This window comes from Staurois parvus, unplaced genomic scaffold (genome assembly GCF_062004578.1).
Source record: "Staurois parvus isolate SC_StPar_1 unplaced genomic scaffold, SC_StPar_1.0 ptg000334l, whole genome shotgun sequence".
In the NCBI taxonomy this organism is placed as follows: domain Eukaryota; kingdom Metazoa; phylum Chordata; class Amphibia; order Anura; family Ranidae; genus Staurois; species Staurois parvus.
This window is the reverse complement of record NW_028318130.1, coordinates 7,044,508-7,621,223: the sequence shown is the minus strand read 5'-3', so window position 1 is coordinate 7,621,223 and position 576,716 is coordinate 7,044,508. Positions and strand designations below refer to the sequence as shown.

At 41.5% G+C, this 576,716-nt stretch overlaps 2 protein-coding genes and 1 non-coding gene across 12 annotated transcripts in view; 2 read left to right on the top strand and 1 right to left on the bottom strand.

Moving 5' to 3' along the window:
* WDR17 (WD repeat domain 17) overlaps positions 1-159,638 on the bottom strand; it is a 162,475-nt gene extending 2,837 nt beyond the window's left edge. The window contains exons 1-30 of one of the 9 annotated variants that reach the window (XM_089684053.1): positions 159,532-159,638; positions 159,191-159,276; positions 140,101-140,314; positions 110,984-111,112; positions 104,208-104,391; positions 102,754-102,984; positions 97,631-97,882; positions 87,455-87,577; positions 76,259-76,446; positions 64,382-64,550; positions 64,203-64,294; positions 60,875-60,957; positions 59,845-59,931; positions 57,662-57,826; positions 47,914-48,116; positions 45,643-45,792; positions 42,179-42,309; positions 38,368-38,493; positions 34,843-34,998; positions 33,223-33,287; positions 28,480-28,612; positions 21,321-21,409; positions 21,085-21,184; positions 18,515-18,654; positions 12,204-12,224; positions 7,689-7,800; positions 5,694-5,835; positions 4,570-4,672; positions 2,463-2,564; positions 2,055-2,153 (exon numbers count right to left, since the gene is read on the bottom strand). In XM_089684053.1, the coding sequence (XP_089540179.1) occupies positions 2,055-2,153; positions 2,463-2,564; positions 4,570-4,672; positions 5,694-5,835; positions 7,689-7,800; positions 12,204-12,224; positions 18,515-18,654; positions 21,085-21,184; positions 21,321-21,409; positions 28,480-28,612; positions 33,223-33,287; positions 34,843-34,998; positions 38,368-38,493; positions 42,179-42,309; positions 45,643-45,792; positions 47,914-48,116; positions 57,662-57,826; positions 59,845-59,931; positions 60,875-60,957; positions 64,203-64,294; positions 64,382-64,550; positions 76,259-76,446; positions 87,455-87,577; positions 97,631-97,882; positions 102,754-102,984; positions 104,208-104,391; positions 110,984-111,106 (3,569 nt within the window). In that variant the 5' untranslated portion in view covers positions 111,107-111,112; positions 140,101-140,314; positions 159,191-159,276; positions 159,532-159,638. The other 8 variants (XM_089684052.1, XR_016313747.1, XM_089684048.1 and 5 more) reach the window with 8 other exon arrangements.
* Positions 159,639-233,595: 73,957 nt separating this feature from the next.
* On the top strand, positions 233,596-569,271 carry GPM6A (glycoprotein M6A). Of its 2 annotated transcripts, none has more exons than XM_089684046.1 (7): positions 233,596-233,840; positions 469,386-469,578; positions 531,538-531,694; positions 541,536-541,689; positions 546,461-546,537; positions 549,772-549,837; positions 563,410-569,271. In XM_089684046.1, the coding sequence occupies exons 1-7, from the start codon at positions 233,837-233,839 to the stop codon at positions 563,560-563,562; spliced, it is 804 nt and encodes a 267-aa protein (XP_089540172.1). In that variant the 5' UTR covers positions 233,596-233,836; the 3' UTR covers positions 563,563-569,271. The 2 variants fall into 2 exon arrangements, with proteins under 2 accessions (XP_089540172.1, XP_089540171.1); XM_089684045.1 differs by lacking the exon at positions 233,596-233,840 and adding an exon at positions 340,807-341,225.
* Positions 253,535-253,642, top strand: LOC149457135 (U6 spliceosomal RNA). Its single transcript, XR_016313748.1, has one exon. It is a non-coding gene; the product is annotated as a U6 spliceosomal RNA (small nuclear RNA).
* Positions 569,272-576,716: the final 7,445 nt, after the last annotated feature.

Here is a 576,716-nt window from a genome sequence, read left to right as displayed (position 1 = left end):
TGCTGGATTCTCATAGCTGCTATGAGCAAACAGCTGTGGCTGCCCCCCCCCCATGCTCACTGGAACGCTGGGTTGTGGAGGGGGAGGGAGCAGCTGGCTCAGGCTCCCAGCTGCTCACTACGAGGCTGGGCCAGGTGTCACTCCCAAATCGGGGTGGATCCTGACTTTAAAGTCGGGATCTTTCCCCAGCCTGGACCGGCTGGATAACGTCAGCTGACAACAGGCTTCAGCTCGCTGTCAGATAAAATTGGGTCACAGGAGTGCAGAACGAACTGCACTCCTCTGATCCACAAGAGAAGTACAGCCAAAAGAGCTTTGGCTGTACTTCTCCTTTAAGCTGTCACAATCACTGTCTAGGAAATCTACTGGTTTCATTGGGTTGGGGGGCTGTATGGTAACTAACCCGATTTTTTTAATTCTTCAAACAGGCATTTTAACATTAACTAGTCAATGTTGATAGTAGAATGAGTGGGCCTGAAAGTGATTTCAAACTTTTAATAAGTAAATAGTTAGGCATGCAGTAAATACTCTCTACCTCACCTGAGGTTTTTTTTTTTTTCAATGTGTGTAAATGCGGTATATACTTTAATACACGTCGGGTGTTTTTTTGGTCAAAACGCTGCTGGCTTCTAAGGAAGTTAAAATTTAAAGTCAGTGTGCATGGGTGCTAATAGTCCAAGCTTAATCCACAGCATCCTGGGTGATGGCCTACTCCCTCTCCAGCACACAGCAACTGACTGACAGTCTCAGCTGTGTATATTTCCCTATGAACCTGTGTATAGGATGGGAGTATCCATTCTCCCACTCAGGTTTTACTGAGCTCTATGCTCTAGCTGTGCAGTATGATGTCAGATCCTTGCCTTCTGCCTTTTACTGCTGACTAATAGCCTTTGATCTGTGTGGTTGATGTAGAGGAAAAAGGGCTGCAGATACATATACAGAACTTATGTAGGAGGATTTGTTTCATCTCTGTTTATCGTCATTTCATTTGGTGTATGTGAGGGTTTACAACCACTTAAAACAAGGCTTAAATAAACTTTACATTATCTTTAAAGGAGAAGTACAGCCAAAGCTTGATTGGCTGTACTTCTGTGGATCACAGGAGTGCAGTTCGCTCTGCACACCTGGGACCCATTTTTAGCCGACAGAAGGCTAAAGTCTGAGCCAGCTGCTCCTGCCCCCTCTACGTTCCAGTGAGCACTGGGGGGGGGGGGGCAGAGCAGAGTGCTGGAGACTGACAGTCCTGGCTCTCTGCTCTGAGATGCAGAGAGAACTGAGCAGTCAGCGGTGTCTGATTGCTCAGTTCTCACCATTAGAACTGATGTGTAAGTGAAATTTAAAAAAAAATCCCACATTTCTCTTTTAATCACTTTATAATGTGTCAGGAAAGCGTAAACTCTACTTTTCCATGCCAGCTGCTGGTCTCATCTTGCTGTTGGCTGTGATGCATTCCCCCTGTCTGTCCACCTGCAAGGTGATTGATGTAGCCAGTCTCTGGGTAGAGACTAAACCTGATTCAAGCCAGCCAAGCCTGCAGTCTCATGCTTGTGATATTGTGTTTAACACATGCTTCAAACTCCCTGTTTGTCTACCCTGATTGCTGTTTGGATTCCCCTGTTTTATGACCTTGGATTGGAACACAAACTATTCTCTGAACTCTGCCTATCTTTTGACTACAGACCTGACTATCCAGAACCTTGCATGCCTTGTACCTGGACTGTCACTGGCCACAATGCTTGTGTGCCAACCACAAGTACCTGCTTGCTGTGCTCAGTTCGCACCTGCCCCAGCATGGTAGCCAGGCATTCTAGTATTGTTTATAAGGCCTGGGAGCATCTGAGTACCAGTAGGCCTGCTGGACTTATGGGAAGGGGGGCTACTATAGGTGAATAAGCAGCTATAGTGCCTGACCACCTGCATTAGGGGTAGGTGTGACATAACGGTACAGATGAATCTATGCAACACTTTGGTGATCATATCACTTTATTAACGATGTGTTTTCAAGTGATTTGTTTTAGGGTATTTCTACTAGTATGGAGTATACTGACACTTACTTGTTGGTGGATAGGGTACATGCTCTCCATGCATCCAGTTCCACTGAGAGCTGCTCAATCTGTAGAGGAACAGATACTTCCCGGCGTTTCAAAAGCTGACTGGAAAAAAGTAGCATGAAAAGAAAACAGTGACTAATAAAAAGCAAAACCTAACAGTAACAACCATAAAGGTTATCAAGCCACAGCATTACCAGATTACGAAATATACATTTTATAAATAATACTGAGTTACTTAAATATACAGTAGCTACTGTATGCATTGTATACTGTATATTGGACACATTAATCACAATACATTATTTGCAGTTTCACCAGGTTGAATTTGTTTTAATATTTGTGCTAAAAGATTCCAGATATAGACTTTTATTAGTAGTAAATTGATACACATTATCACTAAGAATGAGTTACCTTGTATATTCATAAAGTGCAGGAACAATGCTGATATAGTGCCTTCTAATAGCCAGTAAAGCTCCAGTGTATCCACAGAGTATAAGCAGTTCATTGCGTACTCTGAATGGAAATATAATGGTCATTTAATTCATATCCAACAGAGAATAAACTACCTTACATTATTATTAGTTTTAACTCAAGTATAGGAAAAAGGTAATGGACACCCCCACTAAATACTCTGCAGTGGAGGGGAATGGTGTTAGCATAGCATATAAAGTAACCTCAGTCAAAGGCTGCACTGTACTGCAGCTCCCTCTGTGACCCAGTGTACCATATCACATTATTGATCAATAAAGCTTCCCATCACATTCAAGAAATACATTTGGCTCAAATGCCATAGTAGGAGGGACAAAAGGATCAGAAAGGCACAGTGACTGGGGTTTTTGGCATACAAAGATTACAGATACCTTGTCATTTTAATCGTACACATGGCCTTTATTTACGAAAGTCTAAAAGGGCTAAAGGAATTGCTTCAAATCTGTTCTCCAGGTAAACAGCTAGATTTGAAATAGATTTCAATGATCAATTTTACATGCCAAATGTTTATAACTCCGTTCAGCCACTTCCAGTCCAAGAACCTCTGATCTCTGATCTCCAGTGCAGTTGAGCAGCACAACTTGGTTAAGGTCCCACACCCAACCTGATGACAGGACAATGGAGGAACAGCAGGCCATCGTTAAGGCAATTGCTGTGCTCTTTCCTTCAGTAATTGCCCTCACAGTGTTAAGCCTAGTACACACGATCAGAAAATTGTACCAAAAATACCGGTTTCTAAACAATTGTGTGATAATCTGTTTTTAGCACATATGTTTCGCCCAAAATTATTAGAAGGGACAAGCATGGAAATTTTTCTCATACGATACCAGATTGTGCGATTTTTGTTTAATCTGCACAGCTTTCATACGTAAATACAATACAAATACATTACAACACTTTCGAATAATAATAATAGAATAAGAATAACTTTAGTATTTTCTTCACTTTCAATATGAGGCTAGCATTAAAAAACAAAAACAAAAACCGGACAACATTCGTCCGATATCCTCATCGTCTGTATGGGGCTTTAGAAAGCATTATGCAAAGCAAAAGAGCCTAGATTGACTGGTACACATGGCCGAACATCGTCCCGTATCACCCAGTTCAACAGAAACTGTGTGTACAGCAGCCTATTGGACAGAAGCCAGTCTAATAGACAGCTTTTATTGAACATGCATACTGGAAAACCAGCATCTGATCAGAGCTTGCAGGCAATGGCTGTGACGGCTGACCAGTGTGTTCTGGTGGGGGAACAGTCCCCCTGTTAGAACACAATAGCTCAGTGGGGGAGATTTCTGCACTTACATTGCTTAATTAGTACGGCAACCTTGCAGTTTTTTCTCCGTTTAGCCTACTGGGTTGAACGAAAAGAAAAACTCCCTGTCTGTACCTAGCATTAGGGAAGCTATAGATAATTTGGTTTCTTTCCTTTCATCATGGGTGGAAGGAAAGAAGACTGCTCGATTCCCAAATGAATGCAGTCAGAGTTGAAGGGGGAATCCTTCCTGCAGCACTATTGTGTTCTGCAGAAGGGTAGCTTTCCCGGCTGCTAGAAAACAATGATCACTGATAGCGGCTATAGCCACCGGCAGTATTCACATGTAAGAAGTCTGACAGGCTTGTTGTACTCAAGTTGATTGATGGATCAACTTGGGTACTGCCAGCCTGCCCATAGATAGTTTGAATCTTGGCTGGTTCAGCAGGGACCGATCAAGATTCAATCCATCTATGGCCAACTTTAGAGTGCTGACCCTCTCTCTTTCATTGTTAATGCTGTTGAGCAGGGGTTTACAGAAATTCAAAATCCAGGCATATTTTACCAGTGATGCCTTTCTTGGGGTTGGGGGGTATACAATAACAATCACGGCAAGATTTCTAGCTAGTTAAATCCAGCACCAAGAGCTAAAGGATAATTGCCTGCCCACACAGATTTGACATTGTCACCTGATCTTATCAATTTGGGTAGTGTTTAAAATAATACATTCTGTGCACAGAGATATTTTCTTAAGGCAAGAGAAAAAGTACTCACTCACTACATTTATGAAGTACTAATCTCTCCGTTCTGATGTAACTGAGAAGATCAAGGATTGGACAAATGGAATCCAAGGTCCATTCAGTGCTGCTGATATGTTCTGAAGAAAACCAACATTAAAAAAATAACCACTGTATTAAAATGCATGGTAAGTTATAGTATTGTATAAATTCATGAGCCATAGGGTAATATTAGACTTAACAACCCACATGGTGGAAGGGGTAATCTGAGCTTCCTAAGCCCATAACCACTGCCACCCCCAACCTTTCCTGCCTCTCTATCTTAGCAAATATGTCCAACGTACATACCCACCAATTTCTACACCTGATCACTATGCTCCTTTCTCCCACCAATCCAATCAATTCAATTTATGGTAAACATGCCTTTTGCACACAACTGCACAATGGGCAAGTTTTGCTAGATTGTTTTAAAAAAATGAAAGCCCAATTCCAGACAAAATGACTTTTGTGTGTTGGATAGACTTGGAAAAAAGTAAATAATAATTTGATTTTTTTTTATGCCTGTCTGTGACCCTACTGGGAAGATTTCATCTCACTTCTGTCCTTCTGATAGCCTGTGACAGCAGGAAGAGTAATTAGGGCAGGGATTGTCACCAGGAAAAGAAGCCACATACAGTAATAATAACCTTACAGAGGCTTTACATTTTTATTTCAATTTTATTTTACTGAAAATTAGAGATTTCTAATTACTTCTTTTCCCATTAGGAAGGCAGAGGAAATTTCCCCAAAAGGGACACAAAGTATATATCTCCAGCACACAAAGTATCACACGATGATACACAATGACAAACGTTGCAAATTACCACTGTGATCTGATCACCAAATAAATGCTTGGACTTTATTTAAATAATCCTTGGTGTGCTGGAGAAATATACTTTGGATTATGATACCGCTCTCCAGCTGGCAGCTGCTACAGCACCTGCTTACTTCTTGCTTTTTCCAGTAACATGTGCGATGCGAATATTGTACTGCAATAAAGACCTGACAGAGAAACGTATCCTTCCCCGCTGTTCTAAACTGTAACAAAAGCTCATATGGACTTGTATGGACAGGATGTAAAATTAGCATGTTAATTATGTGCCACTGATATATCATAGGTACCTTTTACAAAACTGATCCCAATAGGCATGGCCTTTTCTGGTTCTGAACTTAGCAAGTAATATTTGACTGCTTGGAAGATGTCTCCATCTGCATAACAGGTCTCTGCCATCTGCACACATTCTTCCAAACATGGCAAATTACACTGTAAGGAAATATGAAAAAAAGGGATAGAAGAAATATGTGGAGTATCAATCAAATCACAAAAAAGGCTGCTGTACTATGTGGCTGCAACTGATAATATAATATTTACAATCATTAACAACAGTCCAAGAAGGTGCCCACACTGAAAATGCCAGCACTGGGGAGAGAAGATGGCTGGTGAAACCATCCATGGTGAGGACATCGCTGGATCATGGGACAGGTATGTGTTTGTATTTTAAAAGTTAGCCTCAGTTTTTGTAGCTGCTGACATTGTTTTTTTAATCAACTGGAACTCCACTTTAAGCAAGCTCTACAGTTTGAAGCTGGTTCTTACAATGCACATACAGTATATGGTAACCTTTTCGGGACCACAGGTCACTGACAACGAGATATCCAGGCCATACTTACAGTAGCAGACTCCGAATGTGTTTGTTAACAGTACAATAACTCTTAAATCGAATAACTCCAACGTTACAATAATGCTTAAATAATTTTAGATATGTTACAGACATAGGCTTGTATTGTGTATACTGTTTTACACTTAAAAATGCTCAGTTTTTTATGTGTTCTGTATTACTTTAAATATTATTGAAAGAAGAGTCCTGACTGTTGTTTCAAAGCAGCACAGGGACAGCAGCTATACGTCCTAGTCCGTTTTAAAATGGTACCTGGATTCAGTTGCTCTTGGAGGGCCCTGCTGGCACTAGTACTAGAACTACCAGTTTCATGGTTACTGACCATTCGTCATAATAGGATTATGATGTAGAAGGGAATGTAAACACATTGCATTGGGAGTGGGAATGTAACTAACTCAGATCAGGCAGATCAGCAGCAGGTCACTGTTGTGGTGATTTATTGTTGGCTGATTGCAGCCAGCAACAGGTGACTATTAGATGTGATCTGTTGCTGCACAGATGCATCATCTGGATCAGGTCTCTAATGTCCAGCTCCAGGCATATATATACACATTATCTCACAGAAGTGAGTACACCCCCCATTTTTCTAAATATTTTATTATATCTTTTCATGTGACTACATGTAGCAAAGTGTAATTTCTTTAGTGTTAAGTAGTGAGTGTACAGGCTCACCCCCCACCCCTTCAACCTCTGCAGCAATGCTGGCAGCACTCTTACATCTATTTCCCAAAGACAACCTCTGGATATGACGCTCAGCACATGCACTCAACTTCTTTGGTCGACCATGGCGAGGCCTGTTCTGCGTGGACCGTGTCCTGTTAAACCGCTGTATGGTCTTGGCCACCGTGCTGCAGCTCAGTTTCAGGGTCTTGGCAATCTTCTTATAGCCTAGGCCATCTTTATGTAGAGCAACAATTCTTTTTTTTCAGATCCTCAGAGAGTTCTTTGCCATGAGGTGCCATGTTGAACTTCCAGTGACCAGTATGAGAGAGTGAGAGCAATAACACCTAATTTAACACACCTGCTCCCCATTCACACCTGAGACCTTGTAACACTAATGAGTCACATAACACCTCGGAAGGAAAATTACTAATTGGGCCCAATTTGGACAGTTTCACTTAGGGGTGTACTCACTTTTGTTGCCAGCGGTTTAGACATTAATGGCTGTGTGTTGAGTTATTTTGAGGGGACAGCAAATTTACACTGTTATACAAGCTGTACACTCACTACTTTACATTGTAGCAAAGTGTCATTTCTTCAGTGTTGTCACATGAAAAGATATAATAAAATATTTACAAAAATGTGAGGGGTGTACTCACTTCTGTGAGATACTGTATATTATATATATATATATATATATATATATATATATATATACACAATAATTCTTTCTTCACAGTTATTGTGAAAAAGAGAACAATTCTTTTCTGAAACATACTTTGCTGTGAAGGTCATTAATCTCTGCAGTGCATCCTGGGTAAAAAGCGCACAGCTTGACCAAGGAGAGCTCATTGTCAGGTATCATTCTGAGAAGATCTGCTGCCAAATCCCTGTAAAAAATAAACAAAGCTCATGTAGACTGTAGCAGCAGCAGGGTTTCCAGCAGGGCACTGCTCATCCCAGCTATTTATAGAAAGAACGTGACACGCATGTACTGTATTAGCACGTCTCACCCACTTTCCAGCATCACAGAAGCACACTACACAAGCATATCTAAGGTGCTGAAATGCAGATTGTAATTAAAAAGATTCAATTATCACTGTAGACACAAGCAAATAATATGCAAAAATGCTTATATACCATGAATGTGTAATGATGCCTTTTACAGTATAAAAATAAATACTTAGTGTTCATTAGATGTCTTTATTAATTATTACAGGTAATATGTTAACTTGTAATTTTTTATTGTATTTATTTTTATTTTGAAATGGGCAGTAAATTGCTTTTTTTTGCTTTTTTTTTCTAGTCCCATGACTTCCATAAATCAACAGATGTCACTGTTCCTAATTATAAACACAAAGATAACCAAAGAATATTGAAACATTTGAAATGAAGCTGATTTTATAAAGCTGAGATTGATGTCACAAGGGCTAGATGTTCATTTAAAAGACCACACTCGGCATTTTATTTTCTAATGTTATGTGCCACAATGACAATGTAAGTTATAATACTGACTGCAGCAGATAGACTCTGGCTCTCAGGTTTGGAGATTGTCAGGTTTCCCATTTTGGACTTATTATTTACAATCCATGGTGACCTTGGACAATATGAACAAAATAACAAATGCATTTCTTAGATATTCTGATGGCTGTGTTATCTGGTAAAGGACCAGTCATCCCATACCTGTTGGGTAGATAACCTGATGACTCTGAGACCCTCCATCTTTTATTTCTTGAAAACGCATGATCTCTTTGCTTACTTACAGCAAATGTTATAACTGTGTCTCCACTTGCTAAGGAAAAGTAGCAGTTTTTTGGGATACTGACCCTTTAAAGAGGAACTATAGTCATTTCCATTTCACATTAAGATTGGTTTAACCACCTGCATCCCTAGCAGATTCTGACTCTTCTCTCCTACGTGTAAAAATCAGCTTTTTTTGCTAGAATATTGCTTAGATCCCTCAAACATTATATATTTTTTTTAAAGCAGAGGCCCTGGAGAATAAAACGGTGGGTGTTCCAATTTTTTTGTCACGCAGTATTTGTGCAGTGGTTTTTCAATTGCAATTTAAAAAAAAAATACACTTTATTTCAGGGACTTATATAGCGCCGTCAATTTACGCAGCGCTTTTACATATAAATTGTACATTCACATCAGTCCCTAACCCCTAAGGGGCGTACAATCTAAGGTCCCTAACTCACATTCATACATGCACATACTAGGGCCAATTTAGACAGGAGCCAATTAACCTACCAGCATGTCTTTGGAGTGCGGAAGGAAACAGGAGTACCCGGAGGAAACCCACGCAGGCACAGGGAGAACATGCAAACTCCAGGCAGGTGGTGCCCTGGTTGGGATTCGAATCACCGACCCTACTACTGCTAGGCAGAAGTGCTAACCATTTAGCCACTGTGCCTCCCACTTTAATGAATTTTAATGCACAAAAACTCAATATAATACCAATTGTTTGGTAAAATATAAAAGATGATGTTACGCCAAGTAAACAGATATTTAACCCCTTGACGCCAAGCACACGCAAATATGCAGCCTCTCGGCCCCTGGGCCTTGACGCCGAGCAGCTGCATATTTGCGTGCAATTGAAAATACATATGTGTTGAGAGTGAGCGCCATGCACGCTCCCAGCACATATGTCCGTGACTCACGGTAAGGTCCCGATCTCCCCTTTCGATCAAGACCTTTTCCGATCATGTGACCACCGTGACGGCGAATCACATGACCTGAAAACCCCACCCGACTCCCAGCTTCTGAAACTCTTAAAAGGCCGGGAGGCGCTGGCGCTAAGAGGTTAACATGTCACACTTTAAAATTACGCACACTCGTGGAATGGTAAACTACGGTACCTAAAAATCTCCATAGCCAATGCTTTAAAAGCCTTTACAGGTTAGCAGTTTAGAGTTACGCAGGAAGTCTAGTGCTAAAATCATTGCTCTTGCTATAATGTTTGCGGCGGTAATTTATGTGTGGTGCAAACATTGTTAACATATGCATGCACAACCTACGTAAGTGTTACCCTTTGCAAATGAGCGCAGGGGCGCTTTCATTTTTTTTTTTTTGATTATTTTTTTAGTTTAGTTTGAGCTATTTTAGTTCTTTAATAGTTAATGAACTGCTAGGATTGCTTTTACAAAAAAAACATCGCCAACCCAAAAAAAAGATATGGGGATAATGCCTGTAGCTGTAGGCATCATCCCAGAATAACCACAACTCAAGGATGTACAGGGATGTCCTTGGGCGGCAAATGGTTAACGTAGATTTTCTTATTATGGTATATTGTTATAAAAAAAGTGTCTATTTTGTAAATATGAAATATATCAGGGGTTGCGCAAAAAAAAAAAGTTTTTATCTAATATCAGTACAGTTTACATACTTTAATTATATTATAATATTTGGTCCACAATCTTTGCTAGGCTATTGTTCTTTTCTGCTAGAGGTGGAGTACTGAATACTTTTAAATGACAGGTCCACTTTGAATTTGGAATCAAGGAAAATCACAATTCTACGTATTGCTGTTTAGAAATAAATTCCATTTATCCTAGTCTCACGGTTGGTTGCTGCTCCATTCAGTAAAAATGGTGTTTTCATTCTGCCACCATAGTACTGTAAGTGTCAAATGTTCAGAGCTGGGGGATGGTAGTACTAGTGGAAGTACACTAATCAGGTTGTTCGTTGTACATCTCCTTCAATCATAACAGCCTTATATTCTTTTAAATAAATGCAAGACTTTGTGTGATTGGAGAAAGGGAGTTCTCCCCTACTCCTAGGAGATTATTGGAACATAGGAGTTTCCATTGCCAATCTGCACCCAAGAACAGGAGCCTTCATCCTCACCTTTCCTTTACCACTGCCAGGTCACTTGATCAAGCATATACACATTGGGTATCACTACACCTGATAGGTGCATTTTTGTTTTTTTTTGCAAGTTCTTTAATATATTTCTTTTTACTCACTAATTAACAGAAGAAAAATAAAGATGATAGTTCTAAAAATGCATTCTAAACCGGGGCAATGGCCACTCCTATATTTCTCTTCTGACAAAAAACTTTAAATAATTAAAGTATGAAGCTTAAATATGGAGCAGCAGCAACATCCACAGACACAAGAAGGTACTACAGGACATCAATCACAATTGGATTCAGCACATAACAGAGTGTTTTACTATCAACTGAACATATTTGAAGACATCTAGCGATCTGGCAAAGTGATAATAAACATACAGGCGTACCTCGGTTTACGAATTTAATGTGTTCTGCTGGACTTTTTGTATTGCAAAAATTTGTTTTCCCATAGGAATGCAATGAAAACCAATTAATCCGTTTCGGAGATCAGAAAAAAAGTAAAAAAAAAGTCTTTTATCTGTTCAAAACTCTTTATGAAGTGCACATTAAAGGCATAAATACTGTACAGGGACATGATTAAAAATATATTCGTAAATGCACTGAAAACCAATTAATACGTTCCGGAGGTCAGAAAAAAGTAAAAAAAAGTCTTCTGTTCAAACCTCTTTATAAAGTGCACTTTAATGGCATAGTACTGTACAAGGACATGATTAAAAAAAAAAATTGTAAATGCACTGAAAACCAATTAATCCGTTCGTATTGTGACAAAAATTCGTAAATGCATTGAAAACCAATTAATCTGTTCCGGAGGTCAGAAAAAAGTAAAAAAAAGTCTTTTATCTGTTCAAAACTCTTTATAAAGTGCACTTTAAAGGCATAAATACTGTACAGGACATGATTTAAAAATCAATTCGTAATTGCATTGAAAACCAATTAATCCGTTCCGGAGGTCAGAAAAAAGTAAAAAAAGTCTTCTGTTCAAAACTCTTTATAAAGTGCACTTTAAAGGCATAGTACTGTACAGGGACATGATTAAAAAAAAACTTGTAAATGTATTGAAAACCAATTAATCCGTACGTATTGCGACAAAAATTTGTAAGTGCATTGAAAACCAATTAATCCGTTCCGGAGGTCAGAAAAAAGTAAAAAAAGTCTTCTGTTCAAAACTCTTTATAAAGTGCACTTTAAAGGCATAGTACTGTACAGGAACATGATTAAAAAAAAAATTGTAAATGCATTGAAAAACAATTAATCCGTTCATGTTGCGAAAAAAATTTGTAAATTGAGGCATTATTTTCAATGGATTTCCATTTGTATACCGCCAATTACGTTAGCCGAGGCGTTGGTAAACCGAGGTACGCCTGTATCTTTATCTACTCTGTCACTATACAGCACATTACATGTCACAAGCAGACCTATAACACCAATATCTGTACCTGTATCCAAGAGATGGAAAGCTAAAGAAAAGGCAAAACATTAGAAAGTGCAGTGTAAGAAATTCACAAAATATCAGTTAGCACACAATAATAAAAACATAATTGACAAGTCCTAATGGATAGGCAAGTTTCCCTCTAATGAAAAGTGCATACAGAAATGAAAATACAAAGAAATAGGACAACCTCAAACAAGTAACTATGATGCTACAAGGTTTTTCAAATTTTACTTTTAATGCCATACTTCCCATGTACAGGCGTTAGACAAAAAATGGAAGCACGACATGATTTGCAAGTGTGAAAGTGACATGTTTCGCGTTGAAAGTGGAAGTGATGGAACATTCTTTTGCTTCTGCTGTGTGATGAGACACCTAGCTAACAGGTGGGAAGGCTCACTTTCGTCATTCTCTATATGTGCTGCTAGTAATACGGAGTCATGTCAGAGCTTACTGAGCTTCAAAGAGGGCAAATTGTTGATGCTGCTTAGCTGGTGCCTCTGTGACTGAAGTTGCCAATTTATTTGCCATGTCGTGAGGTACAGTATCAAAGGTTATAACGGCATGTATAGTTTCTGGGAAAACGTCATCTGATAAGCATGAGTGCGATCAACATGGTCAACTGTCCGAAAGAGGCAAAAGGACATTGTGCAGGATTGTGACTCAGAATAAGAAAACCACTGCTGCAAAAGTGACTGCAGAGCTCAATCTCAGTCCTGTGAAGACTGAGATCGAGCTCTACAGTCACGTTTGCAGCAAACTGAAGTGTAAAATCAGTGCAAAAATAAGGGGTTAACAGTGGTGAAGAGAGAAAAAAATCTCTGTGTGAGTGGTGTCACTAGAATGAAAAAATGTCTCTGTGTGAGTGGTGTCACCGGAAAGGAAAAAATGTCTCTATGTGAGTGGTGTCACTGGAAGTAAAAAAATGTCTGTGTGAGTGGTGTCACTGGAAGGAAAAATGTCTCTATGTGAGTGGTGTCACCAGAAAGGAAAAAATGTCTCTGTGTGAGTGGTGTCACCAGAAAGGAAAAAAATGTCTCTGTGTGAGTGGTGTCACTGGAGGGAAAAAATGTCAGCGGTGTAGCTAAGAGGAACATTGGTGCTAGATAAGTGTCAGTGGGGAAAAACTGTCACTGCATTTTTTGAGTCAGTCGGAGGAGATCTGTCAGTAGGATAATGGAAGGGCAGGCAGGTGGGCTCTGAGGGGTTCATAGAACTAAACAGATCTAGGAGGCTCTGAGGATGGAAGGAGTCTGAAAAGGCTTTAAGAGCAGCCCCTCTGAAAAATGATCCATGGCAGATCAATTTTCAAATGTTTGATAGGCAGTGAGGAGGTGATATTTCTTCTCTGTGCTGCCTGTTTTAACCCCACTGGCCCAATGGGCTGTGCATTGTAAACAGATGCAGTGTGACCCCATTCCATTTATTTTGTGCCATGGCCATGTAGCAAAGCATCAGGCCATGGCATGTGTACAAGCTACTGCTACTGCATCTCCCTGTTCACATGGCTGGTCAGGTGACAATAGACATGTGGCTCAGCTGCCTGCTTTTACTGGCCCCCTTGTCTGCCCATGTGAACAAACTCCTAATGCCTTGTTTACACTTGTGGTTGGGGTAGAGTGGCTTTGAAAACAGAAGGATGGGCCATGTTTTTACTGCTTTCCTACTGCCCCCTGAGCTGCAAAGGCAGCTGTACGGAGTATACACAAGCGCAGCAAAAATGATCCCTTGCCATGTTTGACTGGCTGTACCACCCACTGAACATGACTCATGTAAGAGATTAGGGCTGAGCTGCAACAGCATGGAACGCACACATCTGCGATGCAAGATCATAAGTTGTTAAAACAGACGTTGAGGAGGCGGAATAATAAAGCCTCAGTGCGGATTGGATGCGGTGAATCAGCTCTCACTGTCTGTCAAATACTCTCTGCAAAGTGATCCAATACGAATCACTCTTCAGAGGGCTACTGTGGGTAAGTGTAAACTAGCCCTACGGCTTCATTCACACCTTTACAGATGTGATGTAGTGTGCTTGTTTTAGCACAACACTCAAAGTGCAGTCTATTCATTTCAATGGGCTGCCCTACGCATGAAGAACGCACATAAAAACGTTCACGCTGCACCAAAACGCATAGTACTTTGCTATCATGCGTTTTGCTGCAGGTGAATGAGTACAAAAACTAGGTATTTGTTGTGCCATTAAGGATTAACATAACCAATGCATGCCTGCCAAAGGGCTGTGTGTGTTTGTGTATTGCATGGATGGACACAAATTTGCACACACTCCTACATGGCAAAAATTTCTACCTAGGGAAGGGAGAATGAATTCAAATTCAAAGAGGCCCGGTCACTAAAATTTGCTGAGGTCCAAATCTCTCTCTAATAAAAAACATAAAAGTAGGCCAATCACATCCACATTTCAAGTAAAAGTAAATAAAATCCCTTTAGTTTCCCCATCAGAGTCCCCCCCATACATCGGGTGTCAGCATCAGAGTCCCCCCTTACATCAGGTGTCCTCATCAGAGCCCCTCTGCATGCAAGGGGTGTTCCCATCAGAGTCCCCCTTTACATCAGGTGTCCCCCCACAGTACAACGGTTGTCCCCATCAGAGTCCCCCTTTATATCAGGTGTTCTCATCAGAGGCCCCTCCTCTCTCCCCCTTGTACTCACACTCTCACAGATCTTCTGCAATGCAGGCACTTTCTTTTTCCTCTCTCCAGTCATCTGCTTTCACTTCTCAGCAGTGCCACGCTGAGACTGAGGTGAGTTCTGAGTGCTTGCTGTCTATCATCCCCTGCAGGCTGGAGGGAGGAGAAAGCCTAATCCTCCCTCCAGCAAGTATCAGCCACTGCTCCTTATGACAGGAGTGAAACTGCGATCAGTGAAGTGCAGCACCAGCAGTGTGGCCCCCACCCCCAACACAGTGCTCAGGGCAGTTGCCCACTTGGCCTCTCCCTTGTGCCCTGGTCTCTAAACTGTATTGATTGTAAGGAACATTAGGATTGTTTAATGAAAGTTGTTGCTGTATAAACATTTTGTGCCAAAATGATCTCTTTATACTACAAATACACCTGACCTTTATAATTAAACAGAAACTGAACTCTGGAAGGTGTGCCCCAAAATAAAGCAGGCAAATGCCAGAGGACTAGTCACCAGTATTGCCTGTGGTCTCGGTCTACTTGCAGCTGAAATGTCCCCATTATAGATTTCCCATGCCTTCTTCTGCACTTTGCCTCTTTGAAGGGTCAGCCATCTTGGTGTCTCTCACTAATTTTTTTAAAAAGTGGCCTGTGTGGGGCTCTGCCTGTCTGGCCGCGTCATTTATTCACAGAGTTATGTGAATGGGAAACTACAAGGCCTGACAGCCTTTGCGGCTGTCAGCTTGTTGTTCTCAAACTACCACAGCATTGTTGAGCTCTGTGGTAGTTCATTGTCTTTTCCTGTCAATGTGTATCTGCTTGCCCATATGAGGGTACACTCACAAGTCTGCAGGAGTCCTGCATGGCACCCATGATCTGTGGGTGCAATGCTTTCTAGGATCCAAGTAAAAATAAATAACACATTTTATTTTATTATTTTTTAAAAGGTGGCTTATCTTTGGAAGGTTAAGAACATTATCAATGTACACTGCTCAAAAAAATTAAAGGAACACTTTTTAATCAGAGTATAGCATCAAGTCAGTTAAACTCCTGGGATGTTGATCTGGTCAGTTAAGTAACAGACGGGGTTGTTGATCAGTTTCAGCCGCTTTGGTGTTAATGAAATTAACAGGTGCACTAGATGTGCAACAATGAGGTGACCCCCAAAACAGGAATGGTTTTACAGATGGAGGCCACTGACATTTTTTCCCTACTCATCTTTTCTGACTGTTTTTCACTAGTTTCGAATTTGGATAGGGTCAGTGTCAATACTGGTAACATGAGGCAATACCTGAACCCTACAGAGGCTGCACCGGCAGTCCAACTCCTCCAGGATGGCACATCAATACATGCCATTGCCAGAAGGTTTGCTGTGCCCCCAACACAGTCTCAAGAGCATGGAGGAGATTCCAGGGGACAGGCAGTTACTCTAGGAGGATTGGACAGGACCACAGAAGGTACTTAACCCATCAGGAGGACCGGTATCTGCTCCTTTGTGCAAGGAGGAACAGGATGAGCACTTCCAGAGCCCTACAAAATAACCTCCAGCAGGCCACTGGTGTGAATGTCTCTGACCAAACAATCAGAAACAGACTCCATGAGGGTGGCCTGAGGGCCCGACATCCTCTAGTGGACTCTGTGCTCATTGCCTGGCACCATTGAGCTTGATTGGCATTTGTAATTAAACACCAGAACTGACAGGTCCACCACTGGTGCCCTGTGCTTTTCACAGATGAGAGCAGGTTCACCCTGAGCACATGTGACAGATGTGAAAGGGTCTGGAGAAGCCATGGAGAATGTTCTGCTGCCTGTAACATCGTTCAGCATGACCGTTTTGGTGGTGGGTCAGTGATGGTCTGGGAAGGCATATGTATGGAGGGATGCACAGACCTCTAGAGGCTAGACAATGGCACCCTGACTTCTATTAGGTATCGGGACCCATTGTCAGACCCTACACTAGTGCAGTGGCTCCTGGGTTCCTCCTGGTGCACGACAATGCCCGGCCTCATATGGCGAGAGTATGCAGGCAGTTCCTGGATGAAGGAATTAATACCAATGAATGGCCCCCACGCTCACCTGACCTAAATCCAATAGAACACCTCTGGGATATCATGTTTCAGTCCATCCGATGCAGCCAGGTTGCACCTCAGACTGTCCAGGAGCTCAGTGATGCCCTGGTCCAGATCTGGGAGGAAATACCCCAGGACACCATCCATCGTCTCATTAGGAGCATGCCCTGACGTGGTCAGGCATTCTCACAAGCACGTGGGGGCCAAATAAACTACTGAGTACCATTCTGAGTTGCTGCAATGAAATTTCAGCAAAATGGACTAGCCTGCTGCATTATTTTTTCACTTTGATTTTCAGGGTGTCTTTGAATTCAGTCCTCTGTAGGTTGATAATTTTCATTTCCATCAAATGATAGGGCATCCTTATGTTCCTAACACATTATCCAGTCCATATCAGTATATCATATCAGATATCCAGCATTATATTGTTCCCCATTGAGATCTGATGTTTGGCCCAATCTTTTGCAGTTATAACAGCTTCAACTCCTCTGGGAAGACTGTCCACAAGGTTTAGGAGTGTGTCTATGGGAATGTTTGACCATTCTTCCAGAAGATTTTGTGAGGTCAGAAACGGATGTTGGACGAGAAGGTCTGGCTTGCAGTCTCTGCTCTAATTCATCCCAAATGTTGATTCATCCCAAATCAGGTTGAGGTCAGGACCTGTGCAGACCAGTCAAGTCCCTCCACCCCAAACTCACTCATCCATGTCTTTATGGACCTTGCTTTGTGCACTGGTGCGCAGTCATGTTGGAACAGGAAGGGGCCATCCCCAAACTGTTCCCACAAAGTTGTCCAAAATGTCTTGGTATGCTGATGCCCTAAGAGTTGCCTTCACTGGAACTAAGAGGCCAAGCCCAACCCCTGAAAAACAACCCCACACCATAATCCCCCCTCCACTAAACTTTACACTTGGCACAATGCAGTCAAGCAAGTACCATTCTCCTGGTATCTGCCAAACCCAGACACGTCCATCGAATTGCCAGAGAAACGTGATTTGTCACTCCAGAGAACACGTCTCCACTGCTCTAGTGTCCAGTGGCTGTATGCTTTACACCACTGCATCTGACGCTTTGCATTGCACTTGGTGATGTAAGGCTTGGATGCAGCTGCTCGGCCATGGAAACCCATTCCATGAAGTTCTCTATGCACTGTTGTTGTGCTAATCTGAAGGCCAAATGAATTTTGGAGGTCTTTAGCTATTGACTCTGCAGACAGTTGGCGACTTCTACGCACTGTGCGCTTCAGCATGCGCTGACCCCACTCTGTCATATATACATATACCTAGATGTACGGTTTTACAAACACATGTCAAAGTTGAAAAACTGTGCTTAGGCATTAACATTTGTTTTACCCTTAGGTCTGAAAGGGTTAAACAAGAGAACCGGAGGTTGGTAGAAATGGGAAGCATTCAAAACAAAATTAGCTATATTGATATCAACAGTGCAGTTTTACACACCTTGATACATTGTGCGAGGGGATCAAAATGTAAATGTCATAGAAAAATAGGTAAAACTTACAATATCATCCTTGATGAACAAGCCCATTGTGAATGAAATGCTGTACTCATCACACAGTCTCAAGGATCACACTCATTGTATGGCTATACACACCATGTTGTTACTGTCATGCATTTCCTTGCCAGCAGTTCCAGTGCATACTGGGTGGCTTCAGCAGCACTCTCTCCAAGTACCGTGCCGACACATACCGCCAGTTCCAGCTCATTGCCACGAATGAGGTTGGCCATGGCCAGCTTTAATAAAGTAAACACATTTGCTTTACTAGAAAGTCCTTTGCATGCAATGACTGACTACATTCAGTTGTAGAATGAAAAAATAGTGGAAGTTCCTATCTAGTATTTTAAATATCTGATTCTGAGATATATCAATGCAGCTCTGAAAAAAACATATTCTCATAACTACAGTCTACTGTTATTTAACTCAGTTTATAGGCCAGACTACTGAGAACAATCTCAGAGATATCACCAAAAAGCTTCATTTTCCCAACTTACGTAGCCATGTTTATTTATTGTGAACTACACCAGTATTTGGGTTAATGCCTGACTTATGGTATTAGGGATCACTGATGGATTATGCTGCATTTACTGAAAGGTTAGATGAGGTCATGCCTACACATTATGTTGCAGACAACTTTCATTTCCAGGCACAGGAAATAGACCTTACAAGACCCACATCATTTCCAGTTTACATATTTATTATTGAGCTCTGTGTTATGCCTGCTCTTCTCCTCTAATATTTGCCCAGATTATAATTGTTGGTGCATAACAAAAATAGTAGGCTCATCAAAGTCCAAGGATCAGTTATGGTTCCCATTAAGTAAACCTATGTTTGTCAATGGAAGGAAAAACAAAAAGATTGCTTGAATGTCCCCCCATCCCCAGCAGCACATCCTTACCTTTTCTTCACTGCCTACCACTCTATTCAGCTACCAAAAAAAAAAAAATATCCAATAATTCCGGGTATAAAGAAGCATTGGACGTCCTTCATGTGACAGCATTTGTTTTAGTAATTAGCAGAGCACTGTCACATAGGGCAGGGTGAGTCCTCGATACTGTAAATGCTCCAACTGGAGCACCTTGGAGCTTTTACAGAGTTGCCTTTCTTTGTTTATGGTGGCTAAACAGAGCTGGGGCAGCAAAGGAAGGGTAAGCATGTGCTGCTGGGTAGGAAGGCATTCAAATAACCTATTTCTCTGCCCAAGTGCTGTTTTCTAGTAGCTACCACTAGTAATGGATTAACATTTTTTTTTTTTTACTGAATGATGAGAACGTCTTTAACCATTTGCTGCCCGCCCTATGGCCGAATGGCGTCCGGCAAATGTCATCAGAGTTCCGGGTGGACGCCATTTACCGTCCTCCCACACATGCGCAGATTGCGCTCCTGCACAGATACTCAGATGACAGATCTGAGTATCGGCCCCCGTTGCCGGTACCATGTGACCTGCTGTGACCAATCACAGCAGGTCACATGACAGTTGTATACAATGGATGGCTTCATTCATGCCATCCATTGTATTCTAGTGTCTAGCTGTGAATGGTCACAGCTAATCACATGCACATGTCATGTGATTAGCTGTGGCCAAATCACAGCTAAGCACAAACAAAAACAAAAACCCTGAATGAATCGATGTCATTCAGGTAAATGCTTGCTTATAGCAAAGTAATTCTTGCTATAAGCAAATTGTGTAAAAAAAAAAAAATACTGATCACTTCCCCAAAGAAGTACAATGTTGCTATAGTAACATTGTACTACTTTGGTCATAGTGAAATATGAAAATAAAATCTTAGAAAAAAAAAAAATTAATAAAAAATAAAAAATAATAAAATATATATATATATATATATATATATATATATATATATTTTTTTTTTTCATGCTGTCACCAGTCAGTGTCCCTGATCACCGCCATGCCAGTTATATGATGACGCTGTACTGCACTGGTGACAATATGTAAAAAAAAAAATAGTGAAACTAATTTTTTTAATTTTTTCATTTTCTAAAAAATATGACAAAAAATATACAACTTCAAAAAACGCGCCATTCCTCTTATGAAGTACGTCGGACTGTCTACTCTGCAAAAAGGGGTCATCTGGGGGATATCTGTACTGTTCTGACATTCTTGGACCTCAAGAAATTAGATTGGCTGTCAGTACTTCAGGATTGATCAATATTCAGATCTATACCATAGTTTGTGAACTCTATAACTTTCCTACAAACTAAAAAATACATCCTAATTTGGGTTATTTTCACCAAAGATATGTAGCAGAATACATCTCGGCCTAAATTTATGAAGAACAATTATTTATTTGCAAACTTTTATAACAGAAACAAAGAAAAACGTGTGTTTTTTTCTACATTTTTGGTCTTTTTTTGTTAATTTAGCAAAAAATAAAAACCCCAGCGCTGATTAAATACCACCAAAAGAAAGCTCTAGTTGTGTGAAGAAAATGATAAAATTTTAGTTTGGGTACAATGTTGTATGACCGCGCAATTGTCATTCAAAGTGTGAGAGCGCTGAAACCTGAAAACTGGCTTGGGCAGGAAGGTGTAAAATTGCCCGGTATTGAATTGGTTAATAAAGGTAAAAAACAAACATGCTATTTTTCCCTGCTAATTAGATGTTAAATGCCAAAGCTTCACATCAGCAGCCAAATGATTCTTACTTCAATGTTGTCCACTGCCAAATGGCAGCATGCTGCAAGGACAGCCCGCCCATCTTGGAAATACCACTCTGCTAGTTCTGTACTGACTCGATGCAGAAGCCTGTACAGAGGACAGTAACAATAAAAGAATAAAATGCCATTCAGTCAGCTGCTAAAATAGCTCACAAGCTGTATGACCATTTGATTGAAAGTGTACAGTCTTCAGATTGCAACAGGATGGACATAAAACCACTTACTCTGTGTAATCTTCCACATTGTTGCCTTCAGTTGGGGATGCAGTCATTACTGAAACATGATCAGACTGTATGTTGCCTTCACAAGCTGCCTAGAGGTAAATAAGCAAGTTAATCAGTAGAAAGTGCTTAGTGCAATTTACACAGGCAATTCTAATTTCTCATCCTCTAAACAAGCACTGGTCAGTAGATTGAAAACTGTTTTTTATAACTTGGAGGCTTCAATGGCAAATTTTCTTAGCAGTCGTTTTTGTCTTTACCTAAGAGCATATGATAAATGTTGCTTTTTCAAAAACCAGCTCTTCAGTTATTCATCATATATTATGGAAGATTCATCAGGGAGGTGTGACTCCATCATTTGTTTCTTTATAAGCTACAACAATAGAGTGGAATGATTCTGGTGACAATACACCAGTAGATTTTTGTTCAAAATTTTAATTACGTTGTATATTTTAACTTCAAATAGTTTTTATTGAAAGATTTTTAAACAAATACAGTAATATACAACGTAGTACAGTGTAGTTCACATTAGAATGAGGTGGTAAGTAAAGGTATACATAAACTGAGGATGTGTTTCCCCACCAGTTGGCTGGGGAGGATGTGGGCATGTTTTCATATTATTGCTAGACAAGAATATACTAATGTGAATCTAGTGATTTCAGAATACATTAGGAATGGGATCGGATGGGGATGGAGGAAGGGAGGGGGGAGAAAGAGGGTGTACCAGTCAAGCGTTGTTTATGTAGTAGTAATGATATTAAATGGATGTAATTTAATAGAGCAGTTAGGGTCATTGAGCCAGTGAGACCATTGGAATTGGAATTTATGGTATGTGAGGTTTCGGGCTGCTGTTCTCTTTTCCATTTCACATTGGAAATTTAGGTCATTAATAAGGGTTGAGATAGCAGGGATTTTGGTGGACTTCCACAATCTGGTAACATTAGTTTTTGCCGCTGCCAGTATGTGGATTATGATAGTTCGTGCGTTTGGGGGAAATTTGTCTATCGTTGTATATTTTAATAACATTCGTTTGATTCTCTAATCATTAGTGAGGTCAAATTGAAGTTCATTTTCAACTGCAATGACGAGAAAATGCAAAGGAGCTAGACAGAATTTTTTTCTTGGACAAATTTGGGTATACAATAGTTAATATTTTGAACAAACCTTTGTATGAATATTCGTGAATGAACAATTGTATTTTCAATGGCTTGATGAATGTCATTCAAAATTAGTTCAAAATTTTGTTTGCTTTTAGCATTCAATTTTGAAGTGAATGGAAAATCGAATAAACATTCTTCATACAAATGTTTGTTTGAAGATCTACTAGTGTATACCCAGCTTAGGAGATTCAAAAAGTCAGCATGTGATGTAATTAGCCAGCAGTTATGCAGAACTATGATTAGGGCCCTCATTTTTAAACTAAGCCCGGGTTCACATATATGCGGTGCGGTACAGCCGCATTCCTGTGCAAATCACATGCGTTTTGTGTGCGGTGCGATTGGAGCCATACATTTTGTATGGCTCTAATCGCACCGCACCCGCACCAAAAAGGTGCAGGGCCCTTTTTTGGTCCGTACTAGAATCGGATTGCATGGGTATTCACTCCTATGTGATCCGATTCTGCACATCGCACCATGTTTTGCGGACTGATTTTGGGGTGTTGTTAACATACACACCCGCAGCGGTTCACATGAACGGGGTGCGATTCTGATGCGATGCGGAATTTGCACAGAAAACCCTGTAGTTTCCAGACCGCATCAGTGTGAACCCAGGCTAAATGAGTGCTAAAAATATGTTAAAGTGACTTATTAAGTAATATTATCACAGGTGATAACATTTCTTGAAAGCTCAGTTTAGTATCCTTTAAGTACTGTTAGAGCGTAAAGCGATTCTAAAGGTTCATCTTCTTTTTTTGGGAAAATAACAAACATGTCTATACTTACCTACTGTGTGCAGTGGTTTTGCACAAAGCAGCCTGGATCCTCCTATTCTTGGTTTCCCCCGCAGGCTCTCCTGGCCCCTCCGTCCTGTCAGGTGCCCCCAAGGCACGCAGCTAGCTATGGGGGCACCCACTGCGCCATGTGTCCATTCACACACGGAGCCGCAGCTTGGCCCTGCCCCCTCTCTCTCTTCATTGGCTGAGTGGCTGTGATTGACAGCAGCAGGAGCCAATGGCTCCCACTTGCTGTCTCAGCCAATAAGGAGGCAGAGACCCAGGAGAGCTGAGGCTGTAGTGCACATCGCTTGATCAGGTAAGTATTGAGGAGGCTGGGGGCACTGCTGCAAAAGGTTTTTAACCTTCATGCATAGAATGCATGAAGGTAAAAAACCTTGAGCCTTTAATGAAGGCTCCGGATATTCCGTATAAACAAGCAAATTAGCACAGACTATATCTGCAATGACAATACCAATTTTGCTATCAATAGCAGCTCACATAGGTGTGTGGTCACAGATTGCACACACACAACTACCTTGATTTTTGTACTGGAAGTTTCAGTACCAAGAATACCATTATATTTTCCATCAAAGAAGGATATAAATGTAGTGTTTCTTAAGCTCACCATCACAGTATCACCTGTACTATGAAATGTTATTAAAAAAATATGTTATTAAACTGGTCCCTCTGTGAAATTCTAGGTCAGAGCATACTGCTGTCTTCAAAATGGCCCTGGAGCACTCAGCAGCTGAAACACATCCAGTCTATTGAATTATTTATGCTTCTTCAAGCAGTGCTATTAGTAGCTGAGAGTTAAACGATAAGTTCACCTTTTGACCAAACAAAATCAATACACATTTTTTGCTGGTAAAATAATGTGCATTTATTATTTTTGGTTGCAGGAGTCTGTAAGCCATTGCACCAGCAATCAGCAGATTGCTAGTGCCATGCAGGTCTCCTGCCGATCTGTCAGCATATCTGCTTGCCCGTATGTGATGTACAGGCAAGCAGATATACTGACAGGAAGAATCAATGAACTATCACGGCACTCCACCACACTGTGGTAGTTCATTGAGGACTACAAGCTGACGGCCACTAAAGCTGTGGGGACTTGTAGCTCATTCATTCACAGACCTCTGTGAATGAATGACACAGCCGCGTGGACGGAACTTCTCCCCGTACTACTGTCACAGGGAGGGGGGGATCGGGCGGTGGCTGCAGCATTGCAAACATGTTACATGTTCCACCCTAAAAACAGGTGGAACATGTAACATGTTCCCACAGGTGAACTTATCCTTTAAGTACTAGCTCCTATGTACTGCATATAAATCCTGCTAGCTTCAGCCACCTACACTGAACATATACTGTATACTACATCAGTGGCACACATATTGTACTTTAGGAAACAGTGATTAAAGCATATCTCTCATTTTGGAAAAGATTTGGGAAGAGTTACAGTCATGGCCAAAAATATTGGCACCCCTGCATTTCTGTCAGATAAAGCATTACCGCGCCCTGAAAATTGTTGTAATTATAAATGTTTAGGCATTCTCCTGTTTATTTTTTTGTTTGTATTGGTATAACACAAAAAAAGTGGAGGAACAAAAAGCCAAATCTGACACATTCCACGCAAAACCACTGAAAATGGACTGGACAAAATTATTGGCACCTTCTCAAAATTGTAAGAAATAATTGCATTCCAAGTTTGTGATGCTCCAGTAATTAGTAATTAAACACATCTGCATCCATTAACAGTGCTGACAATATAGAAATCACACTGGCAACCAGTTAAAATGGTGAAAAATTGGCACACCCTCAGAACTGTCTGATGATTTGAGAACACAAATTGTGGAAAGGCATGGACAATCTTAAGGTTACAAGTCCATCTCCAGAGATCTTAATGTTCCTGTGTCCACTGTGCACAACGCTGTCAATAAGTTTACAGCCCATGGCACCATAGCTAATCTCCTTGAATGTGGACAAAAGAGAAAAACTTGATCAAAGATTGCAATGAGGATTATTCAAATGCTGGCTAAAGAATCTCGATCAACTTGCAGACAAAATCTAGCTTAACCTCAGGCACAGGGTACAATTGTATCAGCTTGCGCTATACATATTCATCTGAATGAAAAGGGACATTATGGTAGGAGACCCAGGAGGACCCCACTGCTGACACAGAAACATAAAAAAGGATTGGTGCTTGCCAAAACTTACCTGAGGAAGCTAAAATCCTTTTGGGAGAATGTACTGTGGACAGACGAAACAAAATTACAGCTTTTTGGTAAAGCCATCATTCTGCTGTTTTCAGAAAAAGAAATGAGGCATTTAACAAAAAGAACACAGTCCCTACAGTCAAACATGGTGGAAATTCACTGATGTTTTTGGGTTGCATTGCTGCTTCAGGCACTGGGTGTCTTGGCCATATGTATGGCATTATGAAATCTGAAGACTACCAAAGAATTCTGGGGTGCCGTGTAGAGTCCAGTGTCAGAAAGTTGGGTCTCAGTCAAAGGTCATGGGTCTTACAACAGGACAATGACCCAAAGCACTGGAGAGTACTGAACTGGCCAGCAATCAGTGCAGATCTCAATCCCATAGAGCACCTGTGGAGAGATCTCAAAACAGCAGTTGGGTAAAGGAACCCTTCCAATCTGAGAGACCTGGAGCAGTTGGTTAAAGAAGAGTGCACCAAAATTCCAGTAGAGAGGTGGAAGAAACTCATTGATGGTTACAGGAAGCAATTGGTTTCAGTTATTTTTTCCAGTGGGTCTGCTACCAAATATTAAATTGAGAGTACCAATAATTTTGGCCAGTCCATTTCTGGGGTTTTGCTTTGAATGTGTCAGATTTTTGTTTCTCCACTTTTTTGTGTCATACCAATACAAACAAAAGAAATACACATGAGAAAATGCCTTAACATTTGTAATTGAAACAATTTTCTGGACAAAGTGGTGCATTATCTGACAGAAATGCGGAATGCCAATATTTTTGGTCATGATTGTATATCGCCTGTCAAGTTGCTGATCACCCATTGGCAAAGTTCATCCTTCAATTTTCACTAGGGACCATTGTCACTGAGACATAAAGTGAGGGTAAATCCATAATTTTAGCATTGACTCCAGATCAAAGGTAAGTTGCCCTGAACCTGCTATGGGGACAACTAAGAAGAGAATTCTTCTCACTTTGGAAGATTTCCTCTAACTTTCTTTTGTATTTCTGGGACAGGAAGCACAGCGGAGCAGCACAGTGGCTAAATGGTTAGCACTTCCGCCTGGCAGCACTCGGGTCGTCGATTCGAATCCCAACCACGGCACCACCTGCCTGGAGTTTGCATGTTCTCCCTGTGCCTGTGTGGGTTTCCTCCAGGTATTCCGGTTTCCTCCCACTCTCTAAAGACATGCTGGTAGGTTAATTGGCTCCTGTCTAAATTATCCCTAGTATGTGTATGTATGAATGTAAGTTAGGGACCTTAAATTGTACCCCCCTTGAGGGTTAGGGACTGATGTGAATGTACAACATATATGTAAAGTGCTGCATAAATTGACAGCGCTATATAAGTACCTGAAATAAATAAATAAAGGGAAATGTCCCAAAATAAGATGGCAGAGGTTTTAACCCTTCTTTTTCCAAAATATATGTTTGGCTATACATACACTTTAACTGAACATGAACAGATTTCTACTGTCACCTTCATCAAATTGTCTGTGAAATGCATTTAGTTACCTTAAAGTGGTTCTAAAGCTTTAAGGGTTTTCACCTTAAAGCATTGCATGCATTAAGCTAAAAAATATTCTGTGCTGCAGGATTCCCCCCAGCCCCCCACTTTATTCTCACCTGAACCCAATCCAATCCAGCAATATCAATGTACATGAGAGCAGCGGCTCTCACCGCTGTCTCTCTGCTCACTAAGCAGATTGATAACAGCAGGAGCAATTGCCTCCCGCTGCTGTCAATCAAATGCTGTGGCGAGCAAGGATGGGGGGAGGGGGGGCATGCTGCCCACTCTGTGCCAATAGACGGAGCAAGCCCACATGGGTGCCCCCATGAATAGTGGCTTTCCATTGCATCACTCACTAAAGAGGAGGGGCCAGGATCGCCGGGGGACCCCAGAAGAAGAGGATCAGGGCTGCTCCGAGCAAAACCATTGAGCACAGCAGGTAAGTATACCATGTTTGTTATTTTAATAAAAAAAAGAAGGTTTAATGTCACTTTAATAACATGAACCTTTTTTAATCTTTTCAGTTTTATCGAACTGTTTTTTCTTTATGCTGGTAATTAAATCAGAAATAATGGAAATTGCTATAATTAAGAGAAGGGAATTCATCTTGTATATTAAGAGTGCTCAACCTTTTGGAGAGCGAGGGCCACTTAAGTGATTTGGTAACTGGTCATAGGCCACAATGAAATGAAATGGTTCAGAATTTCAAATTTTTTATTTTGAATAGCATAATGAACAGTTTCCTCCTACAGCTGCTACATGCCCGTGGGAGGGAGAAGAGGAGAAACCGGCTTTCAGCAGTTACAGGAGGAAAATAAAGGGGATTGGTTCCTGTATATGCTACCCCCCACTGTCCCTCCTGTCCAAGTGTATAACAGAATGTGCAAGGCAGGTCACACGGGCCCCCTGAAGCATGGGGCCGGGTCACCATTGCGACCCCTGATGCTACATAAGTGGTTAGTGGTGTATGGTAAAAACACATCTCAAATGCAAATGTAAACAAGCCATTACTGTCCTAAGCCCCCTATAAGGTTGTCTTCACACTGATGCACTGCTGTTTACCCACACCGTAGATGCAGCGCATTGCACCTGCGGCATTTCTGCAGGTGAGCTGCGCTTTGCCATAGACTCCTATTATATCTATATCCTATCACTTTCTGAAAGTCCACCAAAACTCTTGCATTCAAATTATAATAGAAGTGTGCTTCCCTGGTTTGAAGTTGAGGGCCACATCAGAGGGCTCCTAGGGCCACAGGTTAAGCACCCCTGTTCTATATTATTCCCGGTGAATTATTACAAGAGTTTTGTAAGAAGAAGATACAAAAGCATTTGTAGAAGAAGAATGTTGTTCATTTACATCACATGTCATCATATCTAGAATGTTACAACATGTGGATTTGTCACTACAAAGGATACCTTATACCAATAAACATTTATGGCAGGAAACAAACTTCATTACTTACTTGATTTCTAAAATAAAATCCATCATGAACAGACGACAGACATACCTGTGCCACCAGTAGTGCCTCTTTAAGTTGCCCCCTGGAGGTAAAGAAATGGACCAATCTTTTCACATCCCCAGTAGCTATACAGTAGGGAATGACATCATCATTTTCCTCTTCAATGAGCTGACTCGCTCTTCTAACAAAAAAAAGAAAAACAAACAATATAGAGAGTTCTGATATACTTAAGGTACATGAAACATGGGAATATTGCAATAAGGTGAATCTGTCACACTAGGCAAGATCACAGAGACAATGCAGATGAGACTAACTTTTTTAATTCATGTTACTATTTGTAGTTTTTTTTTTTTATTAAAGGAAGCCTGTACTGAAATATAAGAGCTGCTATTAATAAGAGTCATGCAGTACAAGTCTTACTAGTGATAAATCATAAAATCATATGCTGTATGCTACTAAAAAAAACAGCATTTAAATCCAAAATATACAAAAAAATATCTAATTAAGTAAGCATGCGTATATAATAAGCATTTCTAGCAAACAATATATTATCTAAAATCAACACCATTCACTGTGACTGAAAAGTCCATATATCCTCAAACATTCTTATTATACAATATAGTTATTATATAACAAGGATATTTATGAGAATATATGGACACTTGGGACTTTTTATATATTGATAAACTATATATTTGATTTATCAGTAGTAACACTTGTACTGCGCGCACTTATTTATTTATGTTGTTTATGCTTTATCTGTGGGAACACAAGTGGTGTGAGCAGCAGTACGAATGTTAGTTATACACATCTACTGCCTAGTACACATCATCAGATAATCAGACAACTTATTCGTTTTTTGTTGCATGCTAGTTCCATATTGAAAATGAAGAGGTTACTAAAGTTATGAAAATTCTAGTATGACAGAATACAACTTCAGATGTGATATAAGGTATTGTACTGTATTGTAAGGTATTCTTTCCTTCCTGAGCATGAGTGGTCATGGTCTCTTGATTTTTTTTTTTGAACACTGTACTGATTAAACAAAAATCGTTTGCACTGTTATCGTACAAGAAACATTTTCGTGCTTGTTCCTTTGGATATTGTGGCATGAACGGTTGTGATCGGGTGTTGAAAGCTATGTACTAATGATCACATTATCGTAAGATCCCTCCAAAAGCGATTTTTTTATCATCCAATTTTCTGATTGTGTATACAGGACATAAGCCCTAAAGAATAGGGAAATTTTTTGGCATTTTTTCAAAATAGATTTTTTTTTTTACTTAGATATTTCACAAAGTTTTTTGGGGTGATTGTGCTGAGGTTTTCTCTTATCCTATATAAGCGCTGCTATTGTTGATCTTCTTCATCTAATTGTCTCTGGCCTTAATGCTTTCTGAGCCTCTAACCCCCAACAAACATGCAGAACATGAAGTTAGAACAAAGACAGAACTCTTGACATGCATACTTGCTGTGGGGCAGTGCCTCAAAAAAAGCAATCAAGTCTATGGATTTAAATAATAGCCTGGCAACTATCGATTTCAAAAAGAAAATCAAGCAATGTATAGTCAATGTAGCCCTTACTACATTCCATTTTGTTTCACAGCAATGCTCCATCACAGAAGATATTAGGCATTAGTAAATTAATAAACACATACAGTATATTTGCGCAGAAAAAAAATGTGAATGTAGTATTTTTTTTTTTCACCAGAGTCTGCAGTTCATTCTAACTACAAGTCCGTCTGCTATGGTAGTACTTTATTCAATCACAGATTCCTGTGTATGAAAAACTTGGCTGTGCGGATGGATCTGGTTTCAAATGTGCAATGGCAGTGAGGGGGATCAAAGGGTTAGCAGGGGTGCTGCATTACCGTATTTGCCGGCGTATAAGACGACTGGGCGTATAAGACGACCCCCCTACTTTTCCTGCTAAAATGTAGTGTTTGGGCTATACTCGCCGTATAAGACTACCCCTCTTCCAATGCACACCAGTGGGAGGAATAGCGCCCCATCATTGATGTCAGTGGGAGGAATAGTGCCCCATCATTGGTGTCAGTGAGAGGAATAGTGCCCCATCATTGATGTCAGTGGGAGGAATAGTGCCCCATCATTGGTATCAGTGGGAGGAATAGTGCCCCATCATTGGTATCAGTGGGGGGAATAGGTGCCCCTTCATTGGTATCAGTGGCAGGAATAGTGCCCCATCATTGGTGTCAGTGGGAGGAATGGTGTCGCATCATTGGTGTCAGTGAGGGGTGGAATAGTGCCCCATCATTGGTGTCAGTGGGGGGTGGAATAGTGCCCCATCATTGGTGTCAGTGGGGGGTGGAATAGTGCCCCATCATTGGTGTCAGTGGGGGGGGGGAATAGTGCCCCATCGTTGGTGTCAGTGGGGGGGAGGAATAGTGCCCCATCGTTGGTGTCAGTGGGAGGAATAGTGCCCCATCGTTGGTATCAGTGGGAGGAATAGTGCCCCATCATTGGTATCAGTGACACCAATGATGGGGCACTATTCCTCCCACTGACACTTGCTGACCCTGTTCTAGTACGGTGCTGCTGCAGCCAGCATATGTGGTTGCAGCAGCACCTCTACACAGAGCACTTACCTGCTGCTCCGGCACTCAATTTTCGCGGGGCCGCTCGGCTCCGCCCCCTCGCCGGTGATTGGCCGCCTGTGTGCCTTTCCCGAGCTACAGTTCTGGCGGCCAATCACCGGTGAGGAGGCGGAGCCGCGCAGCCGCACGAACATCCAGTGGCCGAACTGAAGGAGACGCCGCGCTTCCTGGACCGGATCGTCGTGGGACTGGATCCAGGTAAGAGACGTCAGCCCCTGCAAACCCCTGTACTTAATGCCGCAGCCCCCCTAACATGTGTACCGGCGTATAAGACGACCCCCGACTTTTGAGAAGATTTTCAAGGGTCAAAAAGTCGTCTTATACGCTGGCAAATACGGTAGTAATATTAGTTACATGTTACACCCAAAATACGGGTGTAACATGTAACTAAAGGTGAACTTATCCTTTAATACAGATAAAAAGATTGCTTAATACAGTACCTTAAAGTGCACTTGTGTTTAGACTATGGTCACTAACAATTTTTTTAACAAGCATTAATAGAGTTTTAAAATCCTTCACACGACTATATAGCCTCTTGCAATATACACTGCTCAAAAAAAATTAAAGGAACACTTTCTAATCAGAGTATATCATCAAGTCAATTAAACTCCTGGGATATTGATCTGGTCAGTTAAGTAACAGGGGGGGTTGTTAATCAGTTTCAGCTGCTTTAGTGTTATGAAATTAACAACAGGTGCACTAGATGGGCAACAATGAGACAACCCCCAAAACAGGAATGGTTTTACAGGTGGAGTCCACTGACATTTTTTCCCTACTCATCTTTTCTGACGGTTTTTCACTAGTTTTGCATCTGGCTAGGGTCAGTGTCACTACTGGTAGCATGAGGCAATACCTGGACCTACAGAGGTTGTACAGGAAGTCCAACTCCTCCAGGATGGCACATCAATACGTGCCATTGCCAGAAGGTATGCTGTATCTCCCAGCACGGTCTCAAGAGCATGGAGGAGAATCCAGGAGACAGGCAGTTACTCTAGGAGAGCTGGACAGGGCCGTAGAAGGTCCTTAACCCATCAGCAGGACCGGAATCTGCTCCTTTGAGCACTGCCAGAGCCCTACAAAATTTCCTCCAGCAGGCCACTGGTGTGAATGTCTCTGACCAAACAATCAGAAACGAACTTCATGCGGGTGGCCTGAGGGCCCAACATCCTCTAGTGGGCCCTATGCTCACTGTCCGGCACCACAGAGCTTGATTGGCATTTGCCATTGAACACCAGAATTGGCAGGTCCGCCACTGTTGCCCTGTGCTTTTCACAGATGAGAGCAGGTTCACCTCGGGCACATTTGACAGATGAGAAAGGGTCTGGAGAAGCCGTGGAGAACATTTACTGCCTGTAACATCATTCAACATGACCGTTTTGGTGGTGGGTCAGGGACGGTCTCAGGAGGTACTGTATATCCATGGAGGGACCCGCAGACCTCTACAGGCTAGACAATGACACCCTGGCTGCCATTAGGTATCAGGATGAAATCCTTGGACCCATTGTCAGATGCTATGCTGGTGCAGTGGGTCCTGAGTTTCTCCTGGTGCACAACAATACGCAGCCTCATGTGGCGAAAGTATGCAGGTAGTTCCTGGAGGATGAAGGAATTGATACCATTGAATGGCTCCCATGCTCACCTGACCTAAATCCAATAAAACACCTCTGGGACATAATGTTTTGTTCCATCTGATGCCGCCAGGTTGCACTTCAGACTGCCCAGGAGCTCAGTGATGCCCTGGTCCAGATCTAGAAGGAAATACCCCAGGACACCATCCGTCGTCTCATTAGGAGCATGCCCCAACGTTGTTAGGCATCTTTACAAGCACGTGGGGGCCATACAAACTACTGAGTACTACTCTGAGTTGCTGCAATGCGATTTCAGCAAAATAGACTAGCCTGCTGCATCATTTTTTCACTTTGATTTTCGGGGTGTCTTTGAATTCAGTCCTCTGTAGGTTGATCATTTTCATTTCCATCAAACAATGGGGCATCCTTACGTTCCTAACACATTACCCAGTCCATATCAGTATAGATATCCAGCATGAGATTTTTTTCCCCATTGAGATCTGATGTGTTTTCAAAGTGTTCCTTTGATTTTTTTGGAGCAGTGTACAATAATTTATGCTCAAAGATTCTCAAAGATCACATCAAAGGCTCTGATGTTGTTCACTCACCTTTGCATTAATTTTTTCCAGTATTTCATAGAAACACCAGGAGCCACTGATAGTGCCTTATCCCACTAGGAATGAAATACAATAATTGATATAAACAAATTTGCATTCTTTTAGAACAGTGATTCTTAATCTTTCTTGAGTTACAGACCCCTTTAGAAATCCGATGAAAGCTATGGACCCCTTTCTAGAGAACACAAATTAATAAGCACAACTCATCAACTGACAAAAAGACATCAAACTAACTTAACCTAGCCTAACCTTTGCCAGCTGTCAAAAAACAACAGTGGGCAGTGAGTTAGGGAATTTAGCATGAATAGGGAATATATAAACATTTTTTATGTATGGCTAGCTTAAATATACTATACAGCAGATATATACTTTCTTAAACGTCGGTAGCTAATCCCACATCTTTATCTCTAAATACTTGCACAGCTGTTAACATATGCAGAAAGCAGTCACAAACGACCAACCCAGGAAGGCAGAAATGTATTGGATGTCTTCTCAGGCTTTATCTTCTCTATGCTGTTTGAGAGCCAGGGCCAACAAAATTAACATCCTGGTCACAGGAAATGTAAGGATTTTTTGATTACTGATTTTGCCCCTTCAAGTTGTTTGGAAGTGCCTTCTAGAGGCAACCAATTATTTTTCAACTCTCGATTTCCAAATTCAAACAGTTTCAACTTATTGACTCTGTGACTAAGATAGAAGTGGCAGCGAAAGCTCTCCATGCTGTGCTCAGTAGTTCCTCCAGCTGACCCGTATATCACTACAAGGTGCAACCATTATGTAAGGATCAGTGAGAGGAATCACCAAGGGCAGCCAGGTACACAGAGGATAGAAATTCCTGGGAAGTGCTGGCTGCTTCAGAGACTTACAGGGTTGATTCCTTTTCATCCGAGCTGCGTTTAGTACTGTGGACAATGGTTCTTTGCTGCCATTTTTATTTTCACAACAGAATCACTTATGGTTTGGTATATGATGAGAAACACTACGTGGTGATTTTGCATTAATGATGTGGGGTAATCCTTTTTGACAGATGAAGTATATTTTCGCAGATCTTTAAAACAATACATAAACAATAACTAACCTCATACATGCATTAGAGCTGGACTCCAGGCACAAACCAATCTCTTTATATATATTCCGATAGCAACAAAGGCTTCTATAAATGCACTTTGTGTGCACAAATTGTCTTTGTAAACCAGATATTAAAGTAGAGATGACATAATCACATAGCTGGAGCAGTTGATGAGACCCAGCCGGTACTCCCATTACAGACTGCCTGCAGAAAACTAGGGGAGGGTGGATACAAGACCAGTCTTCCAAAAGGAAGGGGAACAGAAACGACCAACCTTCTGTACAGGGACTAAGTTCAGGAGGTTTTTTTTTTTTTTTGCTGGATTTGAAAGTAATACACCAAGGACACCAAGAATCAAATAAGTGTACACATGGATCCTGTATTTAGTCAATAGCCTGGATATCAGCTTTAATGTTTCTGTGAATTCACGTTTTTGGCAAATGAAGCTGACAATTGTTTTAATATAGCCACTCACAGAGGAACAATCTGTACAGATTTTAATGTCACTTTAGCAGCTTCAGATTTGAAATTGTATTCCGTACCTCTCCAAGTTCCACTAATAGTTCACAATATCTCTGGATCTGTCCTAGTCTTAAATGGATCTCTGCAGCTTCTTTTAGCCTCTCTTCTTTGCTTGGAGCACCAATGCCACCACCAAACTTGGACATCTTCACTGTTGTTAGCTCCTGGGCTTTAGACTGTCAGGGATACATATGTATGTTCAATATTTATTAATGATCAATATCATTATTTATTTTTTTCTGTTATATGCTATTTAGTAACTTATATTTCAGCCACATCCAATGTCAAATACAGACTGAGGCATGCATAAGAAAGTCTTCATTCACTACCTTCACCATTCAACTATGAAATTAATTGATAAATGTGTCAGCCACTGTAAGGCTGCATGCACACTGGCTTAAAAAAACGCTGTTCCTAGAGGAGTTTAGCATTTTTGCCTGTAGAAGCAACTGATGTTATCCATTGAGTCCATGCACGTTAGATAGTCTAGAGGTGTTTTTTATGCTCAGCATTTAGAGGCAGGAAAAAAAAACCTTTTGTTTTGCATTTCTGAAAGCATTTTTCTGGCAGAAAAACTGGTACATTCTCCTAAACGCTGCTAAATGCTAGTATAAAAAACGATCACAATGAATATAAAATGTGTAAAGTGAAAGCCCTGCCCAAGAGAAGGTATAACAAAGTTCTTGCAATTATTGTTGTTAGCCGTAAAAGCCTCTTCTGTGCATCCATTTAATCCAGACTTCACTTTATTATTAAAAGAGAAGTGCAGGATTTAAAAAAATAAAACATACATACTCACCTAGGTGGATGCAGCAACATTCCGATGCTGCATCTGCCCCCCCCCCCCACCAGCTCAACACCCAGAAATGAGTGATCAAAGACCACTGATTGCACAGTTCTCAGGTCCGCTCTGAGCACAGAGCGGTGACTGTCAGTCACCACTCTGTGTTCTGCCCCTCCAGCGCTCACTGGAGCTCTGGGCTGGAGAGGAGGCGGGAGCAGCTGGCTCAGGCTCAGGGGAACGTTGAGAGGGTGAGCCAGCTGCCAGTCAGGCATCTGGGTGGATCCCAACATTACTGTCAGGATCCCTGCAAAGTCTGCATCAGCGCTGTCATGTCAGCCAACAGCAGTCTTTTGCCTGCTGTCAGCTGAATCTGGGCCACAGGAGTGTAGAACTAAGTGCGCTCCTGTGACCCACAGGAGAAGTATGGTCCAAAGAGCTTTGACCATACTTCACGCTTAAGGACTAGTGAATTTTGGCATGTGAATGTGCACACAAAATGGTACATGATAAAATCTGTGCCATAGTCACCTCTTTTTCCTTCATACAGCTACATTGAATATATCACAGAATGCATCTGAATACATCAGATCATGTACAATGTGTTTGCAAGCAGTTTCATCTTCATTTACTGGCAAAACAAATTCACTATTGTAAAGTCTTAAGTTTCACCCTGCACCACACTATGCTGTGGGTGGTTTTGGTGCGTGATGGTACAAAGGTACAAAGGTGCTTAGCTGAGGAGAGGAAATGTAAAGACCTTAGGTGTAAATGTGCATATGTGTATACATGCATAAAATTCTTCATCCTCATATAGCTGCCAGTATTGCAATACACGCTTGTATACTAGCATATACATGCATACATGCGTAAATTACTGCACATAAATGTAACATTTAAATTTTTTTATGGCACTGTATACATCACTGATTTTTATGTATCTGTGTGCATTGTTTCATACAATAATGCACCTGTGTTGAGATCAGTAAAAAAAAATAGTGGCATTAGTGCCTCATTCACCCAGTCTTAAAAATTTTACTGATATTATTACACGTTTTCTAGGAGAAAAATTCCTGTGTAGTGATTAGTAAAATACATGCATAGAGGTGTGCTTAAATGCATAAAGAAATGTGTGCATACATAATTTGTTTTTATTTAAGTTATTTCTTCCTGTTCTTTAGACTTGGTTTACATGCTTACAGATGCGTAAATGTTGAGTGTTCTCAGGCGTAGATTTTTGGATTTTGCTCAGCTCATGTTTATGCACTTGTGTGAATGGCGCAGTTAAAAACAATGCAGCTGCATTCAGATCCATAATTTAAAAATACTTGTATATGCAATTGTTTATGGTTGAGTGAATAAAGCCTGTGACTACCTTGTACAAGAGTCCCTTTAGTTGCAAACTGAAAACAAGATCAGAGGGGCACAAAGAAGAGGCTTTTCCAGCTAACAAAGGTAACAGAATGTTTTGTATCTGCCCTTAGGCAGTGCTTTTTTTTACTTTTTTGACTATTGATTGTTGCTGCTCATAGGAAATTGTTTTTACCCTTTGCTTAAATTTTATCGAGTACCACTATTTAATTTTAGCAGAATGCGGTCATCAATCAGAAGTACAAATAGAATACAGTTTGAACACCTGAAATATCCTTTGTGCGCCAAATATAAACATTTCTAATATTCAATAAGTCTTCAATATAGTTAAATGTTTACTTTCAGCTTAGTTAAAAACGTGCAAAACCTATGGCCCTGCAAAAACAAAGAAGCAGATTTCGCTGCAATACTCACCTTCTCTCTGGCATTATCCTCTGCAGACTGCTCTGTGAAAGAGTTGGCGCATGTCTAAATTGAAAGCAATACAGCATTTTTCAACCAACTTCCTGTTAGCCCAGGGTGTCAAGAGAGTGCATTATTAAACCACCCTGGACTCATAGCAGAATGTTGTAAAACACAGCCCCAAGTTATTACATGGTGCTGATCTCTTCTGCGTTCAGGACCCTCCCGCTGCTGGAGGAAGTAGAACCCCAACATCACACAATCAGAAATTAGGCCCATGGAATAAATGGGGAAGGTGGGAGCAGAAATTGGGGTGGGGATTGGGAGTCCTGGAGTCGGGCTTTAAAGAAACTAATTGTGCCAATTAAAAAATACAGGTATGCTGTAGGTAATATTAAAATCCCATAGCAGAATTTAATAGTTTGCTATTGGCATTGTCTCAGTTTTTCTCCAATATTCATACAGATCTTTTACAACTATACCAATGGTTAGATGACATTGTAGTAAGGTGAGCTATGTTAATACAATAAACTGGAAATCAGTGTACCATTTGACTGCAGAATTGTAATGGCAACTTTGGGAATGCCAGGTAAAACTCTGGACACGAACTTCAGAAAAACAAGCTTTATTAACCAATTTGAGATCTAGCCAGACTAATGTCTGCAAAGCTAAGTGCCTTGAAAAAAGCATCTTACATGGTATACATATCAGCAATTACCTCACGATGCATATATTTCCTCTTTCACTTTCTGTACATTTTAAAAGACTTTCTAAGCAGTGCAGAATATGGTCTTGCTAGATCAATTATCTTCAGCTGAAAATAAGGGTGCCAGCTACAGGTTGGAACACATTATAGGAAATAAGGGAGGGGGGGAGTGAGCTGATAAACTTGGTTTGCAAACAGATGCTGTTAGATATGTTAAAACTTAAGGGGAACTCTACAATATTTGGGTGCTGCCACAGAATAAGTAACATTTATGAAAGTACTTACTGTCTTAAATCTGACAAGATGCTTCATATGCATTATCCCTTTGCAGTAGTTTTGTGGGAGAAGGCTGTCATCTTGACCTTTTAACACTGCTACTAAGTCCCATAAATTTTTACTGCCTCCTGGAGGCTAAGAAACAGAAGAGAGAATATGTCAGGTATGGGGAAAGTTCCCTGAAGATTATGCAGAAGTTTCTCCTGTGTGCAGAGAAATGGTTTTTCTTTTAATCCATAAACTGTTCAATCATGTACAAAACACAGTTGTATTCTATGAAAAGTGTACTCTAGACAACACACCAAATTAATCAATAAAACATAATGAATGTACCTGTTCCTGTTTACCTCTGACTGCTTTTTGATAGTACACTAGCCCAGTGTATGGAGTGAAGCTAAGTGAAAACCACTTTGCAAAGCATACCCTATCATGTGCAAGGAGAATTACAAAACGTAGGATTTTTGAACTCAGCTTAGTGAATCAGGTAAAGCTATGCTGAATGTCATGCAACAATCTTTGAATAAATATATACACTGCTGAAAAAAATTAAAGGAACACTTTTTAATCAGAGTATAGCATCAAGTCAATTAAACTCCTGGGATATTGATCTGGTCAGTTAAGTAGCAGAGGGGGTTGTTAAACAGTTTCAGCTGTTTTGGGGTTCATGAAATTAACAACAGATGCACTAGATGCGCAACAATGAGACAATCCCCAAAACAGGAATGGTTTTACAGGTGACATTTTTTCTCCCTAATCAACTTTTCTGTTTTTCACTAGTTTTGCATTTTGCTAGGGTCAGCATCATTACTGGTAGCATGAGGTGATACCTGAACCCTACAGAGCTTGCACAGGCAGTCCAACTCCTCCCGGATGACACATCAGTATGTGCCATTGTCAGACGATTTGCTATGTCTCCCAGCACGGTCTCAAGAGCATGGAGGAGATTCCAGGAGACAGGCAGTTACTCTAGGAGAGCTGGACAGGGCTGTAGAAGGTCCTTAACCCATCAGCAAGAGCGTTATCTGCTCCTTTGTGCAAGGAGGAACAGGATGATCATTGCTAGAGCCCTACAAAATAACCTTCAGAAGTCCACTTGTTTGAATGTCTCTGACCAAACAATCAGAAACAAACTTCATTAGAGTGGCATGAGGGCCCAATGTCCTCTAGTGGGTCCTGTGCTCACTGCCCGGCACCATAGAGCACGTTTGGCATTTGCCACTGAACACCAGAAATGGCAAGTCCACCTCTGGTGCCCTGTGCTTTTCACAGATGAGAACAGGTTCACCCTGAGCACATTTGACATACGTGAAAGGGTCTGAGAAGCTGTGGAGAACGTTATGCTGCCGTTCAATATGACCGTTTTGGTGATGGGTCAGTGATGGTCTGAGGAAGCATATCCATGGAGGGATGTGCAGACCTCTACAAGCTAGACAATGGCACCGACTGCCATTAGGTATCGTGATAAAATCCTTGGACCCATTGTCAGACCCTACATTGGTGCAGTGGGTCCTGAGCTCCTTCTGGTGCACGACAATGCCTGGCCTCGTGTGACAAGAGTATGCAGGCAGTTCCTGGAGGATTAAGAAATTGATACCATTGAATGGCCCCGACACTCACCTGACCTAAATCCAATAGAACACCTCTGGGATATCATGTTTCGGTCCATCCGATGCCACCAGGTTGCACCTCAGACTGTCCAGGAGATCCGTGAAGCCCTGGTCCAGATCTGGGAGGAAATACCCCAGGACACCATCAGTCATCTCATTAGAAGCATGCCCCGACATTGTTAGGCATGCATACAAGCACGTGAGGGCCATACAAACTACTGAGTACCATTTTGAGTTGCTGCAATGAAATTTCAGCAAAATGGACTAGCCTGCTGCATCATTTTTTCACTCTGATTTTTGGAGTGTCTTTGACTTCAGTCCTCTGTAGGTTGATCATTTTCATTTCCATCAAACCATGGGGCATCCTTACGTTCCTAACACATTACCCAGTCCATATCAGTATAGATATCAAGCATGATATTTTTCCCCATTGAGATCTGATGTGTTCTCAAAGTGTTCCTTTAATTTTTTAAGCAGTGTGCATATACAGTTGTGTTCAAAATAATAGCAGTCAGACATCACTAACCTGATCAATCACTGTTTTTGGTAGAAATGATATTTCTACATGGCAAATAATTTACTAGCAGGTGTAGTAGAGTAATAGAAATCCAACAGACCCAACAGTCATGACATGAATGCTGCTGCATGTTCAAAATAATAGCAGTGTGGAGTTCTATTAGTGAGGTCATTCATTCTTTGAAAAACAGGTGGCAATTATTGCCCTTATTTAAGGAAGGAAGGCAGCAAATGTTGTACATGCTGATTACAGTGCATTTCTCTCTGAAATTCTGAGGAAAATGGGTCGTTCCAGACATTGTTCAGAAGAACAGCGTACCTTGATTAAAAAGTTGATTGGAGGGGGGAAAACATAAAGAAGTGCAGAAAGTGATAGGCTGCTCAGCTAAAATGATCGCAAATGCTTTAAAATGGCAACCAAAACCTGAAAGACGTGGAAGAAAGCAAAAAACTACCATTTGAATGGATAGAAGAATAGCCAAAATGGCAAGGACTCAGCCAACAATCAGCTCCAGGAAGATCAAAGAAGGTCTAAAGTTACCTGGGAGTACTGTTACAATTAGAAGACGCCTATGTGAAGCCAAGCTATCTGCAAGAAGCCCCCGCAAAGTCCCACTGTTGAAAAAAAAGACATGTGCTGAAGAGGTTACAATTTGCCAAAGAGCACATTGACTGGCCTAAAGAGAAATGGCGCAACATTTTGTGGACTGATGAAAGTAAGATTGTTCTTTTTGGGTCTAGTGGCCGGAGACAGTTTGTCAGACAACCCCCAAACACTGAATTCAAGCCACAGTACACTGTGAAGACAGTGAAGCATGATTGCGCAAGCATCATGATATCGGGATGTTTCTCATACTACGGTGTTGGGCCTATTTATCGCATACCAGGGATCATGGATCAGTTTGAATACATCAGAATACTTGAAGAGGTCATGCTGCCTTATGCTGAAGAGGAAATGCCCTTGAAATGGGCGTTCCAACAAGACAATGACCCCAAACACACCAGTAAACGTGCAACATCTTGGTTCCAGACCAACAAGATTGACGTTATGGAGTGGCCAGCCCAATCCCCAAATCTTAATCCAATAGAAAACTTGTGGGGTGACATCAAAAATGCAGTTTCTGAGGCAAAACCAAGAAATAGAGAAGAACTGTGGAATGTAGTCCAATCATCCTGGGCTGGAATACCTGTTCACAGGTGCCAGAAGTTGGTTGACTCCATGCAACACAGATGTACAGCAGTTCTCAGAAACAGTGCTTATACAATTAAATATTAAGTGATTCAAAGGAAAGCAAAATCTTCAAACATTTTTCAGTTTATATAGTGAATGTTTGAGTTTGTAAAGAAGAATACCAACACTGCTATTTTTTTGAACAGTCTAATATTCACTTTTCTTCAATTTTTTTAGAGGAACAACACAAAATTGATATATTTTTCTTCATGTTTTGATTTGGAATAGAATGTGTAGTGTTCCCAATGCATTTGTGTGTATGGAAATAAAAGCTATTAGAAGGATTTTGAGCTTTATTCACTTTTTTCAACACACTGCTATTAGTTTGAACACAACTATATATATATATATATATATATATATATATATATATATATATATATATATATATATTTCCCTAAAATCACCTAGAAAAATTTGTATTCTGACGTTATTGTAATCCTGTATCACTTATGGTTTCACTTACAGAGAGACATTCTGAAAACCATCTTAATTTCTTCCCTCTGAGGTTGCCAGTCAGTTTGTCTACTTCTTGTTTGATATCACGGGATACTTTTCCGCACAGTAACGGTGGAGCACCAGGCTCCATGGCACGATCTACAGGGGAAAAAAGTGACATAAAGAAGTAGAATTTGACAATAAAATAACCAACAGACCAAAAGCAAATCCACTGTGAGTCAAAATGTGACAAAGCAGAACTTGATTAATGTATTTTCTTATTCAGTTTCAATTCCATCCATCATAATCCAACATCATAACTGAATTAAAGCCACTAAAAGACATCATATGGTAGCTTGAGACCCAAAATAAATGAACGACTTTATAGCAGCCCTTTCAATATCACCAAAATTAGGGAAAAAAATGACTGAAACCAGTAAAATATATAGCAACAATGTGCAATTGTATATGTTGTGAGGACCAGCTCTGGACTCTGACCCAGCTCACCAATCGATCTCCTCCTTAAAGGGATAAAGGTTCACATTTTTTTTTTAAATAACAAGCATGTCATACTTATCTGCTCTGTGCAATGGTTTTACAAAGAGCGGCCCCGATCCTCCTCTTCTCGGGTCCCCCGCTAACACTCCTGGCTCCTCCCCCTTGCTCTTGTGGCTTGTTCTGGTGGCACTCATGCGTGTTTGCTTGCGAGCTGCCTGTATGTGTCTATAAGACCCACAGAGCGTGGCTCGGTACCGCCCCCCCCCCACTCTCTCCTCACTGGCTGTGATTGGCAGCAGGGGGAGCCAATGGCTCCTGCTGCTGTGTCTCAGCCAAAGAGGAGGGAGAGACACAGGAGAGCCACTGCTTCTGCACACGTTGCTAAATCGAGATCAGGCTCTGGAAAATATTGGGGATGGGGTGGGGGGCTAAGATGGGAGTTACACACTGAAGGTTTTTTACCATTATGGATAGAATGTATGAAGGTAAAAAACCCTTAGCCTTTAGAACCACTTTAAGGCCCTTCTGAAAGTACTCAAGTATATAGAGAGTGGTGCTGACATGATGACTTCTGCACTGCTCTGTGCATCTTAATGATGCACTGTAATGATGCACCTCAAGGGGTGGGTCCATGCCTCCCTGCACTCCCAGTATGTTATCAGTCTTCCAGGTTGAATGACTTAGCTAAATGGCTATCTGTTAAATTCCCAGCTCTCATGATCTAGACCAGGAGTCTCCAGACTTTCTAAACAATGGGCCAGTTTACTGTCCTTCAGACTCTCTCGGGGCCAGAATATGGCCAGTGTGAGTAGAAAATGCTTTGGCATCAATGGGAGTATATACTGATTCATCATTGGTATTAGTGGGAGAAATAGTGCCAATCGTTGATATCATGGGAAGGAATAGTGCTTCATCACTGGTGTCAGTGGAAGGAACAGTGTCCCATTGTTGCTGCCCAAATGATGAATAAAGGCAAGCAAACAGCCTCATCTGGCCCCTAGGCCAGTTTGGAGACCACTGATTTAGACACTAAAAGCATCAACAGAAAGGCAATAACAGAGGTTGGATAAAATCTAGAAAATGTCCCCAGATTGCTAGATTTGCAAACAGTCTGCCTCGTTCTCCACATGTATGGCCGTACTGACCACAGCACAACAGAAACAGGTGCTTATTGCTAACAAAACTACCAAATTTGGGCCAAAAGCAGCATATGTCTCATCATCATCGAGACACATTGGAGGATTTTCTAAAACTAGAGCACTCAGAATCTGGTGCAGCTGTGCATGGTAGCCAATCAGCTTCTAACTTCAGTTTGTTCAATTAAGCTTTGACAGAAAAAAAATGGAAGCTGCTTGTTTTCTATGCAGAGCTGCACAAGGCTTTGCACTCTCCAGTTTTAGTAAATCCCCCCTATTGGATCGGCATAGTACTTATACCAACATATCATAAAAAGGTGGAACAATAGGAGAAAAGCTTGTTTCTTTAAAAGGACAGCTGCCTCCCAAACCAAGGGCTTTTCCAGTGAGTACTGATGCCTGAGCTCACTTCACTAAGATCACCTTCCTGTCCAGAGGGAGGTTTCAGCTTGATGGAACTAGGAACAATATTCCTGAACATTCTGTCCTATTCTCTAGAGCAGGGTTTTTCAACCAGGGTTCCTCCATTGGCTGCCAGGGGTTCCTTGAGCAATTAGCAATTTCTGCCTCTCAGATAAGTTCTCACTGGCACCACTAAGACCTTTAAATACCCAAATAAAAGTGACACACCTATGAAAGAAAAGTTTGGCTTAGTAATACGAACATTTTGAAATCTCTGAGCTTTAAATGTATCCTACCAAGACCTCTTCATCACTGAGAGGCTATGGGCCTATTTATAAGGCACTTCACACCAAACTTTTGGGTGATTATCACAGTTCTCTGAAACTTCTCACTTCATGCTTTTTATAGCTTGGACTTCACACTTTGATTATGCATAGTTTATACTGACTTTAAAATTTCAATCAACTTAGGTTTAGCAGCTTTTCCTAGGACTTAGTGAACATGATTCTTTTATGGAACGGATTAGAGTTATTTCCTGTGATATTTTATAGGGACAATTTAGAGGGAATTTTAGTGTAATCTGAATGGATGTTTGTTTGTTCCAGTAACTGAAGTAAAAAAAAACCCTCAAAAAACAATGTGACTTCCTCAGTCACGTGACGTAACGCGTAGGGTGGGTCGATGAGGTCAAGCCGCTAAACTGGAAGTTTACAAGACGCCATCTTGGAAATTCCTGAACACATTGAAAATACATTATAACAAGGTTTTTTTTACTGTGGTGTCCCAGTAGGACACTTTTAAATGTGAATGAACTTTTTTTTAATAAATCATGCTATATTTATATACTACACTATGGCAAGCATTTCTGTTTACATATGCAGAGGATTTGTGGGATAAAGAGGAGGCGGCACCATTTGCAGCAGAGTGAGGAGGAAAGTGGAGTCATCTATACAGTATACCTACCCGGGTTAAAAGGGAAAGGCGGTATTTGACCTATGCAATTAGGGTCATAAAAGGAGGTGACAGTATATATGTATGTCTCTGGTGGAGCAGCATCTATAGGAATATATGTGGATATAAGCAATAAAGAACACCTGTTTGTGAACAAATGATAAAGGCATGGATCATGCACACATTATGGACTTTCCAATGTATTCACCGTTGTTGCATAATCACATGGTCTGGATGCTTTAATTCATATATGAGGTTATAGAGATATATGCGCGGCACTATTATTATATATTATCTTTGCTCCAATTTTCCCTTGATGTTTAATCATATATGGGTATATTAAAAAGTCCTATATACTGTACATATTGCAAATATTTTTAAAATAGAATTACATATATATGTATACAGTCAATAGGCTTTTTTGTGTGTGTTTTCATTTAACTGTTAGCCAACGTGTCATTGTCATATGAATGCAATATCTAATAATAAAAATTCATAAACATACCAGTATTACCAATAATTTCTTCCCAAGGACGATCTGCCAGGATGTTTATTTGTAAAGGTGAAATCAATGGTGTTAGAGACCAGAGGCGAACTGTGGAGTCCCGGGAGCAGGATGCCATAGTGAATGGTCGATTAGGATGGCAGGTTAAGCCTGAAAAGCAGTGTATCATTGGTTAAGGCAGACGGTGCATAAACAATGAGCAGGCTAGATTAGTAACTGCCGTTTTGTGGATACTAGTCATGTTTGAGGTGCAACATGTAATTTAAGACTGCAGAAAACATTTTGACCTTGCACTTGCTCTTTTATAATTATGAGCTACTGGTCATAACTAAAGTTCACAATTCAATCGTCATAAATAAGCTTTCTTTGCAGGGTCGGTGAGCTCCCTCAGCTCGAAATTCAAACATTTGTTAGTAGTTGAGGTCTCAGCATTTTTACCGAGGCTCTGGCTTCTTTTACAATCATACTGTGATGATGTAGGATATTATCCTGCTAAAGCAGAAACTGGGGTTCTTGTACAGTAAAAACACCAGATCATACATGTAACCATATACTTACAAAACCCAAGGAAGTTGTTTTTGAAGCTGCACATTAAATTACACTGGGGTTAATATTCTTCTAGCTAATCCTGGAACATTCTGGATTCCACCAGAAAGGTGTTTTAACCTCCCTGGCGGTCTGATTATGTCAATATTTTTGAATGTCAAAGCGGTATATTGTTTTACATGGAAATTTCAGTGTCTGATGAAGAATTTCCCCACGAATCACTATCGCTCAATTCTGCAAGTGATTCTAATTCACTATCGCTGTTCTCTAGCTGGTCTAAAACCGCTTTTGACCTAAAGGGACACTTTTTGGATGCCATGGACGTTCTCAAGTTTCCAGGCAGAAAGAACGGTAAAAGTGCAGGTAGGGCAATGGACAGAGCACCAGGGACAAAATATAGATGAAATGGTTTGATACAGTAATGTAATCCTAACAGATTACAATGTGTTGTATGTATTTCATGTTTTTGCTTTTTTGACTCTCCTGTCAGTTCCGCCCCCCTGCGTTGCGGCACTAGCAGGGAAGGGAACCTGGAAGACGGATGCCGGGATCGGCTGGAGGACACAGTGGGAGGACATCGGCTGGAGGACACAGTGGGAGGACATCGGCCGGAGGACACAGTGGGAGGACATCGGCCGGAGGACACAGTGGGAGGACATCAGGGGATCGCAGGAACAAGGTAAATTACACTAAACACACACTACAGTGTAATCCTGAGTGTGGCTCAGGGTTATTGCTTTTGGTACTGAAAATTAACCCCAAGCCACACTCGGGATTACCGCCAGGGAGGTTAAAGTATATCTAAAGTTAAAACGTTTTTATTTTGGATACTGTAGGAGAGGACTAAAACCTCTGTCAGATTTTTTTTTCAGACAGTTGCCATGGGTACAAGTGTCTCCATTGAAAGATATCCCCTATATTCCTGGTATAACAACTCCAAATTTTGGATGTACTCTCTTTTTCAACAGCTACCTGTTCATGAAAAGCAAATATTGATTAAAGCTGCAGAGGAAGAGATGGCATCACACAAACAGCTCATGCTTTGGAGCTGGCAGAATGCAATGGTGTAGCCACTTCAATGGAAACTGCTTACCTAAAGTTGGAAGGAGAAGATGATCTTCTACTCAATAATGGACTGTACAGACAAGCAGTGGTGTATTTTTAAACACTGCAAGGTCTAAACATCCAAATATATATAAGTTGCCATGAGTTGCAGAAATGAACCATGGCAATGGGACTGGAATGCTATTAAAAATACTACCAAAGAAGATGGGACTTATTCCATTCCCATTTAATATCCTGTGATTACTAGTTCTGCCACTAGGTGGTAGTGTCAGCTGAAATGTTTGTATAATATATCAGTCTCTCTTTGGAACTACATGGTTATTATGTAATTTCCTGTCTCTGTGTTATTGTTGTTTTCCGATAAATCAAAAAGGCTCCAGCAACATAATAAAAAGAGTCATATCTGCAGCAGCTTTCCAATAGAAAACCAAAGTGATACATTCAGGGAATGTGGAAGATTGAACCTTAGTTTAAAAGTAGGGGAATGCTGAAGGAATTTCATAACTGAATCCTTAATAAATACACTCAAAAATGTAAGGTATTCAGCAATATTTAGCAAATTACATACTATTTAAATAAATCAGTGCTAAGGAAGGATAAAACCGGTTGTATAACTAAAGTACAAATGCCCAGATATTATGGTGTAGAAAAATAACGTACCGTATACATCTGCCCCATGGTCATATACAGTGTCCAGACACGTCCCATCCCTTGTATCCCACACTCGAATTGTGTAATCCCAACTGCCAGATATTAAAAGGTACGGGATCTCTGTATTCCACATCAGTCCTCGAACTGGAGCTGTATGGCCACTTAGAACATTTATGCAAGCATCTTGTGTGTAGTCCCATATCCTCACAGTTCTGAAAACAATAGTACAGTTTCATTAAAGGAATTCTATGGCCACAGCATACACATTTTATAACATCAGCATTGTAATAACAATACAAACAATAATTATTTTTGACAATCCACTATAAGCTTATTTGAAAAATCTACTTTCATGCTGTGAGAGCTGCCTGCCTGTTGGTCATCACTTTCCACAACTTCCTGGATTCCCTGCATGCTTTGCAGCTTCTCCTTTCTTGTTTACTTTCAATTTCTAAGAACTAAATATCCCATAGTACATTGCTGCCTGCAATCAGTGATTCCTGTACTGACCTTGCCTCCTCAAACTCCTCCTCTCAGCCACTCTGTAGTTCAGAAGGCCAGCTCTGTGAAATGTGTGACACAGCAGGGGCGCATGTATGTGGCTGGAGATGGCAGACCTGTGAAGCCTCAGCTCCACTCCATGCTGACCCAGGCAGACAGTAATCCCGCCCGCTCTTCGCTATCACCTGCTCAAACTCCTGCCACCCAGGAACACAGTATATGGCCAAAGGCAGGCCGAGATTACCTCCACAGCCGCAGCCAAACGATACAGCAGCATGCGCCCAGGCTGACAAGATGGCGCCAGCCCCACCACAATCACAACGCCTGCAGCTAATTACCTAAACACAGCCCCGAGAGGAGTCACAATCAGCAGGGATGGGTGAGATTACTAACCATTCCCATGATACACCCTCTTCTCCTGCAGGTGATCTATTTTCCTCTCAGGCCTCTGATATGGATAAGGCACTTTGTGAGGTAATCCTAAGCCAGGGGAGCATGTAAAACAGCCCTCCCCACACACCTAATGCCCAGGACACTCCACCATTGGAGTATTTGGGGGACCTTATCATTTTGGCACATTTCTCTGCATTGCTAGACCAACGCCTGGAAAACACCAGCAAACGCATCACTTCAGACTTGAAACAGGAGTTTCAGGAGCTAGGATCCCACATAGGGACAATAGAATCCATCTTGACGAGACTATTGCCAGAACCAATCAAAATACTAACTCCATTGAAGATTTACAACAACAGGAGGAAGCCCTTAATAAGTTCAATGATCTAGAAAATCGACCCCACCGTTATAATGTCGGAGTTCGAAGGATCCCGGAAACTTTCATTGACTCTACAGCAATAATTAAGGAATTGACCTTACAGCTTCCAGCAGACATTCCACCATCTAGACAGAGCACAGAGGGCCTTGGCAGAACCCAGGGCTGATGGCTTACCACGTGACATCATAGTGAAACTTCACTACTATACAGTCAAGGAGTAGGTGAGGCCAGAGCTTGGGAAATTGTGGATCTACAGCTAAGAGATCACCCAATCCAAATTTTTGCAGACATCTCTCCTGCCATGGTCCAAAAACTAAAGCCTTTACACCAACACCTTATAATCAAGATCGTTAAATATCATTGGGCCTTCCTATTTCGCCTGTTTTTCACAAATCAGGGCAAGAAGTACTCCTTCTCCACCTTCCACGATGGGGAAACCTTGCTGAAAAACTCGGCTTGATTTCTACTGACCATGGAAGGTCTCCTCGCTCTATTTAACCACTTACTCCCCTGGCAAACCTCCACGGAGCCCACCTTCTCCAGTGTGGTACTCCACCAGAAGCAAGGCCAAACTTAAAGCTAAACCTCCATGTAGGAGGATGATTGTTCTCACTCTTTATAGGTCTATGCCTTTTCTTGTCCCTACTACCTAGCCAGATCCATGGGCGAGATCACAACTGGATCCTATTACTGATTTTTAACTTTTTGTTCTCAGTTTTGGGAATGAAGTTCCCTAAGTTTGAGAAAGGACTGTTTATAAATGTTTTTCCTTCTGGATGCCTCCAAGTTACAAGAAATCTTCCCCTCTCCTGACCCCACACAGCTGCAGAGGCTTATCTTTAGTGGGACACGAATCCATGTGTAATAAAAGATTCCAACCCCAGTCCCTCCAGTGTTGAACACCAGCGTTACTACCCATGGGGGAGTGTGACTTGTATTTTCCTATAGATATGGGACTCCATATCCACATTTTTTCAAGACGGGACTACCTATTTGTTTGAAATTATTGGAATGTTTAGGACTTTCTCTCCCTATGGTTACATTATATGTAATGATGTTAATGTTACAAGAGTGTAGTGGTGGCCGGTGATGGTGGTCATTCACCGTTTGCTTTCGACTCTTTCACTAGCTGTTAGGACAGAAACCAAACCTAGCACAGGGGTTGCACCCTGTGTTGGTACTGGAAGGAAAGAGGGAATTTCCCTGTCTGCTCTTGTTTGATCAGATTAAGATTGCAATACAGCTAATTTATGTTTTTTTGCTCTTACAGGGCAAACTCTACTTGACCTGCTCTCTGTAGTTTCTTATCTCTATTCCAATCTGCACAGTTTTTTTTGCTTATCATTTTTAGATCACACAAACCTGGGTGCCACACTACTGGTCACTCCGACCCATCAAGGACCAACACCTAACCCCACCCAGGGTAAAGGTAAGTGATACATCTCTTTCCCCTGTGCACCATGGCCAACTCCACAGATAGAATTCCCTTTAAATTTGTCACACATAATGTTCAGGGCCTGAGCTCCCCAACCAAAATACAGACAGCTTTCCAACACTATAAGTCTTTGAAGGTGGATGTGTTGTTCCTGCAGGAAACACATTTTTGCCCCGACCTATAATCCAAAATTCTTACACAATTACTATCCTCAGTTCTACTTAGCAAATGGCCCAGGTTAAACGGGTGGGGTGGCAATTTGTTTTTGCAAGAGGGTATCATTCTCATTGGAGAAGCTCATTGGTGGAGGGTAGCTAACAAGCCCTGGTGCGCCACTTGGAAGGCTCCCTGGTTACCTTGATCTCCAACTATGCTCCAAACACGGGACAATTACCCTTTTTTCAGAAACTCTTGCAGACCGTGACCCCAGAGTTTAGGAAAACTGTTTTCTTTAGGAGGGAGTCCAATGTGGCCCTTAACGCTATAATTGATAAAATGCAGCATCCCACAGACTCTCAAAGACACTTCCCAAAAATTGGCTCAAAGTTGGCCAAAATGTTACATTATCACAATTTAATTGAAATTTGGAACTCAACCCATCCAGGAAAGACTATACATTTTTTCACACATTCACAATACCTGTTCTAGAATATACCATCTCCTAAAGTCCGCTATGGCCGTACCTTTATTCTGCTCAAGCAGAATAGTTGACGTGGCACGGTCAGACTATTCACTGCTATGGATGACATGTGACACGCTACAATGCCACACTGGTCCAACATCTTGGAGATTAAATGACTCATTACTTAGCAATCCTTAAATTTGTTTTGACAGAAAAAAATTATCCTACCAGGCTTGTGTTTTAGAATATGTAAATAAGGGGAGGAGAGCTCACCACAAAATTCAAAATCAAAAATACTGCGCACATAAAAAATGGCTTTTGCTCAACATCTCAAACCCCAAATATTTGAAACATAAAGAGAAAAATCTAATTTGTGATTAAATATTGACAGAGATCATTGACAGCAATAATAAACTTTTATTAGTTAAAATAACACATAAGCACAATTACACAAACTCAATATAAAATAAAGTTATGGGTCAGTGGTAGTGACCCTGGATCCAATGAATCAAATGTCATCCATATAATATGTTTCATTAATAATTACATTCTATAGATTATTATTATTATACAGGATTTATATAGCACCAACAGTTTGCGCAGCACTTTACAATATAAGGGAGACAGTACAATTACAATATGTTGTTATTGGTTGGACTGAGAGCTCTCAGAGAAGAGGGACAGACATAGAAAGCAAAGAAATGCAGGAAAAAAAAGTGGCCACTAAAAAATGTAGCTGGTATTGCATTAAGCCATCGATGGTGCAATGAAGATGACCACATTTCATTCCATGAATTCAGAATATAGTCTTTCTTGTCAAGGTGTGAGAGAAAAGTATACTTATCAGCCCATGGTACATAGACACAGCATAAATCCAGGTACGACCAATGACCCTGCCTGACCTCCCCCCCCCCAGCTGCATGAGAGGCTGAGTCTCTGATGTGGTCATCTTCATTGCACCATCGATGAGATATGTGCCTGTTTTTTGAACCCGCATTATTGATGCTTACTTGCACAGGAGCATATATCGCTCCAAGCGGCTTTATGTATGAGGGAGGTATCTGTCTATACATATGAAAGTGGATCTACATCCATAGGCAGTCTTCACATATTATTTTTCTCCTCTGGATTACATCAGCTGCTCCTTTCCTGACCAGGACACTCTATAACCATACACCTGTATTAAGGATGGCTCAATGCAATTGATCCAGTGAAATCACAATTTAGTTATTTCTATTTCTACTAGTTCATTCCTTGATCTTCATTACATCTTGTATCCTTATGGCTTATCCAGCATATCTTTACACAAGATGAGCAACGGACAGGGAGGAGATACACCAGTATAGCAGCTGCATTTTTTTAGTGGCCACTCTTTTTCCTGCATTTCTTTACTTTCTATGTCTGTCCCTCTTCTCTGAGAGCTCTCAGTCCAACCAATAACAACATATTTATAGAATGTAATTATTAATGAAACATATTATATGGATGACATTTGATTTGATTGGATCCAGGGTCACTACCACTGACCCATAATTTTATTTTATATTGGGTTTATGTAATTGTGCTTATGTGTTATTTTAACTATTACAAGTTTATTATTGCTGTCAATGATCTCTGTCAATATTTAATCACAAATTAGATTTTTCTCTTTACGTTTCAAATATTTTGGGTTTGAGTTGTTGAGCAGAAGCCATCTTTTTATGTGCAAAGTATTTTTGATTTTGGATTTTGTGGTGAGCTCTCCTCCCCTTATTTACATATTCTAAGACACAAGCCTGGTAAGATAATTTTTTTCTTTAATCATTGTATCATTGTTTTGACATAGAACACCTTACAGACTACTTTACCCAGAATAGGCCCTCAGATACCTCTGCAGTAACTAACTGGGAGTCTCATAAGGTGATTATCAGGGGATACATTATCCAAATAGCAGCACAACTCAAAAAAGTCTCTAACACCCTTATTAGAAAAAAGAAAGAGCTATCCGATCTGCTCCCCCAACATAAAAATAACTCTGTCCTGAACCTCAGACAAAATAGTGGAAAACACCTGTGGTCAACCTGGCACTAGTCAAACACAAAATCTCCTGGATCATGATTAATGAAACATTGGTCAGTATCCTCCAGGATAAACAGCCCCCATTCGAAAAGATTTGGAATCCCTGGATCAGGTATCTTCAATCTCCCTAGTGGGCGGGGGGGACTGGGGGTTGGTAGGCAGGAATGGGGCAATCAATCTCATTCTTTATACTTCTTTTTGATACTTTCTCTTAACTTCTCTTTCATTCTCTTTTCTCTCTATATCCTGACTCTTCTACTGATGTTGTACTAATGTATTGGTACAAGTCTGAAGGATTCCCTAATCCAATATGGTGATAGATGGTTACAGGGAACTTCATGTGGTTGTCTAGTCATAGATTACTTTACCTTCCCATTTATTAGTCTCCTCACACAATATGTGTACCTGTTGGTTATTCTGTGATACTGAACTCCTATGTCCTCTACCTAGGCATAGATGGGTCCTTTCTGTATTGTCAACAAGAAGTACCCCACTCCTTAAGGCACAGCTAATGATGGTCATCATCTTCATGGTGCTGACCTGTTGCATAGTGAGGAGTGGAGGGAAGGATCCTTTCTTGATGATTAACGATATGTAGCTGTTATCTGTCATTCATTTTGCTGAATCTTGTACAATACTGTCTTGAAAAACTTGTTTTCAATAAACATTATTGGAAAAGGAATTGTGTGACACAGCAGTGCCTACAAACAGGGCCTAGTGAATATGTGTCACAGAATTCAAGGAAAGAAATGTGTAGGGATCTTTACAAAGAATGTTTACAAACTTCAAGGTTGTTCAGATTATTAGGCTAGAAATAATGGATATATAATTTTACATTTTGACTGTAGATGCGCTTTAACACATACAGAGTTCTTGTAAAACCACGTTTTCCTCCAATCTAGAATTATAAAAAAGCAATACTTATTTAGTAGCATTACCCTAAACATTACAGACTGTATAACAAAAAACATTTTTCTTTCACATTCCATTTGGTAAAACTGAGTGGTAAAATAAATAAACCCGTAAATCATATACATTATCTTTACTTCCTTGTGTTTGTTGCCATAAGGGAAATCATAGAAACTGGGCTGTTTACAGAATTAGAACTGTGCCTATGAAAGGCAGCTAATTCCATAAAACAATGTCAGTGAGCACAGTCACAACTGTGTCTAGAGTTCCCTAGTGTCATCATGCAGCATGAGAGAGTGCTGAGACTACTGGATTGACAACATGGAAATAATGTACAGACATAAAAGAAACAGAACACAAAAATTATGATTTTTGATCAGGAACAGCTGATCATTGCCATTACAGTGGGGAAAATAATTATTTGATCCCCTGCAGATTTTGTAAATTTGCACACCTACAAAGAAATGAAGGGTCTATAATTTTTTATCATATGTGTATTTTAAATGATACATAATATCAGCCAAAAAAAACCCACGATACAAATGTTATAAAGTGAGTTGCAGATCAGTGAGAAAAATACTGTAAGTATTTGATCCCCAAGCAAAACATGATTTAGTACTTGGTGGAGAAACCCTTGTTGGCAAGCACAGAGTTAAGATGTTTCTTGTAGTTGGTTACCAGGTTTGCACTCATCTCAGGAGGGATTTTGGTCCACTCTTCTTTACAGATCGTCTCTAAATTCTTAGGGTTTCAAAATTTCAGCTCTCTCCATACATTTTCTATAGGGTTAAGGTCTGGAGACTGGCTAGGCCACTCCATGACCTTAATTTGCTTCTTCTTGAGCCACTCCTTTGTTGCATTGGTGTATGTTTTGGGTCATTATCATGCTGGAACACCCATCCACGACCCATCTTCAGTGTTTTGGCTGAGAGAAGAAGATTCTCATCCAAGATTTTACAATATATGGCCCCGTCCATTGGCCCCTCAATACGGAAAAGTCAACCTGTACCTTTAGCAGAGAAACAGCCCCAAATCATAATGTTTCCACCTCTGTGCTTGACTGTAAGGATGGTGTTCTTAGGGTCATAGTCAGCATTTTGTTTCCTCCAAACACAGCAAGTTGAGTTAAAGCCAAAGTGCTCAATTTTGGTCTTATCTGACCACAGCACTTTCTCCCAATCCTTCTCTGAATGATTTAGATGTTCATTGGCAAACTTCAGACTGTACATGTGCCTTCTTAAAGAGGGGGACCTTGCGGGCGCAGCAGGATTTCAATCCATGGTGGCGTATTGTGTTACCTATGGGTTGTTTGGTGACCGTGGCCCCAACTGCCTGGAGATCATTCACAAGCTCCTCCCGTGTAGTCCTGGACGGATCCCTCACTTTTCTCATGATCATCCTTACCCCCTGAGGCGAAAACATGCATGGAGCTCCAGACCGAGGGTGATTGTTATTTTGTATTTCTTCCATTTGCAAATAATCGCTCCAACAGTTGTCTCCTTCTCACTAAGCGTCTTGCTGATGGTCTTGTAGCCCATTCCAGTCTTGTGCAGGTCTACAATCTTGTCCCTGATGTCCATTGACAGCTCTTTGGTCTTGCACATGGTGGTGCCCAAGAAAGAGATTCTGTGGACAGGTGTCTTTTACACACATAACAAGTTGTTGTTAGGACCATCTTCTTATATTGACAGGACTAGTCTGTATACCACATGAGCACATAGCCAGTCTGTAGGAGTCAGAATTGTTGTTGGTTGGTAGTGGATCAAATACCTATTTTACTCACTGAACTGCAACTCAATTTATAACATTTGTACCATGTGTTTGTTCTGGATTTTTGGTAGATATTCTGTATCTATCATTTAAAATACATCTATGAAAAAAAATGATAGACCCTTCATTTCTTTGTAAGTGTGTAAACTTTCAAAATTTGCAGGGGATCAAATAAATACTTTCCTCACTGTATACTGAAGTGGAACTTTAATCAGAAAATTAAGTCCTGTTAGATCACTTCACGCTGGCCTGTTTTGCAGGTATAGCTTTGTTAAAAATTAAAATTAAGTGCCTATACAGTTTGAAATCCAGCAATACGATGTCTCACCTTGTTCTGCACATGCTGAGTTGCTCTGAATTTTTAGGCATTTTTAGGCACTGACAAATTTCTAGAGGCTGCTTTGCTGACAGCCTTAAAGAAGAATTAAACTTATCTTTTACAGCCAAGGAAGCTGCTTCTGTTTGATCTGCAACTGCCATGATGCTGTACATGTGACATCATCCATTTGATGGTTTGATAGTTTGGTTGAGAGCACAAGCAAATGTTACAGTAAGCAATCCTGGCATTCCAGTAATGTAACTTTATTTTTAAACCGGTAAATCAATGGGTTTAGTTCTGCTTTATGATTTATTGATGCTCAGGGGCTCTGGGCTTCAGCAAAATGACAGCCTCCAGCAAGAAGAAACAAGAGCAATGCTGGAGGAAATTTAGAGCATGCACTAATTTTGATAGCATAAATATTAATGTGGAATGTATGTTCCTTGCTAAAGACCATTATGTTTTATCAAGTTGTTATGGGCGAAGTTCCACTTTAAGGCTGACCCCTTTTGCAGGTATAGCTATGTAAAACATTAAAAATAAGTGCCTATACTGTTTAAAATCCAGTAATACTCTCACCCAGCTCTGCACATGCTCAGTTGCTCTCTATTTTTCTACACTTTGCTGAAAATGTAGAGACTGATCTGCTGACAGCCTAAAGATTTACTGCTGATCAGAGGCTCTGGGCTTCAACAAAATGGCAACCTCCAGCAAGAAGTAATAGGAAAAATGCTGGAGTCAATTTATCGCACACACTACCGGTAACTTTGATGGAATATTAATTCATGTGGAATGTATATTCCTTTGCTAAAGAGCATTATTTTTTAAATCATTATTTTTTACATAATTTTCTGTTCACAAAACAAAGCCTGGGGATGCATGTTTTGTGAATGTCCCGGAAGGTATCTGCTACATTGTCATACATTCTTGGACATTTTTTCTGATAAGCTGCTTTACCAGTTGTTTTTTCTGTTCACATATTTAGACTACATTCATACGGCTGTAAAAATTGCATTTACAAGCGTTTCTTTATTTACTGATCTGAACAAAGCTGCATTGTTTTCAATGGAGACATTCACACAGGTGCATAAACATACGCTGCGTTCAATTTCCTAGCACAAAGTCCAAAAATCTGCCTCTGAGAACATATATACAGTATGCATTCTGGTATTGAAAAAAAACAGAACAATTTTACTTACATAAATGGATCTAAAAGCATCAGTAAAAAAGTATCATATACACAGATAAAAGTATCATTTACACAGAAACTCGTTACAGAAAAACATCAGTAAAATTTTTACGGCCATGTGAGTGTAGCCTTAAAGATAAATAGAAAACCTTGAAACACTCCCACCCAAAAAAATGACCTACCCATCGTCTGAACCACTGCAGAGGATTCCTTCTCTAAGAGGAGACCAGCGAACGTGGAACACTTTTGCTGTATGTCCAGTAAACACCTTCAGAGGCTGGTCAGAACTGGTGGCCAAATAATAAACTCTCACATTTTTATCTTCACACCCAGTTGCAATCATATCTCTGTACAATTGAAGTAAAGCAAAAAAGAGACACAAATTTAGAGCATTTAAAATTCTGTATGATGATATAAGAATTTGGACAATGTGAGATTTAGGTAAATAATATAGACCCAGGTCTAGGACAGCAGAGCAACTAGAATGATGTGTACTGACCTGCCTACACTGTCCTGCACTGAATCTCAACAAGCTACTAGATCCCAAGTGACTGCTATAGTTAGGCTGAGGCCAGGTCTTCTTGGCCTTTAGTTATTTAACAGTTGGTAAGTGGCAGAGTTGTGGAGTAGAATCTGCTCTATTCTCAGACCTATTCCTTACTGTAGAAAATGGTCATGAGGACAACAAAACTGATACATAATACCATTTATACAGTATGTCTGTGTCTGAACTTTGCCATATTAAGCTGCTCACACATGGGCTTATATTGGAAAATCATAATGCCTCAAATTGGCATGCTACATTGACTCATATTGGCCCACTATATGGTCTCATTTTAACCAGCTTTATGGCCTCATATTGGTGAGTTACATGACCTTTAAACTTGTGAACTACATGGCCTCATACTGGCAAGCTACAAAACCTCATATTAGTGAGCCACAAGTCCTCATATTGATGAGTAGCATGGCCGCATACTTGTGAGTAGCATGCCCTCATACTATTTTTGAATCCCAATACCTCATAGTGGTGACACAGCCCCATACTAGTGAGCTACGTAGTCTCATCTTGGTGAGCTATGCGGCAAGAAATGAGGCCTCATATTAATAAACTATGTGGCCTTATAATATTCAGCCACGTGGTCCTAAAGTGACAGGCAAAGTGACTGATCTTTGCATCAAAAATGAGCATGAATGGGTTAGATCCTGAACAATTAAAACACTCACATGTTGGACAATATCTAAACTGATTAGTGAACCTTTTCTGCAAACAAAAGGGAATAATAACCTCACTACACTTATGCTGAGTCACAATGCTGTCCAAATTGGGCAAAATGGCACAGCCATTCCCCATGGATCTGCAGTGTTTGTGAACTAAGCACTGGCCACCTCCCTTCGATCTCACAAAACTCCCTACAGGTCAATCCAGGTAGTTAAAAGAAGTAGCATGATGAAAAGACAAGGTTGAAACGTAGATGATTTACTATATTGAACACATTTCATGTAAAAAAAAAAATAGGTCACCATTGACATAACAAAACACAAGTCCTTCTTTTACACCACCATTCAATTTTAGAGCAAAAATTCTCAAAGTTTTTTGCCAAGGCCTTAAATATTTGTCACAAATGACTATCAGACTTGACCTATTATCAGGGATAACCAAAATAAATTCAGGGGGTGACCATAAACTGTCATATAAGCTGGATATAAAGCAATAAAAAAAGTGGAAAAAAATTTGAATATATAAGTTGATAAAAAAAATGTTGGTAATTAAAAGCCTCCCAAACTTACACAGTAGGTCTCATAAGCTAAATCCATCTCACAGTTTGAAGTGTTACTAAACCCATGACCATGTATTCATATATTTGGTCTCCCACAGTACATAGAACATAGAAATGCAACTATTGTAGTAAATATACTGCTAAATACCTTTTCTTATATGCAGTATATAGCAGTCTTGTGATTTCTATCAGTGTCCAGCTGAGCACTGGCTAAAATTTGTTGGAGTTTTCATTCTCCTCTGACTGTCCTATGAGGCTGCGTAATCCCTGACTCTCTGTCTGAACAGTGCTGATTGGCCCTGTGCTGATCAAATGCACCCTTGCAAAGAAAATGAAAACTCTCCAGCTATACACACTAAACTGAGCATGTGCAGAGTGACTCCTAGAGCTCTGTACTATCAGCAGATGGACTGGGAACACTAGAAGAAGGGGAGGATCAGAGAAGACAGGATCAAACAGCCTGTTTATACAATGCAGAGGATTAACCCCTTAGGTTCCACAGTGAGTATAACAAGCATACATTAGTGCATATACAGACTGATTTTACTGTTGTGGGTTTAGTAACACTTTAAGAACATCTGACTTACTTGTTATTTTGGCTCCAGTCACATCCAAACACAGCCGCTGGATGTTTGTACTTGTGCAAAACCTTCCCATCAATTGTGCGAATAATGCTGAAACAATTGTAAAGGAAAACAAACATTTTTCACTTTTACAATGCATAAACCAAAGTAACAAGCATAATTAAATGAGCAAATCTAATATATCAGTTTCACATAAAGTATATCCAGAGGGAGTAGGGAAATGTTAAAAACCCCTGACATCAGAGACACAATAGAAAGTGAGAGGAAATACCTTCTTAGACAGTTTTCATCAAAACATGTGTCCCCACTGGAAAATATTCTGTCTATTCCTCTTCTAGTGACAACTGTAGAATTTTGGATTTTCCCTACTTTCTGTTATCATAGCAATGGGCAGAGGGAGTAAATCTTCCCTACTCTATCTAAAACAAAAAAGATTTTGGTTTCAGATATGCTCTAATAGAAATAAACAAGATAGGCTTTATATAAAGCCCGACTCCAGGACACTTGAAAATTCTCCCTTTCAGTAGGGCTACAACCGCACTGCAAGGGTTAACTGCTGGTTTAGGTGTAGGGGAATAGAAAAGAAGATTTGCTTCCCTGATCCTCCATGCTGCTAGAGTGGTTCCCGCAGCATCTTCTCTCCTATGCCCCAGCAGTCTAAGGTCCTGATGTCATCAGGACTGACGCAGGGTCCATAGCCTTGCATTGAATGTAATGATACTGAGGGGCTGTCCGCCACTGGAGCATGGGGGAGCCGGTGCTGTTATTCTTCCCTAAAATAAATGAGCAGAATAAAGGGGAATTTTTAAAATTTCCCAGAGTTGGGTTTTTATTAAAATGCCTAAAGGAAAAAACTTTCTCAGACTGTCCGTACTGCCTCACAGTAGCTAGACTAAAACTGTGTTTATCCAGTAAAAGTTTTGTAATTGGAATATAAGACATAATCTATTCTATTCAATAGTAGTTGTTTTTTGTACAAACACTTTGATAAGTGAGGACTATAAAAGCCAATATCATTGATTTCTTCACTCACCAGAATCCATCTCCACTGCATGTAGCAATGCGCTTAGAATCTTTATGGCTCCAAGAGATGCAAAAAATGCCATTTTTTCCATGCTATAAAATAAAAATACAGTGAATATCCAATATTCTAAAGCTGACAATATACAGCGTGGGAAAACGTATTTGCTCCCTGCCTGATTTAATTTTTTTTCATATTTGTCACTTAAATTATTCAGATCATCAAACAAATTGTAATATTATACAAAGATAACAAAATGCAGTTTTTAAATGATGATTTCATTTATTAAGGGAAAAAAGCTGTCCAAACCTGCCTGGCCCTATGTGAAAAAGTAACTGCCCCCACCCCCTTTGCTAAATCTTGAATGAACTGTGTTTAGCAACATTTTTTGGAAAGCTTACATTTCACTTGCCACACCCAAGCCTAATTGCTGCCAGACCAGTTGAATCAAGAAATTGCTTAAATAGAACCTGTCTGACAAAGTGAAGAACGCCAAAAATATCTAAAAAAAAAAGAACACATCATGCCACGATTTAAAGAAATTCAAGAGTAGATGAGAAGCATTGACATGTAGCAGTCTGGAAAGGGTTGCAAAGCCATTTCTAAAGCTTTGGGACACCAGCAAACCACAGTGGGAGCCATTATCCACAAATGGAGAAAACCTGGAACAGTGGTGAACCTTCCCAGGAGTGGTCAGCCCACAAAAACTACTCCAAGATCACAATGATGACTCATCCAGGAGGTCATTAAAGAACCCAGAACAACATCTAGAACTGCAGGCCTCATTTGCCTAAGTTAAGGTCATTGATCATGATTCAACAAAGACGCTGGGAAAAAATGGCATCCAACAGAGAGTTCCAAGGCGAAAGCCACTGCTGACCAAAAAGAACACAAAAAACATCTTGATTATCCCCAAGACTTTTGAGTAAATATTCTGTGGAGTGATGAGACAAAAGTTGAACTTTTTGGAAGGTGCGCATTCCTTTACATCTGTAGTAAAACTAACACAGCATTTCATAAAAAGAACATCATATCAACAGTCAAACATGGTGGTGGTAGGGCGATGGTTTGGGGCTGCTTTTAAGCTTCAGGACCTGGACAACTTGCAGTAATTGACGTAACCATGAATTTTGTGCTCTTACAGAAAATCCTGATGGGGAATGTCCGGCCATCAGATTGTCACCTCAAGCTCAAGCACACTTGGGTTATGCAGCAGGGGGGTTAGAGGGCAGTTACTTTTTTCACATAGGGCCAGGCAGGTTTGTACAGCTTTTATCCCTTAATAAATGAAATCATCATTTAAAACCTGCATTTTGTATATACTCAGGTTATCTTTGGGTAACATAAAAATGTGTTTGATGATCTGAATCATTTAAGTGTGACAAATATGCCAAAAATATAATCAGGAGGGGGGCAAATACTTTTTCACAGCACTGTAGCAGCAGAATAAAATACATAGCCTGTTGAATGGCTGACTCTTTGTCTGATTTGGCCATACACATGATGTTTAAACCAAGGGGGACAGCCCTGTCTTAAAGCCCAACTGAACCTTCAGCTTAAAGTCTAAGTTCACCTTTTTAGAAAAAATAATAAATGCACATATTTTTGCAGAACAAAATGGCACCTGTGATCAGTGGATCAGAGATGCAATGTCAGGCTCCTGCAAACAAGCCCTGCATCTTTCAGCCCATAGCTCAGATACGGGTTGACGGTTTACAATCTGCAAGGCTTGAGAATGAACTATGAGTGCACTCATAAGCGCCTTACAGTTCATTGAGAACTACAAGCTGTTAGCCAGAAAGGCTGATGGTATTTGTAGTTTTCTCATTCGCAGATTGCTGTGAATGAATGACATGGCTATGTGGGTGGAGCCCCACATGGCCGTGCGGTTTTAAAATCGTGACAGAGGATCCGAGGAGAGGATCCCCCTGCCACTATTACAGGGAGGGAGAAATCAGGGGAACTAATGGCAGGAGCTGGAACATTTTTCATGTTCCATCTTAAATATGGGTGTAACATATAACATGTTCCAAAAGGTGAAGTTATCTGTTAATGCTAGATCTATTCCAGGTACATAGAATAAAAGATGTTTAAAGTCTTATAGTTAGTTTTCTTTAGAAAGCAGCCACAACTTCAGTAAACAAAACCTGTCTCCTGGCAGCATGCTGAAGAGAAGGACCCTTGTTCTCTGTGGGGAAGCCGAGATCTCTCTGAAGAGGTATGGTGCACCCCCTGCAAAGACAGAGCTTGAGTTCTCTATTCAGCAGGAAATTGTGAGAATTTGCACGCCTTTTGTTTTGATTCATCTCGAATGAACTGAAAGTTTATTTGGGCATTAAACCCTAAAATTATATAGGAGCAGGCATCAAAGTGTACCATCTCAGAAGTGTGGGTAGTGGAAAGGAATGGAATCAAACGCAGTATTCCCAATGCACACGTTCCCGTAAATGGATATTCATTATTGCTGGGTGCTGTAGTGATCACAGGCTGGGAACTGCAGTCAATCCAAGTGAAGAAATGTCATTCTTCAAATGGGCCCAAAGCTTTATTTCGTGGTCACATGATAAACATAAAGGCCTTTATGTTTATCATGTGTTATCATGTGACCATGAAATAAAGCTTTGGACCCATTTGAGGAATCCTTGGTGTGCTGGTGATATTTCTTCACTTGGAAAAGAAAATGAAGATGCCACTTGAACCAGCCTAATTGTGGTGTTGTCCTCAGCTGCTGCTCAATCCATACTCTGACACATTTCTCCTTACCCACGGGGCGAAATGTGTCAGAGAGCATGGCCAGAGCATTGGCTGAGGTCAACATCGCAATTAGGATCAGGCTGGTTGAAGTGGCGTTTTCCTTTCCTTTCCTTTCCACTTCTAACTGTATCAGTTATGGAAGCTAATGTTTCTCGATTACTGGTACTATGCTTTATAGCAGTGGTCTCCAAACTGCAGCCCGGGGGCAGATGTGGCCCTTTGCTTGCCTTTATCAGGCCCTTGGGGCACTATTCTGCCCACTGATATAAGGCACTATTCCTTTTAAGCACACCAACAATGGGGTATAATTACTGTTACTGATACCAACAATAAGGCACTATTCGAACTAGGGGCGGACTGACCATTGACGTTGGGGCATTTTCTACTCACACTGGCCAGTCCGGCCCCCTCAAAGTCTGAAGGACAGTAAACCGGCATCATTTTAATTTTTACACACTGCAGCTATTTTTGAGTTTGTTCTATGTTTACTGAAGCATATTGACACTTTGGCTATTAGATAACATCACCAAAAACAAATTCACAATTTGCTGAGAAACTGAAAACATTTTGATTTTAAAGCTCCTACCTCATTGAATCGTGTTATCATTTTCCCTTTCTTAACATCCCAGATGAAGCCTCCATTCCGTGATGTTGCACCTGCTATACAATTTAAATCTCCTAGGCAGGAATTAAATGATTACTAAATTAATGTTTGTGTGTTAATAGCATTAATATTTTAGAATCTCAGTATGTCAAAGAACTTACCTGGCGCCCAGGACAGCGAGTAGATGACACCTTCATTTCCTGGGGATGTATACACGGCTGTCAGTGTGTTGATGTCCCAGACTTTTATTGTACCATCAAATGATGCCGTAGCCAATAAATTAGGATCGTCGGGTTTGAATTTGCAATCAAAGATGGTTTCAATGTGACCCTACACAGGATGAAATGTCAGATTACAGCAAGCCTATATTATCCTCACATTGCTTTAAGTTAACAGGAAAATTATGTCTTCTTTTTATTTTAATAAACTTGTAAAAATAATTTTTCACTAAGAGTTAAAGCATATACAAATCGCAAAAGACAAATTTAATATTTTACAGTTTACCAATCTCTAGATATGGTGGCTATATTTGTTTTTGCTTTTCAAGAACATTTTCAGTAAGTACAGAAAATGCCTGTTGATCTTGCCAGAAATTTAGTGTCATTACCTGGGAGCTTAAAAGAAAGCACAAATAACTGTATCTTTATTGTGTAAACTACTAGTTCCATCATTAATCCACCATATAATGAAGATGAATAAAGGTTACTGTTTACCATAACACTTTTATCATAATATTTTTGTTTTTTAATTTATTCTGATTATTACAGCATTAAGACGAGACACAATGCTGTCTTAAAAGTGGTTGTAAACCCTTTCATATACCCAGTGAAGTGATTGGCCCCAGGTGATACTCAGGGATTAAACAAATCCTCTTACATAAGTTGTACCTGTTTATCTACATCTTATCGTCTCTATATCCATTCAAATTGCAGAATTTATGCAGCTTGCCTGCGTTGTCAGAAAACAGGGGGTGGAGAGCTGAAATTACACACTGCAGAGCTCAGTGAGAAGACCTCTAAGAGTTGATTGGAGGGGGGGAAAACACTCCCTTCATACAGCTCACAGGAAGAGATCTGGGACTGCCAATCACAGGCTGTGTGCTAGGGGTATCTCCCCTGTCTCACGTTTTCTCTCTTGGTGCCAGGAAAACTTGTCAGAAGTGTTTCATGCTGATTGCAGAGGAACAAGGCAGCTAACAAAAATGACACTTAGTGCTTTGGATTCAGACAAGTACACACTAACGAGGGATATGTTTTTTCATATTTCACATAAGAGGTTTACAACCACTTTAAGGATTGCATATGATCACTATGCCATAGCTACCATAGCGAATCATGCTGATTTATTTCTTATTATTAGAAGAGACCAGAACAGTCAGACACAGTTAGGGAAATTTGTCAAAACCAGAGCAACCAGGAGCAGCTTATGCATGACAACCAGTCAGCTGCTAACTTTAATTTTCAAAGCTTAAATGAAGAAGCTGATCACTTGCCATGCACAGCTGCTCCAGATTCTGTTTGGTCCAGTTTTAGTAAATTCTCCCCATCGTGTTTTGATGCCGTAAGTATATCAGGCTTATATTGTTATTAAATATGTTAAATAAAATATATAATTAATATAAAAAAGATGCATATAAAATGCAAATATATATTTCTGACACATTTTTTTATAAATTCCCCCCCAGTGTGGTTTGCCAGCTAACACCTGTATTCACTGCTAGCTGTCAAATAGGAACCACAGCATGAGCACTGTGTTGAGGAACTTTAAACCACAGAAACTACAGATTACATTTGGGAAGCAATCAAATCACTTGACAAGTTTTATGTCTTTTTGGGATTCTTGGTGAATAATCTACACTTGAGTTGCATATATCTACACGTCTAGAATTTTCATTATGATGGGTTCCAAATCTTTTTTTTTTTTAATATTCTTTATTTATATGAAACTTTTACAAGAAGTACAGGAAACAATGAGACGCCATTGGAATAGACATCGAACAAGGTTCAGTCAAGATACATAAGAAATCAATTACAACATCAAAACAGCATTGTGTCATACACTGGGTTGAGAGTCTTTACAGCTTGAATAGCCTGCCAAACAAAACATACAATGGCAGCATCCAAGTCATAGAAAAGAAAAAGAAAAAGAAGAAGAGAAAAGAGTACAGAAACAGCAGATAGCAAAGCATGAATGGAGAAGGGACTTCAAGCCACCAAGTGCAACAAGGTTTCACATTCACTGGAACAGGTAAAGAGAGACCAATGGACCCATAGCTGACGAAACTTATCCTCCTGGCTGCAAACTGCTGCCAAAATATTTTCCATTGAGTGTATGTCCTCAATCCTAGACAGCCACATGGAGGCAGAAGGGGGAGCCTCCTGCTTCCTGAGCGATGGTAAACAAGCATGAGCAGCATTGATCAGGTGCACCATAATAACGTTTCCTAGAGAGGTTGGAATGGAGCAGTAGATACCTAGCAGGGTCATCCCCCAGATCACTCTCTGTCAAGCGTCTAATAAGGTCTCTAACTTGTGACTTAAAAGTGGACAATTTTCTACAGTACCAAAATATATGCAAGAACAAACCGTCCTCCTCCTTACATCACCAGCACACTTTTGTTGCCTTAGGGCAGCGGTTCTCAACCTGGGGGTCGAACGACCCTTTCACAGGGGTCGCCTAAGACCATCGGAAAACACACATTTCCGATGGTCTTAGGAACCGAGACACCGCTCCTCTAGCCGTCTCCAGGTGTGGGAGGGATGACATGCAGTCCCTGTCATCTGGACACACCCCGGGATCAATCCTCGCCGGTGATTGGCCGCCGGAACTGTAGCTCAGGAGAGGCACACAGGCGGCCAATCACCGGCGAGGAGGTGGAGCTTGGAGAGGAGGAGTCGAGCAGCACCGCGAAGATCGAGCGAGTGAAGAGGAGGAGAGCGGCCGGAGAAGGAAGACAGCTGACCGGTAAGTGTCGGTACCATGGGAGAGGAAGGGAGCGAGCGAGCCCAGGCTGGAGCAGGGGTCAGCAAGGTAAGTATCATTGGTGTCAGTGGGAGGAATAGTGCCCCATCATTGGTGTCACTAATACCAATGATGGGGCACTATTCCTCCCACTGACACCAACAATGGGGCACTATTCCTCCCCCCACTGACACCAACGATGAGGCACTATTCCTCCCCCCACTGACACCAACGATGGGGCACTATTCCTCCCCCCACTGACACCAACGATGGGGCACAATTCCTCCCCCCACTGACACCAAGGATGGGGCACAATTCCTCCCCCCACTGACACCAAGGATGGGGCACAATTCCTCCCCCCACTGACATCAAGGATGGGGCACTATTCCTCCCCCCACTGACACCAAGGATGGGGCACTATTCCTCCCCCCACTGACACCAGGGATGGGGCATTATTCCTCCCCCCACTGACACCAAGGATGGGGCACTATTCCTCCCCCCACTGACACCAAGGATGGGGCACTATTCCTCCCCCCACTGACACCAAGGATGGGGCACAATTCCTCCCCCCACTGACACCAAGGATGGGGCACTATTCCCCCCCCCACTGACACCAAGGATGGGGCACTATTCCTCCCCCCACTGACACCAAGGATGGGGCACTATTCCTCCTCCCACTGACACCAAGGATGGGGCACTATTCCTCCCCCCCTGACACCAAGGATGGGGCACTATTCCTCCCCCCACTGACACCAAGGATGGGGCACACTTCCTCCCCCCACTGACACCAAGGATGGGGCACTATTCCTCCCCCCACTGACACCAAGGATGGGGCAATATTCCTCCCTCCACTGACACCAAGGATGGGGCACAATTCCTCCCCCCACTGACACCAAGGATGGGGCACTATTCCTCCCCCCACTGACACCAAGGATGGGGCACAATTCCTCCCCCCACTGACACCAAGGATGGGGCACAATTCCTCCCCCCACTGACACCAAGGATGGGGCACAATTCCTCCCCCCACTGACACCAAGGATGGGGCACTATTCCTCCCCCCACTGACACCAAGGATGGGGCACAATTCCTCCCCCCACTGACACCAAGGATGGGGCACAATTCCTCCTCCCAGTGACACCAAGGATGGGGCACAATTCCTCCCCCCACTGACACCAAGGATGGGGCACAATTCCTCCCCCCACTGACACCAAGGATGGGGCACTATTCCTCCCCCCACTGACACCAATGACGGGGCACTATTCCTCCCCCCACTGACACCAATGACGGGGCACTATTCCTCCCCCCACTGACACCAATGACGGGGCACTATTCCTCCCACTGACACCAATGACGTGGCACTACTCCTCCCACTGCAAAATTACAGTTATGAAGTAGCAACGAAAATAATTTTATGGTTGGGGGTCACCACAACATGAGGAACTGTATTAAAGGGTCGCGGCATTAGAAAGGTTGAGAACCACTGCCTTAGGGTAAATCTTGTGTAAGATGACCGGGACCCGATACCACCGCGTGACCAATTTGTATCCCAATTCCTGGTATTTGCTCGACAGAGAGGAGCGACGGGCAAAATATAATATATGGTCTTTCTGCTCTGTCAAGAAAGTCCTACTCAGCTCCTTCTCCCACTTTAGAAGATTCAGTGGCACAAACGAATCAGCCAGTTGGCTGAGCAAATTGTAGGCTAAGGAGATTGCTTGGGAGGTGGGATCAGGGTTAACACAAAGATCCTCAAAAGGTGTACTAGGACCCAAGTTCAACCCTCTATGAGTCAAGGAGGACAAGAAATGAATGAGTTGCTGTAAACTCCAACTGTCTAAAGATGGAACAAAACATCCTCTGTATTTCCACCAGCTGGCAAGCCATAAAATCTCGGAGACAGAATCGGCCTCCAAAAAAAAGAGACAGGAATCTTCCATCTGAAATAACCGACGGAAAACAAGGGCTACCCAATACCAGATATAAGTGGAAAATTGTGGTACACACAACTCGACCCCCCGCACACCGCCTCACAACTCCTAGGGAGGCATTCAGCAAAGGGTGGGTTTTGACGGCTGGAATTTTGTTGGGGTCCAGCAACAGGAGACAGCGAAGAGGAATATCCATAAAACATTGCTCCATCTCTACCCATTGTATAAAAGGCGGAGCATGATATTCATCTTAAGTGTTGCATTCCTGCCTATCCAAGAGTGGGCAAGATCAGCCCATTTGCGAAGGTCTGCCGTGATAGCACTAAGGGCAGGAAGGAAATTGGCTTGGAATATCTGATCTAGAGTACGAGTAATCTTGACCCCCAAATAAGACAAAGAGGAGGTAGCCACCTGAAAAGGGCAGGAGGCACAGACGGTTCGAAATCTAAACTCGGGCATAGAGACATTCAGAAACTCCGATTTATGACTATTAATTTTGAAATTCAAGAGAGATCCATAACGATTCAGTTCCTCCAAAAGATTGGGCAATGTAACCTCGTGGGGTTGCCACAAAGAACAATAGATCATCGGTGAAAGCCGCCACCTTGTCCCGTCTGGCCCATGGGTACACCCCTAACATTCTGATTCATACGAACATGATGCAAAAGGGATTCTAGAGTCAATATGAATATCAGGGGAGACAAGGGACAACCCTGCCTGGTCCCATTAGACAAGCAAAAATACATTGAGGTGGCCTCATTAGTTCTGACTGTTGCTAAAGGGTATGAATATACAGCATCAATCCAAGTAAGGAATCCCGATCCCACACCTAGGTGTCTGAGCGTCTCCTTCAGGAAAAGCCAGTCCACCCAGTCAAAAGCTTTCTCCACGTCCGCAGAGAGCAGACACATGGAGAGTTTATGGGAATGAGCCCAACGAATGACATTCAGGACTCTAGTAGTGTTGTCTTCTTTGGAGGGCATAAAGCCAACCTGGTCAGGATGGATTCACTCCTGAAGAAGAGGCAGCAACCGAAGTGAGAGGATTTTCGTAAAGATTTTCAGGTCCACGTTCAAAAGTGAAATGGGCCTGTAATTCTGACACTGGGTGGGATCCCTACCCTCCTTAGCGATGACAGCTATATGAGCCCGCAAAGAATCCAAAGGCAAGGATTGTGCCTCAAGTATAGAATTAAAGGCTGCCACAAATCTGGGTGCCAAAATGATAGCAAACGGTTTATAATACACCCCAGTGAAACCATCGGGTCCCGGGGCTTTCTGGGGCTTAAGAAGCTTAATCATGCCTAAGAACTCGTCGGTCGAAATCGGGGCACTCAAACTGTCCGTCACCTCCAAAGAGATCGTAGAAAGACCCGCAGCAGCTAAATATTCCCCAATTTGTCTCTTTTTGATGGTGAATTGAGCGGGTGTCAGCGGAGCATGCAGATTATAGAGCATCAAGTAATAAGAACGGAAGGCCTCTGCAATTTCTGGCAAGGAATAACCGAGCTATCCCTGCCCCTTGTCAATAAAAGGAATATAGCTTCTAAGGGAAAGTTCACGCAGGGAGTGCGCCAACAATCTGCCCGGCTTATTACCATGCTCATAGAACAACTGGCAGATTCTCCTTAATTTGGTCTCAGTGTCATGGAGAAGCAGTTCCGCCAATTTACTCTGCTGAACATGTAGCTCACCCGCCACCGCCTGCAACAGGGATTTTTTATGGGTCCGCTCCAGGGTAGCCACCTCATTCAACTGATGCTGAAGCAGGGTCAGTCGATCCCTTTTCAGCTCCGACACGTTTTGAATAAGTACTACTCGCATGACACACTAATGTGATTCTCATTGAAGAGTGGGAGAAACCTCCGTGGTGTCATTCGATAAAAAAGTCTGAGCTAGGGATCGCATAAGTTCATCTAAAAGAGGGCCCTCCTTCAATGAAGACTCATTAAGCTTCCACGACCAGGGTTTAGAATGCACCGACCCCAACCGCACGTCCAGAGTAACTTCCGCATGATCCGAGATAGTTTGGGTAGCTATCGATGCGCAGAGTACCTCTGTAAGCAAAGATTGGGAAAGGAAAAGGTAGTCTATCCTGGAATAACTGTCATGTGAGAAAGAATAAAAGGAAAAGTCCCAGTCAGTAGGATGTAGAATACGGCAGACATCTACCAATCTACGAGACGCCAATGCTTTCTTGATATGTCGAAGACAAGGATAGGAGAGGTGCGAGGAAGATCGCAACATATCAAGAAGGGGGTCAAAAGCCAAGTTTAAGTCACCACCCAAAATTACACCTCCCTCCATGAAGTTCTGTAAATTATTCAGTATGTAGTCTAGAAATGTCAATTGAGCCTGATTAGGAAGATCAACCAATGCCAGGGTAACTCTACTCCCCTCCAGATCACCTTTAAGGAAAATGTAGTGACCCACCTGGTTGATTTCATAACCAATGAAAGACCATGCTACCAATCTGGAAAACAGAAAACTCGCCCCCTTTGTCTTTGAATCGGGAGTAGTGCTATGATAAGAGAGGGGTAATCGAAAATCGGAGACTTTAGGAGACTTGTCCGTTTGAATGTGGGTCTCTTGTACAAACACAATCTGTGCTCGAAGCCGCCAGAATTCCCACAGGACCATGGCTCGCTTCTCAGGGTTATTCAGTCCCTTTGCATTAAAAGATACACATCTAAATAGCAACATGGCTTAGAGGAAAAGGGAACAGAGAAAGAGAAAAAAAGGGGGGGATGGCAGGGGAGGAAGGGAAGGGTGCGATAAGAACTACAAGAGAGAAAAAATGAAGAAAAAAAGGCAGAAAAGGGCAGAAAAGGCAAGAGAAGCAGCAGAAGAGAAGAAAACAATAACAAGCACAAATACAAGTGACACTCTAAGTAAGTGTCCTCAACCGGGCCAACTTCTTCCGGGGCCCCTCGCTAATAATAAACAATAGGGAGAACACCATAGGAAGTAAATCCTACTTGGGGGGATATGTATGCACCAGAGACGATCGAGACGCACATAACCCAGCATATAAACAAAAAAGAAGCCTGTTGTAATACATATAACCCATCACCCAGCATGACATATACAGTAGTACTCCCGCAGGGGTAGAAATTGTTGCTCTTTCATCTGGGATCAGCCCAAGGCAGGCCAGACAGAGAGCATTAGTAGGCCAAACCTTAGGCTAAGCAACCAAAATGAAATGAGGAGTGGAAACCTCCTGCAGAGAAGGCACAGGGTAACATAACTTTAAACATGTATCGGCAGGCGCAAGCCAGTCGACCCAACTCTAGCAGGCACCCTGCAGATAAACCCCACAGGAACGGCCCCCAGCAGGAGCGGACCAACCCACCCCCGAACCAGGGAGAGTGAAGAACACTAACAATTACTGACAGCCTTAACCACGGGTAAAGCCCATCAGATAGCTGACAGGTCCATCCAGAAACCCAGGACATAAAAAACAAAAAGGTTCCCATTCAAGCAGACAGGCATCTGGACCTCAACACCACAGGACAGTAAAACCAGACCCTATAGCTCAAGGAAACAGACATAGTCAGTTGAACAGAACTAGATATATGATGCATGATCAGGCCAACAAGCACCAAAGCCAGGGCCAAGATGAGGTCACAACAAGATAAGAGTCATACTTTCCTCCCTCGAGGATCCTACCAAGCAGGCCTTGGCCTGTTCCGCCTTGTAGAAGATGCACGAGGCCACTGTGGCAGTGGAGTAGGTTGCACTGGTCAAGGGCAGTCCAATCCAGGACCGAGATGGACGGGACCCCTAGCAGAGCAAAGAGATCCAGCAACTGTGCTGGAGTGCCTACTTTCAAGGAATGATCACCTTTCCGAACTGAGAGGAAAAAGGGGAAACCCCATCTAAAGGTAGCATCAGCTTCCTGGATCTTGTCCAAAAGCGACTTCAGGTTGCGTCTCAGCTGTAGGGTGCTTCGAGAGAGATCAGGCAGGATTTGAATAGTCGCCCCATCAAAGTCAAGTGGACCCCTACGCCATGCTCTGCAGAGGATAGCCTCCTTTATGTTGTATAAATGCACTCTACACAGTGCATCATGTGGGCGCCCCTCATCCATGGATGTGGACTCTATCAAGGCAGCATCTGGCACTCTATCCAAGAAGGTGTTCAGTATGGCTGTCACAGTAGTACGGAGGTCGTTAGGGGACATAGCTTCTGGAATACCCCGCAGTTTAATGTTATCCCTCCTATTTACAATATCATCTTGGTGTAGATTCAGGGTTTACAGGTGATGCCGATACTGTGACACTGTGGTTTCCAGGGTCATGACCCTCTGCTCCACCGCCAACTGACTTGTAGTTAACCCATCCACCCTCACAGTGAGAGAGTTCAGGGTGTCTTTCATCTCCCGAAATTTCTTTTTAAAAGACTGCTGCAGGGTCAGGGCTAGCATCTGAACATCCATTTTAGTGGTGAGGATAGCTAAAAATGACTGCGCCTCGGGATCGTCAGACCGGCTGGAAGGCCTGAGGTACCCGGCCAGGGGGACAGACTTTCTGCTCGCTGGGAGGCCAAGTCCTCCTGGACGAGGTCCGAGAGTACCGGGGGCAAGAACCATCACCTGATAGGAGGGGAAGGGAACCATCTCTGAGCTCTCCTGCTGTGCAGCATCTACAGCACTATGAGGTCCGGGCGTCATGTTGAGGCCCTCCTGGGCTCCGTTCACCACCACTCTAGGAAAGAGGAAATCCAGTACCAAAGAGCTACGGGTCACCGGACCTGTACCCTGAGGCTTCCTGGCCCCTTTTAGCATGCCGGGAGTCCTGGGTGAGTGCGGGCAACCAGACCGTAGCCGGGTCAGTGCGGAGCTCCAGAGAGACACGTCCTCACTCCGTCATAGTGTGATCACGCCCTCCAAATCTCCTGTTTTTAATAATACTGTAAGCTATGGAGAATGCAATGGAAGAAGCTGAACACACAAAGGTGGGGTCACCAAGGAGGACAGAAACAAAGTCAGGAATTTTAGCTTTTAGCTATATGGCTTTTTTATTTTAATCCAAGACACCTAAAAATCTAGGGACTGACTCAACCTGTCAGGTTCCACCTGTAACTTGCTCAAACTAAAACCTAAAATAATGGGCTTCCTGTGGTTCCTACAGCTACAAAATTACTGGGAGCTGCAGGGGGCCAGTAAGCTGATATTCCCAGAAACTATCTATTTTGAAAACACTCAGCAGGGGATATCTTCATACCGCTGAAGCAATTAGTGAAACAAGCAGTAGGAAAGGGGAGTATCTAAGTTCTTCTTTTTAAGGAGGTTAAGTGACAGAGTCACTATGGCAGGCTACATTTTCCTAAAGGTTTATAATTCAAAACCAAATATGGTCATGTTCTAGAATATAATATTATGTGCCATGAAAGTTGCTCAATACAAAACAGAATCTGGTTTAAAAATGCAAATGGGGAGCGCTATGTAAATAAAAGCAGCTAGCACCAGAGATAGTAACAATAAATCTCAAGGAATAAACATACATATAAAGTGCAGCGCATACAAGAAATAAATGCAGTGTCAAAATTGTGTGCACAAATTAGTGCAACCAATAAAGCAATACATAAACAAATGAGTATAATAAATGAATAAAGTCCTTCCAATATAAGTCTGTGTGTCTGTGATATAATGCTGAAAGGCACAACAGACCGTGTCCAATTCCACACAGTGCTCTGAGGTCCAGTGAATGTTCCACGACCACTAAACACTCACCAGAATGCTACTTGTAAAGGAGCAATATCAGAAGATCTATAAATTCCACTCTCCAGTATCTGTAAGGACAGGTAACCTCCTAGAGCAGGGGTGGGCAGCTGTGGCCCTCCAGCTGTTGTAGAACTACAAGTCCCATGAGGCACTGCAAAACTGACAGTTACAAGCATGACTCCCAAAGGCAGAGGCATGATGGGACTTGTAGTTCACCAACAGCTGGAGGGCCACAGTTGCCCACCCCTGTCCTAGAGGAAAAGCTCACCACACGGAGCCCAAAAGATGATTCAAAGTGTAGTATTTATTAAAATAAAGTAAAAGCATTCCACATAGAAACATAATACAAATAAGAAGCTCGCCATGAGGACATGCGTGTGCACGAAACGTGTTGGATGCAGCCTACGTGCTGATGTCACACCGCCATATCCGTGGTCCGGAACGGCGGCCATTTTGGTATGTGTCAAGCTTTTTATTTGTATTGATGTTTCTACTTAGAATGCTTTTACTTTATTTTAATAAATACTACACTATGAATCATCTTTTGGGCTATGTGTGGTGAGCTTTTCCACTGGGAGGTTACCTGTCCTTACGATTACTGGAGAATGGAATTTATAGAACTTTCTGATATTGCTACTTTACAAGTAGCATTTTGGTGAGTGTATAGTGGTGATGGAACATTCACTGGATCTCAGAGCACTGTGTGAAATTGGACAAGTTCTGTTGTGCTTTTCAGCATTATATCACGGACACACAGACTTACAGTATATTGGAAGGACTTTATTCGTTTGTTATACTCATTTGTTTATGTATTGCTTTACTGGTTGCACTAACTTGCACACACAATTTTGACACTGCATTTATTTGTTCTATTTGTTGTATGTACTGCACTTTAAAAAAAACAGAATCTGATGTGCTACTGAAAGCAGAACTACACTGCATCTGTGCACCACAAATCAAAAACACTATTTCATTAACTTTTAATATTTAAAGCAAACTCCAACATCCATCCATGTCTACATGCTTTATTTTGCTGCAAAATCAAGTTGAAAAATACCTCCCTAGCATTTCTGGCTGTGGCAATCTTGAGTAAGGGTAGATGGATCATGTAGCATTTATTTCCTGGAATCCATCTGTCCTTAGCTCAGGCACTAAGGCAGGAGGGTGTGCTTAGTTAAGAAAGCTCATCCTCCCCTCCTGAGGACTCCTGGAATGTATGACATAATTTGCCTAGGCATGGAAACCAGAAAGTAACTAAAGAAACGTTAAAGAAACTGTTTAAAACAAGTAAATATGATATAATTTCCTTTTTATTTACTCATGCTAGCAACATAATGATTCAAAATAGTCAATGTTGATTAACAGAGTGAAGTTCCATTTTAAAGAATATTATTTTGCAATGGTAATTAAGAAAAATCTTCATACCAAGTCCCGCAAGAAATCCCACTTCTTAGCACCCATATCATAAAGGCCAACTCCTCCATCCATGAAGCAACAGACAGCATGACCGGGAGGCAGTGAGAAGGCGTGGTTCTGTGTCAGCGTTGGAGGAGGGACAGCCTCACTAGTGGATGATGTGTGGTGGTTCTTTGTAGGGGATTGTGCTAAAAATGCTCATTAGAGGGAAAAAAATTAACAAACAAGGCATTTATCACTCTACAAAATATAAAACTGTGTTTATATATCTGTGCATAGTACAATACCTAACTATTGAAACAGTCATTCTCTATTTGCCTTCTTCATTTCTGTAATGTGTCAAAGGAATTTACTAAGACTGGAGCAGACAGAATATGGAGCAGCTGTGAATGGTAACCAATCAGCTGCTAGATTTCATTGTTAAAACTTATAGCAGAACTAAACCCATCAATTTAACAGTTTAAAAAAAAAAAAACAGGTCTCGTTCACACCATGGTGCAGAGACGTCAGATTTTCTGTGCACATTCTGCAGGGCACAAAAAAAAATTGTCCTCCATGTGCCCTGTTCACACCACAATGCTAGTATCATGTGCAGAGTTTTTCTGTGCAGGAATCTGCAACCTGTATAAAACTCACTGACACGCACATGAAAACTGATGTAAACTTCAATCTCTGGAAGTGAAATCTGCGCAGTTTTCCCATTCGTTTTTATACATGTATGGTGAGAACGAGGCCTTCAATTCCCAGCGTGCTGGGAATGCTAACTGTTACATTTGCTAGCACCTTCAACCAAACTGTCAACCATCAAATGGTTGGTGTCATAACTGATCACATGTGCAGCATCATGGCAGTTGAAGATCAAACAGAGGCCAAGACAGAAGCTTCCTTGGCTGAAAAGTATAGCAGGGTTCAGTTCAGCTTTAAAGTGAACTAAACCTTCCTATCTTTTACAGCAAAGGATGCTTGCAGTTGCACATATGATTAGTTATGACACCAGCCATTTGATGGCTTGACATTTCAGTAGAGAGCACAAACAACTGTGACAGTTATTATTTACGTATAAATGTGAAAATACGGTACCAAATAAATCTACCAAACTATCCCAATATTCACAAAGAAACTTTCACCCTTGAAAGTGATAAATAATTAAATAACAATATGAATAGGTCCCCACCTTCTGAACTTCCCACCCTATATTTAGTGGCAATCAAATTTTTCAACAATAAATCTCCAAAAAATACAAGTATACAAACAAGATGTGTGAAAATTAAAAAATAAAATTAAATAAAGTCATTCCCACAAATATAATGAAATTAATATCCAGTGTCATTCAAAGTCCAAACTTTAAATAAATAAAACAATGTCCAAACTCCAACTTGATATTTCTTTAAAGATGTTTGAGCCTTCCCTCTGGCTCCCAAAAGTTGGGAAATACCTAAAAAAAAAAAAAAACTCACAATAGTGCATTATCTTAATGACAATATTCCATATCACTCTAAATTTAGTGCCAAAAATTGTGCAAAACCAAAAAACAGAATAAACCAACACTGTGCAAAAAATCAGTGATGTGCTCCACTCTGTGCTCAACACAACTCCAGTGATGTATCACCTCTACTATAATCGGCAGGTATATCCTTACCAGAAATCATAGGAAACAACGCCTTATGTGTCAGTAGAAGGTATCATCAGAAACGCTTCCTCTCCTCTCCTCTACTCCTGAAGCTTTCCGCTTTGATTACCTTCCCCTCATGGTCCCACATGAGCCTTGTACCGATCTCATACAGATTCCTCCAAACCATATATGGGTAAAAAGCAATAATAGTGTGACACCGTATGGTAACTTAAACAGTACCTTTTAATCAATCTGCTTACATCAAAAACCATAAAAACGAGCGTGGTAGGTGTTTTCCCTATTCAGGGGATTACCAGACAGCTCCCAGGTGGATTGCTTTGCAGTTTCCCAGACCTAAGATGGCCGCTGTACCACTTCCGGTTCCTGCTCTGCGTCGACGACACTTCCTTTGACGCGTTTCGTCACATCCGGGACTTAGTCATAAAGGCTATCCATCACTGGAGTTGTGTTGAGCACAAAGTGGAGCACATCATTGATTTTTTGCACAGTGTTGGTTTATTCTGTTTTTTGGTTTTGCACAATTTTTGGCACTAAATTTAGAGTGATATGGAATATTGTCATTAAGATAATGCACTATTGTGAGTTTTGTTTTTTTTTTAGGTATTTCCCAACTTTTGGGAGCCAGAGGGAAGGCTCAAACATCTTTAAAGAAATATCAAGTTGGAGTTTGGACATTGTTTTATTTATTTAAAGTTTGGACTTTGAATGACACTGGATATTAATTTCATTATATTTGTGGGAATGACTTTATTTATTTAATTTTATTTTTTAATTTTCACACATCTTGTTTGTATACTTGTATTTTTTGGAGATTTATTGTTGAAAAATTTGATTGCCACTAAATATAGGGTGGGAAGTTCAGAAGGTGGGGACCTATTCATATTGTTATTTAGTTATTATTTACGGTATGTCTTGAATGTAACTGTTTTGGGAAACCGTTAAATCAATGGGTTCAGTTCTGCTATAACTGAATAAGCTGAAGTTAGGAGCTATATTAATATTAAATATAATTTATTATACACTATATTGCCAAAAGTATTGGGACGCCTGCCTTTGAACTTTAATGACATATAATATTGAGTTGGCCCATCCTGTGCAGCTATAATAGCTTCAGCTCTTCTGGGAAGGCTGTCCACAAGGTTTAGGAGTGTGTCTATGGGAATGTTTGACCATTCTTCCAGAAGCGCATTTGTGAGGTCAGGCACTGATGTCAGACAAGAAGGCCTGGCTCGCAATCTCCACTCAAATTCATCCCAAAGGTGTTCTATTGGGTTGAGGCAGGCCAGTCAAGTTCCTCCACCCCAAACTCACTCATCCATGTCTTTATGGACCTTGCTTTGTGCACTGGTGCGCAGTCATGTTGGAAAAGGAAGGGGCCATCCCCAAACTGTTCCCACAAAGTTGGGAGCATGAAATTGTCCAAAATGTCTTGGTATGCTGACGCCTTAAGAGTTCCCTTCACTGGAACTAAGGGGCTGTCAGGGCAGGAGCTGAGGAACGGACAGGCAGGCCTAACAATGTAACGCACTGGCTGACGACAACCACCACCCACAGACCGAAGTCCCTCAGGGCGCGGAGTCTAAGTCCCAGGCTGCCCTTCACCAGGGCCCCTGATGGTGGGGATGGACTTGACGCAGCCAGGAACCAGGTCGCGGCCCCCGAGACACCTCAGCTGTGGTAATGGCCGCCGCCAATGGCGTGTAGCTGGTGGAAGAGACAAAAGAGTAGTCAGACAAGCCGGGGTCAACAACAACAGGACAGAACAGTACAGGACAGCAGACGAGAATCACAGGTCACGAGCCGGGTTCAGCAACAGAGGGTCAGATCAAAGAAGAATACAAAGAATAGTCAAGACAAGCCGAATCAGATACCAGGAGAGTCACGAGAGTCAGAACAGAGTAACAGCAACACAAAGACACAAGTGCAAAGAGCATGTGCGGGCCACAGGCTTATATGTCATCAGCCACACCCCTCTGGAGGATGGACCACAGAAACCTGAAGGCATAAAAGGGCTCCCATCATGCACAGCAGAATCCAAGATGGACACCAGCACATGAAGTAACATAACCACAGGGAAAAGGTAGGACCTTGACAGTACCTCCCCCTCAAGGACCCCTCCCCCTCCGCGGCTCAACAAAAGGTTTCTGAGGAAAGCGGGTATGAAAAGCGCGGAGGAGGGCAGGAGCATGGACATCCGCGGAAGGAACCCAGGAACGCTCCTCGGGACCATAACCGCGCCAATGAACCAGGAACTGTAATTGACCGCGCACCAATCGAGAGTCCAGGATCCGGCTCACCTCATACTCCTCATGACCGTCAACCCGGACAGGACGGGGCCGAGGAAGAGAGGTAGTGAAGCGATTGCAGATCAGAGGTTTCAACAGGGAAACATGAAAGATATTGGAGATCTGCATCCCAGACGGAAGGGCAAGTGCATAGGCCACCGGATTCACTTTGCGGAGAATGCGGAAAGGACCGACAAAACGGGGAGCCAGTTTGGGTGTGGGCACCCGAAGATTGAGGTTGCGAGTAGACAACCACACCCGATCGCCGACCTGGTATGAAGGAGCGGGCAACCGTCTGCGATCAGCCTGGAACTTCTGGCGCTGAGCTGAGTCCCTCAAGGCCCTCTGGATCTGCCCCCAAGAAGAACGCAGGGCAGCAAGATGGTTCTCCACAGCCGGAATGTCCTGTGGTGAGAACCTCTCAGGTAATACCGTGGGTTGAAACCCACAGTTGGCCATGAAGGGAGACATCCCGGTGGAGGAGTTGACCGCCGAGTTCCTGGCAAACTCTGCCCACGGCAGGAGATCGGCCCAATCATCCTGATGGTCTGAAATATAACACCGAAGGAATTGTTCTAAGGCCTGATTGGAACGCTCCGCAGCCCCATTGGCCTGCGGGTGGTAGGCTGATGAAAAGGAGAGACTAATACCCAACTGGGAGCAGAAGGCACGCCAGAATCTGGACACAAACTGACTCCCGCGGTCTGAGACAATCACCTTAGGTAACCCATGCAGGCGAAAAATCTCCCTGGAAAAGACCGTGGCCAGTTCCTGCGCTGTGGGTAATTTCCTGAGTGGAATGCAATGGCACATCTTGGAAAACCGATCGACGATCATGAGGATGACCGTATGACCAGGAGACACCGGGAGGTCTACAATAAAGTCCATCCCTAGATGTGACCAAGGACGCTCCCCATTGGGAATGGGTTGCAGAAGACCCAAAGGAAGAAGCCGTGGAGACTTATTCTGGGCACAGATCGAACATGCCGCTACATAAGAGGCAATGTCGGCACGGAGGGTTGGCCACCAGAATAAGCGAGAGACGACCCAACACAGCTGGTTCTTCCCTGGATGCCCGGCAGTTTTGGCGTTATGGTAGGTACGCAGCAGGCGGGTGCGCAATCCCTCGGGTACGAAACATCTACCCTCCGGCCTCCCGGGAGGAGCATCAGTTTGAGCCGCCAAAATCTGCTCCCCAAGGGGAGAGGTCAGACTGGTGCGAATGGCAGCCAGGATCTGATCTGGAGGTATAAGTGAGATTGGCTCAGAGTCCTCCCTGGACAACTCAGAGTATTGCCGTGATAACGCATCAGCCCTGACATTCTTGGAACCAGGCAAATATGAAACCACATAGTTGAAGCGTGACAAGAACAGAGCCCATCTGGCCTGGCGGGGTGTCAATCTCTTGGCCTCCGAAAGATAAGTCAGGTTCTTGTGATCGGTAAGAATGAGGACCGGAACCGCGGAACCCTCGAGCAGGTGCCTCCATTCCTTGAGAGCCAGAATGATGACCAACAACTCCCGATCTCCAATCTGGTAGTTGCACTCAGCCGAGGAAAGCTTCCTGGAGTAGAACCCGCAGGGAAGTAGGGGTTCATCGGGTGACCGACGCTGAGACAGGAGAGCCCCTACTCCCGTCTCGGAAGCATCAACCTCGAGGACGAAGGGCAACCCAGGATTGGGATGCGAAAGAATCGGAGCCGAAGCAAAGGCAGCTTTCAGAGCCTCGAAAGCTCTGATGGCCTCGGATGGCCACTCGTGAGGGTTACTCCCCTTCTTGGTTAGGTCAGAGAGAGGCTTTGCCAATGTGGAGAAGTTCCTGATGAACTTCCGATAGTAGTTGGCAAAACCCAGAAAGCGCTGAATGGGCCGAAGACCATTGGGACGAGGCCACTGCAGAACTGCCGCAACCTTCTGAGGGTCCATGGAAAATCCCTCCGCGGAAATTATGTAGCCCAAAAAGGCAACCTGGGATCGATGGAACTCGCACTTCTCGAGTTTACAAAAGAGTCCGTTCTCACGCAATCGTTGCAGCACCTGCTTAACATCCTGGACATGGGACTCCATGGAGGTAGAGTAAACCAAGATGTCATCCAGGTAAACCACTACGCATTGCTGCAACAAATCACGAAGGACATCGTTTATGAATTCCTGAAAGACCGCGGGCGCGTTACACAATCCGAAGGGCATCACCAGGTATTCGTAGTGCCCAGTTCTGGTGTTAAACGCGGTCTTCCACTCATCCCCCTGTCTGATCCGTACGAGGTTGTACGCCGCCCTAAGGTCGAGTTTGGTAAAGACCGTTGCTCCCTTAAGGCGGTCGAATAACTCAGAAATCAAAGGAATTGGATATGCATTATTAATGGTAATCCGATTGAGACCCCTATAATCGATGCAGGGCCTCAATTCCCCACCTTTCTTCTTTACGAAAAAAAACCCCGCTCCTGCTGGGGAAGTAGACTTACGAATGTGCCCCCGGGAAAGCGCATCCACCACGTACTCCTCCATGGCCTTATTCTCCGCAACCGAGAGAGGGTACACCCTGCCACGTGGAGGAGTGGCCCCGGGTTGCAGGGATATGGCGCAGTCGTAAGGACGATGCGGTGGTAAGGTACCAGCGCGTACCTTATCGAACACGTCCCGGTATTCCCCATAGTCGGTGGGCAACGCAGAGTCTGAGGAGGCACACAATACCTTAACCGGCCCCCGGATGCACCCGGCCCCACACTGTGGAGACCATGAGAGAATCTCGGCTGTTTGCCAATTGAAGGTTGGATTGTGCCTCTGGAGCCAGGGATACCCCAAAACCACCGAATAGTGTGGGGAAGAAATCACCTGAAAACAGGCCAACTCCCTGTGAACAGCCCCAATGGCTACCTCTATTGGCAGGGTCTCGTGGGTAACCTGCGGTGGCTGCAGGGGCCTGCCATCTATTGCTTCGAGAACCAATGGGGCAGCACGAGCCTGCAGGGGAATGGAGTGCTGCGCAGCAAACGAGCTGTCCAAGAACAACCCACCGGCCCCAGAGTCTACCAACGCCTGGGCCGTCACCGAGCCCCCTGTCCAAGAAAGGACCACGGTGATCAGTGGCTTATCCTTGCGGAACGCCGGGGACGAGGAAACTCCACCCAAGATCTGTCCCCGACATGATCTCAGGTGCGAGCGTTTCCCGGACGGACCGGACAAGACTGCCGAAAGTGCCCACCGAGGCCACAGTACAGGCAGCGACCCTCCCGACGCCGAGCGGCCCGCTCCCCCTCGGAAAGGCGAGCAAACCCCAGCTGCATGGGTTCCCCACCAGACAAGCTATCCCCAGGAGGCGTGGGAGGAGAGGGAGGAACGGGTGGGACAGAAAACGCAGGTGCCAGTCGATTGGAAGGCCTCCGCAGGCGTTCCTTGAGTGAAGGCCTCTCCCTGAGCCTGGTGTCAATCAGGATCAGGAAAGAGATGAGCTCCTCCAACACCACAGGCAGTTCCTTAGCTGCAATCTCGTCCTTCAATGAGTCAGAAAGACCATGGGAAAACGCAGCCACCAGAGCCTCATTGTTCCAACCGACCTCTGCCGCCAGGGTACGAAACTCTATAGCGTACTCGGCCACGGTCCGTGAACCCTGATGCATGGTCATGAGCAGCTTGGCCGCCGAGGCGGAACGAGCCGGTACGTCGAATACCCTACGGAAGGCATCGACAAAACCAGAAAAATCTTGAATCACCGGGTCGTTCCTCTCCCATAAGGGATTTGCCCAGGCCAAGGCCTTGTCTGAGAGTAGTGAGATGAGGAACCCCACCTTTGACCTCTCAGACGGAAAGGCGTGGGGTATTAATTCAAAATAAATACCCACCTGGTTGAGGAACCCACGACACTGACTCGGCTCACCCCCAAAGCGCTGTGGAAGAGGGGCTGAACCGGTCATACCTCTGGACACCGCGGGTGCCGCATCAGCCGCGGCGGTAGGCACAGCAAGCGGAACAGCAGCGGAAGCGACCACCGGAGCGACAACCGGCCTAACAACACCAGGAGTAAGATGCGCGGTGCGTGCAAGCAGAGTTTGCAACGCCTGAGCGAACTGATCCAACAGGTGATCCTGTTGATCGAGTCTGGCGACTAGCATTGGGAGCGAAGGCGTGCCTGCACCGTCAGGGTTCATGGCACTTGTGTAATGTCAGGGCAGGAGCTGAGGAACGGACAGGCAGGCCTAACAATGTAACGCACTGGCTGACGACAACCACCACCCACAGACCGAAGTCCCTCAGGGCGCGGAGTCTAAGTCCCAGGCTGCCCTTCACCAGGGCCCCTGATGGTGGGGATGGACTTGACGCAGCCAGGAACCAGGTCGCGGCCCCCGAGACACCTCAGCTGTGGTAATGGCCGCCGCCAATGGCGTGTAGCTGGTGGAAGAGACAAAAGAGTAGTCAGACAAGCCGGGGTCAACAACAACAGGACAGAACAGTACAGGACAGCAGACGAGAATCACAGGTCACGAGCCGGGTTCAGCAACAGAGGGTCAGATCAAAGGAGAATACAAAGAATAGTCAAGACAAGCCGAATCAGATACCAGGAGAGTCACGAGAGTCAGAACAGAGTAACAGCAACACAAAGACACAAGTGCAAAGAGCATGTGCGGGCCACAGGCTTATATGTCATCAGCCACACCCCTCTGGAGGATGGACCACAGAAACCTGAAGGCATAAAAGGGCTCCCATCATGCACAGCAGAATCCAAGATGGACACCAGCACATGAAGTAACATAACCACAGGGAAAAGGTAGGACCTTGACAGGGGCCAAGCCCAACTCTTAAAAAATAACCCCACACCATAATCCCCCTTCCACCAAACTTCACACTTGGCACAATGCAGTCAGGCAAGTACTGTTCTTCTAGCAACTGACAAACCCAGACACGTCCATCAGATTGCCAGACAGAAAAATGTGATTTGTCACTCCAGAGAACACGTTTCCACTGCTCTAGAGTCCAGTGGCGCAATGCTTTATACCACTGCATCCAATACTTTGCATTGCACTTGGTGATGTAAGGCTTAGATGCAGCTGCTTGGCCATGGAAAACCTATTCCATGACGCTCTCTACACGCTGTTGTTGTGCTAATCTGAAGGCCACATGACGTTTGGAGGTCTTTAGCTGTTGACTCTGCAGACAGTTGGTGACTTCTGCGCATTGTGTGTTTCACTGTGTGCTGACCTTGTTCTGTCATTTTACGTGGCCTACCACTTCATGGCTGAGTTGCTGTTGTTCCCAGTTGCTTCTACTTTGTTATAATACCACTAACAGTTTACCATGGAATATTTAGTAGCAAAGAAATTTCACTGATGGGCTTATTGCACAGGTGGCAACCTATCATGGTACCACGCTTGAGTTCACTGAGCTCCTGAGAACAACTCATTCTTTCACAAATGTTTATAGAAGCAGTCTGCATGCCTAGGTGCTTGATTATATACAGTACACCTTTGGCCATGGAGGTGATTGGAACACCTGAATCCAATGATTTGGAGGGGTGTCCCAATACTTTTGGCATTATAGTGTATATTTATTAAACAAATGCAACATAAAATTTGAATATATATTATAGAAATCACTTTTATGTAGGAACAGTATAAAAAACAAACTGAATAACAATTAAGCACTTTATCATACCTACGATCAAAACATAATAATGAAAACAGCCATTTAGCAGCTAAAGCAGTTTTAAGATGATTATACTTTCAAAAGTATCATAACTCTGACATAGGATTTTGGGTACAAGAGCCTTTATATACCATTCCCAAAACTTTATGAACTGTTACTAAACAGTTAGTGTTTTACTGTATTATGCATGTTTAATGTAAGACAGGGTGAGGAAATGCACTACACTCTGCTGAAATGAGTACATGACTTGGAACATTAGAAATATGTGTGTAGTTCTTTGCAGAGCCTGAAGCCATAAGTTGCTGATCAAAACTTTGTTATTAAAGAGAACTTGTTGACTTTATCTAAAGAAATCAAAGGTTCAGTTCTCTGCAAAAAAAGTATATTTTGCACACCTCTTCGACACTTCCAGGACTCTCAGATACCTCTGTTACCTACCACGCACTGTAGTTCCACCCCAGCATCACTACAGGACACAGCAGTGATGTAGGGGTTGGAGGATTACACTACAGCATGAGGTGAGAGACAGAACCCAACGTTCCCGGAAATAGGTCAGCCAGGCAACTCGTATGTTAAAAGAAGGCCAGGAAAAGAAATACTCGTAGTTTTATTAACAGAGGTTTCTTGCATGAACTTCACCCTGGTTACTGTGAAAAATGCTAAAACAGCATGAGGTTCCCAGCCCTTAGAAGCTTATCTATAAAAAAAACATTCTTTATGGCTTTAGTGAGCTAACTTACCTGTAATGAAGGATGTCCCATGTCTTGCAGGCAGCTGGATACCGGAGAAATCATCACATACAGGGATGCCCCGTTCTCTTTCTGGCTCTGATCTTCTAGAATCTAGAGCCGTGGGGGGTTCATAGTTTTGCATTTTCTGTGAAGCTGCTGTGAAAAAGTTTCCAATGAGGACCTGTCTTCTCCAATGAGAAAAGTTCTTTCACTGCCTGTGTGAACATTCAATCTGTGAATGGTGAAAAGAATCCTGTGACTCATCACACTCTCCTCTATTCACAGATTGTGTTACAGGCAGTGAAAGCAATGAAAAAATGTTTCTCAATGGACAGGGAGGGAGCAGGGGAAGGGTCCTCACCAGGAACTTTTCACAGCAGGTTCACAGAAAATCCAAACTATTAACCCCCTGCGCACTGGAAGTTCAGAAACAGAAAGAGGATGGGGACTCCAAGCACAGAGAAATATATACAGATCCAGATGCTTGCACAACATGAGACATCATACATTACAGGTAAGTTAGCTCACTAAACCTATAGGTCTCATGCACACTGAGCATTTTAAAAATGACGGTAACGTTAGCTGTATAACGTTTTTCTGTGTTTTTTTTTTTACATTAGCCTCTTTGTGCATGAACACATAGGATAAAATGCTGGGGAGTTTAATGGCTGTAGAAAAAAAGCCAGAAGCCAAAAACAACAGCTGTAAATATGCCCAGTGTGCATGAGGCCTTCGAGTCAGGACTATGTGTACAGAAGGTGGATACTGCCTGTACTAATCAGACATACTATAAACAGCAAATGTGTGAAAATGCAAGCAAGTTGCAATAGACAATAGCTCCTTTTATTTACAGTAACATAAACAATCATTTTTATAAATGTCTCTTCTGCTTTTACTCTTCTTAGGAGATACTCACTTTTTTTCTTGGGAGGAGAGTTGAGGACATGTAATGCATGGAAGCCAGTCTTCTTTAACTTGAAATTATCTATAGGTGTTGTCTTGGAAACATTCCATACCCGTAATACACCAACCTGGGAATCTAAACATACCATAAAAGTGTGAAACATATTACAGAATGACATGTATGTCAATAATTTTTACTAATAAGTTCTTCATTGACATTATTCATATTCACTGTCCCATTGTAGTCATTCTTAAAGTGTATGTTGGGGAAAAAAACAAAAACATATAAAGTACATCTGTGCAATACATGCACCTTTCCCCATGCTTTGTCTCTTTAAAAACACAAATAGTATAAAATTATCTGTATAAAGGATACATGAGCTTTTAGATTTCAGTGCCTCTGCTTAAATAAAAGTCCATGCAGTGTTGTCAACCCCACCCGAGTTGGACTACAGAATACCCGTCAATTCTATAACATAAGGTGATATTCTGTAGTTCAGCAGAGAACTCAGATATTGCTTTCAGCACTGCTTGTATTATTAGTGCAGTAAAGGTCCAAGAAGGCTGGGATTGGTAGACAGAGGCTGAAAACTATAGCAACGAATTTTTAGAAGTCAGCAGAGTACATAATATTAACAAATGTTTAATTTCTCAAACCACACATACACTGCTCAAAAAAATTAAAGGAACACTTTTTAATCAGAGTATAGCATCAAGTCAATTAAACTCCTGGGATATTGATCTGGTCAGTTAAGTAGCAGACGGGGTTGTTAATCAGTTTCAGCTGCTTTGGTGTTAATGAAATTAACAACAGGTGCACTAGATGGGCAACAATGAGATGACCCCCAAAGCAGGAATGGTTTTACAGGTGGAAACCACTGACATTTTTTCCCTACTCATCTCTTCTTACTGTTTTTCACTAGTTTTGCATTTGGCTAGCGTCATTGTCACTACTGGTAGCATGAGGCGATACCTGCACTCTACAGAGGTTGCACAGACAGTCAGACTCCTACAGGATGGCACATCAATACGTGCCATTTCCAGAAGGTTTGCTAGGTCTCCCAGCACAGTCTCAAGAGCATGCAGGAGATTCCAGGAGACAGGTAGTTACTCTAGGAGAGCTGGACAGGGCCTTAGAAGGTCCTTAACCCATTAGCAGACCGATATCTGCTCCTTTGTGCAAGGAGGAACAGGATGAGCATTGCTAGAGCCCTACAATATAACACTCCAGTGGGCCACTTGTGTGAATGTCTCTGACCAAACAATCAGAAATAGACTTCATGAGGGTGGCCTGATGTCCTCTAGTGGGCCCTATGCTCACTGCCCAGCACCATAGCGCTCGATTGGCATTTGCCATTGAACACCAGAATTGGCAGGTCTGCCACTGGTGACATGTGCTTTTCACAGATGAAAACAGGTTCACCCTGAGCACATGCGACAGATGTGAAAGGGTCTGAAGAAGCCGGGAAGAACGTTATGCTGCCCGTAACATTTTTCAGCGTGACCGTTTTTGTGGTGGGTCAATGATGGTCTGGGGAGGCATATCCATGGAGGAATGTACAGACCTCTGCAGGCTAGACAATGGCACCCTGATTGCCATTAGGTATAGGGATGAAATCCTTGGACCCATTGTCAGACCCTACGCTGGTGCAGTGGGTCCTGGGTTCCTCCTGGTGTACAACAATCCCCGGCCTCATGTGGCGAGAGTATGCAGGCAGTTCCTGGAGGATGAAGGAATTGATACCATTGAATGGCCCCCACACTCGCCTAACCTAACTCCAATAGAACACCTCTGGGATATCATGTTTACATCCAACTGACGCCACCAAGTTGCACCTCACACTGTCCAGGGGCTTAGTGATGTCCTGTTCCAGATCTGGGAGGAAATAACCCAGGACACCATCAGTCGTTTCATTAGGAGCATGCCCCGACATTGTCAGGTATGCCTACAAGCACATTGGGGGCCATGCAAACTACTGAGTACCATTTTGAGTTGTTGCAATGAAATTTCAGCAAAATGGACTAGCCCTCTGCATCATTTTTTCACTTTAATTTCGGGGTGTCTTTGAATTCAGTCCTCTGTAGGTTGATCATTTTCATTTCCATCAAACGATGGGGCATCCTTACGTTCCTAACACATTACCCAGTCCATATCAATATAGATATCCAGCATGATATTTTTCCCCATTAATACCTGATATGTTTTCAAAGTGTTCTTTGAATTTTTTAAGCAGTGTACAACAAAGGGCACATTCTTTTCAATGTTATCTCTTATGTAATGTATTGAAAATTCTGTAGGCACTAACATTTGTGAACATAAAAAAAAGGGAATAGCAACCTGTGGAATACAACTAGACTTAAAGTAGAATTCCAGGCTAACATTACCTATTCTTAAAAATGTTCCCTCTTCCCTCCTGCTACCTATCCTGCCTAACCTGTGTAAAAAAGATCCATATACGTACCTGTTTTTAGTCCGCTGCTCCTGTGTTGGTCACCCATAGCTAGGGTGTTGAAGCACCAAAAGAATAGCGATAACTATACTATGGGCGCTCAGTGAAATAGTAAATAGTAAAAATTACCCTGCAAAGGAAGTTGCTTATACTTACATATTCTAAGGGCACTCTGGTCTGGTCACATGATTGGCTCCCAGTGGCAGCATCAGGGGAGAAGAGGGACAGACAATGGATGCCCCATAGCAAGCCTATGGGTGTTGTCACCGCCGAGGCATTTCAGCCATTATTGGCAATCTCTCCTCTTCCATCAACCTGGCTGCTGGGGAGCTCACATGACCAGACGGTAGTGCCCTCAGAATAGGTAAGTATAAGCATCTTCCTTTTACATAGTAGTTAGAAAATAATTTAGAAGGGGGGTGGGTGCAGTTTTAGTCTTAGTTACATTGATCCTGGACTTCCACTTTATGAACACTAGCAGCATGTAACTGCATTAATATTGAACTGTGCGGTGTACAAAAATAGGTTAATGCTTAGTGAAACCAGTGACACTGTATTGTAATAACTTCTGACTTCTGTGTGCATAGTGTTTACCTGCATTGTGAAAGGAAACAGGTAAATGCATTTTGTACATTTTTTTGTTGGAGACAAATCTTAACTGATGTAAATCGCCATGAGCTGAGGAAGTTAACTGATGTCAATGCATATTAAAGCACAAAGATTCATGAAGAAAAACTTTAAAAAATAGTAAAAAAATACTTTTTTGCTACGGTTTTCAACTTGCTTTATTGTGCCAAGGAGGACTACGCATGTAGGTATTAACTCTTAGTGGCTTCAAAATCATGATCTTCCAGGATCTCTCAAGTACAGCATTGAAAAATAGAGGAGCTCTTTGGCCTTTTATGTTTATTCTAAAGCAGGTAACATTTCCCATTTTGTCTTTCTCTCACTCTCTGTCAAAAATATGCCAAACAGCAACCTTCAGACACTAAATCAAATTATTCTTCCGGAAATAGCAGATCTCATTAGTGGAGCTCCCAGAATGGTATAGGGAATTCCATCTCTCAGATGACTGGCCAGAGACAGCAGGTGGCAGACAGATTCACGTCTCTCAAACAGCAAGCAAGAACTAGATGGTAAGACAGAGACCGAACAAAATCTTTTGCCAACACACATACTCTCAAGCATTGCTTGCCGGAATGATGAAATACAACATTTTATGGAAATAATTTAAACAGGATGCAAAGGATCTATTTCTCTCATTCTGTACTGTGGTACTGTGTGTATTAAGCTAGTATGCCCTAGCATTGAAGTTTGGTCAATTTAGGGTTTTCGAAATAACTACAGCTTTTCCATCTTGGCAACAATACAACACCTTCCCTACAAACAAGATTACAACCACTTAACCAAAGATGAAATCTGGGTAGTGTGCTAGCATTAACAGGCTTAAGCTGACCATAGATGAGTCCATATTTTTCATTCAATCAGTGAGTGGAATGAAAAAAAAATGAACCGATTCCACCATCCACACATTTACGCTATAGCCTGCACTACTGATTGATCAAACATTTTCCAACATGGTGGTTGAACAGAAGTAAACTGTTCAACCACAGTCGCCATACGGGGATCAAAATGTGGCTGGTGGCTGCTGAAAATGCCAATCCATGTATCGTCAGCTGCACTTCTAGAAAGTATAAAACCTTTGAGGCCATTCTAACTCTATGTTTTATTCCATACGGACATCTTTACCAAAATCTTAGCCACTAGACCTTTCCCAATTATCTCTTCAATCGCTGACTTTCACCAATAAGGTTTTGTATTTGGCAAAGGGGCCTGAACTAACACAATAAACAAATTCATCTTCATAAATAGGTAGCCAGTTTGGGTCTGAGGAATATTTCTGTCTATAAATAGATAAAAATAGCAAAAAAATTGAACAACTGTCCTAAAGTGAAGCTTTATTTGAAGAAAAATCCTAGTAAAAAAGCCAATGAAGAGACAATGAAACAGACTTACTAAAGGATTTGAGAATGTTCACACACTAAAATGTGTGAATTCACTTCAATTATCCAATCATGTAAAAAGAAAACCCGTTTAGCTCTTTGATCTGCACATGATTGGATAACTGAAGTGAATAGTCACACAATTTATTGAGTGAACATTCTGAAATCCTTTAGTAAATTAACCTCATTATGTCTCTTCTGTAATAAATGCTTCTTGCCTGTCTACCAGCAAATGTCTGTAGGTGTTATGTGTAGCTCAGTACATTCACGGCATGCCTTCATGCCAGGATGAATTAAATCCTCTGTTCATGCGCAGGAGTTATGCCATCCTGGGACAGCCAATGAAGTTGGTTGAGACCCTGAAGCTGGAAGAAGATTGGACAAAGATGTTAGCAGAGGAGAAATGAGAATTAGAAATAGTATATTTTGTAATAAAAATGGATCTTACTCTTTTGAATAATTCACTGGCTACAGCTGGCTTCATAAAGAGTTCTTCTTTCTTGTTCTTTCTAAATGTCTTGTTTTAGTGCATTGACATGATTCCACTTTCTCCTTCCCACTAGAGTTTACCCACTCATGAGGTAAAGGAAATCTGGCATGCATCAATAAATACTTTCAAACAGCCATGATACAACTGGGAAATAGGAATCTGTCAAAATCCTAACAGTGAGATTTACTAAGAACAGGTAGACTTATTAGGTACCCGAGTGAGTCATACTGTACCATGATAAAACAAAAAAAAAAACTTAACACCAACTTAAAACATACTAAAAGCTCATTTCAATTGCAATAATAATTTTCAGCCTCAACACATGCTACAAAAGCTTTTAGTATGTTTTACCTTGGTATTAATAAAATATTGATTTTTTTTTTCTTATCATAGTATGGGGTTGATTTGCTAAAGCTGCAGAGTGCAAAATTTGGTGCACCTATGTAAAGAAACCAGTCAGCTTCCATTTTTTTTGTTAAAGGTTAAAGTGATACTAAACCCAGCCCTGCATTCACTATATCTGGTCTCCCACAGTACACAAAACATGGAAATACAATCATTTTAGTAAAAAGATCTGCTAAATACCCTTTCTCATCAGCAGTTAGAGCAGTCTTGTAACAGTATCCAGCTGAGCACTGCTTAAAGCTTGTCGGAGGAGTTTTCATTCTGCTCTGACTGTCCTATGAGGCTGCGTAACCCCTGACCCTCTGTCTGGACAGTGCTGATTGGCCCTGTGCTTTACACATGCACCCTTCCAAAGAAAAGAAAACTCTCCAGCTATATACGCTAAAGTAAGCATGTGCAGAGTGACTCCTAGAGCTCTCTACTATCAGCAGATGGATTGGGGACAGTAGAAGAAGGGAAGGATCAGTGAAGGAAGGATGAAATAGCCTTTTTACACAATGCGGATTAACCACTTAGGTTCCACAGTGAGTATAACAAGCTTGATTTACTGAATTACAGACTGATTTTACTGTTGTGGGCTTAGTAACACTTTAACTGAACAAGCTGAAATAAGACACTGATTGGCTACTATGCACAGCTGCACCAGGTTTTGCACTCTCCAGTTTTAGTAAATCAACCACCATGTCTCATTCAGGTAGCTAAAAACTTTGCCTCTTCTTACCATATTTCTTTGTGTGTGGCTAATTTGGGATGTGATATCCTACATAATAATAATAATCTATCCTCAACTTTTGAGTGTATTTGAAAATCCTAACAATGAAATGAAATTATTATTCTCTTTAAAGAACCTTCATATTGGTTTGGCTGCAAATTATTTTTAAGGCTTCTGTTTTTAGGGAACAAGATATATGAATTTTAGACTTACTCAGCTGGTGTCATTTAGTATTACAATACAATCATACAAACACAATTCTAGACCATTAGAACCACAACATTTGACTGGGTGGACATCTGTATTATTAAAGGAAGGTGCCAGAAATGTCCTTTGGTAGCTACAGTGAAACAGGTGAACAACAATGTGAGAGAAGTTGAGTTACCAAACACAGAACATCATCCTAATCAACTGGATCCTTCACTAAAAATGTAATTAATTTTCTGTCTTTCTATAATAAGCACTTTACTTGCCATATTATAGATGCCCACTTGGTCTGTATAAAGAGAGGCACTTGGAAGTTAGTTTTATGGCTAATAAAGATAACTATACATACTTTGAAATGTTCCAAATGGCTGACAGATTCATATCAACTTACGATCATAATAAAATGAATTGCACTTCGAAGAAGGTTATTAGTTTGTGGTAGTTTAAAGCAACTCTGTTGCGATTTAAAATATAAGTAAAACTAAACAATGCCTGCAAAGAAAGTGAAAAGTTTAATACTTCCCTAATACTTCCCTGCTGCCCATGCCTTCACACTATGACATTCTCAAGCAAAACTTGCTAAACGAAATCTTCCTGGAGTGTCGAGTCCAGGTGTCTTCTAATAAATCACACTGCATCGCTAAAAAATATAATCTTTAAAAGTAACTCGGCAATGAAGTAGATAATATAGTTCATAAATGAATAAATGATGAATAAATATTAAAAATTCAGAAGTTCAAAAGGTGACAATAGTGCTCTGAAGGTGCCTGCTCCAATAATAATCCAGTGCTAGTGCAAATGGGTGTAGTAAAATTGCACACTCACCAGATGCGCAACATAAATGCGCATGTAAATATATAGCCAGATGTCCTCTTAAGGAGATCAGGGTAGACCAGGTGGTGGATTATCCTCCCTCTGAAGGGTGAGTGGCACATCAGATAGCTCTAGGACACTACTTGGATCCAAATCAGCCAGAGGTCTCCTTAAGGGTTGGGTGGGTGTTGCTGCCTGGGTATACAGGAGATTCCCTCTCTGGATACTGGGATGGATCTTTGGTCTTGAATGGGTTTCTGAAAACCAATTACTCCTCCAGGGAGTTAGACAAAAAGATGCCCATAGTGTAGTAAGGTAAAAAGTAGTTTATTTAAGGGTACATTCCCACAGTAAAAAGTATTAGAACCGAAGTAAGATTTGTCTGTGGGAATGTACCCTTAAATAAATCTGATCTCCTTAAGAGGACATCTGGCTATATATTTACATGCACATTTATGTTGCGCATCTGGTGAGTGCGCAATTTTACCACACCCATTTGCACTAGCACTGGATTATCATTGGAGCAGGCACCTTCAGAGCACTATTGTCACCTTTGAACTTCTGAATTTTTAATATTTATTCATCATTTATTCATTTCTGAAGTTCATTATCTACTTCATTGCTGAGTTACTTTTAAAGATTATATTTTTTAGCACTGCACTGTGATTTATTAGTTTTATTAAGATTTTATTTGGTTACCTTTCGTGCATAGCTGCTCTTTTTAGTGCTCTCGCATATCTTTTACCTTTTTATATCCAGGTGTCTTCTTCTCTCTGTGGTTTCAACCACTGACCGCTATGTCAGGACACAAACTTGAAAGGCAGAAGGAACCACAGAGTGCAGGAAAAGACTAGGCATCTGACAGACCAGAAGTATGCCAGATGCTGAACATTCTTAAAGTTTTATTAAACCCACAACAGTAAAATCAGTCTGTATATGCAGTAAAACATGCTTGTTATACTCACTGTGGAACCTAAGGGGTTAATCTTCCGCATTGTCTAAAATGACTGTTTGATCCTTTTTTACCTTATACTCCTCTTCTACTGTCCTCAATCTATCTGCTGATAGTACAGAGCTCTAGGAGTCACTCTGCACATGCTCAGTTTAGTGAATATGGCAAGAGAGTTTTTTTTTCTTTGGTTGGGTGCATGTGATCAGCACAGGGCCAATCAGCACTGTCCAGAGGGTGAGGAGTTATGAACCCTCATAGGACAGTCAGAGGAGAATGAAAACTCCTCCTACAAGCTTTAACCAGTGCTCAGCTGGACACTGATAGAAGACATAAGACTGCTATATACTGCTGATGAGAAAAAGTATTTAGCAGTTTATATTTAATACAATAATTCCATTTCCATGTCGCGTGTACTGTAGGAGATCAGATGGAGTGAATGCAGGGTCCTGGGTTTAGTAACACTTTAACTGTTAAAACAGAGGGAGAAAATCTCCAATTTGTTTTGCTTTATTTGTACAAAATATTGTATTGTCTCCCGTTATATTGTAAAGCGCTGAGCAAACTGTTAAATCCTGTATAATAATAATAATAACACTGTTCAACAAATTTTTATTTTTTGCCAGTTTTGGAAACAAAAGGATCCATTTCTTAATGAATTTCACATTCTGAGTTCAAATATAACAATGAAATTTGTCAATTGGCTCTAGTTTTTCTGTAAACGGAAGGTTTTCTACTATAGGCGTAATGACTACATAATGCACAATAATTATATAGATGTCTTTCCACAAATATAAAGCAAGTGATATTGACTACATAACAAAGCCTAAATGGCATAATATATTGCATAGGATTACCAAGAAAAATTATAGCCATAAGCTAAGTTGAATCATTTTAATACTTAAGATTCTCACTAGTTTTGTCTTCAGTTTGTGTCGGTTTTGCTTCTCTTGGCTTTTCTCTTGTATTCGAGGAAAGGGCTATCTCTTACAACTGCACGTGACTACACGCTTCAGGTTCTTCCTCACTTGACTCAACCACGAAGGATTCTGGTGCTTTAGGAATTGGTAGCCCCTCTCCATGAGGAACTGGACGTATTGCCGATGGAATATTTGGATAGTGCACAGATAACTTTTTCTTCTTATGTAGCCCTTTTACAATTGGAGGCACCATACAAAAGTAACAATTACTAACATGATCTGTTGGCTCTCTCCAAATCATTGGCACAGCGAAAGGCATAGATGCCTTTTTTCCATTCAACCATTGCTCCAGTGCCGTCCCACAAGAATTGCAGCATATATGTGGTGCCCAGCTCTTGTCCTGGTCTCCTATCTTGCAGCCAAAATACAAGTTGTAGGCTTTCTTAATCATTCCTGTTATCCTCCTTTTTTGTGAGATAAAAGTTATTTCACCGCAGATATAGCAGAAATTATCTGCTTTATTCACACAAGTTCGAGGCATTACTGAGTAGCCTATATAAGCATAAAACGAAATGTAAAGACGCTGTCGAACTACAATCAGCTACAGATACTGCAGCTTTTATGCAGTGAAGTGATGCAATTAAAGGCTAATATTGCATCATCTCAGTATACATGCAATTTTCTATTGGTCACCAGTATCAATTGCGCAATATGCAGCTGAAGTTGCATCATAATTTTGAATGGCTTACGTCATTAGATGGGTGAATATATCATGGAAACTAGAGACAATCAACATTTTTTAGGGTCATTTTCGTTTTCAGCACCCCAAAATTATGTAAGATTAGCTAATTTTATGCCCAAAACCTTTTACCTGTTGAACAGTGTAATAGTATCGTTTCTAAGCAAGAGTATCTTTGGAAGCCAGAGGAGTTTGGAAGCATAGGCAGCGTGAGGGGTGAGTATCAAACAAACAAGTATTTTTTTTTCTGTGCCATAATACAGTATTATAAAACATATTGTGCACCCTTGGGGGGAGAGTCAGAAACTGCAAATGACACCCACAAAACGTAGCAGTTTTCCACTACTAATCTATACTCTACAGTATGTCTTTATACAAGATACATTATGGCATAAAAAAGGTGTCAGCCTATATTGATAGCAAAAAGGAGAAATTGTTATAAAGAAGTCTGTCATTTCTGTGTTGTAATCTCATACAATAAGGCAGTACATATAGGCTTACCTCCTGTTATGAACATGCCTGGAGCTGTGGGGACCCAGGCCAAGCACTGGACAGACGCTGCTGCACTTGGAAAACTAAATGTAGTAATACATGATAAGGATTCAGAGTCTACTAGGCGAATCCCATTGTGTAAATTAGCAACAAGAAGGTAATCAGTGGACAGTGGGTCCCATTCTAGTGCCGTTACTGGATCCTCCTCATCTGTCCCCTCCAGTGATTCCGGTCGCAGGACATGCTTCTGACTCTTACAACCTAAACAAATAAAATAATGTCTATGTTTCTTGTAAAATAAACAATCTGTACATATTATGAGCATTTCTATTTCTATAGGCTTCTCATTTATGTAGCATGATCTGTACTAATCACCCATTTCACTAACCACACATTGACTACAGGATGGAACAAGGGTAGAAATTTCAGTTCCCTATTCTTCTGGTTAATATGGTGCATGGCAATATGTTTTCACTATATCACCATTATGTGATCTAACTACTAAAGACCATACTACTATCCTAATAAGGCAATAGTATAATCTATATTAACCCCTTCATAACAAACGTAAAATAAACCTGAGCACAGTTTTGCAACTTTGACATGTGTTTGTAAAAGTGTACATATCAATGTAGCTACTTAGTGTATCCAGACAAATTATACCTTGTTTAAGTCTTTTATTTGTTTTCATAATGTCACAGTTAAAATTAATATGTGAATGCATTTAGATTATGGGACCTAAAAAGGTAAATCAGCATAAGGTGATAAAAGAATAATTCCAGGTATGGTATTTTTTTTACATCTTGAACCAATGTAAATACCATACTTGGTCAATGCCCCTGGAAGCTGGAAACCACTGGAGTAGACACTGCTACTCCAGTGATCTCCATTTGCTTCCCACATGGAAGAAAAATATATTTGAAATGTATTTCAAAAATATTCTTCCAAAATATATTGACATATATTTGAAATGCTACCATTTTGGCCATATTCAATATATTTCAAAATATATATATATATATTGCATGTTGAAATGCATTTTTTTTACAAACTATATGAAAAATATTTTTAAAAATACATTTCAAATATACTGTATGTCTTTAAAAATAAAAATCTACATTTTTGGAATGCATTCACAAATATATGTAAAAATATAAGTTAAAATAACTTTTTTATATGTTAAAAAAAATCTTAAGAATATATTTAAAAAAATATATATTTTTAAAAATATGTTTCATATATTTTGTAATATATAAAAAACAACATGCAGTATATATATTTATTGAAATAAATTTTGAAATATATTGAATATGGCCAAACTTGTAGCATTTCAAATATATGTCAATATATTTGGGAAGAATATTTTTAAAGTATAAATATATTTTTCTTCCATATGGGTTATGGGTGCTGCCCTGAGCGGCTAGTCAGCTGCATTGTGAACAAAGGCCATCGGCTGCTTGGTGCGGGCACCATTAGGAGAAAGCTTTGCATTCTCTGAATGAATGCAAAGTGTTCTCTGATTGGATTAGGTGGAGAGGCATGGTAGGAATGTCATGTTCTCCACCTAATCCAAAGCTTTGCGTCAAGAAGCCAACATCTGTGTTCAGAATGCAGCCCGACTACCGCTCAGCAAATGATCTTGAAGCAAGTAGAGTTCATTGGAGTAGCGGTGTCTACTTTAGAGATTTCGAGCTTCCAGGACCATCAGCCAGGTATGAGGTATACATTGTTACATGGGCCCAAGCTGGACCAATGTAATTATATATGAGATATCCATACTTGGAATTCCTGTTTAATAAAGGTGAATTAGTTCATGGATCACTCATATACATTGTGTGGCTGCGAATATCAAGGCATCCAAAAGGTATAAAAAAGAAATACTATTAGCAGGTGATGTGACCTGGCAGACTTTTGGACACAGGAAGATTGTAGCTGTTTAGAAAGCAGGCGTCGGTGTTATACCAAATACACTAGTACTTTTTTATTTATTTATGGATGCTGGAAAGCTTCGGGGGTTATAAATCTAGCAGTTTTAATAAATGAATTTGCATGTTTGCTGTGGTTAGGGTAATAAACATAATTAACAGTGTTGCTGGCAATAATTAACCGTGTTTCACAATGAATGGTTGCTCAGTAGCTATGGCACTGCAGTGAATTTCTGATGTCTCATTTGTGATTGATGTGTTTAGATAACGTACTCTTAAATATGAAGCAGAAATACTAAGTATGTTCATTTAACAGAACGCAAATAATACAAAACATTTCTTATGAACACAGCATCAGGCAATGGTGTATATTATATATACTGTATATACTGCATATTCCTCATCATTTTCTAATGCCATGCAAGGTAAATTCTTCCTAAAACAGGAGGTATCTGTATGTCACATTTCATCGTTTTACTATAGTGGCTGTAGCCAAATAAATCATACCTTGGATCCTGGAGGTAACTGAACATCCAGGATTGCTTTGCACTTTATTACAGATGCATTCTAATATGATAGAGCCATTTATTCCATAAAAGTCATGGTTTACTTCATAGAGGCCATGGTGTCCATACATTGCACTGTTGATGGCCAACAAGCCTGAAAAAGCTGTATGCATTTTGAAATAAATGGCTATTTAACCTGTGCTGTCAACCAGCAGTTCTAGGTGCACAATGCAAACAAATGACAACCACCCCAATCTATAACTGGCCTTTGCAGCAAAGAGCACATGGAAGGGCGACACATGTCTAAACACTAGAAATAACAATTTCCAGTTTACTTACCAGCCAGCCAGCAACAAACCGAATTACCCCATCTAACAGTTCGCATTAAAACAAGGGGTTTAGTTTGCACCAGGGGCGGACTGAAAACTCATGGGGCCCCCGGGAAATAGGGGATCATAGGGTGTTTTTTATCAAAGACGTAACAGAATACATTTTGGCCAGCATTGAAGAAGAATTTTGATTTGTAAATTTTTTTTATTGGATATGTTTTGTAGCAGAAAAATATTTTTTTTCAAAATGTTTTGGTCTTTCTTCGTTTATGCAATAAAAAATGTAAAAAAAACTTAGAAGTGATCAAATACGACCAAAAGAAAGCTCTATTTTTGTGAAAAAATTATATAAATTTTGTTTGGGTATAGCACTGCATGACCACTCAATTACCAGGTAAAATAGCGCAATGCCTAATAGCAAAAAATGGTCTTAAGTGAGCTTACCATAGTAACATTGTACTGCTTTGGGGAAGTGATCTATGTTTTTTGTTTTACACAATTTGCTTATAGCAAAGATTGACTTTGCTATAAGCAACCATTTACCTGAATGAAATCGATTCATTCAGGGGTTTTTTTTTCTTAACTGTGATTTGGCCACAGCTAATCACATGACATAGCTGGGCTGTGATTGGCCCAGCTTGTGCATGTGATCGCTGTGACCATTCACAGCTAGCCACACTTGTATACAATGGATGGCATGATAGGAAGCCATCCATTGTATACAACTGTCATGTGACCTGCTGTGATTGGTCACAGCAGGTCACATGGTGCCAGTACACAGATCTGTCATCGGCCGTGTCCGAGGTACACGGCCGGTGACAGATCACACCGCTGCGTGGCTCTGCTTGCATGAAAACTGCGCATGCCTGAAAGGACGCCATATGGTGTCCACCCGGAGGGACGAGGGTTTTTGTAGGCCGCCATTCGGCCATAGGCCGGGCGGGAACCGGTTAAAGAGTAACTCCACTTTTGTTGAGAAAAAAACATTCCCCACTGGCTGATCTCTATACATTGCACGGATTTTAACAAACTTTGCTGCAGATTTCTACCTGTTTGTTTGTCTGTATCTGTGTAAAAACAGTGAATCTGAATGGGAGTGATTTTATAATTATCAATCAGCTGCCACACCTGCAGGGCTGTAATTAGGAAAGTGGCAGAATCTGCATCCCTTTAGACGTGATTTCTCTTTGGGAGTATCTCATCACAAATGACATTTTTGTTGCAGGAGATGCCCAAAATCTGACTTGTATCTTTGTGCAGATTTCTGGGAATATCAGTAAGCCAATCACAGAAGCAGGAAATTACATTTCTGGGGGGCATTTTGTACACCATCTGTGCGCAGAACACCTCCAGGTGGTCATATTGCATTGCCTTTTACAGAAAATCACAGCACTGCAAATTAAAAAGGAAAGGTCATTTAAATAATATTCAATTACAATATGACTTACAATTCTATATGCTATAATATTTTTTCCCATGAACGTGGAGTTACATTTTAAAGTACATATCCAGTTTTTCAAAATTCCTCCCCCCAACCATTTTATTTTTAATTCCGGTCATACATACCTTTTTCTTTAAGTCTTATTACCAACCACATGACTTCCTGAGTCTTCTCCCTCTTGTCCCTTCAGAGGGAGTAGGTGGCTTTCAGTACTGCCGAAAGTAATACTGATCCTGTGACACCAGGAAAACAAGGAAATGAAAGCTCTTCTAAGTGCAGCACGGACTTGTAAAGATTTACTAAGAACAAATACTGAATGGCCAATTCGGTATTTGCTCTTAATACATTTTTACAAGTCCATGCTGCACTTAGAGACACTTTTCCTTCCTTTATTTCCTTGTGTGCATATAGGAGGTGCTTCTGTTCTAGGATCAAACTTTCCCTAGTGGATGGACCTTAATTTTGTTTGATTTACTTTATTATGGACTCTTTTAATGAACTTTTGTGATGTCTTACTGAACTTTTATTGAATTTTTTGTTTAATCTATTGGATTTCCACTGGACTTTTTGTGAAAATTCTGCTTGGGCATAAACATTCCATTGCGCCTATATATCCCATTTATTCTTATGATGCCATCACTGGTACCTGCAGTATTGTACTGTTAGCCCAGGCCAATGTAATCATGACTCCTCATAGGGTGTACCCCTGACAGCCTAGGTTCACAGTAATGGGCTGGATGATGCTGGCTGAAGATGATCAGTGACTATCCACAGCATGGAGTCTCTGTGGTGGTTAGCACTTGAGTCAAGGTGAGTATTGCAGTGAGAGATACATTTTTATTTCTGCAAATCTTTGGCAATTTATTTAAAAAAAAAAGCTTTGCTTTAAACACTATAGCCCCAGCACTGACCTTTTTGGGTTTTTTTTTACCTGGTTGAAAAATGGAAAGGCTGCCATCTGTGTGTCCAAAAACAACTTTTCCTTTTTTCCTTGGATGCCACCGAAATAGACAGATGTCTGACAAAAAGCTGTGGGCTTCTTTGTGAACTGCCACACCACTGTCTGGTCCAGAGATAGTCCAGATATAAAGGGGCCCTCTGTGTGAGACAAAGGCTACGGCATCACCGGAATTCCAACACCAACTCAGTGAGGCTGGCATTCCTAGACAAGGGCAAGATAAGAAAGGAAAGGCACTGAAATCAGAGAAAACTGTTCACAGTATAGAAAAGCCGTGAATCAAATTAGATTATTTTAAGCAAGCTTACATACAGAAGGAAGTATTAAGGAACAGAGCAATATTAATTTTGACATCAAATTTCGATCTAGTTTTAGTCATAGTCTTTTGACTAAAATGTAATTTTAATTGTAGTCACATTTTAGTCATTTGAATTATTTTCGTTTTAGTCATATTTTAGTCGAATAAATACTCCAGTACATTTTAGTCGACAAAAATCTCCTACATTTTAGTTGACTAAAATCTAATAGCTTTAGTTAAATTGCAATGCATTATTTAAGCATTTCCAAACTCATTATATACTCCTGGAGAAAAATCTAACAACATGTTATTGTTTATGGTATTAAGGTTTAAACAAACTACATAGACACAGATTTAGCTGTTATATAACATCTTTATAAGTAAAACCACATTTCGTTACAAGAAACGTCCCTCCCTCACATTTTTGCTAAGTTTTCCTTTCTTGATGAAAATTCGAATAAATTTTTTGCATAATTTCTGTCAATTGCCGAAAATTCAAATTGATTTTCATTTAGTTTTCGGCACTGAAAACATGCCACCGATGAAAATAATGGCGAACATATTTTCGTCGACGAAATTAACACTGGTACAAAGTAGGTGCAACAAATAAATATAATACAGTTGTACAGTATATGATGTAGAAAATAATAACAACATTTTTTAAGAGGTTCAAACCCTTTCCCATTCTAAGTATATATAAAAAAACAAAAAAACAAAGATATATTGGCTGAAGTTTTAATTTAAGAATCAGCAGCCAGCATTATAAATGTAGGTTTATCAAAACATAAATGATTCTGAAGCAAGCATACATTAATTTATATCTAAGTATTGAACCCCTGCCAGACTTTTATTGCTGTCTGTGTCATACTGAAGAGATTTACTCTATTTGTCCCAATGATCATTGTCACCACAGAAAATAATGGGAAATATACAAGTGGGTGGTTGTTACCAGAACAGGAATACAGGACAATGAATCTTCCAATGGATATACCTGTTCTGGTGACAACTGACTGAGGTAATTTCTTTTCACTTTGGGGAGGTTCCCTCTCCCTGTCTGGTGTATCTCTGGAACAAGATCTGAACACTAATCAGCATCTAGTATCACAGGCAGTTCCCTTGTTCATCTTACCTTTTGTGCTGTCAAGTCTGGCCACGACTTTCTGTTCAGCTACATTCCAAATGATCACTAGATTGTCTGCGCTGGCACTGGCAAACATGTCAGGGTTGTGTGGGCACCAGGAGATGGCTGTGATTGTCTTTTTGTGCTCTGACATGATTGCACGGAGTTTAAATTCATTGTATCTGTGATCCAGCTAGAGGTAAGAAATTGAATCAGTTTTTTTTAATCATGTAAATTAAGATACAAGTGCATTACAAAAAAATAAAATGAAAAATTAAACCACCTCCTGTTTACACAATATTTTGAGGGGCACCTACAACATACAAAAATACATACAGTATGCTTCATTGATATGTCAGTGCAATGCCTCTGCTTTAACCTTTTGGAGAATCTCTACTCTTCCATTACATAGCCCACTGCTCTTCACACCACCACCTCTACCAATGTAATAAAGCCTTTTCTGCTCCTGTGAGGATCTTAAAGGCCAGTCAAAACATTTTTTTTGTTTAGCTTTGAACAGAGTGGGGAAGGAGCAGAAAGTCTGTCAGGGTATTAGCCATTTGATCTCTGGAAGATTTTACCCCCTTCATGACCAGGCCATTTTTTGGCACTGTGTTACTTTAACTGGCAATTACATGCAACATCGTACACAAATAAAATTTACATCATTTTCTTTTTAAATAGACCTTTCTTTTGGTGATTTCTGATTACCACTGGGAATATTAGTTTTTATAAAAAAACATTTTTTCACTTTCGGTTAAAAAACATATCCAATAAAATCAAAATGTGGCATAAATGTAAGTCAAAATGTATTCTGCTACATGTCTGGTAAAAAAAGCATCTACAAACTATGATTGTTTTTTTTATATATATATATATATATATATATATATATATATATATATATACATATACATATACATATACACACACACACACGCATATATAAATATTTGAAAATAAATTATAACAAATTATAATAAATCCTGATGTACTGATGGCCTGTCTCATTTTTTGAGGTCCTAAAATGCCAGGCTGGCACAATGACCCCTTTTTTGGAAGGTAGACAGTCTGAGGTATTTAGTAAAAGGCATGGCAACTTTTTTTAAATCATTTTTGTCACAATTTTTAAAAAATGAAGACATTTTTTAAAATGTGTTCTTTTTCACTTTTTGTTTTGCATACAGTGTAGTACAGTGTCATCATATGACTGGTGTGGTGATGATCAGGTATACTGACTGGTGACAGTGTTTAAAAAAAGAAAACATTTTTTTTTCAATTCTTTAAAAACTTATTTTTATTTTTTTTAACTTTTTTTTCACTTTTGCTGTCAATCAAATACTGTAATGAGGGAGTGGGGGGCAGGGCCGAGCTGCCCTGTCTGTGTCAATAGATGCAGACAGGGTGGCTCAGAAGCGACTCTGCACAGGTGCTCCTATGGAAGGAGGAGGGGCTTGGAGTGCCAGCGGGGGACCCCAGAAAAGTAGGATCAGGGCTAATCTGTGCAAAGCCATGGCAGGAAAGCATAACATGTTTGTTATTTTATTAAAAAAAAACCTGAAAGTTTAATGTTACTTGAAGATCACTGTATACTGTAAGTAATAGCTTTAGCTGTCATGAATGGGTTAACCATTCATGAACAGTTTGCTTTTGGTTGTGATCTGTGATTGGCTAAGTTAATTAAATGGTACATGCAGCCTGGTACCATGTGATTGCTTTGGGCTAATCACAGATCACAATAGTAAGCAAACTGTTCATGAATGGAACCCCATTCATTACAGGTTGTTTATATTGTTATCATGTGATCACTATGACCAATCATAGCGATCACATGATACCCAGTTACAGGATACTGGTAACAATGATTCACTGTGATCCTCTTAAACAGGTACAGGCTCAATCACGTATATATACGTGACTGAGCCTAAATGCACCGCCCCGCCGCAGTAAAACTACTCTGCCAGGGCTGAACGTGGTTAATGTTGTTTGTGTTCCTGCTGGGGATATTTCACCTGAAATTCTCCTTTCATCTCCTAGAATGTGAGGAGAACATGGAAAACACAAAAAACTATCTGAGTTTCTAACAACTCCCCGTTCTACTCAAAGCTAAAAAAGAAGTTTGGGCTAGAAATGGGCTTTAATAATAGATGCACCTAAAATAGAGTGCAGTGTCAGGGGTCCATCATTGAGTCATAGGCATTTACTTATATATAAAAAAGAGAGCAACTGACTCCAGTGTAGTACAGTAATGAGCGTTACTTCTAGAACTCTGGTGGCTATGTTGTCCAAGCCTTCGTAAGTTCCAGTTCTGCATTGTTCAGTGTTCATGTCCATCCACTTCTTTCATTCTTTTATAAAATGAATGTCAGATGTTTTTGATGCGCAGCACTTTAGCAAGCCAAATGTCATTCAGTTACAGTTTTTTTTACTTATAATATTATATGTATGTCTGCTACTGGACCAAGACCCTGTCCATCCTGAAAAGAACATGCATAATTTGTCAGGCCATACTACGCAGGCAAAAGATTATCAATGCATAACTAATGCGTCTTCAACACAAAATAAAAAAATGTTGTTCATTTAGGCATAAAATGCCTCCAGTTATAAAGTGGTTAATGGAAATATAGCTGTAAGGCTCCATGCACACTAGAAGCTGTTATCAGCATTTTTTTGTGCTCCTAAAAGCTAATTAGTGTTATCTCATGTGTCCATGAACACTATTTTAGGCTAGTAGTGTTTTTCAAGCTTCAGTGTTTAGGAGCAGAAGGAATATTGTTTTTGTAGAGTTTTTGGGAAAGTTTTTCTGGCATAAAAAATGCTAAATGCTACTAAAACGCTCCTAACAGCAACAAGCATAGATCTATACTCAAAAAAGTAAAAAACAAAAACAAAAAACCCAAACCCCCTCAAAAAAAAAAAAACAAAAACAAAAAACCCAACAAGAACAACAAAACACACAGAAAAAAAAACGGGCAGACTCGATGAACTAACCGGGCTTTTTCTGCCGTCACCTTTCTATGTTTCTATGTAACAGCGTTTTTCTAGCTTTCTTTTTTTCATACATGTACTGCAAAAATGCTAATTTAACACTATCGCTCCTAAATGCTTCTAAACACAACCAAATAACACTATTACCAGTGTTTTTTATCCAGCATTTGTTGAGCTTAAAAAAACACTAGTGTGCATGGATCATAGTAATAGCATGCACATACAGTAGTATACACACGGCTTATATGTAAGTCTACAGGCTTGGAAAAATCCATATGTAAATTTATAAAAAGCTGGCTAAGAGATCATATTCAGAGAGTAGTGGTTAATGATTTATACTTTGAATGGTCTAGGGTTGGTGGTGGTGTACCCCAAGGTTCAGTGTTGGGACCCTTACTTTTTAATATATTTATAAAAGATATAGGGTCTGGGATTTAAAACACCATTTCACTCTTTGCAGATGACACCAAGCTGTGAAGTGGAATAACATCCTTACAGGATGTCTCCAACTTGCAAGCCAACTTCAATGCATTGTTTAATTGGGCAACTATGTGGCAAATGAGGTTTAATGTTAATAAATGTAAGGTTATGCACTTGGGGGCTAAGAATATTCATGCATCATACATACTGGGGGGGGTTAAAACGGGGGGAATCAATGGTGGAGAAGGATCTGGGGGTTCTGGTAGATCATAAGCTTAATAATGGCATGCAATGCCAAGCTTCAAGTTTCTAAAGTGGGCAAAATCCTCTCTTGTATTAAAAGAGGTATAGACTCCAGAGAGAGAGATATTACCCCTGTACAAATCATTAGTAAGACCTCATCTGGAATGTAGTTCAATTTTGGGCACCAATTCACAAAAAGAACATTGGGGAACTGGAGAAAGTACAGAGAAGGGCAACCAAACTGGAGGAGCTCAGCTATGAGGAAAGATTAGAGGAAAGATTAGAGGAACTGAATTTATTCTATCTTGAGAAGAGGAGATTAAGGGGGGGATATGATCAACATGTATAAATACATCAGTGGTTCATATAGTGAACTCATTGCAGAGTTATTCACCCTGAGGTCATCAGAGGACAAGGGGTCACTCTTTACATCTGGAAGAAAAGAAATTTAATCTCCAAACTCAGAAAGGTTTGTTCACAGTGAGAGTTGTGAAAATGTGGAATAGACTCCCTCAAGAGTTGGTTCTGGCCAGCTCAGTGGATTGCTTTAAAAAAGGCCTGGCTTCTTTCTTGGAAACACAGAATATAACTGGATACTAGCATTTATAGGTAAGGTTGATCCAGGGAATATCTGATTGCCTCTCGGGGGATCAGGAAGGAATTGTTTCCCCTGCAGGAACAAATTTTATCATGCTTTGCTGGGGTTTTTTTGCCTTCCTCTGGATCAACTGTGGGTATAGGATTATAAAAAAGTTTTTGTAATGGTTGAACTGGATGGACTTTCGTCTTTTTTCAGCCAGACTAACTATGTAACTAACTATGTAACTATGTAACACATAGTGAAACCCAGAACAAATGTGCTTGATAATGAAAAAGCTAATACAGAGTTTTGTTTTCACAGTAAACTTTCTCTTCCTTCCTCCTCTTTTACTCCCCATCTCTTTCCCACTATTATTATTATTATTATGCAGGATTTATACAGTGGCAACAGTTTGCATAATGCTTTACAATATAAAGGGAAACAGTATAGTTATAATACAATACAAGAAGGTTAAGAGGGCATTGCTCATTAGAACTTACAATCTAATAGGGCGGGGCAAGTGGTACAAAAGGTAATAACTGTGAGGATGTGCTGATGGAAAAATTAAAGTTCTGTTGTTAAGTGGAAGTGGGATAGGCTTCCCTGAAGAGATGAATTTTCATGGATCGCCAAAAGGTGACCAGCAGAGGAGATAGCCAGACAGACTGAGGCAGAGAGTTCCAAAGGATGGCAGAGCATCCAGGGAAGTCCTGGAGACAAGCATGGGAGGAGGAGACAAGGGAGCTAAGGAACAGAAGGTCTTGGGAGAAGTGGAGAGTATGGTTTGGGTGACATTTTGAGACATGATTGGTGGTGTAGCTTGGGACAGCGTTATGAATAGCTTTGTATGATGATGTTAGTAATTTGAATTGAATTCACTTGGCAATCGGAAACCAGTGGAAGGATTGGTAAATGGAGTGGAGGAGGGGGCAGACACTTACTGGTTGGTAAGATAGATAAGTCTGTTGGCAGCAGTAAAGAGGTAAGCCTATGAGAAGAGAGATGCAATAGTCAAGGAGAGAGATAACAGGGGAGTGAATGAGGAGCTTGGTGGTTTCATTCGTTAAAAAGGGGCAAATTTTAGAGATGTTACGGAGGTTTAGTCTACAAGCTTTTGATAGAGATTGGATAGGCCAGGATCTAGGATTATACCTAGTACCCTGGCATGAAGGGAGGGACCGATAGTTGTATTATTGATCTTGATGGAAAAGTCATTAAGGAGGGCATGGTTGGAGGTCGGGAGAGGGGGAATGTTGCAAGCTCGGTTTTATAAAGACTTAATTTGAGGACATCCATGCTAAACCAGGTAAGAGCAGAATCTTGGTGGCCAAGGGAGTGGAGATTATTCAGGAGGAGTGGGTGGTCAACAGTATCAAATGCCGTAGAAAGGTCTAGTAGTAAGAGTATGGAGTAGTGGACATTGGTTTTAGCAGTTAGTAAATCATTAGTAAGTTTTATTATTGCAGTTTCTGTGGAGTTCTGCAAGACTGCCAGACTGTTAGGAGTCAAGAAGGTTGTTTTCAGTGAGGTAGGAGCTCAGGCATTGTAGACTAAGCATTCTAAAAGTATGGAGGAAAAAAATGGGAGCAAGGAAATGGGTCTTAGGTTTTTTAAGTTGGTAAGGTCCAGTGAGGACCTTTTAAGTATGGAGTGATCTGTGCATACTTTAGAGGGGATGGGAAGGTGCCAATAGAGAAGGAGAGATTGAAGATGTGAGTGAGAGAGCACAGGATAAAGAGGGTGACTGTAGTAGTGTGAGGGAACAAGATCCAAGGGATAATTGGTTAGTTGGGCTTCTGAGAAATGTTTGGTAACCTCTTCTGTAGTAGCTAGGTCAAAAGAGGAAAGTACTGAATGTGCTGTTAGACCAGGTATGTTAAGTGATGAAGATATTTGTACAGTGGCAATGTCCTCACGAATTGCATCAATCTTGTTTTTTAAAGTGATTGGCAATATCTTGGGCAGTGAGTGAGTTAGTGGATGGAGGAGGTGGGGGACCAAGCAGAGAGTTAAAGGTAGAGAAGAGCTGACGAGGACTAGATGACAAGGTATTAATAAGAGTGACAAAGTAGGTTTGTTTGGCAGCATGGAGGCAGCAATTGTATTTTAGGAGATTTGTATAAGGTGAAGTCTTCCAGTGGTTTACAACAAGCATGCACAATGCTCAAAGTTGAGCAGGCACAAACAGCAAGATGTCTGTATCTGGGGTGCTCGCCCAGTCGCAACTGTGATGTATGAAACAGAGAAAAATCCAGATGGTAGCACTTCCGATGAAATATCCAAAAAACACTTTTATTCAATCAAACCATGGAAAACACACAGATATACAAACAGGGGAAGGTGAAGGCTACCGCGTTTCACGCAAACACTGTGCTCCACGCTCCCTACTCCAGCACATTTTACACACACTGACACAAATCATCATTTTTTTGTACTATAATCAGCATTTCCTATTCAGCAATGTACACACTTTTGCTAGTATATAAAAAAAGTCAAGTTTAAAGATGATGGTACAGCAAATCATTGACAAATATAACAAAGAAAAAGAACTTACCTGATATACATAAATAGCTAAAGTGGCACAGTAAGCAAATCTGTCTCCACTAGCGGCACACACATCTTTGTTCCATGGCTGGCACCCAGCAGCTAGAAGACCTACTTGCTTCACTTGAGACATCTTTGCCTACAACAATACAAATCACATTTATTTACTAAAAGCACAATATACATTACTGAAGCTGATCATTAGTAGGGAAGTAAAACAAAGATAACATTATCAAATTGGAATATAAATAAAAGGTAATACAATTACTGAAAAAAATGTGTGTATACTCAACCATTTTTTATCTTAACCTATTTTTTTTGCATTCATAAACATATTTTAGCAGGTGAATTCAAGACTATTGCTTAACAATACAAAATGTTCATATTTGAAAAAACATTTTGGATAACAAATGACAGCAATCGGTCATCTAATAAAGCTCTCCAAAAAACTGTGCAACAGTACTAAAGTTAAAGCTTATCTACCCTAATTCGATTCCTATGTAATTACAGCAAGCAGATCCTAAAACAATCTTTACAGGTACAGAGGTAGCAATAGAGCCAATAGGTAGGCTGAAGAGAAGGTAGCAAAGGATGCTTTTGCAGAAACAAGAGGGGATGACAAAAATGACTGGACAACCAACCAATACTGCTGGGATAGTTCACATCTCACAGTAAACTTAGTTGATTTTCGCATGAACAGTCATACAAATTTTTGTATGAAAGTTCTCAGTACATTTGATGACTTTATAAATGTCGCGCAAAAATATTGCAAACTTTCATTTGAGTCTAACATTCATTTTTGCAATAAATGTATTTTCCCAAACGAAAACAACATAAACTATTAAAAATGTGTTAGTTCAAGAAAAATGTACTATCCTGGTGCTCTGAATTTTCTTGTTCCTATGGTCGAATAGGAATGTCCACTTGACCCCATAAAAAATGAGAACATTGAATGAACGTTTTCAAAATGAAAAAATACTAGTGTATGGCCAGCTTTTGTGGCAGACAGCTTACCCTCTTGCAGTACCCAAACAGACCAATAGTCACAAGCAATGTTTACATTTTTAAACATTTCCTGCTTTTATTGGGCCCTCTATGGCTCAACATACTTTATCTACTATTTAGGAAATTAGAGATTCCTTCATAAAACATACTGTTAGTACATAAACATAAAACGTAGTAGCAGCATAAGATTTATTTCAAAAGCATTTAATTAGGAGCACACAAAGGTACATCCCATCTGTGTACCATTGGGGTATCAGTTATCATTACCCTTAGTGCTAGACTGAGACTACAAAGCAGTTCTGGCATCTACAGCCGCCTATGTCTGTTTGCAAAGTTCTTTGCAGGCGATGTTTAAATTGCACTTGTGCCCAGAGAATAGACATTCTGAATGGAACCTCAAAGTACCTACCCAGCTTACCTGCATTGCAGTCGAAAATGTCTAAAGCACAATCTTTGGTCCATTGTGGTGCGGTGGGCAGCCCATTAAAATGAATGGGATACATTAACACAATGCATGTTCATGTGTAACATAAAAATGTATTAGATATGTGTTTAACACACTACAATGGACCAGTGTGAATTGGCTCTTAAAATCCAATGGCAGGAACTTAATAAAATGCACCCTTGCAGTGAGGTCCCCCCTGCACTACAAGGTTTAAATGCTTGCTATGTTGCACAGTGCAGGCTCTATCGCTTACCATATACCCCATTCTGGCTGGCTCTGGTGACCTCCTCCTCTAAAGCTCTGGCCTGTGGGCAGAGCCTTGGTGTTATCACATACAATACATGGACATTAACAGTCTATGGTACATTAAGGAGCCAGTAGCAGCTTACAGAGCAGGTTGCAGGGGACTGGTGGTAGCGCTGGGGGGGCCTTGCTGGAGCAAGGAGTAAAGCAAGTATTTAATGTTGTTCTGCTATGCAAGGGTCATCGGGGACGTCTTTGCATTCTTGTATTGGCAACACAGGTACATTTAAACAAATTGCCTCTTCAACAAGCAGCCCGTATGCTGTCAATGCATATGAAAGAACCTTTTAGCGAAATCTCTGTCCATCTGGAGTGTAGTGAATAATGGTCAGTATGGCCCATATCCTGCATCCCCGTTCTCACTGTGGGCATATACCCATCTACATTTTATTGCTGATCAGTACTGACCATAAACAGACTAAATGTAAACAAACCAATGTTTCCACAGACCAGGGCCTAATGCCAGCTCTTGAACCAAAGAGTAAGAAAACAGAAGAGTAAGGGCACCTTCACACCTGTGTAGCCTTATATAGTACGCCAACGCATGGTGTGTCACTCATTCTTGTGTGCTGCATTAGGGTAGTTCCCTGTCTTTATCTTAGAATTGAAGGGTCTAACAGCAAGCCTGGGCAACAACATAAAGTCAACCTCAAAGGGCTATGGGTACTGGAAAGAAGAAACGTCTTCAATGGTAAGCTGGATGTGCTTTGCTGATATTATCAGTACAGATGCCCACTCTCTGTTTAATATTCAACTACAGGTTCACTTTAAATTTTGTCATATATGTGGAATTCTGATAAAGAAATCAAATTCAAATCTATTTTTTTAAGAAATTGCAAAGCAAGATAGATATCACAATGTCTACATAAAATGTCTATGAAGATATACAATGGGAGTTTTATTGGACTGCATGAATATGGGATTGAAAGTGCCTCAATCACACCCACCAGAAAAATCTATTTTTGACAAAATTTGTTTTTTTTCTATTTTTTAATTCAATAAACTGTATCAAAGCTGTCAATTTATTGTTCACTTACAACATTACAATCGCCTGAATTCTGGTGGTCGATTGAACCCCTGGGTGGTAGACTGCTTATTTTTTTTTGCAATTACTTGCAATTGAAAATGCAACTCCAGGTGGATATAAAGCAATTGAAATTGAGAATCTTTATCTGTATGGCCAGCTTTCGAATAACGTTCCGAAAAAGAGTATTTTTATGTGACACTCTATCAGAAGGACTTATATTTTATTCAATTTATTTTTTCATTTATTTGGATGGAGTTTTTGCGCTACACCCTATGTAAGAATAATGTACTATGGCGTGGTGAGAAGCACACTTTTGATGTGCAATTACTTGCAATTGAAAATGCAACTCCAGGTGGATGTAAAGCAATTGAAATTGAGAATCTTTATCTGTAAGGTTCCGAAAAAGAGTATTTTTATGTGGCTGAGCCGGTAAGTGCCGTGGAATGGAGGAGGAGTTCTGCAGAGAGGAGTGATGGCAATGCTGCCTTGGGAGGAGTAATATAAGCTCTCATGACCTTGATATGTGTATTGGGATCCATTTGAGGAGTTTGCATGTTCCTATACCTATGATAGTTGAGCCACAGCAGGAGAAGAAGTCAAAGGCGGATGCTTATTGGTCGAGACATTTCTCTCCGGATATGAGAATTTATGCTTATGTGACCTTAATGTGATATTTGGGGTCCACTTTAGAAGGTGAGTGCACATATTGCTCGGGTGATTAGAAGAATAAGAAGATGTCTGTTTTGAAGACTACTGAAGACATGATACACTATTGTGCTTGGTGATGGACTAGTGACACTCTATCAGAAGGACTTATTTTATTCTATTTATTTTTTCATTTATTTGGATGGAGTTTTTGAGCTACATCCTATGTATGAATGATGTACTATGGTGTGGTGAGAAGCACTTTTGATGTGTAGTAACAATTTCTCTGAATACACTGAAGGAATTGTTTTTTGTATATTTACTTTGGTGCATAGAATAGTATGTAAAGAGCAGGGGCGGACTGACCATTCGGAAATTCGGACACTGCCTGAGGGCCCGGGGTCAGTTGGGGGCCCCATGAGATGCCCCTGGTACCTTTTTCATAGGCTTTTTTGAGTTTGGGCAAGGACACAGGGGCCCCATGATCCCCTATTGCCCGGGGGCCCCATGAGTTGTCAGTCCGTCCCTGGTAAAGAGTTGCAAAATTTTCCGGTGCTATAGGTGCCTGCATTATTTTATATTATATTGCAATATAGTACTTATATAGCACCAATATTTTTTTTAATTCTTTATAAAATGAAGGAAGATGGTACAACTAAAAACAAAAATAATAAGTAAAAAATAAGTAAACTTTTGTGGGAGTATACTTATGTGAAGGGATGAGCTGATGGAGGAAGTAAAAGTTTTTAGCTTTATTTGTTAGGTGAACGGAAGTCAGTGGAGGGTTGGCAGAGAGGGACATCCAAATAGCATTCACATAGACTAAAGGGGAATAGCCTGTGTAGAAGTAGGGTAAGGAGGGAGATTCAGTAGTTGAGGCAAGAGATGAAAAGGAAAGGAATTAGTAGCTTGGTGCTGTCCATGGCTAAAAAGACACATATTTTGGAAATGTTACATTGGTGAAGGCAGCAAGATTTGGATAAGGACTAGATGTATGGCTGTGAGTAGAGGCCAGAATTACAGTTAGAACCCTGGCATGATGGGAAAGCCTGATGGTTGAGCTATTGATCTTGACTGAAAGGTTGAGGGAGAAGCGGAAAAGTTATAAGCTAAGATTTTAAAATATTTAGGTTTTAGAAAGTTGTGTGACATCCATACTGATACATCATTTAGTATATCAGGGATACTCGAGAAGACTGAAAGGGTGAGTTCCAAGATGGTATTGGAAACTATGGGGGCTATCAACTGACCCACGGAGGAGATGTAGCTAGAAGGGCTACAGAGAAAGAATCCCATGGGGCCCTACAGGAGGAGGGAGAAGAGAGGAGGAGATGGGGTTGTAGGTGATGCTGATCATAAATTTAGGTAAGAGGAGAACCAGGAAGAAGCAGAGTCTTGGAGGCCAAAGTAGGGAAGTTGCTTGAAAAGATAGCTGATACTATTGTTTGATCAGTTGCACGGGAAGTTACAGGAACACTGGAATTCTGGCAGGATCAACAGGTATTCTTCTGTACTTGCAGAAGTCATATTTAGCCTGAAAAAGTCACTGCATCTAGGGAATAGCAACCTGCCAGATACTGTATTACATTTTTGTTCTTGGGTTTAGAATTATTTAAGAGTTCATTGAGGCATAAAGTGATTCTAAAGGTAAAGTTTTTTTTTTTTTTTTTTTTTTATAACAACATGTCATACTTATCTGCTCTGTGCAATTGTTGTGCACAATACAGCCCTGTTCATCCTTTACTGGGGTCCACCCATCAGTGGTCCAGGCCCCTCCCACCCCCACTGTGTGCCCTGAATAGCAAGCTGCTTGCTATGGGGGCACTCAGGCTTGCTCGCTCCCAATCCTTGCTTTGTGTGTCCATAGACACACAAAGTGTAGCTCAGCCATGGCCCCTGCTCCCTCCTCACTGGCTGTGATTGACAGCAGTGGGAGCCAATGGCTCTCGCTGCTGTCTCTGAGCCAATGAGGAGGAGGAGAGCAGGTTGACCTGCTGCTCTTGTGCACATTGCTGGATCAAGATTGGGCTCTATTAAGTATAAGGAGAAGCTGGAGGGAGCTGAGCACTGAAGGCTTTTTACCTTCATGCAAAAAATGCATGAAGATCAAAAACCTTCTGCTTTTAGAACCCCATTGATTTTTTTATACTGGCTAAGGGCTTTGTAAAAGATATAATTTGAGTTTTATGGTTAGGTGTTATGTTCAAAGTAACTGTCATTTTAAATGACATACAGTATTAAAGTGTGTTACAATATGTTTTGAAGTTCACTCATTTAATTTTCAGGCGTGAAGTACTTGAGCATCCAAAGTCAATGCACCAAAACTCCCCCGCCAATTTTATTGTGACTATAATCAACGTTTTGCATTAGACTTCCTGAGCAAGATCAACTACTAATGAACTGAACAATTTAATAATCTGTCACAATTTAGCCTCCTTTTGTACAAAATGGCTGCTAATATCCAAAAACAGAGTGCCAGCATACAGTAGTTCTACAAAGTGCCATATACTGTATCCATAAATCACTTTATAGGACTATATAAATATTACATACATATTTCTTAATATTATCATTCACTCCTCTATAAATTTTAACTTCCCTAAGTTGACTCCTAATAAAACTGAAAAACTCTTTTTGTTATTTCTAAGACCTACAACCAAATTATAAACTACCATTTGCAGCAGATCCTAGAAATATTTATAACATACATATTTTTTTTTTAGGAAGAAAGGATTTCAATGTTCAGATGAGAAATGGATATAACCAGACATTTATCTTTGTTCCCACCTGAAAATAAAAAACAGAAAAAATGAACTAGGGCACCTGATGATAGAAGTGCATGAAGAGAACACAGAACGGATTTCCTGTAGACCTGACGCTGCACATGCTAAGTGCAAGATGTTTCTGCCACTGCCTCAACTGCCAGCAAAGTGGATTAAATATACCCTGCTGACTCCTGTCAGACATAGCGTATCCCACCTTGTAAGTTGCAGGGAACACCATTCATCAGATCATTCTGAACAAAATGGCAGCAGAGGGCTGGACGATGTTTTGAAATACATTAAAAACGAACCCTTTCAGCAACGTGATCCCAGCAGTCACCTTTTTTTCTTATCACTCAATAGCTGCATCCTTTTTTTAGATCGCCTCTGCATACCTCCCAGGAATAACAAACAAGACTGCTAGAACACATCCAGGGTACCAGTGAAATATTCGCAATGCAAAAGCGCTTGATATCAAAGATTATTGCAGTTTCCACGGAGATGGAAGAAAGCAGAAAAAAAAAAACATAACGCTTTGTAACCAGCTTCTTCTGCAGTAAACTGAGCTCTCTTGCGTTCCTATTCAAAGTCCATTTAAAAAAAAAAAAGGCTGAAATAAAAAAAAAAGCAGCAGTCTATTAAAAGAGTCCAAATCCTGCCTTCCTTGAAATACAGTGCATGGCTTAACATCTGGAAGAAGTATGCCTACCTTGACATATGTGTCATATTTTGTGAACCACTTAAGGATTTCCATGTCCATTCCAGATTTCAGCGGCTTCCTGAAGACTGCCGTATCCTGCTTTTTCTCTCCAGCAAAAAAAAAAAAAAAACACAGTTGACTAGAGAGATGGAAGGACCTGCTCACAGGATAATGCAGCCTTCCTAAAGGATGCAAGAAAAGGCATGAGTATTGTGTCACAGCACTTATACACAGCCACTGTCAGTAGCCTGGCAACTGCAGGGTTTAATAGGAGTCATTTTGTTTGCTTGTTTGGATTTCTATCTCTTTTTTGTTTTGTTACAGCACATATATATTTTGTGGTCGCTGTATGTGATTCTCTTTCATACTAACTGCGGCTGAAAAGAATAGCATACCACCACGACGAATATCAGTGAGATTAACCCTTCCATAGCCTGGTATACTATAGAGTAGTTATTCTCAACTAGGGTTCCTCCAGAAGTTGTTAGGGGTTCCTTGAGCTGTGGCTGAATGACTTTACATTTGATGGCGCCTGCAAACTTCACGGGCCAATACCACTTAGCATAACCAGCTTGCATGGCACCAGTGATCTTTTTCGTTGTCTTTAAAGGTGGCAATCTGACTACCACTATAAGGGGTCAGCAATGTAAGGGGGATTTTCCCACTGACCCCCAATGAATTGGCTTTAGCAGGGGTTTCCCAAAACCTGAAAATTATTTCAAGGGTTCTCCTAGGGGGAAAAAAAAGTTGAGAAAGGCTGCTATAGAGATTCTTGATGACTCCACTATAAGGGGTCAGCAATGTAAGGGGCATTTTCCCACTGAACCCCCAATGAATTGGCTTTAGAAGGGGTTTCCCAAAACCTGAAAATTATTTCAAGGGTTCTCCAAGGGGAAAAAAAAAGTTGAGAAAGGCTGCTATAGAGATTCTTGATGACTCCACTATAAGGGGTCAGCTATGTAAGGGGGATTTTCCCACTGACCCCCAATGAATTGGCTTTAGCAGGGGTTTCTCAAAAACTGAAAATTATTTCAAGTGGGTTCCTAGGGAGAAAAAAATGTTGAGAAAGGCTGCTATAGATTACTTGATGACGCCACTATAAGGGATCAGCAATGCAAGGAACATTTTCCCATTGACCCCCAATGAATAGGCTTTAGCAGAGGTTTCCCAAAACCTGAAAATTATTTCAAGGGTTCCCCTGGGGAAAAAAAAGTTGAGAAAGGCTGCTATAGAGATTCTTGATGACTCCACCATAAAGGATCAGCAAGGTAAGGGGCATTTTCCCATTGACCCCCAATGAATTGGCTTTCCCAGGGGTTTCCCAAAACCTGAAAATTAATTCAAGGGTTCTCCTAGGGAAAACAAAAAGCTGAGAAAGTCTGCTATAGAGATTCTTGATGACTCCACTATAAGGGGTCAGCAATGTAAGGGGCATTTTTCCCACTGACCCCCAATGAGTTGGCTTTAGCAGGGCTTTTCCAAAACCTGAACATTATTTCAAGGGTTCTCCTGGGGAAATAAATGTTGAGAAAGGCTGCTACAGAGATTTCTGATGTCTCCACCTTAATGTAAGGGGCATTTTCCCACTGAACCCCCAATGAATTGGCTTTAGAAGGGGTTTCCCAAAACCTGAAAATTATTTCAAGGGGGTTCCTAGGGAGAAAAAAACGTTGAGAAAGGCTGCTATAAATTCTTGATGACTCCACTATAAGGGGTCAGAAATGTAAGGGACATTTTCCCATTGACCCCCAATGAATTAGCTTTAGCAGGGGTTTCCCAAAACCTGAAAATTATTTCAAGGGTTCTCCTAGGGAAAAAAAAAAAGTTGAGAAAGGCTGCTATAGAGATTCTTGATGGAGCAGATTCCAGAACTACAACTTCAAGCAGTATCTGCATAAGATAGATTTTCCACTACTGATTGCTCAGCATGGGCAGTATAAATGTCATAAAAAGAGCAATTACTGCATAACCTCATTATACAGATTTTTTATGTGATGATGTTCTGATATTTAAATTGAATAGTTGCTCAAAATATTTGTAAGCCAAAGCTATTTCTCCTATGGAGTGCAGTTAGTTCTGCTCTACTGTGATCTGTTTTCAGCCAAAACCAGGCTTCAACCCACTGTTAAAGTCAAATATGCCAAAAGCTCCTGCGCATGAGTATAGAGGGCTGAAGACAGGGAAGTATGGTGGAACCCAAAATATATGTGAAATTTCGAGCAGATAAGCTAAGCCTTGCTTGCTGTGTACGACAGGGGAAGTCAGGAGTAACTGCAGGAAAAATTTAAACAAGAGTGCACTGGCCTAGCGCATTATCCCAGATGACAGTTTATTGAAAGTTTATTGGGATAATGTGCTAGGTCAGTGTGCTCTTGTTTCATTTTTTCCTTCAACCCACTGTTAGCTGACATCATAGAATCGGTCCAGTCTCTGAGAAGATCCCGATCATATAGTCAGGATTCACCTAAATGCATGAACCTGTAGCTGGCTCAGCCTCTCAGCGTGCCTGAGCAAGCCACAACCGTCACTCCCCAGCGCTCCAATGACCGCTGAAGAGGCAGGACAGACAGACTGACAGTCCCCAGCTCTCTGCTCACAGAATGAGAACTGAGCGACCAGCTGTTTTTGATTGTTCATTTCTCAGTGCAGAGCCGACGGGGGACACTGGATTAATGCTGCATTCACCTAGGTGAGTATCTTTTTTTAAATCCCATACTTTTCTTTGAAATATAATCAATATGTTTATATATTATCAAATAATATTTGTATATAAAAACAACTAAAATAAAAATTGTGATAGCACTAAACTTTTCAGTTTTCATTGGCTCTTCCACCCAGAACAAGCCCACCATTTTTCTACTTGCTGGTAGCACACCCATATGGAAGAAAAATATATTTGAAATATATTGAAAAAATATTCTTTCCCAATATATTGACATACAGTATATTTGAAATACTACAATTTTGGCCATGTTAAATATATTTCAAAATATATATATATATATATATATATATATATACACACACATACATACTGTATGTTGAAATGCGTTTTTATTACAAATATATGAAAAATATTTTTATTCTTCAGATTTTTTTTTAACATATATTTTTAACAAAAAAGTCATTTTAACATATATTTTTAAATATATTTGTAAATGCATTCTAAAAATGTAATTTGTATTTTTAAAGACATACAGTATATTTGAAAATGTATTTTTTTTTATATTTTTCATATATTTTGTAATAAAAACGCATTTTATACAGTATATACTGTATATATATCTTTACTGAAATATATTTTGAAATATATTGAATATGGCCAAAATTGTAGTATTTCAAATACTGTATATGTCAATATAAATACTGTATATGTCAATATATTTGGGAAGAATATTTTTAAAATATATTTCAAATATATTTTTCTTCCATGTGGACAGCAAGCAGCAATTACCAAGATTTAACTCCCTCCTGCCTGCCATATAAGGAAATGACTGGCGTTCTGGGAGGACGTCCGGGGACGCGCAGCACAGTGATCAGTAGTGCGCTGTGTCCCTCGGACACTGCGGATCACCGATCAATGGAAAGAGCTGAAGATGTCGGCTCGGTCATGTGATCAGCTGTGTCCAATCACAGATGATCGCATGTAAATAGGGAAATGCCGATTATCGGCATTTCTCTCCTCACAAGTTGTCACGCTGACAGCTCGTGAGGAGAGGAGATCCGGTAATCGGCATCCCTCAGAGGGGACATGTACACTGATCATCAGGGCACTGATGATCAGTGTGCCCTGATGATCAGTGTAGCCCCAGCAGTGCCACCTGTCAGTGTCTATCAATGCCGCATATCAGTGCCCATCTGAGCTGCCTTTCAGTGTCACCTATCAGTGCCAGTCAGTGCCACCTATCAGTGCTGCCAGTCAGTGGCACCTATCAGTGCTGCCAGTCAGTGCTGCCTATCAATGCCCATCAGTGCCGCTTATCAGTGCCAGTCAGTGCCGCCTATCAGTGCCAGTCAGTGCCGCCTATCAGTGCCACCTATCAGTTCTGCCTATCAGTGCCATATATGAGTGCTGCCTTTCAGTGCCCATCAGTGATGCCTGTCAATGCCCATCAGTGCCACCTACCAGTGCCTCCTCATCAGTGCTCATCAGTGCCACCTATCAGTGCCCATCAGTGCAGCCTATCAGTGCCCATTACTGCAGCCTCATTAGAGCACGTCAGTGAAGGAGAAAAATTACTTATTTACAAAACTGTATAACAAAAACTAAGAAAAAACTTTTTTTTTTCAAAATTTTCAGTTGTTTTTGGTTTGTTTAACAAAAAATAAAAAACCCAGAGGTGATTAAATACCACCAAAAGAAAGCTCTGTTTCAAAATAAATATAAAAATTTCATATGGGTACAGTGTTGCATGACCGCGCAATTGTCATTCAAAGTGTGGCAACGTTGAAAGCTAAAAATTGGCCTGGGCAGGGAGGGGGTATAAGTGCCCTGTAGACAAGTGGTTAAAATATAACTAAGAGAAAAACTTTTTTTTTAGTTTTTGGACATAGAGGAGAAGGACTGGAACACGTTAGATCTATTGCTGTATGTCCCTTTAAGAAAATTTACCCTTTCTATTTGACCTGTTTACCATTATCATTGAAAGAGAGCTTAAATGAAAATCCCAGAAAAGGAATAGAGGGGAAATCTTCCAATGGGGACACTAGTTCTGGTGATCTGGGGGCCCCAAGGGATTCCCTTAATTTGCAGGGATTTCCTCTCACTTCCTGTTTTGCTATGAGACAGGAAATGAAGGTAAATCTCTCCAATGGGACACAGATGGCAAAAGATAAATCTGACAGGGGTTATAAGCCTCCCTTACACTCTACAAAATGAGAAAAAAAAGTTCAGCCCATAGTTCTACATTAAGAGACAAGTGGATGATTTAACACAGCAGCATCTACAAAGCTAAAAAGTTCTTATTGGTGTTTATAAAGTCCCCGTAACCCATTAAAGCTGTGAAAAAATACACTTACCCCCTGCTTCCATACTAGAGGGGGTGGAAACACAATCATTCTGGGGAAATCCTGGGAATGACTTTATTTCACATTTTACAAGGAAATACCACCATGCAGTGCATGGTAATCTTCTTATGAGATTTTGGATTCCCTTAGAGCTGGTCACAAAGAGTGTTCTTGTGTTTTGGGGCACCCTAAAGTAGTCAACTCTCCTCTGAATTTACTACATGTACCATTTTGTAATATTACAAGGTGATCATATCTCCCTTTAATTGTCTAATCCCACAGAAGGATACAATTGGTTCAGACCATCTTTCTCCATAGGTGAGGTCTGCCATATTCTATTGATTCACTTGTCCTCTTCACTAGTTCCAATTAAACAACCAATAATTTGTGTGTTTGTTGCTGTTATTGTTACTTCTATTAACTTTCTTGCTTTTTTTTCTCCAAAAATGATCGTCCAACTAATGCATTTCCTAATAAATGTTACAAAGTCATGCATCCTATTTTCGAATGTCAAACATTTTCAAACTTATATCCAAAATAATTTAAATGTCTAGTTCTAATTTCCCAATCTAATTATATATCTTTAATCGTGTAACTATTCTACATTCCAGCTCAAACTCTATCTGTTACAGTGGCTTAGTGGTTAGCGCTCATGGCTTACAGCACTTGGGTCATGGGTTCGAATCCCTGTCATGGCAGCACCTGTCTGGAGTTTGCGGGCTTTCTCTGTGTGGGTGTGTTTCTGCCAACACTCCAAAGACATGCTGTTAGGTTAATTGGGCCTAGTATATGTATGAATTTGTGGCCTTAGATTGTAAGCTTCTTGACGTACAGACTATTGTGAAGGACAAAAATATGGAGATCAATTTCCTGGGCTCTGTCTGTGCCAGGAATATTGATCAATCAATTAAGTTTTAGGCTACTGACTAGAAAGTGGAAAGGGAGGAGAAGAGCTGACTGGTGTATGCTTGTGCCACCTGTATAGTTAGGAAGAACAGTAACTTCTTCTATGGAATACCTTGAACCTCTGCTATGTACCTCAATGAATCTAGGAATCAGACACGTTTTCTACTGAAAATACAATTATTAGTAGTGCTTCCCCTGAAGTAAGCATGAACTAACCCCTTAGTACTATAAAGCAGCCCAAATTCTCATTTGCCAGAATGTACCCTGTTATGCATAGGCCAGATCTGTGTGCCCAGACAGGACCTCTCAGTGGCTATTCTATGGACAAGCAGTGGTGTATTTTGGTTTTCTGCTGCCCTAGGCAAGACTAAAATTGCCCCCCCGCATCTAAATTTGCCCCACCCCTTCCTGTTTAAGATCCACCCCTTCATCTGTAAACCCCACCACTTCCTATTTAGGCCCCACCACTTCCTATTAGAGCTCTGCCCACTGACAGCGATGGGGCGCTATAACTCCCACTGACACCAACAATGGGGCACTATTCCTCCCACTGACACCAATGATGGGGTACTATTACTTCCACACTGACACCAGTGATGGGGCACTATTCCTCCCACACTGACACCAATGATGGGGCACTATTCCTCCCACACTGACACCAATGATGGGGCACTATTCCTCCCACTGACACCAATGATGGGGTACTATTACTTCCACACTGACACCAGTGATGGGGCACTATTTCTCCCACACGGACACCAATGATGGGGCATTATTCCTCCCACACTGGCACTAATGATGGGGCACTTCCTCCCACTGACACCAATCCGAGAGAGAGAGGCGGGAGGGAGAGAAAGAGAGGAGAGAGGGGGAGAGGGGAGAGAGAGAGAGGAAGGAGATAGAGAGAGGGGGGAGGGGAGAGAGAGGAGGGAGGAGAGAGAGAAGAGAGAGGGAGGAGATAGAAGAGAGAGAAGAGGGATAGAAAGAGAGAGGGGGGAGAAGAGGGAGAGAGAGGGGTGGGGGAGGGAATGATGGGGGAGGGGAGAGAGTGGAGGGAGGGGGGGAGGGGAGAGAGGAGATGAGAGAGAGGGGAGAGAGAGGGAAAGAGAGAGATAGAGAGGAGAGAGGGGGGAGAGGAGAGGGAGAGAGAGGGGAGGGAACAGGGGGAGAGAGAGAGGGGGGAGGGAAGGAGAGAGAGGGGGGGGAAGAGAGGAGAGAGAAGATAGGGAGGAGAGAGAGAGGAGAAGAGAGGGGGGGAGAGGGAGAGAGAGAGGGAGAGAGAGGGGAAGAGAAAGAGGGGGGGGGGAGAGGGGGGGAGACGAAGAGGGGGAGAGGGAGAGGGGAGAGAGGGAGAGGGGAGAGAAAGAGAGAGAGGGGGAGAGTAGAGAGAGGGGGCGATAGGGAGAGAGGGGGAGAGATAGAGAGAGGGAGAGAAGAGAGGGAGAGGGGGGAGGGAGAGAGAGGAGGGAGGGAGAGAGAGAGGGAGAGGGAGAGGAGAGAGGGGGGGTAGAGAGAGGGGGGAGAGGAGAGAGAGGGGGAGAGAGAGAATAGAGAGAGGAGAAGAGAGAGGGAGAGAGAGGGGAGAGAGGAGAAGGAGGGGGGTGGGGAAGGAGGGGGCAGGGAGAGAGAGAGGAGGGAGGGGGGAGGGAGGGAAGAGAGGGAAGAGAGGGAGAGAGAGAGGGTGGGAGAGGAGAGAGAGGGGAGATAGGAGAGGGGAGAGGTGCGAGGGAGAGAGAGGGGGGAGGGGAGAGAGAGGAGGGAGGAGAGAGAGAAGAGAGAGGGAGGAGATAGAAGAGAGAGAAGAGGGATAGAAAGAGAGAGGGGGGAGAAGAGGGAGAGAGAGGGGTGGGGGAGGGAATGATGGGGGAGGGGAGAGAGTGGAGGGAGGGGGGGAGGGGAGAGAGGAGATGAGAGAGAGGGGAGAGAGAGGGAAAGAGAGAGATAGAGAGGAGAGAGGGGGGAGAGGAGAGGGAGAGAGAGGGGAGGGAACAGGGGGAGAGAGAGAGGGGGGAGGGAAGGAGAGAGAGGGGGGGGAAGAGAGGAGAGAGAAGATAGGGAGGAGAGAGAGAGGAGAAGAGAGGGGGGAGAGGGAGAGAGAGAGGGAGAGAGAGGGGAAGAGAAAGAGGGGGGGGGGAGAGGGGGGGAGACGAAGAGGGGGAGAGGGAGAGGGGAGAGAGGGAGAGGGGAGAGAAAGAGAGAGAGGGGGAGAGTAGAGAGAGGGGGCGATAGGGAGAGAGGGGGAGAGATAGAGAGAGGGAGAGAAGAGAGGGAGAGGGGGGAGGGAGAGAGAGGAGGGAGGGAGAGAGAGGGGGAGAGGGAGAGGAGAGAGGGGGGGTAGAGAGAGGGGGGAGAGGAGAGAGAGGGGGAGAGAGAGAATAGAGAGAGGAGAAGAGAGAGGGAGAGAGAGGGGAGAGAGGAGAAGGAGGGGGGTGGGGAAGGAGGGGGCAGGGAGAGAGAGAGGAGGGAGGGGGGAGGGAGGGAAGAGAGGGAAGAGAGGGAGAGAGAGAGGGTGGGAGAGGAGAGAGAGGGGAGATAGGAGAGGGGAGAGGTGCGAGGGAGAGAGAGGGGGGATGGGGGGAGATAGAGAGATGAGAGAGGAGGGAGGGGGAGAGAGATGGGGGGGAGAAGAGAGAGGGAGAGAGAGAGAGGGGGAAGAGAGAGGGGGAAGAGAGAGGGGGAAGAGAGAGGGGGGAAGAGAGAGAGGGTGAGAGGGGAAGAGGAGAGGGAGGGAGATGAGAGAGAGGGGGGAGAGTAGAGAGAGGAGAGAGAGGAGGGGAGAGAGAGGGGGAGAGAGGGGGAGAGAGGGAGGGAGAGAGGAGAGAGAGGGTGAGAGGAGAGAGAGGGATAGAGGAGAGGGATAGAGGGGGGAGGAGAGAGAGGGGGGAGAGAGGGAGAGGGAGAGAGGGGGGAGCGGAGAGAGTGGGAGAGTGGAGAGGGGGGCTCAGAGGGCGGAGAGGAGAGAGAGGGGGTGAGAGAGAGAGAGAGAGAGAGAGAGAGAGGAGGGGGGAGGGGGGAGAGGGAGAGAAAAGAGAGGGGGGAGAGAGAGGGAGAGAGGAGAGAGGGAGGAGAAGAGGGAGAGAGAGGGAGAGAGGGGAGAGAGAGGGGTAGAGGAGATGGAGAGGAGATGGAGAGAGAGGGGGAGAGGAGATGGGGAGATAGGGGAGAGAGGAGAGGGGATAGAGGGGGGGAGAGGAGAGGGAGGGAGAGAGAGAGAGGAGAGGGAGAGGGGGAGGGAGAGAGGGGGGAGTAGAGAGGAGGGAGAGAGAGAGGAGAGAGAGGGATAGAGAGAGAGGGGGGGTGGAAGAGAGAGGGTGGAAGAGGGAGAGAGAGACAGAGAGAGAGGGGGAAGAGAGAGGGGGAGAGAGGGGAGAGGGGGTAGGGGAGAGAGAGGGGGGAAGAGAGAGGGAGAGGGGGAGAGGGGAGAGGGGGGGAGAGAGGAGGGGAGAGAGAGAGGGAGAGGGGAAAGATAGAGGGAGGGGGGAGAGAGAGGGAGAGGGAGATGAGAGAGAGGGATAGAGGAGAGAGAGAGGGAGAGAGGGGGGGAGAGGGAGAGAGGGGGAGAGAGAGAGGGGGGAGGGGGGGTGGAGAGAGGGAGAGAGGGAGGAGAGAGAGAAGGGGGAGAGGGAGAAGGAGAAGGGGGAAGAATACACAAGGCTGGCTGGAAGTGGTGGTGGGGCAGGCACAGGAGGAGACAGGAGGAACAGGGACAGCTTTCTCTCTCCAGTCTGTGTGAGGGGAGGGTGGGGGGGGACTGTCAGCACTGGGGGCTGCATATGCTGACAGATCCCTGCAGTGCTGGAGGGGGGGGGGCGGCCGTGGGGGAGCATACAGGAGCTGACATGCAGGAGATGGATAGGGGAGGTGACTGGCGGCACATAGAGCATAGAGAGAAATGCACGGTCCTCTATGTGCCGCCCGGGCCCCTCTCCAGCCGGCTCCATAGCTGACAGGTTCTCTGTCTCCTCGCCGCTGAGCACACACACGAACCCTCCCGAGCACGCCCCCCTGGCCAAGCACAGCCGTTTGCAGCGACAGCACTGGTCCCTTCTGCCTTGGGGTGGTGCCACCCCCCTGAAAAGTGCCGCCCAAGGCGGATGCCTTGTTTGCCTTGTACGCCCCTGTGGGCAAGGTACACTTTTCTTTATGCCTGATCTATGTTGAGCTGCATTAGTCAATACGTTGCAATGGCCAGAAATATTTAGACCCAAACCATATGAGCTCAGATATTCAAAGGTGAATGTTCCTTCATAGCGAACCTCCATTATGTACTGTATGGGCCTGGCCCATTCTAAATGAATGCATTGTTCCAGTAGATCCTTCTATTACAGACTTTTGCTACATGTTGAGGACATTTCACTGAGTATTCATCAATCAGATTGCATATTATCTGGCCATCTTAAGGGCTCATGTACACTGCAGCTGATAAACTGAAGTTTAGGAGCAGTTGTGCTTTGTTTCAGCAGCCCCTGAACTCTCCTTTATGTTTTCCTATGTGTCCATGTACACATAGTCATTTACAGTATTTTACAGGCAGTTGAGGTTACAGGCATTTTTTTGAAAGCACAAAAACCACATTCAGGAGTAGAGTTTACAGGCATTTCAAACATCAAATGATTGTTACCCGCATGTAAACACTTATAAACGGGCTAAATGCGTTTATTCACGTTTGTATTTGGACACATTTTTGGGCTGGTCCATATCCAGATGCTGTCCAGTGCCTTTTTTCTTAGTAAAAAATACATGCACAGCGTTTTCCATTATTCAAATGGTCCTAGTACACCAGCGCAGTCAGTTCCAGGCTTCGTGTGCAGGAAAAAATGGTAGAATGTGCTGCATTATTCTGATGATGGGATCCATAGTGAATACAACCAGAAAAGACAGTGGGCACAATTCACTAAAGCTATCGCATGAGTTAAGTCTGTCACATGACCACATATCACATGCGATACTGAAAATGTGAATTCACTATTGCTAGTATGCGGTATTTCCCGAAAATAGCAAAAAACACTCGGTAAACACCGCATAAAAAGACCTTAAAGTCAATTCACAAAAGGAAATAAAGAATTAAATGCATGTGGTAATTAAGTAGTGGTCCAGGAATGCAGTATGTACTGGTATCTGTCATTAACTGTCATGGGTTGATAAGGTTGTTAAGGAATGGGTGGGCGCCGAGTCCCTAACAACCTATGAGTCATCAGCTGACAGCGGGGTTCCCGCTCTATCCATACCAAGCCCCTTGGGTCTGGTATGGATTTTGAGGGGAAACCTCATTCCAAAATTTTTTAAAAATGGCGTGGGGGTCCCCCCCAAAATCCATACCAGAGCCTTATATCCAAATCCATATCTGAGCATACAGCCCGGCAGGTCAGGAAAGGAGAGGGACGAATGAGTGACCCCGCCCTCCCGAACCATACGAGATTACATTCCCTCAACATGGGGGATGCTTTGGGTCAGGGGGGCTCCCCCCCAAAAGCACCTTGTCCCCATGTTGATGGGGACAAGGGCCTCTTCTCTGCAACCCTGGGCTGTAGTTGTGGGGGTCTGCGGGGGGGCTTATCGGAATCTGGAAGCCCCCTTTAGCAAGGGGGCCCCTGGATCCTGCCCCCCCCCATGTGAATGAGCATGGGGTACATGATACCGCTACCTATTCACAAAAAAAAACTGTAGTGTTAAAAAAGACAGGAGACAGTCTTTGACAAGTACGTTATTAAAAGGAGGAAAATAAAAGAATGTCCCACGAAGTAGATCCAACGTCAATAACGATGCCCGCCGCTACCCGAAAACAGAAAAAAAGGCTCTGCTCTCGACGCTGGCTCCTGGTCGTCTAAACTGCTGCGCTGACTTGACAGTTCTTAAATATGTAAGGGGCGGGTCACCACGTATGTGACCCCCGCCCCTGTGTGACATCATCGACCAAGTGTGCTTCAGTCAATGATGTCACATGGGGCGGTGTCACATGGGTGATGTCACCAGGTAGCCTCGCTCCTTACTTATTTAAGAACTGTCAAGCCAGCATCGGAAGCGGCGCCTTTTTTTTTTCTTTTTTTCGGGTAGTGTCGGTGGCGGGCATCGTGAATAACGTTGGCTCTACTTCGGGGGACATTCTTTTATTTTCCTTTGTTTAATAAAGGACCTGTCGAAGACTGTCTCTTTCACACTACAGTTTTTTTTTGTGAATGGGTAGTGGTACCATGTACCCCATACTCATTCACATGGAGGGAGGGCCAGGATCTGGTAGCCCTCTTGCTAAAGAGAGCTTACAGATTACAATAAGCCCCCCGCCCGCAGACCAGCACAACCTCAGCCAAGGGTTCTGGGGAAGAGGCCCTTGTCCCCATCAACATGGGGATAAGGTGCTTTGGGGGGGAGCCCCCCTGCCCCAAATCACCCCCCATGTTGAGGGCATGTGGCCTGGTTTGGTTCAGGAGGGGGGGATGCTCGCTCATTCCCCCCCCCCTTGTCTGGTATGCTCGCCATACCAGACAAGGGTCTGGTATGGCTTTTGGGGGGGACCCCCATGCCATTTGTTTTTACATTTTGGCCTGGGGGTTCCCCTCAAAGTCTATAACAGACCCGAAAAGCTTGGTATGGATGGGGGGGGACCCCACACCATTGTATGTATTATTTTTTAATAGCCGATAATTCTTTCTTTTACATTCGGCTGTCAGTGGGGAACTCCGTTGACAGCTGCAACGTGAACACATGGTTTTCACTACTAAAATACTGCAAGACTTTAGAAAATAACTAATGCAGTATTTCAGTATCGTTTGTTAGTGAATTCAAATTTTTTTTTTTTAAACGCTATGCGGTATTCTACCTCATACTTGGATGCGGTAAGATACCGCTTAGTGAATTGTGCCCAGTAATCTCCAAACATACTGCTCTCTCTGCTTCAGCTCTCTCTATTTCTCACATTGGGCACAGTTCACTAAGCGGTATTTTACCGCATACAAGTATTTTATCAAGTCATGCGGCCTTTTAGTAGTGAAAACCATGTGTTCATGTTGCAGCCATCAGTGGAGTTCCCCACTGACAGCTGACTGTAAAAGAAAGAATTGGCGGCAATTAATTTTTTTCTTATAAAACCCGCATGGGGTCCCCCCTTCCCATCCATACCAAGCCCTCCGGGTCTGGTATGGATTTTGAGGGGAAGCCCCATGCCAAAATTAGTTTTAAAAAATTGTGTGGGGTCCCCCCCAAGATCCATACTAGACCCTTATGCGAGCATGCAGCTCGGCAGGTCAGGAAAGGGGGGGGGGTGAGCCCCTCCCTCCTGAACCATAACAGGCCACATGCCCTCAATATGGGGGGTGCTTTGGGGCAGGGGGGGCAACAATGAGGATTGTATTAACACAATTTCGACAACATGGGGACAACATCGACAGAACTTGATCTAACAATTGACTTCTGTTGAGTATGGACAGCCAACACACTGAACACAATTAGGTGGTCCCTACTGAGTCAGCCGATATTGCGTTCCTGTTTCCACAGAGTTCCTTCTAGCTTGTTTTTACACTAGCATTAAAGTATAACTAAAGGCAAATCTTTTTTTTTAGTTTTGGACAGAGTGGAGAGTGGAGAGTGATTAGAACACCTGTCACATTTTTATTGCTATCTGGACCCTTGTTGGGGGGATTCATTCTATTTGTCCTGTTTATTATTGTCATTGAAAGTGAAAGTAAAGGAAAATTCCAAAATGTGGGTTGTCTCCAGAAAAGTAGGGGAAATCTTCCAGTGGGTACACCAGTTCTGGTGACCTAGGGGGGCCCCAAGGGATTCCCCTAATTGGCAGGGATTTCCTCCTGCTTCCTGTTTTGGCTATGGGACAGGAATTGAAGGGAAATCTCTCCAATAGGACACAGATGGCAAAGAAAAATCTGACAAGCCAACAAAGAAATTTGTGAAAAGAGATTCACAAGGAAGCGGCTACATTATGGACAGAATGCGATACTCGGAAAAATTTCCAAAAAATTATGCTTTATTAAACATTATTGATTGACAATAGGGCAATCACCCTGGTTTACCATCACCTCAGTATGAGACAATACACACAGACCTAAAACCATTTAAAATCACACCAAGACCGGTCTGGATATATATGTGCTGCAGAGGCAGTGACAAACTTTGTCTAGAGCATTTGCAGCACCGCACATTGGTTACACTCCCTGTAGGAGATTTTTCAAAAAATTGTACCATAGGTATATATAATGTAATTATCACATGCTATGCTTAATAGCTAATACAGTTACCATGTAGAGAGAAAAGGGGTTATAACCCTCCCTTACTCTATCCAAAAAAAAAAAAATAAAAATAGTTCTACACTCACCGGCCACTTTATTAGGCACACTTTGCTAGTACCAGTTTGGACCCTCTTTTGCCTTTAGAACTGCTTTAATTCTTCGTGGCATAAATTCACAAGGAGATATTCTGCATACCTTGGTTGTAATGAGTGGTTATTTCATTTACTGTTGCCATTCTATCATCTCAAACCAATCTGCCCATTCTCCTCTGACCTCATCCTTTTCATCCACACAATTTCCGCTCACTGGATATTTTCTCTTTTTTGGACCATTCTCTGTAAACCTTAGAGATAGTTGTGCGTGAAAATCCCAGCAGATCAGCAGTTTTTTAAATACTCAGACCAGCTGGTCTGGCACCAAAAACCATGCCCCGTGCAAATCACTTAAATCCCCTTTCTTCCCCATTCTGATGCTTGGTTTGAACTTCAGCATGTCGTCCTTACCACGTCTAGATGCCTAAATGCATTGAGTTGCTGCCATGTGATTGGCTGATTAGCAATTTGTGTCACCAAGCAATTGAACAGGTGTACCCAATAGTGACCAGTGAGTGTATATTTGCACAATGGTTAAGCTGTTTTGAAAATGCTAAATCCCCATAATCTTATACACATAAAATGCACAGGCATCAGTAATGCAGTACTGGAATACACTTACTGTAAATGTATTCAACTTATTTGTAAGGGATTTAAAGTTCACAAAGAGATGTTGTTATGGTATCCTGTTCTCCTGTTGCCTGGATACAACTCCCGGCGGTATTGCTGCATGACATAATTATTCATTTGTTTGTTTGATTGGCGTGCACAAACTAGCGCTATTTGTTTTCTGCCTAAAAAACAATGTTCAGTAAGTGCTTTGGTAAACTAGGCTCTCTAACTGCATTTACCATATAAATTGATTAAAAGTAAACTGCATCTTAAATAAACAAATCAACGGCTTTAAGCACTGGAATCTTGGCACTGTTATATGTGACGCTGGGCTGTGAACATTCAACATTGTTACTACTTGTGCAAGAGTGTAGGCCATGAGAACGTATACTGTAGAAGGGGATCAGTGGTGGTGGGGAATAGCTTGGTTGGGTTGGGTTAACCTTAGCGTGATGACTGGCCTCTTTTATGATGACTTTCTTCTAAATACTATATCAATGTATGTGGTTGCCCCAGAATTTTTGCAATTGGTGCTATGATTTTGGTACTGTGTGATCTTGTCTCAAAGATTTAGAAAATTCGGTTCCAGTACTTTTTGACAATTGTAAGGCAAGTTTACAGTTTCCAATAATTGAAGGAACTAAACTCATCACTTTAACGGTTTCAAAAAACAGTTACATTCTCGGCATGCAGGGAATTCTAAGGGCTCGTTCATATCATGGTGCAGAGACATTGGTTTTTCTGCAAATGTTCTGCAAGGGCACAACAAAATCTATTGTTCTCCATGTGCCCTGTTCACATCACAACACTAGTATCACATGCAGATTTTTTCTGCACAGGAATCTGCAACATGTATAAAATTCATTGCAGCGTGCATAAAAACTGATGTAAACTGATGTCTCTGCAAGAGAAATCTGCGTGCCAGTTTCCATCAGATTTTCTGCACACAAGGCTTTTCTGTGAACGAGGCCTAACTGTCACATTCACTTGTGCTTTCAATCAAACTGTCAAACCATCAAATGGTTGGTGTCAAAACTGATCACATATGCAGCACCATTTCAGTTGCAGATCAAATAAAGACTAAGATGGCAGCTTCATCGGCTGAAAAGGACAGGAGTTTTTAGATCCGCTTTAAGAGTCAGAGCAATGGCTAAGGTTAGACAAGGATTAAGTATAAATGTCAGAGTCTATAGACTAAGCCCAAGGAGGCTACACCAGGAAGATGGCTGGATAAGTATACACAATGCTTCCAGAGATTAGTGTCTATAGACTAAGCCCAAGGAGGCTACACCAGAAAGGTGGCTGGATAAGTATACACAATGCTTCCAGAGATTAGTGTCTATAGACTAAGCCCAAGGAGGCTATACCAGGATGGTGGCTGGATAAGTATATACAATGCTTCCAGAGATTAGTGTCTATAGACTAAGCCCAAGGAGGCTACACCAGAAAGGTGGCTGGATAAGTATACACAATGCTTCCAGAGATTAGTGTCTATAGACTAAGCCCAAGGAGGCTACACCAGGATGGTGGCTGGATAAGTATATACAATGCTTCCAGAGATTAGTGTCTATAGACTAAGCCCAAGGAGGCTACACCAGGATGGTGGCTGGATAAGTATATACAATGCTTCCAGAGATTAGTGTCTATAGACTAAGTCCAAGGAGGCTACACCAGGAAGGTGGCTGGATAAGTATATACAATGCTTCCAAAGATTAGTGTCCATAGACTAGGTCCAGGGATGCTACACCATTATGGAGGCTGCATAAGTATACACAATGTTTCCTAAGATTAGTGTCTATGGACCAGTGTTTCTCAAACTTTTTTCAGTCAAGGAACCCTTTAAAATTATGGACAGTCCCGAGGCACCCTTTAAAATTATGGACAGTCTTGAAGCACCCCATTCTAAAATGAGGTGCCTCAAGACTGTCCAAGATTTTAAAAGGGCACCCCATTCTAAAATGTGAAAAACTATTCTAATAGTTTTATATAATGCAGCAACATCCACACATGTAGGACATCAAACATTAGAGGTGATTTATTCTTCCAAAGCAAATACACTTTTGCACACTGGTACTGTGTAGTATTCCAGCATTTCACTTCTCTCTCAGTTTTTCTACATCACTGAGCTAATGTGAGCCCAGCACTGATGGAGAGGGGCAGGCGAGGGTCACATTAGGATGCTGTGCAGACAGCTGACATCCGCCTTATCAACTGATGATATCATTGGTTGTCAGGACACTGGCGGCTAGAAGGTTGTAATGATGCACAATGAAAACCTGTGGGTTTGTGTAACTAAAAGGCAGGCTTGTTCCACCCGCTGGCTTGTATACACGTTTTAGGCAGTTTTAAGACATTTTGCCAAGGCACCCCTGAAGAAACCTCAAGGCACCCCAGGGTGCCTGGGCACCCTGGTTGAGAAAGGTTGCTATAGACTAAGTCCAAGGATGCTACACCAAGAAGGTGGCTGGATAATTATACATACTTGTAGAAAAAAAAGGAGGGAGTATGTACAGTGTACAGACACTGTCACTTTGCCCAGTCACAGTCTCTTTATGGTTAATAAGAATAATAATTACTTATAACTGTTAGGGTTAGCTGCTAATGCACTATTGGTGATTTATTCAACCTAAAGAAGAAAAGACAAGCGCAAAGATGAAGGTGTTGTCGGTAGCAACCAATCAGACTTTATCTTTCATGTTATGGAACAATGAAAACAAGAAATTTGGATTAGTCACTATTGACAGCAAATTTACTAAAAGGAATGATGCACATTATTAAAATATAGAAAACATTTCGTTTTGGTGTGCGTATTTATGATACAGGGAAATAAATTATAAGATCATGAAAAAGCTGATGCTTTCCATCCTTTAAAACTTAAGTTTGTATAAACCCAATTCCAACCTGGTTCTTGTTACAGGGAGTGCTCTGCTATACAAAGATAAGCCAACTTAGTATAAAGTGGTGATATAGGTCCAGGCCACCTGCCCCTTTTCTAATTAGTGCTACTGATCTCTACATATACCAAAAGTGAAATTTTAAGTCTAGCTTCGTCTTTTCCCAGTTGCTGCATCTAACATCATTTTCTTCCTTGTATTTGATGACTTTCCTCCTTAGGCTTCTGCACTCTACAACATGATTCTGTGTCCAGCTCTTTTCTTAATCTTTTCTGTTTTTTCGCCACTGTTTTTGTGTGTACAGCTTGGTTGGTACTTCAAATCATGCACAGTGCAGATCATAGGACATTCTGGAGAGAAGCAGAACATTTCAGCCAAACAACAAAGAAAGAATGATGAACACATGGGAAGGATTCCTATTTTCCACGGTTTAACATCTTATAAAGCAAAATATATAATTTTATTTAAAACTGTAATAGGTAAAATACCGCAGCATGGAGTAAAACACTGCTGAAAAGGTTTAAACAGCTTTCGTGCCTAAATGTATACTAAGGGGACAAGTGGGCAGAAGCCTGAGCAGGTCAGATGTTCTTCTGTCTGGTTGTGGACTAAAGATTGTCATGATGGATTATAAAGCACACCTGGAGATATAATCCTTCCAACATATTGGCTATATTCTGTGGCCTCCTCCCACTTAAAGGTGTTTGGAAGTTCTCCTATGGGAGCCTCTACAGGAACTCCAAATGACAACCTGGCTCCCTCTGATGATAAGGAGCAGCAGCTTAGCTCTAACACTTGTGGAGAGCATTCTCAACCAAGAAGACATCTATTTTACTCTACATGACTGTGACTTTAACCTCAATTAAACCCCTAAATTGAAATAGACTGACTGGCTAACCTCAAGGTTTGACCGTTGGTCCTGTTTGCTTATCAATGTCAACTTTCCTCTTCTTGTGATGCAGTAGCATACATTTTTGTATTGCGTTATTTGCTCATACATATATTTAGCAAAAAATAAAATAGTAATACATTACCAGAGGCAAAAAATTCCACCTAAGACAAAAATTATACCACAACCAGTTAGTATTATTCATATAAACCTGAACTCCAGGAATGCTCTTTATTGCAAACTTAAATTGGCCCAAACACAAGGTACGTAAGCATATCTCATACCTGATGAGCCAATGGGGAAGCTGACAATCACTGTAGTAGTTGGCGCTTCTACAGCAGTAGCTGCAATCTTCCTCTGATTAGACAAGGTGGAGATCATGACGTCAACATCCCTCCTCTCCACCTTGTCCAATCAGAAAATGCCTTACAGTTACTTATGGCTGAGTGGCGACAGTGCTGAACAAGATTAGCTTTTTCCTAAAGTCTAGTTTTAATAAATTCTGACAAGTATGAAGACTGGGGATTCTGTTGTCTCTTACAACATACATGTTTTGGATCGGTGATTCAGAAAATATTAAAGACAGAAACAATCAGGCAACTAGTATTCTTAGAAAAAGAACAGCAATGTCAGCCTCCATATTTCTTCCAATAGAGGTTTCCTTCAAGACGTTACTTTCATTGATGCCCCACACTGTCCTATAGGCCCAAAAGGCTTCCTCTGCAGCTGAGCAGTTCAGAAAACATATTATTTTGCCATTATCATTTAAAATACAAAATCAAGGTGTAAGTATTTCAAATATTATGTCATATCTGTTATGCTAAGACCCAAATAGGCTTACAATATGTGCTCTATAATATTATATATACAAGGTATAGTATTTTTTGCAGTTAGGTTAAAAGCAGCTGTCAGTTTACCAATCACTCCATCTGTTTGTTTTATATAGATGAGTTTTATACTACTTCAGTTCTCTATGTAATGACTGTCTATAAGAGTTATCATGTCGGTCTATTAAAAGGAAGCTCATCCATTCAATAATCAGCTTTGGAGTCTCTGTCACAAATCCTCTTTCAGTACAATCCATCGGGCTACCTATTCACAAGCACATGTACAGTATAATGTATAAGTCTGACATAACCTTTCAACCCTGAACCTTTGATGAAGAATTGGTACTAGAATGTATTTACATGTACAAAAGCTAGAGGATGGCTATATAGTATATCTTTATATACTGTCTATCCCACCCAAATTTGTTCATCATGATGATTCAAGTCCACATAAAACGATACTTTTGGTGTGAAGAGGATGCTTGTAAAAAAAAAGCAAACAGATGCTCACATTTTTCAGACAATTTTCTGTAATTTAAGATGTATTTAACGCAGACATTCCTCCTTCCATACCTCGTCTGGGTATTCAATGTATGTTCATCCACCTTATCAACCGTTCCGTTTCCACCACCCCCTTCTGCCAATTCCTCCACTGGCTTCCGATTGCCCAACGGATCAAATTCAAAATCCTAACACTGACATACAAAGCTGTCCATAATTCTGCCCCAAACTACATCACCGACCTAATATCCAAGTGCCACCCTACATGCATTCTCCGCTCCTCACAAGACCTCCTTCTCTCTAGTTCCCTAGTCTCCTCCTCCCATGCCCGCCTCCAGGACTTCTCCAGGGCATCACCCATACTCTGGAACTCCCTACCCCAATCCATCAGACTATCACCTACTCTCCTCTCCTTTGGGCGCACCCTGAAAACCCACCTCTTCAGTGAAGCCTACCCCACCCCCTTCTAATTCCCGATCTCCTCCACTCTTCCTACCACTCCATCCCCCTCAGCTATTTCCTCCTGTACCACTATCCCCTCCCTCCTAGATTGTAAGCTCCAAGGAGCAGGGCCCTCGAACCCCTCGTGTATCGCATTGTATTGTTATTTTACTGTCGCATGTTCTGTCTCCCATTGTAATGTACAGCGCTGAGCGAACTGTTGGCACTTTAATACTGTATAATAATAATAATTTTTATTTGTCAGAATGCTCCCACTTTCCCCCACTTGCAATAATGCAAAAACTTCTCTAAACATCACTGAGGCATATGGTGCCCAGGTTCATGGGCCCTCAAAGTGCACAGTAAGAGTCTTGGTATTTACCACAGTGTAGCAACCCCCCTGTCCTCCAAGAGACCCTCAATGGCAGGGTGGGCTAAGTCCAGGGCTGAAAACTGGGGATGTGTAACAATGAGGCACCGGTCACTTTAATGCTTTTTCAGCATGAAATTGGGAATTCAGACACCCTTACTGAGTTTTATACTCCAGAAAAGGCAGAGAACCTTAACACCCCGGTCACATCGGATGCTCCTTTGGCCCTACTTCTCCTGTGGGTCACAGGAGTGTACTTAGTTCTGCACTCCTGGGATCCATATTCAGCTGACAGAGAGCTAAAGTCCATTGTTGGCTGATGTCACTTAGTTCAGACTCTGGAGGGATCCAGACTTTAATGTCCAGATACCTGAGAGATACAGCATTGGACTGAGTAATACTGGAGGGGGGTTTATCCCACACCTCTCTTTTATGCTGAGGCCTGCATCCTGTACCTTATACAGCAGCATCCTCAATGATCCCCCCAGACAATCCTGCAGCCTACCAGCGAGTTCCTTATCCTTGGGCATTGCTGCAATAGAATCACCTCTGGCATCACCTTCCTTCTTCCATAAACCCATCCTGTGAGGCTCCTTGCACCTAGGACCTCATAAAGCAGTATGACCACCCTGGATAGGTAGGCTTCCATTAACATACTCCCAGGCTTTGCACCAAATGCCTCCAGGGCTGCTCTGGGACATGAACACTATGCTCACACCCTCCCCAGGAGAATGATGGCTTCCTCAAGGTCAGTCACAAAAATGTATTTGCTTCTTTAACATGCACCACTGACAATAAAACTCCTAGTGGTTGGCCAGAGAAAAATATGAAAGAATCATTTTTGCAATTCTGTAAGAGGTAAGAAGCAGAAAGGGAAGGACTTTAAGGAAAGCGGTGAAGGTCCACTTTAAATTGCTTCCAACCCTTGGGTCTGAGAGATATCTCAGACACAATAGGTGGAAGACCACATCAGTACATCTGTATAGCTATTAAATAATCTATCTTCTCCTAATTAATAGATGAAATTTTCACCAACTAAACCATGTCTGTCAAGGTTAGGGTCCTATGCTGCACATCTGGTTGGCTGCAGTTTTAGCTGCCTGAATGTTTAAAGAATACAACTGAATAACACAGTTATGGTCATCGAAGAGGTAAGACTAGGATATCTGGCCAACAGATTTTGTATATGGGGTCAACATATATAATGCAACTATGTTTTAACATGTGATAAAGATAAAGCGAGCGCTCAAAAATCAGCTGCTGAAACACTCTAAGGAATCACTGGACCTTATAACAAGAATAATGTATATATAGTGCAGCGCTATGATACTAATATAAAATATATGTGAATGAAAGTTCGTATAGTCCTTTACACAATAAAAGTGATCGTGAACAAAGAACATGTGAAGGTGTCCTCATCATTTAGATGGCTGGAATCAAATAGAAAAAATGCGCACTCACCGACCGCGCATTTCAAATGCGCATGTGTATAATATTATCCAGATGATCGGTCAGATATGCAGATCAGCAAAACACATTGGTCATCCCCTTCAAGTAACGACATCAGCCTTGGGTGCAGCGATATACCTCCAGGTCCAGAGAGCCCTCTTGCGCCAAGTGATAAGGTAGATTGAGATCCTGGTCATAGGTACCCCAAGAATTGGCTGCTGCAAATCTGGAACCAATGGATAGGTGTCAAGGTCCTACCTTTCTTCAGAGCTTGTGATCTGTCACTCAACTTACAACCAGGGTTTTCGCGAACAATCATGGTGTCCACAGCTATAGTCAGCAATACTGACCATTGCTGGTGGGGAGCCTGTTGAATACAATAGCACAGTGGGAGTGATCCATCTTGGATGGATGCCAGCTCATGGAGATGCACAAGCTCTGAAGAAAGGTAGGACCTTGACACCTATCCATTGGTTCCAGATTTGAAGCAGCCAATTCTTGGGGTACCTATGACCAGGATCTCAATCTACCTTATCACTTTGGGCAAGAGGGCTCTCTGGACCTGGAGGTATATCGCTGCACCCAAGGCTGATGTCGTTACTTGAAGGGGATGACCAATGTGTTTTGCTGATCTGCATATCTGACCGATCATCTGGATAATATTATACACATGCGCATTTGAAATGCGCGGTCGATGAGTGCTCATTTTTTCTATTTGATTCCAGCCATCTAAATGATGAGGACACCTTCACATGTTCTTTGTTCACGATCACTTTTATTGTGTAAAGGACTATACGAACTTTTATTCACATATATTTTATATTAGTATCATAGCGCTGCACTATATATACATTATGTTTTAACATGTAAACATCCAGACAATGAATTTCCCATCTGTGCGTACTTTTAATTTATGGGTATTAGTGCTTTTGAACAAAAGGTAAATAATATATAAAAACACACAAATATATTTATATGGTCACCTTAATACATAAGAGACTGCTGAAGCAGTATAGGCAGTTGTCAATCCTCAGCGCGGAGCAGTATCCTGCTTCTCAATCTGTGGGCTTATACCCGCTAATAAATACTCCACCCACCATAGAAAACTCAGTGAGGAGTCTCATACACTCATAAATATAGGATAATGCTTGCCATGGTGGAGGCAAGATACCCAGAGACCTTCCCTACTGCTAAAGTACTGGGGTAATGTGAACAGTCAATGCTGTCCACCCAACCTTTAGAGCTTTATTTAGTAATATTTTAAACCACATTGTCAGATGTTATAAGCAACATTTGCCAGGACTCCCTTATTTTTTAAATATTTCTATAGGTTTTATATTTAAATGCAAATCAATGCAATATTTGTCCATCTCTTCTGAATAATTGGTGAAAGCCTGTGAATGTTACCTTCTAAAAGAATGTCACAGTTTGAGTACCTGAGGATTAGTCAATGAATCCTCCTAAAGGCAAGTTTTCTCTGGAGTTTAATTATGATAATTACTTTTCCATATGTACAAAACACACAGTCCCAATAATATATCTCATACTAATGAGGGCACAAAAACATTTTCTAAGTGGTGTCTCCTGATATTTAATTCCTGTGCCTATGGAAAAATATTTTGCAGAATAACATGTAATACATGATTGTAATTATATTGGATTATGTTGTGCTGTAAGGAACAGTGGGGCTTTCAATCTACTCATGTTTACATTGCCATAGTGGAATAATTCCATCCATTAAAATACAACAACTTTCAAAGGGTATCATAAGACCAGCTTCAGCGTGGTTTGCTGAGCTCAATATCAGGTGGTGCCTTATGCCACAATCTGATCTAGAACGCCAAGTTCTAAACCCTTGGAAAGGGGCACTGCACTCTGCAATGGTAATGGAAAGAGGACTGTCTGTTTTGTAACATGGCAAGTCATCATATTTCAGTTGAAATGGAAATCTAAAGTAAGAAAGGGATCCATACCTTCTGTTAGACCTCATTCACACTGCCACTGCCAAACCTAACTTTATATGTGTTTAGAGGGCCTAAAAGTTGTTTATACAGTCAATAGTCTTCATACCCCAACAGAAATTGTGAAATTTTGACATAGACATTGAAAATATGACTGATCATGCCAAAAACTGTCTTTTTTTCTTTTAAAATACCAACCTAATTGTTCTATTCGGTCCTCCCAAGCCCTCTTACTCTCAAGCTCCCTTGCCACCTCCTCCTATGCTCACCTACAGGACTTCTCCCAAGCATCTCCCATCCTATGGAACTCCCTACCAAAATCTGTCTGTCTCCTAAAATGGAAATTAAAGGTTAATTTTCCACATCTGTGTATACTATAAAATAGTGAAGCGCTAAATAAATAAATATATATATATATTAAGGTGCCAACAGTGAGTGTAAGTGCTATAGTGCTAACAGTTCCTTGTTACACACTGGAACATTATAACCAATAGTGTATATTAAATAGAAAAAATCAAACTGAATCCATAATATATCAGTGACAATAAATAAATAAACAAACCAGTGACAAATAATCTTATATCTCCAAAAAATTCCTTCTCCTCATTCACTATTTAAAGTGAAGAGTGCTCATCAATAATAAAAGGTGAACACGTGTATACAAAGAAAAACTTTTTTAAGTGCATATATAGAAAATATATATATGTATAAATAATATATCATATATATATATAAATAAATAGAGTCCATGCAAGTGTAACTTGTGATAGAACGGTGGTCTTCACTTCTAGTGCTCAAACACAAATCCTCAAATGGCAGCAGTGCCTGCTCACCTCCCCGCACTGACCCTCAAGGGGCCAAAAGGCTACTGATCTCCTCTATGGCCAATCTTTTTTTCCTCCTCCTCTCGGTAGCTCAGCAGGTGATCACAGGGTCTCCACTTCTCCTCCACTCATATGTCATAAAGGACACAAAACAGAGCTTCCCATAGTGTCCACTACAAAATGTCCACTCCTCCTCGTTCTCTTGATACCCGGAAGTGCCTGTGCGTTCCAGGACTCCTGCTGGTTGTGACTCCGCCCTTTCCGGATATGTGGCTCTCGGAGTAAATTACTCCGAGAGCCACATATCCGGAAAGGGCGGAGTCACAACCAGCAGGAGTCCTGGAACGCACAGGCACTTCCGGGTATCAAGAGAGCGAGGAGGAGTGGACATTTTGTAGTGGACACTATGGGAAGCTCTGTTTTGTGTCCTTTATGACATATGAGTGGAGGAGAAGTGGAGACCCTGTGATCACCTGCTGAGCTACCGAGAGGAGGAGGAAAAAAAGATTGGCCATAGAGGAGATCAGTAGCCTTTTGGCCCCTTGAGGGTCAGTGCGGGGAGGTGAGCAGGCACTGCTGCCATTTGAGGATTTGTGTTTGAGCACTAGAAGTGAAGACCACCGTTCTATCACAAGTTACACTTGCATGGACTCTATTTATTTATATATATATATGATATATTATTTATACATATATATATTTTCTATATATGCACTTAAAAAAGTTTTTCTTTGTATACACGTGTTCACCTTTTATTATTGATGAGCACTCTTCACTTTAAATAGTGAATGAGGAGAAGGAATTTTTTGGAGATATACGATTATTTGTCACTGGTTTGTTTATTTATTTATTGTCACTGATATATTATGGATTCAGTTTGATTTTTTCTATTTAATATACACTATTGGTTATAATGTTCCAGTGTGTAACAAGGAACTGTTAGCACTATAGCACTTACACTCACTGTTGGCACCTTAATATATATATATATTTATTTATTTAGCGCTTCACTATTTTATAGTATATATTTGGCTACTTAATGGTTTAAGGTAAAGTGACAGCAGCTGTTGAGATAGGGACCTTGCCTGTATTGAACGCAGGAGGATACTTGTAATTTTGTTTCCACATCTGTGGCTTTTTAAATTTCAATTAGTATATGTGTATAAATAGGCAATGTGTTTTTTAGCTCTTATGTGGATGCACTGAGCAGGCTTGATACTGAGCCAGGGGGAGCAGAAAAGAACTGTCAAAAGACTTGCATAACAAGGTAACAGAACTTTATAAAGATTGAAAAGAATATAAAAAGATATACAAAGCCTTGAATATGCCAGTTAGTACTGTTCAAGCAACAACTGCCAGAAGAATTGTTTGGGATGCAAAGAAAAAGACAATGTGGTTGTTTCAAGGAGCAAAATACAATGATACTTGAACAAAAATGAGGTTGAGTTGCCAGCAGGAAGCCTTTACTGCGCCAATGTCACAAAAAAGCCTGGTAAATAGAAAAGAAGTCAATAGTGCGATATGGATGTGTCCCCAATGGGGAATGGAGTTTCACCTTCTCCATTTGTCCCAGTGACCACTGACTACAATATAGGAAATCTAAATTCCACATTTTTTGAGCTGTCATAGGAACAGGAGGTGAGGGAAAATGGTTAAGCCTGTTCTGGTGACAACTGACTAAAAAGGGATATCCACTAACTTTGGAGGGATCTTCTCTTGGTTCCATCTGTGTTTCTGGGACAGGAAGAATAAAGCTGGCCATACATAATTCATTTTTTTTCATTCAACCAGCAACAGAAAAAAGATTAACTCATTCCCCCACCCACACACTGCATGTACAGTACATGGGGGAATCACTCCCACTGTGCTATTGTATTCAACAGGCTCCCCACCAGCAATGGTCAGTATTGCTGACTATAGCTGTGGACACCATGATTGTTCGCGAAAACCCTGGTTGTAAGTTGAGTGACAGATCAACTTGTGTGCAAACAGCTATGCCTATGCATGGATCGAAATTTAGCTGGTCCCTACTGAACTGGCTGAATTTCGATCCATGTGTGGCCGACTTAAGGAAAATACATGAAACGTTTACGGAAAAAGTTTGGTCTTTCCATATACCGACTTGAACAAAAATCTCTGTATATGCTCAGCCTCTGCCTATACATGTTAACCCAGCAGACACCACAAGGTTATCCATATACATTACTCTGACAGCTAATCAATTAAGTGGAAAACGTTGGAGAAAGAGCTGCTATCAACGGATAATTACAGCAGCTTAAAGAAACTCAGAACATGCCTGATCTGCATTTAAATGTGGGAAAAAATGACAGCAAATAAGTTAAAAAAAGATGTGGAAAAGTAGAAATTTTGGAGATTTTTTGGAATGGCAGATATTTGTGATAAAGCTTCCTCGAATTCTCATGTAACCATGAAGCTGTTAAAGTGGAGAAGAATGGAAAATGCTCTGCCTGGCATATGAAATTCTACTATCCCCATTCTTTGTAGAAAGGAATACATATAGTGAGAGTTCTGATGGAAGTGTATGCATGTAACGAGAGAAAAGACACCAGTGCTATGGACCATCCATGTGTGTAACCATAAGGATGCATTGTAAGTGTGATTTATCACAAGACTGAAAGGTGATTCAGCTGGTTTGTGTTCATGAACCAACATCAACTGGTATGCCATGGGCTGATCATGTCAGAAAAGGTGTGAGTCAGAGAAATGAATATCCATCCCTCCTATGATTTACAGCTAATGGAAGCTGCCATATTAACCTTTGTTTGATCTGCAGTTACCATGGTGCCAGACATACGATCGGTTATGATACCAACCATATGAACCAATTTGGTTGAGACACAAGCAAATGTGACAATTATCATTCATGGCATGCACTGAATGTAACTGTTTTGGGAAACCAATAAATTGATGGGATTAGTTCTGCTTTAAAGATGAGTTCCACTCAACCTGTCAAAAAATAAAAGTCAGAAGCTACAAAAACTGTAGCTGCTGACTTTTAAAAAACAGCCACTTATATGCCCCTCGGTCCTGTGTTGTGTCCCCTGCAGCCCGTTTCACCGGCTGTCCTGTATTCCAGGAGGCCGGCATCTTCAGTGTGGGCACCTGGCTGTGATAGCTTGCGGCTTCACAGCCAGGTACCCACTGCGCATGCGCGAGTAGCACTGTGCTTTGTGAATGGTCCTGTAGTCTTCTGGGACCTGTCACTTGTCCCAAAAGACTACAGGGAGGGAGGACACCTTCTGCTTCTGATCGCCTAGGCGATCAGACTAGAAGTGGGAGCGGGTACCTATTAAATTCGAGTACCTGCTCCCCCCCTCCCGCCCCCAAAGGTGCCAATTTTTAATGGGGAGTGGGGGAGCAGTCCTTAAAGCGGAACTTCCCCTTTTGGGTGGAGCTCCGCTTTAATGTGCAATTGCAGTTCCACTGTAAGTGCCGGTTGCACTTTTTTTTGTTGTGTTTTTCCCCTTTTTTGCTTCATCTCAATTGAGGACATATGCATTCCGATGCATTTTTTATGCATTTTGCTACATTCCAGGTGTGTTCCATGCATAAAAAATGCAATATGTTCTACTTTTTTTTTTTACTGCACTAGGACACACTGCACTGGTGTGAACTAGGGCCATTGAAATCCATGTTATGCACTGTCTATGCATTTCTGATGCAGAATAAAAACACACTGGACTGCATCTGATGTGAACCAGCCCTAAGAAACAGTGAGCAAGCAGGTATTTACTGCAGAAGAGACATGCACAGTCTCTTTTGCACTAAAATGCCCCTACCTGCCTGTTCGCTGTCTTCTCCAGCTCTGTAAACTTAGCTGAGCATGTGCAGCTGAGCTTACAATGGTCAAGGCTGGATGATCAGTTCCTTGCGCATGCGAGGGAGTGATGTCATCTCCTGCTGGCCAATGAAGAGGTCCAAAGACTAGAACTCAGAAGAAGATGCCAGTGCCAATGAGGGACCATTAGAAAGGTAAGTTTTCACTCTTTAGTTCTGCTTTAAGGAAGATGCATTCAAGCATTAGGCATCGTTCACAAAGGCATACTACAGCATACACCTATGCAAGGGCCGTGTTTGCCCTCACGTGGATGAACAGGTTCAGCCACTTCTCCCAATCTGACATCCCTGTAGGTGTATTGCCTCAAATTCAGACAGTGTGCATTCAGGGATCTGCACCTACACCCAGATGGATTTAAAATTGGGAGCAACTGATGTATCCATGCAGCGGCTGCATCCCGATTGACATGAGTGGGATTGCCTGCAAGGGGATGTATGGAAAACCTGTTCATCTCTGTGTGGGCAGACATGGCCCTCGCACGCTTGCGCATCCTAGAATACCTGTGTGAACAAGGCCTTAAAGTGACTCGTTACATTCTTTAACAATGGAAACATAGTGGTACCCTCATGGCCAGTTCCAGCAGCTGCTTTAATAGCACACAAAATATACAGCCTAAACAGACTTGCTACTTGCAAATTTTGACTTTTTCAAGTCAGTAGCTATTTTGTCAAGTCAGTAGCTAAGCTCTTATTTGTTTCTGGCTGCTAATACACCTTATTGCCAAAAGTATTGGGACAACCCTCCAAATCATTGGATTCAGGTGTTCAAATCACCTCCATGTCCACAGGTGTATGAAATTAAGCTCCTAGGCATGCAGACTGCTTCTACAAACATTTGTGAAAGAATGGGTCACTCTCAGGAGCTCAGTGAATTCAATTGTGGTACTGTGATAGGTTGCCAACTGTGCAATAAGTCCATCCATGAAACTTTCTTGCTGCTAAATATTCCACGGTCAACTATTAGTGGTATTATAACAAAGTGGAAGCAAATGGGAACAACAGCAACCCAGCCACAAAGTGGTAGGCCACGTAAACTGACAGAGCGGGCACAGTGCACAGAAGTCGGCAACTGTCTGCAGAGTCAATAGCTAAAGACCTCCAAACTTCGTGTGGTTTTCAGATTAGCACAACAGCAGTACACAGAGAGCTTCATGGAATGGGTTTCCATGGCTGAGCAGCTGCACCCAAGCCTTACATCACCAAGTGCAATGCAAAGCGTCAGATGCAGTGGTGTAAAGCACGCCGCCATTGAGCAGCGGAGACATGTTCTCTGGAGTGACAAATCACGCTTCTTTGTCTGGCAATCCAATGGATGTGTTTGGGTTTAGTGGTTGCCAGGAGCACAGTATTTGCCTGACTGCATTGTGCCAAGTTTGGTGGAGGGGGGATTATGGTGTGGGGTTTTTTCAGGGGTTGGGCTTGGCCCCTTAGTTCCAGTGAAAGGAACTCTTAAGGAGTCAGAATACAAAGACATTTTGGACAATTTCATGCTCCCAACTTTGTGGGAACAGTTTGGCGATGGCCCCTTCCTGTTCCAACATGACTGCACACCAGTACACAAAGCAAGGTGCATAAAGACATGGATGAGTGAGTTTGGGGTGGAGGAACTTGACTGACCTGCACAGAGTCCTGACCTCAACCCAATAAAACACCTTTGGGATGAATTAGAGCTGAGACTGCAAGCCAGGCCTTCTTGTCCGACATCAGTGTTTGACCTCACAAATGCGCTTCTGGAAGAATGGTCAAAATTCCCATAGACACTCCTAAACCTTGTGGACAGCCTTCCCAGAAGAGTTGATGCTGTTATAGCTGTAAAGGGGGGGGGGGGGGGCAACTCAATATTGAACCCCATAGGACTAAGAATGGGATGCCATTAAAGTTCATGTGCGTGTAAAGGCAGGCGTCCCAATACTTTTAGCAATATAGTGTATATGCAAAGAGCAGTGAAACATGGTTTAAAAGGTGTACTCCTGGCATAAAAATGTTCATTTTAATATATTCCTCAACAGCGACAAAATACATAGATCCACTCTGTGCACACTAATGCCTCTGCAAACCCTGACAGTAGCTTTTATATGTAATTATGACATCATCACCATGAAGAGAACAGAGCTGAGAGAGGGACCCAGAAGCTCCACCCACTACAGTCTGCCTGCAGAAAACTATAGGAGGGGGCGGAGACAAGACCAGTAATCCTGATCAAAGAGAGAAGCAGTGACCGGTCTTTATTACAGGATGTTCCCGCACAGAGGCAGCGTTTCACACTGGATTACTGCACAGATCAGAACACACAGCATGCCAACATAGAATTAGTAACACACATTTCTTGCATTTAGACAATATTTGCTTAATAAAGGGGTCCAGCTTTAAAAGGGATAACAGAAGTGTCTTTGCTGTAATTGACAGCCTGGCTTTGCCTTCTTTGTGTTGTGTGGAATGCAAAATGGCGGCATTGATGATGGAGGAGGACTGGACCTCGGGGTTAGACTAGAGTGAGCTGTTTATAGCCTTAATTGTTCATATCCTGCAGTAGTTTCTGTATACATTGGAAACGTCTTATTTTAGGACCAAGGATATCTAACCATTGGCAGTGAAAGAGTTTAAAGTGGACCTGAACTCAAAAAATGAACATTATTGTTTTAGCACCCTGAAAACTGTACTTTTTCTGCAATTCCTCCTGGACTATAGCAGTGCACTTCCTGATATGTGAGTGTGCCTAGGCATTTTTCTTTCTACAGCCTCATAGCTGTACAGTATATATACAATGTGAGATCTAAGGCACTGCTGCCTCTGACTCAGGAGTCTCAGGAGATGTGGACTGAGATTTGGTGATATCTCTAACGGGCTGCTCCCCTGCTCGCTGTCCACCTTCCTGGAGACTCTAATATAATGAATAAAGGTCCTGCCTCTACCAACATGGCCACCTCCACATAGGACAAGTGCAGAACAAGGCCAGGTAAGTGCACTGGGGGGATAAAAACATGCATGTATCATAGATACTAGGAGGAGAACAGCCTGCGGAGTCAATGTTGGAGAATGATCTGCTGGGTGTTCTGGTAGATCATAGACTCAATAATGGCATACAATGGCAAAATACTGCAGAGAGAAAGATATTATTTTACCCCTGTACAAATCATTAGTAAGACCTTATCTGGAATATACTGTTCAGTCTGGGCACCAATTCACAAAAAGGATATCGGGGAACAAAAGAAAGTACAGGGAAGGGCAACTAAACTGATAAGAGGCATGGAGGAGCTCAGCTATGAGGAAAGATTAGAGGAATTGAATTTATTCTCTCTTGAGAAGAGGAGATTACGGGGGAATATGAGCAATATGTATAAATACATCAGTGGTGCATATAGTGAATTTGCTGCAGAATTATTCACTTTCCGTTCATTACAGACGATAAGGGGGCACTATTTACGGCTGGAGGAAAAGAATTTTAACCTCCAAATATGGAAAGGCTTCTTCACAGTAAGAGCTGTAAAAATGTAGAATATACTCTGTCAAGAGCTGGTTCAGGCCAGCTGAGTGGATTATTTAACAATAATGAATAAAATTAAAAAACAAACTGAAATTCGCTGGAGGCATTTCTAAATGCACAAGATATAACTGGATACAAAATTTTATAGGAAGCAACACCAGTGGTGTCAACTTTAATTGAGGTGTTGCAAGGGCTGTTTTAGGTTCAATTTGTCCCGGATATCAACAGAAGTAAAAACTGGACATTACATAACATATATCTCCAAACTGTGCCTTGGTGAGCAGCAAAATACCGTATTTATTCCAATACATGCATGAACTGTCATTCTTTCCTTCTGTGGGCAGGAACTGTATCTTATATACACATTTTGTTTATGTGTAAGAGACAGTGGATGCACATTCAGCTGTTGCACAGACACAGTTGCATGTCAAAATCTGACATGTGGACAGGAGCAGGTGCACATATCCAGATGCACAGTGTCTGTGTTTTCATCCATGCACCCATTCTTACCTCTGCATGTCAAACTTTGACATGTGACTGTGTCCATGCAGCCGCAGTAGCTGCGTCCACCTCCATGGGATAGTTCACTCAGCTCAGAGGCTGATGAAAAGGCAGCAAAAAGCAGCTCAGCATGGAGGATCAGACTAAGCTCCCTTCTGAAGAAGCTTTTACTGGAAAAATGACAGCTGCATCCTAACCAGAAGATTCCTCAAGAGCAGATGAAACTAGGCACATTTGCACCCTTATGCCACGTACACACTATAAGAAAATTGTATGAACATTTTCGCACGAGGACCGATCGTCCGATAATCGGGTTGTTAGTACACAGCTTTCGAGAGCCGATCACGACAATTCATACGACAATACCCAAAGGGACAAGCGCAAAACTTTTTCTCGTACGATACCAGATTGTACGATTTTTGTTTAATCAGTACAGTAGTCATCTGAAAATACAATACAAGTACAAAGCAATACATGATATCACTTTCAAAATTCTTTTCTTTCATAGGAGAATTTTCACATCTTTAGTAACCTTTTCACTTTCGATGTGAGATTAGCAGGCGAAAGAAAACAGCCGATCGTTCATCCAATATTCTCATCGTGTGTACGGGGCATAAGGTTCAGTCATATTAACCTGCTTGTGTTTACCTTCCTTGTATTTATAATTTATAAAGTAGACATAAAAATGATGTCTTACTAGTACACATGATGTGAGAAGCTTTGGGCAATGGGAAGTCTAAGGCAGCACACTAACCTCAGTGCAGGGACACCATTTGCTGTAACACAGTTCTGGAATTTGTATGCAGTCTAGAAATCAGGGAATCACAGCTTCCGTCATAGACTTCTCACACAGCTATTTTGCTTCATTTTTCTTTAATCATCTGACCATGCATAAACATTACAGTGTACAATATGTATGTAAATCCAAATACTGAAGCTCCCATTTTTGCATTGTAAATATAGTTATTGCAAACATTATTACTTAGATAGTAATAATTACCTGCAATAATGTATGTATGTGATAAGCTGACAACGTTATCCACAGGCTGCTAATGCAGTGAAAGCGTTGTCACCCTCCCAAGTGCCTGGAAGTAATAGATGCATATCTATGCATAGCATGCCTGTATGGTCCCGTGTCAATTCATTAGTTCACTGGCTGCAATGCCTGCCTGCCCCGAAGTGCTTTACTGCAGCACTTCTTAGGGGGGGATCACAGGCAAGAAGACAATGACATCACTTGCTGTGATAAGTATTTGCAGCTTCCAACCCCATCCATCGCACTGGCCTACAGACTGAAGGGAGAGATACAGCAGGTATTTGGATAAATCCAAATTTTTTAGGATACATTCACACCAGTGATTGAGGGTGATGCAAATTGTAGCAGAAAGAATGAGGATGAGTGCAGCTAGGTGCAACCACTGACCCGTTCACTATGATGGCAGGTCGCCGGCAGCAATAACTATTCGCGGCTCTCCGCACAGCCAGCAATTCATTGTGATAATTGCTGCTGCTGCATGCATTTTGGGGTTGATTTACTATAGGCAAATAGACTGTGCACCGGCCTAGTGCATTATCGTTTCAAATATTTATTGAAAGAATAAAAAAGTAGGTATCATACTCACAATGGACATATAAAACATAGGCATATCACAGGCTCTGAGGAAGAGGCTGAGTCCTCGAAACGCGTGGTTATCCAGGGTTCCATTGTTGTGGACTCAGATACTATATGGATTGAACACCTTTGTTCATTGTGATATGCCTATGTTTTATATGTCCATTGTGAGTATGATCCCTATTTTTTTTTCTTTCATTAAATATTTTAAACTATAATGCACTAGGCCGGAGCGCCCTCTTTTTGTTTTTTCATTTGCATTTAGTGACTTTGGACTACCCCGGTCTGTTGAGGGCAGCAAGCAGTACATATTCCAGAACATTTACATTGTCATTCTAGCCTTTGCTGAGTCCATCCTCAGCGCAGGAGTAAAGAATTTGCTGTGTTAAATAGACTGTGCACTCTGCAAGGGCAGATGCTCCAGAGCTTAGTAAATGAGGTAAAGCTTCACTTTGCAATGAATACCCAATCACATGCAAGGAAAATGAAAAAAGCATTGTGCTTGAACATGATTAGATAGAAGTCAGCAGAACGTCCCCTCATTTACTAAGCTCTGGAGCAACGGCTCTTGCAGAGTGCACAGTCTGTTTGACATTAGTAAATCAACTCCTTTACATGCACAGTTTGTGTGCGTCCAACAGCGATCACCACAATTAATGGTGGTGCGGAGAGCCGTATATAGCTGTGGCTGCCAGCGACCTGTCATTATAGAGGACAGGTCAGCGGCTGCACCTAGCTGCTCTCATCATCTGCAGCTGAAAGAAGATTGCTGCTGCTACAATGTGCGCCAGCCTTAATCGCAAGTGTGAATGTAGCCTAAATGTTTTAGAGCTCATTCACACCATGTCTATTAAGATCTGCTGATCTGCGTAGTTCAGCACAGGCTCAACACCCATAGAAAACACCATACATGTGTGCGCTGTGTAAAAAATGCAGCATGTATGGATTTTTGTGCAGCACAGCTCATCGCATGATGTGGAGACACTTCAAGTAACTTAAATAAAGAAAGAAGTGAACAGGAGGCTATGTTGTAGCAATGCATTGTACAGCCCCTACTCAATGTACACCAGTGTGCATGCATTTTAGCACGCAGGCTGGTGTGAATGAGCCCTAAGGGCACTTAGAACTGCATGTGAATTGGATAGGAACACGCTGCGTGTTTCTGTGTTATTCACATGGACTTCTGTGCAGTGCGATTTCAGCCCATTCATTTTGAATGGGCTGAAATCACACTGCACCAAAAGTAGTGCATGCGCTACTTTTGCAAACGCACTGCAACTGGATCCGATGTGAGCAAATGCACTGTGTTTGGAGCAAATGCAACCTGCGATTGGGGTGCCTTTAATTTGTCTTTAATTTGCACTGACACCCGCTGCAGATTACAAGAGCAGAGCAATGTGGTGTGGGAAACTGGCATGGCACGACTCCTAGTGAACTCTCTTTTTTATATTGGGGTTGGTTTACTGGAGAGTGCAGGATGTGGTGCAACTGCGCATTGTAGCCAATCAGCTTCTAACTTCAACTTTTTCAATTAAGCATTGACAAAAATGCCTGGAAGCTGATTGATTTCTTTGCAGAGCTGCACCAGATTTTGCACTCTCCAGTTTTAGTAAATTTCCCCATCTGTACCTACAGGTAAGATTACAATCAGGCTTATCTGTAGTTACAATGAATATCTCCTAAACGTGCACCATTTAGGAGATATTGACGTCGGCAACAGCCGATGGCATCACCTGCGCATAAGCAGTGATGCTCTGCATTCAGGGTAAGCAATATGCTGTGGAATGCCGAACACGTGCCATGGCCAGGGCTCTCGCAAGTAGGCCCGTGGATAAGGGGGTACCATCAGTCCTCTTGTACAGGGCCCAGACTAGCCAGGGGGGCCCTGGCAGCGGGGTGAATCTGATGTGGGCAGGGAGGGTGATGGGCCCCACACCCAAAACCCCCACCGCAGTGGTGCTGCTGGCCTCCCTCTTCTCCTTCCCACCGGCAGCTACAAGCACACAATAGGATCCCTCAGGATGGAGAGTGGGGGAAGAGTCCAGTAAATATCTCAAATTTACCAGCCCATTCTGTTCCTGATAGAACACAATGAGTGATTGGTGATGATCACTCACTTAGTTCATTCATAACTGTAGCATAGTAAACTGTGTTTTTGTGGGGGAGGAGGGGGCCCTTTCAGGTTGGCTGTATGGGGTCTCCTGATTTCTAACAGCAGCCCTGCTCGCACGTGCGGGAGTGATGTCATCACGGCTCCGGCCATCCAAAAGGCCAAAATCCGTGAACCTGGAAGGAAGACCAGGTGTAGATAGATGGAAGTGCGGGGGGAGCCATGACAGTGCTGCGGTGGAGGGCTCTGTTTGCAGGTAAATTTGCCATAATGTGTTAGTATGTGGTGCATACAGTATACTAGCACATTTTGGGATAAACCTGCAGAGGTCCCAATTTTTTTTCTTTCAGTGATGGCTTACTACCACTTTAGAGATTTAACATTTAGGTACTCATACTATGTCGTGCCGGTTTGAAAGTAACAGTTTACATATACTTTAAAGGGAACCTGTCATAAGACAAATACCTGTACTATTATACTTGTACTCTTCTGAAAATTATCGTGGTAATATTCTGAAAATGCTAATTGCCTCGATCACCACAGTGCTTTTTAAGAATTTCTGAACCTGACCCCACACAATTTAAAGTTATCTGTATCCAGGAATAATGCTGATGTTAGACGGCCAACTCTGCCACAAGCGATCTTGCTGCTGGAGATGTGTCAAAATTGCCAGTGTCGGAACTGGAAAGAAGTTGCCTGTTTGTCCCTATGGAATCGCTCTTTCTGTAGCTGAGGCAGCAAGTTGTCACTCCCATTGCTAAAGACCGGGATTCAGCAGCATTTGGGTCAATGACAGAACCTAATCTTGCTATATGTGGCTACAGAAAAAGTGATTCCATAGGGACACAAAGGCAGCTTGGCAGCAGAATCTAGTGTCAGAATCTGACAAGAGTCTATGGCTGATGATACACGGCTGACTCTGCTGCTAGATATCTTGCCTCTGACTATTTGTGGAAACTGTTAGTAGCAGGATTGCTAAGTAGCTGCTTGTTTGTCCCTATAGAATTGTTCTCTGTACTTCAGGCAGTGAGAGAAGGTTCCAAATCTACAGAGATTGAGATTCAGCATCAATGAGGTTAGTGATAGAACAACATCTGGCTACAGAGGTTGTGATTCCACAGGGGCACACAGGGGCCTTTTTAAGTGATTTGGACACTAGCGCCACAGAATCGCCCATCTGACCCCAACCTATAATCCACATATTTGGTAAGTTGACAAGGGCAAACATAAATGTTTTAGGACTAGTTCACACATGCTTTGATCCCTGAAGAGTGATCCACATTCGGATTGCCCTTCAGAAAGCATTTCATGGGCAGTGAAAAGATAATGTATCACCTCCTCACTGCTTGCTTTTTCCCCGTGAACCCTGCACTAGTGCGCCGCAACTGTATCCACTATTTGTGGTTACAGGGTACTTGCAGAGTGGCCTCATTCACTTGAAAATGACATGGGGTAGGATCTCTGCGTTGGCGTCTGTACCCCTGGCCACTGCCTCTGCAGCTAAAGGGGGTAGCGGCTGGGGGGCAGTAAAAGTGTGGCTCAATCACAAGGGTTTTACCATCCCACTACAAATAGCGTAAATGAGCCTTTATGCAAACATGAATATGCAGCAGTAAGCTTGAATTGAGAAAGATACATCTTATCGGTCTGTAAAATTCAACAACCAAAGGCCACATAAGGAAATCCAGGTAAGAATTGGTACATGATTCCCTTCTGGTGGCCATACACACTTCGATTTCTATTATCTCAGTGATGTGTGATTTGATCAACATGATTGAATCTGCAAATAATCAAATCGCAATAACTTCCCTTACAACCCATTTAGTTTCAATTTGGGTCAGATTCATCAAAGGTAACTGACTGGCCAGGGCGGAAAATGAATAATTGATTGTTCATGAATATCATCCTATGTAGATTGATTGAATTAGATTGTATTGTGGAAAATGATGCGATCGCACCTTAAAGTGGAACATCACTGGAAGGGAAGTCTGCCCCCCAAGTGGCTCTGACCCCTCCCCGGGCACCTGGCAGAGCCTGTGGGTTCAGACTTCCATGGTTGCAGTCTTTGTGCATGCATGGGAAACCCTGCAGATGTACCTGAGCCCTGTAGCACATCTGTGCATGCATAGTGGGCAGGGAGCAAGTCTCACCTAGGTGAGAATTATGGAAGTGCTGCTTGGAGACAAAGAAAGTTATTTAAGAAAAAGAAAATTCCATTTGTAGGCAAGGGAGGGGAGAGTGGACAGGTAAGCCCAACATGCCGTTTAGGGTAGATTTAGACATGCCTCTAAATCTCCCTTGCCTCTTCAGCCCGATCTGCATTTGGATCGTGCTCCAGAGGCTGCTGATTGGCTGTGAGGAAGTGATGTGTCACCCCCTTACTGCCTGTTTTTGCTGACAAAGCTGCCGCAACTGTGAGCATTTCATGTGTTGTGTTCAGCGGGCTTGCTGACCAATGATTGCTACATGTTGGGTGAACTGTCCTGCATGCGTGAAGCATGTAAACATACCCATCCTCTGGCTATTGCAGCTTAAGGGGGAATGATCTGTGGGTGGCAAAAACAAGGCGTAACCGCACATTTTTTCCCCCCAACCACAAGTCTAAATGAAGCCTTAGGGTGAAGATCTGCTTTAAAGTGGTAGTAAACTCCCAATGGACACTTGTGACTACAGGTAAGTACAGGTACAGGTAAGCTAATAATAAAGCTTGATCTATCCATTAAATACATGTACCTCAACTATGGGGGCTCTGAAAATTTGTAGAGTTAGGACCACAAAATGTCGGGGTGCCAAGACGTGGCTCTGTGGCTTACATATGTATTTGCAAATGTGTGCTAACTAAACCCTTGTTTTTACCGCATATTGTTAGACAGGTTAGTTTGGTTGTTGGCTGGCTGGCTGGCTGGCAAGTTGAGCTGGGAACTTTCTTTTTCTTGACATGCGTTGCCCATTCATGTGTTCTTTGCTGCTAAAGCCAGTTATAGACCACTAGGACACCCTGGCTGCCATTGTGCTACATGCTGGGTGTCCAGTGCGCTCCTGTGCCTTTAAGAGGGGTGGGCTCCCTCAGGTTCACCTACCCTTGGTCTATCCATTAAATACATGTGTCTCTACTATGAGGGCTCTCAAAATTTGCAGGGTTAGGACCACAGAATATCAGGGTGCCGTGATGTGGCTCTGCATCTTACGCATGTATTTGCAAATGTGTGCTAACTAAACCCCTGTTTTTAACGCATACTGTTAGACAGGTTCATTTGGTTGTTGGCTGGCTGGCAAGTTGAGCTGGGTACTTTCTTTTCTTGACATGCGTTGCCTATCCATGCGTTCCTTGCTGCTAAAGCCAGTTATAGACTGGGGCAATGGCCATTTTTTGAAGCTTACAATAAAGTTTACCTCTAGGTACAAGGAATATCTCCTAAACATGCAACACTTAGGGGTGTCAAACTATCGGCCCTCCAGCTGTTGCAAAACTACAAGTCCCATCATGCCTCTGTCTTTGGGAGTCATGCTTGTAACTATCAATCTTGCAATGCCTCATGGGACTTGTAGTTTGGCAACAGCTGGAGGGCAGCCAGCTTGACACCCGGGAAGGCGGTATTCAGTGTCCCTGCAGACGGTGACTTCCCAGGGCATGCGCTCTGAAGGTACGGCATACTCGTTCCGTTCCTTCACAGCTCTGTACTGTGGCCGAGACTCCTGTGTGCATGTGCAGGAGCGATACCATTGCGGCTCGGCCAATCAAGCGGCCAGAGCCCGCGAACCTGGAAGGAAGACCAGATGAAGATGTAAGTCCTGCCAGTGGTGACAACACGCCGCTGGAGGGCTTCCTTCTTAGGTAGGTCTTTCATAATGTGCTAGCACAGGGTTTCTCAGCTAGGGTTCTTCCACAGGTTGCTAAGGGTTCCTTGAGCAATCAGCAATTTCTGCCTCTTAGATAAGTTCCCTCTGATACCATTGATCTTTTTAGCTGTGTATAAGGGGGTAATTCTTCCCAATGACCACAAGTGTAAGGAGCATTCTTCCCACTTACCATCTCACTAATGTAGCATGAGTTGTAGATATAGTCATTTTTAGCAGGGGTTCCCTGAGACCTGAAATTTATAGCACTGTGGCTAAATGGTTAGCACTTCCACCTGGCAGTACTAGACGTTGTTGGTTCAAATCCCAGCCACGGCACCACCTGCCTGGAGTTTGCATGTTCTCCCTGTGCCTGGTGGGTTTCCTCCGGGTACTCTAGTTTCCTCCCACACTCCAAAGACATGCTGGTAGGTTAATTGGATCCTGTCTAAATTGACCCTAGTATGTGTATGTATTAATGTAAGTTAGGGACCTTAGATTGTATACCCCTTGAGGGTTAGGGACTGATGTGAATGTACAATACATATGTAAAGTGCTGTGTAAATTGACAGTGCTATATAAGTACCTGTAATAAATAAATACATATCTTAGGGGCTCATCTGTCTCAAAAAGGTTGAGAAAGGCTGAGCTAGTATGTGACGTATACTAGCACAATATTACATTATTTTGCAGGGCAATGCACTACCACTTCAACCATCGAAATACACTTCCCCGTGTGTGTCATATCCATCAAATGGGTTGTCAACTAATAGATCAATTATTCCTATTGGAAGACATTAATCAGAATAGAAATCAATCATTTTCTAAGCATGTAGGACCACCTTTACGTGAATCTGAATAGAGGGAAGGGAATCATTGGTCAATGTAGAACCCAGACTGGGCAGAAAGTCCTACCTGCTCTCAGTAGGTGAATTGCAGTTCCTTGTTCAGCCAGGAGTGGCGCTCTTGTCACCTGTGTGGACAGCAGGTAGGTGCTGAACCTTGGGAGAGAATAGGAGTATGAATGGCACAGGCTGTATGCAGGTAATATACAGTGGGGTGATGTCATGTCATAGACAAACACAGAAAAATACAAATCAGAGAAGAAATCAGTGATCACATGGCTGCAGACAGCTCATGCAGATTGTAGGAGTCAGCCCCATGCAGGAGGAGTAGAATACACAGGATGACAGATAGGAGGAGGCTGGATGACAGGAGGGAGGAGGACATGGTGTAAGTCCAGCGATCACACTCACCTCTCCCGGGTCCCCTCTGTCACTGCACAGGAAGCAGACACACTACACATCCACAGATCTGATCTCACCAGGCCAGGGAACAGACACCCCCACCAACACATCACCAGCACACCCTGACCTACTACAATCCCATTGGAGGAGGGAGATGCCTGTCACACTGCCAGCATCCCTATTAACTCATCCCTTCCTGGGAGCAGACAGCTGTGCTCTGTGCTGGGAAAGGTATAGGGCATTGTATGTGATATCACTGTTCATGCTTTATACAAGAGCCTGGACTCAGCAACATGAAATCTAGAAGATCACGTATCCTAGGGGTACACAGCATACTGCACACAGAAAATGCCCTGAAATGCATGTGCACTAATGTTCTTTTATGTGCATTGAGAAGCATCAGGGCTAGTTCACACCTGATGCAGTTCATTGCACTTTTGTCTGCATCAAAAATGCATGCACAGTGTTTTCCTGTATTCCAATGGCCCTGGTTCACGCCAGTGCAGTCAGTTCTGGTCAGTTTCCGGTGCAGAAAAAAAAGAACATGCTGCATTTTTTTCTGCACAGAACCATACTGGAACATGGCAAACTGCATCAAAACTGCACCAGAACTGTGTGTGGTGTGAACTGTAAGCAAAAACCTATCTGGAATGTATCCGGAGTGCATTTTTGTGGTGTGAACTGGTCATTAATCTTGGTTCATATATATGCTATTTCTGATGCGTGTTAGAATGCATTGAATCGCATGACATGTAAAAAGTCATTGTTTTCTACTGTGGCCGTTCACATAAATGCGGTGCACACGCAGTGCGATATAAAAAAAAAAAAGAGTCCTGTGAGATTTTCAGTGCAGTGTGGGTGCGATTTCCAATGTTATGCAATTTAACAATTTGCATGAAAATCGCACCTGTACCGCTTGAACTAATCACACCACATTCAGACATCAAAATCGCACCACAAACTGCATCGCATATACAGTATGTGAACCCAGGCATAATGTGTGTTGCAGTGTGAACGAGGCACAGAGAACACCATTGTTGTCTATGGCCCCCTCAATGACTTGTGTTTATCCAGTGCAGGTTACTGGACACAGTGTGAATGAGTCCCATATGCACAGACCTGGGTTTCCCACACTAGGAAAACAAAGATCTCTGCAAGGGAAAACCATTGTTTTCTATGTACCCGGATTACACAAAAATGCTGGTCTCATTTGCAGCACAGAGTGTGAGGAAATCTGCAGCATGCAGGGGCGGACTGACAACTCATGGGTCCCCCGGACAATAGGGGATCTTGGGGCCCCTGTGTCCTTGCCCAAACTCAAAAACGCCTATGAAAAAGGTACCAGGGGCATCTCATGGGGCCCCCTGACCCCGGGCCCTCGGACAGTGCCCGAGTTTCCAAATGGTCAGTCCGCCCCTGGCAGCATGTCTGCATTTTTCTGCCCTGCAACGCACATAAACGCATGTACAATCCACATAAACGTGTATAAAGGCAACCCAAGTAATGTAAAGTAATGTGATGACACAGGAAATAGGGAAAGAAACACATAAAAAAAATCAAGTGATGTAAAGGTTGGTTCACACTAGCCTCATTTAAAGGCCTTGTTCACACTTAAAAGATCTATAGCATTATGCACGTTGTTAATTTGACAAGCATTTAATGCATGTGAAAAACATACCCCAGATGCCCATTTTTTTGTAGTGAACAGGGTCTAATGCACAGCAAACAAGTCACAAGTGCTACACAACCATGTGCTGGTGTGTTTATGATGCGTATATCATAAACATGAATGGAAAGAGCTGAGATACTTCAACTCGTTACAAACTCTACACGTAGCTTCATTTTTGAAGCACAGCAACATGACACAGAATATAACTGGATACTAACATTTATAGGTAAAGTTGATCCAGGGAATATCCGATTGCCTCTCGGGGGATCAGGAGGGAATTTTTTCCCCTGCAGGAACAAATTGGATCATGCTTTGCTGAGGTTTTTTTTGCCTGCCTTTGGATCAACTGTGGGTATAGAATTATAACTTTTTTTCTTTTCATGATTGAACTGGATGGACTTTTGTCTTTTTTCAGCTAGACTAACTATGACGCATATTCTTCATGTTTTGATAATGGGAACAGCCCTGTGTGCTGTCCATTATCAATTGAAGACTGCTTTACTAGGCATTAGAGGAGCATTAAAAACGCACAACAGCTGCTTTTATTACCAGTGTTAACAGAGCCAACATAACGTTTTACTGTGCAGTTCTTACAAACATATGAAACCTGAACTGAGCTGATAACTACTTTGGAACGTCATCCTTTGTTGCCTTTGTATTGTCCTTCTGCAGCTTGGACAGGGTTAAACTGAAAATTCATTAATGCAGAAGTGCAGCAGTCATCTTTAAGGAGACCACTTTGTAATGCTCATCTACGAAGGTTCTCCAGTGCAGAGGGCAGCCATTTTGGCTGGGTCTAGAAGATGCTGATTTTCTGTTGCCACAGAGCAAGGGGACAGTGAACTGGGCTGCTGGAGAAAGGGAACCTGGTATTGCCACCAGCCTGCAGAATGCAGGGAGGAAGCCACTGTGGGGACTACTTGCTGCTGCAAACATTTTCCTGTGCTGAGAAACAAAGAGCACCACAAGGTTGCATTGAAGAAAAAACAGTGGTGTGTCCCCAGAGATTGCTAGATCTGATGGTTTGCTGCCATGAAGAAGAGGGTTAATCAGAAATTGTTGTTGCCATCATACTCTGTGCAATGCTACATGGTAGAGGACAGTCCTGGAAGCAAGCAGGTGCGTGGGAGAGAGATTGAGCTGCTGCTGGATGAACACTGCCACAGCTGACCACAATCAGGTGAGAACTCAGGGAAACAAGGAGATGGAGAACCTTCTCCCTGGGAGGGGGGTGATTTGGATGCCTGGTGAGATCAGACTGTACTAGAGAGCACTCCCACTAATTTAAGGAGCAAAAAAGGGGGACTGTCTCGGCAGGATTGAAAGAGAGATCATCATCAGCAACTTCTATCCCTGTTTGAATTGAACTGGACTTTTACTGAATCAGACTGGGACTTTTAAGAGACTAACATCATATTAGTTAATCTTGTGTCTGCTGGGAACTGTTGTGCTTTCTTTAAGGACCCCAACTTTGCTGACCAATGTTTTTTTTTTAACCAGTCCAATAGCCAATAGGATAAAACAAGGACTTGTAGTGCTACTGAGAGCTGCTGTAAAAGCCGCTGAGCAGATGGGTTCTCTGTTCTTGGCCTTGACCTTCCCAAGGGCCTCAGCCCCTCTGTCACACCAAGGTAAGTATAAAAGCAGGTCAATAAAGTGAAGCATGGCAAATAATCCCTATTACCCACCAATAGTGCTATACCAAAAGCAGAACCAAACCACTTAGGAAAGGTAATGTATTATTACTCGATGGAATGGACAACCAAGCAAATACAACTAAGTTATCAATTATTATAACACAGTTCAGCATAAAGGATGGCTAACCATGAGGGTTAGATATAAAAGAGCATGAACCAAACAGAGCACCATAAACAGTAGCAAAGGCCATCATAAAATGCGAAGGGCTGCAGCGAGGTTTTATCTAACAATATTGTAGTCATACTGCTAATGTGCACTAGTGATGACAGTTCTAAACCTAAACTGGCTGGGAAAGCACAATTCAATATGAGTCAACATCAACAAAGATGAAGGAACAAAAGTGGAAACATGCAAGGGGAATAGTAGGGGCAGTTCTTTATGTTAGTCTTCTGTCGGCTTACGTGGGGGCCCTTTAGCTGAGCGTTGGTGCACTTATGATAGTCCTTCAACCCTGTGAGCAATACGAAGACAACAGGTGCAGCCCAGTTCAGTGCAAGATGGAATAGAAACAGGTAGAAGGTAAGAATAATGATTCAGTATGATCACAGTCCTGAGTTGGTAGTGGTGCGAATGAGTACTCGATTGGTATGGGTGAACACATGTTGTATGCTATGGTTGATCTGCTCTCAGCGGCTTATCTACTACTAATAGTCCATAGTGGGCCTGCGGCCCTCTCACCAACTCCCTGCTGTGGTGTTAAAATCTTGCAATGGAAGGAGCCGCTTTGATCTGGTTCTGGTGTAGCTGTAATTTTAATGGAAGGAACAGAGGGTCAGGTAAACACTCTGGTCTCTCAGTGGCACCCCTACAAGGTGGTTCAGATGGACAGTGTTGCTGATCCCAGTGATCTCCTGTTCACCACCAGGCCTTCTTGATCTGCCTTGTTTCCCCCCCTGCTCACTTCAACAGGTCTGGATTAGAGATGAGCAAAGTATTCAAAAATTCGATTCGACTGATTTGGCGAATTCGTGGACAATATTCGATTCGAGTCGAATATATTCGCTGTGAATTTAACTTAAAAAAGGGTGTTTCTAGGCTTCAGAGAGACTTAATATTAGTGCAGAACACTGTACCTTTAATTTAAATGCCCTTGGAGTCTGCTGGGGAAGAGAAATAATACTGTCAGTCAGTATGACATGCAGATGAGTGCCGTCGATCTTAGAATCACCGCACACTTCACTCGTTTGGCCAGTCACGGGGCCAAAACCAGTGTTTGGAGCCACAGTGTGGCGGTGGAGGCAGCAGCAATGGGAGGCCATACAGCAACCTATGACAAAATGGAAACCAGCAGGAGTGTGAGGAGACCTCAAAGTGGCACATGGCAGAGTGGGAGCAATGGGAGGCGGTACAGGGACCCATGTCACACTGTGGACCCAGCAGCAGCGTGACCAGGCGGTACGGGGGCCCATGGCAGATTTGGGGCCTGGCAGCACCTATGGGAGGCCTGTAATCTGCCAGCAACCTATGACAAAATGGAAACCAGCAGGAGTGTGAGGAGACCTCAAAGTGGCACATGGCAGAGTGGGAGCAATGGGACCCAGCAGCAGCGTGACCAGGCGGTACGGGGGCCCATGGCAGATTACAGGCCTGGCAGCAGCAATGGGAGGCCCGTAATCTGCCAGCACCCTATGACAAAAAATGGAACACACCAGCAGTGTGTGAGGAGACCTGAAAGTGGCACATGGCAGAGTGTGGCGATGGAGACAGCAGCAATGGGAGGCCGTACAGGGACCCATGAGAGACTGTGGACCTGGCAGCAGCATGAGGAGGCGGTATAGGGGCCCATGGCAGATTAGGGGCCTGGCAGCAGCTATAGGAGGCCCGTAATCTGCCAGCACCCTATGACAAAAAATTGAACACACCAGCAGTGTGTGAGGAGACCTGAAAGTGGCACATGGCAGAGTGTGGCGATGGAGACAGCAGCAATGGGAGGCTGTACAGGGACCCATGACAGACTCTGGACCTGGCAGCAGCATGAGGAGGCGGTATAGGGGCCCATGGCAGATTAAGGGCCTGGCAGCAGCTATGGGAGGCCCGTAATCTGCCAGCACCCTATGTCAAAAAATTCAACACACCAGCAGTGTGAGGAGACCTGAAAGTGGCACATGGCAGAGTGTGGCGATGGAGACAGCAGCAATGGGAGGCTGTACAGGGACCCATGACAGACTCTGGACTTGGCAGCAGCATGAGGAGGCGGTATAGGGGCCCATGGCAGATTAGGGGCCTGGCAGCAGCTATGGGAGGCCCGTAATCTGCCAGCACCCTATGTCAAAAAATTCAACACACCAGCAGTGTGAGGAGACCTGAAAGTGGCACATGGCAGAGTGTGGCGATGGAGACAGCAGCAATGGGAGGCCGTACAGGGACCCATGACAGACTCTGGACTTGGCAGCAGCATGAGGAGGCGGTATAGGGGCCCATGGCAGATTAGGGGCCTGGCAGCAGCTATGGGAGGCCCGTAATCTGCCAGCACCCTATGACAAAAAATGGAACACACCAGCAGTGTGAGGAGACCTGAAAGTGGCACATGTTTGGGGCATGATTCATGGCGGATTTAGTCAGTTGTGTCAGGAACTGGTGGTTTGAAATCCAGACTAATCCACGCCTGATTCATTTTCACAAACGTGAGTCTCTCCACACTTTGGGTGGACAGTCGTGTCCTCCACGGAGTTGCAATACCTCCTGCCGCACTAAACACGCGCTCCGATGCCACGCTACTGGCCGGGCATGACAGCCTTTCAAGGGCAAATTCAGCTAGTTGGGGCCAAAGGTCAAGTTTCGTTGCCCAGTACTCAAGGGGATTGTCTACCTCGGTTGGCAGGGTTCTGTCCAAGTAGGCCTAAGCCTGTTGTTTGAGGTCCTGCTCCAGGTCCACCTGATGCTGCTGCTGCTGCGGCTGGTTATTAGTTTCCTCACTGCGCTGGTGAAGAAAGCTACTCATCATCGACTGCAGACTGAGGCAGCTGCTGCTGGTGGAGCTGCCACTGCTCCTACCACCCGACCCCTCCCCTGCTGCCATGGCAGCGTAACGCGAGCGCACAGGGCCCACAGTGTCTGAGGATGGACGTTGGCGCAGACAGGCAGAGACCAGCTGACTACATAGGTGGTTTTTATAGTACGTTATTTTGGCCTCCCTCTCAGCAGGTGTGAAAAAGGCCACCATTTTGGAACGGTAGCGAGGGTCCAACAAGGTGGACAGCCAAAAGTCATCCCTCTGTCTGATGGTTATTATTCGGCTGTCGATACGCAAGCAAGCGAGCATGCTATGGGCCATTTGTGCCAAGGAATGCGAGGGACTCCCTGCCTCCATCTCCACAGCATACTGCCACGGTGCGTCTGGGTCCTCTGTCTCCTCTTCCTCCTCCTCTACCAGATGCTCCTGCTCCTCCACTCCTGTCCGCTGAGTGGAAAAACCACCCATTTCACTCAATAATTCCTGAGCACCAATGTCCTCCTCTACCTCCTCCTCTTCTTCCTGTCCTGCCCCCACAGGGGTCATGTGGCGTTGAGATCTGTGCGCCACGTCTACCGCACCCTGACCAGCCATTATTAACAGCATTTGTTCCAGGACGTGCAACAGAGGAATGACGTCGTTCATCCCATAGTCCTGCCGACTCACGAATAGCGTGGCCTCCTCAAAGGGCCTGAGCAAGCGCAGGTGTCACACATGAGCTGCCAATGGCTGACATCTAAGTTACACAGGGAGTACCTTTATCCGCTTTTAACATCAGGAAATCTGTGATGGCCTTTTGCTGTTCGTAAAGGCGGTCTAACATATGTAGGGTTGAATTCCACCTTGTTGCAACATCACAGCATGAGGAGTCGGTACGGGGGCCCATGGCAGATTACGGGCCTGGCAGCAGCAATGGGAGGCCCGTAATCTGCCAGCACCCTATGTCAAAAAATTCAACACACCAGCAGTGTGTGAGGAGACCTGAAAGTGGCACATGGCATGAGAGACTGTGGACCTGGCAGCAGCATGAGGAGGCGGTATAGGGGCCCATGGCAGATTAGGGGCCTGGCAGCAGCTATAGGAGGCCCGTAATCTGCCAGCACCCTATGTCAAAAAATTCAACACACCAGCAGTGTGAGGAGACCTGAAAGTGGCACATGGCAGAGTGTGGCGATGGAGACAGCAGCAATGGGAGGCCGTACAGGGACCCATGAGAGACTCTGGACCTGGCAGCAGCATGAGGAGGCGGTATATAGGGGCCCATGGCAGATTAGGGGCCTGGCAGCAGCTATGGGAGGCCCGTAATCTGCCAGCACCCTATGTCAAAAAATTCAACACACCAGCAGTGTGAGGAGACCTGAAAGTGGCACATGGCAGAGTGTGGCGATGGAGACAGCAGCAATGGGAGGCCGTACAGGGACCCATGAGAGACTCTGGACCTGGCAGCAGCATGAGGAGGCGGTATATAGGGGCCCATGGCAGATTAGGGGCCTGGCAGCAGCTATGGGAGGCCCGTAATCTGCCAGCACCCTATGTCAAAAAATTCAACACACCAGCAGTGTGTGAGGAGACCTGAAAGTGGCACATGGCAGAGTGTGGCGATGGAGACAGCAGCAATGGGAGGCCGTACAGGGACCCATGAGAGACTCTGGACCTGGCAGCAGCATGAGGAGGCGGTATATAGGGGCCCATGGCAGATTAGGGGCCTGGCAGCAGCTATAGGAGGCCCGTAATCTGCCAGCACCCTATGTCAAAAAATTCAACACACCAGCAGTGTGAGGAGACCTGAAAGTGGCACATGGCATGAGACACTGTGGACCTGGCAGCAGCATGAGGAGGCGGTACAGGGGCCCATGGCAGATTAGGGGCCTGGCAGCAGCTATGGGAGGCCCGTAATCTGCCAGCACCCTATGTCAAAAAATTCAACACACCAGCAGTGTGTGAGGAGACCTGAAAGTGGCACATGGCAGAGTGTGGCGATGGAGACAGCAGCAATGGGAGGCCGTACAGGGACCCATGACAGACTCTGGACTTGGCAGCAGCATGAGGAGGCGGTATAGGGGCCCATGGCAGATTAGGGGCCTGGCAGCAGCTATGGGAGGCCCGTAATCTGCCAGCACCCTATGTCAAAAAATTCAACACACCAGCAGTGTGTGAGGAGACCTGAAAGTGGCACATGGCAGAGTGTGGCGATGGAGACAGCAGCAATGGGAGGCCGTACAGGGACCCATGAGAGACTCTGGACCTGGCAGCAGCATGAGGAGGCGGTATATAGGGGCCCATGGCAGATTAGGGGCCTGGCAGCAGCTATGGGAGGCCCGTAATCTGCCAGCACCCTATGTCAAAAAATTCAACACACCAGCAGTGTGAGGAGACCTGAAAGTGGCACATGGCATGAGAGACTGTGGACCTGGCAGCAGCATGAGGAGGCGGTATAGGGGCCCATGGCAGATTAGGGGCCTGGCAGCAGCTATGGGAGGCCCGTAATCTGCCAGCACCCTATGTCAAAAAATTCAACACACCAGCAGTGTGTGAGGAGACCTGAAAGTGGCACATGACAGAGTGTGGCGATGGAGACAGCAGCAATGGGAGGCCGTACAGGGACCCATGACAGACTCTGGACCTGGCAGCAGCATGAGGAGGCAGTACAGGGGCCCATGGCAGATTAAGGCCTGGCAGCAGCAATGGGATGCCCGTAATCTGCCAGCACCCTATGACAAAATGGAACCCTGGGCTGGGGCAGGCAGAACCGCCGTATCTTTATCACGGTTTTCCCAGGCCACCGAATGGCGACGCTGCATATGCTGACGCAACGCTGTGGTCCCAACATGGGCCCCCTGGTCACGCTTGACTTTCTGGCCACATAGTCGACATACGGCTACGTTTACTTCCTCGGGCGGCTTGACGAAAAATTGCCACACCCCCGAGTAGGAAACTTTGCCCCCCGCTACTCCTCACTGGCTGACTGCTACTTCCTCCGTGCACACCGGCATCACTACTGGCCGTGGTGGTAGGCTGCAGTGGAGCTGGTGCTCTACTCCGTGGCCATTTGCCTCCACTGACACTGCTGCGACCCTGCTGCCTCCTGGCAGCAGCAATGGGAGGCCGTACAGGGACCCATGACACACTCTGGACCTGGCAGCAGCATGAAGAGGCGGTACAGGGGCCCATGGCAGATTACGGGCCTGGCAGCAGCAATGGGAGGCTCGTAATCTGCCAGCACCCTATGACAAAAAATGGAACACACCAGCAGTGTGTGAGGAGACCTGAAAGTGGCACATGTTTGGGGCATGATTCATGGCGGATTTAGTCAGTTGTGTCAGGAACTGGTGGTTTGAAATCCAGACTAATCCACGCCTGATTCATTTTCACAAACGTGAGTCTCTCCACACTTTGGGTGGACAGTCGTGTCCTCCGCGGAGTTACAATACCTCCTGCCGCACTAAACACGCGCTCCGATGCCACGCTACTGGCCGGGCATGACAGCCTTTCAAGGGCAAATTCAGCTAGTTGGGGCCAAAGGTCAAGTTTCGTTGCCCAGTAGTCAAGGGGATTGTCTACCTCGGTTGGCAGGGTGCTGTCCAAGTAGGCCCAAGCCTGTTGTTTGAGGTCCTGCTCCAGGTCCACCTGATGCTGCTGCTGCTGCTGCTGCGGCTGGTTAGTAGTTTCCTCACTGCGCTGGTGAAGAAAGCTACTCATCATCGACTGCAGACTGAGGCAGCCGCTGCTGGTGGAGCTGCCACTGCTCCTACCACCCCACCCCTCCTTTGCTGCCATGGCAGCGTAATGCGAGCGCACAGGGCCCACAGTGTCTGAGGATGGACATTGGCGCACAAAGGCAGAGACCAACTGACTACATAGGTGGTTTTTATAGTACGTTATTTTGGCCTCCCTCTCAGCAGGTGTGAAAAAGGCCACCATTTTGGAACGGTAGCGAGGGTCCAACAAGGTGGACAGCCAAAAGTCATCCCTCTGTCTGATGGTTATTATTCGGCTGTCGCTACGCAAGCAACCGAGCATGCTATGGGCCATTTGTGCCAAGGAATGCGAGGGACTCCCTGCCTCCATCTCCACAGCATACTGCCACGGTGCATCTGGGTCCTCTGTCTCCTCCTCCTCCTCCTCTACCAGATGCTCCTGCTCCTCCACTCCTGTCCGCTGAGTGGAAAAACCACCCATTTCACTCAATAATTCCTGAGCACAAATGTCCTCCTCTACCTCCTCCTCTTCTTCCTGTCCTGCCCCCACAGGGGTCATGTGGCGTTGACATCTGTGCGCCACGTCTACCGCACCCTGACCAGCCATTGTTAACAGCATTTGTTCCAGGACATGCAACAGAGGAATGACGTCGTTCATCCCATAGTCCTGCCGACTCACGAATAGCGTGGCCTCCTCAAAGGGCCTGAGCAAGCGGCAGGTGTCACGCATGAGCTGCCAATGGCTGACATCGAAGTTACACAGGGGAGTACCTTTATCCGCTTGTAACATCAGGAAATCGGTGATGGCCTTTCGCTGTTCGTAAAGGCGGTCTACCATGTGTAGGGTTGAATTCCACCTTGTTGCAACGTCGCAGATCAGGCGATGCTGTGGAATTCCGTTCTGCCGCTGCAGCTCAAGGAGGGTGTGCTTTGCGGTGTAGGAATGGCTGAAATGCATGCAAAGTTTACGTGACATTTTAAGGATGTCTTGCAGTGGGATGGTGGATTTTAGGAACCGCTTGACAACCAGATTGAACACGTGAGCCATGCATGGCGCATGGCACAACCTTACTTGACGCAGAGCAGACACCATGTTCTTTCCGTTGTCGGTCAACATGGTTCCGATTTTCAGTTTGCGCGGAGACAGCCATCTGTCGATTTCTCTGTTCATTACACTGAGAAGTTCCTCCCCTGTGTGACTACGTTCGCCTGGACCTGGCAGCAGCATGAGGAGGCGGTATAGGGGCCCATGGCAGATTAGGGGCCTGGCAGCAGCTATGGGAGGCCCGTCATCTGCCAGCACCCTATGACAAAAAATGGAACACACCAGCAGTGTGAGGAGACCTGAAAGTGGCACATGGCAGAGTGTGGCGATGGAGACAGCAGCAATGGGAGACCATACAGGGACCCATGAGAGACTCTGGACTTGGCAGCAGCATGAGGAGGCGGTATAGGGGCCCATGGCAGATTAGGGGCCTGGCAGCAGCTATAGGAGGCCCGTAATCTGCCAGCACCCTATGTCAAAAAATTCAACACACCAGCAGTGTGAGGAGACCTGAAAGTGGCACATGGCATGAGACACTGTGGACCTGGCAGCAGCATGAGGAGGCGGTACAGGGGCCCATGGCAGATTACGGGCCTGGCAGCAGCTATGGGAGGCCCGTAATCTGCCAGCACCCTATGACAAAAAATGGAACACACCAGCAGTGTGAGGAGACCTGAAAGTGGCACATTGCAGAGTGTGGCGATGGAGACAACCCACCGACTGTTTTGCTCGCTGCCAAGCTGCCACCCTCTTCTCCTGATGATGCGGAAGCAATAGCCTGATGAAGACGAGGCTGCCAAGTGCGATCAGCCTCATCATCATCAATTAGGGTCTCCGCCTCACTACTAGCCCCCTCGGCTGCGTGTGGGTCAGGAGACAGACCTGTCTCTAGACCGGCTACCGAGCCACTCTCCTCGCCACTACTTCTTCGCCTGGCCTCTGAAGAGGCGGATGTCTCCCCCCGTTCCTGACCGCCCTCTGTTAGCTCTTCCTCACTGTACTGGATGACACCGGGAGCACTAGCCTCTGGCTGCGAATAGTGCTGCCTCGACCCCTTCCTCTGCTGCCACGTCTGCTCGCTCCTAAAACATTGCCTCCTCTGCCACTCCTCTGCATGTTGTCTGACATACTCTTTAATTAAACGATTCTGTGTCCCTGAGTAACAATTCTGTGTCCCTGAGTAACGTTTCTGTGGCCCTAAGTAACAATTCTGTGTCCCTCAGTAACAATTCTGTGTCTGTCCCTGAGTAACAATTCTGTGTCTGTCCCTGAGTAACAATTCTGTGTCCCTGAGTAACGTTTCTGTGGCCCTATGTAACAGTTCTGTGGCCCTCAGTAACAATTCTGTCTGTCCCTGAGTAACAATTCTGTGTCTGTCCCTCAGTAACAATTCTGTGTCTGTCCCTCAGTAACAATTCTGTGTCTGTCCCTGAGTAAGAATTCTGTGTCTGTCCCTGAGTAACAATTCTGTGGCCCTCAGTAACAATTCTGTGTCCCTAAGTAACGGTTCTGTGGCCCTCAGTAACAATTCTGTGTCCCTGAGTAACGGTTCTGTGGCCCTAAGTAACGGTTCTGTGGCCCTCAGTAACAATTCTGTGTCCCTGAGTAACAATTCTGTGTCTGTCCCTGAGTAACAATTCTGTGGCCCTAAGTAACGGTTCTGTGGCCCTCAGTAACAATTCTGTGGCCCTCAGTAACAATTCTGTGTCTGTCCCTGAGTAACAATTCTGTGGCCCTAAGTAACGGTTCTGTGGCCCTCAGTAACAATTCTGTGGCCCTCAGTAACAATTCTGTGTCTGTCCCTGAGTAACAATTCTGTGGCCCTAAGTAACGGTTCTGTGGCCCTCAGTAACAATTCTGTGTCCCTGAGTAACGGTTCTGTGGCCCTAAGTAACGGTTCTGTGGCCCTCAGTAACAATTCTGTGTCCCTGAGTAACAATTCTGTGTCTGTCCCTGAGTAACGTTTCTGTGGCCCTAAGTAACGGTTCTGTGGCCCTCAGTAACAATTCTGTGTCCCTGAGTAACGTTTCTGTGGCCCTAAGTAACGGTTCTGTGGCCCTCAGTAACAATTCTGTGTCCCTGAGTAACGTTTCTGTGGCCCTAAGTAACGGTTCTGTGGCCCTCAGTAACAATTCTGTGTCCCTGAGTAACAATTCTGTGTCTGTCCCTGAGTAACAATTCTGTGGCCCTAAGTAACGGTTCTGTGGCCCTCAGTAACAATTCTGTGTCCCTGAGTAACAATTCTGTGGCCCTAAGTAACGGTTCTGTGGCCCTCAGTAACAATTCTGTGTCCCTGAGTAACGTTTCTGTGGCCCTAAGTAACGGTTCTGTGGCCCTCAGTAACAATTCTGTGTCCCTCAGTAACAATTCTGTGTCTGTTCCTGAGTAACAATTCTGTGGCCCTAAGTAACGGTTCTGTGGTCCTCAGTAACGTTTCTGTGTCCCTGAGTAACGTTTCTGTGGCCCTAAGTAACAATTCTGTGGCCCTCAGTAACAATTCTGTGTCTGTCCCTGAGTAACAATTCTGTGGCCCTAAGTAACGGTTCTGTGGCCCTCAGTAACAATTCTGTGGCCCTCAGTAACAATTCTGTGTCTGTCCCTGAGTAACATTTCTGTGGCCCTAAGTAACGGTTCTGTGGCCCTCAGTAACAATTCTGTGTCCCTGAGTAACAATTCTGTGTCTGTCCCTGAGTAACAATTCTGTGGCCCTAAGTAACGGTTCTGTGGCCCTCAGTAACAATTCTGTGTCCCTGAGTAACGTTTCTGTGGCCCTAAGTAACAATTCTGTGGCCCTCAGTAACAATTCTGTGTCTGTCCCTGAGTAACGTTTCTGTGGCCCTAAGTAACGGTTCTGTGGCCCTCAGTAACAATTCTGTGTGGCCCTAAGTAACAATTCTGTGGCCCTCAGTAACAATTCTGTGTCTGGCCCTAAGTAACGGTTCTGTGGCCCTCAGTAACAATTCTGTGTCCCTGAGTAACGTTTCTGTGGCCCTAAGTAACGGTTCTGTGGCCCTCAGTAACAATTCTGTGTCCCTGAGTAACGTTTCTGTGGCCCTCAGTAACAATTCTGTGTCTGTCCCTGAGTAACAATTCTGTGGCCCTAACTAACGATTCTGTGGCCCTCACTAACAATTCTGTGTCCCTGAGTAATGTTTCTCTGTCCCTAAGTAACGTTTCTCTGTCCCCAAGTAACGTTTCTGTGGCCCTAACTCTGTCCCTAATACAGAGCGGTCTGCCTCTCTTGAATGACTGGAGGCAAATGAAGAATTTTAAAATGGCCGCCATTTATAGCTCGACCATTACACAGTGCTGGCTGGCTGGCTGCTGATTGGCTAATGCGATCACATGTCATTAAGGAATGCATTATGGGTCAGCGCGCCTTGTCTGCCCGCCTTCCCAGACATCCCCGCTCCGTCGCCGCACATGTCCGCCGCCATTTTAGGAAAAATTTCGATCCGCGCGTCCAAAGTAGGCTATTTTTCGGATTCGGCGCGAATCGAAAATTTTCCAATATTCGAAACGAATTCCACTTCGCCTACTTCGATTCGCTCATCTCTAGTCTGGATGCTTGGATTCCCGTGACACCAAGAGAGTGGACTTTCCTTGGGTAATTCAATAAAAGAACTCTCTCAGGCTCTCTCCTGCTCACACAGGGTCTTGTGGGACCTGTAGTTCAGAAATATGGTTGTGTCCCTATATAGCTTCTGCCACGAACTCCCAGGACTCCAAGCATGCTGCATTTAGGACTATGAGTTTACTGAATCTGGATTTCCCCCTGCTGGCCGGAGGAGAGTTGCATAATTCAACATTAACAACACAGACGGGACAAGTAAATAAAGAGCAGTGTCTTCTTCTCCAAATTACCATACTCCAATCATCTGACTACAGACAGTTATAGAAAGCTAGGACTGTCTTTATATACTACTGCTAGGTAAATGCAGCTAAGTTTGGTTAATTACCTTGTATTCTGCAGGTGTTTAACCATATCTCTGATATATCTGAATTACTAAAAATAAAAAATAAAGTGCAGCGCTAAAAATATAAATGTGATGCAAAATTATATATTCATAAAAAAGTCCCAATAAAGGTGACCTAGGGTAACCGTGCACACTGACCAGAAGTGCACATAAATAGTGCAATGTAGCAAAGATGGAGTTCAGAAAGTAGTCATCAGCATGGAGAGGGTAGATGTATTACCTTGATCATTGAAGGTCCACACGATGAATACAGTGCTCGGCAGAATAAATCCACTGGATGGCAGAAAAAGGAATAACGGCTCCACCAAAGAAAAGCACCACTCCTCCACTGTTAGATGAGCACAGACAAACAAATGAGAAGGGATCAGGAACAGGACTGCAGTAAGGAGACTGGAAGTTAGGGGATGCAGCACTGAGAGAACAGGAGCTAGCAGCATTGAAAGTTGTAAACTGCAAGTTCTGGGGGAGCATTTTTTCTTAGATATCGTTGATGTGCAGTGGAGGAGTGGTGCTTTTCTTTGGTGGAGCCGTTATTCCTTTTTCTGCCATCCAGTGGATTTATTCTGCCGAGCACTGTATTCATCGTGTGGACCTTCAATGATCAAGGTAATACATCTACCCTCTCCATGCTGATGACTACTTTCTGAACTCCATCTTTGCTACATTGCACTATTTATGTGCACTTCTGGTCAGTGTGCACTGTTACCCTAGGTCACCTTTATTGGGACTTTTTTATGAATATATAATTTTGTGTCACATTTATATTTTTAGCGCTGCACTTTATTTTTTATTTTCATGTGAGGATTTTTTTGGTTATCCTGTGTGTTTCAGCTGCTTGTCTATCAAAAAGTGCTCACTTTTTTGCTCTCTGTTTTATATCTGACTTACTGATTGTTTGTATACAACACTTGCTAATCCTCTCTTCATTTAGGCTATGTTTGATCTAATAAATTCTTCGAAATACCTCAAGGTGTGTCAGTAAGTGCTGGGTGAGCGAGGTGTGTCGTTTGCAGATCTCTCAAACACAAAAAATTGTCTAAGGGACTTTGAAAGAGTTGCACCACTCAAAAACAAATCAATACTCTAAATAATCCAAGTTTTTATTCACATACATAATTAAAATCAAATTAAAATTACATAGAGTAACCCATAAATGTCAAAACAGCATTGTTCACAGACCTGTCAGATGAGATCCCCAGACATCTCTGAACCTTCATCTTCTTTAATATTTTAGCAGCTAATATTACCATAGCGCGAGCATGGAAATCACCTGTGGTAAATATTACGTTGGTTAAAAACAAAATATTCTGGATTATGATTAATGAAAAATTGCCAAGTATCCTCAGGGACAAACAGGCCAGGTTTGAAAAAGTATGGAATCCCTGGATTAAATACCTTCATACCTAAGGGTAAAACAAATCTTAATTAAAGTCAAATTTTGCAACTTTGACATGTATTACTAAAACCGTACATATCACAACTACTTTGCACATTCTGGTGAATTATACCTTGTTTTTTTAGAGACAAATTGGGCTTTCATTTGGTGGTCAACGGTAGTGGATGTCTCCTGATTTTTTTATCAAAGAAAAACTGGCCCAAAATAGTAAAAAAAAATAATTATTTCTTAAATTTAGCTGTGTGTTTCTTGTTACTACCATAACCTACCACCAAAGAACAGCCCAAAATAAATTCTCCAGCATCTGACGATCTCAGTAATACCACATATGTGTATGTTATTAGATGTTTGTACCCATGGTACTACCCAGAAACAATAGTGCGCATTTAGTTTTTTTTTTTTTTTTTTTTCCCTATCTAGAACACTGACACTAACTGACACTGATACTAATTTTAAAAAAATAAAAATCCTGACCTTTGACCCAAATCCTAACATTTGCACTCACCTAAATCAAACCTTAATCTAGGTATTTTTTCTTCAGTTTTTTTCTTTTATCTTTTAGTATTTATTTATTTTATTTTTATTTATTTTTTTACACACTGTTTATTTTTCTCTGTGCAAGGAGAGAAAGAGATACAATGTATCTCTCTCCTCCATTCAGAGAGAAAGAAAACACGGGGGCGGGCTTCACAGTGACTAATCACTGTGAGAGCCAATCAGAGGCTATCACAGCAATCAGGTGACTCGGAATCAAGAGTTCTGGGTCCCGATCGTTAGTACAGGACCCAGGGCTCTCAGTGACACCCCGGTCTTTGGTCTTTGTGCTTCCAGAACAAATACAGATACGCAAATATGCGGCCCCATGGATGCCAATGGAGGAACCATAGAGTCCTTTCCAACTTAGCATATATTTGAGTGCAAGGCACTGCACCTTGAGGTACTGGGAACATTACCTGACGTAAAGCACACACACCTCTCATTTTAACTCAACACTTGATTTGCAGTCTAATGTAACACTCTTCCACAGTTATGCCTTTTATTCTGTTTATTGTAACTGGGTGATCAAAATTATGAAGCTTTACACCTTTTGGTAAGCTGTTATTTTATTTGATAGGGCAAGTCTGTCAGGATTGGTTCCTTTTGTATGTATGTAATTTGACTGAGCCACCCTGGCTCCTGACCATATATGAGGGTGCATTCATTTCTTGACATTTGATGAGCAGTACAAATCATAACTTAGCCACCAATCATACATGTATAATTTATAGAACCCTTCTCTGGCAAATGAAATGGAGTGGAATGGAGAATAACCATAAAGAGAGTCTTGTGTGGGAGCTGTGGAAAGGGCAGAAGACCACCAAACAGGACCACACAACAGGGTCACAGACCATGGTGCCCCACATATAGTGGGCAACTAAAGCTTCGGTACGTGTCCTTACCAGGGGCAGACTGACAACTCATGGGGACCCCGGGCAATTGGGGATCATGGGGCCCCTGTGTCCTTTCCCACACTCAAAACACACCCAAAAAAGCCTATAAAAGGTACCAGGGGCATTTCATGGTGCCCCCCACTGACCCCGGGCCCTCGGGCAGTACCCGAGTGCTCGAATGGTTAGTCCGCCCTTGGTCCTTACTATGGTATACTAACTACATGGTTTCTCTGAAGATATCCTATTGATTATTATCTCCTGAAGAAGTGAACATTACTTCGCGAAACACAAGTTTTAGGATATCAACTGACTATTCTTATATGCATATATGCTGTGATACAACTATTCACTACCAGGATATACTCTATGTAATTTTAATATGATTTTAATTATGTAGGTGAATAAAAACATGTTTTTTTTTTTAAGAATGCATTGATTTATTTTGGTGCAACGCTTTCAAAGTCCCCTGGGCATGTTTTCGTGTTTGAGAGTTCTCATATATGTAGGGAATGAGCTACACCTATATCCATGGTACCATGGCCTCTTGCATTGTGTCATCTTCAGATGTGCAGAGAAATCACAAAACAATTCTCTGGGGATAGCACTACCAATATACTGTATAAGTGCATCCTCCTATACAATGTATATCTACATATGATGTAGATACACAATGTATAGGTGGATGCACTTATAATGTATAGGTTTGTAGGAAATTCAGGTGTTGTTACACTTCATAGTTGAGAGAAATAGGTTAAATAGATACAAACACATGGGACTTTATAGGTGCCATTATATGTACCAAAATATGCTCTATTTGTTAAAATTCAACTTTTATTATAAAACAGGTAAAACAAGTGTGATTTTAAATTAGTACCATACATTTTAACAGTATATTACATAATATGGATACGTCGAACTTATTTCGATGTGTTTCCCACTCAGTCTCTATGTTTACCCCTCCATTCAACAGTGAAGCTTCTAGATGGAAACCAACAGGTGAACAGGAAAGATGTCATCAGCAGTCACCTCCTTTTCATGTGTATATATTCTGGGAGTGTCTGATGCAGTCATCACATCTGGTGGGCAGTGTGGAGCAGCAGGAAGATGAGCAAGGTTGGAACTGGAGCAAGAAGCAACTAGCAGATGGCATACGCAATGTGCAACATAGGAATGTTATAGCGGAAGGTGAGTGGGGACCAGAGAGAAAGGACTGAGTGGTGGAGGATCTAGCAATGTCAAAAGTGGGAGCAATATAGCGGGAGGTGAGCTGGGACAAGAGAAAGAGAAGGATCTTCAAAACCAGAGGATCAGCTGGTTTGGGGGTTGCTACTAAATGGGGGATCAGCAGAGATGAGTGTTACTACTGAGCAGGGAAACAGCAGAGCTGGAGGTACTTCTAAGCAGGGACACCAGTGGAGCTAGGGTACTACTGAGCAGGAAATCTGCTGAACAAGGGTACTAATAAGCTGGGGATCTGCTGAATTAGGGTACCAATGAGCTGGGGATCTGCTGAACTGGGGTACTAATGAGATGAGGATCTGTAAGTGGGGCATGTTTGTTTACAGTGGGGTTACAGACAGTTTGTACCAGGTTTTCCGCACTGTGGGTTTTTATATTAGCTAGGTAGTTTATCTTGCTCAGGCTGGGGTAAGGGTTAACGTTCAACACCTCAGTTCCTGGGCTTTTTGTCTTGGGCTGACCTTTGACCCAGTGTGATACATAAATAGGGAGAAGGTCTGGTTATTTGAAAAAGTATTTTTAAAAATATTTTTCATATATTTTGTAATAAAAACACATTTCAGCATACAGTGTGTATATATATATATATATATTTATATTTATTGAAATATATTTTGCAGTATATAGAATACAACTAAAATTGTAGTATTTCAAATATGTCAATATATTTGGAAGAATATTTTTAAAATATATTTAAAATATATTTTTCTTCCATGTGGGAGCTAGGAGGGCCTGGAGAGCTTGAGGTAGAAGAAAGACACCAGTACATGAACCCGGAAGCGCTAGGACCAGCATGTGATCCACTCATGATACTGGGTATCTGGTGGGCACTACCAGTCATGCGAACTCACTAGCTATGAACTTATGCCTGGGTGGTAGGCCTGGGCGGCCACCTCTGTTATTCAGTTTAGGGTTGGGACTTTGTTATGTTTGTTGCCTGTATTTCTATGAGAAGTTGCAGTAAAGTTGTCAAACTGTTTCAAGCCTGGTCTGAAGTTATTCTAAAGGGGTGCATGATGGTCGGGTAAAGCAGAGGGTCAGTAAAGCACACATGGTGTATGAAGCAAGGCTACTACTGAAAGAGTTAACTCAGCAATACAAGTGGGAGAGGAATGCAGTTGCTATGGGTAATCAAGAATTGTTGGAGCAATTCTTCATGACAGCAGTCAGTAACCTGGCACCCTCCCCAGCAGTCTGTTTCCCAAAATATCTGCGACTTAACCTGCATTAAGGAGACCCACAGCCTTGCTGCATGGTACGAGGGAGCAGCAAGAGGTAATCAAGTGCATGCACTGTATATAGTCCACTCTACATGCACAGTGGGACCCCATTCTGTCACTGGGGGTGAGGTGGCAGAGGTACACTGGACAAGAGGAGAGGGCATAGGCTCAGCAGTGTCCCTCCTAAATGCAACATATTACAGTTATGGTGTGTAGTGACATAGGACAGAAGGCTTTACAGAGGAACTCTGCATTTCACACAACTACACACAGTGCATGGCTTATCTCTGAGGTGAGGTACTGCCACAATATTTGACTTTTGGTAACAAGCATTGGTGAGCAGGTATGCAGAGAAAGATACCCTCCCATGTTCTTCAACATTAAAATCTTCCAGCTTGACTGAGTGAATGACTGAATTGTGACCTGGAATAAGCTGAACCCCGAATAGTTTTGTCAGTGTGGAAGATGGCAGAGCAGTTATCGCCAGTGGTGAAGGGGTTAAGCCAATCCAGGGAGCTTCTATCTTTGGGCCTATTTTTTAATGCACTTATGAATGTGATTTTTACTAAAGCTGGGTTTTAATAAAATAGTTGAAATGGGATTACGCCTTTTCCTCTGAGTCCCAGTACCAATATGAAGTCTGTGAGCAATTGATGGAGGTACAAGTCTGATGAGTCATTAAAGGGGAGTCTATTAAGAGCGCTATCTGCCGATCAGTAAAATAAGAGGCAAATATATTTGGGGAGTTTAGTGACCCTTGGGGAGTGGAAATCACATTTTTGCACGGTGATGTGGAAGCTGGAAGATTTTAATGCTTAAGAATGTTGGGCACTTTCAGATATACTCTATATTGCCAAAAGTATTGGGACATTCCTCCAAATCATTGGATTCAGGTATTCCAATCACCTCCATGGCCACAGGTGTATACAATCAAGCACCTAGGCATGCAGACTGCTTCTACAAACATTTGTGAAAGAATGGGTCACTCTTAGGAGCTCAGTGAACGCATGCTGAAGCGTACAGTGCACAGAAGTCGCAAACTGTCTGCAATAGCTAAAGACCTCCAAACTTCATGTGGCCGTTAGATTAGCACAACAACAGTGCATAGAAATATATTATACAATAGTGCAGCGCTAAAAAACTAAATCACCATAAATAATACTTCATGGGCAAAACAAACCTACATGTGAATAGTGATATTGAAAACATAAAAAATGTGACACATCTTAAAGTGACAAAATCGTCTTAGTGCCCTACACACGTGCCAGCAAATCACTCAACAATATTTAGAATGTGAAAAAAAAGCAAACATATATCAAGTGATAGTGCCACTTCAAATCTCATAAATAAACACAGAAATATATAAGTCCAATATTTGAATGATTAGGTGATGCAACATACACATGCAATGTGCAATTTGTGCTCAATCGTGTGAGTGTCAACATACTTTTGCACTTCAGCTGCAGTGCCTCCTCACCTCCTTTCTGTGACCCCTAAGGGCCAGAAAGCCTTCAGGATCACCCTGGATCCTCAACAATCCCAGCTGGTAAATCTCCTTCCAAAGCTGTTCTCCTATTATGCCTCCTCCAAACTTTCTCCTCTGTGACCTTTAAGGTCCTCTAAGCGGATATTCTGTGAAATCTCACTCACATATTAGTGAGCAAAAAAGAGATCCTCCATAGTGTAGTAAATCATGCTTGCAGTTCATTTATTTGTAAAAAGAAGTAACTCACATTACAATACAGCCTCTTCCTCTCCCCTGTGTGGGTAAACTGCATTCATGTGGTACTTCCTGGGAGTTTTCAAGATGGCGGCCCGTACTGAAAGTGCGTCACTTCAAAACCGGAAGCTGCGTATCGGCGTACCTACGCGTTATGTCACGTGGTCTCATGACTTCCTCGGGGTATCCCGGAAGTGACGTCACTGCGCACCCGGAAATGCCTCCTCACGTAGGAGGCATTTCCGGGTGCGCGGTGACGTCACTTCAGGCGTGGGAGCCATATTTGAAACTCTTGTATTGAATACCCATGCAGTACATCTCTAGCATGAGGTAGAAGAGCAGTGTCAGAGGTGAAGGAGCATGTGAGTGGGCATTTCTATATTTACATACTCCATTAAAAAACGGTTTTACACTATGGAGGTTTTCTGTTTATATATAGGGGATATTGCTGACAGGGCTGTGTATGAAAGGATCAGAGTACGCTGAAGTGGACTTGAAAGTTATCCCCGTATCATTCAGAGTGGTGTAACACTCAGAGCGAGCTGACCCTGTAGGGTCAATATAAGGAGGTGAGGGGGCACTTCGGCCACGGAATGAACACATATCAGCACTTGCATGAGCATTTTATATTGAGCACCAATATTGGACATTTCATTTTTTCTTTTTGTGTGGATTTATTTTTCATTATGTTGATTTATCTATGTAATATTTAATGGTTTATACGAGTGGTTTTCACGAGTAGCGGATAGGACACTGGTCACATTTACACTTTATTTATTCCCGCAGGGAATTCACGTTTTGCACTGTTTATATTGTACCCCCTGTGTGTACTGGGGGTTTTTCCATTTATTTGTGTTATATATTTATATATATATATATATATATATATATATATATATATATATTCATCTTTAGCGCTGCACTGTTTTATATTTAGTCACTTCACTCATTTAGGTAAGAGGTTAGTGCCAGCAGCTTGAGTGTTAGGACCCCCTTTTTAGCGCAGGAGGATTTTCTGTCATTGCTATATCATTATGCCATTCTGGGACATTTACAGATGAGACTATGGTTAGTCCTTTTCTCCATAGTGCCCAGTACTGGGACTGCTACATCACTTCCTGTTAGTAGAGTTGATTCTGTCTATCTGACAGCAGAGAATCTTGGGACCTGTAGTTCTGTAGCCAATACATCCTGTATTCCTGATTGAAATACAACTACCAGAGAGCTGGTGAATAAGGAGGATGCTGGGAAAGCAAATATATTATACAGCAAGGGACTGGCTCTCTCTCTTGGCATGGGATTCAGAGCTGAGCACATGGAGACTGCCATTGGTGACCTACTGCTGCGGGACTCTGCACATCAGTTCATCACAGCAGTGACACCGATTGCCACACCAGGATTGCACCAGCATCTCTGCTTCGGGACTGTCATTGTCCGGTCTTCACACAGACATCCCTACTCACAGCACTGACAGGCCGTCAGGTGGTAACTCCGCACATCCCTGCAACCAGCCAAGCCTGAGTAAGAGCTTTGTTCCTAGGAGGCTGTGCTGTCCATAAGACTGGTGAGCAGACGGATGCCCAACCTCTTTCTGTCATTACTGTAGAGACACTGCATGCAGACACCTTTAGAGTACACCTCAGCACCTGGAGATATTTGCTTTGAGCAGTACCGCATTCTATCTGTTTAATTTAATTGAATTACCATTATTCACTAATGTTTGTGGCCCCCTCCATTGCTAGCAGAAGGTTGCAGTCTCTAGTTAAAGGGACCTCTTACGTTTTAGGGCCATCATTGCTATTCCGATTGGGGTACTTATATCTATTCATAGCAGAGTATATGTTCCCCATTGTGGCACTGGTGGTCCGGAGGGAGCTGATAAGTCATCAAGCCTTTTCTTCCCCCTCTTGCTGCTTGTGTTGCAATTAAATGGTTGAACCTTACTACTCATGATTGTATAATCTGTCAAACGTTGCTTATTGATTATTTCTGTTTTACCGGTTTTCTCCTTTTGTGTGTTAACTGGAGTTGTATATCCTAAATCCATTATTTCTGTGGCCTACTCTTTTGAACAAATTTAATATAGAGGTGTTACTAAAGAATTGTGTCTCTTGCATTATTATTCCATATTGCTTAAATATGTCTGAACCCAGACAGAGGTGTAAGGAGGATTGCAAGGTCAGGGCAACCACTGGGGAAAAGCATTATCAAGCAGCCCCTGCAGGGGTTGTGCTACACACAATATATATCTAAACATGTACCCTTTGCTTAAATTGATCATTTTTTATGGTGTACTTTGATATAACCCTTCCCGGACTTCTGTAGCACAGAGCAACAGGACTGGATTGTCCCCTAGGACAGATAGGTAATGGCCCATGGCGCAGCTGAGGGCAGCACCAACTAGTTTCAGGCATCCTGGATCCTAAGGGTCTGGTAAGTACACACTGCACACATCCCTTTGCAAGTAACCTCTCAGCACCCAACAAGGCCACCAAACCACCATCACCTCAAGGTTCCCCCCACTTACCCACAGTGCCTCATACAGTGCCCCCCAACCCCCTGCCAAGTTCAGTTTTTCCTTCCACCCACCACTGACATCAGGGTATTTCTTTCTACTACTAATCAACGTCCAGGGCATTTTTTCCTCCTCCTGAGTGCAGACACTGGGACATTTTTAACTCCCACTAACACCAGGACATTTTTTTCCTTTCACTGACATCTGATGTCAGGGCTATTTTTTTTCTCCTGACCGTTGGTGTCAGCGTTCATTTTTTTCCCTACTTTTACCTTTTTGACCTTATCTCTTGGTTTAGGATATGAACTACAATCTCAGGATTCTGTAAAGCATGCTGCACATGACATAATTTGAGCAATGCACATCGTTTTGAGCCTTAAGTAATATAGACCACTGCTCACTGTCCATTGTTTTGTATGTTACACACAGGAGATCACTGCTCTCTGTACATTTTCTGCTGCAAAATATTCTTTTGTAAGTGGAATCTTAGTAGCAGTACTTCTTGAGTACTTGTCTCAACCCTTTACTGATTTAGGCTCTGTGGACATGTTTCTGCCTTTGTTAGTACAGTAATGATTGGCTCTTTGGGGACATGTTTCTGGTTGTGCCTATTTGGCACTCATTTTTTTTCCTCTGGGCATGTTCCTGCATGCGTTGGTAGAAAACAGATTCTATTACTGTGGACAGCTTACTGGTTGTATCAGTATGATACAGATTGTGCCTCAATGGACATATTTCTGGTTATAGGAGTAGAGTACTGATTGTGTCTCCTCAGGCATGTTTTGCTTATCAGAACAGAACTGATTGTGTCTCTGATATGTTACTGGTTGTAACTGCATACATATTTTTAAAATTCAGCCTCCTTATGTATGATCATGATCTTATATCATGTCTTAGGGCTCTTAAAGGGTAAGTTCACTTTCAAAACATGCTACATGTTTCACCCATTTTTAGGGTGGAACATGTAACATGCTCCAGCTCCTGCAGTTCTCCCCCTTACCTCCCTTTCACTGTGACAGCCAGCAGGGGATCTTCTCCCTGTGTCCACTGTCACAATTTTAAAATAATGCCCATACAGCAGTGTCATTTATTCACAGTTATCTGTGAATGAATGCCTGTAAGTACCATCAACTGTTGTAGCTGATGGTATGTAGTTCTCAGTGAACTGCGAAGGCACTGGTGAGCGCTCTGGTAGTCCATTGCTTCTTCCTGCTCTCAAGTAACTGCCTGCCTGTACAAGGTATTGGCAGACAGCTGTGCTTAGAGTCTTCAGGAGACTGAGATCAGCAGATCACTGGTGCAATGCTCTGCAGGCTCCAGACAAAAAAATAATAAATGCACTTTTTTTTTACTTGCAAAACAATCTACATTTTTTTTATCGTATCCTTTAAAGCTGAGCTCAAGGCATTTTGTTTGTGGAGAAGGGTAAGAGCCATTGTTGTGTTTTTATGTGAAGTTATGTCAAATCTCTGCAAGAGGGATACAGACGAAATCAGAACTTCTGATTCTGTCAAAACACAAAACAAGCTTTGGATAGTTTTGGATAGAGTAGGGAAAGGTCAAAACTCTTCTCAGGTTCCTTTTTACTGCCTTTGTCCCCCTGGAGAAATCTCCTTTGAATTCCTGGCCTGGAGAAGACACCCTTCTGTGACTTCTGTTTTTACCTTCAGTCTTGTTGGAACAGCCACCACATGTGGTGCCACTAGCCATGTTTTACCCAACAAAATTAGATTTAGCTCTAATGTTTACAGAAAAACTGCTTCATGTGCCATATCTCCACATTTAGTCCTGTTTGCTCTGCTATCAAATTGTGGAAACAATTTAATTTAAATTTAATGGCTGTGGCTCTAATTTTATACAAAAAACAACAGACATCTGTGCTTGGGTCTCCACATTTTGGTCTGTTTGCACTGCCATCAAACTGTGGTGCCACTTGCCACTTTTTACCCATCTGTACTGTAGCTATAATTTTTTTAGGAAGATAGCTGCACTATATTGCCAAAAGTATTAGGATGCCTGCCTTTACACACACACAAGATTTAATGGCATCCCAGTCTCAGTCCATAGGGTTCACTATTGAGTCAGCCCACCCTTTACAGCTATAACAGCTTCATCTCTTCTGGGAAGGCTGTCCATAAGGTTTAGGAGTGTGTCTATGGAAATAATTGCACATTTTTCCAGAAGCACATTTGTGAGGTCAGGCACTGATGTTGGACAAGAAGGTCTGGCTCACAATCTCTGCTCTAATTCATCCCAAAGGTGTTCTATTGGGTTGAGGTCAGGATTGTGTGCAGGCCAGTCAAGTTCCTCCACCTCAAACTTGCTCATCCATGTCTTTATGGACCTTGCTTTGTGAACTGGTGTGCAGTCATGTTGGAACATGAAGGGTCCATCGCCAAACTGTTCCCACAAAGTTGGGATCATGAAATTGTCCAAAATGTCTTGGTATACTGATACCTTAAGAGTTCCCTTCACTGGAACTAAGGGGCCAAGCCCAACCACTAAAAAACAACCCCACATCATAATCCCCCTCCACCAAACTTGGCACAATGCAGTCAGGCAAGTACCATTCTGGCAACATTTGCAATGCCGTTAAACTCTGGTGCTCATGACAGTTATTATGCACTCGGTGCTTTAGTTCATTTTTCGGGGAGCTACAGCTTCTGCTGATCCATGCAGGCCTAATACTGCTTGATGAAAATGCATGTGTTGCAGCCTGGGAAAAGGGTCTCTTTTTTAATTGCAAATTGGGGGATTTCTTTTGTCTACCAGCAAAGCTAATTATACTGACAAATATGTTCTACCAAAGATTGCTGTCATTGGGATTGCCTCTAAAAACTATGCTGTTCTGTAAAACCATGTGCAGCTTTAAGGCATTGCCCAAATCTGTAATTTAAAAAAGGTTTGTGCAGTTCCCATGTCACTCCTGAAGTTGTACTGCTGTATTGTTTTGTTTTTTTTTTGCATTGGCTAAAGGCCTTTCACGACTGTGTCCCAGCTTGCCATGCCATTTGGGTAACAAACATTTGCAAGGCAGTCCTCCAAAGGACCACAAAACTGACCATCAAATTTCATGCCCCCCTCTATAAAGGATAATGGAATTAGTTACAATGTATTTTCCAATACCAAAATACAAGTGCCATTTTAAAAATATCAATCTGCTAAATAAAATGTGCTCTTTTGGTGACATATATCATACCTAAGTGAAGAAAAAGTTTTGAATATAATGTCAACAAAACCCTTGCACTGTTTTACCATGTCAAGTCACAAAATCCCTCCCTTTTGATTTTCCATGGCATCCCTTTCTACATGAGCAAAGCAGTGGTTCACTTTAAAGACTCTGAATGCTGAGTGCAATGGCACAGGCTGTAAATGTTGTACAGTTAGGTCCATATACAGTTGTGTTCAAAATAATAGCAGTCAGACATCACTAACCTGATCAATCACTGTTTTTGGTAGAAATGATATTTCTACATGGCAAATAATTTACTAGCAGGTGTAGTAGAGTAATAGAAATCCAACAGACCCAACAGTCATGACATGCATGCTGCTAAATCTGTGTAATTGAATCAATAATTGAAAGGGGCATGTTCAAAATAATAGCAGTGTGGAGTTCTATTAGTGAGGTCATTCATTCTTTGAAAAACAGGTGGCAGTTATTGCCCTTTTTTAAGGAAGGAAGGCAGCAAATGTTGTACATGCTGGTTACAGTGCATTTCTCTCTGAAATTCTGAGGAATATGGGTCATTCCAGACATTGTTCAGAAGAACAGCGTACCTTGATTAAAAAATTGATTGGAGAGGGGAAAACATATAAAGAAGTACAGAAAATGATAGGCTGCTCAGCTAAAATGATCTCAAATGCTTTAAAATGGCAACCAAAACCTGAAAGACGTGGAAGAAAGTGAAAAACTACCATTCGAATGGATAGAAGAATAGCCAAAATGGCAAGGACTCAGCCAACAATCAGCTCCAGGAAGATCAAAGAAGGTCTAAAGTTACCTGTGAGTACTGTTACAATTAGAAGACGCCTATGTGAAGCCAAGCCATCTGCAAGAAGCCCCCGCAAAGTCCCACTGTTGAAAAAAAGACATGTGCTGAAGAGGTTAAAATTTGCCAAAGAGCACATTGACTGGCCTAAAGAGAAATGGTGCAACATTTTGTGGACTGATGAAAGTAAGATTGTTCTTTTTGGGTCTAGTGGCCGGAGACAGTTTGTCAGACGACCCCCAAACACTGAATTCAAGCCACAGTACACTGTGAAGACAGTGAAGCATGGTTGCACAAGCATCATGATACGGGGATGTTTCTGATACTACGGTGTTGGGCCTATTTATCGCATACCAGGGATCATGGATCAGTTTGAATAAATCAAAATACTTGAAGAGGTCGTGCTGCCTTATGCTGAAGAGGAAATTCCCTTGAAATGGGTGTTCCAACAAGACAACGACCCCAAACACACCAGTAAATGTGCAACATCTTGGTTCCAGACCAACAAGATTGACGTTATGGAGTGGCCAGCCCAATCCCCGGATCTTAATCCAATAGAAAACTTGTGGGGTAACATCAAAAATGCGGTTTCTGAGGCAAAACCAAGAAATAGAGAAGAACTGTGAAATGTAGTCCAATCATCCTGGTCTGGAATACCTGTTCACAGGTGACAGAAGTTGGGTGACTCCATGCAACACAGATGTACAGCAGTTCTCAGAAACAGTGCTTATACAACGAAAAATTAATTAAGTGATGCAAAGGAAAGCAAAATCTTCAAACATTTTTCAGTTTACACAGTGAATGTTTGAGTTTGTAAGGAAGAATACAAACACTGCTATTTTTTTGAACAGTCTAATATTCACTTTTCTTCAATTTTTTTAGAGGAACAACAAAAATTTGATACATTTTTCTTCATGTTTTGATTTGGAATAGAATGTGTAGTGTTCCCAGTGCATTTGTGTGTATGGAAATAACAGCTATTAGAAGGATTTTGAGCTTTATTCACTTTTTTCTACACACTGCTATTATTTTGAACATAAGTGTATATTTGGACACAGGCACAATTTTAGTTTTTTCAGGTATTTACCACAACATATTCAAGCTATAGTTATATAATGGATATGGGCTGAACGTGCACACTCTCAGGTTTAATTTGAGGGTATGTACATCTAAATTGGGGGAAGGGTTTAGGAATTACAGCTCTTAAGAATAGCCATTCCCCATTTTTCAAGGGACAAAAAGTAATTGGACAATTGAATCAAAAGCTGTTTCATGGCCAGGTGTGGGCTACTCCTTCATTATTTCTTCATCAATTATGCAGGTAAAAGGTCTGGAGTTGATCCTAAGTGTGGTATTTGCATTTGGAATGTGAACCTACATGATATGTTCAAAGGAGCTGTCCATGCAAGTAAAATAGGCCATTGTAAGGCTTCAAGAATGCAACAAATTCATCAGAGAGATAGCAGCAACATTAGGAATGACAAAATCAACAGTTTGGTACATTCTGAGGAAAGAAGAACGTGCTGGTGAACTCATAAAAAAGGCATGGACGTCCACGGAAGACAACAGTGGTGGATGACCGCAGGATCCTCTCTATGGTAAAAAAGCCCATTGACAACATCCAGACAAGTGAAGGACACTCTCCAGGAGGTGGGCATATTATTGTCAAAGTCTACAATAAAGAGAAGACTTCATGAGAGCAAATACAGAGGGTTCACCACAAGGTGCAAACCATTCATAAGCCTGAAAAATAGAAAAACCAGATTAGACTTTGCCAAAAAACATCTAAAAAAAGCCAGACCAGTTCTGGAAAAGCATTCGTTGAACAAATGAAACTAAGATTAATCTGTACCAGAATGACGGGAAGAAAAAGTGTGGAGAAGGCTTGGGACAGCTCATGCTCCAAAGCACACAACGTCATTGGTGTTTATTTATGATGTGACAGAAGACACAAGCAGCCAGATGAATTCTGCAGTGTTTAGAGACATACTGTCAGCCCAGATTCAGCCAAATGCAGCAAATTGATTGGATGGCGCTTCACAGTACAGATGGACAATGATCCAAAACACACTGCAAAAGCAACCCAGGAGCTTTTGAAGGAAAAGAAGTGGAATATTCTGCAATGGCTGAGTCAATTACCTGATCTCAACCCAATTGAGCATGCATTTCACTTGCCGAAGGTAAAACTAAAGGCAGAAAGACCCACAAACAAAAAACAACTGAAGACAGCTGCAGTTAGAGTCTGGCAAAGCATCAGAAAGGAGGAAACCCAGTCTTTGGTAATGTCCATGGGTTCCAGACTTCAGGCAGTCATTGCCAGTAAAGGAGTCTCAACAAAATATTAAAAATGACCATTTTATTTATGCTTATATTCATTTGTCCATAACACTTGATCCCCTGAAAATGAAGGGACTGTGAATAAAAATGATTACAGTTCCTAAAATTTGTACTTGATATTTATGTGCAACCCCTTGAATTAAAGCTGAAAGTCTGCACTTCAAACTCATATGGATTGTTTCGGTTTAATTTATTTTGGTGGTATACAGAGCCAAAAGTATGAAAATTGTGCCTGTGTCCAAAAATATACATGCACCTAACTGTATATCTGCTAATTGTAACCCTATTTGTATCACTTTACACAAAACATATTTAACTGAAAAAGAGGTTGATATACTGATAGTAATTTTAATGGCCAAATTTCCCTGTAATCAAACATAACTCATTAGATTACAGGGGAATTTCTCATGCTCATATCCTAATGCAATGTTTATATTTATATTATATTAATATGTTTGTATTATATTTATATTATGTCTAGATCACCATTACAATATGCCAGTTTTTTGACCTATGTTATCCACTAGATGTCACTGTTATCTTCTTTTGACCAGGCTTGCACTCAAATTAAAGAATAATGACGACATTCTGAAAAGTGTATGCAGTTAATTTATGGAAATTAGTATTCTGTAGTGATGAAACGACCTACCCTGGATTTGATTCGAGCAGGGTTCAGCGACCTTCAAAGAAGTTTGGATGCTGAAGCCGTAGCCCCATTGAAATCTACGAGATCCAAATCTGTCAAATTAAAAAAGCACATTTTCTAGGTTAATAGGCACAGGGGTGTAAAGAATTATTGGGTGGGGGGCACTGCTCTAGTGAACATGTACCAATGCAAAAAAAGATATATATATATTTTTTTAATTCATTGGACCAGAAGCATATATTTTTTTAAATGTGTATAAAGAAATGTGTAATTCCTTTAAATACCATGCCTGGGGGGTGCCCTAATCCTGCCTGTGAAGGGGAGCATCTCTGTGATGTGCAGAAAGTGTTTCAGCAGCACTGACATTTACAAAGGAAAATGGTTTTCAAATTGCCGGCAAATGATATTCATTGACAGCTTCTTTGTTTTTTGAAAAAACAGCACTGACTCCTCCAAGGGTCTGCTATGTATTTTTGGAGAGATTTGGGGGGGTCTATGTGGCATTCTTTTTTTTTTTTTAAAGAACCTGGCAATGAAAGTCCTTTGCCAGCATTTTACCAGCTGTACACTCCTGCAGCAGGAATTACAAGAAGTATGTAGCCCTTTGCTTGCCTTTATCTGGCCCATGGGGCACTGTTCCTCACACTGATACAAGACACTATTCCTCCCACTGGCACTAACAATGGTGTACTATTCCTTCCACTACCAATGATGGAATACTATTCCTCCCACAGACACCAATGCTGGAGCAATATTCTTCTAACTGACATCCATGGCGGGGCACTATTCTTCTCACTGACACCAATTACGGGGCACTATTCCTTCCACTGACACCAACAATGGGGCATTATTCCTCCCATTACCAATGATGGAGTACTATTCCTCCCATTGACACCAATGCTGGAGCACTATTCTTATAGATGACATCCATGGCGGGGCACTATTCTTCTCACTGACACCAATTACAGGGTACTATTCCTTCCACTGACACCAACAATGGGGCATTATTCCTCCCATTACCAATGATGGAGTACTATTCCTCCCATGGACACCAACGCTGGAGCACTATTCTTATAGATGACATCCATGGCGGGGCACTATTCTTCTCACTGACACCAATTACAGGGTACTATTCCTTCCACTGACACCAACAATGGGGCATTATTCCTCCCATTACCAATGATGGAGTACTATTCCTCCCATTGACACCAATGCTGGAGCACTATTCTTCTAACTGACATCCATGGCGGGGCACTATTCTTCTCACTGACACCAATTATGGGGCACTATTCCTCCCACTGACACCAACAATTTATTTATTTCAGGTACTTATGTAGCGCCGGCAATGTATGCAGCGCTTTACATATATATATATATATATATATATATATATATATGTATTGTACATTCACATCATTTACAATCTAAGGTCCCTAAACTTACATTCATACATACACATACTAGGGACAATTTAGACAGGATCCAATGAACCTACCAGCATGTCTTTGGAGTGTGGGAGGAAACCGGAGTACCCGGGGAAACCCACGCAGGCACAGGGAGAACATGCAAACTCCAGGCAGGTGGAGCCATGGTACTATTCCACCCATTTATACTAACGTCTGTCCCCTCCTATTGTCTGAAGGACAGTAAACTGGCCCTTTGTTTAGAAAGTTTGGAGACCCCTGTTATAGAGTGTCAAATATATTTGGTAAGAGTACATCTATCCCTAGTGGTGGTGGTGGTGGTATTTACAGAGACCTACAAGAAGCACTGTGCATTGGAGTTGCACCATCCAGTGGATTTAGTATTTTTCTTTATTTCTCCTTTTTTTTCATGTGGAAATTTGTTTGTGTATATGACCATGTAATTATTTATATACATTATTGTGGTGTTAATTTAGGGAAAAGGTGGAATCACCAAAAGTTTTTTTCTTTCTCACAGAGATTTTATTGTATGCGTATACATATGAGTTGTTTTGACATTTATTGTTTATTCTCTGTAGCGCAACAGATACTTACTAATATAATATCAATCATTGTCCTGTAGCCTAAAAAGCTGTGGTTTTCCTCTCTTACAGTCTCTGGCCCTGGCCCTGGAACCTCCTGTTCTTCCTTATGAGATTCCAGACCAGATAAAACCTTGGAGGCTGAGAGATAAAGACTGACTTCCCTGGGCAGCTCATCTTTGATGATTAATACTCCCAAAATGTGTAAATTCCTAAGGATTTGGTCCTCTGATCCCTGCTGTAATGGATATTCTGAATTTCCTGCATGTAGTCCTTGCTATAAAATGAAAGTGGTTCTATAAGTAAAGCATTTTTTTACCCTAATACATTCCCTGCATTAAGGGGGAAAATGTCCTATTAGTAGTCTCCTTCCCCAAATACTTACCTGGGCCCTGTATCGATCCAGCTCTATGCCGAGCTGCAGTGGTGCTCTCCCCTCTCTCACAGGCAGCAGTTGAACCCATTGGCTCCTGCTGCTGTCAATCAAACTTAGTAAGCAGAGATCAGGGGGCAGAGCCGAGCCACACTGTGCCCATCAATAGATGCACACAGCCCCGGCTTGGGAGCTAGCCCGCAGGTGTGCCACCATAGGGAAGCTGCTTCTTATGGTGGTGGACCGAGAAAAGAAAGAGTCAAAAGAGTTGGTGGGGGACTTGAAAAGAGGAGAATGATAGGTCTGCTCTGTGCATTAGCATTGCACAGAGCAGGTAAGTATAACGTGTGTTATTTTACAAAAAAAAGTTAAAGTATAAGTTCACCTTTGGGAACATGTTACATGTACCACCTGTTTTTAGGATGGAACATTTAACATGTTCCCAATGCTGCAGCCATGACTGCTGCCCCCCCTTCTTGTGACAGAAGTATGGGGAGAAGTTCCCCCGTACCAGGGGCGGACTGACAACTCATGGGGCCCCTGGGCAATAGGGGACCATGGGGCCCCTGTGTCCTTGCCCAAACTCAAAAACGCCTATGAAAAAGGTACCAGGGGCACCTCATGGGGCTCCCTAGTGACCCCGGGCCCTCAGGCAGTGCCCAAGTTTCCAAATGGTCAGTCCGCCCTGCCCCATACTATCTGTCAGATTTGAAAACAGCGTGGCCGCGGGGCTCCGCCCACATGGCTGCGTCATTCATTTACAAAGTTCTGTGAATGAATGAATTGCAAGTCCCAACAGCTTTAGCGGCAGTCAGCTTGTAGTTTTCAATTAACTACTGTGGAGCACCGTGGTGCCCTGTGGAGCACCGTAGTAGTTCACTGAATCTTCCTGTCAGTATACATGCTTGCTCTAGATCCTGTATGGGCAAGCAAATATACTGACAGATCTGCAGGAGACCTGCATGGCATCAGTGATCTGCTGATCACTGGTGAAATGCTTTACAGGTTCCTGCAGACAAAAAATGATAACTGCTCATTTTTTTACTTCCAAAAAATTGTGCATTTATTATTTTTGTGCAAAAGGTGAACTTATCCTTTAAAGCTTTACAACCACTTTAGGAGTTCAAGCCTTAGTCCTGTCCTCGCTCTCTGGATATCATGGGCATCTCATCATCTGGTGAACCAATTCTTAAAGGCCTGTGCAAGAATACACCCTCCGAGAAGGAAATATATTCCCCTTTTGGATTGACACATAGTCCTAGGCATGTTGTCTCATCCTCAATTTCTTCTAGGTCAGATTTCCTCAATAAGGACAGTAATGCTGAAAGCAGGACTTCTTAAAACTATCACATCCGGGAGAGCGTTAGGCTGTAATCCATTTTATCACTGACAGTTTCCAGACAGGTTGGTTTTAAGACCGCTCCCTCAGCATCATTAACTGGTCTGCAAATCTGTCCATCTAAATCAGGATGTCATGCTCCCAGCATTTCTAAGTGAAATGTCTAATTCATGGCATGCACTGGATGAAAGCACAACATTGAAGAAATATATCAAGATGATCTATTCTTTCAGAAGGTCTGACTACTTTCTAATCATTCCTGATGGTGTCAGAATGGGACTTTTGGGTACACTAGGACAATTGCTTTGTGGTTGGTCAAGGTGATCCAAAAAGCTTATATGGCAAAAAAAAAAGGTGGATCCGGCAATAAATCTCAGCGTCCATTTTACCAGTGGGATTTCATCCTCATGGGCAGAATTCAGAGGTGTATCTCCATTGTTGGTCTGCAGGGTAAAAACCTGGTTCATGCATGGCACATTCCTAGAACATTACAAAGTCGTTCCAGCAACACTGAACACAGTGGAGTTTGGTTGTTCAGTTCTAAATGAATCAAATGAAAAGTCTATTGATTAAAATATTTCAGCTTTCCATGTTTTGGCATGCTGTATCTCAGGTGTATGCTGTCATGCTTATCAATCAGTAACTTTCTTTTCCTGATGCTAAAACATGACAGAATACAAAATCCTTCCAAGGGCTTCGCATTGAGTATACATACTAGAATATTGCTTAGTGTTGGGCATTTCACTTATACCGGTCATGTGACTGGGTAGGGGATGGAGCTATACCGTCTCCCCCAAGTATACATTTTTCTGTTTTACAATCTTGCTTTTTCTGTGTAACTACATAATCATAATAGTGCAGTATACATTATTTTGAACTATTAGTATCATCGGTCCTTTGGTGAAACACTGTGTAAATATGTTTGTACAAATTTCATTCCAGGTATGATTTTCTATGGTTAGTAGTATGCAGGAAAAAAATGTAAGCTGTCATATGTCATTTTGTCTCGCTATGTGCAGCTCTGGTTACTGTGGTAACATAAGTGTCATTGTACAGTATGTAATAATTGCAAACCACTTGCAGCTTCTCAGCTACCATACTACTACACTATATTGCCAAAAGTATTGGGATGCCTGCCTTTACACGCACATGAACTTTAATAGCATCCCAGTCTTAGTCTGTAGGGTTAAATATTGAGTTGCCCCCCCTTTGCAGTTATAACAGCTTCATCTCTTCTGGGAAGGCTGTCCACAAGGTTTAGGAGTGTGTCTATGGGAATGTTTGACCATTCTTCCAGAAGTGCATTTTTGAGGTCAGGCGCTGATGTCGGACAAGAAGGCCTGTCTCACAGTCTCCGCTCTAATTTATCCCAAAAGTGTTCTATCGAGTTGAGGTCAGGACTCTGTGCAGGCCAGTCAAGTTCTTCCACCCCAAATTCCATCCATCCTTGTCTTTATGGACCTTGCTTTGTGCACTGGTGCGCAGTTATGTTGGAACAAGAAGGAGTCATCCCCAAACTGTTCCCATAAAGTTGGGAGCATGAAATTGTCCAAAATGTCTTGGTATTCTGACGCCTTAAGAGTTCTCTTCACTGGAACTAAGGGGCCAAGCCCAACCCTTGAAAAAAAACCCCACACCACAATCCCCCCTCCACCTAACTTTACACTTGACACAATGCAGTCAGGTAAGTACTGTTCTCTTGGCAACCACCAAACTCAGACACGTCCATCGGATTGCCAGGATTGCCGGATTGTATGATTTGTCACTCCAGAAAACACATCTTCACTACTCTAGAGTCCAGTGGCAGCGTGCTTTACACCACTGCATCCGACGCTTTGCATTGTACTTGGTGATGTAAGACTTGGATGCAGCTTGGTGATGTAAAGCTTGGATGCAGCTGCTCAGCAATGGAAGTCCATTTCATAAAACTCTCTATGCACTGTTGTTGTGCTAACCTGAAGGCCACATGAAGTTTAAAGGTCTTAGCTATTGTAAACAGTTGGCAACTTCTGCAGACTGTGCGCTTCAGCATGCGCTGACACCGCTCTGTCATTTTACGTGGCCTACCACTTTGTGGCTGAGTTGCTGTTATTCCCAGTTGCTTCCACTTTGTTATATTACCACTAACAGTTGTCTGTGGAATATTTAGTAGCAAGGAAATTTCACGGATGGACTTACTGTACAGGTGGCAACCATCAGTACCACGCTTGCAGTCACTGAGCTCTTGCCAGAGACCCATTCTTTCACAAATGTTTGTAGAAGCAGTCTGCATGCCTAGGTGCTTGATTTTATACACCTGTGGCCATGGAGGTGATTGGGACACCTGAATCCAATTATTTGGAGGGGTGTCCAAATCCTTCTGGCAATATAGTGTATATGTGGTAGTCCATTTGCACAAGCCAACAAGAGAGACATACAATAAAAGAATACAAAATGAAGTAAAGCCTACTTAAAACAAAAGGTACTTGCATGTCTCACATTTATCACAAATTCAAAAAATTAGGATATATTCTTGATTTTAGGATAACGGGTCAAGGAAGCAAATTTTTACTTTATGTTCCTAGGTGAAACATGCATCCAAAACTGCTTGTTTCCAGCACAAATACAGAATAATATTATAGAACCATTTGTTCCAAACAACATAGAGCTCTTTCAGTCATATTGATATTAAGATTTGCTGTGTTATAGAGAGCATTGCAGTTTTAATTATGACTCAAAAATATATCTTTTGTCATGAATTGCTTAAATTTGCAGTAAAGTAACAAACATGGCCTGAAGAAGTTCCTTACCGATTTAGTCACTTAATACAAAAAACCTGAACTCAGATAATACACACATCAATATTCACCATGCATTTGAGCTTCATCTCCATATTACCTTAAAGTGATATTAAACCCTCAATTTTTGTAAGCACTTTCAGAAGCTGATTAAATCACTTAATGAGTATGCAGCTTCATCTATGAGGCTTGGTTCACACCTATGCATTTTTTAATTTATTTTGCGTTTTTCACAAACACACTACAGTCCATTCAACATGGTTTCCTATGGATCTAAAATGTGCAAATGATAAACAGATAAGCTAATACATAACTGAAGTAAAGTCTTAAGTATAGTTCATAAGGTGCAGTGTGACAATAGTGGTTCAATGAATAACTGTATAACTTTCATGACTCCCGTGGCTGTGAAGAATGAGCATACAATGCACTAACCAGATAGCACAAGTTCTTGTGCGTTGGAGTATATAAGACCTACTCCTAGGTGCTCTGGGGACAGGAACTCTGCATGCGGATGAAATCGTCAGGTGGGGGTGCATCACCAGATGTCATCCAACCAGGGCAGGTTACCTCTCTCCAGCAGTGTGTGAACACATCAGGTTAACTATATCCTGCAGTACGGATTTCAGCCATCGGGGGGAGATCATACATTCAAGTGTGAATCCACTTTAAAAGCACCTTCAGGGAAAGGGGGCTCAAAATACCAAAAAATGAGCCCAGAAGAGAGAAAACTCCAATAGTGTAGTATTTTTAATGGACAAATGGAGTAACATCAAAGTCAAATAAAAAAGGATCAACACTTACATCAGAGGTGAACAATAGGTCATGCAGTCAATAATCCATGATATAGGGGGGTCTCCCTAACGTGTTTCGTGTAATAACACATTTTGAAAATGTTTATATTATTCCTATCGATCTAGTTCACATCTGTGTGTTTTGAGCTGGTGCATTTTTTGGAAAGGGTTAGGGACTATTTCCCAGCAGCAGATTGCATTGTGCGTGTAATAGAGTTTCATAGGGTTAGCGGTAATCATTAGGGTTAGCAGAAATTGTTAGTGTTAGCGTTAAATGTTTTGCTTAGTGGTAATTTTTATGCTTAGCAGTAATTGTTAGGGTTAGCGTGTCTTCCCAGGCTCTTTTATATCCTTTTGCCCCTTGGTGCTCCTGGGCTCTGTAGTTTAACTTCAGTTTAACTGTGACGGTGACTTTGAGGAAAGGGCTGCTTTCAGCCTACAATTCCCAGAAGTCTCTGTATTAGGGTTATGGAAAGTCAAAGTTGCCATCTTGTGGATGAATAAGGTTTTGCATTCTCAGTAACAGTGCACAGTGTTACACAAGCATAAGGCTTTCCAGTGGTTGTAAATGTTCAAGGTTTTTTTACCTTCATGAATTTTATGCATCGAGGTAAAAAAAACCCTGTGTGCAACAGCCCCCCCAGCCCCCTAAAACTTGCCTGAGCACCCTCTCAATCCAAGAATGTGCATGAGAGCCTCGGCTCTTCTTGGTCTCTCTTCCTCATTTGCTGAGACAGCAGCTGTAGCCATTGGCTCCCACTATTGTCAATCACAGCCAGTGAACCAATGAGGAGAGAGTGGGTGCGAGGCCCAGCAATGCTTCGTGTGTGAATGGACACACAGAGCTGTGGCTCGGAAGGAGCCTACTGTGGTGTCCCTATAGCAAACTTCTAGAATGCAGATCAGCAGCCTGTGAGACACTGAGTAGACCACAGCCATGAGCTCCTGCTCCACAGAGCAAAATCTGGTGCAGCTGTGCATAGTAGCCAATCAGCTTCTAACTTCAGCTTGTTCAATTAAGCTTTGACAATAAACCCTAGAACAGCGGTTCTCAACCTGGGGGTCGAACGACCATTTCCCAGGGGTCGCCTAAGACCATCGGAAAACACATATTTCCGATGGTCTTAGGAACCGAGACACCGCTGCTCTGTCTCGCGATCTGTGGGCGGGATGATATGCTGCCCCTGTAACCTGGCCACACCTCCGGGATCACTCAACAGCTCCGCCTCTTCGCCGCTGATTGGCCACCGGAACTGTAGCTCAGGAGAGGCACACAGGCGGCCAATCACCGGCGAGGAGGTGGAGCTTGGAGAGGAGGAGCCGAGCGGCAGAGCGCGCAGATCGAAGAAGATCGAGGGAGCTGCAGGAGCGAGTGAAGAGAGAGTGGCCAGAGAAGGAAGACAGCTGACAGGTAAGTGCAAATTTTGCTGCTGCAGGCTGTAGATGGGAGAGGGAGAGAGCGAGCCCAGGCTGGAGCAGGAGTCAGCAAGGTAAGTATCATTGGTGTCAGTGGGAGGAATAGTGCCCCATCATTTGTGTCACTAATACCAACGATGGGGCACTATTCCTCCCCCCACTGACACCAACGATGGGGCACTATTCCTCCCACTGACACCAACGATGGGGCACTATTCCTCCCACTGACACCAACGATGGGGCACTATTCCTTCCACTGACACCAATGATGGGGCACTATTCCTCCCACTGATACCAAAGATGGGGCACTATTCCTCCCACTGACACCAATGATGGGGCACTATTCCTCCCCACTGACACCAATGATGGGGCACTATTCCTCCCACTGACACCAATGATGGGGCACTATTCCTCCCCCCACTGACACCAACGATGGGGCACTATTCCTCCCCCCACTGACACCAACGATGGGGCACTATTCCTCCCCCCACTGACACCAACGATGGGGCACTATTCCTCCCCCCACTGACACCAATGATAGGCACTATTCCTCCCCCCACTGACACCAACGATGGGGCACTATTCCTCCCACTGGCACCAATGATAGGCACTATTCCTCTCCCCACTGACACCAACGATAGGCACTATTCCTCCCCCCACTGACACCAACGATGGGGCACTATTCCTCCCCCCACTGACACCAACGATGGGGCACTATTCCTCCCCCCACTGACACCAACGATGGGGCACTATTCCTCCCCCCACTGACACCAACGATGGGGCACTATTCCTCCCCCCACTGACACCAACGATGGGGCACTATTCCTCCCCCCACTGACACCAACGATGGGGCACTATTCCTCCCCCCACTGACACCAATGATAGGCACTATTCCTCCCACTGACACCAATGATGGGGCACTATTCTTCCCACTGACACCAATGATGGGACACTATTCCTCCCACTGATACCAATGATGGGGCACTATCCCTCCCACTGACACCAATGATGGGACACTATTCCTCCCACTGACACCAATGATGGAGCACTATTCCCCCCACTGACACCAATGATGGGGCACTATTCCTCTCACTGACACCAATGATGGGGCACTATTCCTCCCACTGATACCAATGATGGGGCACTATTCCTCCCACTGACACCAACGATGGGGCACTATTCCTCCCACTGATACCAACGATGGGACACTATTCCTCCCACTGACATCAGTGATGGGGCGCTAGTCCTCCCACTGATACCAATGATGGGGCACTATTCCTCCCACTGATACCAATGATGGGGCACTATTCCTCCCACTGACACCAATGGCGGGACACTATTCCTCCCACTGATACCAACGATGGGACACTATTCCTCCCACTGATACCAACGATGGGACACTATTCCTCCCACTGACACCAGTGATGGGGCACTATTCCTCCCACTGACACCAATGATGGGACACTATTCCTCCCACTGCAAAATTACAGTTCTGAAGTAGCAACGAAAATAATTTTATGGTTGGGGGTCACCACAACATGAGGAACTGTATTAAGGGGTCGCGGCGTTAGAAAGGTTGAGAACCACTGCCCTAGAAGCTGATTTGTTTCTATGCAGAACTGTACCAGATTCTGCACTCTCCAGATTCAGTAAATCAACCCCCTACCTCTTCTGCTGCTGTAGAGGTTTCCTCTTTCCCCTTAACCGCTTGCCCTCTGTCCTATAGTAAAACTACTGCTAAAGGGTGGCAGGGCTGCGCAAAATCACGTATATATACATGATATGCATTTCCGGGTAGGAGGGCCGCCATTGGCGGCTAGGCATGTCAATCACCGAGTCCCAGCCAGAGATTCCCCGTCGGCATCCAGCGATCCCTAAGCAAAGCTGACAGGGGAGAGACCTGTGTGTAAACAACACAGGTCTCTCTCTTACTAGCAAGAACATGCTGCTTTGTTTTTCTCTGCACAGCAGAGAAATACAAAGCAGCATGCCTCCATAGTAAAGCACACACAGCACACACAGCACACACAGCACACACAGTAAAACACACAGAGCACACAGTTAACCCTTTGATCGCCCAAAAGTTAACCTCTTCTCTCCCAGTGTCATTAGTACAGTGTCAGTGTTTTTTATTTGCACTGATTACTGTAATAGTTTCACTGGGGATGTCAGTGGCAGTTAGTCAGTTCCCATCCAGTGTCAGAATGCCCACCGCAGTCCCACTATAAGTCGCTGATCGCTGCCATTACTAGTATAAAAAAATCCTAAATTCCAATATATATACAGCCAATTATAGATGCTATAACTTTCACGTAAACCAATTAATTTACATGTATTGGGATTTTTTTTAGCAAATACATGAAGCAAATTTTATGACGAAATTTGATTTTTTAAAAATTTTTTATTGGATATGTTTTATAGCAAAAAGCCAAAACTATTAGGGTTTTTTCCCCCAAATTTTTGGTCTTTTTTTGTTTATAGCGCAAAAAATAAAAACCGCAGAGGTGATCAAATACCACCAAAAGAAAGTTCTATTTATGGGAAAAAAAGGACATACATTTAATTTATGTACAGCGTTGCATGACCGCGCAATTGTCAGTTAAAATAACTCAGCGCCATATCGCAAAAAATGGCCTGGTCAGGAAGGGGGGCAAATCCTCTGGAGGGCAAGTGATTAAAAAGCCATGTAAACAAAAGTCATGCAGAACTGTGCAATGTTGTTAGCATTCAGACTGAAAACCCTCTTTAGTTTAGCTTCGAGGTTATGAAGAAATAGTTCATTTATGAGTCAGATAAAAATGTGTTCTAATTACTTCTTGCAAATAAGAATTTAATTACACTGATATTTAGCCAGCTGAACGAGATTCAATCAATAATGAATAATATTATTAACTGCACTGTTTTAAAGTGAAGCTGAAGATTAGGAGCATACTGCAGACCAGAGGAGTGTACATATTTCTAAATATATTATCTGTAATTTTACACAAATTTTAAACAAACAAACAAAAAAAAAGAACAGCAGTTTTGCATCTAAATAAAACATGTTTATGGGAGTATTACAGTGGCAATATGTTTCTACATGCATGAGTTAAATGTTAGATTTGGTTTGTTTGTTCAATGCAGCACAGTGAGGATAAAGAGTGACCCACACCTTCTCCATTTGCTTCATTCTGCTACCACCTGTATTTGTTGTAACATTAGTGGGACTCTTCATCATCCTTAGCATCTCATGTAAATCAAGAACCAGCCTTCCTACTACCTGCATGAGCCAATCAACTAGGCAAAAAGCATGGTCACCAACCCCCCCCCATCCGCCCCCCCACCCCTAGCATGTAGGAGCAAATGATCTATTCATCATGTGCTGTGGGCTTGGGAGAAGTGTGAGAAATGCAGTTGCAGCTCTTAGGTAGAGATTTAGTGCAATTCAGCATCAATTACAGCCTTAAGCACACAGCATATTTTCTATTTTTAAAAGTGGCATTCTGCAATCTGCATAAGTATCATAGAACACTGAACAGAATATCTATGCTTTTGGAAAATGGCTTCCATAGTATTCTCTATCTTTTAGTTTTGTTATTAGTCAGCAATAGCTCAAATCTGAGAAAAAATCTGTAATAGTGCCTAATGCCCCGAACACACTATAAGAAAATCGCACAATAATTTTTATACAAGGACCGATCGTCCGATAATCGGATCATTAGTACACAGCTTTCAAGAGCCAATCATGACAATTCATACGACAATATCCGAAGGGACAAGCACGAAAATTTTTCTTGTACGATTTTCATTTAACCTCCTTAGCGGTATGATTATTTCAGATTTTTGGTGCTGAAAGCGGTACCATTATTTTGCATGGAAATATGTAGTTTTTTTATTGTAGGCTGTAATATTTAGGAATAACTCACTGAAATCTGTCTGAACAAGAGTCTAGTAAACATCCCGGGTATGATAAAATTTGAAACACAAAATTATAAATTATAATTTAATAAATATTCATAAAAAATAATAATATAATAATACATTTAATTCAATAATATAATCAAACCAAAAACACTGAAATTTGAAATATAGCGCCAAGTTTGCACATCACTGAGCAAAGTCGCAAAATTGTTTTCAGTGTCTGATTACGAATTTCTCCACGAATCATTATCACTCAATTCTGCAAGTGGTTCTGATTTACTATCGCTGTTCTCTAGCTGGTCTAAAACCGCTTTTGACCTAAAGGGACGCTTTTTGGACGCCATGGACTTTTCTAAGTTTCCAGGCAGAAAGAACAGTCAAAATGCAGACAGGGGACAGGACAAAGCACTAGGGACAAAATGTATGTGAAATGGTTTGAAACAGCAATGTTTTACTATGTAAAATTTGTTTTGAAAAAAATGAAATTTTTTTAAAATGTTCAAATTTCCCGCTGCCAGCGGTGCCCGTACGTCCCGACGTCACAGGGACCGGAACACAGGAGCCGGATGCCGGCATCGGCCGGAGGAGATGGCCGGGGACGCTGCAGGGGACACATTGCGGGAGCGAAGGACAAGGTAAGCTCTGCAGAGACTCCCTATGCAGCGCCGCATGGTAAGCCCGAGTGTAGCTCGGGATTACCGCTTTTGGTACAGACATTTTACCACGAGCTACACTTGGGAATACCACTAGGGAGGTTAATTAGTACAGTAGTCATCCGAAAATACAATACAAATACAATACATGACATCACTTTCGAAATTCTTTTCTTTCGTAGGAGAATTTTTGTATCTTTAGAAACCTTTTCACTTTCGATGTGAGACTAGCAGGAAAAAACACGGGCGATTGTTCGTCTGATATTCTCATCGTGTCTACGGGGCTTATGTGTAGTGCAACCCTCGTGACAGCTACTTGTATTTTTCCCCAGGTCTCCCTCTTCTTTGCTCCACAGCCAGGCAGAAGGGGGGGAGTCCTCTTTTGAACAGGACTTTAACGGCACAATTCTTTTATATAATAAATTTGAACAGTCTAATAAAGATTTTTTTTTTAAAAATATGCAGTTTTATTTTTACAATCTTAAAAAACAAACATCAAGCTTGAATACAGATTGTGGCAGTGTCATCATAGATATAGGTATTGCGAATCTAGTCATGGATCATGCATAATTCGTACTTGACGCATTTCGAGATCAACAGAAATCTCTTCTTCAGAAGTGCTCAGGAAGGCATGACGCCTACAACAAACATACATATATCAATATACATCACACAAATTAATTAGTATAAACAATATGATCATTTACGGTATGGTTATACACTTACATGATTCCATGTGAGGTAGAAAACAAAAAATTAAGAAATAATTTTATATGAACACAGCCAAGGACTTCTCATATATCTCAGGCAAAAATGATAGAACAAGAAATAGAGAAAAACTGAAATCAGTAAAGGATAAATGCTGCCCAAACGCCTCCTGAAGGGGCCCTGCCTAAATGCACCGGCAACAAGATCACCTGCTGGCTGATGCTGATAGGGCAGTGCTGCAATATAAATAATGGAAAAAAACAGTATTAATATCAATTCAGTATCATCAACCCTGAAGGAAAATTAAATTAAGAGCTAAAATCACTTACTAAGAGTGCGAAGCGATGACTAAAAGAAATGAGGAGATATTGATGGCCTGATAATGATCAGGACTGGGATGTAGAAAACAACCTGCCAGGCACAAGGTGTTTTCCACAGCCGGGTACACACACACTTTCACTTGTTGTCTTCAATGACCAGTCTAGGGGATGGCCAAAGTTTATCTTTCGACTCTTGACATATAGCATTGATGACCCTATGGGATTATGGGGTCTGGAGATTGGACCCCTTGAGCAGTGATTTTAGTGATTTAGAATTAGAAGATAAGCAAGTTCAGATTACTTTTTAGCAATTTATAAATCATCAGACCCCCAAAGAGATCAATTATACATAATATAATAAATGTTATCATACACAAGAATAGGCCCCACCACTGGAATTTGACAGCAACTAAATTGTAGGTTAGCTGAGGATGTTTTCTAGCCGGGGAGAGGTTTCCCTAATCACTGTTGGGAGGTTTAAATGCTGAGTTGGCATCAGAATAGTGTATGTAAAGAAATTTAGTGCACATGTTAAAATTTACTGTTAATATTTCTTATTTTTTTGGGGGCATTGAATCCTGGGACCCATCTAGCTTTACTGGCCTTGGATTGCCTTCACCTCTTGCTCCTGATGTATTCTACCAGTGAGGCAGGCTAATCATGAAGCTCTGAAATCATATTATATTATAACATTTTTAGTTTTATGCTGTGTACTCCTGTGTCAGTGTACTTTTTTCTGGGCCTTCAAATATTTGGGTCTATTATAAAATCTCTATTCAGGATCCTGTAAGCGCAATGTCGCTTTTAACAATCTAGGAAAATGAAACATTTTTTGTAGGCTCCAATTTACAGGTTGTACGCCTAGGGTGGCCATTAGTGATCTATGATTGGCTACAGCTAATCATATGGTGCAGGGTGCTGTGATTGGCCCAGGTACCATATGATAGCTATGGGCCAATCACAGCACAGTTGACACAGCTGCTATGAATGAATTAATTCATAATAGCTTTGTTGACATTGTGATCATGTGATGCATAGTGATAGCATGATCACTGGGGCCCCGGGTACTAGCATACGCAAACTGCTGCACCCCCCTTAGACCGAGCAGGCAAAATCATGTACATGTACATAGCGACCTGCTACAGTATATATACTGTGGCTGGTCGGCAAGTGGTTAAAGATCTATGTATGCATATCTTGGAGCCACTTATTTGAAATCTGTTTAGTTTGCCTGGAATGACCTCCTCTTGTTCCTAAAGTGTATGACCAATTGGTTGATGGTGTGTTAAAATGGGTGTGAGGTTGTAGGTGTGGCTATAAATGGGGGTGTTATTTTTTTGTGGGTGTGGTTACAAGTGAGTCTGGTTAGTAGAGTGTCCCTGGATTTTTAAAATCTGATCACCTTACCATACAAATACACACACAGTATCAATTTTGCCAAATGCTTTCTAAGGTTTTGGGAGGAAATTGGAGTACTTGGCAGAAATCCATACAATTGTGGGAGAATCCAGGACCTCGGTGCTGCAAGGTCCAATCAATTATTCTGCCCAATCATGTACCATTTAGTAATATAGGTAATATACGGTTGCTAAAATAATTATGTATAAATGATAAAATAAATAATATGAAACAAAGATAAAATAATATAAAAAAAAGCGCCAATAGTTCGCTCAGCACTGTACATTACAAAGGGGGACAGAACATGTGACAGAACAATAACAATACAATGCAAAATATGAGGGGATCGAGGGCCCTGCTCTTTCGAGCTTACAATCTAGGAGGGAGGGGATGGTGGCACAGGAGGAGATAGCTGTGGGGGGTGGAGTGGTATGAAGAGTGGAGGAGGTCGACAAGTTAGCAGGGGGTGGGGTAGGCTTCCCTGAAGAGATAGGTTTTCAGGGTGCGCCTAAAGGAGAGGAGAGTAGGTGATAATCTGATGGGTTGGGGCAGGGAGTTCCAGAGGATGGGTGACACCCTGGAGAAGTCCTGGAGGCGGGCATGGGAGGAGGAGACCAGGGAACTAGAGAGAAGGAGGTCTTGTGAGGAGCGGAGTGTGCGTGCTTTGCGGTACTTGGATATTAGGTCGGTGATGTAGTTCGGGGCAGTATGGTGGACAGTTTTGTACGTCAGCGTTAGGATTTTGAATTTAATCCGTTGCGCAATCGGAAGCCAGTGGAGGGATTGGCAGAGGGGGGTGGCAGAGACGGAGCGGTTGGAAAGGTGAATGAGTCTGGCAGCCGTATTCAGGATGGACTGAAGCGGGGATAGCCATGTAAATAACTTTCAGCTATATATGAGAATTGCAGCACCCTTTTTTGAAATAAAAAGACTGAGATTAAATTTGCAGGCACTATGCAGTTTACAAATGTGACTCAACTGACACGCATTAATCTCTCTGTGTCGGTGGAAAGTTTGAAGTACTTATCAGTATAGCAACTGTCATTAGAAACACCCTATGATAAATTTCTCCGCAGTCTTTATTGCAGACTCTTTCCGTTGATTGATCAAATTGCAAAACCAAGCTGAATGATTTCAAAATGTTCATGTGGTATGCTTTGGAGGGAATTTTTATATTCTGAAATAGGAAGGAATACCTCGTTTACGGACTTTGCATTATAGTGTTTAGGCTGTTAGCTAACTGTCATATGTTGTGATCAGATTTTATGATGAGATTAACTACTGTGCTATCTGTGGTTTAAAGTGACATTGCAAGATTAATCTATTGCCAACATAATAGCTCTACATTATTATTGAAATATTTCCTTTCCTTTCTGATACCTGATTGTAAACCGTGATGCAAACATAGAAACATAGAAAAGTGATGGCAGAAAAAGACCGAGTGGTCCATCAAGTCTGCCCGTCTTTTTTTGTGTGTGTGTGTTTTTTTTAGGGGGGGGTTCTTTTTTGTTAACTCTTTTGTCTGAGTATAGAACTATGCTTTACCCAAGCATGTTTGAAGCTATTTACTGTTGACTGGCTCACTACCTCTGCTGGAAGTTTATTCCAAGCATCAACTACTCTTTCAGTAAAATAATACTTTAGTATTAGACATTAGTTTTGAACTTTCCTAAAGTTAGTTTTAGGTCATTTCCCCGTGTTCTTGATTTTGGTTTCGTGTTGAACATACTGCCCTCCTGAACCTTATTCACCCCCTTGATGTATTTAACCACTTCCCGACCGGCCGTTGTATATAAACGGCCAAACGGTGGCACTGCAGGGTCGGGTGGCCGTATATAAACGGCCTCCCCGCACTCTGCTTGTGCGCGTTCCCCGGGAGCGCACAGCACCGCGATCCGGTGCCTGCTGTATCCTCCGGACACAGTGAAACACCAATCGTCGGACAGGGACCTCTGTACGAGGTCCTGATCATGTGATCACTGATTGGCCAATCAGTGATCACATGCAAAGTAGTAAGCAAGATGTCACTTCTGACATCATTGCTTACTATGTGTGAAATCTGTGAATGATCACAGAGGTCACATGGTACAAGGCTATTCACAACAGCCTTGTACCATGTGACAAGCTGTGACCAATCACAGCTCACTCAGTAGTTCTCAATGGCTGCAAGAATGCAGACAGAGAGAAAGAGAAATGATTGCTTTTACATCCTATATGGGTGTAAAAGCAATCAGTGTAAAAAAAAAAAAAAAAAATCTTCATCTACCCCCAAAAGTAGTACAGTGTCACCATGGTGACACTGTACTGCTAGGGTGACAGTATGTAAAAATAAATAAATAAATAATAATATAAAAAAAATAAAAATGTAAAAAAAAAAGTTTAAAAATTACAATTTTTGGTTATAAACTAATTTGGCTTATTTTTTTTTTTACAAAAAAGATAACGGAATAAATTTTGGCCAAGATTTATGATGAAATATTATTTATTTGCAAAATGTTATAAGAAAAACACTTTTTTTCAAAAATTTTTTTTACATAGCAAAAAAAATAAAAATCCCAGCGGTGAATAAATACCACCAAAATAAAGTTTTATCTGTCTCAAAACCATGATAAAAAATTCATATGGGTACAGTGTTGCATGACCGCACAATTGTCATTCAAAGTGTGATAGCGCTGAAAGCTGAAAATTGCCCTGGTCAGGAAGGGGGTAAAAGTGTCTGGACTGGAAGTGGTTAAAGGTTTCAATCATGTCTCCCCTTTCCTTTCTTTCCTCCAGAATGTACATGTTAAGTTCCTGAAGTCGCTCTTAATATGTTTTATTCCCCAGAACTTTCACCATTTTTGTTACTCGTCTCTGGACTCTATCTTTTTGTAAGTGAGGTCTCTAGAACTGGACACAGTATTCTAAAAGGGGTCTAACTAAAAATCTATATAGGGGAATCAGGACCTCCTTCCTCCTGCTTCCTCCTGCTGGTGACCCCACTAGTGATGCATCCTAGAATTCTATTCACTTTCCCCTGGCCACACTGTTTGCCCATTTTGCAATCATCTGAAATAAGTACCCCCAACTAATTTTCCTCTGTAGTGCTGAACAACACTGTACCCACAATGTTGTACTCTTTCAAGGGATCCTTTTTCTCTAGGTAAATTATTTTACATTTAGAAACATTGAGCTGCAATTTCCACTTTTTTGACCAATCTTTCAGCAATGCCAAATCATGTTCCATGTTACAGACACCTCCAGAGATATCAACCCTGTTACACATCTTTGTGTCTTCAGAAAAAAGGCATACCTTACGTGACAAACCTTTTAGCTATATCACTTACATATAGATTAAATAAAACATTACCTGGCACAGAGCCTTGTGGTACACCACTAGTGACTGGTCTCTTTTCCTAGTGAACCCCATTTACAAACACACTCTGATATCTATCCTTTAGCCAGCTGCATATCCATTAAACCACCCAAAGGCTAGGTCCTAGCTTGTACAACTTTTGTATTAGATCATTATGTGGAACTGTATCAAATGCCATGCTAAAATCAAGACATGCTATGCCCACAGCACCACCCTGGTCTACAACATTGGTAATACAGTGAAAAAATCCAATCAGATTAGTCTGACATGATCTGCCCTCAGTAAAGTGATATTATTCAGAACAAAGACAAAGAACTTAAGTAAAACAAAGCAAAGTCCTCCCTTACATCAGGGTCCCCTTCAGAACCCCCCTTACATCAGGTTCCATCTTAGGAGTCATCCCTTTACATCAGGGTCCACCTTAGGAGTCATCCCTTTACATCAGGGTCCACCTTAGGAGTCATCCCTTTACATCAGGGTCCACCTTAGGGGTCATCCCCTGACATCAGGGTTCCCTTCAGAGGCCCCCCTACATCAGGTTCCACCTTAGGAGTCATCCCTTTACATCAGGGTCCACCTTGGGAGTCATCCCTTTACATCAGGGTCCACCTTAGGGGTCATCCCCTTACATCAGGGTCCACCTTAGGGGTCATCCCTTTACATCAGGGTCCACCTTAGGAGTCATCCCTTTACATCAGGGTCTGCCCTCAGTAAAGTGATATTATTCAGAACAAAGACAAAGAACTTAAGTAAAACAAAGCAAAGTCCTCCCTTACATCAGGGTCCCCTTCAGAACCCCCCTTACATCAGGTTCCATCTTAGGAGTCATCCCTTTACATCAGGGTCCACCTTAGGAGTCATCCCTTTACATTAGGGTCCACCTTAGGAGTCATCCCTTTACATCAGGGTCCACCTTAGGGGTCATCCCCTGACATCAGGGTTCCCTTCAGAGGCCCCCCTACATCAGGTTCCACCTTAGGAGTCATCCCTTTACATCAGGGTCCACCTTGGGAGTCATCCCTTTACATCAGGGTCCACCTTAGGGGTCATCCCCTTACATCAGGGTCCACCTTAGGGGTCATCCCTTTACATCAGGGTCCACCTTAGGAGTCATCCCTTTACATCAGGGTCCACCTTAGGGCCCAATCCCCTTACATCAGGGTCCACCTTAGGGGTCATCCCCTTACATCAGGGTCCACCTTAGGGGTCATCCCTTTACATCACCGTCCACCTTAGGAGTTATACCTTTACATCAGGGTCCACCTGAGGGGTCAACCCCTTACATCAGGGTCCACCTTAGGGGGTCATCCCCTTACATCAGGGTCCACCTTAGGGGTCATCCCTTTAAATCAGCATCCACCTTAGGAGTTATCCCTTTACATCAGGGTCCACCTTAGGAGTCATCCCTTTACATCAGGGTCCACTTTAGGAGTAATCCCTTTACATCAGGGTCCACCTTAGGGGTCATCCCCTTACATCAGGTTCCACCGTAGGGGTCATCCCCTTATATCATGGTCTACCTCAGGGGTCATCCCTTTACATCAGCGTCCACCTTAGGAGTCATCCCTTTACATCAGGATCCACCTTAGGAGTCATCCTTTACATCAGGGTCCACTTTAGAGTCATCCCTTTACATCAGGGTCCACCTTAGGGGGTCAATCCCTTACATTGGTGTCCACCTTAGGAGTCATCCCTTTACATCAGGATCCACATTAGGACACAGGGGTGGACTGACAACTCATGGGGCCCCCGGGTAATAGGGGATCATGGGGCCCCTGTGTCCTTGCCCAAACTCAAAAAAGCCTATGAAAAAGGTACCAAGGGCATCTCATGGGGCCCCCTACTGACCCCAGGCCCTCGGGCAGTGCCCAAGTTCCCAAATGGTCAGTCCGACCCTGATTAGGAGTCATCCCTTTACATCAGGGTCCACCTTAGGAGTCATCCCTTTACATCAGGGTCCACCTTAGGGGTCATCCCCTTATATCAAGGTCCACCATAGGGGTCATCCCCTTATATCATGGTCCACCTTAGGGGTCAACCCCTTACATCGGCATCCACCTTAGGGGATCATCCCCTTACATCCGGGTTCACCTTACGGGTCATCCCTTTACATCAGTGTCCACCTTAGGAGTTATCCCTTTACATCAGGGTCCACCTTAGGAGTCATCCTTTTACATCAGGGTCCACTTTAGGGGTCATCCCCTTACATCAGGGTCCACCTTAGGGGGTCATCCCCTTACATCAGGGTCCACCTTAGGGGTCATTCCTTTACATCAGTGTCCACCCTAGGAGTCATCCTTTTACATCAGGGTACACCTTAGGAGTCATCCCTTTACATCAGGGTCCACTTTAGGAGTCATCCCTTTACATCAGGGTCCACCTTAGAGGTCATCCCCTTACATCAGATTCCACCGTAGGGGTCATCCCCTTACATCAGATTCCACCATAGGGGTCATCCCCTTATATCATGGTCCACCTTAGGGGTCATCCCCTTACATCAGCGTCCACCTAAGGGGGCATCCCCTTACATCAGGGTCCACCTTAGGGGTCATCCCTTTACATCAGGGTCCACTTTAGGAGTCATCCCTTTACATCAGGGTCCACTTTAGGAGTCATCCCCTTACATCAAGGTCCACCTTAGGGGTCATCCCCTTACATCAGGTTCCACCGTAGGGGTCATCCCCTTATATCATGGTCCACCTTAGGGGTCATCCCCTTACATCAGCGTCCACCGTATGGGTCATCCCCTAACATCAGGGTCCACCTTAGGGGTCATCCCTTTACATCAGGATCCACCTTAGAAGTCATCCCTTTACATCATGGTCCACTTTAGGAGTCATCCCTTACATCAGGGTCCACCTTAGGGGTCATCCCCTTACATCAGGGTCCACCTTAGGGGTCATCCCCTTACATTGGCATCCACCTTAGGGGATCATCCCCTTACATCAGTGTCCACCTTAGGAGTCATCCCTTTACATCAGGGTCCACCTTAGGGGTCATTCCCTTATATCAAGGTCCACCTTAGGGGTCATCCCTTTATATCAGCGTCCACCTTAGGGGTCATCCCTTTACATCAAGATCCACCTTAGGGGTCATCCCCTTATATCAAAGTCCACCTTAGGGGTCACCCCTTTCCATCAGCATCCACCTTAGGGGTCATCCCTTTACATCAGGGTACACCTTCGGGGTCTTTCTGTCAAGGTCCTACCTTTTCCCTGAGGTTATGTTACTCCATGTGCTGGCGTCCATCTTGGATTCTGCTGTGCATGATGGGAATCCTTTTATGCCTTCAGGTTTCTGTGGTCCATCCTCCAGAGGGGTGTGGCTGATGACATATAAGTCTGTGGCCCGCACATGCTCTTTGCACTTTTGTCTTGTGTCTTTGTGTTGCTATTACTCTGTTCTGACTCTCGTGACTCTCCTGGTATCTGATTCGGCTTGTGACTTGACTATTCTTTGTATTCTCCTTTGATCTGACCCTCTGTTGCTGAACCCGGCTCGTGACCTGTGATTCTCGTCTGCTGTCCTGTACTGTTTTGTCCTGTTGTTGTTGACCCCGGCTTGTCTGACTACTCTTTTGTCTCTTCCACCAGCTACACGCCATTGGCGGCGGCCATTACCGCAGCTGAGGTGTCTCGGGGGCCGTGACCTGGTTCCTGGCTGCGTCAAGTCCATCCCCACCATCAGGGGCCCTGGTGATGGGCAGCCTGGGACTTAGACTCCGCGCCCTGAGGGACTTCAGTCTGTGGGTGGTGGTTGTCGTCAGCCAGTGCGTTACATTGTTAGGCCTGCCTGTCCGTTCCTCAGCTCCTGCCCTGACACTTTCCTTTACATCAGGGTCCACCTTAGCAGTCATCCTTTTACATCAGGGTCCACCTTAGGAGTCATCCTTTTACATCAGGGTCCACTTTAGGAGTTTCCCCTTACATCAGAGTCCTCATCACAGTCCTGCCTTACATCAGAGTCCCCAACCTTACAGCAGTGTTCCTATAAGAATCCCCCTTACATCAAGATCTCTATCAGTGCCCCCCTTACATCATGGTCCTCATTAGTAGATACCAAATGTTCTGTATCATCAGTCAGTGTCAGGGGTGGACTGACCATTTGGGAACTTGGGCACTGCCCGAGGGCCCAGGGTCAGTAGGGGGCCCCATGAGATGCCCCTGGTACCTTTCATAGGCTTTTTTGGGTGTGGTTTGAGTGCGGGCGAGGACACAGGGGCCCCATGATCCCCTATTGCCCGGGGGGCCCCATGAGTTGTCAGTCCTCCCCTGGTCAGTGTACATCAGCAATGGAGCAACTAGACCCCCTTTTTTCCATCTGTTATGGAAGTGAGACAAGCAGATACCTTCTATCTTTAGATGCATCTACTGTACTAGTGACAAGCAAAGGCAATATACTAGAGCAGTGATGGCGAACCTTTTTGAGCCCGAGTGCCCAAACTGCAACCCAAAACCAACTTATTTCTTTCAAAGTGCCAACACTGCAATGAAACCTGAATATCGAGCTTTTGGTTTAGAAAAAACAACTCGTACAGTAGTGCAAACTAATTAACAGTACAGGGATGACCAGAGACTGCGGACAGTACAGGGATGACCAGAGACTGCGGACACAGTACAGGGATGACCAGAGACTGCGGACACAGTACAGGGATGACCAGAGACTGCGGACACAGTACAGGAGATGACCAGAGACTGCGGACACAGTACAGGGATGACCAGAGACTGCGGACACAGTACAGGAGATGACCAGAGACTGCGGACAGCACAGGGATGGCCAGAGACTGCGGACACAGTACAGGGATGACCAGAGACTGCGGACAGCACAGGGATGACCAGAGACTGCGGACAGTACAGGAGATGACCAGAGACTGCGGACAGTACTGGGGATGACCAGAGACTGCGGACAGCACAGGGATGACCAGAGACTGCGGACAGCACAGGGATGACCAGAGACTGCGGACAGCACAGGGATGACCAGAGACTGCGGACAGCACAGGGATGACCAGAGACTGCGGACAGCACAGGGATGACTGCTGACCTTTGGGGAGGGAGGGGGAGCGGGTACCTGAATTTGACAGGTACCCGCTCTTACGTCCGCAGAGTTTTTTTTTTTATCTTACCTGTTCCTTTATCCAGCCGCGCGCTGTCTTCCCGGCTTCTGTAGTGTGGGCGCTCGTCGGACAGCCGGATGCCCAGTGCGCATGCGCAGGAAGCGCTGCGCTTTGTGATTGGTCCGGCGGCTTCTGGGATCTGTCATGTGTCCCAGGTACCGCCTTACCATTCACAAAGAGCACTGCTTCTTGTGCATGCGCACTTGGGACCCGGCTGTCACGCACACTACAGCCGGGAAGACAGCGCGCCGCTGGATTCTCCTGGCGTGCCCACAGATAAGGCTCGGCGTGCCGGCTGTGGCACGCGTGCCACGGGTTCGCCATCACTGTACTAGAGGCTTAAAACCTGATTGTGTAAAAAAAAAAAAAAACCCTAAAAAACATATTGTCCCTATGGGTGTCTTGTCTCTCTGAGATTTCAGAGTTCATAGGGTTTGCACAGCAATTATACCTTGCTGCTTGCAAGTTGTAAATACGACATACCTGTTATGAATATTTTACATTTAGTAAAAAAAAGTCATGTATATTCATTATATATTTTTATATAATTAAATTATAATCAGGTGGGATTTACCATTGGGCAGGGCTCCTGTAAATTTTCATCTAGTACAATGACAGCTTGCTCAGCCCAAGGGAACACCAAAATCCTGTTTGTGTATATGAAACCATTTTACTAGGGTCTGGATGCTGCAGCCTGCTTTCAGGTCCAGCAGGTGGCACTAGTCACCATATGAGTGCAAATTAATTGTTTTTCATTTAGGATCTGCTGTTGTTTTGTGTTAAATTCTGATACAAAACATTGACACACTGCAGGAAATCAAAAAAGTGTAAAACAAAAAGCGTATTGATACATTAAATGCCAAATATCTTGTGATACGTGTGTTGACACACAAGTATATTCCAGCAATTTGTAACACTACATAACAAGTAGTGTTACAATGATAATTTTAAAATGATACCTAGGTAAGCATGGTTGTAATAAAAACTAAAATAAAAAGAACAGTTTAGGGCTTGTTCACACTTTACTAAATTTCTACTCTTACCAAACACTCCTATAGCTTTAGCATGGGCATTAGACAGGCGTTAATGAGCTTTAGTATGGGAATTAGACAGGCGTTAATGAGCTTTAGTATGGGCATTAGACAGGCATTAATGAGCTTTAGTATGGGCATTAGACAGGCATTTATGAGCTTTAGTATGGGCATTAGACAGGCGTTTATGAGCTTTAGTATGGGCCTTAGACAGGTGTTAATGAGCTTTAGTATGGGCAATAGACAGGCGTTAATGAGCTTTAGTATGGGCCTTAGACAGGCGTTAATGAGCTTTAGTATGGGCATTAGACAGGCATTAATAAGCTTTAGTATGGGCATTAGACAGGCGTTTATGAGCTTTAGTATGGCCTTTAGACAGGCGTTTATGAGCTTTAGTATGGGCATTGGACAGGCATTAATGAGCTTTAATATGGGCATTAGACAGGCGTTAATGAGCTTTAGTATAGGCTTAGACAGGCGTTAATGAGCTTTAGTATGGGCGTTAGACAGGCGTTAATGAGCTTTAGTATGGGCATTAGACAGGCATTAATGAGCTTTAGTATGGGTGTTGGACAGGCGTTAATGAGCTTTAGAATGGGCATCAGACCGGCGTTAATGAGCTTTAGTATGGGCGTTAGATAGGCGTTAATGAGCTTTAGTATGGGTGTTAGACAGGCGTTAATGAGCTTTAGTATAGGTGTTAAACAGGCGTTAATGAGCTTTAGTATGGACATTAGACAGGCGTTAATGAGCTTTAGTATGGGTTTTGGAGACAGGCGTTAATGAGATTTAATATGGGCATTAGACAGGCGTTAATAAGCTTTAGTATGGGCGTTGAAGACAGGCTTTAATGAGATTTAGTATGAGTGTTGGAGACAGACGTTAATGAAATTTAGTATGGGCGTCGGAGACAGGCGTTAATAAGATTTAATATGGGCATTAGACAGGCGTTAATAAGCTTTAGTATGGGCGTTAGGCATTAATGAGCTTTAGTATGAGTTTTAGAATGGCTTTTCACAAGTGTTAAAAACGCTCCCCAAATGCCCTATGGGCAGTTTTGAAGCATATAAGCGTTTGACAAGCATGAAAACCACACCACAAACTAAATAAACTGTAATGTTATTAACGCTCTGCAACTGCACCTCAAATGCCCTGCAAACGCCTGCCATCACCATAGATTTGAATGGGAGGTGTTGAAAGGCTTCAAACTCCTGACTCAACATGAGGCTTCAGTTTTGAAGTGACGCAACACTAACGCTTCATGTTTTGATAATGTGAACAGCACTGTGTGCTGCCCATAGTATCATTTGCATAGGCGTTTGAGGAGCATTAAAAATGCCTGCTTTCAATGCCAGATACTGAGTTTATATATTAGCAGTTTAGCTGTTCCCTGATGCAGTAGTTATTTGTAAACCCAACATTTTATATTCCTGCTATGTGCCTGCTGTACCATGTTCTTTTATGAAAAAATATCCTGTTCGCTTTGTATTGCTTCTTTTGTGTGAAATCCCTGGTGGTCCTGCCAAACCACACTAGGTCAGTTCTCTAGCTGTGCTGGAAAATAAGTCTGCTCTCTTCCAATGATCAGTCTTCTGCCCACACCCTCCCCCTCTCCCTGCACAGCCATTCATGGGAAAGATCAGTGATCTGCTGTTTCTCCTCCTCCAGCTCTTATGCAGCTGAGAACAGAGGGTATGTATTTTATGTTTTTTATATCTATACAAAAATGTTTATTAGGAAAGGTGTTGCCTATTTACATGTTTACCTTTTTTTTTTTAGCACATATTTATTTATATTACATATTTTATTTTCATAGTATATCTGTCTTTTTTCATATTGAGTTTATTGTTTTTTAAATAGGGCAGCACAGTGGCTAAATGGTTAGCACTTCCACCTGGCAGTGCACGGGCCGTTGGTTCGAATCCCAACCATGGCACCAGCTGCCTGGAGTTTAGTTTACATGTTCTCCCTGTGCCTGTGTGGGTTTCCTCCCATAGTCCAAAGTCATGCTGATAGGTTAATTGGCTCCTGTCTAAATTAGTCCTAGTATGTGTATGTATAAATGTGAGTTAGGAACCTTAGGCTGTACACTCCTTCAGGGTTAGGTACTGATGTGAATGTGCAATATATATACTGTATGTAAAGCAATTCATAAATTAACAAGGCTATATAAATAAAATAAACTGAGTTTTACTGAAAAAATGCCAGTCAGACCAAAACAAATGCAAATTTGACAGTTACATAACCATCATACAATATACAGGAGCATTATTGCAATACAGAAAAGGTCCCATAAACCGTACATGAATTGTAGAGTAATTACCCAAATAATAAGTAGGACGCTGTCCATAACAGTGTCTGAATCACATCAATCATAAGATATACCAAGCAAAAAAATAAAAACATAAAAACAATAAGAAATAGGGAAAAAAAACTAAGCAAAACAGTGCAGGAGCATCCTGCGTACAGGAAACTATACTGGCATTACCCTAAAGTAGTATGGTAATATACAAAGTCCATTCACCTGTATAGAAAATAAAACAAAGGTTATTGGTCAGTGCAGAGGTCCGAGGAAAAAAAAAAAAGGTCCATAGACAAAATATATTACAGTAACAAACAATGCACTAAAATGTTACAGCCTTAAATGGGATCAGAAATCAAAGATAGCAATGAATCACTAGTATCTTGAGTATCAAGCCAGGGACCCCAAAGCTTTTTTTGGAATATCCTCTGACCTCATATGTCAGTTTATAAAGAGGTAGATTCTGATTAATGAGCTTTTTCCATAGCCCAATATGTAAGACTTCAGTACGTCTCCAATGGAGCACATTTGTTCTCCTAGCACAGTGGTGGGCAACCTTTTTTTTCAACTGAGCCAAATCTCGCCAAAACCACAATTGAAATTTATTTTGAGAGCCACATTTTTAAAACTGAAAATACATAGGATGGTACACTGTTTTTAGTTTTTTTAGTTTCAATAAGTTTTTATAGTAATTCATCCCCCATAGTAATTCATCCCCCATATAGTAATTCATCCCCAATAGTAATTCATCCCCCATATAGTAATTCATCCCCCATATAGTAATTCATCCCCCATATAGTAATTCATTCACCATATAGTAATTCATCCCCCATATAGTAATTCATCCCCCATAGTAATTCATCCCCCATAGTAATTCATCCCCCATATAGTAATTCATCCCCCATATAGTAATTCATCCCCCATATAGTAATACATCCCCCATATAGTAATTCATCCCCCATAGTAATTCATCCCCCTTATAGTAATTCATCCCCCATAGTAATTCATCCCCCATAGTAATTCATCCCCCATATAGTAATTCATCCCCCATAGTAATTCATCCCCCATATAGTAATTAATCCTCCATATAGTAATTCATCCCCCATAGTAATTCATCCCCCATATAGTAATTCATCCCCCATAGTAATTCATCCCCCATAGTAATTCATCCCCCATATAGTAATTCATCCCCCATATAGTAATTCATCCCCCATAGTAATTCATCCCCCATATAGTAATACATCCCCCATATAGTAATTCATCCCCCATATAGTAATTCATCCCCCATAGTAATTCATCCCCCATATAGTAATTCATCCCCCATAGTAATTCATCCCCCATAGTAATTCATCCCCCATATAGTAATTCATCCCCCCTATAGTAATTCACCCCCCCTATAGTAATTCATCCCCCCTATAGTAATTCATCCCCCATAGTAATTCATCCCCCATATAGTAATTCATCCCCCATATAGTAATTCATCCCCCATAGTAATTCATCCCCCATATAGTAATTCATCCCCCATATAGTAATTCATCCCCCATAGTAATTCATCCCCCATATAGTAATACACCCCCCATATAGTAATTCATCCCCCATATAGTAATTCATCCCCCATAGTAATTCATCCCCCATATAGTAATTCATCCCCCATATAGTAATTCATCCCCCATAGTAATTCATCCTCCATAGTAATTCATCCCCCATATAGTAATTCATCCCCCATATAGTAATTCATCCCCCCTATAGTAATTCATCCCCCATATTAATTCATCCCTCATATAGTAGTAGTAAGTAAGTAGCAAGTAGTAAGCCAAGTCCCCCCTGTGTCAATTCACTTACCTTTGCTCCGCGCGTTCCTCTCGCCGTGTTGCCGCGCCGTTCCGGTCTTCAGGGCGGACTTTGAGAGGAGCCTAGCTCCTCTCACGTTCGTCACGCTGCCCCGCCTACACACATCCTGACAGCCAATCACTGGCTATCAGGATGTGAGTGGCAGCGAGACTGGCCAATCATTGCATTTGAGCGCGCTGCCCTGGCTGTTTTTTTTTTTTGGATCACGCTGCAGAGTCCCTGCCGCCCGAGGGGAGGGAGGGGAGCGGGCGCCCGGCACACAAGAGCCGCATTAAAGCGTGTAAAGAGCCGCATGTGGCTCACGAGCCGCGGCTTGCCGACCACTGTCCTAGCATAATAAAACAAAAGGTGAAGAAAATGACTTTCATTGTTTAGTCTTTCATAGTGTATGTTCTATTTGTACTGGGGAGGCTGAAAATTTGTACTGGAAGAGGGTCTTTTGTAGTATGGGGTGAAGGATTGGGCTTTGTGGGTGAAGGACTGGGCTTTGGGGGTGAAGGACTGGGCTTTGGGAGGGTGAAGGACTGGGCTTTGGGGGAGATGGAAATTTGTACTAAGAGGAGGGGGAATTTTTACGTAGGGAAGGGAATTTTTGCTTGAGAGGTAGGAGATATGTGTCACATATTCTTGACCCATGTAGAGCTAGTTGTGTTCCATCAGGGAGATTTCCCTTCACGTCCTGTTTTGTTAAACTTTGTCACTGGAACCCCATTAGATGATTTCCCCTCTTGTTTCAGTAATATAATTTGGAAATTGATCTCACTGGCATCCGCTTGCAAGTACTGTTACCACTTAGTTGGATACTTTACAGTTATAGTAAAGTAAGGTTTGGCTCCCTGGTTACTCTGCAGATGGTAAATGTGTAGCGGCTGACTCAGACAACTGCTGATAATTATGGATGCATGTCAAAAGAAGTGTGTTTATCATTTGGCAGCCACATAGTTTTGCATTACACATACATACATTGTTACAAGCAATACAGTGCATTGTCTTCATCATTACCTGTAAACCATTGGGCGTCACAATCTTTGCTTACCAATCCATATGACATTGCTGCTAACCTATAGTGCACAGCAATCTAATAATTAGTGTGACAAACAGTGGAGTGAAAGGCAGGCAACAAGCCTCCTCTATTCCACTGGCTCCATTTCTGCCAGCAAGAAGACACTTTGGCAGCTCTGAAGAAGAGCCGCACATAGCAGTGTCATTGTCGTTAGTCATGTGACTCCTACATTCTCTTTGTAGAAGCCAAAGACCCCATATGTCAGTAGATGGTGGGTAGGGTGCTGGCAGGAGCTGATGATTGGTGGATGCAATAAAAATAACAAGCTGGCAAATATTCATAACAGCCTGAAATGTTGCATCCCTTTTAATGCTTAGGCCAATGAAACACAAGCCAGGTGGGAACTCTATGAGCAGTGTACCATGGACATGTTCCACAGATGACCAGGTATGGTGACTCCATCGGCCCTTTCCTATTCCCAGATCATTGATGTATTAAGAAGCAACAGACTGAAAAAGCCACATAACTGTTCACTCCTGCATGTTCCTTGTCAGTATAAGTGCATACAGCAGAGCTTGATTGGCTAAGAATGCTGACCCTCCTTCTCCCTTTGCTCTGGACATACAAGAGGCTGCTATCAAGATAGACACAGTTACCTACAGAATTTTAACCACTTGCCCTCCAAAGGATTTACCCCCCTTCCTGACCAGGTCATTTTTTGCGATACTGCTGCGTTACTTTAACTGACAATTGTGTGGTCATGAAACACTGCAACCAAATGAAATTCCTGTCCTCTTTTTTCCCCACAAATAGAGCTTTCTTTTGGTGGTATTTGATCACCTGTGCATTTTCTATTTTTTGCACTATAAACAAAAAAAGAGTAACATTTTTGAACAAAAAAAAACATATTTTTTACTTTTTACTATTGAATGTGTCCAGTAAAAAAAAAGAAAAAAAATTAATAAATAAATGTCGTCATAAATGTAGGTCAAAATGTATTCTACTACATGTCTTTGCTAAAAAAAATCCCAATACGTGTAAATGAATTGGTTTATGTGAAAGTTATAGTGTCTACAAATGGCGGTATATATCTGGGAATTTTTTTTTTTTTTTTTACTAGTAATAGCGGCGATCAGCGACTTATAGCGGGACTGCTATAAGCGGGCATTCTGGCACTGGGGGGAACTGACTTGGTGTCACTGACATCCCCAGTGACACCAATATAGTGATCAGTGCTAATAAAAAGCACTGACACTGTACCAATAGTAGTGGGCAGGAAGGGGTTAACATGTGGGGCGATCAAAGGGTTAACTGTGGGCTGTGTGTGTGTTTTACACTGCAAGCACACTACTTTTTATGGCTCTGCTATGCAAAGGCATACAAAGCAGTGTGCAGTAGCTGACAGGGGAGAGATCTGCATTGTTTACATACAGGTCTCTCCCCCGTCGGAAATACTCGGTGATCACCAGGTGGGGAATCACTGGCAGGGACCCGGTGATTGACAGCTGAGGCCGCGAATGGCAGCGCACGCGTCCACTACCCAGAATTGCAGAATCAAGTATGTATATGTGATTTTGTGCATCCGTGCCACTCTGCAGCAGTATTTTCTCAGTTTAAGCATTTTTTCTGTTTTCTATTGTGAATAAAATATGATTTTTTAAGATTCGCAAATTATTGCATTCTGTTTTTATGTATGATTTACACAGCATCCCAACCTTTTTGGAATTGGGGTTGTACATTGATTGATTTTTAGTAAATACATTACTGCATTAAATGGTGTTTTTCATACCAAACCCAGTGACCTCAGAAGACTACCACCGTGCATCGGAGTTCTCCACCATTCAGGACGCCAGTGGTGCAATGCAGGAGATCTGAAATCACAGAAAGGGCACTGCTTGAATTACAGGTAGCAATTTAAAGCTGAACTTCATGCATATAAAAACATACATTGAGACATGTCTATAATCATTAATGTATTGTATGTGTGAGTACCTAAATCTGACTTGATATCAGCCACTTACAGTCTACTGTACAGTGTATATACCAGATGTGTAGGAACCTGAATCTGACTTGGTATCAAACTCTTGCAGTCTCCTGTACAGTGTCTACAGCTGAGGTCAGAGAAAGAGAAGGAAAAGCAACACAAGGAGCCAGTCAGGTGTGTTACAGTGCAATGAAGATCCTCATAGGAATAGAGAGCAGAGTGAAAGACAACCAAGCTCTTTGGTGAGTTCTTTCACCTTTATAGGGTGACAATAGGAGTGGGAGTGGGGGCTGTAAGTGAAAGTGAAACAGCAGCAGAGAAGGAAAAGATCCTGTGCCAGGCAGGGTTGTGCTGTGGGGAACATTTGTTTAAATCTCAGGACTTAGTGGACAGAATACAGATCCTACCATAGGTAAGAAGAAAAAAAATGTATATATATATATATATATATCTGTGTGTGTGTGTATTTAGCTGCCTGAAGTTTAGCTTTAACATGGCTGTAAAGGCTCCAGGTCTTTTACCTTCACGCATTATAAGCATGAAGGCAAAAAACCTTCTGTGTGCAGCAGCCCCCCCAGCCCCCCATATACTTACTTGAGCCCCATCATAATTCAGCAATGTGTACGAGAGCCTTGGCTCTTCAGGGAGCCGTTGGCTTCCACTGCTGTCAATCAATGAGAGAGAGTGGGGCCAATCCACAGCTCTGTGTGTGAATGGACACACAGAGCAGTGGCTTTGGAGCTCGGGTGCCCCCCTAGCAAGCTGCTTGCTTTGGGGGCATATGGCAGGAGGGAGGGGCCAGGAGTGTTGGCTGGGGAACTGAGAAGAGGAGAATCAGGGTTGCTCTGTGCAAAACTACTTCACAGAGCAGGTAAGTATAGCCTGTTTTTTTTTTTTGGGGGGGGTTTTAAAGCTTGCCTTTAATATCACTTTAACTGTGTGTTGAAGTGCATGTAAACCTTGTATGTGCAGTGCACTATTTCTGTATCATTTCTATAATCGTATGGTCTTTTGAGAATATTATATTGAGTATATTAGTGGTGGATAATCTGCCCCACTGTAGGTTACGTCACAATTTCATTATTATATGTCATATTCAAACTGATATATAATGACATCACAATGTTATTTAAAATCATGTCTCAAAAAAGAAGACAAAATTAGAAAGGAAAATCCCTGAGTTGCTTTAGGATTTTCTAGGAAGGAAACATTTTAAACTGAAAAACAAGCTTGTCAGCATAACCCAAGCAATCAAGGACTGAAGTTAATGTCATATGGGACAGGTGAACCACTCCAGCTGAGCCGCCAGTTTACACAAAAAAAAAAAAGACAATGTTGTAGGCTTCCTGAGGTTTATATAGTCACCAGTGGGAGCATGGAGCCAAACTTTCCATTAACACTGGCTAATAATTGAATGTCAGCAGGGAAAGTGATAAATTAACCAAGTCATTAAACAAAGATTCACAGGCGTAGATGGAGAAAACTCTCTGCTAAATTGAAGTGAATCTCATAGTGTTCAGTGGCATTCTGACTTTCTTTTTGTAAAAGCTACAACTACAAGCTCATTTTATAAAGTAATCACTGACACTAACAAGCCTATTCACAAAGAATTTGCTAAGCGTTTAAGTGGTAATGGTGGTATGTACACTTACAGTGCAAGTCTGGATTTTTAAGCAGCACAACTGGGAGGAATGTTTGGTAAGAGAAACTGCTACAGTAAATCTCATTTTATATATAATTCAAATATTGTATATGTACACATTTCTCAATATTGACCATACGCCTATCTATACCTTACATAATATATCGCCATAAACATCCTAGCTCAATTGAGCACTTGGTTTAAAAACAAACAATAAATTGTGACTATGTCTTATGCATTACCACATTTATATTAATGTGCAGTATGGAGGGTATGAACATGCATTGTTTTACTGGGATGCCAACACACCATAAGGCACACAATTTTAAACAGAAGCCTTTGATTTCAACACCACTATCAAGGTTAACATTTTTTGAAATGCAAGTTTACTATAGACATTTTTTTGTGAATTGGTATGTGACCTTTACTCATCCATGAGGGGGTGGTATCTGGGGTCCCCCTCACTTTTAAAAGGGACTTCCAGATTCCAATAAGCCCCCAGACCCCAGTAATCACAGGCCAGGGTTGTGGAAAAGTGAACCTTGTCCTCATCAACACAGGGATGAAGTGTCCCCCCTCCCCACGTTGAGGGCATGTGGCCTGGTAAGGTTCAGGAGGGGTCATATACTCTACTTTCCCCTTTCCTGGCCAGCCAGGCTGCATGCTTGGATAAGGGTCTGGGATGGAACTGGGGAGAGACCCTACACCTTTTTTTTTTTACATGTATCTCCATACACTTAGTACACAGTGCAGAGGTCTCCCTCATATGATTTCCCCTTAAGGTCAAATGTTCTTAGCCTACTTTGTTAGACAATTTTCTCTATTGGTCAAAATTTTCCTTGGCTTTTATGGTTGCTATTTCTTCTTAGGATATAAAGTTAGGGAATGTTACATTCCCCTGGCAAAATGCAACAAATAGAAACTGATGTTACACACATATTACCAACATTATGGTTATTATTTGTGACTTTTGCATGAATGATAAGGCATTTGTAAAGCAAAATTTTTTATACAGCACAGTTGATTGAAGAAGTGGCTATGCTTACAATGATGTAATACTTACCCACTCTGTGTGACGATATTTCGCAGAAAACCTCCTCTTCTGACAGTCCCATGGTGCTCCCAATCGCAAGTATGCAACGGGAGCTCACCAATCACTGCCGGCAACAGTGCTGGGAGCGTGCAGGGAGCGCACTATGAGCACACTAAGCAGTTTTAACAGGGCTACATATATGCGGCTGCTCAGCGTTAAGACCCATATATGTGTGTGACCAGAGTCAACAGGCTAAATAGGGAACATATTTTCTATGCTTGCAGCATCTTTTAAAGGGGTAAAACATGGGGAAATGTGCATGTACTGCTGTGATGTACTCATTTTGCCTTGCCATATGCTTTCTTGGTAATCATTTTGTTAGAAGCATAGAACAGCAATCCTATCAATTGATTATATATCTCCAGAAATAAAATTTATGTTCAAAGTAGCAATATACTGTATAAGTAAGAAGTACTCCGCCTTCTGTATAAATCAGCCCAGCCAAAACTGAAATGTTGGTTTTACTAGCCACTGGATGCCTAAACCTCTATGTTTTCTTTTGTCCTTTTTCTTATGTCAATAACGTTTTCTCTATTTCTGTTCTGTGAAATGGAGGCAAAATTGATTGTTTTCCTTCCATTTCTTCTACATGTTGAAGATTATTATACCACATTAAGCCACTAGAAGAACAATCATAGTGAATAAGTATCTCCCATGATCATCAGCTCCATCTAGTGACCATGTTCTGGTATTATCCTGAATATCTTTATTTTTTATGAATAACACTCAACCTAGAGAGAAAATAGCCTGATAACTTTGTTTTTTGCCCCCATTCTCACTGAACGAATGTTCATGCAGGTTCACAGGACAAATAGCTCTGCACATTTTTTTAAATACACCCCATATGTGTATGATGTTAAATTTTTTTGGAATTTTGTAAAATACATCAGACTTTTGAGATTCCAAGGAGTGCCAGCACAGAAACTATGGCAGAATGATCTTGCAACTGAAATTTCAAAGAGCAGTAGAAACATGCAGGGGTAATAAAGACACCAAATATAACTGAAATATCACTAGGAATAAAACGTCATAGTGTGACAAAATTTTTCCAGCCACAATAGTTGTCGTGTTTCACTTGACTGTCATATTGACTGTCAAATGCCTTTAAGTGTTTTCTATATTTTGTCTCTGCTCCTCCTTTTCTTTTGGTTTAGTTAATGCTGTATAGATAGCCCATCCCTTTTCCCAGAAATGCATTGCAGCTCTAGCCTCATGTCATGAAGTAGATGACATAATGATCTTTTGACCTATCGAATGTTCATTGTTGTAAGATTCTCTCAGTTTATGGAATAAACTTCGCAAGATCTACAAGATATCATCTCGAATGAGTCACTGACTGTGGTATCCAACTGAGATTGGGGTCATCGCTATCTCATCACAACTGTAAGTTACAGAGATCACACTTTCAATGCTTAGATTGGAGAGACAGAACAATAGTTAATGTAAAGTTCACTCAAAAACTAGTGTTACATTTGTGGTGTCATTTCCCATTGACCAATTAGTTGTCATACGAGAAATATAGTGTTGACCATCATATGCAAACAATGATCATTGTAATTTTACCATAATGGGGATATAGCATCCTTCTCTGTCCATGGCTTTTAAAAACTTGGAAAAAGAGAACACTGTAAGTAAAGAAGAAGGTGCTACTACCCGATAATCCAAATTGAAGCAAAAGGCCAAACTAGCACCATGCCTGACTGTGGCTTCCACACCCCAGCACAAGGATAATCATTAAACAATGAAGTCAGCAACCAGCCAAACACTACTACTACAAGCAGTATTGCACCTGGTTGCCAACTTCATTCTTTAGTGATTATCCCGATTGGAAAAAAGAGGTATTAAAGACTAGGGTACCTCTCACTTTAAATTTCAGATGGGATATTAACTTTCTATAATGTTATTAGACATGATGTGCAAGAGTTGTTCACCATGTGTAAGTTATTTTATTTAGTTATTTTGCTACATGTTATGTCGTTCTTCATTATCTTTGATATACATTTATGTCAGGCTGCAGCTTCAGCATTCAGCAAAAGTGCACTTTGTTGCACGTCTTATTTAATTATTGCTGTTTGTTTTTTAGTATCCATGTTAACTTTTTTAGGATTCTTATCTTGGTTAACCAGCAATGAGTAGGCTAGTTGCAGATAAAACACATAAATATTAAATCTAGCACGTCTTGGAATGTATAGGTGATTCTGTGACTGTGCCAAGACTGTGGGAGCGAGTGCAGGGATATACTGCGAACATATGATGCACAACTGTGATCCAGGAACCTATTTAGCTGGTTGTAGACCGTAATTCAATGTGTACGAGCATGTCGTAGTATTCTGTTTGCATTAAACATCCAAATAATGTTGCTTGTATCCCCCTGTTCCTTATAAGGTGCATTACAGAATGCACACATCAAACAATTTTACAAGTGGGGCAGCACAGTGGCTAGATGGTTAGCACTTCCGCCTGGCAGTACTAGGGTCCTTGGTTCGAATCCCAGCCACAGCACCACCTGCCTGAAGTTTGCATGTTCTCCCTGTGCCTGCGTGGGTTTCCTCCGGGTACTCCGGTTTCCTCCCACACTCCAAAGACATGCTGGTAGGTTAATTGGATCCTGTCTAAATTGTCCCTAGTATGTGTATGTATGAATGTGAGTTAGGGACCTTAGATTGTACACCCCTTGAGGGTTAGGGACTGATGTGAATGTACAATATATATAGAAAGCGCTGCGTAAATGGATGGCAGTATATAAGTACCTGAAATAAATAAATAAGTAAGTAACCTGAAATTGAAAAAAAAAATTATGTGACTGTTTCTCTAAGCAATGAAAGGCAAAACCTCCTTGGGGGTAGGTGTTGCCTGGGGGGGTGCAACTGAAACCTGGGGGGCGCAGCCCACCCATCACCCCCCTAGATCTAGCCATGGATAAAATGTGCATGTGGAAAACTAAAAGATATATCAATAAAACTCTGTGTGCTAGGCTGCCTAGGCATGCAGACTGCTTCTACAAACATTTGTGAAAGAGTGGGTTGCTCTCAGGAGCTCAGTGAATTCAAGTGTGGTGCTGTGATAGGTTGCCACCTGTGCAATAAGTCCATTTGTGAAATGTCCTTGCTACTAAATATTCCACGGTCAACTGTTAGTGGTACTATCACAAAGTGGAAGGAAATGGGAAGAACAGCAACTTAGCTATGAAGTGGTAGGCCACTTAAAATGACAGAGCGGGGTCAACACATGCTGAAGCGCACAGTGCACAGACTGTCTGCAGAGTCAATAGCTAAAGACCTTCAAACTTCATGTGACCTACAGATTAGCACAACAACAGTGCGTAGAGAGCTTCATAGAATGGGTTTCCATGTCCGAGCAGCTGATTCCAAACCTTACATCACCAAGTGCAATGCAAAATGTCAGATACAGTGGTGTAAAGCACGGCGCCACTGGACTCTAGAGCAATGGAGACATGTTCTCTGGAGTGACCAATTACGCTTCTCTGTTTGGCAATCCGATGGACATGTCTGGGTTTGGTGGTTGCCAGGAGAACTTGCCTGACTGCATTGGGCCAAATGTAAAGTTTGGTGGAGGGGGGTTTTGGTGTGGGTTTGTTTTTCAGGGGTTCAGCTTGGCTCCTTAGTCCCAGTGAAGGGAACGCTTAAGGCATCAGACATTTTGGACAATTTCATGCTCCCAACTTTGTGGAAAGAGTTTGCGGATGGCCCCTTCCTGTTCCAACACGACTGTGCACCAGTGCACAAAGCTAGGTCCATAAAGACATGGATGAGCAAGTTTGGGGTGGAGGAACTTGACTGGCCTGCAGAGAGTCCTGACCTTCACCCCAGTAGAACACCTTTGGGATGAATTAGAGCAGAGACTGCATGCCAGGCCTTCTCGTTCGACATCAGTGCCTGACCTCACAAACGCACTTCTGGAAGAATGGTCATACTGTACATTCCCATAGACACACTCCTAAACCTTGTGGACAGCCTTCCCAGAAGAGTTGAAGCTGTTATAACTGCAAAGGGAGAGACAACTCAATATTGAACCCTACGGACTAAGACTGGGATGCGATTAAAGTTCATGTGCGTGTAAAGGCAGGCGTCCCAATATTTTTGGCAGTATAGTGTATTTATCACTGGGACCTGCATTACAAGCACCAGCATATGTAATCTTCAACATTAATTCATGTTTAAAACCTCTGAGCATTCACATAGATCTGTGCACACTCATTGGCATACCCTCTGTCTATGTATCACCAATACTTTTAGGAGTTAAGGTTTTTTTTACAGCTTCCTTCAATATTACCCCTGCACACTTGATACCATTTTATTTCTACAGAGCATGTTTGATTGTGCAAATCACAAAAAACTGACTTTCTTGTTCATGTGGCATTGATAAACAATTGCATCTAAATCTAACCCATGGAGTTAGGGACCATGTTGTTAAGAGAAGAGCAATACTAAAGACTAACTGCAATCTAACAAAACACATATGCACACCTATGAGCCAGAGAAATAAAGGACCAAGGACATAGTATATTAAATGTTTTACCAGGACTTGTACAGTTGACTACAGTGATGTGCTACTGTAATGTTCAAGGATAGGTCTTTGCTGATCCTATCTTCATTCCTTGCAAAATACACGAAAATAACCTAGTGTTCTTTTATCTACACTATACCTAGTTCAGAAATACATGCAACACTTAAAAGAAGTTGGGTTGATACTAGTTAACATTTTTGAATACAATTTAAAGTGACCCTATTGCTATGGTGGAAAAAAAACAGAGCCACTTTGTAAAAGAAAAAGCCACGCCACTAGAGAATACAATAGTGATGAAGGGGTCGGTGGGAAGAACCATATGGCCAGGGGAGACACACTATCTGACACAACCTGAAGTGCCCGAGAACAAATTACTATAGCATGCTCAACATGTTGGAAATCACAGCATGTACAAAAGAAAAGAAACTTAACGAAATATACCTTAAGGATATGTGTTTGTTTCGTTTGTAAAGTTTAAAGGCTCATTCACATTCTGGAAGTTTATGGGCCCTTGGCAGATGTTTCTGTTTCTGCCAGGTACTAGAGCACTGCAAGCAATTGCTCTAAAAATGTGTACTGAATGGTGGGGGGTAAAAGGTGATGCTATGGAGCACTGGACTGAACAAATAGGCAATGGTTAGGAAATGGCTGCTCATACAATACCCTGTGTTAGATGCTAATTTGCAGGGGCACTACTCCACCCCTATAAGGAGGTGCTCTGCTCCTGTCCAACACTGCAGATGGATGTATCTCCTCCTATTTAAGTACAAAGGAGTCAGAAACGTGCTGTGGTACACTGTGCAGAGCAGCTTCTTCCCAGGTCAGCCTTAGCTACCCATATTTCGGCTGACCAGGGATTACATTTTTGTCCCAAACTTCAGCTCTCAGAGATACTTTGAGGGTTCAGGTTTCCCAGGTTAACTTTTCATCAGTCAAGCCCACCATCAAGTGTTTCTAACAGACAGAAGGAAGCACCAAAGTCAACCCCTCCAGTCTCAGCTCCAGACCATACTTCTTGAAACACCTCAAACCAGCAGGATGAGCATAATGTTCTTAATTTTTCTTCTGTTCTGCTATTCATCTACAAGAAATCATATCCAGTTCATATCATATCCAGATGTTCATGGCTTTATACTTTCACTCCACACACTTAATTACTCTTATGATCCAGTCGGGGATATTCTCATTTCTCCAAAGAGGAACCTTAAGCAAGCCATATATGATGGAATTTTATTTCCTGCAACCACAGGTTGTCAAAAAGAAAATTGCTTGATTCCCCCATCAACACAGTCAGTGCTGATAGGGAAATCCCTACCACAGCTCCATTGTGTCCTGTCAGAAGGCAGCCTTCTCTGCAGGCAGAACATGTTGAATACTGCTGGCGGCTATAGATGCCGACAAAAATTGCGTGCAACAAATCTGACAGGTTGGTTTTACAACCAACCTGCTTATACATGGATTGAATCTCAGCTGGTTCCTGCTGAACTGGCTGAGATTTGATCCATCTATGGCTGGCATTAGTCCCTGGGAACTTACATTGTGACTGTTATCTTCCTCTCTGTTGAGAAAGAAGTCCTCCTTCACTGTACCCTTCTACCCCTTTAATACATCTCCCATCAGAGAAAATGAATGCTCACACAGCCCTTGGTTTTATCCTTTCACTCCACACACCAGAGGAAACACTTATAGGTATAGTTCACCTTTACTGACTATGCAGGTAAGGGGTGCCATCAGATAAAAACAAACTGTGCAGCTTTGACCAAAGTTGAATAATGCCCTTGCTATAGATGTAAGCCAGTAACGTATCTCCTGAAGTCTAACTGAAAAATTCCAAGAGATCACATCATCCCATCCTGCCTTGCTGTTAGGATGTTGATAAGAGACTCCTAAATATTACTGTTGACCTCCACCATAACAAGAGCAAACACTTTCTCTGATTCAAACCCCATCATATATGCTTTCTCTCCCCTGACGCAGTAGCTCTGAGCTCAACATTTGAGAGCTCACTCCAGTGATGGAGGAGGTGAACATTATGAGCTAGAAGTTTGTTAGCAACATCCTAACAACAAGGCAGGATGGGATCATGTGATTTCTGGGAGTGTTTTGGCCAGGGGGTATGTAAACAACCTACACATATAGCAAAGACATTATTCAATTTTGGTCAAAGCTGCACAGTTTGTTTTTATCCACAGGTACCCTTCACCTGAATAGGCAGTTGTTTTTATAAAGGTGAACTATGCCTTTAATTCTCCTTACCCTTCCACAGTTGGGGGTAACCCTCCTCACCCAAATTGTAGCCTGAGTCCTTGAGGACTTGGCTGTTATTGTTCTCTCTCTCTCTCTTTCCCTCTCCTCTAAGAGGTTATTCTCAAATTAGACCTCCACTATGTCACCACCCAACTGGCTCCTCCTAGCCCTTTATATATTACTCAGCTACCTTGAGTAACAAGGCACTTCCATGACAACGGCCAGGGTGGAACTTTACCTTGACGAGTCCTGCATGCTCTTCTACATCTGATGTACGGTGAACAGTGTCTAACCTTTTTTTTTATTAAGTTACGTATCTGGCTGAAAATCAGGTGCACAGTTTTTAGGAGTACTAATGCCAAAAACATAAAACTATCATGGTCTGTCTTTTGCCTCCAGATGTTTCCTGTACTGTACCTATGAGCTTTTTAATGTAAAAAGGGATGCACTGAACCCCACCCTGATCCTTTCAGCCTTTGTCAAAATGTGACTAGTTTTGGATAAATCAAATCATTCATTTGACAATTCCCTGCCATTTTGAAACCTGCTAATTAAAAGTATCAGATTTTCCACCATAAACCATCAATGAGGGTGTTTATATAGAACAAACTAGCATTTCTAACTACACATTGTAGACCTCCCCCCTCTGGATGTTTCTGCTCTAAAGATTTCAAGCTGACAGCCACTTCCTGGGAATCATTTGCTAGAAGAGAAACGGCATTCAACTCCATTGCTAGTCGCTGCAGTGCTGGAAGGCTGGGCTCATCTGTATGAGTTCTTTTCCAAGACAAGACAGACTTTCACATAAGGCTTTTGTTTTCTGGGAGAAAATACAGGTATAGAATATTTCGATAGAAGAAAAAAGTGACAAAGGGAGACTTCTAAAGAGGAACAAAACCAACTGACATTGCTGCCGCACTGAATGAAACAAGAACTGGCTGTGAGAAAGTGATAATGGGTGAGTAGCATAGTTCTGACATAATAACTATATTATGCTGCACATTCCTTTTATGAGTATCCTGGAAATGTATACAGGCTTGCTGATTTCCTGCACACAACCCCTTACTGTTCTATTATATACATAGTAATGTTTGAAAACTTTGTGCTGTGTTGTGTCATGTTGTAACATTGTACCCCAACCATTGTCCTGACGCCAAATGGGCACTTTTAAAGTCACCTGCTTACTATTGTGTGTTAAGATTTATTTTATTCATTTATAAGGCACTATCATATTTCACAGTGCTTTATGGAGTTCATAGAACCACAAATCCGCACTAAGGAGGCTTACCAGTCTAATGATCCTCCAACAGTAATAGTATACAGACTTGCTCAAGTGCAACCAGACCACCTGGGGAATTATCACACTGGGAGAACATACTAATGCCATGAAGACAATGTGGCTGAGGGGAACTGGACAAAGGACCCCAGGGCTCTAAAACACAGGAATTAAAGCTGAACCCCATCTCTACCTTTGGTCTTACCCAAGTGTACAAATTTATTTTTAGTGCTAAAAGTGCTTACTCTGATTTCACTGCATTCTGTCTCACATTATTAGATGCTGCAGCAAATCAGATAGAGCCTACCACATTACCTGGATGGAGAATGTCCACCAACATCTAGTTTTTTTTTCTTCTCAGCCTGACTGTCTATGGCTCACCCCTTTTATTCTTTGAATTTCAGCTCTTTGAATCATGGATGCTTAGTACCACATGTGGGAATTACCTAGGGTGGCCTGAATGCAAATGAAACCCACCTAGAAGGGCCCACTCCTTCAGTCTGACATCCACCCATCAAAGCATTTTGATATTTGCATAACTCCTCCCATGATCCAGCTAATTACTGCTTGCATCAAGGCTGGAGACTCCTTAGAAGACTACTGAGACAGGGTGCTGTGATGTTTTCACAATAACTATGTACATCATCCTGCTGGCCCCACCCACCAGCCATGATCAGTCTGCATTGCATAGCAAAGCACAGAGACGTACTGATGAAATCACTAGGCTTAAAATATTCTATGTAAGGAAAAAGGAACAGTTTTAACGAAAAATGTCATTAGCATGTTGATGGGGGGAACAAAGTCTAACTATTTAGGACTTTATGTCTTTATCTGAACATTTACTAGTCCACTGAACTCAATTTTCAGCTGTTGATTTGGGAGCTTTTGCGTTTTTACTGCAGGATGGGTATTCCCAAACACACCCCCTCTGGGATCCTTGTTGTGTCATTACTCACATGCTTACTGCATTAAAATCTAAATTTCAAGCATGACTCTGAATGGTAATATGTCAAACAGAAAGAGCGACAAAGTGTAAGGAAGTTATAAAGAACAGATTTCAGGAACAGACACATCCATCCTGCATATGAGGAACTGTAAAAATCTTTCTGCAGTGAATTCTATTGAATGCAGGTGAATATGCGTTACTTTAATACAAGTTGACTTACCCAATGTGTACCATTGCAGTGTTTGCTGGATAACACTACATAGTTAATCTGGTCGAAAAAAGACAACATAAGTTCAATCAACAGAAAAAAAAACCCCACACACACAAATAGAAAACCTATATATACACAATCCTTTACACACAGCTGATTCAGAGGAATGCAACCCCCCAATAAAGCATGATCCAATTGGCTTCAGTGGGTGGAAAAAAATCCTTCCTGATCCCCCAAGAGGCAATTGGATATTCACTGGATCAACTTTACCTATAAATATTAGTATCCAGTTATAGTATGTGCATTTAGGAAAGAATTGAGGCCTTTCTTAAAACAATCTACTGAACTGTCCAGAACCAGCTCTTGAGGGAGCATTAGTGGTTCACTTGCTGTTTTATACTTATTGTCTGGAATAGGTCAACAAAGAATAGGTACTCTTTTAATCAAAGACATCTAAAATACTCCCCTCCATAGCTCCCTCTAGAGATGCCCATTGTAGTCTATTCATAATGCTTGCATAATGCATAATGCTTGTACAATACACCAGTCTACTGGTTCAGTTATATTCCATTGTACAGTGTCATTTTTAAACACTAACAGGCTTGCCAGACAGCATGTGAGCAAAGTAAATTGCATCACATTGAAAACCAATTCCAAAAACCTAAAAAAAGGCACACAAGTATAGGAAGGGGTTAAATTAGGGGTTAAATCACCTACTATAAAGCCCCCCCCCCTTTTAAAGATGTGCCCTTCAAGTTGGCTGAGCCCATTGTCTTTATAATATGGAGGGATTAACCAATTTGGGTCTTGGGATGTCAGCAGCTTGAAGAGAGAGTCATTCCGCTTAGCAGGAGAGCTCCCCCTGGAGTCTGGGGGATGTATTGGGAACCGGTGGTGGCCTTTGGCCTGTACAGCAAAGAGCAGCATACATGAACTATAAGTAGAACCAGAGCACCCCTCTTGAAACTAGTGGGACAGATATTATAACTCCAAGACTTGGGAAGCCTTTTTAATGCACTTTTTTTGCCAAATTTGTGGTTCTCTAAGTATATTATGTCTTATACTGAATAATTGCCATTCTATGGCATGCTGTAACCTGTTAACCTATTAAAGAAATGTAATAAAGTTTAAGCAAAGGGAATCCTTGCTTTATCATTTTCTCAGTGGAGGAAAAATTGTGTTTAAAGAATGCTGCAGGTTAAGTTTAACTATCGAGTGAAGAAGAGTTAAAGTGTAACTAACTGTGCAAACCTGGTTGGCTTAGGGCTAGGTGGTAGTTAGGGACAGAAATCACTATCCTGGTGGGGATTTAAGACCTCCACCTCAGGTATCATCCACTCTCATGTGATATGGGCCGGATCTCCAGATGGATTCCCTAAGCCCTAACCAGGACCCTGGAATACATAGGCCTATTTGTAGAAGTGTTCCAGGCAGTAAGGGGGTTAACAAGATTGGTTATCAGAAGTATGAGTCAGAGAGGCCTTAGGCCTGCATACATGCACATGGGAAAGATGTAAGCTTGGGCAGTAGAACCAATGGGTGGCCTTGAAGCTCTGTCTGTAGAAGTGGACTTTGCTGCACATGCTGGTTGTATATTTTTGCTGCACATGCTGGTTGTATATTTTGCCATCACCTTAACAGAATTCAATGCCAGTTCCAATTGATAAGAGGCTGTTAGATCTTACACACTCTCAGACATACACCTGGGCAGAAAAAATGACACATCTAAAAGAAAATGTAGGACTTTACTCTAAGAGGCCCAGTGCATGAACACAAACATGTGTGAAGTGGTGTACAGCCCTTGAAGTCTTGAAGCTACCCTTGAACATGAGTGGACCTATTACAGTGAAAGTGTTGGCTATATATCCAGATACTCTTATACTTACAAATGATCCTGTTCTTGGATAATCAACATCTCTCTTGAAGCATTCCATGGTGATTTGGTACAGGTGACTGAGTTATCTGTGTGACTACGTATGCTGGGGTATATTCCTGACACTCATGAGAGACGTGAAACTACTTGGATGAGTAGTGAATTGGGCACAATTAAGTTGCGTTAAGTCAGTCACATGACCACATATCGCATGCAGTACTTAACATGTCAATTCACTATTGGTAGTATGTGGTATTTACCAAAAATAGCAAAAACACTCAGTAACTACCGCATAAAAAGACCTTAAAGTCAATTCACAAAAGGAAATAAATAATTAAAAACATGCGGTAATTAAGTAGTGGTCCAGGGATGCGGTATGTACTGGTAATCTGTCATTAACTGTCATGGGTTGTTAAGGAATGGGTGGCCGCCGAGTCCCCACTGATAGCTGAATGTAAAAAAAAAATTGCCGGCAATTAAAAAATAATTAAAAAAACATCGTGAGGTCCCCCTCCCATCCATACCAAGTCCTTCGGGTCTGGTATGAATTTTGAGGGGAACCCCCATGCTGAAATTAAAAAAAAATGGCGTGGGGTCCCCCCCAAAATGCATACCAGGCGGTTATCCGAGCATGCAGCCTGGCAGGTCAGGAAAGGGGGGGTACAAGCGAGCACCCCCTCCCCTCCTGAACCATACCAGGCCACATGTCCTCCTCCCCTCAAAGCACTTTGTCCCCATGTTGATGGGGATAAGGGCCTCTTCCCCACAACCCTGGGCTGTGGTTGTGGGGGTCTGCAGGTGGGGGGCTTATCAGAATCTTTAGCAAGGGGGCCCCAGATCTCGGGCCTCCCCCCATGTGAATGAGTATGGGGTACATGGTACCGCTACCCATTCACAAAAGAAAACTAGTGTGAAAAAAGACAGAAGACAGTCTTTGACAAGTCCTTTATTAAAAGAAGGAAAATAAAAGAATGTACCTCAAAGTCGATCAAATGGCAATCATGATGCCCGCTGCCGCTGACCCAGAAAGGCGAAAAAAAAAGGCTAAAAGTCTCAGCTCCAGATGCTGGCTTCTGCCGTCTGACTGGCTTGACAGTTCTTAAATATGTAAGGGGTGGGACCACCCAGTCACATGTGACATCATTGACCCAGCATGCCCAGTTGATAATGCCACACGGGGTTGGGGTCCCACACGTGATGTCACCGGGTGGCCCCACCCCATGTTTAAGAACTGTCAAGCCAGCAGAGCAGTCAGAAGGCTGGGATTCACATAGGATTTGGTGGTCTCCTTGCTAAAGGGCTTCCAGATTTCAAATAGCCTTCTACCTGCAGACACCAAAAACAACTGTCCAGGGTTGTGGGGAAGAGGCCCTTATCCTGCTTGGGCTCCCCCTCCCATGTTGAGGGCATCTGTTGTATGTTAATAAGTACTATTTGTGATAACATGACCTGAATAAATGAGACATACCGAAGGAAACACATTTGGCTGATTGAAATAAAGAAAAGTGGAAATATTACTTATTAATATATTTCTTGTTTTATTTTCCGCACAGGAAAAATGAAACAAGAATAGTTTCTGCAGGTCATATTTTAAACTTTTTACTATAGTTTGGAACCTAACTTTGCTTGAACCAAATGTGAAATGTAGCATTTTTGCTTTCCCTTGCTGACACTTTGCATTCAGTGAATGATCTAAATGCAATTAAACTGCTCCTTTACGTTATCTTTCCACTTATATCTTACTTACTTATGCATTTATGTTATTTATAATAATTTATTTTTAATACACATAAATCATGTTTTATATGTATATTCATTTATTGTTTATATTACATTTTTACCACTTAGTTTACTTACCGGTACTAGGTATGTATTTATGTTATTCATAATAAAATGGCATTAGTACATATAAATCATATGTTATACATATGTAGTACCCACTAGTGTGCTACTAGAGTAGTGTAGGTAAATCTATAGTGGATGATTCATGGTAACTGTGTAAATCTGTACTACAGGGTTCCTGCAGGTCAGGCTAAACGGCTTAACAGGGTGTGACTCTATCGCCTCCACCTAGTTCTGGAAGACCATGGAACCTTCCAGAAGCCAGTTGGTAGGAGGGGTGGAAACCTACTCTGCATGTTTATGGGAGTTTAACCATTCCCAGGTTTGGAGGCCCTGGTAGAGTGGTGAGACCAACCAATAAATATGGGAGAGCCAGGCTGGCAAGAGAGTCGTGTAGAAGATGGAGTGCTAAGGAGACTCTCGGTGGTCTATTAGCGGTCCCCTAGGTCTAGGGGGGCTGGCCTCTAGGCTGGGCTTGGGCTGACTCAGGAGGGTCCATTCAGCATCATGACATGAACAGTTTCAAGGCCTGGGAGCAATGGGAGCAAGGAGGACAGAGTGTGTACATCAGCACAACCAGGGATTTACAAGGGGAAAGACTACTATATGTAGCAAGCTTTCAAAGGACAGCGCTGTGCCTAATCCTTTATCCTTGTCCTTGGAGATCTTCAGAGCAGCCAGGAGGGCTGGTAGTGTCTGCAGGCTATGGAGACGGGAGCAGCTCTAAAGGGGAGAGGAGACATTTCTGCGTTTAGTTTGCAACAAGCTAAGCTAACTTTCAGGAGGGCTGCGAGATCCTAGCCCGTAAGGGGAAGTTGCTATTGATCCATAATGACTGACTGCTTTCAAGGAAAAGAACAGTTCAGGATCTTTTTCTGTAAGTAGGAAGGAAGTTGTCCCTGTGCATTAATTCAGTCAAGTTGGGCATCACATAATCCCTATTACCTATCCAAGTTACATCCCCTTATAAAATAACAAAAACCAAGCTCATGGACTGTTCACTGTGGATGCAAATGTGGTAAATGCGTATTGCTTGACTGTGCGATGCTTAGATGGGTCCAGGAACACACTGGCCCTCAAGAGGGTAGCGATACACTTATATTAATAAGTTGCCTATATTACATTTTTGCCACTCACTTATTTTACTTACATATGTATTTAAGTTATTTATAATAATATGTATATATAAATAATTCATTTAATGAATATGTTACTCAAATTACTATGTATTTCCACTCACTTAAAATACTTAGGAAGTTATGATATATCTACCCTTCTTCTTATGTTGGGTTTATGGTACCCTGTTGGTCAGTACAAGAGCCCCTAATTCCATTTCTGTTGAACATTTCATGAGTCTTATTCTTAAGCAGACAATTGCCCCTAATATAAAGGCATGGCAGCTGTGGGTTGGACACTATCACAAGATTATGGTAAAAAATCCTATAATTAACAAGATTATGAAATATGTGAATCTAAGCATGCTGGTTGAATGTCAAAATCTCCCCCAGGTATATTGAAACCTTAACAGTTTATTTTGTGTATTTTTTGCTTTCTTCATTTGTTTATTAGAGTCTTATTTCTTAACTTAGGTTGGATGACTTTTTAAGCGAATGTGCTCTCAGTAGTTTATTTTTCCTTGTCCCTAACTACACCTTGCATTTTGATTTCTTCCATCTGCCCTTACATCCTTACAAGATACAATAGTGATGTAGAGAACAGAGGGTGAAACCATAGTGCTTGGCAAGAGCGCAGGTGTTAGACACGCCCAGAAGTGTCTAATACCAACAGCCACTTGAGGTTTGTAATATAGTTTTATTTTTTAACACACTACCCAAATAAAAAGATAAGTATTTATCTTCAATCTTTGTTTGATTTGGTGCAGTTATTGCTTTAATTTAATAGCCTGGGAATACCAACTGTCTGCTTTGCTCCGTTAGTTTTCAGGGTAATTAAAATTAAAATGAAAACTTTAAAGTGCATATATATTATTTTAACTCAGTACTGAATAAAGATAACTTTGATGGAGTTTCAATACTCTATTCACCCAAAATTTTTTTGCATAAACTATGTACCTAACTATTCTTTGTTGATCTCTTTTGCATAACAGCCTCTTATACACATTTGTGATAAAGATCTTTCTATATCCTGTACGATGGATAAATGATCTCAGTCAAGGTGACATTTTATTTGTTTGGCTTTCAGTATCTGTTGAAAACTTTATTGTACACGAATAAAACGTTCCTAGCTGAGCTGTGAGCATTCTTGTTGCATAGCAGTGCCTGTTTATGTAGTTATTCTGAATGTCATCCAGTTCAGTTTATTCTTGCAAGATCTATTGTCTGCTTGGTCATACAAAATAATTACAAACTAAATTTGTTCTGTCTATGAAGCAATAAAATATTAATCTAAGTGGGAGTTTAATGTAGTGGTGCAGGAAAAAAAAAGAGGAATACAATAGAAAATAAATTAGAATGCGCCATTTGCTGGATTCATTGGGTTCCCAAAATGTTTTTTCTAATTCTTCATTGTTTGACTAAAATCCTCACTCTGGGTAAAAACTATTTATTTTACCAGCACTCTCTCCAGTCTACACACCTCTAACCTTTTCTATTAGGCTTTTTTCCCCTTACCATGTGAAGCCAGATATACCCATGTTAATCCCCAAACCAGGTACCACATCGCTGCTGTTTCTGGGTAAGAGTAGCACTGATCCAGCACTGCAATGCCCCCCTTGGACCACCAGTCTCCCCCACTCTGCACTGTTGATGTGTTCACCTTTTCTTCAATCCTGGGAGGTCTTTGCCACAGCTCATCCAATAGGAAGTGTCCCGTCAAGCAGGGTAAAGGAATTTATACATGAGTGGGCTTTAAAGGGAAAGTGTAACATATTTCAGTGAACACATGTTTTGTATTACACTGTTCAACAGGTAAAAAGTTTTGGGCATAAAATTAGCTAATCTTACATAATTTTGGGGTGCTGAAAACGAAAATGACCCTAAAAAATGTTGATTGGCTCTAGTTTCCATGATATATTCACCCATCTAATGACGTAAGCCATTCAAAATTATGATGCAACTTCAGCTGCATATTGCGCAATTGATACTGGTGACCAATAGAAAATTGCATGTATACTGAGGTGATGCAATATTAGCCTTTAATTGCATCACTTCACTGCATAAAAGCTGCAGTATCTGTAGCTGATTGTAGTTCGACAGCGTCTTTACATTTCGTTTTATGCTTATATAGGCTACTCAGTAATGCCTCGAACTTGTGTGAATAAAGCAGATAATTTCTGCTATATCTGCGGTGAAATAACTTTTATCTCACAAACAAGGAGGATAACAGGAATGATTAAGAAAGCCTACAACTTGTATTTTGGCTGCAAGATAGGAGACCAGGACAAGAGCTGGGCACCACATATATGCTGCAATTCTTGTGGGGCGGCACTGGAGCAATGGTTGAATGGAAAAAAGGCATCTATGCCTTTCGCTGTGCCAATGATTTGGAGAGAGCCAACAGATCATGTTAGTAATTGTTACTTTTGTATGGTACCTCCAATTGTAAAAGGGCTAAATAAAAAGAAAAAGTTATCTGTGCACTATCCAAATATTCCATCGGCAATACGTCCAGTTCCTCATGGAGAGGGGCTACCAATTCCTAAAGCACCAGAATCCTTCGTGGTTGAGTCAAGTGAGGAAGAACCTGAAGCGTGTAGTCACGTGCAGTTGTAAGAGATAGCCCTTTCCTCGAATACAAGAGAAAAGCCAAGAGAAGCAAAACCGACACAAACTGAAGACAAAACTAGTGAGAATCCTAAGTATTAAAATGATTCAACTTAGCTTATGGCTATCATTTTTCTTGGTAATCCTATGCAATATATTATGCCATTTAGGCTTTGTTATGTAGTCAATATCACTTGCTTTATATTTGTGGAAAGACATCTATCTATATAATTATTGTGCATTATGTAGTCATTACGCCTATAGTAGAAAACTTTCCGTTTACAGAAAAACTAGAGCCAATTGACAAATTTCATTGTTATATTTGAACTCAGAATGTGAAATTCATTAAGAAATGGATCCTTTTGTTTCCAAAACTGGCAAAAAATAAAAATTTGTTGAACAGTGTTATTAGTGTTTACCCTAAAGTAAATGTTTAAATGACATATTTGCTAAGCTTTTTGAATGTAACTATGGATATGTACCCTATACTTTTTGACGTAGATTTTCATGATACTTTGCTGTGGAGGGATTACAATGTTTTAAATGTTTTGTATACTGTGTTTATCTTTCCTTCACCAGGGGACAGGAAGGTTTTTCTATGTCCTGGGTCCTTTTTCCTTACATATTCCCCTCTTCTTTTTTTCCCCCCCCCCAACTTTTTCACTGACCCTACTATGTGGTTTTTTTTTTTGCCTTCTCAGACCCCAAATGATCTAGTATAAAGACCTTATTTGGGCTATTGCTGTATTTTTTTTGTTAGCCCTTCGCGCTAATTTGTTGTGATAATATTTGCACTGTGATCCTGGGTTATACGGGACATTGGATTTTGTCACAGCAATATGTCTTCAAGACTTGTCACTTCTTATCTTACGAGAGCTATGTTGGAGTCTTTTTTTATTACTGACTCATTGCTATACGTATTTTCTATAAGCCTTTAAATAATAATTAAAAAAAAAAATAAAAAAAATAAATGACATATTTACAGGCTTTCACTGAGATTGTAGATTTGCCAATACCGGATCCTCTTGGTGAATCACTGCATTTTTTTTTCACTCAATAACTGAGATAACATATCAGGCACACAGGGGGGGATTTGTTTTAGTGAGTTAGCTGCCTAATAGACATGGATTGTGTGCAAGGGTGCACAACTAGTGAGTAACACTGCAAAGCAGAAAGAAAAGCATGATTGTGTACTGAGCAAATATAGCTGCCCTCTTGCACATATAAAATTACAACTTCTACATAGAAACAATTGGGTGGATTTACTAAGACTGGAGAGTGCAAAATCTGATACAGCTGTGCATGGTAGCCAATGAGCTTTTAACCTCACCTTGTTCAATTAGATTTTGACAATAAAACCTGGAAAATGATTGGTTTCTATGCAGTGCTAAACCAGATTTTGAACGCTCCAGTTCTAGTAAATCAACCCCAATTTTATGTTTAATATTACCACAATTATTTATTATTAAACACAAACATAAACATTTGTTTTTTAAAATCTTATGCAACAAAAAAATTAAATTTACCAAAACCATTTTTAGTTTCCTTTTACAATATCATGTTTTCAGTAGGTCCTTGGACCTGGTAATTATCTGTGCTGTCCTGGCACAAGAGCTCCAACTCTATACAGCCTCTAAATAGATTTTACTGCTGCTAATTTTTGGCAAGGACAGAATGAATTACAAAGTATACAGGATTTCTGCAATGTCTCAGTGTGCTCTACAATACTTTGATCTTGCTTCAGTCTGACAGATTCACTTTAATCTGATTGGATGTTTGAACCGAATACAGGTTTCTCTAGGTCAGTATAAAAGTTATTCCTTCAGTAAATGAGTTCCCCTAGTGATTTCTTTTTAAGTATTGCGTACTCTTTACTAAAAATGTTCCAAATTTAACTCGGGTATTTTGAAGACCAGTTTTTAAATGTGTTAATGTAAAGTGAGCCTACTGACCTTGTAAACACTTTTGGAAAATTACCTAATGGAAACTGTTATTTTCTGTGTAAAGTCCATTGAACGTATACCAATAATTTTTCTTTACTCCTAATATTTTATTTCAATCAGTGGTCACTTAAGTTACTTGCTTCAGAAAAGTGTTTGGCATTCACAGTTTGCTGTAAGTTCATCTTTGCCCACATTCAGGCTAGTGCCAGATGTACATTTAGTCAGTGACTGTTAGATACAGTATTCATTGAAACTTTAATCCTCTTTCTTTCCCAGTAAGCCAAGATGATAATTCTATATTTCACATATACATTGTAACTTTGAAAATTTGTAAAAGACCCATTAATACCATATATTTTCTGAAAGTACAGAACCTATGCAATTAATGGGTGTTGATTTTTTACACCCATGAGAGTGGTCAAATTATTAAAATTATATATATAAAAAAAAATAAATGTATTAATGCACACAAAACATCAAAATTCCTACTAAATATAATTTATAAAATGTTACCATGTTAATAAAACAAATTAATATATTGAAAATTTAATTTGTGAATTTTTATTAAAATCAAAGTTATTTTAGATTGGAAATAACCAATTTATACATTATTATCTAATCTGTTTTATGTTATATTAAAATGATGGACATAAGCAAGTTAAAAATGATAGCCTTTCATAGTGTTTTCATGCAAGCATTCCTGGTTCATATTGTTTTTATACAAGCATTCATAGTTTTCATGGTAAGGTACGTAAAAATTTGGTAGAAAAATTAGTCATAACGATTTATTTTAGTTAAATTATTCATATTAATGCTCATAAATTTAATCTGGGCATCTAGGTTTTAATGATCTGTGGGTATGAAAGTGTTCATTGGGTTCATATATATGGGTTTTTTAATTATTTTTGTTTTTTATTTGCTGTATAATATACAGGTTAAAGTTATCCTCTATGGCACATCCCCAGCCACTGATGCTTGTCTGTCCGGCATGCCCCCATTGCCCTGTAATTGAGTAAAACACTTTTTTGTTACTATTGAGAGCTGCTGCCCTGCAAGTTCACCAACCAATTACAGCCCACTGTTGAATGTGTTATTTGCTGGAGGGCGAGCTGTCGTCACATCAGGGGCGGACTGACCATTTGGATACTCGGGCACTGTCCGAGGGCCTGGGGTCAGTAGGGGGCCCCATGAGATGCCCCTGGTACCTTTTTCATAGGCTTTTTTGAGTTTGGGTAAGGCCACAGGGACCCAATGATCCCTATTGCCCAGGGGCCCCATGAGTTGTCAGTCCGCCCCTGCGTCACATACACCAGACCAGCAAATGTACTATGAAACATTTACCAGTCAATGGGTCTATAAATGTGTTACCAATGTGCCCAAAAGTGTTTATAACTTAATCAGAACCAGTCAGCAACAGGATTTGTATGAATCTGAATCTCTACTTTGAAGTCATGCAGGGATAGGTATGTGTGCTATCATTTATCTATATTCTTTCAAAATGTTGCCTCAAAATCAGGTTTTAAGGCCCACATGGAGGCCTACCTGTGTCTTGGTTAAGCTCAGGGCTGTAAGTGTTTAGGCACTTGTGAGAGCAACTGTATGTGGTCAAGGCTAATGTGCTTGTAGGCCAGTGCCTAGGGCAGCAGAGTAATCAGGGACTAAAGTGTTGTTGTTTTTTTTTTTTTGCTTTATTCTGTTCCCCTCTTTCTTACCTTTTAAAAATTTGCTAAATTTAGAAAGAGAACTATAGGGGAAGGGAGATGTTGAGAGGAGAAGAAAAGATTCTCTATGTTTCAAGAAACATAATACCATGACTTTTTTCCTTTCTTTGCTGTTCTGTCCAGCGTGGATCACTTTTCAGCAGATAGGCTAGAGTGAACCTTACCTACGTTAATTGTTTATGATTATTCAACCACCCTGTGGTCATTGTTTATTTGAATATAGGAGTGAAACCTATATTCAAATCTCAATAATGAGAAAAACAAACAGAAAAGAAAATGAAATTTGTGATGATAGTGGCTGCTGCTAACATTAAATTCTGCTCTCACAATAGTAAAGCGAATTAAAAATAAATAAATGATGTAGCGCTGCTATATAATAGCTACAAAAAATTAAAAAGTGACATAACTGAAAAAAACGTCCATAATAAGTCCATAAATGTGAAATCAATCAATTTGTATTATGTAATGAAGATTCTTCAATAATTCATGTACTTTCTTCTTGTGCTGGTAACCCAAACACCATCAAGTCAAACAGTGCACATAATACATATAGTACCACCTCAGTGCTCACAGAAATCTAACCTCAGAGCACATGGAAATGCGCTTTATAATATCAAATAGACAGAAGTATTCTTCACTTTTTCAACCTACAACCTTGTGCTAGTAACACTGTTCAACAGGTAAAAAGTTTTGGGCATAAAATTAGCTAATCTTACATAATTTTGGGGTGCTGAAAACGAAAATGACCCTAAAAAATGTTGATTGGCTCTAGTTTCCATGATATATTCACCCATCTAATGACGTAAGCCATTCAAAATTATGATGCAACTTCAGCTGCATATTGCGCAATTGATACTGGTGACCAATAGAAAATTGCATGTATACTGAGATGATGCAATATTAGCATTTAATTGCATCACTTCACTGCATAAAAGCTGCAGTATCTGTAGCTGATTGTAGTTCGACAGCGTCTTTACATTTCGTTTTATGCTTATATAGGCTACTCAGTAATGCCTCGAACTTGTGTGAATAAAGCAGATAATTTCTGCTATATCTGCGGTGAAATAACTTTTATCTCACAAAAAAGGAGGATAACAGGAATGATTAAGAAAGCCTACAACTTGTATTTTGGCTGCAAGATAGGAGACCAGGACAAGAGCTGGGCACCACATATATGCTGCAATTCTTGTGGGATGGCACTGGAGCAATGGTTGAATGGAAAAAAGGCATCTATGCCTTTCGCTGTGCCAATGATTTGGAGACAGCCAACAGATCATGTTAGTAATTGTTACTTTTGTATGGTGCCTCCAACAAAAGGGCTAAATAAGAAGAAAAAGTTATCTGTGCACTATCCAAATATTCCATCGGCAATACGTCCAGTTCCTCATGGAGAGGGGCTACCAATTCCTAAAGCACCAGAATCCTTCGTGGTTGAGTCAAGTGAGGAAGAACCTGAAGCGTGTAGTCATCAACCGTCAACCTCACATGACCCAGACTTTCTTCCATCCACACCCACTGAACCACACCTCATTACACAAGTGGAATTGAGCGATCTTATCAGAGACCTGGATCTTCCGAAGAACAAGGCAGAGCTTTTGGGGTCAAGACTACAACAGTGGAATCTCCTAGCAAGTGATGTTCGTACGTCTTTCTACCGTCATCGTCAGAAAGATCTGATCCCATTCTTCGTCCAGGAAGGTGATATTGCTGTATGTAACAATGTTCATGGTTTAATCTCAGCCATCGGCGTATGCTATGATCCCGATGAGTGGAGGCTGTTCATTGGTGCTTCAAAGGCGAGTCTTAAAGCTGTTTTGCTCCATAATGGCAATCAGCTGCCGTCAGTTCCAGTTGCTTACGCAGTTTCAATGAAAGAAACGTATGAAAACTTGAAAGAGCTTTTAAGGTGCATCAACTATGATGAACATCAACGGTCGATTTGTGGTGACCTGAAGGTGATTGCTATCCTACTTGGACTTCAAGGTGGATATACTAAGTACTGCTGCTTCCTCTGTGAGTGGGACAGTCGTGCGAGAGAAATGCACTATGCCAAAAGAGACTGGCCATTACGCCAGTCATTGCAGCCTGGAGAAAAAAATGTTAACTATCCAGCACTTGTAGACAGCAATAAGATCTTATTACCTCCATTACACATCAAGTTGGGATTAATGAAAAACTTTGTTAAGGCAATGGACAAGAATAAAGCAGGTTTCAAGTACCTGATTAGCAAATTTCCAGCACTTAGTGCTGCAAAAATAAATGAAGGAGTCTTTGTTGGGCCACAGATTCGTAAACTTATTCATGATGATGAGTTTCTTTCTCTGTTGCGTGGAAAGGAAAAGGCTGCCTGGACAGCATTTGTATCAGTGACATCACATTTTCTTGGAAACAATAAAACACCAGACTACAAGAAAGTGGTAGAAAAACTCATCCAGACTTACAGAAATCTGGGTTGCAACATGTCTCTAAAAATTCATTTTCTACATTCGCATCTGGATTTTTTCCCACCAAACTGTGGAGCAGTGAGTGATGAACACGGAGAGCGCTTCCATCAAGACATTGCAGCTATGGAAAGAAGATATCAAGGAAAATGGAGCCCATCAATGCTTGCTGACTATTGCTGGACAGTTGTAAGAGATAGCCCTTTCCTGGAATACAAGAGAAAAGCCAAGAGAAGCAAAACCGACACAAACTGAAGACAAAACTAGTGAGAATCCTAAGTATTAAAATGATTCAACTTAGCTTATGGCTATCATTTTTCTTGGTAATCCTATGCAATATATTATGCCATTTAGGCTTTGTTATGTAGTCAATATCACTTGCTTTATATTTGTGGAAAGACATCTACCTATATAATTATTGTGCATTATGTAGTCATTACGCCTATAGTAGAAAACTTTCCGTTTACAGAAAAACTAGAGCCAATTGACAAATTTCATTGTTATATTTGAACTCAGAATGTGAAATTCATTAAGAAATGGATCCTTTTGTTTCCAAAACTGGCAAAAAATAAAAATTTGTTGAACAGTGTAATCAGACACCTATGAGCTATCAGAGCCAAGGATCGGTCCCTTTAAGGGTAATGGAGGTCACACATTTCTATCTATTCTTGTCTGGCCGGAGCCACACCCCTTACGCGTTACATCACTCCCACATGACTTTATCAGAGGGTTCTGTTTATTTGCACTCGATTTTGTATGTTGTCATTTCCTCCTTCCTTATTGTAACTTCCTGTCATCATTCCTGCAAGATATACACATTGAAGCTCGAAGGGAGGTATTCATTTTGACCTTCAAACATTGTAAATGCCTACTTCATCATATTGTTTGCCTCAACTTTTCAGCATGCACCAAAGATATTCATGAATAACAAGTGTTTGGTGAGTTCAGCAATCTGATGAAGATTGCCAGCAATGTCTGTATTGTCTCTACTACATTCGAGCCAGGCAAAGAAGTCTCAGGAAGACATAAGTCTGTATTACAACAATTGGAATCAGAATAGTCAAAAGAAATATTATTCCACAGCCTTCTCTATGTAGACAGTATATGCATAATCTGCAATCGTGTGAAAGCACATGGTCACACAAGCATCCTGCATTTCTTCTGGGAGTGTTTGGAACTGTTTATCAGTATCGTACTGTGTTACCCTTTCTGCCTAATTTGCTGTTCATCTTCTTAACCACTTGCCTACCATGCACTTATACCCCCTTCCTGCCCAGGCCAATTTTCAGCTTTCAGCGCTATTGCACTTTGAATGACAATTGCGCGGTCATGCAACACTGTACCCACATGAAATTGTTATAATGTTTTCACACAAATAGAGCTTTCTTTTGGTGGTATTTAATCACCACTGGGCATTTTTTTGTGCTATAAACAAAAAAAGAGCAAGCAATTTGAAATAAAAGTTTTTCTTTGTTTCTATTATACAATTTTGCAAACGGAATTTTTCTCCTTCACTGATGTGTGTTGATGAGGCTGCACTGATAGGCAGCACTGATGGCCACTTATATGCAGCACAGATGGGCACTAATGAGGTGGCATGGATAGGCAGCATGGATGGGCACTGATAGGAGGCACTGATAGGCGGCATTTATAGGCGGCACTGCTGGGCAGCACTGATGGGTGGCACTGCTGGGCACAGGTGGGTGGAATTGCTGGGCACAGGTGGGTGGCACTGCAGGGCACAGGTGGGTGGCACTGATGGGTACAAGTAGGTGGCACTGATGAGCACAGGTGGGTGGCACAGCTGGGCACTGATCATCAGTGCGCTGATGATCAGTGCCAATCACTTCTCTGACAATTGCCGTGACAGCGTGAGGAAACTGCAGCCGATACCCGGAAACGCTGTGATTGGCAGTTTACCATATGACATGATCAACTGTGTCCGTAGGACTAGAAGTCTCTATAGGTTTGCCTGTCAGCCACCTATGTATGGGCTGTATGAAAAATATACAGCCTTCTTATGGTATAATAATATAGAGGACTTTTTAGTAGAACTAAGTAGGTCTGAAGCCTTATACCAACACAGAGATCTCTTGTGAGTGCAATGTGCTATGGAAAAGGTAAAACTCTGCATCGTTCATCTGCAGGAGACTAAATCCCTTAGACCCATGTCAACTAAGCTCACAGCACAATCTTCTAGATCCTCTCAATTCAGGAGTTCAACTTTAAGTGCAGGGGTGCAAGCCCAAATTCAAGTTCAAATGAAGATTTTCCATATGGAAAAGGAAGAGGCAGCTAAGCTGGCAAAGGTGAAAGTTCTTGAACAGGCAATAGAAGAAAATAACAATCAAGATAGTTTTATCCCAGCAGAACTAGACGATCTGGCTGAACACACCAGTCAATACATCCTAAAGCATAATATTTGCACTGATACAGAGCTGACTTTTGTATCTCCTACAAACAACACTGTTCTGATTCCAAATAGTGAGACTTCTAAGCCCCAAATGCCTGTACCACTTTAAATCCACCACACAGTTTTATGTACAAAGCAAAAGATATCAACTCTTACCATTAACAAGCAACCAGTGACAGGCTACAGTTCAAGCTACAGCCAGTAAAAGCCTTAGAGACCAAACCACAGCTTAACACTTATGCAGCATCATTTTATCCTGGTATATTTTACCGTTATGCACTCGAAAACTTACACACCCAAGGAAGTTCAGATGTTATTCTGGCACCAAGAAAGATCTTATCTGTTTGACTAAGCTGGATGTATGATATGTGGTGAGCTCATCAATATCAGTCTCTCAAGGTTCAACAACTGTTCAGAGAACTACAGGACCAACCTTTAAAGCTGCAATTGCTGATCTCCACCTTACTTCCAAGAAGGAACTTGATTTGAAAAAGAAAGAAACACCACTCTGGGTCGGTCTTCACTTGTCCCACCTCCATTACTGGACCTGTTCGTTACAGGCTGCATGGTATGAGGAAAGCATGCTGGTTGGCTGCACATCCACTAAAATCACCTTAATTCCATCATATTCCAAAACTGACACTCAACAGTACAAATATGAGAGAAAATAGCTCAGCAGCTAACACAATTTATGCCAACATCGGTGCTTAATCATAGCTTGATTTGCTTGTTAAGTAACTAGGGCCAGAATTTGCAGATCATGTTAAGAGACTGAGAGCAGTATATGTGGACTACCAAGATGTAGGCGTTGCTGCTATATGGGTAAGATTTGTAAAACGTATGGTATCTCTGAAGCCACAGAAAGCGCTTTATTCAGGAAACTTCAAACCTTTAAAAAATAACTAACAAGGGTGACTGCAAGTTCCAAGAACTTAAAAACTTGATAAAGGAGCTAAAGTTATCAAAAGCAGACCCTCGTCTGCCAGAACTAATCTATTTGGACATTGTTAATGGCGTAAATCTGGGGGTGTCAAATCTACCACATAGTCTGCAAGAAAAATGGGCAGCACAGGGCTCAAAATTAAAAGGAGATCATAATGTATTCTTCCCTTTTTTCTCATATTTTTGCAGGTTCATAAATAATTAAGCCTAAACAAGGAATTAACCCAGTTTCAACCCAATTTGCCAGCTCCTTTGTCATCACATTATGACAATACAGCAGCTAAACATAGAGACTCAAGAGGAACAGTATCTGTTTCAAAAGATGAACATTGCACCTGCCATGTCCTCTTTGATCTAAATAGGAATAAAATTGACAAGAAACCTCACCCTCTTAAAAACCACGGCCTCAAGGCAAAGACTTTTCAAGAGCGCAAAGAGCCACCCCAGAAATTGGTAATATACTATAGGTGCCTCCTCAGACTTTTTCGCTAAGGACTGTAAAGTTGTTATCAAATGTACAAAATGCAACAAGGACAAACATGTTACAGTTTTGCATCCTACTCCACTTCCTGACAATACACAGAGTCAGGTCCTGCTGCATGGGGGGTGGGGGCCTTGAAAAGTCATGTTCCAGCTGCAAAAACTACATTTTCATTATTATTATATTATTATACAGGATTTATTTAGTGCAAACAGTTTGCGCAGCGCTTTACAAAATGAATCCTCCTGTACTGAAGTCTGTGGAGAGGGCTCCAATTCTAAATGCTGTACCAAGGTATGTCCAGGCAAGATTTACCCAGAGGGTTAACCAACAAGAGCTACCAGGATGTATGCCATACTAGATGAACAAAGTAACAGATTACTGGTTAAACCAAAATTCATTCAGATCTTCAACATAAAGACATGCAACATTATTAACTCTTAACACATATTCTGGTCTTGTGCAGGCTTTTGGCTTGAAGGGCTAAAGGGTAAACGAATAAAACATATGCACATGCCCTTGTCAATAACAATTGAATGTGTTCATTTCCCAACAATAGGGAAGAGATTTATACTCCAGAAGCTACATATTTCCATTCCACCTTAAGATTCTTGGCTGATCAGATTCCTGCCATGGATATGAATGCTGAAATCTTGGTCTTGCTCAGAAGAAACATATTCAGAGTACATAAGGTCACCAGCAGTGCAACAGTCTTGACAACTCCACATATGCACAAAGACTTGATCTAGGCTGGATAATAGTAAATGATGTGTGTTTTTGGACAAGTTGCACAAACCATATGAGGTCAACTACTTTAAAACCCATGTATCAAGAAATGGACATCCTCGCTTCGGCAGGACATATACTAAAATTGGAACGATACAGAGAAGATTAGCATGGCCCCTGCCCAAGGATGACATGCAAAATTAGTGAAGCGTTCCATAAAAAAAGACACGGACCTATAACTCATTTCAGACCATGCCCTCATGTTTATGAAGTGAAGGGAATCCTATTGACATTGATCAAGTACCAAATGTGACTTTTTAGCCTATGTGATGACAACAAAGGCAAGCTATAGATAATGCAGTTTGCAGGAAAGAAAATCGCTCAATTCCCCCATCAACTCAGTCAGAGTTGATGGAGAATTTCTCCCACAGTGCTATTATGTTCTGCTGTTGGGGAAACTTCTGTGCCTTCTCTGCCACAACCAGCCTTCCCACAGATGGATCGAATCTTGTATTCGGTTGTACGTGTAAGATCAGAAAGCTAAAGCAGCGGACTTGCCCATGGGGCCCATCATAAAGGGCATTCCTAGTGGTGACATAAAGGTATGCCACCTGGAGGTGAAGGTTGCAAGGCAAGGTACTGTTAAGACTTTTATTGAACCCACTACTGAACTTGTATTGCTCATGCCTTTTGAAAAGTGAACTTTGTATTATCTGCCCTTGAAGAAGAGATTTTTCTGAAACCCAACACAGAAAAGTGTCAAAAACATTCAGCCAAACTTATGAGTTGAACTATATACCGTTCCCTTGCCTTAATTGTGTCTTAGGGTTACATCTGTTGCTTTATATGCCTGTTTTAATTTTTTATTTTTCAGTTTTGAAGACATCCACTGCAAATTACGCTATTGTTTATTTGCCTTTAGATAATTGTTATTACATTAATAATAATAATGTGGTATCTGATAATACCAGTCAGGAATTGTGCTTCTTCCAGCAGCTACATAAGCAATGCAGTTGCATCTATGTCAATTTCTTCTGTTGCCACCCTGTGGTCATCATATAAATGCACGCAGTTTCCGGCAATCCTTCCCTTTTGTATGTAATTTTCTTCTTCCTCATTGTAACTTTCTTTTATTGTTCCTGCAATAAACACACATTGAAGCTGGGAGAGAAATATTTATTTTGACCTTTAAACACTGCAAATGCCAACATCTACTTCATCATATTGTTTGCCTCAACTGTTCTTCATGTAATAAAGAAATTTGTGGATGCCAAGTGTTTGTTGTTCAGCTATCTGGTAAAGATTGACTGCAGTGGTTGTCTCTGCTACATTCAGACTAGGCATAGAGGTCTCAGGAAGATATATGTCACTATTATAACAACTGAAATCAGGATATACTATTTGTTCCCATACCACCTGCACTCTACTGTACATGCTGCCTGCCATCATACTTTCTCCTGTACATACTGCCTGCCATCATAATCTCTGCACTCCTCTCTTGCACATACTGTCTGCCATCATACCTTCCATACAGCTTCCTTGCACATACTGCTTGCTGTTATACCAGCACACTCCTCTCCTGCTCATAATTGCCACCATCATACTACACTCCTTTTCAGCACATGCTTTCTTACCCTTCCCACTCCTCTCCTTCACATATTGGCCATCATCATATCCTCCAAACTCCTTTCCTGAACATACTACACTCCATCATACCTTCTGCATCCTCTTCCAGACATACTGCCTGCTGTCATATCCTCTTCACTCCTCTCCTGCACATACAACTCATTGTCATACTCTCTGCATGCCTTTCCTGAACATATAGTCATACCTTCTGCACTCCTCTTCCAGACATACTGCCTGCTGTCATATCCTCTTCACTCTTCTCCTGCACATACTACTCACTGTCATACTCTCTGCATGCCTTTCCTGAACATATAGTCATACCTTCTGCACTCCTCTTCCAGACATACTGCCTGCTGTCATATCCTCTTCACTCCTCTCCTGCACATACTACTCACTGTCATACTCTCTGCTTGCCTTTCCTGCACATATAGTCATACCTTCTGCACTCCTCTTCCACACATACTGCCTGCTGTCATATCCTCTTCACTCCTCTCCTGCACATACTACTCACTGTCATACTCTCTGCTTGCCTTTCCTGCACATATAGTCATACCTTCTGCACTCCTCTCCCGCACATACCGCCTGCTGTCATATCCTCTTCACTCCTCTCCTGCACATACTACTCACTGTCATACTCTCTGCTTGCCTTTCCTGCACATATAGTCATACCTTCTGCACTCCTCTCCCGCACATACCGCCTGCTGTCATATCCTCTTCACTCCTCTCCTGCACATACTACTCACTGTCATACTCTCTGCTTTCCTTTCCTGCACATATAGTCATACCTTCTGCACTCTTTTTCTACACGTACTTGCAAACCCTCTGCAATAATCCTTCTGCACATACTACCCATCATCATACCATCTGCACTCTTCTCCTGCATATACTACCCCACTGTAATAGCCTCCAAATTCCTATCCTTTTCTTACTGCCTGCTTTCAAACCCTCTATACTAATCTACTGCACATACAGCCTATTGTAATACCCTCCTTACTTCTCTCCTATGCATCTTACCTACTATCAGTTGTTAAACATTATTTCTAAAATCCCCAACCTTGGGTGTCTGGAATGGAGACACTTTTTGCTATGTTTCAAGGGCCATTAATTAGGTTTATCTACTGTAGCATCACACCTACATATTGTCCCAGTACGTGGTTAATACATTTAATAATGGTATTTCATATTAGAACTAATTTTGCGTATATTTATTTTTAGCAAAATGTACAGCCGACTTAGCTTATAGCTCCCAACTGTCCCTGATTTAGAGGGACTGTTCCTCTTTTGGAACAAAGTCCTTCTGTCCCTCTTCCCTCCTAATTGGTCCCTCAATTTGGTCTGATGTACATACGAATGCACTATATGTATATCAAAATGTGTGTTAAACTTCAACCAGTTTCCAAACTGTTGCATTTGTAAATTTAAAAAGTCAGTATAAAGGAGGGGTGTGGCATGGGCGTGTCCTTTGCCTGCATACCTTTTGCTAATAGGTGTCCCTCTTTCCCATCTAAGAAAGTTGGAAGGAATGTATTAGAGAAGTGCCCGACAGAAAATTTAGTTTTGTTGCATTTTGGTTTCATTCATTAAGTAAATAATTTAATTTTGTCATGTTCATTATGTTAGTATGATTCATTTTTGGAACGATTCATTATTTCAGGACAGTATATATTCAGGACAGTATATGTTTTTGGAAATTCTGTTATTCTTTTGTTATTTCAGAAGATTAGCTATATTTCTTTTAAATGAATAAATAATAACAATTAAATAATTCATATGTAATAATTCCTTATGCTATTAAGGTGAATTCATTTCCCCATTCCCACTGACTTTGTTGGGCCACGCACAAACAAATTCAATGAATGGTCTCTGAAATCCAACCCTAACACAAAAAGAATCTTATTAGGAAATTCAAGCTACACTCACTAGAATAAAAAATGCATGGATCCAAATCAATTTGGATCATTCGTTATGTCATTGCGTTACTTCGGATGCTTCAAGCATTAACAAAAGTCCCAAACTATCATGACATCCAAATAAAACAAATTAATACGAATAAATTTGTTGTTTTCATTATAATTTATTTTGGATTAATTGAAATGGATTACTTTTGTAATTCGGAGATTCTGATACACCCGAATCTTCGAATAATGCAAATGTCGTTCAAATATATGATCTGTATTGAAACAAACTGCACACGTTTGTCTAGTACAGGGGTGGGCAAACTTTTTGACTTGAGGGCCGCAATGGGTTCATATATTGGACCCGGGGGCCGGACCAAGAGTAGATGAATGATGTGTATGTGTCATCCATAGTAAGTATAGTAATATTCCCCCATAGTAAGCATAGTAATTAATCCCCCATATAGTAATTCATCCCCCATAGTAATTCATCCCCCCTATAGTAATTCATCCCCCATATAGTAATTCATCCCCCATAGTAATTCATCCCCCCTATAGTAATTCATCCCCCATAGTAATTCATCCCCCATATAGTAATTCATCCCCCATAGTAATTCATCCCCCATATAGTAATTCATCCCCCATAGTAATTAATCCCCCATATAGTAATTCATCCCCCATAGTAATTTATCCCCATATAGTAATTCATCCCCCATAGTAATTCATCCCCCATATAGTAATTCATCCCCCCTATAGTAATTCATCCCCCCTATAGTAATTCATCCCCCATAGTAATTCATCCCTCATATAGTAATTCATCCCCCATAGTAATTCATCCCCCATATAGTAATTCATCCCCCATAGTAATTCATCCCCCATATAGTAATTCATCCCCCCTATAGTAATTCATCCCCCATATAGTAATTCATCCCCCATAGTAATTCATCCCTCATATAGTAATTCATCCCCCATAGTAATTCATCCCCCCATATAGTAATTCACCCCCCATAGTAATTCATCCCCCATATAGTAATTCATCCCCCATAGTAATTCATCCCCCATATAGTAATTCATCCCCCATAGTAATTAATCCCTCATATAGTAATTCATCCCCCATAGTAATTCATCCCCCATATAGTAATTCATCCCCCATATAGTAATTCATCCCCCATATAGTAATTCATCCCCCATATAGTAATGCATCCCCATATAGTAATTCATCCCCCATAGTAATTCATCCCCCATATAGTAATGCATCCCCCATATAGTAATTCATCCCCTATATAGTAATTCATCCCCCATAGTAATTCATCCCCCATATAGTAATTCATCCCCCATAGTAATTCATCCCCCATATAGTAATTCATCCCCCATAGTAATTCATTCCCCATATTAAGTCCCCAAGTCCCCCCTGTGTCAATTCACTTACCTTTGCTCCGCACGTTCCTCTCGCCGTGTTCCCGCGCCGTTCCGGTGTAGCATGAAAATCTGTCTCCTATGAGGATCTGTCCCCCTCGACGTATCTGCGCATGTGCCAGTTTCAGGCATTAGCAGCCGATCAGCGATTTCCGGCACATGCGCAGATACGTCGAGGGGACAGATCCTCATAGGAGACAGATTTTCATGCTACACCGGTCTTCAGGGCGGACTGTGAGAGGAGCCTAGCGGGAGCCTAGCTCCGCGGGCCGGATTAAAAGGTCCGCCGGGCCGCGGGCCGTAGTTTGCCCATTGCTGGTCTAGCGTTCAGCAACAGTAACAGGTTTGGAGGATGGAACAAACTATAACACTGGCAAGAGTGATTGAGTAATTCCAGCAACAGTTATTTTTACAAAGATCCTAAAAATATGAATAAAAACTGACATTTGAAAACACCTATGTCAATCTTTTATTTTGGTCTTACACTTGGAGGGAGGATTAACTGTGTACTTGTTCTTTCATAGACAGTGTTGTGACAATGAACATTTTTTAATGCCATCGCTGTTTTGCAGCGTCAAGCTCAGCAGCACAAACCCCAGCCCATTCCACAACATGGCTCTGCTGTAATCTCCATTGCTTCTACTTTGCAAACTGTGTGCGTGCACAAAAACATCAACACTGAACCACTAATCTGTATGAGAGCATATACAATAGGGCAGACAGTTATACAACCCCCCAACACATACACATGTCCCTTCACAAATCATCTAATCCAGGGTTGAAAAAATTATTATGGAATTCATCAGCCAATAGGTCCAATCCAGGAGCCATCAGAATTTTTTAGGAGCCATCTCCACTGAGAACACTAGAGAAAGCATGAAAAGTTAGGCACCAGCTGTAATTTTTAACCTCTTGGTGCCAGCTGAACGCAAATGTGCGGTCTCCAGGCATCTGGGCTTAGACACCTAGTGGCCACACATTTGCGTCCATTTAGGAAAAACATATGTGCTGAGAGCATGCCCTGCACGCTCTCAGCACACATGTCCGGTACTGACGGAAAAGTCCCGATCTCCTCTTTCGATCGGGACCTTTCCCGATCATATGACTGCCGTGACGGCGTGTCACGGCGGTCACATGACCTTAAACCCCACCCTGCCTTAAAGGGCCAGAAGGCGCCAGTGCCAAGAGGTTAAGGAGCATGACTACTTGACTCCTGAGACTTGTCCATCCCTGATCTACTCAAGACACTACTTCCTAAAAAATCATCACTACGGCCCACAGTAGTGTCTTCTGGTCTTCTCTCTACTGTCTGTAAAGTGGTTGTAAACCCTTTCATATACCCAGTGTAGTGACTGTTCTCAGGTGATACACAGAGAGGAAATAAATTCTCTTACATAAGTTGTACCTGTTTATCTACAGTCATCTTTCCCCTATATTCAAAGCACTAATCTTACACAGGATCTCTCAGCTTTGAAAAGCAGGGGGCGGAGAGCTGAAGTTATATCAGTGAGGAGGGCCCCGAGAGCTGATTGGAGGAAAGGGACACACCCCCTTCGCACAGCACACAAGGACAGAGCTGAGGCTGTCAATCACAGGCTGTGCCCTCCCCTGTCACCATTTTTCTCTTGGTGTCAAGAAAACTTGTCAGTCAGCTTATAGCAGAGGAACAGGGCAATGGACAGAAATGGCACTTAGTGCTCCAGATTGAGACAAGTAAACACTATAGAGAAATATGCTTTGTTCATATTTCATGTTTAAGGTTTACAAGCACTTTAACTGTCACTGGAGTGAGTGCATTCCCAAAAACAGAATATCCTCACTCTCGAATCTGCTGTCTGCCTATAAAGGGAGCATTGGAATTTAAATTGCTGATCACAAATTTCCTCCTGTAGATGCCAAATCTTGCTGTATACCACCCAGATAGAGGATTTATATCACAAATGATATATATCACACAGTTTGGTAGGATTATCATCATAGCTTACTGTAAACAAAGATTGTTTAAAAAGCAAATATCTCTAAAACATACAGTAAACTCTAAATGATTTGGTGATGTTTTATTTAAGATGTGATGATGAGGAAAGCAATAAAATAAAGCAGGTTAAAAAGAGGAGTGTTTGCTTATCCTGGTTGTCTTCCTTTACACCCTTCTACTATGCTTGGTTTCCATAGTTACCAGTTTATTCATGATGCTCCTAACCACTTCTAATTATATACTGCCATAAAATTAATACCTCATTTCTTGTCTCAAAAACAGCTTGCTGCATTTTATTTGTCAGCTCATTTTGACACATACATACATAGCATCACACACTATATCTTTAACATCACCTTTAATCCCTCAAATGTTCAAATTGTATATGTAAATATGTATAATAATTATCATGGCTTAGCCAGATTTAATCTTTCCTCATATACCTGCCCCCATACATGTAATATGTTTTGACTAAAGTTTTCTTTAAAGCCAATGTAGCAAGGTGTCGGCTATATCATGATGCCTTTCAGGGACATTAACAGCTGAGTCTATGATTAATTATTTCCCCCCCTAGTGCCCAGTGCTGGGACTGTTATGCCACTTTCTGTTAGCAAAGTAGATCCAGTTCATCTGACAGCAAAGAATCTTGGGACCTGTAGTCCTACAGCCAATACATACTGTATTTCTGACTGTTGATTGAACTACAACTACCAGAGAGCTGAAAAACCAGCTGGTAGAGCAGATGTATTCTACAGCAAGGGACTGGTTCGCTCTCTTGGTGTGGGATTCAGAGCTGAACACATGGGGACTGCTGTTCTCCTTCAGAGACAGAATGTTGGCCTGCTGCTGTGGAACTCTGCACATCTGTTCAGCACAGCAGTGACACCGATCGCCATACTGGGATCACATCAGCTGCTCTGCATTGGGACTCCGATCCGGTCCTCACACAGACATCTCTGCACGCTGCGTTGATGATCAGGTGGCAACTCTGCACATTCCTGCAAAGCCAAAATCCTGTGTAAGAACTCTTGTTCCTAGGACGTAGTGCTATCCATGGGATTGGTGAATGGCTGGACGCCCAACTTCTTTCTGCCATCACTTTAGAGACGCTGCATGCAGACACTTTTACACCTTAGTACAAGGAGATCTTTGGTTTGAGCAGTATCACAGCATATATATTTAGTTTCATTGAATTACCAGTATTCACTACTGTTTATGGGCCACACTACTGCTAGCAGAAGACAACAAACATCACCATATCAGGAATTTTAAACATCACAGGACTCAAGTTGCAATCACTGGTAAAAGGGACCTCTTCTCTTACAAGGCCATTATTATTCAAATTAGGATACTTATATCTATTTATGTCAGTGTATGCATTTACATAATTCTCTGCATCCATCATTGCGGCACCAGTGGCCTAGAGGGAGCTGATGAGTCAACAAGCCTTTTCTTCTCCTTCTTACTGCTGGTGTTGCAGTTTATTAGTTGGAGCTTACTACACATGACTGTATACTTTGTTAAATGTCGCTAACTGATTATTCCTATTTCACCAGTGTTCTATTTTTACATGTTTCTGGGGTTGTATATCCTAAACCCATTATTCTTGTAGTCTAGTCTTTTGAACAAGCCTAATATAGAGGTGTTACTAAATAATTGGGTCTCTTGCATTGTTATCCTATATTGTTGAAATATGTCTAAACCCAGAGTGTCAGAGGTGTCAGGAGGCTTGCAAGGTCAGGGCAATCACTGGGGGCAAGCATTATCAAGTGACCCCTGCAAGGGTAGTGTTACACCCATTTTTGTGGTCATCCTTCCAGTCCCTACTCTACCATATTTTCTTTTTGTAAACTTTTGCAGAAGTCTTTGGTCCATGACGCACAGTCTTTTTTCTCCTTGGATTTTGTGCTAGAGGTGGGCAGTCCTTGATGATGCAGACAGTGGTACTTACATGAGTGCCACTCTTTGTATAATTATATGTGAGTGCACTGTGCAATGGTGGTGTCCCCTCAGGGGTGGGTCCATGATGCCCTGAACTTGCAGTATGTCCTTGTCTTCTGGGTTCAATGACACTGACAAGGGCAGAAAGTTATTACTGCAGGAATAGCACCAAAGAGAAGTGAGGGCCTTTTAAAAGAAAAAAAAACTTTGGGCTTTAGAAATTGCAAAGTTTTTGGAAAACATCTGTATGTGATATACGTTTTATATGAAAACCGTCTCAAAAATGAATTGATACAGTGGAAAGATCGATACCTTAAGTTCAAGATTTACAGTGAACTGCTTAACATTTCTTATAAATGTGTTGTGAACAGAGTAACCTTTCCTTAAAAAGGGTAGCAAGCTTCTTTGTTGTGCTAGCTGTGAAAATATGTTGCAATTATTTCAGCTGTGTTTCCCATGGTGGGTCTTGACTTCCATCTCTGTGTTTTACTGTCATAGAAGGAAAGCATCAGCAAAGTGGAATTATTGAAAGAATAAGAACATTTTACCACTCCTTAATTCCTTTTAGGTATCCAAGCAAATCTAAAAAGAAGCAAAACTTTTCATCTTTATTCCTTTCTCCTACCATCACCGGAGTCTAGTTAAAGCTAAACTCTGGGAGAATTGAAAACTATCTTTGTATTGGGACTTCCTCTGCTCTGCAAGGGTTAAAGGAGAAGTGTGGAAATCAAAAAACAAAACACACATACTCAGTTCTATGGCTGCAGCATCAGTGTGATGGGGCAGTTGTCCCCCGCTGGCTCTAAGACCGAGAACTGAGCATTAACCTCTCCACTGATCATTCAGTTGTTGGTCCACTTTGAACAGAGAGTAGTGACCATTAGTCGCAGCTCTCTGCTCTGACCCTCCAACTGGGCTGTGGAGGGGATGGAAATGGTTGGCTCAGGCTCTCATGGTTGTTGGGATCCTTCTGGAATCTGGAGTGGCTGTGTGGTGTCTAAAGAGCTCTGTTGGCTGATTCTGGATCACAGGAGTGCATATAAAGTCCACTCCTTTGACCCAGAATAGAAGTATGGCCAAGAAGCTTTGGCCATACTTTTCTTTTAAATGCTTGATTTTGTTTGAAAAGGGCCCCAAAAGCAGAACTCCAGTGACATTTTTAAAACAACCCTCATAAGGATGCTCCCCCTGCACGGCAGGACGTAAATGTTCTGCAGGCTTCCTCTACTCCTTGTGACCAGTCCTCCGAAGCCTCTTCTCTATGGTGCTTCATCGGTCACTATCACTCTGATGGAATCATGTACAATGCAGGAACTGCAGTCCCGCTTTGTAATTTAAGATTCTTTGGGCCCACCCACAACCTGGAGTATCAGAGGGGAGAAAAAAGCACCAGCTGCTGGAGGATTGAGGGATAAGGTTAATAAGACCGCTTTTTACACTAGACAAAAACAAGCATTTTTGTGAAGGGAGCCATACTCAAGGATTGTTTTTTCAGTTCCCCATAGTCCAGCTTTAAGGGTCTGTGTTGATGGGTTCGTGTTCCCATCAGATAGGTTTTGAATTCCCATACAAGTCTACAAAATGCAAAACCCACCTGAAGTAGGTCAAAAGGCAATCAGTAGGATATAGCAATTTTACAACAAAACCTCAATAAAATAGAGGGATGCATAACTAAATGGCAAATGAGGTTCAATGTAGGAAAATGTAAAGTAATGTACTCGGGGGCTAACAATACTAATGCAAGTTTCATACTAGGGGGAGAATCTCTGTGGGAATCAAGGATGGAAATGGATCTGGGGGTGCTAGTAGTTAACAGACTCAGTATTAGCAATTAATGCCAGGCTGCAGCAAGCAAAGCAAACAGGGTATTTACTCAAGAGAGAAAACTATTATTCTACCACTTTACAAAACTCTGGCTTGGCCATATCTGGAGTATGCCATCCAGTTCCTGTCATCAGTCCGAGGAAGGATGTGTTGGAACTGGAGAGAGTCTAGAAAAGGGCAACAAAGCTAATAAGTGGACTGGAGGATTTCAGTTATGAGGACAGTCTACACACATTAAAGGCTAAGTTCCCCCTTTATAAAAAATTAGTTGCACATTTTTTTCCAGGTAAATAATGTGCATTTATTATTTGTTTTACTCTGCAACCTGTAAGGTGGGGTTCTCCAAACTTTCTAAACAAAGGGCCAGTTTGCTGTCCTTTAAACTTTAGGGAGGCCAGAAATTGGTGTGAGTGGGAGATATAGTACCCTCTCATTGGTGTCAGTAGGAAGAATAGTGCCTCATTATTGGTGTCAGTGGAAGGAATACTTCCCCATCATTGTGCCAGTGGTAGAAATAATGCACAATTGTTGGTGTCAGGTAAAAAAATGTGCATTTATTATTTTTTTTACCAGGAACCTAGAAAGCATTGTACCCACAATAAGCAGATTACGGGTGGCATGCAGGACCTGTCTGTATATCTGTGTGCTCGTACCTCATATGAGCAGGCACATATAGACAGAGAGGAAGAGAAAATGAACTACCACAGCACCATGGTATTTCATTGTGAACTACAAGCCAGTAGCCACTAAGGCTGTTGGGACTTGTAGTTTTTCATTCACAGAAATCTGTGAATGAATGACGCGGTCAGATGGGCAGAGCCCCACACAGCCACGTCTTTTTTGAATTGTGACAACAGACATTGGGAGAAGATCCCTGGTCTGCTTTCACAGCGGGAACGTGGGGGGCGCGAGGGCTGCTGCAGCGCTTACATGTTACACCCTGAATACATGTTAGAAAAGGTGAACTTATCCTTTAAATGCATCTGCCAATAAAGTCTGAATGCTTCTAGAAGTGTTTCAAGCTCATGTCAAATGAATACCATTGACACAGGCCCAATGCTCTTGGGCTGCTTAAAGTGTTACTAAACCCAGGACCCTGCATTGCATTCAATCTATCTGGTCTCCCACAGTACACAGAACATGGAAATGCAATTATTTTAGTAAATATAAACTGCTAAATACCTTTTCTCATCAGCAGTATATAGCAGTCTTGTGACTCCTATCAGTGTTTAGCAGAGCAATGGTTACAGCTTGTAGGAGGAGTTTTCTTTTGCTCTAGGAGGATGCAGACCTCTGTCTGGACAATGCTGATTGGCCCTGTGCTGATCACATGCACTCTCCCAAGAAAAAAAAAAAAACCTCTTTGGCAATACACATTAAACTGAGCATGTGCAAAGTGTCTCCACAGGATATTTCTTATCAGGAGATAAGAGGGAGGCACTGGAACAAGGGGAAGATCAAAGAAGACAGGATCAAACAGCATTTTTACACAATGCAGAGGATTAACCCCTTAGGTTCCACAGTGAGTATATCAAGCATGCTTTACTGCATATACAGACTGATTTTACTGTTGCGGATTTAGCAACACTTTAACACAGCCTAAGCACCCTTACTGATGTGCATTTTCCCTAGGCTAGATCACCAATGGTTATCCAGTGTTATCCACCACAAGTAGGGATGGGGGAAATGCATTCTTTCATAGAAAAATGAAAAGGTCTACTTTCCTTTCCCGTCCTATGGACATTTTCTTCTATGCATGCTTCTAGACACTCTGCTGTATTAATATGATATATAGAAATCCTAAATAGGGGTGCCAACATGAAAAAGCAAAATGCAACATAAAAATGCCGCACACCACACCTCTCCTTACTGCATTTCACTGCAAAAAATGTATTGTTTTTGTAACAATATTGAAAAAAAGAAGAAAAAAGTAGTGCAATGTGTTGTAGCAATGTATTAAAGACAATGCCTACACAATGCAGACCAGCATACACGCACATATACTGTAGCATGCAAGCTGGTGTGAGCGAGCTGTATCTCTTGCTTGTATTAAACAGCTGGCAATTCCAGGTGCCTGTGTGATGCTCCTGACATCTTGCAGAACACACCAATGCTCCAGAGAACCAAGTCAATCTGCTTTGCAAAGGTTCTGGCCCACCCCTCTCACATCTCAAATCTGGTTACCAACGTGCCATTTACAAATGATCTTGTCTTTTTCTCTAACTTAAAAAAAAGGTAACAGATATACTGTGTATGAAAAATGTTGTTCTTGCAGTAACCACATAAAATAGGAAATCAAAAGCTGTTGGGTGGAGTTGACATTTCTTTTTTAATAAATAATGTGCTAAGTAGGCCATATCATTCTACCCTTGTATGTTCAGTTGAGAAATAATAGCTTTTATTCCTAAACAGCTTCATCTGAATTGCTCCAGTGCTTAATTGTATTTCCTGCTCTCCATTTATTTTCTGATGTGATTTGGTACCCAGAAATGAAATGATGCACAGTTTAACACCTCCATGCACATAGCAGACACTTTGTGTGTGCGCTCATCATCTTGGCTCTGTGATGTTTTTCAGACGCTGCCCACTCACAGAATAAATTGGTGAGCTGAGGAAACTGAGGCTTTCATGTACTGTACAGCCAGACGTATTGCTTAAGATGTTTTCCTGTCAAGTGAATATAGTGTAATTGGCAACCTTCTCCCTTATGCATGATCTGCGCTAAAAAATAGATCATTCTAATATCTAATGAAATAAAAATGATATATAAGATAGGTATAGAACAGGTATGACTGCAAATAGGAAGCGCTCAATGGAAAGTAGTGTGAGGCCGTGAAAAATACCCATTTAATCCAGCTATGAAATAGTGGAAATATGTATTAGTCTCCTGTAACATTGGTATTCAGAATAGGAAACAAAAGGGCAGGACTTTAAAGTTGGTATTAAGCCAAAAGCCAAACATTTATTATATTGCAGCTTACTAATCCTTAGATGTGTTGGCTGTAATATTTTTTTTTTTCACCTGCTGATCCGGCCAGTAAGTCTGTTGTTTTTCAACAGAACAAGCTGTCCTGCAGATGTAGCAGTAAAAAAGCTGAAATTAGGTCACTTTCACATGGGCGAACACCGTCAGCAGGGATGCCTGCTCAGTATTGGATCTGTCTGCTGATCCCCGCTGAGCAGGCGGATGACAGGTCCGTGTCCACTCTGCAGACAATGGCACAGCCAGCTTTCCTCCATGGGAGCTTGGATGTAAATGGACCAGCTGTCTGTTTCCATCCACCTGTCATCCAATCTGCTAGACCAAACTTTCTAAACAAAGGGCCAGTTTACTGTTCTCCAGACTTTAGGGGGCCAGACTGTGCCCAGCAGAAGTAAACAATGCCCCATCTTTTGATATAGAGGGAGAAATAGTTGGTGTCAGTGGGAGGAATAGTGCCCCACAGGGGCGGACTGACAACTCATGGGGCCCCTGGGCAATAGGGGATCATGGGGTCCCTGTGTCCTCTCCCACACTCAAACCACACCCAAAAAAGCCTATGAAAGGTACCAGAGACATCTCATGGGGCCCCCTACTGACCCCGGGCCCTCGGGCAGTGCCCGAGTTCCCCAATGGTCAGTCTGCCCCTGGTGCCCCATTGTTGGATTCAATAGCAGGAGTAGTACCCCATTATTGTTGTTAGTGGAAGGATATGGTTGGTGAAAGTGGCAAGAATAATGCCTCAAGGGCCAGATATAGGCAAGCAAAGGGCCACATCTGGCCCCTGGGCCATAGTTTGGTGACCACTGTGCTAGACAGATGGTTAACAGATCTCCATCCATCTGTTTTGAGTGGATCTGATCTGAAAACATGCAGGCGGGTGTAAAAGGATAGGCAGTCCCTTTCAATCCACCCCTCTATAGAGGGCAATGGATGGTCCGATCAGGTCCACCTGTAAAGTAGACAGTTTGCTGTTCCCTGCTGAGCAGGCAGATGACAGGTCTGTGTCCGCTCTGCTTACGCAGAGCAGACAAGAACGCAGCCCACTTTCCTCCATGGGAGGTTGGATGTAAATGGACCAGCTGTCTGTTTCTATCTGCCTGTCATCCAATCTGCTAGACCACGGGTTGCCAAACTTTCTAAACAAAGGGCCAGTTTACTGTTTTCCCGACTTTAAGGGGCTGGACTGTGCCCAGTGGGAGTAAACAATGCCCCATCTTTGGTATTATTGGGAGAAATAGTTGGTGTCAGTGGGAGGAATAGTGCCCCATTGTTGGATTCAATGGCAGGAATAGTACCCCATTATTGTTGTTAGTGGAAGGATTAGTGTCCCATGGTTGGTGAAAGTGTCAAGAATAAGGGCCAGATAAAGACAAGCAAAGGGCCACATCTGACCCTCGGGCCACAGTTTGGAGACCACTGTGCTAGATGGATGGTGAACAGATCCCCTTCCATCTATTTTCAGCTGATCTGATCAGATGCAGGCAGGTGTAAAAGAATAGGCAGTCCCTTTCCATCCACCCCTCTATATGGTCCAGTCAGATCTGCCTGTAAAGCAGATAGGCGGACCTGATCAGTGCTCACGTGTGAAAGGGGCCTTACTACTGACAAGGGTGCTTACAATGGTCAGCTTTTATTTACTTATGTAAAATCTTTATCCCAAAAGGAGAAAAAAAACTGTTTGCTGTAACTGCTTATAAAGTGTGACATGGGGTTTGGCTTCAATTTGTTAATTTAAATCTGGTAATACATCTAATACTCCCCTCCCCCTAGACTGACAATGTTGCTGTCCAAAGGTGCCTCTGTGATCCTTCATCCAGAGTGGGGTACTGGAATACAGCAGGTGTGTTACTGGTCAGATAACCAGGTAAAACAGAGGAAAAAAAGCCTAAAAAAGAAATTAAATGCAGCCACCAAGTCTAAGAATTGGTAAGATGCAATAGATTACATTTTTTTGGTTTTGGGTTTATTATCTCTTTAAAGGCCCATTCACACGGGTGGCAAGGGGAGGTGGTAATTGCAGGTGGTTGAGTTGTGGTTTTACCTCCTCCTGACCAGCCATCTGACCACAGCAATGCGGAACGCATAAAGTAGATGGCAAGTTGCACTTGGCAGGTGGTACCACCGCTGAACAAGACCCTTTCAAGTCAGTGGGGCCATGCCACAACCCCCCTTCAATTGTGTGCAATGCACACAGTTGCAACGTGATGGGTCAGCATTTTGAGGGCTAAAACAAGCATTCAGGAGGCAACATATTGCCCACTCACTGCCTGTCAAACATCTCTAAAAAGCGATGCACTGTGGATTCCTTTTCAGAGGAGTGGGAAGAATCGCTACACATATGAATGAGACATAAACCAATCAGGTGTTACCTGTTGCAGAGTACAATGAATCCAACAACTTGATGTTGCTCCCTCACTATACAATCACAATCTTGTATTGTAAAGCTGTATTGCTTTGACTACAGTGGAGAAATAAAATTGGTCAGGACCTGGGGTCAGGGGTGTCTAAATTAGAAAACTGCCTGAATGCATCTGCACATTTCTTGGCAGGTGAAACTGACCATGCACCAGCAAAATTACATTTTCTCAAGGTTGGTGGGACTAATTATCATTTTCAACCATAGTGATGAGAAAATTAGATGGAACAGGATGGAAAATTTTTCTCGAAAATCTAGCTTTCATTAGGGAAATATCATACATATTGTAATAAACCTGTTTAATATGTCCTGGATCCACTGAAATAGCAGCTCTTGAAAATGTTTTAAGGACTTTTAAATTAAATTATTTGTTTCAATGAGGGCAACAAAGAATGTCCTGACAAATGATTTTTCAGAGTTTCTGTAAAAATATTCCAACAAAAATCTAATTGTGTATGGCCAGCTTAAGACAGTTCACATCTATGTAACTTAGCTCATTTCTTAGGCTTAAACATACACTGGTCATAAAGTAGCACTACTCCTGAAGGAGCCGCTGATAGATTTGGGTCCTCTGCTCTTTACCTGGCCCTAGATAGAGCCTCACTCCTGCTGACACCACCCCAATACCTTTTTCCAGCCTTTTTCCTGCCTTCCAGCAGTCACACAAGAAGGGTATACACCAGCTGTTTTGAAATAAACAGGTTGTACTGGTAGAACTAAAATGGTCAGGCAATACAGCAGTTCAGAGATTAAAAGTTGCACACAATGAAACATAATATTGATAATACAGTGCAGTTAGCTCAGGTACCCTTTTAAAGTGAAGCTTATTATGTCCTGCAGGAATGAGAGCGTAAACCCTTTGACTGGGAGATCACATCCCAAATGAGTTCAAAAGTCTAACAAAAGAACAATAGGCTAGGTTACTTGAAAGCTCTCAGGCGGCAAAGTCTAGGCTTAGGCTTGAAAGTCTGCTAAATCCCCTGCACACAAGTGCTGCTACCAGACAGACCCTTACTGTCTAAATAACCCCGCTGATGTGGACTTCAGCCGGCTTAGTTGAGGCCCCTTATGTTGGCACGCAAAGTAGTATGGTGTTCCTTTAGGTAGTGAATTCAATGGAGACAGTTCACTTTAACAGATGAAGCTATTGGGGTAAGTCACATTAAGAGGTGAAGTTATTGGGACAGTTCACTTTAAGAGGCAAAGCTATTGGGACAGTTCACTTTAAGAGACAGAGTCAATAGGGAAGTTCCATAAAGTGAAGTTGAAATTAGCAGGAGTGCCCATTTAAGTTGCCTAGGCCAAAGTAAATGCAGTTAAAGAGAGGGATATTCTAAGCAGGGGCAAAATAGTGATACAGTTCAGCAATGTGGGAGCAGTAGCTGCAGTAGTGAAGAAATTCTCTGATTAACGTCAATGAAAAAAGGTGTTCAGAAGGTAGGCCTGAATAGTAACAAATGCTTAAAAAGTATGAGTTGTCATGCGGTGAGGGCCTAACTGAAGTTGCAGCTGTGGTGGTTGGGATGCACTCTGCAACTGAAAGGTCTCTTCAGGACGGTCCTCTCACTGAGTTCCACTCAGCAGTCTCTTCCATGGTTCCCCAGAAATCATGTACAACTTAGCTTAACCCAGCCTGACCTGAAACAGCATGGTTTGGCAAAGTCACACAGGTCATCTCCCCAACTCCCCCTTCCAGGGCTTTTTCTTTTAGTGTCCTTCCCCTTTGCTGTATCTTATGGGCTTTGTAATTGACTTCATCTTTACTGTGTGGGAAGTCTGTTTCGCTTGGCGGCTATTTAAGGTTGCTTTGCGTTGTAAGCATGGAAGTTTGGACCTCTGTGGTATCATACATACTGTAGGCCATATATATCAAAAGGTCAAGCTGTGTTTGACCATGGTTACAGAACAACAGACTGACCCAACTGTCAACTGAAATACAACAATGGTATCTATGGTTGTCCAGTTCTGGGAGGGCATCATATGACGTCTTCCCAGAACGCGCCCTCCCGCATACCCCCAGGGGCATGCCCATGGAGATCTCCATGATCGCTATGTCTTACGGACACAGCTGATCACGTGATGTGGTAAAAGGCCAATCACAACGGATTTTTACCATGTGATATGTAAATGCAGTTGCCCGTTATCTGCTGCACTTTCCTCATGCTGTCACAGCATGAAGTACTGCCGATAACCGGCAATTGTCAGAGGATGGATCGGCACCGATCATCAGGGCACTGATGATCAGTGCCCAGCAGTGCTGCCCACCTGTGTCCAGCAGTGCCTCCCACAAGTGCCCAGCAGTGCCTCCCACCTGAGCCCAGCAGTGCCATCCATCTGTGCCCAGCAGTGCCTAGAAGTGCCACCCACCTGTGCCCAACAGTACCCCCCATCAGTGCTGACCAGCAGTGCCACCCATCACTGCCCAGCAGTGCCACCAGTCAGTGCTATCAGTCAGTGCCACCCATCAGTGCTGCCCATCAGTGCCCATCGTTGTTGCATATCAGTGCTGCCTTATCAGTGACAGCTCATCAGTACCGCCTGTCAGTGCTGCCTATCAGTGCCACCTCATCAGTGTCCATCAGTACCGCCTATCAGTGCCCATCAGTGCTACCTATCAGTGCAGCCTCATCAATGCACATCAGTGAAGGAGAAAAATTACCTGTTTGCAAAATGTTATAAGAGATACAAAGAAAAACTTTTTTTTTCTTTTTTTTTGCACTTTTTTGTTTATAGCGCAAAAAATAAAACACCCAGCAGTGATTAAATACCACCAAAAGAAAGCTCTATTTGTGTGATAAAAAATTATACAAATGTTATATGGGTACAGTGTTGCATGACCGCGCAATTGTCATTCAAAATGCAACAGCGCTGAAAGCTGAAAATTGGCCTGGGCAGGAAGGGGGTATAAGTGCCCAGTAGGCAAGTGGTTAAACGCAGCACAAAGTCCTGCTGCCAACCTGCAATTCCCAGCATGCTCTGAATCCTTGTATTAGGGCTTTGCTGTGTGCTGCCATCTTGTGGATAAATAGAGTTCTGCATTCCCAGTAACAATGCATAGTGTTACATAAACATGTAGGCTGCCACTGTGGCCTCCTTTTGAATATGCTGTATGTGTTTTCAGCATTTCTGGTCAAGCATGCAGCAAATAAAAGTCATCAAAATTCAGAATCTCTTGATTTCAGTAGTTGTTTTAGGCCAGTGACTCAGAAAGCATTGAAGGATCATCACTATAGTCAGGAAGCTTGCATTTTAGTAGTAGTACATTGGAGTACATTAATTGTTTGCAGCTTTAGCCATGGGTTACTTTGTGTTGCATTTGTTTGCATTAACTGTTATACTATAATTCATCTGCTTTTTATCTCTATGCAAGTCAAAGTAAGAGCTTCACAAACACTTCATAAACACTAATGTATCATAAATATATTTCAAAATCCATTTTCCCTGTAAGCACCAAAGACTGTGCCTGGCTGTGGCTCCATTTGATTTAGATTGATGTTTTATGCTTGTGAACACTTATTCTTAATAATAAACATAACGCTGAGAAGGAATGGGGTAGAGCAGGCAGTTCCACTTTTCATCCAACTGTTTCCCTGTTGCCATGGCAATGCTAATTGGTAAATCTGAACAAGAGTTAAGGGTGAGTTCAACCATCATTCAGCACATTAAGTTGACATTATAAGTGAAATAAAAATCCTTACAAACTTACAGCAACCACGTATATTTAGAGCTACCTTCGTAGGGCCACTGGTAATACAGTAGCTGCCAGTCACCCAACCACCAACCCATACATTCTGGAATCAATTAATCAGCAAGTCTTTTTGGCATCTTTTTACTTTGCACTGATGCATAACTGCTGTGCAGTTTTCAGGACAAAAAACAGTTACAGGGATAAGTTTAAAGTGGTTGTAAACCCTTACATATACCCAGTAAAGTGACTGGCCTTCGGTGATACACAGAATGCAAAGAAATCCTCCTATATAAGCTCTGCCTGTTTATCTGCAGCTGTCTTTCCCCTAAATCCATTCGAAGTGCGGAATTAACATGGGATCTTTAAGCTCTAAAAAGCAGAGGGCGGGGAGCTGAAGATACATCAGTGAGGAGAACTCTGAGAGTTGATTAGATGGAAGAGACATACTCCCCTTCACACAACTCACAGAAACAGAGCAGAGGCTGCCAATCTGCTGGAAGTCCCTCCCCATCACCATTTTTCTCTTGGGGTCAGGAAAACTCATCAAAAGTGACTCATTCTTTAAGCAGATGAATGAAGTAGCAGACAGAAATGACAGATATTGCTATGGATTGAGACAAGTACACATTATAGAGGGACATGCTTTGTTCAAACTTCATGTCTGATGTTTACAACCACTTTAAGGTCATTACTCACACGTCTCCAGGACAGGTGCAACCTTGCAGCTTCTTCCAATCATGGTCCAGTAAGCGAGATGGCACCTCTCCAAACCAGGTCTCTTTTGGTGAGGTTCTGCAAAGAGCTTCTATGCAAAGTTCATTCAGTCCCTCACCCCTCACACCGCTGAGGTCTCCAGAACAGCTGTACAGTCCATGGGCTACCTGAGGACAGTGGCTCCTTTGGCTCTGGAATCCGGCTCTCCAGTGTTTCAAACTATTTAGCATCATTTAAGCCCTCTTTGGGACACTCCTCTCCAGGGATTGGCTGAAACCAGGGGCGGACTGACCATTTGGAAATTCGGGCACTGCCCGAGGGCCCGGGGTCAGTAGGGGGCCCCATGAGATGCCCCTGGTACCTTTTTCATAGGCTTTTTTGAGTTTGGGCAAGGACACAGGGGCCCCATGTTCCCCTATTGCCCGGGGGCCCCATGAGTTGTCAGTCCGCCCCTGGATGAAACCTGATAAATATTCAGACTGGTTGCTTTGAATCTCCCACCCTAAGCTCTGAAAGCTTCTTTCAGAGGCAGGGGAAAGCAATCAAACTCCCAGCCTGTGATATCCATGAGCACGCCAAGCTAAACAATAACTGCTCTCTTGATTAAAGAAGAAGTCAACAATTATATTTACCTAGCATGGCTAAATAGGAGTGTGTTAGCCAGGTGTAGTCACACGGTCAATCCCAGTGTTTTTAAAGGAAAAATGTGCATATTAGCATGCCTTGACTCTTATATGTATGTGATAAGGAAATGGAATAGGGTTTCTGTTATAATCAAAAATTTGCCATAGATGGATAGAGATTGCGCAGGTTTAGAAGAGACCATACGAATTTCGACCTATGCATCACCATTCCTGCTCAACAGAAGTCAAACAGACTTGTTGGAAAATTGTTCTCAATCAGCGGTTGCAGCCAACTGGCTGCATCCTCTGATCCTCTGGCAGGCTGAACAACAAAAATAAGAACGATTCATCTATGACCAGCTTAAGATGTTTTCATGAGCCCTGAGTATACTGGAAAAACCTAAACTCTGAAAACCTCATAAGGGTGGGCAGCTTACAGCTCTTATGGTATCCATGTTCCAAACCAATCTACCATTATGGGCTGATGAGGAATTTTGAAACCTGCAGTTGTTATCATTTGAGAGCGTCTAAATGTCCAAGTTATACAAGACATCCAAGTTTCTTAAAAAAAAAAAAAAAAAAGAGTACTAGAAAAGCACGGTGAATTTATGTTATATTAACAAATCAAAATTTATAAAACTAATTTTAGAATTGTCTGAAATTAGTTGTTTATTCACTTAATAAAAAGCAAACCTGTAGTTTTATCTTTTCAAGCAATCTGAAGACAGGGGATTGATACAGGCACCTTCTGGTGCAGATAGTGCCTTGGCCCCTTGAAAATCAGCAATTTTTTACTACAGGAAACAGGGAACACATCTGTCATAGCATTGCTGTGGCTACCCTTTCCTAATCTTTTCATTTTCATATTAGTAGGTCTGGATTTTTGCATCTAGAGCAGAGTATAGGACAGTAGTACACTTTTGTGGGTGGATTGGTGTACTAGGTGTAACGCTCTCCAGGTTAGTTAGTTATTTTGTTAGTTTTTGTTAGATAGAGGCTGAGTAGCAGCCTGGAGATGAGTCAGCCTGGGGAGTGAGGTAATGAGGTTACCTCAGGACAGGCTAGGAGGCTCTTTCAGGTCAGGGCCTGTGGAGCCCTCCAACCTTTCCAGAAACTGAGAGCTTTCTGGAAGAGGGGTGGAGGAGGGCAGGAGGCCCAGATCTGCATGCATAAGGGACTCTGGCCAATGCCCTGGCAGGAGGCTGGGCATGGTGATCAGAGCAACCCTCAAATGTGGCAGAGCCTGGGGGGAGGTGGGCATTGTCAGGTGGAAGATGAATTGAGGAAGGCTGGAGTGTGGAACCTAGGAGCGAGCCCCAGGGAGGGGATCCCATCTACAGACAGGTCGCTGGAAAAGAGGATCTCCACTGCCTCAACGTCTCCAGGAGAAAACAGCCTGTGTAGCAGGAAAGGAGCCAACCTAGCATAAGGCATGAAGGCAGCCACCAACCCACTAAGCTAACAGGAGAGGACAGTGTGAGTACTCTTAAACCCCCTGAGCCAGATAAGGGGAGAGGGCAGTCAGGTACAAGACCCAATTAGCTTCTCATCTGGGGCTGTTTACTGTCTCCAGTGTGCAAAGTGTGGGAAATGTGTGTTGCCTGGACCCAATTCAAATCCAGTGGCCCCTAAGGGGGTAGTGCTACATAGGTTTACTGAACTAGAATGGGTAAACTTTCTTTTTCAACATATCTGTCCATAGCCCCTAAATACCTTGTGTGGCAACAATATTTGAGCTTGTTGGTGACAAGCCAGTTTCCGGTGCATGAGAAGGCAGCACTAGGCAGTTGGCAGAGGGACAAGAAATATAAATCTGATCTTGTTTATTTGACAGTAAAGCCATCCTTCCCATTGTAACTAGTAGCTGGACATGAAGAGCAGGAAAGGGTGGATGACATACAGCTATGTTGGCTATGGCCCATATCCTGTGATAAAGCACTGCTGATTTTTGAAGTACCAGTGCACAATTTGACTCTAAGAAGAGTAAGAGCTTGCACTGGGAAATGTTCTGTAAAAGTCCTAAAGTCAAATTACTAGTAATTACAATGTCACAAGTTCACTTTAAAACAGTACTAACATACTAATAGACATATAATATATTGTAGCTTATCAATTCATATATGGTGGCTGTATTTGTTTTTTTTCTATGGGCTTTTTTCCTTTGTTTTCAACTGGTGATCTAGTCAATAAGTCTGTTGTTTTTCAACAGAACAAACTGTCCTGCAGATGTAGCATTTAGAGGGTTGAGACAAACCATTTACCGCTGAGAGGGATGCTTAAAATGATGAGCTTTTGTTTATTTATGTAAAACCTTTATCCCAACAGGGAAAAAAACTATTACTGTAATTGCTTATAAAGTTTCAGCTGGATTTTGGCTTCAATTTGTTAGAGTAGTTAAATCAGCTACACTCCCCTCCTCCAGACTGACAATGCTTCTGTTCAAAGGTGTCTCTGGCTCTTTCATCCATAGTGCGGTCACTCTAATATAGGAGGTGTCTTACGGGCCAGATCATCAAATGAAAACAGGGAAAAAGTTTAAAAAAGAAAACTAATGCAGCCAACACAGCTAATGATTTGTAAGCTGCAATATATTACATTTTTGGTTTTGGGTTTAATACCACTTTAAGCAAAAAAAAAAACTAAATATTTTTCAACATGCAATAAAACATTTTCTGCTTTCAGTATTTGTATTGAGAGAGATACTATCATTTTTCAGGTTGCATATTTTGTAATATATTAAACATAATTGCTAACCATGAAAATGCCTAGGCTCTCACAAAAATGGTTCTGTTGAAAAACATATGGACAGTAATTCAAACTACTAATATACAAAATCCTGCATTAATTGTACTGTTCCGCAGTGCATATGTAGTGCAATTGTATTATTTATTTACTACTCAGATCGGAGATGGATGACTTTACTTACAGTCCATTTGTAGAAAAAGGAATAACAACCTTTGCTTTTCTCATTTGCAATTAGATCAACATATGTATTGCTTTTATTGCTATGAAGACATAGCATAATAATTTTCCTAGCATGCAATAGACAGTAAATCATCCCACTAATACAGCACTTGGAACCGTTTTTGACCATTAAATCATTACTAAATCTGAAAGAAAAAAATATTTTATGTAAAAGAGTTACTCATAATATGTACAGAAAAGCAGGTACTTAAAGTGATTGTATAGGCGCAAGCGCGGCCGGCCAGCAGCTCACTGACCAGAGCTCTGTCCGCCCGCCAGTGACACCGCAGCACATACAAAGCCCGATCACCGCAAATAGCATGGGCACACTGCTAAGAGGCACAGAACTCTCGTAGGACATGACTAAGCGAAGAAAAGCGACAGGGCAACCGAGGAAGCTGACAAATTTCTTCCCAGCCCTCGGTCCCTGTGGACAAGATGGCACCGGCTGCGAGACAGGCAGCATCTCCTCACATGAAGGAGACACACAAGAAGGCACAGCATATCACCCGGACCCCAGGCTGAAAGCACCACTATATCCAGGAGACCCGGGTGAGTCCTCTCCTCCTCTGTCTCCTACTACTAGTAGCCCAGCCAAATCCAGACCTAGATTGGATACAGATGTCCCCACTGACAGACAGCCTACTTCTTTACTTTCAAATCCTGACAACAACTCTCCATCTTTGATTGAATCCTATCCTGCCTCTGACCAACCTAACACGGAAATCTCGATGAAAAACATGCTTCTTTCTCTGCGACAAATGCTGCATAGCAACCTGACGGCGACTTTATCTCAAAATTCCAATACAGTACAAAAACAAGAACGACGCATTCACAATATTGAAAACAAAATAGGAGAAATGTGTACCGCACATAATCACCTCATAAATGCACATGCAGACCATGAAGCTGAGATTGACCAAATAAACCTCAAACTAGCAGACCTAGAAGATCGCTCCAGGCGAAACAACATCAAATTCCGCGGTATACCCGAGTCTATCACAGCAGACACCATAGTCCCATTCATCCAACAACTTATGAAACACATCATCCCTACACTCACAGATGTGGAACTAGCAATAGACCGGGCACATCGAATTCCCAAACCAACATTCTTACCGGCCGCAATCCCCAGAGATACATTGGCGCGCATACATTTTTATCACGTGAAAGAGAGAATAATGTTAACCTCCAGAAATCCCAACTCAATCCCAGCAGCACATGCAAATATCAAGTTATTTGCTGATTTATCCAAAATGACACTCCTCAACTGTAAGAAACTCGTCACCATAACGAAAGCACTGCGAAACCACGGAATAGGATATCAATGGGGTTTTCCCACTAAACTAACCGTTAAACACCAAAGCAGGATTCACACGATCAAAACCCTAGAAGCAGGTATAGAACTTCTGAAAACGTGGAACATCATTCTGGTGGACTTCCACCAACCCACCTCTAACCGGCCGCAATAAATGGACGCAGAATGGTCATGACTTTAAACCGACCTGCACTTTTCAGCTCTCCACAAAATGGGCTTTGCTCTATAAACAACCAAAACTGGCAAGCGGCCCTGTATGGACTTCCAAATAATTCAAGTTTCTTCCCAGCATGATTCCTTTAGCGAATCATGCTTGCTCAAGCCTCCATCTTATGTAGTAGCATATAATGCTACCCATGTTCCTTGTATTTTTTGCAAGTCTTTTTTATTCCTCCTCCTTCCCCACAGTACCAGTCAATTCGTACGAAACTACCCTCCTCACAGTCCTCTAGTTCAAGATGAAAACCTCCTTCCACGACAACGATCGACACAAGTCCACAACAGACTCCCATGGGATGATCGCTACCCACGCCATGAAGAACCCCATTTCTCTCCATTACCTCCGAAACAACATCAATACCTTATACAAACCACCAACAAAAGAAAAGATGATTAATATATCATCGCTAAATGTTAGAGGCCTCAACTCGCCCTATAAAAGATCCTTACTTTCAAGAGAAGCTCGATCAATACAAGCGGATGTACTATTCCTACAAGAGATCCACTTCGCCTCTACTAAAATCCCCAAGTTCAATATTCACCACTATTCCTCAACCTATATGTCAACAAACCCCAAGAAAAAAAACGGGGTCATTACAGCCATAAGAGACTCCCTCCAATTTCAATTTATCTCCGAAACAGTGGATCCACAAGGCCGCTACCATATATTGATCTGTAAAATCACAGACATTCTGTACACATTAGTAAATGTCTACGGCCCAAACGCCAATCATCTTCAATTCTTCAACAAACTCAAACTATGATCCCTTTTATTATATAAATATGACCTTAATCTCCAAAAGATGAAACTAAAATATTACGCACTAGGGAACAAAGCTAATTCAGTACTATTTAAATTAATCAAACAAAAAAGTCTAAAATCTAAAATTGCATCAATTAAACACCCAACCACCCATACCCTATACACCAGCCCACAAGATATAGCTAACGCTTTTGCAAAGTATTATCAAAATGTATACAACCTTAAAAACAACCCCGACACCACCCAACCTACACTCACATCCCTACAAACATTCCTACACACAACAAAATTCCCCCAACTCTCGCCATCCCAACTTGCTGATGTCTCTATCCCAATCTCCCCCAAAGTGATAGAAACAACTATTAAAACACTACCACTAAACAAATCTCTGGGAAACGACGGATACACAAATGAATATTATAAATACCTTGCCTCTGAGCTATCACCATACCTGACCAGACTTTTTAATAATACAGCAGAAACTGGCGTTTTCCCTAGAGACATGCTACAATCTATTATCACAACTATACCGAAACCCGGAAAAGACCCACAACTGGTCCAAAATTATAGACCGATATCGTTACTTAATACTGATATTAAACTCTACGCAAAAATCATTTCACGCAGACTTCTCTCCTATCTTCCTACCCTAATCCCTCCAGACCAAGTGGGTTTCATTCCAGGTCGCCAAGCACCTGACGCTAAGAGAAGAATCATATCACTCCTCCACAATCTACAACTTTCTAAATACCTCTCCTTACTACTATCCCTAGAAAAAGCATTTGACCGCATACACTGGAAATTTATGCAACTCACACTCTAGAAATTTGGAATTACAGGTTGGGTGTTGACAGCCATACTATCCCTATACTCACATCCCTCGGATAGAGTACTAACAGACAGAACACTATCTAATCCTTTTGACATCACAAACGGCACTAGACAAGGCTACCTACTATCCCTGATAATATTTGCACTCCTCATCGAACCTCTAGCTTCCAAACTCAGAGATGACCCGTCATTTACTGACATCAAACATCTCTGCACAGAACATAAAATCAGCCTCTTTGCAGATGACATCATTTTGATGGTGACCAATCCCATCAAATCCCTCACAACAATTCGTAACCACCTCTATACCTACTCGACAGTCTCCTACTATAAACTTAATGAACCCAAGTCTTCAATATTAAATCTTCATATACCACTCCAAGACCAAAAAATTTTGACTACACAATTTCCATTTTCCTGGGCAAACCCACAGTATCCCCTATCTAGGAATTAGACTAACCACAACAACAGACCAACTATACCTTGCAAATCACAAGAAACTCCTTGAAACTATCCCCCACAAAATTTCTACTCTCCACACCTCAGAACTCTCCAAATTAGGTTGAGTAGTGACTCTAAAAATGTACATACTACCCAAAATCCTGTAAATATTCCACATGCTTCCAATACCGGTGCCTAATGCTTTCTTCTCCAGACTACAAACAATCCTCACAAAATTCCTATGGAACGCCAAAAAACCCAGATGCTCCACTAACCTTCTCATACGCATCACAAACAGAGGAGGAGCAGGTCTCCCCCACCTGAAATCATACTACAATGCCACTCTACTTGACCAAATATACTTTTGGTGGAACCCCTCGAAAGAAAAAATATGGTCCACAATGGAAACTCTCCCATTTTACCCTCTTGATCCATAAAACCTCCTCATAACACCACATACAGCCCAATTCGAATATCAAATGAAACACCCCTGTATCAAAGCCACCCTACAAGCTTGGCAAAATCTCCTTACCGCCAAATTCACTGACATTAAACATATCCTTACTCCACTCAATTTACTGCACGTCCTAACACCCTCCTTAAACTTAACCCAATGGACATCACAAGGCATAGTACACATTACTGACCTCTATAATAACCAAATCCCGTACTCATTCCAAAACCTTCAAATTAAATACAATCTCCTGTCTACTGAATACTTTACCTACTTAAGAATTATACATTGCTTACAAACAACGAAAATACCTTACTCTACAAAGCTCCCAATTACCGCCTACAACTTCTTTACCAAAAGACAATATCCCGGCAAGGGCATTTCCACCTTCTATACGTTTCTCACTAACCCACAATTCGCCATACAATCTACCTCTTTAACAAACTGGGAAAAAATACTTTGGGAACAAATTGCAACACAATCATGGGAAAGAGCATTCGTCATCACCCACAAATCCACCCGGTGCACCTCACACTGGGAGTCATACCTAAAAATCCTTCACCAGTGGTACCTAACCCCCCGTCAAGCTTTTTACCTACTATCCAAACCATCCCCCTTCTTGCTGGAGACAATGTGGTGAAATCGGTGTAACACTGCACATCCTCTGGTCCTGCAAAACAATTAGATCCTACTGGAATAGCGTTTTCAATTTAATTTCTGAAATATCTAGAACCCCGATCACCCCAAATCCTTCTTTAGCACTTCTACACATCAGAATTGAAAAATTTCCACCTAACTCCCGTACCATCATTACCCATACACTTTTTGCCGGCCAAAATTAACATCACCAGACTATGGAACACCACCAATGCTCCCTCTCTCACATCCCTGATCCACGATCTCAATTTCCAATGTGACATGGAAAAGAGATTAGCATGTCTTTAAAATCTTCAATAAAAATTATTGAAACTAAAGTGGTTGTATAGGCTCAAGGTTTTTTACCTTCATACATTCTATGTTGCCCTCCAGCTCCCCTAATATTTACCCAAACCCCATCTTGACCCACCGATGTGCACAAGAGCCTCCGTGCTTCAGGGACTCTTCCTCCTCATTGGCTGAGACAGCAGCAAGAGCCACTGGCTCATACTGCTGTCAGTCACAGCCAGCAAGCCAATGAGGAGAGAGGGGGCAGGGCCAATCCACAGCTCTGTGCGTGAATGGACATGCAGAGCAGCGCCTCAGGAGCAAGCCTGCTTGGGTACCCCCATAGCAAGTTTCTTGCTCTGGGGACACTAGGCAAGAGGGGCCAGGAGCACTGGCAGGGGACCTGAGAACAGGAGGATTGGGACTGCTATGTGCAAAATCACTGCACAGAGCAGTTGAGTATAGAAAGGTAATTGTTTTTTTAATTGCCTTTAATATCATTGTAACGGATAAGTTCACCTAATAAGTTCACTTAATAAATGCTCATTGTTTTGCAGGTAAACAAATGTGCATTTACTATTTCTTGTTTTAGGAGCCTGGAAAGAATTGCACCATCGATCAGCAAGTCGCTGGTGCCATGCTGGTCCCCTGCAGACTGTTAGTGTAATCTGTGTGCTTGTACCTCGTATGGGCAAGCAGTTTTACACTGACAGGAAGAATCAATGAACTACCACAGCACTCAACAGTACCATGGTAGTTCATTGAGAACTGCAAACCGCCATCTGTATAAGGCTGTTAGGATGTGTAGATTTCCATTCACAGAACTCTGTGAATAAATGACACAGTCGGGCCAGTACAGTCCTACACAGTCATGCTTTTTTTAAATTGTGTCAGCTAGCGGGGAAGAAGGGCACATTATACCTTTACCTTGCATTATACCTTTACCTTTTCTTGGATGCAGTTTACTACCACTTTAACGTCAAAACTTTTAAATGATTGTTTTATTATTTGGTTATTTTTTTTAGTCACATAAATATCAAATATTGCATATTAAAGTTAAAGTTTCCTTTATGAAATCAATTTATCCGTTCCAGAGGTCAGAAAAAAGTAAACGCTACTAAAATAGCTCATGTGTTATTTTATCAAGTCATGCAGTATTTTAGTAGTGACAATCATGTGTTAATATTTTAGTTCTTTTAGTTTTTTCTTTTAATAAAGGACTTGTCAAAGACCGTGTCCTGTCTATTTTCACACTACATTTTTTGTTTTTTGTGAATGAGTAGTGGGACCATGTACCCCATACTCATTCACATGGGGGGGGGGCTGGAATCTGGGGACCCCTACGCCATTTTTTAAAAATTTGGGCGTGGGAGTCCCCTTAAAATCCATACCAGACCCAAAGGGCTTGGTATGGATGGGAGGGGGGACCCCACGCCGTTTTTGTATTTATTATGGTGCCGGTTTTTAAATGTAATTACCGATTTTTTTTCCTTCACTATAGATCAGAGATTCAGCTGTCACTTTCCCCCCAGCTAAAAGAAAGAAAGTTTCCTTTAAGTCTATTTCCCCAAGTTAAAAGAAACAATGTTTCCTTTTAGTTTCTTAAAATAAACAGTTTCCTTTAATTCCGGGGAAAGTGACAGCTAATTCTGTGAGCTATAGTGAAGAAGAAAAAAAGCTGGCAATTGCATTTAAAAATCAGCACCGACTTCATATTGCAAAAAAATAATTGTAAACCGAGGCATATTTTTCAATTGATTTTCATTCATAAACTGAAAATTACATTAACCAAGGCGTTTGTTAACCGAAGTGCACCTGTAATCTGTTCAACTTCTTTATATTGACAATCGAAGTCCAAAATAAATGCAGATTCAAACCCATTATCCTTTCTTTTACTCGACTGTTTTTTTCTTTTACACCACACACATACAGTAGTTTTGACTTAAATGATATCTAATTTTTTTCTAATTTTACAGGATCATAACCTTTATCCACAGATCTTTGAAGGATAGCTGTGCGCTGTTTGTGTATATGAGACTTTGTACCCAGGGGGTTCAGATTTTCAGCTGCACGCTGTTGACTTTGGGCGCTTGAGACAACAATGAAAAAAAAATGTTCTCATTATTGTATCAAGTGGAGAAGATCATGTAAGGTGTTAATGGACAATAGCACAGCCAATGAAGTGTAATGGAAAAAAAAAGGAAGGAAGAACAGCTATGGGAATGGGAGTGGTGGTAGCTGGGTGACGGAAAGTCCTAAAGGTGGCCTATACCCTGGAACCCAGCCTGTAACCATAGTAACTCCAAGGCATTGCATATGAAATTGTGTTGGCCCCATAATGCATAGTGTATGTGGACCTGTATGCATGAGGAGAAGCTGGTAGGTTTTCTCCCATTGTAAGGCCCCGTGCTAGCCACCCCAGACACTAGGGGGGTGGTTAGAGTGTGATAAACCTAAACTCAAGGCAAGCAAAAAAATAAAAAAATCCACCTCTGAGTTCTTTAACCACTTGATGATCAACAACAATCCAGTACAATGCTGGATTAGAAGGGTGATATCTCGGTCATCACTGCAGCTGCAGAGATGACTGAGATACCTTTTTTTCAGTCGTCGATTACCATCAGAATAATAGTAATCCTAGCGGCTACGAAAGTACTGGATTACTATTAAAGGTAGCAGAATGCCCCCCCCCCCCGCCTTTACTGCCTTTCTTCTAGGCATCTGCTTCCCAGAACACAGTGAGAGGAACTGATCTTGTGATGTCAGAAATCGGAAACATCAAAGATTTTGTCACTTCTGGTTTCCGGCTTGTGTAGCAGCAAATCAAACCAATCTCAGTTCTATCTGCTGCTATGGTCTCATAGACCCCAGATCTCTCCATAAAGAGGACTTGTCATGGCTAATACTAATAAAAGGACAGTTGTTCATCCTTGTGATAGCAGTAAAAGTGATCAAAAAATGTAAAGGTAAAGTGTAAAATTAAAAAATAAATAAATAGTAATAAAAAACTTAACGTGCCCCCATCCTGTTTTTTCCCACAATGGCAAACGCATCCATCGGTCCCGCATGCATATGTAGACATCAATCGCTCTACACATGTGATGTATCACCGTGAGTGTCAGAGGGAGAGCAATAATTCTAGTACCAGACTCCCTGTGTAAATTTAAAGTGGTAACCTGTAAAAGGCTTTAAAAAGGTTGGGTAATTTAATGTACCTATGGTTGATTTAATGTACCTAAATTTGTTGCCATTCCAAGGATGTGGGCAATTTTAACCTGACACTGTACTAATGACACTGGGCAGGAAGGGGTTAACCTTTTGGGTGATCAAAGGGCTAACTGTGTGCTGTGTGTGTTTTACTGTGTAGACAAGCTGTAGACAGTCTGTTCGTGCTGACAGGAGAGAGATCTGTATTGTTTACATACAAAGCTATCCCCTGTCAGCTCCAACGATGATCACCGAGTCCCGGCCATTGACATGTTGAGGAGCCACTAGCAGCGTGGGTAGGGAGCGCGCGCTCTCCTACCCGGAAATACAAAATCGCATATATATACGTGATTTTGCGCATCCCTGCCGCCCTGTAGCAATACTTCTGCTATAAGGCGGTTGGTAAGTGGTTAAAGCTTGACATGTTTCTATTTACTTGGCACAACATCATCTTTTATATTTTACCAAAAATTGGGTATTATATTGTTTTTGAGAGTACCAAAATTAATTAAAAAGTATTTTTTACCAAAAAATTTTTTTGAAAAACTGCTACGCAAATATCAAAAATAAAGAATTGCAACATCTACCATTTTATTCTCTAGGGCCTCTGCTTAAAAAAATCTAATGTTTGGGATTTATAAGTAATTTCTAAGCAAAAAAATGCTGAGGAATGTCAGAATTGGCCTGGGGCTCAAGTGGTTAAAAATGTTAAATGTGTTTTCCTATTCTAAAACAAATACATGCAATCTGTCCTTATCTTAGCCTGCTATAAGGCCCCTTTCACACTAGCGGACCAATCGGGTCCACCTGTCCATTTTTCCGGCAGGCCCAATCTGACCCTCCAGTCTCATCTATGGAGCGGCAGATGTAAACAGACATGTGTCCATTTACGCCCACCTACATCCAATCTGATCCTATCTGCGAAGAACAGACAGACGGGGAGCTGTTCCCCATCAGTCTAGCAGAACGGATCGGCTGACAGTTGGTTGTAAATGGACAGATGGTCTGTTTACATCCGACTGCTCATGTCCGTGTCCCCTCTGATCTGTCATCCGCCTGCACAGTGGGGATCAGCAGATACCAGGAGGATCCGCTGGTGGAGTCAGCCATGTGGAAAGGGCCTAATCCTTTGTACATCAGAACGCAATCTAAGAGCCAATGGCAGGGCCAGCAATATGAGCTGATCAGCTTTCACTGCACACTGCTGTCGGCCTAGTGTCTTTGTCAGCATCTACCCTTCTTCATGTGCCTTGGATCACTGCCTGTAAAATCATTACAAGTTCTCTTTATTTTTTACAGCTCGTAAATGAAGATTGAAGCCTTTAGTGTGGCTGGAATAGAATGCACTGTTTTCTAGCTGTCTAGTTGCAGTGCATGAGACACCCACAAGCAGTTCAGTAGAATTTTACCTTGAGCTGTGAAAATAAATGCTCATAGTTCTGTAGGCTTTCAGCAAAGGCTTTATAATAGATCTTACATTGTAGTAGTGTTACAGCCTTCAGAATCAGCATTGTAAGCAATTGCTGTAATATACTGGCTCTTTTACTCTTTGCATTTGTTGTCATGGCAATGTAGATTTGCCACCCTGTCTCTCTGCTGTTGTTCATAGCTTTTTATAGGTTCTCTATCTTTTAAGCTAGATTTGAACAGTCATCCCTCTGTTTTAAGACCATCAATCCTTTCTTTCAAATCCTTTTGTTCTATTGCTATGCCCAAAAGGATTTCCTAAGAACATGAAAGAAGGGAGAGCAAAGGTGTTTTCTGTGGGCCGACATTTCTCCTTTTTTTTCTTATGTCAGACTTTGCCTACGGCTAAAGAAAACCAGGACTATGCCCAAAAGGATTTGATATTAACTCAAGTGAGATTTTGCATACTTTAACATGGGCCGGTGAAGTTGTCTCTGATGTCAAAACTTTGCCTGTGGCAATCCAAAAACGGTTATGCTAAGGGCAAAATAAAAGAAAAATGTAAATTTATAAAATGACTTCACCTTGCTACACATCTCTTATAAAAGAGAAGTTACATTTGATTGTAGCAGACATGAAATAATTAAGAGACTTTTATGAGAAAAGAAATGTGACAAAAAGAAGCAAAACCAAGCGATGGTTATGTGATTATGAAATCAATATTGGCGCAGAACGTGGTAGTTAGTCACAATGAACTGGACGGTTTAGAACTGAAAAATCTGCTTGTTTGAATGGAAAAGCTTCCTTAACATTACAAAACAAGTCCAGCTTACTGCTAACTAACACATGACTAGGGTATTAAAGATGACATTTTGGCTCTCGTGTTGTCTACCCACCTCTCAACCACACTTCATTACTTGAATAACCCACACAAGACACCAATTGCAGTTTAATGGCCATGGCAGCCCTTTGTTAATGGATATAAAAAACAGAATAACATTCAATACAGTATGAATGGAGCCTCAAGTTCCTTTTAGGCATTTCTACTTAATTGAGTATCTGCATATACTGTAAGGAAGGCTCAGGGGCGTATTTACCACAAGGCAAACAAGGCATTTGCCTAAGGCAGCATTTTTTCAGGGGGGCAGTGGCATTTTTCAGGGGGACAGTGCCGCCCCTCCCTCCAAAGAAGGGGTGGAAGGAAGGACACACGCAGCATTGGGACCAGGTGGGATCTGAGAGAGACTTCAGGCTGCTTGATGGTGTATGCAGAGCCTGACTCTTGTTCCCGGGGATGTCCGGAGCTGTGAAGGTGAGTGTACTCTCTCTCGCTGGGGTGGGGGGGTTGTAAGTGTATGAGGGGCAATGGTAGTGGAAGGCTCACTTGGGTGGGGGGTGCTGTTGGTCAATATCAGGCTTTTATTGTGGGGGAGGGGGGTGTTTGTCAGTGTCAGGGCCTTTCCGTGATGGGGGGGGATTTTTTGTTGCCTAGGGCAGTACGAAACCTAAATGCACCACTGAGTAGGCTTCCAACCATACAACACTGACTTTGAGACAACTGCACTAGTAACCACAGATACGGGCCCCTACCAATTACCAGTATAACCTAATGACTACCTTCAAGGACTCTAATCCCCACCAGCTGCTATGACTGTAAAAATAAACCCGATACAGTCTACAGTCTACATTTGAGGGACTATCAAATTCAAATCATATCAATCAAAATCAAGTTAAAAACTTTCAAAGAAAATTAAGAGGGGTTGGAAGGGTGGGAAGATTCCCTGACATCAGTTGTTTTTTAACTAAAGACTCTCCATGGAGATTCCTGTATCCAATCCCTGAAACCCCACCTGTTTCTGCATGACCCACCAGTCAGGTAAGAACCCCGACTTCATGTATACTTTAATGTGGTATTAAACCCAAAAGCAAACATTTACTATATTGCAGCTTACCAATTCTTAGATGTGATGGCTTTTCTTTTATAGGCTTTCCTTTACTCTCATCTGGTGGTCCAGCTAGTAAGTATGTTGTTTTTTTCAATAGAACAAGCTCACCTGCAAATGTATCAGCAAGAATGTTATTACAAACCATTTACCACTAGCAGGAGTGCTTACAATGTTAAGCTTTTACTTATTTATGTCAAACCTTTTTCCTAAAAGAAAAAACACTGTTGATAATACTGCTTGTGTAACTGCAGTGTGAGCTGGAGTTTGGCTTCAATTTGCTTGTACAGTTGCAAGAAAAAGTATGTGAACCCCTTGGGATTACGTGGAGTTTTGCATGAATTGGGCATAAAATGTGCTCTGAACGTCATCTAAGTCACAACAATAGAAGAACACAGTCTGCTGAACATAATACTACACAGACATTAGATCTGGCCATGGTTTACTTGCACATAACATGTAAACATTCACAGTGCAGGGAGGAAAAAGTATGTGAGGCCCTACCTTAATGACTTCTCCCAGAGCTGATTGGAGCCAGGAGTGAGCCAACCTTGACTCCAATCAGTGTGATGATATTGGATGTCTTGCTGACAGCTGTCCTGCCCTTAAAAAACACACACCTGTTTTGGGTTTACTGGTTTCAAGAAGCACTGTCTGATGTGAACCATGCCTCGCAGAAAAGAGCTCTCAGAAGACCTACGATCAAGAATTGTTGACTTGCATGAAGCTGGAAAGGGTTACAAAAGTATCTCCAAAAGCCTTGACGTTCATGTGTCCACGGTAAGACAGACTGTCTACAAATGGAGAAAGTTTAGCACTGTTGCTACTCTCCCTAGGCGTAGTCGTCCTGTAAAAATGACTGCAAGAGCACAGCGCAGAATGCTGCTTGAGGTAAAGAAGAATCCCAGAGTGTCAGCTAAAGACCTACAGAAATCTCTGGCACATGCTAACATTTTTGTTGACACATCTACAATAAGGAAAACATTAAACAAGAATGGAGTACATGGGAGGACACCACGGAGGAAGCCATTGCTGTCCAAAAAGAATATTGCAGCACGTTTGAAGTTTGCAAAAGAGCACCTGGATGTTCCACAGCACTACTGGCAAAATATACTGTGGACAGATGAAACCAAGATTGAGTTGTTTGGGAAGAACACACAACACTATGTGTGGAGAAATAAAGGCACAGCACACCAACATCAAAACCTCATCCCCACTGTAAAACATGGTGGAGGGAGCATCATGGTTCGGGGCTGCTTTGCTGCCTCAGGGCCTGGACGGATTGTTGTCATTGATGGGAAAATGAATTACAGAGTTTATCAAGACATTTTGCAGGAAAACGTACAACCATCTGTCTGCCAACTGAAGCTCCGCAGAGGATGGGTGATGCAACAGGACAATGACCCAAAGCATACAGGTAATTCAACAAAACAATGGCTGCAACAGCACAGAATACGCCTTCTGGAGTGGCCCAGTCAGAGTCCTGACCTCAACCCGATTGAAATGCTGTGGCATGACCTTAAGAGAGCGATTCACACCAGGCATCCCAAGAATATTGCTACACTGAAACAGTTTTGTGAAGAGGAATGGTCCAAAATTACTCCAGATCGTTGTGCAGGTCTGATCTGCAACTACAGGAAATGTTTGGTTGAGGTTATTGCTGCCAAAGGAGGGTCATCCAGTTATTAAGTCCAAAGGTTCACATACTTTTTCCTCCCTGCACTGTGAATGTTTATATGTTATGTGCAATTAAACCATGGCAACATCTAATGTTTGTGTAGTGTTATGTTCAGCAGACTGTGTTCTTCTATTGTTGTGACTTAGATGACGTTGAGAGCACATTTTATGCCCAATTCATGCAAAACTCCACGTAATCCCAAAGGGTTCACATACTTTTTCTTGCAACTGTATATCTAAATTTGGTAGTACATCTAATGGTTCCCTTCCCCCAGACTGAGAATGCGGATGTCCAAAGGTGCCTCTGTACTCCTTCATCCAGAGTGGGGGCACTCTAATACAGGAGTTGTGTTATGGGCCAGATCACCAGCTGAAAACAGAGGGAAAAAAAGACATAAAAAAGAAAACTAATCCAGCCACCACGTCTAATGATTGGTAAGCTGCAATATATAAAATTTTTGGTTTTGGGTTTAATGCTGCTTTAATTACCAAAACATCTCTCACGCCACAACTCTCCTTTTAGCCCAGTCATGTAGCCCCTCTGTTTTTTGCTTTACTCTGGCCCTAATATGACCTGGATAAGCTTCACTGAGAGTATTAGAGTACCTTTTCGGGGATTCCTATGTGGATCTAAAGCATGTCTTACAGACTCTTATCAATTTCTCATTTCTTCAAACACTTTATGGAAAATTTAATTAGATTATCTCAAATAGAGAAAAGACTTTTAACTGGTAATTGAATCACCGTATGACACTAAAAGGTTGATTTAAAGGTTTTCACCAACATTCTCACCCAAGATTTACACAATTTTCCAATGAAGTCCAACTGAAAAATTACAGTATGTTACTCCTTGTTCTACGTTTTTGAATCTTGTGTGAAAACATTTATAAATAGACCCCCAGTTGTGAAAAAGCATTTGTACAGAAAATCCCCCCCCCACACCAAAAAAAAAAAAATCACTGGCTTTTATACATTGGATTGATTGTACACGCCTTCACAGAGTGCGAACCCCAGAATGATCAGTCTCCTCCTGCTGACCCTGTGTGTAATTCATTTCTCCACTTGGTTAGCTATGTCATCGAATAACCTCCTTTCATGAAATCTGACCCATTATGATTTTTCAATTACTAAATATGCGTGAATAAACTGAGATGGACCTTGAAGGGTGTGGAATTACATATAATATGTATCCTTTTTCATTTATAGTATAACTAAAGGCAAATAATTATTTTAGTTTTGAATGGAGTGGAGAGTGATTAGAACACTTGTGTGCTTTTCTTGCTGTCTGTGCTCCCGTTAAGGAGATTCACCGTCTCTAATGGTCCTGTTTACCATTATCATTAAAGAAGAACGTAAAAGAAAACACCAAAGTTTGGATTGTCCCCAGAAAAGTAATAGAAGGGAAATCTTACAATGGCGACACTAGTCCCCATCCTCACTTCCTGTTTGGCTTTGGGACAGTAAGTAAAGGGAAATCTTCGCAATGGGACATAGATGACGAAAAAAAAATCTGACAAGGGATACCCTTCCATTGCTGTAGCCAAAATAAGAAAAAAGTTTTGCCTATAATTCTACTTTAATACAAATATTTCAGTGCTTGTATTAGAAACAAAAATATAAGGCCAGCACATAAGCCAGATGGAATGGTATCCCTAAGGCAGTGTGGAGGCTCTCTACTATGGGCTGATGTTTCAGGGAGTGAGGAGGGGTCATCCTATACTTATTCACTACTAATTATATAAATAAATAAATGTATATATATATAGAGAGAGAGAGAGAGAGAAAGAAAGACAGAAAGAAAGAAAGAAAGAAAGAGAAAGAGAGAGAGAAAGAAAGAAAGAAAGAAAGAAAGAAAGAAAGAAAGAAAGAAAGAAAGAAAGAAAGAAAGAGCAGACCAAAAGTTGGTCGATTCCTGCTTTTTGGCCCTTGAGTACCTGGCTTAAGATAAGTGAAAATTGTTTTACAAAGTGAAAATTTACTTTGAAAGTGAACATGCTCCACTCATTTAGTAAATCAGACACCCTATGTTTTACTGCCCTCAGTGGATCGATGCTTCTTCAATTAGGCGTTTCATACAAGAACAGATCTTGCAGGCCATATAAGCCCTGCATGCTTGACACAAAGCAACATCTTTCCATGCATGTGCCTAAAGTGTAATTCCATTCCACAGTTGTGGAACAAGTGTAACAGTGGGACAGGTCGTGCGCCAATTCATATATTTCCTCCAATGTACTGTAAGTATGATTAATTTATCTTAATTTATCCCTGTTGAAAATGTAATAAAAGAATAAATTGTAATCATACTATATCTAGTATCTTGTTAAATAGTGCAATTCTAACATTGCCATCTGCTAATCTGTTATATGCAGTAGACAAATTTATATTTGCTGATAAAATAAGAATAATGTGAATTTGTGCTATTATAGAGGAACAAAGACATAACTGGGCACAGTGGATGCTTCCCTTTTCCCTAGCACTGCACAATGTATTGTTGCTTTATTAGTAAGGAATACTATTTAAAAGACATAGAATGGGTTCTGCTTGTAAGCATTGATTTACCAAGGAAAATAGCTTGCGTCTACGTGAGAGCTGTATTGAAAAGCAATTATGAGAAAGTTAATGAAACATTATGCTTTTTTTACCTTATTATATGACCATTTTTGTTAATAGATGGGATTAAAAGCCCTTCACAGCAAAAGAAAGCAAAGAGACGGGTGCCAAGGGAGAAGAAAAGGAAAAATACTTGTCACACAACATGTAGACAATTAACTGGCAAAGTGATAACTTGTATTACATTTTTTTAACTTGTATTACATTTTCATTTCCATTTTTCAATTTTTGTTTATATCTCTGTTCCTGATGGATCAAGCTAAGAAGCTGTTAGTACCCTGGGAAGACACTTCCTTGTGTTGCCTGTACATTTTTTCAGTACAGTATATGCATAAGGTGACGCCTTCAATCATATCAATTGAAATGGTGCTTTCCCAAATGCTGGGCAAACCAACAAATTCAGTTACGCAGGTCCTCAGTGCTGCTTCTATTCTACTTCCCTTCACTCCCCCGGCACTCCGTTCACCTAAGAGGTGAATAATAGCTCATACCCAACCAATGGAAATAGTACAATAGTGGTGTATTTATTATATATAGAACAAGATTAAAAAAATGTATTATAAAATAACAAAATAATAATAAAATAATATAAAATGCATAATAAAAATTACTTTATTTTATTTAATGTACTGTATCTTGGGAATATTTTCCTGCCATCATCTATAAAAGTTTTGTACTCTGGACTGGTATACTGTATTGTTTTTAAAAATTAATTTTGGTGGCTCAAATGAACCACGCATAGGGGTTGATTTAGTAAAACTGGAGAATGCAAAATCTGGTGCAGCTCTGCATAGAAACCAGTCAGCTTGCAGGATTTTTTGTCAAAGCTTAATTGAACAACCTGAAGTTAGAAGCTGATTGGCTACCATGCACAGCTGCACAAGATTTTGCGCTCTCCAATTTTAGTGAATCTACCCCAGCGCTATGTCTGTGGGCATACCCATGTGACCTCAAAATAATGTTGTGTCATGCATTTTAAAAAGAGGGGAATGTCACTGAGAATGCAAACCAACTCTGTGTATAAGGCCCCCCCCCCCCTAAGGTCTTCTGGCCCTATACCCAACAACCATGTGAGAGCACCAGTGCCTCTCAAGTAGAGTGACTCTATTTCACTCCCTGTCTCAATGACCACACTGTAAATAGGTGTAAATTCCACAACAGGGCCAGAGACAGCAAAATAAATCTTATAGAGGTCCTGACTCCATCCCTCTCAATCTACTGTAAAATTAAAACTGTTTTGATTGGAGTTCCACTTAAAGAAAGCCTTCAAGATTTGCTGAGTTGTTTTAAAGGTACAGATTGGGTCAGGATCCACCAAGATGCCTTGTTAGAAGCTGGCTCAGCCTGAGCCAGCCGCTCCCACCCTCTTTCCAGCCCAGAGCTCCATTGAGTGCTGGAGGAGTGATGACTGACATTCACTGCTCTCCACTCAGAGCAGACCTATAGCTGAGTGATCACTGGTCATGTGAGTGTTGAGTTTTGGGTCCTAGAGACGATGGGGGACAGCATCAAAGCAATGCTGCCGTCATAGAGGTGAGTATTTGTTATTTTTTTCCCCACACTTCGCCTTTAAACTAGATTAATAAGCATGACTTCTTAAGCACAGATATTTAAACCTTACTGTTTTTGTCTGCGGAAAATTAAGGTGATATGTTGTTCAGTTTTAATCCCACATTCTCTCCATACAGTGGGGGTTCAACACCAGACCTCCCTTTTGTCACATGTTTGCATTAAATGTAATAAATGAATACATTTATTAAACATAAATTGAATACATTTTTAATCCATTAATAAAAATGTAATTAATTGTATATAAATGTAAATACATAGTAGAGAGCCATTTTGGCATTAGGACAAAGCCAACTTTGTCCTGACCTTTTCATTTCATGTTTTACAATTTAACCTAATACAGTACTATTAATCCCATTAATTAAATAATGACTTGGAAGAATTCACATCAAGCTGCTGAGGGACAAAGTATATCTATTGGAACATTTTCTTTTTCTATCATTCAATAAACATTTTAGATTCTATGAAAATCCTTGTCTAAAAGAATATCTGCAATCATTTTTGTTAAATTCTATTGCTTCTAGGATTGTTCTCCAGAACCCTGTTAGCTATCCCTAGGGTATAAAATATAATACCTTCTAAGTATGACTGATTAGCAGAGTATATGTATGATATTACTAGAGATGGGATAACACTGTGGGGTTGATTTACTAAAACTGGAGCACTCAGAATCTGGTCCTGCTATACAAGGGAGCCAATCAGCTTCTAACTTAAGCTTGTTCAATTAAGCTTTGACAAAAAAAAGAAAAACGGAAGCCAATTGGTTTCTATGCAGAGCTGCACCAGATTTTGCACGCTCCAGGTTTAGTAAATCAACCCCACTGTGTGTTGTCTAGGAATTATTATTATTATTATACAGTATTTATAAAGCGCAGCACTGTACATTACAAAGGGGGACAGAACATGTGACAGAACAATAACAATACAATGCAAAACATGAGGGGATTGAGGGCCCTGCTCTTTCGAGCTTACAATCTAGGAATGAGAGCAAACAAATATGTGAAAGATGGAGGAGATCCTAGACAGAAAAGGCAATCAGTACTTACCTTCCCTGCAAAGAACACTGTATACCAGGGGTATTGAATTAAAATTCAGGAGGCCTAGTCAGTAAAATTTTCTTCCAGCATAAGTCCAAATCTCATGTACTGTATGTGCTATGACTCAGATCCTAGTATATATATAGACTTTTTGGGGTTTATTTACTAAAGCTGGAGAGTGCAAAATCAGACTCACTTCTGCATAGAAACCAATCAGCTTCCAGGTTTCATTGCCAAAGCTTCATTGAACAAGCTGAGGTTAGAAGCTGATTGGTTTCTATGCAGAAGAGAGTCTGATTTTGGACTCTCCAGCTTTAGTAAATAAACCCCTTTATGTCAATTAAAAATAAGCAATGTCCAAGTTCCACAGCATTTCAATAATATTTATTGTCAGTTTTCAGTGTGCTCCTCTTACAACAGTTGTCCTTATTAGAGTACCTCCTTACATCACATGACATCATCAGCGTGTCCCTTTACATCAGGTGTCCCCATCAAATTTCTCCATCACATCAGGTCCCACATAGCGGCTTACTATGGGGGCACTCGGAAAGGAGGAAGAGCCATGAGCGCCGACAGGGGATCTCAGAAGAGGAGGTTCAGGGTTGCTCTGTGCAATACCATTCTGTGAATTTACATTAAACTGGAATTCTTTAACCACTTTACAACCGCACTATAGCTACAGCGTGGTTGTCCATTTCCGAGAGGTCGTCATATGACGTCTTCCCAGAATGTGCCCTTCCGCGTACTCCCGGGGGAGCCCACCCTGCAATCTCCATGATCACTGTGTCCTACAGACACAGCTGATCACGTGATGTGGTAAAAGGCCAATCACAGTGGCCTTTCACCACGTGATCAGCCGTGTCCAATGACACAGGTAGATCACCGGTAATTGTCAGGACGGATTGGCACCTATCATCAGGGCCCAGCAGTGCCACCCACCAGTGCCAGCCACCTGTGCCCAGCAGTGCCACCCACCTGTGCCCAGCAGTGCCCCCCACCAGTGCCACCCGTCAGTGCCCTGCAGTGCCATTAGACAGTGACCAGCAGTGCCGCCAGTCAGTGCAGTCAGTCAGTGCCACCCATCAGTGCCCATCAGTGCTGCCCATCAGTGCCCATCATTGTTGCATATCAGTGCAGCATTATCAGTGCCAGCTCATCAGTGCCATCTATCAGTGGTGCTTATCAGTGCCCATCAGTGCTGCCTATCAGTGCCGCCTATCAGTGCCCATCAGTGCCGCCTATAAGTTTAGCCTCATCAACGCACATCAGTGAAGGAGAAAAATTACCTGTTTGCAAAATTTTATAATAGAATTCATATGTTTTATTTGTTTATAGCGCAAAAAAATACCACCAAAAGAAAGCTCTGTTTGTGTGGAAACAAAATGATAAACATTTCATATGGGTATAGTGTTGCATGACCGCGCAATTGTCATTCAAAGTGCGACAGCACTGAAAGCTGAAAATTCACCTGGGCAGGAAGGGGGTATAATTGCCCGGTAGGTGGTTAATATAACATTGACTATGTTGATTACATTATGATAAATACTACAAAGATACCTTGTATTAAGAGAATGCATAGGAAAATTCATAAGAATTTAGTAATGTTTGCAGTAGTTTGTTTTTCCTCTAAGCCTGTAGAACAATATACTGTATGTGTTAAAATTGGGGTTGTGCTTTGGGAGTAATTCTATTTTCTGGAAAATGTGATGTTGTTAGGCTGGGCAGCAGAAAAAAAAAATCACCTTTATAAATGGTGCTGTTTTTTTTTGCCTATTATTGTTTTTTTTTTTGTAGAGCCTTATACAGCATAGGCACCTGAAGTATTCATCATTTTGCTTGCTGCTATGGGAAAGCCAAAAAAGAAAGCTAAAGATGAATAAATAGTATCCAACGCACACTTATAAATATAAGAACTGTTCCAGGGCAGCAAGCAAATGTACATATTACTTACAATGTTTACCATTTCACTGTCCTGTTAAACAGTGCTTCATTACTGTGATTATGTTTTAATTTATTGGGTTTTAATGGCAAACTGGGTTTTTGGGGAAAAAAGTAAAGGGCTGAAAATACCTTTGGCCAGATCTGTATCTTAACCTCCACTGTCTTCCTTTTTTTTTTTTTATTCCATAAAAGTTTATTTAGAAGTGACAACATGTTACAGGAAAATATAAAGAAATGCACATACAGCATCAATCAGGTCATAGATACAGCTTAAACCAAAATACAGGAAGAAACAACATGGTAGAGTGCGACACGACACTGTGGATAACAGAAGCATGGCAAATTACGGCAGAGATAGGCCTGTAGTACTCAAGGTTCAAAAATGTACAATAGAGAAGGTAATAACCGCTTACTTCCACCAAGTGAATATTGGCGTACTGGCCTATGCATGGAGGAAATGAACCGTCAGAGCCTAAACCAAAAGCAGTGCGCTATCATGAGGCCAAATGAGCATCGCAGTCTAAGAGAAGATGTCATGAGTACCATTGACTATCCTAGAAGATATAAGCTAACCATACACCAAGTAATCCTGGATAAAATGAAGACTAAGCCTGATCGAAGACTAAGAGGTTGTCGAGAAAGAAAAGAAAAAAGGGGAATAGAAAGAAAGAAAAGGATAAGAAAAGGAAAAGAATGGGAGTCATAGTAGAGAGAGAGAAGAGAAAGAGGGGGAAAACAAAAACAAAAAAAAAAAAAAGGGGGGGGGGGAAGAGGGGGGGGGGGGGGAGAGGAGGGGGAGAAGGAGAAGGGGGGATAAGAGGCAAAAAAAAATAAAATAAATAAATAAATAAAATAAAGGGGAAGCAAGGGAAGCGAAAGGTCCGGGCTGCGAAGTTTGTGTCAACAGAGTTAATGGAGATCATAAATGAAAGTGTCAAGAATATAAACACTCACCAAAGCTAAGCAGGCAAATATAAATTACCGGAAAGGAGGTCATTACCACGCAGATAATGAAAGAACCAAGGGCATAACCAGAGGTAGGGCTGAGCTCAATCAGGTATCCCGACCCATGAGAGATCCGAATTCAGGGGTAGTTACAAAGTGGGTCCAGCAGGCCCAAACATGTGAGTATTTAGTTGGCATGTCAAGTGCAGTCGCAATCAGTTCCTCCATTTCCGCCACTTTGCTTATTCGATTGAGCCAATCGCGTATAGTTGGGGGGTGAGTAGAGCCCCAAAGCACAGGAAGACAGAGTCTGGCTGCGTTGATCATATGCATCGCTAGGGACTTGAAATATTGACTCCTAGGAATGGGGGTATGATGAAGCAATAGCTGAGCAGCAGAGAAAACTATGGGCAAAGTGGTCACTGAAGTCACCAACCGGTGGACCTCCAGCCAGAATGGTTGAATAAGTGGACAGGACCACCAAATATGCAAGAAAGAGCCATCAGGTGTCCCACATCTCCAGCACACATCAGGGACAGAAGAGTTAAACCGATGAAGTCTGGAGGGAGTACGATACCATCTAGTGGCCAATTTGTAACCATTTTCCTGCGTCGAAACATTACTCGAGCAGGAGTGGGAGTACATAAAAATGCGGTCCCAATCCGATTCCGATAAATCCGTCTTTAGGTCTCTGTTCCACGCGCGACAAGAGGGGAAAGAAGTGCAAGTCCTGCTGTCCCCTAGGAGAGGATAAATCTCAGAGATCAAATGCGTCCGCGGTTCGGATTTAGAGCATAAGGATTCAAATGGAGTAACAGGGCGAGTCCAATTATGGCGGGATTTATGGAAAAGCAGGAAGTGTCTAATCTGAAGAAAGGCCCAGAGAGGGAATTCGCGGATATTCAAGCTAACCTTCAGCTCCTGTAATGTTTTCACCTTGCCGGAGTGAAGAAAATGTTTTACTAGAATCTGATCGTGTGGCCAGTAATTTGATAAAAAATCCTTGTGCATCCCTGGGGGAAAATCTGGATTCAGGCGGATCGACGTCAAGGGACTAGGAGAGTTTGAAACGGACGACGTTTTACAAGCCTTGCGGAAAACTTCTAACGTGGGACCTATCAAAGGATGAGAGAGGAGAACCTGAGGTGTGTGTTTCGGCAATAACCAAGGGATCGATGGCAGGGGAGTGGGCGAAAAAGCCTTCTCCAAAAGGACCCAGTCTTTGGAAGCAGAATGAATGTGCCAGTCGACTATGCGGGAAAGATGACACGCCCAGTAGTAGCGGTGTAGGTCAGGGAGCCCAATGCCCCCGCTGAGTTTGGGACGAGTTAGCTGAGAGAATGAGACCCGCGGACGCTTGTGATTCCATAAAAAGAATGAACATAGTTTCTTACAAGAAGCAAAGAATGTCATTGGAAGTAGAATTGGCAAAGTTTGGAAGAGATAGAGGAGACGCGGAAGTATATTCATTTTAATAATTGCAGCCCTACCGAACCAAGAGAAGCAAGGGCGATGCCACTTGTTTAGGTCTTCCTGTATGACTTTGAAAACCGGTAAGAAATTTTTGGCATAAAGGTCGTCCAGATTACGGGTGAGATGTATACCAAGATATGGAAGGGCATCCCTCACCCACTGAAATGGAAAATGAGACTCACAGAAGGAGACGAGATCAGTGGGAAGGGTTATGTTGAGGGCGAATGACTTTGAAAAATTAATTTTCAGGTTCGACAAAAAGCGGAAAAAAGCAAAGTCTTTCAGCAAACTCGGTAGAGTGGTGCGAGGGTCAGCCAAAAAAAGAAGGATATCATCCGCATAAGCAGCAATTTTGTATTCTTTGTCTGCTATCCTGATCCCCTTAATATCTGGATTAGCGCGAAGTTGTCTCAAAAGAGGTTCAAGGGAAATGACGAACAAAAGCGGGGATAGGGGGCAACCCTGACGAGTGCCATTTCCAAGGCAAAAAGGGTTTGATAAGTGTCCATTAACGCGAACTTGAGCTGTAGGGCCCGAGTATAGGGTCATAATAAAGTTCAGCATTTTCTCGCCCAGGCCCAAAGCTACCAGCGATCCCCGCAAATAATCCCAAGCAATCCTGTCAAAGGCCTTCTCAGCGTCCAATGAAAGGAAGAAGGCCGGAGAGTTCGATTTGCAAAGCCAGTGTTGGAGATTAAGGGCCTTGATAGTGTTGTCCCTTGCTTCTCTACCAGGGATAAATCCCACCTGATCCAAGTTAATGAGGGATGGGAGCAAAGGGAGAAGTCGGTTAGCAAGCATCTTTGCAAACAACTTAATATCCACATTTAGCAGGGAGATGGGTCTGTAATTAGACACCTGAGAGATATCTTTACCGCTTTTGGGGATGACGGAAATGTGTGCTTCCAACAGCCTATGATGTGGCCTAGGGGACTGAGAAAGAGTATTGAAAGCGGAAAGAAATGGAGTACTCAGAATGTCCAGAAAGGATTTATAATAAGCCGCAGACAAGCCGTCAGGACCCGGACTTTTGCCCGCTTTCAACTGCCGCACTGCGCACTGCAATTCGCTTAAGGTCAGATCTTGGTCCAGCGATAAAACCGTCTCCTCAGAGAGAGCGTTTGGACCATGAAGACGAAGAAATTCAGAGATTAGGGACACTCTGGGCCTGTCAATGTGCATCGGGGGACGTTCTGGTGGAAGATTATAAAGGGACTTATAAAAATGTTCAAACTGAGAGGCAATATCAGGATTGGATGTGGCCATCACACCCCCAGGGCCTCTTATTTTATGTACAGTCATATGAGAACGTTTTTCCCGAAGAGCCCGAGCTAGAAACCTCCCGCTTTTATTGGCAAACTCATAATAAAGCTTTTGGGAGAGGATGAATCTTTTCTTGACCACTTTGCCCAGCTCAGTGAGAAGTCGCAAGCGAGCATTTGTGAGTTCCGAAAGAGTCGACGCAGCCAGAGTCTGTTTATGTGCCCTCTCCAGAGAGCGTATCCTATCTGTAAGTAGCTGCAAACGTCGCTGTCTGTCTTTCTTACGTCTCGTTGCTGCCGCTATAAGGCAACCCCGGATAACACATTTATGAGCTTCCCACTGCGTAAGGGGGGAGGTATCCGAAGAGCCATTTAAAGAGAAATATTCACGCAGATCAGAGCGAATGCCTTGTTCAATAGCACAGTCTGCTAGAAGCGAGGCGTCTAAGCGCCATAGCTTCGAGCGAGCAAATTTCTCCGGGAGCCGCAAGGTTACGGTTATGGGGTGGTGATCGGAGAGGACCATCGGCTCTATAGAAGCAGCATGTAGAAATGGGAGGTCCGACTGTGACAGAAAAAGGTAATCAATCCTAGAATACTTATTGTGCGGCGGAGAAAAGAACGTGTAATCCTTAACAGTGGGGTGGAGTGTGCGCCAGGAGTCATGTAATTGCAAGTGTTGCAACTGCAAATGTATCTGCCTAAGGGCCTTAAAAGGCAAAAACGAACTGCCGGAGGAGGAGTCTAGCAATGGGTTTAATGGGACATTCAAGTCCCCCCCCAGTATCAGCATACCTGATTGAAACTCAGCCAAAGTAGCAGCAGTCATACGCATGAACGTGACCTGTTTGGTATTGGGAGCATAAACGTTGGCAAGTGTGATGGGTCTGTTGGAAAAAGAGCCCTTTACAAACAGATATCTGCCCTCCGGGTCAGCAAGGGAATCCTGTAGCACGAATGGAAGATGTCTGGCAAACAGGATAGCCACTCCTTTCGATTTAGCCAGTGGATTGGTGGCATGAAGAACAGTAGGGTATCTGAAGTTAAAAAGCTTGGGTATGGAGTCCCTGCGAAAATGCGTTTCCTGGAGGAGGAGTATATCCGCCTTTTGCTTATGCGCGTAAGAAAGCAACATAGATCGCTTTTCGGGAGTGTTCAAACCCTGAACATTGAGTGAAAGAATTTTTAAGGACAGCAGTCCCGCGTTAGAGGCGGGAGAAAGCATGACTGTCAAACTTGTTCGCAGAAGCCTGATGACACAACTGCAAATGTGCAGGGAGGGAGGAGAAAAAAAAAAAAAAAAAAAAAAAAAATGGGGGGGGGGGGGGGGGTGGAGTAGGAGAAGAGGGAGAGAAGTAAGGGGGTAGAGAGCGAGAAAAAAGAGAAGGAGAAAGGGAACTCCCAAGAGAGAAAAAAAAAAAGAGAGGGAGGAAAGGGGGGGAAAGTACTACACGGCTCGGGGAGAAGACCAGCTAGTCCACGTATGAAAGGAGAAGTACAGAAAGAAGGAGGAAAAAACAGAAAAAGAAAAAAAAATTTAGAGCCAAAGAGAGAGAGAAAGAGAAAGAAAAAAAAAAAAAAAAAAAAAAAAAAAAAAAAAAGGGGGATGAGAAAAACGAGAGAGAAGAAAAAGTAGAGGAGAGAAAACTAATAATAGTAGCCTAATGTATGAGGTCAGTGAAAGCTCACAGAGCTCACTGTGTGGGGAACGAAGTAAGCGTTGAGCCAAGAGTGAAGCAACCGCCGGCCGGTCGCCTTGTAAAGTGCATAATCAAAAAAACAAAACTAAAGGAGGGTGAGTGTTGAAAAAGGGGGGGCGCAAGCAAGGCATGTAATACTGTGTACAGTAAAGGCCAAGCTAAAAGGGAAAAGACCTTGGACAACCCCAAGAGGTGATAAGCCAGGAGGCGTATGCGGGTGCCCGCGGCGGGCACGCTGGCAAAAAGGGGCAACAGTGACGGGATAATAGGTCACAGATATTCCATTATACGGATTGAGAAAAATCAAGGGGCTAACCAATCCTGCATGAGGACAGGGCAAATTACCTCCGTATAAGAACAGAACCTACAGGCAGGACATGTAAAACAGTAGATCTGTGAGAGGCCGTAAGGAGTAATACAGGCTTATCAATTAAAGAAGCAATAATACAACATAACATATGAACAAATACCATACAGGAAAAACAAATTTCAATACAAAAACTGAGGTCAGGAGAGAACCCTAGAAAACAGTATACCCCAGCTTCAGGCATCCGTACTACTCAGGATCCCCAGACTCAGTGCCAGAACTGTTACCCCGTGGAGACGAGCTCATCTAATTATAGCAAAATATGGAACGGATTCTACCAAGACCCCTGTGACACCCACGAGAATGAGCAGCACCTCTCCCATAACCAATACTGAAAGGAGGGGGGGGCACACCCCCAGGACTGGGGGGAAGCATAGAGCCCCAGGACAGCCGTAAGCGCCTACAGAAAAGCAGGTCACAGGGGAGTACACCAACCGGCTCCGTGAGGCCTCAAACAAAGTGCGCAGAGGTGATGGTCATTCACGCGGCATCGTTCAGAATGTAACAAGGGCTCCCAACAATCCCCTGGCAGCAGCATTGTGAGGTAGATCCCTCTCCCCCCCCGTCCCACCCCCCTTCCCCTAAATAACAACTGCCCCTCATCAAAATCCCGTATCTAGTGCAGAACTCAAAAAGGATATCAAAAGTAACCACGGGTATCATATAGAGCACATGTCCGAAGCAGGAGCAAAGGCAATTCCCTCCGGTCAAATAGACCCCAAAAGGCTGCAAAAATCCTTCAGATGAAGCCGGGTCGCGGCCTGGGCTTGTAGTGCAGTACAAACTGGAAGGAGCCGGCCTTCCCGAGAGCTTTCACCAAACCGGAACAAGAGGAGCTTAAGACAGGAAGTGAACCGGGCACCCGGAAGGAGATAGAGACCCCTGCCGTGGGAGCAAGACCATTCTTCTTCAGTAGGCAATATATTGCGGGGAGGTAGCTCCATGATGCGATAGGCGCAGAGATCCAGAGCAAGAGCAGTAGGCTTGTTAGAGCAAGGAGAATCCGCAAACCAATGGGGTGTATACCGGGTGTCGATCTTGAACAAGTCTCCTGACCTGTACGCTAATAAATATCACCCCAAAACCTGGGGAGGTGGCATATCAACATGGATGACTAAAGCCTGCGAGAGCGACTGTAACGAGGCAACAGTAACCGTTGGGGCAAACCAGTAGAGCCCTACTCAAAGCAAAAGTAGCTGGCCAATCACAAATCAACAGGAAAACTGGAAAAACGGAGGCTGAAAGCCTGCTGGTGTAGCGGATCATTGGTTCTCGTGCCGAGGCTTCCTGTGCGCCGGGGAGGCCGTGGGACTGGAAGTGTCCATAGAGGCCCCTGCAGGGAATCGTGGAGGTGTCGAAGGGACCATCCGGCGCCGTCGCTGAGCAGGGTTAGGCCCGCCCGTTGCACCATCTTCAGCTCTCAGATCTGGGGCACGTGGCAACCTCATAGACCCATTCCAATCGGGTAAGGCAATCGGAGGAATATCCAAAGCAGAGCAAAAAGATGGCAGTTCTTCAGGAACACGTAGGTTGAAATTACGGCCATTCACTTGAGCAGAAAGGCAGAACGGAAACCGCCATCTATAGGGGATGTTGCGCGTGCGGAGAGTATCCAATAGGGGGCGCAGCGCCCGCCTTTGTTGCAGGGTCAGATTGGATAGGTCCTGATATAGCTGTATCTCCGCCCCCTCATAAGCAAGATGTCTTCTCCCCCTGGCGCATTTGAGGATATCCTCTTTAAGCGGGTAACTTTCAAGACAGCAAATTATGTCCCTGGGAGGGTCTGTGTCTCCCCCCCTAGGGCGGGTCGCCCGGTGTACACGTTCAATGGCAATCATGGTTGAAGGTGGGCGACCTAGAAGGTCATTAAAGATAGCTATTACCGCTTTAGGGACATCACAAGGTTCCACTGATTCAGGAAGGCCCCGGACCCTAATATTGCGTCTGCGTCCACGATTGTCTAAGTCCTCAATGTGTCTATAAAAATCTCGAATGGTCGACACGTGCAGCGCTGATTGTTGTTGTAAATCAGAAATTGCCGCCTGATTCTGCCTGGTATCCAGCTCCACCCGCTCCACCCTTGTGCCCATAGAGCGGATGTCATCCCTTAATTCAGTGAGGGCAGAGGTTAATGTAGTGGTTAGGGTGGACTTTATATCAGCTGCCACAGCCTGGAGGTCCCTTAATGATAGGGAATGTGTAGCATGTGAGGAATGTGAGGAATCCAGCTGTGGCACTGTGTCCAGCACAGCATATTCGGCTGTGCTTGCAGAGCCTGTGTCAGAGACTGCAGAGGGAGGGGGAGAGGGGGATGACGCTGGAGAGGGAGAGGGCTGCGGCCCGTCTTTCAGCTGGGAGCGGAAGAGCTCCTTTATATGCCTCCCCTGAGCGTTGTGACCCCGCGGGGACCGCGATCTGGCCCCAGAGGGTGCCCTGTCAGTCTTCCCCATAGCAGAGGGGAGATGTCTCACCCGTCAGTGCAGAGCGGCAGCAAGGTAGGAACCGGCCGGCGGGAGCTCCGTGATTACGCGGCCATCTTCACTCGCGGCTCGGCCACGCCCCCCTGTCTTCCTTTTTTAACTACTTGAAGACCACAACACATATAAAACATTGCTGTTTTCAAGTGATTTACTGGGGTTATAGCTGAAGACATTAGCCATAACCATGGTATCATTTTTTTTAACGAAATGGGTGGCTGTCTTTTGAAAGCGGTCCTAGCTGTTCTTGAGCCACTGAAACGCTTTCCGTAGGGATGTCGCCGCCCCCCCCCTCTTCCCCGCCACTTGCCAGTGTTTCTCGGGCTCACAGATGATGATAGCAATCCCAAGAAATGCTCCAGCGGTACGGCCCGTTCAAGATGGAGGCAATGAAAGACTGAATGGTCTTTGATCACCTCTATCATGATGGAGGACCGGAGCAATGTCGTAACGTCACAGCCGGTTGGTGGCGAAAGTGATAAAAAAAAACCCAAATAAATGGACAGTGTAAAAAAAAGCGCCTCCATCCCAATGTGCTCACGAGCAGAAACGATTGCATACATAAATTGCGTATGCATATGTAGAAGGTGTTCACAGCATACATGTGAGGTATCACTGAAAAAGAGCAATAATTCTAGCGCTAGATCTCCTCTGTAACTCTAAACTGGTAACCTGTAAAAACTTTTAAAGCATCGCCTATGGACATTTTTAAGTACTGTAGTTTGTCGCCATTCCACACTTGTGCGCAATTTTAAAGCATGACATGCTAGGTAGCTATTTTCTCTTTGTAACATCCTCTTTCATATTTTACAAAAAAATGGGGTATATATAGTGTTTTGCTTTTTTTTCATTCACTAAAGTTTATTTCTCCAAAAACAATTGTATTTGAAAAATACCATGTGACATAAAAATTTACAACGATCGCCATTTCATTCTCCAAGGTCTTTATAAAAAAATATATAATGTTTGGGGGTTATAAGTAATTTTCAAGCAAAAACTACAAATTTAAACTTGTAAACAAAACAATCCCAAAAAATACTTGGTCTTCAACAAGTTTTTTTGTTACTGTGGGCATTCAGGAGTAAGCCAAGCCCAAGCTTTATCCCTCTGTATAATGAGAGTGCCTTGGTGGCAGTGAAGTCACTTATGATGGACAGGGAATGGCAGTTCGGCATGGCTTAGCCCTGACTAATCAAGATAAATGTAGGAAACCTGTCATTTTCTATGTAGCACTTTTACTTTTAAAGGACAAGTTTATCTTTGGAACATGTTACATGTTCCAGCCGTTTTTAGGGTAGAACGTGTAACATGTTCCCATAGCCGCAGCCACGCCCGTTGCCCCCCCTCCCTCTGACAGATAGTACGGGGAAGAGTTTCCCCATACTATCTGTCAGATTTGAAAACAATGTGGCCGTGCGGAGCTCCACCCACACGACGGTGTCACTCATTCACAGTGTTCTCTGATTGAGTGCCTACAAGTCCCGACAGTTGGCTTGTAGTTTTTCATTAACTACCATGGCACTCTGGAGCACCTTGGTAGTTCATTGAAGCTTCTTGTCAGTATATCTGCTTGCTCGTACATCCCGTATGGCAAGCAGATATTCTGACAGGTCTGCAGGAGACCTGCATGGTATCAGCGATCTACTAATCGCTGGTGCAATGAATCCCAGGCTCCTTTGGACAAAACTAATAAATACACATTTTTTACCTCCAAAAAATGTTCATTTATTATTTTTGTCCAAAAGGTGAACTTATCTTTTAAAGGGTAAAATGGCCAGAAGGTTCATTTCATGGGGTATCTGTCATTGTGCAATACATCTTTCTTTGAAACTTTAATGGAAGCCTTCATTGTTTGATTCCCAGGATACATACTGATTCATCACTCTCACAGGTATGCTGAATAAAGACTTCCCAAGCTCAGCACTAGTAGGTAATTTAGCAAGACAGTGACTCTCTCATCAGAGGCTTCTTAGACAAAAATATGATTGGTTCCTATCTGACCTATCCTTTTGGCCCCAAATTCGATCGCTGTCAAAAGATTGTAGACTTTACCTCTGTAACATCTCTAAAATTCACCCCTTTTTAACCTATGAAACTACCAAGCTACTCATTCACTCACTCGTTATCTCTCGTCTTGACTATTGGAACTCCCTTCTCATAGGCCTACCTCTCCACAAGCTATCCCCTCTTCAGTCTATTATGAATACTGCTGCCAGGATCATCTACCTTACCAGCCGCTCAGTGTCTGCCACCCCTCTCTGCCAATCCCTCCACTGGCTTCCGATTAAATTTAAAATACTAACAACAATATACAAAACCATCCACAACTCTGCCCCGAGCTACATCACCAATCTTGTCTCCGAGTTTTACCCAAACCGTCCTCTCTGCTCCTCTCATGATCTCCTGCTCTCAAGCTCCCTTGTCTCCTCCGCCCATGCTTGTCTCCAGGACTTTGCCATAGTCTCTCCCATCCTCTGGAACTCTTTACCTCCATCTGTCCGGCTATCCCCTACTATGGCTGTCTTTAGGCGATCCCTGAAAACTCATCACTTCAGGGAAGCCTACCACACCTCTGAATAGACATTTATCACTTCCAGCAGCTCATCCCCCACAGTTATAATCTTTTGTACCACTTGCCCTACCCTATTAGATTCTAAGCTCTTATGAGTAGGGCCCTCTTAATCCTCTTGTTTTGATTGCATTTTAGCTGTACTGTCTCCATTTATATTGTAAACTGTTGGTGCTATACAAGTCTCGTATAATATTAATAATAATTCCCTATTTTCTGTCTGACCTGCATGGTTATTCATGGCATGTATGCATCAATAGTGTCAAAATGATGTTTCTTTCAACTGTAGCCTGAGGTGACTTTTGCAGTAGTACAATGGTAGGGTGATGTATTGGCCGGTAGTGCGGTAATACCTATGACAGAGCATTCTGTTGAATTATTTCTTGATCAAATGCATTTCTTCATTAGGGTTGGACAAATGAGGTAATTTGATATAATATGAACAGTTTTGGGCAATTGTGCAGTAATCTCAGCATTTCTGGAGTGCAAATGATCATACTGGGGGACTAGAAACATTAGGAAATCCAGCGGGTCAGAAAATCCTTCCAGCGTCTCCCATTCAGTTACTTCTTTTTAAAAAAAAATCTGCTACATTTCTGTAGCCCTTAGGAAAATATGGTATTCTTATTATCTATAGCACAAAAGCAGATGTGATTTTGCAAAAGGATCCTTCAGTAAAGGTGCCTGAAATGGAATCTAGGCTACAGTATGAGACCAAATGATGGCCACAGAAGGCAGACTCTAAGGACTATTAGTGACTGGAAAGATTATTGTGAGCAATATACAATGTGAACAATAACAAGCAACTTTCTGAAGGTTTCTTTTTCACGATATTGCAATACCATGGGACAAAGAGGTATTAAAGAGGAATTCCAGGTATGGCATTCTTACATAGTTACGTTCAGGGTTTTTTTCAGTGGGAGTGCAGGAGAAAGCAGTTCCAGCACCTCCGGCACTGAAAGGGGTTTGCTGGAGGTTCTACTGGTGCCGGCTGCTGGGGGGTCTATTATCACTCTGGGATCATTTGCTCTATTGTTGGTGGGGGATCTATTTTTGCTGTTATGGATTTACTGTTGAGGGAGGAGTCTATTGTTTCTGTCTGCTGGAGGGTCTATTAATGCTGGCTGCTGGTAGACCTACTGTATTGTGACATTGGGAGTCTATTATTGCAGGAGGGGGTTCTATTGTTCTTTGGGGGGTATTTTGATGCTGGTGGTCTATGGTTGCTGGGAGAATGGGGATCTATTGTTTCTGGGGGGGCTATCATTGCTGGAGGGAACCTAGTGTTCCTGGCTGCAGAGGAGCTTGCTTGGAGGTGGGTAAGGGGACGAAGACAAGGGGTGACACGGAAGTGGAGAGTACCTGCACTTTTTCTCTGATAAAAAGCCCTGGTTACATTGATCCAGTTTGGACCAATTTAACATAGTTTATACCACAGCTGAGGGATCCCTCTAGAAACTGGAAATAACTGTTGTAAGCTCCTATACTCCAGTGATCTCCACTAGCTTTCAGGTTCCGTGCAAAGTGGCTGCCCTACTGCATTGTAAACACATGATGTTGGATGCTTGGCAAAGCATTTTCTGATTGGATGCGGTGCAGAGCATGACATCACTGCCCCATCTCTTCACCTCATCCAATCACAATGAACAGAACATTTTGCATTCACTGAAAAAAATGCAAAGCATTACATGTATACAAGCAGTTACATGTAACTATGTATAAAATACCATATCTGGAATTCTTCATTAACCTCTTCCCATACGCCATATGTACTGTAAATATACTTCCTTGGACAGGAAGGTGATATCTTGATCATTTCTGCATCTGCAGCAATGAAAATATCATTTTGTTCAGCCAAAGATTTCTTTTTACTGGCAGCGGAGCCCAGTACAGATGCGACCGCTTAGATCAGAGTCCCCAGAGTAAGAGGAACTTCCATTGTTTCTCCCAATCTGTGACGTCAGATACCAGAAACGTCAGATACCAGAAACGACAAGGATTTAGTCACTTCCGGTTTCAGTTTGTTTGTTTACAAGCTGTTACTGGCTTGTACAGCATCTGATCAAACCAGTCTCTGTTGATGATCAGATTACATGATAAGATGCTTTGGAGGCCAGAGGAGAGATATAGAGTCTGATAGACCCCAGATCTCTCCAAGATATCTCTAAAGATGACCTGTCACGGCCAGGGGCGGACTGACAACTCACGGGGCCCCCGGCAATAGGGGATCAAGGGGCCCCTGTGTCCTTGCCCACACGCAAAAAAGCCTATAAAAAAGGAACCAGTAGCATTTCATGGGGCCCCCTACTGACCCCGGGCCCTCGGGCAGTGCCCGAGTGCTCGAATGGTCAGTCCGCCCCTGGTCACGGCCCATGCTACCACGAGGGATGTTTTTCATCCTTTGTAATAGAAATAAAGTTCAATGAAAAAAATAAAAGTACAGTATCAAAAAATAAAATAAATAATACAATAAAAAATGTTAAAGTGCCCCCATCCTACCCATACTCACACGCAAATGCAAACATGCACGTAGGCCCCGCACGCTTATGTACACGGTAATTACACCAAATGTGAGGTATCTTTGCAAGCATCAGAGTGAGAGCAATAATTTTAGCACCAGTCTTCCTGTGTAACTCTAAACTGGTAGAATTAAATGTGGAGATTTTTAAGTACCATAGTTTGGTACCGTTCAACGGGCGTACACAATTTTAAAGCATGATATGTTAGGTATCTATTTTCTCGGTGTAATCTTTTATAGTTCATTTAAAAAATGGGTATTGTATCGTACTTGTGTGCACTAAAATTCATTCAAGTGTAGTTTTTCCTGAAAATCTGCATTTGATAAATTGCTGTACAAATTATTGTGCAACATAAAACATTGCAACAACAGACAATTTATTCTCCAGGTCCTCTGCTTAAAAACCTTTATTGTTTAGGGGTTCTAAGTAATTTTCTAGCAATAAAATGCTGTTTACATGTATGAAAGAAATTTCCAAATTGGCCCAGGCTGGAAGTAGTTAAAGCGGCGCTCCACCCAAAAGGGGAAGTTCTTCTTTAATGACTGCTCCCCCGCTCCCCATTAAGGATTGGCACCTTTGGGGGGCAGGTACCTGAATTTGACAGGTACTCGCTCCCACTTCTGGTCCGATTGCTTAGGCGATCGGAAACGGAAGACGTCCTCCCTGCCTCCCTCACTGTAGTCTTTTGGGACACGTGACAGGTCCCAGAAGACTACAGGACCATTCATGAAGCGTGGCGCTACTCATGCATGCGCAGTGGGCACCTGGCTGTGAAGCCGCAAGCTATCACAGCCGGGTGCCCACGCCAAGGATGCTGACCTCCTAGAATACAGGACAGCCAGTGAAACGGGCTGCAGGGGACACACCGAGGGACATGTAAGTGGCTTTTTTTTAAAAGTCAGCAGCTGGAGTTTTTGTAGCTGCTGACTTTTATGTTTTGACAGCATGAGTGAAACTCCGCTTTAAGAAAAATGTAAAAACTCAGACTAATTTACAATTTACAAAAGGAATCTTTTTTGTGACAACTTTTATACATAGGCTGCTTAGTTCAAACAACATGTACAGTACATTTAATTGTAGGCATATTGTGATTTTTAATTTGGCTTTGTCATGAAGGTACATTCAGAAATGTAGCATAGTTTGCTAGTTTGGCATTTGGTTCCATATTGTTAGCTCTAATGGGCAGGGCCTTCTGTTTCCTCTTGTACCAAATTGTATTGTAACTACCTGTCTACCTTCATTTTGTAAGGCACTGCACAAACTGTTGGCGCTATATAAATCCTATATAATAATAATAACATTGTTCTACACAACTACAACATAGTTAAGTACCATTGGAATTAAGGTTTCACTTTAGTCTTTCATCAAAGGCACTTTTGCATCTATAGTGCATCTACAGTATAGTGATTGGCATATCAGCGTTGTTTGTGACTCCATTAGTGAGTTAATTCCCCTTACTAAAGTATTTAATCACCTGATGCAGCAGAGTAACTCAGATTAACAGCCCTGACTTTGTCCTCATTTTTTCATTGGCTTGTTAGAAATTTTCCCTAATTAGAAAGAACTATTATATAACTGCCACTTCAAGGTCTGTTTCTCTGCTGGTATGACAGCTTGCATTCCTTCTTGTGCAAGTTTTCCTTAGCTGTTTGTCTGTCCATTAACCAGAAAAATAGATACATTGAATTATTCAGTGTATACATTTCTGGATGCACTTGGTTTTTAATGAGCTATGCCATACCTATACTTGCCATATTATGAATTTTCATGTAACTTATTACTAATTTTACAGAATGGAACACTCCCTTAACCTATCATTAGGGCCTATTCACATTTGTGTATTATGGTAAAATGCAGTAAAACCACACAACAAAACTGTAATTTAGCTATCAAATGACAGAACTTTAACCACCTGAGCTCCAGGTTTTACTCCCTTCATGTCACCAAAGATCCATTATCTCCTGCGCTCAAGGACTCAGATCAAACAGGCGTTCGTGACAAGCAGCGTGTTGTGTGATCATCCACTGGTGATCAGAGGTTGTGCAGCTCTATCATGAAGCTGGGGAAGCCTAATAAAACTGTAGAGGAAGATGAAAGAAAGAGCGCACAAACCTTGCGCATTACCTCAATAAATAGTGACTAATTTTATTAATAAGGAAATATACTCACAAAATGATTGTATAACAGGCATAAGTAACAATAATCCAAACAGGGTTACAGGTAAATCAAAAAGGGGGGGTGAAGGCTGACGCGTTTCGAAGGGTACTCCCTTCTTCATCAGAGCTGGGTTTGGCAGATAGAAACTTCAGTATGGCAGAGTTCCCATGGCAAGGAGATATTCAGCCACTGAGTGTCAGTATTACAGCAGTTCAGCCTGTTTACTCCCTTCATGACCAGGCCATTTTTTGCTATCTGTGCACTGAGCTATTTTACTGGCAGTTGCGCAGTCATGCAACACTGTAAGCAAATTCAATTTATATCATTTTTTCAAACAAATAGAGCTTTATTTTAATGGTATTTGATCACCACTGGGTTTTTAAATTTTTTATTATGTAAATGAAAAAGACCAACAATTTTGAAAACAAAAAACATATTTTCTACTCTCTGTTATAAAACATATCCAATAAAAAAAATCTAATTTCTTTATCATTTTAAGCCAAAATGCATTCTGATGCATATCTCTGGCAAAAAAAAATCTGAAAAAGTATATATTAACTACTTGTGTTGAAGTTATAGTGTCCACAAACTATGGTATATATATATATAGATATATATATATATATATTTAAAAATTAATCGATCCTGATGTACTAACTGCCTCATTTCTTGAGGCCCTAAAATGCCAGGACAGTACAAATACCCATCAAATGACCCCTTTTTGGAAAGTAGACAGTCAACAGATATTTAGTAAGAGGCATGGTGAGTTTTTTATGTAATTTTTTTTGTCACAATTTTTTGAAAATTACCGTAAGTAATTAAATATATTGTTTTACATACTGTCACCAGTGCAGTACAGCCTCATCATATCACTGGTGTGGTGGTGATCAGGGATACTGACTGATGATTTAAAGTTAAAAAAAAAAGAAAAGAAAATGAAATACTTTTTATTCTTTTTTAAACCTTTTTTCTTTTTTTTTATATCATGTCATAAGAGTAGCTCAGTGACACCATAGTGACACTACTTCTCTGGGGGTAGGTAATCAGGGATTTTTTTTCTACACTGTTATTGCTTATATAGTGATGACCACTGCATAAGGCATAGCTTTAGCTGCTTATGGTTGAGATGTTTGACTGGCTACAACTAAGCACATGGTAAAGGCAGCCAGGTACCATATGACTGATGTGGGCTAATCAAAGATCACAACAAGAAACAAGCTGTTCATGAAAGGAAAGCCATTCATGACAGGTTGTTTACATTGTTATCATGTGATAGCTATGTCCAATCATAATGATCACATGATACTCGGTTACTCAGAACAGCATTCACAGGAGGAAGAACAGAACCTCATAGTGCAACCAATACAAGCAAGATTTTTTTTTTTTTTTTTTTTGCTTATGCACTTATATGTCAAAATCAATAACTATCAGTGACAGAAACAAAGATGGTGCCTCTGGAACCTTTGACAGTGTACACAACAATGTCACTGGCCACAAGCTTCACCCAACGTGTTTCCACACAACTGTCATTGTCTTCTTTCCCTGATGACAGTTGTGTGGAAATGCGTTGGTTGTAGCTGGTGGCCAGTGGCTTTATCGTGCATGCCAATGGAAGTTCCTGTGCCAGCATCTTTGTTTTTGTCAATGCAAGTTACTAATTTCCATGTTAGTGCATAAGCAAAATACATTTTATCTTGCTTTTATTGGTTGTACTATGAGGTTCTGTTCTTCCCCTTTTATATAAATACTTACCATTTGTGATGCTGCTGTGAGACGGAAAGGGAACCAGTTTGGGGGAGACATAGAACACATGTGATGACAACATAGGAGCCTCACATAAAATCAAAGTGTATACTGTGACTATAGAACTTCTTTAATCTACTTTACTGCACAAGTAGGCAGAAGCAGTTTGTTCTCCATCTTTTAGGTGGCATTGTGTGAACATTGTTCCTCTGCAGACTCCATAGGTGTCACTAGGGGTGCAGCCACCCAACTGAACACTGCAACACTGACTGACCTTTGGCGGCCATCTATGTGTGGGCAGTGTTAATAAATATCATTGCCCTGCTGGATTTGGAATGCATGTGTAAGTGGCTAGAGTAGGGAGAGGAACCCCTCTTGTCAGGAACAGTGAATTAGCCTTAGGAAAAGGTTCCTGTGAGAGAAGGGAGAGATTAGGGATACTTTACTGTTCACTGGTTTCCAGGACTACTGCATAGGACCTGCACAGTTTCCTCAAGGCCAGCTTGTGCCATCACCATACCAGTCAGCCACCCCTCCTGCAGATACCACCCTGATAATGTGGACTGTGCCTGTGTGAGACGTTGTGCTGCTGCAAATATACCGGTGTACTACCAGCAACTCTAACTGCTATTGTCAGCATTCCTGCACCTGTTACTGTCAGTGCTACTGTTTCCTACTACAAGAGTGCCTTGAACTGTTACTTCATGTGTTCCTACACGCAGGGGCGGACTGACAACTCATGGGGTCCCCAGGCAAAAGGGGATCATGGGGCTCCTGTGTCATTCCCAAACTCAAAAAAGGCTATGAAAAAGGTACCAGGGGCATCTCATGGGGCCCCCTACTGACCCCGAGCCCTCGGGCAGTGCCCGAGTTTCCAAATGGTAAGTCTGCCCCTGCTTACACAGTTGCTACAGCCATATTACTGGTGCTAGTGACTGCAGACTTCCATTTACTTGGTATCTGTTTTACCTGCAACTTATTAATACAATACCTGTTGAAACATTTTTTTATAGAGGAGATCATATGCATGTACTCTGATGTACTGTCATGTCTCTATATGTTGTTTTCATTCATAAATATATAAAACTCAAAAAATGTGTTGTTTGGAGTGCTGCCTATTTCTTATTCATAGTGAGTGATGCCTAACCCAATTCCTGTGAGTCCAGGCCATCATGGGTACACCCCTGGGGGTAAGTCATTACATTGGCCTGAGCTCACAGTACTCTTGGACAGAGCCACTCAGGTCATTACATGAGTGTTAGATATCTACTGTTCATTTTATGGGGCCTATTAATATTGAATATTTCGGCTGCTGCAGAGATGCTTAAAGCATGTTTAAACTCAAAAACAAAATGTTTATATATTGCTTACTAATCCCTAAAGCTTATCTTTGGGCAACTAAAAATTTATCCAAGAGTTAATTGCTCATTTAAGTCTGGTGGAACAAAAAAAAGATTTACTTACCTGATCTTCCACTCCTCTGGGCATCATATAGAGTGCATAGCCCTGCACTGGGTCTGAGGATGCCAAGGGACTGCTGTAGCGTGGGGGAGTGCCATCTGCTGGAGGAGCAGAGGATCAGGTAATAAAAACTGTTTTTCTCTCCCCAAGACAAAACTACTAAGGCAGGCCATGCATAATGTGATTTTCATGGGGGAATTCTTTCCATTGAGCTATTGTGTTCTCCAGGCAGGGGGGTCAGGAGAGCCTTCCCCACTGAGAGAACACAACGATTACTGCTAGCAGCTACAATAGCTGCTAGCAATAACCAAAAGAAAAATCTGACATGCCGGTTGTACCCAAGTTGTACAACAATCAACTTGGGATAAAATCAGCCTGCCCATAGATGGTTCGAATCCCAGCCATTTCGAAACTTCTGTGGCTTAACTCTTGCAGTGCTGGTACAGCCCTACTTCAGGGAGTAACTTTCAAGTGGCTGTGAGTTGGGCTTTAAAAGTGGTGTATTAGTTTTCTTTTTTTAGGCTTTTTTCCTTTATTTTCACCCAGTGATACAGCCAGTAACACACATCCTAATAGGGTGGATTCATTCTCTAGACGATGGAGCCACCCTTGGAGAGCAGCATTGTCAACCTGTACAGAGGGTAATATTAAATGTACTGTACTAGTAGTAGCTTTAGATGGACTTGACTGGTCCTGGGGGACCTCTTGGAGTAGTTTTACTTCAAATTCAAGTCTATGTCTCCTTAAAACACAAAGACACTGAGAACTGGACGACCCAGGTACAGATTTGGGGTTTCTGTGCCCAAACCAGCATTGACTGCATCTTACCCCCTCCTAGTCTCAGAGCAGATGTTAATATAATCAGATCAAAACTACCTGATGCTGAGGTTTCTTTCTGTAATCTGTTTTTTAAGGTGTTATATGTTTACTGTTGTATTTGTCCCATTGTTAATTTAATTTAGTCACCTATTGTTTCTGTCTGTTGGCTAGTCCTCCTGGAGGTTCCTACATCATGGGATTAGTCTTGTGTCAATTTTACGTTGTTACCCAATCAGTGTGCGATTTTTAACCCAATGTGTAATATTTGTTTTTATTGTTTATCTGAGGACTGTCCCTATTTCTGAAGTGTATAAAAACCTGTATTTCTGTTCAATAAAGAAGATCCAGTTGTGCCTAATCTAGTGTTGTCAAGTTGTTGGGTGCAATGCCCAGTTACAATACCTTGCTCCTGTATTCCAGCAGCAAGGAAGCAGTTCTCTGATGGAAACATCCCGGAGGGGTGCTAGGCGGTCCTGTGATGTTTAATAGTTTTGCACAGAGGAGCCCTAATCCTCCTCTTCTCAGATCCACTGCTGGTGCTTCTGGCCCCTCCCTTCTGCCTAGTGCTGCCATAGCAAACAGCTTGCTATCGGGGCACCTGAGCAGGCTTGCTCCCGAGCAGCTACTCTGTGTGTCCATTTACACACAGAGTGTGTCTCGGTCCCACCCCTTGCTCTCTCATCATTGGCACACTGGCTGTGATTGACAATAGTGGGAGCAACGTATGTTTTTTTTTGGGCGGGGGGCTACTGCACACAGGTTTTTTACCTTCATGCATTCTATGTATGAAGGTAAAAGACCTTAAGCCTTTAAAACCACTTTAAATCTAAACTCCAGCTACCATGTTTTAAGCAGTTTTATTTTCCTTTTGGGATAAATGAGTACAAGCTGACCATTGTAAGGACTCCTATAAGTGTTAAATGGTTTGTCTCAACCTTGTAATTGCCACTTTTACTAGACAGCTTGGTCTGTTATAAAAAGCTGAAAAATAACAGACTTATTGGCCAGATCACTAGGTGAAAACAAAGGAAAAAGGTCTAAAAAAACAGCACTAATACAGCCAAATCATTTAAGGATTGGTAAGCTGCAATGTGTTACATTTTTGCTTTTGGGTTTAGAAAAGCTTTAAAAGTGGCCATGAGATAACTGACTGGTTGGAATATGTGTGGGTGTGAGTATGAAAGAACAGTATATGTCACTTATCTAAAGTCAGCCTTGGAAGAGGTGATGCAAAAGCCATTCTTTGAAGAGGGTAATTCAGTAAGCTTATGGACTGCTCCACAAAAACCAAATTTATAAGAAAGATTTCCAGATATCTTGTCAACAGATATAGCACGGTTCAGAAAAAAAAATTCCATTTTCAAAGACATAAATACACCATTGAAAAAAAAATCATACAACATACAAATATTATTTAGAAAGTCTTGGTTTGATTTTCTTCTTACAATTTTGGCAAAATTTTGTATACAAGTACACAGTACTTGAGCTTCTCTGCCAGTGATGTAGGTCAATATAGAAAAGTTCTGGTCCCAACAGTAACTTACCAAATGCAGTTTTGTGTCCCCCTATTCTTTTCAATAGAGATACCAGTATGTGTTCTTGAAAGTATATCTAAAGCCAAGACTTTTTTTTTCATTTTGAACAGAGTAGGTAATGTTTGTTAAAACACCATCAGGACCTTTTTTTTTTCCTATCTGCATCCTATTGGGAAGATATCACTAAACTTCCTGTCCTGAACAAACAAGTTTGAAAAAGATCTCCAAAATTAGGGAATCCCCTTAGACAGCTGTCATTGAAACTGATGTGTCTATTGCATCTATTCCTGCTCTCAACACAGTGATCAGCAGGGCAAACAGAGAGCATGAATCTTCTTAGCGGGGACACGGACATAGGTTCTAACCTCCTCTCCACACTTTTGGCTTCAGTTACACTTTAAAGAATATGTAAACCCAACATTTTATATTCCTGATATGTGACTGCTGTACCATATACTTGTATTAAAAAGTATCCTGCTCTCTTTGTATTGTTTCCTTTGTGTGAAACTGACCACACTAAGCAGGAGAGCACAGTGTGATCAGTTATCTAGCTGTGCTGGAATTCAGTCTGCTCTCCTCCAGTGATCAAACTTCTGCTGACACCCCCTACCCCCTGCACAGCCTTTCACTGGGAAGATCAGTGTGCTACTATTTCTCTTCACTCAGCTTTTATGCAGCTGGGAACAGAGGGAGTATGAACAATAATAAGGAGAAAAAAAAGTATTTTAATGTCTTTTTTTATAGCCATACACAAATGCTTTGCCTTTAATTTCTATTTTAAATTGAATGATTTGTTCTACAAGGTGAGAGTTTACATATACTTGAACACTCAGGGGGAGCTTGCATAGCATGTGGACGGGGACAAGCACAGGTAGAAGGCCTAGACTCTACAGGAACAACTCAGCCCTCAAGATTTTACTTACTGAGTCCCGCCTGAAAAATGCAGTTGTTTTCCTTTTTTGATCAGTATAGCTTACTAAAACTTTTCTTTGCAGATATTTAAATCTAATCTTTTCACAAAGCCGCTAGGCAGATTCAATCCTTGATGACTAACATGGCCTTTTCTTTTTGAAACAGACATGCTTGGAGGTCACATAACTATAACTCACCTGAGTCTTTTCAATCTTGACCTACATTCACATTATAGTGGCTTTGGAATTATATTAACATTTATCTGTAGCTAAACAGCTAAAGGTAATATGCAGTCAAAATGTAAAATAACACCATGAGATAGATACAGCAAAATAGTCTATATGCTTGGTACTTCCATTTTTCATCTAGGCATTGCTGTAGGGTACCGATCCACTCCACTTCATTGGAAGTTTGGTGATATGAGAACTCCATTTTGTTATCCGTTTGCATAGCAAAAGAAGTATTCCCAAAACACACTTCCTGTGGATTCTGTGCTGTCTATCACATACAAAAAGACTGATGTAACAAAATGTACCTATTTAGATGTTTACAGGCACCAGTCAGGAGCACAACTGTCTGGAACGTTTGAATCTCACTGGTGATAAAGGAAGCAGTGAGAAAAAAAAAACAAGGCACATATGAAAAAAATTACATTTTCTTTAAACATGGGAGGAGATTCACATGCTGCAGTAGAATATACAAAATTCACATTTCGTACATTTAGTAAAATGTTTGACAAGATATAAATTGAAGTATATATAAAAAAAAATCACATATAAAATTTTCCCTTTAAAAGAAAAATCCACTTTCACTAAATAAAAATAAAAAGCTTAAAACCTGCTATACACACTTTTTTGTAATATTGAATATTACCTTTCTAGTTTCCAAAAAGTTAAATATTGTTTCCTTGTAAGGTTAGCCATATGCAGATTTTTGTTTGAACATTCATAGAAAATTCGTTCACAAGAACACTTTTTCTTGGCATCATTGAATCAATCAATTCCATCTGAAAGACCTTAAACTTTCACCCAGACCTGTTATTTGAATGGAGTCCCAGATATATTAAACAGGCTTCTTTAAAATATATACAATTCTTCCTGAACAAAAAAATTACATTCACAGTTATAAATTAATTTGTTTGAGAAAAATTTTCCATCCTGTTCCTCTGAATTTCCTCGTCACTGCGGGTGAAAACAAATGTCGATTTGGCCCCTTTAACCATTAAAAAATCAAACAAGCATTCTGAAAACAAAATATTTTGAATTAATTTCTACTGGTATAAGGCCCATTTAACTGTAGCAAGTGGAGGTATTTTCTATGCAGTTTGGGTAATACAACAATCTAATGTTCAGCTGGTGTGGTTGTATTACGTCTCTTCCTAGAAGTCTGTACAGACCTTGAAATCAAATTGCAATCTTGATATATTCTTCTAAATTATTCTAGGCCTGGGGTTGATTCCAGCAATAGTGAAGGCAAAGCATGCTATTCACTAATCATTTACAGAAGAGACATTATAATGTGTTAAAGCTGAACTGAAGTCAGCTACCAAAAAAGACAACTGGAATGCCCTCAGTATGTTAATGGACTGATGATTGTTTAGACTAGGTGACATGTATTAGAAAGAATTTACTTTTTCCTCTGTCCCATAGGCTTCCTTACTTGCCGTTTTAAGCATGTTGAACATTTCCACAAAGCCACTCTTTTTTTGGTTGTGTGGCCACCACCTTACTGACAACATCATGTACAGTGCAGGACCAGTGTTCACTGCTGGCCCTGCATTGTAAGTAATGACGTCCAGGGTGGTGCACCCACATGTAAGATCTGGAGTGAGGTAGATAATCGGATGCCGCAGCACTGTGGAGCAAGGTAAGTAATCCGCTGCATTACATCTCCCATACACTAAACAAGAATTAACTAATTAAATCTAATGGCATTCACATATTGCTGATCAAGGTTTAGTAAGAACCTTTTTTTTCATAAGTAAGAAAATGACCCAAAGTTTGCCAAATACATTGCATATAGACAACGTTCTGCTTCCACAATCTAAGCGCTAAAAGAATGATCCCTATACCTGATCCAGTTGTGCTGGGATAGCTTAACTTACAGTCTCAGTAACTTGTCAGACAGTGACTCCATCCAAATGACATCTTGCAGATCATAGAAAGCATTATTGCAAAACTTGTACAGATCATAACAGATGAACATCAGATAGGTTAAAAAAAATCATACTGTGTCTAGCTCTTGCAGAATATAGTACATGTGGTGAATGGAGGTTTAATAATGAAGAAGGGAGGGACTAACTACACAGAGCAGTCCCTAGCTACACAGTGAGGTAATACCAACATTATGAATTTCAAACAAACTGACAATGCATGTGTAACATTACAATCCCAGTCAAATATATGATATAAAATATTAAACAACTGAGATTTAAGTTCAAACATTAGGTGACGACTCTATTCCAGTAACTAGAAATACATTAACTGTGCATAAGAAAAAAATGGAAAAATAGGGAGAGTTCCATCATGTAAAACCATAAATTAATTTTATTAAATAAAATAAATATTTCACTCACATGTACTGGTGCCCCGATAACCAGCACCCAGTGTATTCAGCTTTGCATTGGTAGTCTAAGATGGCCGCTGTCCGTGTCCGATACTGGAAGTTCAGTTGCGTTCCGCCGCCCGGAAAACACATGACTGGAAGTACCTCACTACACTTCAATGCATTTCAACTTGATTGGAAACTTCCTGAAGATGAACAATCAGGTTGAAATGCGGTAAAGTGTAGTGACAAAGCTGAATACACTGGGTGCCGGTTATCAGGGCACCAGTACATGTGAGTGGAATATTTGTTTATGGTTTTAAACAAACCTACCAGCTAACACAGTATAGGATTTCAAATTCCCCAGAAGAGAAGAGCGCCCACATCATTTAGAGGGGTCACCCTACAAGCGCATATGACCATACTAGAGATAGGTGATCATGAACAAAGGGTGAGGGTAAGTTCATGTGGGGCACAAGAGCACAATCAAGTAAGGAGCACTTTTATCTCTTAAAGCACAAGCACTTTTTGGCACATATTGGGACTTTATGACTTATGATATGTGGGACTAATGCCCATATTTGTTTATACGGCATAGCACTAATTGATATGGTGTTTATATTTGTTGTGCATAATTTGGCTTATTTGACATAATTGGTTATTTAGGTGATATGCGCAGTTAATGTATTTCTATTTACTATTTATGACAGCATAGCACATTTTTCAAATTGCAGCAATCACTTGTATATAATAAGATATTGGAGGAGACACATCTGAGGTGCAGAGATTTTTCAAAAGTCTATTTCAGTAACACCTAGAAAAGAAGAAAGGGGAGAACAAAAAGAATAATGCAAACATTAACATACTGTAACAATTGTAGAGTCATTACTGGTGCCTGTAAACTAGCACAGAAGACAATTTACCTTCACAGGGGAAGGCAACAGCATGCACTAGTTCTTCTTACCTCCCTTTAAAACAAGTTCTTCAAAGGGGGAGATAGCAACATGGATAAGTTGTACAATAGCTTGTACAATAGAGAACCACTTTGAAAAGTGTTCAAAATGGTTAGAAATTCAACCTTTTCTTTGACTTCACAGAGGTGTTGAGTGTTAACGGTATTAGCTCAAATTTCCTTGTCAGACTCAGGATTACCCAGTTCAGATGTGGAATTAGTGTGAATTGTGATGGGGTCATCATTCAAGAAATCAGGTGAGGATGACAATGAAATATCCAAAAATGCAGCAGCTGGTATTGCACAGGTGTGATCAGCTGTGAGTTGAGATGCGTAGGCACATAGTGCCATTGATTGAGACTGTAGAACCTTCTGATGCATTCTACTCTGTTACTGCTGTTACTGACATACGCATAGGCCTGTTTTGCTTGGTTTTGTATGTATTCCAATACTGTCTTGTTGTCTGTGTAAAAGTAAATTTCGAAGTCTATTTCATGTTTAAAAGTTCAGCAATTTCAAGGGCTAACACGGCTGCACAGAGTTCCAGCCTTGGAATGGTATGTGCTGGTTTTGGGGTCAGCTTGGCCTCACCAATGACTTAACCCACACTTACTTTGTCTCTTTAATCTATAACTTTGAGGTAGCTTACCGCAGCCATTGTTTCAATGAAGGCATCAGAAAAAACATGGATCTCTCTTCTGGTAGCATTCATTAGGGATGCAGAAATGTAATAGCTCGGTATCTGAAGTTATTCTAGTACTTTCAGGGACTCTTTCCATGATTCCCATCTTTGTTGTTTCTCTCTGGGTAATGCATTATCCCCATCTGTGTTTTCAGAAGATAGTTGTCTTAGAATTATCCTACGCTGAACGGTAAAGGGTGCTATGAAACCCAGAGGATCACAGATACTGTTCACAGCAGACAAAACTCTTTATTTTGTGAAGGGCTTGTCACAAGTTAATACCTGAAATGTGAATGTGTCTTGTTTGACATCCCAAAACAACCTAAGGCTACGTTGCATCAGGGGAAGATCCATTCCAATCTCAAATCCCGTTTTTGCTAACAGCATAGTTGTCAGAGGGAAATTTCATTACACTGTCACTGTTAGAGACAATTTTATGAAGCCAGAGGTTGGCAGTGGCAAGCATAACCTGAGTTCTTCTGAGAAGATCAATTGCTTCTTCTTCTGTAGGCAGAGATTTAAGCTTGTCGTCTATGTAGAATTCTTTTCCACAAATTCACATGCATCTAATCCATATTGTTTTTCACCTTCTTGAGCTGTTCTTCTCAACCCCTTAAATTGCTGCAGCAGAAGAAGGGCTGTTACTGCAAGCATGGTAGTCTATGACTTCATTGCTGACGTTGTGATACTATCGGAACCTAAGGAAGTTTCTGTTGTCTTCTCAAATGAAACAGAGGCACATTTGCTGAATATTTGCAATTGGTTCTTATCTAAAGCAGAGCAAAACTCCTATAAGATTGTTAAGATTAGGCCCAGTGAGAAGAACATCATTAAGGGAAATGCCTTCCTGCTAGGCACTTGAGTTAAAGACTACTCTGATCTTATTTGGCTTATGAGGATGATACATTACAAAGCATGAAAAGTACTAACATTCCTCTCCTTCTTTGAGAATTGGTGAATAATCTCTCTAACATACCTGCATAAAGTCAACAAAGTGTTTTTTCCTCACAGGTTTTCTGTTCAGGGTGTGTTGAAAAGAAATAACTAGTGCTTCTAAATGCTATATGCTGACTATTATTTGCTAATTTCTTTCTTGAGGCAAACATTGGTTATGGTGCCAGCCAGCCAGGCAGGCCTGGACTGGCCATAGCCCATGGGGCCAGAGTCGCCAGGCAAGGACGAAACTCTGTAATCTCTGCTGTATCTCCTCAGCTCCCCGCGATGTGTGGAGAGGGAGGGGGGGGGGAGAAAGCAAGGCAGACAGTTCTGGAGTCTTGGAGCCATGGGTGGACTGGGCTGGGGGGCCAAGGTGACTGGGCTGCTCTGATACCTGGAAGCTGCAGGGCTCTGAGCTTAGAGGGTCTCTTTCTCACAGCCCAGAAGCAGCACTGACAGTTTTACCATTCCCTCTTCCCCTGCATGGATGGGAGAGGAGAGAGAGAACTAGTTTTGCTCCTCCTCCCACCCCTCCTCCTGTGTCTTCTCCACCCACACTTCCTGGCAGTGTTGTGCTTCAGAGAAGGAGATGTGTGGGTGGGAAATGTGAAGCCCAGCAGCCAGAAGAGGACAGGTGCAGCCTGCTGATCCCTCCCTCCCCTTCTTCCTTCCTCTCTCTACTTCCTTCCTCTTTTTCCTTCCTTCCTCTCTGTCCTTCCTTGCAGATTTACAATTGAGAGATTACATGGGGGTGGTGCATTACAATGTGGGGGGGATTACATTGGGGGCATTACACTGGGGGGATTACATTGCGAGAAGTATTACACTGGGGGTTTACACAGGGGTAAGTACACTGCAGGGGATTGCACTGGGAGGATTACATTGTGAGGATTACACGGGGAGGGTGGATTTACACTGTGGGTATTTTCACTGGGGGATTTAAATTAGGGGGATTACACTGTGGGGGATTGCAATGGGGGGGGATTACACTTTTACACTGGAACGATTACACTGGGGGGGAGGGGATTACAGTCCAGGGGATTTACACTTGGGGAATTTCACTGGAATGCTCAGTCTAAAATGCCCAAGCCTATTTTTTTCCCTATTTTTTGTAGCTGCACCCAGGTATTACACTTTTACACTGGAACGATTACACTGGGGGGGTGGGGGGGGATTACAGTCCAGGGGATTTACACTTGGGGAATTTCACTGGAATGCTCAGTCTAAAATGCCCAAGCCTATTTTTTTCCCTATTTTTTGTAGCTGCACCCAGGTATTGGAACTGTCCTTATAGAACTCATTATCCATAGTTTTCAGGAAAACCTTTTTTTCTATGGTTGCTGCCAGCTCCTTGTCTTTATTTGGTACATTACACACTGTGGTGGCGACATTATCATTCCAGAAATGAAGGGCCTTCTTATCGCTTCTTGTTAAGAAGAACTGTTGCATGCTTTTACTGCAAAGTCTTTCTTTGACATGGTAGCTATGTAGGCACTGTTCAAAACAGGTAATGCAACCATTTTGCAGGACACACGACTTGAAAGAAGAAACTGAGGAAGACTTCCTGAAACTACTCAAACAAATGTTGCCTATAATGACCCAGGTGGTTGAGCATATGGTATGTCATGTGGTGGTGGTGGTGGTGAGAGCCAGCTGCAGGAGTAGGGATTTCCTCTCTATGGGTTGGAATCTGGTTGCACTCCATGACAGTGGGCAGTGGTATTTCTGCACTGCTGGGGAGCTACTACAAGATCAGTGGCTCTCCTAAATGAAACTTCTGTAATGCCAGCACCGATGCCCAGGGTGTATGGTGAGGCATCTCCTGTTATGTTTAACAGGTCAAAAACAATTGCAAGAGATCTGTTACTCTGATCCTCTAGAATAGTATACAGTCTTATAGCTTTTTCAGGTTGACCCTTGGGGTATACATGAACTAAGCGTATTTTGGCACAGGATTTGCTACCAATTCCTTTTTCACAGACATCTACATCTAGAGAAAACTGGAGTAGGAGGTGCTGTTTGATCTCCTCGCCATGTTTTGCCTCAGGAGGATTACCTGTGGACAGAGTGGGACTGTCTTGAAATAGATGAAGCGCTTGCACGTGATCATGACTATGGTCACCATATTCTATGCACTTAATAGTAGCCTTACAGTCTTTAACAAGGTGTTCTGTGGAAGCACAGCATTTGAAGCAGACCCCCAATTCTTTTTTGTAATCTCTTTGTTCCTTGCATTCTTGCAAGGGATTCTTTCTGAAGCCAATACATTTCCTAAGCAGGTGTGGTTTGTTATGTATGGGGCATTGGCAATTTGGGTTGTTGATTTTCTTGTTCTGATCAGTCCTGTAAGGGACTGGAGTATGTATAAGTAGAATATTAGTCCTTTTCAAAAATACTGGACCTATGTGGTCTCTATGTGAAATGTTTGAACTTGAAGGCCCTGGAGTGGATCAAGAGGGTTGGACTCTTGATTTAAGTATCTGCAATTCTCCTAATTAACTCAGAAAAGTAGGAAAAGGAAGGAAAAGAAACTTTATTTTCTTCCTTGTATTTCTATCCAAGTGATGCCCATTTTTGCTGCATACCATAAGATCATTTGGAAACTATTGGGTTAACCCCACAAGTGGTATATTATTGAGGTCAGGTAGGTGGGTTTTAGCTTTGGTAAGTTGAAGCTCCAAGAGAAGGTCACTGATCTCTTCAAACTGAAAATTCAAATTGTCTGTGCTAGATATTTTTGGGAAGCTTTGCAACATTTTAAATAAAGCATCTTCAATGGCTTCTGGGCTGCTGACGTTATGCTCAAGTCTGCACCAAGCAGCACTAAGATCTGCAGCAAGGTTGTCAATGGATCAGCTTTGAGTCTTTTGATATATTCATCAGATTGAGTTCACTGATTGTGGCTTTAAGATGGATTTCCAGTCTGTAGTTTTCTGGTTTGTCATTAACGTTAGTGAGATCTGTTCTTTGCAAAGCAGGTATTTAACAAACTATGACATGTCTGTATTTTCAAACTTTGGATGCACAGCTGCATGTTGAACAAAATTAGTTCATTAGTAACTGGTGTACTGAGATTGAGCAGTGGTGCAAAGTCATCTATACCTGACAATGACTTAGAGCTCTTTGCTGAGTTGGGTTGCTGCTGTGGACCAGTGTACTTGGTAGGAGGTAGTTAAATAGCCTCATTGTAAGATGTATTGTCTGTTATGTGCATACTGGTGTCTACATTTTGCTGTGAATCAAAAGCTGGGTGTACTAAAGGATGAATATGAAGATTGTCTTGAGAGGTGATAGGTACCATGTACTGACCTTTGGTGAGGGATTCAGCTACAGTTGACATTTTGGGAAAGAGTGTGAGGATTATGATGCATACGAAGCAACTGAGTGCCTGCTGCTGTTATGTCCCCCATGCTTGTTCTAAAACATCTAACCTTGCCATGGCTTTGCTGTGCTCACATTGTTTCTCCAAATTTATTTATTTATTACAGGTACTTATATAGCACCATCAATTTATGCAGCGCTTTACATATATATTGTGCATTCACATTAGTCCCTAACCCTCAAGGGGCATACAATCTAAGGTCCCTAACTCACATTCATACATACACATAGTAGGGCCAATTTAGACAGGATCCAATTAACCTACCAGCATGTCTTTGGAGTGTAGGAGGAAACCGGAGTACCCAGAGGAAACCCACACAGGCACAACATGCAAACTCCAGGCAGGTGGTGCTGTGGTTGGGATTTGAACCAACGACCCTAGTACTGCCAGGCAGAAGTGCTAACCATTTAGCCACCAAATCTTAGATCCCTGCTCTCTTGCAAGCAGCTTCTGCTTTTACCTCTGCTTCTATCTGTGCTTTCTTGTATGCAGCTTCTGCTTCCATCTCAAGTTTGTTGCGTGCAGTTTTTGCTTCCATCTCTGCTTTCATCTGTGCTTCCTTGTGTGCAGTTTCTGTGGCTTCTGCTTCCATCTCTGCTTTCTTTTGAATAATGGCTGCCTGAATTTTAGATGCTTCAGCATTGGCATTGGCTTTCATAAGTAGTTGGTTAAGAGTGGAAGATTTTGATTGGAGAGACTTGGAAGATCTGGAGGAGTGCCACGTACATACCAAACAATGAGAATTAGATTCATGAAGTTGTGTGATTCTCCATTCTGCCTTTGTCTTTGTTTTTAGTACTAAACTGTCTTTCTCTAGATTAAGCTCATCAAATCCCTTTAATTCTTCCTGTGACTCTTTATTGTTGTACCGCTTTAACAGATTAGTATGTTTAAAGCAACATTAAACCTTCATTTTTAAATTAAAACAACAAACATGGTATACTTACCTGCTCTGTGCAATGGTTTTGCACATAGCATCTCCGGTCCTCCTCTTCTGGGATCCCCCGCCAGCGCTGCAGGTTCCTCCTCTTCAGTGAGTGCTTCCCATGGGGGCACCCGTGCGGGCTTGCTCCCAAGCCGCCCTGACTGCATCTATTGACACAGAGCGATCAGCTCGGTCCCACCCCCCACCCCTTCATCACAGCATTTATCTCCCACTGCTAGTAATCTGACCATTGAGGAGGGAAACAGCGGTGCTGCTCTCGTGCACATTGCTGGATCGGATCAAGCTCAGATAAGAATAAGGGGGGAGGGGTAGACTGGAGGGGATCCTGCAGAACAGAGGGTTTTTTACTTTAATGCAGAGAATGCATTAAACTAAAAAAAACCCTTAAGGCTATGGGACCACTTTATGACATGCAATTAACCATTTTGTTTCTTAAGTGACTAACCTTAATCAACAGTTCTTCTTTGTCAGACTGTTCTGTTCTGTTGAACCTTCCAAGTTGGTATAACCAAGTGTATATCTCTTCTACGTAGTTCCTAATCTGGAAGAAACTCTGGTTGTGTTTCTGCTCCCACAGAAAATGTAATGTTTTGCTGTGACATTGTTCTGAGAGAGTAAACTGGCAGTCTCTGAGAAATGTATCCGTTGCTTAGCTCTGTGTCTGTGGAGCACAGAATGCTTTTTCTCAGTTGTTTGGGAAGGTATTGCAAGCAGAAACCAGAATGGCATGTAGCAATGTAGGCAGCTAATTCTTTATACATTTATAATGCACAAATCCTATAAAAAAAATAAAAAGATAAAGCAAAAAAGACTAAAACAAGTCCCATTAAAACACACTGGATTACTGCTCTCTCCTAGTAGCTGAGGCTGTAGGCTGCTGTGATTAGCTTGCAGCCATGTACAGTCTTGCATGATAATGGCTGCCCTGTCCTAACCTGCTGTGTACCCAGAGTCCATATCACATCCCACACTATTTTCCAGACCTATTATTGACTTTTTTACTGTTCTGCTTCCATAATCTAAGCACTGAAATTGTGATTTCTACAACTGATCACATTATGGTGAGATTTAAGATCTGGAGGTAGATAGCCGGATGCCGCAGCATTGTGGAGCAAGGTAAGCATTCCTCTGCATTACATCTCCCATAAACTAAACAAGAATTAAAGGGGAGTTCCAGCTGATTAAAAAAAATAAAATAAAAGTCAGCAGCTACAAAAACTGTAGCTGCTGACTTTTAAAATACAGACACTTATCTGTCCCATGATCCAGCTGTTTCCTCACTATGGCTGGTTTCACCGGCCATCTTCTCTCCCCACCGCCGGAACCTTCAGTGTGGGCACCCAGCTGTAAAAGCTTGCGGCTTCATAGCTGGGTGCCCACTGCGCGTGCTGAGCTTTGTGAATGGTCCCGTAGTCTTCTGGGACCTGTCACGTGTAGCAGAAGATGGGGAGGGAGGGGGAAGGACAACTTCCACTACTAATCACCTTAGGCGATTGCAGCAGAAGTGGGAACAGGTTCCTGTCAAATTTGAGTACCCGCCCCCCAAAGGTGTCAATCCTTAATGGGGAGCGGGTGACAATGCATTAAAGCGGAACTTCCCCTTTGGCTGGAGCTCCGCTTTAACTAATTAAATTTAATGGCATTCATATATTTCTGATCAAGGTTTAGTTATAAACATTTTTTTCATAAGTAAGAAAATGACCCAAAGTTTGCCAAATACGCATATAGACAATGTTCTGCTTCCACAATCTAAGCGCTAAAAGAATGATCCTTATACCTGATCCAGTTGTGCTGGGATAGCTTAACTACAGTCTCAGTAACTTGTCAGACAGTGACTCCATCCAAATGACATCTTGCAGATCATAGAAAGCATTAATGCAAAACTTGTGCAGATCATAACAGATGAACATCGGATAGGTTAAAAAAAATCATACTTTGTCTAGCTCTTGCAGAATACACTACATGTGGTGAATGGAGGTTTAATAATGAAGACGGGAGGGATGAACTACACAGAGCAGTCCCTAGCTACACAGTGAAGTAATACCAACATTATGAATTTCAAACAAACTGACAATGCATGTGTAACATTATAATCCCAGTCAAATATTGATATAAAATATTAAACAACTGAGATTTAAGTTCAAACATTATGTGACGACTCTATTCCAGTAACTAGAAATACATAAACTGCGCATAAGAAAAAAAGAGAATTACATGACATCTTGCAGATCATAGAAAGCTTTAATCCAAAACTTGTGAAGTTCATAGCATAAACATCAGATAGGTCGAAAAACCCTAGTATGTCTAACTCCAGCAGAATACAGTACATGTGGTGAAAGGAGGCTAAAGCATGAAAAAGAAGGGAGGGACTAACTACATAGAGCATCCCCTAGCTACGGAGTAATGTAGAGACAAAATTATTAAAGGAAAACAAACAGATATTGCATGTGTAACATGATAGGCAGGAGGTTTTTTCTTTTTTGCGCAACAAAACTGGAGTTTGGGTCAAATAACTTTCTATTCAGACAAATTTCAGAGTACAAATATACATGAGGCCGTACATGTGGTTAACATTCCAAAACATAGAAGAATAACATAACTGTGTCAAGGGTAAACCAATAACATATCACAATCCAAGAAACTAGAACAGGGTTTGGGAAGATAATCCCACCTGTGTGATAGTAACAAAATTGGAGTTTAACATTTAAAGCCATAACTTTTTTTTAGGGTTTGGATAGACTTACTGTCCATGACCCCATTAGGGAGATTTTACCTTACTTCCTGTAATAGCTGAAAAAGAAATAAGGTGAGCAATAGTCACCAGGACAGGAAAACACCGACAGTAAGAAACACTCTAAAGTAATAATCATCTATCTGTGTTTAATTGTAAGGTATGGTCCAAGTGCTCCCAGCACAGAGACGGAGCTGTCGGTGACAGCTCCAGGTCTCATACTAACGCTCACGAACCAGAAAAAGCAGATCCCAATAATGTGATCACTGTAATTAGCCAATCATAGTGATCACTATTGTGATTAACTGTGTAATGACCCACCCAAGTGTTGTTTCTCCTTTGTGAAGGGGAAAAGATATATTGTCTCCATTTATCCTCTTAGAAGTAAAGTCTGTACAAAAAAGCTTCTTATGGAAGTAAAAGGGTAACTAGATCAAGGTGTGACCTAGTTTAGTGAGTGTGCCAGTTTAAGTGTTAGTATTGGTGTGTCAGTTAGTGTCACTCTTAATTGGTGTCAGTGTAAATGTCAGGTAGTGTCAGTGCCAGTTAATGGCAGTATAAGTATCAGTTGGTGTCACTGTTACACTCAGTCAGTGACAGTGTTAGGGTCTGTGTGTTTTAGATATGAAAAAATGTTTGATATGTAGTGTCAGTGCAAGTGTCAGTAAAAAAACCCCCAAAAAACAAATTCTTCCTGTCCCTACTACAGGTACAAGGCACAAATAATGCATACATATGTGGTATCCCTGTGCTTGTCAGGAGTAGAATTTATTTTGCAGGGTTCCTTGATGGTGGGTCATGGTAGTGGCATAAAAATATACAGACACATTTTACAAAAATCATATATTTGTTTTTTTTACTATTTTTAATATCCACTAACATTTACCACCAAAACAGAGCCCAATTTTTCCAGAAAAAAAGGTATAATTCACCTGGATACATTAAGTAGTTGCAATGATGTGTACAGTTTTACTAACACATGTCAAAATTAGGTTTGGGCATTAAGGTTTGTTTTGACCTTGGTCATGAAGGGATTAAAAACACTGAGGGCTGCACTGATTTACTGCAATAAAATTTAATAAAATAGTTTAGGGCTCAGAATTGCATCCAGGGTTGTACCGTCGTGCACGTTTATACAAGTACCAGTGTATACCCACATACAGCTGCACCCAGGGGCGGACTGACCATTTGGAAACTCTGGCACTGCCCAAGGGCCCGGGGTCAGTAGGGGGCCCCATGAGCTGCCCCTGGTACCTTTTTCATAGGCTTTTTTGACACAGGGGCCCCATGATCCCCTATTGCCCGGGGGCCCCATGAGTTGTCAGTCCGCCCCTGGCTGCACCCTATAATTGCTTTCTAAGCAGCCGCTGTGTCTCCCAGAGAAGATGCTGCTGGCGATTACATGCGAGATTCCCAGCAGGGGTCCCTGTGATTGGCTACAAGCAGGAAACCCCATTGAAAGCAATGGGAGGCTGCTGGCTCTCACAGCTAATCACGCCCACTTGCATGTTCAAGCTGCAATCACATGCAAGTGATCAACCCTGGTAACTGGCAGTAGTGATGGACCGAACACCCTTGTGTTTGGTTCGCGGTCGAACATTCAAACCTAATGAATGTTCGACCGAAAACTTTGAACTCAATGCAAGTCTGTGGGACTCGAACTTGTAAATTCAAAAGTGCCCTTTTTGAAGACTTATTAAGTTATTGGCCAGAAAATGGGTATGGGGACTCGGTTACTGCCCTTAGGTCCATGAATCAGTGAAAAAAAAAATGTAAAGAGTATCGTTTTTAAAGGGGCAGTCATTTCATTGCTTGAAGTAAAAAAAGACCAAAATGATAAATTCCTTTAAATATCATGCCTGGGGTGGTCCCCTTAAACTACCTGCAAAGTTGCACATCTGTACAATGTATAGAACCTGCTGCAGCAGGACTGACTTTGTTTTTAAAAATGACATTTTTATTTGAAAAAAAACAAAAACACCCAGTGTGGCCCCCCCCCCCAAACCATACCAGACCTTTTATGTTTGTCAAGAAGGTTTAGGAGGGACCCCACAGTAAAAACTTGTTTAGAAAAGTGCATGGGGTTCCCCCTAAAGGCCATACTTTTGATGGCAACCCCACCCCAAAAAAGGGAAGGGGAAGTGTGGGGTCCCCCCAAAATTCCTAACAGACCCTTGATCTGAGCACAAGCCTGGCAGGTCAGGAAAGGGGGGCGAATAAGCACCCCCCTCCCTGCGGCTTACCAGCCCTTGTGCCGCACACGGGCCTCTTCCCCACAACCCCTGCCTGGTAGTTGTGGGTGTCTGCAGGCAGGGGAGCTCATTAGCATCAGGCTACTCCTTTAAATAAGGGGGCACCCTGATGCTGCCCCCCCTTGTGAATGAGTAAGGGGTACTTGTACCCCTACCCATTCACTAAAGGGTTAAATTTAGTAAAATTCCTTTACTGAACAAAAAACAAAACAAAAGTTTTTGACAAGTCCTTTATTAACTGCTTCCGTGCTGCCCTATAGCAGAAATACTGCTACAGGACAGCACGTGTGCACAAAATCACATATATATATATATACGTGATTTTTCAGTTCTGGGTAGGGGGCCCACTTCGCCATTTGTGGCCATGGCTGTCAATCACGGGGTCCACCGGCACTTAGCCATCGCTGAGTATCACCGATGGGGGAGAGACCTGTATATAAACAACACAGATTTCTCCCGTCAGCTCCTGCACAGCACTGATCACTATATTGGTGTCACTGGGGATGTCATTTCCCCCCAGTGTCATAATGCCAGCCGCAGTCCTGCTATAAGTCGCTGATCGCCCCCATTACTAGCAAAAAAAAATCCATTATATACAGTATCTCCCAGAGTACACCCCTCACATTTTTGTAAATATTTTATTATAACTTTTCATGTGACAACACTGAAGAAATGACACTTTGCTACAATGTAAAGTAGTGAGTGAACAGCTTGTATAATAGTGTCAATTTGCTGTCCCCTCAAAATAACTCAACACACCCATTAATGTCTGAACTGCTGGCAACAAAAGTGAGTACACCCCTAAGTGAAAATGTCCAAATTGGGCCCAATTAGCCATTTTCCTTCCCCGGTGTCACGTGACTCGTTAGTGTACCTGTCACAATCATGCCCACAGGGAGAGGTGCGGTTCTCCATTTTACCCCCAACATTTTGGTATTGCTCTTAAACTCATATGCCATCACCAGAGGGGGGGTGTAGTATCGTGCATACAAGAGCCAGGCACAGGCTCTCACTGTGTTAAGAAGTCTTCTGCATCCCCTCATTTCATCCCCTCCCTCAGGAATGCGTTCAGTGTAGCTGTTTAAACAATCCTCTTGCCAAATAAGGTATTGTCTTGTCCGTGGTAGGAAGATACCAGTTGATTTTGTGTAGAAAAGAAGCTGTTATGCTTTGTGTGTAGTCAGAGAAGTGAGGACCGGCTGCGTTTTAACATCTAGTAGACCGAGAGAAAGCTAAGTCTCCTGCGATGAACCAAAGGAACTAGCAGTAGAGACCAGAAATCCCTTTTAAGCTCATGAAACTTGAAGCTGCTTAAAACCAGGCTGACTGGCAAGTACTTTAACCCTTTAAACTCTTTTCTGTTATCTGTTTGCTGTACTGTTATGCTCTGTATATATATATATATATATATATATATATATATATATATATGTTACATCTTCTTTCTGTAAATATTTCTACTGCACCCTTTTGACCTTTTAGTAATAAATCTTACTTTCTGAAAGTGTTGAACTGTTTCTATAGCCCTTTAATGTGACTCACGAATCCCTGCCACTGAAGAGCGCTACTATGAGTGTTTAACCTTCTGTATTACCTGTCTGTGGAGATAGCGGGATACTGACGACTAACCAATCATCCTAGTGTATTGCTGAGTTTCCTCTTTCTCTGTACAAAAAGGAGGTGGTGGCAGTGTGAAGGGTTAAAATAACCTGACCCAGTAACAATCGCATTCAGGCTGCCAGTACATCGATTGTGGTCCAATTAGCTGGAAAATCGGTGTGCAGGGTGCAGCTGGGTGTGGCATTGTTACGCACGTGACATCGCGGTTTTAGATTGGCTAGTCCTTCGGTCATGAGTTTGGTGAGAAGGGGTGGGGTCTGACACCACGCCCATCACAGGTCTCAGGTGTGAATGGGGAGCAGGTGTGTTAAATTTGGTGTTATCGCTCTCACACTCTCATACTGGTCACTAGACGTTCAACATGGCACCTCATGGCAAAGAACTCTCTGAAGATCTGAAAAAAATAATTGTTGCTCTACATAAAGATGGCCTAGGCTATAATAAGATTGCCTCATAAATTTAGGCCAAAATGTGTTCTGCTCTGTCTTTGAAAAAAAAAAAAATCCCAATTCATGTAATTGATTTACGTGAAAGTTATTGCGTTTACAAATGGCAGTATACAGTTAGCTCCATAAAGATTATATTTGGATACAGGCACAATTTTAGTTTTTTCTGGTATTTACCAAAACATATTCAAGTTATAGTTACAGTATCTCATATAACTGAGTACACCCCCCACATTTTTGTACAATATTTTATTATATTTTATATTTTATTCTATCTTTTCATGTGACTACACTGCAGAAATGACACTTTGCTACAATGTAAAGTAGTGAGTGTACAGCTTGTATAACAGTGTAAATTTGCTGTCCCCTCAAAATAACTCAAAACACAGCCATTAATGTCTAAACAGCTGGCAACAAAAGTGAGTACACCCCTAAGTGAAACTGTCCAAATTGGGCTCAAAGTGTCAATATTTTGTGTGGCCACATGATGACATCACGGAGCTGGTGGATGTTAGAGACCTTGCGCTCCTCCACCTTCCACTTGAGGATGTCCCACAGATGCTCAATAGGGTTAAGGTCTGGAGACATGCTTGGCCAGTCCATCACCTTTACCCTCAGCTTCTTTAGCAAGGCAGTGGTTGTCTTGGAGGTGTGTTTGGGAATGTTATCATGTTGGATTACTGCCCTCAATGAACTGTAGCTCCCCAGTGCCGGCAGCACTCATGCAGCCCCAGACCATGACACTCCCACCACCATGCTTGACTGTAGACAAGACACACTAGTCTTTGTACGCCTCACCTGGTTGCCGCCACACATGCTTGACACCATCTGAAACAAATAAGTGTATCTTGGTTTAATCAGACCACTGGACATGGTTCCAGTAATCAATGTCCTTAGTCTGCTTGTTTTCAGCAAACTGTTTGCAGGCTTTCTTGTGCACCATCTTTAGAAGAGGATTCCTTCTGGGACATCAGCCATGCAGACCAATTTGATGCAGTGTGCGGCGTATGGTCTGAGCACTGACAGGCAGACCCCCCCACCCCTTCAGCCTCTGCAGCAATCATACATTTATTTCCCAAAGACAACCTCTGGATATGACGCTGAGCACGTGCACGCAACTTCTTTGGTCGACCATGGTGAGGCCTGTTCTGGGTAGACCCTGTCCTGTTAAACCGCTGTATGGTCTTGACCACTGTGCTGCAGCTCAGTTTCAGGGTCTTGGCAATCTTTTTATAGCCTAGGCCATCTTTATGTAGAGCAACTATTCTTTTTTTCTGATCCTCAGAGAGTTCTTTGCCATGAGGTGCCATGTTGAACTTCCAGTAACCAGTATAAGAGAGTGAGAGTGATAACACCAAATTTAACACACCTGCTCCTCATGCACACCTGAGACCTTGTAATACTAATGAGTCACATGACACCGGGGAGGGAAAATGGCTAATTGGGCCCAATTTGGACATTTTCACTTAAGGGTGTACTCACGTTTGTTGCCAGCAGTTTACACATTAATGGCTGTGTGTTGAGTTATTTTGGGTCAACAGCAAAATTTACACTGTTATACAAGCTGTACACTCACTACTTTACATTGTAGCAAAGTGTCATTTCTTCAGTGTTGTCACATGAAAAGATAGAATAAAATATTTACAAAAATGTGAGGGGTGTACTCACTTCTGTGAATTACTGTGCATAAATAGCCTACACCTATAGCAAGGGCATCATTCAACTTTGGTCACAGCTGTACAGTTTGTTTTTATCTACAGTGACCCTTACCTGCATCTGCAGAGGTAGGTTTTTGGTAAAGGTGAACTATGCCTTTAATTGACAAGAACCTGTTGCTTTTCCAGTAACAATTTTTGCTAAAATGCAACTTTGAAGTGTTACTAAACCCACAACTGTAAAATCAGTCAGTATATGCAGTAAAGCATGCTTGTTATACTCACTGTGGAACCTAAAGGGTTAATCCTCCGCATTGTGGAAAAAAGCTGTTTGATCCTGTCTTCTCTGATCCTCCCCTTCTCCTACTGTCCCCAAACCATCTGCTTATAATACAGCACTCTAGGAGTCACTCTGTACATTCTCAATTTGGAGTGTATTGCTAGAGAGTTTTTTTTTCTTTGGAGGGGTGCATGTGATCAGCACAGGGCCAATCAGCACTGTCCAGACAGAGAACATGGGTCATGCAGCTTCATAGGACAGTCAGAGCAGAATGAAAACTCCTCCTACAAGCTTTAACCAGTGCTCAGCTGGACACTGATAGAAGTCACAAGATTGCTCTAACTGCTGATGAGAAAAGGTATTTAGCAGTTTATATTTACTAAAATAATTGCATTTCCATGTTCTGTGTATGGTGGGAGACCAGATATAGTTAATGCAGCATCCTAGGTTTAGTAACACTTTTAAAGCAACCCTGTTGCTGGGATGAAAGTTCAAACAGATTCACCCTGTAAAAGATATTGAATACTTACTGTACTTTCCAGGTGGGAGCCCACTTTTTGCTCACTGCTACATGCTGCGACTTCACCCGCCTGTTACCATAGTATATAGCAGGCACCCACTGACAGTCCAGGAAGTGTCAGATAGCAGTGACACCTGTGGCTCTGCAAGATAACAAAGACTCTCCACCCCCTGGACAGGTAATTATTCAACATCTTTTACAAGGTGGCTGTGTTTGAATTTTTTTTTTTTTTTATCCCGATGACAGGTTCGCTTTAATAACTACGGAGTACAAAATGCATAGCAAACTGAATCCAGAGAAGTCATTTAAAATCCTGCTGAGCACATGGCGATGTTCACTCTATAAAAATGTAACATACTTCCCATTAAATATTTTGGATGGTGACAATAAAAACCAAATGGACTATGGCTGCTTGAGAAAAAAAAAATAACAGCTGTCTGGAAAAGCTACCCAGTTTTTAATGACATCTTTGTAGTTGCTGCCACTATGTAAATGGATTCCTGAAAATGAATGCGTTTGAAAAGCTTGCCATCTTCTGTAGCTTTGTGTTTCTAGGGTGAAGAAGGAAGATCGCTGTGGATTTGGCCGCAGTCAAATGAGCTCCTATTGTCTTGGAATTAAAACATGATTTTCCTTTTTTCCCCCAAATTTTTCCAGTGCTGTGAACACTGTGCATGGGGAGGGGGGGCTGTGTGTGTGCTGGAGACAAGCAGACACAGAATGACACTGTTCTAGCTGGAGATCTGACAGAGAGCGAGCTGTCACTCACACACAGGAGCTGCACATTGGAATTTGCTTTTCAAATCAGCCTTCCGAAATCTCCCCAAAAATGACACTTCTGTACACTGTAGCAGAATGGAGACAAAGCAGAACAGCCTTCCATTGCCACTGTACCCTGCAACACTGGGTGCTGGTGTTCCAATGTCTATGTGATGTGTATGATCTCCTGTCAGGGTGACGTTACATCACAGGCAACACACATATATATATATATATATATATATATATATTATAGATTAATGCCCTCTCACAGTGATATCACATCACAGGCACTGTATACAATAATTATTTGTGTGTGTGTGTGTATATATATATATATATATAATATGATTACTGCTCATATAGACATCACAAGCACTGTGTACAAGTGTTCTAGTGCACCTCTCATGGTGACATCGCAGGCAGTGTACAAGTGTTGTTTTGTATGTATATATACTGTATATACTCTCTCTCTATCTATATGATCACCTCTCATGGTGACATTATAGGCATATGAAAAAAAAAAAAAATATATATATATATATATATTTACCTTTCATGGTGACATCACAGGCAGTGTATGTGCATATGAATAGATAGATAGATAGATAGATAGATAGATAGATAGATAGATAGATAGATAGATAGATAGATGGATAGATAGATAGATAGGATGGATATGATCACCTTTCATGGTGACATCACAGGCAGTGTATGTGCATATGAATATAGATAGATATGATCACCTTTCATGGTGACATCACAGGCAGTGTATGTGCATATGAATATATATAGATAGATATGATATCCTTTCATGGTGACATCACAGGCAGTGTATGTGCATATGAATATAGATAGATATGATCACCTTTCATGGTGACATCACAGGCAGTGTATGTGCATATGAATATATATAGATAGATATGATATCCTTTCATGGTGACATCACAGGCAGTGTATGTGCATATGAATATAGATAGATATGATCACCTTTCATGGTGACATCACAGGCAGTATATGTGCATATGAATATATATAGATAGATATGATATCCTTTCATGGTGACATCACAGGCAGTGTGTGTACGTATGAATATATATATATATATATATATATATATATATATATATATATAGAGAGAGAGATATGAATGATCACCTTCCATGGTGACATCAGAGGCAGGCTGAACCTGTATCAATACATTTGACCACCTTGGTTATAAATAGGCTGGCAATCAATAGAGCTGAGATGAGCCCCCCATGGACTGGGTGTAGTGTGTGTGTGGGGGGGGGGGGGGGTCTGATCCTGCAGCAGACAGTGCCCACAGACTACATTGTCCTCAGTAGCAGCAATCAGGGGGATGTAGTGTTGGTGTTTTTCCTGGAGAGATCCGCCCCTTCATCTGTTCTCACTGCAGCCTGTTCCTAATTTCAGGCTCACACGTCAGTCCCACCTTTCCCATCCCAGGCTGTACCTTAGTCCAGGGGAGCTGTCACCCTGATCCCCCCACCCCTGACACCCCTTACCTGCTCCTACTGGTGTACAATGGGAAGCTCGGAGGAGAGGAATTGCTGATCATTTGAATGAGATTGCAGTTGACAGGCTGTCTGTGAGCAGAGAGGAGTGCGAGCTACACACAGCTCAGCCTGTACTGAGCCCCCACACCTCCAGCGATCCTCATCACACAGCACAGATCCGAGCACATCCACCGGGGAGGACATGGAAGAGAACATGGAAGAAGGACAGACACAGAAAGGTACGTCTCCATACCATTACTGACAGCACTCTGCTCCGTGTGTCACTGCAACAGAACACAAAGCAGGCGACACATCAGACACATTACATGGCATGGGTGCTGTGCCATACATACACAGTGTGTCATGGGTGCTGTGCCATACATACACAGTGTGTCATGGGTGCTGTGCCTTAGATATACAATAGATCATGGGTGCTGTGTGAAATATACACAGTATGTCGTGTGCTGTGCCATATATGCACAGTGTGTCATGAGTGCTGTGCCACAGATATACAATATGTCATGTGTGCTGTACCATGGATACACAGTATGGGTGCTGTGCCTTAGATATACAATAGATCACAGGTGCTGTGCCTTAGATATACAGTACATCATGGGTGCTGTGCCTTAGATATACAGTAGATCATGGGTGCTGTGTCAAATATACACAGCGTATCGTGTGCTGTGCCATATATGCACAGTGTGTCATGGATGCTGTGCCACAGATATGTGTCATGTGCTGTGCAGAAAGGCTGGAAATCAGCGATACATACATTATGTCATGGGTGCTGTGCTATAGACAGGTTATCATCAATGCAACATGTCATAGTCCTGTTCCTTTAGATTAGGGACCTGCAAAATGAGTACATTGGGTAATGTGCCATAGACTGGGGATCATCTATACAGTATGCAATGGGTGCTGTGTTATAAACTGTGACCTGTAATATAAATACAATGGGTGATTTGCTATAGGATGAGGATCAGCATTACAATAGGCAATGGGTGCTGTGCCATAGACTGGGGATCAGCCTTACAATAGGCAATGGGTGCTGTGCCATAGATTGGAGAATTTGCAGTCTATGGCACAACACCCATTGCATATTGTATAGCTGATCTCCAGTGGAGATCAGCTTTACAATAACCACTGGGTGCTGTGCCATAGACTGGTGACCTGCAATATAATATTTCATGGTTTCTGTGCTAATGACTGGGAACCTGCAATCCAATATGAAATGGGGGCTGTGCCATAGACTGGGGACCTGCAATATAATATGTCATGGGTTCTGTGCAAAAAACTGTGAACTTGCAATATAAGTACAAGGGTGGTGTGCCATAGACTGAAGGCAAGCTACTGTATATAATATGCAATGGATGCTGCGCTGTAGACTGAAGGCTAGCAACACATAATTCCATGGATACTGTGCCGGAGACTGAAGACCAGCAAAACAATATGTAATGGGTGCTCTGCTGTAGAGAGGGAACCTGCGATATGAGTACAATGGGTGATGTGCCATAGACTGAAGACCAGCTATATAACATGCCATGGGTACTGTACTGAAGACCTGCTATATGACTTGCCATGGGTTCTGTGCCATAGACTGAAGACCAACTGTAGAACATGCCATGGGTGCTGTGACCATAGTCTGAAGACCAACTATAGAACATGCCATGGGTGCTGTGCCATAGACTGAAGACCAGCAATATAACATGCCATGGGTGCTGTACTGAAAACCAGCTATATGATATGGCATGGATTCTGTGCCATAGACTGAAGACCAACTATAGAACATGCTATGGGTGTTGTGCCATAGACTGGGGACCTTTTCCTATCTCTCCAGCACTCACTAATCTTCATTTGTTTTAGCTTTTCACGCTTGCCTAGCTGGGAAAAATGAGTGTGAACTGGTTCAGAGGCACCAACAATATGTAGAGGTGGCTGATCTCACAAAGCACTCAATGTAGCCAATAATTCTTTGAGTCAATGGAGCACAAGAATTAGGACAGAAATTTACATGAGGGTGAACATAATTTACCCCCTACTATTGCTAAAACAAGACTGTGCTGTGATAGCCATTTCTGTTTACATATGATTGCTCATAGGGAATAATAAGCTGTAGATGCTGAATGCCTTATCTGCCATAGCATGCTATTTTCATTGTTGTATATGTATTTATTTGTTGCATGCTATGTGATGTACTAATACAGATCTTATTATTTAGATAGATGCATTTTGCAGAACTGGCAATACTGGATAATAATTAACATTTTCAATTGAAATCATTTGATTTTCCTGGCTGATGTAGCGTGTTGGGGCATTATGCAAACTGGTCAGTCGTTCTTTATTTGCTACATCTTTCATCTATGTTGTTGCACTCTCTCATTAGACCTGACCTACTTACGCTAAATGAATCCTGTTTTTTTTTTTCTGCTGACTTGTTTTTTCTGGGTCTTTGTGCTTGAAGTTAAAGGGAGTATTGCTAATGGTAACCTGCTTCCAGCAGGTACCGATGCAGGGTTCATCTATTTATATTATGGCTTTATTTTTTCTGTCGATGGTTAAGGCAGAGTTATGATTATCATCATTTTTCTATTTGCCAAACACGATCAGCAAGCCGCAAGTGATTAATGCATTTTAATTTAAAACATTCTAGGGAGGGGGGGATTTTAATCACTCAACACTCTCATGCACTATGCTGCAAGAATACAATTAAAAGTCAGTTTTGATGTATTTAAAATAAATGTATGTAGATTTTTTTTTTTGTTGCCTTTTTGATCCACTGGGTGTTCTGTTTATTTATAAGCACTGCCTGGTATTGTCATGCAATCCATCAAAACAACACGATCTGTTATGTTTTTATATTTCCATTTGACACTCTTTTTTGAATGTTTATATATTGATTGGATGAAATTGATTACATTGTATTGCATTAACCTTGCAGATCATGATTTTGTGTTTCCTTTTGGTGAATGCTGAGATTGTATGTGATTTTGATGTAGCCTGCTCTAAGCGCTCTGCTTCCTCCATTACTGCCATCCAGAGAATGAAGATTTGGTAGTTCATTGATTTCTACAACACTGACATCCTGTGGTGGTCATGTAGCTCTGATGGCGCTGGAGTTTGTGGGAAGATTGTTTACAGATTGGATGGGATTTCTGGTATGCAGATGAGGTTCAAGTGGATGGTTTATTATCCAACAAGAATTACATGTCACAGAAGCTTTGTATTATTTACCATCTCTCCTACCAGCATGGTATTCAACTGAACAAACATTATAAACTAGAAAGACTATTGATGATGTCTGAAATATTTTCCAAATTGCACTGGGAAAAGGAGTCATAAACCCTGACTGGTTGAATAGGCAACACCTTAAAATGGAACTAAAGCCATCAATTTAACAGTTGCAAAAAACGGTTACATTTCTGGACATGCTGGGAATGCTAACTGTCACATTTGCTTGTGCTCTTAACCAAACTGTCAAACCATCAAATGGCTGCTGTCATAACTGATCACATGTGCAGCATCATGGCAGTTCCAGATCTAACAGAGACTAAGCTGGTAGTTTCCTTGGCTGACAAGGATAGGGGGTATTACTTCCATTTTAAAGTGGAACTAGACCCATTACTTGGACTGTTTCCCAAAACAGTTTCATTCAGGGTATGCCATGACTGATAAGGCCCCTTTCACATTGGAGATCCAATCAGGTCAGCCTGTCAGTTTTTCAGGCAGACCTAATCAGAAGGTCTATGTATGTTTATGGACTGGTGGGTGTAAACAGACTTGTGTCTATTTACACCCACCTACCTCCAATCTGATCTGCTAAAAAGAAATGTAAGGGGATTTATCCCCCTTCTGTCTAGTGGATCAGATTGGAGGGTAGCCAGGTGTAAATGGACAGCCGGTCTGTTTCCACCTGGCCGCTAAGAGAGCAGAGCGGGCTATGTCTGTGTCTGCTTTGCATAAACTGAGCACACACAGACCTGTCATCCACCCGTTCTGCTGTTCTCAGGGGGGATCAGCAGACATATCCCCCACTGAGGAAAGTGGATTCCGCCCTATGTGAAACTTGCCTAACTGTGGCAGTTGCTTGTGCTCTCAATTGAACTGTCAAGCCATCAAATCATTGGTATCATAACTGATCATTGACTGCTTCATGGCAACTGGAGATCAAACAATGGCTAAAATGGCAGCCTGGCTGAAAGGGATTGGAGGGTTTAGTTTCTATAGAGAGAGGATGGACGCTACTCATACCTGTCCTGAGGAGTACTGTGAAGACAATGCGGTGTGAATGGCCTCAGCCGTCACTCCGGCCACGCCCTCTGACATATTCCACCCCGCCAATAGGGGGCTTGGTATCCTCTGTGACCAAGCTCCCTATGGGCAGGGCGAAACATGCCAGAGGGCCAAAGGGTTGGCTGAGGGCATCAGAGGGCATGGCCGGAGTGACGGCTGAGACCATATGTACCACAGTGTCTTCACAGGACTCCTTGGGACGGGTATGAGTGACGTCCATCCTCTCTCTTTCTGCACACTGCCTAGTTTCTGGTATAACTTGGATGCTGCTCCCCTCTTCCTTGCCGGTAGAATGATTGTGTCCTGTCCAGCCTTGAGCGCCGCCATATGCTTGCTACAGGGTTTAAATTCTGCTTCAAATATACAATGCTCTAGTCAAGTCTTTTTCAACTGGGGTGCCGTGGCGTCCTGTATGAGAGGGGAATTCACATCAGACTGAGCTCCTCTTTTTGTGGATATGTATTTATGTATATGTATGTGCGTGTATATATTAGGGGTGCACCGAAATTTCAGTGGCTGAAACATTTCTGCCAAAAACACGCCATTGGCTGTCAGCCGATATGAAAAAAAAAAAGCACAGCTACAGGTGCCGAAAAACCCCTCCCCCTCATCGCTGCTGTCCCTCCCCGCCCACCGCCGCTCGACGTTGCCCACCCACTTCTGCCGCCACCAGCCATCACTCGGTAGTTCTCAGCCTTACCTGAGAAACCATCGTACGATCCCGGTGCTGGACATAGAGATTAGTAAAGGAAAGATGGCCTCCACTCATCTCTATGCCATTTCCCGGTGCACCACTGGTATATATGTATATGTATGTGAGTGTGTACGTTTATATGGGTGTGTGTATGAATGTACATTACTTTTTCGGACAGTTCCCAGTTTACACCAGAATCTGGTGCTATATCCTACACCTCATTCAAAATGACACCCCAAATGCAGATTGCAAATGCAGTGCATTTGCCTGCACCAGATCATATGGTACATAAGTACCATGCGATGGGGTTGTAATTCCACGATGGGGTTGTGGTGAATTACCAAGAGTAGTGCATGCACTACTTTTGGTGTGGTGTAATTTCAGCCCATTCAAAATGAATGGGCTGAAATTGCACAGTGCAGAGCTGTGTATCACACAAAAATGCACTTAGTGTTCCTATGCAATTCAGTGTGAACTGGCCCTTATTTCTGACCCCTAATTCTGTACAATCAGGGATTTTTCACAATAATGTCAAAGACTATAACTCCTATGAAAAGCAATCCATGCTCAGATTGCATTTCAGAGCAATTTTACAGGTTGTGAAGAGGCAATACGTCACCTATCACTGCCTGTTTTAACCCCTAAATGCAACACATGCCCATTCACTTGTGGGTATACTACCTGCCCAACCATAGGATGTGTACGACCCTGAGTGCTACATCTGCAGCTAAAGGAGGAAGCAGTTGGTAGATAGTAAATATGCAGTGCAATCATGTTATTTTACCATCCCCCAAACTCACTCATGTGAATGAGCCCTTGGTTTACATTTGTGAGGGAAAGAAATCCCCGATCCTTTTTCTGGTCGCACCACATTTGCAAATGCATGAGGTACCATTAAGAATTAATGGCACCCCTGCATGCCTGCTAAAGAGCAGTAGATTTTTCTGCGTGTCGTGAACACACGCAATATTTTGCATGTTCCCCAACATTCATTAATGCGAACCAAACCTTAGAGGTGCCTCAAGATATAAAATACTTTTAAGGGTGCTGTGACTGGAAAAAGGATGCTCTAGTCGTCAATTTTTCATCCTTGGGGCCAGTTTACTAAAATTAGGGCAAAGATAACAGAAAGAAATGAGGAGCTGTCATCTGTAGCTGTTTAGACTTTTTCTTTCACTCCTTGAGAGAAAAAGTGGGAACAGTAGTTGGTAAAGGCAACAACTACATTTCTGTTTTGCTCAGAGTGAATAAATCGGAGGCATTTTTAGTGTGCTGGAGAAACTAGTCTTAGTTACCAGTCTTGTTTTTCCCAAACTTGATGTACGTTTTACATAAGATTGTACGCGCAAACTGTCGTCCAAAGAAAAATAAAAAAAAATCAGCCATAATGTGTTTTGACCATGGCCCTTTATTGAGGTTTAAAGCTGAAGTTTAGATATGGAAATTTCTACATAGTTACACTTGTGTTCAAAATAATAGCAGTGTGTATAACCACTGTTTCTGAGAACTGCTGTACATCTGTGTTGCATGGAGTCAACCAACTTCTGGCACCTGTGAACAGGTATTCCAGCCCAGGATGATTAGACTACATTCCACAGTTCTTCTCTATTTCTTGGTTTTGCCTCAGAAACTGCATTTTTGATGTCACCCCACAAGTTTTCTATTGGATTAAGATTCGGGGATTGGGCTGGCCACTCCATAACATCAATCTTGTTGGTCTGGAACCAAGATGTTGCACGTTTACTGGTGTGTTTGGGGTCGTTGTCTTGTTGGAACACCCATTTCAAGGGCATTTCCTCTTCAGCATAAGGCAGCATGACCTCTTCAAGTATTCTGATGTATTCAAAATGACCATGATCCCTGGTATGCAATAAATAGGCCCAACACTGTAGTATGAGAAACATCCCCATATCATGATGCTTGTGCAACCATGCTTCACTGTCTTCACATGTCTGGAACGACCCATTTTCCTCAGAATTTCAGAGAGAAATGCACTGTAACCAGCATGTACAACATTTGCTGCCTTCCTTCCTTAAATAAGGGAAATAATTGCCACCTGTTTTTCAAAGAATGAATGGCCTCACTAATAGAACTCCACACTGCTATTATTTTGAACATGCCCCTTTCAATTAGTGATTCAATGACAGAGAATCAGCAGCATGCATGTCATGACTGTTGGGTCTGTTGGATTTCTATTACTCTACTACACCTGCTAGTAAATTATTTTGCCATGTAGAAATATCATTTCTACCAAAAACAGTGATTGATCAGGTTAGTGATGTCTGAATGCTATTATTTTGAACACAACTGTATGTTGGTCAAGCTTGGACCAGTGGAAGGACTGTATGTTTGTTCCATACATGTGGGATCCCCATGGAAGCTGGAAATCACTGAAATAGGTACAGCTACTATAGTTATTGACGCTAGCTCCTGCATAATATGCTGAGTGGCTGCTCTGCTGCATTGTGAACATGGGAGGTCATTCGTTCAGAAAGTGTATTATGACATCTATGGAGTCCCACTGTTGCACAGCCTGGAGGATTTCTCCATCCACCTTACTTGTGTGGATGGGAAATCTGTTGGCTGATCAAAAGAAAACTAATTATCTATGGCCAGCCTTAGAGTACACAATCAGTTTCTATCTGCTATCGGCCAATGCATGGATCCGGACAAAGACACTGAATTTGAATCCACACACCTGTTTCTGCCCGCATGTCAAACTTGGACATGTGTCTTTGTTCATGCATCTGCATCCACTTCCTTAGGCCACCTGCACTCTGAACTGGATGCAGACACAGCAAAAAGTGGCTCAGCAAAGAGGACAGGTGTCAATGACCGTCTAAATGAGCTCTATATGTCTGTAGTGCAGGGGTCAGGATTGCATAACACACATGCCCCTTCTTTCCAGTACAAATTACCCCTCAACCCCATAAACCCCACCATACATATCTCCCAACTACCCAACACAAACCCCTCCCAGCACAACCCCCCCATATATAACCCTCATTACAGACAGATCCCCCCAGTACAAACTGCTTTAACAGACTCCCCCCTCCCATCCCCTCCAACAGAGACCATCCAACCTCAACACAGATCAAACCCCCCCCCCAGCACAGACCCCTCAACTCAGATGGAACCCCTCTCCCTGCAGAACAAAATCCTCAGTGCAGTCAGACCCCTCACAGACAGACCCCCCCCAGCACAGACTCCTCAGTACAGGCACCCTTCCCCCAGCACAAATTTCTTAGTACAGATGGCCCCCTCCTAGCACGGATCGCTTAGTACATACCAATCCCCCCACAAGCACAGAACCTTAGAACAGATCAACCCCCAGCACAGAACAACTCCCCAAACAAAGACCATTCCCCCCAGTACAAACGCTAAGTACAGAAATCCCCCCCCCCCCCCCCAAGCATAGACACTCACTCACTTACCAGATGACATGATTAGTATAGAACTCCTATATGCCTGGCACATATACCCTTTAGCACATAATGTATTTTTGTATTGAAACACAACACTGGCTTCCAGCTATCATTTCCTGGAGTTGGTTTAAAAATCCAAATATGAATCCAATGACCAATAAGAACATAGTTCCTTTAGAACTTTTTATATACATCAGACTCACTGACCCTTATTAATTGTAGTATTGAGCCTTATATGAGCCCAACATACAGTACACAGAGCTGAATTTGACATGTGTGCTAAATGGTAACCAGGGGCGGACTGACAACTCATGGGGCCCCCGGGCAATAGGGGATCATGGGGCCCCTATGTCCTTGCCAAAACTCAAAAAAGCCTATTAAAAAAGGTACCAGTGGCATCTCATGGGGCCCCCTACTGACCCCAGGCCCTCGGGCAGTGCCAGAGTTTCCAGATGGTCAGTCCACCCCTGATGGTAACCATTTTGTTGAGAGGTTGCTTCAACATGTCCCCTGGGCAAACTTAGCTTCCACCACCATTCTGTAGAAAGGTCTATTGATATATATGGATGTCTCATTCTTATCATCTATTGTAGTTTACACCACATCCTTGCATGAAATGTTTTTTGAAAAAGTTGTTCTTGTGTCTAGTAGCAAAAATTTGCTTCCAGCCATCACTTTCTGAAGTTGGTTTAAAAATCAAAATATGAATCTGATGACCAATATGAACATAGTTCCTTCAGAACTTTTTTTTATACATAATACTTACTGACCCTTATAAATGATAGAGTTAAGTCTTATATGAGCCCAACATACAGTACACAGAGCTGCGTTTGACATGTGTTTTAAATGGTAACCATTTCATTGGCAGGACTGCTCTGACATCAAATATCTCCCGAAACTGTTGTTTCCACCACCATTTTGTAGCAAGGTCTATTCATACGTCTGTCTCACATTGTTCATTGTACATAAAAATGCCAAAACTACTACTATTGTTGGTTTTCATCACAGAAACTGCCACCACTGCCTTATCTTTTTATTAAACTCTATTTAATTTCAGTTCTGTCATTTTTTTCGAATAGATATATTTGTGCTGGCATTTGGCACTGGGCTCTTCTGCTTTAGTACAACGTATAACTGTCATTTTCCCAGTAATATGTGTAAAATACTCATTTTGTGACAGTGTTGTAGCCTTAGGTTACCTTTGAAGAATACTTGTTATTTGCTACTGTCAAGCATGCTGTTTTTTAAAATGACTTATCTGTCAAGGTTGTGGAAATCACAGAAGCAAAAACTCTTGGGAAACTGAAAGCGAAATGTCACGTGCTGTGTTTTCTGGCCACATTGTTAGGCCACAGGATGGCACAATCTGTATTCACTGAAAAAAGTAGAAGGAACAGTAATGTAGGACCTTCCAACATCTTAAAGTACATTTAGAAGAAAAGATGAAAGTTAAAGCGGTATTAATCCCAAACCCAAAAATGTAAACATATTGCAGCTTACCAATCATTAGATGTGGTGGCTGCATTTATTTTCTTATATTTTAGGGTTTTTTCCCTCTGTTTTCACCTGGCGATCTGGTAGTAATACACCTCCTGTAATGCAGTGCCTACACTCTGGATGAAGGAGCACAGAAACACCTTTGGACAGCAGTGATGATAGTCCAGGATAGTGTTAGATGTACTAGCACATTTAACTACAGTAAACAAACCGAAGCCAAACTCCAGTTAACACATTTTAAACAGTTACAACACAATTTTATTTTATTTTTTCTTTTGGGATAAAGGTTTTACATACATCAATAAAAGATGATACTTGTAAGCACCCCTGTCAGTGGAAATTGGTTTGTCTCAAACGTCTAAATGCTACATCTGTGGGACAGCTTGCTCTGCATAAAAACAACAGACGTACTCACTGGATCTCCAGGGAATAATAAAAGAAAGCCTAAAGACAAAAATAAAACAGCCATTACATCTAAGAATTGGTAAGCTGCAATATAATACATGTTTGCTTTTGGGTTTAGTTCAGCTTTAAAATGTAGTTGAATAGTAGACACCCTTAGATGACTTCACATACATTTAAATCTTTTAAAAGCCCTGGGACTCATGAAAGCTTGAGTGCTCTTATATGGCAATTTATATGGCAAACTTTGATTCATAGAGTTGAGGGCTGGACTGCCCCCTCCTGAACTACTGATTTTTGAGCAAGCATCCATTAGGAGAGGGAGAGAACGGGCTGGTCCTCAGCTTTTGGAAACAGAGCTCTGAGGTCTATGGGACCAATTAAGGACAATTAAAACTGCAGTGTGAGGTATATGCGGACACTTGGGTGTGGTCTACTATTCATCCATATTTCAATTATACTAACTCTTTCTTTTCCAATAGTTTTATTAATGTTTACGGTATTTGCAATCAATAGATGCCATACATTTCTAGTGGGTTCACAATATAGTTAGTCCATACACACAACAAAAAGAAATGAAATGAAATGAAATCTCTTATTAAACAGAAATGTAACTCCCTAACATAAGTTCAGTATGTATGAACAATAAAGACATGTTTCATAATAGCTAACCCAATTATTCACAATTATACACGGTAAGAGAGGGAACAGGAGAGAAGAAAGAAGAAAGAAAGAAGAAAAGATAAAGGAAGAAAATGTCATATGAAAGGTGTACACATCTGCTCTGTCCATCCTGCAAGTCTCCTAGAAAAGCTTTTTTATACTAACTTTTTTAAAAGAAAATATGAAAGGTTACTTTAAAATCTAAAACTTTTACATGAAACATGAGCTTTGCCTACGCAGGGTGAAGCAACAGATTCGCTTAGGCTACTTTCACACTGAGGAGTTTTTGAAGCATTTTTGGATTAAAAAAAGCACCTAAGAAGATCAAGAAAAACGCTACCCTATGTATGTGAATGTATATTTATGTATGTTTTCACACTGAGGCGTTGCGCTTGCGGTGCAGTGTAAAAACGCCTGCTTGCAGCATCTTTGGGGAATGTTTGGAGAGTTAAAAAAATGCCCTAAAATGCCTATTCCCATTGAAATCAATGGAAAATGCCTCTGAGAAGCGTTTTGGTGCAGTTTTTAAGTCATGTGTCCTTTAAAAACGCTCAGAAAGCGTGGCAAAAGCGCGGTAAAAACACCTATGTGTTTTTGCGGTGGATCAGTGTGAAATCAGCCTTAATGGGTGTCCTACCCAGGTACAGATATTCTCCTTCATTGTGATCCCAAACTGTTCTGATCTGTTCCAAATGGGGGGAGAGAAGGTAGAGCATCTAGGGAGATCGGTAGACTATAGAACCTGCTTTTTTGTCATCTCTAATCTGCAAAAACACGTTTTTTATTACTAACCATGTACAGTATATTTAACCACTTGCCCTCCAGAAGATTTACCCCCCTTCATGGCCATTTTTCGCGATATGGCACTGCGTTACTTTAACTGACAATTGCGCTGTCATGCAACTCTGCACCCAAATGAAATGCATGTCCTTTTTTTCCCACCACTAGAGCTTTCTTTTGGTGGTATTTGATCGCCTCTGCATTTTATATATAGATTTTTGACCGTTTATAAAACATATCCAGTTAAAACATTTTAAAAAATCAAATTTCATCATAAATTTAGTCCAAAGTGTATACTGCTACATGTCTTTGGTAAAAAAATCCCAATATGTGTAAATTAATTGGTTTACGTGAAAGTTATAGCGTCTACAAATGGCGGTATATATACTGTTTTTTTTTTAATACTAGTAATGTCAGAGATCAGCAACTTGTAGCGGGACTGTGGCAGGCATTCTGACACTGGGGGGGGGGGGGGGGGTGACTGACTGCCACTGACATCTCCAGTGACACTAATACAGTGATCAGTGCTAATAAAAAGTACTGACACTATACTAATGACACTGGGCAGGAAGGGGTTAACAGCTGGGGCAATCAAAGGGTTAACTGTGTGCTCTGTGTGTTCTACAGTGTGCTGTGTGTGCTTTACTATGTAAGCATGCTGCTTTGTATTGCTGTTATGCAGAGCAATACAAAAGCAGCATGCTGATGCTCACAAGGAAGAGATTTGTATTGTTTACACACAAACCTCTTCCCTGTCAGTGTTCCTCGGCCATCGCTGGGTGCCGGCGGGGAATCTCCTGCCGGGACCAGGTGATCAACAGCTGTAGCCGCAAATGGTGGCGCGGGTAGGGCGGAGCACCCTTTACCTGTAGATACAAAATCACGTATATATATACACGTGATTTTGCGCAGCCCTGCAACCTTGTAGCAGTACTTAAACCAATAGTTGTGCCACGCCTGAATTGCTGAATCCTGTCCATAAATCACTGTCCCACCAAAATGTGGTCCTGCAGAAGAGGGTCATGTTTTAGGAATATGATAATAAGAAAATGCACACATCAATAGAATAACAAATGTCTCCTTAGGTCCCCATGGTCCAAGTTTTGGATGGACAGGACAACTGTCGTCAAAATTCTCAGTGTCTCTTTCTCCTGCAGTTGTCCCATGTTTAGGATTGATACATTGATCTGTAGAAGTAAATGTATTATTCAACTATCAAAGTGTTTATATTGCTCTTAAGTGTTTGTTATAATTAGGATTGTTTGCTTTTGTTGCTAGGATAAGTGAAAGGTGGTGAAATAAAATGTGTTGCAGACTGCACAACATAACAAAAAAAAAAAGGGTTTGTTTGTTGTGATGTTAAGTGATTGTGTATATTGGAGTACAGTATACTTTCTTTGCTGACTTTGACATTTGTGGGTGTCTGTGCCTAAAAGCGTGCTTTGTGTTGATGGTGCGTCTGTTGGGAACTATGGAAGTATGACCCTAGGGGTGTGACCTTCCGGAGAGCTGATTCACACATGTGCGGTGCGGATTGAAGCTCAGGTTTCACAGCTAATTGGCACAGTAGTTGTTCAGCGGTCAGGTTTAGGTCAGGCTCAGGTCAGAATTAGGCCAGGATTTTATCCTGTTCACACATATGCGGTTTAGAAACAGTTCCCATAGAAGTCATTAGCCTATAATCTGCACCTGAAGGCACCCTCGTACAGGACTCTTTTTCAAACCGCACTGAATCCGCACCTCCAGTGCATCGGACACATGTGAACAGGCACCATAGGAAGCAATGTTATTCCACCATGTCATGCATATTGGAGGCGGTTCAAACCGCATCCAATCCGCATATATGTGAACCGGCACTTACACCCTGGTCACACCGATCCCGACTTTGAAATTGCGCAACTTACAGTGAAGCCGTACGATTTCAAAGTCAGATGACATGCCCATTTGATGTGCGATTTGCAAGACAACTGACACAGATGACTATGCAAATCGCACCAAAAGTAGTGCATGTACTACTTTAGAAATTGGTGTGGCTCTGACCGGGTCAGAACAGCACCGATATGACCGCTGTAATTGCAGACAATAGGGTGTGACTTCCCATGCGATTTGCAAGTCGTATTGGCGTGCAAATTGAATGCCAAGACATACCCAATGTGACCGGGGACTAAAAGTGTTTGTGCTGAAAGATATGTTTTTCAAACTGATATTTTCAAAAACAGGTTTGTGTTTCAACCCACAGCCAAAGATGATTCTCTTTTAAAAAATGATACAAAGTAAAAACAGTACAAGCCAAACACTTTTAAATCACAATAAATCATTCTCCTTCAGTGATTTATCACTAGCTCCAAAGAGTGAATGGAGAGCAAATGTCTTTGCTGATCTTCTTGCCAACATGAAACACTGCTGAAACTCCAAGCTACAGATTTGTAAAAAAATTACCCAGATAGTGATCACATATAAAAAAAACTATGAATTTCCTAGCAAGAAAATTACTTAAGTGTTACTAAACCTACAACAGTAAAATCAATCTATATTTGCAGTAAAGCATGCTTATTATACTCACTGTGGGACCTAAGGGGTTAATCCACCTCTTATTTCTTGATAAGACAGACTGAACCGTAGGCATTTTTCACATGCTCAGTTTGGTGTGTATTGCTAGAGATGGGTTTTTTTTTGGGGGGGGGGGGGGGAGTGCATGGGATCAGCACAGGGCCAATCAGCACTGGTCAGACAGATCTCAGGGGTCCTGCATCCTCCTAGAGCAAAATTAAAACTCCTACAACCTTTAACCAGTTCTCTGCCGGACACTGATAGAATTCATCCTATCCTCCCCTCATCTAATCACAGAACACCTGCAATGTACATTTAGGTGAGTAGACGCTTGAATGCGCTTGAAGATCCATACAGCCCCTGTGCCTGCCAGATTCTCATTGATTTTTAACAGGCTTCCAAGAAATCACTTAAAATGAGACTGTCTGAATTCATGCCATGTATTTTCATATTTACCTATGACATTTCTGGTAGGAGTCTATGGTACTATGAAAAATATATATGAAAAGCTGGGACCCTAGTTCTGTAAAGCGTTTGCACTCACCCCTTCCACAACTGGCAGATTTGAATGTCTATAACTATGGATAATGCACACATTATGCATCTAGTTGTGTTTTTACATTATCATTGTCTTTTTTTTTTTTTTCATTTTCCATCTTACTGAGCAGCCCCATATAAAGTGTGTGAATTGCAATGAAATGATTTTGTTTTCCTTCAAATTTTCTGCCATACAATGTGTGATTTGTGGCCGAGTGCACAGTGAATATATTATCATACATTATGGAGCTGTCACTCATTAGAATATTATTATTCTTCAATTTACACAGATTGACTTTTGCCACCTTGTAATTTACATTCCAAGGAATGGTTAATTGCCGTATGTAGCCAAAGACAGTTTTTCCATCTGCATATTGTTTGCTGTGAAATTATAATCGTCTTCAAAAGGGAGCGATTATGGTCTATAAATCAGTGGTTATATGTGAAGTGTACATTCATTTTGTGAAACATCATCCATGCCGGGCTGCTTGTGGCTGGAGAGGCTTTTCCATGATTCTGCCTCTGGAATATTGTGTCTTAATAAATTAACAATAAGAATTGTTCAGAAAAGCTAGAATAATAACTGTGCATATATGGGGGAGTTTTCATCCTCTAATATTTTAAAGCTACACATACCTATCCACAGTTTTCACCAATCACCATCAGTGAATCGAAGAAACAATGTCATTTGTGATCATTTCAAAGATCTTAAACAATTAGAAAATCTTAACTTGTTATATACCCACTCTATGGTAAGTGAAATGCCAATGTCAATAATGAACAAAGTGCAGTATAAATGACAACATTTCAAAATGATAAATAAATACTCATACCAATAATAGATAAAATAAAAAGATTAAAGTGTCAATAAAGTGCAATATAAATAACAAAAGAATCTTGGGGCTGCCATTGTTTGTAAAGGATAAAATCTTATATCAATACTGCAATGCTTATATATTAACAGCGCTGCTCTTATCACGTGTATCTTATTTAATAGCACATAACATGTTCCTGCACCATCAAAAGTATTGCACCATTGCACTTTATTTATGGACTGCACTTATTTCACCTCATTGGACTACTGAGCATGTGGAATGGATAATATATTATTAAAGGTTATGTGTTATTAAATAAGATACATATGACAAGAGCAGCGCTGTTAATATATAAGAATTAGAAAATATTGTAAACATGCTAACACCCAGTTGAAGTGTCAATCTTTTTATATCTTTATACTCTTTTATGACATGCTAGGATTTGAGACTTTTTTAACTTAGAAATCCATTAAAGTGACTGTAAAGTTAAAAAAAAATGTAACTTCTTTGTTATACATACCTGTGCTGCGCAATCATTTTGCACAGTGTCCTGAACCTCCTCTCTGTCTGACCTCTAGCAAGGGGCAGACTTGAGGGATTGATCTGGAATTGGTTGTGTGCTTCTACTGACAAACACAGCGTGGCTCAGCTCCACCCCCTACCCACCCCTCCTCACAAGATTTGACTGACAGCAGTAGGAGCCAATGGCTCCCACTGCTGCCTCCATGTCCAGTGAAGAGAGAGCAGCACTGCCACTCTAAGGCACAGCACTGGCTAGAGATCAGGCTCAGGTAAGTATTGAAAGGGGGGGGGGGGGGTTGGGAGCTGACCATGGAGGGTTTTTTGCCTTAATGCAGATAATGCATTAGGGTGAAAACCTTAAGCCTTTACAACCACTTTAAAATACCTTTTTTAGTGCAAATGCTCACTGCACCAGTGCTCTATGCTGCCAGAGCTGATTAACAGCTGCAAACTGCATTGTACTGCAGAGCAAAAGAAGGGGTGTGTCAGACCTGTTCTGTTTTTGAGTGCTGATTACTGAGATTGCAAGACTGCTAGGTATAACAGTTTAGATATTTAGACACCCTGTAGAACTTCTGTAACAGGAAACTGGGCAGCACAGTGGCTGAGTGGTTACCACTTCCGCCTAGCAGTACTAGGGTCATCGATTTGAATCCCAACGACGGCACCACCTTCCTGGATTTTACATGTTCTCCCTGTGTCTCCATGGGTGTCCTCCGGGTACTCCGGTTTCCTCCCTAACTTCAAAGACATGCTGGTAGGTTAATTGGCTCCTGTCTAAATTAGCCCCAGTATGTGTATGTATGAATGTGAGTTAGAGACCTTAGATTGTACACCCCTTGAGGGTTAGGGACTGATGTGAATGTTTAACAAATATGTAAAGCGCTGCGTAAACTGACGGAGCTATCTAAGCATCTAGCATAATAATAATAATAATAATAAATTTACTATGAAAATGGAGGCTGCTATTGCAATACTGTATCTGTATAACTGCATATTCATGTCTAGGACATCTATTGTCACCTAAATGTGTACATTTACTGAACCATGATGAGGTGAGTTAGGTATTGTGCTGTACACAACAGAGGATTACGGAGTCTCCTTGATCTTTCATACCTTTTTCATAGAGTGGGAAGCGAGCAGAGTAAAATATGGCAAAATGTCTCTTTGCTGTCTTCCACTGCCACTAAAACCACTGAGAACTTCTCCAGTACTTTCAGCTTATTTTGACACCATTTATATCACACTTGTCTGCTTTACTGCAGTAAAAAAAAATTACGTTGAAATCCCATTCATTATTGTGTAGCTATTTTTTGTGAATCTATATAAGTTTAAAGTAGATCGACTTGTGTACAACCAGCCTACCCATACATGGATCAAAATTCAGCTGGTCCTTGCGAAACCAGCTGAATTTCAATTAATGTTTCACTGCCTTAAGCCAACCAGTGGAATGTAAACTATGAGTCTGAGGCTCAGAATATAATTTTATGGTTCACAGATTACCAGATATGTTTCACTTAGAACCACATGTGGTTTTTACATCACCGGACATATGTCCATGGAACCCAACCTGCATCCCTTTGGCATTTATTGTGCCGCCCTCTGGGCCACTGCCGACAGTAGTCTGTTTTTCTTCACCTAGGTGCTCCCTAAAGACAGTGAAGGAAAAATGTTATAAAAGTAAAATTGTAAAAGTTGATTACCGCTTTCACACTTTCTTACTTTTGTCTGTGTTTTTCCATCTGTTTTCTCCATTGTTTTTTCCCCTAATTTTTTATAATAGATCTTGCTGAGAAAATTACGTAGTAATTTTAAGCAGGTTGTAGGGAGCTCAAATGTGAAAGGACTGATTTGTAAAGGGGTTGTAAACAGCTGTGATCTCTAGACGTCTCATAGAATATGTCCCCAGCCTATGGCTGCATCTTGTAGCATGTCCCCAGTCTCCAATAACTTCTAAAGTATGTTCACATTCTCCTATCATCTCATGTAATATTTTTAACTGTCTCCTGTTGTAAGTCTGCAGTCTTCAACAGCTTTCCATAGCATTACATTGACTATGACGAGCGGCTACACTTGAGGCCCCTATATCAAGAGAGTTGACCACCACTGTTCTATGTTGACAATATATATTGGTACCATAGAACAATGGTAGGATGGTAAGTTCAGAGTCCAGAGGTTTAACAAAACTCAAGGTTGCAATTTCAGAAAACGTTGACAAAACTTACAAAATGTTACACAAAATGCAGTAGACTGGGTTGTGTGAACCTCCAGTAGTGAATTATTAAGTGCTAAATAGGATATCATAGTCTGATATATTGCGTGTGTATGTACCACATATAATATGTTGTAAGTTCTGCATTGTCCATACTATAAATGTTTCTCAGGAGTTTGGCAACATATTGTACATATTATAACTATTACCATGGCTGCTATTACAGCAGTTGCTGTGCAGTAATTATGGGTACCTGTGCTATGGATTTACATTCTGCATGGCAGATACATCAGTGGAATCTCATTTGCAACCAAACAATTAATTATATTCCACTAGATAAAGGGTTGACATTTTCTTTATAGAAATAATGACTTTGCTGCCTCACATTCCCAAGTGAATCATACCCATTTTTTAGCAGAGTAAAACATTAGAATAAAATTGTGACCCAGAGCACAATTTGTTTGGAAATTCTAGACAAAACTAGAAAAGCCATGTCTTATTACAACTAATGGTATTACTTGTTGAAGAAAATGTCTGTTTCAGTCTGATTTAGAGGAACATTTTCTCCCCATTTACTATACCATTCCTAATCTACGCTGACATGTGAAGTGACCGGAAGAGGCTCGGCTTGTATCCCCCTCTTGTATGACCTCCACTTGCCGGCTTTTAGAGTAGGTGTCTCACTATCTCTAACACAGCTAGGTAAAGGGTGTTGACATGTGGCGATGTCTGCACTGCCATCTGTGCTTCAGCAGATTTTGAATACATTAAAGTGGCATTAAAGCCTCCCTTTTTTTTATGTTTTAAACTATTATAATACAATAATGCACAGTATACAATCAATTATTTTTGGGGAATATATCCCCAGTCTCTTCCTCCTTGTGCATCAAAGCTGCTGGCTAGAATGTCCACTCAGGTAGGGCAGGGAATGTGCAGTATACATGTCACAGGACCATTCACATAGCAGTATTAGTTCCATATCTCATTTACTGCATAGCACACGCACACCTTGATCCCATGTTCACCATTGTCAGCTGCATATGTCGCCCCTCTTCCTCTCTGATAAAAAAAAGTTCACGCTTGCCCTGCCCCTAGTTGAAATGTGCTCACCCCAGTAGCACCATGGTCACATGACAACCCCTGTCCCCAGTGAGATAAGAATCACATGTGCACCCCCCCCCCCCCATCACAGGGTCAGGCATGAAAAGGTGGCTCCATGGAATCCTGCAAGGCAGTGGAGCCACTCTCAAGATAAGATTGTCATTTAGAAGCAAAATAGGGACACAGACATGTGTCAGCGATTCTAATCCCTCACCACCCAATCCCAAAAAAAAGTTATGACCTAATTATACTATTTTATATTTGTTTTATTGTTTTTATATATTATATAAATATTTATGCTATTTTTATACTTTTTATTATATGTATATATTTACATTTTATAAATACTATGAAATATTTATATAGTTATTTATATTGTTTTTATATTTTTTGACTTGGATATTTTATGCTCAACTCAAATTTAGTAAGGCTTGGTAGTGAAATTGCCAATTTTGTAGATATTATGTATGGTCTTGTCTTTATTTATATAGACTTTTCAGTATTCATTTGGCCCTTTAGGAATGTAAAGGCAGCTGTTTGCTGTTGTTACAAAGCATACATGGGCAAAGCATAGGCTTTAACGCTTACTTAGTATTCTACAGCTGCTTTTAACATGGGAATATTTGTAGCAATTCTAAAATGTCTCTTATTTTAAAGTATTCAAAAAGGAGCCATCATTTATTCATTGCTTTGTTCATCAGCCATAATATTCTAAATCTTAGGGATATGGCACTGAGCAAAGCTGTGATCACCAAAGGAAATGTACATGTTCAGAGGAGAAAAAAAAACTACTTCGGGCGGTTGTCTTTAAAGCGGTAAACTTGAAAAATTAAAACAAATAAATAAATATATAAAAACTTTTCCCCTGCGAGGCAATGTTATAATGTGCTAGTATGCATCGCATACTAGCACATTATGTGAAACTTACCTTAAAATGAAGCCCTCCTGCGGTGCACTTGCACCACTGACAGGGCTTCCAGCTTCACCCAGTCTTCCTTCTAGGTTCATGGGTTCTGGTCCTTTGAATGGCTGAGCCGCAATGACGTCACTCCCAGGCATGTGCGTGGGAGTCACTGTTTACAGCTCAGAGCTCTCAATGAACAGCACAAGTATGCCATTCCTTCAGAGTGCACACACCAGTGATATTATCGGCTGCTACACAGTAAATATCTCTTAAAAGGTGCATGTTTAGGAAATATTTACAGTACCTACAGGTAAGCCTTATTGTGCCTTACCTGTAGGTAAAACATACAAATTTTACTTTACTACCACTTTAAAGTAGAGAAAAACGCAACTTTTTTTGGATAGTAAGACAGGGTTCCTTTCAGAGTTTTTTTTTTTTTCAAACGTTCCCAAAATGTGGGAATTTCTTTCATTTTCGCTCTCTGTGATTATAGTATACAGGACAGATAGAGAGGGTAAATTTCCATAACGGAGCCACAGGCAGCAATAATAACCTGATAGGGTTTTTAATCCCACAGCCAGGGGCAAACTGACCAATCCGGCACTTGGGCACAGCCCGAGGGCCCGGAGTCAGTAGGGGGCCCCATGAGATGCCCCTGGTACCTTTCATGGGCTGTTTTAGGTGTGGATTGAGTGTGGTCGAGGACACAGGAGTCCCATGATCCCCTATTGCCCGGGGGGGGGGCCCATGAGTTGCCAGTCCACCCCTGTCCACAGCAATGTTGGATTAAACTCTGTGTAAGCCCCTAGGCAGTTGAAACCTTGGAGCCCTCACCCCTCCCAAGTCTCTCGAGATTTCTCATGCATGCGCTTTAGTGGGCTAACATTGAACTACGTAGTGTACATGTTGGCTGCTAGATGGAGATGGCCATCACTACTGTACATGACATGTAGGTAGGTTGCACCAATTTATTTTTATAAACTGGCAGCTGAAAGAAGATGAGATTTTAAGAGACAAAGTGTATTGTGAACCTGATGTCTATGGTTTCTGTACTTACAGTTGTTACTGGGTATATTGCATTAATACAGTATTTTCTCTATAGAGTCTTTAGAGCAGCCTTTATCAACGAGGGTGCCCAGGCACCCTGGGTTTCCTTGAAGTGTCTTCAGGGGTGCCTTGATAAAATGTCTGCCAATTTTCCAAAACTTGTACACAAGCCAGTGGGTGGAACAAGCTTGCCTTTTAGTTACACAAAGCCACAGGTTTCCATTGTGCACCATTACGACCTTTTAGCTGCCGGCATCCTGATAACCAGTGATATCATCAGTTGATAAGGAGGATGTCAGCTGCCTGCACAGCATCCTTGTTTGACCCTCCCCTGCCCCTCTCCATTAGTGCTGGGGTCACATTACCTCAGTGATGGATAAAAACTGTGGGGGATAAGAGAAACATTGGAATACTAGTCAGTACCAGTGTGCAAAAGTGTATTTGCTTTGGATGAATAAATCACCTCTAATGTTGGGTGTCCTACATGTGTGGATGTTGCTGCATTAGAATTATCCCATTTTAGAATGGGGTGCCCTTTTAAAATTATGGACAGTCTAGAGGTACCCCATTTTAGAATGGGGTGCCTCAAGACTGTCCATAATTTTAAAGGGTGCTTCGGGACTGTCTATAATTTAAAGGGTGCCTTGACTGAAAAAAGGTTGAGAAACACTGCTTTAGAGTACAGTAAAATTTTCGTTCTCTAAGCTGATTCATTTTTTTCTATCTTTTGTTAATAATTTAAGAACGTTTTGTTGCAATTTTCTTTCAAGATCAAATCAATATCATTTTGATCCATTGTTGTGGGGCCCATAGGCCAGTGCCTACTCTGCCTATTTGGTAATTCAGCATTGTCCACTTCTACACTCTAATGAAAAACAAAACACACAAACTTTGCCTTCAGTTATTCAGTTTTACTTTAACAAGTCCTATTGTTATTGTACCCTTAATATGTTATAGTCTCACACATACAAGTACAGTTCACCGCTACAAGGACAGTGTTGATCAGTCATACAGTTATCCATATGTCACAACAGCTGCAAAAGCTGGAGAAAAGGGGGGAAAGTTTTTATAGGCTTCGAAGCAGCAGAGACCAGCTGTTTCAGCAGAAAATTTGCACTGATGGCAGTTAAACATATGGAAGATGCCCCAGACCATCAGACAGGACAGACATAAAGGGATTAGGCCTTAATTAAAGTCATGTTTAAATCACATATCTAAAACAGATCATAGGGTTAGGCATACTTAGACTTTCACTGCCACCATGCTTTCAGCATTCTTCTAATGTATAGTTCCTTTAATTTACTAATAGGTGTTCACACAAGGAAAAGTCTAAATTTTTTGAAAAACCTTTTTAAGTCTAGAATCTGCTTTGAGAAAGAATACATCACAAGGCAAAAAACATGGCACAAGATAGTGTAGAGCTCACTAAGGAACGACTCTAATAGGGGTTATAAAGACTACATTTGTTCCTCTAAAATAAAAAAGAGGTATGGACTTACCTGTTCTGTGCAGTGATATTGCACAGAGCAGACCCTTATCTCCTTCTTCTGGGGTCTCCCGCCTGTGATCTCTACTCATTCTCTTTTGCAAGTGTCCCCATAGCAAGCTGCTGCAATTGGACCACTTGTGTGGGGATGATCCCAGTCCTGGTTGTGTGTGTCCATATACAGTTGCAAGAAAAAGTATGTGAACCCCTTGGGATTACGTGGAGTTTTGCATGAATTGGGCATAAAATGTGCTCTGAACGTCATCTAAGTCATAACAATAGAAGAACACAGTCTGCTGAACATAATACTACACAAACATTAGATGTTGCCATGGTTTAATTGCACATAACATGTAAACATTCACAGTGCAGGGAGGAAAAAGTATGTGAACCTTTGGACTTAATAACTGGTTGACACTCCTGTGGCAGCAATAACCTCAACCAAACGTTCCCTGTAGTTGCAGATCAGACCTGCACAACGATCTGGAGTCATTTTGGACCACTCCTCTTCACAAAACTGTTTCAGTGTAGCAATATTCTTGGGATGTCTGGTGTGAATCGCTCTCTTAAGGTCATGCCACAGCATTTCAATCGGGTTGAGGTCAGGACTCTGACTGGGCCACTCCAGAAGGCGTATTCTGTGCTGCTGCAGCCATTGTTTTGTTGAATTACTTGTATGCTTTGGGTCATTGTCCTGTTGCATCACCCATCCTCTGCGGAGCTTCAGTTGGCGGACAGATGGTCGTATGTTTTCCTGCAAAATGTCTTGATAAACTCTGGAATTCATTTTCCCATCAATGACAACAATCCGTCCAGACCCTGAGGCAGCAAAGCAGCCCCGAACCATGATGCTCCCTCCGCCATGTTTTACAGTGGGGATGAGGTTTTGATGTTGGTGTGCTGTGCCTTTTTTTATCCACACATAGTGTTGTGTGTTCTCCCCAAACAACTCAATCTTGGTTTCATCTGTCCACAGTATATTTTGCCAGTAGTGCTGTGGAACATCCAGGTGCTCTTTTGCAAACTTCAAACGAGCTGCAATCTTCTTTTTGGACAGCAATGGCTTCCTCCGTGGTGTCCTCCCATGTACTCCATTCTTGTTTAATGTTTTCCTTATTGTAGATGTGTCAACAAAAATGTTAGCATGTGCTAGAGAATTCTGTAGGTCTTTAGCTGACACTCTGGGATTCTTCTTTACCTCATGCAGCATTCTGCGCTGTGCTCTTGCAGTCATTTTTACAGGACGACCACGCCTAGGGAGAGTAGCAACAGTGCAAAACTTTCTCCATTTGTAGACAGTCTGTCTTACCGTGGACACATGAACATCAAGGCTTTTGGAGATACTTTTGTAACCCTTTCCAGCTTCATGCAAGTCAACAATTCTTGATCGTAGGTCTTCTGAGAGCTCTTTTCTGCGAGGCATGGTTCACATCAGACAGTGCTTCTTGAAACCAGTAAACCCAAAACAGGTGTGTGTTTTTTAAGGGCAGGACAGCTGTCAGCAACACATCCAATATCATCACACTGATTGGAGTCAAGGTTGGCTCACTCTTGGCTCCAATTAGCTCTGGGAGAAGTCATTAAGCTAGGGCCTCACATACTTTTTCCTCCCTGCACTGTGAATGTTTACATGTTATGTGCAATTAAACCATGGCAATATCTAATTTTTGTGTAGTATTATGTTCAGCAGACTGTGTTCTTCTATTGTTGTGACTTAGATGACGTTCAGAGCACATTTTATGCCCAATTCATACAAAACTCCACGTAATCCCAAGGGGTTCACATACTTTTTCTTGCAACTGTACAAACACAGCGTGGCTTGGCCCTGCTCCCCACTCCCTCAACACAGGATTTGATTGAGAGCAGCCGGAGCCAATGGTTCCCACTGCTGCCTCTTTGTTCTGTGAGAAAAGGAAGAGGGTACAGCGCTATTGCAGATGGGCACAGCACTGGATCAAGAAAGAACTCAGGTAGGTGTTTAGGTAGGTGGGTGGGGGAGGGTGATACACCTAATGGGACTTTTTTTTACCTTAATGCAGGAAATGCATAAAAGTGTTACTAAACCCACAACAGTAAAATCAGTCTGTATGTGCAGTGAAGCATGCCTGTTATACTCACTGTGGAACCAAAGAGGTTAATCCTCCACATTGTGGAAAAAGCCTGTTTGATCCTGTCTTCTCTGATCCTCCCCTTCTTCCACATTCCCCAATCCATCTGCCATAGTACAGTCCAGCAGTGGCAAGTCTGCACATGATCTGTTTGGTGTGTATTGCTAGAGAGTTTTGGGGGGAGGGTGCATGTGATCAGCACAGGGTCAGTCAATGCTGTTGGGGCAGAGGGTCAGGGGTCATGCAGCCTCATTGGACAGTCAGAGGAGAATGGAAAAACCTCTTACAAGATTAACCAGTGCTCAGCTGGACACTCGTAGAAGTCACAAGACTGCTATATACTGCTGATGAGAAGGTATTTAGTAGTTTATATTTACTAAAATAATTGCATTTCCATGTTCTGTGTACTGTGGAGGACCAGATATAGTGAGTACAGGGTCCTGGGTTTAGTGACGCTTTAAAGTAAAAAATGTCCTGATTTTAGAGGCACTTTAAAGGGGTTGTTGCTAAAGCTGGCCTTTCACTAGCAGAATTTATTTAAATTTCATCTTTCATTTGATGTGATTTTCTAATTGTTAGAAGTGTCAAATCGACATGTTTTTGAAGGCACCAATGAGTAAACTCAAAAGAGCAGGATGGAAAACTTTTTTCAAGCAAATTTCTAAAATTGAATGTTGTGTTCATTCAGGAAAGTCCATTCACTCCAAAATCAAAAGTGAAAAGCAAACTTTTTTGAAGTACTTTCGAACAACATTCGAACAAGAATTTTGGTATACACAGATTTAGTCAGTTATTGTATTTGAAAATGAGTATCAGTGAGGGAGGAATAGCAAGTATATAGAAGTGCACATGGTAAATTTTTCTAAAGTGAACTGAACAAGATCAACAGACATATAGCAAAGAACTCCCAGAGAACTCCCCCTGTTTTGAGATGTTGCGGGGCAGTCAGTCATTTTCCCCTTTTACACTTTCCTCCTCCAATCACCTTATTTTGTGATCTGATATACAGATTTCTACAAATAAATGTGTTAATTAAGCTGCAGGGCCTGGGCTGTGCTGGAAAACCTTGCCCAACTCATAACCAAGGTAATTTGTCTTGAGATCTAAGATATGCTGCAGTGGTGTGTGCTGAGTAAAAGTAGCTATTTTTTTCAGTGCACCATGTTGCGATGGAGTATACCGCAACACAACCCATTGTGGTGAATAAAATAAAGGAAAAGTCACTTGACAGTTCAATAAAATTAAAAACAAAAGTAAACAGAGAAATGTGTAATTTATGACACATTGGCACTGCTTTCTTCATTGTGCACACAGGCCGGCGCCGTACAGCGTGGCTGCTTGTGTGAATGAGTACTTAGTGAATGAGCACTAAACTTTTCATATAATCTGTAAATGTATGTCAAACTCTTGTATAAGGGAAAATCGTAAGGAAAAAAGCATCAGTGGATTCGACTTGTAATATTTGAATATTCCTGAAGACACCGCCAGGCGAAACATATGTCAAAAAGAGCGTGATACCACCATATCCGGGCTTCAGTGACGTCACATCCGGCCGGGACAGAGACTTGGAACGCACGTCGGCCATCTTTGATCTAAATTACACAGGCAGTACATGCTGGTGCCAGCTTCTTAGGCACCTTATCATGTGAGTGCATTGAGTTTGTTACTATTCCTCTTCTTGGCATATTAAATACTACACTTAGGTCATCATTACTGTTGTGGTTTTTTTTTGAGTATTATGGTATACGATGCCAGGATTATCTATTTGAATCCCTTCAACTATCGTTTGGGGAATTATTGAAAACTATACATCAGTCCCTGTGTGGGTGTTGGTGATCATACGGGGAGGAACCTCCAGAGATTTATAACACACAATGCGGTATATGACCACTGTAATGGGGACATATAGGTTTGGTGAGTGATCCATTCATTTTCTTTTTGCACTGAGGTGCGGATACATGGATTTCTATGTCACCAAATTTTGAAGTCAAAGGACTGTCACAATTTGAATTCATGCAGCACTAGGTGGAAGCATAAGGATGTTTTAGAAAATTGAGAAAATCTAGTCACTTTATATTTATTAATTCATTTATGTTTGGTATATGTATTGTTTGATATTTATTTATTGCTATTCATCCACAAAACTCATCATTCAGCTATTATATGGGGAGTAAAGGGTGCATACCTACATCTTATGCCATTTACCCTATTTGACCACAGCGCCTATCTATTCATCACTAATTCACTTGCAAGTGTCGCATTCACTTTTTAGGGGCAGCTGGAAACACCCCTTTAAGGGGTTAATATATTAACACATATCATTTGGCATAAAGTCCAGTAGTTCAGCGTTTCTATAGAAACACGTGAAACTTCACAAAAGGTTTTTCTTTATAAAATGTTCTTCCAAATTAACAGGAATCCTCCTTTAAAAGGAAAAAAATTATTTGAACTCCTTTTCTTCTGTGAAATTCCCTAAAAAAAACAAAAAACAAAATTGCAAATAGTGCATTATCAAAAAACACATGATAACTTTCAAAAACACATTCTCAATAAATGTGGAAATAAGTGAAAAACACTTCAAAAACCACTTCAAAATAAAGTGCACAAATGTGTCACACACTCCACCTAGTGAGGGTGTAACTATAACTTCCCCATAAAATCACAATTATGACAGGTGAATAATAAACCACCACCTATTCAGCTTATACATCTTACCAGATGATAAGCGATTATAAATGTGTATTCGTACAAGGGAGGAAACTTCCAAACATTTATGTGCGCCCTCCACTTATCAAATGCTCACGCTGTGTAATTTCGGGGGAGAAAGGATATTTCAGTGTTTAGGGCATTCAAAATATTATTTTTGGGATAGCACCGATTTATTTATTATACATATCATTTGGCACCACAATAATTAATTTCTATCTTGTAATATTTGGTGTAATCATGATTTTTAATGGTTCATGTAAGCTGGAGAAAAGGGGGCAATTTTTTTTTATAGGCTTCAAAGCAACAAAGAACAGCTGTTTCAGCAGAAAATTTGCACTGATGGCAATTAAACATACGGAAGATGCCCCAGACCATCAGACAGGACAGACATAAAGGGATTAAATCGTAATTAAAGTCATGTTTAAATCACATATCTAAAACGTAAATGATTAATGTTTACAGATCATAGGGTTAGGCATACTTAGACTTTCACTGCCACCCTGCTTTCAGCATTCTTCTAATCTCCCACCAGTGATCTCCACTCATTCTCTTTTGTGAGTGCCCTCATAGCATATTTAAATCACATATAATGTAAATGATTAATATTCACAGATCATAGAGTTAGGCAATATTTTGTGTGATCATGATTTTTAATGGTTCCTGAAAGTGGGGGCAAGATATCGTTTGTGCCTTTTGTTTACATGCCAGAAGATATGGATCTGACCTGACCTCTACTTCTGCAGTACAGAAGCAGTACTACAAGCTATATTTTCATGGAACATTTTTCCGACCACACTGAAGTACAACCACCAAGTACAAAGACGTAAATGGAATGCATGTGTGTAAACACAATGAGTTAAGAGTTTGTTAAAGCTCGTTGTGTTAAGGCAACCCATTAGATTCCACACCTTTTCTTATCCTGGCCTAGGTGCTCTTCTCATAGTGCCTCATGGAATATCTATGTCAGATATCCCAGGAGGCACTGGCTTCCATACAGTAGCCAGAAAAAGAACAGAACTGGGGCATGCTATCAGGGGCTGGCTGCAACAACCCAAAAGAAACAGCAGGCCCCAGATGATGTCAGAGGAGAAGATGGCGGTATGGAACCCAACTTGCAGTGGCATATTACATCAGGACAATGCTAGATTCACTGGGCATTTGATTATGGTAATTCAGGACAACCCAGCATAAAAGAATAGAAAAATGAACGCAGTGAGTGTGAGGTTCCTCTATAAGTATTAATATCCAGCATGCAACCCTGCACAGTATTTAAAAAAATATATCCTTAAACCCTCACAATGTTTTCTTCTAAATGCAGCAGGCTTTCTCTCACTCTGTGAACTTCTGAGTGGGGAAGGAATAATCTTGGTGAGGAGTGAACACAGATAAATCTCATGACTGATCTTCTTACATCCACAAAGCAACCTCAAAACAATAAATAACTTGTGTGAAATAAGCTAGTAGCAAATAAATTCAGCGCAAAGAAAATGTGTTATAAAACACAATAAAAAAGTGAAAATAATACTGAAAACACATGAATAAAAATAAATATGCATAAATATTGCAAAATAAGTCCACCAAAAACATAACAATTGTGATAAAGTGCAAAAGTTTGGTGGACTTATTTTGAAATATTTATGTAGATTTATTTTTATTCATTTGTTTTTAGTATTAATTTCACTTTGTTATTGTGTTTCATAACACATTTTCTCTGCTCTGCTTTTCTTTGCTACTAGATTGTGATTATTTGAGTATTCACTAAATAGGGCAGCAGCATTCATACACATTTTATATATTTACTCATTCATTTATGTGAGTGATTTTCATGCACTTTTTGAGGTGTTAGGTTATATAGATTTTGAATGTTTCCACCTGGTTTGCGCGGTGAATATAAGCTTTATATATTTATTTAACTTGTGTGAAATGCCTGTTTTTACTATGTAGAATGCTGCCATGTTTGGTTTTGATTTCACTTCATTCATGAAGCAAGCATGATCTGCTCCTTTTGTAAATCCAGCCCATGATTTGTAAAAAATAATAGGCATAAATGCTGATGACATGCACTTATTTTAAACATACTTAGCATTCTGCATTGTTAATGTGTATGGAACCAACATTTTCTGCTGAAACTAAACAACACATTTCACAACCTAGGCCAGGGGTGTCCAAACTTATTTCAAAGAGGGCCAGATTGGATGAAGTGAACATGGTGGAGGGCCGAACATTTTTCCGAACATTCTTTGAACCATTACAATTAAATGCAAATAAATTATTTTATGCCAAGTTAATTGCAAACTACATACTTTTCATTTCATAACATTAAGATCAACTGACAGCTGAGTTTTCACAATGTATTGAAAATAAATTTAAGAAAAACTTACCTGCACTAATGTGAGGGGTGAAAAAGGTAGCTGGAGCTGAAGTCTCTGCTCGGCAGCCGGGAGGGGAAGAGAAACACACTTCACGCTGGAAGCCCGGCCCTGACGTCACCGCCCTCTGTCGCTCCCAGCGCGGCGCAGTCACGCATGCGCACTGCTCTCAAGCAGGAGACTGTCTGCCACAGAAGGGAGGGCCGTGCGACAGCCGCATTTACACAGACCAAGGAGAACGCGGCGCAGTCAGGCATGCGCACTGCTCTCAAGCAGAAGACTGTCTGCCATAGAAGGGAGGGCCGTGGGAGGGCCATATTACACAGAGCAGGGAGGGCTGTTGGAGGGCCATATTAAACCGACCCCCGGGCCGTAAATGGCCCGCGGGCCGGACTTTGGACATGCCTGACCTAGGCAGATGCTGTTGACTTGTAGCAAATGAGCCACACAATAAACAGAGAAAATACACTGAAGTGCTTAGTCTGTGCATAACCAAAGTACTATATCTCAGTAGACTCACTGACCAAAAGATACAACAGAGGTTTAAGTAACAATACCCATGGTTGTTGTGTGTGTGGAGTTAAAGTGTTACTAAACTCACAACAGTAAAAGTAAAGCATGTTTGTTTTACTCACTGTAAAACCTAAGGGGTAATCCTCCACGTTGTGTAAAAAGGCAGTTTGATCCTGTCTTCTTCTCTGATCCTCCCCTTCTTCTACTGTGCCCAATCCATCTCCTGATAGTACAGAGCTCTAGGAGACACTCTGCACATGCTTAGTTTAGTGTGTATTGCTAGAGAGTTTTGCTTTTTTTTTTGAGGGTGCATGTGATCAGCACAGGGCCATTCAGCACTGACTGGACAGAGGATCAGGGGTCGTACAGCCTCATAGGACAGTCAGAGTAGAATGAAACCTCCTCCTAGACGATTAACCAGTGCTTGGCTGGACACTGATAGAAGTCACAAGTCTGCTATATACTGCTGATGAGAAAAGTTATTTAGCAGTTTATATTTACTAAAATAATTGCATTTCCATGTTCTGTGTACTGTGGAAAACTGGATATAGTGAATGCAGGGTCCTGGGTTTAGTAACACTTTAAAATATATATATTGAGCCAAAAACCTTTTTTTCCAGTTTTGTGGAGAAGGATTCGAATTATTTTTTTTACTGCTATCTGAAGCTCCATTAAAGATATGTACCCTCACTTCCTGACCTGCTAATGACCTTTTCACTAGATAGGAAGGGATGTAAATGAGGATAAAATAAGGATGCAATGAGGATACAGACTGAAATAAAATTTGATGAGAGTTCTACCCTTTTAGGTACTAGCCTACCCCTATTCTGAAGAAAAGTAAAAAAAACACACACACATATTATCTCACAAAAGTGAGTACACCTCTCACATTTTTGTAAATATTTTATATCTTTTCATGTGACAACACTGAAGAAATGAAGAAAATAAAGCCTTGCCACACTGGGCATCTAACTGCAAACACAGGTTCCTATCTACCTGTCTGGATACAGCCTACCACTGCTCAGACACAGGGCGTTCAAACAGAGCATCTCCAAGTCAAACATCACACAAGGTTTACTCTCACCACAGTATTGTTTGGTTACTCCCCAGTCTGTCCTGCACAGCAAATTGGTTCCAGGTTGGAGCATTCTCCCTAGGCAGCCCTGGAGTTTTATAGAGCCCGGAGCCCTTAACCCACTACAGCTGAGCTAATTAAATCATCAGTGAGCCAAACAGGCTCACTACACAGTACCGAAGGAAAAACAGTCGGCGTAGAACATGAATCTGGGACAAATATACCTCCCATCCATGACACATCCCTTAGTTCTTCCTGGCTACCTATTACAATATATATATATACACACACTATATTGCCAAAAGTATTGGGACACCCCTCCAAGTCATTGGATTCAGGTGTTCCAATCACCTCCATGGCCATGGGTGTATAAAATTAAGCACCTAGGCATGCAGACTGCTTCTACAAACATTTGTGAAAAATTGGGTCGCTCTAAGGAGCTCAGTGAATTCAAGCGTGGTACCGTGATAGGTTATCACCTGTGCAATAAGTCCTTCTGTGAAATTTCCTTGCTACTAAATATTCCACAGTCAACTGTTAGTGGCATTAGAACAAAGTGGAAGCAACTGGGAAAAAAAACAACTCAGCCATGAAGTGGTAGGCCACATAAAATGAAAGAGCTGGGTCAGCGCATGCTGAAGCACACAGTGCGCAAAAGTCTCTAACTGTCTAAACCAGGGGTCCTCAAACTTTTTAAACGGGGGGCCAGTTCACTGTCCCTCAGACCGTTGGAGGGCCGGAATATAGTTTAAAAAAAGAACAAATGCGGACACAGTACAGGAGATGACCAGAGACTGCGGACATACAACGGCGGTCCGGCCGCTCCATAAGATGCACAGACATTTCCCCCCAAGTGTGTCTTATGGAGCGCAATAGTGCCCCATCATTGGTGTCAGTGGGAGGAATAGTGCCCCATCATTGGTGTCAGTGGGAGGAATAGTGCCCCATCATTAGTGTCAGTGGGGGGAGGAATAGTGCCCCATTGTTTTTGTCAGTGGGAGGGAGGAATAGTGCCCCATCATTGGTGTCAGTGTGGGGGGGGGGAGAATAGTGCCCCATCATTGGTGTCAGTGGGGGAAGGGGATAGTGTCCTAACATTGGTGTCAGTGGGAGGAATAGTGTCCCATCATTGGTGTCAGTGGGAGGAATAGTGTCCCATCATTGGTGTCAGTGGGAAGAATAGTGCCCCATCTTTGGTGTCAGTCGGAGAAATAGTACGTCATTGGTGTCAGTGGGGGGGAATAGTGCCCCATCATTGGTGTCAGTGGGGGGGGGGATAGTGTCCCAACATTGGTGTCAGTGGGAGGAATAGTACCCCATCATTGGTGTCAGTGGGGGAAGGAATAGTGTTCCATCGTTGGTGTCAGTGGGGGGTGGAATAGTGCCCCATCGTTAGTGTCAGTGGGGGGAGGAATAGTGCCCCATCGTTGGTGTCAGTGGGGGGAGGAATAGTGCCCCATCATTGGTGTCAGTGGGAGGAATAATGCCCCATCATTAGTATCAGTGACACCAATGATGGGGCACTATTCCTCCCACTGACACCAATGACACTTAATTTGCTGACCCCTTCTCCAGCATGGTGCTGCTGCAGCCAGCATACCTAGTTGCAGCAGCACCATCAGCATGGCACACTTACCTGTCAGCTGTCCTTCTTCACTCCAGCCTCTCCCTCACTCGATGTTCGCGGGGCCACTCGGCTCCGCCTCCTCACAGGTGGTTTGGCCACCTGTGTGCCTTTCCTAAGCTACAGTTCTGGTGCCCAATCACCGGTGAGGAGGTGGAGCCGAGCGGTGGGAGTGAGGGGGTGGCTGGAGTGTTTTTCAGGGGTTTGGCTTGGCCCCATAGTTCTAGTAAAGGGAACTCCTAAGGCATCAGCCAGGGGCAGACTGACAACTCATGGGGCCCCCGGGCAATAGGGGATCATGGGGCCCCTGTGTCCTTGCCCAAACTCAAAAAAGTCTATGAAAAAGGTACCAGGGGCATCTCATGGGGCCCCCTACTGATCCCGGGCCCTCGGGCAGTGCCCGAGTTTCCAAATGGTCAGTCTGCCCCTGGCGTCAGCATACCAAAACATTTTGGATAATTTCATGCTCCCAGCTTTTTGGGAACAGTTTGGGGATGGTCCCCTCCTGTTCCAACATGACTTTGCACCAGTGCACAAAGCAAGGTCCCTAAAGACATGGATGAGCGAGTTTGGGGTGAAGGAACTTGACTGGCCTGCACAGAGTCCTGACCTCAACCCAACAGAACACCTTTGGAATGAATAAGAGTGGAGACTGTGAGCCAGGCCTTCTCGTCCGACATCAGTGCCTGACCTCACAAATGCGCTTCTGGAAGAATGGTCAAACATTCCCATAGACACACTCCTAAACCTTGTGGACAGCCTTCCCAGAAGAGTTGAAGCTGTTATAACTGCAAAGGATGGGCCAACTCAATATTGAACTCTACGGAGTAAAACTGGGATGTCATTAATCTTCATGTGTGTGTAAAGGCCAGTGTCCCATTTATTTTTTCAATATAGTGTATATATACACAAATACACAGAAAATGTCCATCATATTGGTCAGGCAACATGTTTCATGTATTTTTTAATGTTCCTCCCTAAGTGTCGGTTTATTCAGCTAAAATACTGTACTTACTACCTCCCATTATCTGCATGTTGGCACCATTTGTTGTTGCCCCTTTTATCTGACCTTTGCGTATGTCTGCAATGATATACCAGAAGACTATATGCAACATATTGGTGCCAGCACTTTTTCTGCATTGCAGCATGATTTCTGTGAGTCGCCCACCCTTACAGTTTCTAATTTAATCCACATATGCAGTAATAACTCATAATTTTTTAACATCCGATACGTTTTAATTATGGTTCATAGCTCCAGCTTTTTTTTCCAGTGCTTCTTATTCTTCAGTATTCAGCGCAGTCTGCCATCGCCGTATTCTTTTAATTATTTTTTCATGCTATTGCCAACATTTGAGCCCTCCTTGGTGCCAAAATGTTCATTAGTTTGATAATCCCGCTTATTTTAGCACACTTCCTGCTGAGATTTCTCACTTTCCTTTATGTATGCTCATGCAAATTATGGCTGTCCTAGGCGTATTTCAAAGATGGGCACTCTATAGTATTTAGGGTGGATGAAGGGTACCTTCCATGATGCTTAGCCAGCAGCTTGCTGAGGTTCCTGGGAAATATTTGCTAACTACAGCCTATTTAGCAAAACACTCTTAACTAGAAGTTTCTTCTATTGTCATATGCTTTTGTCTTAATTATCATATGGAAATTTACATTACCAAAGTTGTTTTTTAAGGGGATCCCATGCCACCGTTTGTTATCTTGTTTGCATGCTAGTAATTTTAGAAAAAATATGAGACCTTATGCAAAACCTCCTAGTTCTCATGATATGATAATCCCTAAAAAAGTTAAGTATGTGAGCTTATGGGTGGAACTGTTAGTGCTGGGAGATGAGAAGAGTAAGATTGGCCATAGAAGGTCAAATATCTCCCCAAGACAATGGGCAGATACCTGACAAATCTTGAATGAGTTGTCTGACGGCCAAGTTCTGTAATCTAAAAGGAACAGTGGCACACATGCAGTATATTTAAAAGTGGAAAGAAGTAGTCCTCCAAGTTGGAAAATATTCCTGTGTTATAGGCCCAAGATCATCTTGATAAAACCAATAAAAGTGGAAGCAGCACTGGCTATTAATGGGCAGATTTTGGCCTGCCTAAGAGGAGACAGTTATAACGCTTGACCTCTTACATAAACCTCACAGGGAGATAATATAAAAGTGAATACCATATCTATACTATCAAGATACAATGCACATACTATAAGTAAGATCAAAGTTTGGTGTTTCCCAACTCTATGTGAATGTTGACGCTTATAGCATTTTAGCAGTACATTACCAGAGTACATATATTACCAGGGCCACACATTATAAGCATGTTCACATTTTTTTCAGCATATGGCTTCAATATGTTCAAGGACAGTGCTGTTCTGCCATTGGGACGTAACATTGTGTGATCCTGCAAACCATCACATCATGGGAGACAGTTGTTTTCCATAAGAACAATCTGTTCCATCTATGATCTGTCTTAACACAAACCAGCAACATCTGCCAGATTTATATTTAGAGCTTCAAGATGGTCATATACAAGCATGTCTTTTTTGTGATTTACAAAATCTGCATAATCTAAAGTATTGCAGATTTTTTACATATTATATTTAAAATAAAATAGGAGAAAGTTTGCAACTGCGACAATTTTAGCTATAGTAATATATTGTTGGCCATACTTAGCCATGTGCAACTCTGTAAAACTGCTGTCCGTTGTTGATCCATGTGAATGGGCTGATCATTCGAATTTGTGTGAACGAGATTAACTAATCCCATTCATTACCCTGTCAGTTTTCTTTAAAGCTGAACAGCAAACAGCAAAAAATACATATAAGAGAGCAGTTTAGTCAAATGATTGTTACAGTGTCCTCTCTCCTATAAAGAGCAGTAGCAGCAGACTGACAAGGTCATCCCTTTTGCTCACTCTTTTCTTCTTTTCTGCGGCAGCACAGAGGCTAAGAGGTTAGCTCTTCTGACTACTAGGTCCGGGGTCGTCAGTTCAAATCCCAATTACAGCACTACCTGGCTAACGTTTGCATGTTCTCCCTGTGCCTGCTTGGCTTTCATCCCACACTCCAAAGACATGCTGGTAGGTTAATTGGTGCCTGTCTATAATGGCCCTATTATGTGTATGTACAGTTGCAAGAAAAAGTATGTGAACCCCTTGGGATTATGTGGATTTTTGCATGAATTGGGCATAAAATGTGCTCTGAACGTCATCTAAGTCACAACAATAGAAGAACACAGTCTGCTGAACATAATACTACACAAACATTAGATGTTGCCATGGTTTAATTGCACATAACATGTAAACATTCACAGTGCAGGGAGGAAAAAGTATGTGAGGCCCTAGCTTAATGACTTCTCCCAGAGCTAATTGGAGCCAGGAGTGAGCCAAACTTTACTCCAATCAGTGTGATGATATTGGATGTGTTGCTGACAGCTGTCCTGCCCTTAAAAACACACACACCTGTTTTGGGTTTACTGGTTTCAAGAAGCACTGTCTGATGTGGACCATGCCTCGCAGAAAAGAGCTCTCAGAAGACCTACCATCAAGAATTGTTGACTTGCATGAAGCTGGAAAGGGTTACAAAAGTATCTCCAAAAGCCTGGATGTTCATGTGTCCACGGTAAGACAGACTGTCTACAAATGGAGAAAGTTTAGCACTGTTGCTACTCTCCCTAGGCGTGGTCGTCCTGTAAAAATGACTGCAAGAGCACAGCGCAGAATGCTGCATGAGGTAAAGAAGAATTCCAGAGTGTCAGCTAAAGACCTACAGAAATCTCTGGCACATGCTAACATTTTTGTTGACGCATCTACAATAAGGAAAACATTAAACAAGAATGGAGTACATGGGAGGACACCACGGAGGAAGCCATTGCTGTCCAAAAAGAATATTGCAGCACGTTTGAAGTTTGCAAAAGAGCACCTGGATGTTCCACAGCACTACTGGCAAAATATACTGTGGACAGATGAAACCAAGATTGAGTTGTTTGGGAAGAACACACAACACTATGTGTGGAGAAAAAAAGGCGCAGAACACCAACATCAAAACCTCATCCCCACTGTAAAACATGGCAGAGGGAGCATCATGGTTTGGGGCTGCTTTGCTGCCTCAGGGCCTGGACGGATTGTTGTCATTGATGGGAAAATGAATTCCAGAGTTTATCAAGACATTTTGCAGGAAAACGGACAAACATCTGTCCGCCAACTGAAGCTTCGCAGAGGATGGGTGATGCAACAGGGCAATGACCCAAAGCATACAAGTAATTCAACAAAACAATGGCTGTAACAGCACAGAATACGCCTTTTGGAGTGGCCCAGCCAGAGTCCTGACCTCAACCCGATTGAAATGCTGTGGCATGACCTTAAGAGAGCGATTCACACCAGACATCCCAAGAGTATTGCTATACTGAAACAATTTTGTGAAGAGGAGTGGTCCAAAATTACTCCAGATCGTTGTGCAGGCCTGATCTGCAACTACAGGAAACGTTTGGTTGAGGTTATTGCTGCCAAAGGACAGTCAACCAGTTATTAAGTCCAAAGGTTCACATACTTTTTCCTCCCTGCACTATGAATGTTTACATGTTATGTGCAATTAAACCATGGCAACATCTAATGTTTGTGTAGTATTATGTTCAGCAGACTGTGTTCTTCTATTGTTGTGACTTAGATGACGTTCAGAGCACATTTTATGCCCAATTCATGCAAAACTCCACGTAATCCCAATGGGTTCACATACTTTTTCTTGCAACTGTATGAATGTGAGTTAGGGACCTTATGCCTGATATACACTACCAGGAGCTCGGAAGGTCGCTGTACTAACAATCCGACGTTAGCTCATTGATCTCTCCGCTGAGCTATTGTGTTCTGAAAGAGGGACTAACCCCCCCCCCCACCAGAACATAGCAATCAGTGCTCACAGTCATCATTGGCTGCCAACACCGATTGGATGCTGATCAGATGCTGTTTGTTTAGCATGCCCACTCAACAGAAGCCGGCCGTTTGCCCATCTTCTATCGGACAGGCTGGTGTACATACGGGTCAAATGTCGGCCGGTCTCTGTTGAATCAGCTGATATTTGGTCTGCATATATGTGGCTTTAGATTGTAAGCTTCTTGAGGACAGAGGCTGATGTGAAAGTACAATATATACAGTTGTTTTCAAAATAATAGCAGTCAGACATCACTAACCTGATCAATCACTGTTTTTGGTAGAAATGATATTTCTACATGGCAAATAATTTACTAGCAGGTGTAGTAGAGTAATAGAAATCCAACAGACCCAACAGTCATGTCATGCATGCTGCTGATTCTGTGTAATTGAATCACTAATTGAAAGGGGCATGTTCAAAAAAATTGCAGTGTGGAGTTCTATTAGTGAGGTCATTCATTCTTTGAAAAACAGGTGGCAATTATTGCCCTTATTCAAGGAAGGAAGGAAGGCAGCAAATGTTGTACATGCTGGTTACAGTGCATTTCTCTCTGAAATTCTGAGGAAAATGGGTCGTTCCAGACATTGTTCTGAAGAACAGCGTACCTTGATTGAAAAGTTGATTGGAGAGGGGAAAACATATAAAGAAGTGCAGAAAATAATAGGCTGCTCAGCTAAAATGATTGCAAATGCTTTAAAATGGCAACCAAAACCTGAAAGACATGGAAGAAAGCGAAAAACTACTATTTGAATGGATAGAAGAATAGTCAAAATGGCAAGGACTCAGCCAACAATCAGCTCCAGGAAGATCAAAAAAGGTGTAAAGTTACCTGTGAGTACTGTTACAATTAGAAAACGCCTATGTGAAGCCAAGCTGTCTGCAAGAAGCCCCCGCAAAGTCCCACTGTTGAAAAAAAGACGTGCTGAAGAGGTTACAATTTGCCAAAGAGCACATTGACTGGCCTAAAGAGAAATGGCGCAACATTTTGTGGACTGATGAAAGTAAGATTGTTCTTTTTGGGTCTAGTAGCCGGAGACAGTTTGTCAGACAACCCCCAAACACTGAATTCAAGCCACAGTACACTGTGAAGACAGTGAAGCATGATTGCGCAAGCATCATGATATGGGGATGTTTCTCATACTACGGTGTTGGGCCTATTTATCGCATACCAGGGATCATGGATCAGTTTGAATACATCAGAATACTTGAAGAGGTCATGTTACCAGTAAACATGCAACATCTTGGTTCCAGACCAACAAGATTGATGTTTTGGAGTGGCCAGCCCAATCCCCGGATCTTAATCCAATAGAAAACTTGTGGGGTGACATCAAAAATGCAGTTTCTGAGGCAAAACCAAGAAATAGAGAAGAACTGTGGAATGTAGTCCAATCATCCTGGGCTGGAATACCTGTTCACAGGTGCCAGAAGTTGGTTGACTCCATGCAACACAGATGTACAGCAGTTCTCAGAAACAGTGCTTATACAACGAAATATTAATTAAGTGATTCAAAGGAAAGCAAAATCTTCAAACATTTTTCAGTTTATATAGTGAATGTTTGAGTTTGTAAAGAAGAATACAAACACTGCTATTTTTTTGAACAGTCTAATATTCACTTTTCTTCAATTTTTTTAAAGGAACAACAAAAATTTGATACATTTTTCTTCATGTTTTGATTTGGAATAGAATGTGTAGTGTTCCCAATGCATTTGTGTGTATGGAAATAAAAGCTATTAGAAGGATTTTGAGCTTTATTCACTTTTTTCAACACACTGCTATTATTTTGAACATAACTGTGTATGTAGAGCTCTGTGTAAATTGACAGCACTAAGTACCTGTAATAATAAGTCCCATCAATGTGTTCCTGGTTATTACATTTGCATGCAGCACACCTCTCATTGAATTCAAGTCCTGCCCTTCCCTCTCTGAGTCCATCTGTATAGGGGACTGTAAGAGGTTGCTAACAGGTCAAATTCAGGTACATAGATTAGTTGCGATAAAAAATAAATTTATTGGTTAAATAACAAATACCTACCTGCAGTTTTTACATCTTCAGCTTTAAGCATTACAACAGCAGAGCTGGCCATACCTTGGCAACTTTGAAAGGTTACCTTTGAAAATGAATGCACTACAGTTTTGAGTGATCAGTTGTTTTGATGTTTGGGAAAGGAAATTAATAAAAAATATCTTTTGCTTGGCATTGTGGTGGCTTCAATTGGTTTTCATTTTGTAAATTGTGGTTTCAACTAATTGGTCACCCGAAAGGAGAGATAAGTGTGTGGCAGATTGCCCTGGAGCATGCTTTAACACGTAATCTTTTTTTTTGTTTTTGTTATTCAGTGCTGATGGAGGGCTTCTAAAATTGCCAACAAATGACCAAAGTGTAATATACTTTATGCCCATATTTGTCTCTCCTTTCCCAGTCACTTTGTCCCCTGTAATTAAGAAGTTTATTAGAAAATATATATGAAGTCACTCTGTAGTTATGGAAGGGAATGAAATAGAGTGGAAGACTCGCTTCTTGTTCATAACTTGTTTTTTTATCTTATCACATTTCTTTCCTATGGAAGCATTAAACCACAGTAGTTTTAATTTTACAAGTACTATGTAGTATGCCAAATTTATATTATACAAGATCATTTAAAAATCCTAATTAAGGGCATTGGACCGCTAATTGACACTTAGCCCTTATTTTAGAAATATTGCTTCTAAAGCTTCTGGATTTCTCTGGCAAATATACCATAAGCAGTACTAGATTCTTCTGAATCGAAGATCATTGCAGTGCAGCCCAACCACAGCCTTTCTAAAATGACTGACTACTTAAAATGAGTGAACTGATATCAGCAAACCAAGACTGGCAGTTCACCCCAAAGGGTCCTGACAATTTCAGTTCCTGGAGGGACCCTCATTCTGCTATTTATACTCTTTCAACCCCCCAGAATCTACTTACCTTTTCCCATAAACCAGCAGGATAAAGGCAGGATTGATTTATCAGACACAAAGCCTATATGAAGGCAGAGCAGAAACCTGTTGGTTCCCTCTTCTGACTGCACTGGTTGGAAGGACTTTTATTGCATTATAAAAATAAAGCAAATGCAAATATTATATCATATACAATTGCTACACAAGCCATATTGTAATTTTGCGTTATAAAAAATACCTTTCCTTTATAGTCTGCTGTGCTGTAATTTTCTGTAAAAGTCTATGCAATATGGCAACCTGGAGGCTTTTTATGCACAGCTGGTATACAGAACTTCCCCAGAATGTAATTTCCTTCTTGTTTGATTGGCTCACTGTATTTTATTCAATAAAAATAAGTCCACAAACAAGGATACTAACACTTCACACTATAGTCACTATAAAGGTGCTTACTGTGGTATGTGCAGTGAGGAACCAGCATAATCCATGCTCCGTGGGAATGAACAGGGAAGGCAAAGATGTATCATATAACTGAAGGGTATAAAAACATCCACAACTTTATAGAAGGATGGATGTGAGCACATGCAAGCCAACAAGGACACCCAGTCTGGATTTATGTTACTGCTAGACAGGAAGCCTTCAGGCAGCCACGTTTTTGGAGTCCTCAGCACCAGCATGTACCAACAGACATGCACGGTCAACAAATGACATGTTTCAAGGCGCTGCCTCTTCCTCAAATTTTTTTATTGAATAAAGCACTTCTTTGGACTTTAGAGCAAGACTGGACATTGACTTTTATTTTAGTGCTGCCACCATTGTAGCACAAAATCTTACTGGGTCATGCGAGGCTCTGGATTGATCCCATATTGGACAATTGAAGCTATATGTTTTTTTTCTGTACTGACCTTGCCATTATTTCTTACATTTCCTGCAAACTCCTGTGTTCATGTGTCTTTTATTGTTTGCTCCTCTCCTCAAGTAGGATCTCATAGCAGCAGGACCTGTTGGGAATATTTTAAGCCATCAGCAGTTGAGATGACTTCTTCATACACATAGACAAGCATCAGGGATAGAGTAGGTAATCTGGGGGTCTGTAAGTGAACGATAATGAAGCATTAGAGTTATGAAGCAAAGAGGGAAGGTATAGAGACAGAAGAATCAGGAGTAATTTATGAAAGGGTAAGTTGGCCATTACCAAAAATCACACTATGCTGCCCCCTATGGGTATAGCAGTGTGGGGTGCTAAACTTACCTTTCAGTCAGGACTCTCGGTTCAAAGAAGGTAGGCCAAAACCACATAAAATAGAACCTTTTCAAAACCACTCTATAGCCAACAATGGCCTTCATCCCAAAGTATTGTAGGGAAAGAACCAGGGGCGGACTGACCATTTGGAAACTCGGGCACTGCCCGAGTGCCCGGGGTCAGTAGGGGGCCCCATGAGATGCCCCTGGTACCTTTATCATAGGCTTTTTTGAGTTTGGGCAAGGACACAGGGGCTCCATGATCCCCTATTGCCCGGGGGCCCCATGAGTCCGCCCCTGGACAGAACACCTATCGGGACCAGAGTGCCCTAGTGCCAAGGGAGGGAGTGCTGTCCTGTTTTTTGGGCCACACATGTGCGCATTACTCTTTCCTGGCACAGCTGCTGAGCTGATCATATACGACAGAAGAAAGTACACACTGGACATGTGCAACCCAATGGAACAGGATGGCTCTCCCTCCCATTGGTCTTGGGGGTGCTGGTCCCAACACTTGCTCTGTCTCTACAATAGTTTGGGATGGAGGACATTGCAGTCTGCAAGGGATTTTAACCCTTTTTGCCCTGACAAATCATTAAAGAGAGCTGAATTCCGGGGGTGACGAGGGGTGTGAAGGATTGGCGATCATGTGACCGCTGTCACAGTGGACACGGGATTGGAAACCTGTCTTGCTGACTACTGATCTTTGGTACTGGGAGAGAGCAGTGAGCACGCTCTAAGTACAAAATATTGACTACCCAGCAACGCATATGTGCGGCATGCGGGTGTTAAAGCCCAATTTTTTTGCCACCGCGCATATGTGTTGGACAGTTGTAAAGGGGTTAAGAAGGGTTTTTTTTAATGCAGTTTTTGAGCTACATTCTTTAAACTAAAAGGGAGCCCTGGCTGGAAGGTAGGTTTAGCACACTTTGCTGCTATACTCATAAGGGACAGCATAGTGTGCTGAACATATGATTTATCTATTTAAGGTACTTATATAGCACGGACAATTTACACCGTACTTTACATATATACTGTATGTTCACCTCAGTCTCTTCCCTCCATGAGCTTACATGCTAACGTCCCTAATTGATATTCATACACATACTAGGATCAAATGAGACAAAAGCCAATCAGCCTAAAACATGTCTTTGGAGTGTGGGAGGAAACCCACGCAGGCACAGGGAGAACATTATCTGACAAAGTAAATATCCTAAATATGCATAAGGGTGTATTTATAAAGCAGTGAATGTGACATTCACCAAACATTCTCTGCAGGTGCATCAACTGCTGTCATTTAAAACACATAAACCAGGAAGATTCATCTGCATTATGCTGTTAAGTGTAGAAAAAGGGTTGACATTTATAGTTTGTTCCGTACACATACATATTTTCCTACTTTCAGGTCCCGCCAGTGCAGATATTTCTTTGGCACATTTTGCTTCGGTTTTTATGCAGTGAGAACTTCACTGTTTCATTTAAATAATCAATCTTCTGCAAACACTTAGCTACTCCTCCAGCGAAACTGCATGTACATTTATTTTGTGTGACTTAACCAGCATTTGCTCATTAGTTTTATGGATTTTTCACGCAATGCATAAATCTGTGGCTGTGTGTAAATAGGACATTATTGAATGTCCATTTTCTCTTACAATCAAATGTTTTTAGAATATGTTGCATCTAGTACTGCTTATGGTATATTTGCCAGAGAAATCCATACAATAACAGGTATGATAGGTAAAGCAGAACTATTCTCACCTCTACTTCAGTGATGCGGTCTCTAGGAGCTCCCTTGCCAGCCTCTGACATCTAGGGTTCCTATGTTTGGCCATTTTGGTTTGCCAAGCCGAGGTGATGTCACTCCCACAAATGCGTGGGAGTTTATTCAACTCAACACATGCCAAAAGTGTATACTAAGCTGAGTTCCACTTTAACGCATTCTAAGTACATTTGAATTGATGGCTTTGGAACAAAGTGGATTCGCCAAATTTATGTTACATTTACCCTGTGAAAGACAATTTAAAGTAGTTCACCTGAAACCTAACTAATGCTAAACCTACTCACAGCCACATTCTAAAATGAATCTATCTAGCCATGTAAAGAAGAAATTGCTATACATACCTTTTCTGAAGCCGGTCCGGTCTCTAGTGGCAAATGCTGTGTCCTGGAAGGAACCGACAATGGCTATGAAATGCCTGGGAAATGACGTCACCCATAGACGTGCTATAGGTCTTCCGTTGTTGTCTGCCTCTCCTGCACAATCCTACACACTGAAGCAGTCCTGACAGCTCAGCATGGGACTGGACCAGATCGGCTACAGAACAGGTAGATATAGCCATTTCTTCTTTACAGGGCTATGTAGATTAGTCTTACAATGTGTCTGAGGGTAGGTTTAGAGTTAGTTAGGTTTTGGGGAACGTTTACTTTAAATCTCAGAATATAAGATTTTGTATATATCATAAATATTTGTAAGAGTGCTATTTTTGACTTTTGTGGAAATGCTGATACATTCGAACAGCACTTAGTTTTTTTTAAAAAACAGGCCACACATTGTTAGTTTACATTTAAAAAAAGTACTGCTAATTTTGTGTTATCAAACCTTGACTGTTTTGTGCCATTTTAATTTTTTTGACAAACTATATAATACAAAAGTGTTATAAAAGGGCTGGTTCACACCATAAAAGGTTCGTTCACTTGAGCCATTTTGAGCGTTCTATTGCAACATGTTTTTGCATTTCAGTGGGCTGCCAAATGCACAGGAATGCACAAAATGTACAACAAATACAATTTTTAAAATTGCTACTGTAGTACCATGCGTTTTGGTGGCTGTGCTACAACCGCATTTGCTAGATGCATAGAGGTGTCATTAAAAACTAACGGTACCTGCACGTGTCTGCAGAGCTCAGCACCAGAAATGGTGGTCCTAAATGTGTCAAGTTTCAAGTACAAGTGGCAAAAATATTTATCTTGCAAAGTTACGTAGTAACATATTTGGTCAGGTTGAAAAGGGACAGAAGTCCATTAAGACAGTCGTGTTGCATATGCTTCAACAAGCTTTGACACCTCAGCTAATCATAAACTCAATTCTCCAATGCAGTGTGTAGACAGACAGACATAAGACTGTGAAATTGTATCAGGCTGTGTGTGTTTTTCTAACACTAAAGCTGTCCATACACTCTTAGTTTTTTTTGTTTTTGTTTTCTTTTTCCGTTTTAAAACAGTTTCCTGTTTCCTCCATCCACACAAATGAGGTAGATGGAGGAATCCCCCTGCCAGGACTTTGTATTACATAGTTAGTCTGGCTGAAAAAAGACAAAATTCCATCCAGTTCAGCCATTAAAAAAAAAGTTATAATCCTATACCCACAGTTGATTCAGAGGAAGGCAAAAACCCCAGAAAGGCATGATTCAATTTGCTCCTGCAGGGGAAAAAATTCCTTCCAGATCCCCTGAGAGGCAATAGGATATTCCCTGGATCAACTTTACATATAAATCTTAGTAATCAGTTATATTCTGTGTATCTAAGAAAGAATCCAGACCTTTTTTTAAAGCAATCCACTGAGCTGGCCAGAACCAACTCTTGAGGGAGTCTATTCCACATTTTAACAGCTCTCACTGTGAAGAAACTTTTCCGTATTTGGCGATTACATTTCTTTTCCTCCAGACACAAAGGGTGCCCCTTTGTCCTCTGTGATGACCTCAGGGTGAATAGCTCTACACCGAGTTCACTATGTGAACCACTGATGTATTTATACATGTTGATCATATCCCCCCTTAATCTCCTTTTCTCAAGAGAGAATACATTCAGTTCCTCTAATCTTCCCTCATAGCTGAGCTCCTCCATGCCTCATATCAGTTTGGTTGCCCTTCTCTGTACTTTCTCCAGTTCCCCAATGTTCTTTTTGTGAATTGGTGCCCAAAACTGAACTGCATATTCCAGATGAGGTATTACTAATGATTTGTACAGGGGTAATACGATATCTCTCTCTCTGGAGTCTATTCCTCTTTTAATACAAGAGAGGATTTTGCTTGCTTTATAAACTGCAGCTTGGCATTGCATGCCATTATTAAGCTTGTGATCTACCAGAACTCCCAGATCCTTCTCCACCATTGATTCCCCCAGTTGTACTCCCCCTATTATGTATGATTCATGCATATTCTTAGCCCCCAAGTCCATAACCTTACATTTATCAACATTAAACCTAATTTGCCACATAGTTGTCCAATTAAACAGTGCATTGAGGTCAGCTTGCAAGTTGGAGACATCCTGTAAAGACATTATTCCACTGCACAGCTTGGTGTCATCTGCAAAGACTTAAATGTTTTTTTTTTTTTTTCTGATAGCACTTGCCACTGTTACAATACATTGATCAGTGGCTGCAGCTGCTGATCACTGGAAAATTTTCCAACATGTCCCATTAACTGTAGTCAATCAAACAGCTGACTTTTGTTGAACAGGGACAGCCAAACTCTATCAAAATCCAGTCAGCCCCTACTGAACTAGTCAATTTTCGATCAGTGTATGGACAGCATAAACTGTATTAAACCCCAAAACAAACATTTATTATATTGCAGCTTACCAATGTGGTGGCTGCATTAATTTTCTTTTTAAGGCTTTCTTTCCTTTACTTTCACCGGTATGTGACAGTAAGTCTGTTGTTTTTCCAGAGAACAAGTCTTGGTTGAGGACAGGGTTGAGACAAAATATTTAACAGTGACAAGGGTGCTTACAATGATCAGATCGTATTTATTTATGTAAAACCTTTATCCTCAAAGGAATAAAACTGCTGTAACTGCCCAGAAAGTGGTAGCTGGAGTTTGTCTTCAATTTTTTAGTGTATCTAAATCTGCTAGTGCATCTAACATTCCCTTGCTCCCAGGACTGACAATGCTGCTGCCCCAATGTGCTCCTTCAACCTGACTGTAGACACTGTAATACAGGAGTTGTGTTACTGGCCAAATCACCAGGTGAAAACAGAAACAATCCTAAACAAATAAAACTAATGCAACTACCATATCTAATGATTGGTAAGCTGCAATATATCACATTTTTTGGTTTTGGGTTTATTACCACTTTAAAGTGGAACCAAAGTCCTCAGTTCTTACTTCCTCATCAAATGTCCACCACCCCTTGCTGGCGCTGGCATCTTCTTCCTGCCTTCTTCTGGATGCCATCTTCATTGTCACCGCATGATGATGTCATAGTCATCTCGGGACACAGGATCTGTGCCGGAATGTAAACTGAGCTGCACTTGTACATTCTAAGGAAAACTGTGAGTAGGCAGGTAGGTTTATTTTATTGCAGAAGAGACATTCCATGTCTCTTCTGCAAAAAAGACCCTAAAGTCTCTAAAGGAGCCTGTAGTTCTGCCTTGAGTTTTTTGTTCTACATGTTTTTTTTAAACTTTCACCTGAAGGTTAAAATGATTACTAACGCAGTCCATAGATGATTCCGCAGGTTAAATGAAAAAAAAAAAAAAGACTAGATTCTCCCATCCACACATTTGATGTGGATAGGGGGAGTCCTCCCGCTTTGACTCTGTGTTCTGACAGTGTGGAGACGCAAAGCTCACATTTGGAAATACATGATTAGTTGACTGACATCATATCGGCCCGTCCAGTGAAAGTGGTTGGCGAATGATACCTGGAAGCCGGCTGCTCAAAGATGATAGCGGCCAGCGGAGGGCTCCGAAACATTGCATTTCTGCACTGAAGGTGAGTATAGTTCTGCTTTAATAAACATTCAAGGGAATTCAAAACTGCCCCAATGACAGTTTTTTTTGTAATCAGTTCCCTTTAGAACTACCTGCTTCTAATTCAGGCAATCATTTGTGCCATGTTGGTAACATTACTGATACGTGCTGCAAATTCAGGTAGTTCTTTCTACCGCCACTTTAATAATCTATCGCTGTGATAGTAACACATTCCTAAAGGATAACTTCACATTTTAACAAAAAATAATAAATGCACATTTATTTGCAGGTAAAAAAATGTGCGTTCACCTTTTTTTTTTTTAATGAGTATGGAAAGCTTCGTACCAGCGATCAGCAGATTGCTGGTGCCATGCAGGACAACTGCAGTCCAGTCAGTGTATCTGTGTGCTCATGCCTCATACGTGCAAGCAGATGCACACTGTCAGAAAGAATCAATGAACTACCACAATGCCCAACAGCGCGTGGTAGTACATTGAGAACTACCAGCTGACAGCCACAAAGGCTGTTGGAACTTGTAGTTTTTGCATTCACAGAATACCGTGAATGAGTGATGTAGCCGGGTGGGCCAAGCTCCGCACAGCCACTTTTTTTTTAAATTGTGACAGCTAGCGGGGGGAGAAGATCCCCAGCTAGCTGGCACAACGGTAGATCGGTGGGGGTGGGAGCCAGGGCTGGTACTTTAATAACATGCTACGTTACACCCTGATTATAGGTGTAACATGTAACATGTTACAAAAGGTGGACTTATCCTTTAAAGAATTACTGCCAATTCTCCATTTAGGAAAATGGCAGCAATAAAGACCAACTCTGGCATACAGAGGTACATCAGTACTCAGAGCAGGCCGTGCCTGTCCTGATAAGCTGTCATGTTTGTGATTGTATTCCCTGCCCTATCCTCCGATTCCTGTCCAAAGCTAAATGTAAAGCAAAAGAGCAGGGGATACAGCTGATGTCATATTTATGAAATTACTTGTCACTGGGTGGGCAGAGCCTGATGGGGAACTGAGAGACTAGTTTCCCATCGGATCCACTCCACTTATGAGCAACAGTGACCAGCATTGGGTGCATTAGAAAGCCACTAATGGGTGGAAAAGCAGCTATGGATCTACCTCTGTCAATAAAAAGTTGAGTGGACGTGATAGGGAATTAGTCTCTTAGTTCCCTATCAGGCTCTGCCCACCTCTAGTATAAAACTCATCAGCCAAGGGCTTGTCAGTGTGATGGACGCATTGGCCAGGGAAGTAGGGCAGAAGTGAGTGCACTGAGAAAAGGCTGTATGCTATGGACACTCCTTCCCCAGTGCAGAAACAGACAAATCCATGTACCTGTCTGTAACAGATACATGAATTGAGAGCAAGCACTGACACTTTCAGTGCTGTGACCCAACAGAATTGTCTACAACACCCTTTATGAATGATCCCCATTGAGTTTCCTTCAGATAACCTGCAATTATTACTATTATTGTTATAATCTGCTGTTTGCGCTGAGTTTTACAATATAAGGGGAGGCAGTACAGTTACAATATAATAAAATAGGTGGGATAAGAGCCCTGCTCATTAGAACTTACAATCTAATAGGATGGGGGAAAAAAGGTAATTAAAGTTCAGTTGTTAGGTAGAGGCAGCATAGGCTTCCATGATGAGATGAGTTTGCAAGGATTGTCTTAAAGTGGCCAGAGTAGGGGATTGCTGGACAGTTTGGGATAGAGAGTTCCAGAGGATGGGAGTGGCTCTGGAGAAGTTTTGGAGAGGAGCATGGGAAGAGGAGACAAAGGACCTAGAGAGTAGGAGGTCTTGGGAGGTCCTGAGAAGATGGTTTAGGTGATCATTTGAGAAAAGACTGGTGATGTAGCAATGGTTAATACATGAAATATCTGAAGGTTTGGCTGAAATTCCTAATTCAAATGTCACACAGTATACTGTTTTGATATATCCAACAACACTTTTAGATGTCACACCATTAATCTCAGTATGTTGGCTCTTCTCATCCTTAATTAACAATACCAGATTGCAGAGGGTAAGCAGTGATATATATATATTTTTACATTAAGGCTTATGGAATTCTGAAATTGTGTAATGTTGGATTGTAAAAAAAAAGTTGCTATAGGAACAAGTTTGCTATTTGTGCCAAGATAATTTTATGGTTGATGTTATTAGCAGTATTAAACTAGTATTAACCCCTCAGCATTTAGCTTATCACCATTAGGCATTGTAAAATAAACGTTCCTCTTTGTGGTTAAAATTTTTGTTAAAATTTTGTTAAAATTTTGACCTCAGTACTTTCAGTTTACTACTTTCAATGTTGCTGGCTTCTGCTCTCTATGTGCTACTTCTCTGGACATCTGGTCTTCACAGGAAATAGTTAACACTGGACAGTGCAGTCAAGAGTCAGCCTGATAGCTTGGAGAAGGGAGGGAGAAGGAGAAAGAGGAAGGTGCAGGGGAGTGCCTAGGCTATGGGGTTGTGTGTTTCTATTAATGCACACAGTGTTGGGTGGTGCAATTCTAGTCCTTGCATGCACAGGTGGCTCCATAGGATGCTGCAAGAGAAAGGAGGCACCTGATTATGTCAGTGCTGGGGACCAAAGCTCGGTGAAGAAACCAGCACTGGATCCTGGGACAGGTGAGTGTCCTATTTAAAGTCGGCAGCTACAGTTTTTGTAGCTGCTGACTTTTTTAATTTTTCAAAAAGATGACTGAAGAATCACAAACATTTCCAGTAGAATTGGTTGACTGAAGCAGGCGTAGGAAAATAAGGGTAAGGGAGAGCTCTGGCATAATTACCATAGTAAAACCACTATGCCTCACCAAACAATCTGACTTTCGGGGGAAGGGGATCTTTTCACTTATTCCTATGCTTAGAGAGACATCCAGTAATCCCAGATTTTTGCGGAAACAATTGATTTAAATACAGCATGCGACTACAGTTTTTTTTAAGGTTGTCATTCTTTATAAGGCACAAAGAACTGTGACTAAAAGGATATCCGCGTGTATTTAATATAAGTCTGACTTTTAGACAGGGTGGAAGAGCGCCTTCTGTGGACTGGTAAAGCAGACATTTTATTAGATTAGATAACAAGCAGTATGGGGATGATATAAACAATTCATATGATTAACTGGAGAAACAAAATGATAAATTGTGTAAAATAACTGTTGAGAATAGGCACGGAGGTTAATGTTTTTTTCCATACGTTTCTGTGATCTACTTTGTGCCCCTGAAGGCTGCTCAGTCCAAGTCAGCCCTGTTACAGCCTGTGTGCAATCTGTGCTTGATCCACTAAGATGTACTTAGACAGCTTTAGTGTCAATACATAAGCATCATTCCCTCAGGCTTTACAGTCTTTGATCACAAACAAAAATACTGTATGCACTAAGAAGAAAATTTGAAGTCATAGCATGCTTTAAAAAAGAAATTCCTTTTGTGTAAATCTCCTAGTTATTGGTGTGTGAATGTTTTGTAGACTGGAATTTCAATGTTTTGTAGAATAGAAGTTTGTACTTTACAAAATTAAATGTTGCCACAGTAGACAGTGTAGAGCAGATCTGGACAGTAAATCCTGAGATGGTTCAGTGCCTGCAGATAGGAACAACAGGTTTCTGGTGGGTAATTTTGCATCACCTTGCAGCTTCATTCATATAGGCATCTCTTGCACGTGTATCCAGGTTGTCCAGGGGGTGGGAAAAACAGGCAGTTTGGAGGTGGCTGTTCACATGCACTGTTGTGTGGCGTGTTGAGATGACAGGAGGCACTGGCTGTTGAACTCATCCAGTCAAGTCTATGGAGGTGTGCTGCAACTGCATGCCGAGCACAGCACAGTAGTTCCATTGTGAATTGCCATTTGTCAAAAAAAAACAGGCATTTTGGAGGTGGCAGAATCACCTCCTGAATGGCTTACATGGACTGCTTAGCCACCGTGGATCGTATTTCAAAGAATGAGCTAGTGTGAACCTAGACTCAAAGTAGCCCTAGACTGTGGAAGCCATACCACTAAAAAAAGGCAAACAAAGAGGCTTCCTACAAATGATCTTTTCCTCAGGACTGAATTACCATGTCTTGTTCCATGCTTTGTCTCATTGGCTGGCTATTTTGGTAGAGGAACATTACTTGGCTTTCTCATGTCTGACCCCCTACTCCCAAAGAGGTGTTGGAAGGATATATTCACTCAAACAGTCAGTGCTGGTGAACTAATAAAAGAGGAAGAAGGACAGGTGGAGGAGGTACAGATATAAACACTCTTTCAGCACAGAAGACAGAAAACATTAAGAGGCAGCAGAAATGATGACGAAGCCACAGATCCACAAAGAGCATCAGCACAGGCCGAGGGGAACAGCAGAAGAGGTGGAAGAGCCACAGATCCGTTGACAGTAGCAGCACAGGAAGGGAAAGGGGCATCAGGAAGTAGTAGGAGAGGTGTAAGGCCCACAGGGGCTTGTCAGCATAAATGTCAATGAAGTATGGACAAAAAGATCCCTTTTCACTAAAGGTCCTCAGGTACAGATTCCTCTCCAGCACCTCCACAAGAGAACTTCCCATATGCGTGGTGAATCTGTCACTGCAGTGCTAAGGAGGATACCACATATCTCATGGCAGTCATCAGATTGCAGATTTTGTACATTTTCCCACTTACAAAGAAATGAAGGGTCTATAATTTTTATCATAGGTGTATTTTAAATGATAGAGACAGAATATCAACCAAAAATCCAAAACAAAAACACACGATACAGATGTTATAAATTGAGTTACATTTCAGTGAGTAAAATAAGTATTTGATCCTCAAGCAAAACATGACTTAATACTTGGTGGAGAAAACCCTTGTTGGCAAGCACAGAGGTAAGATGTTTCTTGTAGCTGGTTACCAGGTTTGCACACATCTCAGGAGGAATGTTTGTTGCACTTTTCATTACAGATCTTCTCTAAATCCTTAAGGTTTCTAGGCTGTCACTTGGTAACTCAAAGTTTCAGCTCCCTCCATACATTTTCTCTAGGATTAAGGTCTGAAGACTGGCTAGGCCACTCCATGACCTTAATGTGCTTCTTCTTGAGCCACTACTTTGTTGGCTGAGGGAAGAAGGTTCTCATCCAAGATTTTACAATACATGGCCTCATCCATTGGCCCCTCAATGCAGCAAAGTCAGCCTTTACCTTTATCAGAGAAACAGCCCAAAAGCATAATGTTTCCACCTCTGAACTTGACTGTAGGGATGGTGTTCTTAGGGTCATAGTCAGCATTTTTCTTCCTCCAAATATGGCGAGTCGAGTTACTGCCTAGAGCTCAATCTTGGTCTTATCTGACCATAGCACTTTCTCCCAATCCTTCTCTGAATCATATAAATGCTCATTGGCAAACTTCAGATGGGCCTGTACATGTGCTTTCTTGAGGAGGGGGACCTTGCAGACACTGCAGGATTTCAATCCATGACGGCGTATTGTGTTACCAATGATTTGTTTGGTGACTGTGGTCCTAACTGCCTTGATATCATTTACAATCTCCCGTGTAGTACTGGGCTGATCCCTCACTTTTCTTATGATCATCCTTACCCCATGAAAAGAAATCTTGCATGGCGCTCCAGACCGAGAGCGATTAATGGTTATTTTGTATTTCTTCCATTTGTGAATAATCGCTCCAGCAGTTGTCTCCTTCTCACCAATCTTCTTGCTGATGGTTTAGTAGCCCATTCCAGCCTTGTGCAGGTCTACAATCTTGTTCCTGACATCCTTTGACAGCTCTTTGGTCTTGCCCATGGCAGTGCCCAAAAAAGGATTCTGTGGACAGGTGTCTTATATACACATAACAAGTTGTCATTAGGAGCACCTTCTTAAATTGACAGGACTAATCTGTGTACCACATGAGCACATAGCCAGTCTGTGGGAGCCAGAATTATTGTTGGTTGGTAGGGGATCAAATACTTATATTACTCACTGAACTGCAACTCAATTTATATCATTTGTATCTTATTTTTTTCAGTATTTTTGGTTGATAGTCTATCTCTTTCATTTAAAATACACCAATGATAAAAATTATAGACCCTTCATTTCTTTGTAAGTGACCAAACTTACAGAATCTGCTGGGGATAAAATAGTTATTTTCCCCACTGTATGCCTTAGATCAGGGTTTCTCAACCAGGGTTCCATGGAACCCTAGGGTTCCTTCAGAGGCTGCTGTTCCCTGAGCAGTGAGCACTTTCTGACTCTCAGATAAGTTTCGCTGAGACCTTTGATCTTTTTAGCTGTCCATAAGGTGGTAATTCTTTCCACTAACCACAAGTGTAAGGAGCATTCTTCCCACTGTCCATCACACTAATGTATCATGAGTTGTAGATATACTCATTTTTAGCAGGGGTCCTCAGTGTTAAAAAGGTTGAGAAAGGTTGCCTTAGATGGTCTCATATTGCAAATATCCACCTATGAGGATACACACATCAGTGCCTAGCAATTCCACTGTGGAATTCACAGCAACAATAGGTAGATTTTTCAGACCATTGATAAGCCACAGATATCTTTTCAATACTTTCTCTGGAAGACAACAATATTTACTTTTAAAATAAAGATGTATTTGTATTATTTTAAAGTGACAAAGGTCTAAGCTGTCATTCCCTTTTCATTTAGTCTGGTTTATTCTATAAGTCAATGGAAGGAGCAAAGATCAGCTGAAAAGTTCAGTAACCCTTAGGAACCCAATCAGGTTTCTTATTACTGGTGTCATAAGACTGAAAGATGAAGTCTCATAAGGGTTATTGCACTTTGCTCACTGCCTTATTGATTAAACCTGGATGTCTGCTTCCACTCTGTTGTTAAGGGGTACTTTAATTAAAAAGAGAACAAGAAATCATGATATCAAAGTGGATAAAGTAGAAATAAAAATATGTCATGGAGCAGGCACTATCCTCCTTGTTTGGTTGGGTTAATAAGCACTTCCCAAATAGAATATAATTTGTGTTAGAAATGATTTGCGTCTGGGGAAAATCATTATCGTTATTTATCAGGCCATCAAGCTGTGAGTTGAAATAGTATCAGCAGTTCTTTTATGCATTTCATAAAATAAATAAATAAGCATTTCATTTCAGTGATTGTTCCAATGATTAGAGAAGCACATAGTAAGAATAGAGCATTTGTCTGCATACATGCTGATACGGAATGTTCTTTATGACAACACATGCAAGCATTCATTTGCAAAGAAAGAGGAAATGAGAAAATTAAAAGATTTACTTGTTTTTAGAACTTGGTACATTACTAATGACTGAAGCATGTGTCTATGTGCAATACAATATTGTGAATATATTAGTGGAAGAGACAGGAGATTTTTACATATGGCTGATCCAGACAGATGCTAAAGTGCATCTCTAGAGAAAATTGAATGCTGCAAAGGCAGATGACAGGAGAGGTAAATATCTTTTTTTTTTTATTATGAAGGGTGGGTAAAACTTACCTACTGTTCCCACTCGACCCTGGCTACTGCATTGGTGAGCCCTGCCCTCCTTTTATATGGAGCTAGAAAGACATCTGATTTTGAGTTTGGAACTACAGTGATGTTCTAAAGGTCTGAATGATAGCTGAGTTTTCCAAGTCTACATCCTCCCAGACTAATATTCATACCATACTATGCAAATAAAGTATTAAAATATAACTAAAGGCAGAACGTTTTTGGTTAGAGTGGTGAGGGTTTGGAACCACTGCCAGGTTTGTATTGCTGTGTCCTTTTTATGGAGATTTACTCTCTCTAATAATATTGTTCACCAATGTCATTGAGAATGAAATTGAGGGAAAAATCAAACATTTTGAGTTGCCATCAGAACAGGAACAAAGGGGAAATCTTCCAATGAAGGCACTTGTTCCTGTAACAGTTATCTAAGAGGGAATTTCCTTCACATTGGAAAGATATCTTCTCATTTCTGGTTCAGCGTACAGGACAGGTAGTGAAGGGAGATCTCCCTAATAACACAAAGATTGTAAAAAAAGCATAGGCTTTAGATATACTTTACAGTTAACCTGTCCATTATTCTCCTAGAACAAATATGCAACCTGCAAGGTCAAAAGTCCTGTCCATATTTGTTCCAGCTCATTGACTAACTCAATTACTGAATCCATAGGTTGTGCAGGACAGCCACACAACTAGCAACCAACTCATATTTCTATCGTAGCAGTTTTACTTTAGAGTACATCTCTCATTTTAAATATGTGCCATGCTTGCTTTAAGGAAATTTAATGTAGGTACCCAGAAGTACCTGCACATGTTGTGCAGATATATACACACCCCTTTAAACATTGTAATATTACATTAAGGCTTTAATTGGTGTAACTTCTTTTTATATATTGCAGATCAATATATGGTTGCATTTCTGTTATTTTTGTATGTCTTTATTTTACCTTATGATCTAGGCAGTAACACACAATTTGAATTAGGGTGCCTACACTCTGAATGAAGTAGCCTTTGGACAGCAGTAATGTTTGTCTCATCTGCTGGACAGCTTGTTCTTTTGAAAAATACAGACTTGATTTGATTAGATATGTCTTTCTTATGCTAAATTGTTGAGTTGATAGATAGATAGATAGATAGATAGATAGATAGATAGATAGATAGCCACTGGAAGTACAACAGGCTCCAATGGCTAGTATAGAATGCCTCAAAGCATCTCAGCACCTCAGACTTGGTGGTCAATGGGAGGAATTTCCCATTCCCCATCTTTTCTGTCAGTGTAGAAAATTGTGCCTTATTGTAGGTGTCAGTGGGAAGAATAGTGCCCCATATCAATGGGAGGAATAGTGCTTCATATCAGTAGGAGGAATAATGCCCAAAGGGTCAGATTAAGGGTATGCAAAGGGCTACATTCGTCCCGCAGGCTGCATTTTGGATACTACTGGTCTATACTATCCTTTCTCATCTACGGTCCTCCAGAAGTTGTTGGGGGTTCCTTGAGCAGGGAGAAATATCTGTCTGTCAGACAGGTCACCACTGGAACCAATGATCTTTTTAGCTATCTGTAAGGGGAGGATGATTCCCACTAACTATCATGCTGATGAACCAAGAGTTGTTCATAAAACAATTTTTAGCAGGGACTCCCTGATACTGCAACATTATTTCAAGGGTTCCTCCATATAAAAAAGGTTTAGAATGGCTGGTCTATAAAATATGTTGATAATAGAAGTGCAAAATGAATTATATATGCATTGTGACATCTGCTCTGTTTATTTTTTTTTAGGCCAATTCTTATTTTTTCTGTATTGTGCCATATTGCACATTGATACATGTAGGAGATATCAAAAATATAAACTATAATATGTTGCAGAAAACACAGGCCTTTGCAACATAAGGGGAATTATTGGTAGTGATAAGAAATGTTATAGCTTTTTGAAAATACTAACATTTCATTGAAGGCACCTAAGTGTTTCTTTCTCTTAGATTTAATCTCAGTAATGTGTTATTCTCTATTGTCCCTGTGAATTTGTTGACGGGCAGTAATTGGGTCACTGCATTGAAATGCCTACTATAATCTCAGAGTTCTCTTTCCTTGTTGGCATGACAACCACGGTGGTCGATTAAACATGCGCAGAACAGGTTCAGGAGCCTTTGGTTACCGAGTGCTTCTGACGATGGCAGGAAAAAAGGAAAGAAGGAAAAACATGCCACCATTGCTGAGATTTTGCAGAGCAAACCCTATTTTGTAATTAGTAATAAAATATATTATTCCTTCACCTTAGCCATGCATATTTATTTTGCCAACATGTAATATTCAATACCTTATACATCATGTAATACGCTTTCTTGCAGTGTTTTAATACATTTATCCCCTATAGTCTGAAATACATGTAGACAAAACCGACAGTGTTATATTTATAACTATACTTTCTGTGCTATAACGTTGCCATTAGGGATTTTTTCATCAGCAGTAACAAATAACAAGTAAGTAACAAATAATATTCTGAAAAATAGCAACATGTGTACTAATGAATTTGAATGTATTTATGCATGATAATGCACAGTATGTTCTTTGGCATCTACATACAAAGAATTTATGAAGATCCTGCCATGAATGTTTTAATAAGCAAAGCTTAAAGTGTTACTAAAGGCAGAATTTTTTTTTTTATTAAAATAACAAAAATGTTATGCTCACCTGCTCTATGCAGTGGTATTGCACGGAGTGGCCCTGATCCTCCTCTTCTCGAGTTCTCTGCCGGTGATCCTTTTCTTTGTGTGCCCCCAGAGCAAGCAGTTTACTATGGGGACAAACGCTGCGTGCTCGCTTCTGACCTGTGTGTGTACGGAGCCGTGTTCCATAGACACACAGAGCGGGACTTAGCCACACCCCCCACTTCCTCTTCACCACACTTGATTGACTGCAGCAAGAGCCCATGGCTCCTGCTGCTTTTTGAGTCCCTGTGTTTGGAGGAAGCTAGGGGAGAAGCGGTGCCACTGTGCACAGTGCTGATCCCTTCTCTCCCTTTCTTCCGCTTCACACAGGGAACTTAAAAATGTTTTTTTACCTTAATGCAAGCAATGCATTAAGATAAAATACATTTTAGGCTTAGTATAACTTTAAGGTGATACTTGTGGTACTGTCTGCGATATTTTTTTTTATTTGCACTAACATCTAAATTTTTAGGACAAGCTTTCAACGTGTACCCAGTGGTGTATGTAGTTTTTGCTGCCCTACGCAGCACAAAAATCGTCTGTCCCTATGGACACCACCCCCCCTTCCCCCTCCCACGGAGAAAGCATGACAGTGACCAACAACATCCCTATCACCCATCTCAGAAAGCCTTCTACTACTCCCTCCCCCCCCCCCGGCAACAGAGAGAAAGACATCCATCTTCACAGCTCCGGACATCCCTGGGAACGAGAGTCAGGCTCTACATACACCATCAAGCAGCCCGCAGCCACTCTTGGATCCCACCTGGTTCCTTTGGTGCACGTGTCCCTTCTTCCATCCCTTCTTCTGGGGGGAGGTACGGCCCCTCTGAAAAATGCCACCCTAGGCAAGTGCCTTGTTTGCCTTGTGGTATATACGCCCCTGCCTGTACCCCCTTTGCAGAATGTTAATAAGACAATCTCTGAAAAGAGAAAAAAAAACATGGACAGCAGTGGTAAATAAACTTGGATACTTGGTGAGATAAGGTGGGGAGTGGGAGGGGTGAAGAGTCACAGAGGTGATACTGGTCGTAAAACTATTGGATAGTAATTTAAAAAACTGAGGTCCATATTTAGTCCATTATCGTTAAACAGAATTATCATTCCTAGTTCAACATTTTTCCTTTCTTGTGTAGTTTTGAAGCTCCCTTCAACATACAGTACTCTGCAGCTGTATTCACATCAGAAATTCAACATACTTAAGTTGAGATTTCTATAATTATCTGCAGCAAGGTTTTACACAGATATTCACATGCTCCTTTGGAGAGCCTATGTACTGAAACCTGCATTGTTTAGCATTTGTTTCTGCTTTTTCTATTAACAATCAAATTGTAGAGGAATTTCATCTCTCTGCTGTACTTTTTTTCCATTCCCTTACCTGTCATGCTGGGTTGTCTTGCACAGCAAATCCAGCATTGATTTGTAGTGATCTGCCAACCCGTTGCTAAACACCAGGTCCTGTACCACCATCTTGTATTCTTCATCATTGGGAGCCGGATTTCTCGTCCGAGTTTTTACAAGCCCCCCGAAGTTTTGGCAGAAGGTCCTTCCTCCACCAATGCTGTGATGCTTCAGTTCAATGCCACCTGGGATAGCTGATGTTTTTATCCCAGGAGGCTTCAACAGCAGGGTGAGGTCATTCTTGTCTAGGTGTGAGCTGAGGCAAGGGATGAGGTGGACCAAGAATAAAAAATATATCAAACAAATAAGCACAAACAGAAAAGTCAGCTTTCATAGATTACAGGTTGGGAGGACAATGGGGCAGAGGGATTTTTCTAATGAATGTCTGCTTTAAGCATCCAAGGCTAAATTTGGTGGCAAAAAAGAGCTTCCAGATTCTAGACATAAGACAATGTCTATAAAAAAAGGAGCCCTGAGTAGTTATCACACTTGCCCATCATTCTCCATTCTAATACAGTGAAACTGTTTAACATGTAGAAAAAGGCAATCTGATATGTACATTTACAGAAAAAAATCAGAACATTTCAGAAAAAAGGATCGAAGAATTGTTGGTGTGCTCTATCAGCACCACTTTGTTCTCCACACCTGCACTAAGCAAAGTCCTTTCTCCTTCGAGACATTGTAATCTTCAGATAATTAGGAAAGATTTTCTCATGAGGATTAGTGACCGTTGTGTCTCAAGTCTAACAGATGGGCAGATGCGAGTTACTGTATTCTTTATCACACAAGTGTTTTCTGTAGACAAAGGAACATCACTGGACATCTTTCAAGTGGCATTTTAAATCTAGCAGACACAAATATCAGGTGGATGAAAGCAGCTAAACTGGGTACAGTGCCATATGAAGAGCAGCAATATAGAAGGCATACAATATGCCTCAGCTGATCTGATCCTAAACACTGCAGTCCAGTACAGCTAAATCCTGTCACAGCATTAAGAATCATCCAGTGCATCACGAGACACAATAAGATCTATTTATTTTAGTAGATGTAAACCTAAGTGAATCTCACTGTTTACAAAAGGAATGTCAAGCAATTTTTTTTTTTTAGAATAAAATTATTTCTTATTGTTTGTTGAATCTCAGTCTTGCTGATCTCCTGCAGCCTCTTCCTGTCTACGTGCACCCCAGTAAAGTCTGCATGGAGTATCTCGAGATGGATTTTCTGATTGTGACAACAGTAGACAATACCTACATAATGGGTATTGAAACAGCTACTTGTAGTCCCCATCAGAAGCCTATGTGAAAATGCAGGTGTACGGTTGGGAGACAGGGACAGAGTCTTCTCATTTTTTTTAAAAGGAAGAGCCTTCACCTGGACCTTCATTGTATAGGCACCAGGTATTATTTCAATGAAAGCTACATAACAGTTCCAGGCTTATCCAGTGAAATGTATAAAACAAACCCCAATTATTTTTCATTTTTTTCCATAAAGAAATATTCCACCTTTTGTAAAAAAAAAATGCTTACAGCCAAAAAAAAGACATTTTGTACATAATATTTTTTTGCCTTTGAGCCTGCAAAGCTTTGCAACCATGATCAGCATTTCACGGACGCAATGCACAGGTTCCTGCAGACCATTCCTCCATCCCCTGGTCAATATGGAGGAAGTAATCAATGGATTATGAGTGGATAAACATCACCGCATTTGTGCTGAATTGATATCTACTGTACAAGTTGTGGTAGTATATGTAAATTGCAGTTCTTCCTGTGAATGGATGTAGTAGGGTGGTGAACCCTGCAATTTAGGTAAGTAGTAGAGCAGTTTGAGGGGAGGGGCTGTGGAATGTGACATTATTTCATGTTATACCCTAAATATAGGTGTAACATGAAACATGGTCAGAAAGGTGGACTTAGCCTTTAAGTAAACGTTCAAGTTAACCACTTGACCTCCAGAGGATTTACCCCCCTTAATGACCTGGCCTCTTTTTGCTACTCGGCGCTGCACTAATTCAACGCGGTCATGCAATGCTGCACCCAAACAAAATTTACGTCCTTTTTTTCACACAAATACAGCTTTCTTTCGGTGGTATTTGATCACCTGTGCACTTTTTATTTTTCACGCTATAAACAAAAAAAGGCCAAAAATTTTGAAGAAAAACAGTATTTTTTACTTTCAGCTATAAAAAATATATAGTAAACTCAAAGTTGGTTATAAATTTAGGACAAAATGTATTCTGCTACATGTTTTTGGTAAAAAAAATCCCAATAAGTGTATATTGATTGCTTTGTGTGAAAGTTATAGCGTCTACAAACTATGGTATAGATATGCAATTTACGCCATTTTTTTGCTATACAGCGCTGCGCTAGTTTAACAGACAATTGCGCGGTCATGCAATATGGTACAAAAATGAAATTTACATCCTTTTTTTTCCCACAAATTGAGCTTTCTTTCGGTGATATTTGATTGCCTGTGCGGTTTTTATTTTTTGCGCTATAAAAAAAAAGGCTGACAATTTTGAGGAAAAAAAACAATATTTTGGACTTTATATAAAACATGTCCAGTAAAAAAAAATTTAAAAATCAAATTTCTGCCAAAATGCATTCTGTGACATGTCTTTGCTAAAAAAAAAAAAACAATACGTGTAAATTAATTGGTTTACGTGAAAGTTATAGCGTTTACAAATGGCGGGAAAGATACTGGGATTTTTAGTTTTTTTTTTATACTAATAATGGCGGCGATCAGCGACTTATGGCGGCGATCAGGGACTTATGGCAGCAATCAGCGACTTATGGCGGGACTGCGGACATTCTGACACTGGGGGGGTACTGACTTGGGGTCACTGACATCCCCAGTGACACCAATACAGTGATCAGTGCAAAAAAAAAACACTGACACTGTACTAATGGCACTGGGGAGGAAGGGGTTAAGTTTATTTTGCAGGGAAGGGTTATCTGTGTGAGGGGGAGTGTTTTACTAGGGGGCGGGGGTGTGTACTGCAGGGGACACGGCTGATCAGGAGAGTGAAACTCTTCTGTCCCGATCAGCTTGTCCTCGAGCTGTCAGGGAAGTGCCAGAAAGCACAGCTACTGCAGCTGTGCTCTCTGTCACTGATTGCCGCCGATCGCCGGGAGATAGCCGGTAAGGACCGGCTGTGACCCAGCGACTGACATCCACAGCTGTGATCGGCGGGACAGGTAGGGCGGCGGAGCGCCTCGCGCGCGCCCCCTACCTGTTTACAAAACACACGTTTTAAAACGTGGTTTTGCCTGCCCGTGCCGCCCTGCCGCCGTATTTCTACAGTGGCAGGGCGGCAAGTGGTTAAAGTGTATCAGTATCCTGATAGATAGAAGTAATATTAATTTTTTTTTTCTAAAATTAAAAAACATATTATTCTGCTCTATGCAATGATATTGCACAGAGCAGTCCCTTTCCTCCTCTTCTAGAGTACCTCTCTGGAGCTCTCTGCTCCTTCTTCTTGCAGGTGCCTCCATAGCAATGGGGGTACCTGTGCGGGAGTGCTCCTGAGCAGGGTTGTGCGTGTTCATAGACACACACAGTGCAGGTTAGCCATGCCCCCAACTCCCTCCTAACAGGATATGACTGACAGAAGGGATGATTAAAGCAAGCCCTGATTAATGCAGAGTCCAGTGGTCAGGATTAAGTAATGCAGAGGACAAAGGTCAACAATATGTAATACAGAGTTTGGAGGTCAGCAGTCTGTGAAACACAGCTGCGTGAATTTTATAGTTCATGACATTCAATTAGTAGGAGCTCTGCAGTCAGTGGCATACATGAGGTCCATAATATGTAGTATAAATTTATGAACTTTCAAGATGGTTGCATCCAACTCTGTGTACTGTGGCATCCAGGTTGTATGAATTACAGTGTACAATTAGTGGCACCAGGCTACTCTATTGTTACAATTAGTTACATACACACACACACTGTCACGGACAGGCTTAGAGACCAATAGCTATCGCAGTAGAGGGGCACCCACCGACCAGCAGGATAAATAAGCCCTCACAGATGACACTGGCTCATTTGAGGTGTGGGATATAAGCACTAGCTCCTGATGGTGGAGATGGGTTTTGCTGCATGTTAGTACCAGATTGCGGTCCTCAGGATCAACACCGGGAGGTGAGCAAGCCAAGGTCCAGCAGCAGAGATTTAGGTAGTGATCAAGCAAAAGGGTAGTCATTAAACAAGCCAAGGTTGCTAACAAGTGGTTGCAGGTTGGGATCAAGCAGAAGTGCAGTCAAGGAACAAGTCAAAGGTCGGTAACCGGTTTTAGTGGAGATAAGGACAGCTGCTGGTATGCAAAAGAGCAAGATGTCAGCTGGAGAGAACTCAACTATCTGGCAAAGAGTGCAGAGAAAAGGCTTAAATCAGGAAGTTCATGGGATGAGTAAATAGTTCAAAGTTCACCAGAAACAAAATACAAGGCAAGAAAGTCCAAAAGATCAGACAGGAAGCTGTCCAGCATCTCAAGTGGGTTCGTAAGAAGAGCCACTGCCGGGCACAGCAGAGGTCATGGGTTCAAATCTTGGTCCTTACACAGACACACACACACACACACACACACACACACACACACACACACACACACACACACACACACAGGAGGAGGATGAGACTGCTCTATTCTCTGCTTAGGACTGGAACTGAAGTCTGGTCTAGCTAAAAGGAGGTTAATTATGGCTATCACTAAAATAAATGACACTTCTGCTGCTAGTGCAGGAGCTAGTGCTCCTGGAGTGGCACTCAGCAGCATACAGTCATGATAGCTTATATCTAAAGCTTGGTGGTTGTGGTTAGCAGTGAGTGGCATGGTAGGGTTGTGATCTACCCATCACATGCCCATCAACTGGTAGACTGCAAACATGTTGCCGACATGGTTTTGAATATGCATACACTTTAAGTAATAACTTTACTTTTACAAGTCATTTTTTGCCTCCTTACCTCAATCTTCCTCATCTGCATACATGTTCTCCTTCAGTGGCTTAGAAAGCATTAAACCTAATGTGTCAGCATAACAGCCAGTCAACAGTCATTTTCAGAAGGTTAGCAGAGGCAGCTACAATATTTCTGTCATGGCAGGTTTACTTTATAGCAGAACTAAACGCTCCTTTTTTATGCAATCTTTGCAAGATATTTGGTGAAAAAATGCATACGCATGCAAACCTGCAAATACATCTTTTCTTTGATTGTGTTAAAACAGGTAAAAATATGCTGTGCAGATGCTCTAGGAGGACTCAGTAATCTCTATGGCCACTGGGCTGAGTGTCGCTAACAGGAAATCTCCAGAGGTCCTAGACATTTCTCCATCTCTTCCTGAGTATGCCAACACCTTCTGAGATGTAAAAGTGTATCTCTGGTCAAAATGTGTAATCATATATTCATTTCCACATTGTATTTCAATCATTTCTAGCCTATTGTAAGCTCCCTGAGGGCAGGGACTGATGTGAATGTACAATATATGTAAAGCACTGCGTAAATTGATGGCGCTATATAAGTACCTGTAATAATTAATAATAAATACTGCTATTCATCTAAGCTGATTCAAAGTTTATAAACGTATTTTGTGAAGATCACCACATATTCACTATATCCTGTGAGTAGGCACTGTTGTGTCACACATTTCACAGAGCTTGTCTTCTGAACTACAGAGGTGCTGAGAGGAGGAGTTTCAGGAGGTGGAGTCCTTACAGGAATCACGGCTTGCAGGCTGCAAGGTACCATGGGATATATAGTCCTTCAGAGTAAACTGTAGCTGCGAAGTGGTAAAGCATGCAGGTAATCCAATAAGTTGTGGAAAGAGATGGCCAACAGACAGGCAGCTCTCACAACATGAAAGGAAATTTTTCCCTGGTATGCGATAAATAGGCCCAACACCGTAGTATGAGAAACATCCCCATATCATGATGCTTGCACAACCATGCTTCACTGTCTTCACAGTGTACTGTGGCTTGAATTCAGTGTTTGGGGGTCGTCTGACAAACTGTCTCTGGCCACTAGACCCAAAAAGAACAATCTTACTTTCATCAGTCCACAAAATGTTGTACAATTTCTCTTTAGGCCAGTCAATGTGCTCTTTGGCAAATTGTAACCCCTTCAGCACATGTCTTTTTTTCAACAGTGGGACTTTGCGGGGGCTTCTTGCAGATAGCTTGGCTTCACATAGGCGTCTTCTAATTGTAACAGTACTCACAGGTAACTTTAGACCTTCTTGGATCTTCCTGGAGCTGATTGTTGGCTGAGTCCTTGCCATTTTGGCTATTCTATCCATTCGAATGGTAGTTTTTTGCTTTCTTCCACATCTTTCAGGTTTTGGTTGCCATTTTAAAGCATTTGCGATCATTTTAGCTGAGCAGCCTATCATTTTCTGCATTTCTTTATATGTTTTCCCCTCTCCAATCAACTTTTTAATCAAGGTACGCTGTTCTTCTGAACAATGTCTAGAACGACCCATTTTCCTCAGAGAGAAATGCACTGTAACCAGCATGTACAACATTTGCTGCCTTCCTTCCTTAAATAAGGGCAATAATTGCGACCTGTTTTTCAAAGAATGAATGACCTCACTAATAGAACTGCTATTATTTTGAACATGCCCCTTTCAATTAGTGATTCAATTACACAGAATCAGCAGCATGCATGTCATGACTGTTGGGTCTGTTGGATTTCTATTACTCTACTACACCTGCTAGTAAATTATTTGCCACGTAGAAATATCATTTCTACCAAAAACAGTGATTGATCAGGTTAGTGATGTCTGACTACTATTAATTTGAACACAACTGTATGTCCACCCTTTCCGCCCAGTAGCTCCGTTCAGAAGAAGTTACTGCAGCTTCTATAAATTAAACACGTTCTGTAAGGCCTCTTGCACACTGGGCTTACAAAATGCAGATTTTACAGGTGTTTGGCATTTTTCAGTCTGTAAAATCACCTCTAATTTAGCCTATGTGTTTAAAGGCGTATAAGATGAGGAAAGTTTACAGGTGGAAAAAAACATTAAAAGCATAATCAGAAGAGACTTTTTTGAGCAGAAAAAATGCTTGACGTGCCTAAACGCTAGATGTGTTTAGGCGCATTTGAGCATTACTGTATTCCAATGGCCAAAATAAATGAATATCCTTTAACTCTCAAACACCTGACGTGTCTAAATGCATGTATAGACCACTGCTTTAGGCAAATTTTTATGCAGCTCTTCTCCTGCCAGGAGTTCTGGTGTTCAGAGAAGGAAAGCAAACATCCTGTGTACATGAGGCCTAAATACAGAACAGGCAGATGATTGAAAGTATGCCCCTGTATTTATAAATTATGTTTCAATCATAGAAGCTGTGGGCTTGAATGGAGGAGGCAGGCAGAAAGAATGACCATAGCTGGGAAATCTTGATGAAAGCCTGTGACAGTTCCCTCAGTTCTATTAACCCCCACTACACCAAAAGAGTACGAAAGAGAGGGCCTTTATTTTTTTTTTTCTTTTTAGTAAACCTAGGCTTCAGTGTTACTTTGCTTATGTCTTTTTCACTTTACATCAAACTGGTTACGCTCGTTATTTTAACTAAATTGCAAAAGTTCAAAAAACATTCAAAAGGAAAATTACATTGGCAGAGACACAGTGAAGCCTAGTAAGTGCAGCACTGCAGGGGCTTAGTATGTCAGGGCCTTCAGGGGTTATATAATCTAAGCAGAATCTGTAGAATGGTGATGTCAACAGAGATGAGAGATGTCACTCCTGCAGATAATTTATTTTTGGAAAGTAGTCTTGTCACTTGTTCCATATGACTCATCTTGAAGGTGTGAAGGAATGTACAATTGTCAGTGAAGGCTATGGAATTGATGTGATTGCATCACGCAATTTCTTGTGTTAAACTAAAACATCTGTTATAAAGAGTAAAAGTAGATATATCAGGAGCATCTTCACAAATCGAGGATATTTTTAAAAGCATACACAGTCATAAAACATCCCATTGTTTTTTAATACCTCCAAGTGTTTCCATAGGATATTACTTCACTCCACCTAAAAGATTTCAGTTTGTTGTTCAACTGAGTTGTAAAGTTTATAGGTTACATTAAAGGTGGAAAAAGTTCTGAAATTATTTATCTTTGTGTCATTTTTTTACATCACAGAAACCTGACGTTTTAACAGGGGTGTGTAGACTTTTTATATCCACTGTATACTGTAGTTTTATTAAAGTGGTTATAAATGTAAAAACAACATTAGAGCCTTCCTAATAAATGTTATCATTTTTCTGTGCTCTTACTTTGTTAAATTAAGCTTTCCTTTGAAAGAAATTAACTATTGATCCTGCCATTCCATAACACTTCCTCCTTGCAGTGGCAACAATTTGCAGGCTCATAGAACCACTGCAGCATTGCCACGACAGGGGACATGTTCCCCATGAAGTAAATAACATGGGTTACTTAGGTCATGGGATCATGTCTCTTTTAAACAGCCCAGCAATGCCCAAGTCAGGGGTGGGCTAAACTTCAGCAAATCACACACTATTATCCTCCTTTCCAGCCCATTCAGAGAAGAGTGGCCTTTCAGTCAACCATCTAATCCTCCCCGCAGGTGACTTGGGCATTGCTGGGCTGTATAGAAGAAACACGGTCATATAATATGGAAAAAAAGAGTTAAAAATTAGGTATTAGAGTATGTACAGTATGTATGTACTGCATGTAAATGTATAGTTAGGTCCATATATATTGCGCACAATTTTAGTTTTTCAGGTATTTACCAAAACATATTCAAGCTATAGTTATTTAATGGATATGGGCTGAAAGTGCACACTCTCAGGTTTAAATTGAGGGTTTGTACTTTAAAATTGGAGGAAGGGTTTAGGAATTACAGCTCTTAGGAATAGCCATCCCCCCTTTTTCAAGGGACAAAAAGTAAATGGACAATTGAATATGATCATATTTTGCTGAGAATCCTTTACTGGCAATGACTGCCTGAAGTCTGGAACCCATCTACATTACCAAAGACTGGGTTTCCTCCTTTCTGATGCTTTGCCAGGCTCTAGCTGCAGCTGTCTTCGGTTGTCCTTTGTTTGTGGGTCTTTCTGCCTTGAGATCAGGTGATTGACTTGGCCATTGCAGAATATTGCACTTATTTTCCTTCAAAAGCTCCTGGGTTGCTTTTGCAGTGTGTTTTGCATCATTGTCCATCTGTACTGTGAAGCGCTGTCCAATCAACTTTGCTGCATTTGGCTGAATCTGGGCTGACAGTATATTTCTAAACACTGCAGAATTCATCCGGCTGCTTCTGTCTCCGGTCCCATCATCAATAAACACCAATGACCTAGTGCCACTGGAAGCCATGCATACCCATGCCATCACACTGCCAAGTTTTACAGATGACGTTGTGTGCTTTCGATCATGAGCTGTTCCAAGCCTTCTCCACACTTTTTTCTTCCCGTCATTCTGGTACAGATTAATCTTAGTTTCATCTGTCCAAAAAATGCTTTTCCACAACTGGTCTGGCTTTTTTAGATGTTTTTTGGCATTTCTAATTTGGCTTTTCTATTCTTCAGGCTTATGAATGGTTTTCACCTTGTGGTGAACCCTCTGTATGTGCTCTTGTGAAGTCTTCTCTTGATTGTAGACTTTGACAATGATATGCCCACCTCCTGGAGAGTGTCCTTCACTTGTCTGGATGTTGTGAATGGGTTTTTCTTTACCATAGAGAGGATTCTGCGATCATCCACCACTGTTGTCTCCCATGGACATCCATGCCTTTTAATGTTGCTGAGCTCACCAGTGCATTCTTCTTTCCTCAGAATGTACCAACTGTTGATTTTGCCACTCCTAATGTTGCTGCTATCTCTCTGATGGATTTATTTCATTTTTGAAGCCTTACTATGGCCTGTTTCACTTGCATGGACAGCTCCTTTGAACGCATGATGTACGTTCACAGCAACAGATTCCAAATGCAAATACCACACTTAGAATCAACTCCAGACCATTAACCTGCTTAATTGATGAAGAAATAATGAAGGAGTAGCCCACACCTGACCATGAAACAGCTTTTGATTCAATTGTCCAATTACATTTGGTCCCTTGAAAAAGGGGGGGATGGCTACTCTTAAGAGCTGTAATTCCTAAACCCTTCCTCTAATTTGGATGTACATACCCTCAAATTAAACCTGAGAGTGTGCACTTGCAGCCCATATCCATTATATAACTATAGCTTGAATATGGTGAAAAAAAATCTGACAGGGATTATAACCTTGCTCTGTCCGAAATGGAAAAAAAGTTTTGCCTATAGTTTTACTTGAAGTGTTTTAATAATTAATCCCTGGTAGTGTATCCATTATCCATATAAGATGAAACATCCCTGGGTTTACAGCCACTATAGTAATTATATAACAGGTTTAAAATATTTTCTAAGCATTGTTATGCATAGTTATTTGATTTTTTATGTGTATATTTAAATTTCATATATATTTACATTATTGGCTCGGTTTTACTGTACTGAAGCCTACACGTATATAAATACATTACTAAACCATTCTGGGGGGCTGTAGGGAGGTGGTGTTGGCACAGTTTGCCAGCTGTAATAGGGAGACAAGCTGTCTGAGCCGATACTACATCCAGAATGGTAAGTATAAGTCTTTTAATCTCTTCAGGGACAACAAATGTCTTGACTGTTGGTCTCTTGACTGTGTTGTTTCTGAGACATGATTAGAATCCCTGAGAGGGATTCTAAGCTCGGATATACAGTAGTAAATGTTGAATTGCTGACTGTTTGTATAGTACCACTCTTGGTCGTTGTAGCCAACCTACCTAAAGGCTGTAGAGGTATGTGTGAAGATTGAAATTATACTGTATTTATATATATATATATATATATTCAAAGAGACATGAAGATCTTACCAATAGAGTCCCTTAGATGTAGAAACTAGCAGATGATGTAACGTTTCAGTATCTATTGTTACATATCTGTTTTAAAATCAGTGTTGAAATAAGATAGTGAAGGGCTAAGGGTAGCTTGTGAATAATAAATAGACTTTTCAGACACTTGATAGGTTTGCAACATGTAGATATTGAGTGTAGATATATTGCAGCAGAAAAACGACTTGAATAGGAGAGTAATACTGCTTAAGTTCTTTAGAAGAGCTCTCATATGCTTTCTACTACTAGGCAGACTTTGATTTGACCTTATCTGGAGTGCCATGTTAACCTACTCTGCTTAAAACAGTACCAAACTTTTAAGAGCCCAAACATTTGAAGAAGTATACTATATAGCACAGCCTTTCTCTGGGGTGCCTTTAGGTTTCTTCTGGGGTGCCTTGGGAAAATGTCTACAAATTTCCCAAAACTTGTATAAAAGCCAGCGGGTGGAACAAGCCTGCCTTTTAGTTACACAAAACTACAGGTTTTCATTGTGCACCATTATAACCTTCTAGCCGCCGGTGTCCTGACAACCAATGACACCATCAGTTGATAAGAAGAATGTCAGTTGCCTGCCCTAGTTGGACCCTCCCCTACCCCTCTCTGTCAGTGTCGGGGTCACATTAGCACAGTGATAGAGAAAAACTGAGGGAGAAGAGAAACACTGGAATACTAGCCAGTACCAGTGTGCAAAAGTGTATTTGCTTTGGAAGAATAAATTACTTCTAATATTGAGTATTCTACATGTGTGGATTTTGTTGCATTATATAAAACTATTAGAATAGTTATTCACATTTTAGAATGGGGTACCTCAAGACTGTCCATAAATGTAAAGGGTGTCTTTGGACTGTCCATAATTTTAAAGGGTGCCTTGACTGAAAAAAGGTTGAGAAACACTGATATAGCAAACAAAAGTTCAGCTTGTCAGAGAATGCATACATGATATTATTTATAAAAAGTGTGACACAAAATCTCAAATTCTCATATAAGTTGCATTTGGGAAACTTGACATATCTGTGAAGTGGCTGTATTGTTCAATGTACAGCTGAAACAGCCCAATTAAATAAAAAACATGTGCAAAACGAGGGACTTCACCCTTATCTTAAAAATTACAGCAAAGGCACCTCTAGGAACATTTAGTAATCACAATCTAAAAACAGATACTTATAGACAATTGCAATCTTGTATTCTTTGCATACCTTATTTTTCTTTTCCTCTCCATTCTTTCCACGGTGGCCATGTTCACTTAGGGCAGATCAATCCATCTGCCTTTAATTTTTAGAACTCTGCGTCTCCCTCCTGGTACATCATCTGAAGGGGAAGGCACTGGTGATATATCCTTCCCAGATTGCATCAGTTAGGCCAGGGCTACTCAGTGGGCAACAAGAAGTGGAAAAACAGTATTTGTAAGTAAAAGCAAATAATGTTTCTGTAATTAATGAATGTAAGAGGATTTTGTATCAGCTTCTAGAGCTGCCTATAAATATACTCCTATATCTATTGTGATCTATTGTGTTCTCCCAAAGGGAGGGTCGCCACTGGGAGAACACAGTTGTTAGCAGCTATAGCCGCTGGCAATGATCACATGAAAAATCCAACAGGCAGGTTGTACCAAAGGGGTACAACAATCGATTTGAGTACCATCTGCCAGCCCATAGATGGTTCGAATCTCAGCCGGTCCCTGCTGACATGACTGAGTTTCAAACCATCTATGGCTGGCTTTAGTGAAAAGAGGAAAAGGTCCAATTTAAAGTCTTTTTGGGAGACTACCATCTAATATAAATCTGTCAAAATTTTCTAAGTTTGCACTGGAGTTCCTATCGAGTTAGACATGCCCAGAAAAGCTACAGTAGAGCTATAATAGAAAGAAATAAGGTCTTGCTTTTATTGGCTAAGAAGTGTACTGGTGATCTCCATTGTAGGTTAAATTCACATACCTTTGCAGCTTTAACAACATGCAACAATATTCTTAAGAAATTACTGAATGTAGTCATTGAAAACAGTAGTGGAGACATCAGTGTATTTGTTATGTCCTTCATCACCAGAATTGTACACCTTATTTTTTGTTGTGTCAATGAGCTTGCTTTTGACTGTTTCTTTGTTGTTGTGCTCTCTATAATAAAATTTGTTGTAAAAGAAAACAGTAGTGGAGGCATAGAATATTCTGTTCTACTGAGCGTTATGTATTTTACCTATAAAACAGGGAAGGTATATGATGGAAAATACAAACCTTGTAGACACATCAATAATGTATTGTCGTCCTGAGGTGCAAGCAATAAACAGCCCAACAGTTTAAGGTGTAAGAAACAAGATCAAGAAGGTCTTACAGCATACATGAAGCAGACCAGCTGCCTTGCTAGCAGAGCTGATCAAACAAAAGAATTATGTGATTCATTTAACAGGCGTATCCAATCCATAATCCAAAGCATTGCAGACTAATTAAATATGGTTAACAGGGATTCACAAATATCTTGCTGAATAGCTTTCCTATTCAGTGACATCTCTGGAGAGTTATTTTTAACAACAGCTTTGGATCTGTGGCTATCTAGGATTTTACAAAAATAGACAATATTTCCTTTGTATAATCATTTCAATTTGTTAACCTTTTAAAAAAGTGAACATTTTTTTAAAATATTCAGCATACAGCATTTTAAGTTGAAAACGAATAGAGCACCAAACTCATGAGTAAGAAATAACTATTTAATTCTGATTAGTATTGAAGATAAAAATTAATTCATAGGAAAAGTTAGAAAAGGCTACAAATGATCACCAATGTTGTTAAAAACAAAGTTGTGAAAAGCCTCAAGCTTTTCAAGGCATGTTTACAGGCTTTTGTCTGCCAAAAAGATGTGCTGATATGCAACTTGATATGCAACTTTCAGTTACTGGTCCTTGGTACCCCACTCTGTATCGTAAGTTTTGATGGACTTGCCCTGTGCTTTGGGTTGCTACTTTTTATTAAGTTAGATATGGTTTCTTTGTTTAACTAGCTTAAAGCTAATAATGGTTTTAATGAAGAGAAACTAATTTAGGTAAAAGAAAGAGGCTGTGTTGTATTGTATGTTATCAGAACACATAGCATGTATATGGGGGTAGGGAATACAGCAGTTATTCTTTGGCCCCCCTAGAGAGGTTCTGAAGATTAAACTTAATTTTAACAGTTATATCAGAGAATAGATAAATGGGATACTTCAAACATTATTGGAAGAAAGAGTTTGCCACAAATAAAGAAAGTGACTTTGCTAGTAGACCCAGGTAAAGTCATGTTGGCACTATTCAATGCTATAACTAAAAGTCTAATCCATTCACATTCACAGTTGTAAACAAAATGTGTTTCCCAATCCTCTCACCTTCATGATATCAATAAACTCTTTCGAAGGAAAGATATATATAAGTTTGCCCTGCGGTAAAGACATGCAACAAACTATGACAAATTACTCAGCAAGACTTTGACTTTTTCAGTAAAAGGTTAAAAAATTGTTTCAGATGGTTTCATTTTGGGGAGATGCTCTATGGTGATAAAGAAGGAGACATTTCCCCCCAAAAATGTATGCAGTATTTTTTGGGAAAAGTATAATAGCAATGATTTGCATAGCCCCCCATCAAAACAATAAAAAAATTAGCTGTATTCACTGCCTAATTAAGTGAACATCAATGTGTTCATACCAGTAGTGCAGTTTAGAAAACAATTGCTAAAAACCACAATAGGATACCTGATTTTTTACATTTATGGCTTGTAAGATTGCATTTGTGTCCTGATACCTCCATTATGCTGTGTATGTGTCATGAAACATAGTTAAAACACTTTTAAAAGGTAGAATAGAAAATCTGTTTACATATGGATTTTGCAAATTGAAAATGTACATGTTTGGACCTGATGACAGAGATTTTAATTCAAACAGTAAAAATATAATTAGGCAAGCACGTGTAGCTCTGAAACCGCTTCATAATGTTGGTCATTTTCCAGTGTGGTGACAGGGTCATTTTAGGTTTTTAGGATGTACCTGGGATTTGGAATATTTATTATTATTATTTTAGTTTGTAGCAGTATAATATGAATGGAATGTGATGCTAGGTGTGTAGGCAGGTGCAGTCTATTTTCTCCACTACAGGCTGCGCTTGTCTGCAGGAGCAGTGCAAGTAGAGAAGGAAGTTGGGTGGAAACTAATTCTTCTATGGTTTCCTTGGTAACAGGGAGGTTGCTATCCGATTGGATGCTGGCACCCCATGTGACTTTGGCAGTCATCTTGGGTCAGGCAGAGTTTATTTAAGATCCTGACTTCTGGGTTTGGTGTGAATTTTTGGGAGTGGCAGTGTAGGGACAGGATACCCATCTGTCAGGGACAGAGCTTAGCATCAGGGAAAGGTTCTGGAGAAGTAGGAAAATTGCAGGGACATGCCACCCTTCCTGGAAGCCTCCCCATTTCGGTATGGTCTCGCTAGGCTGCATTCCACTCCTTGATACAGACTCTGATGGCACCTCTGAGTCTTCAGTCTACTGTTGCATCCCTGACACTCCTATGAACTGTTTTGAAACATATGTTTTATACACTGGCATTTTATTGTTCTTCACATAATGTCATATATTTATTTCAGTTTATTTTCTTTTTTTCAACTTCCAATTTGTAATTGCAACAATTTTCTTGGCAAATTGGTGCATTAGCTGACTGAAATGCAGGGGTGCCAATATTTTTGGCCATTACCAGTTCTTTTTTTAACAGTTGCGTTGATTGAATCATAAAAAAGTATAAACACACCAAGGTACATGAGAACAATCAAGCATACATTGTGGTATACAGTAGAAATACAATACACATAAACTTCTAATGCTGTAAAACATACAAGTTCAACCGGTCATCCTGAGCAAAGTCAGTAAAAACATATAGTTTACAATGCAGTTGGCCATTATCCACCAGTGAGGAGTTGAGAAAAAGATCTCAGGGCGTGAACTGGAGCATGAAAACAGAGAGAGCCAGATGAAGAAGGGGGGAGGGGGGGTGGAGGAAGAGGGGGGGGAAAGGGAAGGAAGGGGGGGGAGCGGGAGGGGGAAAGACAGGTAAAGAGGAAAGGCAGACCTCAAACATTAGGCAGTCAGACAGATAGTACAAGCTTGACACACCCACAAAGTAAAATAACCAAGTATTATACCGTAAGGCCCTGCGCCTCCACCCAGCCCATATTCTATCAAATTTAGCTGGATAGTTACCGTTCATATATGTAAGTTTATACAGTGGATGCTCACTATTAATTGACGACTTCCAACCCAAGATCGTCAGCGAGGTAGACAATTTCAATTTCAACAAAATTTCTCTTCTAACATAATAGAGAGAATAGAAGACAAACAACTTATTATGCTTAGATGCCTCCATGAGGTCCAGAAGACCCAACAACACAATCAGCGGGTCCATGGGAATAGACAGTTTACCAATAGAGTTATTAGTAGCTAGTACTCTGGCCCAAAAGGGATGTAGCTTTGTACATTTCCAAAACATATGGTGAAACGTGCCCACCACCATATCACGAGGACACGTTGCCGATCTATCAGGATATATTGCAGCCAATCGCTGCGGGGTGTAATATACTCTATGAATAAATTTTAGTTGTATAAATCGGTCCCTGGCTGAGATCATGGTAGGGAGGCATTGTGAAAGACAATCCTTCAAGTCATTCTCTAACAGGGATGGGTGGTGCATGTGCCATATATCGTAAAGCAACTGCATTCTAGGGGTAGACAGAGGTAGCAACTTGGAATGCAGAGAGGATAATGGCTTAAGCAAGTTCTCTGTTAACAACAAGTTTTCTGATAGTACAATGGCAGTCTGGATGGTGGGGGGAGGAAACTGAGCGGCCACTACACGTTGCAATTGTAAAAACCAAAAAAACATCCGATTAGGTAGGCCATGATTGCGTTGGAGTTCATCAAAGGAGAGCAGGGCACAATCAGGCATAATATGATGCAGCGTTTTAATACCATAACGAGCCCACACTACAGGATCCGGTATCATGTGCAGATGGGGAAGGGTCGGATTACCTCAAATCGGCGTATGAGCAGAATAGGAGTTATTTACATGAAATTGAACTCTAGCCTGTCTCCACACCCTCAGAGTCGCTAGCATGGGCAGAGTATTGGCCGAGTTGGATTTTGGACCTCTATGAGCTAAGTTACGAAGTTCTGTATACGAGCCTGATATTGCTGTCTCCAGGATCACCACAGCATTATCCCTAGGCTGGGAGAGCCACCAGCGCACAGTGACTAAAACAGCAGCCCAATAATATAGAAGAAGTTTAGGAAGTGCCAGGCCACCACAATTAATGGGTAAGTGCAGAGTAGAGCAGGAAAGTCTAGGGGTCTTCCCTGCCCAAATAAACACAGAGAAAACACCATCCATTTGGCAAGAAAAGAACTGCGGGATTTGCACTGGCGTATGTCGAAAAAAATAGATGAACTTTGGTAGAAATATAATTTTAAAAAGATTAACCCGGCCTATGGTGCTTATAGGAAGGGAACACCAAGCTGTACATCTAGTCTGCAACTTGTAGAAGGGGATGAAGGTTGTTCGCTAGGTATTTTGACAAATCACGCTGCACTGTCACACCCAAGTATTTAAATTGAGAGACTGATCTAATAGGGGCAAAGGAGATGTTAGGCAAGGATCCCGGCGCAAGGGAAAACAAGATTGACTTCTCCCAATTTATGCATATCCTGGAGTATCTACTGAAGCGATCAATAAGGCTCAGCCCTACTCTAAGAGATGAATTACAGTTTTTCAAATATAAGAGAGTGTCGTCCGCATTCAGGGAAACTCTATCCTCCCAGTCACCCACTGGTAGCTCATGCAAGAACTTGGAAGAATGGATCAGGCAGGCCAAAGACTCGATCACCAGGAACAGTGAGTGAACAGTCTCCGTATGTTAATATCCGTGCCCTTACCCAGCATAAAACCTGCCTGGTCATGGTGAACCACCGTAGAGATAACCGAGCACAGTCTCCTAGCATGCACCGTAGCAAATATTTTTGCATCAGTGTTCAACAGGGAGATCACCCGTTAGGAGGGGGGAAATTTTCCCTGGCTTCAAAATCACCACTATCACCACCTGGAGCATATCCGAGGTCAAGGTTCCTGTCTCAAGTAGTGCATTAAGAAGTGTTTGAAAGCAGGGAACCAATTGTTAAATGTATATTTTACAGAATTCAATTGGAAAGCCATCTGGGCCTGGCATTTTGCCAGATTGGAGAGTGCCAATTGCCTACTGGATTTCCTTAATCGGTGCCTCTAAATGCCCTTTCTGGGCCAGGGAGAGAGAAGGCAGGTCAACAATATCCAAGTAACGGGACAAATCCTGTGGCGTGTAGGCAGCTTTGGAGGAGTATAAACTCGTGTAATAGTCAGCAAAACAATGGTTGATTAAGATTGGATCAAGGAACCTGGAACTGTCCTCAGCCTGTACAAGGGCAATATTGGATATGGCAGATTGTTCCCTAGCCAACAAAGCCAATAGGCGGCCCACTTTTTCTCCCTGTTCAAAAATACGCTGTTTTTGATGGAGCGTCGCCTTCCTGGAGGCTTCCGTGCGTAACAATAAAGCCTCCCTAGTAGCTAGCTGTAAGTTGTGGTGAGTAATAGAATCTGGGTTGAGCACACAATTGGATTCAGCTTCCTGCACCCTCCGGTCGCCATTACCAGTACTTGCCATTACAGCTACAGAATTGCCATTGTTCCTAGGTAACATTAAATTATATTGACTGCACATGAACACAATATTTCAATACTAGTTATGTTAGTACCATTGACCAATTGGACTTACACTATACCCCCCCCTCAGAAAGAGAAGAGTGTAATCTAGAAATCTACTTCCATGCCAATCAAACTGCCTTACCCATATTGTTTGCCAAATTGTATAAATTGAATCAGCATTTTAAAATTTGTTTTTCCTTTTGTTTTCTTTATAAAAAAAATCTAAATGATTCGATCAGCACATAGCCTGACCATGTAGGGGCTAGGTCTCTTTAGTCATGAACATACAGTATTTCCAGTATTATTATGGGAAATTAACATTTAGGATTTTTGAGAGCAGAAACATAAAAAAGCACTGATTTTGAAATTAGCAGCATGATGTCTGTTATCTGTTCCAGTTGCATTGCCTTATTTTCTTTATTCCATCTTACCCTAAATAGATAAATAAAATACTGTTTCTTTTGTACGTAATTACCTTACTTCAGTGGCTGCTTGAACTTTTTGTGTCTGTCTGAAACTGTTAATTATGTTACAAATTGCAATAAAAAAGCTCACTAACCCTTCATTACTAATGAAACCGATTTATCTAATACAATCCATTGTGCTAAGCTGATAATTATACCATTATAACACATAGTAATACAGTAACTAGAAAAATACTGCTTCATAGCGTGAAAAGAGTTAATTAGGGGACAGTGTGAATGAATGGCCTAGCACAGTGGTCGGCAAGCCGCGGCTCGCGAGCCACATGCGGCTCTTTACACACTGTAATGCGGCTCTTCTGTGTGCCGGGCGCCCACTCCCCTCCCTCCTCTCGGGCAGCCGCCCTAAAAGTCAGGACTCTGCAGCTAGCCCAGCAATGGGCAAACTACGGCCCGGCGGACCTTTTAATCCGGCCCGCAGAGCGTGATCCAAAGAAAAAACAGCCAGGGCAGCGTGCTCAAATGCAATGATTGGCCAGTCTCGCTGCCACTCACATCCTGATAGCCAGTGATTGGCTGTCAGGATGTGTGTAGGCGGGGCAGCGTGACGAACGTGAGAGGAGCTAGGCTCCTCTCACAGTCCGCCCTGAAGACCGGAACGGGAACACGGCAAGAAGAACGCGCGGAGCAAAGGTAAGTGAATTGACACAGGGGGGACTTGGCTTACTACTTGCTACTTACTTACTACTACTATATGTGGGATGAATTAATATGGGGGATGAATTACTATATGGGGGATGAATTACTATATGGGGGATGAATTACTATAGGGGGGATGAATTACTATGGGGGATGAATTACTATGGGGGATGAATTACTATATGGGGGATGAATTACTATATGGGGGATTCATTACTATAGGGGGGATGAATTACTATAGGGGGGATGAATTACTATGGGGGATGAATTACTATGGGGGATGAATTACTATATGGGGGATTAATTACTATATGGGGGATGAATTACTATGGGGGATGAATTACTATATGGGGGATGAATTACTATATGGGGGATGAATTACTATGGGGGATGAATTACTATATGGGGGATTAATTACTATAGGGGGGATTAATTACTATGGGGGATGAATTACTATATGGGGGATGAATTACTATGGGGGATGAATTACTATATGGGGGATGAATTACTATATGGAGGATGAATTACTATGGGGGATGAATTACTATAAAAACTTATTGAAACTAAAAACAGTGTACCATCCTATGTATTTTCAGTTTTAAAAATGTGGCTCTCAAAATAAATTTCAATCGTGGTTTTGGCGAGATTTGGCTCAGTTGAAAAAAAAGGTTGCCCACCACTGGTCTAGCAGAACTATGTATAGCCTTAAGACTTTGCCGATGTGGTATAGTAATTTTCAATTTCTTACAATTGTTTTGGTTGCTTTTAAAATGTGAGTTTTAGCCCCCAAAAGTTTAGCACATGTAAATATTTGCCACTAATAACTTTAACACTGGTTGAAAGAAAAAAAAACATATTGTCGCTCCTGAAACAGTAATAGTAGGAGATCATAAAGTTCTCTGTGACCAATTAATTCAACTCTAAACTAACTACCAAATATAATCATTAAACTAAGTATAACCTGTAAATCTAACCCTTACCATTAACCTAACCTATTTGTGTGGTCCTGTACTTTGCAGGCTGGCCACTGTATGCCAGAACATTTGACTGGACAGGTTAGAAAATCTAATTTTGGGCCAAGTGGTATGTTTAAGGACCTGCCTTCTGACCCTATTGACTGAGGACAGTCAGATAGTGTATGCATGGCCATCTGCCCTTGTAGGACTCTGAGTGAGCCAATCCTATAATATAATGGCAATACATGTTTTTGGAATGATGCTAGCAGTCATAATGCTATCATACTTAAAATGCCATATAATAATACCGTTTACAATATACCAAATTATTTACATTTACATCAGAAAAATATGCTGAAATTTCTGTTCCAAAAATTCTTGCATTGGTATACAGTAGGGTTTATTTACTAAAGGAGAACTTACTCACTTTGCAAAATTAATTGTTACTTTACAGAGTCAATTTTCAATTAATTTGGTGAATAAAGTGAAGCTAAACGAATATTTACTTTGCAAAGAAGACCCAATCATTTGAAATAAAAATACAAAATGATATTTTCTTGCACATGATTGAATGAGAATTTATATTAGCTTTACCTGTTTCACTAAGCTTAGTGACAATTCACTTTGCAAAGTGGAAATGTACTTAAAGTGGTTGTAGAGGCTCAGGGTTTTTTACCTTTATGCATTCTATGCATGAATGTAAAAACCTTCTGTGTATAGCAGCCTCCACAGCTCCCCCTAATACAGACCTGAGCCCCATCGAGATCCAGCGATGTGCATGAGAGCCTCGTATCTCGGGACTTTCCCTCCTCAATGGCTGAGACAGCAGCGGGAACCATTGGGTCCCACTGCTGTCAATCACAGCCGGTGAGCCAAAGAGGAGAGAGAGGAGGGCAGGGATGAGTACTGGTGGGAGACCCAAGAAGAGGAGGATCGAGGATGCTTTGTGCAAATTCACTGCACCGAGCAAGTAAGTATAACATATTTAGGTGCTCTTGCATGGCAAGACCACTTACTGTTATCTCACATATATATTCTTATTAGTTTAGCCAAATTTACCACCCTAACTCCTCCCACAGGTTTTACACTACATAGACAGTAATATACCGAAACGTGTGGATTGTTCCCGATTGGTGTGCTATTATTTTGTGGAATGTTTCGCCGCATGGTTCACAAAATATTGGCTTTTTTTGGTGAAATTGGTCCCATAGGAATGAATGGCGGAATGTTCAAAACTAGAGTGGGAGCTGACAAAAGCTAGAGTGGGAGCTGAAGAATCAGGACATGATTTCTAAACTGCCATCACTCCCTCATTTTCAAGCCCACCTACACAAATCTTATATCAAAACGTTCAGCTATCCCTGCTGCCACTAAAAATGTCCACAGCTAAGCCATAGCCCTGATAGTTTTCACAATATGACCATTTGTTTGCAACTCACAGCGTCCATTGACATTCATTGAAACTCCACTCTAGCCACCTCAAATTTAAAGGGCAATTTCTAAACTGCGATTGTGCCTTCATTTTTAATATTTCAGAGAAATACTATGCAACAAAATGTAGGTCTGGGTCTTGTGATTCTCACAATATAAAGCTCTTCACTGTAGGATTTATACTTTTTAAACTACAACCGTTTGAAGATGGCAACCACCAGAGCAAGTTGGAGCAGTTTGTTTTTAACCGCTCTTCTCTGCCCCTGCTGTAGAGTGAGTTGCCATAGGAACCCAGGTGTGTGAGCAGGCAGCAGAGTGACAAAAGGTAGAGTGTGAGCTTAAAAATCAGGACATGATTTCTAAACTGCCATCACTCCCTCATTTTCAAGCCCACCTACACAAATCTTATATCAAAACGTTCAGCTATCCCTGCTGCCACTAAAAATGTCCACGGCTAAGCCATAGTCCTGATAGTTTTCACAATATGACCATTTGTTTGTAACTCATGCTACCCATTGACATTGTAGACTACTGGTGGAGGCAAGAACACTTCAAACAATTTCCCCAGAAATTGTAGCTTTTCTAGTTGTTATTCTTTTATTTATTTATTTTTAAAACTGCCTTTAATATGACTTTAACTTGGTGAATAAGTTGAAGCTGTGCTGACTTAATTATGTAATCATATGCAAGCAAAATCCTGCTTTATTCAGTATTCTTTGAAATTTTGGAATCCTAAGCTTGTTTAAAGTTCACTGTGCTTATGTTAACACAGTCAGTAAATCAACACCAGTATATAGCAGTATTTGAAGAGATTAGGTCAGCATCAGTAGCCAGTCAGGTTCTGCTATAGTACACATGTGCTAACATAAAAAACATGGTGAGAGCAGGAGAAAGCCAAGTGATAGCACCTTGGTTTGCTGTTGCTCCTTCAGTTCCAACCACAGGTGGGGGGTTATGGTTTTTGACCAAGCTTTGCTACTGGTGACGGAAAGGTAAAAGCCTATCTAACCCAAAAAATAAACATTTATTATATTGCAGCTTAGCATTCCTTAAATGTGGTAGCTGCTTTGGATTTCTGTTTTTAGGCTTTTTTTCTTTTTTTTAACCAGGTAACACTTCCTGTCTTGGGGTGGCTCCTATGTCTTTAGAGGAGCAATGGGTACACCGTTGGACAGCAACAGTATCCGGTGATGGTAGTGTTTGGGGGACTTATAGATTTAAAGTGTTTCTATACTTACATAGTTAGTATGGTTAAAAAAAGACACAAGTCCATTTAGTTCAACCAATGAAAGAGAAAAAAATGTATACAATCCTAAACCCACAGTTGATAAAGTGGAAGGCAAAAAACCCCAATAAAGCATGATGGTTGTAAAGGTTGAAGTTTTTTTTACCTTCATGCCTTCTGTGTACTGCTCCCCTAACGGCTCCCCTAATACTCACCTGAGCCCCCTCTCGATCCAGCAATGTTTACGGGATCCTTGGCTGTTCTGGGTCTCTCTCCTCATTGGCTGAGACACATCTGTGTCTGACTCACACTGCTGTTAATCACAGCCAGTAAGCCAATGAGGAGAGAGCGGAGAGGAGTGCAGTTTGCTATTAGAGACATTAACTCATGCCAACACTTTTTAAGCAGCTGCAGAAACAGTTTCATTCTTTTTGAGAAACATTTTAACTTAATGAATAAAAGCTTTACAATGTAAGTACCCCTGTCAACGTTAGATGGTTTGCTCCAACCCACCAATTGTCACTTTTCTATACAGCTTGTTGTGTTAAAGAAAGTTGAAAAAATCCAAACTTACTGGCTAGATCACCATGTAAAAATAAAGAAAAAAGAAAACGAATGCAGCCATCATATTTAGGAATTGGCAAGCTGCAATATATATATACTGTATACAGTATAATACATATTGGGTTTAGATACAATTAAAAGACTTGACTGTGCTATCTGGCAGGGATGCCTAGATTAATAACCGGGTACACAGAAAATGGAAACAATTTGCTGTATTAAAATTCTCCCAATTCCTATTAGATATTTATCCTATTTAACTCCTATTCAGCTACTACCTACCTGGACTTCAACTTTACATACAGTTAATATGTTTATAGCCTTTAAGGATGCGTGCTAAAATATGAATAAGCAGTTTACTTTTAAGTGATATTAAAGGCAAACTTTTCACAGAGCAGTCCTGATCCTCCTCTTCTTGGGTCCACAAATGGTGCTCCTGGCCCCTCCCTCTTTTCCATTCTAAACAGAGCTGTGGCTTGGTCCTGCCCCCTCTCTCTCCTCATTTGTTTACTGGCTGTGATTGACAGGAGTGGGAGTCAATGGCCCTTGCTGCAGTCTCAGTCAATGAGGAGGGAGAGTCCCCATGGAGCCGAGGCTCTCATGCACATTTCTGGATTGCGATGGGGCTCAGGTAAGTACTGGGGGGGTGGGGGGCTGCTGCGGTAAAAACCTTCATCCTTTACATCTACTTTAAATGTTTTATGTAAGCAGTTGTTTTCAGATTCATTAAGCTTTAAAGAAAAGTGTTTCACAGGAATGTGGCCTATCCATAGGGATATAGACAGACAAATAGGATGAATGCCAGAATAGAAACTGGAACTACTCAGCAGTTGGGCTTTATAATTTCTGTGAGCTCATTGCTAATTAAATTTACTCACCTAAACCACAGGGTTCCAGTGATATTTGTTTTGGAGCCTCCCTGGTGCTGAGCAGCATCTTCAGAATCTTCACAGCTGGCCATTTGGTTCTCTACAGGCTCATTTATTTTAATCAAGAGTTCATCCACAACCTACAAACTTTTGGTGGTATTTTTTTAAATGAATAAACCAGCGTGTTCACAGGGATCCTATTGGCTTGCAGGAAAGATTTTGAAGAACCTGTTGTATGATGTTGGATAGGCTACACAGCAGAAGCTTGTCGGAGTTGTGTAGTATAAAGTGTATCTAAACCCCAAAACAAAAAATAACCTTTACTCCCTTTTTGACTGTATACTGTATATACCACTGAAAGAATTTTGTTAGTTCCATTTGATGAGTAAAACAAATACCTGTTGATCTTTGCAGAAATCTTGTGAACTGATAATTTCTTGTGCTCACTCCCTGCTCTGACTCTCATCAATTAATCTCGGTATCTTTGAGTAGAAAAGCATACCTCTCTATGTTATGTAGAATAGGATAGAGGTTGGGTTCCTTAGTCGTGTCTTGTGTCTGTTGTTCCGATACAGTACGGTGAATAAGTGTTGTCATGCTAGAACTGGACGTGTGCTACTGGCAGAATCAGCAGGTGAACATAAAGGAGAAAAAGCTGGAGAAAAAGAAAACTAATACAGGCACATTATCTAAGAACTAATACGCTGCAATATATTATACTTTTGATGTTTGGGTTTAGATTCACTTTAAGTATGTATCAGGGGCGGACTGACAACTCATGGGGCCCCCAGGCAATAGGGGATCATGGGGCCCCTGTGTCCTTGCCCAAACTCACAAAAGCCTATGAAAAAGGTACCAGGGGCATCTCATGGGGCCCCCTACTGACCCCGGGCCCTCGGGCAGTGCCTGAGTTTCCAAATGGTCAGTCCGCCCCTGGTATGTATATGTTATTAGCACTGGGAGGAAGAGCCCTATTGGGTAAGATGCTACATTTTCATGCTTCACTGTAATTTTAGGCTAATTATCATCTGATATTGGGTGTTGTCAGCATAAATGACATTCAAGTTGTCTATAGTGTATCACAAAAAGATTCCAGTGCTGAAACTTTGGTGCAGGTATATTTCAGTGTAAGAAGGTTAGTCTTTGGCATTGAGGATCCTAGCACAAAAGAGATAACTAAGCAAACAAGGAGCTAGCTTTCTTTAAGGAAGGGTCAGGGATGGTATGTGTCCATGACCTGAGGAGGCACTCTAAATCAGTGGTAGTCAATTTTATAAATCTAAGCATTTGTAAGTGTGACAAATAGATTATTAAATGTTTCAAATATTTTTATTTTAATACAGACTAACAAAGGGTAGAGACAGTATAGAGTTGTGCATAAGGATAAAATACACAATCCGACCACAGACCATAGGTCACCATTATATTAAAAAGCAGATACAATGTCAACAGAGAGAGACTATTTCATCAAATATAATATAGTTGGCACTTGAAAAAAATACCCATCTGACTGCATGGGAAAAACAATGTAAACCCACAGAGCATTGATTAAGAATGCACAACTCGACATCAGATAAATCAAACCAACAAAAAGGAAAAATAAATATCCCGTACAGGCAAGCAGATATACTGACAGGTCTGCAGGAGATCTGCATAGCACCAGTGATCTGCTGATCGCTGGGGGAATGCTTTAGAAGCTCCAGAAACAAAAAATAATAAATGCACATTTTTTAACTGCAAAAAAATTTGTATTTATTATTTTTTGTAAAGAAGGTGAACTTATCCTTTAGAATGCTCTGTACCCTAGTTCCTGCTAAGAATTGATATTCCACTAAGTGACAAATTGACATGTTAATTTAGAAGAATTTTTTCACCTTTGAAGTCTTTTCATCTTTTGACATTTAACATGGCAGCACAACTACAATAAAACATCTGTTTGTGTAAAATGTTTAGGGTCATATTAAGATAAGATCAAGTTGGACTTGCATGGACAAAAAATGGCACGATGATGACATTTTTCAGAGCTTTGCAGTCATAAAAATTTTGGGGGTCGCTCACACAGCAAAAGTAAATTTCATTATCAAACGTACTTGTTGGGAGCAGGCGATTATTGTAAAGCGTGCATATTTTATAGATTTAATTATTTTTTTATTTATTTTTTAAATACTTTTTTTCCTTCATAGGGGGGTCATAATCAGACCAGAAAAGGCCTAATCTGGGCCCACATGCAATTCTGCATAACAGTAATCATTGTCATCAAGCAAAATATCACTATGGCAGCACTCAGTTGCTGGGTAGTAGGCAGAGTAGTCACCCCACCAGGCGACGCTTAGTTTAGCTCCTGGGCTTAGTATGCTGGACCATGGCTGTCAGATCTATCAGAGCTTCTTGGTGGGACTCTGTGTGGGGCCTGCTGCGCTCTAAACCTGAATTGAAGTCTGGAGCACAACAAGCTGAATGCTAAACATTAGTGGGGCTGCATGTTAGGCATCAGGGTCGGAAACAGAGCTAAATCAGGAGAAAGGCTAGGTATTATTTGGGGCTGTCACTGGTTAAAATGTCTTTTAAGAGCTGATATATTCTCTTACAGCATCACCTATGTATTTTTATGGATAGCTTTAGGCTGAGCTTACACAGAGAGAGCTGTTTGTCCATATTAAAATGATTTATTCGTAATCACCCTTCCTAGGATGTTGGTGAGCTGCCTCCAGCTCTCCAGTAAACGTTTTGTGCATAATATACGCCAAAAGCACGGTGATACTGTCTCACCCTTGCAGATGGAGATAGATAGATGATATTAATTATATTCCTGTTTGCTATGAAGGCCAACCGTGCATTTTTTGAGCTGAAAATACAGATTAATGAAATGAATATGAATGAATATAATAATGAATGAAAGAAAAAAACCTTTGTGTACGTTACTGCGGAAAGGCAGACAGTATAGAAATAATTTTGCCTTGCCTCAGGTCCTTAGAGAGGTGTATGTACAGTAGCTTCTACTGTTTTGCCATTTGCTTCATTTATATGAGCCTGCAAGGATCCCAAGGTTTTTGTTCCCGAATGCAAATAACGTCTTTACTATACTGCCATTCCTTTGTCAACTGCAAGTCTGGGATTTCTGAGGGCTGTGATTCTGTTGCTATGGAAACATTGAATTGCCTCTATATTTAGCGCTTTGAAGAAAAGACAAGATTGAAAGTATATTTTCACAGATCTTTGTGAAACCCTGCAATATCTGAAATATTCATGAAAATGAATTCTAAAACAGGGTTCTCTATCAAATGACTGTAGGCTGCGTGGGAGTATTAAAATATCGTGATCATGGAAGTCATCTCATATTAATAAATATGGCTAGTTCTGTGCTGGTGTAATGTGATTTTCTCCCTCATGTTATGTTATAAGGTAAAAGTGTTTGTTTTGGCTTGATGCAATTAATGAATTTCCACAAATCGTTATTTTGATTAGAGAGAAAACTGATCAGATGCACAGATTCACTATGGATCACGCCAGTGTACATAATAGTAATTAGGTATAAAATGTTTATTCAGCCTCACTCACAATGGAAAGACAAAATGCCACAGATCAAGATGCAGCCTGAAACTCCCACATTTACACTCATGCATGTTGTGGGATATTTTTCCACCATGCAGAACTGTATTTGTCTTTTTTCTTGTTTTCATTATTTTTTTCTCCTTCGTTTTATAGCACCAATTCTGCTCTGCATACTGCAAAAAGACATTTTACTTAGTGACACAATTAGCATGAGGGACAGCATTCCTTTCTGACGTTGTTATGCTTCCTAGACCAGTTTACTCCATACAGCACTTCTAGGTCAAGATACAGGCAATATACAAACTTTTCTTTGTATGTTTCTTTTTTATGGGTTTTCCACAGATGTGATTTTTTTTTGTTGGTTCTGGTGCTATCATTACTACAATGATCATCATCACAACTGATATATTGCAACAGGTCTGTGCTCAAATCTTAACCCCTTCATGTAACCAAATTCTATTTAGTCATACTACCAGCATTGAAGCGACCATGGAGCAGCATTTTCGCCAATAAAGGTAAATACTTCAGCATAGCCATTACTCGTTATTAATCTGTGCAAGACTGTTTTATAGCTTTTAACGAAAGCTGAGCCAAAGTCTTAACGCAAACATACACAATTCCATGGAAGGCTCAAAAAAAAATGCAAGTGCTCATGTGCCATTCTGAGGATAAACATGAAAATGATTCCCAGCATCTTCTGGACCTGGTCACAACCAGCCTACACAGCCTTCTGCCATTAAGATGCATGTTGGGAGATTGATATCATCAAGATTGCTCACCTTTGTCTTCCACACCCTTCTCCCTAGCTTCACAGAAAACAATCTTTCATAAAACTCTGTATCCCCTTAATCCCTCCAAAATAATTATTTTATAGATGTTCTCCTTATTGAGTAGAGCAGAAAAAAGAACCCCTAAGCCAGTTGACCTTAAGCCGGCCACAGATGGTTTGAATCTCGGCTAGTTCAGCAGGGATTGGCTAAGATACAAATCGTCTATGGGCAGGCTGACTGCATCCAGGTCAAATGTTGTATTATTTGAGTACAACCAGCATGTTGGATTTTTAAATGCTATTATTGCCAGAGGCTATAGCCGCTAGCAGTGATCACTGTGTTCTCCCAACAGGAACAGCTCCCCCCGCCGCCCCCCCCCCCCCCCCCCCGCAGGGAAAACACCATAGCTTTGCAGGAGACATTTCCCCATTAACACTGCCTGTGTTAATGAAGGAATCAAGTGAAAATCACATCCTCTATTGCCTGTCTTAGCTGCCTCCCATCTACCCGGCTTGATTAGCTAGCTAAGAAATTCAGATGTCATAGACTTACAAGACTTTCTGAGACTGGAGGTGGAGAAACAATAGGCTCAAATAACAAAGCTTTAACACAAAGAATAAAGGTCTTTATTTTATCCACGTGACTGTTTCAAATCTCATTAAACTCAGCTGAAAGATATATGACTTTTTTTTTTCCACCCTGACCTGGTGTCCCTTTAAATGGGTCTTTATGCCCAGGGATTTATGTCCGCTATGAATGGCTGTCACAGTGGTGACATGATTGGGAACCTTTTCCTGCCAGCTCTCGATCATGAGTAGAGACCAAGTGCTATCTATGACACCTTGGTCATTATGCTTGGAACCTGCAGTGAGCACACAAGCTTTGGCTTTTCATTGATGCATATGTGCGCCGTGTGGGCTTTAAAGCCCACCCTCTTTGCCGTGGGTGGCAAGAGGTTAAATAAGAATCCCTTTCCTGGTGTGCTCTTATCTGCCCACTATACCTAGAGATGATGACTAGAAGAGTTGCACAAACTGCCATCTTGCTCTGCTAGCAATTTGGTTCTATGAAATGGACCAAGGGTCAGGGAATTTTAAATTTACAGCACACTTTTCCACTATCAATATTTCAATGATTGCACCAATGAGAAGGCAAAGGGGCAGACTATAACCTTCCATTATCAAAAGTAAAGTTTCACAGACTGTATATTATGTGTGTTTAGATGGGTAGTGTCAATGACAGCCATGACAGCCTTTGTCATGGCCTATGTGGCCTATGCAGAAATTAGGCCTTGACCATAATGGTGTATCTGTATCTGTACATTTCCCCCTTCTATGTATATATATTCAAAACTCTGCAGATTGGTAAAGCAATAGATAGATAGATAGAGCAATTTTTTTGGTGAACCCATTCAGTATAGAAATGCAAGGTAAAACTTTTGTGTATAGATGTAAAAAACTGTATAAATATATATTATTTCTGTTTTTAGAAGTGATCACATGACCAATGTTCTCATGCTGCATAGGAGGTAGGGGTGAAGACTGTAGGGTGGGGCATGTCAGCAAGAGTCAGAGAAAGTGTGATACACTGATCATCCCAGTGGACAACTTTGCAGGGGGCATGCCAGCACAAGACTTGGCCATTGGAGGACATGCAGGCTCTTCTCTCAGCACAGCATCAGAAAACCTTGCCTTGAGTTGTTTTAAAGTGGACCTTTCCCCTTTTCACTAAAATTGCTCATGCATATTGACATCAAATCATCTTAAAGCTCTTTGTCGAATTAAAGTTTTTCGATGTTACTAAAATTTTATATCTGCACATTTCCTGGTCTGTTGAGGAACTGTCATCAGATCCATGGCCTCATAGGTGTCCACTGGGAAGGGCCTTCCAGGGAAATTTTGCCCAATTTTGAATATGCGCCAGATCTTGGTCTGTTGAAATTAATAGGGCACATTTGCACTATGCAATTCCTGGCTCATGGAAACTAATAGGGCATGTTCCCTTTTGCAGCGTGCATACATCAGTTCTTCTTCAATTGAAGCTAGTTATGCACATTTGTGCTCGCACCACATATACCCAACTCATAACATGCTCTGGCTTTTTGGTGTATGGAAGCTTACAGGGCACATTCTTTCTTTGAATGAATACGAGCTAAGCAGAGCTAGTTTCAGTAGATAAAGAACATGTGCTTTATGAACTGCTAATGAAACGAATGGTGCCCTGTGACCTTCAATAGCAGACTGGACAGCACATGCACTGGGAGCCGGCACAGAATAAGAAAGAGGAAGCCGGCTGCCAATTCTTAATTAAAAAAAAATGTTTTTCACTACCAAGGTTAGAACAGGCCACAATGACTGCAGATGACATACACGTAAGAGGTAACACTTGCTATGCTCAGTGTGGTGGGGGGGATTTAAGCTTTTGGTGCTTTGGTGTCGAGCAACAACTAATTTGGATAAGCAGGACTGCATCTTGAAATGGGACCATACACTGTAGTCTATGTTTAGTATGACACAACACAGAAAAACGCAAGGCCCATGTATCGCTGGGTACTTATGTGTACTTACATGTATTGTGCCATTCAGCTTAATACACATTTTCTGCCACAAGTGTAAGAGAACACTTAGAAGGTTGCTACAATCATCACTTCTATACATTCCCTATATAAAGCAAATCTTCACTTTTTGAGTTCAGGTCCACTTTAAGGATTCCAATAGTAATTACTGGACAAAGAAAAGATTTACTTTAAATTCCACAAAAGGATCAACAACAGCCACAACATCCTATACCTGTTGGCAGATCTAAATTACGATCCTTGATACTTTTCATGTCATATTTATTTCTATTTTTTTCTGGTTATTGTGCAAACAATGACATACTTGTAGAAATATGCAACGTTTGCTGTAATATCCCACCAGGGACTGCTGTGTCTTTGTTGCTTTTTTTGCAGCACATATGTTGTTTATCAGGAAAGCGCTGTGAAGTTGGGAGTATGTTGCTGGATTTATTTGTTTCTGGTCCTTTTGCCCTCATGAGAAGATGAATGTGTGCTATTTAGCTGTGATTTAACACAGTGAACCTTATTGTGAGATTCAGCTTGATCCGCCATTACACTGCGGTGCCCTTTTTAGTTCATATTTCCCAATCTATAAACAGTCTGTAGTACAATCTGTAGTTGGTACTGCATAATATGGTTATAATTGCAATGCAAAGTACACCACTGTTTCATTAAATACAGCTTCCTGTGTAATGACTGGATTACACATAACTTTGTGAAAGCTCATTATTAAAGAAAGATCTTTTAAATAGAACTTTTGTTTAAATAATTTGTTTTCTAATAGTGATCAAATGATATTCTGTAGAGTATGGTGCCAAGCTTGAAGTACGTAGGAGAATTGGATTTAATAAACTAGTTATGCTCCATAGAAGCTGATCCAGAAGATTTCCAGCGGATAAGATGATAGATATACAATAGTATGGACACAGTAGAGCCAACTGCTCTTAATAATGTGTTGAAAGTGAAAGAGACAAGAAAACCAAAGGATGTAGACTTTACATATGACCACCATAGACATCAGATGGTGACCATATGTAATGCAATCTGATCATTGACCGATTGTGTTTTACATTAAACTAATACAATGCAAAGTTGTGAATCTGGCCTTAGCTACCAAACAGGTTCATGTTCAAGTCTGTTATGGATTCCTTAGCTGTAACTTACATCCCTATGTATCAGCAACTTTACAGATTCGAGACTAAATGTCAGTAATGGATCTTCACAGAGCATTACACATTCCTACAGAATTTATAAAATTCTGGAAGGTTTTCAAAGACTGAAGTATGGTCTGTAATTACTTACAGATTTCACATACGCAGAAATATTCGCTTATCAGGAAAAGGCAGCCAGATGTTGCACTAGTCAGGTCACTAATTCATAAATGTGTTAAGGGCAGTATAACAGGAGTTTAAAAGCTTTATTAGTTACTAAATAATGCATTTATGTTTGTAGCTCTTAATTGAATCATTGGGGGTCGACTAGTTGTCATAGAAATTGCAAGAATATTAGTAATGAAAGATTAGAACTTTGCATTGTATATAATATGCTAGTGCAAAGTGCAGTAACAAATTGAAACCAGATGTCATTTTTTACTTTTGACCACGGTAACCATCATTTTAGAGTTAATGCTAAACTCTGGTTTAAAAAAAATCTATAACTTTCATTGCTCTCAGCTTCCTCCAAATCCTTTTTTTGTGATTTGGTTTCCTGTTAGAGGGTGGCTACGTTCGTTCTCCTTGGTCCCATTGTATGTGTGAACGCAACCACCCTTTTTGGCTTGCTCCTGAGTTGGACTATGGACTATGGAATGTGTTATGTCCATATAACTAATGTGCACTGCTTTTTCTAGTCAAATGGAAGTGCAAGGGGAAACGGAGAGGTTTGGGGACTTATGGAGGGCATGACAAAGAAGCAGAAAATCACAGAAAGAAAAAGATTTCATGGAAAATAGATTACAGGACCATTATTGGGCGGCACAGTGGCTTAGTGGTTAGCACATCTGCCTTACAGTAAATGGGCCATGGGTTCAATTCCTGACCATGGTGTCTCCTGTATGGAGTTTGCATGTTCTCCCTGTGCTTGTGTGGGTTTCCTCTGGGTGCTCTGGTTTCCTCCTACACTCCAAAGACATGCTGGTAGGTTAATTGGATCCTGTCTAAATTGGCCCTAATATGTGTATGTATGAATGTGAGTTAGGGACCTTAGATTGTACACCCCTTGAGTGTTAGGGACTGATGTGAATGTTCAATATATATATATATATACCGTATGTAAAGTGCTGTGTAAATTGACAGCACTATATAACTACCTGAAATAAATAAATTAAACCTAACAGGTAAAAAATATCTTCAAATGCAATATGACATCATCAATCATTTAAGCATTTTAACTTTCGTTCACAGAAAAAGGAGCAAGCTCATGTAGAGTGAGAAAAACCTAGTTGACCCTGCCATTCACTGGTGCTGCCCCCTTGCCTGTGTCCCCGCTGCAGTACCAGATCCTATGGTGTTGGTGTTGCCACCTGTACTGAGCATGCTCTTTTTTTTCCTGTGAACAGGTGAGCCATCCACTTCCTAGTTTGTCCTGATCCAGGCTGCCCATGTGACTATAGAGACATCTGTGTGGTCATGTATTGACTGATGGGTCACATGCCTCTACTTCCCTCCTTCTCTGTGCTGACATTTCCTAATCACTAGCGGGGCAGATATAACAGGGAATGAATGATGGTGGCGTTCTCTCCCTATTGGTGCCCGCATGTACACAGAGGCAGGAAGGGCATGCCTACTGCTGTAATTGGCAGCTCCTCCTCCACATATCTTTACAGAGTTACAGTGTTTATGGTGTTATCTTTATAGTGCTATGAGGCACCTCCCCGAGATATTTCCCTGCAGATGGGAACAAGCAGAGACCATGTGACCACTGCAGTACATGGAGAAAAGAAGGTATTTAGATGCTCTAGCAGTATGTGTACACATAGTAATAACAATCTAGGGCACTGGTGTCTTTAATATTACTTTACGTTGTGGATGTGTATGGATTATTTTTCTAAAATAAGAGAAAAAATAGCTTAGTGTCACTTTAAGTACTAGGATTAAAGAGGAACTTCACTTCTTCCTTTGTATTTGTTCCCTCTTACCTTGACCATTTGAGTTGTGCTAAAAAAAATACTCACACACCCAGTGAATTCAACATTGTCTGCTGCCATTTTCAGGGTCCTCTCCTGCCATCTTCCCTTTTTACATCATCAGGGGGCTGGCTGTCTCTTCCAGGCTCTTCCAGTATACAGGAGATTGCCTTGAAGCCTGCAGGAATGTGTGACGTGAATATCTCAAGAGGTTTCGGGCACGGGGGTGCCATGCTTCCCTAAGTGAGAAAGCCAGAAGAGCGGGTCTGGGCACCACAAGAAAAGTATTTTAGAAACAAACAACATTTATTATCCAATTGTTTAACAGGAAGTGTGGAAGAAAAATGGGGTAAAGGTCCGCTTTGAATATTCAATTACTGATTCAGTCATTACTAAATCTTGACTTACCTTAGCAAATATATCTCCTGTGAGGAAGGATGTTAGCTAGGCATTGAAAGCTTTAGCTGCCATCTTTGGCAGTGCAATGTTTAGTAAATCTTGCCATTTGCGTAGGGAAGCCTACTAACTCAACTCGCAGTACAGTGCACGCGGGCATGTACGCTCACAGAAAGGGGTGTATTAATAAAGCAGTAAATGCTGCATGTCAAATTGGGACCAGTGACTGTGTTCCTACATCCACTGCGTGCCAACAGACATAAATAGGACTGCCTGAATGCAGATACACGGAACACCTGTGTATCACGTGCAGGGAAAGATGGCCCTTCGCATGGGTGTATGCCCAGGTACACCTATGTGAATGAGGCCAAAATTTGCCCAAAAGTGTTCATCTTTCTTAAAAGCACTTTATGATTTTATGATATGGTATTGAATTGGAAAAGCTTATTTCTAGTATTATAAATTGTCTACATATTATACAGTGCTGTGCACCCGATTTCAACATTTGGATTTCTCAAAGGTTTCTGGGTGATTTTGCAATATGTGTTTTTGGCAGTTAACTAGATCAGAGTTGCCTCCAAATACTGACAATCTGGAGTTACTGTAACTTTAATAGGTGGACACTACTACAGTGAAAAGATTAATAGGAAATGTCGGTCATAGCAGGGCATGGCCACAGCATCTGATATAACAAACCAGCAGCATATTATAACATTCAGCAACACCATTTGTTATCCACTGGCAGTAATTTTATCATCTGGCAGCATTATTTTATGTTATTATTTTATCACTCGTTAGAGGCATATTATGCCATCTAGTACAGGCATGCCACCTTGTAGGGACCAATTAACCAGCCTCTAAATATCGCTCAATGGAAACACAGTATACCAACCAGGGCTATATCATCCCTCCCCTGATATTCATTAACCCCCACATTAACATTTAAAGCTACACATGCTTCAGGATAGTTGTTAATTTGCACTGTAACTTCCTTTATATATGTACATTACAAGCATGATCATCCTTTATATACAGTATGTACATTACAAGCATGATAATGTTTTAGATTATAACCTCCTTGCATATGGGAAACCTACCTTTCTGACATCTGAGATTAAAATAGTAAAAGTATGGATTGGTCTTGGGGAGGCAAAAAGGCAGAATCAATGTAATTTGCATAGTCTGCCAATTGCTTCTAGCAGGTGTGAATGGGTGCAACAGACAAGGAGTCTCCTGGCTTGTGAGTCAAGCCGTTAGTTCATGGTAAGCAGGAAAGACCAGGAGACTCCTGACCTGTCAATCCAACTGTGATAGTGGGCTGGACACACCAGGAGTTTGAGACATGGCTGATAGCCCAGGCAGGAGAAAGCATAGCAGCCAAAGTGTGGATAAGGTCAATGAGCCCTTACTCAGCAACAGTCATGAAAGGATTGCCTGTGGCTGTACAACTACATTGGAAAAAGAGAAACATGTTGCAAGAAAGTAAGAAAAAATTAATTTCAAAAGGTTAGTGATTGTAAACCTTCATTGTTTTTTTAGGTAATTTTAAAAAAAGATGTTTATACTTACTTGCTTTGTGCAATGGGGGCACAGGTGAAGGTGCACACCCGAGCCGGGCTGTTTGCTTCCATATACACACAGACTGGCTTGGTTCCACCCCTCACTCCCTAATCACAGCCAATGACTCCTGCTGCTCTCAGAAGCCTATGAGAATAGGGAGAGGAGAAGGAAGAATTGCAGCTGGGCACAGTTATGGATTGAGACAGGACTCTGGTAAGTGTTTAGGGGAAGTGGGTGGGGGAACAGGCAGTAGAAGGTTTTGTTTTCCTTAATGAATATAATGCATTAAGATAAAAAAAATTTAGTCTCTGTTCACACTAGGACGTTTCAAATTGCAGGCAGAAAGTACTGAAAAGCATTTTCTGATTGGACAAGGTGGATATCTGGACATATTAGAGAAGAAAAAAGTAAGGTGTTGCTACCTGGTTAAAAATTTTCCAGCTAAAGCTCAGAATCACTGTGCCAGACCAGTAGTCTCTATCTGCTCATGTATGGACATCCAAAAAAATTAAATGTGGGCAACAAGGTGAAATAAAAAATGTCTTCTTTATTGTATGCAAGTTGTAAATTATTCCATAGAGCAACCAACACTAATGCATTTCAATCAAGAAAAGATCTTATTCATAGCCATACAATAAAGAAGATTTTTTTTTTATTTCACCTTGTTGCCGACATTTCGTTTTTTTTTTATATCATGACATAACCTCCCTGCTTCTCCACTTCATCCAATCAGAAAAGTCCTTGTATTCATTGAGAAAAAGGAGTTCTTTGAATGGCACTCATGCTGAATTACCTGTGGTTACTGTGCAGAAAAGCAGCTGCTTGGTGTAGGACCAAGATGACAGTGGAACAATACAGTACTACAGTGATTATTTTCCCCCAAACTGGTCATACAGGTGTGGCATATGCATTTTTGTACCAAGCTAGACAAATAAAACTAAATCCATATCTGGAATTCAGTTTTAGGCCTTTAGGGTGCATTCACATATACCACAATAATATGTTTTACTGTCTCTTACTGCAACAAATGTTAATTATGTACATATTGTGTGTGTTGCGGTATGCTGCTATGTATTTTTAATTCCAGCCCAATGCACATATACAACACAGCACAACACAAACATGTGAACACTCTGTATTGTGGTGCACTGCATTGGCAAACATGGCGCAAGAAGGCTTTTATCTGGTTTTCAGTTAACTGACAACTCATTCATAATTAATGTGAGTTGCTTTAACACACATGGCTGATGAAGGGATCCTGCGAGTCTCTGAAATGTTGCCTTGCTGTAACTATGTGATCGTTCATTAAACCTTTTGGACCCATATTGGTGATCCTCGGTGTGCTGGTGTGATTCTCCCTTGCTTTGACACACAACTCATTAATGTGCCCAACAATGTGAATGAGTGCTTACACTTTAACGAAAATTATGTTCAACAATTTTTGTTACATTTAAGAGTTTTGTTGGAAAGGAATCGATTAAAGCTGATTTGATCACACTTTTTGACTACTTAATGAATCAGTAGTTCAAAAGAAACCTGCAGACCTGGTCACGGCAGTCAGTCATACTGAAAAATATCAATAGGAATCTGGCTTCATGGACTAGGAGTTACAATGGCCACACCCCGTTTTCTGAATCCATAGTTCTCTCTTTATGTCCCTCCCTCTTAGAGCATGCCTGAACACTGTGAGGACATTAATCAATTCTGTGACAGCAAGGCAACAATAATCAGGAACTGTGCAACAGGTTTACTATAAGATTGCAACTTCATTAAAAACATTCATCCATCTGCTGTTCTAGGGTATCATTGTGTTATCAGAAAACCTGCAACTAAACAGTTCTCAAAGCCCCCCTCTGGGAAAGATAACCCCTCTGTATTTAAAGAAAAAATCTAAATGCAGTTACATGAGTGGTCCCCTGTACCCAGAAGCAACTGCAGCAAGGGACCTGGACATGGGGCTTAGGTGATTATAGCTGACTTCACAAAGTAAGGATAAAAAACTTGTCAGAATGGATTAGAGGGGGCTGGGTGGGGGATATTTTTTTGCTTGGAGTGGGACTTTAAATCAGAACTCCATCCAAAAGTTATAAAAATTAACAACCCATTAGAAGATAAAATAAAAACACCAGCTATTGCTTCAATATGTATCTTCAATCTAGAATGTCCCGACACAGTACAGTATGGAAAGATGATAGTTGAGAAAAACAATACCCACTGGGTGATTGTGTTGCTATGGCTATTTTTGGTGAATTATATGGCTAAGATAAGGGAATTGTTAGATTTTAAGACCATGTGTTGTTTTTAGAAGCTAGGCCTCTCCTATTGATATGCTAACAAACCTGTTGGGCTGCTTCTGAATTTAATTATAGGAAATAAGGTGGCATGGGTAGGGGGAGGGAAGGAGGACTTTGAACAAGCCATGTGCTCAGAAAACAAAGGAGAAAAGGTTGCTATGGGACACCGGAGGAAGTAAAAGTTTGTATGTACTTTTGTTTTATAAAAGCACATTAAAGGAGAAGTATAGCCAAAACTTGTCTGGCTGTACTTTTCCTGTGGATCATAGGAGTACAGTTTGTTTTGTGCTCCTGTGACCCGTTTTCAGCCATCAGCAGGCTAAAGTCTACTGTTAGCTGATCCAGGCTGGGAAAAGATCCTGACTTTAAAATGGGGATCGGCACCTGCTCAGCTTTCCAGCGATCGGCTGAGACCCTAAGCCAGCTTCTCCCACCCCCTGCACTGCCCAGCGCTTCAGGGGGAGGCAGAGCAGAGAGCGGTGACTGACAGTCACCAGCTCTCTGCTCACGGAGCACTAAGAACTGAACAAGCAGTGATATTTGATCACTCAGTTCTCAGTTTTAGAGCCTGCTGAGGACAGATGCAGCATTAGACCAATGCTGCATCCACCTAGGCAAGTATGATTTCTAAAAAAAAACAAACCTCAACTTCTCTTTGAATACACTTCAGAGCTTTAATTGCTTCCTTGGTGTAAACCGCAAAGTAAGACATCAAGCAAAACAGTAATCAATGTACATTGCAGGGATTTTAAGAAATGTTTAATCCTACCTTTAGTTTTTCTGAAGAAATAGCTGTTTGTTTCACCATGTCCTTTGGATACTGATTCTTAATGGGAGGGACTGTTTCATTATAAAAGCTGCACTGTCAGCATCTCTTTAGAAATTCTTAACCCTTGCAGAGTGCCTAAAGTTTGACTTGTATCATATTGCAGACTGCTGGGAAAACCAGTGAGCCAATCACAGAAGTAGAAATGATATTTCTCCAGGTTGCCATATCGCATTCAATTTTAAAGAAAATTACAGTATTGTAGATTGTAGTTGAAAGGTATTTGTGAATAATATTAAATTACAATTTGACATATGAAACATTTGTTTATGCTATATATATTTTTTAAATTTATTTATTTATTGTATTTTTTTCTATGAAAGTTGATTTACCCTTTAATATAAATATTCAGTATAATAATATAGTATACATATCATTATACAAAATACATTTAAAGCATAGACTAAATGTCTGATGTTTTGAAGCTGTGTTTTTTAATTGCTACTGCAATTTAGTAACTTTTATTGTTTTATGTGAAATAGCTTACAAAAGAACCTGGTCCAAGTGGACACATTGCAAAATAAGTATTATATTTCTCTTTGTCAGTGTACAATTAGAATGAAAATTGCCCAGTTAAAGTCTTTCTTATTACACAGTGCTATGTATTACAAGTACAATTGTATTCACTGCATGATGCTCGGAATTGTTTTTCCTCAGTGTGAACAAATAAGATTTTCTTCTTTCCAACTGTGAGAACTAGAAAGATCAATGCTGGTAACACAGATTATAGCTGGAGAAGACACACGTGTCCTTGTTCTTACCACGGATTTCACAAATTTGGATTATTTGAAAGGATTTCCTGGCTGCATAACATGTTATTATACTTGTTGTCATATTTAATGTCTTTCATTGTGACATTGTGTCATGTCAGGCATAAATACAGTTTTACAGTATTAATTACATTTATTTTAACAGAATGAAGCCTTTATGCAGCTCTGTTATTGGTCAGAAGAAGCAACCAATCACAATTTGAGTGTTAGTTTTCAGACCTGTGAGCCCTGCGCAGTAGTTTTTGGAGTGCTGCTTTTAAGGATTAAAACATAAAAAAGTAAAGTTTTAATTGGGGATTCATTTTAAACAGAGTTCAGATGTCACTACCCACTCACTGGGGTTGATTTTCTAATTGCAAATAGACTGTGCAATTTTCAAGTGCAGTGACTCCTAAAGTGTTACTAAAGGCAAAAACATTATTTTAATTAAAATAACAAACATCCTCCGCTTCTCGGGTCTCCCACCGGCAATCTTGGCTCCTCCTCTTCTTTGTGTGTCCCCATAGCAAGTCGTTTGCTATGGGGACAAATGCTGTGTGCTCGCTCCCGACCTGTGTGTCTGCCGAGCCGTGCACCATAGACACACACATTGGGACTTAGCCCCATCCCCCACGTCCTCTTCACTGAACTGGATTGATAGCAGGAGGTGCCAATGGCCCCTGCTGCTGTTTGAGGCCCAGTGTGAAGAGGAAGTGAGGGGAGAAGAGATGCTGCTGTGCACAGCACTGATCTCTTCCCTCCTTTCTGCCTCTTCACACAGGGAAAGGGGAGCACAGGGAACTTAAAAAAAGTTCTTTACCTTACAGCGGAGTTGCTGCCCCACCTCTCAAAAATTAAAAGGCAGCAGCTACAAATACACCCTGAGCTGATCAATCGGCTATCGGGTGCTGGCACCACTTCACAGCAGGTCTGCTACTGTTCATGCGTGAAGTGCGCTGCACTTTGTGAATGGGTCGCAGTCTTCTGGGATAGAGGAAGGGGGGGAGAGAGCTTCCGGCTCAGTTCGCAAACCAGCTAACTGCTCCCCCGCTCTGTCAAAACCAGGTACCCTCTCCCCCTTCTCACCTCCCCCCAAAAGGTGCCAAATGTGGAAACGGAGGGGGGGAGGAGACAGATAAGCAGAGCTTCTATTTTTGGCTGGAACACCGCTTTAAAGTGGTTGTAAAGCCTAAAAGGTTTTTACCTTCATGCATTCTAAGCATGAAGGTTAAACACGCCTTCTGTGTGTAGCAATGCCCCCAGCCCCCTCAATACGTACCCAAGCCTCATTGCGATCCAGTGATGTGAATGACAGCCTCAGCTGTCCCGGGTCTCTTCCTCCTCATTGGCTGAGACAGCAAGTGGGAGCCATTGGCTCCCACTGCTATCAATCACAGCCAGTCAGTCAGTGAGAGAGAGGGGGCGGGGCAAGCCATGGCTCCATTTGTGAATGGACACATGGGGCAGCGGCTGCCCCCATAGCAAGTTGCTTGCTATGGGGGCACCCGGCAGGAGGGAGGGACCAGGAGAGCCTGCGGGGGACCCGAGAAGAGGAGGATTCAGGCTGCTCTGTGCAAAACCACTGCAAACAGTAGGTAGGTATAGACATGTTTGTTATATTACAAAAAAAAAGAACCTTTAAAATCGCTTTAATGGAAGCAATGCATTAAGGTAAATAAACATTTTTTGGTTTAATATCACTTAATAATAAGTATCACTTATTAATAAATGTGAGGAAGCTCTGCTGAATTCCATCATCCAATCATGCGCAAGCAAAAATGCTTTTTTTAAAATTTTGCTTGAGTATTCTTTTTAATGTGAAGCTTTACCTCATTTGCTGACCGCACTTACAGAGTGCACAGTTTATGGGGGTTATGAGTTATGCACTGCTAAACTCCCCACACTGAAGCTCATTCCATTCATAAAAATCGGACCTTGATGTGTAGTCAGAGAAGGCTGACAAATTTCTCTGTGCTCAAGGGAGCAGAACAAGCTCTGTGATTGGAGGAGAATTAATCATGTGTCTTCAAGAGGTCACACAACTGGGCTGCCCTGTTTTTTTGTTTGTTTGTTTTTTCAGATTATGTTGTAGTATATGTGACTCCATGCTAAACTGCCTAATGAAACCAACTAACTAAAGGCTAAGTTCTCCTTTTACAGAAAATAGCCTATACAGTGAAGGGGGTCAAGGGGCCTCAAGAGATACTGAAAAACTGTGCAGCTTTGTAAAATGTGTATTCATTCTATTGTCATGCCTGTAGACCATTTGGGCCCCCCTGGAAGTCTGACTGAAACTAACAGTTAGCAATCCTGATGTCCTGTTTTGTTGATAGGATGCAAAATCTGTGTGACTGACAGTGAAGACCGAGAACTGAGCGATCAGCTGTCTTTAAGGTGACGGGGGACAGATGCAGCATCGGAGCGATGCTGCATTCACCTAGGTGAGTATGGATGTTTATTTTTTTTTATTCCTGAGCTTCTCTTTTAATAAGTAAAGTCAAACTGAGTTTTTTAAAATCTCATCACTACCTTCTTTTGCTTGTTTCACCTCCAATACGTTATTATACACCTCCTAATTTTTATTTTTGGTTCAATGTCTATTCATTGTTATGGTGATCTGCCAGCTTCTGGGTCTCAGAACTGGTGGAACGCTGAGCACATTTGTAAAGCACATTACAGTACTTTATACTTATGTGATATTTGTTTTTTTATTTAACTGCTTCTCACCCCACCTATAGACAAATGACAGCTGAGCAGAAGATCTCTGTCCCGGGCTGGTCCAAGTACATGTGATCGCTGCATAGCTTTTATTCATTTTGTACTATTGTGATGATCTCTGTGACTGTTCACAACGATCACATGGTACAGACAGGGCCAATCACAGTGCATCTGTACCATGTGATAGCTGTGGTCAATCACAGCTCTCACAATAGTACACACTGGCAAATAGTGCATGGCATTTATAAAAATGATTGCTTATAACAGTGATCATCATCACTGTTATAAGAGATCATAGTGTACAAATTAAAAAAAATCTTATTACCTACCCTATCATTATGGTAACAGTGCATTGCTCTGGTCACAGTATCCCCAAAAAAAAGTGTAAAAAAAAAAGGTATAATATTTTTCTTTTTTTTTTTTACATACTGTTACCTCTCAGTATCCTTGATGACTGCCACAACAGTCATATGATGATGCTATACTGCTTCGGTGACAGTATGTAAAATAAATAGTGGGAAAAAAACATATTTTATTTCATTTCTTCATTTTCAACACGTGGGACAAAAAAAAATACAACTTTGAAAAACTCGCCATCACTCTTACTAAATACCTTGGACCTTCTACTTTCCAAAAAGGGATAATTCGGGGAGTATTTGTACTGCCCTGACATTATAGGACCTCAAGAAAGGCAAAAGGCCTTCAGTACATCAGGATTAATCAATTTTAAGATAATATATATATATATATATACACACACCCACACTATATTGCCATTTTCCCGTGTATTGGGACAATCACCTCCATGTCCACAGGTATATAAAATCAAGCACCTAGGCATGCAGATTGCTTCTACAAACATTTGAGAAAGAATGGGTCGTTCGCAGGAGCTCAGTGAATTCTAATGTGGTACTGTGATAGATTTCCACCTGTGCAATAAGTCCATCCATGAAATTTCCTTGCTACTAAATATTCCACAGTCAACTGTTAGTGGTATTATAACAAAGTGGAGGCAACTGGGAACAAAAGCAACTCCACCATGAAGTGATAGGTCATGTAAAATGAAAGAGCGGGGTGAGCGCATGCTGAAGCACACAATGTGCAGAAGTCGCCAACTGTCTGCAGAGTCAATAGCTAAAGACCTCCAAACTTCATGTGGCCTTCAAATTAGCACAAGAACAGTTTGTAGAGAGCTTCAAGTGTTACTAATCCCACAACAGTAAAATCAGCCTGCATATGCGGTAAAGCATGCTAGTTATACTCAATGTGGAACCTAAGGGGTTAATCCTCTGCATTGTTTAAAAATGCTGTTTGATCCTGACTTCTCTGATCCTCCCCTTCTTCCAGTGTCCCCCTATTATCTCCTGATAAGACATATCATGTGGAGTCACTCTGAACATGCTCAGTTTGGTGTGTATTGCTAGAGAAGTTTTTTTTCCTTTGGAGAGTGCATGTGATCAACACTGTCTAGACAGAGGTCAGGGGTCCTGCATCTTCCTAGAGCAGAATGAAAACTCCTCCTACAAGCTTAACATGTGCTCTGCTGGACACTGATAGAAGTCACAAGACTGCTCTAACTGATGTTGAGAAAAGGTATTTTATTTATATTTACTATATTTACTAAAATAATTGCACTTCCATATTCTGTGTACTATAGGAGACCATATATAGTGAATGCAGTGTCCTGGGTTTAGCAACACTTTAATGGAATTGGTTTCTATGGCTGAGCAGCTGCATCCAAGCCTTACTTCACCAAGTGCCATGCAAAGCGTCAGGTGCAGTGGTGTAAAGCATGCCACCACTGGACTCTAGACCACTGGAGACGTGTTTTCTGAAATAACGAATAAGGCAATCCGATGGACATGTCTGGGTTTGGCCGTTGCCAGGAGAACGGCACTTGCCAGACTGGATTGTTCCAAGTGTAAAGTTTAGTGGAGGGGGGATTATGGTGTGGGGTTGTTTTTCAGGGGTTGGGCTTGGCCCCTTAGTTCCAGTGAAGGGAACTCTTAAGGCGTCAGCATACCAAGATATTTTGGACAATTTCATTCTCCCAACTTTGTGGGAACAATTTGGGGATGGCTCCTTCCTATCCAACATGACTGCACAACAGTGCACAAAGCAAGGTCCATAAAGACATGGATGAGCAAGTTTGGTGTGGAGGAAGTCATTTAAAATGCTGATATCTGAAAATTGGCCTGGACAGGAAGGAGGTGAAAGTGTCTGGTGTTGAAATGATGCCCTTGGATCCCTAACCTGAAATTGAGCCCTTTTGTGTATTTGCGGCCTTTGAGTCAGGAATCCTGGTAAACAAATTGCTAGCACTTCACTGTGGTTTCTTACTTTCCAGATTTATCAATCAGCTGACTTATTGAAAAGTTTCTAGATATTCCCTCTCTGCTGTCTCACTCCTGCTGCAGGGGAGTGCATTTCAATTTTAGTGATATTACTTTATAATATTGAGTAAATGAAACATAACAGTGTAGGGGAGGGATTACAATTTGTTATATTTTTGGCAGCAGGACAGATGGGAGAAGTCAAGTGCTCTTCATGTATAATTAAGAAAAAACTAAGAATAAAAGGGTTGACGAGCCTCGGGTCATGTGTTTAAGACAGAAGGTGTAAGAAAAACTGTACAATAACTTATGTAGCCCTGAATTTCTTTTGGCAAGCTCTTTCTGCCTGGGTGTTACAGGATCATGACAATAGGAGGAAACCAGTAAAGGAATATTACAGTACTTGTTATTTTATATTGGCATTAAAATGATATTAAAACCCTTAGATTTTAAGAACTTTCAAAAGCTGATTTAACCACTTAGCGAGAATGCAGCTTTTTTATCTTTTAATCCTTGTCTATGTTTAGTAGTTTAGTGCCGTGACCACTGCCCCAGTTTTCCTGTTTTAAGGTGGCTCCTGTCACTTGCAGCATCCCATGGAGCCATCCTTCCATGCAGGAACTAGAGTTGTCTCTCCTAAGGCCTCATGCACACTGGACGCTTTGTCCAACTCAGCTAGCCGACTTTCATGGCAGAAGAAAAAAAGTCTGATGCTTGTAAACGTGGTAACGAGTTTAGGCACATTTAGACATGTCAAGTGCTTGGGCATTAATTCATTTAATTGGTCAGAATAATAATTATTCTGGCCTTTGGAACGAATTAACGTGCCTAGCATTAACAAGCGTTTAGACACACTTAGACACATTTATATGTGTCAAGCATTTTTACTGCCAAACTGCTCCTTTCCTGAACGCAATTTTGGTGCATTCAGATTTCTGCCCCTAAACGCCCCTGCCGCTGAACTCCATGAAGCACTTATGTATGCATGGACACATTGGGGTCGATTTACTAAAACTGTAAGGTGCAAAATCTTTGCAGAGCTGTACTAGATCTTGCACTCTCCAGTTTTAGTAAATCAATCTCATAGGCTAACATAAAAGGAAGTTTGCCCCCCCCAAAACAAAAACAAAAACATCAAATGCCTCACATTGTGTGCATCAATAGAAACATAGCTTAGGATGGAAAGGCACTCCCCTGCGCCTCCCTCGCCCTACCTCTCCCTTCTCCAAGCTAACATATTGACTCTAGACTGCACTGTTCACTGTTAGCTCTTTTCTGTGATGTTCAGGGAAGCAGAACTGAGACAGCAGGAGCCAGCAGCACTGAAAGTTTTAAACTGCAAGGGTTTGTGTAAGAATTTTAACAAATACTTTACTTGGGAATGTTTTTTTTACTGTGCTCAATATGTTAAGCTAAAAATGCTGAAGGTTTAATACTACCTTAATCTTACACATTTTCAGTATTTACAAATCCTATTTAGGATGCCTTCCAATGTTTCAGCACAATGTATATTAGATAAACTACCTGATGATCATTTTAACATACAAAAGCAACAATTTCCCATTTTTGATGATTAGTATGCTAATATATATTTAGGCCAGGGTGGATTTGATTTAAATCAAACTGATTTAAATCACGATTTAAATCACGATTTAAATCACTAGTCAGTAAGGCTTGATTTAAATCCTAGTTTTCTACATAGACTAATTCTTGCTGGTATAACTTTAATATGCAAGTAGATGAAGATTTTTAGAATAACAACTTTTCATATTAGTTTTTTTATCCCCAGTTTAATAGGTTAATCATTCATATTTGGACAACTTTTCTGTTGTACTTAGGAAGGAGAAAAATAATCATTACCTTAATAATAACAATTTAAATAGATTTATTCAACTGAAACAATAACATTACATCATATGTTATTTGCTTAAACAAACATCCATGTTTGTTAACTAATTTGGCTAAACAAAATATATATATTTTAAGAAACTTAGACTGTCAGCCCCTTCCTCCTCACACTTGGTTTCACTTTCGTCTTGTGCAGATCTATTCCACTCCAAACAATCAGAAAAATATTGTTTCTATTCTATTCACTGAACTTCTTGAAACTTAGCACTGAAGGGGTTGATTCTGTATTCATAGGTTTGTAGAAGTTAGGATTAAGGTCTTTTTCTTAACTCTGTTCATGTTATAACATTTATGCTGTGAAGAAGAGGCATGTGATCTCCGCTGAGTCCAATTCAGTTTTGAGAACTGCAAAAGTAAACCAAGCATCTGTGATAATATCTTGTAGGCAGAGAAAATGCCCAATAATCTTACAAAAACCTCTGGAAGAGCATGACATTGTGAATGGATTAATGGAATTTATTTACCAAAACAAATAAACATATACAGCCTTATTCTACATAAGTAAAAAACGAATCTTTATTTCATGATGGAATAACCTTTGGATGGTAATATATTTTGCTCAAAAAGCATTTTATTTAAAAAAATCCGATTTAAATAAAAAAAATCTGATTTTAAACCAAAAAATTTTTTTTGATTTTTTTTTAAAAATCATTGATTTTTATCCACCCTGATTTAGGCCCCTTTCACATGGAGCATATCTGATTTGCTCAGCAGGAGATTTTTCTGTCAATCCACTGCTCATCAGAGCAGAGTGGGCAGATGATAGGTCCATGTCCAATCAGTTTATGTAGAGCGGACATGGACCGAGCCCGCTCCGCTCTTGGGCAGTTGGGTGTAAAAGGACAAGCTGTCCATTTACACCCAGCTGCCTCGGATCTGATCCGCCTACATGGAAGAAGATGGATCCTCTTCTTTTTATTTCCGGACTGGATTGAATCATAGGACACAAGTTCATTTACAATCGCCGATCCATAGAGGTGAATAGACTGTCCAATCAAGTCCACCCCACTGGCAGACCTGATCGGAACAGTCATATGAAAGGGGTCATAATGTTGGGATTGGGCATGTGTTATTAGCAATCTTATTTATTGTCCATGGTCATTTGAAGCTCTCATTTAACAGACATTCAAAGAGGCTTTATTTTTTAGCCTCTAGAGAGGCACTGGAGAAGAGAAGGTGGTTTCACTGGCTGGGCGTTGGCATTGCAAGAACACTAGTAAATGTATTGCTCCAGAACCTACCACCAACTGCACTATGGAAGCTGGGAATGTAAACACCAGGGATCAGTGCTTACTGCAGCTTCTGGCTTCAGTGGTGCAAGAAATGGATACCAGAAGACTGTTTATATGGTTCATTGAGTCCAGTCACACTTCTAAGCACAGATTAACAAAACTGCTCCAGTTCATTGAGCAGTGGAAATATGGAATGCGGAAAACATTTTTACCATGAAAAATCATAGTGTATTTCTCTGTTATCAGACAGCCTTTATACTTTATTGCATTGACCAACATGTGATCAGTTCATTACAATGTTTTTCTCCTATTTTAGAAAGCAGAACTTAGTTTTTTTAGTGGATGGGGAAACAATGGTATGCATGTTACAGAAAAAAGTAGTGTAAAAACTTAGAAAAATAAAGTGCAGGAACGTGCTGGAACATTTTTGCCTCAACAGCGGCTGCATCCATCCAGGAGTGGGATTTGAGATATTGCCCTTCTGCATTGTTTAGCATAGATCAGGGGTCTTGAATTAAAATTTACGGAGGTCCGGTCAACAAAATTTTCTTTCAGCAGAGGTACAAATCTTGTTAGAGATATAACACATCAAAGTCCCCAGGTACATTATGATCTTTAGCGTACCTTTCACACTGTAGTCCCCCTAAATCACAGTCCCCAATTTAAAGAAGTCTCACAGTGTCCTCAGTTCCCCTTCACATCACTGCCCCCTTTACATCGCAGTGCCCCTTTAAACATCACAGTGCCCCTTTAAAAACAGCACCCCTTAACATAACACAGAGACCCTTAACATAACACAGTGCCCCTTAACACAACACAGCACACCTTAACACAACACAGTGCCCCTTAACACAACACAGCACACCTTAACACAACACAGTGCCCCTTAACATATCACAGCACCCCTTAATACAACACAGTGCCCCTTAATACAACACAGTGCCCCTTAACATAACACAGCACCCCTTAGCATAACACAGCGCCCCTTAACACAACATAGCACCCCTTAACACAATATAGCGCCCCTTAACACAACACAGCGCCCCTAACACAACACAGCGCCCCTTAACACAACACAGCGCCCCTAACACAACACAGTGCCCCTTAACACAACATAGCACCCCTTAACACAATATAGCACCCCTTAACGCAACACAGTGCTCCTAACACAACATAGCACCCCTAAAAAAGACACAGCACCCCCATCACAACACAGCACCTGTTAACATAATAAAGTGCCCCTTTTAATGCAATCCTTTCCCTGCACAGTCCTATGGTACCTTAGGCAGAGCAGAGGCACTAATTCCTTCTAGGGTGTCCTCTCCTGGGCCTCCAACCCTCCACCGATGTCATCCTCATAGTGGGTGGGGGTGGGAGGAGCTGCAGATAAGGAATGAGGGGTGGGAGCTGCCCAAGTTAATATGTTAACAAATGGGCGATTGCCTAGCTTGCTAATATGAAAAGACTGCCACTTTCTGTCTCGAGTTGCAGAGAGCGAAAGTCTTTACATATTAACAAGCTGGGTAATCACCAGCTCCTGCCCCTCAGTCCCGATCTGCAGATCCTCACACCCTGCCCACTTTGAGGATGACAGCAGTGGCTAACTGTGAGAGGCTTGAAAGAGGATACCCAGCCGTGGCAGTGGCATGGCTGCAGTTTGGACAGGACTGTTCCTTGGTCCGGTTCTGGACCGTGGTCCTCGATTTAGTGACCACTGGCATAGATGGAGGAATCTGTTACATTTGTTTTGTTCACTATACAGGCTGAATTAAAGAAATTTAACAGTATGTAGCCAGCTTAAGACGTGTAGAATAAACACTTAAGCAATGGATGATCAAAACAATACCTTAGGCCCCTTTCACATGGATGTTCAAATTGGGTCTGCCTGCCCGTTTTTCAGGTGGACCCGATGGAAACCTCCATTCTCTTCAATGAAGCGGTGAATGTAAACAGACATGTATCCATTTACACCCGCCAACATCCAATCCAATCTGCCAAAAAGAGATGGATGGAAACCCGTTCCCCTTCCGTTCGTTGGATCGGATGGCAGTCGGATGGAAACAGACAGGCGGTCTGTTTCCATCTGACTGCCCATAGAGGACTGCGGGCTGTGTCCGTGTCCGCCCTGCACAAGCAGAGTAGACACTGACCTGTCATCTACTTGCTCAGCGGGGATCAGCGGACAGAACCCGTTAAGCAAGCGGATCTACTGACGGGTCCGCCCCATGTTAAAGGGGCCTTAGACATCTTCTTCAAACAGCCAATTCTGTGGATCTCAATTCTGTTTTGTATTTGTGATGAACTAGACAGAAGTATTTGTCAGAATGTTTTTGCCTCTCCAGCAGTTAAGGGCAATGCTATTGTAACAATGAGCCAAAATTCCTTGTGACAGTTCCTTCGGTGATTAATTAGCATTTATAAAACCTATATTCTACAGTATGATATTGTTTTGTGGAAATAAACAGAACACAAAAAGAAAAATAATAATAAGATTTAAATAGAAACCCTGGAACTGAAACCAGATGCTTAGTAAAGTGCAGATGTTCTATGTGAATATTTTGTTCTTGCACTGTTTTGTATTATTACTTCAGTAGAGTAAAGAAACTTTACCAAAACTCAAATGTATTTGAGAATCCTTCATTAGAATTGTATAAGCATTTCCAAGGAAAGGGTAGAAAAGCCATGTTGTTAACTAGAAATAATAGCTGTAAAAAATGAAATCAGATGCGAGGAGAAATGTGCACGAAAAAGAGTACAAACAAAATGAAATGATCCTTTCTGTACTGATTTGCCCCAGGCTTTCAGTTTAACACCATTAGATAAACCTTAAAAGAACTAGACAAACAAGAAAAGGGTAAAAAGTGAAATAAAGCCAGAAGAAAGCCCCCCTCTAATAAAATGATGGGCCATACCAAAGGCACATTTCGGCGCATCAGATAAAAATATAGGATGTGCCACATGTGCACAGGGAACATATTGTTCCTTAAAATTCCATGCATGTGACCATACAATATAAAAGCGTAGCATTCAGAACCAAATACAATTATTTGCAGTAAGGATTTGTACGTAGTGTTCTGTACACCCATGTGCCGTGTCCACCAAAACTTTAAAGTGGTTGTAAAGACTGTACATTATTACTTTAATGCATTCCTTGGTTAAAGTGTCACCCCCTCACCCCCTTTATACTTACCTAAGTCCTCACTTGATCCAGCTCAGTGCCTATCTGCATCAGCTCTCCCCTCTTCTTCCCTCTCTCAAAGCCTTGCCTGAGAGCAGCAGAGAACCATTGGTTCTCGTTGCTGTCAGTGAAATTCTGTGATGAGGGATTGGGGGGCAAAGCTGAGCCACGCTGTGTGTGTCAATAGACACAGACAGCGGGGCTCGGGATCGAGCATGCAGGTGTGACATGATAGGAAGCGACTTCTTATGATGCACAGAAGAAGGGCCAGGAGCCCCAGCAGGGAACCTGAGAAGAAGACGTTCGGTCCACCCTGTGCAATTCCATTGCACAGAGCGGGTAAGTAGAAACCTATTTGCTATTTTAAAAAAGATGAAAATTATAAACTTTAGATTCACTTTAATTTATAATTGCAGGTCCCTCTGTAATCATGTAGATAAATAATATGATAGATTAGGAAATTAATTTGTTACATATTTAATATACACTGTTTGTTATTATGGTACCTTTAACTGTAAGGGAGTACATTGTAAATGTTATGCATGATTCTGAGTGTAATCTAATCTGTGAGCATGACGGTAATCTGGTGTCATCCATAGTGTAGACAATTCATATTGTTATCTCTGTTTCTAAAGACTTTAATGGCATCATCTTTCTACACATCTGTAGTAGTCCATTAAAACAATGAAATATCCGTTAATACAACAGATCAGGAGGATTTAACTCGGAATGTCTGATAAAAGGCAGTCTGATGGCAAGCGTGGAAAGTCACAGAAAGCATGAGAGTTAGGTTAGTGGATAGTTATTATAAATTGAGAAATAAAATGAAGCTACTTGGAGGGCTAGTGCTAACACATGGAACACAGGGGGCTCAGGCTTTACACATGAGTGCCAGATGCTGCTCTGTGCCTAGAATAAATAATCGAAATGGACAACCTAGCACTGCATTTACTATTACATTGTATGATAAAACTACTGGGCAGGAATGTGCAAGATCTTAGCCATATTTTTTTTTATAGCACAGGGTAGAAAACTAAAGTGGACCTTTGCAACTTTCTTGGGATTCAGCACCATACACATCATGAATGTGTAATGGTGTACTGTATATCCCATTAACTGCAATTGGCTGCTACTGTTCAAAATTCTTTGTGCTGTGTCCCCTTCACAGATTCTGAATATTGCCCTGGCTGTCAACCGGCACTGTGAAGGTTAACAGCAGCATCTTCTACTTAGGAAATGTGCACTACTCCCCCCCCCCCCCCACACAAACACACAACGTACATCCTCTGCCATTCATAGAACTCATCTTGCTACACTCCCTTGATGGATCATGTTCTGTGAATGGAGGAGGAGGAGTCCATCCATTCACAGAACTTGATGCATCCTGGGAGTGTAGTAAGATGAATATACAGTACTGGTGCCCATATTTGGGAAATGATGAGTCACAAGGGAGGTGGACCTGATGAAGACCTAGTCTGCACGGCTGCAGTGTCTGCTAGGTGGGTGGAGCCTGACGGGGAACTGAGAGACTAGTTCCCCATCAGGTCTACAGTGCTTTTGATTAACTATGCACGGCAATGGGCCACTAACATGCGCTTTCAGTCAAAAACAATGCGGACCTGATGGAACTTGTCTCTCAACTCCACTGGACCAGACCTGATCTGAACCCAACTACAAAACTATTCGACCATGCGCCTGTCTGTATGGTTGGTACAGTGGCTGAGGGGGGATTGTACTACGGCAGAAATTGGAAGTGTGGACAGAATTCCAAAAGGTGTCTTTGACACTCTATATTAATTCCTCTCATTTTGTTTTAAGCATCCAAAACACCCATAAATTACTACATGTGGGCAGCACAGTGGCTAAATGGTTAGCACTTCCGCCTGGCAGTACTAGGGTTAGTTGGTTCAAATCCCAGCCATGGCACCACCTGCCTGGAGTTTGCATATTCTCCCTGTGCCTGCGTGGGTTTCCTCCAGATACTCCAGTTTCCTCCCACACTCCAAAGACATGCTGGCAGGTTAATTGGCTCCTGTCTAAATTGTCCCTAGTATGGTTATGTATGAATGTGAGTTAGAGACTTTAGATTGTACCCCCCTTGATGGTTAGAGACTGATGTGAATGTACAATATATATGTAAAGTGCTTCGTAAATTGACAGCACTATACAAGTACCTGTAATAAATAAATAATACAAATAAAATACATTTATAAATTATCTTGAAACTTTCCATGACAGATTTCTTAAGGCTCTAATAAATGTTTGTTGATTTTCAATCAAATAGATACACTATCGGGCATATTCAGGTAGTAAGTACTAAACAGATATAAATAGTCCATGTTCAGTAACCCATAGCATTCAGAAATCTTTTAACTGATGTAGTAGCAGTAAACTAAAATCTGATTTATGGTTATGAATTATTGCACTCTACACCGTATTATTACTTTTTTGCTCTACTTTATTAAGAGACTCTTTGTGAAACAGTTTAGTATTCAGTTCAAAGGAATAATTATTTTCCTAATATTAGTTTGTTGTCTGTTGTGTATCTAAAATTTGTGTACGGTTGTATAATGTGACAGATGTCCTTACATCCTCCACTTAAGTACCTAAAAGGATTTACAACAGCAGCAGCAAAAGTCCATTCTGGGAGTTGCATGCTAAAAATAGTGAAGTAAAAAAAAAGAAGTAATCTGCGTGAGCATCATTGTAATGTTTCACTGAAGAAATCTTTTTTGACTGTATGTGGTATATTTAGAACCACCCACTGGTGCTTTTACTTAAGGGTTGGGTTTATTGTAACGAAAGTACTAACAATAGATTTTAATGTCTGTTTGTCTAAATCTCTTGTATTAACAAGAATGCACAAGCTGCCTCTATCAAAGCATTTTTAAACTAAATACTATAAAAGGATTCTTTCATACTTGTAGCCAGGGTTGGTAAAAATAGTTTTACCACCGCTGACTGCCCTTCTTAACTTAGCAACTGCAACAGGTTGTACACGTGTTGCGACATATCGCCTCCCAGCTGCCTGTCAGCTACCCTCTAAAAATCACTGTCAAATCATATTTCAGAATGGCAGCAAGGGCTGTCATCAGTGCAATCGAGCCCTAAAAAGGCTGTATGTATAACATAACACTGTTGATCTGTCAAAACTGTTTAGATCTTTCTAATACTTTACAGGCTTATGTATGAAATGTGTTATCATTGCCCCTAGATTCTCCAGAAGCAAACAGCACCATCATATTACATTACCCCTTTACGACCACCCAACACGCGCACATATGCATCGCTGGGAGGAAAATGTTTATTTGCTGAGAGCGTGCTCACTGTGCACAGAAATGAGCCAGCTCTCGGTCCAGGGTAAAAGTCGGTAGCCAGCAGGACCAGCTTCTGATTATCTGACCACTGATAGCGCTCACATGATCACCAATCCTTCCTGCCCCCCGGGGTACTATTAAAAGATACTCCAGGGTGGGCAGAAAGGTTTTAAAGGCTCAGTTCACCCAAAACTCCTATTTCAGCATTTAGTAAGTGTTAAAGTGCTAAACGCTCTCGCAGTTGCTTTTATTTTATGAATGCTGGTGGCCTGATATTAGTTGCCAACCATTCCACTTTTTACAAGTTGTCACAGGTAACTTATATTCTGTGGAATGGCTCAATGACTGGTGGCAACACACAAAGTAAAACAGAACATAATGTAAACTAACATTTTTCTTTGGCGATAAAGTGTCCTAAATTTTCCAAGAATTTTGGCAACCTTGCAAGACCTCCATCTGAGTTTCTAGGTCTGCAATCTGCACACCTACTTAAACCATTAGGAGAGGATGCAACTTTCCCTGTTGGATTTTTTATTTATTTTCTATTTTTAGGAATGCAACAAAAGGTGTGGGAATACGTGAGGAATACTTAAGGTGTACGTACATCCAATCATGGACATCAATGTTTTTATATATGCTTAACAAGTAGTAAGGGCTCATTCATACTTGGGCCAATACGCTGGGGTTGATTTACTAAAGGTGAATATACTGTGCACTGCAAGTGCAGTTGCTTTAAATCCAAGGGTAAGCTCTGATATGAGGTGAAGCTCTGCTGATTTCATTTATCCGATCATGTGCAAGCAAAAATGCAGTTTTTTTTTTTAATTTTCCTTGCATGTTCCCCTCAAATCTAGACCAACTGCATTTTCAGTGCACTTGCAGTGCACAGCATATTTGCCTTTAGTAAATCAATCCCCATGTATTTAAGCAGACTTTATTCAACATTTTTAACCAGTTCCTTGCCACCCTATAGCAGAACTACTGCTACAGGGTGGAAGGGCTGTGCAACATCACGTATATATACGTGATTTTGCATCTCCGGGTAGGGGGCATGCACACGTGCCACACTACCCGCGCGGCCATTGGCGGCTACAGATGTTGATCACCATATTCCGGCCAGAGATTCCCTGTCAGCACCTGGCGATCAGCGAGGAACACAATACAAATCTCTCCCCTGTCAGCACCAACATGCTGCTTTGTATTGCTGCATGGCAGAGCAATAAAAAGCAGCATGTTTTCCTAGTAAAACACACACAGCACACACAGTAAAACAGCACACAGTTAACCCTTTGATCGCCCCAGATGTTAACCCCCTCCCTGTCCAGCGTCATTAGTACAGTGTCAGTGCTTTTTATCACTATATTACTGTCATTGGAATGTCAGTGGCAGTTAGTCAGTTCCCCCCAGTGTCAGAATGCCTGCCGCAGTCCCGCAGTCCAGCTATAAATTGTTGATCGCCGCCATTACTAGTATAAAAAAAATTATAGTATATATACCGCCATTTGTAGATGCTATAACTTTCACGGAAAACAACTAAATTACATGTATTTGGATTTTTTTTTTTTAGCAAAGACATGTAGCAGTATACATTTTGGCCTAAATTTATGACAAAATTAGATTTTTAAAATTTTTTACTGGATATGTTTTATAGCAAAAAGTCAAAAATATAGTTTTATATAAAAAAATTTATTTTTTTGTTTATAGCGCAAAAAATAAAAAAACGCAGAGGCGATCAAATACCACCAAAAGAAAGCTCTATTTCTGGGGAAAAAAGGACTTAAATTTCATTTGGGTGCAGCGTTGCATGACTGTGCAATTATCAGTTAAAGTATCGCAAAAAATGGCCCGTTCAGGAAGGGGGATAAATCCTCTGAAGAGCAAGTGGTTATAGCCTCGTACCACCCTTCAGCGCTTGACATGAATATTACAATGGGCATCACACAGATCAGAATACACAAGAGTGGTAGCGTTGTCTTTTTGTTTTACAAAGTTGAGCTGGACCAATCCAAGTGTCAAAAAGATCAAAGTATACAAATCCACCTTAACCTAACTAGAGAGTTCACAAAAATGTCTACCTTCACACCATAACCTAACCATCCCTCAAAGTAGATCATTTCCTCTACATCACTTCTCCTTTAAGCACATCCCACTAGAAAAGCAACACTTTCTTTGGCATTTGTTAAGTATTCTTGAGGGTTTTTCAAGCAACGCTTCAAAAACTCAACAAAAACACCTCATAAATGCTCTAGGTGCATTCATAAGCATGGCTTCATTCTTCATAATCAACACACATATGAACGAGCCCTAAAAGAGTTTCCACTGACCTTTCTAGCTGCATGTACTGTGAGGTTTTTCATTCTAAAAGATCACAACAAAGGTTCTAATGTCAGGTTACAGCAGGTTTCTAACTAACAGCACTTCTTGTTTGTTTGAAGGAGAGCAGAAAGCCATAAAAATTAGGGAGCTGTGATTTCATAGTCTAGTACAGGGGTAGGCAACCTTAAAGAGGTGGAGGTCTACCTGAACACCAAACCCGCAGGATATAATAGAAGTCTATGGCTTAGCACAGCAAAGGAAAGCTGCAGGTACATTGCACTGCACACATGGTGTGGGTAAACTGCAGCACATCAGTGTAAAAGCAGCCCTGTACTATTATGCCCAGTGGATTCCTTCACACTGACCTGAAGATCTCTTCTTTCCTTTTGCTGGCACCACTCTGGAGATGGCTAGCTGGGATAAGAGGTGGAATGCAGTTTGTATCACTCCGCATGGGACAGCAGCCAGCACTACAGAGGAGGAATCGGCTTATGTGGCTCTTGCTCCCTACAACAGTTCCAACTTTACAAGTAGTCCCTATGCATTGCACTCTGATGCTCTGGGATGGCGGGTCAGCAAGCCCAGACTGTGATCTACCTGTTTCCGGGCCGCCATCTACTGGTAGATTGCGATCTACAGGTAGCTGACCCCCGTTCTAGTACATATCCCTTTTTTAACAAAAAAAAATTGTCTACTCTGAACCTGTGCTTAAGCTGCTCTAATAAATTGTGTAAGAACTCTCAAGGAGTTGAACCCTTTGGCATTAGTTCCCCATGTAGGTTTTAAATACATTTGGTAAAATTCTTTATGGAGACTGTGTCAATTTTCCCTAAATAAGCTCTGAATAGGCTTTGTCCCAAAAAGCCTATCTTCCAACGTACTTATACTCACCTTCACTATGCTCTCCTACCACTCTGTCAGTGCTTCTGTGAAATACCCGGAGCTTCCAGATATGGGGGAGAATGTGACTTCATTCTGACGTGATGCAATGTTTGGGCCTGAGCCAAATAAGCATAAGAGTAGACTGCCCTATATGTCTTACTGATGGAATTGTATTTACAGGAGAAGTATGGGAATGGAAAAAAATAAACATACATACTCACCTAGATGGCTGCAACATCTATCTGATGTTCAGCTGACCCTTGCTGGCTATAACACTGAAAACTGAGCAATCACATGACTGGTGATCGCTCAGTTCTTGGACTTCACTGAGCAGGGAGTGCTGACTGTTAGTCACCAGCTCTCTGCTCTGCCCTGAGTGCTGGGCTGTGGAGGAGGAGGGAGTGATTGGCTCAGGATTTCAGCAGCACACTGAAAGGCTGAGTCAACTGCTGGTCAGGCATCTAGGCAGATCCTGACAATATTGTCAGGATCTCAGCAGAGCCTAAACCGGCTCTGTGATGTCAGCTGACAGCAGACTTTAGGACGCTGTTGGCTGAATCTGGGTCACAACAGTGCAAAAATAAGTGCACTCCTGTGACCCATAGGAGACGTATGGCCAAAACTTTGTTGGCCATACTTCTCTTTTATGGAAATATGTTACTTGGTGTTATTATTCTGGCTAATTTAAAGTACACTCTTTATCACAGCTCCAGCTCTAGGCAAACAACTAAATATACAGCTGAATATCTTAAAGCTGGTCTGTCAAAACATAAATGATTCCTGGCCAAGCTAAGCATGTGAGTTATAAGGAAGTAGGTGTATCCACTTTTTGGACAACATTACTTTGCTGTAGTGATCAGCGAAAATCCGGTAAAATCACATTATGGTGCTTTAGGGTTCTTTCACGTTCTGTATGTCCGTTTTTCATCTGTCTGTTTACGGATGAAAAAAGGACACCCGTGTATTTCTATGGACTAGCGGATATAAACGGATGATCATCTGTTTACACCTGTTAATGTCCGCATCCATTAACATCTGTTTTTTTGAACGGAAGAAAACCCTATTTTTCTTCCGTAAAAAATGACTGGACGAATAATGGATGTAAACAGATCAAAAACAGATGAAAAACAGATAAAAAACGGATGTAAACAGATGAGAAAAGAATGTAAAACGGATGTAAGCGGATATGAAAACGGAGGTGAAAAGTGAAGTCTTGATCCGTTTAGCTCCGATTTTAAAAAAAAAAAAAAGCAACTGAACTGATGAAAAAATGGAACGCCCGTGTGAAAGAACCCTAACACCCTAATATTTAGTTCCAGTTAAAAAATGAATTTAATCTCATTGTAATCTTATACATTTTTATCAGCCTGTTGTGTCGTGTTCTTGTTTTGTCCTATACAGATTTGTTGATGTACCTTGTAGTGGCTGTGTATATGACAAATGGTTTAAGCTGCATGATTGATGGTTTTACTGTAACATATCAACCACTTAGAGAACATACATCCTTTTCTGAATTAGTGTTCAGAAGATATATACATTGACAAATATTACTTTGGACAGTGTTGACCAGATGTTGAATTTATGAACATTTTGTAATGATGAATATTTATTTTAGTGAAGACAGAAAATCGATGTATGCTCTGAAAATCAATAGTTGAAACATAAAATATTATCTCTGACAGTTATCATTTATGTATGTTAAGTGATGAAGTTTTGTTTATACTTGTAAGTGTGTAGTTCATTGAAAGACATCTATCGATTGTATAATTTCTTAATGTTTTCCTTTGAGAGTTGTTAGAGAATTGTATATTGTTTGTTTATGTGACGGATGATTACATTCTCCTAGGATTGATCTCTCAGTGTATTAAAGACAAGATATGGCAACCAGCTTCTTAAAATATATGGCATTTAACCGCGTCCCTGTTGCTCTATAGCAGAACTACTGCTACAGGGCGGCAGGGCTGTGCAAAATCATGGATATATACGTGATTTTGCATTTCCAGGTAGGGGGCATGTGCACACCGCCTCGACTGCTCCGCCATTGGCGGCTTCAGATGCCGATCACCGGGTCCTGACTGGAGATTCGCCACCAGCACCCGATCGCCGAGGAACAGTAACAGGGGAGAGACCTGTGTGTAACATGCTGCTCTGTATTTCTCTGTATTAATTTACATGTACTGGGTTTTTTTTTTAGCAAAGACAGAATACATTTTGGCCTGAATTTATGAAGAAATTTGATTTTTAATTTTTTTTTTACTGGATATGTTTTATAGCAAAAATATCAAAAATATATTTTTTTGCAAAATTGTCAGCCTTTTTTTGTTTATAGCACAAAAAATTAAAAATGCACAGATGATCAAATACCACTGAAATGATGCTCTACTTATGGGAAAAAAGACATACATTTCATTTATGTATAGCGTTGCATGACCGCGCAATTGTCAGCTAAAATAACGCAGTGCCGTATCACAAAAAATGGCCTGGTCAGGAAGGGGAGTAAATCCTTTGGAAGGCAAATGGTTAAATAACTTTATAGGTTATTACATAAAGATGAATGTTTTCTTCACATTAGACATTGTTGGTGGAGCTATCAAAATCCTCCTTTATGGCCAAATCGTCAACGGCTCAACCAAAATTTCACTAAAGGCAAAACTTTTTTTAGTTTTGGATAGAGTGGACAGGGATTAGAACACCAGTCAGTTTTTTTTATTGCTGTCTGTACTTCTGTTGGGGAGATTCATCCTCTCTATCTGTCCTGTTTACTGTTATCATCAAAAATGAAAAGAAAATCTCAAATTTTGGGTTGACATTAGAACAGGAATAGAGCGGTAATCTTCCAATGTGGACACTAGTTCCAGTGACCCTGGTGACGCTCAGGATTCTCTCACATTGGAGAGATTTCCTCTCCCTTCCTGTTTTGGCTACAAGAAAGGAAGTGATGTGAAATCTCTGCAATGGGAGACATGGCAAAAAAAGAAAAAAAACTGATAGGAGTTATAACCTTTCCTTACTCTATAAAAAATTTAAAAAATTGTTTTGCCGCTAGTGACACCTGTATTAGACCTACTGTATCTGCTAAGCTCCCATCAGACCTCTGATGTACAGTGCTCAGCATAAATGAGTACACCCCAAGAGATTTGTCAGAAAACCTTTACTTTACTTTGAGAATCAACATTTTCTATGGGACACTATACTACTCCCACAAATGCGGGACATTGATTGCAAACAAAATTTGTTAATTTGCACATACACAAGTATTTTTCCTAACAAATAATTCAAGACCATGTGCAAAAATGAATACACCCCAATGAAAGTCTTAAGAGCAAAGCTACATTTTAGACAAAATCCTAATTTCATGCTGTCAGAAATGGCACCACATGGAAGAGACATGTCACAAGGCCTGAGAAAAAAAATATTTCTTCACACAAGAAAGGTGAAGATAAGATCAGCAAAGCTTTACTGATACAAAAATTTTACAAAGATGGAACTGTAGTCATCCCACAGAGACGTCCAGGCTGTCCACAGAAGTTAACACCAACAGGAGCGTTCTCTGATAAGAAGGGTTGAAGAAAATCCCCATGATAGTTCACTGCAGTTAGCTAAAGAAGTAGAAAGCCAAACTGGGGTGATTGTTTCCCGTAACACAATACGGCGTACACTGCAGAGGAATGGCATGCATGGGTGTCGTCCATGAAGGAAGCCTCTCCTAAAGCCCATGCACAAAAAAACCCGCCTAGAATTTGCCAGGACCCATGAAGCACCAGAAGACTACTAGGACTCTGTACTCTGGAGTGATGAGACCAAGATACATGTTTTTGGAAAGGATGGCTTCAAAACTGTATGGCGTCGCAAAAGTGAGGAGTACAAAGAAAAATGCATGGTGCCTGGCAATGTCCTTCTGTGGGGCTGCATGAGTGGTGCTGATGTCAGGGAGCTGCATTTTATTGGTATCATGAATTCACAGATGTACTGCTCTATATTGAATATATATTGAATATAGTGTATGTCTCCTGATCTGAAGCCAATGGGAATTCTAAAGAGACATCACTCTCCATCCAACATCCAGGCTCTAAAAGAGGTCATTCTTGAAGAATGGAAAAAGATAGATGTTGCAATATTTCACCAACTTGTTCATTCCATGCCTAGAAGACGTGGTGAAAATGTTTAATAAAACTCAAAACACAACATTTTGTTCTTTTGTTCATTGAGATATTGATTATACTATTACTTTTCATAAGGGGTGTACTCATTTATGCTTACAGTATATAGTATAAACACTATATTTAAAACGCCCCTGACCAACCCTCTCATGTATATTTACAGTCTTTCAACTTTCTCCTCATGTGTATATGTGTGTTTTTCTTCCAGTAACATCTGTATATACTTAGCTTCCCCAACATCATTCTCAGGTATATACAGCAGGTTGTTCTAAAATGTGCCACTTTTACATTGTGATGCAATGAATGCGCCAAATACAATATAGAATGCAGACACTTCGAATCTTAAGTGGAGCTACACGTACAGAGAGGAAAACTGGTTCAGACAGATTTTGCAAAAGCGTCCATGAATTTGGTGCAATTTGCACCACTTTTAGAATACATAAGAGACACTTTTTCAAAATATGTCTTTGTAAATTCCAGGGATAGACTGCTTTCCAGCAGGTGTGCAGGTTTCACATGTGCATTGGGAGGAAAGGTTACTGTTTGACCAAGCTGCCCTGTGGAATGCCTAGTTTCTTGTCCACTACATACAGAAGTAGGGTGATATCCCTACTAAGTCTTGAGTGGGTCTGGAGATTTCTTTTAATAATTGTTCAGTATCTTAGCTCAAAAAGACCAAAACTATGAAAGGCTTTATTGCAAATCTGCATTCATGAAATTGAAACATATGCATTGTTGTTTGCAGGCTGGGAAAATGGCTTTAAAGCCATCCTTAGTGGGGGCACTAGGCCCTGTGTCATTCTCAAGTTAAATGGCCCCAGGCATCCTACTTGGTAGGACGTGTGTGGATGGAGGACAGGAGTGTGGAGGGAGTTGCAACATAGCACAACAAGCATTCTTCCCAGCCATTGCTTTACTTTTCTATGGTTCTGCAGCATCCATCTTGTCTGCTCAAAGTATACAGGCAAGTATAGCCTTTTCATGGCATTGGAGTGTTTGCCTGAGAAGACAAGTGCAGGCTTAAAGTTGTGTATATTCATAGGGGGGGCTGGCCAGAAACTAGATGTATTCTTTAGAGACTAGTACTGGGCTGTATATATACTTGAGGGAGATGGCCAAGGGCTCTGTATATATATGGGGGGCTGGTGGGGTCCCAGATGTACTTATTACAGGTTATCAGGGACTGTTATATAACTCTTTACTTACATTAGGAGGTGATAAGAATAATAGATGGGTTGAAATACCTGTCCTGACAAATATGTTGTTTTTGGCTACCTTGAGTTCTGTCAACATCCTTGAATATCTAGGATGTTCATTATATGATGTGTGCTGAATAGGGGAATCAGAGTTCAGCAGAGATTATGTGATCGAGTGCTTAGGCCTTTAGGGTGTAGCCAGCATTGGAGAGGATAGAATAGTAAATATATTACGGCATTCTAATTTTTCTCAAATATCCATACCAATATGACTGCAAACATACTGTAGTTTCAAATAAAGGTTTCATACATTTTCATCCCATGCCTACCTATAAGATGAAATGTAATTATATTTTCTTTCCAATAAGGAAATTTTATACAAAAATGTTTTATCACAGAGCTAAATAAAACATTTTTTTGCTTTGTGCATAAATTAGGGGCCCATTAACACAATACAACAATTCATTCTGACCTTGTAGCAAAGCTTGTCTTGGAATCTTTTCAGTTAAATCTCAATTGTTGTTATTGTACTTGAAATAGCCAAGAACTCAGCGGCACAATAGATTTTATTATTTTTTTCCATGATAGAGACATCATCAGGTTCTATAGAGAAAAGCATGATGTAGAAATAAAAGTATAACTCTTGTATTCTATTCACATACAACAGAATTTGCTATTCATGTTACACAAAAACTTTATTGTCTGTACAGTTGAATAAGTCAAAAGGTCCAACTATTTCACTCACCATAGGAAGGAATTATTCTGCTAGTTGGAGTTCATATTAGTTTTACCTTAAATACCACTGGAGCTAGTGTGAAAAGTGGTCTTAAAGGTACCTAAACATTGCTTCATAAAAATATAGTTCCATATGCATGTTATAAATGGAGGGCAAATGCAGCTGGATTGAATGCAATTTGGGTTAAAGGGTTAAAGTGCATTTTTGCAAGGTAAACAGTAATTTATAAGCAACAGAGTGCCAAAACCGCCTGGAACAGTTGTGGACTTTTGAATGTTTTAAAGTACATCTAAAGGCTCCTGTATGACAGTCTATACAAATCCCCCCAGTCCCCCGTGACACTGCAGCCCACAGAGGGAGGGTGGTAGAAACAGAGGCAGTGATATCAATCCAAAAAACAGTGGACTGGACTGGGTGTGGCCAGTCGCTAATTGACTAGCTATAGGCTTTTGAATCAGCAGTGACAATGCTAATAGCCACATCTTTTCATGCCACTGTAGTGCAAACAGTCACAGTCTGCATGAGAGTGACAACGCTGCTTTGAATTTAGGAACAGTGCAGCATTGTTGCCACATCCATTAGGTGGACTTCACTGGCATGCTCTTCAAGTCTTTGTGGAACTTTCAGGGGGGATAAGAAAAAACTAGATTTGTGACTCTTCCCTGATGTTGGAGTATTGTGGCCTGTCATGCTCTTTGATGGTCCTGTTTTGAGTGGTGGATAAGATCTTCTAGCTACCCTCTAGAGCTCTGCATTTAAAATTGTCCTTTTTTGGGACCCTTTCACCATGGAATCACATCACCGCCATACCACACTTATTGTTTTTAGCTTTCATTTGTAGGCTTGCAACTGCTAACCTCTCTATTCTGGTGTATTTATGCCTCTGATGAAGAGTGATACTCGAGATGCGTCGGACAGCTTCTACATCAAGACTGTTACACCTACAGAGTATGTTACAAGCTATGTTTTATAATAAGAGATAAATATAATGTGGCAGTACTTAGATAAGGGCACTACATCCCTGGATGGTTTGATTACAATATACAGAAAACCCCCCCAATAGGATGAGACTTTAACGGCACCAATAAATAAAAAGTTCATATACATCTTTACTAAATACCATCATAAAACCATTAAATATAAAATAAGTAATGTAGAAAGAGCTGGTTCTAATTGTGTCACCATCACATGAATAATTACATTGCATTTATGCCTCTGATGAAGAGTGATACTCAAAATGTGTCGGAGAGCTTCTACATCAAGACTGCTACACCTACAGTGTATGTTATGAGCTATGGTTTTATGTTTTATAATAAGAGATAAATATAATGTGGCAATACTTAGATAAGGGCCTACATCCCTGGATTGTTTGATTACTGTATACAGAAACCCCCCCCAATAGGATGAGACTTTAATGGCACCAATAAATAAAAAGTTCATATACATCTTTATTAAATACCATTATAAAACCACTGAATATAAAAGAAGTAATGTAGAAAGAGCTGTTTCTAATTGTGTCACCATCACATACATAATTACATTGAATTTATGCCTCTGATGAAGATTGATACCGAAATGCATCGGAGAGCTTCTACATCAAGACTGTTATGCCTACAGTGCATATTATGAGCTATGGTTTTATGTTTTGTAATAAATGTGTAATACATATATATATATATATATATATATATATATATATAATCTTCTATTTTTTAACTATTTATGGTGCTGGAATTTGTGTGTTGGGATCAGAGGATTTTCGTTCTTTCATTATTGGACTGTGCATTGGTCAGGTTTCAAGAATAAGGGCTCTTTAGCACAGTCAACCAGGAAGTGGGGGGGCAAAAAAAAAAACAGGTGTCTGAGCCACAGTTTTACTGCCCTCCAGCCACCAATCATCACATTACAGTCCTACGGGGCTGTTCATTTGCTGCAGCTTTGCTTTGCTTCGCAACTGCACATTTTTTGCTCTCCAACTGCAGATTTTGGCATGCGGCCCCTTCTGTCATGCTTCCCTATTGAGATGAGGCCACACCCTCTAAAGAGTGATTTGAATGATGATCTTTCTTCAAAGGGCGTCATAAGTGTAAAAGATCTCTACCTATGTTTTCTTTTGTTTACCCCTATGGTCCAAAGTGTCAGACTAGAAGATTCTAATACCTTTTTGTTCAGCAATGGATGCAATAACACCATGCCTGAGACCTAATTTCCATGTCTGGACACCTGGGGCTAGTGATCTTGATGCCAGGACTACACAACACCCACAGTCAAAGTATAGCTGTATGCACACACCTGAATAAAGAAGAGTTCATAAATTAAAGTGAAGACACTCTATTGAATCTGGTGGTTTCAGGCTTTATAAATCACTTTAATCGTCATAGCTTTGCAGCTGCTGCATTTGACTGAGACGTTATTATTCGATGTATATTCCAAAAACATATAATCATTTCCTAGGTGTGCATTTGCTGGCTGTTGTTTTTGCACAGTTGACAGAAATAATACATGCCTTCACAAATCATGTACACAATGGCAACAATATAGCCATTGCTGTTTGGAAAGAAATTGCAAATTAATTTTGCTTTTGTGACCGACACAAAAATAAATGATATGATTAAAATACTTTGTTGTATATATTTCTCTTTAAACATCATCATATACAACCTAAACATTAAACATCATATTATTCAAAATGTATGTACTAGTTGTATGTATATACAGTGTGTATGAATGTATATTAATAATGGTATATAGCATTTTATGTATTTCATTATTCTTATAAGTGGATTCTCTGTTGCTTCTTTTATTAAAAAATACTATACTATCAAAATGTAAAATGCAACCTAGGTCACCTTCACCAAAGAACTGCCTATGCAGGTAAAGTCTGTGGATAAAAACAAACTGTGTGTCATTGACTAACTTTGAACTATGTCCTTGCTATAGGTGTAGGCCATTTACGTACCTCATGAAGCCTGGCTGGAATACTTCCAGGACGTTGCTAAGTGAGGCCTAGTCATTACTGCTCACCCCCAACATCACAGTTGTGAGATTTTTCTCTGATTCAGACCCCCTCACATGCTCCCCCTGATACAGTAGCTCTGAGCTCAGCGTATGAGAGTTCACACCTGTGATGGGGACGGAGAGCAGTAACATGTAGACCTCACTTAGTAAGGTCCTAGGAGTATTCCAGTCAGGCTTCATGAGGTACGTAAAGTGCCTACACCTATAGCAAGGGCATTATTCAACTTTATTCGGAGCTGCCAAGTTTGTTTTTATCTGCAGACACCCCTAACCTGCATAGGCAGTTCTTTGGTGAATGTGAACTATCCCTTTAAATGCATAGGAGGAACACAGCCTACATGCTTGATACTTAAATGCAGCTAAAGCCAAGAACAAAAATATAATAGAATGCAGCTTAGATGTGGTGGCTGTGTTACATTTTCTCTTGTCATGCCTTTTCCCTTTATTTTCACCTGGTGATCCTGCCAGTAACACTGCCCTAGGGTGCTCACTCACTGTACCATATTTATGGAAGAGCAATGGAAGGCCAGGCTACGCTAGCCTACAACCACCCTTCTCCATCGACTCCGCATCTCTATTACATTTATTGAGAAGCAATGAGAGGAGCAATGGAAGGCCAGGCTATGCTAGCCTACAACCCCCTTCTCCATCGACTCCTCATCTCTATTACATATTATAATATGGTAAGAATGTTCTGTATTTCACAGTGGCCAGATAGACAGGGCAAATGAACTTACAAGTTCACTAGACGTCTGGCAGGATCATCAGGTATTCCTTTGCACTTAGGAAGCCTGCATGGTTTTCTATGGGCTTCTTGCTGCCTCTCACATACAAGAAGCCTGACTTCAGAAATTCTGAGTAGTAAAAGTAATGAGTAATTCTGGTGGAGGAGGTGGCACAGAACTCACATTAAGGTATTTTGAGATAATGAGTAGATCTGCTGGGTTGAGCACAGCTATAATGTTTTCTGGATAGCATTAGTAGCTAATTGAATGTGTTTACTAGATGCATAGCATCACCCTTTGTATCAGTTAAATCAGTTCAGTACACCAAGGCTAGATATTAGACCGCTGAAGCAATTTGTATCCTCCTTTTCATAAATGCCATTTCACCTTGTATCTATTTGTTTTGTTTGAAGGTTGCTTCGAATGCTGCATAAAATGCCTTGGGGGTATTCCGTATGCATCATTGATCGCTACTATCCTGCTGTATGCCGGGGTTGCACTGTTCTGTGGCTGTGGTCACGAGGCTCTCTCAGGCACTGTCAACATTCTGCAGACCTATTTTGAAATGGCAAGAACTGCTGGGGACACACTTGACGTCTTTACCATGTGAGTCATAATATCATACATTTCTACAAACTGTAAATACAATTTTTGATTATTTAAAGTGGAACTATAGGGAGAAAATTGAATCTTGATAGATCACTTCAGGCTGGCCCCTTTGCAGGTATAGATTATTATTATTATTATAATACAGGATTTATATGGCACCAACAGATTGCACAGCACTTTACAAAATGAAGGTAGACATTACAGTTACAATACAATTTGGTACAAGAGGAAACAGAAGGCCCTGCTCGTTAGAGCTTACAATCTAGGAGGAAGGGTTGAGTGATACAAAAGGTAATAGTTGTGGGGGATGAGCTGATGGAGGAAATAAAAGGCAGTTTACGAGTTAGAAGCAGGATAAGCTTCTTTAAAGAGAACAGTTTTCAGGGATTGTCTAAAGGTAGATAGATTAGGAGATAGTCAGACAGATTGGGGAAGGAAGTTCCATAGGATGGGAGAAGCTCGGGAGAAGTCCAGGAGGACTGAAGCATGGGAGGAGGTGACAGGAACTAGAGAGCCGAAGGTCTTGGGAGGATTGAAGAGATCGGTTTGGCAGATATTTTGAGACCAGGTTAGTAATGTAGCTGCGGGCAAAGTTGTGGATGGCTTTGTAAGTTGTTGTTAGTATTTTTAATTTTATTCATTGGGCAAGTGGAAGCCAGTGGAGGGATTGGCAGAGAGGGGTAACAGACACTGAATGGTTGGTAAGGTGGATATAGATATGTAAAATATGTGCAATAAGGGTCTATACTGTTTAACCTCCCTAGCGGTCTGATTATGTCCATATTTCTGTGCTCAAAACGATACATTTTTTTGCATGGAAATATGTATTTTTTTTTATTGTAGGCCTGTAATTTTTAGGAATAACTCACTGAAATCTGTCCAAACAAGAGTCTAGTAAACATCCTGGATATGAAAAAATTTGAAACACAAAATCAAAAATTATAATTTAATAAATAATCATAAAAAATAATAATATAATAATAACATTAATTCAATATTGTAATCAACCAAAAACACTGAAATTTGAAATAGAGCTCCAAGTTCGCACATCACTGAGCTTAGTCGCAAAATCGTTTTTAGTCTGACGAATTTCCCCACAAATCATTATCACTCAATTCTGCAAGTAGTTTTGATTTACTATCGCTGTTCTCTAGCTGGTCTGACATAAAGGGACGCTTTTTGGACGCCATGGACGTTTCTCAGTTTCAAGGCAGAAAGAACAGTAAAAATGCAGACAGGGCACAGGACGAAGCACTAGGGACAAAATGTATGTGAAATGGTTTGAAACAGTAATGTTATACTATGTGATTTTAGTGTATTTCGTGAATGTCACTTTTTAACCACCTCCCGTCCGGCCATTGTATATAAATGGATGGACGGTGGCAGTGCAAGGGCGGGTAGCAATTTAAAACGGCCTCCCTGCTCCTGATCGTCGTACAGGACCTCTGTGCGAGGTCCCGATCATGTGATCACTGATTGGCCAATCAGTGATCACATGCAGAGTAGTAAGCAAGATGTCACAACAGCCTTGTGCCATCTGACAAGCTGTGACCAATCACAGCTAACACAGTATTTCTCAATGGCTGCAGGAATGTAGCCAGAGAGGAGAAAGTATTGCTTTTACAGCCTTTATGGGTGTAAAAGCAATCAGTGTAAAAAAAAAAAAAAATCTTCCTCACCCCCCACAAGTAGTACAGTGTCACCATGGTGACACTGTACTGCTAGGGTGACAGTATGTAAAAAAAACAAAAACATAAATAATATAAAAAAAATAAAATAAAAATGTTAAAACATTTTTTTACAAATCATAACTTTTGGTTAGAAACTAATTTGGGTAATTTTTTTTTTACTAAAAAGATAACTGAATAAATTTTGGCCAATATTTATGATGAAATATTTATTTGCAAAATTTTATAAGAAAAACACTTTTTTTTCAAAATTTTAGGAGTTTTTCATGTATATAGCAAAAAAAATAAACATCCCAGTGGTGAATAAATACCACCAAAATAAAGCTTTATCTGTCTCTAAAAAATTCATATGGGTACAGTCTTGCATGACCGCGCAATTGTCATTCAAAGTGTGATAGCGCTGAAAGCTGAAAATTAGCCTGGACAGGAAGGGGGTAAAAGTGTCCAGGCTTGAAGTGCTTAAAATTTTTAAATTTCCCGCCGGTTCCGGCCCTCATCCATCCCGCATGTCCTGACACTCGCAGTGACCAGAACCCGGAAAACGGATGCCGGCATTGGCTGGAGGAGATGGCCGGGGACGCTGCAGGGGAGTGCAGTACAAGGTAAGTGAAACAGGAATCCCAGAGCAATGCTGCAGGGTAATCCCGGGTGTAACTCGGGGTTACCGCTTTTGGTACTGATAATTAACCCTGAGCTACACTCGGGAATACCGCCAGGGGGATTAAAATCTGGTAATACAGTGTCCCACCCTGGTCTGCACATGCTCAATTGCTGTCCATTTTTAGGCACTGTGCCAAATTTTAGAGGCCGATCTGCTGACAGTGTAAAGATTAAAGCAGAACTAAACCTATTGATTTAACAGTTTTGAAAAAAAATGTTACATTCCCTGTATGCCAGGCATGCTAACTGTCACATGTGCTTGTGTTCTCAACCAAATTGTCAAACCATCAAATGACTGGTGTTATAACTGATCACATGTTCAGCTCCATGGCAGTTGCAGATCAAACAGATGGTAGTTTCCTTGGCTGTAAAGGATAGGAGGGTTTTGTTCTGCTTTAACTGCTGTTCGGGTTCTGAGCTTCATTACAATGGCAGCCTCCGGCAAGAAGAAACAAGAACAATGCTGGAGGCAATTTACATCACACACTAATTTTGGTAGCATAAATATTAAAATAGAATGTATGTTCCTTGCTAAAGAACATTATTTGTTATCAATTGTTATGAGTAAAGTTCCATTTTAAGTAATAGAGTTATACGGATAGATTCTGCCCTATGATTCTGACTAGAGATGAGCGAATTATTCAAAAATTCGATTCGGCTGATTCGCCGAATTCGCGGAATAAATTCGATTCGAGACGAATATATTCGCTGCGAATTTAACGTGTAAAAAGGGTGTTTCTAGGCTTCAGAGAGCCTTTATATTAGTGCAGAACACTGTACCTTTAATTTAAATGCCCTTGGAGTCTGCTGGGGAAGAGAAATAATACTGTCAGTCAGTATGACATGCAGATGAGTGCCGTCGATCTTAGAATCACCGCACACTTCACTCATTTGGGCAGTCACGGGGCCAAAACCAGAGTGTGGAGCCACAGTGTGGCGGTGGAGGCAGCAGCAATGGGAGGCCATACAGCACCCTATGACAAAATGGAACTCACCAGCAGTGTGAGGAGACCTGAAAGTGGCACATGGCAGAGTGTGGCGATGGAGACAGCAGCAATGGGAGGCTGTACAGGGACCCATGAGACACTCTGGACCTGGCAGCAGCATGAGGAGGCGGTACAGGGGCCCATGACAGATTACGGGCCTGGCAGCAGCATGAGGAGTCGGTACGGGGGCCCATGGCAGATTACGGGCCTGGCAGCAGCAATGGGAGGCCATACAGCACCCTATGACAAAATGGAACCCACCAGCAGTGTGAGGAGACCTGAAAGTGGCACATGGCAGAGTGTGGCGATGGAGACAGCAGCAATGGGAGGCCGTACAGGGACCCATGAGACACTCTGGACCTGGCAGCAGCATGAGGAGGCGGTACAGGGGCCCATGACAGATTACGGGCCTGGCAGCAGCATGAGGAGTCGGTACGGGGGCCCATGGCAGATTACGGGCCTGGCAGCAGCAATGGGAGGCCATACAGCACCCTATGACAAAATGGAACCCACCAGCAGTGTGAGGAGACCTGAAAGTGGCACATGGCAGAGTGTGGCGATGGAGACAGCAGCAATGGGAGGCCGTACAGGGACCCATGAGACACTCTGGACCTGGCAGCAGCATGAGGAGGCGGTACAGTGGCCCATGACAGATTACGGGCCTGGCAGCAGCATGAGGAGTCGGTACGGGGGCCCATGGCAGATTACGGGCCTGGCAGCAGCATGAGGAGGCGGTACAGGGGCCCATGGCAGAGTGGCGGAGCGTAAGCAGCTAAAATTGAAGGCCATACAGAGGCCTATGTTAAAAAGTCCCCCCAGCAGCAGCGTGGGGAGACGACTAATAGTCGTCTCCCCACGCTGCTGCTGGGGGGAATTTTTAACATAGGCCTCTGTATGGCCTTCAATTTAAGCTGCTTACGCTTCGCCACTCTGCCATGGGCCCCTGTACCGCCTCCTCTTGCTGCTGCCAGGTCCAGAGTGTGTCATGGGTCCCTGTACGGCCTCCCATTGCTGCTGACTTCATCGCCAGACTCTGCCATGTGCCACTTTCAGGTCTCTTTACACTGTTGGTGGGTTCCATTTTGTGATAGGGTGCTGTATGGCCTTCCATTGCTGCTGCCTCCACCGCCACCCTGCGCCATGTGCCTCTGTCGTCTGCTCACGCTGCTGACGGCTTCCGCTTTTTAACCGAGGCCTGTGTTTGGCTTCCGAATACTGCTGCATCCACCGCCACCCTGCGCCATGTGTCTCTGTCGTCTGCTCACGCTGCTGACGGCTTCCGCTTTTTAACCTAGGCCTGTGTATGGCTTCAGAATAATGCTGCCTACACCGCCACCCTGCGCCATGTGCCTCTGTCGTCTGCTCACGCTGCTGCCAGGTCCATACTGATTCATGGCCCCCTGTACCGGCTCCTCATGAACATGGTTCAGCGGGTTTGCATCACTTAACGGCAAATCGTTGACAAACGCTGGGACGTTCAATGTTGTGCGCATTAAGCCAGACACCAAAGGGCAGCACAGACCTGTTATTACTCGCTCAAGCATGGCTGAACAAAACCAGTCTCTACCACAAATTGGACCCAGACCTGCCCAGGGTCTCGTAAGTAGATTGCACGGAGGAGTAGAGTTCGTTATTGGAATTAACTGTGAGGGACTTTTAAACCTAGGCCTGTGTATGGCCTTCAATTGAAGCTGCTTCTGCTCCGCCACTCTGCCATTGGACTCTTGATAGTCGTCGACTATCAAGAGTCCAATGGCAGAGTGGCGGAGCAGAAGCAGCTTCAATTGAAGGCCATACACAGGCCTAGGTTTAAAAGTCCCTCACAGTAAATTCCAATAACGAACTCTACTCCTCCGTGCAATCTACTTACGAGACCCTGGGCAGGTCTGGGTCCAATTTGTGGTAGAGACTGGTTTTGTTCAGCCATGCTTGAGCGAGTAATAACAGGTCTGTGCTGCCCTTTGGTGTCTGGCTTAATGCGCACAACACTGAACGTCCCAGCGTTTGTCAACGATTTGCCGTTAAGTGATGCAAACCCGCTGAACCACGTTCATGAGGAGCCGGTACAGGGGGCCATGAATCAGTATGGACCTGGCAGCAGCGTGAGCAGACGACAGAGGCACATGGCGCAGGGTGGCGGTGTAGGCAGCATTATTCTGAAGCCATACACAGGCCTAGGTTAAAAAGCGGAAGCCGTCAGCAGCGTGAGCAGACGACAGAGACACATGGCGCAGGGTGGCGGTGGATGCAGCAGTATTCGGAAGCCAAACACAGGCCTCGGTTAAAAAGCGGAAGCCGTCAGCAGCGTGAGCAGACGACAGAGGCACATGGCGCAGGGTGGCGGTGGAGGCAGCAGCAATGGAAGGCCATACAGCACCCTATCACAAAATGGAACCCACCAACAGTGTAAAGAGACCTGAAAGTGGCACATGGCAGAGTCTGGCGATGAAGTCAGCAGCAATGGGAGGCCGTACAGGGACCCATGACACACTCTGGACCTGGCAGCAGCAAGAGGAGGCGGTACAGGGGCCCATGGCAGAGTGGCGAAGCGTAAGCAGCTTAAATTGAAGGCCATACAGAGGCCTATGTTAAAAATAATAACATGTTTGGGGCATGATTCATGGCGGATTTAGTCAGTTGTGTCAGGAACTGGTGGTTTGAAATCCAGACTAATCCACGCCTGATTCATTTTCACAAACGTGAGTCTCTCCACAGTTTGGGTGGACAGTCGTGTCCTCCGCGGAGTTACAATACCTCCTGCCGCACTAAACACGCGCTCCGATGCCACGCTACTGGCCGGGCATGACAGCCTTTCAAGGGCAAATTCAGCTAGTTGGGGCCAAAGGTCAAGTTTCGTTGCCCAGTAGTCAAGGGGATTGTCTACCTCGGTTGGCAGGGTGCTGTCCAAGTAGGCCCGAGCCTGTTGTTTGAGGTCCTGCTCCAGGTCCACCTGATGCTGCTGCTGCTGCGGCTGGTTAGTAGTTTCCTCACTGCGCTGGTGAAGAAAGCTACTCATCATCGACTGCAGACTGAGGCAGCCGCTGCTGGTGGAGCTGCCACTGCTCCTACCACCCCACCCCTCCCCTGCTGCCATGGCAGCGGAACGCGAGCGCACAGGGCCCACAGTGTCTGAGGATGGACGTTGGCGCAGAAAGGCAGAGACCAACTGACTACATAGGTGGTTTTTATAGTACTTTATTTTGGCCTCCCTCTCAGCAGGTGTGAAAAAGGCCACCATTTTTGAACGGTAGCGAGGGTCCAACAAGGTGGACAGCCAAAAGTCATCCCTCTGTCTGATGGTTATTATTCGGCTGTCGCTACGCAAGCAACCGAGCATGCTATGGGCCATTTGTGCCAAGGAATGCGAGGGACTCCCTGCCTCCATCTCCACAGCATACTGCCACGGTGCGTCTGGGTCCTCTGTCTCCTCCTCCTCCTCCTCTACCAGATGCTCCTGCTCCTCCACTCCTGTCCGCTGAGTGGAAAAACCACCCATTTCACTCAATAATTCCTGAGCACCAATGTCCTCCTCTACCTCCTCCTCTTCTTCCTGTCCTGCCCCCACAGGGGTCATGTGGCGTTGAGATCTGTGCGCCACGTCTACCGCACCCTGACCAGCCATTGTTAACAGCATTTGTTCCAGGACGTGCAACAGAGGAATGACGTCGTTCATCCCATAGTCCTGCCGACTCACGAATAGCGTGGCCTCCTCAAAGGGCCTGAGCAAGCGGCAGGTGTCACGCATGAGCTGCCAATGGCTGACATCTAAGTTACACAGGGGAGTACCTTTATCCGCTTGTAACATCAGGAAATCGGTGATGGCCTTTCGCTGTTCGTAAAGGCGGTCTAACATATGTAGGGTTGAATGCCACCTTGTTGCAACGTCGCAGATCAGGCGATGCTGTGGAATTCCGTTCTGCCGCTGCAGCTCAAGGAGGGTGTGCTTTGCGGTGTAGGAATGGCTGAAATGCATGCAAAGTTTACGTGACATTTTAAGGATGTCTTGCAGTGGGATGGTGGATTTTAGGAACCGCTTGACAACCAGATTGAATACGTGAGCCATGCATGGCGCATGGCACAACCTTCCTTGACGCAGAGCAGACACCATGTTCTTTCCGTTGTCGGTCAACATGGTTCCGATTTTCAGTTTGCGCGGAGACAGCCATCTGTCGATTTCTCTGTTCATTACACTCAGAAGTTCCTCCCCTGTGTGACTACGTGCGCCAAGGCATACCAGGTGCAGCACAGCATGACACCGTTGCGCCCTGCACATGTGATATGCCGGTCGGGTAATGGGACTTGGCACGGGGGTGGCGGCTGAGGACACGGCGGAAGAAGAGGTGGTAGAGGCGGACATCTTTGCTGGATCAAGGACGTGCAAACGTGGAGGCAAAAGCGGCGTGACCTGTCCAAGTTGCTGGTGCGGCTGTGCCGGCACCACGTTCACCCAGTGGGCCGTAAATGACATGTACTGTCCCTGACCGTAGTTACAGCTCCACACGTCGGCGCTGCCGTGCTCTTTGGCAGAGACCGACATGCTCAAAGACTGGCCCACCATCTCTTCTACATGTGAATGCAGGGCTGGCACTGCCTTTTTGGCGAAGAAATGCCGGCTTGGCACTGTCCACCTTGGCTCGGCACAAGCCATCATTTCTCGGAAAGGTGCTGAGTCCACCACTTGGAAAGGGAGGGACTGCAGCACCAGCAACTTGGACAGGAGGACGTTCAGCTTCTGCACCGTTGGGTGCGTGCTCGCAAACTGTTGTCTCTTGGAAACGGATTCCAAGAAAGACTGCTGACGGAATCCGTGAAGAGGAGTAGCAGGAGAAGGAGCATCTGAACGAGCGGAAGATGCCAACGAGCGACAACTCCCCTCAGCAGAGGTGTTGGAGCCTTGACTGGCTGATAGAGGGCGATTGACGTCGGGTGACGGAGCAAGAAACGGAGCGGGTGATGGAGCGGGGGCTGGGGCAGGCAGAACCGCCGTATCTTTATCACGGTTTTCCCAGGCCACCGAATGGCGACGCTGCATATGCTGACGCAACGCTGTAGTCCCAACATGGGCCCCCTGGCCACGCTTGACTTTCTGGTCACATAGTCGACATACGGCTACGTTTACTTCCTCGGGCGGCTTGACGAAAAATTGCCACACCGCCGAGTAGGAAACTTTTCCCCCGCTACTCCTCACTGGCTGACTGCTACTTCCTCCGTGCACACCGGCACCACTACTGGCCGTGGTGGTAGGCTGCAGTAGAGCTGGTGCTCTACTCCGTGGCCGTTTGCCTCCACTGACACTGCTGCGACCCTGCTGCCTCCTGGGCAACCCACCGACTGTTTTGCTCACTGGCAAGCTGGCACCCTCTTCTCCTGATGATGCGGAAGCAATAGCCTGATGACGACGAGGCTGCCAAGTGCGATCAGCCTCATCATCATCAATTAGGGTCTCCGCGTCACTACTAGCCCCCTCGGCTGCGTGTGGGTCAGGAGACAGACCTGTCTCTAGACCGGCTACCGAGCCACTCTCCTCACCAGTACTTCTTCGCCTGGCTGCTGAAGAGGCGGATGTCTCCCCCCGTTCCTGACCGCCCTCTGTTAGCTCTTCCTCACTGTACAGTGGGGCTGAGCCCACAGCATGCGATACTTCGCTTGGTGAGGGAACACCAAAGGACAGGGGCAGGTAGAGGACACGTGATTTCAGTGGGCTTGCTCCCGGGCCATGCCAACTAACGGTTGTGTCTGACGTACCCACCGACCGTTGGCTGTAGGTGTCAGAGGTGACCTGGGAAGAGGAAGACGACCGAGTCAACCAATCGATGACGGCAGGGTTGTCGGTGGAGACACGACCGCTGGATGACACCGGGAGCACTGGCCTCTGGCTGCGACTAGTGCTGCCTCGACCCCTTCCTCTGCTGCCACGTCTGCTCGCTCCTGAAACATTGCCTCCTCTGCCACTCCTCTGCGTGTTGTCTGACATACTCTTTAATTCAATAGTGGTTGTGAAGCAGAAAGTAACGATTCTGTGTCCCTGAGTAACAATTCTGTGTCCCCGAGTAACGATTCTGTGTCCCTGAGTAACAATTCTGTGTGCCCGAGTAACGATTCTGTGTCCCTGAGTAACGATTCTGTGTCCCTGAGTAACGATTCTGTGTCCCTGAGTAACAATTCTGTGTCCCTCAGTAACGATTCTGTGTCCCTGAGTAACGATTCTGTGTCCCTGAATAACAATTCTGTGTCCCTGAGTAACGATTCTGTGTCCCTGAGTAACAATTCTGTGTCCCTCAGTAACGATTCTGTGTCCCTCAGTAACAATTCTGTGTCCCTGAGTAACAATTCTGTGTCCCTCAGTAACAATTCTGTGTCCCTGAGTAACGATTCTGTGTCCCTGAGTAACGATTCTGTGTCCCTGAGTAACGATTCTGTGTCCCTCAGTAACGATTCTGTGTCCCTCAGTAACGATTCTGTGTCCCTGAGTAACAATTCTGTGTCCCTGAGTAACGATTCTGTGTCCCTCAGTAACGATTCTGTGTCCCTGAGTAACGATTCTGTGTCCCTCAGTAACGATTCTGTGTCCCTGAGTAACAATTCTGTGTCCCTGAGTAACGATTCTGTGTCCCTCAGTAACAATTCTGTGTCCCTGAGTAACAATTCTGTGTCCCTGAGTAACAATTCTGTGTCCCTGAGTAACAATTCTGTGGCCCTAAAGTCTCTGTGGCCCTAACTCTGTCCCTAATACAGACAGGTCTGTCTCTCTTGAATGACCGGAGGCTAATGGAGAATTCTAAGATGGCCGCAATTTATAGCTCCACCATTACACAGTGCTGGCTGGCTGGCTGCTGATTGGCTAATGCGATCACATGTCATGAATGAATGCATTATGGGTCAGCGCGCCTTGTCTGCGCGCCTTCCCAGAGATCCCCGCTCCGTCGCCACACATGTCGCCGCCATTTTTGGGAAAATTCGATTCGTGCATCCGAAGTTTGCTAATTTTCGGATTCGGCGCGAATCGAATTTTTCCTGATCTTCGAAACGAATTCCACTTCGCCATGTTCGATTCGCTCATCTCTAATTCTGACAATGTGCTCGATTCACTGAAGCAGATCAATTGTGGTATTTACAGTGCCTTGAAAAAGTATTCATCCCCCTTGAAATTTTCCACATTTTGTCATGTTACAACCAAAAACATAAATGTATTTTAATGGGATTTTATGTGATAGACCAACACAAAGTGGCTTATAATTGTGAAGTGGAAGGAAAATGAAAAATGGTTTTAAAAATTTTTTACAAATAAATATCTGAAGTGCGGTGTGCATTTGTATTCAGCTCACTTTACTTTGATACCTATAACTAAAATCTAGTGGAACCAATTGCCTTCAGAGGTCACCTAATTAGTAAATAGAGTCCACCTGTGTGTAATTTAATCTCAGTATAAATACAGCTGTTCTGCGAAGCCCTCAGAGGTTTGTCAGAGAACATTAGTAAAGAAACAACATCATGAAGACCAAGGAACACACCAGACAGGTCAGGGATAAAGTTGTGGAGAAGTTTACAACAGGGTTAGGTTATAAAAAAATATCCCAGCTTTGAACATGTCATGGAGCACTGTTCAATCCATCATCTGAAAATGGAAAGAGTATGGCACAATTGCAAGTCTACCAAAACATGGCCGTCCACCTAAACTGACAGGTCGGGCAGGGAGAGCATTATTCAGGAAAGCAGCCAAGAGGTCCGTGTTAACTCTGGAGGAGCTGCAGAGATCCACAGCTCAGGCGGGAGAATCTGTTCACAGGACAACTATTAGTTGTGCACTCCACAAATCTGGCCTTTATGGAAGAGCGGCAAGAAGAAAGCCATTGTTGAAAGAAAGCCATAAGACGTCCCGTTTCCAGTTTGCTAGAAGCCATGTGGGGGACACAGTAAACATGTGGAAGAAGGTGCTCTGGTCAGATGAGACCAAAATTGAACGTTTTGGCCTAAAAGCAAAAGTATGTGTGTGAAACATGGTGGTGGTAACATGTTGTGGGAATGCTTTCATTCACTAGGGACATGGAAGCTGGTCAGAGTTGCTGGAAAGATGGATGGAGCCAAATACAGGGCAATCTTAGAAGAAAACCTGTTTGCAAAAGACTTGAGACTGGGGCGGAGGTTCACTTTACAGAATGACAAGGACCCTAAACATACAGCCAGAGCTACAATGTAATGGTTTAGATCAGCAATGGGCAAACTACGGCCCGCGGGCCATATACGACCCGGCGGACCTTTTAATCCGGCCCGCGGAGCGTGATACTGTCAGGATGGCTGTCAGGATGTGTGTAGGCAGGGCAGCGTGACGAACATGAGGGGAGCTAGGCTCCTCTCACAGTCCACCCTGAAGACCGGTGTAGCATAAAAATCTGTCTCCTATGAGGATCTGTCCCCCTCGACGTATCTGCGCATGTGCCGGAGATCGCCGATCGGCTGCTAATGCCTGAAACTGGCACATGCGCAGATACGTCGAGGGGGACAGATCCTCATAGGAGACAGATTTTCATGCTACACCGGAACGGCGCGGGAACACGGCGAGAGGAACGCGCGGAGCAAAGGTAAGTGAATTGACACAGGGGGGACTTGGGGACTTAATGTGGGGAATGAATTACTATAGGGGGGATGAATTACTATGGGGGATGAATTACTATGGGGGATGAATTACTATATGGGGGATTAATTACTATATGGGGGATGAATTACTATGGGGGATGACTTACTATGGGGGATGACTTACTATATGGGGGATGAATTACTATGGGGGATGAATTACTATATGGGGGATGAATTACTATATGGGGGATGAATTACTATGGGGGATGAATTACTATGGGGGATGAATTACTATATGGGGGATGAATTACTATATGGGGGATGAATTACTATGGGGGATGAATTATTATATGGGGGATGAATTACTATATGGGGGATGAATTACTATGGGGGATGAATTACTATATGGGGGATTAATTACTATGCTTACTATGGGGGAATATTACTATACTTACTATGGATGACACATACACATCATTCATCTACTCTTGGTCCGGCCCCCGGGTCCAATATATGAGCCCATTGCGGCCCTCAAGTCAAAAAGTTTGCCCACCCCTGGTTTAGATCAAAGCATATTCCTGTGTTAGAAAGGTCCAGTCAAAGTCCAGACCTAAATCCAATTGAGAATCTGTGGCAAGACTTGATAATTGCTGTCACAGACGCTCTCTATCCAATCTGACAGAGCTTGAGCTATTTTGCAAAGAAGAATGGGTAATAATGTCCCTCTCTAGATGTACAAAGCTAGTAGAGACATCCCCAAAAAGACTTGCAGCTGTAATTGCAGTGAAAGGTGGTTCTACAAAGTATTGACTTTGGGTTGAATACAAATGCATGCCACGCTTTTCAGGTATTTATTTGTAAAAAAATTGTGAAAACCATTTATCATTTTCCTTCCACTTCACAATTATGTGCCACTTTGTGTTGGTCTATCAGATAAAAACCCAATAAAATACATTTACATTTTTGGTTGTAACATGACAAAATGTGGACATTTTCAAGGGGTATGAATACTTTTTTTTCAAAGCAATGTTGGTGTCCGTACACATTTTCCCTAAATATCGCATGCGATCCTGAAATTGTAAATTCACTATGTCGTTTTGTGGTATGTTTTGTGGTATTCACCTCAAAACGCTTGGTAATTACCGCATGAAAAAGGGTATAGTCAATTCACAGAAGGAAATAAATAATTAAATGCCTATGGTAATTAAGTAGTGGTCGAGGCATGCGGTATTTAAGAAATATATAATATAATAAAGAATTTTGAGTAGTCCACCTTTTTGGGTCAGTTCTCTCAACAGTAATGCATAGAAACCTAAATATTGAAATCATTGGGGTTGATTTATGTAAAGTACAACTTTCTGCCTTTTTTGGATACAGTGGATGTGGATTATAACACCTATCAGGTTTTTATTGTTGTCTGTGCCCCCATTAGGGAGATTCACCCTTGCTATTTGTCCTGTTTCTATTATCATTGAAAGTGAAAGTAAAAGAAAATCCCAAATTTTGGGTTGGCTTCAGAACAGTAACAGAGGGGGAACTTTCCATTGGGGACACTGGTTCCCCAAGGAAACAAAGGGGCAAGGGCTTCCTTTAAATTTTAGGGATTCCCACTCACTTTCCGTTTTACCTATGGGACAGAAAGTAAACGTAAATTTCCCCAATGGGACACAGATGGCAAAAAATAAACTGACAGGGGTTGTAACCCTCCCTTACTCTATCCAAAATGAAAAAAAGTTTTGCCTATAGTTCTACTTTAGTCTGAGAAATTGAACAACTGACTTGTTGTTATAGAGTGGATCTTTCTATTAATGTGTCCACTTATTAATAAATGCTACTCCTATTTTTAGGGCCCAGTTCACATATGTGTGGACAGATGTGTTCTGTTAACAAACATTGGTTGGAATTCAATAAAGCTTTTGTGACACTTTTTTGGGGGTATGGCCCCCTTTAAAGGGCCTGCACCAAATTCAAGAAAGCCTTGTGACAGTTTTGGCAATTTTATCAACACCTGTGCAAGATTCAGGTAGTTCTCAGTAGTATTATTTTAAGAATCTGCCTGCAACACACATTCTTAAAGTGGAACTGCACGGCATCTGAGCACCACAAAACACAAGTGTTTAAAAAATAATTCATTTTTAATGTTCAAAGCAAACTCCTCCACCCGTCCATGTCTGCATGCTTTATTTTGCTGAGAAATCATTTTGAACAATACTGCCTAGCATTTCTGCCAGTGGCCATCTTGAGTAAGAGCAGATTCTTCATGTAGCAGTTTCTTCCTGGAATCCATCCGTCCTTAGCTCAGGCCTTGGCTGGGCTGAGAACCCTCCCGGGGATGTCTGACATCATTTGCCTAGGCATGGAAACCAGGAAGTAACTGAAGGAATGCAAAATAAAGATTAAAACAAGTAAATATGATATACTTTCCTATCTATTAATGTAGCAGCATAAACATTAGAAATAGTCCATGTTGATTGAGAAAGTGAAGTTCCACTTTAAGTACTGGCAGTTGGCACATTAGCAAGCTGATGGTAATTAAAAGCAACACTGAATTGGCATATAGAGTTAGGCCAGCATTCAGAGTGGGGTGTTATGTGCTGGGCAGCTGTCATGAATCTGCAGGATTTCTAGGGTAGGTTGGTGTGTGGGCTAAAAAAGGTAGATGAGTGTATGTTTTACTAAAAATGTTCTTTAATCTTTAAAAACTCTTCTCTGGATAATTGTGAACATTTTCACGTGGCAGAGAATGGAGCCTTTCATGCTATCACTCCCTTTAACAGATTGTGTACAGCTTACAGACCTGACTTAAAGTAGAACTATAGTCAAAACTTTATTTTTTCATTTTGGACAGAGCACGGGAGGATTATAGCCCCTGTCAGAATTTTCCTCGCCATCTGCATCGTATTTCGTAGATTTCACTTCACTTCCTGTCCAATAGCTAAACAGGAAATGAGAGGAAACCCCTGCAAATTAAAGTGATACCATAGTCTTGTTTTTTTTGTAAATAACAAATATGTCATACTTACCTGCTCTGTGCAGTGATTTTTACAGAGCAGCCCGAATCCTCCTGTCCCCTCCCTCCTGTCGGGTGCCCCCAAAGCAAGCAGCGTGCTATGGGGGGCACCCAAGTAGGCACAGTCCCAAGCTGTGGCTCTGCGTGTCCATTTACACACAGAACCGCAGCTTGGCCCCTACCTCTCCTGATTGGCTCACTGGCTGTGACTGACAGCAGCGGGATCAAAGGCCTCAGCCAATCAGGAGTGAGAGTTCCTGTAGAACCATGGCTCTCATGTACATTGCTGGATCTGCATGAGGTTCAGGTAAGTGTTATGGGGGCTACTACACACAGAAGGTTTTTTACCTTCATGCATACAATGCATGAAGGTAAATAACTTTGAGCCTTTACAACCACTTTAAGGGAATCCCTTGGGGACCCCAGGTCACCAAAACTAGAGTCCTTAATGGAAGATTTCCCCTCTATTACTTTTCTGGAGACAACCTAAAAATTGTGATTTTATTTTACTTTCACTTTCAATGACAACAGTAAACAGGACAAATAGAGAGGATGAATCTCCCTGATGGAAGCACAGACAGCAATAAAAACTGTCAGGGGTTCTAATCCCTCTCCACTATATCCAAAACTAAAAAAGGTTTGCCTTTATTTATACTTTAATTCTGTAGAACTTAACATCAGAGACAACTTGCTGATTATAATGTTATCTGTCACACATTTTCAATAAATCAGAACTGCTAGTTTGTGGGTGACTTTACAGCTTTAGACATAAAAAACAATAAAACTCATCAGGCCTGCGCTTGTCAGCTCATCTTAACATTCCCCCAGAGACAATTCTACAATGCTCACAAAGCACCTCTACCTCTACCAGTTCTCAGACAATGGCACAGGGAATATTCTAAATAGACTTTAAAATATATGAAAACAAAGAGTGTGCTGACCGTTTGCATTGTCCATACAATCTTTGTGCAGAGCTGCTGTCACCAGTTAATGCTCCCTCTACTCGTGTGTACAAGCTGCCTACTGAATGGGAGTGGCACATGTTATCTTTTCTCTTTTGTTTTTTTAAACATTTTTTGTTGCCATATGAAAATATTTACATAACAAGATATGTACACATGTAAAAAAACATCAATCAATAAAATAGTAAGAATGCTACACAATTCCAAGGTGTATAACATATCTATTATGCATCCAACCACTGTATGAAAAAACAGATATAAACACACAATTGCTTAGTGTGTGGTCATTATTATCACATTCACGTAAAAGCATGCATAAACATGTAAAACAAAACTACCCAACCAAACTATTCTTATTAACAAAAAAATCCCCCCTCAAAAAAAACAAACAAACAAAGTAGCCAGGATACCACTCCTACACCCAAAAAAAGGAAAAGCATAATATGTCTGGGATTCGCCCCACCACTTAGCACCAAATACTTGCGGAGCACCCCCCCCCCAGAAATCTATCTTCATCAAGAATTCAAGAATCGTCAGGCGCTGTTGCATCAGAATCCACCCACCTGCACCATATCTTTCTAAATTTTCCTGTACACCCCCTTTCTTCATACGTCATCTCATACATCGGAAGATCCACATTAACCAATTTTTTCCATGCCCTCAAATCCAGAATATCATAACGTATCCAGTGTAACGCTATCAACGTTTGCACGTAGATAAACAGAATTCTCAGAATACGTTTGGTAGCGTTATTTGTATTATCATCTTCAAGTACTCCTCAAAGACACACCATGGGGCTACACACATTAGGCAAGTCAAATGTATCTGATATGAAAGCAGTGGCTGCAGACCACAGGGGCCTACCTTTAGAACATTCCCAGACCATGTGTAAAAAGGATCCCGTGCTAACCTGACAAAAGGCTGTGTTACATCTGCCCATACGATAGAGACTCTGCGTTGTTTAGTACATTTGATGTAAATAACGCAATTGTATCATTTTGTCTCTTGAAGAGATAACTGTACTCACATAAGTGACCAGAACATCTTTAGAGCACTCTTTCGTCAAATCCGGAACAATTTTAAACCACCACTTGCGTGTACGATGACATTGCCTACTATCTATTAGAGCCAATTCTGTATAGTATGACGATACCAATTTAATATGCTGTGGTTGTAGGAGAAGGGTTTCTAATCTGATCTTCAAATTAACTTTACCAAGGCCATATTGGGCTATTGCGGCATGCCGTAGTTGAGGATACCGAAAATACCAAGAACCTGATATTCCCCGTTCCGACCTTATTCGCAAAAAGGACTTCAGCCGACCATGATCAAAAATCTGATGGGCATATTTGATACCATATTGGGCCCAATGGTATCCCCCCCTCAAGCTTATACAATTCAGGCAAATTTGGATTACACCGAAGAGGTGCACTCGGAGCCATGGCTAGGGCTTTATCTGAAACATGTTTCGCACATACAGTAAGGATTTGGACAGAACCTCTCCTTTATAAAAGTAGTTTAACAAAGCCTCATAAGAGGTAGCCACCGCTGCCTCAACTGCAGTGGCAGCATTATTCAGTTGAGGAAACATCCTCCAGTATGCATACATCAATTGAGAGGCAAAATAATACATTAGTAGGTCAGGCAGAGCCAGTCCCCCCATATGTATTGGCAATTGAAGTATTTCCAGGGCTACTGTCAGGGATCCCCTCGATCCCCGCCGCGATGGTCCCGGCGCAGGCGCAGTATGCCGCCCTGTGCAGGGACGCGGGCTCTAGGTCCGGGCCGGCCGCGGCGCATGAGTTCGCGCATGCGCAGTAGGAGCCGCGGCCACCCGCTGGGCACCAATGGCAGCGCAGGGCGCGATATTTAAACGGCCCTGAGCTGTCATTCAGTGCCTTCTGGTCTTGTCCTTGCCCTGTATCCTGTATCCTGAATCTGAACCTGTACCTGTAAGTTGCTGACCCGGATTGTACCTGACCACTGCTGAATTGTCCTGCCCAGACCCTTGCTTTGCCTGACCTCTCTTCCGTATGTCCCCTATTGGATCTGACCTACTGTTGTTGACCTGGCGTGTGACCCGACTATTCTCTGCCCGCTGCCTTGTACCGTGCTGTCCTCCCCGTTACCGACCCGGCTTGCCTGACTCTGCACTTGCTCCGCCATCCATCCATCCATCCATTCCTCTCAGCGGGGTTCCCAGACCTCCTCATATCAGGCTCTCTCCCGTGGGAGCCCCTGGCGACCACCCCTACCACTGACGGGTGTCCTCAGTAAGCACGACCTGGTCCCGGGGTACTCCAAGTCCATCCCCACCATCAGGGGCTCTGGTGAACAAGTACTCTGGGACTTAGACTCCGTGCGCTGGGGACGCCTGATTAGTGGAGTGCTAGTGGTGTCGCCAGGCGGTCCCTTACAGCTACCCAAGGAGGCTTAGAACCCCATAAGAAGGAACCAAGAAGGGAGTTAATAACATTTGAAAATTCTTTTAGAAATGTAAATGGGCGCATTGGAGAGGACATATAGAAACTTCGGTAGATATATCATTTTAAACAAGTTTACTCTTCCCATCAGGGTCAGGGGCAAGTCCTTCCAATTACAAACTCTGTTTTTAAACGCTCTCACAATAGGCTGAAGATTATTATCTAGATATAACTGTAACGGAAGCTGTATAGTAATCCCAAGATATTTAAATGTATCTGATATCCCAATGGGCACCCTAGATCTGAAATCAACAACCACTGTCCATCCAAGGGGAACAAAGTAGATTTAGACCAATTTATTCGAAACCCTAAATAAACTCCAAATTCTTGAATCAGTGAGAAAGCTCTACATAAGGACACCTGAGGATCATTTAAATATAATAACATGTCATCAGTGTATAGTGACACACACTCCTCCAGCTCTCCTATCCTTAGACTCTGGACTCCAACATCCTCTCTTAACCTTGCAGCCAGTGGCTCAATGGTGAGTGCAAATAAGAGAAGTGATAAGGGGCAACCCTGTCTGGTTCCCCTATGGATTTGAAACGCTTCTGATATGAGTCCATTAATCCTGATGCGGGCGCTAGGCTCCCAATACTAAAGCTTCACCCATGAAACAAACGTGGGGCCAAAGCCAAAATTAGCCAGGAGTGGTAAGAGATATGTCCATTCTACTGAATCAAATGCTTTTTTTTATATCTAATGACACTATCACTCTATCCGCTGCATTATCATGAGTTACTTGCAAATTAACAAAGAGCCTCCTAAGATTAATATGAGCACACCTGCCTGGCATAAAGCCAGTCTGATCAGACCCGACTAGCTTTATAATTACTGTTTGGAAGCTCCTCGCTAACACTTTCGTCAGAAATTTTAATGTCCGTGGTACACAAGGAAATGGGCCGATATGATTAACACTCCAGGGGATCTTTTTCCGGTTTCGGGAGTAAAACTATAAGAGCCTCCTGAATAGACCTTGGAAGTTCCTCCCTCTGCCTAGAGGAATTATAAACCCTTAGGAGATATGGCACCAGCAGTTCCCCATACAATTTATACCATTCTATCAGATATCTGTCAAGACCAGGAGATTTATGGGGGGCAAAAGAAACAATCACAACCTCAACCTCCTCCGATGTAATAGCCTATTCCAAGCCTTCCCTGTCTTTCCAGGACAGTGCCAGTAGAGAAATAAATGCTAAATATTCTGATATAGAGGATACTGAAACATCACCCTGAGATTGATACAAAGATTTATAAAATTGTTCAAAAGTGCACAATATTTCCTACGTCTCTTCAATAATCTTGCCCTGGGGATTATGTATACGTAATATAGAAATTGGAGTGAAGGAGAGCTTAGCTAAGGAAGCCAGAAGATGTTCATTTTTATCCCCAAATCCAAATATACGTCTACGTTGATACGGTTGACTTTTACTCACTTGCTCTGCCAATAGAATATGGTACAAGCATAGATATTCCTGCCATGTTTTATAGTTATCAGAAGTGGGGTCACCCACATATAAGTGTTCAGCTCGGGATACCTGTGTCTCAAGTTGTTCTACATCTACTCTCAGAGCTCTAGAGAAATCCCCTACTACCTTCATATAAGCACCCCTAAGGGTTGCTTTTAAAGCATCCCATTGGTAAGATATATCATTCTCAGTATAATTTTCCATCCAGTAATGGTGTATTGCATCCATACAACCCAGCTTCACATATTCCTCTTGTAAGCAGCCAGCATTCATACGCCAATGCTTAATTCCAGGATGTACCCCCAGCTGTAAACCAATTTCCATGGGAGAGTGATCCGAAATTGCTCTCAATAAATACTTAACATGACCAACCAAAAGAAACCCATCCATTGTAGTAAGAAACATGTCAATTCAAGAAAGAGTACGGTGGGTTTCAGAATGACAGGAGAACTCCCTTACCCCCGGGTTCTTATGTCTCCAAACATCAACTAACTCATGAGTCTCCAGCCATGTTGCAAACACCTGGTGAGACCCAAATACACAGCCCCAACGATCCAGAGCAGCATTCGAGACCACATTAAAGTCCTCTAGAAGCAGTAAGGTCCCCTCTGCCACAGAGATCACCACTGAGAAAATATCCTCCAATACTGTGAAGGAGAATGGTGGAGGAATATAATCCTTAAAACAAGTATATTCAACGATTTAGCAAGTAATATAGCAACCCCTCTTGAATACGTGGAGTACGCCGCATGAAAAACGTTAGCAATAGAAGAACGCTGTAGAGCCATGACCCTGGAGCCCCGCAAATGCGTCTCTTGAAACAGAACAATGTGAGGCTTATGTTTTTTTGATATAATCAAAAACCAGAGATCTTTTAATTTTAGAGTTTAGGCCTCGGACATTCCAAGACATTAATTTGATTATCTGAGATATCATCATGAAATCATAACTATCCGACCCACAGAGGAGCTCCAGAGCCATAAAGCCCCCCAATCCCATCGTAAATACCAAGGTGGCATACCAATCCCCCAACACATAGCATAAAATGAACAGGTAAGCAGCACATCCCGGCAATACAGAAAAACAATCCCCAACTTCCCCCTCCTGGCACGCAACCCCAACTTGTTGAGTGTTTTATTCCCATAACACAGAAAAAGATCAATGACATTGGGGGACAAAGGTCTACACCAAACCCTCCAATACCAATATAGGTGGGTCCCGTCTCAACACCAGCTTATAGAGACCGAATCCCCTATCTGAAGTGGCACGAAGTGAAACCATTGTTAACAAGAAATAACCACCATAATAGTTAAGGGTAGCAGACCTCCCGCATGGGACTAAATCAAATTATGTATCACTTAAGGCCCTAAAATAAAGTCACGTAGCAATCTTTGTCAGAGAGGAAAGTCTCAGCACACACTCACCAGAGAGTGCACAGGTAGCTTTATATTCTCACAGGGCTCAAAAAGAGAGGAAATAAAAAACAAAAACACAGCCACTGCAGCGGTAAACTGGAAAAATACAGCAAATTTCCTTTAGGATAAGAGACATCTGTAGAAGAGGTCAGTCTTCCATGCGGCCATCTGCCACATTCGGGTGACCCTGGCATCCAGCCGACAGGAGGCCTCCATGGGGCTATTGAAAAAATGCGCTGTACCCCTATCCCCCACTCTCAGCTTAGCAGGATATAGCATACTGTATATCATTTGACACTCTCGCAGGTGTTTTTTAACATGAACAAAACTCGCTTTCTGCTTCTGTGTAGCTGTGGAGAAATCAGGATATATAGATATACGACTGCCATTATAGAAGAGTTCTCCAAGTGTTCTAGCCACTTTCAAAACATTCTTCCGATCCCGAAAGTGCAGTAAAGGTGCTTTCATAGGTCTAGGAGGAGTTCCCGGACTCGGAGCCCGCATGGGAATCCTATGCACCCGTTCTATGGCATATAGGTAGGAAAAAGTACTAGTGTCCATATGTTCCTTAAGCCAACTTTCCAGAAAATCCTTAGGCTGTTTACCATCAGCCCCCTCCAAGAAGCCCACCAGCCTGATATTATTGCATGGCAGCCTGTCCTCTAAATCTCCCAACTTGCCAGTATGAACTGTCAGCTCCTTGGTAGCAGTCTGCATAGATCCCTCTAAAGGATGAATTATGTCTTCCAAATCACTGATCTGTTGTTCAGCCTCAGCAGCTTTCTCCTTAACTGTTTGCATGTCTTGCTTCAGGAATGACAGATCTACTTTAAGCCCATCAATATGGTCAGTGAGGGTTGTCTGACAGAGGTGTATGGCTGACATGATCTGTTACAGTGAAGGTTCCTGCTGCTCTCCCTCTCCTCTGTCCCTTCCACCATCCTCAGACCCAGGTAGACTGACCACAGGCTGTGCCTTCTTAGTGGAGCAATTTCTCTTAGGCAGGGGGCTTCCCGGCGGTAGACTGCCCACAGCTGTGGAGGATGTTTGCGGCTGCTGCTCCGTCACCTCCTCTCCTTCACATGTCTCCCGGCCGTGGCCGTCATCTTGAGAGATCCAGGCAAATTTAGCCAGGTGCTCTCTTGAGGATTTCTCTCCAGCCTGCTCAATTTTCACCATCTTGAGTTGCTCACCCGCCTCTGCCTCCCTTCAGGGTTTTGTGTAATACAAAATCGCGGCCCTCTCCTTGTCAAGATGGCTGCAGGATGATGTGTCCCAGCCGGAGCTCCAATCCCCTGCTGCTCACTCGCCAGAAGCCAGCTTCGCCCCCCATCTTTTCTCTTTTACTATTAGGTCCAGCTTTTCAACCAAAATGTATCAATACCTAAATTTAAATAATTAAGTTTTAGGGTCCATGCACACTGGGCTTAAAAAAAAACAGTAGTTATTTTGGCAGAAAAAATGCACATATACTGTAGAGCATTGTTGTAGTTTATTTTCTGCCTCCAAGCACTGAGCTTAAACTATGCCTCTAAATGTCCTAGAGTGCATGGGCACATAGGATAATATTGAGCTGCTTGTGCAGGCAAAACACAAAACTTCTGTAGAAGTAGAATTTTTTTAGGCTAGTGCGCATGGACCCTAAATGTGATTGTAAACCTTCAGTGTTTTTTTTAATTAAAATAATAAACATGATATACTTACCTGCTTTATGTAATGGTAGCTGCCCTGAACCTCCTCTTTTGGGGTCCCCGGCCGGCGCTCTTGGCTCCTCCACTCCTGCGTATGTTTTCATAGTAAACTGTGTGCTATGAGGGCACACATACGGGCAGGCTTGTTCAAGTTTTCCGCCTCCTCTTGACAAGATTTGACTGACAGCAGCAGGAGCCAATGGCTCCCGCTGCTCTCCATAAAGCTAGAAGAGAGAAGAACAGAGCTGCCGGTGGGGACAGCGCTGGCTCAATAGAGGTGACAGATAAATGTTTATGGAAGGGGAGAAGCACAAACATTGGAAGGTGTTTTACTGTAATGCAGAAACTGCATTAAGGTACAAAAAAAACTATTACCTTTAAAACCACGTTAAGTACTTTATTACTGGATTGTGAGATGAAGAAAATAGAATTCAATGAAACCAAAACCTTTCACTTCCAAATTTCTGATTTGCACATTTGTTCTGGGTAAGTGGCAGAGAAAGCATTAAAGACCGATACAAATAAGCAGGCAGTCTGTAAAGGAGATCAGCCAGGCAGCCTACATAGCTCCGTTATGACAGGTTTCATTTAAGACCTTCACACTATACCAGTCTGTTTTGGTGCATTACCGCATGCACAGTTACCTGCATTGCATTAATGCAGCACATTTAATTAAAATGGACTGCCGAAATGCTGTAGGAAAACTGGACCTACAATTTTTCTTTGGTGAGCAGTAGTGCCAGTCCATCCAGTCCATTGATGCTTATTGTACTTGTGTGTTGGAGTGCTATTTTAAATGATGAGCTTCACAGTGCTCTGCACAGAAGGCTATGTGTTACTGGGCATTGCAGTAAATCAAATTTTACTATGAAGTACTGCAATGCATAGTTACGAAGCCAATCAAAAAGAATAATGAATTACATTTGTATTTGTAAAAAAATGTAATGTCTTTGAATGAACTGACCAGAAAAATACAGTGTAAAATGTGCTCTGCTACATTTAAATATTTGCATTGCTGAAAATCCCATTAACATTGTATGAAATATATCCGGATTCTTAAGAATCCAAGTCACATTGCAAGAAAGTGTCATCTTATATAAATCTTCAGTGTTTGGATTTTACTGGCTTTGGCCTTTCACACTGTGTTTCTTTTTTCTTTTGCACAATCAAGTGTCCTGAATAGTTAATACAGAACAGAGCTGTCATGTGCATTAACCGTATCTCCAATAAGTACAGTTATGTTTTCATAGTACATCCGTACATTAGTACATTGTCTAGGGATTAGATAGCAAAGTAAGGGATGTGGAAGTTTTCTGTAAGATTACTCAATTGCTCTAAGTCTTGGGTTGTGTGCATTAAATATTCTCATGGGGCAGGGGTAGGACTATCCATCCAGAAGTTCTCCTTTTCCACATTGAGTTGTACAGATATACTGTACTTATAAGTAGAGAGAAAAAAAAATGAGACAGGTTTATTCACTTAACCAGTAAGCCAGTACAGTTCATTCTTGGTTGTGTTTTTTACTTTTTAATTTTTGGTTTTTGAACATGTAAGAAAAATTAAGCAAAAATTATTAATTATATTATGAACTTAAGCTAGTCTCATTTTAGATAGCCTGTCATACCCCATTTATCGCTAGATAAATCACCATTCTGTGGGTGTGGGGTGGTGTATCCTGCTGACTATGCCAAGTTGTGGGTGGAGTCACTCTATGTGTTATCATGTGCATCAATGCCTGAGACCAAGCAGGTGAAATCAACCTTATGGCAGCACTCTAACTATTGCACTTGAGCCATGCACCATGTGTAGTAATAAATGCACTGAGTTTCTCTGCGATTTTGTAGTTCCATGTCCTTTACAGCGAGTGCCACATTTAGGAGGGACACCGCTGAGCCCATGCCCTCTCCACCAGTCTGCGTACCTCTGCCACCTCACTATCAGTGACAGAATGGGGTCTCCACGAGCAGACCTCATGTGTGCTCGCCATTAACTCTCTACTCTTTCCCATACCGTGCGGCTAGGCCAAAGGTTAACATAAGGCGGGTTTGGTACTCAGAAACTGACTGCTAAAGGAATCATTTGCGCTAGTTCTGGTTACCCAGCGCAAAGTGTACAACAGTCAGCCATTTGCGTGGTACCCGGCGAGGGTGAGGGGTCATTTGGTATTCAGGGTATTGGTCCATTGATTGCTTCCTTTAGTGGTCGGTTCCCTGAGTCCGGTACCAAACCCACGTTATGTAGACTCTTGGCAACTGCATTCCTCCTCCTGCTTGACTTCCTGAGTTACCCTTCAGTAATAGTCTTGCTTTATACCCCAAATGTGCTTTACCAGCCCTATATGCCATGTACCATTATGCACCCCTTTTGAAGTGGCTTCAGACCAGTCTTAGAAGCAGTTGATGCAAATTTACTGAACAGAGTGTAGTACAGTTCAACATGGTGCATGTTCAACAGCATCTTCTAACTCTCTATCTAGTGGCCCAGACATACCTCAATAGGTGAGAGTCCATAACTGGTATAGTCCATAAGTGGTGGGTTCTGGAATCCAGTATCATCAGGTGGACTGCAGGGCACAGTAGTCCTCCATTGTAGCATCATGGTATCAGAGCATCTTCAGGAAGATGCCAAGACAAGACTCTCGGCCTTCTCCCTTAATATATATGGCAAAGGGTGGGAAGCCTGGAGACAGGAGGCCTGGGAAAACCACACTAAAAGGTTAACCCCTTCCCCAGCCTGGACCAGATGGCTATTCAACTAACTAAAGTAGGCAACCTGCCTACACTTCGATTCAAGAACCTATTGCCTACTGAAACATGACTGGTGGGGATTTTGGGAAGACTCGTTTAAAAAGAAAAAAAGTGTTTCAAATTCATTAAGGAAAGAAAATTACCTTTGATTTGAAATAACTAATTTTCTAACAGCCTAACATTTGTATAGGGACCAAAACTATTGATAGAGAAAACTGGGGGGCTTTGACACTATACCCCTCCCCCTACCATTTTTCTTACTTACTCACTCTGGTTCCTATCCTACGCATTACTCTTTTTTTTCTTTTGCCTTTTACTGTGTACTGAAAGATCACAGCTGAAACCTTTTCACATTTAACCACCACCACAATATTGAATTTAACTATCGGTTGACTAATACTTACCTAACACATCACCATGTCACTGATGGAGATTAGTACATGTTGTACTTTGTTGCTCCCATTCCCACTTTATGATATTTTTTGCTTCATATGCTAAATATGTCATTGGCATGCATCTTTCTCAGACTACCTTGGACAGCATGTGATGTAGGCAACCTATTACTTTATTTTTTCTCATTAATGCACTAGTATATGTCCAGACTCTACACTTGTCTTTGTAAAATGTAAAAAAAAATAAAAAATAATATTTTTAGCTCATCCAGCAGATTTTATCTGAATTTCCCTCTCATTCATGACAAATCATAATTGTTAGATGCAATCATGACATGAACCAATCTTAATTCACTGTTGAACAACCAGTTTATTTATCCCCTATCTTCCAGTAAAAAGGCCATGGCAATGAAAGGTGGGAACAGAGAGGTACATAACTTATTTATGAATTAGCTGAAAGAAATATGTACAAAGTTGATTTTAGAAATATATTATTTATTATCTATTATTTCAGCTGTTTTTTATGTTTCCTATATTCCAAAAAAGTGTTGGTCATGTAATATAACACTTTTTTCTTTTACTATATCCCTAGTCTGGCAAGGTTTGTAAAAGTACCATAAGGAAACCTTATTGATCACTTCAGTCCCAAAGCCTTCTCAACTAGTGTGGCAGAATATGTTTTTTTCATATTTTTTAAGAGACATTTCAGTTTTGCACCCTATAATTTTTACTTGTGTACTGATCCTAACATAATATACAATTTTTTTCAGGACATATAAGGGCTGATTTACTATAGGCAAATAGGCCGATTTTTGCAACGGTATTTTCCCTTGACTTATTGAAAGAGGTGAAGCTCTGCATAACTTGCAAAGTGAACAACCTATTTGCCTTAATAAACTGATCCAATAGGACTTAACTTTTAACAGAAAATTTTCATACATACATTTTTGAATGAGAAGGGCAGAAAAATTAGGAAAAGATTAATTTTCCTTGAATTTTTTTCCCAAGCATATTGTAAACAAATAGTGCAGTCTCATTCATTTGCCTCAAATATGACTGGTAAACTATTCAGATTGTGAGGATATTCAGTGTGATCCTATGTCACATAGTGGAAAGGTAAAGCTCAAAGTCCAAGTCAGCCATCTATGTAAAGAGAACTTTTTTACTTTTGCAAAATTTCTTTATAACAGTGTGCACTGTTGCATGACACACATTATATGCAAACATTAAGGAGGCACACTGACAGCTGAAACCAGCAGGTTGCATTTGTTGAAGTGCAATACTGTGAGTAAAAACAGTTGTAAAACATTTTTTTATACATTTTGAATAGAAACTATTATATATAAAATAATGAAATTTTATTTTTATTGTCCCTTTGCCAACTTATAATAAAGAAAAACACAAAGTATTCATAAAAACAGTATAATAAATAAAGCATTATATGTCCTAAAAACATAAAAAATGTAAAGTGATTCCAGTAGGCAAACTATTAAAAAAGCTGTTATCATATTAACCAATGCAATATGATGCTTCTAAATTTGATTTGGGCACCTATATTTTAATGACCCCTGGTCGTAAAATTGTCAACTTACATCACACTTTTTTGTTTTCATGATCAATGCCCCTCTACAGCAATAGATCACTCTTGTATATCTGCAAACTAACAACACCATTGCAGTGGGGGGCGAATAGTTGTCTCTGTGGTTCTTCTTACACAGCAGATTTTCAAGAGATCATTTATTTCAAGAAATTTAAATTTGGATTGCAACTAACACATTCTATATTGTCTATCTAATAGAATTCCTTAGGGAATTTCGGAACTGTTATATTATTCTAGTTACAAATGTTTATCTGCTAGCTGTAACTACCTCTACAGCTGGTGGATAAACGTTTGTAACTAGAAAAATATAATGGTTCAGAAATTCCCTAAGGAATTACACTCACTGGCCACTTTTTTAGGTACACTTGTTTAATTGCTTGGTAACAAAAACTGCTAATCAACCAATCATTTGGCAGCAACTCAATGCATTTAGTAATGTAGAAATGGTGAAGACAACATGCCGGAGTTCAAACCGAGCATCAGAATGGGTAACAAAGGGGATTTAAGATACTTTGAGCGTGGCGTGGTTGTTGGTGCCAGACGAGGTGGTCTGAGTATTTAAAAAACTTCTGATCTACTGGGATTTTCACACACAGCTATCTCTAGGGTTTACAGAGAATGGTCCGAAAAAGAGAAAATATCCAATGAGCTGAAGTTGTATGGACAAAAATGCCTTGGTGACGTCAGAGGTCAAAGGAGAATGGGCAGACTGGTTGCTAAGACATTCGGATGGTAGGGTCAGAAGTTTGTGTAAAAAACACGAAAACATGGATCCATCCTGCCTTGTATCAATGGTTCAGGCTGGTGGTGTAATGGTGTGGGGGATATTTTCTTGGCACTAGCCAGGTGTACCTAATGAAGTGGCCGGTGAGTGTTTATTAGATAGATAATGCAGTGTAGAAAATTTGGCATTACTAAGGAACAATTCACCTAACTTTACTTTAGTTCAAGAAACCCATGGTATAAAATACTTACCTAATCCAGCAATGTTAGCTCTCAATAGGAACCTACATCAGGTCAGTTTCCATTTTAAGTTACATAGCGAGTCACACTGAAAAAATGTCCATCTAGTTCAAACAACAGAACAAATAAATAAATAGTAAACCTCCATATACACAATCCTATACCCACAGCTGATCCAGAGAAAGGCAAAAAAACATGAAAGAACATGAAGCATGGTCCAGTATGCTCCAACAAGGAATACAAAACTCCTTTCTGACCCCCCAGGAGATAATAGGACATTCCCTAGATCAACAATCCCTGGTCTTATTACCTATAAATATTAATATCCAGTTATACTTTGTGCTTTTATGAATGCATCCAGCATTTTGAAAAAAAAATCCACTCTGCTGTCGAGAACTAGTTCTTGAGGGAGTCTGTTCTATATTTTCACAGCTCTCAAAATCTATTTTCCTCCAGCAATCACTGTACACCAAGTTTGCTATATGGACCACCTATGTATTTTTACATGTTGATCATATCCCCTCTTAATTGCCTCTTCTCGAGAGAATAAATTCAGTTCAGCTAATTTTTCCCTATAGCTGAGCTCCTCCATGCCTATTAACAGTTTTGTGTCCCATTTTCTGAACTCTCTAGTTTCCCAATATCCTTTTTGTGAACCGGTGCACAAAACCAAACTGTATATTCCAGAATCCAGGTGAGGTCTTACTAATCATTTTCTACAGGTGCAAAATTATGTCCCTCTCTCTGTAGTCTATATGTCTTTTAATACAAGAAAGTTTTTTCCTAGCTATAGAAACTGGAACTTGGCATGGCACGCTATTATCTACCAAAACACCCAGGTCCTTCTCTGCCATTGACTGGCTACTTGAATTGCCTTGAGTTCTCTGCAGTGCATTGATAGTTTGGCAGTACTGCCTCATTACTACAGGTTCACGGCCTTACTGGCTAATAGTATAGCTTAGGACAGTGGTGGGCAACCTTTTTTTTCAACTGAGCCAAATCTCGCCAAAACCACGATTGAAATTTATTTTGAGAGCCACATTTTTTAAACTGAAAATACATCCCCCATATAGTAATTCATCCCCCATAGTAATTCATCCCCCATAGTAATTCATCCCCCATATAGTAATTCATCCCCCCTATAGTAATTCATCCCCCATAGTAATTCATCCCCCATATAGTAATTCATCCCCCATAGTACTATATCCCCCATATAGTAATTCATCCCCCATAGTAATTCATCCCCCATATAGTAATTCATCCCCCATAGTAATTAATCCCCCATATAGTAATTCATCCCCCATATAGTAATTCATCCCCCATAGTAATTAATCCCCCATATAGTAATTCATCCCCCATAGTAATTCATCCCCCATATAGTAATTCATCCCCCATAGTAATTCATCCCCCATATAGTAATTCATCCCCCTATAGTAATTCATTCCCCATATTGTGTCAATTCACTTCCTTTGCTCCGCGCGTTCCAATCGCCGTGTTCCCGCGCCGTTCCGGTCTTCAGGGCGGACTGTGAGAGGAGAGGAGTTCGTCACACTGCCCCGCCTACATCCTGGCTTCCCCGCCTACATCCTGACAGCCAATGTTTGCCACGCTCCGCGGGCCGGATTAAAAGGTCCGCTGGGCCGTAGTTTGCCCATTGCTGGGCTAGCTGCAGAGTCCTGACTTTTGGGGTGGCCGCCCGAAAGGAGGGAGGGGAGCGGGCGCCCGGCACACAGAAGAGCCGCATTGAAGTGTGTAAAGAGCCGCATGTGGCTCGCGAGCCGCGGCTTGCCGACCACTGGCTTAGGAAGTGGGTGTGCTAAAGCAGCAGTTGTGACTTTTTAGGAGTCCACAAGTTGAGAGTCAGCAGCAGGGTCTGACCTTTGGGATGTGTACATGCAGCCAAGAATATAAAGATTCATGTATCAGGAGTTATGTGATTGTCTCATTTTTCCTAGAATTGCAGCTCTGGAAGTAGATACTGGTCTTAAATTATGTCTGAGCAAAGATGGTGCTTGTAAGGAGGAGATGTAAGATAAAGACATTATCAAAACGGTGATCTTTGTAAATGGCAATGAATATACAGTTATTTGTTATACGCTAAATCCACTTTAAAGGAACACTACAAAGGCACACTACTTAAAAAGACACAGTCACCTTGCAATTGCAATAAAGGGCAAAGTGATAGGGTCTTTGCGAAGGGTAACCCCTGACTCCCCCACCCCCTTCCCCACCTGGTACTAACCCTACCTATACTCCCTCACAGACCCTACAGCCAATTCTGATATCTACTGTGCCAGTACCGTAGTGGGAGAAGTAACATCACTTCCTATTAAAGCGGCAGTGCTTAGGCCTAGCGATTGGTTGTTAGGCCTGGTCACCTTCAGAAGGTCAAGGAGCAAAAAGCTGTGTGGTCAAGAAGGTAAGATAAGTATAGGGGAGTCAGGGGATGTCCTTTGCAGAGACACTGTCACTATACCCTGTATGTGTCAGGTGACAATGTCTCTTTAAAGGATAAGTTCACCTTTTGGACAAAAATAATAAATGCACAATTTTTTGCTGATAAAAAAATGTGCATTTATTATTTTTGTCCAAAGGAGCCTGTAAAGCATTGCACCAGCAATCAGTAGATTGCTGATGCCATGCAGGTCTCCTGCAGATCTGTCATAATATCTGCTTGCCGTACGGGATGTACAGCCAAGCAGATATTCTGACAGGAAGCTTTAATGAACTACCACCGCGCTCAACAGTGCCATGGTAGTTCATTAAAAACTACAAGCCGACAGCTGCTAAGGCTGTTGAGACTTGTAGGCACTCATTCACAGAACTCTATGAATTAGTGACTCCCCGTACTATCTCTCAGAGGGACTGGGGCAGCGGGTGCGGCTGTGGCTATGGGAACATGTTACATGTTCCACCTTAAAAACGGGTGGAACATGTAACATGTTCTAAAGGTGAACTTATCCTTTAAGGAGATCCAAGGAACTACTACACGGCTGGAAGCAGATTGTCTCAAATTTCTAGGGCAGGATTGCCATTATGAAAATGATGACTATGAATAAGATTATATAGTTACTTTAAAATATGCCATTTCTGTGTAAGAGGGGCTAATCCACACTATATTCTGTATCTGTTGTTTAAAGGATAAGTTCACCTTTGAACCATGTCACATGTTCCATCCGTTTTTAGGGTGGAACATGTAACATGTTCCCATACCCGCGCCTGACACCCCCCCCCCCCGTCTGACAGATAGAAACGTCTCCCCATACTGTCAAATTTGAAAAAGTGTGGCTGTGCAGTGCTCTGCCCACACAGCTGCGTCACTCTTTCACAGAGTTCTGTGAATGAGTGCCTACAAGTCTCGGCAGCCTTAGCGGCTGTCGGATTGCAGTTTTCAATGAACTACCATGGCGCTATGTAGCACCGTGGTAGTTCATTCAAGCTTCCTGTCAGAATATCTGCTTGGCCGTACACCCTGTATGGATAGCAGATATTCTGACAGGTCTGCAGGAGCCTTGCTTGGCATTAGCGATCTTTTGATCGTTGGTGCAATGGCTTACAGGCTCCTTTGGACAAAAATAATAAATGAACATTTTTTTACCTGCAAAAAAATGTGCATTTATTATTTTTGCCCAACAGATGAACTTATCCTTTAAATAGTCAAGATTGTTATCTTAACAGGTATTTATTAAGCTTGAATCCCAAATAGTTAAAATGGACTATCTACCATTTGAAGTCAAAATCACTCATTAACACCCATTTATGTTTGTGTTACGTGGGTTAATTTGATCCCTTAAACCTCAGCTATTTGCATAGTTATCTTTCAGTAGGAGGGATTTATTGGGGCCACACAATTTTAATAACCTGTCATTTGCACCAGTGACATAGCTTCTGGTTTAAGAGCCAGAGTACAAAATTCTTATTAGGGCCTCCTTGCTGATTGATGTTACCTTCCCTCAACTTCCTGCCTGATCAAAATCCTAAAAGCAGAAAATGTGTGGAGAGGCATCCTTGTGCCTGGACAGAAGCTTTCTTGTGTAGTATGCTGTCATGCTGTCATCTGGCATGTCCGCTCAGTTCCCTCTTGCTTGGTGAGCACACATCCAAATGAAGTTGGAATAGGAACTGCCCAAGTTGCAGTTGGAAGTACTGTGACCTAGGTTACTATGCCTCTGATCTGTTAGGATTTTGATTGTATGAGTGTCAAATCCTATTCCTTTCTCCTTGTACAAAAGTATTGGTAGAGGGTGTAACAGCGGATACCCAGAGATGGACGCGGTTCAACCATTTTGGCTTCAACCTCCATCTTGGCAAAGGAATTAACCCTCCTGGCAAATATATTTCACCCTCATTCTTCCCCCCTCCCTATCGGAAAGGCCCAGCGACATTTGGCCAGATGTGTGTGAGTTAGGAATGTCACAGGAGAGCCATAGGAGCTATAAAGCCCCACAAGGGAGCCGGGGCCTCCCTGTCCAAAGAACCTGTGCAATTTAACACCTCGGAAGAGATAAGTCAATTTTTCCCAGGAGTTGAAAGAGATTCCAACCTAATAAACCTAACGTATGTGAGAGAATCAGATAACCTTTGTTAAAATCCATCTTTCCCCTATGTCTCATATCTTGGAATATGAGAGGCTTACATAAAAACCAGGCATATTGTCAGATGGGCGATGAGCAGGCAAACAGTTTGATGGGTCACTCGCCTTGTCTCGGACACATAGGAAAGCAGAAAAATAGATCTCGTGAACCGTTCAGTGTATAATTTCATAATTCATATCTAATCAATCCTCAGACTTGTCTGCATAATAATCTACCCGCAGGTGGAATGTCACTTGTGCAGATGGAAAGTTATGGGCCAAAATATGAGGTATGGAAGATTTTGGCTCTAGTTGAGGTATCCACCCATACCTCCACGCCCTAAGCGGGGTATTGGTCCTTGACTTCAGAGACACTCCCTGCTGGGGACTACAAAATAGGCTGTCAGGCCTAAGAGTGGGAGTTCAAGACGTCTCCCATTTTAACATCAATACCACCTGGGGAGACCCGTGCCCTTTTGCTCTGAAACTTGGATCTGCTAACCCAGGACTTTGGCAAGTACCTTAACCCTTTCACCTCTCTCTGATATCTCTTTGCTATGCTGTTGGTCTCTGTATGTTTATATATATATCTTAGTTACCTCTTTTCTGTAAATATTTTTTATTGCAACTGTTTGACCTTTTAGTAATAAATCTTTCCTTCTGAAAGTGTTGAACTGTTTCTATAGCGCTTTATTGCAATTTACGAAGTCCTGCCTCTAAAGAGAACGCTACTGTGTTTGTTTAACCCTCTGTATAACCGTGTTATGCAGACGATTACCTCAGCCATTATAGTGTTATTGATGAGATTGCCAAGTTTCCTCTTTCTCTGTACAAAAAGGAGGTGGTGGCAGTGTGAAGGGTTAATTGCGTAATTAAACTGACCCAGTAACAATCGCTCAGGCTGCCGGTACATCGATCTGTGGTCCGTTAGCTGAAAAATCGTTGTGCAGAGTGCAGCTGGGTGTGGCATTGTTACGCACGTGACATTGCGGTTTTAAATTGGCTGGTCCTTTGGTCACGAGTTTGGTGAGAAGGTCTGGGGTCTGACGCCACAATCGTGACAGAGGGGGCTATACTGTTCATGTCTGGTCCTCTTATGCAATTTAATGGACCATGTTTACGTACTATTTATTGATGCAGTATAGATTTATGCTAGAGTAGCGTGCTTGGAGCTTCTACATAACAGAATCCTGCTTGTAAGAATACTAAATGTTGGAGGAATAATTTTTTTAAGTGATGACATTTTGGTCCTTGTTTATTTGTGCTGTCGTTCTGTAGTTGAGACATGAACATAAATGTATCCCTTGTTTTAGCAAAACTCTTATGCATGTTCTTAGAAAATATTGCCCTCCAATCTAATATTATTTGGTAATTCCAGCAATTTGGAGCTTATTATAAAATAAATTCTTTATATAATGTTATACCACTCCCATCAGAAACAGAGTTTTTAATTTTAATTTTAAGAATTTCACTGCACATTGTACTTCCCTCACCAGTCCATCATCAAAAAATGTAACTTGTAAGTCGACAAGAGTTGCTTCTCTATTTTTCAGTATTTACTCCATAAAATGTATAACTTTGGTATACGATATCTTCACTGTGTTTCCTCTCTCACACAGGAAATACAGAAGGCGTCTAGTCCATTCCATTCAGTTCCTTCTCTTTAATCCGCTAATTTCCCAAGTGGTTTGTTTTAATTTGTTCATTTAAAGACATTTTCTAACCTTTTGTGACGTTAAATATTTATACACCATTATTGAACATAAAAAGTATGGGGACTGTAGAGTATTATTTACTAAAGAATGAAAATGTAACTAAGGAAAAAAAAATGATTTATTGTGGAAAGTATTCCATTTGTGCTAGAGTTTTTTTTTTTCCAACAGGAGGTTTAATTGAGAGTAGCAGATCCAGATAGAAAAAGGACAATGTACATTATGGTGAAATAGGTTTCATAGATTGCAATACAGCAGTGTTTGTCAAATGTTGCTTTGGTCCACAAAACCATCACAACATTTGTCATTGTGGCACCTGTATTGTTAAAAGTTACCATGTCCAACCAATTTACTCCTTGTAGTCTCCTAGCAAACAGCCAGGTTGCTCTCCAAATTTTCCCCTGAAATACATAAAATCTCTCTTACCATGCTTCTTTTGATATCTGTTAAAAAGGATATTTTACCAAATGGTGGTTTTACACAAACATTTTGAGTGTTTCAGAATCCTACCTACGATGTAGGTACCACCACTGGCACATATCCTACACTTTGGGAAACACTGCAGTAAATAAATACACTGGGACATTTAGAAGGAAAAATGGAAATACTCATCCATACTCATTCAAAGAATCTCCCCTTGGCTTTGATTATCCTCTGCTGCTGTGTAAAGTATCACTACACAGTTATGTGAGTGATCTGAGTGTAGTAAGACTCAGCACACAATAGGTCGCCTTACATACATTTTGTTTGTTCACCAATGTCAGAAGTCTGCCAAGAAAAATAGGTGAGTTGGAAGTTTTGGTGCATGAAAAGAACTATGATTTAATTGGTATTGCTGAATTTTGCTTCATTCTTCACACGACTGAGCCATTAATATTCCTAGCTATGTTCACTTTCGGAGAGACAGGGTAAATAGGAAAGGTGGTGGTGTCTATCTCTATGTGAGAAGTGATCTCAGAGCGAGTGTGAAAGAGGATCTAGTTGATGGAGAGTGTGATGAGGCTGAAGTATTATGGGTAGGACAGCACATGGATCCTTACAGGATGTCTTCAACTTACAAGCTGACCTCAATGCACTGTTTAATTGGGCAACTATGTGCTAAATGAGGTTTAATGTTGATAAATGTAAGGTTATGGACTTGGGGGCTAAGAATATGCATGCATCATACACCTCATATACCACTGGGGGAATCAATGGTGGAAAAGAATCTGGGGATTCTGGTAGATCACAAGCTTAATAATGGCATGCAATGCCAAGCTGCGGTTTCTAAAGTGAGCAAAATCCTCTCTTGTATTAAAAGGGGCATAGACTCCAGAGAGAGAGATATCATTTTACCCCTGTACAAATCATTAGTAAGACCTCATCTGGAATATGCAGTTCGGTTTTGGGCACCAATTCACAAAAAGAACATTGGGGAACTGGAGAAAGTACAGAGAAGGGCAAAAAAACTGATAAGAGGCATGGAGAAGCTCAGCTATGAGGAAAGATTAGAGGAACTGAATTTATTCTTTCTTGAGAAGAGGAAATTTAGGGGGGATATGATCAACATATATAAATACATCAGTGGTTCATATAGTGAACTCGGTGTAGAGCTATTCACCCTAAGGTCATCACAGAGGACAAGCGGGTATTCTTTACGTCTGGAGGAAAAGAAATTTAATCTCCAAACACGGAAAGGTTTCTTCACAGTGAGAGCTGTGAAAATGTGGAATAGACTCCCTCAGGAGTTGGTTCTGGCCAGCTCAGTGGATTGCTTTAAAAAAGGCCTGGATTCTTTCTTAGATACACAGAATATAACTGGATACTAACACTTAAAGATAAAGTTGATCCAGGGAATATCCGATTGCCTCTCGGGGGATCTGGAAGGAATTTTTTGCCTGCAGGAGCAAATTGGATCATGCTTTGCTGGTTTTTTTGCCTTCCTCTGGATCAACTGTGGGTATAGGATTATAACTTTTTTTTTTAATGGCTGAACTGGATGGACTTTTGTCTTTTTGCAGCCATGTAACTATGTAACATAGTATAATAAGAACAGAACATTTCACTTTGTGTCTGTCATTATCATTAAAGCCAAACTCCAGACATTACTACACTATAACCCTACCCCATTCTTTCAGTCATCAGTTTTGTGCTAGTGTCTGAAGATCATGGACCTTTTCTCCTTCACTGAGAAACTCACATTAGCTTAACTAGTTATCTTCTGATTCTTTAAGCACTCACTGTCTTCTAATGTCAGCATAGAAGCAGTGTTTCCGAATTGGCACAACCTTGGTAAAAGTTTAGGAGCATAGCCATAACCCGCACTGTGGGGATGACCTGTAATGTTGCGTCAGGCACCAGATCCTGAGTGGGCACTCACCTTGGCACTTGATGCAACACATTGAGTTAGTCGCAAGTGTTATACAGGTCCAGGGCCGTTTTCTATCACTTTGGAACCCAGTCCCTCAGGACCCCTTCAGTGGTATTCCCATTGTGACAGGCGAAGCAGTCCAGTATCATGGGAAGATATGACAGGGTAACCCTGTATCTCTGACCATTACTGTAGAAGAACAGACCTGTGTTTGGAATGTATTCACTTCACAGTGCACACTTTTCAAACTTGCAGCTAAAATTCAACCACTCAGAGCTTAGACTCAGGTGGATGACCAGGTGTCACATCACACCATTAGTCACACACTTTATCACCACTTCCTCCTAGAACCCTTATAAGGTACACAGGCACTTACATCCTCCCTCTCATCTTGAGGATTTGTAACAGGATGATCTGCATTTGGGCAACCATGCTTAACCTGTACTTCACACTCTATTCTGTTAACTCCATTGATTGACTTCAGTACAACCAGCCTATTGGGTTTTTGTACGATCACTGCCCCTGGCTATAGCTGGCAGCAGTGATCATTATATTCTGATGGCAGGGAAATTTTCCGCTGTCAGAATACAATAATGCAGTGGGAGGCATTCCCCTATCCACATTGACTGTATTGATGGGGAAATCAAGTGATTTTCTTTCCTTCAACCAGTGGATGAAGGAAAGACAATTGTGTAATGTATGGCCAGTCTAAAGCCTGGTACACAGATTAAGGTTTTTTTTTGTTCAATTCACCAGGTTGAATGAAAAAAAACCACTGTATTAAACAAGCATACCCCCCCCCCCACCCGCCAGAACACATTAACATTTTTGATCGAATGCTGCATGTCCCTGTGACAAAATATGGTCCTTAGACCAGCTTCTGTCAGAAGGACAACTGTACACAAGCTTCGAATGTCGGCCGGTTCCGGAACTTAACTGGCTGATATTTAGACAGAGTGTACCCAGCTTTAGGTTACTGCTCCAATCAAACAGACAGATTCCCTCTTTGTCTTGTTCTTCACACCTCACAATGGATACCTTGCTTCAAAGTCCGCCAATGCATGATGGTTACCCAAACTGATTGAAAAAGCTTACATTCTCAAAGAGAAATCTCCTCTTGTGCTTCTATGCTCTCATTTCACAAGTTCAGTGGGTGTTTAATGGATATTTCAGCACCAAGCCTCCATATCACGGTTGTGCAAGGCCACCAGCTGGTGTTCTTTTTTCTTACTTTTTCAAAGTTTACCAGGTTGATGTTCAATCCTGACGGAGTTTTTGGCTGCAAGGATTTCACCATGGCTCTCTGAAGTCGGGTCTTTTGACCCTTGTTGTTAAGTCTGTTGGCATAGCTGTGTACCTTGCTGTTGTCCACCCTTCATATTTGTTGCTTGGGGACTCACCATGGTGTATGAATATTCTGTGTCCTGTACTGTATGATCAAGATGAGAAGAATTTTGACTTCCTTGTAAATTACATATCTTGGAATACAGTTCAGGACACAAGCCACCCTCCCTTTCATTCCTTGCTTTGCTCTCCATTGCTTCCTACAAAGCTGAGGACAAAACAGTGTGGGGTAGGGTTATTGGAGAATTGCCTGGGGGGTGTTTTCAAAAGCTTTGCCAGTGTCCAATCACCTGAAGGTACACATCTGTATCCTATGGTGTATGAATATTCTGCCTGTGTCCTGTACTGTATGCCAAGATATGGAATTTACAGGTAAGTCTGAATCACTGTTTTTTAGATGTGAGTAAATAAAAAAGGGGCAAATGTCCTTTCAGTTTCTCTAACCTTACTGAAGACATTCACCTTTACATTTTTTCATGTGACACCACAACACAAAATGAAGAACTGAGTTCACAGGGACAGGAAGGCAAGGACAGCAGTATATAATCCACAAAAGTTCCAACCTACTTTGTTTGCTTTCTGTATTACCATTGGAGAGGTTTTTCATCACTTAGGCTGAACATATACACATCAAATTCCATCTGCTTCATGCTGAATCAGCCCAAATTCGCTCTGTGGTTAGCCCTGTCAACAACTCCCACATCGACAAAAGTCAACTTATATTAACATTTGTCAAGGGAGTTAGGTTGAAATTTGTTGGTCAAACATGGCTGCCACCTGTCAGCTTACCATAGCTTGAAATATGATTTGTCCATCTCTGCTGTTAGCATGGATGGAGAAATCTGTATGATATCTTTTGTTCAGCTGGCCTGTAGGTGTGTGGCCAGCTTTATTATGCCTCTGACCACATTCTCATAGATTTCACATTCCACACTCTTTAACCCCTTGCTTACAGGGCACTTATACCCCTTCCTGCCCAGGCCAATTTTCAGCTTTCAACACTGTCGCACTATGAATGACAATTGCACGGTCATGCAACACTGTACCCATATGACATGTTTATCATTTTTTTGAGACAAATAGAGCTTTTGGTGGTATTTAATCACTTCTGGGTTTTTTATTTTTTGCTAAACAAACCAAAAACAACTGAACATTTTGAAAAGAAAATATGGTTACTTGTGATTTGTCTAAAGCTACATCCAACCAAATGTTTACAATGTTAACATAAATATACCAAATACAAAGAAGGGAACCTAATATCTCATACACACCCCATCCTATTTTTACTTATAGGTATTTAGAGCAGGAAGAGCAGTAGGTACTGTATATACTGTAGGGAGCACTACTTTGATATGCAACCCTAGAACACATGAGATATTATCATGCCATTCTGAATTTAGAATAGGCAGGCTAGATGGTATTTTGGGTGGGCCACATAGATACACCCTGTGCAAAAAAACTAAATTTATGAGTTATTTATTTGTATTCCATCCAAATATCATAATCCAAATATATCACCTGCTCCCAAATGTTTTCATGTCAAGTACGTTCTAGACTAAACAAATCACAAAAACAGCTATAAAATCAGTTTATACTCTATGAAATATATTTTCTTTTTTTCATGTTCTTTCTATTTTTGTAGCTGTCACACATGATTATTTTGTTTGTCTAAAACCCTTGTCATTTTATGATGTATGCCCTTAATCTTGAGCCCATCATGAAGGAAGTGTAGCCAGGGTAATTGTCTTCAGGCACAGTTGGGAAGGAGGTTACAAACTCAAGTGCCACAAATATAATTCTGACTTCCTGAAAGAAACAAAAAGCTTAAATATATTACATTGTCGCTTTGTATTTGTTTTGTGTTTGTGTTTTGTCTCATTCTCCTTTGTATGTGTATTCAATTTTTTGTGAGGTAAATGTAACCTGTATTTCTATATTTTAAAGTATATAGTGCAGTTGTGAGCTTTGATTTTAGCACACTAAATAAAATTGTGTTGTGACAAAAAAAGTAGTGCTCAAAGAAAACACCTTAAAGTGATTCTAAAGGTTAGTTTTTTAAAATAACAAACATATTATACTTACCTGCTTTGTGGATTGGTTGTGCACAGAGCATCCCTGATCCTCCTCTTCTTGGGTGAAGCTGCTTTCTATGGGGACACTCGTGCGGGCTTGTTCCTGAGCCACCTCTGTGTGTCCATAAGACACACAGAGTATGGCTCGGCCCCGCTCCCTCTTCACTGGCTGTGATTGACAGCAGCAGGAGCCAATGGGCCAATCTAAGCCAGTGGGAATTGAGAGAGTTGAGAGTACCTCGGCTCTTGTGCGTAAGGCTGGATTGAGATCAGGCTCAGGTGAGTATAAGGGGGGCTGGCAATTGAAGCTGCATTTAGAAGGTTTGTTTTACCTTCATGCATTGAATGCATGAAGGCAAAAAACCTTTTGCCTTTACAACCACTTTATCTACATGGTGTCCTTACTTTTTTCTTTCATCTTGGTCTTTCCAATTTTCATAACAACTGTGTATTAAAAGTTGAAGAAATATGAATAAGCTTGTTCCTTGCATGTTTGCGCTGACTACATTTTTCATAGAACATCTTTAAATTTACCAAGAGTGTCCACGTTTTTTATTCACAGTGTTATTCAGAGCTTTATATTACTACACTTAAAGTGGCTTAGTTATCAAAGAACTATGGGGGCTGCCATTGCAGGCCTCCTTCTTAAATTTCTAGGTGCCTGACTGTGTATTTTAGCCACAATCCTAAGCATGTAAATAATTGTCAGAAAAGTGTAAGAACTACTACTGTATCTATACCTGTTCCAGGTCAGCAGAAGAACATTGTGCAACTAATGAAGTTAATTGGGAACAGGTCAGGAACATGACTGGGTATAAAAAGAACATCTTAGAGAGTGTTGTTGAACAATTTCAGAATAATGTTCCCCAAAGTAAAATTTCAAATACTTTAAATATGTCATCTTCTACGGTACATAATCTCATCCAAAGATTCAGAGAATGTGGAGAAATCTCTGTGCACAAGGAACAAGGCAGAAACACAATATTGGCAAGTGAGTTGGCATCATAAGATACTACTCTCAGCACACATGTGCATGTCACAACAAAGAATATTTCGCCGTTCACCAAAAGCACCCCTGATTATGTCAGAACACATCATTCCAGAGTGCTTCATATACTCAGAACTTCTCAAGATGGCAAATTTGGCAAGTTCTTGTGCACTCTGCTTGACCTTGGCAGAGAATCTGTAGCAGACTGTCCAGTGTTTTCAGTATGTCCCTATCAAAGTGTTCTCTGTGCTCAGAATGCCCCTAGTCAGAATTCTGTATCTACTTAGCATGTTTTTGGCAGCGTGCTTCATGGTCATATGCAGTCTTGCAGACCCTTCAGTCGAGTTTTGCTGCTGCAATCAACATAGCACACACTAGATTGAACCCAGGTAATCTGCCAGTATATTTTTGTAATTCTGTAGCAATACCTTGGCACCCATAGTAAACCAAGGCAAAGGATAGGAAATTATAAAATACCACCTGTCTACCTGGCATTTCTCCTAGTGAGAATCAAATTCAGGATCACAGTTGTAGCAGTAATTTATTCCGGGATTTAACAAAAATTGAAGAACCACATCACTGTTAAGAGGTCTAGATACAACTTTATTCCAGTAAACGTCAGAGGGACAATCCAAAAAGCAGCCAACGCATTTCACAGGTTAAGAGTGCCCTCTTTATCAGTGCTTGATTGACAACAATGTGAATCGACTAGAAGTGAACTGGACTTTTAGTATTATTTTTTTTCCAGTGTGATTGCAAAAACATAGATTATAAAAATGTTGTGCTCAGGTGCAAAAATAAATAATAGCAGCCAGCACAAAGAGTGATGATACAAACTTTAAAAATCAAATACAAATGTAAGTGCAGCACTTAAAGTAAACAGGTGATAAATAATATAGAACTGTGCAATCTCAGACACAAATATAATGTGAACGAAAAAGTCTCATAAAAAAATCCACCATAAAAAGTGTAAATCCAATGCCGTCCTCACAAAAATGAGAAAAGGAATCTTCCAAATTGATGTGAGACGAAAATGAGCAAACAAAACACTTCCCCCAGTCCACCACCTTAAATATGATTGGACCCTTACCAAATGGTGTGACCACCAGTTAACGTATGGTCAAAAAGGCTTCAAATCATTCCACACTTGGGGTATGCATATTCTGAATAGCATGGCTCCTACCGACATAGCATCTCAAAAGTATCGATAGAGATAGATAGAAACACTAGAGACTATCATAGTGTAGTAGGTTTAAAAACTTGAAATTTATTAAAAGCAAAAGCTACTCACAAAAATTATATTAGCCAGGCAGTATCTATACACTCTAAACAATTAATTTCCTCCTCTGCTCGTATCGTGCACAATTCCACTTCTGGGTCTTGATCAGCGTAACAACGTCACATCCTGTAGCTCCTTCCAACGCATTTCATCAGAGTTGACATCATCAGGGGGAGTACTTTCAGTGCTGCACTTACATTTGTATTTGATTGCAAAAACAGGCCCTGTCAACAGCTGGTTTGGTAGCAGTACCAGCTGCTGACAGGGCCTGTGCTTGCAATCACACTGGAAAAAATAGCATTAAAGGTCCAGTGCAAATTTAAGCTCAAGAGCATATTTTGGTTGAAGATTCCCCTCTCGGTAATTGGAAGGGCGAATCCTATTAAAATGATTTGGGTCCCCGTCTCCTCTACATTCTCTATAATTCACCCATTTGGATCTCCTTTAAATGGTTCAAGCAAATAGATTCACGATTCCATATCTTACTTTGAAAAGGCCAAACCCCTAGAATTAAATTCTCTACATTACAAATACCCAAAGATAAAGGGGGGGCTGGCTGTACCTAATGCTAGGATTTATTTTTTGACCCAATACAAGCAATACTTCTGACCAGATCTTCTAGGTATATAATTTGCTAGCGCAGTTGAAATCCAAGGCCTTAGATAAATCCTCTCCAGCTCCAACTCTGTCTCTTATGCAGAAAGTCTGGAAGGAGATGAAATGTATTATGTGATATGAGGGAATTTCTGCATACGTGCCATTGTGGGAGAATTTCCGCTATGTAGAGCTTAGTAAACTCGAGGGGTTTGATTTGTGGTACACCAGTGGAATACGGTTCATCGGTCAACTATACCATCAGAGCATTCTTCTATCCTTCCAAGACCTGCGGGAGTCCTTTTCATTACCGACTTGTAGATTATTCCAATACTTGCAACTACGGCATGCCTTAACCCCTTCACACCTAAGGGTAAAACAAATCTTAATGCCGAAGCTCAACTCTAATATGTGTCAGTAAAACTGTTCATATCCACGCAACTACTTTGTAAATCCAGGTGAATTATACCTTGTTTTTTCAGGACAAATTGGGCTTTCAATTGGTGGTAAATGGTAATGGATATCTCCTGATTTTTTTTTATTATTAAAGGAAAGCTGGCCCAAAATAGTAAAAAAAAAATCCTTTTTTTTAATTTAGCTGTATATTTCTTGTTACTACCAAAATCCACCACCAAAGAACAACCCAAAATAAATTTTCCAGCTCCTGAGGGTCCCAGAAATACCACATATTTGTATGTTATTTGTTGTTTTCACCTGTAGTACAGCCCAGAAAAAGTGTGCATTTTGCTTTTTTTTTGGTCCTACCTAAAACACACATTGATCTTAACTGATACTAATTTAAAAACAAAAAATCCTGCCCAATATATACAAACCTTTGCCCCTGACCTTGACTTTTGACCCTTATTTGAACCCAACACCAAGCCTGGCATTGACCTAAATTAAACCTGATCTAGGTATTTTTTCTTAATTTTTTATTTAATTTTTTAATATTTATTTATTTTTTTATACACTGTTACTTTTTCTCTCTGCAAGGAGAGAGAGATTTATACAATGTATCTCCTTCATTCAGAGAGAGAAAACATGGGGGCGGGCTTCACAGTGACTGATCACTGAGCCAATCAGAGGCTATCACAGTGATCGGGTGACCCAGAATCAGGAGTTCCGGGTCCCGATCGTTAGTACAGGACCCGAGGCTCACAGTGAGACCGTGGCCTCTGTGCTGGAAGAGCTTCGAAAAGGGAGATATGCAAATATGTGGCTCCATGGCAAAAAGCCCAGTGCAGTGAGGCCGCATATTTGTGTTAGGTCGGCATCAAGGGGTTAATGACACAAACCAAACAGCCCAATCTAACCATGCAAGTTATGCAACTTTTTGAGCCCCTCTCAGACACCCATGAGAAAAAGGGTCTCCTTTCTTCCCTGTATAGACATGTTCTGGGAAATTAGTTTAGATGCCTTGTCCTTCCCAGATCATCATGGGTGGGAGCAGGATCTGGGACACATTCCAGATGATATGTGGCAGACTATCCTGGAGTTAGTGCCCTCTGTTTCTTTGTCTTCTGCACAATGACTTACTCAGCTGGTAATACTTCACAGGGATTATAAAACTCTGTTAGAGTTATTTAAATGGAGCCGCAGACTACCCCTGAGTGTTCACACTGTCAGAGTTCCCCTGCAGATCTAATCTACATATAGTGGAAATGCTTGAAACTTGTCCGATACTGGCATAAATTGTTGAATACTGTTAATCTTGTTTTCAAAATACATTCAGAGTTGGATCCTAAAAGTTGCCTCTTAAGATACTTAGATGAGGAGAATATTCCACAGGAAGCTAATATCTCAGCAACCAGGCAGTTGTTCATAGCACGTAAACTAATTGCCATGAAATGGCTATCACCTAATTCCCCCATGCTCTGTGAATGGCATTTACAGGTTAACAACACCTTATTGAAAGAGCAGCAAGTTTATAGGAATAGGGGTACACCAAATAAAGTCTTTAAATTATGGGAGCCATGGGTGGCGACTCCTGGTCTGGCCCCCTTCTCCCTCATCTCCCTTAGGCTAGTACATAGATGAATATAAACCTATAAGTGTGATGACTACTTTTCTTATATGACTATATTGTGCGTTCACCCAAGTATCTAAGCGAGAGCAACAGATATCCTCTCCACTTTATTCACTCAAGCTAAATACGCATGGAGAACGTTGTTTAATGTGTTTCCACCCTCCCCACTCTCCCCCCCCTTTTTTTTCCTCTCTCTTTTCCTTTTTGTTTTTTCTCTCTTCTCCTTTGTTACAGGAGGAGCTACTTCTAGGGAACAACAGGTCCTGTGGATGCTTTCTGCAATTATTTGCATGTTTATAGAACATATGGTTGTCATCATATTGTAATGTTTTGCTGACCTTTATATGACTTTTTACAATGGGTATCTCTGAATCTGAATACTACTTGGATTTATAGCCCCAATGTAGGATAGTCAATGGAGGTCTTATTATGATCTAAATGTATACGCTTGACCTGTATGATTCCCTCTTCTTTTTCCTTATGTCTTCTCTCCTTTTACGGAGAGTGTTGTGTATTTTTTTTTAACCGTTTCAATACCGTGCAATTTTACACCTTCCTGCCCAGGCCATTTTTCAGGTTTCAGCGCTCTCACACTTTGAATGACAATTGCGCGGTCATACAACATTGTACCCAAACTAAAATTTTATCATTTTCTTCACACAACTAGAGCTTTCTTTTGGTGGTATTTAATCACCGCTGGGGTTTTTATTTTTTGCTAAATTAACAAAAAAAGACCAAAAATTTTGAAAAAAAACACATTTTTCTTTGTTTCTGTTATAAAAGTTTACAAATAAATAATTGTTATTCATAAATTTAGGCCGAGATGTATTCTGCTACATGTCTTTGGTGAAAATAACCCAAATTAGGATGTATTTTTTAGTTTGTAGGAAAGTTATAGAGTTCACAAACTATGGTATAGATCTGAATATTGATCAATCCTGAAGTACTGACGGCCAATCTAATTTCTTGAGGTCCAAGAATGTCAGAATAGTACAGATATCCCCAAATGACCCCTTTTTGCAGAGTAGACAGTCCGACGTACTTCATAAGAGGCATGGCGAGTTTTTTGAAGTTGTATTTTTTTGTCATAATTTTTCGGAAAATGAAAAAATTAAAAAAATTATTTTCACTATTTTTTTTTTTACATACTGTCACCAGTGCAGTACAACGTCATCATATAACTGGCATGGCAGTGAACAGGGACACTAATTGGTAACAGTATGAAAAAAAAATATATATATATTTTTTTTTAAAATTTTTTTATTATATTTAATTTTTTATTACATTTTTTTTATTTTTTTAAAGATTTTTTTTTCATATTTTACTATGACCAAAGTAGTACAATGTTACCATAGTAACATTGTACTACTTTGGGGAAGTGATCAGTATTTTTTTTTTTTTTTTTTACACAATTTGCTTATAGCAAAGAGTGACTTTGCTATAAGCAAGCATTTGCCTGAATGAAATCGATTCATTCAGCTTTTTTTTTTTTTTTTTTTTTTTTTTTGTGCTTAGCTGTGATTTGGTCACAGCTAATCACATGACATGTGCATTTGATTATCTGTGACCATTCACAGCTAGGCACTAGTATACAATGGATGGCATCATGAATGAAGCCATCCATTGTATACAACTGTCATGTGACCTGCTGTGATTGGTCACAGCAGGTCACATGGTACCAGCAACGGGAGCCGGTACTCGGATCTGTCATCGGCCGTGTCCCAAGTGCACGGCCGGTGACAGATCGCACTGCTGCGCCGCTCTGCATTAGCGCAAACGGCGCATGTGCGGGAGCACGCCAAATGGCGTGCACCCGGAGTGGAGAAGCACATCTGAAGCCGCCAAACGGCCATTGGCATGGTTAAATATAATAAAAAATGAAAAAAGGGTCCAGTTCACTCCTAGTATATTCCCATGGTAGTTAAAGTGTTACTAAACCCACAACAGTAAAATCAGCCTGTATTTGCAGTAAAGCATGCTTGTTATACTCACTGTGGAACCTAAGGGGTTAATCATCTTCATTGTGTAAAAAAGCCATTTGATCCTGTCTTCTCTGCGCCTCCTCTTGTTCAAATATCCACGTCTTATCTCTTGATAAGACAGACTTAACCCATAGCCATTCTGCACATGCTCGGTTTGGTGTGTATTGCTAGATAAAAAAATTTTTAGTTCTTGGGAGAGTGCATGTGATCAGTATAGGGCCAATCAGCACTGTCCAGACAGAGGTAGAGGGTATTGCATCCTTTTAGAGCAGAATGAAAACTCCTCCTACTAGCTTTATTCATTGCTTTGCCGAACACTGATAGAAGTCACAAGACTGCTCTAACTGCTGATGAGAAAAGGTATTTAGCAGTTTATACTTACTAACATAATTGCACTTCCATGTTCTGTGTATTGTGGGAGACCAGATATAGTGAATGCAGGGTCCTGGGTTTAGTAACACTTTAATGAAGCCCTGATGAAGGGGGCACTCTTTGATCCCCAAAACTCATTGGCTACTATTTGGATTGTCCCTTGACTTTAATTGGACTAAAGTTGTATGTGGACCTCTTAACAGTGGTGTTGCATTTCAATTCTAATTTTTGTTACATTACACCACAAGTCAAGGAGCCTGTGGAGTTCCTCTGGGGTGTAGAATCTGCCTGCCCAGTAGTAAGAGCATTCATATCAACATCAATACTTTAAGATAGAAATACCATTGACATAATCCTATGGCTCCAGTATTATTTTTCCATTTTCCTCAATTATTCCAGGATGGTGCATGCAAACCCTCCACACTTCATTGCTTTGCTGATGTGCTCTATGTAAATTGTATGTTTATATTGCAGTAAATCATTATTTTTTAATGCAGTAAACTAGGATGGGGAGGGAAGCAGTGAATGGGGGCTGCTGAGGGGAGCTGCCAGAATGTGGAGGGTTCAATTTGCATTTTGTCATCTACAGGTTTAGCTATGCTACTGACTTTAACAGTGATTATTAAACCACTGGCTTTACCAATAGATTTGTAATAGGGTCTGTAATTGTATCACAGGTGTATTTTAAATCATAGAGACAGAATAACAACCAAAAATCCAGAAAAAAACACATCCCTACAGCCAAGCATGGAGGCTGAAACATGCTTTGGGGCTATTTCCCTGCTAAAGGTACAGGCTGACCTTGCTGCATTGAAGGCCAATGGATGGGGCCATGTATTGTAAAATCTTGGATGAGAACTTCTTCCCTCAACCAGAAAACTGAAGATGGGTTGTGGATGGGTCTTCCAACATAAAAATGACCCAAAACGTACTGCCAAGGCAACAAAGGAGTGGCTCAAGAAGAAGCATATTACGGTTATGGAGTGGCCTAGCCAGTCTTCAGACCTTAATCCTATATAAAATTTATGAAGGGAACTGAAACTTCAAGTTGCCAAGCACGCAGCCAATAAAACAAAAGGATTTAGAGAAGATCTGTAAAGAAGAGTGGACCAAAATCTGTCCTGAGATGTGTGCCAACCTGGTAACTAACTACAAAAACTTACCTCTGTGCTTACCAACAAGGGTTTCTCCACCAAGTACTAAGTCATGCTTTGCTTGGGAATCAAATACTTATTTTACTCACTGAACTGCAACTCAATTTATAACACTTGTATCAGGTGTTTTTTATGAATTTTTGGTTGATATTCTGTCTCTCGTTTAAAATACACCTATGATAAAAATCATATACCCTTCATTTCTTTGTAAGTGGTCAAACATTCAAAATATGCAGGTATCAAATAATTATTTTCCCCACTGTAACTAGGAAGACAAGGAAGGAGGTTCCTGCAGGACCAACACTTTGAAGAGTGAATCATGTAAAGGCCCATTTTTTCTTTTGCAGAAACATAGTCTGCTCTCCCCTTATTGAGGTGTTTATGAATAACCTGTGCCTCTATCTCTAGGCCTCATGCACACTGGGCATTTAGCCCCATGGCAAGAATCTTCTATGTCTATGAAATGCTGACAGCTGTTTGGCTGGAATGGGCTGAACAGTACACCAAACGGTACTAACGTTTAGGGCAGCATGCCCTCAAGGACGAATGCCTGGAATGCAAGCAGTCTGTGTTTCGATCATTCATCCCGGGCACATACTGCCCTAAACATTGGTAGAACTCAGAGAACCGTCCAGCCACAGCAGTTTTCAGCCACTCAAAGACTTTTGTAGGTTCTCAGTATCGAAGCCGGATAGAGTTTCATGCACTAGGGCTAAATGCCCAGTGTTCATAAGGTCTAGACCTGTCTGACATTATATATACAGGGCAATACCTAATTTTAAACAGCTATGGCAATGGGAGGATTGGGGATTTGGTGCTTTGGTGCACTACACTGTGTCGCATATGTGTGTTGTGACGTGCTGCTAACAAAGGGCAGCTTTTCCTGTGTAAGGAACAAGTTCATGCTGCTGCCGATCCCCCCAAAAGACCCTATCTCACAATATTTTGCAATATAAAATGAACTGCCTGAAAAATAAGACCTAAACTCTAAATCTCAATGCTAAAACACTACACTCTAACTCCCCAGTATTTTCTCGTGAAAGTAAAAAAAAGCGGATGGGGGGAGGGGAGGTCTAGCAGCTTAACAGCAGCTGAAGTTGTTACTGACACATGCCAAAAGGTATCTTTCCTAGCAAACACTGTGTGATATCTCCTTGTCTACTCCAAGTGTCCCCAACAGACGCTTGTAAGTCTATTGCAGTCTCATCTGTATGTACCTATCTGTACACTTCTCTCATGCTCCACTGTTGTCAGTAGCAATAACTGTGGGATCTTATTGTTACAGTCCTTGCCAAGTCAGTCAGCCTACTCCTGCCTGGATCTTCAGGGGTTGACGCTAACACGTGAAAGTTCCTGCCCGGCAGACTGGCTAGTGCCAAGAAGTCACAAGGAGATGCATGGCCATGCCCACAAGCATGCTCATATGCCATCCCTAAAAGCTGCCCTCTACATCCAACAGGAGGAGAGAGAGTGTGAGAGGAGGAAGATGGCGGCTACGCTTCCAGTTGGTTTGCAGTTTTGTACAGCTGGTTACCCTGAACACTGCAATACGCTTGGAGCATAGCGCTGCTTTGCTCTAGCACTCATGGAGCGGATGGAGAGACTCTGCCTATTGTGTCTTGAGTGCAGGAAACCGACCACCCTGATTGAAGCTTTGATCAGGTGCGGGTGCTGTGAGGTGCCATTGACTAGGCTGCTGCCCAGCGATCTGGCGCCATGCACATATGCAGCCAATCTACACAACAGACTGTGTACTGAAAAGCAGGAATGACAGAAGGTCAGAAGATGCTTTGCCTTAGAATTCTAAAAAGGGGTAGAGTCTAGGGACAACGACTCCCCCGCACCGCCAACAGACCCCGTCAGCAGAAGCTGGCCTCCATTGACCTAGTTGCCACCCGGAGATGCCGCTGATGGGCCAGTGCCCAACAACATTGCCCAGCAGATATCAACAAATGTCCCAGAGAAGCTGGCCTTGCCCTCCAGCCTGCACCATCCTTCCGGAAGGAGCCAGTCAGTGTAGACAGCCATTCCTCAGATGAGCTGGCGGAGAATGTCAGTGGCCGCAAGTTGGATTGGGGATCACCTAGAATTATTGCTAAATTTTGGCCCCTAGAGGTGGAAGAGGAGGAGGACTGGTCCCCAGAGGAATCCGAAGAGTGGAACTGGGGGGATACCATGGAGGACTATGAGTCCTTGACAGGGCCATAAGGGAGCTTACATACCCCAGAACCAGCTGGATCCTCTCAAGGGACTGAACCTGTCTACATACCTCCACGGTCAGGACCTGTATTCCCTGTCCCCCAGCCTAGAACTAGAACCAAGAACCAGGAGTTTCAAATGCTGGTTCACAGGGCCCTAACTCTTGTGTCTATCCAAGACTGGGGAACAAGGACAAGCACCTTGGTTTTCGAGGTTTCAGAAGCTAATAAAGCAACAAGTGGCTCGAGAGTGGGGATGGGACTTCCTCTATGTTCCCCAGAGTGTTATGGACATCATTAAGGATTCCAGAAAAGAACTGGAGGACAATCTCATTTGGGACTGCTGCTTTGGGGCCATTTTCAGGAAATAAAAGGAGGTCGGGCCATTTACAGAGGCAGAGTAGTGGTCGTGAAAGCAGGAAGGTCTAAGGTAATCTAGTCTATCTCAGCTCGCAGGCCTGATGGCTCCACTTTTAAGCTACCCAGCTCCAAGCACTATTACTGAAAAGGGACTCTTACTGTGGTAGTGCTCATTGTGTTTTTTTTTCTATACGGACTGAGCCGGACACTATTATTGTTAACCCCAGACAAGCTGGTCTGGGAATGTTTGCAAAACCATTTGGTCCTCGATGACTTTTGGGAGGGGCTGCTCCTTAACTAATTTTGCTACTTGATGTAGTTAGTTAGCTAGTGCTAAGACTGCATTTCTTTGTTCATTTACTTACTGTTCTGCAGGTTCCAGGATGGCTGTTTCCTGGATACATAACATAGAAGAAAGCTTCTGCACTTCATGAAAGATTTCCCTCGAGGGGAGGTACTTCATGTACAGTCAGGTCCATAAATATTGGGGCATTGACACAATTCTAACATTTTTGGCTCTATACACCACCACAATGGATTTGAAATGAAACGAACAAGAATAATTTGAGGGTATTTACATCCAAATCAGGTGAACGGTGTAGGAATTACAACAGTTTGCATTCAATTACAGCCTGAAGTCTGGAACGCATAGACATCACCAGACGCTGGGTTTCATCCCTGGTGATGCTCTGCCAGGCCTCTACTGCAACTGTCTTCAGTTCCTGCTTGTTCTTGGGGCATTTTCCCTTCAGTTTTGTCTTCAGCAAGTGAAATGCATGCTCAATCAGATTCAGGTCAGGTGATTGACTTGGCCATTGCATAACATTCCACTTCTTTCCCTTAATAAACTCTTTGATTGCTTTTGAAGTATGCTTTGGGTCATTGTCCATCTGCACTGTGAAGCGGCGTCCAATGAGTTGTGAAGCATTTGGCTGAATATGAGCAGATAATATTGCCCGAAACACTTCACAATTCATCCTGCTTCTTTTGTCAGCAGTCACATCATCAATAAATACAAGAGAATTAGTTCCATTGACAGCCATACATGCCCATGCCATGACACTACCACAACCATGCTTCACTGATGAGGTGGTATGCTTAGGATCATGAGCAGTTCCTTTCCTTCTCCATACTCTTCTCTTCCTATCACTCTAGTACAAGTTGATCTTGGTCTCATCTGTCCATAGGATGTTGTTCCAGAACTGTGAAGGCTTTTTTATATGTTTGGCAAACTCTAATCTGACCTTCCTGTTTTTGAGGCTCACCAATGGTCTACATCTTGTGGTGAACCCTTTGTATTCACTCTGGTGAAGTCTTCTCATGATTGTTGACTTTGACACTCATACACCTACCTCCTGGAGAGTGTTCTTGATCTGGCCAACTGCTGTGAAGGGTGTTTTCTTCACCAGGGAAATAATTCTTCGGTCATCCACCACAGTTGTTTTCCGTGGTCTTCCGGGTCTTTTGGTGTTGCTGAGCTCACCGGTGCATTCTTGTTAAGAATGTTCGAAACAGTTGTTTTGGCCATGCCTAATGTTTTTGCTATCTCTCTGATGGGATTGTTTTGTTTTTTCAGCCTAATGTTGGCTTGCTTCACTGATAGTGACAGCTCTTTGGATCTCATCTTGAGAGTTGACAGCAACAGATTCCAAATGCAAATAGCACACTTGAAATGAACTCTGGACCTTTATCTGCTCCTTGTAATTGGGATAATGAGGGAATAACACACACCTGGCCATGGAACAGCTGAGAAGCCAATTGTCCCATTACTTTTGGTCCCTTAACAAGTGGAAGGCACATATGCAAACTGATGTAATTCCTACACCGTTCACCTGATTTGGATGTAAATACCCTCAAATTAAAGCTTACAGTCTGCAGTTAGAGCACATCTTGTTTGTTTCATTTTAAATCCATTGTGGTGGTGTATAGAGCCAAAAATGTTAGAATTGTGTCGATGTCCCAATATTTATGGACCTGACTGTATTTGTTTCCTATGCTGTATATATGTTAGTGTATACTGTCTATTTTCCCTGCTAGTGGCCAGACTTAGTCAGGGTGTAAATATGATCTTTATGTATAAATTGTACATATGCAAACCTTTTATTTTTTATATGGATATTTATTTGTACATATTTTCCCTTTTCCCAGTTTTGTACCCTTTCCCCCCTTCCCAGCTTTTTTTGTATGGGATGCCTCGCTCCTGGGCTCAGGAACCATGTTGTTTTGCCCCCCAGCCAATGAGAAGACATGGCTGTGCTTTTATCGGTGGTGAATGTAGCACCCTCCTAGGTAGCTAGGGAGAGCTAGACTCCAATGATTAGACAGGGGATAAGTAGCAGCCCGGGTGTAATAGACAGACTGGGGTCAAATTGTGGTCAGGACTGAGAGGTTCTGCAGGCCAGCCCCTCTGGAGTTTCCCCCTGTTCTGGAGCTTTGGAGGGAGGCTCTAGAGGCAGTGGGTGGATCTGAGGAGTGGCTGGCTGCACTCTTGAGGGACCTCAGCCAATCCCCAACAGAAGGCTTGGCAAGGGTCTGAGACACCCTTAAATGTGTAGGAGCACAGAAGGACTCAGTGAGTACTCCTACACCTCTTGGGCTAGAAAGAGGAGAGAGCATTTGTGTGGGAAACCTGACTATCTCTACACCTGGGACTGTTACATTTTAAGTGGCAGCATTGGACTCCCTTGCCCAGGGATTCCTCCAGACAAGCTGGATAAAAGAAGAGGATTTATCTGGGGTCTGGGGTGGTACACCAGGAGAGGCTGGAGAGCTCTCATAGAAGATGATTTCTGTGTAAAGACATGTAATATAGTTCAGGAAGTTTTGTCCTCTGTTACCAATACCCTTGGTCATCGCATACGCTCCTTACCTCATCCAAGTTGTACATCCCCAATAAAACAACAAAACCAAAGCTCAAGGATTGGTTTTCTGTCTCCTGAGGCAAGTCTGAATGGAAAATGCATGTTGCCTGGCTGTGCAGGATGAGACAGGAAGCCAGGAAGAACTGGGGGATGTGTCCAGGATGGGAAGTATATTTGTCCCAGATTCATGCTGTACACTGATGGGTTTTCTTTTGTGCTGTGTGTTGCGCCTATTTGGCTCACTAAGGCGTTAATGAGCTCAGCTGTAGCAGATTAAGGGCTCTGGGTTCTATAAAACTGCCAGGCTGCTTAGGGGGAATGCTCCAACCTGCAACCAGTTTTCCGTGCAGGACAGACTGGGGAGCAACCATTTACTACTATGGTGAGATTAAGTCTATGTGACTATGGATTCTGAGATACTTTGTATGAATGCCATGTGTCTGTGCAGTGGTAGGCTGTATCCAGACAAGTAGTTAGGATCCTGTGTTTTCAGTTAGATGCCCATTGTGGCAAGGCTTTATTTTCTGTTTATGTTTGTTTGGCTGTTTTGGATATCTGTACTTTGTAATCACTGACCTTATAAATAAAGCACAATGTGTTTCACCAAGATCCTGCTGTCATGCTGTGCTTCTTTCACTGTGATCTGACTCATCTAGGGGGTCAAGTACAGCCTGCTACTGAGCTAATTCCTCACAAGGGCTAAAGGGGGACCCAAATCTTCAGCAACTCCTGAGGGGGTAGTGCTACATCTGAGGAACAACTGGAGTGTGTAACAAACAGTACCAATAATGAAAAATCACATAGGGGCATAGAAGTCCATAATGTCCATGAATCCTTGAAAGGGTTACAGGTGAAGGCAGCTCCCCATAGAGTGAAGCAATACTCTGTAGAAGATAGAAACGAACACAAGGGGGAGCCAATCTAAGTGCAGAGGGTTAATCATTTATTAAAATGCATAAAGGTTAGTAACTACTCACAAACAAAAGGAGTATGAAGGCATGTAAATGCTTTTACAGTACATGCCTTCATACTCCTTTTGTTTGTGAGTAGCTACTAACTTTTATGCATTTTAATAAATTATTATCCCTCTACACAGGTTGGCACCCCCTTGTGTTTGTTTCTACATATGATTCATTGTTTGGGTGTGGTTCCTTTAAGAGGTTTCAAGACAGCATTAATTTAAGAGGGTATATTTGAAAATGGAATGATAGGCTAAAAACAGCTTATTTTCTGGCTGCCATTAGATAAATCTTGACCAATAAATACAGTTGGCACAGGTTTTGTCTCCAACATAAATTCACTCCAATTAGTCACTGTTTGAAAACACTTCAGGTGATGAAATTCACAGCAAAGGAGCAATAGATATCACTTTGTAATAAAAGTGTTTCTTCTAATAGATCAGAAAAAAAGGAATGCCAGATTCAATCTAACATTTAAATCACCCCAAAAATGTAATAATGAATGTGTGAGTAGCTTTGTGGGAGATGTATTCCAGTCCTCTTCATAGACATATTGAGGAGAGACTAAGGCCTTGTTCATGTGGGCTTCAACTGCTATAGGAACAGTGTGAAAAACAAGTTTCTACAAATCTTAGTTAAAGCTTCTAAAAAGTTTCCAGAAGCTTTCAAGCTTTCTTGAAGCCTTTAAAACATCATTCAGCTACAGTATGTGGAGGGTAGGCACAGATCCTAAAGGAAGCACTGGCTGCTGTTAGAATTCTTAAGCACTAGTGATGAGTTTGAATTCAGCCTTGGGTGCATTCTGAACCCAAATTCCTATAGACCCGGAAAATACCTGCCCTTGCTGGGCCAATGAGCTGTGGACGGGGAGATCCCCCAGTAGCTGACGTACACAGAGATAAGGATGCTTATGACATCATTGAGCTAATATGGGCACATTGTCATATTAAGTCAATGTGAATGACTCCAATTAAGGTCCATGTTTAACATCTCCATACTGGAACTAAAGCTTTCTTTAATGGCTTTAACATAGCTGACAGCAACAAACATTGTGAACAGATTCAAAGCTCATACCGTATATAATTATATAACAGGCACGGAAAAATCCCTTTTTTCAAACTTACATTCAAAGCTCAACGTAGAAAAGCTTAAGAGCACACTACTGTAAACATATCTACTGTGCAGGAATATCAAGGAGGTTCAGCTATAAAGTATACAACCAACTGCTTAAGAAACATGCGTTTGTATAGTCATTTTAAATACACAAAACACATATTAACAACATAGGTATAACTATTAAAAAAGCTCTACCTAAATAATCCTTTGAATAGTAAAATGCATAAGTACATCCTAAGGCATAAATATATATACTAATTCATAATAAATGTATTAAATAAATAAATATATATATATATATATATATGTATACAGTGGGGATCGAAAGTTTGGGCGGCACCCCAGCTAAATATTTGTATTAATGTGCATAAAGAAGCCAAGGAAAGATGGAAAAATCTCCAAAAGGCATCAAATTACAGATTAGACATTCTTATAATATGTCAACAAAAGTTAGATTTTATTTCCATCATTTACACTTTCAAAATAACAGAAAACAAAAAATGTTTGCAAAAGTTTGGGCACCCTGCAGAATTTATAGCATGCACTGCCCCCTTTGCAAAGCTGAGACCTGCCAGTGTCATGGATTGTTCTCAATCATCGTCTGGGAAGACCAGGTTATGTCAATCTCAAAGGTTTTAAATGCCCAGACTCATCTGACCTTGCCCCAACAATCAGCACCATGGGTTCTTCTAAGCAGTTGTCTAGAAAACTGAAACTGAATATAGTTGACGCTCACAAAGCTGGAGAAGGCTATAAGAAGATAGCAAAGCGTTTTCAGATGTCAATATCCTCTGTTCGGAATGTAATTAAGAAATGGCAGTCATTAGGAACAGTGGAAGTTAAAGCAAGATCTGGAAGACCAAGAAAAATATCAGACAGAACAGCTTGCAGGATTGTAAGAAAAACAATTCAAAACCCACGTTTGACTGCACGATCCCTCCAGAAAGATCTGGCAGACACTGGAGTTTTGGTACACTATTCCACTATAAAGAGATACTTGTACAAATATGGTCTTCATGAAAGAGTCATCACAAGAAAACCTCTTCTACGTCCTCACCACAAAAATCATCGTTTGAACTTTGCAAATGAACATATAGACAAGCCTGATGCATTTTGGAAACAAGTTCTGTGGACCGATGAGGTTAAAATTGAACTTTTTGGCCGGAATGAGCAAAGGTATGTTTGGAGAAGAAGGGGCACAGAATTTAATGAAAAGAACCTCTGTCCAACTGTTAAGCATGGGGTTGGATCAATCATGCTTTGGGGTTGTGTTGCAGCCAGTGGCACAGGGAACATCTCACGAGTAGAAGGAAAAATGGATTCAATAAAATTTCAGCAAATTTTGGATTTAACTTGATGCCATCTGTGAAAAAGCTGAAGTTAAAGAGAGGCTGGCTTCTACAAATGGATAATGATCCTAAACACATCTCGAAATCCACGGGGGATTACATCAAGAGGCGTAAACTGAAGATTTTGCCATGGCCTTCACAATCTCCTGACCTCAACATAATTGAAAATCTATGGATCGACCTTAAAAGAGCAGTGCGTGACAGACAGCCCAGAAATCTCAAAGAACTGGAAGACTTTTGTAAGGAAGAATGGGCAAAAATACCTCAAACAAGAATTGAAAGACTCTTGGCTGGCTACAAAAAGCGTTTACAAGCTGTGATACCTGCCAAAGGGGGCAGTACAAGATATTAACTCTGCAGGGTGCCCAAACTTTTGCAGACGCCATTTTTTTGTTTTCTGTTATTTTGAAAGTGTAAATAATGGAAATAAAATCTAACTTTTGTTGACATATTATAAGAATGTCTAATCTGTAATTTGTTGCCTTTTGGAGATTTTTCCATCTTTCCTTGGCTTCTTTATGCACATTAATACAAATTTTTAGCTGGGGTGCCCAAACTTTTGATCCCCACTGTATATATATATATATATATATATATATATATGTAACAGAAAAGGAGAGGAGGATGTATTATTTACATAGAAAGAGTATTGGTGCTCTCTCAGGATACAATAGGTCCTTGAACTGTATCAAGAATGTTATTGGTCTTGATGTGAATGAAGGTGACTGTGGAGCATTAAATCATAGATGTAATAAGTCATCCATTTCCTCCATAGAAACACTGTAATGATAAACCTTTCAGATCAAACTCAGGAAGGGCTCATCAACTGACTTCATGTATTGCTGGAAAGATAAGGCAATCCTGAAAGGCAGAAAAGCATGCATAAACTGATACCAGCATGTTGGGGTGTTGGGGTGATGCAGCCAATCTGTAAATTTTATATAGATGTTATCCAGGAACCCTTGGCACTCCAAACATCAAAAGGATCTCAAGGTGGAGTTAACCTGTTATCTGTAGTACAAAAGAAATATCCCCATATAGGTTTTTACAAGGACCACTGAGATCACAGGTGTATGTCTTTCACATTATCCTCAGGTTTTGGGATGCAGGCAGCGCAACGCAGTGCAGTGTTACTATGGTGACATTGTACTTCTGTGGCAGTAATCAGGTACAGTAGCTGGCTGCTCTGGCATCACTGTGTGTCAGTCATTGTCTCTCATCACTTCCAGAGCAGTAAGGTGCTACCAGACCAGTGCAGCCAGTCATTGTCTCCAATCCGCACCACACCAGTCCCGGTGTCACCGTGAGGCATTGTTCACATGTTTGATACTCTCTGAATAGCTATCCTTGTTTGGAATGCTCTTCAAAGAGCATTTGGCAGGCATTGAATTGCCTCCTCACCTCCTTCATTACCCTCATCTCACAGAAGTGCCCAACGAAAGCATCAGGGCATAAAACACCTGCCACGGCTGGGAAACAAAGCCTCTCAGCTGCTTCATGTGTATACCCCCAGCCACTGCCTCTGCAGCTAAAATGGGTAGCAGTTGGGGGACAGTAAAGCTGTGGCTCAACAGAGAGCTTTTACCTCCCTCTAATCTTACATGTCACATGTAAGGCCTCATACACACAGCGTTTTTGCAGCCACTTTTAGGGGCATCAGGCGATTTCTTTACTGCATCCAAATGGCCCACCATGTTATCCTATATGTCCAAGCACACATAAACTTTTAGAAGTTTTAAGTAGCAGTAGCATTTACCAGCAGGAAAAAAAACCCAAGGCCAGTGCATCCAGAAGCAGCAGCGTTTTGACAGAAAAAATGCCTTATCGTGTCTAAACGTGCCTAAATGCGGTTTAACATTAGGTGTGTTTAGCGCTTGAGTGTTAATTCATTTCAATGGCCAGAATAAATTGTTGTTCTGGCCAATTAAATCAATTAACACCCAAGCATGACAAGCCTGACAAGCGTCAGGCATATTTTCTGCCAAAACTCTACTGCCAAGAGGAGGAGTGTTTATAAAACTTCCTGTGTGAATGAGGCCTAATACTGCAGTCAGTCATAGTGTCTCCGATCTTTACCACACCAGTTCCAGTGTCCAAAAAATTTATTAGATATTCAGGAAATTGGATGCATAAATTATGCTCCTGGAAAGCCTGAAGGTGCTCCTTGGATTTTGGACTTCTCTGTGGACCTCTCTTGATGGGCCTGTCCACACCAGTCACAGTGTCACCATAAGACCCTGTTCGCATGTGTGGTGCTTTCTGAAGAGCTATCCATGTTTGTATTGCTCTTCAAAGGACATTTGACAAGTGGTGAGGAGGCATACTATTGTCTCCTCATCTCCTGCTTTAACCCCTTGAAACCCCGCACAAGCGCCTCCATTCACTTGAATGGGTTGCAATTGGCAGATGCTATGCCCTCCTAAACCGACAAGGGGTATAATTCCTGCCATGGCTGTGAAGCAAAGCATCATAGCCACATCATGCGTGTACCCTGGGCCACTGTCTCTGCAGCTAAATGGGGTAGGGGTTGGGGGGACAGTAAACTCACAGCTTAACCATGAGGTTTTTTTCACTCCCATTTTCCAAAAACTTGTGTCAAAAATTGACTATTTCAAAAGACTCACTATGCCTTTCAAAATATACCTTGTGGTGTTTACATTCAAATATGGGGTAATTTTGTGGGTTTTTCTTCTGTCCTAGTACTGCAGGGAGTCAAGAAATATGATAGGTAGTCAGGAAATAAGGAATGTAACTTATGCTTCATGAAAGCCCAAAGGTGCTTCTTGTAATTTGTGCCCTTATAGGCTGTGAAAAAGTCTCACACATGGCATCAACATACTAGGGAGGAGTAGCAGAATGGGATTTGATTGCAATTATGCCTGTGCTGTGTAAGAAATAACTTGTTAAATGGCCTTGTGGAAAAAAGAAAAAAAAATTTAATTTCTCCATTTTCCAAAAAAGTGTGACAAAAATTACAATTTCAGAAAACTCACCATGCCTCTTACTAAATACCTTAAACTGTCCACTTTCCAAAAATGGGATTTTAGGGATATTTGTACTGTTTTGCCATTTTAGGGCCTCAAGAAATTTACTTAGGCAGTCAGTACATCAGAATTGCTCAATTTTCAAATACATACACCATTGTTTGTAGATTCTGTAACTTTCACACAGAATAAATAATATATATCTATTTGTTTTATTTTTACTAAGGAAATGTAGCAAAATACATTTTGAGTTATTGTCATTCAAAGTGTGACAGCGCTGAAAATTGAAACATGACCTGGACTGAAGGGAGGTGAAACAAGTGATTAAAGGTTTTAACAAAGCTACTTAAAGCTTGCTAAAATCTTTCAAATACTTAATAAAAGCTTGGTGTACATACTACAAGTTGAAGTCCGTGTAAACAATGCCTTGTGGGGTTTTTTTTAGCACAGAGTATTAAGTAATGCAACTGTGTGGTAGTGAGAAAGCATAAACTGTCAGTGATCCCTAAGGACCAGGACTGAGCACCACTTTTCTAATATTTTATACTAAGTAACTCTAGGTTTTTATAATCTGGTTTATGTGGTGCTTCCCACTATCTTTTTTCTTATTAGGTTTTCAGATACACCACTTATGCTAGATGACCTAATTTGTCTAATGTGAAAATTCCAATTGTACGCATTGTTGAAATACTGCCGATGAAGGTTTAGAAGGTAGATAGCATCTCAGCAATAATTGGTTCTATATGGGAACCAGAGTTTATTGTTGAGTGTTTCATATCCTGGGCTGATGAATATTGCTGAACTGCTTTGTACTTTAGCACCCGATTCCTTATTTTTGTACCTAACCTGTTACAGTTTTATAAAACCGCTGCTCATAATAAGCCTGGTGCACTCCACCTTAAGAGCAAGTAGAACCTTGCTGGTTATTTATTTTTAGATGTTTGGTGGAGTGGTTTCAGTGACCTGGACATCCTGTTTATTTTGGCAGTTATAGGAGCTAACTTTAATAAGCTAACTATTGTTCTCTTCCTTTTTCTTTTCAGGATTGATATCTTTAAATATGTCATCTATGGTATAGCAGCTGCATTCTTTGTCTATGGAATTTTACTGATGGTGGAAGGATTCTTCACAACCGGAGCAATTAAGGATCTCTATGGGGATTTCAAAATCACAACTTGTGGCCGATGTGTAAGCGCATGGGTAAGTTTATCGTCAGAAAATCTAGTTCAATATAAAAATGCTTGTGTGTAAATTAGTGTTTACAGAGGGAGAAATCTGCGCTCAGACAACTTTTTTGTTTTTAATCTGTTATTTAATTTTTTCACAAAAAAAGGAAAAACAGTTCACAGTAAATAAGCAGATATCAACGAAAATGACAAAGTTGCAGATCCTCTGCTACATGAAGTACATACAAAAAACAAAGAAGAAAAAAAAAATGAAAAAAACAAGAGGCATTAACCATTACACATTACGGTTATAATGAGCTACATTTTCCAATAAGATAGCCCTGGTCATATATCATGGGCGTATTTCCATACACACTTTAATATACTGCAAGATAACGGTCTGATATTCAATCAGAGTACTATATCAGACCACTTTTTTTGTATAGTTTATATGATATACTGTAGCATATTCCTTAAAGCGGAGCTCCAGTCTCCTGTTAAAAAAAAAGAAAAGTCTCCTGTTAAAAAAAAGAAAAGTCAGCAGCTACAAAAGCTGTAGCTGCTGACTTCTAAATAACAGCCACTCACCTGTCCCTCGATCCAGCGGTGTGCTCACCACAGCCGGGTTCAATGGCCGTCTTCTGTCCCTGGCGCCTAGGCAGTCGGAGCGGATTGGAGTTGGTACCTGTCAAAATCAAGTACCCGATCCCCAAATGTGCCAATCCTTAACGGGGAATGGGGGGAAGAATCCTTAAAGTGGAATTTTACTTTTTGGGTGAAGCTCCGTTTTAAAGATATATATTAGAGAATATTAAAAATGAAGGCTATGACTTAAACTGTGAATTAAATGGTTCTCTGTAAAAACGATAGTAAATATTTACTTTTACAGTTTATGCCACCAAACAGTGATGTAAGAAAGAGAAATCACTGCTGGAAGAGTCTAAAGTAATCAACTCTTATGGTCCTAGGTATGCTTAGTGCTTCCTCTGTCAACACCTACATCCTTACTGTGCCTTTCAGTAATCTTGGAACACAGCTATTTGTAATGCTTGTATACCGATTGCTGCCTCTCATCTACAGAACTGCTGAAGTCAGTACTAAGATGTTCCTCCCAGCTACTGGTCAGATTCTACATGGCTTGGATGTTTGGTATGCGATTAATGATACAGGAAGCAGACCAAAGACATTACACAGCACAGGCCTCAGACAGTACTCTACTACCACCTTTCTATTGACCCCTTGAAGTGGCCTATGTGAGCTATGGCTCCGGTTGCTTTTCACTTGTTGCTTAGAATTTCTCCTAAAGCAATTCATGACCAGAGGTCAATGAAATCCAGATACATTTCTTTGTGGTTGATAAAGCTTATATTTAGTATGCTGTTTAATAAATGTCTTGCTTACGTTTTTGTATTGTAAGCTGAAAAAAGCCACAATTGTTTAAATAAATCAATTTTATGCTTAGCCATTTAATTATTTTTAGAACTTTTTAAATTAATGGATGAATACCTTTTTTAAAGTCTTCTGTATTGCACAAAAAGAGCTATAGTTTTCTGTCTGCAGTTATCAGTGTACCTTTTGGCAAGGTAAGAGCTGAGCCAGTAGCCTTGTTATGTAAACAAAAACCCATCAAATCATCATGGTTGGCTCTCATCACAGTGATCACATAATCGGGAACCAATCACTATGGTTCCTAATGGTTAGTGTGACACCAACACTGCCAGGGACAACATATTCTCAAGGAAAGGAATCTGCACTGCTGTGAGGTTCTAGTTCTATAAGATCACAAGTTGAAAGTGGTTAAAGTAAAACAAATACAATAAATAATTCCTTGCACACTTGAATTTGAATTCTTCCGCCATCCTTTTACTCCTGGAAAAAGCAGCTTACAAATAACGCACCTGAAGCCACGTATTGCATGTGTTTAAGTGCGTTTAGGTGTGTCAAGTGTTTGAGTGTTTAGGAATTCCATTGGCCAGAATAATAATTTATTCTGGCCATTGGAATGAATGCTCATGTGATAAATGTGTCTAGCGTTTAGGTGTATTTAGATGCATTTAGGGCAAGTTTAGGTGCATTCAGTGTTTTTTTTTCTGCCCAAAAGCAACTCTCCTAAACACTGGTGATGTTTTTATTGTAAATGTTCCTCTTCTAATATACCCGTAAACACCTATGTGTGCATGGAAACATAGGGGTTTATTTACTAAAGGTAAATAGGCTGTACACTCCAAGTGAACTTGGAAGTGCACTGCAGGTGCAGTGAAAGTGCAGTTGCTCTAGATCTGAGGGAAACATGCAAGGAAAATTTAAAAAATGGCATTTTTGCATGCACAGGATCGGATGAAAGAAATCAGCAGAGATTTGCCTCATTTCAGAGCTTCCCCTCATATCTAAAGCAGCTGTACTTGCAGTGCACAGTATATTTACCTTTAGTAAATCAACCCCATAGTCTAACATTAAAGTGTGTTTACAGGCAGAAAAAAATGGCCCAGTGTTCATGAGCCCTAAGTAGTAGTTGTTTGTGAGAAAGTTAAAAGTGGGTCGCACGACCTATTACTGTTCACGAAACATAACAGCTAAATGAAATGTTATGGCTAAACACTACCCTACACATAAATACTACACATACAGTATGTCAAGTCTTCATAAACACAATGTTGTGGTTCATAATACTGTAAAACAGCTGATCTAAAGGTTACCAGAGCAGGAAGGCCCATAGTTGGCCATACCAGTGGAAACGTTACATAGTTACATAGTTAGTCTGGCTGAAAAAAGACAAAAGGCTATCCAGTTCAGAAAGTAAGAAAACCTGTATAAAATATTGCTTTCCAACTCTGAAATGACAATAAGTCACTTTGTCTGACAGAGTTAAATAAGAGGGACTGAAAACAAAAAAGAAAATTGCAGAAGCGTTCTTCTGTTGAACTGCTTTCCTGAAATCGCTGCACCGATCCTGGATATTGGGCACGGGAAGCTACTTGTTTTTGTTGTTGAAATATTGATGAAATATTGTTGAAACCCTTTAAATAATCTCTTTAACATACATTTGTGTTCCACTAATAGGGTTTCTTCATCCTTAGACTTGTTTTTCTGTACATGTGAAAAACAACGAATGACATGAAATAGCTTACAGCTTTAAATGATACATCAGCAGCTCACTATGATTAGACATATCAGCTCCGATTTCTCATTGGTTGAACCATTGGATTACTGTAATGAAAAAAAAAACATTCTGAAATAAACAGGGATATTACATTTGGCCAATAACTGAGTTTATTGAGACATAGACAACTGCAAAGTATGTCTATTGCACTGTATGTATGAGATCTATTTTTATTCTGTAATAATTAAGAATAAGCTTTATCAGCTGGGGCTGCTTTCTCAAACCAATTCAGCCATCAATAGCTGATGATGCATTGATGTGTCTGAGTCTTGTATGTCAGACTATTCTTTGTCCTGTAGGCATGTGTATTATCTACCCAATTATAAATCTGCCACTGATTAATGTTGTTGTATTCCAGCTTAAAGGTTTTATTTTCACTTTATTCTGCGGTTTATATTTTACTCATGTAGAGTGAGAAAGCTCATAAGAGTCAACTAGAGTGAAATGTTCTGCATGAATAAAGTGTGAAGGGTTTTCATTAATGCCTTAGTAATTGGTGCCAAACATTGTCAGTGGATAGGCAGCAGATTCTAATTAGCAGGAACACAGATGGAGTACAGGAAATAAAGAGAGGTTCCTTCTAGATTCCAATTGGATTATGTATTGTATGAAAAAATAGGGGCTCTGTTATACAAACTAGAATTAATGCTAGTTTTAGACAATGTTGGGCTCAGGGCAGTAATCAGAATAGGGCCTTTGTCAAATCTGTCAGCATGTAGCAGCCAATAATAAGCTAAGGCCACATGCAGAAATCTACACCACAAAAAAAAAAAAACTAATCTGGCATAAAAAGCTATAATAATGAATCAATGGTCAGCAAGGCACACAGATCGGTTTTACAGACAGGAAGAATGGCACCCTGGGCATACAGACATGCATCCCCATAACAAGAGGGCTCACAACATGTAGGCAACCTGTTATTTTAATACCACAGAGCATATTTATCATGGTCAGTTAAATACTTCAGTGTGGGAACCCAAAAATGGCTTCACCCTATGATACACCAGTTTAAAGCTGATCTACTCCATGCTTTTCTGCACCCATTATGCAAATTAATGTAGATATAGATTTAAACACTATTTCAAATAAGACAATTACACTATTATTCAACAGGCAGACAGAAAATACAGGCACCTATAGGGGTGTGCACAGGCTTGAACTAGTCTCTCAAACCTTCCTGTTGTAGCTAATCAGATTGGTCCATCCATCTCTTTTTCTGAGATATAAAAGTCATCAGTTGGATTCAACTAATGTATTTCTCTAATATAATTCAGCACCCTCCAGCAACGTGCAGATCTCATGGCAGAGCTGAGGCAGTGCCTCACCAGGTCCCCATCCCTGCCACTTGTGTCCCTTGTTCCAGGGGTGGCGCAACCCCCCTCCGAAAATTTCCATCCTAGGCAAACACCTTGTTTGCCTCGCGGTAAATATACCATTGGCTGTAGGTTAAGTTACGGTCTCCATTATAGGGTCTCTTCACTTCCCGGACTGTTCCGCTCTTCTCCCTTTTAGCCATTTTATATTTTGAGCTGAAAATACATTCTTCACTTTCTTTCTTGACATCATTCAATTTGGGACATATGTGCAGGTTTATAGAACTGAAGAGGTGACTATTTTCTGAGTTAAGACAGCAGTTCCTGTTAGCTTTGTAAAAGGAATTTATTTATGCTAAATAAAACATTTTAAAATATTCTGAATACTTGCATCTATCACACTAAACAGTAATATTTTAGCAGATAATTTTTAAAGAGGAATAATTTTAGGACTTTATAATCCTACTCTTCTCGGGTCTTCCACCAGTGATCTTGGCTCCTCCCCTTCTTGGTTGTCCATTTATGTTCACATGCGCATTACCATTTTTTCGCTGTGACATTTTTTGCTGGAGGTGGATCTGATTGGCTCAACCCTGATTGGGTTGTCATGTGTGAGGGGGTGTGGTCCAGTACTCTTAAACCATTTGTGGCTTATAAATGTTGGAATAGCAGGTCTACATTTTAGCTCTGAAGAAGGGAGTGCGTCTCCCAAAATGTGTTAGCTTACCCCATCAAGGGTTTATCGATACTTTGGACTGATATTAGACTTTTCTTCTCTGTTTTTATTCCCTTTTGGTTTGTGAGTATGCATCTATATGCTTTTAAATAAATTTGTCTTTCACCACGGTAATGCACGATGAGAGTGCGCCCTGTTTTGCTTTTGTTTACCAGTACCAAGATTTCTTGATCTTCCAAGGGCTGCACCTCAACGTTTGGCATTTAAACTTATCCTAGTCTGCATGAAGATTTTAGCACTGGTTTCGTTTGTATATTTGGACTCCCGAGCTGTGTGTCTATGGAGCTGCATAGACACACACAGCGGGACTTAGTCCCACTTCCTCTTCACTGCATTTGATTGACAACAGCAGGAATCAATGGTTCCTGCTGCTGCTTGAGTCCTGTGTGAAGAGGAAGAGAGAGGAGAAGAGATGCAGCTGTACACAGCACTAGAGAAGGGAGAGCATGGAGAAAGTGAAAATGTTTTTTGTCTTTTTGCATGGAATGCATTAAAGTATAAAACGTTTGTAGGTTTTGTATCACTTTAAAGTCTAAATGAAGCTGTAGACTAGTTAATTGATTTATACAATATGCAAATAAAAATAAGCACTTCTTACAGTGTTAATGTTTTACCAAATATGGATAATGTGATACAGAGAATCTGAGGACATGTAGGAACTCAGCCACAAGTATTCTTAATTTGCCAGGAAACCTTTCTGAATTCTGATCTACTGCATTTGGCATCTAGTGCGTGTGCAGAGGAAATGCCCTGCACTGACCACACCAAGTGACAGTTACAGTACATAGATAACACCTGTACATTCTTCCTAAAGGACATTTGGCCATATTGTAATAATAATCATAATATTAATTACAGGAGGCTGGATGTCAATATACCTTGGGTTGTAGGTTTTTGGATGCACTATCCTTGGGCATATCTTGATAATTCTAGTCACGCAGTGGGACCTTTTGCTGTAAGTACTGTACTGTAAGTTATGGATCCCGTCTCTCTTATGGAGAATTTTCTATATTTTACTCATTCCTATTTACTGCTAAGCAATTAATCCATCACTGCCCAGAGTCCAAAAGGGCCAGACTTCTTCTATACCTCCAACTTCTCTACTCGAGTCAGAAGTGGAGCTACCTCCCATAGAAGAGGTAGACATTGAAAACACTGAAGATGACCCAGATCCAGCATTAGAGACCATAGAAGATTTCCCACCCCAAGCCTTTGATACACCTGATGCTTTCAGCAATATGCTTGCCAATGTAGAATTGTTCGCTTCTGCTGTGTGCAAAAGCCTTGGTATTGTTGCACCTGTTTCTCCTCAGTATCACCAAGCCCTTATGGGCACTAAGAGACCTACATGGTCAAAACAGATATTTCTTATTCATGAATAAATAGAATGGACAATTTATGACAAGTGGGTTTCTAATGAAAAGCTTTTCACCCCTCTGAGAATCATTACTGGGTTATATCCAGTGGAAAAAGAATTAACTTGTAAACAAACATCTTAAAGTGTCAATAGAAGATGTTCCTTCATTTAGGGACTCTGCAGACAGGACATTTCAGAAGCTTTTAAAGGCTTAAACTCCTTACTCTTGCAGGTCAAGCCCTGCAACCAGCTATTGATGCAATTTTTGTTTGTCAGACTACAACTGATTAGACTAGGGCAATGAACAATCAACAGAATCCACCTAGAAGGAAATCGTGTGGAACACTTAACAAACACTGCCTTTCGCTTTACTTTTCTGTGCTGATGCCCTTGAACAAGTCATGACACATATTTCCAGAATGGCGCTCATTTCTTTTCATATGTTCAGAATTCAGCCCTTTTTTTGATAGACCAAGCCCCAGTGGGCGGGGTGAAACGTGTCAGAGGGCATGACCAGTACAGTGGCTGAAGCCATTTCTCAACATTGTACTCCTGGTGTCGGTTGAGCAGCATCCATCCCTTCACTTGTATTGGCTGACACTGCAGTCGCTTGGACTCATGCTCCCCACTTCTCACTTGCTGGTGGAGTGATCCTTTTCCTGCCATCCATAGCTTGGAGCGGCACCATAAGGTATACTTTTCACTATGCCCATGGGACTTAGTCATAGTGGTGGCCTCTCTTTGTGTTCTGCTAATGGTGTCTCCAAAAAGACTCCCTGCTTCTCGGTCCAATAATGCCAGGTGGATAAGACAACTCATTATTAGAGCTTAAAACTCTAAAAGATATGGTACCTCCAGTACCTTTACATGCTTGCTGCATCACATCAGTGGGTGGGTCCTGGGCTTTCTGCCTTCTGTTGCCTTCTGTTGCTCAGCTTTGTAAGACTGCAACCTGGTCTTCAGTTCACACATCCCCTAAGTTCTAATAGGTGGATATCATGACCTTTGTGGATGCAGGTTTTGGCCACAAGGTTCTTTCAGCAGCACTGTAAGATGGGTCTTTTTACCCTTTTCTCTCTTGTTGGGCCCTTTGGCACAGTTCTGGTTGCCTTGTTGTTTCCCACTCTTCTGATTCATTGTTTGGGGATGTCCCAGGATTTATGAATACACAGCCTGTGTCTTGTACTTTCGGATTAACTGCCTCCCGCCCGCCATATTAGGTAATGATGGGCGCAAGGCGGTTCTCTCGTTCTGGGAGGACGTCATATGACGTCCTCCCACTCTAACCGTGCATGCGCGGCGATCGGTGGTGCACTGTGTCCCAGCGGATCACCGATCAACAGAAAGAGCCAAAGATGTCGGCTTGGTCATGTGATCAGCTATGTCCAATCGCAGCTGATCACATATAAATAGGGAAATGCCGTTTATTGGCATTTCTCTCCTCTCGAGCTGTCACGCTGACAGCTCGAGAGGAGTGGAGAGCTGGTAATCGGCATTCCTCAGAGGGGACATCTACACTGATCATCAGGGCACTGATGATCAGTGTTCCCTGATGATCAGTGTAGCCCCAGCAGTGCCACCTGTCAGTGCCCATCAATGCCAGCTGTCATTGCCCATCAATGCCACCTGCCAGTGCCCATCAGTGCCTCATCAATGTCACATATCAGTGCCTACCAGTGCACATCAATGCCACATATCAGTGTCCATCTGAGCTGCCTTTCAGTGTCACCTATCAGTGACAGTCAGTGCCACCTATCAATGCCAGTCAGTTCCTCCTATCAGTGCTGCCAATCAGTACTACCTATCAGTGCCAGTCAGTGCCGCCTATCAGTGCCCATCAGTGCTGCCTATCAGTGCCAGTCAGTGCCACCTAACAGTGCCAGTCAGTGCCACCTAACAGTGCCAGTCAATGCCGCCTATCAGTGCTGCCTATCAGTGCCATATATGAGTGCTGCCTTTCAGTGCCCATCAGTGATGCCTGTCAATGCCCATCAGTGCCACCTACTAGTGCCTCCTCATCAGTGCCACCTATCAGTGCCCATCATTGCAGCCTATCAGTGCCCATCACTACAGCCACATTAGCGCACATCAGTGAAGGAGGAAAATCACTTATTTACAAACTTTTATAACAAAAACTAAGAAAAAACATTGTTTTGGTTTGTTTAGCAAAAATAAAAAACACATAGGTGATTAAATACCACCAAAAGAATGCTCTATCTGTCTCAAAAATAAAAAAAAAATTTCATACGGGTACAGTGTTGCATGACCGCTCAATTGTCATTCAAAATGTGACAGCGCTGAAAGCTGAAAACTGGCCTGGGCAGGAAGGGGGTATAAGTGCTTGGTAGGCAAGTGGTTAAGATAAAAAGAATTTTGGATTTTACCTCTAAATTCTGTATCATGAAATACAGTACAGGACACAGGATACCTCCCCTGTTCCTATGCATTACTTGAGGTCTTTTGGAGTGGGGTAGGGTTATAGATAAATGTCCTTGAGATGGGGGGGGGGGGGGTTTGCTAGTGTCTAATCACCTGAAGATAACAGCCTATAACTGAGGGTCTTTGAATATCCAGCCTGTGTCTTGTAGTCTTGTACTGTACTCCAAGATACTAAATTTACAAGTAAATCGATATTCATTTTTTTTATACAGTTATGCATCAATGAATACATATTAACTTTTTTCCAGAAAATACTGTCAGAAAAAATTGTGAATTTACAGGAATGCATTGCAATTTCTTTATGGTGATCATTTTGAAAATTAGCATTTTCTGAATAGTATTGTGTCGAGCACAAAATCTGTGTCTGTCATTTCTCTCCAATGAGAATCCTTCAAATGCAAACAGATATAACCTACCTCCCCAGAACCTTTGTATTTTTTCCATGCTTTGTTATAGTGAACCAGGCCATCTCACATTATAAAATGTCTTGCTAGTAATTTGGTGCTGTGAGAGAACCTGATTCTGAGCTTGTGGATGTATAGACATTTCCCAAAGTTTGTCTATAGTAGGTTGCTTGTCTACTGATTAAGTAGAACAGCACAGATTCTTGGAAAAAAGCTACAGTCTTGTACATAAACATGTGCAAGAACCTGAAGGAATATGAGCCCTTATATGTAATTTAATAACGTTTTATGTTATAATGTTTAAATGTATTTGCACTGCAGAGAACAGTTCTGTTGTGCAGCATGCAGTAACCAACAGCCAGCTATCAAGTTTCAATTTATTGCAGGCAGATAAGTAAAAGGTTGCTTGGAAAATGATACTGCACTGTAAACTGAATAAAAATAAATGTGTTGGTTTATTTTGTAGTTTATTATGCTGACGTACCTCTTCATGCTTGCCTGGCTTGGAGTCACAGCTTTTACCTCACTACCGGTTTACATGTACTTCAATCTTTGGACTGTTTGTCGAAATGCCACTGTAGTTGGTGATGCAAATTTTTGTTTGGACCTTCGTCAGTTTGGTATGTACTATTTTTCTTACAATTAGAAAGACAGTCAAAACCAGGGGCGGACTGACAGCTCATGGGGCCCTCGGGCAATAGTGGATCATGGGGCCCCTGTGTCCTCACCCACACTCAAACCACACCCACAAAAGCCTATGAAAGGTACCAGGGGCATCTCATGGGGCCCCCTACTGACCCCAGGCCCTCGGGCAGTGCCCGAGTTCCCCAATGGTCAGTCCGTCCCTGGTCAAAACGTGCATGATCTGATTTTTTTTTTAGATCTGTTTATAGAGCATTCACTTCATTCAAAGCACTTGCAACCATCATTATAATTTTTTTATGTGAACTAGCTGAAAGTTATAATGGACACTTTGTTATGAAATGTAATGAATCATGCGGAAAAAATGGTAAGATGAATATACTTCTGTGCACATACTATGAAAACTGGGAAAAGTATTGGTTTTCTATCTATTTAGTTTAGCGGGAAGTCTGTTTAAGTGTTCCTAAACCCACAACAGTAAAATCAGTCTATATATGCAGTAAAGCATGCTTGTTATACTCACAGTGGAACTTAAGGGGTTAAATGACGGGGGTTAAAAAGGATGTTTGATCCTCTCTTCTCTGATCCTCCCCTTCTTCCATGTTCCCCATTTCATCTCCTGATAGAACACGTCCTCGGGGGCACTCTGCACATGCTCAGTTTGGTGTGTACTGCTAGATAGTTTTTTGTTTTTCTTGGGAGGGTGCATGTGATCAGCACAGAGCCAATCAGCACTGTCCAGACAGACGGTCAGGGGTTATGCAATCTCATAGTGCAGTGAGAGGAGAATGACAACTCCTACAAGCTTTAACCAGTGCTCAGCTGGACACTGATAGAAGACACAAAACTATTCTAACTGCTGATGAGAAAAGGTATTTAGCAGTTTATATTAATAAAATAATACATATAATAATTGCTTCTTTCAAGGTAAGTCTTTCATAATGTGCTAGAATGCCATGCTTACTAGCACACTATGATAATCTATGTTTATTTGCACTATTTCATATCACAAGGAATGCATCACTCTAGTTGTGTTGTGTAAGTGTGCATTTCTGGAATCAATGCAAACCTCTCCCTGTTTTATCCCTTTAAATACACCAGTAGTACTGTAAAATAATAGCTGATGTACCTTCCTCCTTGACATGGCAACACAAGTGTATTTTTATCTCAGAATTTCTAAGCACTTGGTGTCAACCCACCCTACCTAATTTCCAATGAACTACAAAGAACACAAACCTCCCCTAACTCTTTCCCTTCCGTATATCCATAACCCATCCTGTTGATAGGTAGAGAGAACTCGAAGTTAAATCAAAATCATGTATTTTTCGTATTTTTTAACAGATATAGTAGAACACCTTAAATGGTATGGTTAACAGACCAAAAAAGGAGAAAATAAAAGAAGAATATTGTTCGGGTTTACATACACTTTGAAGCCATAGAAGCATTTTGGGCTCAATGCAGTGACCAAGATTATGTGTGCTACTATTCATATGTCTGGCCAAATACAGTTTTGTTCAAAAGTTTGCACACCCTGGCAGAAATTGTGAAATGTTGGCATTGATATTGAAAATATGACTGATCATGTCAAAAAATGCTCTTTTATTGAAGGATGATGATCATATGAAGCCATTTATTATCAAATAGTTGTTTGGCTCCTTTTAAATCATAATGATAACAGAAATCACCCAAATGGCCATGATCAAAAGTTTACATACCCTGGAATGTTTGGCCTTGGTATAGACACACAAGGTGACCTACACGGGTTAAAATGCCATTTAGAGGTTATTATCTCACATCTGTGGCTTTTAAATTGCAATTAGTGTCAGTGTATAGTCAATGAGTCTGTTAGCTCTTAATTAGAAGCACTGACTAGGCTAGATAATGAGCCATGGGAACCAGAAAAGAACTGCCAAAAGTCATGCGTAACAAGGTAATGGAACTTTATAAAGATAGAAATGGATATAAAAAGATGTCCAAAGCCTTAAATATGCCAATCAGCACTGTTAAATGACCTATTGAGAAGTGGAAAGTTCATAGATCTCTTGATACCAGGCCAAGTACAGGTAGACCAAGAAAGATTGCAGCCACAACTGCCAGAAGAATTGTTCAGGATACAAAGGGAAACTCATAGGTAACCACAAGAAAAATACAGGCTCCTCTGGAAAAATACATTGTGGTTGTTTTGAAGGAGCACACTTAAACAAAAATGAGCTGCATGGTGGAGGTGCCAGAAAGAAGCCTTTACTGCATCAATGACACAAAAAAAGGCCTGGTTAGACATGTCAAGGTGTTGTCAGGCATATTGTAACTGGCATTTGTGGCATTGGTGCAGTAAAAGATTCTTTCTGGCACCTCGACCAAACAGCTCATTTTTGTTCAAGTATCACCATATTGTACTCCTTAAAAACAACCACACCATCTTTTTCCTGAGCAGCCTGTATTCCTTTTGAATATGGGATGGGTAAAGCGAGCGCTCATAAATCAGCTGCTAGAACACTCCAAGGAATCACTAAACCTCATAACATGAATAATAAATAATATAGTGCAGCACTGTAATACTGATATACAAATAGAGAGATATAAGTAAATAAAAGTTCATAGAGTTCCTTATACAATGTAAAGTGGTTGCAAGCGAAAGTGCTGTGAAGACTTCCTCAGCATTAGATAAGTGACTGGAACCATATAGATAAAATGCGCACTCACCGACCGCGCATTAAAATGCGCATGTATGCAATTATTTATCCAGATAGTCGGCCAGGCATATGGATCAGCCAAACGTATAGGTCATCCCTCTCAGGTAAAACGTCAGCCTTGGGTGCAGTGATATGCTTCTAGGTCCAGAGAGCCTTCTTGCCCAGTGTGTTAAGATAGGATAAGTTCCCTCTCCTGGTTGCAAGGTACCCTAGGAATTGGCTGCTGTGAATCTGGAACCCTCAATCGATATCCGAGCGTAACAACGTAATTCCCGCTAAGCCGAGAGCTCCAAGGGACGCCTCTTCCTCACCGATCGTCTGCTACAAGATGGATGTATTTCTTTTGAGGTTGCCTGTGGGTTTTTGTTTGAATTCCAGACAATTCTTCTGTCAGTTATGGCTGCAATCTTTCTTGGTCTACTTGACCTTAGCTTGGTATCAAGAGATCCCCAAACTTTCCACTTCTTAATAGGTGATTTAACAGTACTGATTGGCATATTCAAGGCTTTAGACATCTTTTTATGTCCTTTTCCATCTTTATAAAGTTCCATTACCTTGTTACACTGGACTTTTGCCAGTTCTTTTCTGATCCCCATAGCTCAGTATCTAGCCTAGTCAGTGCTTCCACGTAAGAGCTAACAAACTCATTGACTATTTATACACTGACACAAATTGCAATTCAAAAAGCCACAGATGTGGGACATTAACCTTTAATTGGCATTTTAACCCGTGTGTGTCACCGTGTGTGTCTGTACCAAGGCCAAACATTCCAGGGTATGTAAACTTTTGTTCAGGGTCATTTGGGTGATTTCTGTTATCATTTTGATTTAAAAAGGAGCCAAACAACTATTTGATAATAAATGGCTTCATATGATCATCATCCTTCAATAAAAGATCATTTTTGGCATGATCAGTCATATTTTCAATATCAATGCCACAATTTCACAATTTCTGCCAGGGTATGCAAACATTTGAGCACAACTGTATGTATCATCAAAATGTCCCTAAAAAAAGAAAAAGGCTGTGCTTGTTGTTATAATTCCCTTAATTTATAGATATATACTGTAATGTGTAAAATGGCTGTCTTTTAATTCAAGATCTTGTCATTTTGTAAATCAAAGAACGATTTCTTTCAGCAAAAAATGATCTACATTACTGAATGAAAAAGACTATTGTACAGAAAGGCCTATGTATCTTTGATGTTCAATATTTCAGGTCAGACTGGCTTTTCTGTCTGCCTTCGTGCTCTGAGCCACTGTCCCTGGATAAGGGCACAAATGTATATTTTTTTCCTCTAATGTGTAACTCCAGTAGTCTTCTGTGATTTAGTTTCCAGGTCAGAAGTTCCTGTGAACATTATTATAACTGCTTTTGTTCATTTCAAATATAGATGGCTTTTATTACCGACAGATGATTACGGGTACTTGTAAAAGCTATATATTTTTGTAGGGAAGCACACAGTGCCACATTATATCACAGAGGGACACAATAAAAGGTCTTGTGCTTGGCTATGTATCATATTCTTTAAGAAGTGTGTACCATACATTATGATTTCCTGACCTAAGGACTACATCATTCACTGAAGATTATATTGTGATATAAATCCACAAACATTATACTGCATAGGTAGTGTCTAATAAACTGTGCATTTATAAAACTTCACTTATTGTATACCCCTTCACCTAAGTCTGCATTTGTTGATCTGAATTCAAATGAATTAAGTACACACGTCTTATCAGAGACATCTCTCTGGAAGATGTGCCGAGGAGCAGAGAGCCCACACATACAGGACAGCTATGAATTGTCTAGAGGAGATCAATGCCACTGACATGGATCTCAAAGGTACAATAATAGATGTTTGGAACCTGAAATACTTTACAACTTTTAGAGTTATATTGGGAATGCTTGTAGATATGTTAAAATAGAACAGCTTTTACTTAACTTCCATATGACTATTAGCTATTCACATTCTGCCAGACCTAAAAGATGTCAGGATAAAGAATCCCTCTTGCAACATGCTGGAATTGCACTGATTCTGTTTGCTTCTGTATTCTAGGCATTGTACCAATCGGTGAGGAAAAGAAACTGTGTACCCCATCTGAAACCTTCCTGAGGATGTGTGAATCTACTGATGTGAGTTGTATATTCTTTTCCACATGACTCTAACACCTTACTTTTTACTGATTAAGGCAGACCTGCTGAATGAAAATAGCAAGTATAATTTAATAAGGTATTCAAATGCTGTCTTAAACAAGTTAGGAACAGGTCAGGATTCATTCTGTTACATAATATTAAAGATACACAAATATGAAGCCTATCATCTGGAGCATTGCAAGTATTACTATATATTATATACATATTCTATAGGCTTGCAGAGTAACTCCACTTTTGTTATGAAAAAAAAAAAAAGAAAGGTAATCCATGTATATTGCAGGGATTTAAACAAACTTTGTTGCAGATCCGTACCTGTTTCTGCTCTAAAGAAAAAGCTGTTTGTTCTTTTATGTCTTTCGGATACTGATTCTGAATATGAGCGACTTTTTCATGATTTTTTAGCTGGTGCACTTGCAATATTCCAGTGAGGAAAGCTGCAAGGTCTTGAATCACTTTAGAAGTGATTTACCTTTTAGGAGCTTCTCACCAAAAATATGTTTCTGTAAGAGAGCATGCCTATAATCTGACTTGTATCTAAGTGCAGATTTCTGGGCAAATCAGTGAGCCAATCACACAAGCAGGAAAGTACATTTATAGAGGTGTTCCGTACACCTACTGTGTACAGAAGCCGCTCAGTGCTGCGGATTGAAAAGGTAAGGTCATTTTGATAACATTAAGTTAAAATATGAGTCGCAATTATATACACTATATTATTTTTTTTTAATTTGATATATTCATTGCCCACAAAAGTGGAGTTACCCTTTAGAAGTTAGTAAAAAGTTAACATTTAGAATTTTATGTAATATTTTTGTCTGGAAGTTTAAAGCATATTTAAACCAACAAAAATATTGCAGCTTACCAGTCCTTACCAAATGTGGTAGCTGGTTTAGTTTTCATTTTTCTTTTTTTTTCTTTTATTGTAATGTAATGATCCTATCAGTAAAGTTGCCCATACAGTAATTTTTTTTTCCGTTCAGCAACGGATTCCTCCATCCCTGCTATACAGAGTCGATGGTGAAATCTCCAACTCCGGCTACTGTATTTTGATGATCCTTTGATTTTTAAATAGAGAGACATTGGGCGGGGGGGGGAGGGGGGAGCAGATAGGGCCAACCACTTAGCGAATTTTATCCGGTTCATCATGAACCGGGCTAAATTCAAACAGTGTATAGCCTGCTTAGCACATTTCCTGTCCTAAAGTGCCAACACCCACTCACTTTACTGTATGTATGGGAGAGCAGCATTGTCTTCCTAGGACAGGACTACAAACAGGTCATCCTCTCTTTTACCTGTCTTGCCTAAGGTTTTGAATGCATAAAGGTAAAAAACCCTTCAGTTTTCAGCTCCCCCCTCAGCCCCCCCAATACTTACTTGAACCTGTGCACAAGAGTGTCAGCTCTCCCTGGTCTGGCCATTGGCTTCTGCTGCTGTCAATCATAGCCAGTGAGGAGGGCATGGGAGGCAGAGCCTAGCCACACTCTGTATGCTTTATGGACATACAGAGCCGGCTTGTTTGTGTTTTTAGTTCAATTCACAGGGAGTTACAATGACTCTACATTTCTATCAGGATCAACAGACCTTTTCTGTACTTGTTTAGTTTATTTTGTATATACAGTATGTAAATCCAGTTAGTGTAATTTAAATTATATCTTTGGGGTTAATGTAAAAAATGTTTGCTCCTGTGTACAGCATTGAAAAATATGGAAATTGATGCAGGCTCCGTTTTCCGTTTTATGTAGCACTGTACGTAAGCGTACATCATTGCTACGCTTTTAACTTTATGGGACAAATTGGAAACTATGGACTCTTTCTAAGGCTGACAGGTTGTAGGGTATTATAGCAGTCCTTATGCTGTTAGCAAAGGGTTCCTTGAATGCAAAACATGCCTCTGAAAAGAAGACTGCCTACATTAACCTTTCCAGTGGCCTGTGTCTTGAAAAGCTACTGCTCCTCTGCTCACCTGCTGGGGAAACGGGTATTCTACCCATCTGGCTGGTTGAATACTTGAAGAGAAGCAAGCTGTTAGGAAGGTGTGTATGTGCAATCTTATTTTTGCAGGCATCTTTTACATTCAAGTGACCCTGTGCTGACAAAATACATTGACATGATCAATCCCGTTGCTCGATGGCACCAAATGGCAGCTCTGCTTTCTTTCCGCTACTGAGGAAAACAAGGGGGAAGGAGTCACCCAGTGATGTAATTGACCATATATAGACATCCCTTGATTTGGTCAGTGACATCATAAGTGGGCAGTGTCACCTGGTGATAAATTTTTGGTTTCAGGTCTACATACGCATGTGATGTAACCACAAGAGAACTGCAAGAAATAAAAAATAGGGGAGAGAGAGGAGGGTCTAGTTAGGAGAAAAAAAAAATGAGAGAGGTAGCATGGAGCTAGCAAAAAGCATACAGGTACATTTTTATAAGGAATAAGAAGGCAAGAGACATTGGTCAAGACATATTAAAGCAGTAGATTGGCATCGATCATGAGAAAGAGAGGCAGGGAAAACACAGTATGGAAGAGAGATGTTAAAAACAGGGAGCAAGGAGTATAAAAGAGGAAGGTGTATGACTGAGAAAGGAAGGATGTAAAAGGTAAGTGATAGGGAATAGGCTTTATGAAAGAGAAGTAGGAACCATGAGGATGGTATGTGGAAGAGCTCCAATCAAAAAAAAATAATAAATAAATAAAAGTCAGCAGCTACAAAAACTGTAGCAGCTGACATTTGAAAAACAGCCAGTCACCTGTCCCAGGATCCAGCGATGTACTAGCTGGGTACACCGGTGCCAGCATCTTAAGTTTGGGCACCTGGCTGTGACAGCTTGCGGCTTCACAGTCCAATGCTCACTGCACGTGTGTGAGTTGCTCTGAGCCTTGTGAATGGTCTCATAGTCTTCTGGGACCTGTCACATGCCCCAGAAGACTGTGGGGAGGAAAGAGGTGGGGACAACTTCCGCTTCTGATATCCTAGGAAATCGCAGTAAAAGTGTCAAAAAAGTGTAAATTTCTCAAGGAGAGCAGGGAACCAGTACTTAAAGCGGAACTTCCCCTTTTGGATGGAGCGCTGCTTTACAGTAAGTCCTGGTTTAAGAGGACATGTAGAAAACCTGTATTCATGTGCTGTAGTTTAGTTGTAGACACTATTGAAGTTTTTTCTTCCTCTATGTATATTGCATTGTATGCTTTATTACTATTTTTTTTTTTTTTTACAGCTGAACATGACATTCCATCTCTTTATTGTTGCCTTGGCTGGTGCTGGAGCTGCAGTTATTGCTATGGTAAGGCAACCTTTTGACAAAGCTACAAGGGAATTATTTTGTATCAGCATATTTTATATTGTATGAAATATAATAGAATAACTTTTGAAATATTTAAAAATAAATATTTTAAATAATCCATGTAAGTCTAATTAAAGTAACATTAAAGCTTCTCTTTTCGATTAAAATACCAAACAGGTTATACTTACCTGCTCTGTGCAATGCTTTTGCACAGAACAGCCCCTATCCACAATTGTTTATGCTATGTTATTTCTATATTTAATAAATTTTTTTCATTAAAGCGGAGTTACCCTTTAACATTTTAAACACACACAATGTACCCCTGAATCTAATACTAACATAAACCTACCCTTAACATGGTCCTTCATAACGTAATCCTACATTAGCATATTTAGTGTTTTGGTTTCTGAAATTACCAGTCCGAGACCAAGATCTAGGCACTATAAACGAATTATTGGTCACAAGTCCTCCTAATTATTCAAATAAACATTATTTTACATTTAAACCCACAGACAAAATAGATTATGATAGCTTTCTTTATTGAATGTAATAAAATGTGAGTGCCTGAGATCCTTTCCCATGAAATAAATTAATTCAATAAATCAATATTTGGTAGAAAATATATCTGGTAAATATGTCACCAGTGTTGAACTGCAAAGTGTCCCTTCCTAAAGTCAATCAGGTACAGTCAAGGCTGTACTGGCCATGCTAGAAACCCATTATTCTGTTCCTATGATAATCATACCAGAGGATATTTTCCATTTCTGTAAATTAAAATCTTGAGCTCATTGTACATACAGTATTTAAAATATTCTTTCTGACATTTCCTTAAATACTTCATACGTTTTTCTTAATAGTAAGGAAATACAGTACGTTTCCCAAGCACTTTATCATTCTCACTCATCTAAGGCGGAAAATATTCATTTGTTCACAGTTCAGCATAGTTTTTACTTCTCAGTTTAACATATCCATTTTGGTATATACAGGTTTTGTTGTAAATTTACCATTTATTAAAGTGGTTTTCAAGTACAAAATGTCTTTGCAAAGGCAACTAGTTCAGCTTTCTGCATCACCACAAATGTGACCTCATGTTTTGCTGGAAAGCCTCTGGCTCCGGAAGCTGATATAATGGTCACTCTATTTAGATTTAGTGGCACTGTATGAACACCGCTGCTAATAAGTGTATGCTGAAGAATGACTGAATTCATAGAGTGCTTGTGCGTTTACTTGGAGGATGTGAGTTTTGCTAACCCAAGGAACATTGTGGTAGGTAGACTTGTCTGCATTATTAAACTGAGTAGTCTTTGGCATGTATCCAGCTTTATGCAGGAGAGTCAGTCCATAGAGTGTCCATAATAGTGTTTGGTCAATATTTGTAAACATTTTTAGGATATTAAAGTGTGTTAAAGTGGAACTTTTGTCAGAAATGTAAGTTCTGATAGACCACTTCAGGCTGGCCCCCTTTGCAGGCATAGCTATGTAAAACATTAAAAATAAGTGCCTATCCATTATTACACTGTCTCACCTTGTTCTGCACATGCCCAGTTGCTCTTTATTTTTAGGCACTGTGCCAAAAATCAGAGCCACTAGAGGCAGATCTACTGACAGTCTAAAGATTTATTGCTGCTCAGGGGCTTTGAGCTTCAGCAAAATGGCAACCCCCAGCAAGAAGAAATAGGAACAATGCTGGAGGCAATTTACAGCACACCCTCATTTTGGTAGCATAATTATTAATGTGGAATATATGTTACATGCTAAAGAACATTATTTTTTTATCAAGTTGTTATGGGTAAAGTTCCATTTTAACTGATCTTTTATGTGACATTTTAGTATTTAAGGTATAAGTAAAGGCAAAACTTTTTTCACAGTACAGTCTGGAGGAAAGAAAGGAAAGGGGAGGCATAACTGAATCCTTTAAATACATCAAGGGGGTGAATAAGGTTCAAAAGTGCAGTGTTTTCAATATGAAACCAAGATCAAGAACACGGGGACATAACTTCAAACTAACTGGAGGAAAGTTCAAAAGCAGAGGTAGTGAGTCAGTCAGCAGTAAGTGATTTAAAACATCTATGGGACAAACATAGATCTATACTCAGACAAAAAAAACAAACAAAAACAATAAAGAAAAAATACAAATCAATCAATGGACCAATTGGTCTTTTTTGTGCTGTCACTTTTTTTTTTTTTTTACTTTTGGATAGAGTGGAGAGCAATTATAACCCATCAGTTTTTATTGCTGTCTGTGCCTCGGTTAAGGAGATTCTCCCTCTCTATTTGTCCTGTTTGCCATTATCATTGAAAGTGAAAGCAAAAAAAAATCATACATGTTGAGTTGTCCCCTGAAAAGTAATAGAGGGGAAATCTTCCAATGGGGCAGTGGAGTCACTATGGAGGTGCTGGGGGTGCAGACCGCATCCAGGTGACACCTGGCAGCAGGGTGACACCATTAAGCCCCGCTAATATTTTTCACAGTATAGTTGGTGCAGCCAATCCCCCCGCTGTGCTCTGTCGTGTCCCCACTGTGACATGGGAGAGGCACAGCTGTGGGCTGCATGTTCTAGAGCCCGCTCGTTCTGCCTCTCCCTCTGTCAAGACCAGAGCAACTGTGGCAGGGAGTGAAGCAGTGCCAGGCTTTCTGTTATCCCCTTGCCCCCCCCCTTCTCTGGCCAGCAGCGCAGAAATCAAAAACACACAGAGCAGACTGTGTGTGGTTTCTTCTCCTTCACCCTTCTTCTGTCAAAAGAGGGGGAGATTGGTGATGCAGTGGCAGGACTGAGCAACATGCACAGGGGGACACTGACTTGCAGGCAATCAGTGAGCAGTAATAATATGCAGTAACCTCTAGCAACCAGTGGGTGTGCATTAATGATGTGCAGTAACCTCTAGCAACCAATGAGTGAGCATTAATGATGTGCAGTAACCTCTAGCAACCAATGGGTGAGTAGTAATGATGTGCAGTAACCTTTAGCAACCAATGTGTGAGTGGTAATGATGTGCTGTAACCTCTAGCAACCAATGGGTAAGCATTAATTATGTGCAGTAACCTCTAGCAACCAATAGGTGAGCAGTAATGATGTGCAGTAACCTCTAGCAACCAATGGGTGAATGGTAATAATGTGTAGTAACCTCTAGCAACCAGTGGTTGAGCATTAATGATGTTCAGTAACCTTTAGCAACCAGTGAGTGAGTGGTAATGATGTGCAGTAACCTCTAGCAACCAATGGGTGAGTGGTAATGATGTGCAGTAACCTCTAGCAACCAATGGGTGAGTGGTAATGATGTGCAGTAACCTCTAGCAACCAGTGGGTGAGTGGTAATGATGTGTAGTAACCTCTAGCAAACAATCAGTGAGCGGTAAAGATGTGCAGTAACCTCTAGCAACCAGTGAGCCTGGACCAATCTGTGAGTGTTGTCCAGTTCTTTATGTTTACATTTTCAACGTTTTTTGGGATAAGTATATGTGTGTGTTTGTTTTTGGGATGTTGGGATGGAGAGCAAAATTGCATGGGGGGAGGTCCAAGAAAATGTTTGCCCAGGATCCAGTAAATATTAAAAATGGCCCTGTATCCAGCCGCAATGATGTCACCACTATCCGTGACAGTGCATGGATCGGTACATTGGCACCGACTGCATCATTTACAAGGGCTGGTTTGGGGTGCGCACTGTGACTGTGCACTGTTGGCCCAAAACTAGCCTGCCCAGCTCCCTGCAGGGCACTGTGGCAGGCTAGACAGTAGAGAGCCTGATGCACTAGCCTGCTCAATGTCTGTGTTATATGGGAAAAAAATGGTTGTGTGTGTGGGTGGGGGGTGACGCCATGTTTTACCGCACCAGGTGTTTTGCTATGGGACAGGAAGTGAAGGGAAATCTCCAAAATAAGACAAAGATGGCAAAAAATATCTAACTGGGATTATAACGCTCCCTTGCTCTATCCAAAATGAAATGTTATGCCTGTAGTTCTACTTTAATAAATATAATATCTTCATTTTAGGAATAAATATGTAGCACCTGGTGTTCCCCAGTAATTGAATTAATAAGACAGCTCAGCAGTAGCTGCTCACTTTTGGGTTATTTTTTTTGTAACTGATACAAAATATAAAGTATTTTGTCAAAGCAGACATAAACCCAATGACTAAATTCTCTAATATAAGCTTTATCATAGCTTTATAATTTTAAAAGTCATTTTCAATATTTTTAAATCTGCAACCTTCACAAAAAATAGCTGGTATTGCTGCCATAAAGATCCTTGCTCAGGCACTTCTTGTTATTGTGTGGAAACACTGTCCCTTTTTCTCATTTGCGCAGCTGCATTGTCACCCTGTCACACTGGTCTTTGATAGAGACAACAAATGTATTTATTAAAATACATATTCTAGCCAGACTACTATTGTCACGATCAGGAAACTGACTGAGAAATGCCTTGCAGCAGTCACTAGAGTGAATATAGATCTAACATTGAGTCTCTTCTTTATTTCCATAAGTGTGTAGCACAACCCCCTTGAGAGCCACTGGTTTTGGGTCCCCCTTATTTCCTGCACAGCCAGGCAACATGCATTTTCCAGACACCAGAAACAGCCCATAGGCTTGTTTTTTAGGATTTATTAGGGAATTCAATTTGGATAGGGTAAAGGGGTTATGAAATGCCCAAGCTGAGTAAAGAATAACAAAATGAAGACAGTTTCCTTCTCTAGCACACTGCAAAATAACAGATATTTGATTGTGTTCCAGCTGGAACCATAACAGTCTTTAGGAAAGTAATCCCCTATTAGGAATCTGAAACCAGGACAAGGGCTTGGGTAAGCATTAGACTGTTCCCTAAATACTTGCCAAGAACTTGAATCTAGCAGACTTCAACTATACAGGCCCTGAGGGTGTAGAGGTACTCACACTGTCCTTGTCCTGTAGCTATGGATAGAACTGCTTTCAGGCCTTCCGCTGGGCTGGTTCTTTTCTAGGCTATGCAGGCTGTCATTCCCTGGTGGAGCTCCCTCTTTCAGCTTTCCTCATTCCTCCAACCTTCAACCTGGAAGCAGAACCTGCCCTCCCTTCTCTGGGGCCCCCTTCCAGGCTACACAGCAGCACCACAGCCATCCATCCTGCACTCGATTTCCCTACTGGTCTGGCTTTATCGTATTTATGGGCCAGTCTGCCTGGGATTGGTCAGAATCCCATAAATATGCAGATCAGCTCCTCCTAGCTTCCACCTACTGACTGTTCTAGAAGCTTCTCCAAGCGTTTAGAGCAGGGGGAGGCACCAGAGGACTGACCTGTAGAGCCCTCCAGCCTGCCCTGAAGTAACCTTCTGATTCATGTCGAGGCTTCAAGTAAGCCTCTAGCTACATTAAATAAACTATCTACACTAGAGGGTGCTACAATTGTTATTTTATTAAAAATAGTACCGTTTGTAGTTTTAGGAGCAAATTGCTGATTCTTATTAAACTCAAAATAAAAGGATATTTTTACATATCACAATATCAAGCCATTTCAAACTTTATGTAGCATTAATAAAAGAACAGAGCAGGGGTTGGCAACCCTCAACAAACGAACCTGGCTGCAGCCTATGAGCTAAGAAGGATTTCCAGTGAGGTCTGTTGTACTGATGCTGATCTACTTCTGTTGAACTGGGAGGGCTACACACAGCCCTCCCTGTTTGACAGAAGTATCGGGACCGATCTCTGCGCACCCAGCTTAAGGGTATGATGTTGCAGGAATTAGGAAAGAGCAAGAATTGGGGCTGATTTGAGGTCCGAAGGTGCAGGAAATGTGGCTGAGCTGAGGTCATCTGAAGACACATGAATTTGCATGGATCTAAAGGTCTGAACATGTAAGAATTGTGGCTCATTTGAGGTCTGAGGGTGTGTGAACTGGGGCTGTTCTGAGATTGGAAGATTTACAGTATGAACTGGGGCTCATCTAAGGTCTGAAGATGTATGAATCGGTTCTGATCTGAGCTCTGAAGCTGTATGAACTGGGACTCCTCTGAGGTCTGAGTGTCATGAATTGGGGTTGATATGAGGTCTGAATATGTAAGAATTGGGGCTGATCTGATATCTGAAGGTGTAAGCATTGGGGTGATTCTGAAATTTGAAGGTGTTTGAATGTAGTTAATCTAAGGCCTGAAAACAGAATTCCAGGAATTCAGCCACTTTGTAAAAGGTGAACGCACAGTATGAGTTGAGTCCAACGAGGTGCATAACATCTTCTGGAATTCTCTCTATTATTTACATCTGACAAGTTTATAGCTCTGCCAGAGAGACACTCTGAGCACACAGAGTGGCAATGTCCTCCCTACCCTTATGCTGCCCATTAACAGAAGCCTTTGTATGTGTTCACAAAATACTAAGGCTTTTATGATCAGGCAGGAGGAGGGGAGGGGTGGGCATAGCAGCTGCAGTAATTCTACTTTTGAAGATGCAGAACTCGGATGGATCAGCATCAGACAGCAGAAAAAAACAGTAATAGTTGTCTTTCAGGAGTATTATAATCCTGTCAGATATAAATAATATAGATGTGTCCAGGAGATGTCATATACCTTGTTGGACTTAACTCATACTGTGCCTTCACTTTATACATATGACCTGAATTCCTGGAATTTAGCTTGAAGTTGTATGAATTCGAGATCTGAAGGTACAGAAATTGGGGCTGATCTGAGGTCTGAAGGCTAGGAATTGTTGGTCTAATCTGAATGAATTTAATTTATCTTTAACAGTGCAACTATGAGTGCAAAAACTAAACACAAGTACAACTACTGTACAATGCTTTATTGTTCATTGGCACGCCAGTTGTCTAATGCATTTAAATTGCCACTTAATTTGAAAAAAGGTTGCTGACCTCTGAGATAGACTAATGATGTGGAAAGTCCCCATTCTTCTGCCCAAGTTTTTGCCTTGAAAGTTTGGGCATGTTTGTATTATATACCAATGCTTTCTTGATGATTTCTCCACCTGGCTACCCTACTTTCTCTCCTCTGAACTGCCCACTATCATTCTCGGAGATTTTAAAATCCCTAATAATGTCAACAACCCGGCTACATCCAAACGCTTCAACTTAACCTCATCTTTTTCATTAGCACAATGTATACAGTCCTCCACTCACTCTGATGGTTATACATTAGACCTTGTTTTCTCCCATCTACAACCTCACAAACACCCCCTTTCCTCTCTCTGATCACAATCTCATCACCTTCACAGTGTCCTTGTCTTCAAACACCTATCCCTCCAAGCAGCAAACAATTACCCGCAGAAACCTTCACAACTTGAACCCTGCTCCTTTCCACTCTGAAACTGACCAACTCTATGACAGAATCTCTCCCCTGTCCTGCCCCGGCCTGACCACTGCTGTCTACAACAGTTTGCTTTCATCTGCATTAGACTCACTTGCTCCTCTAACAACACGAAGCATCAGGCCCCGACCGTTACAACATTGGCAGACTGACGACACCAGAAATCTTAAACAACATAATCGTGTGCTGGAGTGAATGGGGCGTAAAACCAAATCCCAGCAAGCATTCACCCGATATAAATCTGCTTTCTCAACATTCAATTCCTCCCTTCATGCTGCCAAACAAGCCTACTTTGTCACTTTTATTAATACCTTGTCATCCAGTCCTTGTCGTCTCTTCTCTACTTTTTCCACCTCCACCCAGTACTTCACTCACTGCTCACGAGATTGCAAATCATTTCAAAAACAAGATTGATGCAATTTGTAGGGGCATCCCCACTGCACAGACACCTATCACACTTAGCATATCTTATACTAAACCTCCCTCAACACTTTCCTCTTTTGACCTTGCTACTACCGAAGAGGTCACTAAGGTTTTCTCAGAAGCCTGTCTCACTACCTGCCCCCTGGATCCTGTCCCCTCACAACTACTACGGTCACCCTCTTCTTCCATCCTATGCTCCCTCACTCACATCTTCAATTTTCCCTCTCTACTGGTGCCTTCCCCTCCACTCTAAAACATGCGCACATCACTCCCATACTTAAAAAGCCCTCCCTGGACCCCACCAACCTGAACAACTTAAGACCCATCTCCCTGCTGCCATTACCTCTAAACTCCTAGAATGCTTAGTCTACAATCGCCTGAGCTCCCACCTCACCGAGAACAACCTTCTTGACCCTTTACAACCTGGCTTTCGCTCACTACACTCCACTAAAACTGCCCTACTAAAACTCACTAATGATCTACTAACAGCTAAAACCAATAGCCACTAATCCATACTCTTACTACTTGACCTCTCTGCGGCTTTTAATACGGTTGACCATCCCCTCCTCCTCAAAAAACTCCACTCTCTTGGTCTCAGAGACTCTGCTCTCTCCTGGTTCTCCTCCTACCTATCGCAGCACTCCATCAGCGTTACCTATAACGCTGCCTCCTCCTTTTCACTCCCTCTTTCTGTAGGGGTCCCTCAAGGTTCTGTCCTTGGACCCCTTCTTTTATCCATCTACACCTCCTACCTTGGTCACTTGATAAACTCCCATGGCTTTAAGTACCATCTCTATGCTGATGACACACAAATCTATCTTTCTACCCCTCACCTCACCCCTTCAGTCTCCTCTCGCATTACTAACCTACTAAGCGACATATCGGCATGGATGTCATTCCACTTCCTCAAACTCAATCTTTCCAAAACTGAGCTCTTAGTATGCCCACCAGCCCGTGCCCCCTCCCCCTGACTTCTCCATCAAATTCAATAACACAATCATCAGTCCCTCCCCTCATGCCAGGGTACTAGGTATAATCCTAGACTCCCATCTGTCCTTTCACCCCCAAATCCAATCACTGTCCAAATCTTGTAGACCTCTCCTCCGCAACATCTCCAAGATATGCCCATTCCTAACCTTGGAAACCACTAAGCAACTTAGACCCTGAGGAAGTCACGTGATCAGCGTGACGCAATGCGTCGGTGCGCGAGGAGGATTCTGGGAAGCGCGGTGATGTCATTTCTGGCGTGGCGGCCATATTTGAAACCCCTATATCTATTACCCATGCAAGGCAGGCATAGCATGAGGTGAAGGAGCCATATGTGTACATGAAAGATGAAGGAGCATGTGAGTAGATATCTCTATGTATAGTTTACCCAATAAATGCGGTTTTACACTATGGGAGTCTTCTGTTTATGCATGAACCGGAGAGGAATGTGAATATAAAGTATACAGCGCTTGGAAAGATCCTGAGATACACCAGAGTGGTGTTTGTCCCTTGAGGCGAAGTGTCCCTGTATGATCTGTGTAAGGAGGAACCGGAGAGGAAGCTGGTTATAGAGCATACATCGCTGGGGAGGATCCTGTGATATACCAGAGTGGTGTTTGTTTCCCAAAGCGAGTTGACCCTGCAGGGTCGATGTAAGGAGGTGAGGGGCCATTGCAGCTAATTTTGGATATACACAGTGTGGACACTTGACAACACTTGCATGAAGATTGTGTGTGAGATACACTATATATTTATATATGGACATGTTCACACAGAGTGGCGTTGTTTAGAGTATTTTGTGGTATACAGTTGGTTTGGTCACTTGGTCACTTTGAATATTCCCTTATAGGGAATACACAGATTGCACTGTATTGAGTAAAATTGATCACTTGGTCACTTTTGTTTATTCCCTGTGGAATACACGTGTTACACTTTATTTGCACTATTGCACATTTATATGATATATATTGATTTGAATATTTATTTATTTATATGTATGTTTTTTTAGTATTGAGCGCTACACTATTTATTTATTTATTGATTTGACTCACATTGGTAGGAGGTTAAGTGTCAGCAGCTATAGGGAGAGGGCCCCATTCTGAGCGCAGGAAGTTGTTTCTTAATTTATTCACTCCTTTGTTATATCTCACCTTGACTATTTTAACTCCCTTCTCATTGGCCTACCTAATCGCAAGCTATCCCCTCTTCCGTCTATCATGAATGCTGCTGCCAGACTTATCCACCTTACTAACCGTTCTGTGTCTGCCACCCCTCTCTGCCAATCCCTCCACTGGCTTCCCATTGCCCAACGGATAAAATTGAAAACACTAAAAATAATGTATAAAGCCATTTATAACTCTCCCCCAAATTACATCAACGATCTTTTCTCTAAATATCACCCAAACCATACTCTCCGCTCCTTGCAAGACCTCCTGCTCTCTAGCTCCCTTGTCTCCTCTCCAGGACTTTTCCAGAGCTTCCCCCATCCTCTGGAACTCTCTATCCCAGTTTATCAGACTATCGCCTATTCTGCTCACTTTTAGGTGATCTCTGAAAACCTATCTCTTCAGGGAAGCCTATCCTGCCCTCAGCTAATAATGGAATCTTCTACTCTTCCAACCAGTCCATCCCCCACATTTACTACCTTTTGTACCACTAGCCCCTCCCTCCTAGATTGTAAGCTCCAAGGAGCAGGGCCCTCCTATCCCTCTTGTATTGAACTGTATTGTTGCTGTATTGTCTCCTGTTATATTTTAAAGTGCTGAGCAAACTGTTGGCGCTATATAAATATTTATAGCTATGTCTGGCTCCTGTGCCATACCAGCCGGACATCTAGGTTTCAAACTGTGGATCAGATAAACTATTGTCAGTGCAGCAAATATTTGGTTCTTTGAAACCTGCTATTTTGGATAGTTTAATATATTGAACTATTACGTGTGAAGGGTTTGAAATGAAAAATGTGACTGATGATGCAACTGTTTTTTCGAATGGTCATCCCTCTGCTCCTAAAATGGTCTAAAGAAGCTCATGTACCAGATTTTGCCTCTGAGCCAAGTAAATTTTGCTGCAAGCATTTTTATGCATTTTTAGCAAGTTTTTCATGTTTTTTTGTTAATGGCACCACAAGCACATTGAGCATTTTAGTGTATTTTTCCCAAGTTTGAAGATTCTGCTTTAAAATGTATATATGTGAATAAGCCCTTCCAGTCTCTGCTAATACCTTCTTTGTTCAGTTGAAGCTTGTCACTTATAGTGATTATCTGAGCCCAATGTTGGCCGAGTGCAGTAAATTGATCCAAAGTATGGCCTCTTCAGGCAGTCATGGAATATTATCCTTTTGACATACAAAGACTGGTGGTAAACTGTTATTGTAAATATAGAGGAAATGCTTTCTTGTGCATATCAGGGTGGATAAAAATCAATGATTTTTAAAAAAAAAATAAAAAAAATCTGATTTTTTTATTTAAATTGGATTTTTTTTTTATTTAAATCAGATTGTTTTTTAAATAAAATGCTTTTTGAGCAAAATATATTACCATCCAAAGGTTATTCCATCATGAAATAAAGATTAGTTTTTTAATTATGTAGAATAAGACTGTATATGTTTAATTTTTTTGGTAAATAAATTCCATGAATCCATTCACAATGTCATGCTCTTCCAGAGGTTTTTGTAAGATTATTGGGCAGTTTCTCTGCCTACAATATATTATCACAGATGCTTGGTTTACTTTTGCAGTTCTAAAAACTGAATTTGACTCAGCGGAGATCACATGCCTCTTCTTCACAGCATAAATGTTATAACATGAACAGAGTTAAGAAAAAGACCTTAATGCTAACTTCTACAAACCTATGAATACAGAATCAACCCCTTCAGTGCTAAGTTTCAAGAAGTTCAGTGAATAGAATAGAAACAATATTTTTCTGATTGTTTGGAGTGGAATAGATCTGCACACGACGAAAGTGAAACTAAGTGTGAGGAGGAAGGGGCTGACAGTCTAAGTTTCTTAAAATATATATATTTTGTTTAGCCAAATTAGTTAACAAACATGGATGTTTGTTTAAGCAAATAACATATGCTGTAATGTTATTGTTTCAGTTGAAAAAAACTATTTAAATTGTTATTATTAAGGTAATGATTATTTTTCTCCTTCCTAAGTACAACAGAAAAGTTGTCCAAATATGAACGATTAACCTATTAAACTGGGGATAAAAAAACTAATATAAAAAGTTGTTATTCTAAAAATCTTCATCTACTTGCATATTAAAGTTATACCAGCAAGAATTAGTCTTTATGTAGAAAACTATGATTTAAATCAAGCCTTACTAACTAGTGATTTAAATCGTGATTTAAATCGTGATTTAAATCAGTTTAATTTAAATCAAATCCACCCTGCTGCACTGCATATTATGCTTTTTCTCGAAAAGTATCCATGTAATAGTGCCAGGTACAATAGTTGAATGCTTGCCACCAATCTGTGTATAAATCTGCCCCTTTTAAAGGGCAATTAGATTAGATAAGATATGACAGAAGACTGACTGCTGGTAGTAGTTTGGAATATCAAACCTAGGGGATGGAAACTGTATAATAATAATAACTGCATAATTCAAGTGTCATGAATTACAACACAGTTCAGAGAGCCTATAGCAGGCTGCACATTGCCCTATATTAATGCAGATCTTAACTGTTCTTATTATTGTTTAAAACAAATAGGGGGAAATTTACTAAAATTGGAGCAGACAGAATTTGGAGGACTAACCAATCAGCTTCTAACTTCAGCATGTTAAAGTAAGCTTTGAAAATAAAATCTAGAAGCTGATTGGTTGTAATGTGCAACTGTTCCAGCAGACTTAAGTCTCGTAAAGACGATGAGAATTTCGGACAAGTGATCGTCCGTTTTTTTGCATACTGGTCTCTATATCAAAAACGAAAAGGTTTACCCAACTAACGAAACTCTCGTACGACAGAAAAGGAAGTGATGAAATGTATTCTATTGTATTTGTATCGCATTTTTGGACGAATGATGTACTGATTAAATGAAAATCATACGATCTGGTATTGTACAAGAAAAATGTTCGTGTTTGTCCTATTCAGATATTTTCGGATGAACTGTTGTGATCGGTTCTCGAAAACTGTGTACTAATGATCAGATTACTGTACAAAGTGGTATTTTTCGTATGATTTTATGTTCGTGTCTGTAAGGCTTTAGTAACTTTCCCTCCATGTATCTATGCTTGCCAAGTCAATCAGTCTGCACAGGTACTTCACACATTAATCTCAGAGAACCCAGGCCATTTATACTTGAATCCTACTACAGCAGATGTGTTTTTACCAACAACTAGCCAGCTCACATGCCTCACTCTAAGGGCCAATCCTCTTACATGTATGTATTGTTCCTACAAGGCCTATGTACTTTACACACACTCAGACACACATCCAAGTAATATGCTAAAATGATATCTACATTAATAACATACCTCTGCTCTCTCAAGGAGATTGCTAATGCTATCAATTATTGAACACCGCTATAGTGGCTAACAGGGAATAAATTATAAAAACAGCTTATATTCTTTTTTTGCTTCAACTCAGCAAGGACCCTCATCTTGTTTTTAATCAAATCATTCTAATTTTGTTCTCGTTTGTTCCAATTTTTCAAAGATTATAGCAAATGATATGAGTTTCTGTTTTCTGCTTGTGAAACATTAACTGTAAAACCATTTAGGAAACCAATCAAAATTGAGTTTCTTAAAAAATATGCTTGTTGCTGATGGAAAGCAATCATACATTTCATAGTACTTTGCTCTCTGCACTGTTCATTGTATAATCCTGACACTGAAAATACAGAAATATTTAAGTTTACCTTGTATTTATTTTTTCAAAGGTCCATTACCTAATGGTGCTATCTGCCAACTGGGCCTATGTGAAAGACGCCTGCCGAATGCAAAAATATGAAGACATCAAATCCAAGGAAGAACAGGAACTTCACGACATTCACTCCACCCGTTCTAAAGAGCGACTTAATGCTTACACATAAAACTAAACTCCTACATTTGTAACATTTCAGTTCTTTGTTGTTTCAACTAACAGCCTCCCTTCCATTATAAAATGAAAATGAAGTGCTTTTCCTAAAAGATAGGCCGAGTGTCACCTATCTCCATAACCTTGATTGACCAGCACTTTGCATCTTCACAGTGGTCTGTGTGACAATGTCATAATATGGAACACCCTAATAGTCTTTCCCAAATTGTCATAAAGGTGACTGGTTTTTAGATGACAAAAATCAACTGTTCAATAAAGACGTCCGTTTCCTTTTTTAACCACTTTATATGTGTTTTGCATAAAACATTTTGCATTGTTTCCTATGTTTTTGAAGAGAAAGCTTTTTATACTTTTTAGTTTTGAGTTTCAAAAACTACTTTTACCTACAGGTAAACCTCAAAGGGACCGTTGTACAGAAAGCATGTACAATATTCTGCTTACAGTTCTGAGTTATAAGTCATGCATGGGCTTCTTTAGTATAGTAGTCTGTTGGCCCTATGAGTAGCCATATAGGTATCACTTTTGTTTAGCAGATTCAAGGTGCTTCTTTATTGGTGTTATGTCGTAATAATGTTCACTATTGCAACATCAGTTTACAACTTCTGGCAACTACAGTGACAACTGTTTAAAATTGTGAGCATGCATAGCGTGATACTAGTGCATGGACACGCCCCATATAATATGCGCCTCTAAAACATTTATCTCAAACTCATAAGTGATTTTTAAACAAGAGAAAAACTGAAAAATCAGTACACAGTCATTAGCTATTTGATTCTAGGTTTTTTTTTAATATCTCTTGTAAAATAAATATGTCATGCTATCAGCCTAGCTAAATGTTTTGTGAAATATTTTCAAACTTTCTGAAGTTTCTTCAGCTGTGAAATTACATTTGTATATCATGTACCTGGGTATGTAAAAATTCCATCCTGTTCAGTTGTGGACCTGTGTAGTTCTACTTTGAAAACATCCCAGCAAACCAATGTACACGCAGCTAAACACTAAACACACATATGATGAAGGGTTTTAACGTTTTACAGTGTTATTGGACCAAACTTTGTTTCCATCTTTCTATAGGAATGCTGTTGGAATGCTGTGAAGTATCTATTGAATATAACATTTCTGGCAAAAAATGTTGTCAGTGGTTTAAAAAAAAAAAAAGTAAAAAAAAAAAAAAATCAAAAATTGTTTTGTGCACTTTATTGATCAACTATGTGAGTGCTCAGTGTAAGTGCATCATTCATTTGGACAGTTCTTGGGATTATTTGACTATCATTATCTTAGGTGCTTGTTTGATTTTTGCCCATTCTTTACTTAATTTCCTTTTGCTGGTTCTACTTGCAGTGACAGTTTGCTAGCGTTTTGCGCTGAATTTAAAGATGTAATTGTTGATTCAGCCTTAGTAAATGAAATTGTTTGACTATGGGGTGTTACATTGTACACAGAACATTTACCCATTCCAAGTGACCCTATTGGTGCATTAGACTCTCTTAATGGCTCCGTTTCTTAACAGTTTTTAGTGTACTTTTCATTCTACTTACAAAAATGTCCATCTTCCACAAAATGTTTTAGGACATGCTTATATGTTTCTCAGTGGCTTTATTATATATTCACATATTTTATGTAACTATATAGTTGAAGATAAAAAATGGGTTTGAGAGAGCAAAAAACCCATCAAAAGGCCCATGAATCTAAAATAAAATTGGCTTCTATAAGAATTATTTGTAATTTTCAGACATGTGTATCAGCAGCTGTACGTGCATAAATACACATGGAGTAGATGTATCTTTCTAGATGAGGCATCAATTAGTCTATATTCTTATCTTCATCCATTTTTATAGTCTATGGACAGTGAATGAAAAAATGCGGTTGGGAAACCTACAAAACAAGCTTCTCTGTAGAGTTTTAGATCTTACTTTTCAGGATATCCAGAGTGTTCATAGTTAACGGTTCTCCACATAATAGAGTAGCTGATTCTTAAAAATGAGAATGGATGGCTTAGGTTGTTTAGATAAGTTTGAAGAAAGTCCCTTTTAAATTCCAACCATGTCTAAAAAATGAGAGTTTCGGGTATGCCTGGAGTTTCTGGAGAGATTATATTCCAATTAGGAATTACCTTGGAATCCCACTCCAATGCCTGCTCCATGCATGACCCTCATTAGAACCAGCTGATGGAAGAAAAGTTGTTCATAAGAGTAAGATATATTTTTTTTACCTACCAACCACTTGTTAGTTATCTTACTTAAAATTATAATTATATTGCTTCCTTCAGACTGATAAAGGAAGACAATATATTACTTCACCTGCAGGGATAGACACTTTAGGTGAGGCTGTGCCAAGGTCTGGTTTCTATACTTATATGTAAATGTTAATAGTTGTAGCCATGCAATCAAATGTTTGTTTTAGGTTACTGGCCCTTTTCAAGGTTTTTAGAAAGGTGAACTTTAGGCAAATATCTACATGCAAAATTGAAATACACGTAAGTCAACTGATTTAAATACCAAAGTATATAATTAGTTTCAGCATGTCTTGTGATTCACATAACTTTGCCACACTGGGTTACCAGGAAGGCAACAGGCCTACATTCCTGGTTTAGGTTTTCAGCTTTTCCAGATACTTCTAAGCCTCCAGCTTGCTCATTAGACAAAGAATATGTATCATCATACATTGACTCATTCATTGCACTTGAGCAGGCAAATGATGAAGGAAATTGTAAAGATAATCAGGAAATAACCAAGTCATCTTTATTACTATACAGTGTGACAGAGGTATACAAATCACAAGATTGTCTGAACAGTGTTAAAAATTCACTGCTAGGTAAAACAGTTTACATATTTGTATTTGATGGTTTGCTTGAAGCTCTGCCTTAACTAGCTAAACACATTTTTCAATATACCTTTCCTCATGAAATGTCCATCCTGACTTTTCTACCCTGCCTTGCATTCTGGGAAAACATATTCTTCTCAAATTGTGCCTTTTTACTCTCAGTACTTAAGGCAGAATTCACAACAGAATCAAAAGCTAAGCATAATACAGATACACAAATCTAATATAAGGCTTATCGTAGGAGATTGTAAATTGCAGCCTTAGGGTTTATGCAAACACACATCCAGCCAACATATGAGTTTAACAATGTGAACATATTTTACAGAGAATGGACTGTAGGCTTTATCCAACACAATGAATGACCATCTTTCTCCCATCTCCACCCTCAGGAGTGGGATTTTTACAATCATTCTGTTTTGTTTATATTGTCATGGAGGATCATCTATGCTGATTTTATAAAACCCATGTTTGCTCCAGTATATAAGGTAGGATGTGCTGCTATTCAAGATTACAGTTGGCACCAGGTCAGTCGTTAGTAGAATAGAAGGATTTGCTAGTGTTTCTGCTTAGAGGGATCTGGAGCATTCTGAGAAATGGCTAAATCCTGCAGAAGGCATGACACAAGGACAGGATGCAGAAATATTTCCTTGTGGAGCAGGGTTTTAACTAAAACTTAAAGTGAACTGAATAACACATTATGTACACTAATGTATTTACAAATTCTCAACAAGTGTCGAAAGCACTTTATAACTATTCACTCATCGGTATGGATATATGCGTTATAGAGATATTCACCTTCAAAATTCAAAACAGAGGCACTGAAGTCTCATCTTCTTTCTTGTTACTTTCTATTGCAGCAGAATCTTAGCAGCCTGTCATTTTTCTAATGTAAACACACACTAGGTGCTTGTAAGGGGATAGGATGTGACTAAAACAGGACATTAGCGTCTATTTGGGAAATAATTACTTCACAGTAAAAGCATCTAGAGAGGTCAATGAGTACTTGTTTTAAAGCTATATTACGTCTTGTTAAGAATATATAAATGCATTAATGTCCATATTCTGGGAACAGGTGCACTTTAAGGGGTTTTGTAGCAAAATAGGCTTAGTCCCCCAGATATGCTAAGCTCCAGTGTTGAAGGAAGTCTGTAAATTGAGGCATGTTTTATTCAAAAACATTACCTAGTATGGTAGTTTTTTAATTGCCTTTATGAACATCTGTCACAATTAACTGACCTAGACATACTTTCATTATTCCTGGTGATATGCCAAATACAGTCATTACTGCAATTCAACCTACTGTACTTCTAGAAAAGGTCATTTGAGCATTTCAGTGTATTCAGGTTCAGGTTGATTAATATGGCAGATTAGACAAATCCAGATCTATTTTGATGACCTGCGTGAAAAGGGAGAAAATTATTCCAACAGCCAGCTGATTACTAATTGTTGAATGCTGATTGACAGAAATAGTAAATCGAGTTGTAACTGACTCAATCAGTTATTTGAAGTATCATTAATCACATTTTCTGGTGTCCCTTTTGAAAGTTGAATGCTTGGATTACCTTTTGGGTTTACCTATGGTAGAGTTTTTTTCTGGTGTATAGTAAACTTTTTTCTGTTGTATATCATTGTAATGCCTAATAGAGGTCACTTGTTCCTAGTAAACCATTAAGTTGTGTAAGTATGTGTGAAGAAATAAATACTTGCTATAGAAGAGTTTATGCTACCTGGAAGTCCTTTACAAGGTTATGAAGCTGCCGCAAGCCATGAACATGCATACAGTTGAAGAATAATGCCACTTAACTAAAAAAACAGCCTTGTATCATTGAAATCAGGATCACTCGCATGAAAGTGTCCATCCATGTAAGTGATTTATTTACACCAGTACAAGCCTAGTTTAATGTGAAGACTTTCTCTTTACTTGTAAGGTTATAAATTGATATCCACGTCATAAATTTGTTAAGCATCAGTAAAACTAAAATCAAAATTTTTAATGGGATATATATATTTTCCAATGTTTCTCAAGTTAGTTCTGGCAGTTAAAGTGTTGGACTTGATCTGTAGAATAGATATCTCTGTGTTGGACTAGGAATTTCTGTAGTTGGGGTTTGAGCGGATGTAGTGGGGCCTATTTTGCTCTAAAATTTTATTCAGAAATGCTGGGTATAGGAAACAACAATATTTAGCTTTTCCACAATAAAGACACAAGAAAGACACACAAAAGAGCACTTAGTGTTCATAAACTGAGTTGATTTCTTCATTATTTATTATATTCTTGATTTTTATTTCAGTATGATTTTAACAACACTTTTTAAAATAATTTTACAAAGGAATTATAACTGCTTAATCTATGTTGGATTAGAGTCTTGTATAAAAAGCAAACATTTCTTTCATATATTCAGAATTTTGTTTTCCCAAGACACATTACAGTCTAATATTTTACATTTGTTATGCTGATTTTGTTTTGTAATGAGAATTCCTAAGCATAATATTAATATAGTTATTTGTTGCATGCTTGAACATTTGGTAGTGTTAGCTATTTTTATTTTGACAATTCTCAAATTTGTGCAGTATTAAACTATTTTCGAACTATTCTTCTAAACGTCTTTCAAATTCTATATTGTAGTGTTCCGGTTTTGTGTCTCAAACAGTTTGTGATTTTTAAACCAATGTCCTATGGATCAGTGTAATAACGTTGATGCTTTTTGGCTTTCCTCTGGTATTTAGAGTTTGTATTTTCACAAAGATTGCTTTGTAGCAGGCATTATAATTAATCTGTTTTGTACATAAATGTGCCAACAGCTTCATGGTGGCGTTTTTGAAATGTAGAACCAAGTGCTTGCAAAATGTAATAAACACACTTGTGTACTTTGTGTATTTACTAGTAGTCACCGCTTGCTTATTTTACCCAATTTATAAAATTTATTACTACTGCAAATCTTTGTGTTAAAAGAGTAAACTGCAAACTAAAGGTGCACACTGAAACACTGGTTGCAAGCTGATATTTTTTATTTATTTATTACAGGTACTTACTTTGTGTAGCTTCATCTATTTACGCAGAGCTTTACATAGATATTGTACATTCACATCAATCCCTGCCCTCAAGGGACTTACAATCTAAGGTTCCTAACTTTAGACAGGATCCAATTATTCTACCAGCATGTCTCTGAAGTTTGGAAGGAAACTGGAGTACTTTACCTTTACATTTTTAATTTAGGGAACTACTTTATATACTTGCCAATTTTCCTAGGTAAAAATTTCAGGTCAGATTTGGATCCACCCGGTTCTTTTGAAACAATCAGTGAGTGCAGTTATCCCATTTCTCTCCAGCCTAGTGTAAAATCCTTCCAACGTCATCAATGATACACAACTGTGATGAACTATGCTGGCAAAAACTGAATTTTTGTACTTACTGTATATGCACAATGCTTTTCTTTGAGTCCATTGAGGGACATGATTCAGTAACCACTGTGTATATAGTGCCTCCCTCAGGTGAACTGTACTCTGAGCAACATCATTGAAAGCCATCCTCTATAGCTTATATAACCTCTCCGGTATCCAGCATGTTTCAGTTTGCAGCAAGCAAACAAAGTACAAGAATAACACATGAGGGGAGGGAGTTGTGGCCTTCAAAAGACTCAAAGAAAGGAATATTACAGGTAAGTACAAAGTCATGTTTTCGCTGTCATCCGTTGAAGGACACACAAACTGATTTAGAAAGCTCTGGTATGTTAAAAAGAAGTCTATATTAGAGGGAAGCCTCATGGCAAACCTCTCAGGACATGCTTACAACCATAGTTGAGCAAGCCAAAACTGAATAGCCAGGACAACATCCAAGCAGTAGAGAAGAACCTGTGGTAATTAGGACCAGAACACAAGGATAGCAACACAATGGCTTTAAATAACAAAGCTAGGGCTTAAGCTGCAAAACCACCTTGTTCTATAAGAAGCAAGGGGGGTCCTTACAGAACAGTGTAATCTGATCTGAAATCTTCCTGGCTAAAGTGATCATCGCATAGAAGTCCACCTTGTTGGATAAGCAAGATTACTCAGAAATGACTCAGATCCATTCACTGGAGGCTGCTAAAGAACTGCAAGTACCAAGCTCAAACCCCACAGATGGAGAGGGAATGACTGAAGGTGTCACGTAATTAGCCCACCTGCCAAGGGCATCGCTGGAAGAATGGATTTCAAAATGCCTCAGTCCCTCAGCACCTGGACTTCTACAGCCATGATATTAAAGCAAGTGATTGAGATAAAGAATGGAAGATCAGGCCCTGCTTGGAAGTGGGCCTGGAATAACAGCAAACAGATGAACAAGTTCTGCATGCCAAACTCTCCTTGACCAGTCCGGAGCTAAAAAAAAAGACTGGAATCCCTCTTGCCTCAGTTCTGCAAAGCAGATGGGAAAACCCGTAAATCAGTGCATACAGTAACGATCAAGATATCCACTTCTCTGCCTATGGATCTGATGAATCCTGTGACCTGTACACAACATAGTTGATTTACTAAAACTAGAGAGTGCAAAATTTGTTGCAGCTGTGCATGGCAGCCAATAAGCTTCTAACTTCAGCTAGTTCAATTAAGCTTTGACAAAAAAAAAAAGCTGGAAGCTAAATGGTTTCTGCATAGAGCTGCAACAGATTTTGCACTCTCCAGTTTTAGTCAATCAACTCCCACCTGTCAACTTTGCTGAATCATGCCAGGAAAAGACCTACATCCAGTGTCTCCCGCCAGAGACCTGAAAATGTACCCTGTAAAAACCATCTAAGACCCTGAGAAAGATCACCTGGGATGGATCTTATAATTCTGTAATTTCTTTCACCACCTATTGCAATGATAATCCCTATAATTTTCAGTTTCCTCATGTAGCAGACCTAGAGACTCTGGTGTTTTTGGATTTAATACTGACCAATGCTGGCAAGGGCAGCATCATATCCAAAATGCACTTCAAAACGATTGCAGGAAATTCTTATTTACATTGGAAAAGTTGTCACCATTTGCAATGGAAGAAGAATATTCCCTCTAGTTAATTTCAGAGTCTGAGACAGGACTGCACCAATGATTGTAATTATATTGAACAAAGCACCATTTTAAAACAAACATTCCCAGCAAAGTGATAGGACAAAAGTCTTGAACATGTGTCAAGTATATGTTGAAAGATGTTCCATCTTTGCATTAAAACTGATCTGAAGATGCAACTATTTTCCTGATTTTTAGTACCATTTTCAATAAGCAATTTAAAGCATTGGCCCATCTCGCTGCAGGACCCCTAATTGGAAAAGGTTCTCCCAGGTAAACCTAAGGTAGTGTTCAGGAAAGCCAAAAACATCTAAAATATTGTGGCCCTGAGCAAACTAAATGGAATTATGACACAAGTTAAAGACATGCCAACTTTTTTAGACATCAAGGTTACATACCTATGCAGAAAATGGCATGCAAATACATCATAAAAGGCCAATACATTTTCTGTGGCTCTGATGATGAGTATATAGTGAAACAATTCATCACTTATTTCATGCAGTTTGTTATATTCAGGCTCAGTTGTCTATGCAGTCTCATTTAGGTGGGCAGAAGCACCAGAGCCATGCATACTAAGTTTGGGGATGACTAATGGAGGATAGGGATTTGGAGCATAGTGTCCCCAGGCACTTTAAATGCTATCACAACAGCAGTGCCCAGGGTCTCAAATTATTTGGGATCAAGATAGTGCCCCAACAACTAACAGAGAAGTTTGAGTTGTGTAGCAGAGAGTCATATTGGATATTTATGTTAAATAATATAACTCCAAAAGGACTAAATGAGGATATAGAGACTAGTACAGTTTTATAATATTTTTAATACTCTCTTTGTCCCTGCATTTTTTCTACATAAAAAAAATCTGCATTATTCATTGTAATCTTATTTTTTAATTTATATTTTTTTCAGCTTTGATTTTTTTTATATTGATTATTCCCATTTGAGATTCCTAGTTTGAGAATCTCTTCGGTAATATACAGATTCATTATTTTATTAATACCATAGCATTCACATAATGTTTTTATAAATACACAATCAATAGGCTTTTTTTTACTATTTTTTTTCAGTATTTTATTGATTGACATTTTTATTGACGTATACTTCTTTTATATATTTTAGAAAAACTATTAAATATTATTTTACATGCATTTTCTTCTCCCTGTACATAGTCCCATATATATATATATTTTATTTTATGATAATCGTTATTATATTACCATTTTAAATTTTATGGTTTTCAATTAATCATGAACTCTTAAAGTGGTAGTAAATCAGAATTGTTAAAAGTTGCTGACAGGCAGGGTATGTATGACAGAAGAGACCCTATCGGTCTCTTCTGTCATAAATGCATCCTCCTGCCTGTCAGCCATGATGTTCACTGAGGCTTGCATGCACAGATCAGCCAATATTTATGGCCTCTGATCTGTGCCGCTGCAATGTGACTCCCGTGTGCTTGCACAGGCGTGTCATTGTCGCGACCATCCTTCAAGTGGCTGAAGTCACAGAACCCACAAGGAAGACCAGGCTAAGATGAAAGTGCCCAGGACCCGCCAGATTGATCACAGAGCAGCGCTGGAGGCCTTGGTTTGACAGGTAAGTGTGCCATAATATGCATATTACTACATGTTGGCATAACCCACCCGGGGGACCCCAAAAAGAAGCGACTACTGCGAACTTTACTACCGCTTTAAGATTATTACTGTTATTGATGTATTGATAATCATGCTTGTTCTCATGATATAGTTCATTTGAATTGCATATATATGTATGCAATTCCCTGTTTTCTATCAGGAGTTCAGCATGTTATTTGGTTGTTTGTCATTTACCACCGGCACTTTATGAGGCAGAGTGTTTATGCATAAAATCTGTTTTATCTAGCAACAACTGTTTCAGGCTGTCTATATTACATTGTCTGTTGGTGTGTGGGATGGTCAATGAAGGGGTTAACATTGACTGTGTTGTAGGCTTGTAAAGACAGCACAGAGGAGAGTGCCAGTAGACCTGAGAAGGGAGGGGACACACCCCTTAAATGCGTAATTTCTATGGCAACACACTATGCTCATCCAGGAAGTTCTCTGTGAATTAGCATGGCCTTTGCATATTTCCAGGAGGCTTTGTGTACATAGCTGAAAGACATTGGGGGCCCATGAAGTTACCTTTCTTCAGTTTACTGGCATAGCAGTGCTCAGCAGCATGTGGGAGTGTTGCAGCAATTGCAGGACAAGTTGTGGGTCTGGCCAGGCTACCTTGGTTCCTGTTGAAATATGCTGCAGGTAAGTTTATTATTGGGAGCATGTGAGTGCATTTTACTGAAAAGCTTGAGGGTACAAACCAATTTGATGGTGGGGAAAAACATTATTTTTCACCCCTGAGAGACCCCCTTGATGTATAGCTGAATATACTGTGCATCAGTAGATTTTTGAACAAAATGTCTTTGCACATTTGGTGACTGGACAAATGTCATTCAGAATACTTCAGAATTTTAAAATAAAGTAAAATAAAAGTGCTGCGCTATAAATAAAAAAGCTAAAAACATTCAAATGGTCAATCCAGGATATTGATACATTTATGTGCAAACTGACAATGATAAATATTGTGACAACAAATATATATATATATATATATATATATCAATCAAATGAGCCCTGTGATAATTGTGACAAAAAAAAAAAGTCCCTGCTCAAGTAATACGTTGAAAATAAAAAAAAAAGCATGAAAATGACATGAGGAACCTCCACCGAATCCCCCAAAGTCATGTACTCACCTCATGAGTTGACCCTCATAAAATTAAATAAAAGTGCTGTGCTATAAATACAGTAAACAAATGACACGTCTATGTGAAAATTGATGCGACAATGATAAATATCGTGACAACAAAATACATTTATCAAATAAGTCCTGTGATAATTGTGACAAAGTCAGTGCTCAGATAATAATTACACAATCAAAAAGCATGAAATGACTTGAAAATACTCTCATGGACACATGGATATGGCCTTTATGGATGACTGGCAAGAACCATAACTTTGTCGCAGACCCAGCCTCAGAAGCATTGCCAAGCACCGTGATCAAAGGAAAGAACTCATCATAGTACTCACTTTGTATATCAACTATTTTAGTATATGCAGTCAAGCTGTACTGTTAGGGGAGTCAGTGGAAGTCAGCAACCAACAGTGCACCCTGCTCTTTCTCTGGGATGGTAAATACCCACGCACTTCATCACTGTGACATCATCAGAAGCACAGTACACAGCGGATGGGGAGAGACATTTATACAGAAACAGCCAGTGATCCACCACCCAATGTAAACTATGTTGGATAGAGAAACTGGACAGAACCTTCCAGCCTCCTGTGCCACAACAACCCTGCATAACAAACACATTAGTAAAAAAGGCCGTGCAGTGCGCAGCATCAGTGGTCCGGACCACTTCCTTCCAGAGCTCAATCAATGCATCCACTGCTGCACAGAACCCACTATTGCAAGAGTAAATGAATAAATAAAATAAAATACCTATAGAAAACAGATAGTTATGTATGTAAAAGCAAAGAATTAGTTAGAACTAGAACCATGTATATTAAATAAATATCACTTTACACAAAAAATTTACATCCATTTATAAAGATACAGTATATGGCAACAATGAATGTAAATACACTGCCCAAATAAATTCAAGGAATACTTTGAAAACACATCAGATCTCAAATGGGGAAATTATCATGCTGGATATCTATACTGATATGTACTGGGTCCTCCTGAGGGACTCTGGGATGATTTGCTCTAGAACTACCTAACCGCATCCTCCCCAACTTGCTCCCCCAAACTACATCCCTTTTACCAGCCCCCTCCCCCTAGTCCTACCCCTCCTTCCCCATTCTACTGTCTTTTTTTCTCTTCCTTCTTAGGTATGAAGGCTCCATATGAAACCTAAATGGACACCCTATAAGTTCCCTTATGTTTGGTAATAAATTTAACTATTAACTTGTACATACTATTATATGGATTTTGCTATCCACATAGCCACCTATTTTTTTCTCTACTCATCTTTTCTGGCTGTTTTTCACTAGTTTTGCATTTGGCTAGGATCGCTGTCACTACTGGTAGCATGAGGCCATACCTGGACCCTACAGAGGTTACCCAGGCAATCCAACTGCTCCAGGATGGCACATCAATACGTGCTATTAATCAATAAATCACTCAGCACCTACAACCTAAAATTATTCTAATAGTGAATCCCAACTATGTAGCCCAAGAAAAAGTCACACTTTCACCCCTGAAAGCAAATATTAATAATGAAGCCTTTTCCTTCACCTCAACTCAAAAACCAAATGCACCGAAATTTCTACAAATTAAAGTCCACAACTTAATATTCAAAAATTGGTGTTCAAAAATTATTAGTGACCAAAAAATTAATTTTAGCGTCCAAAAAAAATTATAGTCCACCAAAAATATCTTAATCCTGTGTATCCAATTTTATTATTCCAACATTCCGGACCACATGGTACCTCGAAAAAATAAAACTAAAATAGTGCATTACCTTCCAATAAATATATATAACCTTCAAATAAATGTATATACTTTTAAACAAATAAGTATATACTATATCTGTGCAAAGATATATGTGCAAAAATAACTAAAGATTCAACTGTGAGTTACACGTGAATCATGCAAAACCACTCTGTGTACACTCCAATAAACTAATAAAAGGTGAAAAATTGTGTACACTCCAAAACAGCAATAATAATAATAAAAAAATAAATGAATATATTAATAAAATTAAATGAAATAAATAAAATAAAATAAATAAAGTGAACACTCCGTGACCACCTCTAAATGGCAAGAATGCATACAATTACCCTCATGGAGTAAAATCAAGCTTTAAGGGATATTCTGATGTTTTTAGTAGTCACTTCCAAGCTTTCTTTCACTGTATATAGGGTACACCTTCACTTCTCCATAATCCTCATAAAGATAGAAAAGACCCAGGTAGCATATAGTGAGTATAAAAAAAATTTAATGTAGCATCTTACATTAGGGACTTGTGATATTCACCATAGGTTCCCATGAACCAGCCATAGCAACTTCCTTATCTCAAAAACACATTTTCCAGTCAACAAAATGGCCATGCCACCACTTCCGGTTTTGCGTAATATGTCAGACATCACGTCCGCTGACGCGTTTTGTTACTCACAGTTGAATCTTTAGTTATTTTTGCACAGATAAAGTATATACTTATTTGTTTAAAAGTATATGTATTGTATTGTCTCCCGTTCTATTGTAAAGCGCTGAGAAAACTGTTGGCGCTATATA

Bases quoted from the DNA above. Each gene is read 5' to 3' on its own strand.
- GPM6A (XM_089684045.1), top strand. From the start codon at position 341,189: ATGGAAGAGAACATGGAAGAAGGACAGACACAGAAAG. The intron at 541,690-546,460 runs GTATGTACTATT...TCTGTATTCTAG, and splicing joins TTTGGACCTTCGTCAGTTTG to GCATTGTACCAATCGGTGAG. The intron at 549,838-563,409 runs GTAAGGCAACCT...ATTTTTTCAAAG, and splicing joins GAGCTGCAGTTATTGCTATG to GTCCATTACCTAATGGTGCT.